Consider the following 576,716-nt stretch of genomic DNA (forward strand, 5'->3'; position numbering starts at 1 on the left):
GTTCCTGGGTTTATCAGGGTGATACCCTTACTCCCTGGGTATATCAGTGTGATACCCTCACTCCCTGGGTTTATCAGGGTGATACCCTCACTCCCTGGGTTTATCAGGGTGATACCCTCACTCCCTGGGTTTATCAGGGTGATACCCTCACTCCCTGGGTTTATCAGGGTGATACCCTCAGTTCCTGGGTTTATCAGGGTGATACCCTCACTCCCTGGGTTTATCAGGGTGATACCCTCACTCCCTGGGTTTATCAGGGTGATACCCTCAGTCCCTGGGTATATCAGTGTGATACCCTCACTCCCTGGGTTTATCAGGGTTATACCCTCACTTCCTGGGTTTATCAGGGTGATACCCTCACTCCCTGGGATTATCAGGGTGCTAACCTCACTCCCTGGGTTTATCAGGGTGATACCCCCACTCCCTGGGTTTATCAGGGGGATACCCTCACTCCCTGGGTTTATCAGGATGATACCCTCACTCCCTGGGTTTATCAAGGTTAAACCCTCTCTCCCTGGGTTTATCAGGGTTATACCCTCACTCCCTGGGTTTATCAGGGTGATACCCTCACTCCCTGGGTTTATCAGGGTGATACCCCACTCCCTGGGTTTATCAGGGTGATACCCCCACTCCCTGGGTTTATCAGGGTGATACCCCCACTTCCTGGGTTTATCAGGGTGATACCCTCACTCCCTAGGTTTATCAAGGTTAAACCCTCTCTCCCTGGGTTTATCAGGGTGACACCCCCACACCCTGGGTTTATCAGGGTGATACCCTCACTCCCTGGGTTTATTAGGGTTATACCCTGACTCCCTGGGTTTATCAGGGTGATACCCTCACTCACTGGGTTTATCAGGGTTAAACCCTCACTCCCTGGGTTTATCAGGGTGATACCCTCACTCACTGGGTTTATCAGGGTGAAACCCCCACTTCCTGGGTTTATCAGGGTTAAACCCTCTCTCCCTGTGTTTATCAGGGTTATACCCTCACTCCCTGGGTTTATCAGTGTGATACCCTCACTCACTGGGTTTATCAGAGTTAAACCCTCACTCCCTGGGTTTATCAGGGTGATACCCTCACTCCCTGGGTATATCAGGGTGATACCCTCACTCACTGGGTTTATCAGGGTGATACCCCCACTTCCTGGGTTTATCAGGGTTAAACCCTCTCTCCCTGGGTTTATCAGGGTGATACCCTCACTCCCTGGGTATATCAGGGTGATACCCTCACTCCCTGGGTTTATCAGGGTGATACCCTCACTCCCTGGGTTTATCAGGGTGATATCCTCACTCCCTGGGTATATCAGGGTGATACCCTCACTCACTGGGTTTATCAGGGGGATACCCCCACTTCCTGGGTTTATCAGGGTTAAACCCTCTCTCCCTGGGTTTATCAGGGTGATACCCTCACTCCCTGGGTTTATCAGGGTGATACCCTCACTCACTGGGTTTATCAGGGTTAAACCCACTCTCCCTGGGTTTATCAGGGTGATACCCTCACTCACTGGGTTTATCAGGGTTAAACCCTCACTCACTGGGTTTATCAGGGTGATACCCTCACTCACTGGGTTTATCAGGGGGATACCCCCACTTCCTGGGTTTATCAGGGTTAAAGCCTCTCTCCCTGGGTTTATCAGGGTGATACCCTCACTCCCTGAGTATATCAGTGTGATACCCTCACTCCCTGGGTTTATCAGGGTGATACCCTCACTCCCTGGGTTTATCAGGGTGATACCCTCACTCACTGGGTTTATCAGGGTGATACCCTCACTCACTGGGTTTATCAGGGTGATGTCCTCACTCCCTGGGTTTATCAGGGTGATACCCTCACTCCCTGGGTTTATCACGGTGATACCCTCACTCCCTCGGTTTATCAGGGTGATACCCTCACTCCCTGGGTTTATCAGAGTGATACCCTCACTCCCTGGGTTTATCAGGGTGATACCCTCACTCACTGGGTTTATCAGGGTGATACCCTCACTCACTGGGTTTATCAGGGTGATACCCTCACTCCCTGGGTATATCAGGATGATACCCTCACTCCCTGGGTTTATCAGGGTGATACCCTCACTCCCTGGGTTTATCAGGGTGATACCCTCACTCCCTGGGTATATCAGGGTGATACCCTCACTCACTGGGTTTATCAGGGGGATACCCCCACTTCCTGGGTTTATCAGGGTTAAACCCTCTCTCCCTGGGTTTATCAGGGTGATACCCTCACTCCCTGGGTTTATCAGGGTGATACCCTCACTCACTGGGTTTATCAGGGTTAAACCCTCTCTCCCTGGGTTTATCAGGGTGATACCCTCACTCACTGGGTTTATCAGAGTTAAACCCTCACTCCCTGGGTTTATCAGGGTGATACCCTCACTCACTGGGTTTATCAGGGTGATACCCCCACTTCCTGGGTTTATCAGGGTTAAACCCTCTCTCCCTGGGTTTATCAGGGTGATACCCTCACTCACTGGGTTTATCAGGGTGATACCCTCTCTCCCTGGGTTTATCAGGGTTAACCCCTCTCTCCCTGGGTTTAGCAGGGTGATACCCTCACTCCCTGGGTTTATCAGGGTGATACCCTCACTCACTGGGTTTATCAGGGTGATACCCTCACTCCCTGGGTTTATCAGGGTGATACCCTCACTCACCGGGTTTATCAGGGTTAAACCCTCTCTCCCTGGGTTTATCAGGGTGATACTCTCACTCCCTGGGTTTATCAGGGTGATACCCTCCCTCCCTGGGTTTATCAGGGTGATACCCTCACTCACTGGATTTATCAGGGTGATACCCCCACTTCCTGGGTTTATCAGGGTTAAACCCTCTCTCCCTGTGTTTATCAGGGTTATACCCTCACTCCCTGGGTTTATCAGGGTGATACCCTCACTCACTGGGTTTATCAGGGTTAAACCCTCACTCCCTGGGTTTATCAGGGTGATACCCTCACTCCCTGGGTATATCAGGGTGATACCCTCACTCACTGGGTTTATCAGGGTGATACCCCCACTTCCTGGGTTTATCAGGGTTAAACCCTCTCTCCCTGGGTTTATCAGGGTGATACCCTCACTCCCTGGGTATATCAGGGTGATACCCTCACTCCCTGGGTTTATCAGGGTGATACCCTCACTCCCTGGGTTTATCAGGGTGATACCCTCACTCCCTGGGTATATCAGGGTGATACCCTCACTCACTGGGTTTATCAGGGGGATACCCCCACTTCCTGGGTTTATCAGGGTTAAACCCTCTCTCCCTGGGTTTATCAGGGTGATACCCTCACTCCCTGGGTTTATCAGGGTGATACCCTCACTCACTGGGTTTATCAGGGTTAAACCCTCTCTCCCTGGGTTTATCAGGGTGATACCCTCACTCACTGGGTTTATCAGGGTTAAACCCTCACTCCCTGGGTTTATCAGTGTGATACCCTCACTCACTGGGTTTATCAGGTTGATACCCCCACTTCCTGGGTTTATCAGGGTTAAACCCTCTCTCCCTGGGTTTATCAGGGTGATACCCTCACTCCCTGGGTATATCAGGGTGATACCCTCACTCCCTGGGTTTATCAGGGTGATACCCTCACTCTCTGGGTTTATCAGGGTGATACCCTCACTCACTGGGTTTATCAGGGTGATACCCTCACTCACTGGGTTTATCAGGGTGATATCCTCACTCCCTGGGTTTATCAGGGTGATACCCTCACTCCCTGGGTTTATCACGGTGATACCCTCACTCCCTGGGTTTATCAGGGTGATACCCTCACTCCCTGGGTTTATCAGGGTGATACCCTCACTCACTGGGTTTATCAGGGTGATACCCTCACTCACTGGGTTTATCAGGGTGATACCCTCACTCCCTGGGTATATCAGGATGATACCCTCACTCCCTGGGTTTATCAGGGTGATACCCTCACTCCCTGGGTTTATCAGGGTGATACCCTCACTCCCTGGGTATATCAGGGTGATACCCTCACTCACTGGGTTTATCAGGGGGATACCCCCACTTCCTGGGTTTATCAGGGTTAAACCCTCTCTCCCTGGGTTTATCAGGGTGATACCCTCAGTCCCTGGGTTTATCAGGGTGATACCCTCACTCACTGGGTTTATCAGGGTTAAACCCTCTCTCCCTGGGCTTATCAGGGTGATACCCTCACTCACTGGGTTTATCAGGGTTAAACCCTCACTCCCTGGGTTTATCAGGGTGATACCCTCACTCACTGGGTTTATCAGGGTGATACCCCCACTTCCTGGGTTTATCAGGGTTAAACCCTCTCTCCCTGGGTTTATCAGGGTGATACCCTCACTCACTGGGTTTATCAGGGTGATACCCTCTCTCCCTGGGTTTATCAGGGTTAAACCCTCTCTCCCTGGGTTTAGCAGGGTGATACCCTCACTCACTGGGTTTATCAGGGTGATACCCCCACTTCCTGGGTTTATCAGGGTTAAACCCTCTCTCCCTGGGTTTATCAGGGTGATACCCTCACTCACTGGGTTTATCAGGGTGATACCCTCTCTCCCTGGGTTTATCAGGGTTAAACCCTCTCTCCCTGGGTTTAGCAGGGTGATACCCTCACTCCCTGGGTTTATCAGGGTGATACCCTCACTCACTGGGTTTATCAGGGTGATACCCTCACTCCCTGGGTTTATCAGGGTGATACCCTCACTCACTGGGTTTATCAGGGTTAAACCCTCTCTCCCTGGGTTTATCAGGGTGATACTCTCACTCCCTGGGTTTATCAGGGTGATACCCTCCCTCCCTGGGTTTATCAGGGTGAGACCCTCACTCACTGGGTTTATCAGGGTGATACCCTCACTCCCTGGGTTTATCAGGGTGATTCCCTCACTCCCTGGGTTTATCAGAATGGTACCCTCACTCCCTGGGTTTATTAGGGCAATGCATTGCTTTATTTTGACCTTCTGGAAAACCATGTCCGAGGCTGCTGCACCTAATTATATTCTAGCAGAGGTCTGTGCCTTTTACAGAAAACACAACTAGCTTTAGTTGGTTAGAAAGAAAAGTTTCCAAGTTCTTGTGCGTGCAATGATTTATAGTTTTAAAAGCTTCCGCCCTGACATCTCAATGGGAAAGATTAGTTCTGTGAGAATGTGCTCCCAGGAAACAGCTGCTTCCTGTTCTGCCTCGCGCTCTTCTTGACACTGGGAGATGGTTGAAGTACACAATTTTCACAGAGGGGTAACAAGGCAGATGTTAAACTCTGTCCACTGCAAACACTGTCTTCGGGAGCCACACGCGAGGCACATTTTGTTGCAGTGTGACTGGGAGCGGGCGCTTTGTTGCTCATCCTTTATTAATGGCTGCAGTTAAGGACCACAAGTTGACCTGGTGGAACTGTTTATGAGGAGGGTCAAATGGAAGCCCATGATCGCGGGCAAATAGCCGTGGGCAAGGGAGACCACGATGGCAAGGCTTGTGGCAACCACGCCAGCCTGGTAATACTAAACAACTAACCAAATGAAGAAGGTTTTTGTGAGGCTGGCAGTATAAGTGAGGCATTGGCTTTTTCACCTTGAGGGCCTGGGTTGAAATCTGGGCCAGACTGACGGTTTCATCTGATGGGACTGATGGGATGAATGTTCTTGGCTGTCGGTGTCCAAGCTGAAGGGAGTATGGTGTGTCTGTCAGTTAGATTCTGAGTCTGCGTGGGCCCACGGCACATATCTGCCCTGAATTAATATTAAATTGGCCACCTCACTCAGAGAGTCTGTGGGCATAGCTGGAAAATATAAAAATGCCACACTGGTGCAGTCGGGGGTTACCCTTCGCCGGCACGTTGTTGGGACAGAGTAGAGAGGGATCTGCTCTGCATCGAACCGTGAGCAGCTGGATATTCTTGCTGGTGCCTGAAAAGGAAAGTGTCCCATTCCCGTCCACTCGCATTCCTCACCCCAATGAATAGAAAAATCCAGAAAAAAAGGGGGCAAACTGCCAACAACGCGTTTAATGTTCTCCTTCTGCATTGTAAGATTTGCAAAATTTCTACATATCCCCAAAGGTTATTATTAATAAAAGGGACCCTGCGTGGACATTTTAAATCAAAAAGGGTACCCAAGATGGCATCCGCGCCTCGTGGCAGAAAGCCTGTGAGATTTTAAAAACTTGGACTCTGCGGCACAAGCAGCTCGTGGAGAAATCAAAACCAAAGCTACAGTTTCTGTGAAGAGAGACTTTGCATTTTGAAAACCAGACAGGACTTTGAATTATGTATTAGATCAAATTGGAGACAAATCAAAACCCAGTTAGGCCTATAGTTAAGGCCATCAAGCAGTTTGCATAAATAATCGGGAACAGATTAAGGAAGCCATCAAGGCTGGACAGGCCCATCAAGGTGTAATCATAACAAAACAAGTCAATTATCGGGCCGGTAGATGCGATTACCGGCCATCTAAAAACAGTTAGTATAGATTGCTACCATTATTTAAAATAGCCCACCAAGATTAAGACAAAGAACTAACCTGATTTAGCGCGCAGATAAGGGCCACCCATAGTAGTATAATTGAAGGCCCCGGGTAGCAATCTCTCTCTTCTCTTTGGCCTCTGCCTGTGCCTTTCCCCACTCCATCTGGAAGCGCCCAGGCACTGCATCGGGTGGACACGGATAATCCAGGCCAGGCGAGGTGGGACGCGATGAGGCAAGACGAATTGAGGCAGGACGAATTGAGGAGACGAATTGAGGAGACGAACTGAGAAGACGATTGAAGACAAGCTTTGAATGATCGGGCCTTCAGTCTCAGCTAACCTGTGACTATCTTCATGCAAACTTCAACTGCCGACCGAGGAAGAGGAACCATCGTCCCTGCAAGGCAAAGTACCCAAGCAGAGACTTTAACTTTGGGGTACTGATACCTGGACAACGCCCTTGCAGCACCCAGAGACCACGTGATGACGGCAGGCTCCAGAGAGCACAAAGAGCGAACCCCGAACCCCACCGCTGTTTTGAGTTCAGCAGATCTTTGATTGGTGAGCATAAATTCTGGCCCCTCATAGCTTAATCTAGTTAGGTATAGGGGTGGGATAAGGATAAGGGGATTGTTAAGATAGTTGTTTTCCCTCGATGTGCCGTGTGTTCCCCATTCCCTGTATAAGTATATAGTTATTTGTATTTGCCTGTAATTTTACACTAGTAACTTCTCATAAGGTTGTGTTATTTTTCTGTTTAATAAAATCTTGAGTTTGTTTACATCCAAACCACTTGTCTACTCGAGTCTTTTCTGTATCGCCGCCTGTACCTAAGTCCGGTGTCTAGAACCCAGGGGCGTGGGAGCGATTCGAACTGCTCATAAACAGTCAGGGGCATAATTGACTGGGCGTACGCGCCAAACACCACCACACGCCACCCCCTACAGCATGTAGGCCTATGCACAAACTAAAAGCCCTTCTTCTCACATCACAGCCGGGCCATAAACAGTGTATTGCTGATATTGGCCTGCTTTATCGCTGGACTTGTTGCACAGTGCCATGGTATGATGGAGTCGGCCATTCAACAAGATGGTGCTTTCTCTGTCTGGGCAATCTGGACAAGTTTGAAGTGGAGACGGGATGAAGAGAGACAGGTCCCCATCAGTCCCACCCCTCCTGTCAGAGAGAGAGGAAGAGGCTGATTCACCCTGAGATGCTCCAGAGTATATCTCTTTACTGTAACAAGGCTTTGCAAGCATTCACTGTACATATTCCAAGTCTATGTGTGCAACTTTGCCCTCAATCAGATGAAGTCATGAGAATCAAACACTCGATGTACTTTGCAAGCATATCATTCTGAGCACGACACACATTCATGCCAGCACTCTGTCATGAGCAAGAACTTGGGAAGAGTGACGCAGTAGGAAGAGATAAGGCTTGTGGGGGAGGAATCAGGCCGGGCACCATAAATCCAAAAAAGGAACATGATTGAGATCTCACTGCACAAAATTACCAGAGCAGATTCCCCCAGAATATTCCACAGTGGGCTAAAGTGGCCTGCTGAAGTTCATTCTATTTTATACTGAGCACCCGGACAGCTGTTGATTCCAATATAGACCAGCAATGGAACGTCCCATCACTGCCAATATAGACCAGCAATGGAACGTCCCATCACTGCCAATATAGACCAGCAATGCAACATCCTATCACTGCCAATATAGACCAGCAATGGAACGTCCCATCACTGCCAATATAGACCAGCAATGGAACGTCCCACCACTGCCAATATAGACCAGCCATGCAACAGCCTATCACTGCCAATATAGGCCAGCAATGGAACGTCCCATCACTGCCAATATAGACCAGCAACGGGACGTCCCATCACTGCCAATATAGACCAGCAATGGAACGTCCCATCACTGCCAATATAGACCAGCAATGGAACGTCTCATCACTGCCAGTGTAGACCAGCAATGGAACGTCCCATCACTGCGAATATAGACCAGCAATGGAACGTCCCATCACTGCCAATATAAACCAGTAATGGAACGTCCCATCACTGCCAATATAGACCAGCAATGGAACGTCCCATTACTGCCAATATAGACCAGTAATGGAATGTCCCATCACTGCCAATATAGACCAGCAATGGAACATCCCATCACTGCCAATATAGACCAGCAATGGAACATCCCATCACTGCCAATATAGACCAGCAATGGAACACCCCATCACTGCCAAGATAGACCAGCAATGGAACATCCCATCACTGCCAGTATAGGCCAGCAATGGAACATCCCATCACTGCCAATATAGACCAGTAATGAAACGTCCCATCACTGCCAATATAGACCAGTAATGGAACGTCCCATCACTGCCAATATAGACCAGTAATGGAATGTCCCATCACTGCCAATATAGACCAGCAATGGAACATCCCATCACTGCCAATATAGACCAGTAATGGAACGTCCCATCACTGCCAATATAGACCAGCAATGGAACATCCCATCACTGCCAATATAGACCAGCAATGGAACATCCTCTCACTGCCAATATAGACCAGTAATGGAACGTCCCATCACTGCCAATATAGACCAGCAATGGAATGTCCCATCACTGCCAATAGAGACCAGCAATGGAACGTCCCATCACTGCCAATATAGACCAGTAATGGAACGTCCCATCACTGCCAATATAGACCAGTAATGGAATGTCCCATCACTGACAATATAGACCAGTAATGGAACGTCCCATCACTGCCAATATAAACCAGTAATGGAACATCCCATCACTGCCAATATAGACCAGCAATGGAATGTCCCATCACTGCCAGTATAGACCAGTAATGGAACGTCCCATCACTGCCAATATAAACCAGTAATGGAACGTCCCATCACTGCCAATATAGACCAGCAATGGAACATCCAATCACTGCCAATATAGACCAGTAATGGAACGTCCCATCACTGCCAACATAGACCAGTAATGGAACATCCCATCACTGCCAATATAGACCAGCAACGGAACATCCCAACACTGCCAATATAGACCAGCAATGGAACATTCCATCACTGCCAATATAGACCAGTAATGGAATGTCCCATCACTGCCAATATAGACCAGCCATGCAACATCCTATCACTGCCAATATAGACCAGCAATGGAACGTCCCATCACTGCCAATATAGACCAGTAATGGAACGTCCCATCACTGCCAATATAGACCAGTAATGGAACGTCCCACCACTGCCAATATGGACTAGTAATGGAACATCCCATCACTGCCAATATAGTCCAGCAATGGAACATCCCATCACTGCCAATATAGACCAGCAATGCAACATCCCATCAACGCCAATATAGACCAGTAATGGAACACCCCATCATGGCCAATATGGACCAGTAATGGCACTGTTATTTCCATCATTAACACAAATACAGTTACAGGAGGTGACAGAGGACCTGCCTGCTAGGGATGCCAGCTCATATTGGAGGCATTCCTCGAGGTTTGATCACGTGATGTTCTGACAACATGACTTCTGACATCCCATCACTGCCAATAGAGACCAGTAATGGAACATCCCATCACTGCCAATATAGACCAGCAATGGAACGTCCCATCACTGCCAATATAGACCAGCAATGGAACATCCCATCACTGCCAATATGGACCAGTAATGGAACATCCCATCACTGGCAACATAGACCAGCAATGGAACATCCCATCACTGCCAATATAGACCATAATGGAACGTCCCATCACTGCCAATATAGACCAGTAATGGAACATCCCACCACTGCCAACATAGACCAGCAATGGAACATCCCATCACTGCCAATATAGACCAGTAATGGAACGCCCATCACTGCCAATATAGACCAGCAATGGAACGTCCCATCACTGCCAATATAGACCAGTAATGGAACGTCCCATCACTGCCAATATAGACCAGTAATGGAACATCACATCACTGCCAATATAGACCAGTAATGGAACGTCCCATCACTGCCAATATAGACCAGTAATGGAACATCCCATCACTGCCAATATAGACCAGCAATGGAACATCCCACCACTGCCAATATAGACCAGCAATGGAATGTCCCATCACTGCCAATATAGACCAGCCAATATAGACCAGCAATGGAACATCCCATCACTGCCAATATAGACCAGCAATGGAACGTCCCATCACTGCCAATACAGACAAGCAATGCAACATCCTATCACTGCCAATGTAGACCAGCAATGGAACTTCCCATCACTGCCAATATAGACCAGCAATGGAACGTCCCATCACTGCCAATATAGACCAGCAATGGAACGTCCCGTCACTGCCAGTATAGACCGGCGATGCAACATCCTATCACTGCCAATACAGACCGGCAATGGATCGTCCCAACACTGCCAATATAGACCAGCAATGGAACATCCCATCACTGCCAATATAGACCAGCAATAGAACATCCTATCACTGCCAATATAGACCAGCAATGGAACGTCCCATCACTGCCAGTATAGACCGGCGATGCAACATCCTATCACTGCCAATACAGACCAGCAATGGAACGTCCCATCACTGCCAATATAGACCAGCAATGGAATGTACCATCACTGCCAATATAGACCAGAAATGGAATGTCGCATCACTGCCAGTATAGACCAGCAATGGAACATCCCATCACTGCCAATATGGACCAGTAATGGCACTGTTATTTTCATCATTAACACAAATACAGTTACAGGAGGTGACAGAGGAGCTGCCTGCTAGGGATGCCAGCTCATAATAGAGGCATTCCTCGAGGTTTGATCACGTGATGTTCTGACAACATGACTTCTGACATCCCATCACTGCCAATATAGAACTGTAATGGAACGTCCCATCACTGCCGATATAGACCAGCAATGGAACATCCCATCACTGCCAATATAGACCAGTAATGGAACATCCCATCGCTGCCAATATGGACCAGTAATGGAACATCCCATCACTGCCAATATAGACCAGTAATGGAACATCCCACCACTGCCAATATAGACCAGTAATGGAACGTCCCACCACTGCCAATGTAGACCAGCAATGCAACATCCTATCACTGCCAATATAGACCAGCAATGGAACTTCCCATCACTGCCAATATAGACCAGCAATGGAACATCCCATCACTGCCAATATTGACCAGCAATGAAATGTCCCATCACAGCCAGTATAGACCGGCGATGCAACATCCTATCACTGCCAATACAGACCAGCAACGGAACGTCCCATCACTGCCAATATAGACCAGCAATGGAACATCCCATCACTGCCAATATAGACCAGCAATGGAATATCCCATCACTGCCAGTATAGACCGGCGATGCAACATCCCATCACTGCCAATACAGACCAGCAATGGAATGTCCCATCACTGCCAATACAGACCAGCAATGGAACGTCCCATCACTGCCAATATAGACCAGCAATGGAACATCCCATCACTGCCAATATAGACCAGAAATGGAATGTCGCATCACTGCCAGTATAGACCAGCAATTGAACATCCCATCACTGCCAATATGGACCAGTAATGGAACGTCCCATCACTGCCAATATAGTCCAGCAATGGAACATCCCATCACTGCCAATATAGACCAGTAATGGAATGTCCCATCACTGCCAATATGGACCAGTAATGGAACGTCCCATCACTGCCAATATAGTCCAGTAATGGAACATCCCCTCACTGCCAGTATAGACCAGTAATGGAACATCCCATCACTGCCAATATGGACCAGTAATGGCACTGTTATTTTCATCATTAACACAAATACAGTTACAGGAGGTGACAGAGGAGCTGCCTGCTAGGGATGCCAGCTCATATAGGAGGCATTCCTCGAGGTTTGATCATGTGATGTTCTGACAACATGACTTCTGACATCCCATCACTGCCAATATAGACCAGTAATGGAACATCCCATCACTGCCAATATAGACCAGCAATGGAACGACCCATCACTGCCAATATAGACCGGTAATGGAATGTCCCATCACTGCCAATATAGACCAGTAATGGAACATCCCATCACTGCCAATATAGACCAGTAATGGAACGTCCCATCACTGCCAATATAGACCAGTAATGGAACGTCCCATCACTGCCAACATAGACCAGCAATGGAGCATCCCATTACTGCCAATATAGACCAGTAATGGAACATCCCATCACTGCCAATATAGACCAGCAATGGAACATCCCATCACTGCCAATATAGACCAGTAATGGAACATCCCATCACTGGCAATATAGACCAGCAATGTAACATCCCATCACTGCCAATATAGACCAGTAATGGAATGTCCCATCACTGCCAATATAGACCAGCTTTGGAACATCCCATCACTGCCAATATAGACCAGCAATGCAACATCCCATCACTGCCAATATAGACCAGTAATGGAACGTCCCATCACTGCCAATATAGACCAGTAATGGAACATCCCATCACTGCCAATATAGACCAGTAATGGAACGTCCCATCACTGCCAATATAGACCAGCAATGGAACGTCCCATTACTGCCAATATAGACCAGTAATGGAACGTCCCATCACTGCAATATAGACCAGTAATGGAACGGCCCATCACTGCCAATATAGACCAGTAATGGAACGTCCCATCACTGCCAATATAGACCAGCAATGGAACGTCCCGTCACTGCCAGTATAGACCGGCGATGCAACATCCTATCACTGCCAATACAGACCAGCAATGGATCGTCCCATCACTGCCAATATAGACCAGCAATGGAACATCCCATCACTGCCAATATAGACCAGCAATGGAACATCCTATCACTGCCAATATAGACCAGCAATGGAACGTCCCATCACTGCCAGTATAGACCGGCAATGCAACATCCTATCACTGCCAATACAGACCAGCAATGGAACGTCCCATCACTGCCAATATAGACCAGCAATGGAATGTACCATCACTGCCAATATAGACCAGAAATGGAATGTCGCATCACTGCCAGTATAGACCAGCAATGGAACATCCCATCACTGCCAATATGGACCAGTAATGGCACTGTTATTTTCATCATTAACACAAATACAGCTACAGGAGGTGACAGAGGAGCTGCCTGCTAGGGATGCCAGCTCATATTGGAGGCATTCCTCGAGGTTTGATCACGTGATGTTCTGACAACATGACTTCTGACATCCCATCACTGCCAATATAGAACTGTAATGGAACGTCCCATCACTGCCAATATAGACCAGCAATGGAACATCCCATCACTGCCAATATAGACCAGCAATGGAACATCCCTTCACTGCCAATATAGACCAGTAATGGAACATCCCATCGCTGCCAATATAGACCAGTAATGGAACATCCCATCACTGCCAATATAGACCAGTAATGGAACATCCCACCACTGCCAATATAGACCAGTAATGAAACGTCCCACCACTGCCAATGTAGACCAGCAATGCAACATCCTATCACTGCCAATATATAGACCAGCAATGGAACTTCCCATCACTGCCAATGTAGACCAGCAATGGAACATCCCATCACTGCCAATATTGACCAGCAATGAAATGTCCCATCACAGCCAGTATAGACCGGCGATGCAACATCCTATCACTGCCAATACAGACCAGCAATGGAACATCCCATCACTGCCAATATAGACCAGCAATGGAACATCCCATCACTGCCAATATAGACCAGCAATGGAATATCCCATCACTGCCAATACAGACCAGCAATGGAATGTCCCATCACTGCCAATACAGACCAGCAATGGAACGTCCCATCACTGCCAATATAGACCAGCAATGGAACATCCCATCACTGCCAATATAGTCCAGAAATGGAATGTCGCATCACTGCCAGTATAGACCAGCAATGGAACATCCCATCACTGCCAATATGGACCAGTAATGGAACGTCCCATCACTGCCAATATAGTCCAGCAATGGAACATCCCATCACTGCCAATATAGACCAGTAATGGAACGTCCCATCACTGCCAATATAGACCAGTAATGGAACATCCCCTCACTGCCAGTATAGACCAGTAATGGAACATCCCATCACTGCCAATATGGACCAGTAATGGCACTGTTATTTTCATCATTAACACAAATACAGTTACAGGAGGTGACAGAGGAGCTGCCTGCTAGGGATGCCAGCTCATATAGGAGGCATTCCTCGAGGTTTGAACATGTGATGTTCTGACAACATGACATCTGACATCCCATCACTGCCAATATAGAGCAGTAATGGAACATCCCATCACTGCCAATATAGACCAGCAATGGAACGTCCCAGCACTGCCAATATAGACCGGTAATGGAACGTCCCATCACTGCCAATATAGACCAGTAATGGAACATTCCATCACTGCCAATATAGACCAGTAATGGAACGTCCCATCACTGCCAATATAGACCAGCAATGGAACGTCCCATCACTGTCAACATAGACCAGCAATGGAGCGTCCCATCACTGCCAATATAGACCAGTAATGGAACATCCCATCACTGCCAATATAGACCAGCAATGGGACATCCCATCACTGCCAATATAGACCAGTAATGGAACATCCCATCACTGGCAGTATAGACCAGCAATGCAACATCCCATCACTGCCAATATAGACCAGTAATGGAACGTCCCATCACTGCCAATATAGACCAGCTTTGGAACATCCCATCACTGCCAATATAGACCAGCAATGCAACATCCCATCACTGCCAATATAGACCAGTAATGGAACGTCCCATCGCTGCCAATATAGACCAGTAATGGAACATCCCATCACTGCCAATATAGACCAGTAATGGAACGTCCCATCACTGCCAATATAGACCAGTAATGGAACGTCCCATTACTGCCAATATAGACCAGTAATGGAACGTCCCATCACTGCAATATAGACCAGTAATGGAACGGCCCATCACTGCCAATATAGACCAGTAATGGAACGTCCCATCACTGCCAATATAGACCAGTAATGGAACATCCCACCACTGCCAACATAGACCAGTAATGGAACATCCCATCACTGCCAATATAGACCAGTAATGGAACATCCCATCACTGCCAATATAGACCAGTAATGGAACATCCCATCAATGCGAATATAGACCAGCAATGGAACATCCCATCACTGCCAATATAGACCAGTAATGGAACGTCCCATCACTGTCAATATAGACCAGCAATGGAACTTCCCATCACTGCCAATATAGACCAGTAATGGAACATCCCATCACTGCCAATATAGACCAGTAATGGAACGTCCCATCACTGCCAATATAGACCAGCAATGGAACATCCCATCACTGCCAATATAGACCAGTAATGGAACATCCCATCACTGCCAATATAGACCAGCAATGGAACGTCCCATCACTGCCAATATAGACCAGCAATGGAACGTCCCATCACTGCCAATATAGACCAGCAATGGAACGTCCCATCACTGCCAATACAGACCAGTAATGGAACATCCCATCACTGCCAATATAGACCAGTAATGGAACATCCCATCACTGCCAATATAGACCAGTAATGGAACGTCCCATCACTGCCAATATAGACCAGCAATGGAACGTCCCATCACTGCCAATATAGACCAGTAATGGAACGTCCCATCACTGCCAATATAGACCAGCTTTGGAACTTCCCATCACTGCCAATATAGACCAGCAATGCAACATCCCATCACTGCCAATATAGACCAGTAATGTAACATCCCATCACTGCCAATATAGACCACAAATGGAACATCCCATCACAGCCAATATAGACCAGCAATGGAACATCCCATCACTGCCAATATAGACCAGTAATGGAACGTCCCATCACTGCCAATATAGACCAGTAATGGAACATCCCATCACTGCCAATATAGACCAGCTTTGGAACGTCCCATCACTGCCAATATAGACCAGTAATGATACGTCCCATCACTGCCAATATAGACCAGCAATGGACTGTCCCATCACTGCCAATATAGACCAGCAATGGAACGTCCCATCACTGCCAATATAGACCAGCAATGGAACGTCCCATCACTGCCAATATAGACCAGCAATGGAACGTCCCATCACTGCCAATACAGACCAGTAATGGACCGTCCCATCACTGCAAATATAGACCAGCAATGGAATGTCCCATCACTGCCAATATAGACCAGTAATGGAACATCCCATCACTGCCAATATAGACCAGCAATGGAACATCCCATCCCTGCCAATATAGACCAGTAATGGAATGTCCCATCACTGCCAATATAGACCAGTAATGGACTGTCCCATCACTGCCAATATAGACCAGCAATGGAATGTCCCATCACTGCCAATATAGACCAGTAATGGAACGTCCCATCACTGCCAATATAGACCAGCAATGGAACGTCGCATCACTGCCAATATAGACCAGTAATGGAATGTTCCGTCACTGCCAATATAGACCAGCAATGGAACGTCCCATCACTGCCAATATAGACCAGTAATGGAACATCCCATCACCGCCAGTAGAGACCTACACTGGGGAAAGCCCAACAGCCAAATTGAAAGTCACAAGCCAAAGCATTACTGTTTTCAATGCCTGTTCATTATTTTAACACCGACGTTAACTCACTTATTTTAAATGAATTCATGTCTCTGCCTTTAAATGAATATCATTCAGAGAAATGCCATTTGAGCACTTCAAACCTTCATCCACTGGTAGAGCCAACAGGGATTTTTCAGGCTACACTGACTGACTTTTAAACGTGTGCCCATATCCTGCCTTCTGTGTGTAGGCAGCAGTTTGTCTGTAAATGGAATTAATTCAACAGCACCAGCAGCCAAGACTATTAGAGAACCACTTCTAGCAGTTCTGTAATATCAATAAGATCTAAAGCCTGTCAGGCCATGTGTGCAGCATTTAAGTAGCAAACTACCAGTGGAATGCAATCTCTATCACATCACATGAAGTGGGAAATGGCAACAGAGAGCTGTGTGCTTGGCTATTCCACTGTCCTGAACTCAAGCTGAACTTGGAGGAGTGAAAAGGGTTACGCTGAGCACAAGACGTGGGATACTAGAGTACAGGCGGCTTAACTCATTTGCCTGAAACTCCTCTCTCTACTATTTTAGCCGAGGTGCTAACCCACTTTAAATAATTGAGCTGACGCCTTCAAAAAGAAAGAAAAAATAAAGCATGGCATTTATATAGCGCCTTTCACTATATACTTCATTGAAAATCTCAATCAAGTTAGTTAAACATTATTTGCCTTTAACAAATCCATGTTTGCTTTCCTTAATTAATCCATACTGGTTCAAGTGACTGTTAATTTTGTCCTGGATTATCGTTTCGAAAAGTTACCCCACTTTAACCCCGAGGTTAAACTGACTGGCCTGTAGTTACTGGGTTTATCCTTACACCCTTTTTTGAAAAAGGGTGTAACTTTTGCAATTCTCCAGTCCTCTGGAACCACCCCCATATCTAAGGAGGATTGGAAGATTATGGCCAGTATCTCCACAATTTCCACCTTTACTTCCCTCAGCATCCTAGGATGCATCCCATCTGGTCCTGGTGACTTATCTACTTTAAGTAGAGACAGCCTTTCTAGTAGCTCCTCTTTATCAATTTTTATCTCATCCAGTATCTCAACTACCTCCTCTTTCACTATGACTTTGGCGGCATCTTCTTCCTTAATATTGACAGATGCAATGTACTCATTTAGTACCTCAGCCATGCCCTCTGCCTCCATGCATAGATCTCCTTTTTGGTCCCTAATTGGCCCCACCCCTCCTCTTACTACCCATTTACTATTTATATGCCTTTAGAAGACTTTTGGATTCCCTTTTATGTTAGTTGCCAGTCTATTCTCATACTCTCACTTTGCCCCTCTTATTTCCTTTTTCACTCCCCCTCTGAACTTTCTATATTCAGCCTGATTCTCCCTTGTATTCGGAACCTGACATCTGTCCTACACCCCCTTTTGCTGCTTCATCTTACTCTCTATCTCTTTCATCATCCAGGGAGTTCTGACTTTAGTTGCCCTACCTTTCCCCCTCGTGGGAATGTATCTCGACTGTACCTGAACCACCTCCATTGTTCGATTACTGTTTTGTCTGCCAATCTTTGATTACCCATGCCAGATCCATTCTCAAGATGGGGGCTTGTCTATGATGCCCTCCACTGTTGGATAAGCCTACTGTCTAGACTCAGACATAAACAATGGCCATTTGGATGAGTGCACCCTGTACCCAGCACTCACACCTCAGCAAGACTGAATGCTTCTAGGGGACAAAGAGCAGAGAATGGGCTGTGGATGCTGAGTCATTGAGTATATTCAAGGCTGAGGTTGATAGATTTTTGGACTCTAGCGGAATCAAGGGATATGTGGATCTGGCGGGAAAGTGGAGTTGAGGACGAAAATCAGCCATGATCTTAATAAATGGCGGAGCAGGCTTGAGGGGCCGTATGGCCTACTCCTGATCCTAATCCCTATGTTCTTATGAGAGAAAACAGAAGAACATTGAGGAAATTAACTTCTCTTTTCTATAAACTCTATACTTGCCAAGGGGGTACAACACTGCACATCTGTCGATATCTGTGTTTTCTCAGCACTTTTCCTTGATCTCCATCTCTGTTGCAAGGAAATGTTATTTTATTACAAATTAGCCTCAGTCTGCAGAGGTCAGTGTTTGGTTCACTTGCATTTATGGTCATGAACCGAAGTTGACAAGCAGCTTGGTAGAAACAGCACAGTGATGCACAGTTCCTCATTGGCTATAAAGCACTTTGGGACCTCCTCAAGTCGTGACAGGCGCTATGGAACCAAGGCAGGTAAAAGGAGTTCACATGCAGATCAGCCATTATCTAATTGAATGGCGGAACATGCTCGAGGGGCTGAATGGCCTTCTCTGGTTTCTATGTTCCTATATTAAATCTCAACAAGCTATGCAATATTTTTGCCTCCAGCCAACGGAACAATATATTGCTTTTGTAAATTTGCTCTATTACAGCAAGTGACAAACTGCGGTCACATTTAGATTTCAGCAGGACCACGGTGAATATCAAAAAACAAACTTCAGGTCTTGGATTACTAGGAGATCTGCTAGTACGTTACAACTACCTATGCACCAAAAGAGTTGAAACAACCAAAAGAACTCAAAGAGGGACCATCCATCTTCGAGCTAAAATCAACGATGTGAAGACCAGATGCTGATGAAGCAACATAAAGATTATTGGTGTTGCAAAGAGCAAGAAAGGGATTAGTATGATTGACAATTCATTCTCAGTGAAAAGGACCTGACGTTCACACAGTTGTTCAAGTCTTTATGAGTTCGTTGCATTCTCTGTTGGTGAACACCAACAAGGGACAGCCCAAAAATAATTCCTGATGCTATTAATCAGAGGGCGAGAAAAATGAAATTATTCTAGTGGAAGAACAGCAGGAGATTTAGTCTTTTCTCATATGTTGACAGACCATAAAAAGAAGGGAACTTGATGGAGTCAAGTGCACCTTATGTGTAAAGGGATTTCCCTTTGGCCCCCTGCAACCTAGTTGTCTCCAGGTAGAATTTAAGAACGTAGACACATTTTCCTCACATCTGGGGAAGGAGAAAGATTTGTGGATGTGTTGCTGGGTCCCAAAGTCACTTTGCCCTTTGCCCTGCAAAGTCCATGTTCTGCCAAGTCTCTGATCTGCTGTGGAAGTATAATGGTCTTGTGGGATAGCTGTAGTGGAGTTCTGCACTGGAGCCTGACTGATTTATAGGTCTGGACTTTTTTTGCAGACAAAAGTGAAAGGGATAATACAGCGGTGATTTTTTTTGCATACAACTGATTGTATATCTTAATTAATTACCATCCATTTTTGCCCCACTAGTACTTTGATAGGATCTCAGTGGGTAAGAATAGCCTGTGGCCCTCTGTGTTTGCGTGAGATGATTAGTCCATGGTCACTATGGAGATAATAAACATTCACATACTCTCAATTAATTCAACAGATTATGACTTCCCTCTGTTTTCTTAATCACTGTGTTTTACACTTTAATAGATTCCATAATCTAAGGCTGATGGCATAACATCTCCTCCTCATAGACTTCAAGTTGTGTTGTGCCTTTGTTGTGGATTGTGGGCTGCCCTTGTTGGCAGCAATTGTGGTTACATTATTACATTCAAGGACTGAAGGTATGTAATACACTGGGGGGTAGGTTATGCGCTCAGATTAATGTAAAGGATTGTTTCCTGTGGTTTGTGGCTGATGTATATTTGTACTGCTGATAGCCTGCAACCCCCTTCTTCTTTTAAAGTTTTTTTTTAATCATTCTCTCTGGTTCCTCTTTTCTTTCATCGACGTGATCATCGACACCACTGCGTCAGCCAATGAGTTGGAGGCAGGGCAGGACTTACAGTAGAACTGACGGCAAACAGAGTCTATTTAAACAGCACACGACAGCAAACAGTCTATTTACTCAACAAAGAGAGTCTATTTAAAAAGAGTCCCTACGAACTACAGCAAACAGAACTCATGACATTATATGCAGCCTTCTCTCATTTCTCAGTTTTTGATGTCTTTCTGCTTCCAGTGAGAACACTGGCTGTTTCTTTTCATTGCAATAAGTATTGAGTGTTGACTATGGGGTTGGGAATAAATACTTTTGAGGTACAGCAGGTTTTTGTTATGAAGGGTTTGGCAATGCTTGCTGTTAAGAGGCAAGTCTTGTGTTACCCACAGATTGGTCTGATTGCTAACAGTGGTGAATGCGTTCTGAGAAACAGGGCATCTTGAACATGCTTCAGTTTAATTTTTCATTCAACAACAAGTAGACATTGGCCCGTATTTTCCGATGCCTACTGGCGTGTATGGGCTGTGTACACACCTGTAGGAATATCGGAAATAGAAACATAGAAGATAGGAGCAGGAGTAGGCCATTCGGCCCCTCGAGCCTGCTCCGCCATTCAATGAGATCATGGCTGATCATTCAAATTCAGTACCCTGTCCCTGCTTTCTCCCCATATTCCTTGATCCCTTTAGCCTTAAGAAATATATCCAACTCCTGTTTGAGTATATTTAATGAATTGGCCTCTACTGCCTTCTGTGGTAGAGAATTCCACAGGTTCACCACTCTCTGGGTGAAGAAATTCCTCCTCATCTCTGTCCTAAATGGCTTACCTCTTATCCTTAGACTGTGACCCCTGGTTCTGGACTCCCCGACCATCGGGAACATCCTTCCTGCATCTAGTCTGTCCAGTCCTGTCAGAATTATATAAGTTTCAATGAGATCCCCTCTCATTCTTCTAAACTCCAATGAGTATAAGCCCAATTGACCCAATCTCTCCTCATACGTCGTTCCTGCCATCCCAGGTATCAGCCTGGTGAATCTTCGCTGCACTCCTTCCATGGCAAGAACATCCTTCCTCAGATAAGGCAACCAAAACTGCACACCAAGGCCCTGTACAACTGCAGCAAGACATCCTTGTTCCTGTACTCAAAGCCTCTCGCTACGAAGACCAACATATTATTTGCCTTCTTAACTGCGTGCTGCACCTGCATGCTTACCTTCAGCGACTGGTGCACAAGGACACCCAGGTCTCGTTGCACTTCCCCTTCTCCCAATCTATTGCCATTCAGATAATAATCTGCCTTCTTGTTTTTGACACCAAAGTGGATAACCTCGCATTTATCCACATTATATTGCATCTGCCATGCTTCTGCCCAATCACCCAACCTGTCCAAATCATATTGGAGTTTCTCAGCATCCTCCTCACAGCACACATGCCCACCCAGTTTTGTGTCGTCTGCAAGCTTGGAGATATTACATCTAGTTCCCTTGTCTAGATCATTAATATATATTGTGAATAGCTGGGGTCCTAGGACCGATCCCTGCGGTACCCCACTAGTCATTGCCTGCCACTCGGAAAAAGACCCATTTATTCCAACTCTTTGCTTTCTGTCTGCCAACCAGTTCTCTATCCAAGTCAATACCTTGCCCCCAATCCCATGTGCCTTAACTTTACATGCTAATCTCTTATGCGGGACCTTATCAAAAGCCTTTTGAAAGTCCAAATACACCACATCCACTGGTTCTCCCTTATCTATTTTACCAGTTACATCCTCAAAAAATTCCAGTAGATTAGTCAAGCACGATTTACCTTTTGTAAATCCATGTTGACTTTGTCCGATCCTGTTACTGTTTTCCAAGTGCTCTGCTATTACATCTTTTATAATGGACTCTAGCATTTTCCCCACTACCGATGTCAGGCTTACCGGTCTGTAATCCCTGTTTTCTTTCGACCACCTTTTTTGAATAGTGGGATAACATTAGCTACCCTCCGATGCATGGGTACTGTTCCAGATTCTATCGAATGTTGGAAGATGATCAGCAATGCATCTACTATTTTTAGGGCCACTTCCTTAAGCACCCTAGGATGTAGATTATCAGGCCCTGGGGATTTATCGGCCTTCAATCCCGTCAATTTCCCTAACCCCATTTCCCTTTCATCAGCCCTTATGTTCCCTGACATCTCTGGGAGGTTATTTGTGTCCTCCTTTGTGAAGACAGAACCAAAATATGTATTTAATTGGTCTGCCATTTCTTTGTTCCCCATTATAAATTCCCCTGATTCTGACTGCAAGGGACCCACGCTTGACTTCACCATTCTTTTTCTCTTCACATATCTATAAAAGCTTTTACAGTCAGTTTTTATGTTCCCTGCCAGCTTACTCTCATACTCTATTTCCCCCTTCTTAATTAATCCCTTTGTCCTCCTTTGGTGAATCCTAAACTGCTCCCAATCCTCAGGTTTACTGCTTTTTCTGGCCAATTTATATGTCCTCTCCTTGGATCTTATGCTGTCCCTAATTTCCCTTGTTAGCCACGGTTGAGTCACCTTTTTTGTTTTATTTTTATGCCAATCTGGGATGAACAAATTCTGTAGTTCATCCATGCGGTCTTTGAATGTTTGCCACTGCCTATCCACCGTCAACCTTTGAGTGACATTCCCCAATCAATCCTACCCAACTCGCGACTATTTATTTAAATTCAGGACCCTAGTCTCTGAGTCAACTACTTCACTCTCCATTTTAATGAAGAATTCGATCATATTATGATCGCTCTGACCCAAGGGGCCTCGTACAACAAGATTGCTAATTAATCCATTCTCATTACCTAATACCCAATCTAAGATGGCCTGATCTCTAGTTGGTTCCTCGACATATTGGTCCAGGAAACCATCCCGTATACACTCCAGGAATTCCTCCTCCACAGTATTGTTACTAATTTGGTTAGCCCAATCTATCTGTAGATTAAAGTCACCCATGATAACTGCTGTGCCCTTATTGCACGCTTCTCTAATTTCCCTTTTAATGCCATCCCCAACCTCCGCTTTACTGTTTGGAAGTCTATATACCACTCCCACTAACGTTTTCTGCCCCTTGGTGTTTCTCAGTTCTACCCATACAGATTCCACAACATCAGAGCTAATATCCTTCCTTACAATTGTATTAATCCCCTCTTTAACCAGCAATTCTACCCCACCTCCTTTTCCTTTTCCTTTTTCCGAAGCGCATGCACTGAAAACTGGCAGTTCCGATCTGTCAAGAATCCTCTTGACAGGTTGGATGCCTACCCTGGAGAAGGGCCTCTGCTGGGGGAGAGTTCCGCTTTCTGCAGAACCACCGCCCGCAGAAAACCCTTAGAAATCTTATGCCTGGTAAAAGCATACGGCGTAAGGCCTGCTTTTAGCAGTATAAGGCCTAGAAATTCAGTTGGCTGCGCCAGGCGTTAGCGCCTTAGGAGGAGCAGATCTCGAGCGCTAGGCGCTTAGCGCCCAGGCGCTGCGCGATCTGCGCCTCGCCCCAACTTCAGTAGACATTTAGCGCCGGCGCAAAGTCTTTGCGCGCGCTCAGCTGCGCGTGCAGATCATGACGTCATTTCGTCGTGCAACGCCCTTTGTGCGCCCGGAACCGGAACTTCACTCGCGCCGCCCCATTGTGCGCCGGGCGGCCCTAACGACTGTGAAGTGGAACGGTACACAGCCGAGGCGGGCCACGGGGAGTGCAAATTAAAGGGCACTTACCCTGCACTATAAATGGCAGCCATTTTGCAGCATTCACTCTTGTGCAACGGATTTTTGGAGAGAGACCAAGGAAGAGAGCTTACTGCTTTGGCCCAACACTAGGACAGGTCTTTTTGGCTTCAGGCCAGAGCTGTGCAATTCTCTTTGCCTTCATTGAGATCTCAGTGTTTGCCAGCATATTATGGGGGCTGCATTGGGTGCCAACGCTGAGTTTCAGCCTTATGTCGGAAGGGCTTACAGACGCCGTGAGAGAGTGGTAGCCGTGGCTAGACGCAGAGGGGGCAACAGGCGTCGCCAAGTGAGGCCTTACCCACCCAGGGTATACCGTCAGCAGTTCTCCTATCTCAACATGTCTGCCGCGCAGTGTGTTAGGAGGCTGCGATTCAGAAGGGAGGTGGTCACAGACATCTGCCAGCTGCTTCACAGAGATCTGCGTCCACAGCTGATGCGCAGGACGTTTCTGTCGGTGGCAGTGAAGGTGACGGTGGCTCTCAACTTCTATGCCACCAGCTCCTTCCAATCCGCTACTGGGGACATCGCTAACATCTCCCAGTTCGCCGTGCATTGCTGCATCCGCCAGGTGACCAATGCCCTTTTCAGAAGGAGACGTCAATTCATCTCCTTCCTCATGACCCTGGACAAGCAGCAGCAGCGTGCAGTGGGATTTGCAAGAATAGCGGGCTTCCCCATGGTGCAGGGCGCCATTGACTGCACGCATGTAGCTTTGCGGGCACCTCTGGAGCATGCCGAGGATTACCGCAACCGGAAGGGCTACCATTCCCTCAACGTACAGCTGGTGTGTGACCACAGGCAGCGCATCCTAGCTGTCAATGCCCGCTTTTCAGGCAGCAGCCACGATGCCTTTATCCTGCGACAGACAACTGTGGCTGACATGTTCCAGGCACAGCCTCCCCCAAGAGGATGGCTTATCGGGGACAAAGGCTATCCTTTGTGTACCTGGCTCATGACCCCGCTCCGCGCGCCCACGACCCCTGCTGAAGAGGCATACAACGAGAGCCATCAAGCGACCAGGAACCTCATCGAACAAACAATCGGCGTCCTGAAGCAACGGTTCCGCTGTCTGGATCGCTCCGGGGGAGCCCTCCAGTATTCGCAGGAGCGAGTCTCCCAATTCGTCGTCGTTTGCTGCATGCTGCACAACCTGGCTATCCGCAGGACTCAGGCACTGCCACCTCACGTTGGACCACCACCTCAGGAGGAGGAGCAGGAGGAGCATGAGGACGAGGAGTACCAGCCCAGGAGGGAGGCAGAAGGTCCAAGGGCCGCCCGTCGGCGGCTTATTGAACATCACTTCTAGGCCCCCTGTCAGGGAATGGCTTGTGCCAATGAAAGAACATGATTGCAGCCGCTGCGCAAGCCCTCAGCCGGTTAAGGCAACAAACACTTCAAAGATCAAACATGGACAATGTGAATAAATAAAATGGTTTATTGTACAAACTCAGGGCCCTTCCCACATGAAAACCAAGAACACACGAAACCCCCAAAAAACACTCACACACATGAGTCACTCCCACAACCTGGGGAGGATTAACCAAAGATGTAAATAAAAATGGCCTCATCCTCGGCCTTCAAAAAACAACCATTCCACAAAACACAACATTTGGACACACCCTCTACTTTGTGTCCCGCGAGGGCGATGCCCTCTGCAAACTTTGCCGGCCCCTTGACGCCCTGCTGCTCCTCCTCAAAGTGAGGCCAGTGGCTGCTGCAAGGCTGGGGGAAGGCTCCTGAGGGGCACATGTCGTGACGGCAGATGCCCTTGGGGGTCGGCCTAGACGAGGTCTGGCCCTCGAGGGGCCGGCTGGTGAATGCTGCAGCTGTGGCTGGCCAGCATCAGTCGCTGCAGCAGCTCGTGGGAGCTCCACTGGGGGAGTGGCAGTGGCGGCTGGAGTAATGGGGGCAAGCTGGCGGATGGCAGGCGCTCGCTGGTCGCCTGAGACACTGGCACTCGGCCGGGCCAGCACTGCAGCACTGCCGGGCTGACACAGCGAGTGTGGCAGCAGTGAGTGCCCGTGTTGCCCTGTTCTGTGACCGCATCAGAGCAGCCAGTGACTGCACGGCACCACTGATCACCTGGCCAGTCGCTGCCACAGAGGCCCCGAATTCGGTGACACTCCGAGACAGGGACTGCATGGCCTCAGGCATCCGTCCCACTACCCCCATGAGCTCCGTGTGCCGGCGCTCCGAGTCCGCGGACATGTCCTCGAGGCGGCGCATCTCCTCGGCGTTGACCGTCCCCGGACTGGAGGCCGGACTCTCCCTCTGGGGAGAAGGCCGCCGAACTGACCGACCCTTCCTGCGTTGCTGGACGCCGCTGGGCCCAGCAATTGGACTCCCCTCCAACCCTTCCCCCACGCTCCCCTCCAGGGAAGACGTCTCCCCTACAGTGGCATGGCTTGCCGCGGCTGAGGGTTCCCCTGATGGGCTGCCTTCCTCTTGCTCCTCCTCCTCCTCCTCTTCTGAGGGGCTGTCACTGGCAACTTCAGGGACCTCCTCCTCACCATCTGAAAGCAGGAAGGCACAAGAGTAGCTTTAGAGTGAGGAGAGGGCGTCAGCGAGGGATGCATGAGTGGTGGCATTCAGCGCATTGGTCGGACAGTGGCAAAGGATGTAGATCTGATGCGCAAGTGGGACGAGAGAGGTCCAAAAAATGATGTCCTTACCATTGGTGCCCAGAACAGGGTCGGCATCTCCAGATGCAACGGGGCCAATCACCCGGGCACCCATGATGTGCTCCACGCGCTGTTGCAGCTCGGTGAGCAGCTGGATCTGGGGTCCGCCTCCCCCGGTCACAGTCCGGCTCCTCTTATTATTGGCCAGCTTGGCCTGCAAGAGAAAGGACGGCCTCTAAGTACAGTGTGTAGCCCTGATCTTGTGTGCACTGCCTCCCATGGTCGAATAGCCTGGCCAGTGTGTAGCCCTGATCTTGTGTGCACTGCCTCCCATGGTCGAATAGCCTGGCCAGTGTGTAGCCCTGATCTTGTGTGCACTGCCTCCCATGGTCGAATAGCCTGGCCAGTGTGTAGCCCTGATCTTGTGTGCACTGCCTCCCATGGTCGAATAGCCTGGCCAGTGTGTTAAGTGTACAATGTGCAATTGATGTTCATGACTGACCCATAGCTGCTGCATGAGGGCTGGCCATTAGGACTTTCAGGTCCCTTTGCCCATAATGTGAGGTGCACATGCAAGGATGAGGAGGACACTGGAAAGGGTACTCACCCTGACAATCCTGGCGAGGTCATTTAGTTTCTTGCGGCATTGTACCGCGCTCCTGGGGACCTCACTGTTCGATGTCACCCTGGTGGCGACATGCCTCCAGGCTCTCCGGTAGACGCGGGTCGGCGGCTTCCTCCCATTGTCTGGGAACAAAATATGGCGTCTCTTCTCCACAGCGCTAACCAGCGCCCTCAGATTAAGCTCTGAGAAGCGCTGCGCTCGTTCACGGGCCTTCTCCATACTTTGAGGCGCTATATGGGTCCAGCAGCAGTGTTCAGGCCTAGCTGGAGGGCTCCAGTGTGCAGGGCGTGGCAGCAGACCAAATCGACCCTTCCCCCTAAAGAGCTGGCCGACGCCAGGGTGTCTGCTGTCAATCAAGAAATGGCCGCACCTGTGCTGCGCCCGGCCTCGGCGGTATCGCTCAGCACCTCCGGCTTAGCGCCTAAAGAGAGCCGTGCATCGCCAGTTTTAGCGCTCGAGCAAACTCTTAAGGCGAAGCTAATGAATATCGGCGAAGTGGCCTCGAATTTGCGCCGGGCGCAAACTTTAGCGGCCGCCCGACTTTACCGCCCCAAAAGTGGCTATAATGAATTTCTAGGCCTAAGAGTTTGAAAAAGTAAAAAAAAAAGTTTTCACTCATTTAAAATTTAAAAATGCTTTGAAAAAAGGTAAGTTTATTTTTAGCCCTGTAAAAAAAGTAATTATTTTTTTCAAAAAATTAAATTTTTGTTTAAAATATTTAATTTAACGTAATTTTAACTCATTTTAAAAACATGATGGTTTTTAAAAAATGTATTTAATATTTTAGTGTGGCAGAACCACTGAATGACTCTGGCTAACTTTATATAATTCTCTTTAATGATTTTTTAACACCAGCCTAAACCTATAGCATTGTGTTAGGCATTACTGTGTTTTGTATATAGAGTTTGCATGCACGGGGCGTGGCCCCTTTAAGAGCGCGGGAAAACGCGATGACGTCACGTCGCAAACCCCGGGGCTGCCCAGGCAGTCCTCGTGGCATCTCCGTTGAGTAAAGACCTGTTTAATTGTTCTCTTGTGTTGATCTCCGTTATTCGTAGGAATTCGTTAATTCCTACATTGGTGACCCCATTTTTGTGAATGTTTTCACAAAAGAAGAGCACAGCATGGAAGCAAACGCCGTTTCGCTAAAGCTACCGCAGTTCTGGGAGCAGCAAGCGCCCTCGTGGTTTATTCAGGTCGAGGCCCAGTTCGCCCTGAGGAACATCGATGCGGATCAGACCAAGTATCTTTACGTGGTCTCTGCACTCGACAGCTCTACCGCCTCTCGGATCGTCAGCCTCCTCGAAAACCCCCCAACGGAGCGCAAGTATGAAACCCTCAAAGCGTGGTTACTGCAGGTTTTCGGGCTCACAAAATCGGAGCGCGCCTGTCGATTACTCGCTATGCCCGGGCTCGGGGACTCCAAGCCTTCAGAGTTGATGAGCCAAATGCTCACACTCCTGGGCTCAGAACGGGAATGTTTCCTATTCCGCGAGATTTTCCTCAGCCAACTGCCTGAACAGGTACAAGCTGCCCTGGTCAGATCTGAAACTGAAGACTGCGCAACACTCGCTGCGGAGGCTGACAAAATTTTTGCTGTAACTTGGCAGTACTGCGCCGCCACGAGGCACCCCTCCCCTGCAGACGCCGCCCCAGCTCGTCAGCCTGCTGGGCTGTGTTTCTACCATGCGTAGTTCGGCGTGAAGGCGAAGCGTTGCCGCCCTCCCTGCAGTTTTCCCCAACAAAACAAACAACAACTGACACTGCGACCACCGAGGAACAGGTCTAACGGGCACCCTGCGGCCGCGATGGCGATCGGCAATGCGGGAAAATTGCTGTTCATCACTGATACTCTCTCCGGTCATCATTTTCTGTGCGACACCGGAGCGCAGTGCAGCATTTTACCCGCGTCTGCCCTCGATGTGCAGACGGGGAATCATCGCCCCACCCTTGAAGCGGCCAATGGCGGAACAATTCGGACCTTCGGCAGACGGCGAGTGGAAGTGTGCCTCGGGGGGCAATGTTTTCACTGGGAGTTTGTTGCGGCCAAAGTTTCCCAGCCTCTCCTCGGTGCGGATTTCCTGTGCGCCAACAGCCTCCTGGTCGACGTTAGGAACCGACGGCTGTTCAACGCAGCAACTTTTAATTCTCTTCCGTGTTACCGCAATAACACTACGTCGCGCACCGTCTCCTGTACGTTCCCGACTCCTGATGAGTTCGCTCGCCTGCTCAGCGAATTCCCCGACCTGACAAGACCCACGTTCTCCTCCACAGCCATGAAACATGGTGTGGAACACCACATCACCACCAACGGTCCCCAGGTCTACGTGCGGCGCCTGGAACCTGGCAAGCTGGCGGTCACAAAGGTGGAGTTCGCAACCATGGAACGGTTAGGGATTATTCGCCAGTCAAATAGTCCCTGGTCTTCAACCCTCCATATCGTCCTGAAGCCTGGCGGCGGATGGCAGCCATGCGGCGACTATCGACGCCTAAACGACGCCACCACTCCTGATCGGTACCCGATCCCCCATATTCAGGATTTCTCTGCCCATTTGGCAGGGAACACCGTGTTCTCAAAAGTCGACCTCGTCCGGGGCTACCACCAGGTCCCAGTTCATCCACAAGACGTCCAGAAGACCGCAGTCATCACCACATTCGGCCTCTTCGAGTTTTTACGAATGCCGTTTGGGTTAAAGAACGCCGCCCAGGCTTTCCAACGCCTGATGGACTCCGTGCTGCGACACTTCAAGTTCCTCTTCGTCTACCTAGATGATATTCTAATTGCTAGTCCTACTAAGTGATGTGCCAAATAACGGCCTGAATCCATGAGGTTAAAGCTTAAAACTAAAGGCTTTTATTAAGTAAGAACATGGCATCAAGTTAACACAGGGCAACCATCATTCATCACCGACCCAGCCCTTATGAGTAAGACCCAGCTCTTATAAGTAAGACTCACACCAATCCGGAGGAGCCAGAGGGGCGGGGCTAGGGAGGAGCATTAGTGGTTACACCGGTAGAACATTCCAGACATTAACAAGTACAACAACAACAACAACAATACAAATGCCAGAACACAGAGTTATTTCATCACATTCACCCCCTGCTATAGATTCAGTCTGTCAGGAGGTCTGATAATCCTCTGGGAATGACGTAACTCTTGCTGAGGCTCCTCCCGGAGTACTAACTCCGGTTCATTCGAATTCCCAGAATCATCAGTATTTTCCACACTGAGGGTTTGCGTCTCTGAAGGCCCAATACCACGATTGAAAACTCTACTCTCAGAGTCGAACTCTTTTCGAACTCCAGCAGGTGCAAGATCTTTAATAGAGACCGTATCCTCTCGCCCATCCGGATATTGAATATACGCATACTGGGGATTAGCATGGAGTGGTTGTACTTCCTCCACCAGTGGATCAGTCTTGTGGCCTCTCACATGTCTGCGCAACAACACAGGGACCGTGGTCGTCAACCATGTGGGTAACAATACTCCATTAGTAGCTTTTCTTGGAAAACTAAACATCCTTTCATGAGGGGTGGCATTCGTCGCTGTACACAAAAGAGACCTTATGGAAAGCAGCACGTCTGGCAGGACATCCTGCCAGCGAGGCGTCGGCAGGCCTCGCGACTTCAGAGACAGTACGATAGCCTTCCACACTGTCGCATTTTCTTTCTCGACCTGCCCATTACCACGAGGGTTATAGCTGGTAGTTCTACTCATTGCAATCCCTTTCGATAGCAAAAACTGTCGCAATTCTTCGCTCATAAAGGAAGAACACCTATCACTATGTATATAGTTTGGCATGCCAAACAAGGAAAACAGTTGGCAGAGGCATTTAATTACAACAGCACTAGTCACATCCGGACAGGGGATAACAAAAGGGAACCGAGAGTACTCGTCTATAATATTAAGAAAATAGACATTACGGTCACTCGATGGAAGGGGACCTTTAAAATCGAGACTCAAACGCTCAAATGGTCGAGTTGCTTTAATAAGATGAGCTGGCTCGGATGGCTTATAGAAGCGAGGTTTGCATTCAGCACAAACACGACAGGTTCTGGTCATTGTCCGGACCTCCTCAATAGAGTAGGGTAGATTGTGGGACTTAATGAAGTGGTTCATTCTGGTAACCCCAGGGTGGCAGAGTGTGTTGTGGAGACTTTGAAGCTTATCTATACCTAGACTAGCACATACTCCTCATGACAAAGCATCCGATGGCTCATTAAATACTCCAGGCCTGTACTGAATATCATAGTCATATGTTGACAGTTCTATTCGCCATCTTAAAATCTTATCATTTTTGATCTTGCCTCTCTACTTAGTATTGAACATAAAGGCCACAGATCGCTGGTCAGTAATGAGCGTAAAACGTTGGCCAGCGAGATAATGTCTCCAATACCCGACTGCTTCGATAATCGCCTGTGCCTCCTTTTCCACTGAAGAATGTCGAACTTCTGGTCCTTGCAATGTACGAGAGAAGAAAGCTACTGGTCTACCAGCTTGGTTAAGAGTTGCTGCCAACGCAAAATCAGATGCATCACTTTCCACTTGAAAAGGGATCTTCTCATCCACGACACATACCACTGCCTTCTCAATGTCCCGTTTGATATTAAGGAAAGCCTCCTGAGCTTCCGCCGATAGCGGAAAAGACGTCGACTTAATAAGAGGTCGGACTTTATCTGAGTAGTTAGCCACCCACTGGGCATAGTACGAGAATAATCCCAGACACCTTCTTAAAGCTTTTACAGTGTGAGGTAAAGGTAATTCCTTAAGTGGGCATAATCTTTCAGGGTCTGGCCCGATTACCCCATTCTCCACAACGCAACCAAGAATACACAAACGTGTAGTATTGAAGGTACACTTGTTTTCGTTGTAGGTCAGGTTTAACCTCTTTGCAGTCTCTAGGAACTTCACGAGATTTTGATCATGCTCCCGTTGGTCGCGCCCACAGATAGTAACATTGTCCAGGTACGGGAATGTTGCTTCCAACGCGTATTCATCCACCATACGATCCATCTCCCGTTGGAAGACAGATACCCCATTCGTCACTCCAAAGGGCACCCTAAGGAATTGGTACAGGCGCCCATTAGCTTCGAAGGCCGTATAAGGTCGGTCTTCTATTTTAATGGGGAGTTGATGGTAGGCAGACTTTAAATCAATGGTGGAGAACACGCGGTATTGAGCTATCTGGTTCACCATCTCAGAAATACGAGGCAAAGGATAGGCGTCTAATTGAGTACACAAGTTTATAGTCTGGCTATAATCGACCACAAGTCTTTTCTTTTCATTAGTTTTAACCACCATCACCTGGGCACGCCACGGGCTATTACTGTGTTCGATGATTCCCTCCCATTGAAGCCTTTCCACTTCCTCTTTTATAAATTTTTTATCTTCTGAACTATACCGTCGACTCTTAGTCGCTATAGGTCTACAATTAGGAGCAAGGTTCACGAACAAAGAAGGCGGACTTATTTTTAAAGTAGAAGGGCCGCAGACTGTGAGCGGAGGCTGGGATCCACCATACTTAAGGGTGACGCTCTCATGCTGACACTGGAAGTCCAAGCCTAAAATTAAGTTCACACACAACTGAGGTAATATGAGGAGTTTAAAATCCTTATACTCCGTATCCTTAACGGTCAATGTGACTTTACAATATCCAGTTACCTCCGAAGTAAGGGATTTGGACGCCATCACGATTTCACTTCGAGTAGGCTACTCCTTCAATGAACAGGAGTTAACAAGGTTGGGGTGTATAAAACTTTCAGTACTGCCACAGTCTATCAAACACCCAGTAGGACGACCATTAATCTTGATGTCCAACGTAGATTTTGACAAGGAACACAGTATGGTCTGGTCAACCGTAATCGAGGCTAGAGTAAAATGATAGACGGCAGCAGAAAAAACATCGGGTACAGGATTACCCTTGCACACTTTACTAAAATGTCCCCGTTTCTTACATTTAAAACAGGTAGCCTCTCTGGTTGGGCATCATTGCCTGGGGTGTTTAGATTGGCCACAAAAATAACACTTAGACCCATGGGGTACAGCCGCAACAATAGGATTGAGTGGAGGCTCCATTGGTGTTATGGGTGCCTCCATACTCGGAACACATAAGGCTGAGAAAGACGCGTGGGCTGATGCATACACTTCTAAATTCTTCTGGGCTACATCTAACGATCGGGCAGTAGCGACGACCGTTTTTAAAACTAACGAGTCGTTCTCGAGAAGTCTCTGTCTAATATAATTAGATCGGAGGCCAGATATGAAAGAATCGCGGATGGCCTCTTCCTGATACAATATGGCAGAGACAGCCTTGTAGTTGCAATCCTTAGCCAAAGCCTTAAGGTCCTGCAGGAAATCGTCCAGGGATTCCTCAGGTAATTGCCTACGAGTAGACAAAAGATACCTGGCATATACTTCGTTAACCGACTTAAGGTACTGGGCCTTAAGGGCTGTGAGGGCCTCTTCATATGTAGTAATATCTTCAATTATCGAGTAAGTTTGATGACTTGCCAAGTTGGTTAGAAGACTCAACTTGTTAACCGTCGAATCGACCGATGCGATGAAGTGTTCAAAACATCGAAGCCAATGCGTAAATTTCTTCGACGCGTCTGCCGAATGGGGATCGATATCCAGACGCTCTGGTTTCAAAAATCGATCCATCTTCCAAAAGTTGCTACTTAATAAAATGGATGTGCCAAATAACGGCCTGAATCCGTGAGGTTAAAGCTTAAAACTAAAGGCTTTTATTAAGTAAGAACATGGCATCAAGTTAACACAGGGCAACCATCATTCATCACTGACCCAGCCCTTATGAGTAAGACCCAGCTCTTATAAGTAAGACTCACACGAATCCGGAGGAGCCAGAGGGGCGGGGCTAGGGAGGAGCATTAGTGGTTACACTGGTAGAACATTCCAGACATTAACAAGTACAACAACAACAACAACAATACAAATGCCAAAACACAGAGTTATTTCATCAAACTAAGGAAGAACATACCTGTCACCTACGCACCCTTTTGCGACGCCTCAGCCAACGCGGCCTGATTATCAACCCGGCCAAGTGTCAGTTTGGCCTGCACCAAATTGACTTCCTGGGGCATCGCATCACCTCAGAGGGAGCGGTTCCTTTGCCTTCGAAAGTAGAAGCAGTGACATCCTTTCCACGCCTGCAGAACGTAAAGGCCCTGCAGGAATTCCTAGGCATGGTAAACTTTTACCACCGTTTCGTGCCTGAGGCAGCACGACTCATGCAGCCCCTGTACGAGGCCCTCAAGGGCAAGACTGGCAAGAACCCGGTAGACTGGATGGATGACATGGCCCGAGCGTTCGCCGACACCAAAAGCGCCTTAGCCAACGCGACTATGCTGGCGCACCCGCTGCCAGGAGCCACCATCGCCCTCACCACCGACGCATCGGACTACGCAGTCGGTGCCATGCAACAGCAGTGGGTGAACGGGATGTGGCAGCCGTTGGCATTCTTCAGCCGTCAACTATGGCAGAATGAGTGAGCATACAGCACGTTCGACCTGGAGTTGCTCGCCCTTTTTCTGGCCATCCGCCATTTTCGGTTCCTACTAGAAGGACGTCCTTTCACTGCCTTTGTGGACCATAAGCCGCTAACCTTTGCAATGGCCAAGACCGCCGAGCCGTGGTCAGCCTGACAGCAGCGTCAACTGACCTACATATCCGAATTCACCACGGATTTACAGCACGTGGCCGGTAAGGACAACCTGGTGGCAGACTGCCTCTCCCGCGCGATCGTCAATACGGTTCATTTGGGCATCGACTACGCCCTCATGGCAGCGGACCAAGCCTCAGACCCGGAAGTCCAAGCTTACAGAACGGCCATCACTGGCCTCCAGTTGGCCGACATCAAGTTCCATTCGGCAGGTACCACGCTGTTGTGTGACGTCTCCGTACAGGATCCTCGCCCTGTCGTGCCGGTCGTCTGGCGCCGCAAAGTGTTCGACGCCATACATGGGTTGTCACACCCAGGAATGAAGGCCTCTCAGAAACTGATGTCAGCGAAATTTGTGTGGCATGGCATGCATAAAGATGTCCGCGACTGGACCAAAACCTGCGTGGTCTGCCAAAAGGCCAAGGTACAGCGCCACATCAAAGCTCCGTTGGCCACCTTCACAGTTCCGGAGCGACATTTTGACCATGTCAACGTGGGCCTGATAGGACCACTCCCACCCTCCCATGGTTTTTCACATAACCTGACCATGGTGGACCGCACGACCAGATGGCCGGAGGCGGTCCCCCGTCATCCACTACTTCGGCGGATGTGGCCAGGACGTTCATTTCCTCCTGGATTGCCCATTTCGGAGTGCCCGCAGATATTTCGTCAGACAGGGGACCGCAGTTTTCCTCCGAACTCTGGAATGCAGTGGCCCAAGGACACGGTGTCAAATTGCACCGCACCACGGCCTACCACCCACAGGCGAATGGCCTCTGCGAACGCTTCCACCGGTCAATGAAAGCCGCCCTGAGGGCCAGCCTCCAGGATGCTGGATGGGCAGCCAAGCTACCGTGGGTCCTGTTGAGCCTTCGCACGGCCCCCAAAGAAGACTTTCACTCTTCATCAGCGGAGCTTGTGTATGGTCAGCCGCTGCGCGTCCCGGGGGACTTCCTACCAACATCGACGGAGCCATGGTCCGCGTCTGCCCAGCTTGCTAGTCACCAAGAGGCGGCCAGATGTTTCGCACCGGTGCCCACTTTGCACCACGGGCTGCAGAGGTCACATGTTCCCACGGAGCTTCACAAGGCTGAATACGTTTTTATTTGCCATGACGCACATAGGGATCCGCTCAAGGCCCCATATACCGGTCCCTTCCGCGTGTTGGAAGCAGGGGACAAAACCTTCACGGTAGATGTCGGTGGTAAACTGGACCACATTTCGGTCGACCGCTTAAAGCCAGCACATTTAGACCTTGACCGCCCCATCGAGACAGCACAACCGCCGAGATGGGGTCGGCCACCCATCGTTGTTACAGTAGACCAAGTGCGACCGCCCGCCAGACCGCCAGCCGACCAGCAGCCTCCGCCTCGAGAGTACAGGAGTCGTTCTGACATGCTCGTCAGACCCCCTCACCGTTTGACTTTGTCCGTTAAAACAAATTCTGGGGGGGCGTATGTGGCAGAACCACTGAATGACTCTGGCTAGCTGTATATAATTCTCTTTAACGATGTTCTAACACCAGCCTAAACCTGTACTATTGTGTTAGGCATTACTGTGTTTTGTATATAGAGTTTGCATGTACGGGGCATGGCCCCTTTAAGAGCGCGGGAAAATGCGGGTAAACGCGATGACGTCACGTCGCAAACCACGGGGCTGCCCAGGCAGTCCTCGTGGCATCTCCGTTGAGTAAAGACCTGTTTAATTGTTCTCTTGTGTCGATCTCCGTTATTCGTAGGAATTCGTTAATTCCTACATTAGTGTCTTTTTTCAGTGATCCCCATTCAAATATTTGACAGATCTATCTGTCAAAAGTATGAAGAAAGATTCCCTTCTCCCATTGGCTGGCCTGGCCCACATGATCCCAGGGACGCTTGCGAACCGCCTGCGCCCCAGGATACGTCGGCCCTGCACATTTCGATTGTGGAGAGGCCCAGAATCGGAAGAGTCCGGACCTCGGGTGCCTTCAGGTAAGGGCTTAGATTTTTTCCCGATAGGAAGCATTCGCATGCAGTATGCCTCCTATTGGAAATTACGGGCCATTGTACATTAATGGTGGAATTCAAAAAAGACTTGCATTTATATAGAACCTTTCAGGACCTCAGGAAGTCCCAAAGTGTTTTACAGTCAGTGAAGTACTTTTGAAGCATTGTTGTAATGTCAGAAATGCAACAGCCAGTTGGCGCACAGCAAGTTTCCACAAACAGCAATGTGATAATGACCATAGAATCTGCTTTTGTGACACCACTAGCTTGATTGAGTTTTTGATGAGGTAACAGAGAGGGTTTATGAGGGCAATGCAGTTGATGTGGTGTACATGAACTTCCAAAAGGCGAATGATAAATTGCCACATAATAGACTCGCCAACAAAGTTGAAGCCCATGGAATAAAAGGGACAGTGGCAGCATGGATACGAAATTGGATAAGTGACAGGAAACAAAGTGTAGTGGTGAACGGTTGTTTTTTGGACTGGAGGAAGGTATACAGTGGTGTTCCCCAAGGGTCGGTACTAGAACCACTGCTTTTCTTGATATATATTAATGGCCCAGAACTTGGTGTCAGGGGCTTGCCGCGCGTGCAAGCCCCCGATGTGCACTTACCCGGTGCGCCGATATCTGAAACCTGGCCCGCAGTGGATTTCCTGTCAGTGGCCCGGTTCTGATGTCGGCGCGCTGTGCTAACCTGACCCAGCGGCGTAGTTAGTGCGATGTGCCGGCTGGGATCAGGTGAGCACTGTTCAGCCAATCAGGGGAGGGGAAACTTCATTCATAAGTTTGAGAGTAAGAACTGTCAAACTCATGAGAAGTACTACACCCCAAAACACTACTTAAACTTTAAATAAAATTTTAAAAAACATCCCAATCATTAAATTAAGTATAAATAAGTTTAAAAAAATAATTTAAACAATAATTTTTTTTTTTGAAAAAAATAAATTTTTAATAAAAAGGGTCTAAAACTAAACTTACCTTATTGTAGATTCTTTAAAATAATAAACCTGTGGAAAAAAAAATTCTAAATTGCACTAAAACACCACTTACCTGTAAAAATAAATACTTACGTGTGCTTTTTACAAGTGTAAATACCGGAGGCCTTTAGACATGCGCAAATCCCCCAAAACAGAGGAAATCCAAGACGCACGCGCTGCCCCCTACAACGCACGCGCTAGCCTCTTCACCTCTTGGGTTAGAGGAGAGGAAATGCCGGTTTTCAGCGCATGCGCTGTGCATGCTGAAAACCGGCATTTCCTCCGGCCAGACGTGTGAGTACCCCTTCCGTACTCACGCGTTTGGGGAGGAATTACTGCCCCAATGACTTAGACTTGGGTGTACAGGGCACAATTTCAAAATTTGCAGATGACACAAAACTTTGAAGTATAGTGAACAGCAAGGAGGTTAGTGATAGACTTCAAGAGGGCATTGGGGTAATTGGGGCGGCACGGTGGCATAGTGGTTAGCACTGTTGCCTCACAGCGCCAGGGACCCGGGTTCAAATCCGGCCTCGGGTGACTGTCTGTGTGGAGTTTGCACATTCTTCCTGTGTTTGTGTGGGTTTCCTCCGGGTGCTCCGGTTTCCTCCCACAGTCCAAAGATGTGCGGGTTAGGTTGATTGGCCATGATAAAAAATTGGCCCTTAGTGTTAGGGGGGATTAAATACGTGGGGTTACGGGGATAGGGCTTGGGTGGGATGGCTGTCAGTGTAGGGACCGGGTGCTAGGGTTTGGATGATCAGCCATGATCTCGTTGAATGGCGGAGCAGGCTCGAAGGGCCGAATGGCCTACTCCTGCTCCTACCTTCTATGTTTCTATAGACAGGCTGGTGGAATGGGCGGACACGCGGTAGATGAAATTTAACGCAGAAAAGTGCAAAGTGGTACATTTTGGTAGGAAGAGCGAGGAGCGGCAACATAAACTAACGGGTACAATTCTAAAGGGGATGCATGAACAGCGAGACCTGGGGGTATATGTGTACAAATCGTTGAAGGCGGCAGGGCAGGTTGAGAAAGCAGTTAAAAAAGCATTTGGGATCCTGGGCTTCATAAATAGAGGCAAAGAGTACAAAAGCAAGGAGGTTATGATGAAACTTTATAAAACACTGCTCCGACCTCAACTGGAGTATGTGTCCAATTCTGGGCATCACACTTTAGGAAGGATGTGAAGGCCTTCGAGAGCGTGCAGAAAAGATTTACAAGAATGGTTCCAGGGATGAGGGTCTTCAGTTACGTGGATAGACTGGAGAAGCTGGGGTTGTTTTCCTTAGAGCAGGAGGTTTGATAGAGGTGTTCAAAATCATGAGCGGTCTAGACAGAGTAGCGAGAGAGAAACTGTTCCCATTGGCGGAAGGGTTGAGAACCAGAGGTCACAGATTTAAGATGATTGGCAGAAGAACCAAAGGCGACATGAGGAAAAAAAAATTTACGCAGCGGGTGGTCAGGATCTGGAATGCACTGCCTGAGAGCTTTGATCTGATCCGTTGATTGAGGGATTGCTTAGCCCTGACTATAGCATGCTGCTTCCGCTTTTTAGCATGCATCTACTCCTGTTTTGCAGCTCCCCTAGGTTGGCACCTCATTTTTAGGTACGCCTGGTGCTGCTCCTGGCATGCTCTTCTACACTCCTTATTGAACCAGGGTTGGTCCCCTGGCTTGATGACAATGGTAGAGTGAGGGATATGCCAGGCCATGAGGTTACAGATTGTGGTGGAATACAATTCTGCTGCTGCTGATGGCCCACAGCACCTCATGGATGCCCAGTTTTGAGCTGCTAGATCAGTTCTGAATCTATCCCATTTAACACGGTGGTAGTGCCACACAACACGATGGAGGGTGTCCTCAGGGTGCACGGTAGCGTAGTCACACACCATCCTGACTTAGAAGTATATCGCCGATCCTTCATCGTCGCTGGGTCAAAATCCTGGAACTCCCTCCCTAACAGCACTGTGGGAGTACCATCACCACACGGACTGCAGCGGTTCAAGAAGGCGGCTCACCACCACCTTCTCAAGGGCATCTAGGGATGGGCAATAAATGCTGGCCTTGCCAGTGACGCCCACATCCCATAAAGGAATTTTTTTTTAATTGCATGATGACTAGTTTTGCTCCTAAGGTGGTCTTAGCTTTGTGGGTCTGTCATCAGCGGGGACCCATTAAAGACAGTTCTAACAGATGCAATGTTCTTGCAAAGCACTGAGTAATAATGCTTTTGACCAATTACTTTTTTTCCTGAGGAAAGCTATCCTCCTGCTAATAGGATCTACGCACAATTTTGGCATGGGTCAAAATGTTCTCCAAATCTATAACTGGGCAGCTAGTTCCTATTCTTTTGACAACCTTCTTTCTCAGCGTTCAAAGACCTTAGATTTGGGAGATGCAAAGTTCCTTTATTCTTCTGGGCACAGGAGGGAGGGTTTTTTGTATCGCATCTCATTAACATAGAATCATCGAAGAATACAGCACACAAGGAGGCCATTCGGCCCATTGTGCCTGTGCCGGTTCTTTGGTAGAGCTCTCCAATTAATTCCACTCCCCTGCCCTTTCCCCACAGCCCTGTACATTTTTTCCCTTCAAGTAGTTATCCAATATGTGTTAACTTTGAATATATTATATGAGTCCATATATAGCTTGGGGTGAGGAGATGGTACGCTCTAACTAAACGCATGAATTATAATGCGAAATTCCTCTGGTAGTTCTCTTCAGAAAGGAACCCATTATATTGCACCACGATAAATGGCAATTCTTTTAGAGAAAGGGCAGGGCAGGAGTGGGGTTGGGTGGGGAGTAGACTTTACCATATGGGCCTCAGCACAGACCAGCTTGATGACTTTGTTCTTGCCACTTTTTCCCATGAATTTCTCCCCACACACCGAAAGCATTGATTTATTGCTGGGATACTCGTTGCTCATTTTCTACCACATTTGGCGGCTTGTTGTGCATTCTTCCTCTTTCTTCAGTGTTGACATCAACACTCATTGCACTACTCTAACTCATTCTTTCCCAAGGTTTCAGAACTTGTGAAACTCCTCACCCCCCCAGTCTCTCCTTTCTATAGTCATCTCATTTGCCATAGATGGAGTACAGCGAATGTTCACAAGACTGATTCCTGGGATGGCAGGACTGTCGTATGAGGAGAGATTGGGTCGACTAGGCCTGTATTCACTAGAGTTTAGAAGAATGAGAGGGGATCTCATTGAAACATATAAAATTCTGACAGGGCTAGACAGACTTGATGCAGGGAGGATGTTTCCCCTGGCTGGTGGATCTAGAACGAGGGGTCACAGTCTCAGGATACGGTGTAGGACATTTAGGACTGAGATGAGGAGAAATTTCTTCACTCAGAGGGTGGTGAACCTCTGGAATTCTCTACCACAGAAGGCTGTGGAGGCCAAGTCACTGAATATATTTAAGAAGGAGATAGATAGATTTCTAGACACAAAAGGCATCAGGGGGTATGGGGAGAGAGTGGGAATATGGTATTGAGATACAGGATCAGCCATTGAATGGCGGAGCAGGCTCAAAGGGCCGAATGGCCTACTCTTGCTCCTATTTTTCTATGTTTCTATGTATCTTGAACTGGCATCACATAATTATTACTTATTGATTCACCAGGCGGGATTTTCATTGGGCCGTTGAGGTGGGATTGGAGGCGTGTGGGGGGGGGGTTAAAATCTCGAAATCGGGGGGCACGACCCCATCCTGCCCACAACCCACCTCCATGCCAGTTTCAAAGGAGGTGGATACCCGACCTGTGCTGGGAGCCGCCTCCCCGAGGCGGGAAGGGGATTAGTGCCAATTAACTGCCTGTTAACAGGTAGTTAACAGGCAGTTTTTAGCCTAATCCCTATTTTTATTCCTGAAGTGTGGGATTTCCGACGGCTCCAAACCACACCAAGTTAGTGAGGCGGACCGTCGGGCTAATGGGCTTGGAGGGTTCAAGATGTCCGGTGTTCAGGTGAGTGATGTGTGCATGAGTGCAGAGGTAAGTGTGTTTGGTGTGTGTAAAGTGTTTAAATAAGTTTTACTTAACTTTTCTAACCTTTACAGCCTTCCTTCCTTCAGGTCTCGGGAGTCCCTCATCTCACCGGCACAGAAAGTAGAATGGCCGCGAGCTGTCAAAAGTTGCAGCATTCTGCTTTCTGTTCTGGAGAGATCTCTAAATCAGCCTGAGAGGAAGGAATTAACTTGGAGTACAGATTGTCAGTGTTTGACAGTTTCAAAGAGCTGTGAAACGCTGATATTTCATCTGTCAAAAGGTCTTGACAGATGAAATGTCAATCTGTGACGTCACCTGTTGCCGGGTGGCCCTTAATTGGCCTGCTGAACCGCTGGGCGGGCTCAACAAGGTCAATCAAGTGAAAATCATGTGGGTTGGCCACAACTCAATGGAGGCGGGACTAGAACCCCAAAAGTTGTAGTCCCGCCTCCTACACACCTCCAGTATTAAAATCCAGCCCACCGTGTCTTCTCTTTTCGATCTAGGTGATACCCTGCACTATGGACTTTGGTCTCCAAATAAAAAAAGAAGTAATGAAGGGTCATAGTTAGATAAATAGTAATAGATTGATGAGACATTAAAGCAAGGCCCCATCTGCCCTCTAAAAGATCCCATGGCACTATTTCAAAGAAGAGCAGGGTACTTCTCCCTGGTGTCCTGGTCAATATTTATCCCGAAACGAACATCACTAAAAAAACAGATGATCTGGTCATTATCCCATTGCTGTTTGTGGGAGCTTGCTGTGCGCAAATTGGCAGCTGCGTTTCCCACATTACAACAGTGACTACACTTCAAAAGCACTTCATTGGCTGTAAAGCGCTTTGGGATGCTCCTGTATTTGTATAAAAAGGGCTATATAAATGCAAGATCTTTCTTTCACTGCTTGACAAGACGGTATCAAGAGGGACACATTGAAATTAATCACAAAAAGAATTAAAACAGCAGTTAGAAACTCTAATCTATTCTCTCCCAAGACCTCAAAACTGTAGAACTCCTCACCTCCCTTAATTAGAATTTGGAATTCTCTGCCACGAACTATTGTTGCAGTAAAGTCTGTAAATTCTTACAAAGGGGAATTGATTGCTTGAAGAAAAGAAATATTAAAGGGTTTGGGGAGTGAGCAGGAGAACAGGATTCGACTAGATGGCTCATGTGGAGAAAAACACTAACACAGGCCTAAGACTCCAAATGGTCTCTTTCTAGTTTGGAACATTCTTTAATTCCCCAATTCCTCCCTTAAATAAAAACATAAGAATGTTCCCACGATAGACCTTCGTGAATGTTGGCAGCACCATTACATTTACCCTTTGCTAATCCTATGACGACATGGCTGTGAGGGTGAAGAGATAAGCTTTGTGTGACATAACATAGAAACATAGAAACATTGAAGATAGGAGCAGGAGTAGGCCATTCGGCCCCTCGAGCCTGTTCCGCCATTTAATGAGATCATGGCTGATCATCCAAATTCAGTACCCTGCTTTCTCCCCATATCCCTTGATCCCTTTAGTCTTAAGAAATATATATAACTCCTTCTTGAATATATTTAACGAATTGGCCTCAACTGCCTTCTGTGGTAGAGAATTGCATAGGTTCACCACTCTCTGGGTGAAGAAATTCCTCCTCATCACAGTCCTAAATGGTTTACCCCTTATCCTTAGACTGTGATCCCTGGTTCTGGACGCCCCCGCCATCGGGAACATCCTTCCTGCATTTAGTCTGTCTAGTCCTGTTAGAATTTTATAAGTTTCAATGAGATCCCCTCTCATTTTTCTAAAGTCTAGCGAATATAAGCCTAATTGACTCAATCTCTCTTCATACGTCATTCCTGCCATCCCAGGTATCAGTCTGGTGAATCTTCACTGCACTCCCTCCATGGCAAGAACATCCTTCCTCAGATAAGGCAACCAAAACTGCACACAATACTCAAGGTGTGGTCTCACCAAGGTCCTGTACAACTTCAGCCAGACATCCTTGCTCCTGTACTTGAATCCTCTCGCTATGAAGGCCAACATACCATTTACCTTCTTAACCGCCTGCTGTACCTGCATGCTTACCTTCAGCGACTGGTGCACAAGGACACCCAGGTCTTGTTGCACTTCTCCTTTTCCCAATCTATTGCTGTTCAGATAATAATCTGACTTCCTGTTTTTGCCACCAAAGTGGATAACCTCGCAGTTATCCACATTATACTGCATCTGCCATGCATCTGCCCAATCACCCAACCTGTCCAAATCATGCTGGAGTTTCTCTGCACCCTCCTCACAGCACACACGCCCACCCAACTTTGTGTCATCTGCAAACTTGGAGATATTACATCTAGTTCCCTCATCTAGATCATTAATATATATTGTGAATAGCTGGGGTCCTAGCACCGATCCCTGCGGTACCCCACTAGTCACTCCCTGCCACTCGGAAAAAGACCCGTTTATTCCAAGTCTTTGCTTCCTGTCTGCCAACCAGTTCTCTATCCAAGTCAGTACCTTACCCCCAATCCCATGTGCCTTAATTTTACACGCCAATCTCTTATGCGGGACCTTATCGAAAGTCTTCTGAAAATCCAAATACACCACATCCACTGGTTCTCCCTTATCTATTCTACCAGTTACATCCTCAAAAAATTCTAGTAAATTAGTCAAGCATGATTTACGTTTTGTAAATCCATGTTGACTTTGTCCGATCCTGTCACTGTTTTCCAAGTGCTCTGCTATTACAGCTTTTGTAATGGATTCTAGCATTTTCCCCACTACTGATGTCAGGCTTACCGGTCCATAATTCCCTGTTTTCTCTCTACCACCTTTTTTAAATAGTGGGGTTATATTAGCTACCCTCCAATCCATGGGAACTATTCCAGAGTCTATAGAATTTTAGAAGATGACCAGCAATGCCTCTACTATTTCTAGGGCCACTTCCTTAAGTACCCTAGGATGTAGATTATCAGGCCCTGGGGATTTATCGGCCTTCAATCCCGTCAATTTCCCTAGCATCATTTCCCTACAAATACTGATTTCAGTCAATTCCTCCCTCTCATTAGACCCTATGTTCCCCAAAATCTCTGGAAGGTTATTTGTGTCCTCCTTTGTGAAGACAGAACAAAAGTATGTATTTAATTGGTCTGCCATTTCTTTGTTCCCCATTATAAATTCCCCTGGTTCTGACTGCAAGGGACCTACGCTTGACTTCACCAATCTTTTTCTCTTCACATATCTATAGAAGCTTTTACAGTCAGTTTTTATGTTCCCTGAAAGCTTACTCTCATATTCTATTTTCCCCCCTAAACTGCTCCCAATCCTCAGTTTTGCTGCTTTTTCTGGCCAATTTATATGTCCTCTCCTTGGATCTTATGCTATCCCTAATTTCCCTTGTTAGCCATGGTTGAGTCACCTTTTTTGTTTTATTGTTATGCCAAACAGGGATGAACAAATTCCGTAGTTCATCCATGCGATCTTTAAATGTTTGCCATTGCCTATCCACCATCAACCCTTTAAGTAACGTTCCCCGATCCACCCTAGCCAACTCGCACCTCATACCATCATAGTTTCCTTTATTTAAATTCAGGACCCTAGTCTCTGAGTCAACTACTTCACTCTCCAGCTTAATGAAGAATTCTTTCATATTATGATCGCTCCTCCCCAAGGGGCCTCGCACAACAACATTGCTAATGAATCCTTTCTCATTACAAGAGGGAGCGGGGAGACAGAATTAAGACGCAAATAAATTGAAACAAGATCCTAATCAATGTAACATTGTTCCTTCTTCTCCCTCCGAAATTATATTGGCGATAATACTGATTATGATACAACAACGCAAGTATTTCATCTACCATGAATAAAATATTTTCTACCTATGTTACTGTGTTGTGCATAAGGGATGCTGGTTGTGAGACGCTAACTGTTTTTTTAGGACGACATATCAAACATCCATCTGGTTGCCTTATGTAGGCCCACTTGAATCTAGGCCCTGTACACATTGAGGGTGAAGTGTCAAGTTCCTCCATAATTGACACCATGCGGAAGTTGATGCTGGCGCATGCACAATATCAAGTAGCGACCTTCCGTCGCTGTGTACTGTGCACAGGGACACAAGAAAGAAGCAAGGCCTTGCGTTAACCCACTTGCCAGTGTTTTCTTTTAACCGAGAAACAGAGGTGAAGTGACAAAGCTTGTAATGCGTGATATCAGCAGGGTTGAAAAGAGTAGGAGTGAAGGCACGGTAAATAAAGAGGTAATGGTTAGGTTAATGGCAATCTCAGCTTTAGTAGCCTTAAGGTTGAAGGACTGAGAAAGTATCTCTCGTGGGAGGACCGCGGGGTATTTTCTGGCTATGTGGAACTATTTCCCCACACAGGTTCAGAAATCACCAGAGTAGTAAATATGTACTGAAAGAGGATATCATGCGAAAGCTGACTGATTGATGACCAGGTCGACAGGATACTTGTATTTTCTTTCTGTAGGATGTGGTAAAAGTTGGCAGAGGGTACCATGGAATCACTCACATTGCATTCAGCAAATTGAGACGGCAACCTCCGTGGAGATAAAGGAAGAGAGTGTCACTGCATTGTGAAATTAGGTGCAGGGATTCCCGAGGGCAACATCTCCTCATGACAAGCAGCAGGCAAGTGCAACCAGGATGTTGGAGTACAGCAGTGAACATCCTGGATGTTGGAGTACAGCAGTGAACATCCTGGATGAAATAAGCTTTGATTTGTGGCTTTCAGGAAGTGTTAGGATTAAAGAAACTCACACGGTATTTATGTGGTTATTTAGTGGGGGCATCTGGAGCTGATCATGTTGCATTCATTTGATGACATCAAGAGCAGGGCTCCCCTTCCGTTAGCTTTTATGACACCATTTCCAAAACTATCTGGCATTTCCGACCGGCTTTTATTCATCATAATCTTTAAAAATGAATAAATCAGAAAACATTTTTTACTTTTAACTCTTTTACAGTCTCCCTTCTGATAGACCTGATTACCTGCTGTGTCAGCCGTGGCTTGGAGGGTAGCCCTCTTGTCTCTGAGCCATGATGGCTGCGGGTTCAAGCCCCATTCCAGTGAGTTGTGCACATAATCTAGGCAGATGCTCCTAGGGCTAGTATAGAGGGAGTGCTGCACTGTCAGAGGAGACATTAAACTGAGACCCCATATGCCCTCTCTGGTGGATGTAAAAGATCCCACGAGCAAGCACTATTTTGAAAAAGAGCAGGGGAGTTCTCCCTGGTGTCCTGGCCAATATTCATCCCTCAAACAACATCACCAAAAAAAATTATCTTGTCGTTATCAATTTGCTGCTTGCGGAACCTTGCTGTGTGCAAATTGGTTGCTGCGTTTCCTACAACAGTGACTCCACTTCAAAAGTCCTTAATTGTCTGTACAGCGCTCTGGGACATCCTCAGGTTGTGAAAGGCCCAACATTAATGCAAGTCTTGGTTTCTTTTCCTGATAGGCTATATTTCCACAAGTATCTCAAGCCTTCCAGCATCTTGCCCAAATACTGTTTGACATGAATCAGTCATTCATGAAAGAAAGACTTATGAAAAAATACTGAGCAGCCTGCGGGTGGCGCTGTCCAGGGAGAGTAAAATACTTGGGTATGGGCTCAGCTTGCGCAGGACATTCTTAACAGGAACTAGTGAAGGACACAACTAGACCTCCATGTTGTAAAACAGTTGATTAAAGCTTTGTTTAACGCTTAGACCAAGTGCCTAGTAGTTTTCTTACGTCACTGTTCTTCATGTATGAGTACCTGGATAGGGAATGTTGGCAATCTGTTTTGCCTGTGTAGGAGATCTTAGTCTAATCCTCCCCTCACTTGCCATCCAATACACACAGGTGCAATCCAGAAGCAGTCACTGGATAGCCATCAGGAGCTGGAACCCTGGATCCTTTTTTTGCTCTCTCTAGCTGTAGATAATTGTTTTCATCTCCACTGGCAGCCCATCTGAGTTCAGATAATGCAACACAAACTAGGGGTCAAACCTAATCATATTTGTCTTTTGTTTCCGGCTGCTATTAGCCATTTGTATCTAACAGACAGGCAATGCATCAAGTCTCAAGATATGGAAAGTGGTGAGTATAGACGATTAAGGAGTGATCTAATTGAGGTGTTTAGGATGATAAAGGATTTTATAGAGTAGATAGAGAGAAACTATTTCCTCTGGTGGGGGAGGCTTGGACAAGGGGGCATAACCAATTAGAGCTTGGCCGTTCTGAAGTGATGTCAGAAAGCACTTCACACAAAGGGTAGTGGAAATCTGGAATTGTGTACAACAAGAACCAACAAACAGCAATAAAGAAAAAAAAGACTTGCATTTATATAACGCCTTTCATGACCACTGGATGTCCCAAAGTGCTTTACAACCAATGAAGTACTTTTTGAAGTGTAAAGAGGAGATGGTTCAGGTACAGTCGAGGTACATTCCCACAAGGGGCAAAGGTAGGGCAACCAAAGCCAGAGCTCCTTGGATGGCAAAAGAACTAGAGAGTAAGATGAAGCAGAAAAAGGGGACATATGACAGATGTCAGGTTGAGAATACAAGTGAGAACCAGGCTGAATATAGAAAGTTCAGAGGGGAAGTGAAAAAGAAAATAAGAGGGGCAAAGAGAGAGTATGAGAATAGACTGGCAACTAACATAAAAGGGAATCCAAAAATCTTCTATAGGCATATAAATAGTAAACAGATAGTAAGAGGAGGGGTGGGGCCGATTAAGGACCAAAAAGGGGGCCTACGCATGGAGGCAGAGGGCATGACTGAGGTACTAAATTAGTACATTCCATTTGTCTTTACCAAGGAAGAAGATGCTTCTAAAGTTATAGTTATAGAGGAGGTAGTTGAGATACTGGATGGGCTAAAAATTGATAAAGAGGAGGTACTAGAAAGCTTGTCTGTATTTAAGTCGATAAGTCACCAGGCTGGATGGGATGCATCCTAGGATGCTGAGGGAAGTAAAGGTGGAAATTGCGGAGGTACTGGCCATAATCTTTCAATCCTCCTTAGATACAGGGGTGGTGCCAGAGGACTGGAGAATTACAAATATTACACCCCTTGTTCAAAAAAGGGTGTAAGGATAAACCCAGCAACTACAGGCCAGTCAGTTTAACCTCGGTAGTGGGGAGGTTTTTAGAAACGATAATCAGGAACAAAATATATAGTCACTTGGACAAGTGTGGATTAATTAAGGAAAGCCAGCACAGATTTGTTAAAGGCAAATCATGTTTAACTAACTTGATGGAGTTTTTTGATGAGGCAACAGAGAGGGCTGATGACGGCAATGTGGTTGACGTGGTGTACATGGATTTCCAAAAGTCATTTGATAAAGTGCCACATAATAGGCCTGCCAGCAAAGTTGAAGCCCATGGAATAAAAGGGACAGTGGCAGCATGGATACAGAATTGGCTAAGTGACAGGAAACAGAGAACAGTGCTGAACGGTTGTTTTTTGGACTGGAGGAAGGTATACAGTGGTGTTCCCCAGGGGTCGGTACTAGGACCACTGCTTTTCTTGATATATATTAATAACATGGACTTGGGTGTACAGGGCACAATTTCAAAATTTGCAGATGACACAAAACTTGGAAGTATAGTGAACAGTGAGGAGAATAGTGATAGACTTCAAGAGGGCATAGACAGGTTGGTGGAATGGGCGGACATGTGGTAGATGACATTAACGCAGAAAAGTGTGAAGTGATACATTCTGGTAGGAAGAATGAGGAGAGGCAATATAAACTAAAGGTTACAATTCTAAAGGGGGTGCATGAACCGAGAGACCTGGGGGTGTACGTGCACAAATCGTTCAAGGTGGCAGGGCAGGTTGAGAAAGTGTTTAAAAAGCATACGGGATCCTGGGCTTCATAAATAGAGGCATAGGGCTGGATTTTGATACTGGAGGCGTGTAGGAGGCGGGACTACAACTTTCGGGGTTGTAGTCCCGCCTCCATCAAGTTTTGGCCAACCCACGCGATTTTCACTTGATTGACCTGGTTGAGTCCGCCCAGTGGGCTCAGCAGGCCAATTAAGGGCAACCCGGCAACAGGTGACGTCACAGATTGACATTTCATCTGTCAAGAACTTTCGACAGATGAAATATCAGCGTTTCACAGCTCTTTGAAGCTGTCAAACACTGACGATCTGTACACTAAGTTAATTCCTTCCTCTCAGGCTGATTTAGAGATCTCTCCAGAACAGAAAGCTGAATGCTGCAATTTTTGACAGCTCGCGGCCATTCTGCTTTCTGTGCCGGTGAGATGAGGGACTCCCAAGACCTGAAGGAAGGAAGGCTGTGAAGGTAAGTAAAGGTAAGTAAAACTTATTTAAACACTTTACACACACCAAACACACTTACCTCTGCACTCATGCACACATCACTCACCTGAACACCGGACATCTCGAACCCTCCAAGCCCTTCAGCCCGACGGTCCGCCTCGCTAACTTGCCGTGGTTTGGAGCCATCGAGAATCCCACACTTCAGGGATAAAAATAGGGATTAGGCTAAAAACTGCCTGTTAACAACCTGTTAACAGGCAGTTAATTGGCACTAATCCCCTTCCTGCCTCAGGGAGGCGGCTCCCAGCATAGGTCAGGTATCCGCCTCCTTTGAAACTGGCATGGAGGCGGGTTTGTGCCCCCCGATTTCGCAATTTTAACCCCCCACACGCCTCCAATCCCGCCTCAACAGCCCAATGAAAATTGAGCCCATAGAGTACAAAAGCAAGGAAGTTATGATGAACCTTTTTAAAACATTGGTTCGGCCTCAACTAGAGTATTGAGTCCAATTCTGGGAACTGCACTTTAGGAAGGATGTGAAGGCCTTAGAGAGGGTGCAGAAAAGATTTACAAGAATGGTTTCAGGGATGAGGGACTTCAGTTCCGTGGATAGGCTGGAGAAGCTGGGGCTGTTCTCCTTAGAGCAGAGAAGGTTGAGAGGAGGTTTGATAGAGGTGTTGAAAATCATGAGGGGTCTAGACAGAGTAGATAGAGAGAAACTGTTCCCATTGGCGGAAGGGTCGAGAACCAGAGGGCACAGATTTAAGGTGATTGGCAAAAGAACCAAAGGTGACATGAGGACAAACATGAGGAGTGGTTATGATCTGGAATGCACTGCCTGAAAGGGTGGTGGAGGCAGATTCAATCGTGGCTTTCAAAAGGGAATTGGATAAGTACCTGAAGGAAAAAGATTTGCAGGGCTACAGGGAAAGGGCGGGGGAGTGGGACTAGCTGGAGTACTCTTGCAGAGAGCTGGCACAGGCTCCACGTGCTGAACGGTCTCCTTCTGTGCTGAAACCATTCTATGATTGTATGATTCTAGTCACTGTTGTAATGTTGGAAAAGCGGCAGCCAATTTGCGCACAGCAAGCTCCCACAAACAGCAATGTGATAATGACCAGATAATCTGTTTTAGTGACGTTGATTGAGGGATAAATATTGGCTGGGACACCGGGGAGAACTCCTCTGCTCTTCTTCGAAATAGTGCCATGGGATCTTTTACGTCCACCTGAGAGAGCAGACGGGATCTCGGTTTAACGTCTCATCCGAAAGTCGGCAGCTCCGACAATGCAGTAGTCCCCAATGAGATGAATGATTCGTTAATCAGTTTTAGTGGTGGTTGAGGGGGGTATGATGGCCAGGGCACTCCCTGCTCTCCAAACATGACATGTAATTTTTAACATCCACAGGAACTTCTGGAATAGGCAAATGGGGCCTTCCTGTAATGAATCGTCTGGGGATGGAAGCTTGCCATTTGAAATTATAATCTAACAGAAGAGGAGGCAGTGCTGCAAAGCACTTTTGCTTAGAATTTCTGAAATGTTTAAATCTCTTCATGGCCTTTCTCCTCCCAAACTCTGTAACCACCTCTAGCCTTACTGACCCCCCCAGAACTCTCCAGTCCTCCAACTCTGGCCTCTTGTGCATCCCCCCACTCCCTTCACCCCACCATTGTGGGCTGTGCCTTCATCTGTTAAGGCCTCACACTTTAGAGTTCCCTCCTCAAACCCTTCCACCTCTCAACTGCACTCTCCTCCTTTAAAAGGCCCTGCTTAAAACTCACCTCCTTAACCAAGTGATGTGCCTCAATGAATCTGAGACTCGACGTTAACGGAGCAAAGCAAGGCTTTTATTAACTCAGAAAGTAATACACATTGGAGAAGTGTCTCTCATCCAGAGATCTGCTGTACTGCTGTGAGACACGCTGGGGCTTGCTTAAGTAGGGGCCAGGTATGGGCGGAGCCCTACACACAATACAATACAGGTAAGGAAATGAAACTGAAACTAAACTAAACACAGGGAATACAGTGCCTGATGAATGGCATATTTCATCACACCAAGCTGTTGGTCACCACTCCTAACATGTCCTGAAGGGATTCTCCCGATCTCCTGATGTAACTTTGGCAGAGGATCAGCAGAAACCCCGGAGAAACGGTGCAATCGGCCATTTATGTCGATTCTTTGGCCTTTCCACCGGTCTTCTGCCAAAGCTACGATAGAAGAGTGAGAGAAGCCCATAGAAATTCCATGCCTCTGTGTTCATTGAGACAGCTGGGTGAAGAAGCCAATGAAGTCGCGATTAGCTGAGGTCAAACTTGGGGCTTAAAAGCTTGTAGATGAAAGCGGCAAACTCGGAGGGGTAAGGAGCTCTGTAGTTTAGAGATCCTGTGAAAGAATGAATCAAAGTAGGAGTTGTCCTTACGTCATGCACTTTCTGGAAGGGCCTGGCACATGTGTTCCTTTTTAAATCACTTGGTCCTTTTTTCTTCTTCATCTAGGCATTTAGATTCAGGCTTAACTTGTGCCATGCAACTCACTGAAATTATTGAATGGAGTGCAATTTTCATTTATGTATTATTTTCTACTGTCCCTTTAAGCCAGCTCCAAAATATAATGCTATCATTGTGGGTAGATTCTCAATATCATACATTGGATTTGAAAACTAAGATTCCTCTGTGATTGCACAAGGGTCTCCCTTAATGAATCCCTATAGTTCTACAAATCACAGCAACTTCATATTTGTATATGGCAGATTTATGATTATGTATTGGCCTAACAATGTCGAAGGCATTAAACCCTTGTTTCAACTGTGCCTTAAAGCACATGTTTAATATTCTCCCAGCACAAATAAAATGTGGAAATGGAAGCTTATTTTAAGCTAGGACTTAATTGTAGATTCAAGTTCCACTCTGGGACATGAGCATATCCCAGGCTGACACTCCAGTGAGATACTGAGGGAGTGCAGCATTGTTGGAGGTGCTAACCTGTGAATGAGTCTGCCTGTTCCATTGGCCGGTTAAACTTACCACTCTTCAGATAAGAGCAGGGAGTTCTCCTGGTCTCCTGGCCAACCTTCCAGTCTCAATCAACGCAACCAACAAAAACAGATTCACTGGTCACTCATTTCTTTGCTGTTGGATCTTACTGTGAACAAAATGGCTGCCACATTCGCCTATGTAATTCATTGCTTGTGAAGTACTGTAGAGATGTTGCTGGGAACATCATAAGACACGATATAGTGGGCAGGCCTAGTCGGGGCCTATGTGGACCTTCCTCCCCACAATACTGACGACATCTCTGACCCCACCCAAAATCAGTTAATTTAAATATTTGCACCCTTTCCAATGCAACCAGGGCACCCAACTAAGTGAGGGGGCAGGGGCGAGGTCAAGGCATTTCATGAAGTGTTGGCAGGCACACAGAGCTCTGGGAGGAAGGGGGAAAAATAATTATAAAGGCCCCCTCCTCCTTCTTCCATTGACTGCATAGCTGAAACTCGACTTTGAATTTTAGAAATGCCCCCCTCTCCCTAACCCCCTATGGCCCAATGTTGGATGCCATGGACTCACAATGTTCCTGCCATCCAGTATTGCGACGGGCGGAAATGAGGGAAATCCACTTGCTCATGTATTTCCCTCGTTTATGTCGCAGTATAATAGGCCTGCCCACTGGTAGACTGTCAAACTATGGGCTAGCCCTTGAGAATGGTAGGAATTCCAATGGGGCCAAAATAATTAGGGGCAGCACGCTGGGGAACAGACCCACCCATTCCGGTGGATCCGAATCAATTCTACCAAATTATCACTCGCTTGAAATGGGGCAAGGCAGCTGCCCTTATTAGTTATTGAAACTAATTTAAATGGCCACCATGATTGATTATTGTGTTATCAAATGATTATTTGAAATGCTCACATGGTTAGTTGGAGGCGCCTGTGTCTCTGATAGTAAATTCTGCAAATGAAGGCAAGTGGCATCCACTGTTCTTTAAACTTATACTAAAATAGAAGAGATTTTTCATTCTCTTAGTGGCTTATTGTGTAAATGCACCTCATGGGGTGGGATGAAGTCATATAGACCAGAATGGCCAGCCCACGGTCTGTGTTGAGTTGGCTGAGTTGGGTATTACAATTGGCCCACAAGTGCCACTTGGCAAGGGAGGTGAAAAGAAATTCATCCAGTGTTCCTGCTCTCGATTGCTATCAAATGACACCCTTCTGGAATGTGCATATGCGTGACGGTCAGGCGAGGACAGCCTCAGAGGCATTCCACAGTCAAATCAAAAGAAAGAACTTGCATTCATATAGCCCCTTTCATGACCTCAGGAAGTCCTGAAGGTCTTCACAGCCAATCATGTACTTTGAAGCTGTAGTCGCTCTTGTAAGGAAGGAAATGCAGCAGCCAATTTGCGCACAACAAGGTCCAACAAAGGGCAACGTGATAATGACCAGATAATCTGTTTTAGTGATGTTGGTTGTTAAGGACACCTGGTGGTTCTCCCCTGCTCTTCAAAATAGTGCCATGGGATCTTTTACATCCACCTGAGAGAGCAGACTTGGTTTAATATCTCATACGAAAGATGGCATCTCCGACAGTGCAGCACTCCCTCAATACTACACTGAAGTGTCAGCCTAGATTATCTGGTCAAGTTTCCTGAGTGGACCTTAAACCCACAAATATCTGACTCAGTGGTGAGAGGGCGACCACTGAGCCAAGGCTGACACCTTAATAGCTCGCCAATAACTGCTCACTATCCAAGTTCACTTAAACAAGATACTGGAAGGATTGCCAGTGCCTACAGAACTGTACCCAGCAAGAGTCAACACCTTTAGGAAATGAGGGGAGGATGGTAGAAAAGAATATGTTGGAAGCTTAAATAAGTGACCATCAGAACACAGGCTCACCTAAATCTTTCATTTTCTGTCGACAGTGAAACTAAACAGTCATTAAAAAAGGTTGTCTCTTCTAAGCAGCTGGATTTTACAACATAGTTTATAGTCCTTGTATAAATACACACAACCGTTAGCTGTGGCATAGGGAGTTTAGCCCTCTCATTAGCATGCCCCGATTTCAGATCTTTATTCACCATGGGTTTCTTCTATGTTACACCACAGAAAACTATCAGGCTAGAAATTTGGCTGCTTTGCGTCTCCTGTTAGCGCCTGCGGGGGGCAGTAACGGGGCGCTAAGGGGTTACCGACCGGGCGTGGTGAATTCAGCGACGCCGCAAACTTCCCTGGCGGTTTTGTGCTGGCGCTAACACTTACCGCCTTGGTCTCTAGCGCCCCGTAGATCATGACGTCATCAAGTGCGCAGCGCCTCGTTACTGCCCTGGATGTGAAATTCGCTCCCGCCCCCTGCTGTATCACCGGGCGGCTGGCCGCCTGGGGAACGATAATTAAAGGCAGCGGTGGTCAGGTAGGCCAAACTTTATTCTTCGCACCAGTCTGGTGCCTGCTGAAAGTTTTTGAAGCCTCATTGCTGCGCGATGCCTAATCCCTCCACTCTCGGAGAGTGATTGGGGCGGGAATGGAAGTCGTGCAGGTCCCCTGGCCCCACAGAACTTAGAAGAAGAATGTTGCAAACCATCATTGGCCCTTCCCTTTAAGCGAGGGAAGGAGCCTCTGATGCCGGCAGCACTGCACTGCACATTCTTCAGCGCTCTGTCACTGCCGCCCCTCTCACACACTTTAACACCTGAAGAGAAGTGTTTAGCGCTTGATTTAGCGCTCCACTTCCCTCTCGGAGCGCTAAAACTGAATTTCGTGTGAGGCGAGAATGATTAGCGCCTGGCGCTAATTTTTCAACTTTTGAAGTTTTAGCGCACCAAGCGGGGCTAGGCCGAATTTCTCCCCCTAATAATCTTGAATTTCATTTTTCTAATCATTATTGTAGCTTTTATGGTTTTTGAAAACCTCAAGCTGACCTGAGACTGTGTCTGATAGTCCCTCAAGGTCTATTTCAACATCTGTGATACCCATTCAGTTCACTGCACGGCCTCTGTAACATGAAACTGAAAAGGCAAATGAAAGCAAGGCACATTGGTGGCCAGAATCTGGTCCAGCACTTAAGTACATTTTGAAGCAGAAGAAGTTCAAAGCCTTTACCTTGGCAGTTTCTTTTCTTAAATAAAATGTTTTTTTTAGTGAATTTTTGGAAGATGAGGATGTCAGGCCGAGTAGTGGAACACTTGGCTACCTCAGGACTGGACTCAAACCTCGGTGTCAGAGATGAAAGGACCGTATTCTCTCCCACTCCATCCTGCAGCCACCTAAACCCTTCAGTTTCAATATCTGTGCCACACATTAGCCGATGTGCTGCACCCTCAAAGAAGCCTCATCAACATAGACATGCCGCCCGGCCTTCCGAGATAGCCACTGCTGCTACCGCCATAACCAGGGACCACCAGGAGAGCAGCAGCAGTAGACAGCAGCAGCAAGTCTCCCACTTCATTGGTTGGCCTGAGAGAGCCTAGTCGTGTCCCCTTCTCCCTACAAAATGACCCAGAAGAAATCTCACCCGTTGAAGGTCTTGGTCCAGTTTGAGACCCTAATGCAAAAACTTAACCCAATTTTAGCTCAGGGCGCAAATTGGGCATGGGGAGAGCAGGGTGGGCGGCAAACCCTCATGGTGTTTTTGGCATGAAGCCGGAGCCATTTTAACGCCTGGGCCTCATTTTAATACGATTGGTGGCTTGTCCTCCCTGTAGGGTTGACAACTCTGGTTGGGCGTATTCCAGGAGGTTTCCTTACTTGGCCTCCCTCCTCCAACTGCCCCGCCCCCAAGCTGCTGCCATTGGTTGCCCGACATGCCAATCCACATGGTATGCCATCGCCCCACACCAATTGGAAAGCCATTGGATGCCTGATAATTTGATTCTTGACTTAGTCAAACAGCCTTTTTACCCTTCCCCAATACTTTTATAACTAATGAATGAAAGTGTTCAAAGTAAGATGAAAAAACCCCCATTTTTTTCTTAATGCCCCTTTGATTTTTCTCCTGGGTTGCTCACACTGTCCTGGAGACTCTAGGACAACCCAACCTCCTTGTCACCTGCAGAATCCAGTGATGAAAAAAATTTAAGGGCTGTTGTGACTTTGAGAGCCATTGGAGAAGCATGCCCCACCCCACCGCCCCCCGCCCACCCTCTCCTTCACCAGCAGGTAGCAGGTCCCATTGCAGAAGGCTGCAGAGGTCTACGACAGCCTCCACTTGCATTGCTCCTCAGCTAGGCCCAAGAAGGTGACTCTTGGCCTGTACACCTTTTGTGCTGGTTACGGCCCTCTGAGCACGCTTCCCGCCTCCCCCCTCCCCACGCCTCCGCTGAGAGGTCTAGGTGCTGGTGGTTGCTGAGGCTGCTCCTCTCACCCCTCTTCCAATTGTCCCTTCATTAAGAATAAAGTAGAGCTAACTGCAACTATGACAAGGATGGAAAGCATACTGACGATGGTAAGACCGAAAAAATTGACAGAAGTTATCTGAAAGGTGTAGACTCTCCTGGAAAACCAGACAGCTCAAGCCTCTGGAGTGGGGTTTGAACCCACGTGCTACTAACTCGGAGACGAGAGCGCTACCACTGAGATGCGGCTGACATGGAGAAGAGGAAAGGAAAATAAACCCGTAGGCTCAACATGAACCCATCGTATGTGATGCTATGAGGACAAGCAGATGATAAAAGCAGTCTAGAAAAATAAGCTTTTTGTTTACGGAAAAGGGTTAAGTCAACATTATACCAGAATCACAGAAAGGTTACAGCACAGAAGGAGGCCATTCGGCCTGTCGAGCCCGTGCTGGCTCTCTGCAAGAGCACTTCAGCTAGTCCCACACCCCTGCCCTTTCCCCGTAGCCCTGCAAAAATTTTTCCTTCAGGTACTTATCCAATTCCCTTTTGAAAGCCGTGATTAAGTCTGCCTCCACCACCCTCTCAGGCAGTGAATTCCAGATCCTAACCACTCGCTGAGTGAAAACGTTTTTCCTCATGTCGCCTTTAGTTCTTCTGCCAATCACCATATATCTGTGTCCTCTGGTTTGGGACCCTTCCGCCAATGGGGACAGTTTCTCTCTGTCCACTCTGCCCAGACCCCTCATGATTTTGAACACCTTGATCAAATCCCGAAAGGTTACTTTAAGAGAGGAAAGCACTCCTTCGAAAAAATAAGATACAGAAGAAAACGACGGCTTTTTGCCAGTTAATTTCCTTTCTTCCGTCCCCAATGAGTTTTACAATTACTCTGACATTGCTCCTTCAATGCGGGGATGTTGTGGTCATTTTTATTAGCCGGATGATTTGTGGGGAACTGTGGAGGTGTAACACTGGAAGCTCTCAATGCTCTGGAGCCTGTGTTCAGGAAATCAGATTTACAGCACAAAGCGGCTGAGCTTCCCTTTTGAAATGTCAGCCTGCTGATGTGACAGATACCCAGAAACCCTTCAATGGATCCTACTGCTGTGTGTAAGTGCGTGTGTGTTCTGTTAAACACACTCCATGTCGAAATGCTGGGGAAGGAGAGATGCCACACTGCAAACAAAAGACACTTCGAATGGGTCCGAATGAAGGAAATCACAGGCGTATTAACCCCAGCACATGCTGCCCCATTCCCTTGCAGCTGGGTCAGAAGATCCAGAAATCCGATTGAGCAGCACCCGTTTTTCGGGTGAGAATTGGGCGCTGAAGGGTCCAATGTGGCGTGCGACTTGCACGTGCTCAATCTGCGTTGGAAGAGCACTGCTGCCGTATTGGTTGGTCGTCCAGTGCACCCGCCTGAAACAGACCCATTGTCTTGGCAAATCAGGCCCTACCGCCTGTTGCAGGTCCCTTTGTGTCCTTGGGTCGTGGCTGAGCTCAGCATGCCAAGCCAACGGCCCTTAAAGGGACCGCTGGAGGCTGCCGCCAAGAAAGGTAAGTAAAATATTTTATACTTACGTTGAAGGCGGAGCCAGGAGGAGCCGATTGCCTCAGACACCAACCCCCCTGGAGAGCTCCCAGATCTATCGGCCAGCACCTCACTTCCCCCAGCGACCGGCGAGCTACCTCTGGGGCCGCGACTGGTTCCCACAGCTTTCTGGGGATATACAAATGAGACCAGCGGACCAATTGCCTGTGGTCCTGCCGCCGGCCGGTTTAGGCGCGATCCGATTTCTAGGCCTGTTGGTTCAAGACCCACTCTAATTGGTAAGCACTTATAGGCTGACACGCCAGTGTAGCATGCAAGGGACTGTTGCCCTGTGGGTGGGTTGTTAAACCAAAGTCTACCAGTCAGCCTGATGTTAATGATCTCATGGTCTTATTGGAAGAAGGGCACAATACAGTCCAGGTTAACATTCTGCCCTTAACCAACTGCACCATAACTAAACTAACTGGCTAGTCAGCACACTGTGTGTCAGCTGTGGCTCAGTTGGTAGTCCCCTTGTCCTCCAAACCAGAAGGTTGGGGGTTCCCTGTACTCACTCCAGAGACTTGAGCACATAAATTGAGGCTGACACTCCAGTGCAGCCCTGAGGGAGTGCTGATTGTTGGAGATGCTGTCTTGCAGGTGAGATGTTAAATCAAGGCCCTGTTGCTCTCTCAGGTGGACGTGAGCTACAGGGGAGTCGAGGGTTATGGGGAGCGGGCAGGAAAGTGGTGTTGAGGCCAAGATCAGATCAGCCATGATCTCATTGAATGGCGGAGCAGGCTCAAGGGGCCGAATGGCCTACTCCTGCTCCTAATTCTTATATGTTCTTATGTAAAAGATCCGATGGCACTATTTTGAAGAAGAGCAGGGGGAGCTATCCGCTGTATACGGGCCAATATTTATCACTAAAACAAGATATCTGGTCGTGATCACATTTCTGTTTGTGGGAGATTGCTGAGTGTAAATTGGCTGCTGCATTTGCTACATTTACAACAGTGACTACACTTCAAAAAGGACTTCACTGTCCCAAAGCTGTAAAGCGCTTTGGGACGTCCGGTGGTCCTGAAAGGCTCTGTATAAATGCAAGTCTTTCTTTTACTTGGTGTATGGAAAAAAAAGGCTGCTATGTTTCTCTACGGTCGTGGGTCGCATAAGTCATAGGAACAGGAACAGGAGGAGGCCATTCAGCCCCTCGAGCCTGTTCTCCCATTCAATTAGATCATGGCTGATATGTATCTTAACTCCATCTACCCGCCTTGGTTCCGTAAGCCTCAGTACCCTGGCCTAACTTCAAAGCAATTTTTTGTATGCAAAGTGTCTTGAAATGTTTCAGAGAGGCTTGATAAGGCGTCATATAAATGCCAGTCTTGTTCTTTTAAATGTGGGCACCTCAGAAGTTTCATGCACATCAATAAAACTAAATTAAAGGACACGCGTTTGTATCATTGGAAAATGCTGAAAACTGCTTGTTTATCAGTGAAATACAGTGGCTGGCTCGGTAGTGTGTGTGTGTGTATGTGTGTGGGTGTGTGTGTGTGTGTGTGTGTGTGTGTGTGTGTGTGTGTGTGTGTGTGTATGTGTATGTGTGTGTGTGTGTGTGTGTGTGTGTGGGTGTCTATGGAGGGAGTGGGGGCTGAGGGGTGGGGAGGCCTCTTTTCTGTGCATCATCTGTCCTCACCCTGGAACAGTAGTCGGCTACACTGAGAAATACGAGGGAAGAAAAGTTGACTTTAAATCCAAAAGGAAATCCTGCCAGACTGTGGCCGATCTAATCCTAGAAGTAATGGTTAATACACGCTTCCTTCCTGCACAGTGGTGGGGGTATTTTCATAACTTTTCCTTAGTTCCATCAGTCATTTCCCCACAGCAGTGGGTGGATGGTTGCACAGCCATAACCTCACATCACAGATGGCCACTGTGTGCGAGTGGACGCTATGTGTTGGAGATGATCACAGCTCAAGGGATGGGATGCAGGAAGTTACAGCTGGGAGCTCAGAGAGGGTGGCAAGGTTGGCCTGGATTACTAATTGTAAGTGTCGAATATCTCATTGGGAATTCAGACTGGGCGTAGAATTTTTTTTTTTAAATTACAGGAAATCCTGAAGAATCAGATTTACAAGTTCCAATGAACTTCTTTTCCAGTTTGTGGCAATTTTTTTTCCAAATTGTGAAATTTGTTAATATTTTCCAGGCTATTCGTCCTGTATTGCTGACTGATTCACCGCTGCTAACGCCATCATCCACTCACGCAAATGCATTCTCAGTCTGGCTCCATTACTATCTTCACTTCCCAATTTTCCGCCTCCTCTTCTTAAAGCATTGACTCTTGGTTCCTTTTTATTCATCCTCAGGATTATGGTGTCGCTGGCAAGGCGGCATTTATTGCCCATCCCTAGTTGCCCTTGAGAAGGTGGTGGAGCACCTACTTCTTGAACCGCTGCAGTCCGTGTGGTGAAGGTACCCCCACAGTGCTGTTAGGTAGGGAGTTCCAGGATTTTGACATAGTGACGATGAAGGATGGATTTAGAGAGGGCTACGGTTCTTGGCTCAGTGGGTAGCACTCTCACTTCTGAGTCAAAGGGCATGGGTACAAGCCCCACTCAAGAGACTTGAGCACAACAATCTAGGCTGACACTCCAGTGCAGTACTGAGGGAGTGCTGCACTGTCGGAGGTGCCATCTTTCAGATGAGACATTAAACCGAGGCCTCAACTGCGCTCTCAGGTGGACGTATCCACAGCAATATTCAAAGAAGAGTAGGGGAATCCTCTCTGATGTGCTGGCCAATATTTATCCCTCAACCAACATTACTAAATCAGATTATCTGGTCGCTATCTCATTGTTGTTTGTGGGAGACCCTCCACGGTCTCTAAATTGTCTGACATCCAGATCTGGATGAGCAGAAATATTTTCCAATTAAATATTGGGAAGACCGAAGCCATTGTTTTCGGTCCCCACCACAAACTCCATTCCCTAACATCTGTCTCAGGTTGAACCACATTGTTTGCAACCTTGGCGTCATACTTGACCCTGAAATGAGCTTCTGACCACATATCTGCAGCATAACTAAAACCGCCTATTTCCACCTCCGTAACATCGCCCGTCTCCACCCTTGCTTCAGCTCATCCACTGCTGAAACCTTCATCCATGCCTTTGTTACCTCTAGACTTGACTATTCCAACGCACTCCTGGCTGGCCTCCCACATTCCACCCTACGTAAACTTGAGGTCATCCAAAACTTGACTGCCCGTGTCCTAACTTGCACCAAGTCCTGTTCACCCATCACCCCTGTGCTCGCTGACCTACATTGGCTCCTGGTTAATCAACGCCTCGATTTCAAAATTCTCAGCCTTGTTTTCAAATCTCTCCATGGCCTCGCCCCTCCCTATCTCTCTAATCTCCTTCAGCCCCACAACCCCCCGAGATATCTGCCCTCCTCTAATTCTGCCCTCTTGAGCATCTCTGATTATAATCGCTCCACCATTGGTGGCCGTGCCTTCTGTTGCCTGGGCCCTAAGCTCTGGAATTTCCTCCCTAAACCTCTCCACCTCGCTACCTCTCTTTCCTCCTTTAAGACGCTCCTTAAAACCTACCTCTTTGACCAAGCTTTTGGTCACCTGCCCTAATTTCTCCTTACGTGGCTCGGTGTCAAATTTTTTGTCTTATAATAGTCCTGTGAAGCGCCTTGGGATGTTTTACTACGTTAGAGGTGCTACATAAATACAGGTTGTTGTTGTGGGACCTGGCTGTGGGTATATTGGCCGCGTTTCCTATATTACAAGAGTGGCTACACCTCAAAACTACTTAATTGGCTGTAAATTGCTTTGGGACGCCCTGAGGTCGAGATAGGCGCTGTATAAATGCATGTTTTTACTTTTTTTCTTTCTCTCTGGTTCCTTTCCTTAAAGTAGCCACTCCACAATTGAGAGAGTAGACAGTGAGAAATGTACTGTTAGTAGTGCCTCAGGCTACTCCTCCCTAACCCACACGATCATTCTATCCTTGAGTGGTTGTAATAAAAGCAACTTTCACTCATACAAAACCAAAATGCTGAAAATCTGAAATAAAAACTTTCACTCATATCGTGCCTCTTGCAAAATGATGTATCCCAAAGAGCTTAATGAGAGGATTAGAGGACAATCAGCGGGAAGAGAGAGAGAGAAGTTAGGGAGACGACTGAAAGCATGGTCGACCAATTGGTCTTTAGGAAGCTTTTGGAAATAGGGAGAGAGGTAGCACAACCTTGAGGCAGATTGACAGGGACTTTACTTTACAGCTAACCATTCTATACCTGGCCTTGCATTCCAGTGGTCCATGCTGATACTGCAGTATATTTCCCTCAGTATACTAATTTTAGTGAAACATAGACATGAATATAGCCCTGTATGGCTGAAATGGAAAGTGCTCCACACCACAACACTGACATCTCCTGCTATAACGAGAGAGAAAATAAAAAAGTTCACACGATATATTTTCCAACCTGAAAAGGACATTTCCACCCTCAAAGGATTATACCGAAATCTTGTTAGGATCGTTCCTTCGGAGTGTTTTGTTTATAACAAGGTTCATTTTGACAGAATGTCTCAACTCTGTAGTTTCCCATTTGGATTTAATTCATATTTATAGTTTAAGGTGGTTTTAATTATGAGCGGCACATGGAGTATATTAGGAAAAGCCTGTGACTGCTCCTGAGTCCGGTTACATTTCATCAAACACAAGAAGAGGCAGCATTGCTTGCGTCTGTTTACTAGTTTCTTTCAGAGAGCCGATGACGTCCAATGTATAAATGGGAGCTTTTCCCACACTGGTTTGAATATTTTTTGATCTCTGCTATATATCAATGGCTGGGTGAAGGAAATAAAAAGCCCAACGAGTTTCAAATTGGTAGTCAAGAAAGAACCCCAGACTGCAGTCACAGACTGTGAGGTAACCACGAGGGTCACCAACCCAATAAACTGTAGGGTGCATTAAATATCTTCCTTTCCCTTTAAAATTAGTCTCATATTGAGTGGTATTTGTTGTGGTGCTGACCAGAACATGGCAGGTTCAACTCAGTGATTTGCACTGAGTCAGTTTTTAAAATTATTTTTATTTGTTTATGGGATGTGGGCGTCGCTGGCAAGGCCAGCATTTATTGCCCATCCCTAGTTGCCCTTGAGAAGCTGGTGGTGAGCCACCTTCTTGAACCACTGCAGTCCGTGTGGTGATGGTTCTCCCACAGCGCTGTTAGGTAGGGAGTTCCAGGATTTTGACCCAGCGATGATGAAGGATCAGCGATATACTTCTAAGTCAGGATGGTGTGTGACTTGGAGGGGAACTTGGAGGTGGTGGTGTTCCCATGCGCCTACTACCCATGTCCTTCTAGGTGGAAGAGGTCGCGGGTTTGGGGGGTGCTGCCGAAGAAGCCTTGGCGAGTTGCTGCAGTGCATCTTGTAGATGGTACACACTGCAGCCACGGTGCACCGGTGGTGGAGGGAGTGAATGTTTAAGGTGGTGGATGGGGTGCCAATCAAGCGGGCTGCTTTGTCCTGGATGGTGTCAAGCTTCTTGAGTGTTGTTGGAGCTGCACTCATCCAGGCAAGTGGAGAGTATTCCATCACACTCCTTACTTGTGCTGGGGTATTAGAATTGGCCTCAGGGCCTCTGTGCTTGGATGAAGAACCTCCTCCCCCCCAGTGCCACTGATGATTCTGTAAAGTCCGCATCTCAATAATACACGGACTTCGGGAGAACAGTTTAACAGGTACTTTACTGAACAGGAGGGCAACGTCAGACTGAAATACAGAAGCCTGCTAGGGCCTTTTATACAGGGGTGGTCACTGCCAGTACTGCAGTCTAAAACCAGTTATTCCCTTAAAGGTACATACACAACAATTCCTCCCCTTTTAGATAAACAGTACATAACATTCATTTAACAACTAAATAATAACTAATTACAATTACAATTTTCTCAGTACTATATACATCAACTGAAATAATCATTTATAAGTTCAGTCTTTGAGGAGGCTTCCTGATCCTGACTGGATAGCGCCTTTCTCGAGTATCCTGTTCTTGCGGTGGAGTCGATTCTGGCTCATTGTCATTGGTTTGTTCGTCAGCTTCCAATTGTATTTTTCGGATCCATTCACGTCCCAATAATGGTGGTCCTCCATCTCGTAGTATATACATATATAGTTTCTGCGTTTCCTTGCCGTTATATTTAACTGGCACCCTTATTTTTCCTCTGGGGTAAACCTTTTGCCCCGTGTATGTCTTCAATACAATGGACGTGTCCTTTAAGGGTATGTGTGAGAATAGCCGCTCATAGTCTCATCGATTCATGACAGGTAGGGCTGATCCTGTGTCCAATTCCAACTTTACTGGGGACCCTGCTATCGTGAGGGTGACCCAAATGGTTCAGTGATCCTCCTTTGCGATCACATTGTGTAACTTTAAACAACTTAGTCTCCTGCTCCCGGAGTCCTTATCACTCTCCTGATCTTCTGAACTACTGTCTGTCAGTTTCTTTACTTTCCTGTACTGTTCTTTAGTAGTTCTTGTCATGCTGGTTTTCTTTCCTGACCTGCAGACTCTTGCTATATGTCCCATTTTTCCGCATTGCCTGCATACTTTGTCCTTAAACCAGCAGTCCTTCTGCTCATGGGTTGTTCTGCCACAGCGATAGCACTTTTCTGCTCCATACGCCATTTCGTTAGCGCTGTATTCCTGTGGTTTCTGTTGTATTTCCGCAGCTCCCCGTGCTGCTGCTTCGTAGGATACTGCCACGCTGAAAACCTGTTCTAGCGTCAGGTCCTTTTTCGAAAGTAGTCGTTTCTGGGTTCCTTCACTCTGGAGCCCGCAGACAAACTTATCCCGTAAGGTGTCTGCCAGTCCTGCTCCGAACTGGCAGTGCTTCGATAACTTGCGTAGTTCCGTAAGATAGTCAGCATTGCTCTCATCTTTGTGCTGGTTTCTTTTATGGAACTTGAATCTTTCTGCTATCAGCAGTGGTGTAGGGCTTAGGTGTTCCTGTAAGATATGAACAATCTCCTCAAAACTTTTCTCCATTGGTTTAGCTAGGGTAATTTAGTTCCGCAATAGGCTGTACGTACTCGCACCCATCAGATTTAGTAATACCGACGCCCTCTTTCCATCGGCCACCTCATTTGCCTTGCAGTACACTTCAATTCTTTCCACATACGTGGTCCAGTCTTCTACCTCGTTGTCGAAAGCAGTGATACTGCCACTTTTCGGCATCTTGGGTGATTTAAAATGGCGCCTCCCGCGCTTTTGCTTCTTCCCCAATGGAATAAAATGGCGCCTCCCCTGGTTTTGCTTCTTCCCCTTGCTGCCACGCTGCTCCTAGCGTTCTACAGGGTAATGGCGGTGACCCGCAGCTTCGGCGCGTCTAGCTTTCTTTCCCCTCCGTTTATTTTCTCTCCGCTGCCCGGTTCTTGAGCACTGACCGCGCCCTGTGCGCTCCACCCTCTCTCTCGCTTGTTTTCTTTTCCCGGCGACGCTGCGCGGCCCGTTTTGTAGAGCCGCTCGATCGAGCTTGAGCCCGCCGCAGTCCGGAAGTGTCAGCGCACTACCTGCTACCAGCGCGATTTGCTGGATCACCTTAACTGGGGAGCCAAGCACAGCTCTCCACAGTCTCTCCCGCAATTCTCCGAACACCGATGAATTCTTTGGGCGGTTGCCCGTGGTCGACGCCTGTTGCTGAGACTACGACCTCCAAGAAACCTCCTCTCAGGGCGAGATCCCCGTGAGATGATGCCACACTGCAGGTGAGTTCGAACTTACTCGTTGCCACTGTAAAGTCCGCACCTCAATAATACACGGACTTCAGGAGAACAGTTTAACAGGTACTTTACTGAACAGGAGGGCAACCAGAAACGCTGTTTACGGAGGTCACGGTCCATCATCAAAGACCCTACCCACCCCAGCCACAGTCTGTTCACCCTCCTGCCATCTGTGAGGCACTACAGATGCATTCGCACCCCTATGACCAGATTTAGGAACAGCTTCTTTCCCAGGGCTGTCATCCTACTGAACTCCACAAATAAACTCTAAAGCCTGCACATCTGCCAATGCACTTTATTATGGTTATGTTTATGTTAATGTATTACAAGCCAAATGTATGTTGAATGTTTAAATGTCTTAATCTAAATGTACACTCTCGGGAGCCGCAAGCCTACATTTCGTTGTACTGCACTTGTGCACTAACAATGACAATAAAAGTTGATTTGATTTGATTTGATTTTGATTTGACTGAAATACAGAAGCCTGCTAGGGCCTTTTATACAGGGGTGGTCACTGCCGGTACTGCAGTCTAAAACCAGTTATTCCCTTAAAGGTACATACACAACAGATTCTCCATTCCCTTCCCCAAATTACCATCCTTCATGTGCGACCCTAGGCCATGAGTGTTGAAAAGCTATTTGACCACAGGCTGTGTTTCAGCTGAGGACAATTGAAATGCTTTGGGCTATACCTTTGTAGTTGCATTTTTATCCAGAAGATGGAGCTCGGTCTTGGAGTGCTTGTACACCTAGGACCAATGTACCCCTCAGGACATTGCTTTTCAGGGTTATCTGGAGCCGAGTGGGAAGAATACCAGCTCTGCTGACATGTCGACCCTCACGATTCCTTCAGTGAGCCGTGCTGGCTGGTCCTTCATGCACTGGAGTGTTGCAGACCTGACTGGCTGAGGTACTGAGTCTGCCACCTGAGTTGGTTTGTGGAGCAGTTTACCAATCTCTCAAGGAGAATAGTCACCAGATGATCATGAGATAAACTGGCAAGCATCGGTTTGAGCCCTTACTACAACAACAACAACTTGCAATTATATAGCGGCTTTAACGTAGCAAAATGCCCCAAGACACGCTGAGCCACAGAAGAAGATATAAGTACAGATGGAGCGTCATCAAGGAGGCGAGAGAGGTAGCGAGGCGGAGAGGTTTAGGGAGGGAATTCCAGAGCTGAGGGCCTCGGCATCTGAAGGCACGGCCGCCAATGGTGGAGCGATAAAAATTGGGGATGCTCAAGATGCCAGAATTGAAGGAGCGCAGAGACCTCGGAGGCTTGTGGGGCTGGAGGAGGTTACAGAGATAGGGAGGGGGTGAGGCCTTGGAGGGATTTGAAAACAAGGCTGAGAATTTTAAAATTGAGGCGTTACCAGACCGGTGGCCAGTGTAAATCAGAGAGCACAGGGGTGATGGGTAAACGAGATTTAGTACGAGTTAAGATATGGGCAACAGAGTTTTGAATGAGCACAATGTAGGGTACTGAACTCCCCTCCAAGCAGCACATGAGCAGCTCACTAAATAGAGTGTGCTTACGTGCCGGCATTGCCAGCATCCTCCTGGGTACAGGATAGACACACATCATGCCCCATTGAATGGCCTTCTTTGAGTTGGAGGTCTGGAGCTTCAATAGCATCTGCTTATTTTTTAACATTCACGGGATGTGGGTGTCGCTGGAAAGGCCAGCATTTATTGCCCATCCCTAATTGCCCTCAAGAAAGTGGTGTTGAGCCGCCTTCTTGAACCGCTGCAGTCCGTGTGGTGAAGGTACTCCCACAGTGCTGTTAGGGAGGCAGTTCCAGGATTTTGACCCAGCGACGACGAAGGAACGGCGATATATTTCCAAGTCAGGATGGTGTGTGACTTGGAGGGAAACTTGGAGGTGGTGGTGTTCCCATGCGCCTGCTGCCCTTGTCCTTCTAGGTGGAAGAGGTCGCGAGTTTGGGAGGTGCTGCTGAAGAATTCACTATGCATTCCTACACCCAGCCTCCAGGTAAGGCTTTCGAACAGCTGTCAAACAATTTAGTGATTTTGGGTGAGGGATTAAATATTGACTGGGAGTGAGTAAATCAGGAGTAGAGAACCCAGCTGGTTTTCCCCCTATTGTGGTGTCAGCTGTGGCTCAGTGGGTCACACTCTCGCCTTTAAGTCAGAATGTTGTGGGTTCAAGTCTAATTCCAGAGGTTTGGGTACATAATCTAGGCTGACACTCCAGTGCAGTGCTGAGGGAGTGCTGCACCGTCGGAGGTGCCATATTTCGGATGAGGTGTTAAACCGAGGCCCCGTCTGCTCTCAGGTGGACGTAAAAGATCCCATGGCACTATTTTGAAGAAGAACAGGGGAATTATCCCCGGTGTCCTGGCCAATATTTATCCCTCAATCAACATCACTAAAAATCAGATTATCTGGTCATTATCACACTGTTGTTTGTGGGAGCTTGTTGTGCGCAAATTGGCTGGCGTGTTTCTTGCATTACAGCAGTGACTACACTTCAGAAGCACTTCACTGACTGTAAAGTGCTTTGGGACAGCCTGAGGTTGTGAAAGGTGTTATATAAATGCAACTTCTTTCTTTCCTCTTTTCCCACCCAGGGACAGGTAGCCCAATTGTAGCATCTCAACTGAAGGTAAGTGGGGCATGTTCTTATGGGGAAAAGAATGAGGCAAAGAGTAATAATGCTCCTGGCATGGACTTCTCAGGAGCTGGTTTGAGGAGATGGGCTTTTGCATGTGGTAGACATTCGGCCCATTCTGAGAGGGCTCCTGAAGGAGTATTGTCAGCAGTGTGAGGCTCGAGTAGGGCTCCTGAAGGAGTATTGTCAGCAGTGTGATGCTCGAGTAGGGCTCCTGAAGGAGTATTGTCAGCAGTGTGAGGCTCGAGTAGGGCTCCTGAAGGAGTATTGTCAGCAGTGTGAGGCTCGAGTAGGGCTCCTGAAGGAGTATTGTCAGCAGTGTGATGCTCGAGTAGGGCTCCTGAAGGAGTATTGTCAGCAGTGTGAGACTCGAGTAGGGCTCCTGAAGGAGCATTGTCAGCAGTGTGAGGCTCGAGTAGGGCTCCTGAAGGAGTATTGTCAGCAGTGTGATGCTCGAGTAGGGCTCCTGAAGGAGTATTGTCAGCAGTGTGAGGATCGAGTAGGGCTCCTGAAGGAGTATTGTCAGCAGTGTGATGCTCAAGTAGGGCTCCTGAAGGAGTATTGTCAGCAGTATGAGGCTCGAGTAGGCCTGTGGTCTGATAGGAAGCCTCAGATTTGCTTCAAAGCCATTGACAGAGCAAAAGGAGAAGAAGATGTAAAGCAATAAAAGACAGTGGTGCTACCTTGATGTTCTGACAAGTTAATCGCCGACTGATGCATGACGGAAAAGCGGAATGTGCTTGTGTTACTGTAACTTGAGGCCTTCAGCATGTTCAGCCTGCTCGAATTTGCAAAATGTTCCCCGAGAGCTCGTAAATCCTGAGTTCCGCAGCTTCTGCAGGGTTAGTGAAAAGCAAAGATGCTGACGGCCACTACTGCAGCGAGTCATTTACTCCCCACCTCCCCACCCAGTAGGGGACTTGCACTGCATAGCAGGAGTACCACCGGGAGCCCGCCCTTGCCTACTTAACTGGCAGGGTCACGGCAGGGTTGAGGGTGGGGTGGCCAGAAGTCCAAGCTCTGCCCCTCGTCAGGGAGGAACCCAGGCCCGAATAGGGCACTTTTCAAACTTTCGGACCTGCCAAATGGATTGCGATAGTTCTTTCCAGTCCTGTGCAATCCTACACTCAACGAGAACTGATGGCTTCTGTTATTTCATGACGATTTGCTGGTACCGGTAATAGTATTGTTTTATAATGCATTCAGGTAGATATGCAAAAAAAATGAGCACGACAGTCAAAGCCTGAAGCAATAACAAATCATGGCTGTGTGGATTTGTCTCAATTACTAGGATGCTGATTGCTACTTGTTACTAACAGAGTGAGTCACTGTCGATGAAAGAATGTCCTGGCAAGTTACCATCTGAATGACGCAGGGCGGAAAAGCAATGTATTTTTTTACTGTAACTTGAGGCCTTTCACATGTTCAGCCTGCTCAAAGTTACAGAATGTACATAAGAGAAAATCCTCAGCCCATCAGCTTCTGACAGATTAGTGAGTACTGCCAGGATCAGTGACCCCCTAAGCGGCTACTGTATATTAGGCATAATGTTCTTTGCAAATAGTTTTCACCCTGTGAAATATTGTGATACTAGTATTTCTGCTAAAAGCCCAGGGCTTCTATGGCCTGTTTCCTGACATGTTCTTACATTTAAAGGGATGAGCCTGTGATTCCGGCATTGCTTGTGGCAGAAGACACTCGCAGAGAGCACCAGATCTCAGAGCGTCCCTTTAATTTTTGTGCTAAATTGCCTCCCCTTCACTCTCGCAGGGATACGGAGTCTGAGCCACATGTTTACTCTTCTTGCGTATGCATAGGCAAGCTATTTAACCTTGGATAGCATCGCTACAGTGCATGCTTGACACTCGTTGGTACCATTCTCGCCTCCGAATTCGAAGATTGTGGGTTCACGCCCCGCTCCAGCACTGAAGCACATAGGCTGATACAGCAGTGCAGTGCGGAGGGAGTGCAGCACCATCAGGGGTGCCGTCTTTCAGATGAGACGGTAAACCGAGGCCCCGTCTGCTTGTTCAGGTGGGTGTAAAAGATCCCATGGAAGAGATGGGGAGTTTCTCCTAATGGGGTGGGGCCAAGGGCAGGCATGGGAACTCCAACAATCAGAATCCACATCTCCAACAGGCCAAAGAGGAAACACCAAAGAAGGACTAGGATCAGACATAGCTGCGGATGGAATCTAAACCAGCGTAACCAGGTTCCGGCCTAGTCTCCAGCAGTTCCAGTAGACCACTGCTGAACTAATGGCGGGAGTACACCAGGACGGCCACTGATTTTCAGGACCACTGCTTTAGGGTGGGCTATCTGATGAGGCTACTCTCCATCATCTCTGTTCGGGCATGTCGCAAGCAATGTAAAGTTGCTGCACCACAATCAATCCAGTGCCAGGGACTCCAGCACTGAGACCAACCATATACACGTGGCAGTAGGTGCCACTCCGGATCAGCATAATAAAGCAAAATGGCGTCCAAGAATAGGTAGGAGCAACACTCCCCAGTTAATAGCCCTCGCCTTACAAAGTAAATTTGTATGAGATTGTATTCATTGGGCATGCCTGCTCATGCGAGTGCCTGTGTTGTTCATATGCTATCCAGAGTATTTGCAATATATATTGGCCCACACTCTAGAGTGGGTGGGCTTTTTATGGGTGAGATGGTCATTCAGATCTCCCTGTACATTAATGATATATTAGGATAGAAATTATGCTTAATGCAACTCCTTCCTCTCTCCACAGTTGTTACTGAGGTGCTTCAGGTTAGCACCCCCCTTACTTAGCAATAGGATGAATTTAGTACAAACATGTACAATGACATTGGCAACAGTAATTTCTACTTATTAGAGGTGAAAATGGCCTTGGACAGTGGCATAAAACATGGATGGCGAATCGGCAGCCATTTTACACACCGCCCGATTTGACTTAAATGGGAAAGACAATGGGGCGAGTTGCAGAATGGGCTGCTGATTCGTTATCTCCTGTGTTTTGCACTGCCGCTGAAGTCGAATTTCACCCCATTGGCTTTTGTGTCCAATCAATATGGCACCAGTGATTATAGTTGACAAGACTATTAGGCCTTGAGGTTAAAAGGCAACATCACTTCGTGAGATGAAGAATTCTCAGTGTAAAATACCGTCATGGATTGCAAAAGTAATAATTTAACATCTTCAGGTGCATAAACCTGCACAAACTACTCATAATGTTGTGTCACTGACAGCACTGGGATAGGCAGCTCGAAGGGTTAAATTTAGACCTTGCGAGGCCTGCTTATGGCAATATGTTGTTCTAAAGCAAACAAAAAACACCCCACATTTATTTGCTTTAAAAGTGAGTCAGCTGCAAGATTTTCTTATTGGTGACTGGGCAATGCAATGGGTTAGCACACTGACCTCTCAGCCGTGGGATCCGGGCATGGATCCAGTCTCGACTGATGAAAACATCTCCCCCTCGCTCATGGCTGTTTAAAGTCTTATGGGAAACAGATTTGGCCATCCTTAACCCAGTCCCTTGCGGTCACATGACATACGTACAAAGTGCCAATGGTGCCATGGACGTGGCACTACGTTGGCAGTGCCATTTAGGAGAGGTCATAAGGAAGGCTGCTGTGAACCAGGCAAAACTTCACACTGAAGCTGTAAAGGGAGGCTGGGTTTGGGACACTGTTCAGAAGAAGCTCTACTACTGACCAACGAGTGTTCCATTCTGGAGGACCCATGCACAAAAAAAAATTAATCGCAATCAAAACAAAAAATCTACAAAAGCTTGTTCAACATGAGCAGCTCCCCTGAAAGCTCAGTTGGTGAAAATGTTGAGATGTTGAGCCAAGCAGGTCAGGCAGGTGCCAGTTTTTATCTGTGCTGAGTTAGCCAATTTTAGCTGGGGCGGGGGAGGGAGGAGACCAGTAGGCACCTTGCAATTGGACTTAACGTCCTTGAATTCAGCAGGGAAAAATTAGCTGGGGGCCCCGCCTTTCAGCTCACTATCCAATCATGGAAAGGTGAGCGTTTAAATGGACTATGGGTGAAGACAGTATCAGGCTGGAGTATGATGTCTCTATGATGGAGTAAGTCTGCCGACACCCTGTCGAAGTTCACACATGGAGGATTGCTTCTCAAGTGAGGAGACAGATGGGACTGGTGCCGATGGAATTGTACCCTCAGCAAAGCATCAATAGGGCCAATTTTCTTCAATGTTGCGTGGGGAGCACTCAACTCCCAGGTGCTATGGAGTAGAATGCAAGATGGACACCCATTGTGCCAGGTTTCTTTCCTGCTAAGCTGCCCTGGGATTTTTGGGGACTTTTCCAAATGGGTGGTAGCTAGACTGTCCCTGCAAATGGTACAGGTCCAGTGTTGCTGGGCAAACGTGAGAGGGGGAATCACTTTCTGCTATGTACATCCATGGGGGGCCCAAATGTTTGATGGCAAGGCCTGCTCCAGGACCCTCCTCCTGCTGTAGAGTCTGAAGGGGGCCTCAAGAGTAACCCTAAGATGTCAACTGGCAGCAGGTAACTTTATCGTCTTCTGGCTGCTACTGGAAAGAAGGCCCGAAGGCCAGCAGTCAATAGTACATTGGCAGGCCTGAAAGGTCCTGTCGGGGGTGGGGGGTGGGGGAGAGGCTGGCCTGCCCCAGCAGGGAGGGGCAGCTAGGCCAAGCTAATATATACATAGATTCATATGCCGGAATTTTGCCGGTGCTCAGAGTGTGGGTTTGGAGGCGGGACCGCTGTCAAAATCGCAAAGATTGACAGCGGGTAGGAATCCCATTGTCAACCCGCCTCCAATCAATCTTCCCAAGTGTCGGGTCACGGATTTGCACATGGACCCGATACCTAGCGGTGGGAAGAGGATTAAAGCCACTTTCCTGCCTGTTAACAGGTATTTGGTAGTAGTTAACAGGCTCTTTTGTAATTTTGACACTTCTACTTCGGGCTTCCCAACGTCCGGACGCCACGCCAGGTAAGTGTGACGTGTTGTGAGTCTGCTGTAATGTTTCTGCATTGATGACAGCTGCAGAAGTGGTGTGAAGGATCCAATGGTGCACTGGTGAGTTTCAGAGGTAAGAAAATGTTGGGAAAATCATTTTTAATCCATTTACACTTTTCTGTAGGTAAGAAGTTTTGAATTGGATGTCCAGTCCCACCTCATTGGGGGAACCTCTCTCACCAGTGACAGATCGCTCTGTCACTTCACCTGCAGCTGTCATCTGTTCTAGTCTTTGGAGGGAGTCACTGGAGAGCCTGGGTGCAAGAGCTCACCTTTGTACAGTGATTGTCAGTGTTTGCAGCACCTCAATGCTGTCAAACACTGAGAAATGAGCTGTCAAAATAAAATTGTGCGTGGTCCCATCAAATGCCGTCATCTGACCGGCTGCCTCTTAATTGGCCGGCAAGTCCGCAGGGCGGGCTTAACAAGGTCAATCAAGGGAAAATCACGTCCATGGGCCGGATGCAGTTGGGGGTGGAACTGGAACCCGGAAACCACCTGATCCACTCCCACCCCGCATCCAATGACAAAATTGCGGCCATAGAATCTTACAGCACAGAAGAAGGCCATTCGGCCCATCGTGCCTGTAGCGGCTCTTTGAACGAGCTGTCCAATTAGCCCCACTCTGCCGTTCTTTCACCATATCCCTGCAAATTAAGTGACCGCCAGCAGGACGTTCGAGGCCCCCCCCATCCTGGCCTCTTGCCACACCTACACGTGGCAGGCGGAGAAATTTCTGGTGATTCTACCCCTTCAGAAACTCCAGCATACACTGCGCCTTTCTGGCACCCAGTGTGGGGGTGGGGAGAGGAGAGAAAAATTGTCCTTAAATGTGGCTTCAGAGTGGGAGTGGACAGGACCAAATTGGCATTAAAGGATTAAGAAAAAAAATGGCCGCATCTCCTGATGGCATCATTGTATTTTTCTTGCAAGATAACAAAATACATTTGGTTGAGGGATCGAAAATATTATGAAGAGGCTTTTTTTTTACAGCACTTGGTTTCATAATACGGGTTGTTTTGCAATTTAGTGGCTTTCTCATGGGAAATGCTTGGAAAGATATGTGTCTTGGGTCCACGGGAAGTGGTTTCCTCTGAGAACCAGGCGTACATGGTCACATGAAATGTGTTTCAGGTCTCACCTGCAGTCCTACGAACAATGACGTTGTCTTGGGGAAAGTCTTGGTCATTGTGGCAGTCACTCAGAGGAAATGATGAATGAATAGCGAGGACACGAAATGGTTAGACTGCTTTCTATTAGCGTCAGGCACTCTTTCACTGTCTGTGACCCCTGAGATTTAGGGAAAAAAAACATACGCACACATCCAATTACGGTATAATAATTGTTGCGACAATGAGAGCTTGGATTATTCAGCACTGCGCTGATCTGCTATTCATTTATAATTGCACAACTTTGTCGGTAACATAAACACAAGACTGAAATTCAACATGTTGCATTCCAGCACAAAGTGTGCCAAAATTTTGTCTGCATGTTTTAAATTATTTAACGGTTTTATTGGTTGTTATGTAGATATAAAAATCAAAAGCAAGCTACAAAGCACACTATTGCAACAGTGGAGGATGCAGTGATGTAGAATCATAGAATGGTTACAGCACAGAAGGAGGCCATTTGGCCCGTCGAGCCCGTGCCGGCTCTCTGCAAGAGCACTTCAGCTAGTCCCACTCCCCCGCCCTTTCTCCATAGCCCTACAAATGTTTATTCTTCAGGTACTTATCTAATTCCCTTTTGAAAGCCACAATTGAATCTGCCTCCACCACCCTTTCAGGCAGTGCATTCCAGATCATAACCACTCGCTGCGTAGAAAAAGTTTTTCCTCATGTCGCCGTTGGTTCTTCTGCCAATCACCTTAAATCTCTGTCCTCTGGTTCTCGATCCTTCTGCCAATGGGAACAGTTTCCCTCTATCCACTCTGCCCAGACTCCTCATGATATTAAACACCTCTATCAAATCTCCTCTCAATCTTCTCTGCTCTAAGGAGAACAACCCCAGCTTCTCCAGTCTATCCATGTCACAGAAGTCCCTCATCCCTGGAATCATTCCCGTAAATCTTTTCTGCATCCTCTGTAAGGCCTTCACATCCTTCCTAAAGTGCGGTGCCCAGAATTGGACACAATACTACAGTTGAGGTCGGACCAGTGTTTTATAAAGGTTCATCATAACTTCCTTGCTTTTGTACTCTGTGGGCTCGATTTTCCAAGCCCCAAGGAGGCGGGTTTGGAGGCAGGAGTGGTGGGAAAATTGCAGAATCGGGGGGCAGGAACCCAACCCGCCCCCGTGCCAATGTCCCAGGAGGCGGGTACCCGACTTGTGCTGGGAGCCGCCTCCCGAGGCGGGAAGGGGATTAGTGCCAATTAACTGCCTGTTAACACGTAGTTAACAGGCAGTTTTTTGCCTAATCCATATTTTTAGCCCTGAAGTGTGGGCTGTCCGACAGCTCCGAACCACGCCAAGTTAGTGAGGTGGACCGTCGGTCTGCAGGGGTTGGAGGGGTTGAGATGTCTGTTGTGCAGGTGAGTGATGGGTGCATGTGTGCAGAGGTAAGTGTGTAAGGTAAGTGTAAAGTGTTTTAATAAGTTTTACTTACCTTTACTTTCGCCTGCAGGCTTCCTTCCTTCAGTTCTCAGCAGTCCCTGAGCTCACCGGCACAGAAAGCAGAATGGCCGCTGAACTGTCAAAAGTTGCAACCTCTGCTTTCTGGTCTGGAGAGATCTCTAACTGAGTCTGAATAGAAGGACTCAAGTTAGAAGACAGATTGTCAGTGTTTGACAGCTTCACAGAGCTGTCAAACGCTGATTTTTCATCTGTCAAAAGCTCTTGACAGATGAAATGTCAATCGCTGATGTCACCAGTAACCAGGTGTCCCTTAATTGGCCTGCTGAGCCCGCTGGGCGGACTTAACAAGGTCAATCATGGGAAAATAGCATGGATTGGCCACAAGTTGATGGAGGCGGGACTACAATCCAAAAAGTGGGAGTCCCACCTCCAAAAGCTCCCCATTGACGAAATTGAGCCCATATGCCTCTATTTATGAAGCTCAGGATCGCATATACTTTTTTAACTGCTTTCTCAACCTGCCCTGCCACTTTCAACGAGTTATGCACATATACTCCCAGGTCTCTCTGTTCATGCACCCACTTTAGGATTATACCCTTTAGTTTATATTGCCTCTCCTCCTTTTTCCTACCAAAATGTATCATTTCGCACTTTTCTGCGGTAAATTTCATCTGCCACATGTCTGCCCATTCCACCAGCCTGTCTATGTCCTCTTGAAGTCATTCACAATCCTCCTCACTGTTCGCTAATTTCCAAGTTTTGTGTCATCTGCAAATTTTGAAATTGTGCACTGTACACCCAAGTCCAAGGCATTAATATATATCAAGAAAAGCAGTGGTCCAAGTACTGACCCCTGGGGAACACCAATGTACACCTTCCTCCAGTTCACCACTACTCTCTGTTTCCTGTCACCTAGCCAATTTTGTATCCATGCTGCCATTGTTCCTTTTATTTCATGGGCTTTAACTTTGCTGACATCAGTATTAGTAACATAGAAACATAGAAACATAGAAGATGGTCGGCCCCTCAAGCCTGCGCTGCCATTTAATGAAATCATGGCTGATCATCCAAATTCAGTACCCCGTCCCTGCCTTCTCCCCATATCCTTTGATCCCTTTAGCCTTAAGAAATATATCTAACTCCTTCTTGAATATATTTAATGAATTGGCCTCAACTGCCTTCTGTGGTAGAGAATTCCACAGGTTCACCACTCTCTGGGTGAAGAAATTCCTCTTCATCTCAGTCCTAAATGGCTTACCCCTTGTCCTTAGACTGTGACCCCTGGTTCTGGACTCCCCTGCCTTCGGGAACATCCTTCCTGCATCTAGTCTGTCTAGTCCTGTTAGAATTTTATAAGTTTCAATGAGATCCCCTCTCATTCTTCTAAACTCCAGCGAGTATAAGCCCAATTGACCCAATCTCTCCTCATACGTCATTCCTGCCATCCCAGGTATCAGTCTGGTGAATCTTCGCTGCACTCCCTCCATGGCAAGAACATCCTTCCTCAGATAAGGCGACCAAAACTGCACACAATACTCAAGGTATGGTCGCACCAAGGCCCTGTACAACTGCAGCAAGACATCCTTGCTCCTGTACTCGAATCCTCTTGCTACGAAGGCCAACATACCATTTGCCTTCTTAACCACCTGCTGCACCTGCATGCTTACCTTCAGCGACTGGTGCACAAGGACACCCAGGTCTCATTGCACTTCCCCTTCTCCCATTCTATTGCCATTCAGATAATAATCTGCCTTCCTGTTTTTGCCACCAAAGTGGATAACCTCACATTTATCCACATTATACTGCATCTGCCATGCATCTGCCCAATCACCCAACCTGTCCAAATCATACTGGAGTTTCTCTGCATCCTCCTCACAGCACACACGCCCACCCAGCTTTGTGTCATCTGCAAACTTGGAGATATTACATCTAGTTCCCTCGTATAGATCATTAATATATATTGTGAATAGCTGGGGTCCTAGCACCGATCCCTGCGGTACCCCATTAGTCACTGCCTGCCACTCGGAAAAAGACCCATTTATTCCAACTCTTTGCTTCCTGTCTGTCAACCAGTTCTCTATCCAAGTCGTACCTTACCCCCAATCCCATGTCCTTTAACTTTACATGCTAATCTCTTATGTGGGATCATATCAAAAGCCTTCTGAAAGTCCAAATACACCACATCCACTGGTTTTCCCTTATCTATTTTACGTTACATCCTCAAAAAATTCCAGTAGATTAGTGAAGCACGATTTACCTTTTGTAAATCCATGTTGACTTTGTCCGATCCTGTCACTGTTTTCCAAGTGCTCTGCTATTACATTTTTTATAATGGACTCTAGCATTTTCCCCACTACCGATGTCAGGCTTACCAGTCTATAATTCCCCGTTTTCTCTCTACCACCTTTTTTGAATAGTGGGGTTATATTAGCTACCCTCCAATCCATGGGAACTGTTCCAGAATCTATAGAATTTTGGAAGATGACCAGCAATGCACCTATTATTTCTAGGGCCACTTCCTTAAGTACCCTAGGATGTAGATTATCAGGCCCTGGGGATTTATCGGCCTTCAATCCCGTCAATTTCCCTAACACCATTTCCCTACAAATACTGATTTCATTCAGTTCCTCCCTCTCATTTGACCCTATGTTCCCCGACATCTCTGGGAGGTTATTTGTGTCCTCCTTTGTGAAGACAGAACCAAAGTATGTATTTAATTGGCCTGCCATTTCTTTGTTCCCCATTATAAATTCCCCTGATTCTGACTGCAAGGGACCTACGCTTGACTTCGCTAATCTTTTTCTCTTAACATATCTATAGAAGCTTTTACAGTCAGTTTTTATGTTCCCTGAAAGTTTACTCTCATACTCTATTTTCCCTTTCTCAATTAATTCCTTTGTCCTCCTTTGCTGAATCCTAAACTTCTCCCAATCCTCAGGTTTGCTGCTTTTTCTGGCCAATTTATATGTCCTCTCCTTGGATCTTATGCTATCCCTAATTTCCCTTGTTAGCTACGGTTGAGTCACCTTTTTTGTTTTATTTTTATGCCAAACAGGGATGAACAAATTCTGTAGTTCATCCATGCGATCTTTAAATGTTTGCCATTGCCTATCCACCATCAACCCTTTAAGTAACGTTCCCCAATCCATCCTACCCAGCTCGCGCCTCATTCTAGTTTCCTTTATGTAAATTCAGGACCCTAGTCTCTGAGTCAAATACTTCACTCTCCATCTTAATGAAGAATTCTATCATGTTATGATCGCTCCGCCCCAAGGGGCCTCGTACAACAAGATTGCTAATTAGTTCAATTAGTGTCAGCTTGTCTCAGTTGGTCACACACTTGCCTCAGATTCACAAGGTTGCATTTATATAGCGCCTTTCACAACCTCTGGGCATCCCAAAGCATTTCACAGCCAATGAAGTACTTTTGAAGTGTAGTCAATGTTGTAGGAAGCGCGGCAGCCAATTTGCACACAGCAAGCTCCCAGAAACAACAATGTGATAATGACCAGATATTCCATTTTAATGACGTTGATTGAGGGATAAATATTGGCCAGGCCACCGGGGAGAACTCCACTGCTCTTCTTCGAATAATGCCGTGGGATCATTTTGTCCACCTGTGAGGTGAGACGATGCCTCGGTTTAACATCTCATCCGAACGATAGCACCTCCGACAGTGCAGCGCTCACTCAGGACTGCATTGGAGTGCCTACCTAGATTTTGTGCTCAAGTCTTTTGGGTGGAACTTGAACCCACGACCTTTGAATTCAGAGGCGCGAGTGCTACCCACTGGGGCACAGCTGAAACTATATGCAGGATCAAGCCCAGTCCAGTTGAAACTAGGGGGTAGGTTTTGACTTTCAGATGGCTGACTGGAGGTGAAGATCCCACTGCGGTTTTGGAGCCCATTCGAATCCACCCTGCCAATCGCCAAATGAGTGGGCTCCAGTTTTGGGTGACAGGAATAGTTGGGACTCAAGCAGCAGCTGATGGGAACGGGAGGAGGAGGAGGCGAGGCTGATGGGAACGAGAGGAGGAGGAGGCGAGGCTGATGGGAACGAGAGGAGCAGGAGGTGAGGCTGATGGGAACAGGAGGAGGAGGAGGCGAGGCTGATGGGAACGGGAGGAGGAGGAGGCGAGGCTGATGGGAACGAGAGGAGGAGGAGGCGAGGCTGATGGGAATGGGAGGAGGAGGAGGCGAGGCTGATGGTAACAGGAGGAGGAGGCGAGGCTGATGGGAACGGGAGGAGGAGGAGACGAGGCTGATGGGAACGAGAGGAGCAGGAGGTGAGGCTGATGGGACCAGGAGGAGGAGGAGGCGAGGCTGATGGGAATGGGAGGAGGCGAGGCTGATGGGAACGAGAGGAGCAGGAGGTGAGGCTGATGGGAACGAGAGGAGCAGGAGGTGAGGCTGATGGGAACGAGAGGAGGAGGAGGCGAGGCTGATGGGAATGGGAGGAGGCGAGGCTGATGGGAACAGGAGGAGGCGAGGCTGATGGGAACGAGAGGAGGAGGAGGCGAGGCTGATGGGGAGGAGGAGGAGGAGGCGAGGCTGATGGGAACAGGAGGAGCAGGAGGCGAGGCTGATGGGAACAGGAGGAGGCGAGGCTGATGGGAATGAGAGGAGGAGGAGGCGAGGCTGATGGGAACGAGAGGAGGAGGAGGCGAGGCTGATGGGAACAAGAGGAGGAGGAGGCGAGGCTGATGGGAACGGGAGGAGGAGGAGGCGAGGCTGATGGGAATGAGAGGAGGAGGAGGCGAGGCTGATGGGAGCGGGAGGAGGAGGAGGCGAGGCTGATGGGAACGAGAGGAGGAGGAGACGAGGCTGATGGGAACGGGAGGAGGAGGAGGCGAGGCTGATGGGAACGAGAGGAGGAGGAGGCGGAGGCGAGGCTGATGGGAACGAGAGGAGGAGGAGGCGAGGCTGATGGGAATGAGAGGAGGAGGAGGCGAGGCTGATGGGAACGAGAGGAGGAGGAGGCGAGGCTGATGGGAACGGGAGGAGGAGGAGGCGAGGCTGATGGGAACGGGAGGAGGAGGAGGCGAGGCTGATGGGAACGAGAGGAGGAGGAGGCGAGGCTGATGGGAACGAGAGGAGCAGGAGGTGAGGCTGATGGGAATGGGAGGAGGAGGAGGCGAGGCTGATGGGAACGAGAGGAGGAGGAGGCGAGGCTGATGGGAATGGGAGGAGGCGAGGCTGATGGGAACAGGAGGAGGCAAGGCTGATGGGAACGAGAGGAGGAGGAGGCGAGGCTGATGGGGAGGAGGAGGAGGAGGCGAGGCTGATGGGAACAGGAGGAGCAGGAGGCGAGGCTGATGGGAATGGGAGGAGGCGAGGCTGATGGGAACGAGAGGAGCAGGAGGTGAGGCTGATGGGAACGAGAGGAGCAGGAGGTGAGGCTGATGGGAACGAGAGGAGGAGGAGGCGAGGCTGATGGGAATGGGAGGAGGCGAGGCTGATGGGAACAGGAGGAGGCGAGGCTGATGGGAATGAGAGGAGGAGGAGGCGAGGCTGATGGGGAGGAGGAGGAGGAGGCGAGGCTGATGGGAACAGGAGGAGCAGGAGGCGAGGCTGATGGGAACAGGAGGAGGCGAGGCTGATGGGAACGAGAGGAGCAGGAGGCGAGGCTGATGGGGAGGAGGAGGAGGCGAGGCTGATGGGAATGAGACCGGGCCCCCAATATTTTTGGGTGGTCCCATGAAAGTAAATATAGGCTTATCCGTGGGATCCTCTTCTTCCGCCCTAACTCAGGTGGAAGACCGGTGGAACCCCTAGGGAGACGGGATAAACGGCTGGAAATTACAGTTTACGCCCATTTCCCTTGGGGGTTACAGCGGAAGACCGGGAAAATGTGCTTCCCGGTGGAATTTCAGGACCATAACCTGGGCTGTCACTCTTACAACATTGAGGAAGTGCTGAATTGTCGGCGGAGCAGTCCTCGTTTTATTTGCTCTGTGGATCATTTGGGAAACTAAAGGTCACTGGCATCATTTCAAGAAGAGCAGAGTTCTCCTGGTGTCCTGATCAACAGCCCTGCCTTAACCGACACCAATCTCATTGCTGGGATCTTGCTGTTCGTCCACATTCATTGCACTTCAGAGTAATTCATCGTGTAAGATCACTTTGAGACGCAATGTAAAGTCCATTTTACTAAATAACAGCAAGTTTCTCAGTGACACTACCTCTTGTGGCTCAAATAAGAAAAAAAATAAAAGAAGTTGCATCTTTAAAAGGTGTCCTTCTCGTCCCCGGGACATTGCAAGGCACTTCACAACCAACTGCAAGTCCAGTCAGTGTTCATATGTAGAACAATTTGTGCACAGCAAGGCCCCACAAACAGAAAAAGAGTGAATCACCAGATAGTCTGTTTTTCATGATGTTGCTTGAGGCAGGGATGTTGAGACAGGAATAACGGCAACATGTTTAACAGATTGGCTTTGTAGGCTGCATAGTAAAGTAAATAACTCCAGGCAGTACGAGCTCTTCACAGTAAAACAAGATAAAACTCTCTTCTGCGTAGTAGCTCATACTTCAACCTGGCAAATGGAGCAAAAACAGAGAGAATGAAGTCATGTTGGGTATAGTAGCATACGAAAATATTTACTTTTATTTATTTTAATCAAACTTTGCTTCATTTAAGATACCAGTTCGAGGAATTTCATATCAAAGTACGCTACTGCACAGTATGATTTAATTGCATCGCACCACCACACCTACGCTGCGAATATGCAGTCTCCAGAGAATATAACTGTTACACCAGCAAAGACACGCCGATCCAGGTCGACTTGAACAACCTACCACCAACCCGTCTCAAATCTAGGAGGTCATTTTGGGCCGTTGCCAAAGCCCTTCAGCGATCTCCCCTCAGCCTTGATGACCGATGGCGAAATGCTTGGAAGAACTACGACATACGGAATGGATTCCTTATAGAGGACCCCACAGTACAAACTGAAGGATCAAACCTTCCTCGCAAACAGTGGACAACCATCAATCGCCTCAGAACTGGCCATGGTAGATGCTGCCACCTTCTCCATAGATGGAAGATTAAAGCATCCCCATCATGCGACTGTGGAGCTCCTGATCAGACCCTGGAGCACATCATTGAGCACTGCCCTCAGAGGAAATTCACAGGCAGCCTACAAGATATCATCTCATCTTCCGATTAGGCACTTTACAGCCTTCCGGACTCAATATCGAGTTCAACAATTTCAGATCTTAACCTCGGCCCCTATTATATTTTATATATTTTTTATCCACACTTTTGGTTTGTGCCTTTTCCTTTTTTCTCTCTCCCACATGGCAGCTGTCTCTCACTCTGCCAGCGCATTTCACACTTCATCTAGAGCCATTGTTTGTCTCTTTACCTGTCCTATTACCATCTCGTCTCGCCTTGAATATCTCTTAATGTCTCTTCACCTCTCAGACCTTCCCTTTTGTTCTTTCACCCCCTCCCCCATTTCCCAGCCCCCAAAATGGCCTTTTAATCTGTTTCATTTCCTGTTTTTTTCTCAGTTCTGAAGAAGGGTTTCGACCTGAAACGTTAACTCTGTTTCTCTCTCTACGGATGTTGCCTGACCTGCTGAGTTTTTCCAGCGTTTTCTGTTGTTATTTCGGATTTCCAGCATCCGCAGTATTTTGCTATCGTACAAGATATCCACGCTGTTACACCGGAAGCTTTGGCCTGGATATCTGACTTAGATATTGACATTTGATTTGCTTTGCTGCTACCATAGGAAAGAAAGAAAGATTGCATAAGTTCTGAAGTACAAAATGACTGAACTTACTTTTTTTCCTTAAGCAACGCTCCCTCTTCCCAGAAACAGCTTATAGATCTTATCGGCAGATATAAGCAGAACCATTGCACATTGTAATCATTTTTGATGGATGATCCTATTTGAAATGTTTACCTGTCTTTCTCTTCCATCAGATAATTACCAATAAGGAAGGCCATTTAGTCCATTTTAGTTCATCCATCCAGAAAAAACTTACATTCCCCAATCACAGCACCTGCTCATTTCTTAAATGTTTTCCAGGGTCTTTGCCTTCACTTCTATATCTGGAAGTCCATTCCACCATGTGTCGATCACTCATTGTGTGTGAAGACAAACTTCTTGATATTAGTCTTAAATGTACCTTTAGCTTATTTTAATCTACTTTCCCTGTTCTACTCGAATCATAGGGCTAAAAATTCGGGGGTTTGGGCCACCTGTTACCGCCAAGTTTGGGGGAAAAAATGGCAGCCGCCGCATTTCAGCCCATGCCGGCAGGTTCCACAGCGGTCGCTATTTTCGGGTGGCCAGCAGCGCTGCTAAAATTGTGTAGAGGATGGAGATCGTGACGCCAGTGAATGTGCAATGCTCACTTGATGCCCGATCTGCGAGTTTCAACTTCACCGCTCCACTTACCGGCATGCCTTAAGTGCGACCGGCTGAGCAAGCATTGACAAGCAGGAAGGAGGCTCGAGCAGCGTTATTTAAAGGGATCATCAGCAATCACTTGCACCTGACAGGTTTGTTCAGTTTGACTGGTTTTGTGCAACTTTCTGCAACTCCAGCAGCTTTATAAACGTCTTCCAAGGTTCTAAGGTAACAGCGAGTGTTGCTGCAAGTGGAGAACGCCTTCATTCTTATTTAAAGGCTCCTGCTCACAACACTTGCTCACAGTCATGGGGGCTCTACTGGCAGACCCCCTCGCTCTCGAGCATCTTAGGGAGAGGGAGCAGAGGCAGCGAAGAAGACAAGAAGATGTGCACAGAGGGAGGAGGAGGAGGGCCAGGAGGGCTCTCAGCAGAAGGCTTTTCCCAGCTAGGGTCTTCCAAGAGCACTTCTCTTATATCCACTTAAGCCAGGAGCAGTGTATTAGGAGGCTCTGCTTCACCAAGGAGGTGGGCGCAGGACTCTGCCACCTCCTGCAAACAGACCTCGAGCCTGACAGCAGGGCGACCACGGCTCTCCCAGTGGCAGTCAAGGTCACCGTGGTCCTCAATTTCTTCGCCAGCAGATCCTTCCAGACTATAGCAGGAGACATAGCTAACATCTCCCAGTTCATCATCCATCGCTGCATCGGGAGGTCACTGAGGCTCTCTAGGGATTACATTTTCTTCTCTCTGGGCAGAGAGAAGCAGAGGGAGCGCACATGTGGCTTTGCCAGGATAGCGGGCTTCCCCATGGTGCAGGTTTTTTTTAAAATTTGTTTATGTGATGTGGGCATCGCTGGCAACGCCAGCATTTATTGCCGATCCCTAATTGCCACTGACTGCACCCACGTGACTTTGCGGTGCTGCATAACATTCGTGAGATCTTCCGTAACCACAAAGGCTGTCACTAACTTAATGTGCAGTTGGTGTGCGACCACGCCCAGTGCTTCCTGATGGTCAATGCCCGCTATCCTGACAGCAGTCATGATGCCTTCATCCTGCGTCAGTCCGGTGTGCCAGCAATTTTCCAGGCACCACATGAAACTCAAGGGTGGCTGCTCGGACACAAGGGCTATCCGCTCTGCACTTGGCTGATGATGCCCCTCCGCAACTCCAACACTCGTGCCCAGCACTCATATAATGAGAGCCATGCTGCCACCAGGAACATCATCGAGCAGACCATCGGGCTACCGAAGCAATGGCTCTGCTGCCTTGACCACTCGGGAGGAACCCTCCAGTACTCGGCTGAGCGGGTGTCCCATTTCGTGGTGGTCTGTTGCATGCTTCACAACTTGGCCATCTTGAGGGCACAGACCTTGCTATTAGGGATTGCGGGACCACCTCAGGAGGATGACGAGGAAGATGAGCAAGAGGAAGAGGACAAGGAGGAAGGGAGCAGGCAGGCAGCCAATCCCCCTTGCAGACAGGCAGTAAGTGAAAGCCTCATCAGACTCCGATTCCAGTGAATGAAAGCCCAGATCCCCGTTGCTCACCACATCCCCATCACACCATCCCTCTGTCACGGAATATCACAGCGTCCTCCTGGGCACTCAACTGAAATAATAGCCACCACAAAAGATTCCCCCAAAAATTATTAAATTTATCAAAAATCAATTTACATATACAATATCAACGAATCACCCTTGTGCTGTTCCTTAATGCCCGTCATTTGGGTGCCCTTTCCTGATCCAGTGCTCCTACGAAGTGATCCCCCAGTGGCTGTAGCATGGCTGGTGTAAGGCTGCTGAGTTTCCATGGGGGAGACTTCAGATGGCCTTGCAGGATGACCTTGAGCAGCCCTGGCCCTAGAAAGCCCGGCTGTAGACTGCACCATCGCGGCATGGGCGGCAGCAGTCTGGGCTGGCTGGCTGACAGGCAGCGACAAGGGCAATGGCGGAGTGGCAGTGGTGGGAGCAGGAATGCTGTCATCCTGAGAGAGGACAGCAGGGTCCTGCTCCACTGACCCACTGCCACTCCCCCGGGGCAGTGCCTCAGCATTCCTAGCAATGTGTTGGAGCACAGATTGCTGGGCTGCTGCGACACCATGCAAGCTCCAGTCGACAGTGGTAAACCCAGCCACAATGGCAGCAGTCAAAGATTGGGTGGCAGCAAGCTGAGACTGCATGAGAGCGATCTGCGCTTCCATTGCAGCACTAAGACGTTGGGTTGCTTCGCCTGTGCTGCAATGGCAGCCGCGACATCACCCATCACACGCAGCATCATGGCTGGGTCCACAAGGCCTTTCCTGGAGTTGTCCATCATTTCCGGCCTGGAAATCGTGGGCTCCAAGGTCTGCCCAAAGCCCTGTGCGATGTTGGAGCCGGATTCCTCCATGCTCCTTATCATTGCCAAGAGGCTCTCTGGCAGGCTTGCCATTGCACCTATCACTCCGGTGTGCATGCCCATCACCCTGCTACTGAAGGCCGCCCCATCGAGGTCCTCATCTGAGTCCTGTGCAGCGAAACTGAAGCACGAACTCACCCTCCCAGGAGCTGGCCCCTGAGCTAGCCTTTCCCCCTGGCCTTGCTGCAGCCCACTCGTGCCCGGTGTCTCACCCTGTGCAGAACCTGCCTCTACACTAGCCTCTAAAGTACGCGCAGTGCCAGTTTCTGAGCTGGTGCCTGCGAGTGACAGATGCAGTGAGGCTGTGTCTTCTTCTTCTTCCCACCCCTCGCTCTCGCTCTCCTCCATCACCTGGGGGACAGGCTGGTCTGGTGCTTGTACTTGATTAGCTGAAAGCGGAGAGGCACAGAGTTGGGTTATGGTGAAGGGAGGCGGGGTGGGGTGGAAAGCAAGATATGCATGTATACAGCATCAGCAGCTTGAAGGTGAGAAGAGATTGTGGGATGAGGGGGAAGTGGGATGTGAGAAGAAGGGTTGGGAATGAGCATACCATTGTTGTCCCCAGAGGGCTTCAACCTCTCCAGTTGCCATGGCCCCCACGAACTGCTGCCCAATGATCTCCAGCACTCGCTCCTCCAGTTGGCTGAGGTCCTGGATGTCAGCTTGTCTGCCGCTGCTCCCTCCTGTTATGCGCAACCTTGGCCTGCAAGAGAAAGAGAAATGTGTGAGTGAGTGTGGTGCAAGGGCCGGAATTTTGTCCAGGTAGGCGGGTTGGGGGCGGGGGGTCTCCGAGGTGGTCGGGAGGCCAGATTTCCCACAGGCCCTGTTGACTTTAACGGCAGGGCTTGATTTTCATGTGAGGCCTCGGATTCCCGCCCGCAGCCTGCCAGATTGACAGGCAGGCTGGCTGCGGGCGGGTAGGCCGGCAGATGCAGTGAGGGAGCGAGGGTTCGGTCTGAGGGAGGGATCGTGGGTGGGTGGGTGGGGTCTGGGAACGGCTGGCTCGGAGATCGGCGGGGGTGGGATCGGGATCAGGGGGTCGCCCGGAGGGTCGAGGATCAGCGACGGGGGGGGCGGGGGTGGAGATTGGGGAACGGCTGGCTCGGGGATTGGTTGGGGGGGGTGTCGGTGATCGGCGGTGGGGGCGGGCGGGAGACGGCCGGGGATCGGCGGGTGAGCTCTGGAGGATTGGCGGGGACGGGTGATCAGTCGGGGATGGGGGTGTCGGAGATTGTCAGGAAGGAGGGAGGTTCGGGGCTGGCCATCGGAGGATTGTGGCTGGCCTCAGCATCATCGGTGTCGGGGGCGGGGGCGGGGAGGGGTGTGAGTGTTGGCCTCATGGTGGGGATCGGAGGCCTCATGAGGTGGGGGGGTCTCCAATCGTGGGGGGTGGGTTAGGTCGGGATGCTGGATCCAGGAGGTAGGTATAAAGCCACTTACCTCCTGGGTGCAGCAGTCCCCACCTTGGTTTAACTGCCGGGTTTCACGAACTGTGTGAAACCCGTACACAGGCAGTTAAATTCAAAATGGACGGGGAAAAAGAGGCTGCCAGCCTCATTACAATATTTAATTTGACGTACCAACCCTTGCGAGCGGGTTGGTCGCCCGCCCACCGTCCTGCCCCCGTTAAAACCGTAAGTGGGTGGGTTGGAGGCGGGACCAGGTCGGGAATCCCATTTTCAACAATTTAACTGCCCCATTGCTCCCAACCCACCTGTTTTTTTAGGGGAAAATTCTGGCCAATCTGTTTGGGTGGTGTGTCTGCCAAAGTTGAATAGTTGTCATTGTGCGCACGGTGTGAGATGTGGGTGTGAGTGTTGCAGCAGTGGTAAGGTTGTGAAAATGAAGCGAAGCTATGATTGTGAGGTGTAAGTGGTGATAGGTAGAGATTGTTGGTAGATTAGTGATGGGGGTGTGGTGCATTGAGCAGTGAGTGTGAAGCTTGTGGTGCACATGATGAGATATGGTATTTGCTGAAGGCTTCACTCAGCTTGACCACCCGTGTGAGGTCATTAAACTTCACTCAGCACTGGATCGCCGGCCTGGGGACCACAGTGTTGGCTGTCACAGAGCCGGCTATCTCCTGCCAGAGCCTTCTAGTCTGTGGGAAGAGGACAGCCCGCCTCCTCTCCACGGCCACCACCAGTGCCTCAAGAGCCGCTTCTGAGAATCAGTGGGCTCTCTCCATGTGCTGAGAATTTGTGGGCTCTCTCCCTGTGCTGAGAACCTGTGGGCTCTCTCCCTGTGCTGAGAATCTGTGGGCTCTCTCCCTGTGCTGAGAATCTGTGGGCTCTCTCCATGTGCTGAGAATTTGTGGGCTCTCCCTGTGCTGAGAATCTGTGGGCTCTCTCCCTGTGCTGAGAATCTGTGGGCTCTCTCCCTGTGCTGAGAATCTGTGGGCTCTCCCTGTGCTGAGAATCTGTCGGCTCTCTCCCTGCGCAGAGAATCTGTGGGCTCTCTCCCTGTGCTGAGAATCTGTGGGCTCTCTCCCTGTGCTGAGAACCTGAGGGCTCTCTCCCTGTGCTGAGAACCTGAGGGCTCTCTCTCTGTGCTGAGAATCTGTGGGCTCTCCCTGTCCGGAGAATCTGTGGGCTCTCCCTGTGCTGAGAATCTGAGGGCTCTCTCTCTGTGCTGAGAATCTGTGGGCTCTCCCTGTGCGGAGAATCTGTGGGCTCGCTCCCTGTGCTGAGAATCTGTGGGCTCTCTCCCTGTGCTGAGAATCTGTGGGCTCTCTCCCTGTGCTGAGAATCTGTGGGCTCTCTCCCTGTGCTGAGAATCTGTGGGCTCTCTCCCTGTGCTGAGAATCTGTGGGCTCGCTCCCTGTGCTGAGAATCTGTGGGCTGTCGCTGTGCTGAGAATCTGTGCGCTCTCTCCCTGTGCTGAGAATCTGCGGGCTCTCTCTCTGTGCTGAGAATCTGTGGGCTCTCTCCCTGTGCTGAGAATCTGTGGGCTCTCTCCCTGTGCTGAGAATCTGCGGGCTCGCTCCCTGTGCTGAGAATCTGTGGGCTCTCTCCCTGTGCTGAGAATCTGTGGGCTCTCCCTGTGCGGAGAATCTGTGGGCACGCTCCCTGTGCTGAGAATCTGTGGGCTCTCTCCCTGTGCTGAGAATCTGTGGGCTCGCTCCCTGTGCGGAGAATCTGTGGGCTTGCACCCTGTGCTGAGAATCTGTGGGCTCGCTCCCTGTGCTGAGAATCTGTGGGCTCTCTCCTTGTGCTGAGAATCTGTGGGCTCTCTCCCTGTGCAGAGAATCTGTGGGCCCGCTCCCTGTGCTGAGAATCAGTGGGCTCTCTCCCTGTGCTGAGAATCTGTGGGCTCTCTCCCTGTGCGGTGTATCTGTGGGCTCGCTCCCTGTGCTGAGAATCTGTCGGCTCTCTCCCTGCGCAGAGAATCTGTGGGCTCTCCCTGTGCGGAGAATCTGTGGGCTCTCTCCATCTGCGGAGAATCTGTGGGCTCGCTCCCTGTGCTGAGAATCTGTGGGCTCTCTCCCTGTGCGGAGAATCTGTGGGCTCTCTCCCTGCGCTGAGAATCTGTGGGCGCTCTCCCTGTGCTGAGAATCTGTGGGCTGTCTCCCTGCGCTGAGAATCTGTGGGCTCTCCATGTGCTGAATATCTGCGGGCTCTCTCTCTGTGCTGAGAATCTGTGGGCTCGCTCCCTGTGCTGAGAATCTGTGGGCACTCTCCCTGTGCTGAGAATCTGTGGGCTCTCCCAGCGCTGAGAATCTGGGGGCTCTCTCCCTGTGGTGAGAATCTGTGGGCTCTCTCCCTGTGCTGAGAATCTGTGGGCTCTCCCTGCGCTGAGAATCTGGGGACTCTCTCCCTGTGGTGAGAATCTGCGGGCTCTCTCTCTGTGCTGAGAATCTGTGGGCTCGCTCCCTGTGCTGAGAATCTGTGGGCTCTCCCTGTGCGGAGAATCTGTGGGCTCGCTCCCTGTGCTGAGAATCTGTGGGCTCTCTCCCTGTGCTGAGAATCTGTGGGCTCTCTCCCTGTGCTGAGAATCTACGGGCTCTCTACCTGTGCTGAGAATCTGTGGGCTCTCCCTGTGCTGAGAATCTGTGGGCTCTCTCCCTGTGCTGAGAATCTGTGGGCTTTCTCCCTGAGCTGAGAATCTGTGGGCTCTCTCTCTGTGCTGAGAATCTGTGGGCTCTCCCTGTGCTGAGAATCTGTGGGCTCTCCCTGTGCTGAGAATCTGTGGGCTCTCCCTGTGCTGAGAATCTGTGGGCTCTCCCTGTGCTGAGAACCTGTTGTCTCTCCATGTGCTGAGAATCTGTGGGCTCTCTCGCTGTGCTGAGAATCTGTGGGCTCTCTCCCTGTGCTGAGAATCTGTTGGTTCTCTCTCTGCTGAGAATCTGTGGGCTCTCTCCCTGTGCGGATAATCTGTGGGCTCTCTCCCTGTGCTGAGAATCTGTGGGCTCTCTCTTTGTGCTGAGAATCTGTGGGCTCTCTCCCTGTGCTGAGAATCTGAGGGCTCTCTCCCTGTGCTGAGAATCTGTGGGCTCTCTCCCTGTGCGGAAACTCTGCGGGCTTTCCCCCTGTGCTGAGGATCTGTGGGCTCGCTCCCTGTGCTGAGAATCTGTGGGCTCTCTCCCTGTGCTGAGAATCTGTGGGCTCTCTCCCTGTGCTGAGAATCTGAGGGCTCTCTCCCTGTGCTGAGAATCTGTGGGCTCTCTCTCTGTGCTGAGAATCTGTGGGCTCCCTCCCTGTGCTGAGAATCTGTGGGCTCGCTCCCTGTGCTGACAATCAGTGGGCGCTCTCCCTGTGCTGAGAATCTGTGGGCTCTCTCCGTGTGCTGAGAATCTGTGGGCTCTCTCCCTGCGCTGAGACTCTGTGGGCTCGCTCCCCGTGCTGAGAATCTGTGGGCTCTCTCCCTGTGCGGAGAATTTGTGGGCTCGCTCCCTGTGCTGAGAATCAGTCGGCTCTCTCCCTGCGCTGAGAATCTGTGGGCTCTCCCTGTGCGGAGAATCTGTGGGCTCTCTCCCTGTGCTGAGAATCTGTGGGCTCTCTCCCTGTGCTGAGAATCTGTGGGCTCTCTCCCTGCGCTGAGAATCTGTGGGCTCGCTCCCTGTGCTGAGATTCTGTGGCTCGCTCCCTGTGCTGAGAATCTGTGGGCTCTCTCCCTGTGTGGAGAATCTGTGGGCTCTCTCCCTGCGCTGAGAATCTGTGGGCTTTCTCCCTATGCTGAGAATCTATGGGCTCTCTCCCTGCGCTGAGAATCTGTGGGCGCTCTCCCTGTGCTGAGAATCTGTGGGCTGTCTCCCTGCGCTGAGAATCTGTGGGCTCTCCATGTGCTGAATATCTGCGGGCTCTCTCTCTGTGCTGAGAATCTGTGGGCTCGCTCCCTGTGCTGAGAATCTGTGGGCACTCTCCCTGTGCTGAGAATCTGTGGGCTCTCCCAGCGCTGAGAATCTGGGGGCTCTCTCCCTGTGGTGAGAATCTGTGGGCTCTCTCCCTGTGCTGAGAATCTGTGGGCTCTCCCTGCGCTGAGAATCTGGGGACTCTCTCCCTGTGGTGAGAATCTGCGGGCTCTCTCTCTGTGCTGAGAATCTGTGGGCTCGCTCCCTGTGCTGAGAATCTGTGGGCTCTCCCTGTGCGGAGAATCTGTGGGCTCGCTCCCTGTGCTGAGAATCTGTGGGCTCTCTCCCTGTGCTGAGAATCTGTGGGCTCTCTCCCTGTGCTGAGAATCTACGGGCTCTCTACCTGTGCTGAGAATCTGTGGGCTCTCCCTGTGCTGAGAATCTGTGGGCTCTCTCCCTGTGCTGAGAATCTGTGGGCTTTCTCCCTGAGCTGAGAATCTGTGGGCTCTCTCTCTGTGCTGAGAATCTGTGGGCTCTCCCTGTGCTGAGAATCTGTGGGCTCTCCCTGTGCTGAGAATCTGTGGGCTCTCCCTGTGCTGAGAATCTGTGGGCTCTCCCTGTGCTGAGAACCTGTTGTCTCTCCATGTGCTGAGAATCTGTGGGCTCTCTCGCTGTGCTGAGAATCTGTGGGCTCTCTCCCTGTGCTGAGAATCTGTTGGTTCTCTCTCTGCTGAGAATCTGTGGGCTCTCTCCCTGTGCGGATAATCTGTGGGCTCTCTCCCTGTGCTGAGAATCTGTGGGCTCTCTCTCTGTGCTGAGAATCTGTGGGCTCTCTCCCTGTGCTGAGAATCTGAGGGCTCTCTCCCTGTGCTGAGAATCTGTGGGCTCTCTCCCTGTGCGGAAAATCTGCGGGCTTTCCCCCTGTGCTGAGGATCTGTGGGCTCGCTCCCTGTGCTGAGAATCTGTGGGCTCTCTCCCTGTGCTGAGAATCTGTGGGCTCTCTCCCTGTGCTGAGAATCTGAGGGCTCTCTCCCTGTGCTGAGAATCTGTGGGCTCTCTCTCTGTGCTGAGAATCTGTGGGCTCCCTCCCTGTGCTGAGAATCTGTGGGCTCGCTCCCTGTGCTGACAATCAGTGGGCGCTCTCCCTGTGCTGAGAATCTGTGGGCTCTCTCCGTGTGCTGAGAATCTGTGGGCTCTCTCCCTGCGCTGAGACTCTGTGGGCTCGCTCCCCGTGCTGAGAATCTGTGGGCTCTCTCCCTGTGCGGAGAATTTGTGGGCTCGCTCCCTGTGCTGAGAATCAGTCGGCTCTCTCCCTGCGCTGAGAATCTGTGGGCTCTCCCTGTGCGGAGAATCTGTGGGCTCTCTCCCTGTGCTGAGAATCTGTGGGCTCTCTCCCTGTGCTGAGAATCTGTGGGCTCTCTCCCTGCGCTGAGAATCTGTGGGCTCGCTCCCTGTGCTGAGATTCTGTGGCTCGCTCCCTGTGCTGAGAATCTGTGGGCTCTCTCCCTGTGTGGAGAATCTGTGGGCTCTCTCCCTGCGCTGAGAATCTGTGGGCTTTCTCCCTATGCTGAGAATCTATGGGCTCTCTCCCTGCGCTGAGAATCTGTGGGCTCTCCCTGTGCTGAGAATCTGCGGGCTCTCTCTCTGTGCTGAGAATCTGCGGGCTCGCACCCAGTGCTGAGAATCTGTGGGCTCTCTCCCTGTGCTGAGAATCTGTGGGCTCTCCCTGCGCTGAGAATCTGGGGGCTCTCTCCCTATGGTGAGAATCTGTGGGCTCTCTCCCTGTGCTGAGAATCTGTGGGCTCTCCCTGCGCTGGGAATCTGTGGGCTCTCTCCCTGTGGTGAGTATCTGCGGGCTCTCTCTCTGTGCTGAGAATCTGTGGGCTCTCTCCCTGTACGGATAATCTGTGGGCTCTCTTCGTGTGCTGAGAATCTGTGGGCTCTCTCCCTGTGCTGAGACTCTGTGGGCTCGCTCCCTGTGCTGAGAATCTGTGGGCTCTCTCCCTGTGCGGAGAATCTGTGGGCTCGCTCCCTGTGCTGAGAATCTGTCGGCTCTCTCCCTGCGCTGAGAATCTGTGGGCTCTCCCTGTGCGGAGAATCTGTGGGCTCTTTCCCTGTGCTGAGAATCTGTGGGCTCTCTCCCTGTGCTGAGAATCTGTGGGCTCTCTCCCTGCGCTGAGAATCTGTGGGCTCGCTCCCTGTGCTGAGATTCTGTGGCTCGCTCCCTGTGCTGAGAATCTGTGGGCTCTCTCCCTGTGCGGAGAATCTGTGGGCTCTCTCCCTGCGCTGAGAATCTGTGGGCTCTCTCCCTATGCTGAGAATCTATGGGCTTTCTCCCTGCGCTGAGAATCTGTGGGCTCTCCCTGTGCTGAGAATCTGCGGGCTCTCTCTCTGTGCTGAGAATCTGCGGGCTCGCACCCTGTGGTGAGAATCTGTGGGCTCTCTCCCTGTGCTGAGAATCTGTGGGCTCTCCCTGCGCTGAGAATCTGTGGGCTCTCTCCCTGTGGTGAGAATCAGCGGGCTCTCTCTCTGTGCTGAGAATCTGTGGGCTCGCTCCCTGTGCTGAGAATCTGTGGGCTCTCCCTGTGCGGAGAATCTGTGGGCTCTCTCCCTGTGCGGATAATCTGTGGGCTCTCTCCCTGTGCTGAGAATCTTTGGGCTCTCTCCCTGTGCGGAGAATCTGTGGGGTCTCTCCCTGCACTGAGAATCTGTGGGCTCGCTCCCTGTGCTGAGAATCTGTGGGCTCTCTACCTGTGCTGAGAATCTGTGGGCTCTCCCTGTGCTGAGAATCTGTGGGCTCTCTCCCTGTGGTGAGAATCTGTGGGCTTTCTCCCTGTGCTGAGAATCTGTGGGCTCTCTCTCTGTGCTGAGAATCTGTGGGCTCTCCCCGTGCTGAGAATCTGCGGGCTCTCCCTGTGCTGAGAATCTGTGGGCTCTCCCTGTGCTGAGAATCTGTGGGCTCTCCCTGTGCTGAGAACCTGTGGTCTCTCCCTGTGCTGAGAATCTGCGGGCTCTCTCGGTGCTGAGAATCTGCAGGCTCTCTCTCTGTGCTGAGAATGTGTGGGCTCTCTCCCTGTGCTGAGAATCTGTGGGTTCTCTCTCTGTGCTGAGAATCTGTGGGCTCTCTCCCTGTGCAGATAATCTGTGGGCTCTCTCCCTTTGCTGAGAATCTGTGGGCTCTCTCTCTGTGCTGAGAATCTGTGGGCTCTCTCGCTGTGCTGAGAATCTGTGGGCTCTCTCCCTGTGCTGAGAATCTGTGGGTTCTCTCTCTGTGCTGAGCATCTGTGGGCTCTCTCCCTGTGCGGATAATCTGTGCGCTCTCTCCCTTTGCTGAGAATCTGTGGGCTCTCTCTCTGTGCGGAGAATCTGTGGGCTCTTTTCCTGTGCTGAGAATCTGAGGGCTCTCTCCCTGTGCTGAGAATCTGTGGGCTCTCCCTGTGCTGAGAATCTGTGGGCTCTCTCCCTGTGTTTAGAATCTGCGGTCTTTCTCCCTGTGCTGAGAATCTGTGGGCTCTCTCCCTGTGCTGAGAATCTGTGGGCTCTCTCCCTGTGCTGAGAATCTGTGGGCTCTCTCTCTGTGCTGAGAATCTGTGGGCTCTCCCTGTGCTGAGAATCTGTGGGCTCTCTCTCTGTGCTGAGAATCTGTGGGCTCTCTCCCTGTGCTGAGAATCTGTGGGCTCGCTCCCTGTGCTGAGAATCTGTGGGCTCTCCCTGTGGTGAGAATCTGTGGGCTCTCTCCCTGTGCTGAGAATCTGTGGGCTCTCTCTGTGCTGAGAATCTGCAGGCTCTCTCTCTGTGGTGAGAATCTGTGGGCTCTCCCTGCGCTGAGAATCTGTGGGCTCTCCCTGTGCTGAGAATCTGCGGGCTCTCTCTCTGTGCTGAGAATCTGCGGGCTCGCATCCAGTGCTGAGAATCTGTGGGCTCTCTCCCTGTGCTGAGAATCTGTGGGCTCTCCCTGCGCTGAGAATCTGGGGGCTCTCTCCCTGTGGTGAGAATCTGTGGGCTCTCTCCCTGTGCTGAGAATCTGTGGGCTCTCCCTGCGCTGAGAATCTGTGGGCTCTCTCCCTGTGGTGAGAATCTGCGGGCTCTCTCTCTGTGCTGAGAATCTGTGGGCTCGCTCCCTGTGCTGAGAATCTGTGGGCTCTCCCTGTGCGGAGAATCTGTGGGCTCTCTCCCTGTGCGGATAATCTGTGGGCTCTCTCCCTGTGCTGAGAATCTTTGGGCTCTCTCCCTGTGCGGAGAATCTGTGGGGTCTCTCCCTGTACTGAGAATCTGTGGGCTCGCTCCCTGTGCTGAGAATCTGTGGGCTCTCTACCTGTGCTGAGAATCTGTGGGCTCTCCCTGTGCTGAGAATCTGTGGGCTCTCTCCCTGTGGTGAGAATCTGTGGGCTTTCTCCCTGTGCTGAGAATCTGTGGGCTCTCTCTCTGTGCTGAGAATCTGTGGGCTCTCCCCGTGCTGAGAATCTGCGGGCTCTCCCTGTGCTGAGAATCTGTGGGCTCTCCCTGTGCTGAGAATCTGTGGGCTCTCCCTGTGCTGAGAACCTGTGGTCTCTCCCTGTGCTGAGAATCTGCGGGCTCTTTTCCTGTGCTGAGAATCTGAGGGCTCTCTCCCTGTGCTGAGAATCTGTGGGCTCTCCCTGTGCTGAGAATCTGTGGGCTCTCTCCCTGTGTTTAGAATCTGCGGGCTTTCTCCCTGTGCTGAGAATCTGTGGGCTCTCTCCCTGTGCTGAGAATCTGTGGGCTCTCTACCTGTGCTGAGTATCTGTGGGCTCTCTCTCTGTGCTGAGAATCTGTGGGCTCTCCCTGTGCTGAGAATCTGTGGGCTCTCTCTCTGTGCTGAGAATCTGTGGGCTCTCTCCCTGTGCTGAGAATCTGTGGGCTCGCTCCCTGTGCTGAGAATCTGTGGGCTCTCCCTGTGGTGAGAATCTGTGGGCTCTCTCCCTGTGCTGAGAATCTGTGGGCTCTCTCTGTGCTGAGAATCTGCAGGCTCTCTCTCTGTGGTGAGAATCTGTGGGCTCTCCCTGCGCTGAGAATCTTAGGGCTCTCTCCCTGTGCTGAGAATCTGTGGGCTCGCTCCCTGTGCTGAGAATCTGTGGGCTCTCCCTGTGCGGAGAATCTGTGGGCTCGCTCCCTGTTCTGAGAATCTGTGGGCTCTCTCTCTGTGCTGAGAATCTGTGGGCTCTCTCTCTGTGCTGAGAATCTGTGGGCTCTCTCCCTGTGCTGAGAATCTGCGGGCTCTCTCTCTGTGCTGAGAATCTGTGGGCTCGCTCCCTGTGCTGAGAATCTGTGGGCTCTCCCTGTGCGGAGAATCTGTGGGCTCGCTCCCTGTGCTGAGAATCTGTGGGCTCTCTCCCTGTGCTGAGAATCTGTGGGCTCTCCCTGTGGTGAGAATCTGTGGGCTCTCTCCCTGTGCTGAGAATCTGTGGGCTCTCTCTGTGCTGAGAATCTGCAGGCTCTCTCTCTGTGGTGAGAATCTGTGGGCTCTCCCTGCGCTGAGAATCTTAGGGCTCTCTCCCTGTGCTGAGAATCTGTGGGCTCGCTCCCTGTGCTGAGAATCTGTGGGCTCTCCCTGTGCGGAGAATCTGTGGGCTCGCTCCCTGTTCTGAGAATCTGTGGGCTCTCTCTCTGTGCTGAGAATCTGTGGGCTCTCTCTCTGTGCTGAGAATCTGTGGGCTCTCTCCCTTTGCTGAGAATCTGCGGGCTCTCTCTCTGTGCTGAGAATCTGTGGGCTCGCTCCCTGTGCTGAGAATCTGTGGGCTCTCCCTGTGCGGAGAATCTGTGGGCTCGCTCCCTGTGCTGAGAATCTGTGGGCTCTCTCCCTGTGCTGAGAATCTGTGGGTTCTCTCTCTGCTGAGAATCTGTGGGCTCTCTCCCTGTGCGGATAATCTGTGGGCTCTCTCCCTGTGCTGAGAATCTGTGGGCTCTCTCTCTGTGCTGAGAATCTGTGGCCTCTCTCCCTGTGCTGAGAATCTGAGGGCTCTCTCCCTGTGCTGAGAATATGTGGGCTCTCTCCCTGTGCCGAAAATCTGCGGTCCTTCCCCCTGTGCTGAGAATCTGTGGGATCGCTCCCTGTGCTGAGAATCTGTGGGCTCGCTCCCTGTGCTGAGAATCTGTGGGCTCTCTCCCTGCGCTGAGAATCTGTGAGCTCTCTCCCTGTGCTGAGAATCTGTGGGCTCTCTCTCTGTGCTGAGAATCTGTGAGCTCTCTCCCTGCGCTGAGAATCTGTGGGCTCGCTCCCTGTGCTGAGAATCTGTGGGTTCTCTCTCTGTGCTGAGAATCTGCAGGCTCTCTCTGTGCTGAGAATCTGCTGGCTCTCTCTCTGTGCTGAGAATCTGTGGGCTCTCTCCCTGTGCGGATAATCTGTGGGCTCTCTCCCTTTGCTGAGAATCTGTGGGCTCTCTCTCTGTGCTGACAATCTGTGGGCTCTCTCCCTGTGCTGAGAATCTGTGGGCTCGCTCCCTGTGCTGAGAATCTGTGGGCTCTCTCCCTGTGCTGAGAATCTGTGGGCTCTCTCTGTGCTGAGAATCTGCAGGCTCTCTCTCTGTGCTGAGAATCTGTGGGCTCTCTCCCTGTGCGGATAATCTGTGGGCTCTCTCCGTGTGCTGAGAATCTGCAGGCTCTCTCTCTGTGCTGAGAATCTGTGGGCTCTCTCCCTGTGCGGAGAATCTGTGGGCTCGCTCCCTGTGCTGAGAATCTGTCGGCTCTCTCCCTGCGTTGAGAATCTGTGGGCTCTCCCTGTGCGGAGAATCTGTGGGCTCGCTCCCTGTGCTGAGAATTTGTGGGCTCTCCCTGTGCTGAGAATCTGCGGGCTCTCTCTCTGTGCTGAGAATCTGCGGGCTCGCTCCCTGTGCTGAGAATCTGTGGGCTCTCTCCCTGTGCTGAGAATCTGTGGGCTCTCCCTGCGCTGAGAATCTGGGGGCTCTCTCCCTGTGGTGAGAATCTGTGGGCTCTCTCCCTGTGCTGAGTCTCTGTGGGTTCTCCCTGCGCTGAGAATCTGGGGGCTTTCTCCCTGTGGTGAGAATCTGCGGGCTCTCTCTCTGTGCTGAGAATCTGTGGGCTCGCTCCCTGTGCTGAGAATCTGTGGGCTCTCCCATTGCGGAAAATCTGTGGGCTCGCTCCCTGTGCTGAGAATCTGTGGGCTCTCTCCCTGTTCGGAGAATCTGTGGGCTCTCTCCCTGTGCAGAGAATCTGTGGTCTCGCTCCCTGTGCTGAGAATCTGTGGGCTCTCCCTGTGCGGAGAATCTGTGGGCTCGCTCCCTGTGCTGAGAATCTGTGGGCTCTCTCCCTGTGCTGAGAATCTGTGGGCTCTCTCCCTGTTCGGAGAATCTGTGGGCTCTCCCTGTGCTGAGAATCTGTGGGCTCTCTCCCTGTGCTGAGAATCTGTGGGCTCTCCCTGTGCGGAGAATCTGTGGGCTCGCTCCCTGTGCTGAGAATCTGTGGGCTCTCCCCCTGTGCTGAGAATCTGTGGGCTCTCTCCCTGTGCGGAGAATCTGTGGGCTCTCTCCCTGTGCGGAGAATCTGTGGGCTCGCTCCCTGTGCTGAGAATCTGTGGGCTCTCTCCCTGTGCTGAGAATCTGTGGGCTCTCTCCCTGTGCTGACAATCTGTGGGCTCTCTCCCTGTGATGAGAATCTGTAGGTTTGCTCTCTGTGCGGAGATTCTGTGGGCTCTCTCCCTGTGCGGAGAATCTGTGGGCTCTCTCTCTGTGCTGAGAATCTTTGGGCTCTCCCTGTGCTGAGAATCTGCGGCCTCTCTCCCTGTGCTGAGAATCTGTGGGCTCTCCCTGCGCTGAGAATCTTAGGGCTCTCTCCCTGTGCTGAGAATCTGTGGGCTCGCTCCCTGTGCTGAGAATCTGTGGGCTCTCCCTGTGCGGAGAATCTGTGGGCTCGCTCCCTGTTCTGAGAATCTGTGGGCTCTCTCTCTGTGCTGAGAATCTGTGGGCTCTCTCTCTGTGCTGAGAATCTGTGGGCTCTCTCCCTTTGCTGAGAATCTGCGGGCTCTCTCTCTGTGCTGAGAATCTGTGGGCTCGCTCCCTGTGCTGAGAATCTGTGGGCTCTCCCTGTGCGGAGAATCTGTGGGCTCGCTCCCTGTGCTGAGAATCTGTGGGCTCTCTCCCTGTGCTGAGAATCTGTGGGTTCTCTCTCTGCTGAGAATCTGTGGGCTCTCTCCCTGTGCGGATAATCTGTGGGCTCTCTCCCTGTGCTGAGAATCTGTGGGCTCTCTCTCTGTGCTGAGAATCTGTGGCCTCTCTCCCTGTGCTGAGAATCTGAGGGCTCTCTCCCTGTGCTGAGAATATGTGGGCTCTCTCCCTGTGCCGAAAATCTGCGGTCCTTCCCCCTGTGCTGAGAATCTGTGGGATCGCTCCCTGTGCTGAGAATCTGTGGGCTCGCTCCCTGTGCTGAGAATCTGTGGGCTCTCTCCCTGCGCTGAGAATCTGTGAGCTCTCTCCCTGTGCTGAGAATCTGTGGGCTCTCTCTCTGTGCTGAGAATCTGTGAGCTCTCTCCCTGCGCTGAGAATCTGTGGGCTCGCTCCCTGTGCTGAGAATCTGTGGGTTCTCTCTCTGTGCTGAGAATCTGTGGGCTCTCTCTGTGCTGAGAATCTGCAGGCTCTCTCTCTGTGCTGAGAATCTGTGGGCTCTCTCCCTGTGCGGATAATCTGTGGGCTCTCTCCGTGTGCTGAGAATCTGCAGGCTCTCTCTCTGTGCTGAGAATCTGTGGGCTCTCTCCCTGTGCGGAGAATCTGTGGGCTCGCTCCCTGTGCTGAGAATCTGTCGGCTCTCTCCCTGCGTTGAGAATCTGTGGGCTCTCCCTGTGCGGAGAATCTGTGGGCTCGCTCCCTGTGCTGAGAATTTGTGGGCTCTCCCTGTGCTGAGAATCTGCGGGCTCTCTCTCTGTGCTGAGAATCTGCGGGCTCGCTCCCTGTGCTGAGAATCTGTGGGCTCTCTCCCTGTGCTGAGAATCTGTGGGCTCTCCCTGCGCTGAGAATCTGGGGGCTCTCTCCCTGTGGTGAGAATCTGTGGGCTCTCTCCCTGTGCTGAGTCTCTGTGGGTTCTCCCTGCGCTGAGAATCTGGGGGCTTTCTCCCTGTGGTGAGAATCTGCGGGCTCTCTCTCTGTGCTGAGAATCTGTGGGCTCGCTCCCTGTGCTGAGAATCTGTGGGCTCTCCCATTGCGGAAAATCTGTGGGCTCGCTCCCTGTGCTGAGAATCTGTGGGCTCTCTCCCTGTTCGGAGAATCTGTGGGCTCTCTCCCTGTGCAGAGAATCTGTGGTCTCGCTCCCTGTGCTGAGAATCTGTGGGCTCTCCCTGTGCGGAGAATCTGTGGGCTCGCTCCCTGTGCTGAGAATCTGTGGGCTCTCTCCCTGTGCTGAGAATCTGTGGGCTCTCTCCCTGTTCGGAGAATCTGTGGGCTCTCCCTGTGCTGAGAATCTGTGGGCTCTCTCCCTGTGCTGAGAATCTGTGGGCTCTCCCTGTGCGGAGAATCTGTGGGCTCGCTCCCTGTGCTGAGAATCTGTGGGCTCTCCCCCTGTGCTGAGAATCTGTGGGCTCTCTCCCTGTGCGGAGAATCTGTGGGCTCTCTCCCTGTGCGGAGAATCTGTGGGCTCGCTCCCTGTGCTGAGAATCTGTGGGCTCTCTCCCTGTGCTGAGAATCTGTGGGCTCTCTCCCTGTGCTGACAATCTGTGGGCTCTCTCCCTGTGATGAGAATCTGTAGGTTTGCTCTCTGTGCGGAGATTCTGTGGGCTCTCTCCCTGTGCGGAGAATCTGTGGGCTCTCTCTCTGTGCTGAGAATCTTTGGGCTCTCCCTGTGCTGAGAATCTGCGGCCTCTCTCCCTGTGCTGAGAATCTGTGGGCTCTCCCTGCGCTGAGAATCTTAGGGCTCTCTCCCTGTGCTGAGAATCTGTGGGCTCGCTCCCTGTGCTGAGAATCTGTGGGCTCTCCCTGTGCGGAGAATCTGTGGGCTCGCTCCCTGTTCTGAGAATCTGTGGGCTCTCTCTCTGTGCTGAGAATCTGTGGGCTCTCTCTCTGTGCTGAGAATCTGTGGGCTCTCTCCCTTTGCTGAGAATCTGCGGGCTCTCTCTCTGTGCTGAGAATCTGTGGGCTCGCTCCCTGTGCTGAGAATCTGTGGGCTCTCCCTGTGCGGAGAATCTGTGGGCTCGCTCCCTGTGCTGAGAATCTGTGGGCTCTCTCCCTGTGCTGAGAATCTGTGGGTTCTCTCTCTGCTGAGAATCTGTGGGCTCTCTCCCTGTGCGGATAATCTGTGGGCTCTCTCCCTGTGCTGAGAATCTGTGGGCTCTCTCTCTGTGCTGAGAATCTGTGGCCTCTCTCCCTGTGCTGAGAATCTGAGGGCTCTCTCCCTGTGCTGAGAATATGTGGGCTCTCTCCCTGTGCCGAAAATCTGCGGTCCTTCCCCCTGTGCTGAGAATCTGTGGGATCGCTCCCTGTGCTGAGAATCTGTGGGCTCGCTCCCTGTGCTGAGAATCTGTGGGCTCTCTCCCTGCGCTGAGAATCTGTGAGCTCTCTCCCTGTGCTGAGAATCTGTGGGCTCTCTCTCTGTGCTGAGAATCTGTGAGCTCTCTCCCTGCGCTGAGAATCTGTGGGCTCGCTCCCTGTGCTGAGAATCTGTGGGTTCTCTCTCTGTGCTGAGAATCTGTGGGCTCTCTCTGTGCTGAGAATCTGCAGGCTCTCTCTCTGTGCTGAGAATCTGTGGGCTCTCTCCCTGTGCGGATAATCTGTGGGCTCTCTCCGTGTGCTGAGAATCTGCAGGCTCTCTCTCTGTGCTGAGAATCTGTGGGCTCTCTCCCTGTGCGGAGAATCTGTGGGCTCGCTCCCTGTGCTGAGAATCTGTCGGCTCTCTCCCTGCGTTGAGAATCTGTGGGCTCTCCCTGTGCGGAGAATCTGTGGGCTCGCTCCCTGTGCTGAGAATTTGTGGGCTCTCCCTGTGCTGAGAATCTGCGGGCTCTCTCTCTGTGCTGAGAATCTGCGGGCTCGCTCCCTGTGCTGAGAATCTGTGGGCTCTCTCCCTGTGCTGAGAATCTGTGGGCTCTCCCTGCGCTGAGAATCTGGGGGCTCTCTCCCTGTGGTGAGAATCTGTGGGCTCTCTCCCTGTGCTGAGTCTCTGTGGGTTCTCCCTGCGCTGAGAATCTGGGGGCTTTCTCCCTGTGGTGAGAATCTGCGGGCTCTCTCTCTGTGCTGAGAATCTGTGGGCTCGCTCCCTGTGCTGAGAATCTGTGGGCTCTCCCATTGCGGAAAATCTGTGGGCTCGCTCCCTGTGCTGAGAATCTGTGGGCTCTCTCCCTGTTCGGAGAATCTGTGGGCTCTCTCCCTGTGCAGAGAATCTGTGGTCTCGCTCCCTGTGCTGAGAATCTGTGGGCTCTCCCTGTGCGGAGAATCTGTGGGCTCGCTCCCTGTGCTGAGAATCTGTGGGCTCTCTCCCTGTGCTGAGAATCTGTGGGCTCTCTCCCTGTTCGGAGAATCTGTGGGCTCTCCCTGTGCTGAGAATCTGTGGGCTCTCTCCCTGTGCTGAGAATCTGTGGGCTCTCCCTGTGCGGAGAATCTGTGGGCTCGCTCCCTGTGCTGAGAATCTGTGGGCTCTCCCCCTGTGCTGAGAATCTGTGGGCTCTCTCCCTGTGCGGAGAATCTGTGGGCTCTCTCCCTGTGCGGAGAATCTGTGGGCTCGCTCCCTGTGCTGAGAATCTGTGGGCTCTCTCCCTGTGCTGAGAATCTGTGGGCTCTCTCCCTGTGCTGACAATCTGTGGGCTCTCTCCCTGTGATGAGAATCTGTAGGTTTGCTCTCTGTGCGGAGATTCTGTGGGCTCTCTCCCTGTGCGGAGAATCTGTGGGCTCTCTCTCTGTGCTGAGAATCTTTGGGCTCTCCCTGTGCTGAGAATCTGCGGCCTCTCTCCCTGTGCTGAGAATCTGTGGGCTCTCCCTGCGCTGAGAATCTTAGGGCTCTCTCCCTGTGCTGAGAATCTGTGGGCTCGCTCCCTGTGCTGAGAATCTGTGGGCTCTCCCTGTGCGGAGAATCTGTGGGCTCGCTCCCTGTTCTGAGAATCTGTGGGCTCTCTCTCTGTGCTGAGAATCTGTGGGCTCTCTCTCTGTGCTGAGAATCTGTGGGCTCTCTCCCTTTGCTGAGAATCTGCGGGCTCTCTCTCTGTGCTGAGAATCTGTGGGCTCGCTCCCTGTGCTGAGAATCTGTGGGCTCTCCCTGTGCGGAGAATCTGTGGGCTCGCTCCCTGTGCTGAGAATCTGTGGGCTCTCTCCCTGTGCTGAGAATCTGTGGGTTCTCTCTCTGCTGAGAATCTGTGGGCTCTCTCCCTGTGCGGATAATCTGTGGGCTCTCTCCCTGTGCTGAGAATCTGTGGGCTCTCTCTCTGTGCTGAGAATCTGTGGCCTCTCTCCCTGTGCTGAGAATCTGAGGGCTCTCTCCCTGTGCTGAGAATATGTGGGCTCTCTCCCTGTGCCGAAAATCTGCGGTCCTTCCCCCTGTGCTGAGAATCTGTGGGATCGCTCCCTGTGCTGAGAATCTGTGGGCTCGCTCCCTGTGCTGAGAATCTGTGGGCTCTCTCCCTGCGCTGAGAATCTGTGAGCTCTCTCCCTGTGCTGAGAATCTGTGGGCTCTCTCTCTGTGCTGAGAATCTGTGAGCTCTCTCCCTGCGCTGAGAATCTGTGGGCTCGCTCCCTGTGCTGAGAATCTGTGGGTTCTCTCTCTGTGCTGAGAATCTGCAGGCTCTCTCTGTGCTGAGAATCTGCTGGCTCTCTCTCTGTGCTGAGAATCTGTGGGCTCTCTCCCTGTGCGGATAATCTGTGGGCTCTCTCCCTTTGCTGAGAATCTGTGGGCTCTCTCTCTGTGCTGACAATCTGTGGGTTCTCTCCCTGTGCTGAGAATCTGTGGGCTCGCTCCCTGTGCTGAGAATCTGTGGGCTCTCTCCCTGTGCTGAGAATCTGTGGGCTCTCTCTGTGCTGAGAATCTGCAGGCTCTCTCTCTGTGCTGAGAATCTGTGGGCTCTCTCCCTGTGCGGATAATCTGTGGGCTCTCTCCGTGTGCTGAGAATCTGCAGGCTCTCTCTCTGTGCTGAGAATCTGTGGGCTCTCTCCCTGTGCGGAGAATCTGTGGGCTCGGTCCCTGTGCTGAGAATCTGTCGGCTCTCTCCCTGCGTTGAGAATCTGTGGGCTCTCCCTGTGCGGAGAATCTGTGGGCTCGCTCCCTGTGCTGAGAATTTGTGGGCTCTCCCTGTGCTGAGAATCTGCGGGCTCTCTCTCTGTGCTGAGAATCTGCGGGCTCGCTCCCTGTGCTGAGAATCTGTGGGCTCTCTCCCTGTGCTGAGAATCTGTGGGCTCTCCCTGCGCTGAGAATCTGGGGGCTCTCTCCCTGTGGTGAGAATCTGTGGGCTCTCTCCCTGTGCTGAGTCTCTGTGGGTTCTCCCTGCGCTGAGAATCTGGGGGCTTTCTCCCTGTGGTGAGAATCTGCGGGCTCTCTCTCTGTGCTGAGAATCTGTGGGCTCGCTCCCTGTGCTGAGAATCTGTGGGCTCTCCCATTGCGGAAAATCTGTGGGCTCGCTCCCTGTGCTGAGAATCTGTGGGCTCTCTCCCTGTTCGGAGAATCTGTGGGCTCTCTCCCTGTGCAGAGAATCTGTGGTCTCGCTCCCTGTGCTGAGAATCTGTGGGCTCTCCCTGTGCGGAGAATCTGTGGGCTCGCTCCCTGTGCTGAGAATCTGTGGGCTCTCTCCCTGTGCTGAGAATCTGTGGGCTCTCTCCCTGTTCGGAGAATCTGTGGGCTCTCCCTGTGCTGAGAATCTGTGGGCTCTCTCCCTGTGCTGAGAATCTGTGGGCTCTCCCTGTGCGGAGAATCTGTGGGCTCGCTCCCTGTGCTGAGAATCTGTGGGCTCTCCCCCTGTGCTGAGAATCTGTGGGCTCTCTCCCTGTGCGGAGAATCTGTGGGCTCTCTCCCTGTGCGGAGAATCTGTGGGCTCGCTCCCTGTGCTGAGAATCTGTGGGCTCTCTCCCTGTGCTGAGAATCTGTGGGCTCTCTCCCTGTGCTGACAATCTGTGGGCTCTCTCCCTGTGATGAGAATCTGTAGGTTTGCTCTCTGTGCGGAGATTCTGTGGGCTCTCTCCCTGTGCGGAGAATCTGTGGGCTCTCTCTCTGTGCTGAGAATCTTTGGGCTCTCCCTGTGCTGAGAATCTGCGGCCTCTCTCCCTGTGCTGAGAATCTGTGGGCTCTCCCTGTGCTGAGAATCTGTAGGCTCTCTCCGTGTGCTAAGGCTCAGTCATTTGCTTCCACTATCGTCTGCTGCCTGTTGGAGTTGGAACTGGATTGACAATGAGATGCTGTAGCATCAATGCACCTCCCCTTTAATAAAGTCTGTGCCACACATGACTGGGAATTAGACTGGACCCAATATTGGCCCACCTGGTGAGCAGTAAGTCAATGAGCAGCAGTGTTAGCACTGAGATCAAGGCCTAAAGATTTGGCTCAGACGGTGGTGCCAAACGGGCGGTATCGGCTCGGCCGCCCGTTATACCCAGCGCCTGATATTCAGTTCCAGTTGCAGTCAATGTATCTGAATATCAGGCACTGAGTATAACGGGCGGCCGATCCGATATCGCCCGTTCTGTGTCACCGCCCGAGACAAATTTCTCGCCCCAAGACTACAATCATGCTAATGAAGACAGCACGAATTTTGCGTGCTATCTAAGCCGTTTTGACCTTGCGCAGCCTAATATTATTGGGCCATGACACTGCCCATTTTGTGGCCATATCCAATTTTTAGCCCTAATAGAATCTTCCAGCACAGAAGGGGGCCTTTCGGCCTGTGCTGGCTCTTTGAAAGAGCCAATTAGTTCCACTCCTGTGCTCTTTCCTCATAGCCCTGCAATATTCTCCCCGTCAAGCACATATCCAATTACTTTTTTAAAGCTACTATTTAATCTGTTTCCACCACGCTTTCAGGCAGTGAATTCCAGATCATAATAACTCGCTACGTAAAAATATTTCTCCTCATTTCACCTCTGGCTCTTTTCCCATTACTCTCGCCATTTAATTTAAAGTACCTGTAATATACTGGATTTACTTTTTGCATACCCAATTAACTAATTTGTGTACATCTATAAGGCCCAACTCCTTTTCCAGAATGATTAACCCAAGTTTCTCAGTATTTTCTTATAATTCAGACCTTTGACACAAGGGATCAGCCTCGTGATTCTTTTCTGCACTGCATCCAGTGCTTGAATGTCTCCTGCAGGTTGACTAGAACCACTACCGAAGGTGTGGTCTGACCAGAGCACTCTACAGTTTGGTAATTACTCCCTCTGATGTCATAGAGTCATAACGGCACAGAAGGAGACCATTCGGCCCATCAAGTCCGTGCCGGCTCTCTGTAGAGCAATCCAGTCAGTCCCATTCCCCCGCTCTATCCCCATAGCCCTGCGAGTTTATTTCCCTCAAGTGCCTATCCAGTCTCCCCTTGAAAACACTGAGTGTGTCCACTTCCACCACTTCCATTGGCAGCGAGTGGTGAGGACCTGGAACTCGCTGCATAAAAAAGGTTTTTCTCACATCCTCCCTGTATCTCTTGCCCAAAACCTTAAATCTGTGTCCCCTAGTCCTTGTACCATCAACTAGCGGGAACAACCTTACCCCATCTAGCCTAACCAAACCCGTCATAATCTTGTACACCTCTATCAAATCACTCCTCAACCTCCTTTGCTCGAATGAAAACAAATCCAGCTTCTCCAACCTGTCCTTGTAGCTAAGATGCCCCATCCCCGGAACCATTCTGGTAAATATCCTCTGCACCCTCTCCAGGGCCTTCAAATCCTTCCTAAAGTGTGGTGACCAGAACTGGCCGCAATTGTTACGTCCGTGTATAATAAGACACAGACTGAGGAGAACGGTACAACAGGTGTTTACTCAACGTGGCTCACACTGCAACTGATCTGTGCAGATTACTACTCAGTGCTATATACAGGTGTGGTCACTGCCGGTACTGCAGTATACATGAGCTGTAAAAGATAGTTCCCCCCTTAAAGGTATATACATTACAATTCCTCCCCTTTTAGATTAACAGTACCATAACACTCATTTAACAATTAAATATCAAACTAATTACAATTAACACTTGTAACATGCAACATTAGCTGAAAATAGTCTATTTATATATTCAGTCTTTGGGGAGGCTTCCTGATCCTTTCTGGACAGCGCCTTTCCCAAGTGTCTTGCTCTTGGTGCGGAGGCGATTCTGGCTCCCTGTCGTCGGTTGGTTCATCAGCTTACGATGCTACTGTTTCTGGGGTAGATGCGACCTGTACGTTGGGTTCATCACCAGGTATGTATGGGCGAGGCATGGGGTTGACTTGTTCCTGTGACTAGGATCTGGTCAGCATGGCATCTCACGATGCTCTCCCCAACGTCCACTGTGTACATTAGTGGGCCCTGCCGTGTGCATATCGTTCCGGCTGCCATTTTTCTGTTCGGTAGTCGCGGGCCAAGACTGGTTGCCCGACATTGAAGCTCCTTGTTGGCTTCTCATGGATGTGCTGGAATTGCTTACTCTCAACATCTCTTCGTACGTTTGGTCTGAGCAAATCCAGGCGAGATCTTAACCTTCGGTTAAAGAACATCATGGCTGGGGCCTGGTTGGTGACTGCATGTGTCGCATTCCGGTAGGCGAACAGGAAATTGTCCACCTTGTGCTGCAGCGGAATGTTGTCATTGTACATAGCCTTTATTGCCTTCTTAAAGGTTTGTACGAACCTCTCAGCCAATCCATTTGTGGATGATACGGGGCGGATGTGTAATGCCTTACCCCATTCTTTTTCAAGAACCTCCGGAACTCTTCGGACACAAACTGTGGTCCGTTGTCGGAGCAAATCTGTTCTGGCAAGCCATTCCTGGCAAAAATGGTCCGTAGGACTGCAATAGTTTTCTCCGTGGTGGTGGAGGACATTTTGATGACCTCAGGCCATTTCGAGTGCGCATCCACGGCTATTAAAAACATTGAGTCCATGAATGGACCAGCAAAATCAATATGCACCCGTTGCCATGGAAATGAGGGCCACTCCCATGGGTGTAGAGGGGCCTGTGGTGGTGCATTTTGGACTTTCTGGCATCCTGAGCAGCTCTTGGTCAGGTCCTCGATTTGTTTATCGATTCCCGGCCACCACACATAAGCCCTGGCTAGGCTTTTCATTTTTACCACTCCCAGATGACCCTCATGAAGCTCATTGAGCACTCTATCCCTTAACCTGGGTGGAATTACCACTCGGGATCCACACATCAAGGTCCCCCGGCACACTGACAGCTGTTCTCTCCTTGTCGAGAATGCTGGCAACAGTGAGTCGCCATGTGCTGGCCATCCCTTCACCGTCAAATCATATACCCGAGACAGTGTCGGGTCATTTCGGGTTTCCTTTTCGATACAAGCGTTAGTTACCGGTAGGTATTCAACTATAGTCGAATGGAATATTTCGACAGGATCCACTGCTGGTGCTTCCTCCGCAGTAGGCAGTGGCAGGCGTGATAGCCCATCAGCATTTCCATGCTGTTTCGTGGCCTTATATTCAATCTCATAGTGGTGCGCCCCTAGAAAAAGTGACCATCTTTGTAGTCGTTGCGCAGTCATCACCGGAATGCCCTTCTTCGGATTAAAAATGGAGACAAGAGGCTGGTGATCAGTCAGCAAGGTGAATTTCTACCCGTGCAGATAGTGATTGAACTTTTTCACTCCCCAAACTAGGCTGAGGGCCTCCCTGTCAATCTGGGCGTAGTTGCGCTCGGCTGAGGTTAGTGATCGTGACGCAAAGGCTATTGGCCTCTCCGAGCCGTCTGAGAATTTGTGCGACAGCACCGCTCCAATGCCGTAGGGTGACGCATCACATGCCAACCGAATTGGTAATGCCGGGTTGTAATGGGCCAATACCTCTTTCGATGTGATTAGTGTTTTGCTCTTCTGGAAAGCTCGTCTACATTCGTCACTCCACTTCCATGGCACCCCAGTTTGCAGTAGGGTGTTCAGTGGGTGTAGTATTGTAGACAAATTTGGCAAGAACTTATGGTAGTAGTTTACCAGCCCGAGGAACGACCTCAGTTGTGACACATTTTCCGGTGCTGGAGCCTTGACTACTGCCTCAATCTTCTCTGGGGACTTATGTAACCCCTCTTTATCGATAACGTGGCCACAATACGAGATCTGTTTTCTAAAAAACTCGCATTTGGGGCGGTTAGCTCGGAGCCCATATTCCTGCAATCTAGTGAGCACCTGCTCCAGGTTGGCAAGGTGATCACTGTCATTTTCGCCCGTGACCAGGATGTCGTCCAAATAACACTGGGTCCCTGGGATCCCTTGCAAGACTTGTTCCAATGCCCTCTGCCAAATAGCCGGAGCTGATGCTACCCCGAATACCAGCCGGTTGTGTAAGGGGGGGCTTCTATTAACTGGTTTATGGTAATTCACCTGGCCAGCAGCCTTTTGCTGCTGCACTCTAAACCAATTTACAAACAGCTGTTTCGAATCGCTACCCCTCCTTCAGTTCTGAGTGGAGGAACTTATAATTAATGATATTAAAACGGACAAGTGGTTTGGATGAGAGAAAAATCAAGTTTTATTACCTAAACTATACCACACGAATACAGTAAATGCAATAAAAGTGCATAACAAGGGGGTACAGATGGCAAAAACGAGGGATAAAATGGCTCCAATGTTACTTAAACAATCTTAGCAATTACCCTCAAATCACCACCCCCTAACTCCTGCTAGGTTGCCTTGCCGAGGAGTCAGAACACCCTGCTCACCTGTGGTCCAGCGAAGTAAAGAGAGGGATAGCTTCTCAGCAGCTATCTTTTATACCTGGTGAGGTCCTGCCGTTCTGCCCTGCAAGGGCTGTGTGCAAAATTCCCCACCCAAAGGGTCCAATACACAAGAGAAAGCTGTGATTGGCTAACTCAAAGTGGTTGGACTAGGTTAGAGTCTGCACTGTGGGGCCGAAATGATCCCACCCACATCCGGAGTTCACCTGGGCTAAAACAAAAGAGAATGCAACAGCCCTATTGTCCAGTGCTGGGTGATTTAAAAACCCATTCAGTTCTTAAATGGTTCCCATTCAAGATACAAAAGTCTCTTCTGCAGTTTAGATGTATCCACTCAATATACAAACAAATGCTAATAGCATTCAATTGCTTTGTAAAAGCATTGTCCTTTGTCTTCGGCCATGTGGTGACAGCCATTTTTATCCCTGGAAATTTAAAAGCACAACGCCCAGGGATTCTTTAATCAAAAAAATTGATCTTCAGAACTGTAAATTATTGTGAATTCTTACAGTCCACCCTTGGATACTTCCAGCTTGCTTGTAGTATCCTCTTGAAGAAATGAGCAATAATTTCTGACCCCTCACAAACAAACATCCCCTGTATTTACCTAATAGCTATCTGCCACTGTTCCCTGTCCCGTCTATTCCCCTTAAATTCAAGAAAAAACCATGGTACGGTAGGCATCTTACAGATACTTCAGTTTTCAATAAGGGGTCTCATACCCCTACACGCTTGTAAAATTATACAGTGTAAACCAAATTTACAATCATTTTTTTACATCATAAGTTATTACAAAATGTTGCAATCTTAGTTACACAATGTAATCAAAATGATCCCAAGCACAGAGAGGGTCCTACGCCTCTGCTCAACTTGGAATTGTCACAAACTGGTCCCAAGCACGGAGAGGATCCTATGCCTCTGCTCAACTTGGGGCTGCAACACAAAATACAAAAAAATCATTAAACAACATGCTTAAATGAACCCCGATCATCACGTGCCGATGATGAGTCACAAAATTCGAGTGGGCATTGCTCCTCCCACTCGGGCAGTAAAAGTACCTTCCACCCCCCTTTGATCGTCTTAAACTTTAAAACAGGCAGAATGGATTTACAGACCAGTCTGCTCCGCCAGCCCCGAGCCATTCCCTTGTCCTTTTGTGGAGGCGGGGTACCCCTCCTGTTTAAAATTCCCTGGCACAGACTGAGACCGGGGAGCATGGGATCTCGACTCCTAGTCTTTCCCCATCCCGTCTACCCTCGACTGGCTGTAGAAAATGATGGGTGCCTGTGTGGCGGCTCTCCCGGGCCCCACACTGATCCGGCCACCCACTCATCCTTCCCAGCCACACTTACCCTCACTTTGCCCGTGGGCCCCCGGGTGAGTTCCTCCCTTCCCCGAATGCAGCCACGCGACTCTTGGGTCTCCCCCTCCTCTATACGATCTTTCCCGGGCCATCACCACCCACCCCCAAGGAACGCGTCCCTATCACAAGGCGCCCGCGCTTCCCCATCGTGACTCCTCAACAGCGAGGTCTACCGCAAGTGAACTTCGGTCAGGATAGTGCTGGGTTGGGGGCCATGCCCCACCCAGCTGGGGCCATCTCCTCCCCGTAGGAGGAGTAGGCAAATTCCTCCGGACGCTGTCCGGTTTTTCCCGAAGATCGCTCCGGGGTCTCCTGGATTCGTCCGGTGGCGAGGTGATCCCCAACATTCTGTCTCCATATCGATGCCCAGCTCGGGCTGGGCGAACATGGCTGCTTCATTTTCCAATCTCCTGTAAAAACTTAAAAGGACATGCAGCCAGGTCTCACGGACCTGCTGCCTTAGATGGAGACATGGTCGGGTCCCTTGACCTCAGACCAAAATACAAACATTCGGCACACATGTAAACTTAAACTCTTTAAACTTAAACTTAAAACTAGTTATATCAACAAAACTTAAAATACACCTTAAAGCAAGCTATATACACATAGCTATAATACAAATGCCGCCCGTCTGGACGGCCAGGCTAATCTCTGGCCCCGTCGCAGATTGCTGCTGGCTGCAGCGAAGCTGGACTGCCTCCTGTCTCTGGTCCCTCGCAGGTTATGGCTGTTGAGTGGGGGCCTCTGTTCTCTGGCTTCTCCCTGGCTCGGGAGACCGCCCTACTCCACTGTAAAGTGGGTGACCATGCTTTCTTAGGCTGGGGCACCCGCTGAGACCTTCTGAGGGGTGTCTCTATGGGGGAAACTTTGGCTGGTGGAACCTGAGCTTGGGTCACAGCCCCAGCTGGCTGGGAACCTTCTCCCCCATGTCCAAATAGCCCGCACTGTATAATGTACCTGGCAGCCTGCCGGTGCAAATCTCTCTCTGGGTTTGTCTGCTCGTCCCTGCCCACACCCGTTGCTGATGGCTGGAAATTTTCCTCCCCATGTTTAAAACCTGGTGTCAGCTCCCCCCCTATGTTTCCTGCAAGAGGGATCACTATCCCTGCCCCCCCAGGGTCCCACATCATGGGGGGACCACTCTAGAAGCTGGCTGAGAAGCTGGTCCCTTTAAACAGGCCACAGTGCCTGTCTTTACAGGCGGTGAACTTGAACTTGCATGGACAGCAAACTCATGTTCCCTCACCCAGGTGGCTTTAACTGGGGAATTTTAGACCTGCCTTTTTTCTGGGGCCAAAACTATCCCCTGTGTGCCTCCCTTGTCCCGGATTTCTGCTACTGGACCTGCTCTACAGGGGTCCCAGAACTCTCCTTCCCTGTTCTCTGGCATAAACAGCTTACTCTGAACATGAATGGCTCCTCCCCCCACACAAGCCACAGTGCTTGCCTGTGAACTCGAACTTGCTGTGGGCTGAGGATTCCTATTCTCAGGCTCACTCCTCACGGGCGGACCGTACCTCCGTTGTTGGAGGGGGTACACTGGTCCTGGTCCCCGCCTGCCTAGCGGGACCTGCTGGTGTTCTCCCACCACCCCATTGTTCACCCCTCCTCGCTGCCAGAGCTCCTCAAGACTCAGAGCTGTGGGCTGCGGTCTTGGGGTCTCTAATTCCCAATCCAGCACCGTTCTGGGTGCTGCCTGTGGGATGGTTCTACTTGGGCTGCCAGTAACGTCCAGCTGACCTGCCTTCGGGCTGATCAGACAAATCATCCCCTTTGATGCATTTAAAGCCATGTTAAGGCTTTCTATCTCTGCCCTACAGGGGCCATGATCTGCTTCCTCAAACCTTAGGGCACAGGCCAGCTTATAAGCTGCCTTTACTTCCCTAAAGTTCTCCTCCTGCTCTGTCTCTTCTGAGGTGAGGTGGCCATTCTCTTCCCGCAGTCTCATCTCGCTCCTCTTTGCTTCTATGATTTGATACCTTAGGAACTCTGTCTTGTTTCTCGCATGGCTCTCTCCCTCACTAGCTTCTTGGGTGAGGTGTGCATTCTCCTCTTGTAGCCTTATCTCACAGTCCCTTGCCTCTGCTACTTCCTGCACAAGGCGCTCTATAAATGCCTGGCATTTCGTGACCTCTAGTGTGAGGCGTGCATTCTCTTCCCGCACCCTCATACCACTAGCTCTGGCCTCATACACCTCTCTGAGGCGTTCTACCTCCGCCTGGCATTTTTCAAGCTGGGACTCCCGATTCTTGGCATCTTTAACCTCCTCCTGCACCCTCTTCTCACCCTTCCTAACCCAGCCACCTATACCATGATAGGTCAGCCTACACGCTGCTGCTAACATCCGCAGGGCTACCCACATACTGAACACAACGAGAGAAACAAGAGCTGATGCTTTCTCCAGATCCAGACCACTTATTAAATCAAAAACTGCCTCCACTCCTACCTGGCTTGCCATTTGTAAGGGGGGGCTTCTATTAACTGGTTTATGGTAATTCACCTGGCCAGCAGCCTTTTGCTGCTGCACTCTAAACCAATTTACAAACAGTGGTTTCGAATTGCTACCCCTCCTTCAGTTCTGAGTGGAGGAACTTATAATTAATGATATTAAAACGGACAAGTGGTTTGAATGAGAGAAAAATCAAGTTTTATTACCTAAACTATACCACACGAACACAGTAAATGCAGTAAAAGTGTATAACAAGGGGGTACAGATGGCAAAAACGAGGGATAAAATGGCTCCAATGTTACTTAAACAATCTTAGCAATTACCCTCAAATCACCACCCCCTAACTCCTGCTAGGTTGCCTTGCCGAGGAGTCAGAACACCCTGCTCACCTGTGGTCCAGCAAAGTAAAGAGAGTGATAGCTTCTCAGCAGCTAACTTTTATACCTGGTGAGGTCCTGCCGTTCTGCCCTGCAAGGGCTGTGTGCAAAATTCCCCGCCCAAAGGGTCCAATACACAAGAGAAAGCTGTGATTGGCTAACTCAAAGTGGTTGGACTGGGTTAGAGTCTGCACTGTGGGGCCAAAATGATCCCGCCCACATCCGGAGTTCACCTGGGCTAAAACAAAAGAGAATGCAACAGCCCTATTGTCCAGTGCTGGGTGATTTAAAAACCCATTCAGTTCTTAAACGGTTCCCATTCAAGATACAAAAGTCTCTTCTGCAGTTTAGATGTATCCACTCGATATACAAACAAATGCTAATAGCATTCAATTGCTTTGCAAACAAAGCATTATCCTTTGTCTTCGGCCATGTGGTGACAGCCATTTTTATCCCTGGAAATTTAAAAGCACAACGCCCAGGGATTCTTTAATCAAAAAAATTGATCTTCAGAACTGTAAATTATTGCGAATTCTTACAGTTGTATTGGTAGAGACCTTTATGGGTGTTGATTGTGAGGTATTTTTTTGATGCTTCTTCTACCTCCATTCGCAGATACGCCTGGGCCAGATCAATCTTAGTGAAGCGTTTCCCTCCAGATAGCGAGGCAAAAATATCTTCAATCCGCGGAAGTGGATATTGTACGGTGTGAAGGATCGGGTTCACTGTTACCTTAAAGTCCCCACAGATGCGAACCTCCCTTGGTTCCCCAGTCGTGCTGCTCAATGACTTTTTCATCACAGGGACGATGGGTGTAGCCCACTCGCTCCAGTCTATCTTGGACAGTACACCTGAACGTTCCAGACTCTCCAGCTCTGCTTCGACGGCTGGGCGGATCGCATAAGGTATCGGTCTGGCCTTAAAAAATTTTGGGCTTGCGTTTTCTTCAATTTTAATCGTCGCTGTCATGCCTTTTAGTGTTCCGAGTCCTTGCTGGAACACTTCTTTCGCGTTAGTTAGGATCTTTGACAGTCACCCAGGTGTGACGTCGTCATCCTTTTTGTCAGCCACAGTCAGTGCCTGTATGGAATGCCAATCCAGTTGTGTTTTCCGTATCCATTCACGTCCCAGTAATGGTGGTCCTCCATCTTGCAATACATACAGGTCTAGTTTTGGTGTTTCCTTACCGTTATATATAACGGTCACCCTTATTTTTCCTTTGGGGTAGACTTTTTGCCCCGTGTACGTCTTCAAAATAATTTTTGTGTCTCTCAAGGGTATGTGTGAGAATAGCTGCTCGTAGTCCCGTCGGTTTATGACTGTTAGGGCTGATCCTGTGTCCAATTCCATCTTTACCTGGACTACTGCTAACTTGAGAGTGACCCAAATGGTTCGGTGATCCTCTGTTGTGATCACATTATGTAGTTTCAGACAACTTGAAGTAATTATATCAATTTGCAAAAGTCAGTGTGGCCCGCTCCTTTAAAATTTGTAACATCAGTGTTTCAGTGAGCTGATGCACTGCATATTATTGAACTATAAAGACCAGCTAATGCCAAGGTTTGATCTCGGCCCAGTGCTGAGTGAGCCTATCTCAGAGCAAGGTGCTGTAAAATTGCCCAGAGTGTCCTCATCCTCGTGAAGGGTAAAAAAAAACACTCACCTGATCACAATCCCATAATTGCTACTGGGAGTGCAGCCATGAGTAGAAAGGCAAATGGTATGTTAGCCTTTATTGCGAGGGGGTTGGAGTATAAGAGTAAGGAAGTCTTACTACAATTGTACAGGGCTTTGGTGAGACCACACCTGGAGCACTGTGCACAGTTTTGGTCTCCTTACCTAAGGAAGGATATACTTGCCTTAGAGGCGGTGCAACGAAGGTTCACTTGATTGAGTCCTGAGATGAGAAGGCTGTCCTATGAGAAGAGATTGAGTAGAATGGGCCTATAATCTCTGGAGTTTAGAAGAATGAGAGGTGATCTCACAAGATTCTTATGAGATTCTGAGAGGGATTGACAGGGTAGATGCTGAGAGGTTGTTTCCCCTGGCTGGAGAGTCTAGAACTAGGGGGCATAGTCACAGGATCAGGGGTCGGCTATTTAGGACTGAGATGAGGAGACATTTCTTCACTCAGAGGGTTGTGAATCTTTGGAATTCTCTACCCAGAGGGCTGTGGATGCTTAGTCATTGACTATATTCAAGGCTGAGATAGATAGATTTTTGGACTCTAAGGGAATCAAGGGATATGGGGATCGGACAGGAAAGCGGATTTGAGGTCAACGATCAGCCATGATCTTATTGAATGGCAGAGCAGGCACGAAGGGCTGAATGGCCTACTCCTGCTCCTATTTCTTATGTTCTTATGTAACTCAGTTCCCTGCTTTCGGAGTCGTTATCACTCTTTTGTTCGTCTGAACTATTCTCCGTCATCTTATGTACCTTCTTGTACTTTCCTTTGGTAGGTTTCTTATTGCTGGTTTTCTTTCCCAACCTGCAGACTCGTGCTTTGTGTCCTACTTTTCCACACTGTCTGCACACTTTGTCTTTGAACCAGCAATCATTCTGGTCGTGTGTTGTTCTGCCGCAGCGATAGCACTTCTCTGTTCCATATTACATTTCGTTTGTGCCATATTCTTGCGGTCTCTGTTGTATCTCTGCAGCGCCCCGTGCTGCTGCTTCATATGATACCGCAATGCTGAAAGCCTTTTCCAGCGTAAGGTCCTTTTCAGATAAAAGCCGTTTCTGGGTTCCTTCACTTTGAAGCCCACACACAAACTTGTCCCTTAAGGTATCTGCCAGTCCCACTCCAAACTGGCAGTGTTTCGATAGTTTGCGCAGTTCTGTTAAATAATCAGCATTGCTTTCATCCTTATGCTGGTGCCTGTTGTGTATGTACCTTTAAGAGAAGAACTGATTCTATACTGCAGTACCGGCAGTGACCACCCCTGTATATAAAGCCATAGCAGGCTTCTGTTCTTCAGTCTGGAATTACTCTCTGTTCAGTAAATACCTGTTTTATTGTTCTCCTGCAGTCTGAGTATTATTGATCCTCGGACACTACACTGGCGACGGGCAGGTTTGAACTCACCTGCAGTAATGCATCACCTCACGGGGATCTTTTCCCTGAAGAGAAGCTTCTTGGAGGTCGAAGTAAGAACGGCGGGCGTCGACCGCGGGCAACCGCCCAGGGATCCATCGGAGAGTTGCAGGGGAGGCTGTGGAGAGCTGGGCCTGGCTCCCCAGTCGAGGTGTTCCAGCAAGTCGTGCTGGTAGCAGGTAGTGCGCTGACCCTTCCGGACTGCGGCGGGCTCGGGCTCGATCGAGCAGCTCTGCAAAGGGGCCGTGCAGCGTCGTCGGGAGGAAGAGAGAGAGAGAGGGTGGCGCGCATAGGGCGCGGTCGGTGCTCAAGTTCAGGGCAGCGTGGAGAGGATAGAATGCGGGGAAGGAAAAGTGAGACACGCCGAAGCCGCGGGTCGCCGCCATTACCCTGTAGAATGCTAGGAGCAGCGTGGCAGCAAGGGGAAGAAGGAAATGTAATGATATCAGCAAATAGAGATGGTATTTGCCTGTTCGATTATCAGGCCTTAATAGCATGTTTGCAGGTATTGATTGCTTGTGTCTGACCAGCAGAGGGCATGTGACCGAGAGAAGCAAGGCAGTTAGTTTTAGTTTTGGCTTCGTTCTAAATTTCCACACAGCATCGTGTCTCCTGTAAAAGCTGTATAAAAGAGTTGAACAGACTTTAGATTAAAACTCATTCTCTTTCATAAATGTCTCATCATTGAACCCACAAAGAAATCAATACATGGTGTCAGAAGTGATTGAAAGAGATGAAGAGAAAAAATCTGAAGTTAAATCAGCTCTCCACAAATTAGCAAGCCAAAAGAGAACATCGTTGCTTACCATTGGAGAATAGCTAACGAAGTGAAAAAATGGAAGGTTTACTCCCACCGGCGACGCTTCAGTTGACAGGTAATGTGGCTGAAAATTGGAGGAGATTCAAACAACATGTGGGGTTGTATTTAGCGGCAATCGGAGCTGATGAGAAAAGTAATAAAAAGAAATCGTCACTGTTCTTACATGTTGTGGGTGATGAAGCGCTGGAGGTGTATAATAACTTCACATTCGCTGCTAATGGAGACAAAATGAAGCTAGATAAAATAATGGAACAGTTTGAGGCCTACTGCATACCTAAATGTAACGTGACGTTTGAGAGGCACAGATTTTTCACATGTGTTCAGAAAACGGGTGAGACTATTGATCAGTATGTGACTGAACTGAGAGACAGAAGCAAATCATGTGAATTTGGGGGACTGACAGACTCGCTGATAAAAGACAGACTGGTGTGTGGTATTCCGGATAATGGTCTAAGGGAAAGACTGCTAAGAGAGCAAGATCTAGACCTGGGAAAAGCCATAGCACTGTGTAGGGCTACAGAGACTGTGAAGTTGCAGGCAAAGGAACTGTTCAGTGATAGTAGCTGCAACGTGGATGCAGTGAGTAAGAACGGACACAAACTGTTTAACAAAAAGAGCGCCAATGTGAAAAAAGAGGCGTGGCCAGCGAACAAAAATGAAAGGGACAATCGAAAGTCATGTAGTCGATGCGGTACACAACATACACCAAAAAAGTGTCCAGCATATGGTAAAACATGCAATAGTTGCAACAAAAACAACCATTATGCCCGTTGCTGCAAGAACCAAGTGCAACAAAGCAAGGTCCATGCAGAAGATGAAAGCGACATAGAGGAGTTCAATGTAGATGTTGTGTCTGAAAACAAAAAAGAAGAAAGAAACTGGATGTTGACACTAAAAGTGAATGACATACACATTCCATTTAAATTGGATACTGGAGCACAAGTTAATGTGATATCAGAGACTGATTTTAAGAAAATTAGACCCAGACCAAAGATACATGGAATCAAAGTGAAAGTGACAGGATACTCAGGTACTGATATACCAGTGAAAGGAAGATGCATTGTCAAAGTAACACACAAGGACAGAGAGCACACGCACATTAATCGTGGTGCCAAAGGATGTGCAAGCCAAACTAGGTTTAAAAGCCTGTGAGAGACTGAACCTGGTAAAGAGAGTCCTCGTTGTGGAAAGCGAAGGAGAGACAGTCTATGATGAACTGAATGTTGCGTACACACCGGGTAAGCTGATGTATACAGCAGACACGTTGTCCAGAGCTGTTGACCCAGGAGAGCCCGCAAACACAGTGAAAAGACTGAAGTACAAGGCAAAAGACGGTGGAACTGACTTCTACCAAAGCATGCTTGTATACCACACAACGCCGCTCGAGTGTGGTAAGTCACCAGCCCAACTCCTGATGGGACGTCGGCTAAGGTCAAACCTACCCATCCCGGAGAACCTCCTGAAAACAAAAGAGGGGTAGAAAGTGAGGAAGTTCAAAGAACAACAGAAAGAAAAGCAAAAGTACTACTATGACAGAGGAACACAAAACCTACCTGAACTCCACACTGGTGACCAAGTAAGGTTCAAAGACAAAACAAACACATGGACTCAGAAGGGAACTGTCCTGAGTGAAGTTCAACCAAGATCATACACCATTCAGACAGATGAGGGTGCTGTTCTGAGAAGAAATCGTCGAGATCTTCTCATGGGACCAGCCACAGCAGGTCAAGAGACTGATACTGTTGAACAACCTGATCACATAGCTGAGAACACATCATCTGAGGCAACAACTCAGATTCAAGGACAATCAATCAGAAAATCCTCAAGACACGTGAAGCCTCCTGAGAGACTCATTGAGCAAATTTAAGGACTATTGTTATAGAAGGAAGTAATGTTATCTTATTCTTTCTTCAAGTTCTAGTGTATTGACATATTTCATGTGAACACACAAAGCAAGGTTAAAAAACCTTGATCATGATAATGATAATGTAAGTTCATTAAGTGTTACTGTTAAAATGCAGATTAATACAAAGAAAACATGTTGTTAGTTAAAAGTAAAATACTTTTGTTTTAAGAAAAGGAGATGTAATGATATCAGCAAATAGAGATGGTACTTGCCTGTTCGATTATCAGGCCTTAATAGCATGTTTGCAGGTATTGATTGCTTGTGCCTGACCAGCAGAGGGCATGTGACCGAGAGAAGCAAGGCAGTTAGTTTTAGTTTCGGTTTCGTTCTAGATGCATTACAGCATCATGTCTCCTGTAAAAGCTGTATAAAAGAGTTGAGCAGACTTTAGATTAAAACTCATTCTCTTTCATAAATGTCTCATCATTGAACCCACAAAGAAATCAATACAGGAAAAGCGCGGGAGGCGCCATTTTATTCCATTGGGGAAGAAGGAAAAGCGCGGGAGGCGCCATTTTAAATCACCCAAAATGCCGAAGAGTGGCAGTATCACTGCTTTCGACAACGAGGTAGAAGACTGGACCACGTATGTGGAAAGAATTGAAGTGTACTGCAATGCCAATGAGGTGGCCAATGGAAAGAAGGCGTCGGTATTATTAAATTTGATGGGCGCGAGAACGTACGGCCTATTGCGGAATTTAATTACCCCAGCTAAACCAATGGAGAAAAGTTTTGAAGAGATTGTTAATATCTTACAGGAACACCTAAACCCTACACCGCTGCTGATAGCAGATTCAAGTTCCATAAAAGAAACCAGCACAAAGATGAGAACAATGCTGACTATCTTACAGAACTACGCAAGTTATCGAAGCACTGCCAGTTCGGAGCAGGACTGGCAGACACCTTACGGGATAAGTTTGTCTGTGGGTTCCAGAGTGAAGGAGCCCAGAAATGACTACTTTCGGAAAATGACCTGACGCTAGAACAGGCTTTCAGCGTGGCAGTATCCTACGAAGCAGCAGCACGGGGAGCTGCGGAAATACAACAGAAACCACAAGAATACAGCACTAATGAAATGGCGTATGGAGCAGAAAAGTGCTATCGCTGCGGCAGAACAACCCATGATCAGAAGGACTGCTGGTTTAAGGACAAAATATGCAGGCAATGCGGGAAAATGGGACACATAGCAAGAGTCTGCAGGTCGGGAAAGAAAACCAACACTACAAGAACTACTAAGGAAAAGTACAAGAAAGTAAAAAAAATGACAGACAGTAGTTCGGAAGATCAGGAGAGTGATAATGACTCCGGGAGCAGAAGACTAAGTTGTCTAAAGTTACACAACGTGATCGCAAAGGAGGATCACTGAACCATTTGGGTCACCCTCATGATAGCAGGGTCCCAAGTAAAGATGGAATTGGATACAGGATCAGCCCTAACTGTCATGAATCGATGAGACTATGAGCGGCTATTCTCACACATACCCTTGAAGGACACGTCCATTGTATTGAAGACATACACGGGGCAAAAATCTACCCCAGAGGAAAAATAAGGGTGCCAGTTGAATACAACGGCAAGGAAACACAGAAACTGTATCTATATATACTACCGGATGGAGGACCACCACTATTGGGACGTGAATGGATCCAAAAAATACAATTGGATTGGCATTCCATTCAGGCGCTAACTGTGACTGATAAAAAGGATGATGACGTCACACATGGACGACTGTCAAAAATTCTAACTGACGCGAAAGAGGTGTTCCAACAAGGACTTGGGACTCTAAAAGGAGTAACGGCAATGATAAAAATCGAAGATAACGCAAACCCAAAATGTTTTAAGGCCAGACCGGTACCTTACGCGATCTGCCCAGCTGTTGAAGCAGAGCTGGAGAGTCTGGAGCATTCGGGTGTGCTGTCCAAGGTGGACTGGAGCGAGTGGGCCACACCCATCATTCCTGTAATGAAGAAATCATTGAGCAGCACGCCTGGGGAACCGAAGAAGGTTCGCATCTGTGGGGACTTCAAGGTAACTGTGAACCCAGTCCTGCACACAGTACAATATCCACTTCCACGGATAGAAGATATTTTCGCCTCACTATCTGGAGGGAAACGCTTTACAAAGATTGATCTGGCCCAAGCGTATCTACAAATGGAGGTGGAAGAAGCGTCTAAGAAATACCCCACGATAAACACTCACAAAGGCCTTTACCAGTACAATAGACTGGTATTCGGGGTAGCATCAGCCCCGGCTATTTGGCAGAGGGCGATGGAACAAGTCCTGCAAGGGATCCCGGGGACCCAGTGTTATTTGGACGACATCCTGGTTACGGGCAAAAATGACAGCGAACACCTTGCCAACCTGGAGCAGGTGCTCACGAGATTGCAGGAATATGGGCTACGAGCCAACCGCCCCAAATGCGAGTTCTTCAGGAGACAAATCTCGTATTGTGGCCACATGATTGATGAGGAAGGGTTGCATAAGTCGCCAGACAATGTTGAGGCTGTAGTCAAGGCTCCAGCACCGGAAAATGTGTCGCAACTGAGGTCGTTCCTCGGGTTGGTGAACTACTACCATAAGTTCTTGCCGAATTTATCTACAATTCTGCACCCACTGAACGCCCTACTGCAAACTGGAGTAACATGGAAATGGAGTGATGAGTGTAAGCGTGCTTTTCAGAAATGTAAATGCCTAGTCACTTCAAAAGAAGTATTGGCCCACTACATTCCAACACTACCGATTCGGTTAGCATGTGATGCGTCTCCCTACGGCATCGGAGCGGTGCTGTCACACAAATTCCTTGACGGTTCAGAGAGGCCAATAGCCTTTGCGTCGCACTCGTTAACCTCAGCCGAGCGTAACTATGCCCAGATTGACAGGGAGGCCCTCAGCCTGGTGTGGGGGGTGAAGAAGTTCAATCACTATCTGCACGGGCAGAAATTCACCCTACTGACTGATCATCAGCCCCTGGTCTCCATTTTTAACCCAAAGAAGGGCGTTCCAGTGATGACGGCGCAATGGCTGCAAAGATGGTCACTTTTACTAGGGGCACATCAGTACATCATAGAGTACAAGGGTATGAAACAGCATGGAAACGCTGATGGGCTGTCGCGCCTACCGTTGCCTACAGTAGAGGAAGCACCTGCAGTGGACCCTGTTGAGATATTCCATGCGACCATAGTCGAATGTCTACCTGTTACCAACTCAATTATAGAGAAGGAAACCCGAAATGACCCAACACTCTCTCGGGTCTATGATTTGATGGTGAAGGGATGGCCAGCACATGGTGACTCACTGTTGCCAGCATTCTCGCCAAGGAGAGAACAGCTGTCAGTGTGCCGGGGGACCTTGATGTGTGGATCCTAAGTGGTAATTCCGCCCAAGTTGCGAGATAGAGTGCTCAATGAGCTTCATGAGGGTCATCTGGGAGGGGTAAAAATGAAGAGCCTAGCCAGGGCGATTGTGTGGTGGCCGGGAATCGATAAAGAAATCGAGGATATGACCAAGAGATGCATAGGATGCCAGAAGGTCCAAAACGCTCCACCACAGGCCCCGCTACATCCATGGGAGTGGCCCTCATCTCCATGGCAACGGGTACACATTGATTTTGCTGGTCCATTTATGGACTCAATGTTCCTAATCACTGTGGACGCCCATTCGAAATGGCCAGAGGTCATCAAAATGTCCTCCACCACCACGGAGAAAACTATTGCAGTCCTATGGACCATCTTCGTCAGGAATGGCTTGCCAGAACAGATTTGCTCCGACAATGGGCCACAGTTTGTGTCCGAGGATTTCTGGAGGTTTCTGAGGAATAATGGGGTGAAACATTACACATCTGCCCCATATCATCCAGCCACAAATGGATTGGCTGAGAGGTTTGTTCAGACCTTTAAAAAGGCAATAAAGGCAATGCATGATGACAACATACCACTACAACACAAGGTGGATAATTTCTTGTTTGCTTACCGGAATGCGACACATGCAGTCACCAACCAAACTCCAGCCATAATGTTCTTCAACCGAAGGCTAAGATGTCGCCTGGATTTGCTCAAACCAAACATAAGACGAGATGTTGAGGATAAGCAATTCCAGCACATAAATGAGAATCCAACCAGGAGCTTCAAGATAGGGCAACCAGTCTTGGCCCACGACTACCGAACAGAAAAATGGCAGCCAGGAACGATATGCACACAGCAGGGACCACTAATGTACACAGTGGACGTTGGAGCGAGCATCGTGAGACGCCATGCTGACCAGATTCTAGAGTCACAGGAACAAGCCAAACCCATACCACGAGCAGGTGCACCTGGTAATCAATCCGAAGTACAGATTGCGTCTACCTCAGAAGCAGTGGTATTGGAAGCTGACGAACCAACCAATGACAATGAGCCAGAATCAACTCCGCCGCAAGAACAGGATACTCGAGAAAGGCGCTATCCAGTCAGGATCAGGAAGCCTCCTCAAAGACAGAACTTATAATTGATTATTTCAGTTGATGTATATAGTATAGAGAAAATTGTAATTGTAATTAGTTATTATTTAGTTGTTAAATGAATGTTATGTACTGTTTATCTAAAAGGGGAGGAATTGCTGTGTATGTACCTTTAAGAGAAGAACTGATTCTATACTGCAGTACCGGCAGTGACCACCCCTGTATATAAAGCCATAGCAGGCTTCTGTACTTCAGTCTGGAATAACTCTCTGTTCAGTAAATACCTGTTTTATTGTTCTCCTGCAGTCTGAGTATTATTGATCCTCGGACACTACACTTCCGTTTGTGAAACTTGAATCTTTCTGGTATCAGCAGCGGTGTGGGGTTTAAATGTTCCTTTAGTATCATTACTATGTCTTCAAAACTCTTTTCCATTGGCTTCGTTGGGTTACTAGATTTCGTAATAAACCATACGTCTTTGCACCCATTAAATTTAACAATACCAACGCTTTCTTGTCATCTGACACCTCATTTTCCTTGCAGTACACCTCTATTCGTTCGACATATGTAGTCCAATCTTCGACTTCATTGTCAAATGCGGTGATACTGCCACTCTTCGGCATTTTGGGTGTGCTTTAAAATGGCATCTCCCAATGGCTTAAAATGGCATCTCCCGCGCTTTCCTTCCTCCCCCGCTGCTGCCAACGCCGCTCCCGGCGGTTCTCATGGCAATGGCGGCGCCCTATAGGTTTCGCGTGCTTCTCCTGCGCTGCTGCCAACGCCGCTCTCGGCGGTCCTCGTGGCAATGGCGGCGCCTCGCGGGTTTCTGCGCGTCTCTCTCTCCCTCTCTCCGACGCTGCTCGGCCCCTGAACACCGGCTGCGCCCTGTGCGCTCTGCCCTCTCTCTCTCTCCCCCGTCGACGCTGCTCGGCCCTTTGCTGTGCCACTCGGTCGGGCTCTAGCCCGCCGCTGTCCGGGAAGGGTCTGCGCACTACCTGTTGCCAGCCCGTTTCGCTGGACCACCTCGACTGGAAAGCCAAGCCTGGCTCTCGACAGCCTCCCCCGCAATTCTCGAGTCTCTGCTGGATGACTGGGTGGTTGCCCGTGGTCGACGCCCGAGTCTCTGGCCTTGACCTCCAATCCACTGATCTCCAGGAACGAATCCCCGGGAGGTGATGCAGAGTTGCAGGTAGGTTCGAACCTGCCTCGTCGCCAATGTTACGTCCGTGTATAATAAGACACAGACTGCGGAGAACGGTACAACGGGTGTTTACTCAACGTGGCTCACACTGCAACTGATCTGTACAGATTACTACTCAGTGCTATATACAGGTGTGGTCACTGCCGGTACTGCAGTATACATGAGCTGTAAAACATAGTTCCCCCCTTAAAGGTATATACATTACAGCAATACTCCAGTTGTGGCCTAACCAGTACTTTATAAAGGTTCAGCGTAACTTCTCTACTTTTGTACTCAATACCTCTATTTATGATGCCCAAGATCCCATATGCTTTGCTAACCACTCTCTCAATATGTCCTGCCACCTTCAGGGAACTAGGCTCATTAACTCCCAGGTCCCTCTGTCCCTGCACACTCTTTAAAACTGTACCATTCAGTGTATATTGCCCCTCCCTGTTCCTTCTGCCAAAATGCATCACCTCACACTTCTCTGTATTAAATTTATTATATTTGTATGTTTCCAATTGTGGAGGAGTCCAAAACTAGGGGCCATATATATAAGATAGTCACTAATAAATTTAATAAAGAATTCAGGAGAAACTTCTTTACACAGAGAGTGGTTAGAATGTGGAACTTGCTACTACACGGAGTATTTGAGGCGAATTGTTGGGTACGGTAGCATAGTGGTTATGTCACTGGACTAATTAATCCAGAGGCCTGGACTATTGATCACGGAGACATGAGTTCAAATCCCACCTCGGCAGCTGTGGAATTTAAATTCAGTCAATTAAATAAATCTGGAATAAAAAGCTAGTATCAGTAATGATGACAATGAAACTACCAGATTGTTGTAAAAACCCCATCTGGTTCATTAATGTCCTTTAGGGAAGGAAATCTGCTGTCCTTACCCAGTCTGGCCTACATGTGACTCCAGACACACAGCAATGTGGTTGACTCTTAACTAAAATGGCCTAGCTACAAAGAAGTATACTCACTTTACCTTTCCATGCAGTCCATGTACCTTTACCACATGGACTGCAGCGGTTCAAGAAGGCAGCTCACCACCACCTTCTCAAGGACAATTCAGGATGGGCAATAAATGCTTGTCAGCGATGCCCACATCCCATGAACGAATAACACAATAGCTTTAGATGACTTTATGGGAAAGCTAGATAAGTACATGAGGGGAGAAAGGAATAGGGTTAGATGAAGTAGGGTGGAAGAAGGCTCATGTGGAGCAGACCTGTTGGGCCGAATGGCCTATTTCTGTGCTGTAAATTCTATGTAATTGTTTTAGTTATCTAGTTCAACATTCTATAGGCTCTGCTGCTCTGAATCAGTTGGACAATGTTAAGTGTTGAGTCTACTAAGACTCCTAGGTCTCTTTCAGCCTCATCCTTAGCTTCAACAGGGAAGGGAGATGTAGCGAGGCAGAGGATTTAGGTTGGTTGAGGGATAAATAGGTTAGGATAAATTTAGGTTCGAGAGGTGTAAAGTTGGAACATTGATGAGTTATGTTGTACCTAAGGCAGTCATTGCACGTTAGAGTAATTAATTGGATACGAAATGCTTTATGCTTTTTCAACAAAACATGACGTCAATTTTAATAAATTTCTTTTTGAAAATAAATAGTAAATAAGTAAATAATTTTACACTGCGGTGACCAGCAAACTGATAAGAGCTCGTTGCTTTCAGTGGAGCGGGAGTGATGCTGGCAATAACACATTGAAATATTTCTTCCCCCTCCGCAAAAAAACAATTTGCAAACATTAATTTGATTTCAGGAACATCTGAGTTAATTCTGAGCTCAGTTAAATTTGCTGTAACTTAAACTGTAACTTGCAAGTCCCAATGCTCATGGTAAATTGCTGATCACAGATATTGAGACGTCAGTTGTGTGGCAATCAGCATATATATTACATTGATTGCAGTGATAAATATCTAGTGAGTTTGGACGCACTCGTGGCCCTCTGTAATGGAGTCCATCTGCTTAACGATGCTTCAGCACCAGCTGTCAGTACAGAAAAGCTGGCAACACTTAAACATGGAGCAATCAAGACTGTTCCAGAGTCGACGTGTGCATGCCTTCTCCATACATAAACAGGGCCAGAGCCTGGATACAGATACAGTCTCCTTCCAAAATGAAGTCCAAAGGGCTGAATTTACCGTAAAACAATTGGCACCGACTGATGATGCGATTGTTGCCTCTTTCTGTGCATCGTTTCCCTGGCTGACCGTGAACACGTACATCTATCGGTGAGTTCACCTCTCACAAGTAAAAACAGATGGTATGAGTGGCAGGACTTGAAAGAATTACATTCCATTGGCCACTTGATGACGTCTACACTTCCAGGGAGGTAATAGTGCAGACCATATATTAATGAAAGTGCACTTCCTTAACAAATTATTAAATACCTATCTAAATTCAAATGTCCATAACACACTGAAGGGAACAATGATTTTAATTAATGCTTTTATACTTAATCCAATCTAAATACACAAGAGTTCAGGCTGGGTATAAATTTGCACAATAGTTCTTTTTTGGAAGGAGGCAAATTTTTATGTGTTCGTCACTGTGAGGGACTTGTTGGGAAAGAAATAACTTTTCCACTTCCAGCTCCCTGTGTCAGCATCAAGTGCTTCCAGGTGAGGTACAGCATGGGTTAGATGTTGGGTGAAGCTGTCCCTGCTTTGTCCCGGATGAGTGCTCCACCGCATCTGTGCGGCATTTTCATTCTGCGCACTAAGATGCAAGAGCTGGTGTGTCAGCTGTGGCTCAGTTGGTAGTACTCTTTCTTGCCTCTGAGTCAGAAGCTGTGGATTCACGGCCCGAGTCCAGAGACTTGAGCATATCATCCAGGCTAACACTTCAGTGCAGTGCTGAGGGAGTACTGCACTGTCGGAGGTGCCGTCTTTCGGATGAGACATTAAACAACGGTCCCGTCTGCCCCTCTTAGGTGCAAGTAAAAGATCGCACGGCACAACCAACATCATTAAAAACAGATTCTCTGGTTATTATCACATTCCTGTTTGTGGGACCTTCCTATTCTTAAAATTGGCTACCACGTTTCCTGCATTACGCTTCAAAAGTACTTCATTGGTTGAGACATCCTGAGTTCGTGAAAGATGAGATATAAAATTCTCCTTCTTTCTTAACATTCATTGCGGCTACTCTGAGTGAGATTATCAAATCTGTGTCAAACGACGGCGAGCTCGGCTTGCAGGTCCACCTCCACCGGGAACTGCATTGGCACTGCCCAATCTCAATTCATGTTGGGTCCTTGCAGCCAGCAGGAGATGGAGGGGTTTCATCCCATCATATCTGGACTGGATTCGAACCCAGAGGTGGATGGACAGTAGGATAACCCACTGCACCATCCAATCCCCTAATTTGTGCAGGACTTGAGATTTTTAAGATGATGAAGGGTTTCAATGTTTAGAAGTAGAGATGTTTCCACATATGGGGGAGTCCAAAACTAGGGGCCATAAATATAAGATAGTCAGTAATAAATCCAATAAGGAACTCAGGAGGAACCTCTTTACCCAGAGAGTGGTGAGAATGTGGAACTTGCTAGCACAAGGAGTGGTTGAGGCGAATAGTATAGATGTGCTTAAGGGGAAGCTGGATAAACAATGAGGGAGAAAGGAGTAGAAGGTTATGCTGATAGGGTTAGATAAAGACGGGTGGGAGGAGGCTTGTTTGGAGCAGAAACACTGGCATGGACCAGCTGGGCCCAATGGTCTGTTTCTGTGCTGTCATTTCTATGTAATTCTATATGTAATATTTCAGTTGGATACATAAACACCGGCATAGGCCAGTTGGGCCTTAAATTCTATGTAATTCTATGTATACATTAACAAGGTTAGTGCCCCTACTACAGCAAAAGCAAAATACTGCGGATGCTGGAAATCTGAAATAAAAACAGCAAATGCTGTAAATACTCAGCAGGTCAGGCAGCATCTGTGGAGAGAGAAACAGAGTTAACGTTTCAGGTCGATGACCTTTCTGCACAGATGCTGCCTAACCTGCTGAGTATTTCCAGCATTTTCTGTTTATATTTTATATTGGTGCCTTTACTATTTGCTCCTGAGGACTTCAGTATTGGGAACTGCATTCTAAAACTGGAAAAAGAGAGATGCAATGCTGATAGGTCACTGTGAAACTGAAGAACACTAAACAAGACAGCAAGTAAGATTAGAAAACCGAAAGAAGAAATTTTTTTTAAAATTTAAAATTAAATAAGAAATGATGTGCAGCAACAAAAATGTACCCGGCCAATTACAACAGGGTCTGTATTTGTCTCGTTTCTGGTCATGCTAAGAGCAGTTGTTTCAGCCCATGTCCAATCAGTGGGACAGTTTTTTGACTTGTGTCCAACATCAGGTGATATGGAACGAGTACTGCCCTCAAATGTACCTGCAGTCCAAGGTGGGGATTGTCTACAGTGCTGTTGTCACGACCATTAGACAGTAGATCGGTGGCCAGCAGTGGTACATGAGAGCAAGGTGGTATCACCCAGATGATTCCAATTCAAAGAATGTTATTCATCATCCCTAGCTGGCAAAAGGCCTTCTTGGAGAGAAAAGGAAACAGGAGGTATAAAAGCTTTGTCAGTTATCTCTCTAGAAACCCTTACATCTCTGATAAGATGTTAGCCTTAGCTCAGTGGTAGCACTCTTGTCTCTGAATCAGTAGGCTCAAGCCCTACTCCCAAGACTTGAGCATATAAACTAGGTTGACATTTCAGTGCAGTATTGAGACAGTGCTTTAACATCTCGTGTGTGACGCCTGCAGTGATGGTGTTTGAAGTGTAATGTCTAAAGTGTGACGCCTGGAGTGATGATGTTTGGAGTGTGATAGATGTTCTTAAAGTTATGTATCAATTGATAGATGTTAAAAATCCAATAGTTTTAGTTGATGCTGCAGGCTTGCATAGAATCTGGGATGCAGCCAAATCATGGTTGTGTTTTGTTTTGTTTTGAGTGAGAATACTTTTCAATTTGATGGAAGTTTGGGATAAATATTGAGAAAAGAGAAGGTTATTGCTGCTGTCTGGAGTCTGCGGGATGTGTTTAATGTGATGACTGGTGTGACAGCCAGTACATTTCACTCCGAACATGCCTGACGCACGCTTCTCTTCAACATGACGCAAGAACGGCTTTGCATTCTGGAACTGGAGCCTGGGCTCTGAGTTCTGGCGCCCGGGAGATATTCACTCCCCCTCACCGCCTCTCCAGCGCCAGGGTTGGGGTTGGGGATGAGGGTGCGGAGAAGAGTGGTGGAGGTTGTGTGAAAGCTATTGGCAGCTGGGACTCCGGCCAAGAGACTTTTACATCTGTCCGACTGGACAGCATTTCAACTGATGCATTCCACCCTCAGCAACGCAGAGCGACGTGAACTTTGGAAACCAGCTGGGCTCTATCTACTCGAACAAAAACCATTGATACGGGCGATAGAAAAGTTCAGAAAGAATAGTAGCAAATTATTTTTTTTAAATGGTGCATCTGGCAGATGAATTATTGGCATGGGATCATAATGCAAAAAACATATTGTCCTAGATTCCCTCCCAAGTGCCTACTCAACCGAAAGTTGGCTGCTGCAGGTAGAACATCTACCTGACCTTCAGTCCGCTGACCCCGCCCCTATTTCCAGGATTGTGCCTCATTATATTAATGTGCATGAGGTTCTAGCTAATTAATTAATTTTGAAATGCAAGATCCCAGAAACAGCAAATAACCAGCGAACCTGGTTTTTTTGGGGGTGTGATTGAGAGACGAAAGTTGGCCAAGAGAGCTCCCGGCCCTTTTATGCAAATCGTGCCATGAGGTCTACCACATCAACCTGAACAGGCAAATGAGGCCTCGGTTTAAAGTCCCAACCAAAAGCCAACACCTCTGACAAAGTGTCAAAGTGACTGTAGGAGTGTGAAGAATCTTCTCAAAACTGGAAGAAGAACTGAGTATAGGTGCAGGGCCTTTATAGAAGGTGCAAATTACAATGAAGTCAGGACAACATACTTTACACTTTCCGGAGTTTAGAAGAATGAGAGGTGCTCTCATGATTCTGAGAGGGCTTGACAGGGTAGCTGGAGTCTAGAACTAGGGGCACAGTCTCAGGATAAGGGGTAGGCCATTTAGGACCAAGCTGAGGAGAAATTTCTTCATGCAGAGGATTGTGAATCTTTGGAATTCTCTGCCCCAGAGGGCTGTGGATCTCAGTCGTTGAGGATATTTCAAGCCTGAAAGCGATAGTTTTTTGGATTCTAAGGGAATCAAAGGATATGGGGATCGGGCAGAAAGCGGAGTTGAAGTCAAAGATCAACCATGATCTTATTGAATGGCGGAGCAGGCTCGAGGGACCATATGGCCTACTCCTGCTCCTATTTCTTATGACAATACATCCTTCCCTCAATGATGCGCTGGTGTATCAGCCTATATTCCCGGTGTGAGTCCTAGAGCGGGGGCTTGAACCCACAACTTTCAGATTTAATGCCACGAGAACTACCGACGGAGTCAAACTGTCACCAGAAAACAGCACGCAGCATGCTATGTGATGCCCACTGGTGAAAGGACATCCAGTGAGCTCATGGATACTATATCGTGTGCTCAAAGTTCAGCCGGGCGCAAACCAGAACCTCTGACCCTAGACGAGCAGTCGAGAAATAGGCTTCCCTCATACTCCCTTAGACTTTCTAAACTGTCCTTTTGCAGCCTTCTTTATAGTTGAGCTTTGCTTTGATTTTTATTATCTGTGCTAGAAATGCTAAATGCTTCTGTTTTTAGGTTTGTTTTAGATCTACTCTTCCTATTTATCAATACAATCACAGCCTCTGATGCACTTTTTTCCTGACAGGAAGGTGTTAGGTGAGCATCCTTTCCATCACTCGTTTAAATGTTTCCCTATTGCAATCTATCGCTGTTTTTGCTCAATTTTTCCTTTAATTTAATCTGGACAAGGTCCATTTAAAACTCACTATCATTACATCAGAATGGAGTGACTGCCGCTCCCAATGATTAATATGGGCAGGTCCTTTTCAAGTCTATTTTTATGTGGTGAGAGGGAACGTAAGAGTAACTCCACTGATCTCGTGCTCCCAGTGGGGTGCTGTGCTTAATGAGGACACAGGTCGGAGAACCAGAGCGCGAGAGTATTGCAACCCCATCTCTGACCTTTGAACTTGGCTCCCCAATGAGAAGCGTGGAATCGGTGAATTTACACAATAGAGTGTCTGTGAGAGATACTGGCCTAGAAATTCACTGGCCTTAGCGCCGCTTTTGAGACGCTAGAGGGCCTAGCGCCGAAGTTATGGCCAGTTTAGAAATTGACAGGGGCCCTAAATCGGCGTTAGGCCGGTAGCGCTGCGCCGGCACCGATGACGTCATCGGTGTGCGCAGCGTCCCGGTTGCCATGGTAACCCGCCCGAACTCGGAAATTGAGTTGCGGCCGCCTCGCCCGTGGCAGCCGCAAGCAACGTTCTGGCAGAGGTGCCTTACAGAACTTTGCGCCGGCGCATTAAAGGCCCCGCGGCGGCCGGCCGCTTTCCCGCCGGCCGCCTGGCCGCAGCTCCCTCCCCGGACTTCCCCCCCCACCCCCCCCGGAACAGAAGCAAGCCCGGCACTTGTCCGAGGTGCCGGGCTCATTTTAAAAAAGATTATTGCGGGCCGCGGCCGGGTTCAGGCAGCTCCTCCTTAACGGAAGGAGGAGGCCTGCACTTCCCGAGCCTGCCGCACCGCAGCGGGCGCCGCAGCGCCGGAATAGCGCCGCAATGCAGCGCGTGGCGCCAGTTTTGAGGCGCTGAGACCCCTCAGTAGCGCCAGCAGCCGTTTGGGTGCGGCGCTACTGAATTTTTGGCGCGCGCAGGGGGACTTAGCGCCGGCACTAACTTCCGGCGCTAAAGCCCTCGCTGCGCCAAAACCGAATTTCTAGGCCAGAGAGTGCACAGTTCCTGTGATACTCTGTGTAAGAGACAGTGCACATTAGAGTATGTGAGAGCTTAAAGGGGTCAATTTTAACACCCTGCTGGGCGGGAATGGTGCATGGGAGGGATTAAAGTTGAGTGCATGTGGCCTTGCCAGGCCGATGCCGCTCCGTCCCCACCCAGCGCCATCTTACCTTCACTGAATTTCCAGCAGACTGAGGCTCCCACTACAGGCAGGCGGGGACCTCATCAATATTTAAATGCCGGGGTCCGATGACATCAATGGTCTGCAGTGCTTTAAGAAATGTAATGGTGTCACCAGGTGTGCCGAGGTAAGACTCCCCTTCATATATCTCATTCTCTCTGCACAGTCCTTTCAGGACATAAGAACAGCAGTAGGCCATTTGGCCCTTTGAGCCTAATCCACCATTCAATAACATCATGACTGATCTTCTACCTTAACTCCACCATCCTGCCCTATCCCCATCACCCTTGATTCTCTTAGTATCCAAAAATCTATCGATCTCAGCCTTGAATATACTCAATGACTCAGCATCCACAGCCCTCTGGGGTAGAGAATTTCAGAGATTCACCACCATCTGAGTGAAGAAATTTCTCCTCATCTCAATCCTAAATGCCCTGTTGTGTATGTACCTTTAAGGGAATAACTGGTCTCAGACTGCAGTACCGGCAGTGACCACCCCTGTATAAAAGGCCCCAGCAGGCTTCTGTTGTTTCAGTTTCCAGGTTGTCTCCATTCAGTAAAGACTTGTTATAATCAACTCCTGCAGTCCGTGTCTCAATTATACACGGACATAATACTGGCGACGAGCAGATACGAACTTACCTACAATCTGCACCACCTCATGGGGATCCATCCCTGAAGCGAAGTTATCAGAGGTCGAGGCCAGAAGGAAGAAAGAAACAGTAGAAGCGGGCGTCGACCGTGGGCATCCGCCTCTGAGTCAGCGGAGTTGAAGATTTGCAGGAGAGGCTGTCGAGAGCGGGGCTTGGTCATCCTGTCGATGGTGCTTCAGCTAATCGGGCTGGTGGCAGGTAGTACACTGATCCTTCCTGGGCTGCGGCGGTCTAGAGTTTGAGCGGGTGGCTTGCAACGGGGCCGAGCAGCATTGTCGGGAAGAGGAGAGAGAGAGAGGGTGGAGCACACTGGGCGCGGCCGGTGCTACGAAGCCGGGCAGCGTACAGACCCGAGAAGAGGGAGGCAAGAGTCCCACAGGGTTGTTCCGACGACGGGGAAATTAAAAAAAAAAAATTAAATTAAACGCGGAGAAAGCCGCGAGGAGCTGCAGTGTGCCACGGAAACTGCGGAGAGCGGCGTTAGCAGCAGCGCAGGGGGAAGTGCACGAAGACCATAGGGCGTCGCCATCAAGGCATAAAACGCCAGCAACAGCGCTAGCAACAGCGGAGCAGACAAAAGCACGGGAGGCGCCATTTTGTTAAATCGGGGAAGAAGGCAAAGCGCGGGAGGCGCCATTTTAGATTTTCAAGATGCCAAAGACTGGCGATATCACTGCCTTCAATAATACAATAGAAGACTGGACCACGTATGTGGAAAGAGTCGAGGTATATTGCAAGGCAAACGAAATAGCCGATGAGAAAAAGGCATCGGTATTGCTAAATTTAATGGGCGCAAGAACGTACGGCCTATTGCGGGACCTGATTACTCCAGCCAAACCGAAGGCGAAGAGTTTTAATGAAATTGTTGCTATCCTACAGGAACACCTAAATCCTACACCACTGCTGATACCAGAAAGATTTAAATTCCACAGGAGAAATCAGCATAAAAATTAGAGCAATGCTGATTACCTTACGGAACTACGCAAGCTATCAAAGCACTGCCAGTTCGGAGCAGGACTGGCAGATACCTTACGGGACAAATTTGTCTGTGGACTCCTGAGTGAAGGAACGCAGAAGAGGTTACTCTCAGAGAAAGAGCTGACGCTAGATAAGGCTTTCAGCGTGGCAGTATCGTACGAAGCAGCAGCAAGGGGAGCTGCGGAAATACAACAAAAGCCACAGGAATACGGCACCCACGAAATGACACGGGGATTTGCAAAATGTTATCGCTGTGGCAGAACAAACCATGACCAGAAGGACTGCTGGTCCAAGGACAAAATATTCAGACAATGCGGAAAGATGGGACACATTGCACGAGGTTGCAGGTCTGGGACGAAGACCAACGACAACAAAAAGGCTACTAAGGAACCGCACAGGAAAGTACAAAAGATGACGGACAGTAGTTCCGAAGACCAGATGAGCGATAGTGAATCCGGGAACAAGAGACTAAGCTGTCTCAAACTTCACAACGTAATCGCAAAAGAGAATCACCGAACCATTTGGGTCACCCTCACGATAGCAGGGTCCCAAGTCAAAATGGAATTAGATACAGGATCAGCTCTAACCGTCATGAATCGATGAGACTACGAGCGGCTATTCTCACACATACCCTTGCGAGAGACATCCATTGTCTTGAGGACGTATACGGGGCAAAAAGTATACCCCAGAGGGAAAATGAGGGTGCCTGTCGAATACAAGGGCAAGAAAATACGGAAATTGTATCTCTACATTCTGCAAGATGGTGGACCACCGTTACTGGGATGTGAATGGATCAGAAAGATAAGTTTAGACTGGCACTCCATTCAGGCACTGATGGTGGCTGGTAAAAAGGATGACGACATCACTCCTGGACGATTGTCAACAATCTTAGCTGACGCCAAAGAGGTATTTCAACAAGAACTGGGCTCTCTTAAAGGTGTAACTGCCTCGATAAAAATAGAGGAGAATGCAATTCCCAAGTTTTTCAAAGCAAGACCGGTACCATCGAATCGAATCGAATCAACTTTTTTTCGCCCAGCCGTTGAGGCAGAGCTGGAGAATCTGGAGAATGCAGGCATGTTATCTAAGGTAGACTGGAGCGAGTGGGTGACACCCATCGTTCCTGTCATGAAGAAAACGTTAAAAAGTAAGTCTGAGGAGCCAAGGAAGGTTCGCATCTGTGGGGTATTCAAGGTGACGGTGAACCCAATCCTTCACACAGTACAATATCCTCTTCCAAGGATAGAAGATATCTTCGCCTCACTATCTGGAGGGAAGCGTTTTACAAAAATTGACCTAGCACAAGCATTTTTGCAGATGGAGGTTGAAGAATCCTCTAGGAAGTATCTCACGATAAACACTCACAAAGGTCTTTACCAGTATAATTGACTGGTATTCGGAGTAGCATCAGCTCCGGCGATATGGCAAAGAGCGATGGAACAAGTCCTGCAAGGGATTCCGAGGACTCAGTGTTACTTGGACGACATCCTAGTGACAGGTGAAGATGACAGTGAACACCTTGCCAACCTAGAGCAGGTGCTCACTAGACTACGTGAACATGGGCTGCAAGCCAATCGCCCCAAGTGCGAGTTTTTTAAGAAACAGATATCGTATTGTGGCCACGTGATTGATGAAGAGGGGTTGCATAAGTCCCCTGACAAAATTGATGCGGTAGTTAAGGCTCCAGCGCCTGAAAATGTGTCGCAACTGAGGTCATTCCTCGGATTGATGAATTACTACTGTTGTGTATGTAACCGTTTACCTTTAAGGGAACTATAGAATGTAACCGTTCGCCTTTAAGAGCACTACTTTAGGGTGGCACTATCTATTGGCTCATGTATACTGTAATACCGATAGTGACCACACCAGTATATAAGGGTTGTGATACGTTAACTAGGGCAGAATCGCCCGAGCCTCTGAATAGTAAAGACGTGTTTTATTTTGTTAACAGTGGAGTCTGTGATTATTTATAATACAACCCACAGACTTAACATTGGCGACGAGTCAGGATTCGAACCCTGCGGCAGTTGTTCCACGGCGGCTTCGTCCGAAGACAGGACGTTGAAGAGAGGTTTCAATCCTCACCAGTCTGGAACCGACAGGCTGGAAGCGACAGGCATTAGGACCCTGAAGCCTCCATAACCTCGTGGGTAAGCCGCAGCGTTGGCTGCAAAGACAGGGCGATCGCAATCCCTGATAAGAGCCGCGGTGAAACGCGCGAGCGGGTAAGCCAGAGCCCGGGAGGGAGCGAGCAAGAGCCGCGCGAGCGGGTGAGCCAGAGGCCGGGGGCCGCTTTCAAGTGCGAGGCGCAGCCGGGCCATCGATCGCATCCGCTGATAAGGGCCGCACTCGGGCTGAAAGTCAGCGTCGGGGAACGGGTGATAACCGCCATTGAAGTGGGCGGAGAGCGCCGAGAAGCGCGGGAAAACCGCCATCGAAGTGGGCGGGGAGAGCGAGAAGCGCGGGAAAGCTGCCATTTTTCGCGGGGAAACCGCTGAAGAAGAAGGAAGAAGCGGGAAACCGCCATCTTGGAAATTATTAAGAATTTCAGGAAAGTAATAAGATTTTTCAGAAAGGCTGGTGTGTTCTCAAGAAGAGAGGGAAAATAAGTATAAGTACAGCAATACTTGTGGTGTTCTCAAGAAGAGAGAAGAAAATTAATAATAAGTAAAGAAATACTTGTGCTGTTCTCGGAAAGAGAAGAAGATGCCTAAGCGAGGAAATATTAATGATTTTAATGCTGAAATAGAAGACAGGGCCACGTATGGGGAACGCATAGGAATATATTGCGTAGCCATATACGACAAGGCAATAACTTTGTTAAATTCGATGGGAGCAAAAACATACGGGCTCTTGAAACATCTAATAGCACCAGTTAAACCAGTGGACCAGACCTTCGAAGAGATCGTAGCAGTGCTGAAGGATCAAATTACTGCAAGCACTTCCAAATGCTACCGTTGTGGAAAGACAACGCACGACCAGAATCAGTGCTGGTTTAAGAATCAAGAGTGCAGGAAATGTGGCAAACTGGGTCACATCGCGAAGGTATGCAGGTCCAGAAAGAAGACCAACAAACAAAGGAAGCCACCACCACAAGAAAAGTACAACAAGGTGCATCAGGTGGCTGAAAAGAGTTCAGACGAACAAAATTCAGACTCAGACCCAAACAGCCAGGAGTTGGATAGTCTGAGAATCCACAATGTGGGTAAAGTAACTGATCTACAGACGATCTGGGTCACACTAAAAATAGCTGGAGTCCAAGTACGAATGGAGCTGGACACGGGATCAGCTGTATCAGTCATCAACCAAAAGGACTACCACCGACTATTCTCTCACATACCCTTAAGAAATACCAAGTTCGTATTACAGACATACACGGGGCATCGCGTATACCCCATGGGGAAAATAAGAGTCAAGGTGAGAGATAGGGGTAAAGTACACCCAAGAATGAATTTGTACGTACTACCTGAGGGAGGACCACCACTTCTAGGACGGGAGTGGATCAAGAAAATAGACATGGAATGGCACTACCGACAAGCAATGACGAGTGAGGACTCGGTGCAGACAAGCAGCTCAGACTCTGAGCCGGAAGACGATAAGTCCAGCTTATGTATGAAAAACAAGGTTAACATTAACTCACAGACTAAGGTTGGAAAATCGATGGCGTGCATAAAGACAGAGAATTCTGAGTCTGTTCAAGCTACAGACATATGCATTACGGAGGAACACCGGGCTCGAACTCAACGCTATTTCAAAGTACAACAACAATTAGAACAATTAAGTTACCGCCTCGTACAAGAGATGAAAACAATGAAAAAGTTCTATGACACCGAATGGGAGAGTCTGGAAAGACAACAGAACCTACTGGCTCAAGCAGAGAGCGACCATAGAGCCATCGTGACCAATTACCGATCACATCTCCCTGATGATGTTCAGGGGTTAGAATATTTGCATGATCTAGAGATACAGCAGAAGGGCAAATCACGCTGCACTGAGGATTTTGTTCTGCAATTAGAGACGGAGCTAGTGCAGGCAAAGTTAAGAGAAGTTGAATCACAGGGTGCTCTTAAGGAGATGCAGAAACAAATCTTGGACATGGAAAAGAGAAACGCTTCTTTACCTGATGAGAATAATGTGGCCATGTTGCAAGAGGAGCTTATAGGGGCGAAACTGAAAGAAGCTAAGCAAAGGATGTTGGAACTTGAAACGCAGAACCAAATCAGCGGTAATCAGCTATGTCAAGCAGAGAAGGAGTGCAAGGGTCTACATGAGAAGGTGCAATATCTCTCAGCCCAAAATAAGGGACTACTCACTCAGTTAAATGAAAGTAAACGGGAAATGGCTGAGATGGACTGCAAGAATAAAGAAGAGTTGATGGCAGTGAGACTTCGAGAGGCAGATAGCATAGCAGCCTTGGCTGAACTCCAACAGGAAATTGCGAAAGAAACAAATGAAGAGGAATCTTCAGGAAGCCAGGATTTTATTCCAGTTCTTCTCTACGACTCCTTACAAGCAGAGTGCGAGAAGTTGAAAAAACAGTATGAACAGGCCCAGACTACAATTCTGGAGGGGGTTAACTCAGCAACCTCCGAAAAGCTAGTTTCGTTGGAAGTATATGAGCAACTAAAGGTTGAACATGAGCAAGAAGTCCAAAGGCTGCAGGAAATTCTTGAGGAGCTCAGGGCCAAGACAGACTCATCGATAGAAGTTCCATACATAGATGAGGATGTAGAGGTGAAAGACATGGCAGAACTCATAAAAATATGGAAGGAAGCCCAAGACAAATATGAGGCGGCAATTACCGAGGTTGACCGACTTGAAGAACAGTTTCAACTGGGAATGGGCCCTGAACATGAGCTAGAGAGCATCGAGGCGCAACTTCTCCAAGCACTGGAAGCCAAAGTACAAGAGGAAGAGAAGATGAAAGCATTGGAGAAAATGATGGATGAAATGGAGGAGTACGCTGAATTACGTCCAGGGGAACAGGAGAATGGGGAAACAGCTACTTCAGTAGAAGGATTAAATAGCCTGATAACGAAATCCCTGAAGGAAGGGAAAGGATTGAACGCACAAATGAGGCCAGGAGGGAAGGAAGGGCAGACATCCGAGGAAGAGCAGGATGAATATGATTGCTTGAAGAAGGGTTTTGACCTGTTGAGTGACACCGAATGTTATGAGGATGTGGTCTGCCCAAATTGTGATGGGAACTTCCAAAGTGCTGAAATCCTGAGGAAGCACTTAAGGTCTAAGGAACATAGAGAGTTGGTGGCGCTACAGATGGCAGCTGGGAAAAGAGCTCGGAGAGTTTCAAAAAGGCAGAAAAGAAAAAGAAGAAGCAGAAAATAATAACTGTTTAAAATATTATTACTTCTACTACCTCAGTCCGAACACTACGAAAGGTGCTAAATTTGTAAAAAAAATCCAGGGACATTATCAAGACAGCCAGTGGGTTGTATAAGTCCGCACTGCTGGTTCAACAGGACGAAAGTACAAGCTGTTAAAAAAAAAAAAAAAAGGCTATGGAGGATGCTGTCTGGAACGAATTAATACCAGAGACTGAATTTATGAACTGTTCCCACAGAGACTGAACCTGTAAACTGATTCCACTGAGAGTATGTTTGTAAACTGTTATATGACGTTGACTCCATTGAGAGTATATCTGTAAATTGTTATATGACGTTGACTCCATCGAGAGTATATCTGCAAACTGTTTATATAAAGTTGAAGATTGTATGTTTAACGGGATTCTGTAAGTAATAAGCTAGGAAGGGAGGAGTGTTGTGTATGTAACCGTTTACCTTTAAGGGAACTATAGAATGTAACCGTTCGCCTTTAAGAGCACTACTTTAGGGTGGCACTATCTATTGGCTCATGTATACTGTAATACCGATAGTGACCACACCAGTATATAAGGGTTGTGATACGTTAACTAGGGCAGAATCGCCCGAGCCTCTGAATAGTAAAGACGTGTTTTATTTTGTTAACAGTGGAGTCTGTGATTATTTATAATACAACCCACAGACTTAACAACTACCATAAGTTTTGGCCGAATTTGTCCACAATTCTGCACCCACTGAACGCCCTACTACGAACAGGAGTAGCATGGAAATGGAGCGATGAATGTAAGCGGGCCTTTCAGAAGAGTAAGGATCTAATCACTTCAAGAGAAGTATTGGCTCACTGCAACCCATCACTACCGATAAGACTGGCGTGTGATGCGTCTCCCTACGGCACTGGGGCGGTACTGTCACATAAATTCCTTGATGGTTCAGAGAGGCCGATAGCTTTTGCGTCACGCTCGTTAACTTCAGCCGAGCGTAACTACGCCCAGATTGACAGAGAGGCCCTCAGCCTGGTGTGGGGGGTGAAGAAGTTCAATCACTACCTGCACGGTCAGAAATTTACTCTACTAACTGATCATCAACCTCTCGTCTCCATTTTCAACCCTCAGAAGGGCGTACCGATAATGACGGCACAACGGCTACAGAGGTGGTCTCTTTTCCTAGGGCACACCAATATGGCATCGAGTACAAAGGAACTAAACAACATGGGAATGCTGATGGATTGTCGCGCCTACCGTTGCCGACGGTGGAAGAAGAACTGGCAGTGGATCCAGTGGAGTTATTCCACTCGACTATAGTCGAATGTCTCCCTGTGACGAATGCAAACATAGAAAAGGAAACACGAAATGACCCGACACTCTCCTGGGTCTATGATTTAACGGTGAAGGGATGGCCAATACATGGCGAACCACTGCTGCCAGCATTCTCGCCAAGAAGAGAACAGCTGTCAGTGTGCAGAGGAACCTTGATGTGTGGATCCAGAGTAGTAATTCCACCCAAATTGAAGGATAGAGTGCTCAATGAGCTTCATGAGGGTCATCTGGGAGGGGTAAAAATGAAGAACTTAGCCAGAGCGTTTGTGTGGTGGCCGGGAATCGATAGAGAAATCGAAGAGATGACCAAGAGCTGTACAGGATGCCAGAAGGTCCAAAACGCCTCACCACAAGCCCCTCTACATCCATGGGAGTGGCCCTCATCTCCATGGCAAAGGGTGCACATTGATTTTGCTGGTCCCTTTATGGACTCGATGTTTTTAATTGCGGTGGATGCATATTCAAAGTGGCCAGAGGTAATAAAAATGTCCTCAACCACCACAGAAAAAACTATCACAGTCTTACGAACCATATTCACCAGGAATGGGCTGCCTGAACAGATTTGCTCTGACAATGGACCACAGTTTGTGTCTGAAGAGTTCCGGAGGTTCTTAAAGAACAATGGTGTTAAGCATTACACATCCGCCCCATATCATCCAGCCACTAATGGATTGGCCGAGAGGTTTGTTCAAACATTCAAGAAGGCTATCAAGGCAATGTGTAATGAAGATATACCCCTACAACACAAGGTGGATAACTTCTTGTTTGCCTACCGGAATGCGACACATGCGGTTACCAACCAAACTCCAGCCATGATGTTCTTCAATCGGAGACTATGATGCCGCTTGGATTTGGTTAAGCCAAACGTCAGAAGCGATGTGGTGAACAGGCAGTTTCAGAATATGAATGAAAGGCCGACCAGGAGTTTTAAGATAGGTCAACCAGTTTTGGCCCGGGACTACCACACAGAGAAATGGCAGCCAGGAACGATCTGTACACGGCAAGGACCTCTAATGTATACCGTGGATATTGGAGAGAGCATTGTAAGATGCCATGCTGACCAGATTCTAGAATCACTGGAAAACGTCAACTCCACACCATGATCTGATACACCTGACGATGAAACCGAAGTACCAATGGCATCTACCGCAGAATCGGTGATATTGGAAGCAGACGAACCAAACAATGACATTGATCCCGACTCAACCTTGCCAGAAGAACCTGATACCCCAAAGAGGCGTTATCCAGACAGAATCAGGAAGCCTCCTCAAAGACTGAACTTATAATTGCTTAACTTCAACCAATGTATCTAGCAACCGTAATTGTAATTGTAATTAGTTATTATTTAGTTGTTAAATGAATGTTATGTACTGTTTATCTAAAAGGGGAGGAATTGTTGTGTATGTACCTTTAAGGGAATAACTGGTCTCAGACTGCAGTACCGGCAGTGACCACCCCTGTATAAAAGGCCCTAGCAGGCTTACTGTAGTTTCAGTTTCCAGGTAGTTTCCAGGTTGTCTCCATTCAGTAAAGACTTGTTATAATCAACTCCTGCAGTCCGTGTCTCAATTATACACGGACATTGTATGCCCGACCCCTTATTCTTCTTTTTATTCATTCATTGGATGTGGGTGTCGCTGGCAAGGCCAGCATTTATTGCGCATCCCTAATTGCCCTTGAGAAGGTGGTGGTGAGCTGCCTTCTTGAACCACTGCAGTCTGTGTGGTGAAGGTACTCTCATATTCTTAGCATATATTCCTCTTTATAGTGGTTTAGTACAATTGAGTGGCTAGGCCATTTCAGAGGGCAGCTAAGAGTCAACCACATTGCTGTGGGTCTGGAGTCATATATAGGCCAGACCAGGTGAGGAGGGCAGATTTCCTTCTCTAAAGGGTTATGACAATCCAATAGTTTAGTCATGGTCACCAGTTTTATTTAATTAACTGAATTTAAATTCCACAGCTGCTGTGGTGGGATTTGAACTTATGTCACTAGACCATTAGTCCAGGCCTCCGGATTACTAGTCCAGCAACATAACCACTATGCTACCATATCCCCTGAGACTGTGACCCTTGGTTCTAGACCCTCCAGCCAGGGGAAACATCCTCTCTGCATCTACACTGTCAAGCCCCTTAAGAATTTTATGTTTCAAAGAGATCACCTCTCATTCTTCTAAACTCTAGGGAATAAAGGCCTAGTCTACACAATCTCTCCTCATAGGACAATCCTCTCATCAAAGGACCCTACCTTTGCCTGAGCGCAATCAACTCCTTTCCTTCCCCGCTTGCCACGGCTCTCCAGATATTAGCTGGGAAACTGCACCTGTCCTCACAACAACTTCTCCTTCTTAATGTCCCTTGTTGCTTCTTCCTGTCATCATGCACAGTATGGCAAGCTGCATCACACATGCCCCAGGCACGAATTCACCCACTTCCATCCTTGTTTATTTTATTGATAATATTTTGTATAATGAGCCGTGCCTCCCATATATAACAGCCCAGGAGAGTAGACATAAAGAGCAACAGCTCTCTGAGGGATTGGGTCAATCACAATAGAAGTCACATAAGAACATAACAACATGAGAATTAAGAGCAGGAGTAGGCCATACGGCCACTCGAGCCTGCTCCACCATTCAATAAGATCATGGCTGATCAGCGACCTCAACTCCACTTTCCCGCCCGATCTCCATGTCCCTTGATTCCCCTAGAGTCCAAAAATTGATCTATCTCAGCCTTGAATATAATCAAAGACTCAGCATTCACAGCCCTCTGGGGTAGAGAATTCCAAAGATTCACAATGCTCTGAGTGAAGAAATTCCTCCTCATTTCAGTCTTAAATGGCCGACCTCTTATCCTGAGACTATGCCCCCTAGTTCTAGACACTCCAGCCAGGGGAAACAACCTCTCAGCATCTACCCTGCCAATCCCCTTGAGAATGTTGACCTTGCAGAGGAAAGGTTGCTGATCAATGGGGTGAATTTTAACTTGCAGGAGCTCGTGGGTTTGGGAGCGGGTGGAGGGGGTTAAGAGCACGGAAATTGACAGCGCGTCGAGAAGCCGGCTCCTAGCCACTAACTTCTGCATTTAACTGCAGCGTGCGAGCAACCCCTTTCGGGAGAGGCGGGTTGTCAATTTCAATATGTTAATCGCTCATTAACAGCGATATTAACATGGCTTTTGGAATTAATCTGTGGGTGCATGGATTTCCCAGGCTTCCTGGAATTCATCAGTGAAAGCAAGGCGAGAGCACAGTGGCAATGTAGGGGGCTGAAGACATGACAGGGAAATATGCCAATAAGTGCTGAAACCTCACAGCTGCTTTCTTGCCTGATTGTGTGAAAGGCATGGGTCATAGTAGTGCTGCTGAGAGGTTACTTTCACTACTTTGGAGGTTTGTACATCTGATCTCCACTGTGGAGCTGTGATCTATCAGATCAGCATGGGTGCCGCTTATGCTGTGTTACTTTGGACCTCAGTTGAGGACCAAGATGACCATCAACAGCAGGAGCAGCAACAGCCTGCTCCTCACAGACCAACCGCTCCACAGGAGGGGGTGAGCAGAGAGAGGTGCAGACCACAGGAGGCTATACCCCCAACACAGGGTCTACAGGCAGAGAATAAGCTACCTCAACATGGCGGAACATCAGTGTCTCAGGTGGCTCAGGGTCTCGTGTCAGGTGGTGGCAGACATTTGCAGCCTGCTGGAACAAGACCTGCTGCCAAGTGGACCTGGTGGCCATGCCTTACCAGTGGCTGTCAAAGTCACCACCGCCCTCAACTTCTTGTCTCTGTCTCCTTCCAGGGCTCTGCCAGAGACATTTGCAGGATCTCAATCGGCAGCCCACAAATGCATTAGACAGGTGACTAATGGCTTGTTTGCCAGTAGAGACAATTATGTCAATGTTGGCACTGATTTTGCCAGTCAGAGTGAGCGGGTGCTCGGGTTTGCAGCTCTGGCTGGCTTCCCGCAGGTGCAGGATATCATTGACTGCACACATGTGGCAGTTAAGGCATCCCCAGATCGCCCAGGGGTATTCATCAACCGCAAGGGCTTCCACTCCATCATTGTGCAGCTGGTGTGCAACCGCAAAAAGATGTTTATGCAGGCGTGCGCAAGATTCCCGGGCAGCTGCCATGACACTTTCATCCTGCCTCCCTGATGTCTTCGCACCTCGAAGCAGACTTACCGGCTGGCTGCTTGGAAACAAGGGGTACCCACTTAAAACGTGGCTGATGACACTCATGAGGAACCCAACTAATGAGGCCCAGGAGCGATACAATGAAAGCTATATGAAAACCAGATGTGTCATTGAGCAAGCCATCGGCATGCTGAAGATGTGATTTAGGTGCTTGGACAGGTCTGGTGGCAGCCTTCAATACGCACTAGCTAGGGAGTCCAGAATGTTCATGGTGTGATGCGCTCTACACAACATTAAACAGCAGCGAGGTTTGGACCTGCAGGAGGAACAAGGCACAGAACCAGATGATTCTGAGGAGGAAACGGAACATGATGCAGCCTATACAATGCACTAGCAGCAGCGCTCATTGCTGCCCGGGATGCCCTCATTATTGCGATGGTCACTTAGGTTCCACCAGTCCATCCACCTGACAGCCACATGCAAAAGCCACTTCCCCCAACACAAAGCCATCCTGCAAACAACCAAGCATCCCTGTCACAGCCCCCCATTGCTCGGTGTCAATTCTCACCATTCATCACAAGTGAAAAGGCCACTTGCCAGGCAGCAACCACAAATAGGCAACATGGGAAAGTGGTGGAAACAAATAATATTTATGTGGCTCAAAAATAAAACAGAAACTTATCAACCTAACATTGTGTGACACACATCCATTTACATACACTTGTGCAACTACAAATCTTTAATCTTCCTCTTCCCAGTACTTCTACATGGTGCAACCCCTGTGGCTTCAGCAGAGGCAGAGGCAGGCTGTTCAGATCCTTGCTCTGATTGTTGCGATGGTCTTGGCCGACGTCCTCTGGATTTTGGAGCCCGTGAGGGCACCGCTAAAGACTGCTCCACCTGCACCTGTGCAGGGTCAGACTCAGCCATTGGGACACAAGGCAGCATGTGGGGTACTGACTGAGGAGAAGGCAAAAGGTGAGAAGTGGAAGTGCTTTGAGCTGAGTCCCCACTTCCATGTCTCCTTTTGCCATCATTCCTCTCATGGCCCAGCTGCACTTCCCTGCTATCAATGAGCTGGAGAGCACCTTGCTGCAGATCAGTGGGGCAATGAACGGCCAAGGCTAAGGTTTCATCAATCCTATTGAAGTTGGCATTCATAGTGGGCAAGCCATTGGTGAATGCCTGTATGCACTTGTGTGATTGCTGCGTTTGATTCTCCATGCAGGTGGTCAATCTTTCCATGGACGAAGACATCATCACAAAAGCCTGCGACATCATGCCACTCATGCTTGAGATGGCCTCCTTCAATCTCTCTGCAAGCGGCACAGTGCAGCTGGAAAGCACATTCTTTGCTGCTGCTCCAGAAGTATCTGCTTCGTCGACGGCCTCCGAGGTTCAGCGTCTGCATCCAGCTAAGCAGAACTTAGAGTCCTGTGGCCTCTAACGTGGATTCTCCACTGTTGTCCTGTCTCCACTATCTGCTCTTGCTCACATGTGATGCGTGAGTCACCAGGTGAAAACCCAACTATCTTCCTCACCGGTCCCACCCAAGTGTGAGTATCTGAGCTGGTGCATGGTCTGCATGAGTCCTGAGACGGTGCAACCTCAGAGTGAGTGACCTCCTCTGAGGAGCCGTCGTCCTCCTGCGCCACCTCCTGTGGGGTGCTTGAAGGCTTGAGATTAAAGACCTGAATTAGAACTGTCAAGATAAGAATGTTTTAAGTGATCATAATGCACATGATCATATTTCACTTGCTGCTGACAGCAAGTCAACATGAGTGAGTGTCTGGCATTTAATTCTGTCATCAGGTAGCTGGGAGGCCCCCATCTTCCCATCTCCGACGGCCAACTCCACTGATGTCCAACGCCTCCTCCTCTGCAGCGGTCAGTTGCGAGATGGCTGGAGGACCAGCTCCGGTTCTCTGCCTCGCCCTCATGTTCTCTTCTCCTGTAAGGAGGGAAGGAAGAGACTTATGAGTGAGAGTATTGGCATGTGTTGAATGGATGGATGGAGAGCATTTGTTGAAGGTGACCATGAGGGAGAGACATGACATTGCATAAAGAGGAGGTGGATGAACAGATGGGGATTGAGGAAGTACATAGATAAGAGAGGGATGGGTGCACTTGCAAGGTAAGTTGGTGTGAGGAGTGATGTGCTGGAGTAGGCTTGAGAAGGCAGAGTGAGGGAGTTGGCGCGATACACACATCAGGATGTAGTTGAATGTGCCACTGCGCTCACCTTTCCTGCCTTGCTTAGGTCATTAAATCGCTTTCGGCATTGAATCCAGGAGCGTGGCACCACACTGCTGCTGCTGCCTTCATGGGCAACCTCCAGCCACGCTGTCTTGGTTCCACTGGCAGGCTTCTTCCTCACGTTAGTAGGGAAGAATATCTCCCTGCGGGCCTTCACAGCCCCCAGCATCAGATCCAAGGAGGCGTCACTAAAGCGAGGCGCAGCGTTTGAACGTGGGGACTCCATTCTGTCAATTCATTGTGTTCTACTCCCAACTCCAGAATCCATCAAATGTCATGTTTGGAGTGTCCCTTTAAATATTGGCGGTGAAATCGACTCATGCAGGTCACCAGCGTGCCCGCTAATTGGTCAGGAAACCCAGAAATGATATAGTAATGCAGCAGCTGGTTAAAAAGCCACTGACAGACACACTGCACTTACTTCTTTCCCGCGCGCGATCTCCCCCCCACCCCCACGCTCTGCTCCCAGCACCGGCATCTATGGAAGAGGTCAGCACTGACATCGTTGGAAGAAACATAGCAGTCAGTCAACCCTTGTGAGGTTCTCATGCTTGACATTCACGCTTTGCAGCCAAGCATGGACCTCAATTGCCGCTGAAGGGGAAGTCCCCAACAGGAGTCTCTCAGGGATGCTTGCACTGGGGCCATGAAAGCACCGGGCTCAACCATCTCGTCCACCTTGGACAGGCTGGGATGACCAAATGGATCAGGGAATCAATTGGATGACGGGTCTCCTACAATCTGCTCCCCCGCAGAACAATAGATGCGCTGAGACTCAGCCCGGTAGCAGGCACAAGCCACTGAGGTTCTCAGTAAACAGCATTTGAGATGGTCACCATACGACTCACGTTCAGCATACGACTCACGGTCACCATATGACTCACGGTCACCATACGACTCAGGGCCACCATATGACTCATGGTCACCATACGACTCACAGGCACCATACGACTCAGGGCCACCATACGACTCACGGCCACCATACGACTCATGGTCAGCATATGACTCACGGTCACCATACGACTCAGGGCCACCATACGACTCACGGCCACCATACGACTCACGGCCACCATACGACTCACGGTCAGCATACAACTCACGGGCACCATACGACTCATGGCCACCATACGACTCACGGGCACCATACGACTCAGGGCCACCATACGACTCACGGGCACCATACGACTCACGGCCACCATACGACTCACGGTCAGCATACGACTCACGGGCACCATACGACTCATGGCCACCATACGACTCACAGCCACCATACGACTCATGGCCACCATACGACTCACGGCCACCATACGACTCATGGCCACCATATGACTCATGGCCACCATACGACTCATGGGCACCATACGACTCAGGGCCACCATACGACTCACGGGCACCATACGACTCATGGCCACCATATGACTCACGGTCACCATACGACTCACAGCCACCATACGAGTCATGGCCACCATACGACTCACGGCCACCATACGACTCACGGCCACCATACGACTCACGGTCAGCATATGACTCACGGGCACCATACGACTCATGGCCACCATATGACTCACGGGCACCATATGACTCAGGGCCACCATACGACTCATGGGCACCATACGACTCATGGCCACCATATGACTCACGGTCACCATACGACTCACAGCCACCATATGACTCATGGCCACCATACGACTCATGGTCACCATACGACTCATGGTCACCGTATGACTTACGGTCACCATACGACTCACAGCCACCATACGACTTACGGTCACCATACGACTCACGGTCACCATACGACTCATGGTCACCATACGACTCACGGTCACCATACGACTTACGGTCACCATACGACTCACGGTCACCATACGACTCATGACTTTGGTGAGCATTTCCTGGTCCTCTGGAATCCAACCTAGTTAGTGTAGTGGGATTGGGAGGGGTAAGGTATTTTGTCTATTGTCATTCTCCCTCGCACATTCCGAAGTGTTCCCCCTTTTAGAGTGATAAGATTATTGTGTTGTATATTTTCCTGTCTCAAATAAAATCCAAGTTTTATTTTGACCAACTCAGTTGTCTGTTGCAATTTCATTACAACCCCCAAATAAGTCCAATGTCTAGAACCAAGGGAGTGGGAGCAAAGCTGACCACACACCACCCCTTACACACCCAACTGAGATCGGCGTCTCAACCCCTGCACAGCCGCAGGAGCAGCAGACTGTTGACGAGCCCTCAAAGGCTCGCAACCACAGAGGACGCCCGCCAAAGGTGTCGAGGCAGGAGCAGCAACAAAGTGAGCAAGGGGCCTCCACATCTGCTGAAGCCACAGGGGAAGCACCACGTAGGAGCATGCGTAAAAGAAAGATAATGCACAAGTAGTTACAAGGGTAGTCACTTGGGTGTAATGTTGTGTTTATTTTTAACATGCCATCAGTTGCATATTGTCATAAAAAATACTGATGGGAAACTGTTGCAGTTGTGGCGTGTGTCATTTCGCAAATGGGACTTCCACATTGAGAGCTGAGGGTGACGTGCAATTGTCAGTATGGTGGTCAGAGTGGTAGGAATCCATAGGCTCTTGGCCATTGTCGATGGTCTGATAAGAAGCTGCGAGGCAAAAGTGTTTGATTGTGCAGGCTAAGCAAATCTGGCCAAGTGCGTCCCTTGCATCCCGGGCAGCAATGTGGTCATGCGCTGGCGCCTTCTGGCCTGTGCAGCTTCAGGTGGGTGAGCAGCAGCTTGGCGCTCCTGTTGATGCTGTTGGTGCTGCTGTTGTTCATGGCTCTGCTGCTGCCGTGGCTGGTCTTCGTCCGAATCTGATGTCCAGGAGGAAAGGAAATAAATGGTTCCCATTCTTCTGGTATATACCTCAGTTGAGGAAGCGCTCAGTCAAGGTGGGGAGAGGGGCTTCCCAGGAGGTCACACTGGAGATGGGTGTCAGGCTCCAAACTTCCACAACAATGAGTAGGCCTGTTTAATGTTCCCCCAGACCTGAGACAACAAAGTTCTGCCACCTGCAAATGATGATTGGTGAAAACTCCTTTTTAATGGTGGAGCTGCAGCTGTTAGTAAGTAATCCACTTGTGCTGCCGCCAGGTTTCACTAGCGTGTTTCAGAGGAGGCGTGCAGCACGTGTAGGATTCGCAAAATTGAACTTTATATTATAAAGGGTTGAATGGCAGAAGAGGCCATGATTTTAAAGACTGTTTTAAAAGAAGCCTAGGAAAAAGGGGCATTCAAAATGGCCACCAGACCCCGTGACCAACTTATTGGGACACTTTAAAATGGTTCCTGCAGTCCTCAGACAGCTTTGTGGATTCAACCCACAGTAAGTTCTGGAAGCCGTTTCTGAGAGAACGAAACCAGACACCCACATATACATATAGATTGGATGCAGATCCAGTCAAGATCGGCCTGTAGATAAAGGCCATCTAAATGTTTAACCAGACAAAAGGGGACAGTTTCATATTCATGAGAAGAGCATCAAGGACCCGTTAAGGACATCGCCAGAACATTAAAAACAATGAGGGTCATTCCAGACCAGAGATGGCCCGTTACCGGCCATCCAAGAACAGTTTAAAATATAATAACTACCCCGTTGTGCTCCCAGCCCGCCAAAATTAAAACAAAAGACTAACCTGATTTGGCGCGAGATAAGGGCTTCTGATAAGAAGTATATCTGGGAACCCAGGGGTAGGAAGAGGAGAAGCCATCGTGGTGCTACCATCGTATCAGTAGCATCATTGCTAGAAGAAGGAGAAGAAGACGGTTCGAGCTGGCGTCCCACCCCGGGGTAAAACATCGGGAGATCATCGACCAACCCCGGGCCGCTGATGAAACGAGAGGTCATCGACCCGCTCCGGCTCGGGAGAAGAGATAAGATAAAACTGCAGAAAAGATGATGGGGCCAGCCCAAGGCTCCTCTGACCGGGGTCGAGCAAACGATCCCTGACCCCGCCGACATCCAGACCAGCCGGTGTCCAGCCATCCCCGACCCCCACCTCAGGAGAGAGGTGTGGCGCAGGTCGCTGGGGCTCCAACAACCACGAGGAGACGGGACGCCTGAAAGGATCAAACGCAGACCTGTTTCAAAACCTTGCACTTCCTGGTTGGATTGGTGAGCATGTTTCTGGCCCTTCATAATCAGATCTAGATAGGTTTAAGGGGGTGGACATTTAAGGGTATAATTAACATGAGTTGTTGTCCCTCGATGTTCCGTGTGTTTCCCCATTTCATGATGATCTTTGTAGAGTATAAGATGCCTGTATTTGCCTTAGTTAGTACTGTGTCATTATGATTTGTTTGTGTTTTCCCTCCCATGTACCCTCTTATTTGCTTGCATCTTGAGTTGTTTTACATTATGCAATAAAATTTCATTTCGTTTCATCAAACTTGGTCTATAAGAGTTTTCTCTATATTGTAGTTCCTGCCCCCAAAGTCCAGAGTATAGAATCTAAGGGGCGAGTGGGTCGAACCACTCAAGGTTTTACTGTGCAAGAGACAGAGGCCTCTAGAGAGAGAAACCTCTGTGATCTAAAACCCCTTACAGATGTGGGAAAACTGTTAAAATCAAAAAGGCCTCTTAAAATAGGATTAAAGAGGCACTTAACTGGTTGTTAAGGGCCTTAAGGGCCTATCCTGCCTCTTGGAGGCGGGATGGAGATGGGGTCAGAAAACTCGCATGTGGGAAAATTGCTCGGAGGCGGGATGGAGGCGGGATCGGGCCCAGGCCCGCCCGCCAGTTTTTGCGATTTTAACACCTCACACGCCTCCAATCCTGCCTCCTCGGGCCTGGTAAAATCGAGCCCATAGAGTCCACAGTTCCTGTGATTAGAGAGGGTATGTGTGACAGATAGAGAGTGCACAGTGCCTGTAATTAGTGTGAGTGCATGTGACAGATAGAGAGTGCACAGTGCCTGTAATTAGTGTGAGTGTGAGTGACAGATAGAGAGTGCACAGTGCCTGTAATTAGTGTGAGTGTGTGTGACAGATAGAGAGTGCACAGTGCCTGTAATTAGTGTGAGCGTGTGTGACAGATAGAGAGTGCACAGTGCCTGTAATTAGTGTGAGTGCATGTGACAGATAGAGAGTGCACAGTGCCTGTAATTAGTGTGAGTGTGTGTGACAGATAGAGAGTGCACAGTGCCTGTAATTAGTGTGAGTGCATGTGACAGATAGAGAGTGCACAGTGCCTGTAATTAGTGTGAGTGTGAGTGACAGATAGAGAGTGCACAGTGCCTGTAATTAGTGTGAGTGCATGTTACAGATAGAGAGTGCACAGTGCCTGTAATTAGTGTGAGTGTGTGTGACAGATAGAGAGTGCACAGTGCCTGTAATTAGCGTGAGTGTGAGTGACAGATAGAGAGTGCACAGTGCCTGTAATTAGTGTGAGTGCATGTTACAGATAGAGAGTGCACAGTGCCTGTAATTAGTGTGAGTGTGAGTGACAGATAGAGAGTGCATAGTGCCTGTAATTAGTGTGAGTGTGTGTGATAGATAGAGAGTGCACAGTGCCTGTAATTAGTGTGAGTGTGAGTGACAGATAGAGAGTGCACAGTGCCTGTAATTAGTGTGAGTGTGAGTGACAGATAGAGAGTGCACAGTGCCTGTAATTAGTGTGAGTGTGTGTGACAGATAGAGAGTGCACAGTGCCTGTAATTAGTGTGAGTGTGAGTGACAGATAGAGAGTGCATAGTGCCTGTAATTAGTGTGAGTGTGTGTGATAGATAGAGAGTGCACAGTGCCTGTAATTAGTGTGAGTGTGAGTGACAGGTAGAGAGTGCACAGTGCCTGTAATTAGTGTGAGTGTGAGTGACAGATAGAGAGTGCACAGTGCCTGTAATTAGTGTGAGTGTGTGTGACAGATAGAGAGTGCACAGTGCCTGTAATTAGTGTGAGTGTGTGTGACAGATAGAGAGTGCACAGTGCCTGTAATTACTGTGACTGTGTGCGACAGATAGAGAGTGCACAGTGCCTGTAATTAGTGTGAGTGTGTGCGACAGATAGAGAGGGCACAGTGCCTGTAATTAGTGTGAGTGTGTGTGACAGATAGAGAGTGCATAGTGCTTATGAAATAATGGCTTTGTGTATGAAACAGTGCATGTGTGTAGATGTGAAAAAGAGAGAGATGAAGAACATATGGAAAGAGTAAGAGCAGGAGAGACTGTGGGGGAGTGAAGCCTGATGCCAGAAACTGAGATTGAGAAAGACTAATTGAGAGATCAGAAGGTGCCATTACAGAAACAGATGAGAATGTTCCTTTTGAAAATTGTTTTTACACATATATATGCATTTTAAAATTCAAAGTAGATCTTGTTGATGTTTCCTAAGGGTAGTTTGCCATATGTAGTGCAATGGCCTGTTTTGGTTACCTGTACTGCTCTTTGCCTCATCAAGGTCTTGCAGTTGTAGCTCGAGCCTTTGTTTATCTTGTGGAGAGGTCACAGAAGGACTCGGGGACAGGCTTTGGGCCTATGGGGCTGAGCTTGAAGTGGTTCCATTGTTGCTGTTTGTGGAGCGCAGTGTGTTATCTGGAAGGTGAGTTATTTCGAAGTTGGGGGAACATTTACCAACCCTGCAGCTCATTGTATCCAACCTGGAGAAGTCTGGTACGCAGGGCCGTGTCAAAAGAGTCAGGAATGGCTGAAAGAGACACAGGGCTGGAGTAAGAGAGAAACAAATAGAAAAGAGGAGACAGTAACGCAGACACAAGTGGGCACCGTGGGGCAGCTCTTCCATGGAATTCCTGACTCTTTTGACACGGCCCTGCGTACCAGACTTCTCCAGGTCACACACACTCACACTAATTACAGGCACTGTGCACTCTCTATCTGTCGCACACACTCACACTAATTACAGGCACTGTGCCCTCTCTATCTGTCGCACACACTCACACTAAACCCACAGGCAGCAAACTCAGCCCTCGACTTTGAACACTGGCTGAGCTGTTTCGAGTCCTACCTGGGAGAATCCGGCGTGCCTCAGAGATCCAAGCTAAGAGTTCTGACCGCCCAACTGAGCCCTAAAGTATTCGCACTCATCCGGGACCTTAAAACATACAAGGACGCCATCAACCAGCTGAAAAGACAATACCTGAGCCCGGTAAATTCCATGTATGCCAGACACCTCCTAAGATCCCGCCCGCAACAGCCAGGAGAGACCGTGGATGAATTTTTACGGGTGCTACAAGCACTCGGCAGAGACTGTAACTTTAAAGCGGTAACGGCGGCAGAAAATACTGAAGACAATGTCCGCGATGCCTTCGTGAAAGGCCTGCGGTCCGACTACTCACGGCAAAGACTACTGGAAGCAAAGGACCTTGACCTGGACAAAGCTGCAGCCCTCGCTCTCTCTCTAGAGGTGGCCCATCGGGACCTCGAGGCATACTCAAGGTACTGTAACCTGCGACCCTGGGACTCGGGACCGACCCCAATACCCCCCGCAGCACCCCCCCCGGGACCTACCTCAGTGTCGGCGTCCCGGACCCGATCAGGACCGCCACCCCCGGTACCGGCTGCGACCTCTGACCCCCGCGATCGGGCCGCCGGCTGCTTCTTCTGCGGCCAGGCGAAACACCCGAGGGCGCGCTGCCCAGCCAGGAACTCTACCTGCTCAAACTGCATGAAGAAAGGCCACTTTGCCAAGGCCTGCAGAGGTGGATCATCAGAGGCCAGCAGTGCCTCATGCGAGCTGTGGGGGCGGCCATCTTCCATCAAGGCCACAGAGGCCAGCATCCCCACACGTGAGTCATGGGGGCGGCCATCTTTGATCCAGGCAACCGACACCAGCAGTGCCTCATGTGAGTTATGGGGGCAGCCATCTTCTCCGCCATTTTGTCCAACCTCGTGGGAGACGCCATTTTACCCACCACGCCCGACCGCCACCGTGCCTCTAGACCCGACTACCGCCTCAACCGCAGACTACAACAACTCGCTCAGCTATACACTAGCCTCCGTCACACTGGACCAGGCCCGCCCGCATCACCTGTCCAAGTCGATGATGGACATCAAAGTAAACGGCCACGCCACGACCTGCCTGTTCGACAGCGGAAGCACGGAGAGCTTCATCCACCCAGACACGGTGAGCCACTACTCCCTCCCTGTCCTGCCAACGCGCAACCGGATCTCGATGGCATCGAGGTCACACGCCACAGACATCAGCGGCTACTGTGTTGTGACCCTGTCGGTTAAGGGTACGGAGTATAAAAATTTTAAACTCCTCGTCCTGCCCCAGCTATGCGCTGCCGTCCTACTAGGCCTAGACTTCCAATCCCACCTCCAAAGCGTCACGCTAGCATACGGCGGACCCCTCCCCCCACTCACAGTCGACAACCAGCAGACTTTAAACCGCCCACCGCGTAACACCTGCGGCCTATCCACCCTCAAGGTCCCGCCACCTTCCCTGTTCGCTAACCTCACCCCCAACTGCAAATCCGTCGCTACCAAGAGCAGGCGGTACAGCGCCGGGGACAGAGCTTTCATTAGCTCTGAGGTGCAGCGTCTCCTGAAGGAGGGCATCATCGAGGGGAGCACCAGCCCCTGGCGTGCCCAAATCGTGGTCGTTAAGACCGGCAATGAAAACCGCCTGGTCATCGACTACAGCCAGACCATAAACAGGTACACCCAGCTGGACGCATACCCCCTTCCCCGCATATCTGATATGGTCAATCAGATTGCGCAGTACCGGGTATTCTCCACCATCGACCTTAAGTCGGCCTATCACCAACTCCCTATCCGCCCTGAGGACCGCCAGTATACAGCCTTCGAGGCGAACGGCCGCCTCTACCACTTCCTTAGGGTTCCCTTCGGCGTCACCAACGGGGTTTCGGTCTTCCAAAGGGAGATGGACCGGATGGTTGACCAGAACGGGCTGCACGCCACGTTCCCCTATCTAGATAACGTCACCATCTGCGGCCGCGACCGGCAGGACCACGATGTTAATCTGGAGAGATTCCTCCGTACGGCCCAACGGCTGAACCTCACCTACAATAAGGATAAATGTGTGTTTAACACCTCGCGCCTTGCCATCCTCGGCTGTGTAGTAGAGAACGGAGTCATCGGCCCCGACCCCGAAAGAATGCGCCCCCTCATGGAGCTACCCCTCCCCCACTGTCCAAAGGCACTGAAGAGAACCCTGGGGCTCTTCGCCTACTATGCCCAATGGGTGCCCAATTATGCGGACAAAGCCAGACCCCTCATGATGTCCACATCCTTCCCCCTTACGGAGGAAGCGTGCGCAGCCTTCTCCCTCATTAAGGGAGACATTGCCAAGGCGACAATGCACGCAGTGGATGAGTCCATCCCCTTCCAAGTCGAGAGCGATGCATCCGACTTCGCCCTAGCCGCCACCCTTAACCAGGAGGGGAAACCGGTGGCCTTCTTCTCAAGGACCCTACAGGGCCCTGAGATCCGACACTCGTCGGTCGAGAAGGAGGCCCAGGCGATTGTGGAGGCGGTACGACGCTGGAGGCACTACCTGGCAGGCAAACGATTTACCCTCCTCACCGACCAACGTTCGGTCGCTTTTATGTTTAATAACAAGCTGAGGGGCAAAATCAAGAATGACAAGATCTTGAGGTGGAGAATCGAGCTCTCCACCTATGATTATGATATCTTGTACCGGCCAGGTAAGCTGAACGAACCCCCTGATGCTCTGTCACGAATTACATGCGCTAGCGTGCAAAGTGATAGACTTCAGACCCTCCACAACGACCTCTGCCACCCCGGGGTCACCAGACTTTACCACTTCATTAAGGCCCGCAACCTGCCCTACTCCATCGAGGAGGTCAGGACCATGACCAGGAACTGCCAGACCTGTGCCGAGTGCAAACCGCACTTCTTTAGGCCGGACAGAGCAAGCCTGATCAAGGCCACCCGCCCCTTCGAGCGCCTGAGCATCGACTTTAAGGGGCCCCTCCCGTCCTCTGACCGTAATGTGTACTTCCTCAACATTGTTGATGAGTACTCCCGTTTCCCCTTTGCCTTCCCCTGCCCAGACATGACCAGTACCACGGTCATTAAATGCCTGAACGACCTCTTCGCCTTGTTCGGGTTCCCAAACTGTATACATAGTGACCGGGGCTCCTCCTTCATGAGCGAGGAACTCCGTCAGTTCCTACTAGCGAGAGGTATTGCTGCAAGCAGGGCCACCAGCTACAACCCCCGAGGGAACGGCCAGGTGGAAAGAGAGAACGCGACGGTATGGAAGGCCGTCCTCTTAGCCTTAAAGTCTAAGGGCCTCCCAACCTCCCGCTGGCAGGAAGTCCTCCCGGCAGCGCTGCATTCCACCCGGTCACTACTTTGCACTGCCATCAACGCCACCCCCCATGAACGAATGTTTGTTTTCCCCAGGAAGTCGACTACGGGAACCACGCTACCAACCTGGCTGACCTCTCCGGGGCCCGTCTTGCTGCGAAAGCACGTGAGGGCCCATAAAACGGACCCCCTGGTCGAGAGGGTGGACCTCCTGCACGCCAACCCCCAGTACGCCTATGTGGCATACCCAGACGGGCGGGAGGACACAGTCTCCTTACGAGACCTCGCACCCTCGGGCACTCCGGAGACACCACCTTCACCCCCCCCACCACCCCCCCAATTCCAGCCAAGGTAGACGGCATGCCGGAACCCCACGAGCCTTCGCCGACCACGCAGACACCAGCATTAACACCGGATAATGCAACACCGCCGCTGCGACGATCAGAAAGGCTTACGAGGCCTCCGGACAGACTGACATACCAGAACTGGTAGTAAACTTCACCCCGCCGGACTCAAATCTAAACAAGGGGTGAATGTGGTAAACCACTTTTATCGTTCACTATCGTTACACTATAGTTATCACTGTTATATCGTTACTCTATGGTTATCACTGTTCACACTGTTGTATCACTATACGAGGTCGCCTCTTGTCACGCTGTTATACCTGGGCTGACCACTGCTGACTCCGCCCATGACTCCACCTACCTGCCCAGGTATAAAGGTAGTCGACTGGCTGGCATTCCTCCTTGTTGTATCCGATCACCCACGAGGGTGGGCTCTGTTATTTAGCCAATAAAAACCTATAGTTACTTTCTTAACTCGTCGCTTTTCATTGGATGAATTGATAGGTATATCAAGAATTCTACATTTTAATCATTCCCTCTGCCAAAAGAAATATTTCTAACTTCCCCTTTAATTCCTCTGGTGTTTACCTTAAATTTGTGCCCTCCAGTTACCCTCGCACTGACCAGTTGAAACAATCTGTCACTATTTATCTGATAACCCTTCATAAGTCTACTTAACTCTTTCACTTTTTTAGTGTCAATTGTGGCTCAGTGGGTAGCGCACTCGCCTTTGAGTCAAAAGGTTGTGGGTTCAACTCCCACTCCAGGAACTTTTGAGCATAAAAATCTAGGCAGACGCTCCAGTGCGGTGCTGAGGGAGTGCTGCACTGTCGGAGGTGCCATCTTTCGGATGTGACGTTAAACCGAGGCCCCTCTCAGGTGGACGTAAAAGATCCCATGGCACTATTTCGAAGAAGAGCAGGGGAGTTCTCCCAGTGTCCTGGCCAATATTTATCCCTCAACCAGCATCACTAAAACTGGCCATTATCACAGTGCTGTTTGTGGGAGCTTGCTGTGTGCAAATTGGCTGGCGTGTTTTCTACATTACAACAGTGACTACACTTCAGAAAGTACTTGATTGGCTGTAAAGCACTTTGGTACGTCCTGAGGTCATGAAAGGCACTATATAAATGTAAGTGTTCCTTTTTTTCTTTCTCTCTATTTTTCTTTCTCCATTTTATTTATCTTCTTTCTCTCTCTCTCATTCTTTTCTTTTGTTGGTCTGTTATATCTCTGTGTCTCCGTTATGCTCCCTCTTAAACTAACTTTCTTCCTGTGCCTCTGTTATTCTTCTTTACTGCGTTTATCTCTCTGTTCGTCTGTCACCATTAGCGTTCTTGTTCCGAATCACTAACCAGCGACCCCTAATGGACGTGTGCGTGTAGGTGCTGGAGTGAGGAATTGATCAGATTTGACTTACCAATAATTAAGTACCCTGCTGACTCTCACTGTCAGACTACACATGAATAATGGCTATGGACGGGGTACTGAAGGGTGCCCAACGCTCATGAAACTGATCCCAAGTAGGGAGTCTGTGGCTTCAGGAGAGGAGTGAATGGGGAGGACAATACGTATGTTGAAAGCAAGGAAAATATTGCCCAATACAAATGAAATATATAAATTCATTCAATCTATCATATTTTTGATGCTTAAATCTTGTAAGTTATTGTACAAATGTTTAATGTGCTCATATCAACTACCTCTCCCCACTATTTTAACAGACATTAATCTATTTAATATAGTGCAGAGAGGAAATTGATAGGAATGCATCAATCAGTTCATAATTGCATCCTGTGTTGTTTTGGAATTATATTTGTCATTGAATCAAAATCAAACCACTTCCTTTGCCAGTTCTGGTGAAATATTTGACTGGATGGCACCGTGGGGGTAACGTGTTGTCCTTTCCCTTAAGGTACCTACATTAAGAGTGATAAGATGAAAGTCTTCAATCTGTCAGCTGTAAGGGTCCTATCAAAATCCAGGTCCTAATGGGCGTGATGCCCACAGAACAAAATGACCACCAATGTAGCACTAATTTGGTAACCTCAATCAGAGACCATAAGGTTAGCTGGTGGACAGATTATAGGAATAGGAGGTGGAGATAGGGCACTTTACTGGGGCAGAGTAGGGGAGAACGTTGATCTGAATTTGGCTCACGTTATACCTGACATGGGGTACTTTGTAGCGAGACTGAAGACAAAAGCATTGGTGTACCTCACCTTGATAAGCACATAAAGATTCACGCCCAAAAAATATAACTTAAAAAAAACTGAATACTTCACTTTCACAAAAAACAGATAACTAAATCTGGTTAGTGAAAAGATTCATCACCTGCATGATTTAAAGCTGCAGATATTTCCAAAGCGGAAAAGAAGGACTGAAGATTGAACCTGTTGAGCTAACCCTTTGTGATTATGACATTGTTCCACACAATGGAACCTCCATCGCACGTCACAATGGAGGTGACACCACCCCCTCAATGGATAATGGAGTTTAGAAGGCACTGTAATCACAAGTTGCCAAATCTTGGTCTTACACTTATGGTATGGCAATACTTGAGGCATGGCATTGAAGACAGGTTCGATACAGATTACATAAATTGAATTTAATCTATGCCGTCAGATGGTAGCAGACTGGTGTTAGTGGGCTGTGAAACGAGTCATGATACCTCGCCCAAGGCTTTGCCCCAATAGGATTCTGTTGGAGACTGGGAATGTAGATTTTCTTTTGTTGAAAACATGCCTAATTTGGTGAAATTGCTCTGGTCAGCTGGAAGTTGACATGGAGAGTTAGCAATTGTACATTGTTATTTCACATGCTGTGTGACCGAGACTGACAGGACACAGCTGCACACCCATTGGGGGGAGTTAGAACCTAAAAAAGCAGGTGGGTTGGGGGCGTTGAAGAGCAGCAACAGCGGTGTCTGGGAGCAGATCGTCAACCAACACTGACAACTGGGGAATGGCTCACGGCCATAGGGAGATCTAAAGTGGAAGAGAATAATAAAATATGGGGACAGGAAAGTAGAACAGAGTTCAGAGAAGAATGAAAGAGATAGAACTTGCATTTATATAGGGGGATAAATTGAGTTGCGCCCCCTTTGGGGCGCTAACTTCGCTGGGGCGCTACTTTTAGCTCCCCGAAAAAATTAGCACCCCCGCGGCCGAAATTGAGTGGTAGCACCCCAAGAGGGAAGCGGGGCGATACTGGAAGCAGGCCTTCCTCCCCTTCTTAAAGGGGAGGGACCTTGTGCAGCGCAACCCGGGACCCAGCAGGGCCACTGGGGATCGGAGTGCTGGCAAAAGAGCCCGGCACTCAAGAGAAGTGCCAGGCTCAGGGAGCGTAGCCAGTACTCCGCAGTGGGGGGTGGGGGGGCGGGTCAGGAGGCTGGGAACGGCAAAGCGGGCAGGTGCTGGCAGGCGGCCAGCAACAAAAATGGCCGCCCGCCACCTCGCCTTGAATTAACGCTGCCCCGGCTGCAGGTAGGCCCCCCTGACCCCGTCGGACATAGCGTCCAGCAGTAAGTCAGGGGGCGCTACCGAAGATCGCAGCCGGGGCGCAAGCAGGGCGCTGCGCACAGTGATGTCGTCATCGCCCGCGGCGCAACGCCGTGGGGTGCTAACGCTTACCGCCGCCACTAACCTCCCGCTGAATTTCGCGGGAGGCGTCAGCGGCGGCGCGCCCAGGCACTAGTTGCTTTGCGACCCATTAGCACCCTCTTAAGGTGCTAACGGGAGGCGCAAAGCAACCAAATTTTTCCCCCGTAGTGCCTTTTATGACCTCAGGATGTCCCAAAACGATTCAAGGCCTACTTTTGTAGTCACTGTTGTAATGTAGGAAACGCGGCTGCCAATTTGCGCACAGCAAGCTCCCACAAACAGTAATGGGATAATGACCAGATAATCTGTTTTAATGATGGTTGAAGGATAAATATTGGTCAGGTCACATGGGATGTTAAACATCTGTGACTGTAGCGAGTACAAATGTACTCTGACAGAACCTTTTTCCGAAGTGCCGTTTCCTTAAAATGTTGTCTTTGTTTCCAGTTGGAACTAAGCTGTCTGAAGTTGGCAATTTAAGCTGAGATGCTGCATCTGGTGTCATGACAGGGATCAACAGGTCTCAGAAGGCTGCCCTTTCTCAAGACGGAGATTGTTTCACTGACTATTCTAAGTTTGTACATCAAGATTGCGATAGAATTGACAAAGTGGATCCAGCAAAACTGTTCCCTCTGGTTAATGGGCCTCCAGTCAAAATAAAAACATTTGTCAAGTTAACATACAGTAGCGCAGTTGAATTGTCAGATTACTATGAATGCAGGAAGTGCGAGTGAGGCAAAGGGAGCCATAGTGAATTTATTTGTTTAAAAAGCGAGGTGGTCATAATTGCGAAGGGAATTCCTACAGTTGATTCAAGCTAATTGTTCACTGTGGCAAAGGGCTCAAGTACTGGGGAATGCAAGTTAAAAATTAGGCAGTTAGGAGTAAGAAGATAAATTAGGCATTTTTCTTTTACCTACAGGGTAATAGGTTACCAGGGAATGCTAATGAAGTTGACAGCATAAATTAGTTGTCTTTCTAGAGAGAGAATTAGGAATATAATGAGAAGTTTGATAGGTAGCGTGGATCAAATAAAAAGAAATGGGCTTGTTGGTTTTAAAATTCCTACGCTGTTATGTAATTTGGAATTGTGTACAGCTGCCAATAATTGGAGCTATTGTTCATCCTACACAAGGCTGCTCAAGCTGCTGAGTTGGGCCAACATTGATTGCCTACAAAAGAAAGACTGAAGGAGGTGGAGAAGGCTGGCCACAATTGAAGGACTCCGTCAGTAAAGCCCTTTTGAAAGAAAGCCTGACTAACTAGCATTTATATAGTGCCTTTCACAACCTCAGGATGTCCCAAAGAGCTTTACAGCTAATTAAGTATTTTTTGAAGTGTAGTCACTGTTGTAATGTAGGAAACACGGCAGTCAATTTGCGCACAGCAAGCTCCCACAAACAGCGATGACATTATTGTGGTGTATGTAACCTGTTCCACCTTAAGAGAACTACCTTAAGAGATGTACTACTTTCTCTTGGCTGCTGTATACTGTAATACCGGTGGTGACCACACCGGTATATAAGTGTTGTGTAGGGATTTGCTGGGCAGTTCAGCCCTGACCTCCGAATAGTAAAGACCTGTTAAAGTTATTCTTGTGGTCTGTGTCCAGTGATTTATAATAAGCATAACTGGGACACACAGACTTAACAGTGGCGACGAGTCCGATCTTACCCTGCGGCAGTTTTATATCCAAGGCAGCTTCGTCCTCAGAACGGGCATCGAGAAGAGGCATCCGCCCTCATCATCCTGCTGAGCACCATCGCACGGGAGGCATCGAGAACCCGGGTTAAAAAGAAGAATTCTGACCATGAAGCCCTCCATCAGCAACAGGCAGTGATCATCCCTTCTACCACGGTGGTGGGTAAGCCGATCAGCGACATGAGCAGAAAGTCGGCCGCGTTGACTGTGGAGTGGGGGAGGGAAAACGGAGGAAAAAGGGCGGAGAACTCGACCACGGCCGGTGAAAAGGGCCGGGCTGCAATCGAGGCCGAGAGGCGCAGCGACTGGGGCAGCTTAAGGCATTGAGAACCGCTAGGGAGGCGAGAACGGCAGCAGCAAGGCAATCGCCATTGCAGCCAGCGGGGGAAGAAGGCAAACGCGGGAATCCGCCATTGTAGTCGGCGGGGGAAGAAGACGAGCGCGGGAAAGACCGCCAAGCACGGGAAGCCGCCATTTTAGTAGGCGGGGGAAGAAGACAAGCGCGGGAAGCCGCCATTTTGAGAAAAAGAAAAATTTTAAAACTTGCAAGGATGCCTAAACATGGGAACATTAATACCTTTGATAGCGATATCGAAGATTGGACCACGTATGTAGAACGCATGGAAGTTTATTGTAAAGCAAATAAGGTACCAGATGATGAGAAAGCACTAACCTTATTAAGCTCAATGGGTGCGAAGACATATAGGCTATTGAAGCACCTTCTGTCACCAGATAAACCGGCGGATCAGACTTTCGCGAATATTGTTACTGTCCTGAAAAATCATTTAAACCTCACGCCGCTGATGATAGCGGAACGATTTAAATTTTACAGAAGAACGCAGCTGAAAGACGAAAGCAACGCTGAATTTTTAATTGAACTGCGTAAGCTATCAAAGTACTGTCAGTTTGGAACAGGACTAGCAGATGCACTGAGAGATAAATTTGTGTGTGGATTGTTAAAAGAAGGAACACAAATGCGACTGCTTGAGGAGAATGATCTTACGCTTGATAAAGCTGTCACTATTGCAGCATCGCACGAAGCCGCAGCGAGAGGCACTGTGGAAATGCAGCTACGGTCACCGGAACTCAGCACCAATCAAATGGTCTTGGGTACAGTAAAATGTTATCGTTGTGGAAAGACAACGCATGATCAGAACCAGTGCTGGTTCAAAAATCAGGAATGCAGAAAATGTGGCAGGCTTGGTCACATAGCTAAAGTATGCCGGTCAGGAAAGAAGACCAGCAACAAAAAGTCACCGCAGGAAATGTACAGAAAGGTACACAAGGTGACAGAGAACAGTTCGAACGAACAGAAGTCAAATTCAGACTCCAGCAGTAATGAACTGGGTAGTCTAAGAGTACACAATGTTGGTAATGAATCAGACCTCCAAACAATCTGGGTCACACTTCAGATAGCAGGAGTACAAGTGAAGATGGAATTGGACACTGGATCGGCATTGACGGTCATGAATAAGCAAGATTACAAAAGGTTATTCCCACATATTCCCCTACGGGATACGGAGATTGTATTGAAAACATACACGGGGCAAAGAGTATACCCCATCGGGAAGATAGAGGTAAAGGTGGTCCACAAGGGCAAAGAAAGCCGAGGAATGGACTTATATGTGCTACCTGAGGGAGGTCCACCACTACTGGGACGGGAGTGGATTAGGAAAATAAATATGGACTGGCATTCCTTAAAAGCACTAACGGTAGATTCCGGTAAAAAAGATGTCAAACCTAAACGATTGTCCAGAATATTGGACGATGCTAAAGAGGTGTTCCAACAGGGACTGGGAACACTGAGAGGAATTACGGCAAACATCAAGGTTGAAGAACATGCAAACCCGAAATTTTTCAAAGCCAGACCGGTACCTTATGCGATACGACCTGCTGTGGAAGCTGAGCTGGAAGGGCTAGAACGTTCAGGAGTACTGTCTAAGGTAGACTGGAGTGAGTGGGCCACGCCCATTGTTCCTGTCATGAAGCGTTCATCGAGCAACAAGCCGGGGGAACCGGGGAAGGTTCGCATCTGTGGAGATTTCAAGATCACTGTTAATCCGGTGCTTCACACGGTGCAGTATCCGCTCCCGCGGATTGAGGATATCTTCGCTTCGTTGTCTGGCGGGAAACACTTCACCAAGATAGACCTGGCGCAGGCGTACTTACAGATGGAAGTTGAGGAAGAGTCACGCCAGTATCTCACGATCAACACGCATAGAGGCTTGTACCGGTATAATAGACTGGTTTTTGGAGTGGCATCGGCTCCAGCAATTTGGCAGAGGGCCATGGAGCAGGTATTACAGGGAATTCCAGGCACACAATGTTACCTGGACGATATTCTGATTACAGGAGATGATGACGAGGAACACCTTGCAAATTTGGAACTGGTGCTCACCAGATTGAAAGAATATGGACTTCGAGTTAATTGCCAGAAATGTGAGTTCTTTCAGAAGCGGATCTCGCACTGTGGTCATGTCATTGACCAGGAGGGGCTTCATAAGTCTCCTGACAAGATCGAAGCTGTTGTGAAGGCTCCCGCTCTGGATAATGTATCCCAGTTGAGGTCGTTCCTAGGGTTGATTAACTATTACCATAAGTTTCTGCCAAATTTATCCACGGTGCTGCACCCGCTGAACGCTCTTTTGCAGAAGGGAGTACCATGGAAGTGGAGCGAGGACTGTAAGAGGGCCTTTCGCAAAAGCAAGGCATTGATCACCTCAGAGGAAGTGTTGGCTCACTTCAACCCAACGCTGCCTATTCGTTTGGCTTGTGATGCTTCTCCATATGGTATTGGGGCAGTACTCTCACACAAGTTGCCAAATGGCCTGGAGAGGCCAGTTGCGTTCGCATCCAGATCATTGACCTCCGCTGAGCGCAACTATGCTCAGATAGATAGGGAGGCTCTCAGCCTTGTGTGGGGAGTAAAGAAGTTTAATCATTACCTGCAGGGCCAAAAGTTTACGCTTCTGACAGACCACCAGCCGTTGGTATCCATTTTTAACCCTAAGAAGGGTGTTTCGGTGATGACAGCACAGAGACTCCAGAGATGGTCCCTTTTCCTAGGGGCACATCAATATCAGATCGAATTCAAAGGTACAAAGCAGCATGGTAATGCTGATGGGCTGTCGCGCCTGCCACTACCTACAGAGGAGGAGGCACCGACGGTTGACCCTGTTGAGTTATTTCACTCGACCATCATCGAATGTTTACCAGTCACCAATGCAAGTATTGAAAGAGAAACCAGGAATAACCCGACACTGTCCCGGGTCTACGAAGTGACAGTGAAGGGATGGCCAGCACATGGTGATCCACTGTTACCGGCATTCTCAGCAAGACGAGAACAGCTGTCCGTCTGTCAAGGAACATTGATGTATGGAACAAGGGTGATTATTCCTCCTAAGTTAAGAGAGAGAGTTCTAAAGGAACTGCATGAAGGTCATCTGGGGGGAGTCAAGATGAAAAGCCTTGCTAGGGCTTATGTGTGGTGGCCGGGTATCGACCAACAGACAGAGGATCTGACGAAAAGCTGCTCAGGGTGCCAAAAAGTGCAAAATGCACTTCCGATTGCACCGCTGCATCCATGGGAATGGCCTTCAACCCCATGGCAACGTGTACATATTGACTTTGCTGGTCCATTCATGGACTCCATGTTTTTAATTGCGGTGGACGCACATTCTAAATGGCCAGAAGCGATTAAGATGACTACCACTACCTCGGAAAAGACGATCGCGGTGCTAAGAACGATATTTGCGAGAAATGGATTGCCAGAACAAATATGTTCAGACAACGGACCGCAGTTCGTGTCAGAAGAATTCCAGAAATTCATGAAGAAGAATGGGGTGAAACATTATACCTCTGCCCCATATCATCCGGCTGCAAACGGGTTGGCCGAGAGATTTGTACAAACGTTCAAAAAAGCAATAAAGGCCATGAGCGAAGATCAGATTCCACTACAACACAAGGTGGACAAATTCCTACTGGCATATCGAAACGCCACTCATGCAGTGACAAACCAAAGTCCTGCCGTGATGTTCTATAACAGGAGGTTGCGGTCCAGGTTGGACTTGTTAAAACCAAATGTGCGGAGGGAAGTTGAAAACAAACAGTTCCAGCATATAAATAACAAGACCACTCGGAGTTTCGAAATAGGACAACCAGTGTTAGCCCGGGACTATAAAAACGAGAAATGGCAATCTGGAACAATTTGGGCCAGACAAGGACCCCTGATGTACACGGTAGATATTGGTGAAAATGTAATACGGCGTCATGCTGACCAACTGGTAGAATCGAGAACAAGGGTCGAACCCATGGTTACGGCAGAGACAACCGTGGAAGAAGTTAGTGAACCTGAAGCATCTACCTCAGAAGTGAATGTACCTGATGATGATGTCCAATCCATAAGAGACCAACTAGATGAGTCACCCCAGCAACGAGAATCAGAGACCCCTGAAAGGCGTTATCCAACTTGAATCAGGAGGCCTCCTCAGAGACTGAATCTTTGAACTGTTTTGCATGAAGTTGTATGTTATTATGTTATGTTAAATGGGGATATAACTGTTAAGCTAAAAAGGGAGGATTGTGGTGTATGTAACCTGTTCCACCTTAAGAGAACTACCTTAAGAGATGTACTACTTTCTCTTGGCTGCTGTATACTGTAATACCGGTGGTGACAACACCGGTATATAAGTGTTGTGTAGGGATTTGCTGGGCAGTTCAGCCCTGACCTCCGAATAGTAAAGACCTGTTAAAGTTATTCTTGTGGTCTGTGTCCAGTGATTTATAATAAGCATAACTGGGACACACAGACTTAACAATTATGACCAGATAATTTGTTTTAGTGATGATGGTTGAGGGGATAAATATTGGCCAGGATCCCAGGAAAAACTCCCCTGTTTTTCTTCAAAGTAGTGCCATGGGATCTTTGACGTCCACTTGAGAGGACAGATGGGGCATTGGTTTAACATCTCACCCAAAGGATGGCACCTCTGACAGTGCTGCACTCCCTCAGTACTGCACTGCGAATGTTAGACTAGATTTTGTGCTCAAGTCTCCAAAGTGGGGCTCTTTTCTCCAGGAAAGGGAAGACTGAGGGGTGCCCTGATAGAGGTCTTTAACATTATGAAAGGGATGATAGGGTATGTATCCACTTGCTGGCGAGATCAGGACTAGGGACCATAAATATAAGATGGTCACTAATAAATCCAATAGGGAATTCAGAAGAAACTTCTTTACCCAGAGAGTGGTTAGAACTACCTTTGTGTAAAGAAGTTTCTCCTGAATTCCCTATTGGATTTATTAGTGACTACCTTATATTTATAACCCCTAGTTTTGGACTCCCCCACATATAAACATCTTCTTATGCTGGATTGATAGATTTTTGGACTCTAGGGGAATCAAGGAATATGGGGATATGGACGGGAAAGTAGAGTTGAAGTCGAAGATCAGCCTCGATCTTATTGAATGGCGGAGTAGGCTCGAGGGGGCGTATGGCCTACTCCTGCTCCTAATTCTTATGTTTTTATGTTCTCTATGTCTACCCTAACAAACCCTTCTATAAACTTAAAGACTTCTATCAGGTCACCTTCTCTTTTCTGGAGAAAAGAGCCCCAGCCAGTTCAGTCTTTCCTGATAGTTATAAATATGTTTTTTTTTCTATAAAACACAGGAATCTGTGCAGATATTCCCCAGTGCAGTCAAGTTACTGCACTGGGGAACCGAAATGGCAGAGCTAACGTAGTATTATAGGCCCTTTGATCACATATCCTATTCAAATAACTAAATTGGCAGCTGGCATTCAGGTTTTAACACGATTCGACTCCAACCCATCCAGTGTTGGGATTGGGTCAACCTTGTGCCCTTATGTTCAGCAATTAGGAAACAGGGACATTTTAATGTGGCTTTTAATTGGGTTCATCTTTAATGCTTGTTTCGCAAAAACAACATAAAAGAAAATATACACAAAGCTATGAGATAATTACAGCCTCTGTTCAAAGTAACCTTTAATGAGACTAACTGCAGAAACTCAGTGCTCAGCCCTGGGACCCCCCACTGTTTCCGCTCTACATCAACGACTTGGATTCAGAATCTCAATGCAAGCTTAATAAGGCTGATAGGAACATAGGAACAGGAGTAGGCCTTTCCGCCCCTCGAGCCTGTTCCGCCATTCATTTAGATCATGGCTGATCTGTACCTTAACTCTATCTACCTGCCTTGGTTCCATAGCCCTTAATGCCCTTGTCTAACAAAAATCCATCAATCTCAGTTTTGAAATTTCAATTGACCCTCAGGCTCAACAGCTTTTTGGGGGAGAGAGTTCCAGATTTCCACTACCCTTTGTGTGAAGAAGTGTTTCCTGACATCACCCCTGAACAGCCTGGCTCTAATTTTAAGGTTCTGCCCCCGTGTTCTGGACTCCCTACCAGATGAAAGTTTCTCTCCATCTACACTATCAAATACTTTCATCATCTTAAACACCTCGATCGGATCACCCCTTAATCTTCTATACATGAGGGAAAGCAAACTGTCCTCATAATTTAACCCTTTTAGCCCCGGTATCATTCTGCTGAATCTGCGCTGGACCCCCTCCAAGGTCAGTATATCCTTCCTGAGGTGTGGTGGCCAGAACTAAATTCATTTCTCCAGATGCGGTCTACCCAGAGCTTTAAACAACTGCAGCATAACTTCCACCCCTTTGTATTCCTACTGGAGGGGACTACTAGAGGGGACAGTCGAATAAGGAATCAACAAAGGGAATTAAAGTCATAAAGTGATACTGTATAGAAATTTAAATACAGAATGCACATTGGAAGGAAAAATTGGTGTCGCACATGCACGACGGATGGTGTAGGAACAGCTAAAGGTGAAATTGGAAGGGATCTGCACTTAAAACATCCAAACCTGCCTAATCATTGTGGAGTAGCAATAAAGAAAACAAAGACAATGCTGAACTATGTTGCTAAATCTGTGAAGTGTAAGGCGGAAAAAAGACTTGCATTTATATAGCGTCTTTCACGACCACCGGATGTCTCAAAGTGCTTTACAGCCAATGAAGTACTATTTGAGGTGGAGTTACTGTTGTAAGGTGGGAAACGTGGCAGCCAATTTGCGCACAGCAAGCTCCCACAAACAGCAATGTGATAATGACCAGATAATCTGTTTTTGTTATGTTGACTGAGGGATAAATATTTGCCAAGACACTGAGGAGAACTCCCCTACTCTTCTTCGAAATAGTGCCGTGGGATCTGAGCCACAGCTGACGCAGGATGACATACTAAAAGTGTACCGTGTTCTGGTGAGACGGCACCTTGAGCATGGTGTTCAGTTTTGGTCACAAGGACACGAGGAAGACATTCAATCCCTAGGGACTGTCCAGAGAAGAACCATGATAGCTGATCCCTAGCATTGAGTTCTGAAGAAGTTGTCATGGGTTACTACCATTAGGCAAGGGCAGATGGAGTTAATACAGACCAGCCATGATCTCATTGAATGGTGGAACAGGCTTGAGGGGCTGAATGGCCTACTCCTGTTCCTATGTCCTTAGCTTGAAGTAGTACTGACCATTTATCTTTCAACTTTTTTCTATACTGTTTATTCTCTTGTACATCTCTATATGTCCCCTTTGATTCACCTTCTTTCGAGACCAAAGAGCCTCAGTTTCATCAGCCTTTCCTTATAGGTACGAGAGGGCAATGTGCCTCTTAAATGTCCACGACACCATCTCACAAGGCGGATCTGCTCCTTGCCTCAGGAGGCAAAGCTCCGCTGGTGGCAAAAGTAACGATCCGTTGCCATCGTGTGCTTGGAGAGCCATCTTGTTTTGAGCTGAGTTCTTGGTGCTATAACACGGGCATCAATGTCTTTTTTACTTTGCTGTGCAATTTTTGAGCAAGAGTAAAAGGTAAAATGAAACAATAATTTGCATTTATATAGCAACTTTCATAACCTCAGGACATCCCAAAGTGCTTTACAGCCAATTAAGTTTTTTTTTGAAGTGTAGCCACTGTAGGAAATGCAGCGGATGAGTTGCGCACAGCAGGCTTCCATAAACAGCAATGAGATAAATGACCAGATAATCTGAGTGATGTTGGTTGAGGGATAAATATCGGTCAGAATGCCAGGGAGAATTTCCCTGCTCTTTTTCGAAATACTGCCATGGGAACTTTTATGTCCAACCTAAGAGGGCAGACGGGGCCTCGGTTTAATGTCTTATACGAAAGTCGGCACCTCCAACAGTGCAGCACTCCCTCAGTACGGCACTGGTGCGTCAGCCTAGATTTTGTGCTCACATGTCTGGAGTGGGACTGGAACCCACAACCTTCTGACTCAGAGACAAGAGCGCTAGCTGTTGAGCCACAGCTGTGATTGCGCAGTTATTCCAATGGTTCTGCTGGTGCAACAAATTTACCTTCTTTGCACCGCCCCCCAGTAGCTGGAGGTCTGGCATGGGCTGCTGAGCTGAGAAATGGCCAAGTCTGTTCTAGCTGTTGCCATTCCACAGGGCCTTGGATCTGCGTCCTCACTGAGCAGCAGGCTGACTGGTCCAACGGCAGCCATCAGATCTCAAAAGCCCTGAGGGACAGCGACTTGCATCGTGGCTGCTGTGGTCTGGATGCTGGCAAATCTCCCTCACTGTCGCCGCCAGAGTTGCACTCAGTGCTTCTGCAGAGGAACATAAGAACATAAGAAATAGGAGCAGGAGTCGGCCATACTGCCCCTTGAGCCTACTCCGTCATTCAATAAAATCATGGCTGATCATCGATCACAACTACACTTTCCCGCCTTATCTCCGTATCCCTTGATTCCCCTAGAATCCAAAAATCTATCTATCTCAGCCTTGAATATACTCAAAGACTCAGCATTCACAGCCCTCTGGGGCAGAGAATTCCAAAGATTCACAACCCTCTGAGTGAAGAAATTCCTCCTCATCGCAGTCTTAAATGGCCGACCCCTTATCCTGAGACTATGCCCCCTAGTTCTAGACACTCCAGCCAGGGGAAACAATCTCTCAGCATCTACCCTGTCAATCCCCTTCAGAATCTTGTATGTTTCAATGAGATCACCTCCTATTCTACACAATAGAAACATAGAAGATAGGAGCAGGAGTAGGCCATTCGGCCCTTCGAGCCTGCTCCGCCATTCAATGAGATCATGGCTGATCATCCAAATTCAGTACCCTGTCCCTGCCTTCTCCCCAAATCCCTTGATCCCTTTAGCCTTAAGAAATATATCCAACTCCGTCTTGAATATATTTAATGAACTGGCCTCCACCGCCCTCTGTGGCAGAGAATTCCACAGGGTCACCACTCTCTGGGTAAAGAAATTCCTCCTCATTTCAGTCCTAAATGGCTTACCCTTTATCCTTAGACTATGACCCCTGGTTCTGGACTCCCCGGCCATCAGAAACATCCTTCCTGCATCTAGTCTGTCCAGGCCTGACAGAATTTTATAGGTTTCGATGAGATCCCCTCTCAATCTTCTAAACTCCAGTGAGTATAAGTCCAAGCGACACAATCTCTCCTCATACGTTATTCCTGCCATCCCAGGTATCAGCCTGGTGAATCTTCGCTGCAATCCTTCCATGGCAAGAACGTCCTTCCTCAGGTAAGGCGACCAAAACTGCACACAATACTCAAGGTGTGGTCTCACCAAGGCCCTGTACAACTGTAGGAAGACATCCTTGTTCCTGTACTCGAACCCGCTTGCTACGAAGGCCAACATACCATTTGCCTTCTTAACCGCCTGCTGCACCTGCATGCTTACCTTTAGCGACTGGTGCACAAGAACACCCAGGTCTCTTTGCACTTCCCCTTCTCCCAATCTATTGCCATTCAAATAATAATCTGCCTTCCTGTTTTTGCCACCAAAGTGGATAACCTCACATTTATCCACATTATAGTGCATTTGCCATGTTTCTGCCCAATCACCCAACCTGTCCAAATCATACTGGAGTTTCACGACATCCTCCTCACAGCACACACGCCCACCCAGCTTTGTGTCGTCATCACAGGACAGCCCTCTCATCCCAGGAATCAATCTAGTGAACCTTCGGTGCACCGCCTCCAAGGCAAGTATATCCTTCCTTAGATAAGGAGACCAAGACTGTGCACACTACTCCAGGTGTGGTCTCACCAAGGCCCTGTACAATTGTAGGAGGAGGTAACAACTTCTCGCTGGCCGCCTCTTAGGTTGGAGTCGGCTGCAGATTCCTTTAAAGCCCAGTTGATGTCAACAACAAAGATCAAGCCTCCCCGATGTTGCCACAAATGAGTCTAGAATCATAGAATGGTATTGCACAGAAGGAGTCCATTCGGCCCATCGTGCCTGTGCCGGCTCTTTGAAAGTGCTCCCCAATTAGTCCCACTCCCCCGCTCTTTCCCCACAGCCCTGATTTTTCTTTCCTTTACAAGTATTTATCCAATTCCATTTTGAAAATTACTATTGAATCTGCTTCAACCACTCTCTCAGGCAGCGCATTGCAGATTGTAACAACTCACTGCGTAAAACAATTTCTCCTCATCTCCCCCTGGATTTATTTTGCCAATTATCTTAAATGTGTGTCCTCTGCAGTATATACCTGCGCACTGGTAAATCTCCCTTTTCTTTCCTGGTCCCCGCTTTGGGGTTGTCATTTTCCAGTGGATTGTATTACAAACACTAATGATTTTCTGGACTATCTACAGATGAGCCGTACCTTGAATTGGACACCACTCCCTGGGGTTTAAATTCAGTGAAATGTAACTGGGAGTAAGCACTGGAAGAAGAAGCGTGTAAAGTTTCACAGCAATCCACTGAAACGCTTGTGAGATTTACACTTCCCGTGAATGGGATGAACCTTGAAAGCCCCCATCCAGCACTGGCAAGGTGTTTGATGGATGATGTGCGTTACACACAATGAAGCGGCCCAGCCTTCAGTTAAGGCAGTACAATGCGCTGCTATGGGTAGAATGATAAAGGTTGGGAATCGTACAGGAAGGAATTGGAGCCACCAAACCCAACCCCCTCTCCCTTGCCCCAACAATGTAAAATCGCTTATTTAGACGCTACAGATAAGCAGTTTAGCAGTTCTCCTGCGGGGAGAAGAGGAAATGCTTTTTAGATTGGCTTCTGTGTAACTTCTAAAGCGAACATCTGAGATCACTATTTGCAGTATTTAAGATGCCAATAAAGCAGCCATATTTTCAGTGGCTGTTATTGATAGCCGTACCCTTAACTCTGCAAAACTCATTTATTCAGCTCAGGTTTCTAGGAATTCATTTTGTTATGACTTCCAATATATTAGGATATGTTTCTTTTTCTGTATACTGTATAGAATCATTAAATTATAGAATCCTACTGCACAGGAGGAGGCGATTCGGCCCATCGTTCTTTGAAAGAGCTGACCAATTAGTTCCACTCCCCCGCTCTTTCCACATGGCCCGGTAAATTTTTCTTTTTCAAGTATATATCCAATTTTTTTTTAAGTTAATACTGAATCTGCTTCCACCGCCCTTTCAGGCAGTGCATTCCATATCATAACAACTCGCTGCGTAAAAACAAATTCTCCTCATTCTTTAGCGAAGAACTCTTCTATATAAGTTAATACTTTAACCAAGGGTACAGGTGGTTAAGCAATTTGAAAGGCCATTCTGCCGAGAAGCAATCTCTCACATGCAGCTGAAAACTAATAAAGGACCTCAGCAATTAGAAACCCAGAACAAACCTTAGTCCTTTTTTTAAATGAGACTTGAGCACAAAATCTAGGCCGACGCTCCAGTGCAGGAGTGAGGAAGTGCTGCAGTGTCGGAGGCGCCGTCTTTCAGATGAGACGTTAAACTGTGGCCCTGTCTGCACTCTCAGGTGGACTTAAAAGTTCCTGTATCACTATTTCGAAGAAGAGGAGGGGATGGTGTCCTGGGCCAATATTCATCCCTCAGCCAACATCACTAAAGCAGATGATCGGGTCATTATCTCATTGCTGTTTGTGGGAGCTTGCTGTGTGCAAATGGGCTGCCACATTTCCTACGTTAGAATGGTGACTACATATAAAATAAAAGTACTTCATTGCTTGTAAAGCGCTTTGGGACGTCCTGAGGTCCTGAAAGGTGCTATATAAATGCAAGTCTTTCTTCCTTTAAGTTTACAATCTACGGAGGCCTCAGTTCTGTGGGAGGTTTGTTCAGTTGTTTAGTTTCTTGGCATTTTCTCCTTTGTTCATGTCCAGGTTCAGATATTCATGACCTGGAGCTGGAAGTGGAGCCAATTCAAAAATACCACAATTCAATGGGCTGCTTGTCTCTCTCTCTCTTTTCTGTGGCATTTTCTTCTCTTACCTCCTGCATGGTTCCATGGTCACTCCTCAGTGCCGTGCCCAAGTGGCTACTTCATGTGTGAGACTCGAGAGTGCGTGACAAGAGAGTCCTCAGTCATGGCAGGGGGGGGGGGGGGGGGCATCACAGACCAAATCCAATCCTACCCTCCCCTGACCTCCACATACACACACTTCCAGCATTGGTCTCTGGCCAACTTTCTTCTCCTTCACTCGAGGCCAATTATAGCATCTACTAACACCATCAACCAACTCAGCATCAAGTGGGATTAAACCTGGGACCTTCTTGGTATGTTTGACGCATCTACTAGATAAACTTGCTGAGACATCAGGGGAACTTGTGATAAAATCCTACCATTGCAGAAAATACAACAGCCACAGCAAGGTTTGAGTCCTTGGTGGTTGGAGGCTAGACGTTCAGTCTGTTATTGACTGAACACCTAAATCATACCGAAAGACAGGGATACTTTGTTTAAATGCGCAATAAAAGAGAAAGTGGAACTGGTATAAGTTTGAAATACTGCTGATGCCAGGGGTTTGTAGGTTTGGCAGTGAAACACTCACCCAACTTGGACCTTGGAACTGTTATCCTGGCAGTTCTACAACCTGAGAGGTTATATGAGCAAACTTATAAATAGTCTCTTTGCCTGCTATTCACTTAAGAGTTTTAAGAACCGAGTGTCCAATGGGCGATGCTCACATACAAACGTCTAATGCACTCATACTACATACCTGCGTCCGCTATTTTGACACAGGTGTTAACTCGATGTCGGCCCGATGTGAATGTCCCACTCCAGAGGACTGAGCACATAATCTAGGCTGATACTTCAGACCAGTACTGGAGAAGTACTGCACTGTAGGAGATGCTGGGGGAAAAATTCGGTTGGCTGCGCCACCCATTAGCGCCTAAAGAGGCCGGCAATTGGGGCGCTAACCAACTAGCGCCCGGGCGCAGCGATCCCTGCGCCTCTCCCCATATTGAGCGGACATTTAGCGCCGGCGTTAAACCGTAGCGCCCGCCCACCGGCGCACACAGATCACGACGTCATTTCAGTGTGTTCCGCCTGGCGCTAATAAGGACAGCTTACCTGAAACGTTTCCCAGTCGCTGTTGGGCTGGGGGGGCGTTCTTTAAAGGGGACTGGTGTGGAATAAAAGCGGCAGCCATTTTTGGACCACAACTTCTTAGAGAGATACAGAGAGTTGCTCAGCTGCACACAGAGAGCCCTTTCTACACTGAGCCAGCGCTGGCAGAAGAACTTCAGCCTTCTGACCATCACCTTGCTGTTGGTGAGCATCTCAAACGGCATAACTTTCTGTGCGCACTTAATATGGGGGCTGCATTGGATGGGAACATCCTGCTTCTGAATCATCTTGACAGGGCACAGAGATGCAGGGATAGAGGGGCAGGCATGGCCAGACGGAGGAGGGCCAGCAGACATCGCCACACGAGACCTTACGCTGCCAGGGTTTTCCGACAGCAATTTTCATATATGAACATGTCGGAGGAGCAGTGTTTCCGAAGGCTGCGCTTTAGTAAGGAGGTGGTGACTGAGCTGTGCCACCTGTGTCAGCCAGATCTGCAGCCTCAGCTAAGGTGCAGGACATCTCTGTCAGTGGCTTTGAAGATCACTGTTGTGCTTAACTTCTATGCAAGCAGCTCCTTTCAGGCCGCAACTGGGGACATAGCCAACATCTTGCAGTTCGCAATGCATTGCTGCATCCGTCAAGTGACTAATGCCCTCTTTAAAAGGAGGCGGCAGTACATCTCCTTCCCAATGACCCCGGACAAGCAGCGGGAGTGCACAGAGGGCTTCGCAAGAATAGCGGACTTCCCCATGGTGCAGGGCGCCATTGACTGCACGCATGTGGCTTTGCGGGCGCCTCTAGAGAATGCGGAGGAGTTCCGCAACTGCAAGGGGTTCCATTCCTTGAATGTACAGCTGGTCTGTGACCACCGACAGCTGATCCTCGCTGTGAATGCCCAGTTTCCAGGCAGCAGCCATGACGCCTTCATCCTGCGCCAGACTTCTGTGGCAGATCTTTTCGAGGCCCCGGCTCACCCAGGAGGCTGGTTTCTCGGGGACAAGGGCTATCCTCTGTGCCCGTGGCTGATGACCCCGCTCCGTTCGCCCAGCACCCCTGCTGAAGAATGCTACAATGAGAGCCATCAAGCGACCAGGAACATTATTGAGCACACAATCGGCGTGCTGAAGCAACGGTTCCGCTGTCTGGACCATTCCGGAGGAGCCCTTCAGTACTCACCTGAGCGAGTCTCCCACTTCGTGGTTGTGTGTTGCATGCTGCATAACCTGGCAATCCTCAGGACCCAGCCAATGCCACCAGACATTGAAGCACCAGCAGAGGAGGAAGAGGAGGAGGAGGAGGAGGAGAAGGAGAAGGAGGAGGAGGACCAAGACGGGAGGGAGGCACAAACTGGAAGGGCCGTCCATCAGAGGCTTATCACAAGTCGCTTCTAGGCCCCTCTCAGGGAATGCTTGCTGCCATTCCAAGAACAGGAATGGAACCGTTCTGATACCCCAAAGCCTGTGAAGGGCAAAATGTATGTAAAGAGCAGACATGGCCATTGTAAATAAAGAAAGTTGTTTATTTTACAAAATGTGCTTCCTTCCCGCATGACAAAGCAATGGCAACAAAAAGCAAAACAAACAGACTGCCACATAAGTGACTCGCACACCCGGGAGACTGTCCAAAACATAACTCACATTCAGACCAGCATCCTCGGCCTTGAATTCTACAAATAACAGGTATCCCCCACTATCAAGATCCTGGGGGTTACCATTGATCAGAAACTGAACTGGACCAGCCATATAAATACTGTGGCTACAAGAGCAGGCCAGAGGCTGGGAATTCTGCAGCGAGTGTCTCACCTCCTGACTCCCCAAAGCCTTTCCACCATCTACAAGGCACAAGTCAGGAGTGTGATGGAATACTCTCCACTTGCCTGGATGAGTGCAGCTCCAACAACACTCAAGAAGCTCGACACCATTCAGGATAAAGCAGCCCGCTTGATTGGCACTCCATCCACCACCTTCAACATTCACTCCCTCCACCACCGGCGCACTGTGGCTGCAGTGTGTACCATCTACAAGATGCACTGCAGCAACTCACCAAAGCTCCTTCAACAGCACCTTCCAAACCCACGACCTCTACCACTTAGAAGGACAAGGGCTGCAGACGCATGGGAACATCACCACCTACAAGTTCCCCTCCAAGCCACACACCATCCTGACTTGGACCTGTATCGCCGTTCCTTCACTGTCGCTGGGCCAAAATCCTGGAACTCCCTTCCTAACAGCATTGTGGGTGTACCTACACCATATGGACTGCAGCGGTTCAAGAAGGTGGCTCACCACCATCTTCTCAAGGGCAATTAGGGATGGGCACTAAATGCAGGCCTAGCCAGCGACGCCCACATCCCATCAATGAATAAAAAAAAAATCAGCAGCACCTTCTACTTTTTCCCCCTCGATGGTGATCTGCTTCGCTTGCGAGGTTGGCCCCTTCCCTCCATGCAGCTCCTCCGTAATGGGACCCCAGTGGCTGCAGCAAGGCTGGGGGAGGCCTGCTGACTGTGCGAAAGCGCAGATGCCCCTGAGGGACGGCCTGGACGAGCTCTGGGCCTGGAGGGCTCGGCTGCTGACTGCTCCAACTCTGCATGGGTGGAAGCAGTCTGTCCTACAGGTGGTGGCAGCTGCAGTGGAGACGTGCCAGTGGTGGCATCAGGAATTCTGTCATCCTGAGAGCGGACAGCAGCTCCCTGGTCGGCCGACACACTGGCACTCTGACGGGGCAGCACCGTAGCATGCGCAGCAATCGGCTGGTGCACAGATTGCTGGCCTGCTGTGGCACGGCGAGGGCCCCGGGTAATCCTGCCCAATCCAGCGAGGGTGGCAGCAGTCAGTGCTCGCGTTGCTTCAATTTGCGTCTGCATGAGACCAGCGACTGGCTGCGCGGCAGCACTCAGCACTTGCGTGGCAGGTGCCAGTGCTTCGGTGAAGCATTGGACAATCCTTGCCAGTACTGTCCCGAAGTCCTGCACACTCCTTGCCTGTGCTGCGCCAAAGTCCTGCACACTCCTTGCCTGTGCTGCGCCAAAGTCCTGGATGTGTCTCGATGGATTCAGGCATCCTTGCCACTGCAGCCATGAGCTCAGTGTGCCTCAGCCCAGCCTGGGCGCTGATTTCTGTGAGGGCACGCACCTCTTCTGCGTTCTGTGCAGCAGCACTCGTGGCCCGACTCGCCCTCTGGGGAGACGGCCCCCAAGCTTCCCTACCCCCCTCGCGTTGCTGCAGGCCACTGGGTCCAGGAGTTGCATCCTCCTCAGAGCATTCCCCCCCGCTCCCCTCCAGGGAAGTAGTCTCCCCAGCCTGCAGATGGGCTGGCTCGCCTGAGGGTGGTACGGATGGTCCGGCTTCCTCCTGCTCGTTGCCTCCCGAGTCAGTCGCAGTGGCAGTTTGAGGGCCCGGCTCCCGAGCTGGGGATGCAGCATCTGAAAGCAGGGAGGTTGAAGAGTGGCTTTAGCGAAAGGACAGGTTGACCAATCCTACGGGGGGAGCACGCTGCGTCACGGGGGGCCTTTCATGGCGTGTGTGGGCGGGGCCTAATCTTTCAAACTGCCGTTAATTTGGCCATCTTTACCTCAGCTTTTAGTTTTATTCACATTTTAACAGCTGCCACCTTCCTGTTCTATATGGCTTAATGCCAGATCATGTAGTGCAGTTGTCTTCTTAGCTATGGGGTGCTTAAAAACCTGAACTTTAATACAGGGAACTAAGGAAAAGAACAAATTAATTCCGTTTTAAATAGTATTTAGGAACAGTTAGAAATGAAGTGATCCATTTCAAGTATGAAGGAACTCAGTTGTCTTCCAGGGAAGGTCTCCCCACCTTGTGGAGCTGGAGGCCCCAGCCGGGGACTCGGGCTTTCCCCCCCTCGGCCCAGTCCTCAGCTCCGTTTGCGGCCGGGGACTCAGGCTTTCCCCCCCTCGGCCCGGTCCTCAGCTCCGTTTGCGGCCGGGGACTCAGGCTTTCCCCCTCTCGGCCCGGTCCTCGGCTCTGTTTGCGGCCGCGGGCCGGGGACTCGGGCTTTCGCCCCCTCGGCCCGGCCCCGGGTGATGTGCCTCAATAAATCCGAGACTCAATGTTAGCGGAACAAAACAAGGCTTTTATTAACTTAGAAGGTAACACACAGTGGAGAGGTGTCTTCCATCCAGAGGTCTGCAGTACTGGATGTGAGGCACGCTGAGCCTGCTTACATAGGGGCCAGGTATGGGCGGAGCCCTACACACAATACAATACAAGGTGAGGAAACGGAACTGAGGTAAGGCAAATGAAACTGAAACTAAACCACAGTCACAGGCACAATCACACAGAGAATACAGATGAGTGATGAATGGCATATTTCATCACACCGGGGCTCGGCTCCGTTTGCGGCCAGGGACTCGGGCTTTCCCCCCCTCAGCCCGGTCCCGGGGCTCGGCTCCATTTGCGGCCGTGGGCCAGGGACTCGGCCTTTCCCCCGCATGGCCCGGTCCCGGGGCTTGGCTCCGTTTGCGGCCGCGGGCCGGGGACTCGGCCTTTCCCCCCCTCGGCCCGGTCCCGGGGCTCGGCTCAGTGTCCCAGCACCGATAACCATGTGACACCCCCGCCCGGGTATCATCCTACTCGGTCCGCTCTCAGTGTCCCAGCACCGAGAACCACGTGACACCCACCCCCGCCCATGGGGTTCACCCTACTCGGTCCGCTCTCAGTGTCCCAGCCCAGGGAGGGAGGGAGGGAGCGGGCGGGCGAAAGTGATCACGTGCTTTCTCCAACAGTTTTGTTTGATTTCAAACTCTGGCGCGCTCCCTGTTTCTCGCTCCCTGTTTCTCACGCGCCGCCCACTCGCGCTCTTGCTTTTTCCCGCCTTCCCCGCCCCAATGGACGGCCGTTGGCAAACCGCCGCCACCTTTCCTGTGGCAGCTCATTGAAGCTCTTTCCGCTTTGCATTTTTATTTTTGGAATTAACTGTCACTTTTCTTCTCCAGCAATAATAATGCACTTTTTTATTAATGGCTTTCTCCTTCAAAAATCTGAAGTAGTGTCTGAAACAAGCCCAAGGTGTTTCTTCCCTCCCCTTTCATTTGAAGTTTCATCCACATTTGTTCAATTTCCAAATCTGGTAGCCTTTGACACAAACATTGGCATCTCAGATGACTGGTAAGAGTGGTAGGGTTTTTTTTGTTGTTGTTGAGAGAAACAGTGAAGTGAATTGCCAACCTCATTAGCAGTTGACCAATCAGGGGAGTGTCATAGGCGTATTACTTTTAAAAAACATTCAAAAAACGGACAAAATCCGCTCATTAGTGGTTGACCAATCAGGGGAGTGTCATAGGCGTATTTACTTTTTAAAAATGTTCAAAAAACGGACTAAATCCACTCATTAGCGGTTGCCCAATCCTACCGCTCATTAGCGTTGAATGACGTGATGGTTGACCAATCCTATGGGGGAAGCGCGGTGCGTCACGGGGGGCGTTTCATGGCATGTGTGGGCAGGGCCTGGGTTAGAGATAGAGTAAAGCTCCCTCTGCATTGCCACATCAAACACTCCCAGGGCAGCGACAGCACTGGTTAGATACCGAGTAAAGCTCCCTCTACTGTCCCATCAAACACCCGAGATCCCGGGGGAGAGGGGAGCGAGCAGCTGAGTGCAAGATAAACTGCCTACCCCTTCCCCGCGGTATCAACCGTGCGACCCGAGAGCCCGGGGGAGAGGGAAGCGAGCAGGCTCAGCTCCGTTTGCGGCCGTGGGCCGGGGACTCGGCCTTTCCACCCCCTCTCTCTCTCTCTCCTTCCCCCCTCTCTCTCTCTCTCTCCTTCCCCCCCTCTCTCTCTCTCTCCTTCCCTCTCTCTCTCTCTCCTTCCCTCTCTCTCTCTCTTCTGTCTCTCCTTCCCTCTCTCTCTCTCCCTCCCCTTCCCTCTCTCCTTCTCTCTCTCTCTCCCTCCTTCCCACTCTCTCTTTCTCCTTCCCACTCTCTCTCTCTCCTTCCCACTCTCTCTTTCTCCTTCCCTCTCTCTCTCTCTCTCCTTCCCCCTCTCTCTCTCCTTCCCCCTCTCTCTCTCTCCTTCCCCCCTCTCTCTCTCTCTCTTTTTTCTCTCTCTCTCTCTCTCTCTCTCCCTCCCCTTCCCTCTCTCCTTCTCTCTCTCTCCTTCCCACTCTCTCTTTCTCCTTCCCACTCTCTCTCTCTCCTTCCCACTCTCTCTTTCTCCTTCCCTCTCTCTCTCTCCTTCCCCCTCTCTCTCTCCTTCCCCCTCTCTCTCTCTCTCTCCTTCCCCCCTCTCTCTCTCTCTTTTTTCTCTCTCTCTCTCCTTCCCTCTCTCTCTCTCTCCTTCCCTCTCTCTCTCTCTCTCCTTCCTCCCCTCTCTCTCTCCTTCCCCTCTCTCTCTCTCCTTCCCCCTTCTCTCTCTCTTTTTTCTCTCTCTCTCTCCTTCCCTCTCTCTCTCTCTCCTTCCCTCTCTCTCTCTCTCTCTCCTTCCCTCTCTCTCTCTCTCTCCTTCCCTCTATCTCTCTCTCTCCTTCCCTCTCTCTCTCTCTCCTTCCCTCTCTCTCTCTCCTTCCCTCTCTCCCTCCCCTTCCCTCTCTCCTTCTCTCTCTCTCTCTCTCCTTCCCACTCTCTCTTTCTCCTTCCCATTCTCTCTCTCTCCTTCCCACTCTCTCTTTCTCCTTCCCTCTCTCTCTCTCTCCTTCCCCCTCTCTCTCTCCTTCCCCCTCTCTCTCTCTCCTTCCCCCTCTCTCTCTCTCTCTTTTTTCTCTCTCTCTCTCCCTCCCCTTCCCTCTCTCCTTCTCTCTCTCTCTCTCTCCTTCCCACTCTCTCTTTCTCCTTCCCACTCTCTCTCTCTCCTTCCCACTCTCTCTTTCTCCTTCCCTCTCTCTCTCTCCTTCCCCCTCTCTCTCTCCTTCCCCCTCTCTCTCTCTCTCTCTCCTTCCCCCCTCTCTCTCTCTCTTTTTTCTCTCTCTCTCTCCTTCCCTCTCTCTCTCTCTCCTTCCCTCTCTCTCTCTCTCTCTCCTTCCTCCCCTCTCTCTCTCCTTCCCCTCTCTCTCTCTCTCCTTCCCCCTTCTCTCTCTCTTTTTTCTCTCTCTCTCTCCTTCCCTCTCTCTCTCTCCTTCCCTCTCTCTCTCTCTCTCCTTCCCTCTCTCTCTCTCTCCTTCCCTCTCTCTCTCTCCTTCCCTCTCTCTCTCTCCTTCCCCCTCTCTCTTTCCCTCTCTCTCTCTCTTTTCTCTCTCTCTCTCTCCTTCCCCCTCTCTCTCCTTCCCTCTCTCTCTCCTTCCCACTCTCTCTCTCCTTCCCACTCTCCCTCTCTCCTTCCGCCCTCTCTCTCTCTCTCCTTTCCCCCTCTCTCTCTCTCCTTCCAGCCCCCCCTCTCTCTCTCTCTCTCCTTCCCCCTCTCTCTCTCTCCTTCCCACTCTCTCTCTCTCCTTCCCCCACACAGACAGACAGACAGACGGACAGACAGACAGACTCATTGATTATATATAGATAAAAATTATTTCTACTTTTTTCATAACAACATGCAATCAAAAAACCCTCGGCACCGCCGGGCACTCCAGCTAGTTTTATATATAACACACACACTAGAATTCAGGAGAAACTTCTTTACCCAGAGAGTGGTTAGAATGTGGAACTCGCTATCACAGGGAATGGTTGAGGCGAATAACAGGGATACATTTAAGGGGAAGCTAGGTAAGTACGAGGGAGAAAGGAATCGAAGGATATGCTGATAGGGGGAGATGAAGTAGGGTGGGAGGAGGTTCGCGTGGAGCATAAACACCGGCACAGACCAGTTGGGCCGAATGGCCTGTTTCTGTGCTGTAAATTTTATGTCATTCTATACTTGGGCTGTAATGACAACAAATATTGCAGTCTACAAAGAATACTGAAACACGTAAATCTGGAATGGTGTTAAAAATAATTGTGGAGCGGTATGCAGGAATGGTGAAAGTGCTCTCTCATTGGGAAATTAAGCAGTGTACATTCTGTACCTAGAGCTGAACAAATACCATTGAACCTCCATTAGCCATCCCAACCCTGCAGTGTAGAATGTCAAGAGTCTCCAAATTCATAAAAGTGTTATTAATACACGAAAGGGGCACAGGACTGAAGAAAAGCGCAACAAACATACCATAAACTGAATTAAAGCCCCCAATTTTAACTCAGAACCAGCGGTGAGCCTGGCCATTTTAACTCCCCGGGCCTCAGGCTCGACTCCCGTACGAACCTGGCGTCAACGAGCTCAGGCCAGCGGTCGGGCGGGCGGGTGTCGGGCAAGCGCGCCAGCAGGCCGCATCCCAGGCCCCGCGGGAACGGTCTCCCGTAGTAACGCTCCGCGGCAAGGTAAGTGAACAAGGATGGGGGTGGGGTGGTGCTGGGGGGAAGGTCCGATGCGATCACTGGAGTCCTGCGGTGATTGGGGGGGGGGGGTGGGGGGAAGGGGAGGCCCAAGGATTGCTTGTGGAGCCCGGTGGAGTAACTCCTGCACCTTCTGGCCGGCCCCCCACCCAAGGAAACCTCTAAAATATTTTTTTTAAATAACGAACCTTTTCGGCCCTCTCCAGGGCCTGCTGCTTTGCAGGGCCGGGTTTTCCCTGACGAGGCCGGGCACCAGGCGCCGACCCGGCTGCCGCTGGTTAAAATGGGATCAGGGTCTGGATGACATCATCAGACCCTGACTTTGGAATCCAAATGAGGCCCTTGGCCCAGACAGGCTGCCTGATACACGCCTGTTAAAATGGGATGCATTTGTGCAGCGTGGCTCCGGTCGATGTTTTAACACCCCCTCCCCTCCCCTCCCTCCACTCTCATCTGGCGTGGGGCAGGGTGGGGGGCGGGGAGAGAGTTTAAATTCAGGGCTTTAATTTGTTTTGGTTGCAAGGTTGACTTAATTTTCCGATTGCAAGGTTGATTTATGTCAGCTAGGAGGAGATTGGTGTTAACAGACCGTGCAAAGAGGTGACATCTCACACAAGGTTTTGTCTTGTGAAAATTCCAGTCGATAATCGGGGAGGCAAACGAGTGGAGTGCAGATAATAATCTGTACACGCATTGGATGATATTCAGCGTTATTATAGTTGCACCAATAGTGCCATTGACTCAATAAATATAAAAAGGATGTTAAATGAAGCTGTTATCTCCACGGGGGAGCATGACCTTGAGCTCCGATGGTTAATCACAGATACTACCTTTTCTGATTTCTGACTAGATGTCTTGAAAACGCATCAGTAAAGTTGAAAGCGCCTGTCTTCACAAAGTTTGCACTGACTGAGTGCCAACGCACACAGCAGCACATTCTCCCTGTTATTTAACATGTTCCCCAGACTGCTCCTTCAGGGCAGGAGACAGTGAGGATCTTTCAGCTGCAGCAACAGCTTGGCTTCCCTCGCCCCCACGTGCTGAGCCTGCGGCTCCTGAGACTGGGGATCTGTGTTTGCTGTATCGCAGGGACGACCTCAGAAGGATGGGAGAGAATAAATGTCCACTTTATCTGGTTTCATTCAAAGCTTGGTGTGTCACTTGACAATGGAGGTATTACTGAAGCTTTTAAATAAAATCTTATTTAGACTTATGACACCCCAGAATTTCTTTCCTCCTCACTGGCTCAAGCTAAGGGATGAGTGAAGACCATAGAATTTCACAGCACTGAAGGAAGCCATTCGGCCCATCGTGCCTGTGCCGGCTCTTTGAAAGAGCTCTCCAATTAGTCCTACTCCCCTGCTCTTTCCCCATAACCATGCAAGTTCTTCCTTTTCAAGCATATTTCCTTTCAGGCAGCGCATTCCAGATCACAACAACTCGTTGCATAAAAAAAAAATTCTCCTATTTTCCCTCTGGTTCTTTTGCCAATGATCTTAAATCTGTGTCCTCTGGTTACCGACCCTCATTGTCAATGGAAACAGTTTCTCTTTATTTACTCTTTGAAAACCCTTCATAATTTTGAACCTCTCTATGAAATCTCCCCTTAACCTTCTCTACTCTAAGGAGAACAATCCCAGCTTCTCCAGTCTCTCCACATAAGTGAAGTCCCTCATCCCTGATACCAATCTAGTAAATCCCCTCTGCACGCACTCCAAGGCCTTGACATCCTTCCTAAAGTGTGACGCCCAGAATTGGACACAATACTCCAGCTGGAGCCTAAGGTGATGGCTGCTCTCCAGTGCCTCAATCAAGAAACCAATTCTTCAAGATCAAGCCAGGACACTGAGTGCCGGTGGGCTGCTTGACTGTTAGGGGCATCACATCCAAAAAGCTTCATCCAAACATCCGCACAGTCCAAAATTGCTGGCTATAGTCAGAGGGCTGACAACCTTCCAGGATTGCCCTGGAGCCTCAAGGAATTGAAGGTTGATCTCCAGGGTGCTGCTGCAAGCAATCACGGAGAAAAATCATCGGGATATTAAAAGTTTTACGTGTTTTGCTTCATTTTCTTTGAACACTCTCATTTATTGACTGAAGTTGAGAATCATCCAATCGGATAGCGAAGAGTCTGTTCACTTCTCAATTGGTTTGGGCAGGCGATGGGGTTGGGGGTAATTAGGCCCAGAAATTTGGGTTGGAGGCTTCCCGCGGGTGCAAGCCTCTGACCTGCACTTACCTAGCGCACCGGCCGTTGTGCTGTGGGCCTGCGTGGGATTCCGATCCTGGGCCTGCTCCAGCTGCCGGAGCGCAGAGCTTGCGTATCCCGGGGGTGCAGTTAGATCGAAGCGTCCCCTGGGATCACGTGGGCTATGGAGAGCCAATCGTAGCAGGGACTCTCTTTTCATAGATACCTGTCAAACCTATGAATACAATTCAGCCCCAAAACATAACTAAAACTTCAAATAAATAAAAGAAAAATCACATTTTTAAAATAACTATAAATTACATAAAATAACTATTTTAAACAATAATTTAAATTTTTGAAAAAATTAATTACAGTTTCTAACGGGGCTAAAAATAAACTTACCCTTCTTTAAAGTATTTAAAAATAATAAACCTGTGGAAAAAATGTTTTAATTTTATTTAATTCACCACTTACCTTGTTAAAAGCAGGCCTTGTGACTGCTTTTTAAAAGCGTAGCTCCTGGAGACTTACCCTCCCGGAGAAACCTGAAAAAAACCGGAAGTTCCAGGCGTACGCGCTGCCTCTCCGGCGCATGCGTTCGACCTGTGAACCCCTTCCTTTAAGGGAACGGAAGTTCCGGTTTCCCGCGCATGCGCAGTGCATGCATGAAACCGGCACTTTCGTTGGGCCTACGTGTGAGTACCCAGCGCATACTCACCCGTGGGGACCTGAAGTTCTGGCCAATATTAGGCCAGAATTTTAATTTGGAGGCGGGTAGGGAGCGGGGTGGGTGCTACTGGAAAGCAGTTGGGAAATCTTTGCTTCCCCCCCTGCAGCCAGCCAGATGGAGAGGTCGGAAGGCCGGGGATCGTTGGTGAGGTCGGGAGCTGAATGGTTGGAGCGGAGTTCGGGGGCTGCAGATCGTTAGAGGAGTGGTTGGAGGGGATGCAGATTGTTGGTGAGGTCGGGGGCTGGAGGTTGGAGGGGGAGGGTCAGAAGCCAGGGCGGAGGGGTGGATCGGAGATCTTGACCTCGTGGGGGAGGGGGTTAGAGGCCTCGGGGGAGAGGTCGGGGGGGAGATCAGAAGGGTCGGGGTGGGTGTCGGATCATGGGGGGTTGGTGAGGCAGGAACGCTGGATCCAGCTGGTAAGTGGAAAGGCACTTACCTCCTGGATCCAGCAGTCCTCGTCTCCCTTTAGCTGGCGAGTTCCCTGGGGCCTGAGAAACCCGGCCAGCCAGAGTTAAATTGGGTCGTCCCCCAGCCCACCTCCGTAAAACAACAGAAGTGGGTGCGTTGGAGGTGGGTTTGGGTCAGGATTCAGATTTTTAACCTCCCACCCGACCCCAACCCTCCCGTTTTTTGGGATTAAAGTTTCCCCCAAAAATATGCAAAGGGATATAAACAGTTTAAGTGAGTGGGCAAGAAGTTGGCAGATGGAGTATAATGTGGGGAAATGTGAGGTTATTCACTTTGGTCGGAAGAATAAAAAACATAGGGGGAAAAATTCGTGTTCGCCAACAAAGTTAACGGCCGCTGGAAATGGCTGCAATGCTAACCGAGTGAAATTGGTCTGGGATGTATGGAGATAGGTGGTGCAGCTCTCACCTTCCATGCAACGCCGTCCTGGAAGCATTGCTGGAGGGATCCGGGACAAAGTTCCTGTTCAGGTACGGCGTTGCAGCTTCCCACAGCCAATGGGAGCGAAGCTGTGGAGCTCGCAGGGAATTGTGGGCAATGAAGAGGTCTGAGAATTAAAGGGGCCACGCACACTGAAGCAATACAAAATAAAATGCAGTGAATCAATACATTTTTCAGGCCTGTCTGCCTTTTAAGAAATATTCGATATTTAAAAGAAGTTCCAAATGTGAATATTCAGCTCTTAAAGCTGAATTACCTTCGTAACTTCAACAAATGGGAAAACTGCCTCAGCACTAACACAAATGGCTCAGCAAGCCAGGAAAGGAGCACCGAGGGTCTCACACACAGCACTCCAGCTTTGTGCAGGGGGTCAACACTGCAAGACAGGCCGTCTACCCACAGGGGCCAGGAGGCCCTCCAGAAAGAAGGATGTGGGACCACATCACTGAGGCCGTCACTACCAGCAGTGTTGCCCCCACCACCTGGCTCCAGTGCCCAAAGAAGCTTCATGACCTCAGACCACTGGTCAAGGTCAGTGAATGCATTTTCGAAAGCTGTCTCCTACTAACTGCACCACTAGCCTCACACGTTGCTCAATGCACAACCCCCAATCACTCACCTACCAACAATCTGCACCAATGACGAGGCACATCTCCCATTCCTAACCTCACCTCACCCCCTTGGAGGAAACGGTGCAGGCCATTCTTGTCAGGGGCATGGTTGAGCCCTTGGGCCAGTGGCGGTGCTGAAAGTATACAAGATGCTGGTGTCCTCATACGTTATCCTCCTTCTGGCATGCACCTCTTGCTTTCCCGCCCTCCCATCAGCCCAACTCCATCCTTGTGCCTTCCTCATTTCACACACCCAGGAAATGCCCAGCCAGTGGATGACCAAGAAGAGGCAGCTTGCCCAGCCAGTGGGATTGCAGGCAGATTCCATCCCAGATATCCCAGCTACAAAGGGGCTGTCTGGGATGCATCCTTCCGTCTGAGTCCTCCTCTTCGTCTTCCTCCTCTTTTGTGTCTTCCTCTTCCCTCTGCAAGTGGATGCTGTAAATGTGAAATGACAGCATAAAATCTTGGAAATACTCAGCTGGTCAGGCAGCATCTCGACCTGAGACGTGAATTCTGTTTTTCTCTCCACGGATGTTGCGTGACCTGCTGAGTATTTGCAGCATGTTCTGTTTTCTCAAAGGCCTTCATTTACCTTCCAAACCCTTGCAAGCATCCAGCAGCACTTCCTACACACTTAAAAAACTTTTCACATCTATTGCAGCAAGCCACCACTTCAATAAAATAAAAAAAACAGTCCAAACCCTTAAATTCAAACTTATCTGAATGATGTGTGTGTCCCTTTAAGAGTTGCAGACATCGCCACTGTCAGCCAGCTTGTATGCCGGGTTAACCTGGTGTACTTAGGACCCAGCGTTGGATTCAGCGCGAGGGTCAAAGTTCGCGTTAGTGACGTTATGTTGGCGTTGCACGCTGATTGGCATCACCACCCCACCATTTTAACGAAGAGTGCAGGAGAGCATGCTGGGAACAGCACCAGGCATACCGAAAAATGAGGTGTCAACCTGGTGAGGCTACAACACAGGACTACTTGCATGCCAAACAACGGAAGCAACATGCGATAGACAGAGCTAAGCGATGTCACAACCATCGGATCAAATCAAAGCTCTGCAGTCCTGCCACATCCAGTCGTGAGTGGTGGTGGACAATTAAACAATTAACAGGAGGAGGAGGCTCCAAAAATATCCCCATCCTCAATGATGGAGGAGCCCAGCACGTGAGTGCAAAAGACAAGGCTGAAGCATTTGCAACTATCTTCAGCCAGAAGTGCCGAGTGGATGATCCATCTCGGCCTCCTCCTGAGGTCCCCAGCATCACAGATGCCAGTCTTCAGCCCATTCAATTCACTCCACGTGATGTCAAGAAACGGCTGAAGACACTGGATACTGCAAAGGCTATGGGCCCTGACAACATTCCGGCAATAGTACTGAAGACATGTGCTCCAGAACTAGCTGCGCCCCTAGCCAAGCTGTTCCAGTACAGCTACAACACTGGCATCTACCCGGCAATGTGGAAAATTGCCCAAGTATGTCCTGTCTACAAAAAGCAGGACAAATCCGACCCGGCCAATTACCGTCCCATCAGTCTACTCTCAATCATCAGCAAAGTGATGGAAGGTGTCATCGACAGTGCTATCAAGCAGCACTTACTCAGCAATAACCTGCTAACTGACGCCCAGTTTGGGTTCCGTCAGGGCCACTCAGCTCCTGACCTCATTACAGCCTTGGTCCAAACATGGACAAAAGAGCTGAACTCAAGAGGTGAGGTGAGAGTGACTGCCCTTGACATCAAGGCAGCATTTGATCGAGTGTGGCATCAAGTAGCCCTAGCAAAACTGAAGTCAATGGGAATCAAGGGGAAAACTCTCCATTGGTTGGAATCATACCTAGCACAAAGGAAGTTGGCTGTGGTTGTTGGAGGTCATTCATCCCAATCACATGACATCTCTGCAGGAGTTCCTCAGGGCAGTGTCCTAGGCCCAACCATCTTCAGTTGTTTCATCAATGACCTTCCCTCCATCATAAGGTCAGAAGTGGGGATGTTCGCTGATGATTGCACATTGTTCAGCACCATTCGAGACTCGTCAGATACTGACGCAGTCCGTGTCCATATGCAGCAAGACCTGGACAACATTCAGACTTGGGCTGACAAGTGGCAAGTAACATTCGCACCACACAAGTGCCAGGCAATGACCATCTCCAACAAGTGAGACTCTAACCATCTCCCCTTGACATTCAATGGCATTACCATCGCTGAATCCCCCACTATCAACATCCTGGGGGTTACCATTGATCAGAAACTGAACTGGACCAGCCATATAAATACTGTGGCTACAAGAGCAGGCCAGAGGCTCGGAATTCTGCGGCGAGTGTCTCACCTCCTGACTCCCCAAAGCCTTTCCACCATCTACAAGGCACAAGTCAGGAGTGTGATGGAATACTCTCCACTTGCCTGGATGAGTGCAGCTCCAACAACACTCAAGAAGCTCGACACCATTCAGGATAAAGCAGCCCGCTTGATTGCCACTCCATCCACCTTCAACATTCACTCCCTCCACCACCGGCACACTGTGGCTGCAGTGTGTACCATCTACAAGATGCACTGCAGCAATTCGCCAAAGCTCCTTCAACAGCACCTTCCAAACCCGCGACCTCTACCACTTAGAAGGACAAGGGCAGCAGACGCATGGGAACATCACCACCTACAAGTTCCCCTCCAAGCCACACACCATCCTGACTTGGACCTGTATCGCCGTTCCTTCACTGTCGCTGGGCCAAAATCCTGGAACTCCCTTCCTAACAGCATTGTGGGTGTACCTACACCGTATGGACTGCAGCGGTTCAAGAAGGCGGCTCACCACCATCTTCTCAAGGGCAATTAGGGATGGGCACTAAATGCAGGCCTAGCCAGCCAGCGACGCCCACATCTCATCAATGAATTAAAAAAAAAAAAATCTTTTTGCAGGGCGCTGCCAGTTACCAGCAGCGCAAGGGGGAAGAGGAATATGGTGGCTGCCACGGGAACTGGCACCAGCTGGCAAAAGAACGTCAGCCACCATTTTATCGCCATTTCATGGCTCTACGGAGTGGCGGAAAGTACATGAATTTCTAGCCCAATATATTTAAATGGTGAGAAACTATTAAATGTTGGTGTTCAGAGAGATTTGGGTGTCCTTGTACATAAAACACAGAAAGTTAACAAGCAATTAGGAAGGCAAATTATATGTCGGCCTTTATGCAAGGGGGTTGGAGTATAAGAGTAAGGAAGTCTTGCTACAATTGTACAGGGCCTTGGTGAGACAACACCTGGAGTACTGGGCACAGTTCTGGTCTCCTTATCTAAGGAAGGATATACTTGCCTTAGTGGGGGTGCAATGAAGGTTCACTAGATTGATTCCTGGGATGAGAGGGTTGTCTTATGAGGAGAGATTGAGTAGAATGGGCCTGTACTCTCTGAGAAGAATGAGAGGTGATCTCATTCAAACATACAGCATTCTGAGAGGGCTTGACAGGGTAGATCCTGAGAGGTTGTTTCCCCTGGCTGGAGAGTCTCAGGATAAGAGGTCGGCCATTTAGGAATTGAGATGGGAAGGAATTTCTTCACTCAGAGGGTTGTGAATCTCTAACTCAAAGAGCTGTGGAAGCTGAGTCGTTGAGTATATTCAAGGCTGAGATCGATAGATTTTTGAACTCGAAGGGAATCAATGGATATGGGGATCAGACAGGAAAGTGGAGTTGAGGTGGATGATCAGCCATGATCTTATTGATGGCGGAGCAGGCTCAAGGGGTCGTATGGCGAACTCCTGCTCCTATTTCCTATGTTTTTATGCCGAGAGGATCGACGTGTTGGTCGACCAATGGTGAAGGCGGGGCAGTTGGAGATGGGAAGTCATGTGATGAAACCTCCAAGAATATGTCCGGCCAGAGTTGGGAACCCTAGCTAGCAGTCAGGAGCAAAACATATAACTCCAGCTGGAACAATAGCAAAATAGTGCGGATGCTGGAAATCCGAAATAACAACAGAAAATGCTGGAAAAACTCAGCAGGCCAGGCAACATCCGTGGAGAGAAATAAAGTCAACGTTTCGGGTCAAAACCCTTCATCAAGACTGAAAAAGCACAGGAAATGAAACAAATTAAAAGGCCAGTTTGGGGGTTGGGAAATGGGGATGAGAGAACAAAAGAGAAGTGAAGAGACATTAAGAGGTATTCAAAACCAGACGAGATGGTGGTAGGACTAGTGGAGACAAAAGACGGCTCTAGATTAGGTGTGAAATGCGCTGGCAGAATGAGAGACAGCTGCCATGTGGGAGAGAAAAAAAGGGGGGAAGGGCCAAAACAAAGGTGTGGATAAAAATATATGTAAAAATGTAATAGGGGCCGAGGTTATGATCTGAAATTGTTGAACTCTATGTTGAGTCCGGAAGGCTGTAAAGTGCCTAATCGGAAGATGAGGTGCTGTTCCTCGAGCTTACGCTGGGTTTCCGTGGAACAATGCAAGAGCCCGAGTATGGTGAGGTCTGAGTGGGAATGGGGCGGTGAATTAAAATGACAAGCGATCGGAAGCTCGGGGTCACCCTTACAGACTGAATGGAGATGTTCTGCAAAGTGGTCACCCAATCTGTGTTTGGTCTCCCCAATGTAGAGGAGACCACATCGTGAGCAGCGAATACAGTATACTAGATATAACTCCAGCTAATATTTTCCCCCATCCCCAACCCAGGAACGATGCGGGCAGCCTGGTGAATGCACCTGGGTAAGGCGGCAGGGGCAGGGATAGGACCTCAACACCTGCTGCTTCTTGACCCAAGGCCTGTACCAACTGAGCTCTGGGGATTGGGTGGCCAAGCTTGGGGTTAGATTTTGCGAGAAGGGAAAATCTCTGCTTACTCAGAAATCCGGGACATAAATTCCAAGCTGTATTCTGTGCTCCTTCGGAGAAATCTCCTGGCGACTGATTTTTTATTAACTGCGGTTTTTTTTTATATTGCATTTCCTCCTTGGAGAAAGTACTCCTTGTCCAGAGATTCAGACCCAGAAGAGCAATAACTTAGTACCAAGAATCTGTGTTTGTGCTTCTGCTCTCCCTTTCTCTTTTTTTAAAACATTTTCCTTTATCCCTCTTTCCCAGCCTCTGATGTGAAACACCGATGCAAGCCTGTTTGTGTTGAAGTGATTTAATGCAGAGACGCCTTCTCAGGTATTGGCCACAACTCCGACCAGAATTGCCGAGGATTCGTTGCCAAACCACCTCCATCGAGACAGGCTTAAATAGACGGCCTGACGCTGGACTGGTGCTGTGCCGTCTCCAGAACAACAGTCGGAGCAGGGACAACGCTGGAGAGGTCGGGGCTGACATTTATGCTCTGCTTGTCATGCAGGAGAATGTCCCTGAGCATTTTCCAACAGGGAGAGGTGATCGCTGCAATGGAAGGAAAGGTGTTCGGAGGGAGGGGGGTAGCGGTGGGGAGGGGGGAGCAATCGAAGGAACAGTCAAAGAAATAGGTTTTTAAGGAGGCTTTTGAACATAAGTAGGGAGTCACTTTGACTTTGGCCGATAGTGTAACGTGGATCATTTTAAATCAGCTGCATGTTATACGTTGAAGCCCAAATTCAAAGTTACCCTCAGGGACAGAGGTAGCGAGGTGAAGGGGTTTTGGAAGTGAGTTCCAGAGGACAGAAGGTTTGCTGGCTGAACGATCATTCTCTGATACTGGAGGGCCATAAGTGTGGAACACATCAGTAATCAGAGTAATACTCCATCCAGAATGCACTTGCTTCCTTTTCAGTGCCCTCCTCTCCCTGCTGTAAAATGCTCAACGTCATTCTCTTGAGAAACATTGCATAAATATCAGCTCAAGTTTCTCAATGGGCCGGAGCAGATTTCCTGACACGAGGACATGGAAGGGTTTGAAATTGAGAAAGAGGTTCTTGAGATTGATTCACTGGGGCTCTGTCGGCAGGAAGTTAAGGGGCAACGTCCCAGCTGTGTGCATTTGGCAGGGAGTCCCACCGGCTGACAGTATGGCCTGGAGTTTGCAGTAGTAATAACGGCGAGGCTCTAAGCGCTCGCCGATATTACTGGGTAAAACTGACAGCAACTTCTGGCGTCTGCACATGCGCAGTTAACCGCGGAAATCCGGAGGCTGCTGTCATAGATACCCTGCTCCTCCACAGGGGGAACTGTTGCAGTCTTCGCCAATGGAATCAACACAGAAATCACTGTTAAGGCGTGAACTTCATCTAATTACCCACTATTCTCGCTGCAAAGACCGATGAAAAGCTTAAGCCTTGTTCAATCAGAGGTAACTGAGTTTTTAATGGCGTACTACATCATCATTACTGCTGAACAACCTCTCTGGCCCTGAAAAATTAATTATACAAGTGTGGAGTCTCATTCCTTCAGAAGAAAATTTAAATGTTACAGATTTTTAAAAAAATAAAAAATTTTATTTAAAGTTTGTGTTTTGCTATTTAAGTTTCTCCCCTAAATCCCATTTGTATGTCCCAAATTTTTATTTTGCTTACTGTGCAAGGATTTAAATGTAATTCATATTCCCTGCTTTTTACTTCCTGCTTTGCCATATGTGAGAATTCTTCAATCTGATTGGCTGATCAGCCTGCCTGCTGCCTTCCCTATTCCTGAACACCACAGAACCCCTGAAGAAGGCGGTAAATTCAAACTGACATCGGAAAAGAGGAAGTCTGCACTCTAGAGCCCATTGAGATTTGTGGGCAGCTTTTTTCGAGGTCAGCGGTGAGCGCCGTTCCTTCACCACTGACCGCAAAATTTGGGCCTATGTATCAAAACTTGGAGCATGCACTTTGTGCAGTTGTCCAACCTTTTAAACAAATGGAAAATCATTCACAGATTGCACCAGAATTTCTGCCATGCAGGCTAGATTGCTCCGAGAAGCACAAAGTCAGAGAATTACCCTCTATGTGCCAACGATGGTTACTGCTTAATTTTAAAGCTGAGGGAGAATATTTTTTGCATACAGCAAGAAAAAAAATGTCAAATGTTATACGCCCCGCCCGGTATACTCCCCGCCCGTTATACTCCCCTCCCGTTATACTCCCCTCCCGTTATACTCACCTCCCGTTATACTCCCCGCCCATTATACTCCCCTCCCGTTATACTCCCCGTCCATTATACTCCCTGTCCGTTATATTCGCTGCCCATTATACTCCCCTCCAGTTAGACTCCCCTCCCGTAATACTCCCCTCCCGTTATACTCCCCTCCCGTTATACTCCCCTCCCGTTATACTCCCCTCCCGTTATACTCCCCTCCCGTTATACTCCCCACCCGTTATACTCCCCTCCCGTTATACTCCCCTCCCGTTATACTCCCCTCCCGTTATACTCCCCTCCCGTTATACTCCCCTCCCGTTATACTCCCCTCCCGTTATACTCCCCACCCGTTAGACTCCCCTCCCGTTATACTCCACTCCCGTTATACTCCCCACCCGTTATACTCCCCTCCCGTTATACTCCCCTCCCGTTATACTCCCCTCCCGTTATACTCCCCTCCCGTAATACTCCCCTCCCGTTATACTCCCCTCCCGTTATACTCCCCGCCCGTTATACTCCCCTCCTGTTATACTCCCCGCCCGTTATACTCCCCCCCGTTATACTCTCCGCCCGTTATACTCCCCTCCCTTTATACTCCCCTCCCGTTATACTCCCCTCCTGTTATACTCCCCTCCCGTTACATTCCCCTCCCTTTATACTCCCCTCCCGTTATACTCCCCTCCCTTTATACTCCCCTCCCGTTATACTCCCCTCCTGTTATACTCCCCTCCCGTTATACTCCCCTCCCTTTATACTCCCCTCCCGTTATACTCCCCTCCTGTTATACTCCCCTCCCGTTATACTCCCCTCCCGTTATACTCCCCGCCGGTTATACTCCCCTTCCATGATACTCCCCTCCCGTTATACTCCCCTCCCTTTATACTCCCCTCCCGTTATACTCACCTCCTGTTATACTCCCCTCCCGTTATACTCCCCTCCCGTTATACTCCCCTCCCGTTATACTCCCCTCCCGTTATACTCCCCTCCCGTTATACTCCCCACCCGTTATACTCCCCTCCCGTTATACTCCCCTCCCGTTATACTCTCCTCCCGTTATACTCCCCTCCCGTTATACTCCCCTCCCGTAATACTCCCCTCCCGTTATACTCCCCACCCGTTATATTCCCCACCCGTTATACTCTCCTCCCGTTATACTCCCCTCCCATTATACTCCCCTCCCGTTATACTCCCCACCCGTTAGACTCCCCTCCCGTTATACTCCCCACCCGTTAGACTCTCCTCCCGTTTTACTCCCCTCCCGTTATACTCCCCTCCCGTTATACTCTCCTCCCGTTATACTCCCCTCCCGTTATACTCCCCACCCCTTATACTCCCCTCCCGTTATACTCTCCTCCCGTTTTACTCCCCTCCCGTTAAACTCCCCTCCCGTTATACTCCCCTCCCGTTATACTCCCCTCTCGTTATACTCCCCTCCCGTTATACTCCCCTCCCGTTATACTCCACTCCCGTTATACTCCCCGCCCGTTATACTCCCCTCCCGTTATACTCCCCTCCCGTTATACTCCCCTCCCGTTATACTCCCCTCCCTTTATACTCCCCTCCCGTTATACTCCCCTCCTGTTATACTCCCCTCCCATTATACTCCCCTCCCGTTATACTCCCCGCCCGTTATACTCCCCTCCCGTTATACTCCCCTCCCGTTATACTCCCCTCCCGTTATACTCCCCTCCCTTTATACTCCCCTCCCGTTATACTCCCCTCCCGTTATACTCCCCTCCCGTTATACTCCCCTCCCGTTATACTCCCCTCCCGTTATACTCCCCGCCCCTTATACTCCCCGCCCGTTGTACTCCCCTCCCGTTATACTCCCCTCCCGTTATACTCCCCTCCCGTTATACTCCCCGCCCGTTATACTCACCGCCCGTTATACTCCCTTCCCTTTTTACTCCCCTCCCGTTATACTCCCCTCCCGTTATACTCCCCGCCCATTATACTCCCTTCCCGTTATACTCTCCTCCCGTTTTACTCCCCTCCCATTATACTCCCCTCCCGTTATACTCCCCACCCGTTATACTCCCCTCCCGTTATACTCCCCTCCCGTAATACTCCCCTCCCGTTATACTCCCCTCCCGTAATACTCCTCTCCCGTTATACTCCCCTCCCGTTATACTCCCCGCCCGTTATATTCTCCGCCCGTTGTACTCCCCTCCCGTTATACTCCCCTCCCGTTATACTCCCCTCCCGTTATACTCCCCTCCCGTTATACTCCCCGCCCATTATACTCCCCTCCCGTTATACTCCCCGTCCATTATACTCCCTGTCCGTTATATTCGCTGCCCATTATACTCCCCTCCCGTTAGACTCCCCTCCCGTAATACTCCCCTCCCGTTATACTCCCCTCCCGTTATACTCCCCTCCCGTTATACTCCCCTCCCGTTATACTCCCCTCCCGCTTTACTCCCCACCCGTTATACTCCCCTCCCGTTATACTCCCCTCCCGTTATACTCCCCTCCCGTTATACTCCCCTCCCGTTATACTCCCCTCCCGTTATACTCCCCTCCCGTAATACTCCCCTCCCGTTATACTCCCCACCCGTTAGACTCCCCTCCCGTTATACTCCACTCCCGTTATACTCCCCACCCGTTATACTCCCCTCCCGTTATACTCCCCTCCCGTTATACTCCCCTCCCGTTATACTCCCCTCCCGTTATACTCCCCTCCCGTAATACTCCCCTCCCGTTATACTCCCCTCCCGTTATACTCCCCGCCCGTTATACTCCCCTCCTGTTATACTCCCCGCCCGTTATACTCCCCACCCGTTATACTCTCCGCCCGTTATACTCCCCTCCCTTTATACTCCCCTCCCGTTATACTCCCCTCCTGTTATACTCCCCTCCCGTTATACTCCCCTCCCTTTATACTCCCCTCCCGTTATACTCCCCTCCCTTTATACTCCCCTCCCGTTATACTCCCCTCCTGTTATACTCCCCTCCCGTTATACTCCCCTCCCTTTATACTCCCCTCCCGTTATACTCCCCTCCTGTTATACTCCCCTCCCGTTATACTCCCCTCCCGTTATACTCCCCGCCCGTTATACTCCCCTCCCATTATACTCCCCTCCCGTTATACTCCCCTCCCTTTATACTCCCCTCCCGTTATACTCACCTCCTGTTATACTCCCCTCCCGTTATACTCCCCTCCCGTTATACTCCCCTCCCGTTATGCTCTCCTCCCGTTATACTCCCCTCCCGTTATACTCCCCACCCGTTATACTCCCCTCCCGTTATACTCCCCTCCCGTTATACTCTCCTCCCGTTATACTCCCCTCCCGTTATACTCCCCTCCCGTAATACTCCCCTCCCGTTATACTCCCCACCCGTTATATTCCCCACCCGTTATACTCTCCTCCCGTTATACTCCCCTCCCGTTATACTCCCCTCCCGTTATACTCCCCACCCGTTAGACTCCCCTCCCGTTATACTCCCCACCCGTTAGACTCTCCTCCCGTTTTACTCCCCTCCCGTTATACTCCCCTCCCGTTATACTCTCCTCCCGTTATACTCCCCTCCCGTTATACTCCCCACCCCTTATACTCCCCTCCCGTTATACTCTCCTCCCGTTTTACTCCCCTCCCGTTCAACTCCCCTCCCGTTATACTCCCCTCCCGTTATTCTCCCCTCTCGTTATACTCCCCTCCCGTTATACTCCCCTCCCGTTATACTCCCCTCCCGTTATACTCCCCTCCCGTTATACTCCCCGCCCGTTATACTCCCCTCCCGTTATACTCCCCTCCCGTTATACTCCCCTCCCGTTATACTCCCCTCCCTTTATACTCCCCTCCCGTTATACTCCCCTCCCGTTATACTCCCCTCCCGTTATACTCCCCTCCCGTTATACTCCCCGCCCGTTATACTCCCCTCCCGTTATACTCCCCTCCCGTTATACTCCCCTCCCGTTATACTCTCCTCCCTTTATACTCCCCTCCCGTTATACTCCCCTCCCGTTATACTCCCCTCCCGTTATACTCCCCTCCCGTTATACTCCCCTCCCGTTATACTCCCCGCCCCTTATACTCCCCGCCCGTTGTACTCCCCTCCCGTTATACTCCCCTCCCGTTATACGCCCCTCCCGTTATACTCCCCGCCCGTTATACTCCCCGCCCGTTATACTTCCTTCCCTTTTTACTCCCCTCCCGTTATACTCCCCTCCCGTTATACTCCCCTCCCGTTATACTCCCCGCCCGTTATACTCCCTTCCCGTTATACTCTCCTCCCGTTATACTCCCCTCCCGTTATACTCCCCTCCCGTTATACTCCCCTCCCGTTATACTCCCCTCCCATTATACTCCCCTCCCGTTATACTCCCCACCCGTTATACTCCCCTCCCGTTATACTCCCCTCCCGTAATATTCCCCTCCCGTTATACACCCCTCCCGTAATACTCCCCTCCCGTTATACTCCCCTCCCGTTATACTCCCCGCCCGTTATATTCTCCGCCCGTTGTACTCCCCTCCCGTTATACTCCCCTCCCGTTATACTCCCCTCCCGTTATACTTCCCTCCCGTTATACTCCCGCCCGTTATACTCCCCTCCCGTTATACTCCCCTCCCGTTATACTCCCCTCCCGCAATACTCCCCTCCCGTTATACTCCCCTCCCGTTATACTCCCCTCCCGTAATACTCCCCTCCCGTAATACTCCCCTCCCGTTATACTCCCCTCCCGTTATACTCCCCTCCCGTTATACTCCCTTCCCGTTATACTCCCCTCCCGTAATACTCCCCTCCCGTTATACTCCCCTCCCGTTATACTCCCCTCCCGTTATACTCCCCTCCCGTTATACTCCCCTCCCGTTATACTCCCTTCCCGTTATACTCCCCTCCCGTTATACTCCCCTCCCGTTATACTCCCCTCCCGTTATACTCCCCGCCCGTTATACTCCCCGCCCCTTATACTCCCCTCCCATTATAATCCCCTCCCGTTATACTCCCTTCCCGTTATACTCCCTTCCCGTTATACTCCCCTCCCGTTATACTCCCTTCCCGTTATACTCCCCTCCCGTTATACTCCCCTCCCGTTATACTCCCCTCCCGTTATACTCCCCTCCCGTTATACTCCCCGCCCCTTATACTCCCCGCCCGTTATACTCCCCTCCCGTTATACTCCCCTCCCGTTATACTCCCCCCATTATACTCCCCTCCCATTATACTCCCCGCCCGTTATACTCCCCTCCCGTTATACTCCAATCCCGTTATACTCCCTGCCCGTTATACTCCCCTCCCGTTATACTCCCCTCCCGTTATACTCCCCTCCCGTTATACTCCCCCCGTTATACTCCCCTCCCATTATACTCCCCGCCCGTTATACTCGCCTCCCGTTATACTCCTCTCCCGTTATACTCCCTGACCGTTATACTCCCTGCCCGTTATACTCCCCTCCCGTTATACTCCCCTCCCGTTATACTCCCCTCCCGTTATACTCCCTGCCCGTTATACTCCCCTCCCGTTATACTCCTCTCCCGTTATACTCCCCTCCCGTTATACTCCTCTCCCGTTATACTCCCCTCCCGTAATACTCCCCGCCCGTTATATTCTCCGCCCGTTATACTCCCCTCCCGTTATACTCCCCTCCCGTTATACTCCCCTCCCGTTATACTCCCTGCCCGTTATACGCCCCGCCCGTTATACTCCCCACCCGTTATACTTTCCTCCCGTTATACTCCCCGCCCGTTATACTCCCCTCCCGTTATACTCCCCTCCCGTTATACTCCCCTCCCGTTATACTCCCCTCCCGTTATACTCCCCTCCCGTTATACTCCCCTCCCGTTATACTCCCTGCCCGTTATACTCCCCTCCCATTATACTCCCCTCCTGTTATACTCCCCTCCCGTTATACTCCCTGCCCGTTATACTCCCCTCCCGTTATACTCCCCTCCCATTATACTCCCCTCCCGTTATATTCCCTGCCCGTTATACTCCCCTCCCGTTATACTCCCCGCCCCTTATACTCCCCGCCCCTTATACTCCCCGCCCGTTATACTCCACTCCCGTTATACTCCCCTCCCGTTATACTCCCCTCCCGTTATACTCCCCTCCCGTTATACTCCCCTCCCGTTATACTCCCCTCCCGTTATACTCCCCTCCCGTTATACTCCACTCCCGTTATACTCCCCTCCCGTTATACTCCCCTCCCGTTATACTCCCCTCCCGTTATACTCCCCTCCCGTTATACTCCCCTCCCGTTATACTCCCCGCCCTTTATACTCCCCTCCCGTTCTACTCCCCTCCCGTTATACTCCCCTCCCGTTATACTCCCCGCCCGTTATACTCCCCTCCCGTTATACTCCCCTCCCGTTATACTCCCCTCCCGTTATACTCTCCTCCCTTTATACTCCCCTCCCGTTATACTCCCCTCCCGTTATACTCCCCTCCCGTTATACTCCCCTCCCGTTATACTCCCCTCCCGTTATACTCCCCGCCCCTTATACTCCCCGCCCGTTGTACTCCCCTCCCGTTATACTCCCCTCCCGTTATACTCCCCTCCCGTTATACTCCCCGCCCGTTATACTCCCCGCCCGTTATACTTCCTTCCCTTTTTACTCCCCTCCCGTTATACTCCCCTCCCGTTATACTCCCCTCCCGTTATACTCCCCGCCCGTTATACTCCCTTCCCGTTATACTCTCCTCCCGTTATACTCCCCTCCCGTTATACTCCCCTCCCGTTATACTCCCCTCCCGTTATACTCCCCTCCCATTATACTCCCCTCCCGTTATACTCCCCACCCGTTATACTCCCCTCCCGTTATACTCCCCTCCCGTAATATTCCCCTCCCGTTATACTCCCCTCCCGTAATACTCCCCTCCCGTTATACTCCCCTCCCGTTATACTCCCCGCCCGTTATATTCTCCGCCCGTTGTACTCCCCTCCCGTTATACTCCCCTCCCGTTATACTCCCCTCCCGTTATACTTCCCTCCCGTTATACTCCCGCCCGTTATACTCCCCTCCCGTTATACTCCCCTCCCGTTATACTCCCCTCCCGCAATACTCCCCTCCCGTTATACTCCCCTCCCGTTATACTCCCCTCCCGTAATACTCCCCTCCCGTAATACTCCCCTCCCGTTATACTCCCCTCCCGTTATACTCCCCTCCCGTTATACTCCCCTCCCGTTATACTCCCCTCCCGTAATACTCCCCTCCCGTTATACTCCCCTCCCGTTATACTCCCCTCCCGTTATACTCCCCTCCCGTTATACTCCCCTCCCGTTATACTCCCTTCCCGTTATACTCCCCTCCCGTTATACTCCCCGCCCGTTATACTCCCCGCCCCTTATACTCCCCTCCCATTATAATCCCCTCCCGTTATACTCCCTTCCCGTTATACTCCCTTCCCGTTATACTCCCCTCCCGTTATACTCCCTTCCCGTTATACTCCCCTCCCGTTATACTCCCCTCCCGTTATACTCCCCTCCCGTTATACCCCCCTCCCGTTATACTCCCCGCCCCTTATACTCCCCGCCCGTTATACTCCCCTCCCGTTATACTCCCCTCCCGTTATACTCCCCCCATTATACTCCCCTCCCATTATACTCCCCGCCCGTTATACTCCCCTCCCGTTATACTCCAATCCCGTTATACTCCCTGCCCGTTATACTCCCCTCCCGTTATACTCCCCTCCCGTTATACTCCCCTCCCGTTATACTCCCCCCGTTATACTCCCCTCCCATTATACTCCCCGCCCGTTATACTCCCCTCCCGTTATACTCCCCTCCCGTTATACTCCCTGCCCGTTATACTCCCTGCCCGTTATACTCCCCTCCCGTTATACTCCCCTCCCGTTATACTCCCCTCCCGTTATACTCCCTGCCCGTTATACTCCCCTCCCGTTATACTCCTCTCCCGTTATACTCCCCTCCCGTTATACTCCTCTCCCGTTATACTCCCCTCCCGTAATACTACCCGCCCGTTATATTCTCCGCCCGTTATACTCCCCTCCCGTTATACTCCCCTCCCGTTATGCTCCCCTCCCGTTATACTCCCTGCCCGTTATACGCCCCGCCCGTTATACTCCCCACCCGTTATACTTTCCTCCCGTTATACTCCCCGCCCGTTATACTCCCCTCCCGTTATACTCCCCTCCCGTTATACTCCCCTCCCGTTATACTCCCCTCCCGTTATACTCCCCTCCCGTTATACTCCCCTCCCGTTATACTCCCTGCCCGTTATACTCCCCTCCCATTATACTCCCCTCCTGTTATACTCCCCTCCCGTTATACTCCCTGCCCGTTATACTCCCCTCCCGTTATACTCCCCTCCCATTATACTCCCCTCCCGTTATATTCCCTGCCCGTTATACTCCCCTCCCGTTATACTCCCCGCCCCTTATACTCCCCGCCCCTTATACTCCCCGCCCGTTATACTCCACTCCCGTTATAATCCCCTCCCGTTATACTCCCCTCCCGTTATACTCCCCTCCCGTTATACTCCCCTCCCGTTATACTCCCCTCCCGTTATACTCCCCTCCCGTTATACTCCACTCCCGTTATACTCCCCTCCCGTTATACTCCCCTCCCGTTATACTCCCCTCCCGTTATACTCCCCTCCCGTTATACTCCCCTCCCGTTATACTCCCCGCCCTTTATACTCCCCTCCCGTTCTACTCCCCTCCCGTTATACTCCCCTCCCGTTATACTCCCCTCCCGTTATACTCCCCGCCCGTTATACTCCCCTCCCGTTATACTCCCCTCCCGTTATACTCCCCTCCCGTTATACTCTCCTCCCTTTATACTCCCCTCCCGTTATACTCCCCTCCCGTTATACTCCCCTCCCGTTATACTCCCCGCCCCTTATACTCCCCGCCCGTTGTACTCCCCTCCCGTTATACTCCCCTCCCGTTATACTCCCCTCCCGTTATACTCCCCGCCCGTTATACTCCCCGCCCGTTATACTTCCTTCCCTTTTTACTCCCCTCCCGTTATACTCCCCTCCCGTTATACTCCCCTCCCGTTATACTCCCCGCCCGTTATACTCCCTTCCCGTTATACTCTCCTCCCGTTATACTCCCCTCCCGTTATACTCCCCTCCCGTTATACTCCCCTCCCGTTATACTCCCCTCCCGTTATACTCCCCTTCCGTTATACTCCCCACCCGTTATACTCCCCTCCCGTTATACTCCCCTCCCGTTATACTCCCCTCCCGTTATACTCCCCTCCCGTTATACTCCCGCCCGTTATACTCCCCTCCCGTTATACTCCCCTCCCGTTATACTCCCCTCCCGCAATACTCCCCTCCCGTTATACTCCCCTCCCGTTATACTCCCCTCCCGTAATACTCCCCTCCCGTAATACTCCCCTCCCGTTATACTCCCCTCCCGTTATACTCCCCTCCCGTTATACTCCCCTCCCGTTATACTCCCCTCCCGTAATACTCCCCTCCCGTTATACTCCCCTCCCGTTATACTCCCCTCCCGTTATACTCCCCTCCCGTTATACTCCCCTCCCGTTATACTCCCTTCCCGTTATACTCCCCTCCCGTTATACTCCCCTCCCGTTATACTCCCCTCCCGTTATACTCCCCGCCCGTTATACTCCCCGCCCCTTATACTCCCCTCCCATTATAATCCCCTCCCGTTATACTCCCTTCCCGTTATACTCCCTTCCCGTTATACTCCCCTCCCGTTATACTCCCTTCCCGTTATACTCCCCTCCCGTTATACTCCCCTCCCGTTATACTCCCCTCCCGTTATACTCCCCTCCCGTTATACTCCCCGCCCCTTATACTCCCCGCCCGTTATACTCCCCTCCCGTTATACTCCCCTCCCGTTATACTCCCCCCATTATACTCCCCTCCCATTATACTCCCCGCCCGTTATACTCCCCTCCCGTTATACTCCAATCCCGTTATACTCCCTGCCCGTTATACTCCCCTCCCGTTATACTCCCCTCCCGTTATACTCCCCTCCCGTTATACTCCCCCCGTTATACTCCCCTCCCATTATACTCCCCGCCCGTTATACTCCCCTCCCGTTATACTCCCCTCCCGTTATACTCCCTGCCCGTTATACTCCCTGCCCGTTATACTCCCCTCCCGTTATACTCCCCTCCCGTTATACTCCCCTCCCGTTATACTCCCTGCCCGTTATACTCCCCTCCCGTTATACTCCTCTCCCGTTATACTCCCCTCCCGTTATACTCCTCTCCCGTTATACTCCCCTCCCGTAATACTCCCCGCCCGTTATATTCTCCGCCCGTTATACTCCCCTCCCGTTATACTCCCCTCCCGTTATACTCCCCTCCCGTTATACTCCCTGCCCGTTATACGCCCCGCCCGTTATACTCCCCACCCGTTATACTTTCCTCCCGTTATACTCCCCGCCCGTTATACTCCCCTCCCGTTATACTCCCCTCCCGTTATACTCCCCTCCCGTTATACTCCCCTCCCGTTATACGCCCCTCCCGTTATACTCCCCTCCCGTTATACTCCCTGCCCGTTATACTCCCCTCCCATTATACTCCCCTCCTGTTATACTCCCCTCCCGTTATACTCCCTGCCCGTTATACTCCCCTCCCGTTATACTCCCCTCCCATTATACTCCCCTCCCGTTATATTCCCTGCCCGTTATACTCCCCTCCCGTTATACTCCCCGCCCCTTATACTCCCCGCCCCTTATACTCCCCGCCCGTTATACTCCACTCCCGTTATACTCCCCTCCCGTTATACTCCCCTCCCGTTATACTCCCCTCCCGTTATACTCCCCTCCCGTTATACTCCCCTCCCGTTATACTCCCCTCCCGTTATACTCCACTCCCGTTATACTCCCCTCCCGTTATACTCCCCTCCCGTTATACTCCCCTCCCGTTATACTCCCCTCCCGTTATACTCCCCTCCCGTTATACTCCCCGCCCTTTATACTCCCCTCCCGTTCTACTCCCCTCCCGTTATACTCCCCTCCCGTTATACACACTCCCGTTATACTCCCCTCCCGTTATACTCCACTCCCGTTATACTCCCCTCCCGTTATACTCCCCTCCCGTTATACTCCCCACCCGTTATACTCCCCTCCCGTTATACTCCCCTCCCGTTATACTCCCCTCCCGTTATACACACTCCCGTTATACTCCCCTCCCGTTATACTCCACTCCCGTTATACTCCCCACCCGTTATACTCCCCTCCCGTTATACTCCCCACCCGTTATACTCCCCTCCCGTTATACTCCCCTCCCGTTATACTCCCCTCCCGTTATACTCCCCTCCCGTTATACTCCCCACCCGTTATACTCCCCTCCCGTTATACTCCCCACCCGTTATACTCCCCTCCCGTTATACTCCCCTCCCGTTATACTCCCCTCCTGTTATACTCCCCTCCCGTTATACTCCCCTCCCGTTATACTCCCCGCCCGTTATACTCCCCTCCCGTTATACTCCCCTCCCGTTATACTCCCCTCCCGTTATACTCCCCTCCCGTTATACACACTCCCGTTATACTCCCCTCCCGTTATACTCCCCTCCCGTTATACTCCCCTCCCGTTATACTCCCCTCCCGTTATACTCCCCTCCCGTTATACTCCCCTCCCATTATACACACTCACGTTATACTCCCCTCCCGTTATACTCCCCGCCCGTTATACTCCCCTCCCGTTATACACACTCCCGTTATACTCCCCTCCCGTTATACTCCCCCCCCGTTATACTCCCCTCCCGTTATACACACTCCCGTCATACTCCCCTCCCGTTATACTCCCCTCCCGTTATACTCCCCTCCTGTTATACTCCCTTCCCATTATACTCCCCTCCCGTTATACACACTCCCGTCATACTCCCCTCCCGTTATACTCCCCACCCGTTATACTCCCCTCCCGTTATACTCCCCTCCCGTTATACTCCCCTCCCGTTATACTCCCCTCCCGTTATACTCCCCTCCCGTTATAATCCCCTCCCGTTATACTCCCCACCCGTTATACTCCCCTCCCGTTATCCTCCCCTCCCGTTATACTCCCCTCCCGTTATACACACTCCCGTTATACACACTCCCGTTATACTCCCCTCCCGTTATACTCCCCACCCGTTATACTCCCCTCCCGTTATACACACTCCCGTTATACACACTCCCGTTATACACACTCCCGTTATACACACTCCCGTTATACACACTCCCGTTATACTCCCCTCCCGTTATACTCCCCTCCCGTTATACACACTCCCGTTATACACACTCCCGTTATACTCCCCTCCCGTTATACTCCCCTCCCGTTATACACACTCCCGTTATACTCCCCACCCGTTATACTCCCCTCCCGTTATACTCCCCTCCCGTTATACTCCCCTCCCGTTATACTCCCCTCCCGTTATACTCCCCTCCCGTTATACTCCCCACCCGTTATACTCCCCTCCCGTTATACTCCCCTCCCGTTATACACACTCCCGTTATACACACTCCCGTTATACTCCCCACCCGTTATACTCCCCACCCGTTATACTCCCCTCCCGTTATACACACTCCCGTCATACTCCCCTCCCGTTATACTCCCCTCCCGTTATACTCCCCTCCCGTTATACACCCCACCCGTTATACTCCCCTCCCGTTATACACACTCCCGTCATACTCCCCTCCCGTTATACTCCCCTCCCGTTATACTCCCCTCCCGTTATACTCCCCTCCCGTTATACACACTCCCGTCATACTCCCCTCCCGTTATACTCCCCTCCTGTTATACTCCCTTCCCGTTATACTCCCCTCCCGTTATACACACTCCCGTCATACTCCCCTCCCGTCATACTCCCCTCCCGTTATACTCCCCTCCCGTTATACTCCCCTCCCGTTATACTCCCCTCCCGTTATACTCCCCACCCGTTATACTCCCCTCCCGTTATACTCCCCACCCGTTATACTCCCCTCCCGTTATACTCCCCTCCCGTTATACTCCCCTCCCGTTATACTCCCCTCCCGTTATACTCCCCTCCCGTTATACTCCCCTCCTGTTATACTCCCTTCCCGTTATACTTCCCTCCCGTTATACTCCCCTCCCGTTATACTCCCCACCCGTTATACTCCCCTCCTGTTATACTCCCCTCCTGTTATACTCCCCTCCCGTTATACTCCCCTCCCGTTATACTCCCCTCCCGTTATACTCCCCTCCCGTTATACTCCCCTCCCGTTATACTCCCCTCCCGTTATACTCCCCTCCTGTTATACTCCCCTCCCGTTATACTCCCCACCCGTTATACTCCCCTCCTGTTATACTCCCCTCCCGTTATACTCCCCGCCCGTTATACTCCCCTCCCGTTATACTCCCCGCCCGTTATACTCCCCTCCCGTTATACTCCCCTCCCGTTATACTCCCCTCCCGTTATACTCCCCTCCCGTTATATTCCCCGCCCGTTATACTCCCCTCCCGTTATACTCCCCGCCCGTTATACTCCCCTCCCGTTATACTCCCCTCCCGTTATACTCCCCACCCGTTATACTCCCCTCCCGATATACTCCCCTCCCGTTATACTCCCTGCCCGTTATACTCCACTCCCGTTATACTCCATGCCTGTTATACTCTCCTCCCGTTATACTCCCCTCCCGTTATACTCCCCTCCCGTTATACTCCCCGCCCGTTATACACCCCTCCCATTATACTCCCCGCCCGTTATACTCCCCTCCCGTTATACTCCCCTCCCGTTATACTCCCCTCCCGTTATACTCCCCTCCCGTTATACTCCCCACCCGTTATACTCCCCTCCCGATATACTCCCCTCCCGTTATACTCCCTGCCCGTTATACTCCACTCCCGTTATACTCCCTGCCCGTTATACTCCCCTCCCGTTATACTCCCTGCCCGTTATACTCCACTCCCGTTATACTCCCTGCCCGTTATACTCCCCTCCCGTTATACTCCCCTCCCGTTATACTCCCCTCCCGTTATACTCCCTGCCCGTTATACTCCCCTCCCGTTATACTCCCTGCCCGTTATACTCCCCTCCCGTTATACTCCCTGCCCGTTTACTCCCCTCCCGTTATACTCCCTGCCCGTTTACTCCCCTCCCGTTATACTCCCTGCCCGTTATACTCCCTGCCCGTTTACTCCCCTCCCGTTATATTCCCTGCCCGTTTACTCCCCTCCCGTTATACTCCCCTCCCGTTATACTCCCTGCCCGTTTACTCCCCTCCCGTTATACTCCCTGCCCGTTTACTCCCCTCCCGTTATACTCCCCTCCCGTTATACTCCCTGCCCGTTTACTCCCCTCCCGTTATACTCTCCGCCCGTTATACTCCCCTCCCGTTATACTCCCCGCCCGTTATACTCCCCTCCCGTTATACTCCCCTCCCGTTATACTCCTCTCCCGTTATACTCCCCACCCGTTATACTCGCCTCCCATTATACTCCCCTCCCGTTATACTCCCCTCCCGTTATATTCTCCGCCCGTTATACTCCCCTCCCGTTATACTCCCCTCCCGTTATACTCCCCTCCCGTTATACTCCCCTCCCGTTATACTCCCCTCCCGTTATACTCCCCTCCCGATATACTCCCCTCCCGTTATACTCCCTGCCCGTTATACTCCACTCCCGTTATACTCCCTGCCCGTTATACTCCCCTCCCGTTATACTCCCTGCCCGTTATACTCCACTCCCGTTATACTCCCTGCCCGTTATACTCCCCTCCCGTTATACTCTCCACCCGTTATACTCCCCTCCCGTTATACTCCCTGCCCGTTATACTCCCCTCCCGTTATACTCCCCTCCCGTTATACTCCCTGCCCGTTTACTCCCCTCCCGTTATACTCCCTGCCCGTTTAAACCCCTCCCGTTATACTCCCTGCCCGTTATACTCCCTGCCCGTTTACTCCCCTCCCGTTATACTCCCTGCCCGTTTACTCCCCTCCCGTTATACTCCCCTCCCGTTATACTCCCCACCCCTTATACTCCCCTCCCGTTATACTCCCCTCCCATTATACTCCCCTCCCGTTATACTCCCCTCCCGTTATACTCCCCGCCCGTTATACTCCCCTCCCGTTATACTCCCCTCCCGTTATACTCCCCTCCCGTTATACTCCCCTCCCGTTATACTCCCCTCCCGTTATACTCCCCTCCCGTTATACTCCCCTCCCGTTATACTCCCCTCCCGTTATACTCCCCTCTCGTTATACTCCCCGCCCGTTATACTCCCCTCCCGTTATACTCCACTCCCGTTATACTCCCCTCCCGTTATACTCCCCTCTCGTTATACTCCCCGCCCGTTATACTCCCCTCCCGTTATACTCCACTCCCGTTATACTCCCCTCCCGTTATACGCCCCGCCCATTATACTCCCCGCCCGTTATACTCCCCTCCCGTTATACTCCCCTCCCGTTATACTCCCCTCCCGTTATACTCCACTCCCGTTATACTCCGCTCCCGTTATACTCCCCTCCCGTTATACTCCCCTCCCGTTATACTCCCCTCCCGTTATACTCCCCACCCCTTATACTCCCCTCCCGTTATACTCCCCTCCCGTTATACTCCCCTCCCGTTATACTCCCCTCCCGTTATACTCCCTGCCCGTTATACTCCCCTCCCGTTATACTCCCCTCCCGTTATACTCCCCTCCCGTTATACTCCCCTCTCGTTATACTCCCCGCCCGTTATACTCCCCTCCCGTTATACTCCCCTCCCGTTATACGCCCCGCCCATTATACTCCCCGCCCGTTATACTCCCCTCCCGTTATACTCCCCTCCCATTATACTCCCCTCCCGTTATACTCCATGCCCGTTATACTCTCCTCCCGTTATACTCCCCTCACGTTATACTCCCCTCCCGTTATACTCCCCTCCCGTTATACTCCCCTCCCGTTATACTCCCCTCCCGTTATACTCCCCGCCCGTTATACACCCCTCCCATTATACTCCCCGCCCGTTATACTCCCCTCCCGTTATACTCCCCTCCCGTTATACTCCCCTCCCGTTATACTCCCCTCCCGTTATACTCCCCACCCGTTATACTCCCCTCCCGATATACTCCCCTCCCGTTATACTCCCTGCCCGTTATACTCCACTCCCGTTATACTCCCTGCCCGTTATACTCCCCTTCCATTATACGCCCCTCCCGTTATACTCCCCTCCCGTTATACTCCCCTCCCGTTATACTCCCCTCCCGTTATACTCCCTGCCCGTTATACTCCCCTCCCGTTATACTCCTCTCCCGTTATACTCCCCTCCCGTAATACTCCCCGCCCGTTATATTCTCCGCCCGTTATACTCCCCTCCCGTTATACTCCCCTCCCGTTATACTCCCCTCCCGTTATACTCCCTGCCCGTTATACTCCCCGCCCGTTATACTCCCCACCCGTTATACTCTCCTCCCGTTATACTCCCCTCCCGTTATACTCCCCTCCCGTTATACTCCCCTCCCGTTATACTCCCCTCCCGTTATACTCCCCTCCCGTTATACTCCCCTCCCGTTATACTCCCCTCCCGTTATACTCCCTGCCCGTTATACTCCCCTCCCGTTATACTCCCCACCCGTTATACTCCCCTCCCGTTATACTCCCCTCCGGTTATACTCCCCTCCCGTTATACTCCCCTCCAGTTATACTCCCCTCCCGTTATACTCCCCTCCCGTTATACTCCCCTCCCGTTATACTCCCCTCCCGTTATACTCCCCTCCTGTTATACTCCCTTCCCGTTATACTCCCCTCCCGTTATACTCCCCTCCCGTTATACTCCCCACCCGTTATACTCCCCTCCTGTTATACTCCCCTCCCGTTATACTCCCCTCCCGTTATACTCCCCACCCGTTATACTCCCCTCCTGTTATACTCCCCTCCCGTTATACTCCCCTCCCGTTATACTCCCCTCCCGTTATACTCCCCTCCCGTTATACTCCCCTCCCGTTATACTCCCTTCCCGTTATACTCCACTCCCGTTATACTCCCCACCCTTTATACTCCCCTCCTGTTATACTCCCCTCCTGTTATACTCCCCTCCCGTTATACTCCCCTCCCGTTATACTCTCCTCCCGTTATACTCCCCTCCCGTTATACTCCCCGCCCGTTATACTCCCCTCCCGTTATAATCCCCTCCCGTTATACTCCCCTCCCGTTATACTCCCCTCCCGTTATACTCCCCTCCCGTTATACTCCCCGCCCGTTATACTCCCCTCCCGTTATACTCCATGCCCGTTATACTCCCCTCCCATTATACTCCCCTCCCGTTATACTCCATGCCCGTTATACTCTCCTCCCGTTATACTCCCCTCCCGTTATACTCCCCTCCCGTTATACTCCCCGCCCGTTATACACCCCTCCCATTATATTCCCCGCCCGTTATACTCCCCTCCCGTTATACTCCCCTCCCGTTATACTCCCCTCCCGTTATACTCCCCACCCGTTATACTCCCCTCCCGATATACTCCCCTCCCGTTATACTCCCTGCCCGTTATACTCCACTCCCGTTATACTCCCTGCCCGTTATACTCCCCTCCCGTTATACTCCCTGCCCGTTATACTCCACTCCCGTTATACTCCCTGCCCGTTATACTCCCCTCCCGTTATACTCCCCTCCCGTTATACTCCCCTCCCGTTATACTCCCTGCCCGTTATACTCCCCTCCCGTTATACTCCCTGCCCGTTATACTCCCCTCCCGTTATACTCCCTGCCCGTTTACTCCCCTCCCGTTATACTCCCTGCCCGTTTACTCCCCTCCCGTTATACTCCCCTCCCGTTATACTCCCCACCCCTTATACTCCCCTCCCGTTATACTCCCCTCCCGTTATACTCCCCTCCCGTTATACTCCCCTCCCGTTATACTCCCCTCCCGTTATACTCCCCTCCTGTTATACTCCCTGCCCGTTATACACCCCTCCCGTTATACTCCCCTCCCGTTATACTCCCCTCCCGTTATACTCCCCTCCCGTTATACTCCCCTCCCGTTATACTCCCCTCCCGTTATACTCCCCTCTCGTTATACTCCCCGCCCGTTATACTCCCCTCCCATTATACTCCCCTCCCGTTATACGCCCCGCCCTTTATACTCCCCGCCCGTTATACTCCCCTCCCGTTATACTCCCCTCCCGTTATACTCCCCTCCCGTTATACTCCCCTCCCGTTATACTCCCCTCCCGTTATACTCCCCTCCCATTATACTCCCCTCCCGTTATACTCCCCTCCCGTTATACTCCCCTCTCGTTATACTCCCCGCCCGTTATACTCCCCTCCCGTTATACTCCCCTCCCGTTATACGCCCCGCCCATTATACTCCCCGCCCGTTATACTCCCCTCCCGTTATACTCCCCTCCCGTTATACTCCCCTCCCGTTATACTCCATGCCCGTTATACTCCCCTCCCATTATACTCCCCTCCCGTTATACTCCATGCCCGTTATACTCTCCTCCCGTTATACTCCCCTCCCGTTATACTCCCCTCCCGTTATACTCCCCTCCCGTTATACTCCCCTCCCGTTATACTCCCCGCCCGTTATACACCCCTCCCATTATACTCCCCGCCCGTTATACTCCCCTCCCGTTATACTCCCCTCCCGTTATACTCCCCTCCCGTTATACTCCCCTCCCGTTATACTCCCCACCCGTTATAATCCCCTCCCGATATACTCCCCTCCCGTTATACTCCCTGCCCGTTATACTCCACTCCCGTTATACTCCCTGCCCGTTATACTCCCCTCCCGTTATACTCCCTGCCCGTTATACTCCACTCCCGTTATACTCCCCTCCCGTTATACTCCCCTCCCGTTATACACACTCCCGTTATACTCCCCTCCCGTTATACTCCCCGCCCGTTATACACCCCTCCCATTATACTCCCCGCCCGTTATACTCCCCTCCCGTTATACTCCCCTCCCGTTATACTCCCCTCCCGTTATACTCCCCACCCGTTATACTCCCCTCCCGATATACTCCCCTCCCGTTATACTCCCTGCCCGTTATACTCCACTCCCGTTATACTCCCCTCCCGTTATACTCCCCTCCCGTTATACTCCCTGCCCGTTTACTCCCCTCCCGTTATACTCCCTGCCCGTTTACTCCCCTCCCGTTATACTCCCTGCCCGTTATACTCCCTGCCCGTTTACTCCCCTCCCGTTATACTCCCTGCCCGTTTACTCCCCTCCCGTTATACTCCCTGCCCGTTTACTCCCCTCCCGTTATACTCCCTGCCCGTTTACTCCCCTCCCGTTATACTCCCCTCCCGTTATACCCCCTGCCCGTTTACTCCCCTCCCGTTATACTCCCCTCCCGTTATACTCCCCGCCCGTTATACTCCCCTCCCGTTATACTCCCCTCCCGTTATACTCCCCTCCCGTTATACTCCCCTCCCGTTATACTCCCCTCCCGTTATACTCCCCTCCCGTTATACTCCCCTCCCGTTATACTCCCCTCCCGTTATACTCCCTGCCCGTTATACTCCCCTCCCATTATACTCCCTGCCCGTTATACACACTCCCGTTATACTCCCCGCCCCTTATACTCCCCGCCCCTTATACTCCCCGCCCGTTATACTCCACTCCCGTTATACTCCCCTCCCGTTATACTCCCCTCCCGTTATACTCCCCTCCCGTTATACTCCCCTCCCGTTATACTCCCCTCCCGTTATACTCCACTCCCGTTATACTCCCCTCCCGTTATACTCCCCTCCCGTTATACTCCCCTCCCGTTATACTCCCCTCCCGTTATACTCCCCGCCCTTTATACTCCCCTCCCGTTATACTCCCCTCCCGTTATACTCCCCTCCCGTTATACACACTCCCGTTATACTCCCCTCCCGTTATAATCCCCACCCGTTACACTCCCCTCCCGTTATACTCCCCACCCGTTATACTCCCCTCCCGTTATACTCCCCTCCCGTTATACTCCCCTCCCGTTTTACTCCCCTCCCGTTATACTCCCCACCCGTTATACTCCCCTCCCGTTATACTCCCCACCCGTTATACTCCCCTCCCGTTATACTCCACTCCCCTTATACTCCCCTCCCGTTATACTCCCCACCCGTTATACTCCCCTCCCGTTATACTCCCCACCCGTTATACTCCCCTCCCATTATACTCCCCTCCCGTTATACTCCCCTCCCGTTATACTCCCCTCCCGTTATACTCCCCACCCGTTATACTCCCCTCCCGTTATACTCCCCTCCCGTTATACTCCCCTCCCGTTATACTCCCCTCCTGTTATACTCCCCTCCCGTTATACTCCCCTCCCGTTATACTCCCCGCCCGTTATACTCCCCTCCCGTTATACTCCCCTCCCGTTATACTCCCCTCCCGTTATACTCCCCTCCCATTATACACACTCCCGTTATACTCCCCTCCCGTTATACTCCCCGCCCGTTATACTCCCCTCCCGTTATACACACTCCCGTCATACTCCCCTCCCGTTATACTCCCCCCCGTTATACTCCCCTCCTGTTATACACACTCCCGTCATACTCCCCTCCCGTTATACTCCCCTCCCGTTATACTCCCCTCCTGTTATACTCCCTTCCCGTTATACTCCCCTCCCGTTATACACACTCCCGTCATACTCCCCTCCCTTTATAGTCCCCACCCGTTATACTCCCCTCCCGTTATACTCCCCTCCCGTTATACTCCTCTCCCGTTATACTCTCCTCCCGTTATAGTCCCCACCCGTTATACTCCCCTCCCGTTATACTCCCCACCCGTTATACTCCCCTCCCGTTATACTCCCCTCCCGTTATACTCCCCTCCCGTTATACTCCCCTCCCGTTATACTCCCCTCCCGTTATACACACTCCCGTCATACTCCCCTCCCGTTCTACTCCCCTCCCGTTATACTCCCCTCCCGTTATACTCCCCACCCGTTATACTCCCCACCCGTTATACTCCCCTCCCGTTATACTCCCCTCCCGTTATACACACTCCCGTCATACTCCCCTCCCGTTATACTCCCCTCCTGTTATACTCCCTTCCCGTTATACTCCCCTCCCGTTATACACACTCCCGTCATACTCCCCTCCCGTTATACTCCCCTCCCGTTATACTCCCCTCCCGTTATACTCCCCTCCCGTTATACTCCCCACCCGTTATACTCCCCTCCCGTTATACTCCCCACCCGTTATACTCCCCTCCCGTTATACTCCCCTCCCGTTATACTCCCCTCCCGTTATACTCCCCTCCAGTTATACTCCCCTCCCGTTATACTCCCCTCCCGTTATACTCCCCTCCCGTTATACTCCCCTCCCGTTATACTCCCCTCCTGTTATACTCCCTTCCCGTTATACTCCCCTCCCGTTATACTCCCCTCCCGTTATACTCCCCACCCGTTATACTCCCCTCCTGTTATACTCCCCTCCCGTTATACTCCCCTCCCGTTATACTCCCCACCCGTTATACTCCCCTCCTGTTATACTCCCCTCCCGTTATACTCCCCTCCCGTTATACTCCCCTCCCGTTATACTCCCCTCCCGTTATACTCCCCTCCCGTTATACTCCCCTCCCGTTATACTCCACTCCCGTTATACTCCCCACCCTTTATACTCCCCTCCTGTTATACTCCCCTCCTGTTATACTCCCCTCCCGTTATACTCCCCTCCCGTTATACTCTCCTCCCGTTATACTCCCCTCCCGTTATACTCCCCGCCCGTTATACTCCCCTCCCGTTATACTCCCCTCCCGTTATACTCCCCTCCCGTTATACTCCCCTCCCGTTATACTCCCCTCCCGTTATACTCCCCTCCCGTTATACTCCCCTCCCGTTATACTCCCCTCCCGTTATACTCCCCGCCCGTTATACTCCCCTCCCGTTATACTCCATGCCCGTTATACTCCCCTCCCATTATACTCCCCTCCCGTTATACTCCATGCCCGTTATACTCTCCTCCCGTTATACACCCCTCCCGTTATACTCCCCTCCTGTTATACTCCCCGCCCGTTATACACCCCTCACATTATACTCCCCGCCCGTTATACTCCCCTCCCGTTATACTCCCCTCCCGTTATACTCCCCTCCCGTTATACTCCCCACCCGTTATACTCCCCTCCCGATATATTCCCCTCCCGTTATACTCCCTGCCCGTTATACTCCACTCCCGTTATACTCCCTGCCCGTTATACTCCCCTCCCGTTATACTCCCTGCCCGTTATACTCCACTCCCGTTATACTCCCTGCCCGTTATACTCCCCTCCCGTTATACTCCCCTCCCGTTATACTCCCTGCCCGTTATACTCCCCTCCCGTTATACTCCCTGCCCGTTATACTCCCCTCCCGTTATACTCCCTGCCCGTTTACTCCCCTCCCGTTATACTCCCTGCCTGTTTACTCCCCTCCCGTTATACTCCCCTCCCGTTATACTCCCCACCCCTTATACTCCCCTCCCGTTATACTCCCCTCCCGTTATACTCCCCTCCCGTTATACTCCCCTCCCATTATACTCCCCTCCCGTTATACTCCCCTCCCGTTATACTCCCTGCCTGTTATACTCCCCTCCCGTTATACTCCCCTCCCGTTATACTCCCCTCCCGTTATACTCCCCTCCCGTTATACTCCCCTCCCGTTATACTCCCCTCCCGTTATACTCCCCTCTCGTTATACTCCCCGCCCTTTATACTCCCCTCCCGTTATACTCCCCTCCCGTTATACGCCCCGCCCATTATACTCCCCGCCCGTTATACTCCCCTCCCGTTATACTCCCCTCCCGTTATACTCCCCTCCCGTTATACTCCCCTCCCGTTATACTCCCCTCCCGTTATACTCCCCTCCCGTTATACTCCCCTCCCATTATACTCCCCTCCCGTTATACTCCCCTCCCGTTATACTCCCCTCTCGTTATACTCCCCGCCCGTTATACTCCCCTCCCGTTATACTCCCCTCCCATTATACGCCCCGCCCATTATACTCCCCGCCCGTTATACTCCCCTCCCGTTATACTCCCCTCCCGTTATACTCCCCTCCCGTTATACTCCATGCCCGTTATACTCCCCTCCCATTATACTCCCCTCCCGTTATACTCCATGCCCGTTATACTCTCCTCCCGTTATACTCCCCTCCCGTTATACTCCCCTCCCGTTATACTCCCCTCCCGTTATACTCCCCTCCCGTTATACTCCCCGCACGTTATACACCCCTCCCATTATACTCCCCGCCCGTTATACTCCCCTCCCGTTATACTCCCCTCCCGTTATACTCCCCTCCCGTTATACTCCCCTCCCGATATACTCCCCTCCCGTTATTACTCCCCTCCCGTTATACACACTCCCGTCATACTCCCCTCCCGTTCTACTCCCCTCCCGTTATACTCCCCTCCCGTTATACTCCCCACCCGTTATACTCCCCACCCGTTATACTCCCCTCCCGTTATACTCCCCTCCCGTTATACACACTCCCGTCATACTCCCCTCCCGTTATACTCCCCTCCTGTTATACTCCCTTCCCGTTATACTCCCCTCCCGTTATACACACTCCCGTCATACTCCCCTCCCGTTATACTCCCCTCCCGTTATACTCCCCTCCCGTTATACTCCCCTCCCGTTATACTCCCCACCCGTTATACTCCCCTCCCGTTATACTCCCCACCCGTTATACTCCCCTCCCGTTATACTCCCCTCCCGTTATACTCCCCTCCCGTTATACTCCCCTCCAGTTATACTCCCCTCCCGTTATACTCCCCTCCCGTTATACTCCCCTCCCGTTATACTCCCCTCCCGTTATACTCCCCTCCTGTTATACTCCCTTCCCGTTATACTCCCCTCCCGTTATACTCCCCTCCCGTTATACTCCCCACCCGTTATACTCCCCTCCTGTTATACTCCCCTCCCGTTATACTCCCCTCCCGTTATACTCCCCACCCGTTATACTCCCCTCCTGTTATACTCCCCTCCCGTTATACTCCCCTCCCGTTATACTCCCCTCCCGTTATACTCCCCTCCCGTTATACTCCCCTCCCGTTATACTCCCCTCCCGTTATACTCCACTCCCGTTATACTCCCCACCCTTTATACTCCCCTCCTGTTATACTCCCCTCCTGTTATACTCCCCTCCCGTTATACTCCCCTCCCGTTATACTCTCCTCCCGTTATACTCCCCTCCCGTTATACTCCCCGCCCGTTATACTCCCCTCCCGTTATACTCCCCTCCCGTTATACTCCCCTCCCGTTATACTCCCCTCCCGTTATACTCCCCTCCCGTTATACTCCCCGCCCGTTATACTCCCCTCCCGTTATACTCCATGCCCGTTATACTCCCCTCCCATTATACTCCCCTCCCGTTATACTCCATGCCCGTTATACTCTCCTCCCGTTATACTCCCCTCCCGTTATACTCCCCTCCTGTTATACTCCCCGCCCGTTATACACCCCTCACATTATACTCCCCGCCCGTTATACTCCCCTCCCGTTATACTCCCCTCCCGTTATACTCCCCTCCCGTTATACTCCCCACCCGTTATACTCCCCTCCCGATATACTCCCCTCCCGTTATACTCCCTGCCCGTTATACTCCACTCCCGTTATACTCCCTGCCCGTTATACTCCCCTCCCGTTATACTCCCTGCCCGTTATACTCCACTCCCGTTATACTCCCTGCCCGTTATACTCCCCTCCCGTTATACTCCCCTCCCGTTATACTCCCTGCCCGTTATACTCCCCTCCCGTTATACTCCCTGCCCGTTATACTCCCCTCCCGTTATACTCCCTGCCCGTTTACTCCCCTCCCGTTATACTCCCTGCCTGTTTACTCCCCTCCCGTTATACTCCCCTCCCGTTATACTCCCCACCCCTTATACTCCCCTCCCGTTATACTCCCCTCCCGTTATACTCCCCTCCCGTTATACTCCCCTCCCATTATACTCCCCTCCCGTTATACTCCCCTCCCGTTATACTCCCTGCCTGTTATACTCCCCTCCCGTTATACTCCCCTCCCGTTATACTCCCCTCCCGTTATACTCCCCTCCCGTTATACTCCCCTCCCGTTATACTCCCCTCCCGTTATACTCCCCTCTCGTTATACTCCCCGCCCTTTATACTCCCCTCCCGTTATACTCCCCTCCCGTTATACGCCCCGCCCATTATACTCCCCGCCCGTTATACTCCCCTCCCGTTATACTCCCCTCCCGTTATACTCCCCTCCCGTTATACTCCCCTCCCGTTATACTCCCCTCCCGTTATACTCCCCTCCCGTTATACTCCCCTCCCATTATACTCCCCTCCCGTTATACTCCCCTCCCGTTATACTCCCCTCTCGTTATACTCCCCGCCCGTTATACTCCCCTCCCGTTATACTCCCCTCCCATTATACGCCCCGCCCATTATACTCCCCGCCCGTTATACTCCCCTCCCGTTATACTCCCCTCCCGTTATACTCCCCTCCCGTTATACTCCATGCCCGTTATACTCCCCTCCCATTATACTCCCCTCCCGTTATACTCCATGCCCGTTATACTCTCCTCCCGTTATACTCCCCTCCCGTTATACTCCCCTCCCGTTATACTCCCCTCCCGTTATACTCCCCTCCCGTTATACTCCCCGCACGTTATACACCCCTCCCATTATACTCCCCGCCCGTTATACTCCCCTCCCGTTATACTCCCCTCCCGTTATACTCCCCTCCCGTTATACTCCCCTCCCGATATACTCCCCTCCCGTTATACTCCCTGCCCGTTATACTCCACTCCCGTTATACTCCCTGCCCGTTATACTCCCCTCCCGTTATACTCCCTGCCCGTTATACTCCACTCCCGTTATACTCCCCTCCCGTTATACTCCCCTCCCGTTATACACACTCCCGTTATACTCCCCTCCCGTTATACTCCCCGCCCGTTATACACCCCACCCGTTATACTCCCCTCCCGTTATACTCCCTGCCCGTTATACTCCACTCCCGTTATACTCCCCTCCCGTTATACTCCCCTCCCGTTATACACACTCCCGTTATACTCCCCGCCCGTTATACTCCCCTCCCGTTATACTCCCCTCCCGTTATACTCCCCTCCCGTTATACTCCCCACCCGTTATACTCCCCTCCCGATATACTCCCCTCCCGTTATACTCCCTGCCCGTTATACTCCACTCCCGTTATACTCCCCTCCCGTTATACTCCCCTCCCGTTATACTCCCTGCCCGTTTACTCCCCTCCCGTTATACTCCCTGCCCGTTTACTCCCCTCCCGTTATACTCCCTGCCCGTTATACTCCCTGCCCGTTTACTCCCCTCCCGTTATACTCCCTGCCCGTTTACTCCCCTCCCGTTATACTCCCTGCCCGTTTACTCCCCTCCCGTTATACTCCCTGCCCGTTTACTCCCCTCCCGTTATACTCCCCTCCCGTTATACTCCCTGCCCGTTTACTCCCCTCCCGTTATACTCCCCTCCCGTTATACTCCCCGCCCGTTATACTCCCCTCCCGTTATACTCCCCTCCCGTTATACTCCCCTCCCGTTATACTCCCCGCCCGTTATACTCCCCTCCCGTTATACTCCCCTCCCGTTATACTCCCCGCCCGTTATACTCCCCTCCCGTTATACTCCCCTCCCGTTATACTCCCCTCCCGTTATACTCCCCACCCGTTATACTCGCCTCCCATTAAACTCCCCTCCCGTTATACTCCCCTCCCGTTATATTCTCCGCCCGTTATACTCCCCTCCCGTTATACTCCCCTCCCGTTATACTCCCCTCCCGTTATACTCCCCTCCCGTTATACTCCCCTCCCGTTATACTCCCCTCCCGATATACTCCCCTCCCGTTATACTCCCCTCCCGTTATACTCCCCTCCCGTTATACTCCCTGCCCGTTATACTCCCCTCCCGTTATACTCCCCGCCCGTTATACTCCCCTCCCGTTATACTCCCCTCCCGTTATACTCCCTGCCTGTTATACTCCCCTCCCGTTATACTCCCCGCCCGTTATACTCCCCTCCCGTTATACTCCCCTCCCGTTATACTCCCCTCCCGTTATACTCCCCTCCCGTTACACTCCCTGCCTGTTATACTCCCCTCCCGTTATATTCTCCGCCCTTTATACTCCCCTCCCGTTATACTCCCCTCCCGTTATACTCCCTGCCTGTTATACTCCCCTCCCGTTATACTCCCCTCCCGTTATACTCCCCACCCGTTATACTCCCCTCCTGTTATACTCCCCGCCCGTTATACTCCCTGCCTGTTATACTCCCCTCCCGTTATACTCCCCTCCCGTTAGACTCTCCTCCCGTTATACTCCCCTCCCATTATACTCCCATTAACTTTAATAGAACGGAATAGGAAACGGGGGTGTAACATGCAGCCGATGCAATAAAGCCCGTTTAGCCGTACTGTGCGAGGTGAATTTCTACCCCCGGTGTGCGGGACTGTACTGACAGCCCCAAGGGGCCAAGGTATTCATTCCCCTGTCAAGACTGTGTTGTAAAACTATAGAGTGACTACATAGTTGTTTGAATTAATAAATACCTGAGAAATGCAGAAGCACTGTTATATTGCTGCTTGTATTACAAAATGAAACAAGGATTTCTATCATCTCTTCCTATCTCCCATGTGAATCAAATAAATCCATTAATATTGCTATAACTCTTGGTCCCACTTATTGCCTTTTACACTCTGCACACTTTGGAAAATAATCTTCGAAATAGATATATAAACATCAAGATAAATGGCTTCTAAAATTATTTACTCCCTGCAAAATGGAGGCCGTGTTTCCCGTACAATAATATTTGGTCTCTCATAACAAGCAGGCCCCAAGCTTCTGACTAATAAACATCAGGGGAGAAATCCTGCAGTTTAATACAAACTCTTTTAGTTTATAACTTATGAAAACCAGAAGCCTTTCTTTTGTTGCAACAGTCACAATAATGTTGCCACACTCTACATAGAATCTACAGCACAGAAACAGGCCATTCGACCCAACAGGTCCATGCCGGTGTTTATTTATTTATTTTTTATTCATTTATGGGATGTGGGTGTCGCTGGCGAGGCCAGCATTTATTGCCCATCCCTAATTGCCCTTGAGAAGGTGGTGGTGAGCCGCCTTCTTGAACCGCTGCAGTCCGTGCGGTGAAGGTACTCCCACAGTTAGGGAGGGAGTTCCAGGATTTTGACCCAGTGACAATAAAGGATTGGCGATATACTTACTGGGCTGAGTGTGCCATTGCTGTGTCCGTACCGAGGTCAATGCCGGGTGGTCCCATTCTTGTGTAATACAGGAAACTCTTTGGTATCCAGCACCGACGGGACTGGCGTGTTGCCGGTTGATAAAAAATTCTGGATAACGGAGAGGGTTATCTACCGAGGCTATTTTTAACAAACAAAAATTAAAAAATCAAGAAATGTGCTGTATAATTGGGTACTCACCTACAGAATGTTGTGTTAAATGGATGGTGGAAGATGCTTGATTAAGTACAGTAATGCCAGTTGAGGGTAATCCATAACTCTTTAACTACTTAACAGTAAAACAAAACTTATAAACGACTGTATACTGTAGTTTTCGGAGTGAGAATTGTGCTGGTTATTAGAGAATTCCGGATATTTAGGTGCCAGTTAAACAAAAGTTTCCTGTAGTTTGTTATAATTGAGTGGCTTGCTGGGCCATTTCAGAGGGCAGTTAAGAGTCAACCACATTGCTGTGGGTCTGGAATCACATATAGACCAGCAGATTTCTCTTGTCCTTAACAAACATTAGTGAACCAGGTGGGTTTTTACAACATCCAGTAGTTTTCATGGTCACCATTACTGATCCTAGCTTTTTATTCCTGATTTATTTAATTAACTGAATTTAAATTCCCAGCTGTTGTGGTGGGATTTGAACTCACATCTATTGGATTATTAGTCCAGGCCTCTGGATTACTAGTCCAGTAACATTATCACTATACTACCGTCCCCCTAATGGCCCACATGAGCCTCCTCCTGCCCTACCTCATGTAACCCCATCAACGTAGCCTTCTATTCCTTCCTCATGCACCTCTCTAGATTCCCCTTAAGTGCATGTATGCTGTTTGTGTCAACTGATGGCTATCTTACTGGACTAATGATCCAGAGGCCTGGACTAATCATCCAGTCGAACTGTAAGTTCAAATCCCTACTGTGGCAGTTTGAGAATTTGAATTCAGTTCAAAAAGCCTGGTAAAAATCTGTAAAAGTGACCATGAAACTGTTGGATTGTTATAAAAAAAACCCCAACTGGTGCACTAATGTCCTTTAAGGAAGGAAACCTGCCCGTTATGTTTCTCCATAGACGAAATGACTAAAAACTAAATATTGTAAATTATAGTCGGTGTTTGCCAGTGAGCTACAGCTGTAATGCGATGTTAAGGCTTGTGACGGGAACTCAGCACCATTTGCTGCAAATTATAGCATTGTGACTGCTTTGGCTTCCCCTTAAAGGCATTGATGCTATTTGCCTCAACCACTCCCTGTGGTGGCGAATTCCACATTCTCACCGCACTTTGAGTAAAAGAAGTTTTTCCTGAATTCATTATTGGATTTATTAGTGACTATCTTATATTAAGGCCCTTGATTTTGGACTCCCCCACAAGTGGAAACATCTTCTCTACTTCTACCCTATCGAACCCCTTTCAGAATTTAAAAGACCTCTATCAAGTCACCTCTCAGTCTTCCCTTTTCTCGAAAAAAGAGTCCCAACCGGCTCAACCTTTCCCGATAGTTGTAAATAGTTCCTCTGGAGAAAGCAGCTGTGCCTGCACAGCCCAACGCAGTGACCCCGGCCCTTGGAAATGACCAGAGGGCAGATTTACCCAGAGCGCATCTATTAATTCCACATTGTTTCAAACTGAAAACTTCCATTTCTTCACTCTGTTTGAAGAAGCGTAACAAAGCCTTCTGTGATCGGTAGCCCTTTGGGGAATACTGTCTGAGGGATCCCCACACAGACGGAGGTAGGAGACCTTTGCTACTGAATAACGCGCTACTGTGCTGCATGAGAAAGAAAGGAAGACTTGCATTTATATAGCGACTTTCACAACCTTAGGTCATCCCAAAGCGCTTTACAGGCGATTAAGTACTTTTGAAGTGTAGTCACTGTTGCAATGTAGGAAACGTGGTAGCCAATATGTGCACAGCAAGCTCCCACAAACAGCAATGTGATAATGACCAGATAATCTGTTTTAGTGATGTTAGTTGAGGGATAAATATTAGCCAAAACACTGGGGAGAACTCCCCTGCTCTTCTTCGAAATGTTGCCATGGGATTTTTTATGTGCACCTGAGGGGGCAGACAGGACCTCGGTTTAATGTCTCATCTGAAAGACGGCACCTCTGACAGTGCAGCGCACCCTTAGTACTGCACTGGAGTGTCAGCCTGAATTTTCTGCTCAAGTCTCTGATGTGGAACTTGTACCCACAATCTTCTGGCTCAGAACACTGAGGATAATAAAGCCTTAATGAAAACGCAATGACATAATCCGTGGGTGAGGCTAGAGGAAGAATCTGTTCAAATTGCTCTCTATTTTATATGAAGACTAGGGGCTGGATTTTCATTCAGGTGCAGGATGGTGTTGTGTAATCCGCATTTCGTGTTATACACATGAATCTAAATGGATGTGGGAGATTGATGCAATTTTAACTTAATTGTCCAATTGATTTCCAACATGCGGGAACCCTTGGCAAATGAATTTCTCCTGACTGAAAGTTGCCTCCGATGACGTCATCATTGCTGCTGCATTTAAGGTCCACAGCAAGTGTTGCTTCTTCTGCAGACTGCCAAGCTTTTTGACTGTGGAGTGAGAGGGACCTGGAGGCACCATGAGCAGCGGGAGACCCAGATCAGCTCCTCGTTTTGATGAGGTGGCCCTGCAGGCATTAGTAGATGGGGCTACAGCCAACAGAGAGGTGCTCTTCCCTTCTACAGGGAGGAAGAGGTCCCCCAAGCAAACCACGGCAGTGTGGATGCAGGTGGCTGAGGAGGTCAACTCCTTTGGAGTCACCCGCAGATCTTGGATTCAGTGCCGCAAGAGATTTCATGACCTTCTCCGCACTGGAAAAGTGAGTATGATTTTCCCATCGCCCTCAATCTGATCTGTTTTGTATGTACCTTTAAGAGAATAACTGGTCTCAGACTGCAGTACCGGCAGTGACCACCCCTGTATAAAAGGCGCTAGTAAGCCTCTGTAGTTTCACTTTCCCAATTGACTCCTTTCAGTAAAGACTTGTTTTGTTCAACTCCTGCTGTCCGTGTCTCAATCATACACGGACATAATACTGGCGACGAGCAGATACGAACTTACCTACAGTCTGCACCACCTCCTGGGATCCATTCCTGAAGCGAAGTGAGCAGAGGTCGAGGCCAGAAGGAAGAAAGAAGCAGTAGAAACGGGCGTCGACCGTGGGCATCCACCCCTGTGTTAGCGGAGTTGAAGATTGCTGGAGAAGCTGTCGAAAGCGGGGCCTGGTTCCTGTCGATGGTGCTTCAGCTAATCGGGCTGGTGGCAGGTAGTACACTGATCCTTCCTGGGCTGCGGCAGTCGAGAACTCGAGCGGGTGGCTTGCAACGGGGCCGAGCAGCGTTGTCGGGAAGAGGAGAGAGAGAGGGTGGAGCACACAGGGCGCGGCCGGTGCTACGAAGCTGGGCTGCGTATAGACCCGAGAAGAGGGAGGCAAGAGTCCCACAGGGTTGTTCCACGACGGGAAAATAATAATAAAAAAAAAAGAAATATTAAACGCGAGGAGCTGCAGGTTACAACGGAAACCGCGGAAAGCAGCGCTAGCAACAGTGGGGAAGAAGGCAAAGCGCGGGAGGCGCCATTTTGTTAAATCGGGGGAAGAAGGCAAAGCGCGGGAGGCGCCATTTTAGATTTTCAAGATGCCGAAGACTGGCTGTATCACTGCCTTTGATAATACAATAGAGGACTGGACCACGTATGTGGAAAGAGTCGAGGTACATTGCGAGGCAAACGAAATAGCCGATGAGAAAAAGGCATCGGTATTGCTAAACTTAATGGGCGCTAGAACGTACGGCCTATTGCGGGACCTGATTACTCCAGCCAAACCGAAGGCGAAGAGTTTTAACGAAATTGTTGCTGTCCTACAGGAACACCTAAACCCTGCACCGCTGTTGATAGCAGAAAGATTTAAATTCCACAGGAGAATTCAGCATAAAGATGAGAGCAGTGCTGAGTACCTTACGGAACTACACAAGCTATCAAAGCACTGCCAGTTCGGAGCAGGACTGGCAGATACCCTACGGGACAAATTTGTCTGTGGACTTCTGAGTGAAGGAACACAGAAGAAGTTACTCTCAGAGAAAGAGCTGACGCTAGATAAGGCTTTCAGCGTGGCAGTATCGTACGAAGCAGCAGCCAGGGGAGCTGCAGAAATACAACAAAAGCCACAGGAATACGGCACCCACGAAATGACACGGGGATTTGCAAAATGTTATCGCTGCGGCAGAACTAACCATGACCAGAAGGACTGCTGGTCCAAGGACAAAATATGCAGGCAATGCGGAAAGATGGGACACATTGCACGAGTTTGCAGGTCTGGGAAGAAGACCAGTGACAACAAAAAGGCTACTAAGGAACCGTACAGGAAAGTACAAAAGATGACGGACGATAGTTCCGAAGACCAGATGAGCGATAGTGAATCCGGGAACAAGAGACTAAGCTGTCTCAAACTTCACAATGTAATCGCAAAAGAGGATCACCGAACCATTTGGGTCACCCTCATGATAGCAGGGTCCCAAGTTAAAATGGAATTGGATACAGGATCAGCGCTAACCGTCATGAATCGACGAGACTACGAGCGGCTATTCTCACACATACCCTTGAGAGAGACATCCATCGTCTTGACGACGTATACGGGGCAAAAAGTATACCCCAGAGGAAAAATAAGGGTGCCTGTCGAATACAAGGGCAAGAAAATACGGAAATTGTATCTCTACATACTGCCAAATGGTGGACCACCGTTATTGGGATGTGAATGAATCAGGAAGATAAGCTTAGATTGGCACTCCATTCATGCAATGACGGTGGATGGTAAAAAAGATGAAGACGTCACTCCTGGACGATTGTCAACAATCTTAGCTAACGCCAAAGAGGTATTTCAACAAGATCTGGGCACTCTTAAAGGCGTAACCGCCTCGATAAAAATAGAAGAGAATGCAATTCCCAAGTTTTTCAAAGCAAGACCGGTACCATATGCAATTCGCCCAGCCGTCGAGGCAGAGCTGGAGAATCTGGAGAAGGCAGGCGTGTTGTCTAAGGTCGACTGGAGCGAGTGGGCGACACCCATCGTTCCTGTCATGAAGAAAACGTTAAGCAATAAGTCTGAGGAGCCAAGGAAGGTTCGCATCTGTGGGGACTTCAAGGTGACGGTGAACCCAGTCCTTCATACAGTACAATATCCTCTTCCAAGGATAGAAGATATCTTCGCCTCACTATCTGGAGGGAAGCGTTTTACAAAAATTGACCTAGCACAAGCATATTTGCAGATGGAGGTTGAAGAATCCTCTAGGAAATATCTCATGATAAGCACTCACAAAGGTCTTTACCAGTATCATCGATTGGTATTCGGAGTAGCATCGGCTCCGGCGATATGGCAAAGAGCGATGGAACAAGTCCTGCAAGGAATTCCGGGGACTCAGTGTTACTTGGGCGACATCCTTGTGACAGGTGAAGATGACAGTGAACACCTTAACAATCTAGAACAGGTGCTCACTAGACTACGGGAACATGGGCTACGAGCCAACCGCCCCAAGTGCGAGTTTTTTAAGAAACAGATATCGTATTGTGGCCACGTGATTGATGAAGAAGGGTTACATAAGTCCCCTGACAAAATTGAAGCGGTTGTTAAGGCCCCAGCGCCTGAAAATGTGTCGCAACTGAGGTCATTCCTCGGATTGGTGAATTACTACCATAAGTTTTTGCCGAATTTGTTGACAATTCTGCACCAACTGAACGCCCTACTACGAACGGGAGTAGCATGGAAATGGAGCAATGACTGTAAGCGGGCCTTTCAGAAGAGTAAGGACTTAATCACTTCAAGAGAAGTATTGGCTCACTACAACCCAGCACTGCCGATCAGACTGACGTGTGATACGTCTCCCTATGGCATTGGGGCTGTACTGTCACATAAATTCCTTGATGGTTTAGAGAGGCCGATAGCTTTTGCGTCACGCTCGTTAACTTCTGCCGAGCGTAACTACGCCCAGATTGACAGAGAGGCCCTCAGCCTAGTGTGGGGGGTGAAGAAGTTCAATCACTACCTGCACGGTCAAAAATTTACTCTACTAACCAATCATCAACCTATTGTCTCCATTTTCAACCCTCAGAAGGGCGTACCGATAATGACAGTGCAACGGCTGCAGAGGTGGTTCCTTTTCCTAGGGGCACACCAATATGACATCGAGTACAAAGGAACTAAACAGCATGGGAATGCTGATGGATTGTTGTGCCTACCGTTGCCGATGGTGGAAGAAGACCTTGCAGGGGATCCAATGGAGATATTCCACTCGACCATAGTCGAATGTCTCCCTGCGATGAATGCAAACATAGAAAAGGAAACGTGAAATGACCCGACACTATCACGGGTCTATGATTTAATGGTGAAGGGCTGGCCAGCATATGGCGAACCATTGCTGCCAGCATTCTCGCCGAGAAGAGAACAGCTGTCAGTGTGCAGAGGAACCTTGATGTGTGGATCCAGAGTAGTAATTCCACCTAAGTTGACGGATAGAATGCTCAATGAGCTTCATGAGGGTCATCTGGGTGGGGTAAAAATGAAGAACTTAGCCAGACCGTTTGTGTGGTGGCCGGGAATCGATAGAGAAATCGAAGAGATGACCAAGAGCTGTGCAGGATGCCAGAAGGTCCAAAACGCCCCACCACAAGCTCCTCTACATCCATGGGAGTGGCCCTCATCTCCATGGCAAAGGGTGCACATTGATTTTGCTGGTCCCTTCATGGACTCGATGCTTTTAATTGCGGTGGATGCACATTCAAAGTGGCCAGAGGTAATAAAAATGTCCTCAACCACCACAGAAAAAACTATCACAGTTTTACGAACCATATTCGCCAGGAATGGGCTGCCTGAACAGATTTGCTCTGACAATGGACCACAGTTTGTGTCTGAAGAGTTCCGGAGGTTCTTAAAGAACAATGGTGTTAAGCATTACACATCTGCCCCATATCATCCAGCCACTAATGGATTGGCCGAGAGGTTTGTTCAAACATTCAAGAAGGCTATCAAGGCAATGTGTAATGAAGATATACCCCTACAACACAAGGTGGACAACTTCTTGTTTGCCTACCGGAATGCGACACATGCGGTTACCAACCAAACTCCAGCCATGATGTTCTTCAATCGAAGACTACGATGCCGCTTGGATTTGGTTAAGCCAAACGTCCGAAGAGATGTGGAGAACAGGTAGTTTCAGAATATGAATGAAAGACCGACCAGGAGTTTTAAGATAGGTCAACCAGTTTCGGCCCGGGACTACCGCACTGAGAAATGGCAGCCAGGAACGATTTGTACACGGCAAGGACCTCTCATGTGTACCGTGGACGTTGTAGAGAGCATTGTAAGACGCCATGCTGACCAGATTCTAGAGCCACTGGAAAACGTCAACTCCACACCACGATCTGATACACCTGGCAATGAAATCGACGTACCAATTGCAGCTACCGCAGAATCGGTGATATTGGAAGCAGATGAACCAAACAACGACATTGATCCCGACTCAACCTTGCCAGAAGAACCTGATACCCCAAAGAGGCGTTATCCAGACAGAATCAGGAAGCCTCCTCAAAGACTGAACTTATAATTGCTTAACCTCAACCAATGTATCTAGCAACCGTAATTGTGATTGTAATTAGTTATCATTTAGTTGTTAAATGAATGTTATGTACTGTTTATCTAAAAGGGGAGGAATTGTTGTGTATGTACCTTTAAGAGAATAACTGGTCTCAGACTGCAGTACCGGCAGTGACCACCCCTGTATAAAAGGCGCTAGTAAGCCTCTGTAGTTTCACTTTCCCGATTGACTCCTTTCAGTAAAGACTTGTTTTGTTCAACTCCTGCTGTCCGTGTCTCAATCATACATGGACATAATATGATCCCCATTGCCTTTCCTCACCAGCACTCAGCTTCAGCGATCTCTTCCTCCACATCCCACTTGACACTGACATCCATGCACCCTTACCCATTCCATTTCTCTCTATGCTCACATTCACCTAACTATTCGACCATGCAGCCCTCACACTCCCTATCACTCTGATGCTTTGCAAACAACTGATAACACACAGGGAGGGCCCTTGGTCTTGCCACCTCACTCCATCTTTGTCTCCTTCTAAGTATCGATGCTATGGAATCTCTACACTCACTCCTTCATTCTCACTTTGTTGCAGCATTGCACAGATGTCACTCACTACCTCTTGCGAAAGACGGAGCCGCCTTTGGCACTGCTGCTCAGACATGTTGAGGTAGCTGACCCTGTGTCTGTAGACCCTGTTTGGGGGGTATCTCCTGCGCCGACGGGCTTCCAAGTGCTGGCCCCTTCTGGCCTGTGCAGCTTCAGGTGGGTGAGCAGCAGCCTGGCACTCCTGTTGCTGCTGCTGCTGTTGGTGCTGCTGTTGTACCTGGTTCTGCTGGTGCCGCGGCTGGTGCTCGAGCTCATCTAATGCCCAGAAGGAAAGGAAATAAATGGCTCCCATGCTTCTGGTATATGCCTCAGTTGAGGAAGCGCTCAGTGAAGGTGGCGAGAGGGGTTTCCCAGGAGGTCACACTGGAGATGTGTGTGAGGCTCCAAACTTCCACAGCTATGGTTATGCCTTTTAAAAGTTCCCCCAGACCTGAGACAACAAAGTCCTGCCACCTGCAAATGATGGCTGATCAAATCTCCTCTTTAATGGTTGACCTGCAGCTGATAGTCAGCAAGCCAATTGTGCTCCCGCCAGGTTTCACAGTCGTGTTTCAGAACAGGCGTGTTTCACGTGGGAAAAGGGTTAAATTCGCAAGGGCCTTTCAAAATAGGATTATAGAGGCTATTCAGTGCTTGTTAAGGGCCTTAACGACCTATCCCGCCTCTTGGAGGTGGGACCATTAGACACGCCTGAGTTAAAGTTGCTCAGAGTCAGAAACCAGGCAGGGGGGGGTCCCAACCACCAGTTTTCGCAATTTTAACCCCCCACGTGCTTCCAATCACGCCTCCACAGCCCAATGAAAATCCTGGCCCAGCTATTCATTCACTGATCGCTGACCTACATTGGCTTCTGGTTAAGCAACGTCTCAATTTTAAAATTCTCATCCTTGTTTCAAATCCCTGTATGGACTCACCCCTCCCGATCTCTGTAAGCTCCTCCAGCTCTACAATTCCCAGAGATCTCTGCGCTCCGCCAATTCTGGCCTCTTGAGCATCCCCGATTATAATCACTCCACCCTCGGTGGCCGTGCCTTCAGCAGCCAAGGCCCTAAGCTCTGGAATTCCCTCCCTAAACCTCTCTGCCTCTCTACCTCTCTTTCCTCCTTCAAGACGCTCCTTAAAATCTACCTCTGCCCTAATATCTTCTTATGTGGCTCAGTGTCAAATTTTGTTTGATAACACTCCTGTGAAGCACTTTGGGAAGTTTTACTATGTTAAAGGCTGTAGGAACGTGGGTTCCTAACTAAAAGACTGAGTTCTACTCAGGCGATCGAACAAAATGAACTTTAATGAAACAAACAGGTTTTAACAAGAAACTGCAGGATAACATCGAATGTAGGTCTGCTCTCTCTGGAGGCTCCACGAGGACTGCCCCTGCAGTCCTGTGGCTGACGTCATGACGTCATTACGTTTTCCCGCCAGTGGGGGATCACGTGATGAACGGCGTGACGTAATCACGTTTTAACCGCGCTGTTAAAGCAACCACACTCTGTACAGTTAAACAGCATAAATAAAGGTACAGACTCAGACTGTAGCTAACATGTTGTTAAAGGAGTTGATGAACAAAATAAGAAGAAATGATCCAAAAAGCCATTGTCCCCATGAAGACCCCTCCTCTTCTGTTTTCCCCCTATAGACATCGACTCCTGCAGCAGCGCAGTGCATTAAGGAACAATAGCCCTCTACTACCTCCATCAAGGCGCTGTTCTTCATTTAGCAGGCTATTCTTCCATGAAAGCCATCTCCTCCAACTGGGCTCCATCCTCGCACAAAGTCCACACTTGTATCCTTTCCAGCAGGCGTATCACTAGATTATGATCTGGAGGGGAGACCCTGGCTAATGTTCCCCCTCCTGAGCTCAGGTACACTGAGGTAAATCTTAGCTCTTCAATCAGCTAACACAGCACAGACAGGGAATCGAATGTGGGACTTTCTGTTATGTATGGATTAATATTAGACCATTGCCTTGAACCAGCTGATCATGAGGAAAGACCGAGTCTGCTCCTTCTATCGGATATGTACAGTCTGCACCAGCAGGGACCGTGCCCAATTTATTCAAGCTCTTCAAAAAGGAGAAAACCTAAGACTTCCAAAGAGAGACTCCACAGTTTTTTTTATTTCCAAAAGCAAAAGCTTTGGAACATCGATCGAACACGTAGACGTAAGGGAGTGAGGAGAGCCACTGCCCTCACAGTGTTCAGTTTGGGGGCCCAACACATCCCCGAACTTCTGAAATGACCTTGGGGATTAGTCTTTGTTTCTGGTTGGCCGATGGTATCCCTGTGTTACTTGGTGGCACGCTCATGGACGAGGAGGGTGAGGGATTCCGGGGGAGCTCTGAGGGCACTGCTCATGTTCGAGGAGGGTGAGGGGTTCCGGGGGAGCTCGGCGGGCAAAGCTCATGGACGAGGAGGGTGAGGGGTTCCAAGGGAGCTCAGTGGGCACTGTTCATGGTCGAGGAGGGTGAGGGGTTCCAGGGGAGCTCGGCGGGCAAAGCTCATGGACGAGGAGGGTGAGGGGTTCCAAGGGAGCTCGGAGGCCAATGCTCATGGACGAGGAGGGTGAGGGGTTCTGAGGGAGGTGGCCGGGCAAAGCTCATGGACGAGGAGGGTGAGGGGTTCTTGGGGAGCTGGGTGGGCAATGCTCATGTTCGAGGAGGGTGAGGGCTTCCGGGGGAGCTCAGTGGGCACTGTTCATGGTCGAGGAGGGTGAGGGGTTCCAGGGGAGCTCGTGGGCACTGCTCATGGTCGAGGAGGGTGAGGGGTTCCAGGGGAGCTCGGCAGGCACTGCTCATGGACGAGGAGGGTGAGGGGTTCCAGGGGAGCTTGGTGGGCACTGCTCATGGACGAGGAGGGTGAGGGGTTCTTGGGGAGCTCGACGGGCACTGCTCATGGTCGAGGAGGGTGAGGGGTTCCGGGGGAGGTGGGTGGGCAATGCTCATGGACGAGGAGGGTGAGGGGTTCTTGGGGAGCTGGGTGGGCACTGCTGATGGTCGAGGAGCGTGAGGGGTTCCAGGGGAGCTCGGCGGGCACTGCTCATGGACGAGGAGGGTGAGGGGTTCCGGGGGAGATGGGCGGGCAATGCTCATGGTCGAGGAGGGTGAGGGGTTCTGGGGGAGCTCGGTGGGCACTGCTCATGGACGAGGAGGGTGAGGGGTTCTTGGGGAGCTGGGTGGGCACTGCTCATGGTCGAGGAGGGTGAGGGGTTCTGGGGGAGCTTGGTGGGCACTGCTCATGGACGAGGAGGGTGAGGGGTTCCGGGGGAGCTCGGTGGGCACTGCTCATGGTCGAGGAGGGTGAGGGGTTCCGGGGGGAGGTGGGTGGGCACTGCTCATGGTCGAGGAGGGTGAGGGGTTCCAGGGGAGCTTGGTGGGCACTGCTCATGGACGAGGAGGGTGAGGGGTTCCGGGGGTGGTGGGCGGGCAATGCTCATGGACGAGGAGGGTGAGGGGTTCTGGGGGAGCTGGGTGGGCACTGCTCATGGACGAGGAGGGTGAGGGTTTCCAGGGGAGCTTGGCGGGCACTGCTCATGGACGAGGAAGGTGAGGGATTCCAGGGGAGCTCGGCGGGCAATGCTCCGGGGTTTTCTGCGGACCTTCTGCCAGGTTATGGCGGTCAGTTGGGAGAAGCCCCACAGAAATTCAACCCCAAAAACTTTAAAGTAACTACAACAAAACTTGCATTTATATAGCGCCTACAACATAGTAAAACATCCCAAGGTGCTTCAAAGAAGCGTGATCAAACAAAACTTTAACCCAAGCCACATAAGCTGATATTAGGACGGGTGACAGAGTTAGGTTTTAAGGAATGTCTTAAAGGAGGAAAGAGAGGTAGCGAGGCGGAGAGGTTTAGGGAGGTAATTCCAGAGCTTAGGGCCCAGGCAACTGAAGGCGCGGCCACCAATGGTGGAGCGATTATAATCAGGGCTGCGCGAGGCCGGAAATGGAGCAGCGCAGATATCTTGGAAGGTTGTAAGATCTGGAGGAGGTTACAGAGGTAGGGAGGGGCGAGGCCATGGAGTGATTTGAAAACAAGGATGAAAATTTTTAAATCTAGGCGTTGCCGGACCAGGAGCTAATGTACTGAGCACAGGGGGTGGTGGGTGAACGGGACTTGGTGCGAGTTATGATGGAGTTTTGGATGTGCTCAAGTTTACTTCGGGTGTGAGGTGGGAGGTTGGCCAGTCAAGTCTAGAGCTAACAAAGGCATGGATGAGGGTTTCCGTAGTTGGTGAGCTGAGGCAGGGGCGGAGTTGGGCGATGACGGAGGTGGAAGTGGGCGGTCCATTGCTGTTTCTGGGACCTTGCTGTGAGCACATTGGTTGCTTGCATTTGGCTATGTAACAGCAATGACTGCATTTCAAAAAGTTATCCTTTAACTGGGAAGCACTTTCGGGCATCCTGAGGACTTGAAAGATGTTATACAAATACACATTTCTCCACGTTAGTACCTTCCTCTAAGCGGCTTTTCCGGTGAAAATTTTCCAGCCTAGGAGTGTAGGATGGGAATAATTTCTGATATACATCCCAGCGCTACCAGGCGGGTGTTTAACCTTGCGACGTGTTAGCACTGTCACGAGGTAAAGTTTAATTTCATGAAAGGTGCACGCCTGCCTGTGGCTGCTGCCTGTTGCAAGGAGACCAGTAAAGAGTGTTTGGAGAGGAGCCCGATATGTGTCAGGCCTGATATAATAAATGAAGCCTTCTCCATAATCCACCATGTCATTTTAATCACTCAGTGGAATTATTACTGCTGACCTCACTCCAATCTTCTTTGTGCAATACATGCAGGTCATGTGTCAGCTGTGGCTCAGTGGGTAGCACACTCACCGCTAGGTCAAAAGTGTTAAGTCTGCGCGTTGTTTAGTTAATTAACACACAGACTAATGAGTAACAACAAAACAGGTCTTTACTGGTTGGAGGTAGGGACTATACGTAGGTCTTTACTTCATGCCCACGAGGCGGGAACTGAGGGGAGATCAGTACCCACAGTACTATTTATACCCCTATGGCCAGGAGTGGTACTGCGTATCACTACGCCCTACAAGTAGTGCAGTCCTGTCCATAGGTTTAAAGTAGCACACATATTACATACACAACATTCCTCCCTTCTTAGCTTTACAGTCATCTCCCCATTTAACATAACGTAATAACATATATACATATATAACTTCAGGTTTACATAACAGAATAACATAGATACATAGATAACTTCATGTCAAAACAGATCACAGGTTCAGTCTCTGCGGAAAACAGTTCACAGATTCAATCTCTGCGGAAAATAGTTCACAGATTCAGTCTCTGTGGTGTAGTCGGTTCACGTTGCTGGAGTGACTCATTCAATAGTCCTTCCATGGATTTAACAGCTTGAACTTCCGAACTGATTTGGCTCCGTTCGGAGGGACCACGTGTGTGATCTGGTAGGGGTGATAATGGTTCAGATGGTTATCATCTTCTGCTTCGTCTTTTCCTTTTCTGCTTCTTAGAGACTCTCTGGGCTCCCCTGTCAGCTGCTAGCTGTAGCGCCACCATCTCCCTATGTTCCTTAGACTTTAAGTGATTCATCCTGATTTCTGCACTTTGGGAGTTTTCATCACAAGCTGGGCAGACCAGGTCACTATAATATTCAGTGTCACTCAATAGGTCATGGTAATATTCGGTGTCGTCCTGATCTAGGCCAGCAAGAGGGTCTTCTATTTCCTCCATACCCAGCTGGGCGTTAGCCAGCTTTTGTTCCAAGTCCAGACATCTTTCCTGAAGAGACTTCTTCATGCGTACCTCTTCATCCAGCTTTTTCTGGGCTTTCAGCAAGTCGTTTACTAATGACCTCATTTGAGATTTTACTACTTCAACTTCTTTTGGAGATTGATTGATCGGACTATTCAATCCCTCTACCGGAGCAGCTGTTTCAGCGGTCTGTTGTTCTACGTTGACGTGAGTCAGCGTACTTTTGGCATCCAAGGGCTGCTCTGTTGCAGTCATCTCAGTCTGTGTTGCCACCTCAGCTCTTCCAATAACCTTTGAGAGCTCCGAACCCCTTTCGTTTGAATATTGAAGTTCGTGTTCAAGTTTTTCCCATTTCAGAGTCCTGTCCTTCAGCATATGCAGGAGTTGGCTGACCGTTAACTCCTCTGACATCAGACGTTTTGTGTGCTCCTGCTCCATTTGCTCCAGCAGCTGCTTCTGTTGTCTTTCCAGATGTTCCCACTCTATATCAAAGAACTCTTTCGTCGCATTCATCTCTTGCTCAAAACGGCGAATCATTTGTTGTAATTGCTGTTGCAGTTTGAAATGGAGTTGAGTTCGAGCCCGGTGTCCCTCAGAAATGTGCATGTCAGTAGACTGGACAGACTCAGAATTCTCTATCTCAGTGGAATTCTGTGCTGAAACTTTGTCTTTTGCACACGGGTTGGTCTTACCATCATCAGTTCCAGAGTCTGGGTTGATTATGTTCACCGAGTTCTCACTCGTTATTGTTTGTAGGAAATGCCAGTCGATATTCATTTTCCTAATCCACTCCCGTCCTAGTAGTGGAGGACCTCCTTCAGATAGCACATATAAGTCCATTATTTGACTTTCTTCGCCCTTGTGGACCACTGTGACCTCAATTTTCCCGATGGGGTACACTCTTTGCCCCGTGTATGTTTTCAATATGAGCTCCGTATCCTGTAGGGGAATATGTTGGAATAACCTTCCATAATCTTTCTTATTTATGACCGTCAATGCCGATCCAGTGTCCAATTCCAGTTTTACTTGGACTCCTTCTATCTGAAGAGTGACCCAAATTGTCTGGAGGTCTGCACCCTTACCAACGTTGAGTACCCTTAAGCTAGCCAGTTCAATACTGCTTAAGCCAGCCAGTTCATTACTGCTAGCGTCTGAATCGGACTCCTGTTCGGCCACCTTGTGTACTTTTGCGTATTTTCCTTGCGGTGACTTCTTGTTGCTGGTCTTCTTCCCTGACCTGCATACTCTAGCTATGTGTCCAAGCCTACCACAAGTTCTACATTCTTGGTTTTTAAACCAACACTGGTTCTGATCATGCGTTGTCTTTCCACAACGATAACATTTGCCAGAACTCACACCCAATTTGTGTGCACTGAGCTCCGGTGACCGTAGCTGCATTACTGCCGTGCCTCTCGCTGCGGCTTCGTGTGCTGCTGCCATAGTGACCGCCTTCTCAAGCGTCAGCTCATTCTCCTCGAGCAGTCGCTTTTGTGTATCCTGTTTAAATAAACCACACACAAATTTGTCTCGTAGTGCATCTGTCAGTCCCGTTCCAAACTGGCAATATTTCGCTAATTTACGCAATTCCAGCAAATATTCAGCATTGCTTTCATGCTGTAGCTGCCTTCTGTCATAAAATTTAAATCGTTCCGCTAGCATCAGCGGCGTGGGGTTTAGATGATCTTTCAGGACAGTAACAATCTCATCGAACGTCTTATCCGCCGGTTCATCTGGTGATAACAGGTGTTTCAATTGCCCGTATGTCTTCGCACCCATTAAATTTAATAATGTTAGTGCTTTATCTGCTTCAGGAATTTTATTGGCCTTACAATAATTTTTAACTCGTTCAACATATATGGCCCAATCTTCGATGTCACTATCAAAGTTGCTAATATTCCCGTGTTTAGGCATTGTAGTACTTTATCAGATTTGCAATTTCTCAGATTTTTTTTTATTTTTTACTGCTATCCAAGATGGCGGCTTCCCGCTCTTGCCGTCGTCCTCCGCCCACAAAATGGCGGTTTTCCCACGCTTGGCGGTCTTCACCCGTCCCCTGACGCCGTCTCCCTTCAGCCCCGAGTGCGGCCCTTATCTCCGCCGCGATCGATGGCCCGCGCTTTTCACCGCGGCTCTCGCGCCTTCAATTTCTGCCGACGCTGCGCCTTGCAGTCCGAGTGCGGCCCTTATCTATGATTGCGATCGATGGCCCTTATCTCCCGATCGCGATCGCCCTTGTTCCTCCGACTTCCCCAGCCCTGTCTTTGCAGCCAACGCTGCCCGGCTTACCCCACCACCGAGGTTGAAAAGGAAACTGCAGGATGTCTTCTGTCCTCCAGTTCACAGTCGCTGGAAGCTGTCAGGATGTCTTCTGCACTCCAGTTCACAGTCGCTAATGGAGGCTTCAGGGTCCCGATGCCTGTCGCTTCCAGTGGGGTGGTGAGGGATGAAACCTCTCTTCGATGTCCTGTCTGTGGACGAAGCCGCCGTGGAATAACTGCCGCAGGGTAAGAATCTGACTCGTCGCCAGTGTTAAGTCTGCGCGTTGTTTAGTTAATTAACACACAGACTAATGAGTAACAACAAAACAGGTCTTTACTGGTTGGAGGTAGGGACTATACGTAGGTCTTTACTTCATGCCCACGAGGCGGGAACTGAGGGGAGATCAGTACCCACAGTACTATTTATACCCCTATGGCCAGGAGTGGTACTGCGTATCACTACACCCTACAAGTAGTGCAGTCCTGTCCATAGGTTTAAAGTAGCACACATATTACATACACAACAAAAAGGTTGTGGGACTTGAGTACATAAATCTAGGCTGACACTCCCAGTGCAGTGCTGAGGGAGTGCTGCACTGTCGATAGATGCCGTCTTTCGGCTGAGACGTTAAACTGAGGCCCTATCTGCTCTCTCAGGTGGACGTAAAAGATCCCATGGCACTATTTTCGAAGAAGAGTAGGGGAGTTAGTCCTGGTGTCCTGGCCAATATTTATCCCTCAATCAACATAACAAAAACAGATTATCTGATCGTTATCACATTGTTGTTCGTGGGAGCTTGCCGTGTGCAAATTGGCCGCCACGTTTCCCACATTACAACAGTGATACACTCCAAAAGTACTTAATTGGCTGTAAAGCGCTTTGAGATGTCCGGTGGTCGTGAAAGGCGCTACAGTAAATGCAAGTCTTTCTTCTATGTGATTTCATTTTAGTCAATTACTGAAGAACCTCCTTACCTGCCTATTCCTAGCGTGACCCAGTCTGATTGGCTTATTTGGGTTATCTAATCAAACTGCAGAATGCACAGCTAAAACCCACATTGAGTTTTCATTTTAGACATGAAATATAAGGGTTACTTCACTGATCCTGTGCTCCCAGGAAAGAGATGCATTGAGATGGAGCCCCGGTTAAAGATTGAGTTATGACACTGGACCTCTGATGCTCCGACCTGTGCTGTGTTCGAGTGCGGGGCAGCATCAGTGAATTGGCTCTTATGTACTTTTGCTTCTCCCGATCTCCTACCGAAACTTCGGCAGAAGATCAGCGGAGACCCACAGTGATACGGGACCTTGCTGTGAGCACATTGGTTGCTTACATTGCGTATGTAACAGCAATGACTGAGGCGGTGAAAAGAGCCATTTACACCGTCTCTCTCTAGGTTTACGCTGATCCTCATCCACGGAAAGATCAGAAGAACTCCGCGATGCAGCCTTGAAAAAGCGTTGTTCTTCTGACTGTTTTATAGAGCACATTGAAGAATATCTCAGTGTTGAGGTTGAGGAGGCTGCCGAACGGGAGGCATGAGGGGTCAAGGGTGGGTGAGTGGGCCAAAAGGTAAGGTTTTGAAGAGACCTTTGAAGGGAAGGAGAGAAAAGAGTGACTGGTAATGACCAGGGGAGTTCTCCCCGGTGTACTGGCCTATATTTATCTGGTCATTATCACATTGCTGTTTGTGGGAGCTTGCTATGCACAAATTGACTGCCGTGTTTCCTTACACTACAACAGTGAGCACACTTCAACTTCATTGGCTGTAAAGCACTTTGGGACATCCTGAGGTCATGAAAGGCGCTATATAAATGCAAGTTCTTTTTTTCTTTCGACCAACGGAACAGGGGAGAAACTCCACATCCTGCATGATTTGCTCCTCTTGGCAATAATTCCCTAATTTAAATATCGCCACATCTGTCCACAGGGTTTTCTTGGCCAACACTCGTCGTTGGGGTTTCTTGCACAAGTTATTTAATTTCCAGTTGAAGATCATCGACCTGAAACGTGAACTCTGTTTCTCTCTCACCACAGATGCTGCCTGACCTGCTGCGTGTTTACAGGGTTTTCTGTTTTTTTAAGTTCAGACTTCCAGCAGCCGCAGTATTTTTGCTTTTAATTAATTTATTACTTTGCTCTCCTGCGTGCTGGCCCTGTGCCATTTAACAGCTTCCAATCCAGGTGACTCACGTCAAAGAGTCAGGAAGTGAAAACGTTGGGAATCGTACCAGAAGCAACGGGATGGGAAGTGGATAGATTGGGATAGGGGAGGAACCACCGCGGATCATGGAATAGCCCAGGTGGTGGTCTTCCTTGGCCATCAGGGAAAGTAATCGTGAGGAAATCATTTCAACAGAGCTAGCAGAACAGACTAGGACTAGCTCCTGTGAGAATTGATCCGTGGGTTTCTGTGTGGGTCAAGTTCGACCTCCTGTCTCCGATATACTTCTGTTTTTACATTGAAAGTTGAGGACCATGTTCTGCTGTGCAATAAGTTTGTATGATTCCATCTCAGTGCCGTCTTGTGCTACCTAGCAACTACAACAGTTCAGAACTTCAGTTGCCTCAATATTCAACAACAGCAACTTGTTTTCATATAGCGCCTTTAAAGTAGTAAAATGTCCCAAGGCGCTTCACAGGAGCGTTATAAGACAACAAAATTGACACCGAGTCACGCAAGAAATTAGGGCAGATGACCAAAAAAGAGATTGGTTTTAAGGAGCGTCTTAAAGGAGGAAAGAGAGGTAGCGAGGCGGAGAGGTTTAGGCAGGGAATTCCAGAGCTTAGGGCCGAGGCAACGAAAGGTATGGCCACCAAAGGTTGAGCGATTATAATCAGGGATGCTCAAGAGGGCAGAATTAGAGGAGCACAGATATCTCGGGGGGTTGTGGGGCTGGAGGAGATTACAGAGATAGGGAGGGGCGAGGCCATGGAGGGATTTGAAAACAAGGATGAGAATTTTGAAATATTCAGCCCTAGAGGGTCCAGCCTGCCATGCTGTAGGCCGCTCGGGGATCTTGCATAATCTTCGAATAACAAGCACTCACCGAACTATCACTAGAGCTCTACTTACATAAAAATCAGTCCAAAAAATCGAGGCACAATTTAATATAAAAAATGCTTCTCGGTTGAAATCGCGTTGTTAGATATTCATAGCAGACCTGTTAACGTATTCGTATGACATTCCATGGCCCATTATTTCAACAAAGACAGGACCCTCCGATGTTAAATGGGTTATAACTTTGTTCAAATACAGCACAAAAGAACTTCATATAACAGGTTCGTATAGTAAAATCGCACAGCACAATTTCAAATCTATTAGTCTTTTCCTTGCTAGCTTTTTTCAGGAGTATTTGAATACTAGTGGGAACCTAATCATATTAGCAACTTGATGCTTTGAAGAGGAGCATGAATAAGTTTAAATGGGAAGCATTAGACTGGCACAGAATCAGATATGTTTTTTGGTTAAGTAGGTTTCTTAGTTGAGTCTAAATATTAATGGAACTGACCTTTGGAAGAAGCATAATTTTCTGTACAGTCACTTTGGCCAGTCAAATGTTTATAACACTTATACTAAAGTTCTCTGTGTGCTTTTTTTAAACACGTATTAACTTAATTATGTTAAACTTTCCCAGCAGAGGTTTCAAGCTAAGTCTAGAGCCTTGATTTGAACTGGGCGTGGGGTTTGGGGCGCGTTCAGGAGGCTGGAATGTGGTGTAGCAGTTGACGCAGACTTCATGGATTTTTGGATTTTTAACCCCTATTAAAAACTGGACAGGCTGTTTGGGGGGGGGTGTGCGGAGCAGTGTAAAACCCACTCAAGCTGGAGGTGACTCATTCGTATGGAAAGGAACAGTCCTGGAACAATGGCCCGAGAGGCCCACTCCCAAGTCTTGATTAACAAGGCTGACGACTCATTGTTCTGGTCAAGATGAACTTGTTAAGTTAGTCGGCAGGAAGATCGAAAAGAGATCAAAAACCATTTCAAACCATTCAACAGATCGAAAACCCATTCCCCCAGGCCATGTGTCCATTAAAACCACAGACAACGGTTTGTGTATTGGAGGGGTATAAAAACAGCAGTTTGGATAGCTCGCACTCTCTCTCTCCTGCCCTCCACACAATGTAACATCAAGAAGAGCTGAGCCTTGCTCTTCCAACCGAGACGAACCTCGACTAAGGCTGGGACTCGCATGCAGCAAGGCCGGTACGGAACCAGGTAGCCGAGACGTACGGGAGGAAGCTGCAAGCAAGATAAAAGGGGCAATCTAGGTGAGCATTGCCAAGCCTACACACCCATAAGATCAATTAGCTGTGTGAGGGGGTGCCTGTATGTTCCTACCAAACCAGAGGGGGTTTAGCGTTGGAAGGGTCCTGTGATAATTTAGTTCACGGGAGGGTGTTTTTTTGGCCGTGGTAAGTCAGCACGGCAGGGGCTTGTTGGACAAGTCAGGGTTGTGCTGTTTTAAACTGTACTGTTGTGTTCACACCGCTTGTACTGTATGCGAGTGGAGTGGTTTTTGTCAACCTTAATAAACACTTTACGGGTGAGCCCGAAAACACTGTCCGTGTTCAAATCTGCCCTCAGTAATCCCTATCATCCAGAACTTGTAGTAAGGGGGTTTGCGTGCTCGCTACGGGCGGGGCGAAACCACCTACAATAATTGACGATTGCGGCTGGGGCCATAGGAAATTGGCCACCGCAAAAACCGGTTAAAGTGGGGCCTGGTGCTGAGCGTTGGACTTGGGCGTCATTTGCATTTCTCTGGACCGAAGCCGACGGAGAATGACATAAGAGTCGGCTGGCGGGAGCGGGAAAGGAACGACAATGTATGTCCAAGTCAGAATGGTGTGTGACCTGGAGGGGAATCGGGAGCTGATGGTGTTCCCATGACATTGTTCATCTTGGTGGAGGTCACTGGGGAATGAGATGCTGTCAAAGTAACCTTGGTGAGTTGCTGCAGTGCATCCTGTAGATTGTACACACAACAGCCACAGTGCGCAGGTGGTGGAGGCGGCAGATATGGAGTCCAGTGGCAGGGACACCATTCAAGTAAACTGCTCTGACATGGATGGCATTGAGCTTCTTGGGTGTTGTTGCAGTTGCACCCATCCAGGAGAGGGGTGAGTGTTCCATTGCACACGTTGCGTTTCAAAATGCCAGCAATTGAATAGATATAGCAGAAATCAGGTGGGGGAGGGGGAGGGGGGTTCTGTCAGTTCAGTCTAAGGATTATTATCTTATATATCCTCTTAAAATATTGTTTGAATGGCTGTTGATCCAATGTAGTTATTAGAGCTACAATTTGTTAATGCCTTTTGTTCTGGCAGCTTCGTTGAATCTTGGAAAGGTTGTTCAAATCATCTAGTACAGACCAATGCGTCAAGCAACACTTCTCGATTGGCAGCTGTGTCTCCGGAGACGACATAGGAGGTTGGTTTTAATTCTACTCGTCCGGTGGAATCCGGGCGGCTGGGCAGCTAAGAATGAGCAGGTTCCTTAACCGCTTGAAGCAGTTGATCAAACTTGGGCATGAGCGAGTTGGGAGTCAATGCCAGTGCCAGCTCCTTATAGGCAGCACGCCTGATATTGGGATCGAGCTTGGTGAAAGAGAGACCCAGGAGTGTGAGGCTGGAGCAGGACTTGGGGGGTCTTCATCTAAGAAGCTAGTTGTGCTTCTTTTGCTTGGCGCCATGGCATGGCACCCAGTCAGTGACGTAATAAAGACTCACTACGCACTTGGTTGTACATAAAGCAAGGCTTTAATCGACTTGTAACAAAACATGGAGGTCTAGTTAGTAGTCACTAGCTTCCTGTTTCCAGAGTGTCTCTGCCCAAGGTGGGCCCACGCCCGAGTATTTATACTCCTCAGATGGCGCCCTCAGCTGGCCGTTCAGTAGTACTTCCTGAGTTACTTCTTGTAGAAGTTGCGATTTATGACAGTCAGTACAGCTGGCACCTAATCTGGACTGATGCTGTGGGTGAGAGATGCCATTAAGTGATTTGGTGGAAATTGCCAGCCAAATCACTTGTTGCCTGCTCACCGTGCCGTTCTGCTGTTACCGAGCGTCTGGGCAATGCTTTTAAAGAGTTAAGCCATTGTTGCACGAAGATTTCCTGGGGGTTTCAGCAACTTACACAGTTTCTACACGCAAGTTACACCAGAGCTGCACCGAAAGTATTTCGAGTCATAGAGTCATAATGGCACAGAAGGAGGCCATTCGGCCCATCAATTCCGTGCCGGCTCTCTGTACAGCAATCCAGTCAGTCCCATTCCCCCGCTCTATCCCCGTAGCCCTGCAAGTTTATTTCCTTCAAGTGCCTATCCAGTCTCCCCTTGAAAACATTGAGTGTCTCCACTTCCACCACTTCCGTCGGCAGCGAGTTCCAGGTCATCACCACTCGCTGCGTAAAAAAGTTTTTCCTCACATCCCCACTGTATCTCTTGCCCAAAACCTTAAATCTGTATCCCCTAGTCCTTGTACCATCAACTAGTGGGAACAGCCTTTCCCCGTCTAGCCTATCCAAACCCATCATAATCTTGTACACCTCTATCAAATTACCCCTCAACCTCCTTTGCGCTAATGAAAACAAATCCAGCTTCTCCAACCTGTCCTTATAGCTAAGATCCCCCATCCCCGGAACCATTCTGGTAAATCTCCTCTGCACCCTCTCAAGGGCCTTCACATCCTTCCTAAAGTGTGGTGACTTATCCCAGGAAAGTTGCGTGTGGCTCCCCCTGCTGGTAAATGGCATAACTTTCTGGCTCAACTGTGGTGTAACAATGGTGCAAATGACATCAAGGAAATTCAGCGGCAATGACGCCTTAGAAATAAATAATACGGGCCTTTTTAGCTCAGTAGAGATTTGCTTCACTGCAGTGACGTGAAGCTAAATGGTCCTAAAGTGAATCAAAGAAGTAGCAAGAGGGGCAGGCTGCTGGGTACAGACCAGTCAATCAAGCCAAGTTCAAGAAAACAATACATCAAGCCACTTGATGAGCAAATATCTTGCCTATCTTCTAGGCTTCACATACCCAATGAATACTTGGTTGAAGCATAATCAGATCAGTCCTGGCAACAGCTGACTGATTCATAGATAAAAACAGCTGCCCCCCGACCTCCCACCACCCCACCCCACCCCCATAGCTCTGGAAAAACCCTGCAGTAACCACTAGGGTGAGACAGCTACCATCTTACCATTAGCTGAAAATCATTTTCATTTTCTTATATTAAAGACATTGAAGAAAAACACGTGTCACAATGAGTTGCCTTCCCATCACAGTCCCTAATGTTGCATTACAACTGTAGCTCACTGGCCAACATCTATTATTATTTACAATATTTACTGGTTAGACATTTAGACCACAACATCACATAAAGGCTAGACTGGGTAACAACGGCAGGCTGCCTTCCCTTAAGGACATTACAACAACAACAATAACTTGCATTTATATAGTGCCTTTGATGCAGCAAAACGTCCCAAGGCGCTTCACAGGAGCGTTATCAAAAAAAAATTGACACCGAGCCACATAAAGAGATATTAGATAAAAATGGAACCAGGAGAGGGCAGTCCCACCCAGCTGAACGATGGAAGATAGGCGTTGGAGGAGGATGGTGTGGTCAACCGTGTCAAAGGCTGCAGACAGGTCGAGACGGTCACAGTCACATAGGATGTCATTTATGACTTTGATTAGGGCCACTTCAGTGCTGTGGCAAGGGAGGAAACCTGATTGGAGGGATTCAAACATGGAGTTACAGAAAAGATGGGCACGGATTTGGGAGGCAACACGTTCAAGGACTTTGAAGAGGAAAGGGAGATTGGAGATGGGGCAGTAGTCTGCAAGGACAGAGGGGTCAAGGGTGGGTTTTTTGAGGAGAGGGATGATGATGGCAGATTTGAAGGGGAGGGGGACAATCCCTGAGGAGAGAGAACCATTAACAGCATCAATTAACATGTGGGCCAGGAAGGGAAATTGGGTGATCAGCAGTTTGGTGGGAATAGGGCCGAGGCAGAAGGAGGCGCGTCTCATGGACAAGATGAGCTTGGAGAGGGCATGAGGGGAGATAGGAGAGAAACTAGAGAAAGATGCGAGTTCAGGGCTAGAGCGAGGGAACCTTAGGGGTTATTTGGCTTGGTGGGCTAGGGGAAGGGAGGGAAGCAGCAGAGGTAGCTGAATGGATGGTCTCAATCTCTAAGACAAAGAAGTCCATGAGCTCCTCACACTTGTTAGAGGTGAGGGTGAAGGAGGCAGTTGGGGTTTTATGATAATCCAACAATTTCGTGGTCACTTACAGCTTTTTACCAGATTTGTTGAACTGAATTAAAATTGTTAAACTGTGATGGTAGAATTTGAACTCACATTCTCCAGGATATTACTCGAGGAACATAATCAATAGTTGAGGCAAATAGCATAGATGTATTTAAGGGGAAGCTAGATAAGTACACGAGGGAGGAAGGAATAGAAGAATATGTTGATAGGGTGAGATGAAGTAATATGGGAGGAGGCTCTGTGGAGCATAAATACCGGCACAGACCAGTTGGGCCGAATGGCTTGTTTCTGTTCTGTAAATTCCTATAATGATAGAGGTGGAGCCTGGGAACGACTAAGGGAAATGTTGGATGAAGTTCCTGTCATTATTTACATGTGGAAGGGCACAGCAGTGATGGGCACAGCTCCACACACCCCGTCAACAGGGGTGGCATTAGGACCTGTGCGAATCCAAAGAACACCTTACGATAGTAATGGCTGGTCCCTGATCATTTTGTCAAGTATCTTTATCTCACCTATTGCCAACCTGCCTTCTCTCCATCGTGTATTGGTGGATTTGACACCGCATTGAGAAGATAGCATTTAGCAACATTGTCCAGTAAAATGTAGGGGCCCCAAACCAAACCTTTGCATGGGGCCCCCGCAAGACCAATGCTGGGGAGGCGGGGGGGTGGGGGGGTGGTGCAAAGAAACATTTATGCGACTATTTATAGAGGCAGTGATTTAGCCTGAAGCCTCTAAGTCCCCACCACATTTCTTTCATTTTCTGCTCCAGCACAGCCTGAAAACGGGCAGCATTCCGGAGGAAAATACAGGCCTCCCATTAAGAACACACCACAGCCTTGCTCATCTTTCTTGCCTCCATGGTGTCCAGATAATTCAAGAGAATTACTGCCTGCTACTTGACGGGTTTGCTTTATTTTGACTAGGGGGCCTCAAAGCCTGCGTAAAAGACTTGGCAAAATATCCTGAAAATGCATCGAACACATGGTCCCATCAATCACCGCTTTGTAACACTAAAACTTTTACTACCTTGCGACAGTACATTCCATGATGGGGGTTGGCGGGGGGGGGGGCGGGCGGGGGGAGGGGGGAGAGTTCTGCTGCAGGAACTGTTTCTGTTTTCATGAAATTCGATAAAAACTCTGCAAAGCACAGACCAGAAAAAACACACAGATCGAACACTCTAGGAGATTCCTAAGCAGATGGGAATTTAACAAAAACAATTTTCACCGAAAACAATTGTAATGGGATTTGTCTTGATATGGTATCTACTAGGGATTGCTACCGCCCCTGCAACGTCATCTGCAAGGCTCCGACGATTGGGCAGGGGGTAGTTTACTCATGGAGGGAACGTTCTTAAAGTTGGGGTGGATAAGCATTAAAATATTGCTTGAAGAAATCTATTTCATGGGAACATAGGAACAGGAGTAGGCCATTCAGCAACTCGAGCCTGTTCCACCATTCAATGAGATCATGGCTGATCTGCATCTCAACTCCATTTACCTGCCTTGGTTCCTTTGATACTATTACCTAACTCCTTGTTTTGGAATCCCCACCAGAGGAAATAGTTTCTCTGTATCTATCCTATCAAATCCCTTAATTCTTATAAATACCTCGATTAGATCGCCCCTCAACCTTCTAAACTCAAGGGAGCATAAGCCAAGTTTATGCAACCTGCCCTCATAATATAACCCTTGAAATCATCCAGATACCTGAACTGAGAAGGTTATACCTATCAGGAAAGATTGAACAGGCTGGGGCTCTTTTCTCTAGAAAAGAGAAGGCTGAGGGGTGACCTGATAGAGGTCTGCAAGATTATGAAAGGGTTTGATAGGGTAGACGTAGAGAATGGGCCAGAACTTCGGGTCCCATGGGTGAGTACGCGTTGGGTACTCACGCGTAGGCCCAATGAAAGTGCCGGTTTTGTGCATGCACTGCGCATGCGCGGGAAACCGGAACTTCCATTCCCTTAAAGAAAGGGGTTCACAGGTCGAACGCGTGTGCCGGAGAGGCAGCGTGTACGCCTGGAACTTCCGTTTTTTTTGCAGGCTTCTCCAGGAGGGTAAGTCTCCAGCAGCTATGCTTTTAAAAAGCAGGCGCAAGGCCTGCTTTTAACAAGGTAAGTGGTGAATTAAGTAAAATTAAAACATTTTTCCCACAGGTTTATTATTTTTAAATACTTTAAAGAAAGGTAAGTTTATTTTTAGCCCCGTTAGAAACTGTAATTAATTTTTTCAAAAATTTAAATTATTGTTTAAAATAGTTATTTTATGTAATTTATAGTTATTTTAAAAATGTGATTTAAAAAAAAAATGTATTTGAAGTTTTAGTTTTGGGGCTGAATTGGCCCCAAAACTCCCTGCTACCATTGGCTCTCCATGGCCCACGTGATCCCAGGGGATGCTTCGAACTAACTGCGCCCCTGGGATACACAAACACTGCGCGCTGGCAGTTGGAGCAGGCCCAGGATCGGAATCCCACGCGGGCCCACAGCACAACGGCCGGCGCGCTAGGTAAGTGCAGGTCAGGGGCTTGCACCCACAGGAAGCCTCCTACCTGAATTTTGGACCATTATTTTTCTACTTGCGGGCAAGACCAGAACTAAGGGCCATAAATATAAGATAGTCATTAATAAATCCAATAGAAAATTCAGGAGAAACATCTTTACCCAGAGAGTGGTTTAGAAAGTGGAACTTGCTACCACAGGGAGCAGTTGAGCTGAATAGAATAGCTGCATTTAAGGGGAGGCTAGATAAGCACATGAGGGAGAAAGGAATCGAAGGATATATTGATGGGGTGAGATGAAGAGGAGTGGGAGGAGGCTCGTGTGGAGCATGGACATGTTGGGCCAAATGATCTGTTTCTGTTCTGTAAATACTTTTAAATCCCTGGTGTTATTCTGGTCAATGTGCACTGCACCCCTTCCAAGACCAATATATTCCTTTATTAGCCGAGCCATAGAACACAAGAGCAGGGAGGGTATGCTTGAACTGTATAAAACACTAGTTAGGCCACAGCTAGAATACTGCGTGCAGTTCTGGTCACCACATTACAGGAAAGATGTGATTGCACTAGAGAGGGTATAAAGGAGATTTACAAGGATGTTGCCAGGACTGGGGAATTTTAGCTATGAGGAAAGATTGGATAGGCTAGGGTTGTTTTCTTTGGAACAGAGGGGAGACTTAATTGAGGTGTATAAAATTATGAGGGGCCTAGATAGAATGGATAGGAAGGACCTATTTCCCTTATCAGAGGGGTCAATAACCAGGGAGCATAGACTTAAATAATTGGTAGAAGGATTAGAGGGGAGTTATGGAGAACTTTTTTAACTCAGAGGGTGGTGGGGGTCTGGAACTCACTGCCTGAAACGGTGGTGGAGGCAGAAACCCTCATCGCATTAAAAAAGTACTTGGATATGCACTTGAAGTGCTGTAATCTACAGGGCTACGGACTGAGAGCTGGAAAGTGGGATTAGGCTGGAGAGCTCTTTTTCAACCAATGCAGACATGATGGGCTGAATGGCCTCCCTCTGTGCCGTAAACTTCTATGATTCTATGATATCTTTCCTGAAGTTTAGTATCCAAAACTGAATTCAGGAAGAGAAGCTATTGCTGTGGATGATTTGGCTAGGATCGGATAGTTAAGGTGAAACCAAGGGAAGGCAGTCCCACCAACGTAGGAGAGGGACTGGAGGAGGATGGTGTGGTCGACCATGCAGAGAAGTTGAGGAGGATGAAAGGATCATGTACCAGGGTCACAGTTACAAAAAGTGTTGTTTGTGACTTTGGTTAGGGCCATTTCTGTGTTTTGTCAGAGTCTGAAACTTGATTAGAGAGATTCAGATTGTGACACACTGCACACACTAGTATAATGTAACACACTCACAGAGCAATGCACTAGTATAACTATGCACTCTAACATAGTTAGACACTAGTACACCAGTATAATTACACGCCCTCACATATTTATACACTAGCATAATTACATACTCTAATACTCTAACATAGTTAGACACTAGTATAACTACACACACTCATAGTTATACATCAGTATAATTATACATAGAAACATAGATATAGAAGGTAGGAGCAGGAGTAGGCCATTCGGCCCCTCGAGCCTGTTCTGCCATTTAATGAGTTCATGGCTGATCATCCAAATTCAGTACCCTGTCCCTGCTTTCTCCCCATATCCCTTGATCCCTTTAGCCTTAAGAAATATATCTAACTCCTTCTTGAATATATTTAATAAGTTGGCCTCAACTGCCTTCTGTGGTAGAGAATTCCACAGGTTCACCACTCTCTGGGTGAAGAAATTCCTCCTCATCTCAGTCCTAAATGGCTTACTCCTTATCCTTAGACTGTGACCCCTGGTTCTGGACTCCCCCGCCATCGGGAACATCCTTCCTGCATCTAGTCTGTCTAGTCCTGTTAGAATTTTATAAGTTTCAATGAGATCCCCTCTCATTCTTCTAAACTCTAGCGAAATACATGCTGATAAAGCTCTTTGCTATACTGCAATTCTTGTGAATCCCATAAGATGGAGAAGGGGTTAACTGAAAGAAAAACAGTAGAATTCCCAATGTATGAGGTACACGGACTTCATGTGTGATTCTGACACGAGGTGGCGGTATTGCTCCATCACAGATCTCTATAAGCAGCACACTGCCACAGTATTAGCTGAGAGTGGAATGAGCGCAGTGAATGAAGTAGGTTGCAAGCTAGCTTAAAGTGAAAGGGAGCCTCAGAAAACCCATTAGAAGGGAGCCGGTTGACACAATGGGCAGAGTTTCAGAGCACCAAGTCAAGGAGTGCTGTTCAAACCCGCTATTCCCTTTGTAGGGACTTCCTCCAATTTAAGGCACAAGTTTGTAGGAAAGGAGCAAGTGAAGGTCAGACACTTCTAGAAAAGATGAATGTGAGGAGAAATTGGAAGGAGTGTAACCTCAGGTACCCACCTGTCTTATCGACCATGGACGTACTTGGTGCAGAAAGGGGAGTGGCATGAAAGTTGTATACACATGTGAATCAGGCTTAGGACAAGCATTTCCAAAGGCTCAATGGATGGTCAGATTGAATGATGTGTTGCTGAGCTATGCAGACCAGGAAGATCTTGAGTTCAATCTTTAACCTGTGCTGAGTTAGCTGATAAGGTAAAGGGCAGGACTGGGAGTGCTACAGTTGGCCTCAACGTTCCCAGATTAAGATGGGGAAAAGAAAGAACCAGCATTTATATAGCACCTATCACGACCTCAGGTCATCCCAAAGTACTTTACAGCCAATGAAGTACTTCTAAAGTACAGTCCTGTTGTAATGTAGGAAACGCAGCAGCCAATCTGCACATGGCAAGGTCCCACAAACAGAAATGTGATAATGACCAGATAATCTATATAGTGATGTTGGTTGAGGGATAAATATTGGCCAGGACTCCCCTGCTCTTCTTCAAAATAGTGCCATGGGATCTTTTCCGGCAGACAGGGCCTCGGTTTAATGTCCCATCCAAAGAACGGCATCATCCAACAGTACAGTACTCCCTGGGTACTGGCACCAGGAATGTCAGAGTAGATTTTGTGCTCAAGTCGCTAGAGTGGAACTTAAGCCCACAACATTCTGACTCAGAGGTGAGAGGCTACCAACTGAGCCACAGCTGACACTGTGCAAGGTTCTCATTCTTCATCGCTGTAGCGTGAGTCCCTGCTGGACGTTCATAGAATCATGGAATGGTTACAGCACAGAAGGAGGCCATTCGGCCCGTCGAGCCCACTTTAGCTAGTCCCACTCCACCACCATTTCCCCGTAGCTGTGCAATTTTTTATCCTTCAGGTACTTATCCAATTCCCTTTTGAAAGCCACGATTGAATCTGCCTCCACCACCCTTTCAGGCAGTGCATTCCAGATCATAACCACTCACTGCATAAAAAAGTTTTTCCTCATGTCGCCTTTGGTTCTTCTGCCAATCACCTTAAATCTGTGTCCTCTGGTTCTCGACCCTTCTGCCAATGGAAACAGTTTCCCTCTATCCACTCTGTCCAGACCCCTCATGATTTTGAACACCTCTATCAAATCTCCTCTCAACCTTCTCTGCTCTAAGGAGAACAAACCCAGCTTCTCCAGTCGATCCACGCAACTGAAATCCCTCATCCCTGTAACCATTCTTGTAAATCTTTTCTGCACACTCTCTAAAGCTTTCACATCCTTCCTAAAGTGCGGTGCCCAGAATTGGACACACTACTCCAGTTGAGGCTGAACCAGTGTTTTACACAGTTTCATCATAACTTCCTTGCTTTTGTACTCTATGAACCTGTAACAAGCTGGTGCTTCGACCACCTAGCAGTAGCCCCCTTTGAAAGTGTCAGTGGGCCATTCGTCGGGGGGTGGGAGGGGAGGAGGTGGGTGGTTTGGGGAGAGAGGAGGGAGGGGGGAAGTAGAGGGGAGAAGGAAGAAGGGAGGAGGTGACAAAGTACAGCAGGTCAGGGAGGTAAAATAGAGGAGGTAGAGAGGGCGAGGTACAGGATGAAAGGGGTGAAGTAGAGGGGAGAAGGGGAGGAGGAAGAGGGGAGGAGAAAAATGTTGGACAGGAATCTCTCCTCATCTTCATATAGTGTCCTGGGATCTGTAATATCCAGCTGAGCTGCCAGAACAGGCCTCAGTTTAATGCCTCATTCGAAGGGCAACACTCACTATTCCCTGCCGAAATTGCTGCTAACACGCATAATATTTTGCGTGAAGTATCATTGGGTTCCAGTTACCTGCGGAACTGCTGCATGAGTTACTGAGCAGGAGAGAAAACTGGTAGCAAAAGAGCTGTCGACACAGGAGGATGTCGGGAGAAGATTGGGCTGAGCTGTAACCAAAACAGAAAATGCTGGGAACACTCAGCAGTTAGTCAGCACCTTAGCTCTTAGCCCCTTATTTTAGCTGATTAGATAGAGAGCCAACATGGACTTGTAAAGGTTAAAATGTTATCAGGGCTCCAAGGGTCAGATTATCAGGAGAGATCACATAAACTGGGCTTGTATTCCCTGGAATATAAATGGTTGAGGGGTGATTTGATTGAGGTTTTAAGGATTTTGAAAGGAATCGATAGGTTAGAGAGAGAGAAACTTTTTCTGCTGGTGGGGGAGTCTAGGATAAGGTGACATAACCTTAGAATCAGAGCAGGGCCACTCAGGAGTGAAGTTAGGAAACACTTCTTCACACAAAGGGTGGTAGAAGTGTGGAACTCACGTCCACAAAAAGCAATAGATACTGGCTCAATTAATCATTTTAAATCTGAGATCGATAGATTTTTGCTAGACAAGGGTATAAAAGGATATGGAGCCAAGGCAGATGGATGCAGTTAAGATACAGATCAGCCATGATGTCACTGAATGGCAGAAACCCCCAGCCTCTGATCTCCCCCGCGCCCCCCGACCCGAGGCCGATCTCTGACCCCCATCTGGCCTTCCAACACCACTCCCCTCCAAGGATCCTGGCCCCGACCCCCTCTGACGATACTGGTCCCGACCCCCTCTGATGATCCGTTAAATTCAGCAGGCTCAAAGTCAGCGGGACCTGAGGGAAACCTGTTCTTCCGAGTTTCCCGTCCACATTCCAGCAGCCCCCTACCTGCTCCCTACCCGCGTCCAAGTAAAAATTCCAGCCTCGGTGTTTTGGCTCACAGATGAAGATTGACTATCTGGGCGAGGTACTGAAGGGTGACTGGTGCCCTGCAGTGCGCACTGATAGCAGCACATGCGTTACATGTTTAACACCGCGCTGCAACTCTGTGTCATTCATCCTGGAGACACAAGGGCCCTCAAAATCAATGGCCGTTCTACCGTCCTCCAGCCGAAGTGACAGTGGTGTGCCAGAACGGCCTGAAACTTGGCTGGGACCCAGCGTATCTGTGTCCTGGCCTTACATCTATGTAATGCCTGCTGTCCCACCCATTCCAAACATGGCCTTCGTCGTAAGGTGTGCGCGGAGCTGGGAGATGGGGAGGGGAATCCACTAAGTTGGAAGGCCTCACAGACAACTCATTAAAGAGTGGAAGTTGGGGGGGGGTTCATGTTCTTTCTGACATAGCCCCTCAACACCCCCCTCCCACCACCCCCCCCGCCATCGCGGGAGCACCTCTGACTTGTCAGCCATGTTGCTATGGCGCCACCTCGTTAGCACCCCCAGTGGCTCGGATAGACAAATGAAGGGTTTACATCCCAATGTAGTGTGCTTTGGCCGGGTCAATGACAGAGGTCAAGGGCTGTATGGATCTTAGCGCTTCCACCAGACCTGCTAATCCTCCCCGCACCCCTCCCACCACACCCCCCACAACATCCCACAGATTTCAGGGCCACATTATACAAATGGACACTTCATACAGCGCTTTTTATAGCCTGAGGCGTTAAACGATGAAAAGCACTTCCTCGATTGCCAACACAGCTCGTCTGCTCCAATAACAGCTCTGCGAACGTGAGCGCACAGCTGCAGAGTTTACAGTGTCTGCGTGCAGGAACTGGGACTGAGACATGCAAAGGCCTTACGGAACCAGGCTGTAAATTGTCAGATTTATTGGGCACTCACTGAAGTTCAAAGTAGGACTGTTACAAACCACATGGACGTCACTTGTCAGCTTCTATTCAGCTTGTATGGTACATGACATCATCAATATCATATATTTGGGGTCTGGCAGCATAATGGTTATGTGACTGGACTAGTTAATCCAGAGGTCTGGACTAATGACCCAATAAGATCTGAGTTCAAATCCCACCACAGCAGCTGGGGAATTTAAATTCAATTAAAAATAAATCTGGAATATAAAGCTAGTATCAGTAACGGTGACCTTGTAACTATCGGGTTGTCGTAAAAACCCATCTGGTTCACTAATGTCCTTTAGGGAAGGAAAACTACCGTCCTTACCTGGTCTGGCCTATACGTGACTCCAGACCCACAGCAGTGTGGTTGACCCTTAATTACCCTCTGAAATGGCCTAGCAAGACACTCAGTTGTATTCAAGAAGGTAGCGCACCACCACCTTCTCGAGGGCAATTAAGGATGGGCAATAAATGCTGGCCATGCCAGTGACGCCCACATCCCATGAACAAATAAAAAAAAATGTTAACTTCAGTGGCACAGATCATAACTGGAGTCGACCTTTTGTCAAACGCATACTCCTCACACACCCAAACTCCTCACACACTGAAACTCTTCATAAACTCCTCACACACCCAAACTCCTCACACACTGAAACTCTTCATAAACTCCTCACTCACTGAAACTCTTCATAAACTCCTCACTCACTGAAACTCTTCATAAACTCCTCACACACCCAAACTCCTCACACACTGAAACTCTTCATAAACTCCTCACACACCCAAACTCCTCACACACTGAAACTCTTCATAAACTCCTCACTCACTGAAACTCTTCATAAACTCCTCACTCACTGAAACTCTTCATAAACTCCTCACACACCCAAACTCCTCACACACTGAAACTCTTCATAAACTCCTCACACACCCAAACTCCTCACACACTGAAACTCTTCATAAACTCCTCACACACCCAAACTCCTCACACACTGAAACTCTTCATAAACTCCTCACTCACTGAAACTCTTCATAAACTCCTCACTCACTGAAACTCTTCATAAACTCCTCACACACCCAAACTCCTCACACACTGAAACTCTTCATAAACTCCTCACACACCCAAACTCCTCACACACTGAAACTCTTCATAAACTCCTCACACACCCAAACTCCTCACACACTGAAACTCTTCATAAACTCCTCACTCACTGAACCTCTTCATAAACTCCTCACACACCCAAACTCATCACACACTGAAACTCTTCATAAACTCCTCACACACCCAAACTCCTCACACACTGAAACTTCATAAACTCCTCACCCACTGAAACTCTTCATGAACTCCTCACACATCGAAACTCTGCATACACTGGAACACCTCACACAGTGAATCTACTTTCTTATTGAAGTTCCTCACATATTGAAACTCATCCCTCATTGACGTGCATGCACTAATTATGCTCTAGCTCCGAACTGAAGTTCTATGAGTGGGATCTCCAAATTGAAGGAGTTCCTGCTTCTGGCCTTACCTCTGGCCCTTCTATCAATGGCCTTGCAAGGGTAGGCGGACACTCTGCCCCTCCAAGGCCACCAGAATCATCAGTGGAGGCCTGGTCAAGGCCAAGTTTGCGGCTATGGTGGGAGTCTGTCGGAACATCTGTGGATCCTTTGGGGCCAGTGTTACTGATTAGCTCAAATGAGATGCAAAAATAGTATTTACACACAGTCATATAAATATCAATGGCAATACATAATCACACTCACTGTACAGATTAGAAACAGAAGACAAAGGGTAAAAAATCTTCTGCAGATACTGAGACATTACAAAGGTAGCATAAGGTGGGCGAATGGTCTCAATTTAACTCCATTGGCACTCGCCCCTAGACTTACTGGAAGTCCTACAGTTTATTGGCTGCCACTGCATTAATAACACATGAACTATTGAGTGGAGCTGGATATTGAAGCCAAATATCTGTACCACTGCCAATAAGTCTAGGTACTGGAACAAATGGCATCAGGACAGACAAAGTATCCTCACCTACATGATTTCCATGTCTGTACATTGTCTTATCCTTTGGTGGCCATTTCTTCCCCCTGGCAATGGCAGCCTTTTCTTTTAGCGGGCACCCCTCTTGTCACTTTAAGTCAACAGTCTGACGTGTACATTAAACTGTGGGATACTACAATACCAATCTGAATAAACAGGTTGTGCCACCATCAAAATAGCAAAGCAATTTCAAACCAACTTTATAAAGCCCTGATGTTAACCCTGTCTCGTGCCCCCCCCCCCCCACCAGGTGGGAACAGTGCGAGCGGGGAGTTAAAATGGCGGCTGGGCACTACCTGCTGTGTTGCTGATGCAATCGCGGCCGCATCCATTTTAATTTACGGGTCAAGGCTGCCCATTGCAGGCAGGGCGGGGGCCTGGTTAATATTGAAATGTCAGGTTTAGATGACATCATTCGAACCCTGACGCGATTTTAACCCGGGGTCATAGTTTTCATTTTTTTATTCATTGATCGGACGTGGGCGTCGCTGGCTAGGCCTGCATTTAGTGCCCATCCCTAATAAGAACATAAGAACATAAGAAATAGGAGCAGGAGTAGGCCAATCGGCCCCTCGAGCCTGCTCCGCCATTTAATAAGATCATGGCTGATCTGATCCTAACCGCCAATCTACTATCACAGAACCATCTCCTGAATCTAACAGAATTAGACACACGAAATAGGAGCAGGATCAGGCTACACGGCCCCTGGGCCCGCTCCGCTACCCACAGGGCAATGTCCGATCTGAACCTAGACTCATGTCCAAATTCCTGCCCGCTCCCTGTAACCCTTAATTCCCTTTACTTCTAGGAAACTGTCTATTTCTGTTTTAAATTTATGTAATGATGTAGCTTCTACAGCTTTTTGGGGCAGCATATTCCATGGACCTACCACCCTCTGAGTGAAGTAGTTCCTGCTCATCTCAGTTTTGAAAGAGCAGCCCCTTATTCTAAGACTATGCCCCCTAGTTCTAGTTTCACCCATCATCGGGAACATCCTCCCCGCATCCACCCAATCCAACCCCTTCACAATCTTATATGTTTCAATAAGATCGCCTCTCATTCTTCTGAACTCCAATGAGTAGAGTCCCAATCTACTCAACCTCTCCTCATATGTCCATCCCCTCATCCCTGGGATTAACCGAGTGAACCTTCTTTGTACTGACTCGAGAGCAAGTATGACTTTTCTTAAGTATGGACACCAAAACTGTATGCAGTATTCCAGGTGCGGTCTCACCAATACCTTGTACAACTGAAGCAATACCTCCCTATTTTTATATTCTATCCCCCTAGCAATGAAAGCCAACATTCCATTGGCCTTCTTAATCACTTGCTGCACCTGCATACTAACCTTTTGAGTTTCGTGCACCAGGACCCCCAGATCCCTTTGTACTTCAGTACTTTCCAGTTTCTTGCCATTAAGATAATAACTTGCTCTACGATTTTTCCTGCCAAAGTGCATAACCTCACACTTTCCAGTATTGTATTCCATCTGCCAAATCTCTGCCCACTTACTTAGCCTGTCGATGTCCCCTTGCAACTTTGTAATGTCCTCCTCACTCACTAATTTCCCTCCCATCTTAGTATCATCTGCAAACTTTGATATGTTACACTCGGTCCCCTCCTCCAAATCGTTAATATAGATTGTAAAGAGTTGGGGACCCAGCACTGACCCCTGCGGAACACCACTAGTTACTGATTGCCAGTCTGAGAATGAACCATTTATCCCAACTCTCTGCCTTCTGTTAGATAGCCAATCCTCTATCCATGCCAGAATATTACCCCCAATCCCGTGATTTTTTATCTTTAGCAATAATCTTTTGTGTGGCACCTTGTCAAATGCCTTTTGGAAGTCTAAATACACTACGTCCACTGGTTCCCCTTTATCCACCCTATATGTTACTTCCTCAAAGAACTCCAGCAAATTTGTCAAACATGACTTCCCCTTCATAAAACCATGCTGACTTTGTCCTATTAAATTACGATTATCCAAATGTCCTGTTACTGTCTCCTTAATAATGGACTCCAAAATTTTACCTACCACAGATGTTAGGCTAACCGATCTATAGTTTCCAGCCTTCTGTCTACTGCCCTTTTTAAATAAGGGTGTTACATTAGCAGTTTTCCAGTCTGCCGGGACCTTTGCTGAGTCCAGGGAGTTTTGGAAAATTATTACCAATGCATCCACAATCCCTACCGCCACTTCCCTCAAGACCCTAGGATGTAAACCGTCAGGTCCAGGTGATTTATCCGCCTTGAGTCCCATTATTTTACCGAGTACCACTTCCTTAGTGATTTTGATCGTGTTTAGCTCCTCCCCCCCTATAGCCCCCTGTTTGTCCAGTGTTGGGATATTCTTAGTGTCCTCTACTGTAAAGACTGATACAAAATATTCATTCAGTGTTTTTGCCATCTCCATATTTCCCACCATTAATTTCCCGGTCTCATCCTCTAAGGGACCAACATTTACTTTAGCCACCCTTTTTCTTTTTATATAACTATAAAAACTCTTACTATCTGTTTTTATATTTTTTGCTAATTTACTTTCATAATCTATCTTCCCTTTCTTAATCAATCTTTTTGTTATTTTTTGCTGTCTTTTAAAGTTTTCCCAATCCTCTATCCTCCCACTAGATTTGGCTACCTTATATGCCCTTGTTTTAGTCGAACACTATCCTTAATTTCTTTACTTAGCCACGGGTGGCTGTCTTTTCTTTTACACCCTTTTCTTCTCAGTGGAATATATATTTTTTGGAAGTTGTAAAATAACTCCTTAAATGTACACCACTGATCATGTATCGTCTTACCCTTTAATCTATTTTCCCAATCCACTCTACTCAATTCCACTCTCATACCTTCATAGTCTCCTTTATTCAAGCTTAGCACGCTTGTTTGAGATCCAACCTTCTCACCCTCTAATTGAATATGGAATTCAACCTTGTTATGGTCACTCATTCCAAGGGGATCCTTTACTAGGACATTTTTAATTAATCCTGTCTCGTTACACAGGACCAGATCTAAGGTTGCTTGCCCCCTGGTCGGTTCAGTTACATACTGCTCAAGAAACCCATCCCTAATACACTCAATGAACTCATCCTCAAGGCAGCCCTGCCCAATTTGATTTGTCCAATTAATATGATAGTTAAAATCCCCCATAATTATAGATGTTCCCTTATTACAAGCCTCAACTATTTCCTGATTGATACTCCGTCCAACAGATTTGCAACTGTTCAGAGGCCTATAGGCTACGCCCACTAGTGTTTTTTCCCCTTATTATTCCTTACCTCCACCCAAACTGTTTCATTATCCTGATCTTTTGCCCTTGAGAAGATGGTGGTGAGCCGCCTTCTTGAACCGCTGTAGTCCATATGGTGTAGGTACACCCACAATGCTGCTAGGAAGGGAGTTCCAGGATTTTGGCCCAGCGACAATGAAGGAACGGCGATACAGGTCCAAGTCAGGATGGTGTGTGGCTTGGAGGGGAACTTGTAGGTGGTGATGTTCCCATGCGTCTGCTGCCCTTGTCCTTCTAAGTGGTAGAGGTCGCGGGTTTGGAAGGTGCTGTTGAAGGAGCTTTGGCGAGTTGCTGCAGTGCATCTTGTAGATGGTACACACTGCAGCCACAGTGCGCCGGTGGTGGAGGGAGTGAACGTTGAAGGTGGTGGATGGAGTGCCAATCAAGCGGGCTGCTTTATCCTGAATGGTATCGAGCTTCTTGAGTGTTGTTGGAGCTGCACTCATCCAGGCAAGTGGAGAGTATTCCATCACACTCCTGACTTGTGCCTTGTAGATGGTGGAAAGGCTTTGGGGAGTCAGGAGGTGAGACACTCACCGCAGAATTCCCAGCCTCTGGCCTGCTCTTGTAGCCACAGTATTTATATGGCTGGTCCAGTTCAGTTTCTGATCAATGGTAACCCCCAGGATGTTGATAGTGGGGGATTCAGCGATGGTAATGCCATTGAATGTCAAGGGGAAATGGTTAGAGTCTCGCTTGTTGGAGATGGTCATTGCCTGGCACTTGTGTGGTGCGAATGTTACTTGCCACTTCTCAGCCCAAGTCTGAATGTTGTCCAGGCCTTGCTGCATATGGACACGGACTGCGTCAGTATCTGACGAGTCTCGAATGGTGCTGAGCAGTGTGCAATCATCAGCGAACATCCCCACTTCTGACCTTATGATGGAGGGAAGGTCATTGATGAAACAGCTGAAGATGGTTGGGCCTAGGACACTGCCCTGAGGAACTCCTGCAGTAATGTCATGTGATTGAGATGAATGACCTCCAACAACCACAGCCAACTTCCTTTGTGCTAGGTATGATTCCAACCAATGGAGAGTTTTCCCCTTGATTCCCATTGACTTCAGTTTTGCTAGGGCTCCTTGATGCCACACTCGATCAAATGCTGCCTTGATGTCAAGGGCAGTCACTCTCACCTCACCTCTTGAGTTCAGCTCTTTTATCCATGTTTGGACCAAGGCTGTAATGAGGTCAGGAGCTGAGTGGCCCTGGCGGAACCCAAACTGGGCGTCAGTTAGCAGGTTATTGCTGAGTAAGTGCCGCTTGATAGCACTGTCGATGACACCTTCCATCACTTTGCTGATGATTGAGAGTAGACTGATGGGACTGTAATTGGCCAGGTCGGATTTGTCCTGCTTTTTGTAGACAGGACATACTTGGGCAATTTTTCCACATTGCCGAGTAGATGCCAGTGTTGTAACTGTACTGGAACAGCTTGGCTAGGGGCGCAGCTAGTTCTGGAGCACAAGTCTTCAGTACTATTGCCGGAATGTTGTCAGGGCCCACAGCCTTTGCAGTATCCAGTGTCCTCAGCCGTTTCTTGACATCACGTGGAGTGAATTGAATGGGCTGAAGACTGGCATCTGTGATGCTGGGGACCTCAGGAGGAGGCCGAGATGGATCATCCACTCGGCACTTCTGGCTGAAGATAGTTGCAAATGCTTCAGCCTTGTCTTTTGCACTCACGTGCTGGGCTCCACCATCATTGAGGATGGGGATATTTTTGGAGCCTCCTCCTCCTGTTAACTGTTTAATTGTCCACCACCACTCACGACTGGATGTGGCAGGACTGCAGAGCTTTGATTTGATCCGATGGTTGTGAGATCGCTTAGCTCTGTCTATCGCATGTCGCTTCCATTGTTTGGCATGCAAGTAGTCCTGTGCTGTAGCCTCACCAGGTTGACACCTCATTTTTCGGTATGCCTGGTGCTGTTCCCGGCATGCTCTCCTGCACTCTTCGTTGAGCCAGGGCTGATCTCCCGGCTTGATGGTAATGGTAGAGTGAGGGATATGCCGGGCCATGAGTGTACAGATTGTGTTTGAATACAGTTCTGCTGCTGCTGATGGCCCACAGTGCCTCATGGATGCCCAGTTTTGAGTTGCCAGATCTGTTCGAAATCTGTCCCATTTAGCACAGTGGTAGTGCCACACAACACGGTGGAGGGTATCCTCAACATGAAGACGGGACTTCGTCTCCACAAGGACTGTGCAGTGGTCACTTCCACCAATGCTGTCATGGACAGATGCATCTGCAACAGGTAGATTGGTGAGGATGAGATCAAGTAGGTTTTTCCCTCTTGTTGGTTCCCTCACCACCTGTCGCAGACCCAGTCTGGCAGCTATGTCCTTTAGGACTCGGCCAGTTGTGGTGCTACCGGGCCACTCTTGGTGATGGACATTGAAGTCCCCCACCCAGAGGACATTTTGTGCCCTTGCTACTCTCAGTGCTTCCTCCAATTGGTGTTCAACATGAAGGAGTACTGATAGGTGGTAATTAGCAGGAGGTTTCCTTGCCCATGTTTGACTTGATGCCATGAGACCTCATGGGGTCCTGAGTCAATGTTCAGGACTCCCAGGGCTACTCCCTCCCGACTGTATACCACGGTGCCACCACCTCTGGTGGGTCTGTCCTGCCGGTGGGGCAGGACATACCCAGGGATGGTGATGGTGGTGTCTGGGACATTGGTTGGTTATAAGGTATGATTTGGTAATTATGACTATGTCAGGCTGTTGCTTGACTAGTCTGTGGGACAGGTCTCCCAATTTTGGCACAAGCCCCCAGATGTTGGGAAGGAGGACTTTGCAGGGTCGACAGGGCTAGGTTTGCCGTTATCGTTTCCGGTGCCCAGTCTGGTTTTATTCTTATTCATAGCGGTTGTTTACAACTGAGTGGCTTGCTAGGCCATTTCAGAGGGCATTAAGAGTCAACCATATTGCTGTGGGTCTGGAGTCACATGTAGGCCAGACCAGGCAAGGACTGCAGATTTCCTTCCCTAAAGGACATTAGTGAACCAGATGGGTTTTTGCAACAATCGGCAATGGTATCATGGTCGCCATTACCAAGACTAACATTTAATTCCAGAATTAAATTGAATTGAATTTAAATTCCACCAGCTGCCGTGGTGGGATTTGAACCCATATTCTCAGAGCATTTGACTGAGTCTCTGGCTTACTAGTCTAGTGATATAAGCACTACGCCACCGCCTCCCGAGTTGTGGGACTCAGTGAATGATCATGGCCAGAAGAGGCCCAGGTAAGTTTAATTGTTTTACTTTTTTTTAAAGGTTTCCTTGTGGTCCTGGAGAGGCAGGGATTGCGATACCCTCTCCAATGGTCAGATAATGGCTTAACCTTGTTGGCCGAATGGCCTATTTATGTGCTGTAACATTCCATGGGGGTAATCCTGACTTTGGGCGATAGTGTAATAGGGGCGATTTCGGAGCATTGGACTTCAATGGAAATGAAAATGGGGAGAGATATCTTAAGGGCGGCTGATCCGATATCGCCCGTTTTACACCATCGCCCAAAGGCAAAATTACCCCCTATGATTCTATAACAAATGCAATTCAAAAAAGGATTACGGTAAACTTCTATTGCACAATCATATTGTTGCAGGAATGAACAGAAAGGCTGAGAACATTCACTTGCTACAGTACTTTGAAGCAATTGTGACCCTGTCTCAGGGTTGGTCATTAACATTGAGGGCGGGTAACCACACAACAAGCGGCACAACAGAGGGACCCACCCAGCAGAGTAAGTGGAATGATAGAGCAGCATCCTACTACTCATAGGCCTGGTTGACCAAAGATTTGGACTTCTGCTCACAGGATAGTAGGCCCCCAGAAATAAAGGAAAATCAATCCCACGTTTGAATTTGTCATTATTCTTTCACCTCTGGGGCCCCTGATATTAGTCTCCAAACAAAGGTTTGGCTTTGACGGTTCCAAGTGGAATAAGTTCGGTATTCTCAGCCCAGCCCCGAGTGGGCTCCTCGAAGTAGGACCAACCCCAAATAGTGGTGGAAGTGGAAAAGGTTCCCTATGTTGGGATTAAAGTCTGTTGTCACATTGGCAGATAATAATGCACATGTAGCTCATTGGGTAAGTATATCACTTAGTATGCAACTAGACCATATAGACCAGGAATGTCATGTGTTTGATCCCTAGTCTGTGCTTATTTAGCTGATCTTAGTCAAGAGGGTGGTAGAGGTAGGACAATTAGCCTCAAAATCCTACTTATGAAATCAAGATTTAATAGAGGTGTTCAAAATCATGAAGGGTTTTGCTAGAGTAAATAAGGAGAAACTGTTCCCATTGGCAGAGGGGTCGGTAACCAGAGGACACAGGTTTAAGGTGACTGGCAAAAGAACCAAAGGCAACATGAGTTGTTATGATCTGGCGCGCACTGCCTGGAATGGTGGTGGCAACAGATTCAATAGTAATCTTCAAAAGGGAATTGATTAAATACTTGAAGGGCAAATATTTGTAGGGCTGTGGGGAAAGAGCAGTGGAGTGGGACTAATTGGATAGCTCAAATTGGATTAGATAACTTGGGCAGTCAGCTGTGGCTCAGTGGGTCGCACACTTCGCCTCTGATCACAGCATAGTTGTGGGTTCAAATCCCACGCCAGGGACTTGAGCACAAAAATCTAGACTGACGCTCCAGTGGAGTGCTGCACTGTCGGAGGTGCCGTCTTTCAGATGAGACATTAAACCGAGGCCCCATCTGCTCTCTCAAGTGGGCATAAAAGATGCTATGGCACTATTTTGAAGAAGAGCAGGGGAGTTATCCCTGGTGTCCTGGCCAATATTTATCCCTCACTCAACATCACAAAAACAGATTATCTGGTCATTATCACGTTGCTGTTTGTGGGACCTTGGCTGCCAAGTTTCCCACATTACAACAGTGACTACACTTCAAAGAAAAAAGTACCTCATTGGCTGAAAAGCGCTTTGAGATGTCCGGTGGTCGTGAAAGGTGCTAAATAAAGGCAAGTCCTTCTTCTCTACCAAAGAGCCGGCACAGGCATGGTGGGCTGAATGGCCTCCTTCTGTGCTGTATGATTCAGGGTTCCAGTTCATGCTCACTATCAAGTGAACTCCTGCTTGTGTGTAAACATTGTCCAATGGCGGGATTTGCATTGGTTTTGATGCCCTCCACACTGGAAAAGCATATCAATACTCACTGTTGTAGGCTCATACATGAACATACAGTGACCAGTTCAGATGGGCAACTGTACTGTCTCAATGAGGGAAGATACGTTTGAGGTAGGGCTTGTGTCCCTATGGCTTGGGAGGCCAGTGCCTTGATGCTCACTGGGCTGGGAGAGGGATTCCATTATCCTACTGCTGGAACTTGGGCTGCTGAGTAGATGGGAGCCCAATATCTTATTCCTTAAAACTGGGCTCTCTGTTGCGTTGGAAATCCAATATCCTGTTCCCAGATGTTGGGCTGGGAAGCAATGTTCTCGTTAAGTTGTGCAGCCGCGCAGCGTTCTGGAGATCCTGCGCAGGCCGGTCACCAGCTTTCGAATGGAAAAACCGCTCAAGCATGGAAATTTGAATGGCTCGTTAAAGGGGCCGCACCCAAAAAAAAATGAAAGGGAATATTGGTTGGGGGTACACGATATTATTGCTGAATGTTGGGTTGCTTATTGGGTTTCCAATCCAAAACTCTATTCCGAAAGTCTGAATTTCCAGTTAGGTTAGGGTTTTCAACCCAGGAATTAAAGATTCATCTCCAGGACGCTGCTGTGAGCAACACTCGGGAGAAAAGTCATATGGGGAATTAAAAAAAACAATTAGATGTTTTCATTTTCTTTGAACACTTTCCTTTATTAGTTGTAAAAATATTGGAGATGGGGAAAATTGGCTGTTTGACCTACATAGAAACATAGAAGATAGGAACAGGAGTAGGCCATTCGGCCCTTCGAGCCTGCGCTGCCATTCAATGAGATCATGGCTGATCATCCAAACCCGAGTACCCGGTCCCTACACCGACAGCCATCCCACCCAAGCCCCATCCCCGTAACCCCACGTATTTAGTCCCCCCTAACACTAAGGGCCAATTTTTATCATGGCCAATCAACCTAACCCGCACATCTTTGGACTGTGGGAGGAAACCAGAGCACCCGGAGAAAACCCACGCAAACACGGGGAGAATGTGCAAACTCCACACAGACAGTCACCCGAGGCTGGATTTGAACCCGGGTCCCTGGCGCTGTGAGGCAACAGTGCTAACCACTATGCCACCGTGCTGCCCGTACAGTCAAGATTCATCCAATCGAGAAACAAAGAGTCTGTTCACTTTACACTTGGAACGATTGCTCCTGGGCCTGGCCAAAAAACCATCAACTGGTCCAGGCAGCGGGCGGTCGAGGGGGTCGTTCGGCCCGACTGCCTGCCTCTCTTCCGTGGCCATGTTTGCGCCCGGGTGGCCCTGGAGATGGAGCACGTGGTGTCCGCCGGCATGCTTGAGGCCTTCCACGACCGGTAGGCGCCACGGGGACTGGAGTACATCATCACCCTGGCCAACCAAATTTTAATTAAATTTGTTAAGGTTTATTTAAAGTTTTATTAATTTACAGTCATTGGCCTAGAAATTCAGTTGCTTGCGCCAGCCAGTAGCGCCTTAGGAGGAGGAGATGTTGGGCGCTAGGTGGCTAGCGGCCGGGCGCAGCGCGATCTGTGCCTCTCCCCAACTTCACTAGAGATTTGGTGTCAGCGCAAAGTCTTTGCGCGCGCTCAGCTGCGCGCGCAGATCCTGACGTCATTTCATCGTGCAACGCCCTTTGTGCGCCCCAAACCGGAACTTCAGTGGCGCCGCCCTTCTTTGCGCCTGGCGCCCCCAGCGACTGGTAGAGGGGAACGGTTCCCAGTCGCTGCGGGGTGCAGGGGGCGCTATTTAAAGGGGACTCCTCCTGCATTATAAGTGACAGCCATTTTGTGCCAATCCTTCTGTGTGAGAGACAAAGGCAGAGAGCTTTCTGCTTTGACTCAGCGCTTGCACAGGTACTTCTGGCTTCAGGCCAGAGCTTTGCACTTGGATTTCACTTTCAGTGCCATAGCCTTGAGTCGCCACATATACTGTAATGGGGGCTACAATGGGTGGAAACGTTGGCTTTCTGCATTGCATTCAAAGGGATCAGAGACGCCGTGAGAGAGTGCCAGTCATGGCCAGATGGAGAAGGGCCAACAGGTGTCGGCACAGGAGGCCTTACCCACCCAGGGTATACCGCCAGCAGTTCTCATATCTGAACATGTCTGAGGAGCAGTGTGTTCGGAGGCTGCGATTCAGAAGGGAGGTGGTCACTGAGATCTGCCACCTGCTTCGCAGAGATCTGCAGCCACAGCTGAGGGGCAGGACGTCTCTGTCGGTGGCAGTGAAGGTGACGGTGGCTCTCAACTTCTATGCCACCGGCTCCTTCCAATCCGCTACTGGGGACATTGCCAACATCTCCCAGTTCGCGGTACATTGCTGCATCCGACAGGTGAACAATGCCCTTTTCAGAAGGAGACGTCAGTACATCTCCTTCCCCATGACCCTGGACAAGCAGCAAGAGCGTACAATGGGATTTGGAAGAATAGTGGGCTTCCCCATGGTCCAGGGCGTAGAACTGATGAACCAGCATTGGTCAGGCCTTGCTTCAGGGCTGCAGTGCGCAGGGCATGGCAGCCAGACAAGTCCACCCTCCCCCATTAAGAGCTGACCGGCGCCAGAGTGTCTGCCGTCAATCAGCAACTCGCCGCACCTGCGCTGCGCCCGCCCTCGGGGGTATCGCCCCGGACCGCCGGCTTAGCGCCTAATGATAGTCGTGCATCGCCTGTTTTAGCGCAGCAGCAACCTCTTGGGGCGATGCGACTGAATATCGGCGAAGGTGGCGCGAACTTGCGCCGGGCGCAAACTTTAGCGGCCGCCCGACTGTAGCACCCCGAATGTGGCTATACTGAATTTCTAGGCCATTTTGTTTAATCACCTACCCAAAAGAGTACCCTAGGAACGGAGGGCGGTGCGACACAAGGATGGAAGTGTTGGGCGAGGGCTGTTGTGTGGTGTATGTGCCTTTAAAAGCAATTGTGGTGTATGTGCCTTTAAGAGCCCCAGGTGTGCGTAATGCCGGTAATTGCCACTTGGGCTATATAAGCCTGTGTATTGTGTATATCCTTTAGAACCCCCCCCAGACTTGCTTAGTAAATACCTATGAACCAACTCCTGTCTTCAGTGTCTTTATCTACACACGGACACTACAGTGGCGACGAAGTGGAAACGGACTTACCTGCAATTCGGCAGCACCTCAAGGACATCGATTCCTCCAGCGTCCAGAAGACTCAAGGAAGTAAGAGAAACTGTGGTTTCACCAGCTGGCCAAGCTGGTGGCAGGTACTGCGCTAATCCTTCCTGGGCGTCAGGCTGGGGCTCCAGCGGCGGGCTCTACAGCTGAGACAGGCAGCGAAATCGGAGGCAAGCAATAACGGACTGGGAGGGTGCACTCGGGAGACGGCCGGCGCGGCAAGCAGGTCAGCGTTTAGGCCTCCGTCGGGAACGAGTCTCCAACAGTGAATAAACGGAAACCACAGTAAAACAGCGTTGTTATCGGTAGCAGCGGCGGGAAAGTGCAGGAAGCGCCATATTGTTGCTACAGAGAGAAAAAAAAAGCGCGGGAAGCACCATATCTTTTTTTTTGAAATGCCTAAGTCTGGCAATATTGATGCTTTTGATAACGAAACAGAACCTAACTTTGGCAATATTGATGTTTTTGATAACAAGATAGAGGATTGGACCACATATGTAGAAAGAGTGGAGGTGTTTTGCACCGCAAATGGAATAGAAGATGAAAAAAAAGCTTCAGTGCTTCTGGATCTAATGGGCGCAGAAACATACAAGCTGTTACGCAACTTAATCACTCCAGCCGAACCGATAGACAAGAATTTTGAGGAGATTGTTGATACCCTACACTGCCAGTTCGAGGCAGGACTGGCAGATTCTCTGCAAGACAAATTCATCTGCGATCCCCTAAGTGTAGAAACACAAAAAAAGGTATCTTCTGGAAAAGATTTAACACTGGACAAGGCTTTCAGTGCAATAGGAGCGGCAAAGATACAGCAAAGGCCACAGGACTTCGGCACCCATGAAATGACACGGGGTTTCGAGAAATGTTATCGCTGCGGCAGATCCAACCATGACCAGAGGGATTGCTGGTTCAAAGAAAAAGCATGCAGGCGATGCGGAAAGATGGGACACATTCCACGTGTATGCCGATTTAAAAATAAAAAATCCACTAACGGGAAAAGAATCAATAAGGAAAAGCACAGAAAGGTACAAATGATGACGGACAGTAGCTCCAAAGACCAGAAGAGCGATAGCGACTCCGGGAACAAGAGACTAAGCTCTCTCAAATTACATAATGTAATTGCCAATGAAGATTACCAGACCATTTGGGTTACCCTCATAATAGCAGGGTCCCCAGTTAAAATGGAGCTAGATACAGGATCAGCTCTAACCGTAATAAATCGACGAGATTCCGAGAGGCTATTTTCGCATATACCTCTAAAAGACACATCCATTATCTTAAAAACATATACGGGGCAGAAAGTATACCCCAAAGGAAAAATAAAGGTGCCTGTGGTATACAACGGCAAAGAAATACAAAAGTTGTATTTATACATTCTACAAGATGGTGGTCCACCGTTGTTGGGACGTGAATGGATAAGGAAGATACGTTTAGACTGGCACTCCATTCAGGCACTGACGGTGACCAGTAAGGAAAAAAACAATGATGACATCATACCTGAACGATTAAAAGACATCTTGGCCAACGCCAAAGAAGTATTTCAAGAGAAACTAGGAACCTTGAAAGGCATCACCGCCTCAATAAAAGTGGAAGATGCAGCAATTCCAAAATTTTTTAAGGCAAGACCGGTGCCATACGCAATACGTCCGGCAGTCGAGGCAGAGCTGGAGAATTTGGAAAAGGCAGGCGTATTATCCAAAATAGATTGGAGCGAATGGGCAACACCTATCGTTCCAGTCATGAAAAAAGCATTGAAAAATAACTCTGAGGAACAGAGAAAAATTCGCATCTGTGGGGACTTTAAGGTGACTGTAAACCCGGTCCTTCACACGGTACAGTATCCTCTTCCGAGGATAGAAGATATATTCGCCTCACTATCCGGAGGAAAACGTTTCACAAAAATTGACTTGGCACAGGCATATCTACAGATGGAGGTTGAGGAGACCTCTAAAAAGTATCTCACAATAAACACACACAAAGGCCTGTACCAGTACAATCGACTGGTTTTTGGAGTAGCATCAGCTCCAGCTATCTGGCAAAGAGCTATGGAGCAAGTCCTGCAAGGGATTCCGGGGACTCAGTGTTACCTAGACGACATCCTTATAACAGGAGAAAACGACAACGAGCGCCTTGCCAATTTGGAGCAGGTGCTCACTAGGCTGAAAGAACGGGGCCTACGAGCAAATCGCCCCAAGTGCGAATTTTTCCAAAATCAGATATCATATTGTGGCCACATAATTAATAAGGAAGGGTTGCATAAGTCACCTGAAAAAATTGAAGCAGTTATAAAAGCCCCAGCACCTGAAAATGTTTCACAATTGAGGTCATTCCTGGGATTAATAAATTACTATCATAAATTTTTACCGAACTTATCAACTATTCTACACCCTCTTAATGATCTTCTACACACAGGAGTGATTTGGAAATGGAACGAAGACTGTAAACGTGCCTTCCATAAATGTAAAGACTTAATCACATCCGAGAAAGTTTTGGCTCATTACAACCCATCACTACCAATCAGACTGGCGTGCGATGCATCCCCTTACGGCATAGGAGTGGTATTGTCCCATAGATTCCCTGATGGCTCGGAACGGCCGATAGCTTTTGTGTCACGCTCATTGAACTCAGCTGAGCGTAACTATTCCCAGATAGACAGGGAAGCACTCAGCCTGGTATGGGGAGTGAAGAAATTCAACCATTACCTACACGGACAAAAATTTACCTTGCTGACTGACCATCAACCCCTCATCTCCATATTCAACCCTAAGAAAGGTGTCCCCGTTATGACGGCACAAAGACTACAGAGGTGGTCCCTTTTTCTAGGGGCACACCAATACAACATTGAATACAAAGGGTCAAAACAGCATGGGAATGCTGACGGTTTATCGCGCCTGCCGTTGCCAACGATAGAAGAGGCACCTACAGTAGACCCAGTAGAGATATTCCACTCTACCATAGTGGAACGTCTACCGGTGACAAATTCTGCCATTGAAAGGGAGACCAGAAATGACCCTACTCTCTCACGGGTCTACGATTTAACAATGAAGGGATGGCCAGCACATGGCGAACCACTGTTGCCAGCATTCTCGCAAAGAAGAGAACAGCTGTCAGTGTGCCGAGGAACCTTGATGTGTGGATCCAGAGTGGTGATTCCACCCAAACTCCAGGATAAAGTGCTAAAGGAGCTTCACGAGGGGCATCTGGGTGGAGTGAAAATGAAGAACCTAGCTAGGGCGTTTGTGTGGTGGCCAGGTATCGATGGAGATATCGAAGACATGACCAAGAGCTGCCTAGGATGCCAGAAGGTCCAAAATGCTCCGCCACAGGCCCCTCTACATCCATGGGAGTGGCCCTCATCTCCCTGACAAAGGGTGCACATCGACTTTGCTGGTCCATTTATGGACTCAATGTTCTTAATCGCAGTTGATGCACACTCCAAGTGGCCGGAGGTAATAAAGATGTCCTCCACCACCACGGAAAAAACCATCACAGTATTAAGGACCATATTTGCCAGGAATGGGCTGCCAGAACAGATATGTTCTGATAATGGACCGCAATTTGTGTCCGAAGAATTCAGAAAGTTCTTAAAGAACAATGGGGTAAAGCACTACACGTCCGCCCCATACCATCCCGCCACCAATGGATTGGCTGAAAGATTTGTCCAGACCTTTAAGAAGGCCATAAAGGCCATGGGTAATGAAAACATAAAACTTCAGCACAAGGTGGATAACTTCTTATTTGCATATAGGAATGCAACACATATGGTTACAAACCAAACTCCCGCCATGATGTTCTACAATAGAAACCTAAGATGCCGGCTGGACTTGGTCAAGCCCAACATCCGAAGGGACGTGGAGAACCGGCAGTTTCAGGGCATGAATGAAAGGCCAACTAGGGCCTTCCAGATAGGCCAACCGGTTTTGGCCCGGGACTACCGTACCGAGAAATGGCAGCCTGGAACTATCTGCACACGACTAGGACCACTGATGTATACCGTGGACATCGGAGAAAGCATAATAAGGCGCCATGCTGACCAAATCATCAAGTCATCCGAAAAGGGACAACCTACACCACCACGCTATACATCTAACGATGAAGTAGAGATACCCATATCTACCTCCGATCCGGTGATACTGGAACCCGATGAACCCGACACTGGCCTTCAAGCCGAATCAGCCTTACCAGAAGAACCTACTACACCACCAGAAACTACTACACCCCCGAGGCGTTATCCAGACCGAGTCAGGAAGCCTCCTGAGAGACTAACTTATAATTAATTAATACAGCAATGTATATTATTTTGCATATAACATGTAATTAATAATTACTTAAAATATGATGTACTAGTTAGCTAGAAGGGGAGGAATTGTGGTGTATGTGCCTTTAAAAGCAATTGTGGTGTATGTGCCTTTAAGAGCCCCAGGTGTGCGTAATGCCGGTAATTGCCACTTGGGCTATATAAGCCTGTGTATTGTGTATATCCTTTAGAACCCCCCCCAGACTTGCTTAGTAAATACCTATGAACCAACTCCTGTCTTCAGTGTCTTTATCTACACACGGACACTACATGTTGGAGACGGGAGATCAGGGGATGAAACCTCCAGCAATATGTCCAACCAGATTTGGCAACCCTAAGTTAGGTTGGGAGCCCACAATGCTAAAGAGTGATCTGCTGCTCTTAAAGGTTGGGTAGGTTATAACATTTAAAAAGTACACCTATGCAGTTTGTGTTGAAAACACTGGCATTTATAGGGCCTTATCATGTTGAAGCCGCTCAAAGCTTATTCACGCAATTAATTGCGTTTGAAGTGCAGTGACTTGTTATGTAGGTCGCTGATTTGTGAAAGCAGATTTATTGCAAGATTTAATCCAAAATTTCAGCCCATATCAATTAGCTAATCACTTCTAGTGATATAATCAAAATCTCATTTACCTTTACAGCCGGATGCGTTTTCTCTTGAAGTCCCGCTCAAGTAAAGCTAACTGTAAGTGAGATCAGGCCAGATAAAGTGATAATACTGTCTCAGAACTTTTTAATCGAGGCCTTTTATCCTTTAACTGGTTGGGCCGCTGTTGGCTGGGTTGGTGCCAATCTTTTGTGCCCTGGCATCACATCTGTTTGCTGTTTATCTTTGAGATAATGAAGAGCTACATTGTTTTGGAGGCCTGAAGGCACACAGGCTGCTTTGGGAACTAAGACTATGTGAAGAGCTTTTCGTGGATTTACCAAACTCTAAATGCAAGGAAGACCTTAGCGGTAAAAAGAACAATATGCGAGCAATGGGCATCTGAAATAAAATTGCTGAGTGCCAACATCTCCACACAGGAAAGTCAGCTTAGCGTTTCAGGTGAAAGCCTTTAGTCAGAATCAAATAGTGAAGAACCCGCTACCTAAAAACTTAACCTGGGTGTAAAAGACTTTGAAATTACACAATGTAAATATTAAGCCTATGAAACACTTAACGTGTGTATGAAATTCCTTTGTTAACTACTTTAATGAAGATGATAACCTATTTATTTTAAGTGGCTTATAATAGCGGAAAAACAAATCTGCTACAAACCTGTTAATCACTCGCACATTGAGGCTTGAGTATTGCAATATCTGCTGACTAGGGACATTGAGAGCTATAAAGATATTAAGATAGAGTCCATGATACAGACATTGTAGTGAGAAGCCATGCTCGACAATTGTAGTGTCGTAGCCCTATTTTCCTACATTACAACAGTGACTGCACGTCAAAAGTACTTCATTGGCTGTAAAGTGCTTTGGGACGTCCTGAGGTTGTGAAAGGCGCTATATAAATGCAAGTTCGTTCTTTTTTTCTTGATTGGGCCTATACTCTCTGGAGTTTAGAAAAATGAGAGGTGATCTCATTGAAACATATAAGATTCTGAGGGGGATTGACAGGGTAGATGCTGAGAGGTTGTTTCCCCTGGCTGGAGTGTCTAGAACTAGGGGGCATAGTCTCAGGATAAGGGGTCGGCCATTTAAGACAGAGATGAGGAGGAATATTTTCACTCAGAAGGTTGTGAATCTTAGGAATTCTCTGCCCCAGAGGGCTGTGGATGCTCAGTCGTTGAGTATATTCAGGACAGAGATCGATAGATTGTTGGGCACTAAGGGAATCAAGGGATATGGGGATAGGGCGGGAAAGTGGAGTTGAGGTTGAAGATCAGCCATGATCTTATTGAATGGCAGAGCAGGCTCAAAGGGCCCTAGGGCCTACTCCTGCTCCTAATTCTTATGTCCTTCCTTCCTTCCTTCCTTCCTTCCTTCCTCCCTCCCTCCTCGACTCCCCACTGGGAGGTTGGGACCAGGCAATCATCCCTATTAATAACACTGCTTGTTTTCTAGTCCTGCAGGGGAGGTAGGAGAAGGATCTTAAAGGGCATTTCCCACCTGTGATTTCCTGATCATTCATGTTAATGCATGCACTGGGAGCACTCAAGCATGAAATCTCCCCTTTTGTGTACCTGAAAGGGGGTTAACAGAAGGTGGTTGGAAAGAGGGTGGGAGAGCCCATCAAAGAATGATCATGTATGCAGTTTGGATGAAGTGGGCTCGATTGGGCAGACTGCCTTTCCTCACTCAGTATTTTCTTATGTTCTTATCTATTGGATAACCAATGGAAAGAGTTGCAAGGTGGTTTAGGGCATTAGGGTTACTCGCACAATAGCATGCTTCTAACAGTGAAGAAGGCAATGTGAGTCATAATTAGGACTGCAATATTGTAGGGCCAATTCTCCAACTGTAATCTCTGTGTGGACTGAAACCTGTTTAGGAATGTGGGGGTGCGGAATTCGCCCTATTTAAATAAAGGTCAGACAGGGCTCTGGCATCTTCTGGTACACACCGTACTGCCTGAACTGACATCTTGTGAAGTATTGTATCCATACTGCAGTACCTGCTCTCATTTACCGTGTGCCAGCTGTGGCTCAGTTGGTAGCACTCTTGCCGTCTGAGTCAGACGGTTGTGGATTCAAATCCCACTCCATGAGACTTGAGCACTGACATCTAGGCTGAGGCTGCAGTGGAGTGCTGCACTGTCGGAGGTGCCATCTTTCAGATGAGATGTTAAAACCAAGGCCCCGCCTGCTCTCTGAGGTGGATGTAAAAGATTCCATGGCACTATTTTGAAGAAAGAGCAAGGGAGTTATCTATAGTGTCCTGGGCCAATATTTATCCCTCAATCAACATAACAAAAAAAGATTATCTGGTCATTATCACAATGCTATTTGTGGGAGCTTGATGTGCATTACATTACAACAGTGGCTGTAAAGTGCTTTGGGACATCCTGAGGTCGTGAAAGACGCTGTAGAAATGCAATTATTTCTTTCTTACCTAGGCTGTAGCACTTTGCTGTCCATATAGAACTATTTAAATGCTGATGCCTGACACATTTACGTGTTCAGATAACTGACAGACTCTCCAGTATTTCTTTCACTGCTTTCAACTTTTCTTTCCCTTCCACTCCTCCTCTCCTGATGCAGTTCCACAGGCCATAGCTGCTCTCTGGTACCTTGCCCAAAGTGTCTAATCTCACCTATCCGCTCAGACAGTGAGAGAAACTACAGTGAGAGTTGGCAGGCTATCTAACCACAGAGGACATCACATCTGAGCCTGGTCATGTTCTCACCCAACATCCACACACATATTAACGTAAGTGGAAATCAATCCGGAGCTGACCGGAGAGCAGCACTAAGTGTTTTGAATAATACTACTTTATACAGAATATTCTGCACGGACTCTGCAGTATTTGGAGTCTAGACACCACTGTGCACAATGTTAGATGCTACACTGTGAACATGGGAAGATACTCCATGCGAATAGCCAGTTGAGGGAGGTACCAGAGGGTATCTATGTCCATGAAACTGGACCACAGCATGTCAATGCTTTCAGGAGGACCTACTTAGAGAATGAGCTACACTGACATTATGTAGCATATCATCCACAATGTAGTCCATCAGGGTGCTTGTGCAGAGTATATTACGTTTGTATCCCCATCTTCATTCACATTGAGCATGAACGCAAGAAAGAAGCAACTTCAATCAAAAAGTGCCAAGTGGACAATCCTACGGAGCCTCCTCCTGAGAGCTCCACCATCATATGTGCCTCATGTGTCATTAATAATTGGCTGAAAGCACTGGACACAGTGAAAGCTATGAGCCCTGGCCAAGCTGTTCTGATGCAACTATGACACTGGAATCTACCTGACATTGTGAAAAATTGTCCAGGAATGCCCCGTCCACCAAAATGTAGGACAAAGCTGACCCAACCATTTACCACCCTATCAACCTCCTCCCAATCATCAGAAAAGTGATGGAAGCAGACATCACCAGTTCCATCGGTGGCACTTACTAACTAATAGCCTGTTCGGCGATAGTTAGGTTGGGTTAGGCCAGAATAACTCAGCTACAGACCTCGTCGTACCCTTGATCCAGACAAGGACACAAGAGATAAATGTCAGAGGAGAAATGAGAGCAACTGCCCTCAACATCAAGGCAGCGGTCAACACAAAGAAGCCGTAAGAAAACTGAGATCAATGAGGGGGTCAAGGAGAAAGCTCTCCAGTGGCTGGAGCCGTACTTGACAAACAGGAAGATAGTTGTGGTCGATGGAAGCCAATCACTGCAGCCCCTGCACTTCACTTCAGGAGCTCATCTTACGTGTATTTGGGGTAGACCGTACACTCTTGATGTTGATAGCGCTGCTAATGTCAGATGTTTAGAACATTGCAGTCACAGAGCAGGTCCAAGTACTGCAAGGGTTACTGGGATAACTGAAGGCAGGCGATGACCCCGCCCCCCATGGACTTATCTCATCAAGTGGAAACCCATCGGCAATTACTGAGAGTGTAAATGTATTTCTTAAAAATTGCAAGGCTGCTCTCCAGTCACGATTTAAAGGCTTTGGGGAAAAATTCAGTATCGCCCCGTTTGGGGCGCCATTATCGGCTGTGCGCAAAGTTTAGCGCCTGGTGCTAATTATCGCCTCCGACAGCAAACTTGGCTTTTATCGCCCCTGGAGGTGATTGGAGCGCTAAATCAGGCGCTTCACACCTGTCAAAGGCGCAAAGGCCGAGGAGCGAGGCGCTACCTCAAAGCGCTGGTGAAGCAAGGAAGGGCAAATCAAAATAAACCTGCAAAGTGCTGCTCAGTACTCAAAACTCCTTCACACAGCGTTGAATCTCTCCAGAAGTCTCTCTCTCTCTCAGAATGTGTGGTGCAAAAATGTCACCAACAAAAAAAGGCAGGAAGCGGTCACCTTTAAATAGCGCTCCCCCAGTCCCTTTCTTACAGCATAACGCTCCCCTCAACCTGTCATTGCTAGCGGCAGGCGGTAAGGCAGGGGGCGTCACTCAATATCCGGTCCGGGGCGCTACTGGGGCGTTGCGCACTCGACTGACGTCACAATCTGCCGGCGTAGGTGACCGTGGCGGTAGTGTTTAGCGCCGCCGCAAAATGTCCAGTTAATTTCGTGATTGGCGCAAACATCGCCGCGCCCGGGCGCTAGTTGCTTTGCACCCCATTAGCGCCCTCTTAAGGCGCTAACGGGAGGCACAAACAACGGAATTTTTCCCCCTTTGTGAGCACCCCTAGCCTTTTACATGGTACGAGGACGGTTCCAGTACACTTTCAGGGCAGATGGTTCTTTGTTTTTCATGGCTTTCCTTCAGCTGTGTTCGCTCTCTTGATTGTGCTTTACTGGACGAGGAGCTTGACAGTTTGGATAACCTCGGGACCCATTGGCGGTGGCCTGAGGAATTCGGAGAGAAACTCCACACAACTCTTCATCTGCTTTTCCATAAACACAGCTTTATCTCATCTGTGCTGCGAGCCTGATGTCTCTCTCTTTTTTCTTTCACCAGAAAATTGAGGTCTTCTGGGGCCTGATTATCTCAGTCTTATAAAAAGGAAGAAGTGATCTTAAATGAAGCTTTTCCTGTAAGTGCTGAAGCAGCAGCATGGACATGGAGACCTGCATTTCAATTAGGTGTTTTTAAAAAAATTGTTGTTAAAAAGGTTTTCTTCTACAAAAGAAAATGCTGTTTTTTGATGGTTTTTCACAAGTGTCTGTCTTAGAATTAGGAGAGCCACATTTTGTTTTTTGAAGAAGAGAAGAATCTTTCCATTTTCTCCCCCCAGTCTCTCGCCCTCCATTCCTGAAGACACCGACTCTACTCTTGACAGGCGGCCCCTCCAGTACCTCGTCCAGGTTGCCACATCCTTCAGGTGTGGCCGAACCCAGGCAGTGAGTATTGGCAAGCTGTTCGACTGCTGCAACCGGGCGTTCACGGGTGCACTTTGCAGTCGTCACTGGGTAGCAAATCAGAACCAGGAACAGCCCACTAACCCAATGGCACTGAGGCTAATTAGGAGGCCCTCCGCCTCCTAAACTCGCACAGCTGAGATCAGTTAGCTCGGCACAGACCAGAGACTGGACGTGGGATCTTCTTTGCCTTTGTACCGCTCAGCACATGTACCCATCATCTATTTATTTTTGATACTTAAATCTGTGGAAGATGTTTTATTCCACAATTACGATTACAGGTCTGAACTTTTCCAAGCCGACCCATTGCAGAGTGCTGAGTTTTTTTCGGCAGCCAGATGTTTAACACATCTGGAGCATGTTGATAATTAGTATTTTCGACCGGATTAAAATGATTTGAGTCCTGGCTGTTGGACGTACATGATCAGCTGAGCTTGGACTAAAGCTTTCCCACAAACACAGACAAACAAGCAAAGTCAGACTGGTTATGCAATATTCAATGCAAAGGTCATTCTCCATGTGTTGCAGTGAAGATGGGTTGATTTCCGCCCCACCCCCAAGCTAAGATATAAGCAGCCAGACCTTTCTTAGGGCCTTGGTCAGTAACCGTCCTCCCTATTCATGATGCACGATCCCAATCAGTGACCACAAAGGTTGATGTGACAGGCTCCTCCTGGATGGTAACTGCCACTCCTTCTCCTAATGGAGTAATCAGGGGTTCCTTGTGGTTATGACCAATGATTCTCATTCCAGACAGGGGAAGAAGATTCCCAAGACCCTGGTCAGTGGCAGCGACTGAACGAACGTCAGCAAAGTTTTTGCAACTGTAAGAAGTCACACAACACCAGGTTATAGTCCAACAGTTTTATTTGAAATCACAAGCTTTCGGAGCGCTGCTCCTTCGTCAGGTGAAGTGGAGAGATGCATAAAGACACAGCTTATATAGTCAGAGAATAATGCCAGTTGATTACAGGTAATCTTTCTAACTGCCATTTATCACACCTTGGCAGAGAGATAATCACAGCAATCAAAGGTGTGAATGGTGTCCAAACAGGAAAGTCAGGAAAACATTACATCAAAGAACAATGAGGTGGGGTCACAAGGGGTCAAATGTTGCAGATGCTGGGGTCTGTATGAAAAACAAAAAACAGACAAAAAAACATTTTTTTTGCTGGAAATCACAGCAGGTCTGGCCACATCTGTGTAGAGAGAACAAGCCAACAACGACTCAAGTCTGGATGACCCTACGTCAGGTGGGGTTACATGTAGCGTGACATGAACCCAAGATCCCAGTTGAGGCCGTCCTCATGAGTGCGGAACTTGGCTATCAGTTTCTGCTCTACGATTTTGCGTTGTCGTGTGTCTCGAAGGCCGCCTTGGAGAATGCTTACCCGAAGATCGGAGGCTGAATGTCCTTGACTGCTGAAGTGTTCCCTGACTGGGAGGGAACACTCCTGCCTGGCAATTGTTGCGCGGTGTCCGTTCATCCGCTGTCGCAGTGTCTGCATGGTCTCGCCAATGTACCATGCTCCGGGGCATCCTTTCCTGCAACGTATGAGGTAGACAATGTTGGCCGAGTCACATGAGTATGTACCATGTACCTGGTGGGTGGTGTCCTCACGTGTGATGATGGTATCTGTGTTGATGATCTGGCATGTCTTGCAGAGGTTGCCGTGGCAGGGTTGTGTGGTGTCGTGGTCGCTGTTCTCCTGAAAGCTGGGTAATTTGCTGTGAACGATGGTCCATTGTCGCAGTGTCTGCATGGTCTTGCCGATGTACCATGCTCCGGGGCATCCTTTCCTGCAACGTATGAGGTAGACAACGTTGGCCGAGTCACATGAGTGTGTACCATGGCCTAGAAATTCAGTTGGGCGCGCCAGCCGTTAGCGCCTTAGGGGGAGTAGATCTCGAGCACTAGGCGCTTATCACCCGGGCGCAGCGCGATCTGCGCCTCTCCCCAACTTCAGGACACATTTAGCGCCGGCGCAAAGTCTTAGCGCGCGCCCTGCTGCGCGCGCAGATCATGACATCATTTAATAGTGCAACGCCCTTTGTGCGCCCCAAACCGGAACTTCACTCGTGCCGGCCCATTGTGCGCCGGGCGTCCCGTGCGACTGTGAAGTGGAACGGTACACAGGCCAGCCGGGCCGGGGCGAGCGCTAATTAAAGGGCACTTACCCAGCAGTATAAAGGCCAGCCATTTTGCAGCATTCACTCTTGTGCAACGGTTTTTTGGACAGAGACCAAGGAGGAGAGTTTACTGGTTTGGACCAACACTTGGACAGGTATTTTTGGCTCAGGCCAGAGCTTACCAATTATCTTAGCCTTCATTCAGAGCTCAGTGTTTGCCAGCATATAATGGGGGCTGCATTGGGTGGCAACGCTGAATTTCAGCCTTATGCCAGAAGGGCTTACAGACGCCGTGAGAGAGTGGCAGCCCTGGCTAGATGCAGAGGGGGCAACAGGCGTCGCCAACTGAGGCCTTACCCAAGCAGGGTATACCGCCAGCAGACCTCCTATCTGACCATGTCTGCCGCGATGTGTGTTAGGAGGCTGCGATTCCGAAGGGAGGTGGTTACAGGCATCTGCCGGCTGCTTCAGAGAGATCTGCAGCCACAGCTGATGCGCAGGACGTCTCTGTCGGTGGCAGTGAAGGTGACGGTGGCTCTCAACTTCTATGCCTCCGGCTCCTTCCAATCCGCTACTGGGGACATCGCTAACATCTCCCAGTTCGCCGTGCATTGCTGCATCCGCCAGGTGACCGAAGCCCTTTTCAGAAGGAGACATCAATTCATCTCCTTCCCCATAACCCTGGACAAGCAGCAGCAGCGTGCAGTGGGGTTTGCAAGAATAGCGGGCTTCCCCATGGTGCAGGGCGCCATTGACTGCACGCATGTGGCTTTGCGGGCACCTCTTGAGCATGCCGAGGATTACCGCAACTGGAAGGGCTACCATTCCCTCAATGTACAGCTGGTGTGTGACCACAGGCAGCGCATCCTAGCTGTCAATGCCCGCTTTCCAGGCAGCAGCCACGATGCCTTTATCCTGCGACAGACAACTGTGGCTGACATGTTCCAGGCACAGCCTCCCCCAAGAGGATGGCTTATCGGGGACAAAGGCCATCCTTTGTGTACCTGGCTCATGACCCCGCTCCGCGCGCCCACGACCCCTGCTGAAGAGGCATACAACGAGAGCCATCAAGCGATGAGGAGCCTCATAGAACAAACAATCGGCGTGCTCAAGCAACGGTTCCGCTGTCTCGACCGCTCCGGGGGAGCCCTCCAGTATTCGCAGGATCGAGTCTCCCAATTCGTCGTCGTTTGCTGCATGCTGCACAACCTGGCTATCCGCAGGACTCAGGCACTGCCACCTCACGTTGGACCACCACCTCAGGAGGAGGAGCAGGAGGAGCATGAGGACGACGAGGACGAGGAGTACCAGCCCAGGAGGGACGCACAAGGTCCAAGGGCCGCCCGTCGTCGGCTTATTGAATGTCACTTCTAGGCCCCCTGTCAGGGAATGGCTTGTGCCAATGATAGAACATGATTGCAGCCGCTCCGCAAGCCCTCAGCCGGTTAAGGCAACAAACACTTCAAAGATCAAACATGGACAATGTGAATAAATAAAATGCTTTATTGTACAAACTCTGGGCCCTTCCCACATGAAAACCAAAAACAGAGGAAACCCCCAAAAAACACTCAAACACATTACTCGCTCCCACAACCTGGGGAGGATTAACAAAATAGGGCAACTAAAATGGCCGTCATTCTCGGCCTTCGTCCAAAACAAACATCACATCATCGGCCTTCAAAAAACAAACATCCAATTCTCGGCCTCAAGAAACAAACACAAATGGCCACACATTCGACTATTTGGCCCGCTAGGGCGATGCCTTGGCCATCTTTGCGTGGCCCCTGCCCGCCCTGCTGCTCCGCCTCAAAGTAAGGCCATTGGCTGCTGCAAGGCTGGGGGCAGGCTCCTGAGGGGCACATGTCGTGACGGCAGATGCCCTTGGGGGTCGGCCTTGTCGAGGTCTGGGCGTCGAGCGGCCGGCTGTTGATTGCTGCAGCTGTGGCTGGCCAGCATCAGTCGCTGCAGCAGCTCCTGGCAGCTCCACTGGGGGAGTGGCAGTGGCGGCTGGAGGAATGGCGGCAAGCTGGCGGATGGCAGGCACTCGCTGGTCGCCTGAGACACTGGCACTCGCCCGGGCCAGCACTGCAGCATGCGCACCAATCTGCCGAGGGACAGACCGATGTGCTGCTGCAGCGCGCTGGTTGCCCTGGCGATGCCTGGCTGACACAGCGAGTGTGGCAGCAGTGAGTGCCCGTGTTGACCTGTTCACTGACCGCAGCAGAGCAGCCAGTGACTGGACGGCACCACTAATCACCTGGCCAGTCGCTGAAAGATCTGCCCAGTATTCCGCCCGACTGGTGGCCTCTAAGGGCCCGAACTCGGCCACACTCCGAGAGAGGGAATCGATGGACTCAGGCAACCGTGCCACTGCCGCCATGAGCTCCGTGTGCCGGCGATCCGAGTCCGCGGGCAAGTCTTCGAGGCGTTCCATCTCCTCGGCGAAGAGCATCTCCTGACTGGAGGCCGGACTCTCCCTCTGGGGAGAAGGCCGCCGAGCTGGCCGACCCTTCCTGCGTTGCTGGAGGCCGCTGGGCCCAGCAATTGGACTCCCCTCTGACGCATCCCCCCTCTGGGGAGAAGGCCGCCGAGCTTCCACCCCCCTCCCGCCTTTCTGCAGCATGCAGGTCCCAGGAGCTCCCCTCCCCTTCGACACTTCCGCCACGTTGCCCTCCAGGGAAGACGTGTCCCCTACATTGGCCTGGGTGGCCACGGCTGAGGGTTCCCCTGATGGGCCGCCTTCCTCTTGCTCCTCCTCCTGCTCCTCCTCGGAGGGTCTGTCACTGGCAAGTTGAGGGACCTCCTCTTGACCATCTGAAAGCAGGAAGGCACAAGAGTAGCTTTAGAGTGAGGAGAGGGCATCAGTGCGGGATGCATGAGTGGTGGCATTCAGCGCATTGGTTGGACAGTGGCAAAGGATGTAGATCTGATGCGCAAGTGGGACGAGAGAGGTGCAAAAGGTGATATCCTTACCATTGCTTCCCAGAACAGGGTCGGCATCTCCACATGCAACGGGCCCAATCACCCGGCCACCCATGAGGCGCTCCACGCGATGTTGCAGGTCGGTGAGTGGCTGGATATGGGGTCGTCCTCCCCCGGTCGCAGTCCGGCTCTTGCGATTATTCGCCAGCTTGGCCTGCAAGAGAAAGGACGGCCTCTAAGTACAGTGTGTCGCCGTGATCTTGTGTGCACTGCCTCCCATGGTGGAATAGCCTGGCCAGTGTGTCGCCGTGATCTTGTGTGCACTGCCTCCCATGGTGGAATAGCCTGGCCAGTGTGTCGCCGTGATCTGGTGTGCACTGCCTCCCATGGTGGAATAGCCTGGCCAGTGTGTCGCCATGATCTGGTGTGCACTGCCTCCCATGGTGGAATAGCCTGGCCAGTGTGTCGCCATGATCTGCTGTGCACTGCCTCCCATGGTGGAATAGCCTGGCCAGTGTGTCGCCATGATCTGCTGTGCACTGCCTCCCATGGTGGAATAGCCTGGCCAGTGTGTCGCCATGATCTGGTGTGCACTGCCTCCCATGGTGGAATAGCTTAGCCAGTGTGTTCAGTGCAGAATGTGCAATTGATGCTCATGCCTGTGCCATAGCTGCTGGATGAAGGCTGGCCATTAGAGCTTTCAGGTCCCTTTGCCCATAATGTGAGGTGCACATGCAAGGATGAGGACGTCATTGGAAAGGGTACTCACCCTGACAATGCGTGTGAGGTCATTTAACATTTTGCGGCATTGGGCACCGGTCCTGGGGACGTCGCTGTTGGCTGACAGCTTGCTGGCGACATGCCTCCAGGCTCTCCTGTAGACGCGGACCATCGCCTTCTTGCCATTGTCTGGGTACAAAACATGGCGCCTCTTCTCCACAGCAGCAAGCAGCACACTCAGATCACGCTCTGAGAAGCGCTGCGCACATACACGGGCCTTCTCCATGTCTTCAGGCGCTATTTGGGTCCAGCAGCAGTGTTCAGGCCTAGCTGGAGGGCTCCACTATCCAGGGCGTGGCAGCAGACACAGTCGACCCTTCCCCCTTAAGAGCTGGCCGGCGCCAGGGTGTCTGCTGTCAGTCACGAGATGGCCGCACCTGCGCTGTGCCCGGCCTCGGCGCTATCGATCACCACCTCCGGCTTAGCGCCCAAAGAGGCGTCCAACAGTAGTTTTAGCGCTCGCCCGAACGAGTAGGGCGAAGCTAATGAATATCGGAGAAGTAGCCTAGATTTGGCGGCGGCCGCAAACTTTAGTGGACGCCCCACTTTAGCGCCCCAAAAGTGGCGTCAATGAATTTCTAGACCCATGTACCTGGTGGGTGGTGTCCTCAGGTGTGATGATGGTATCTGTGTTGATGATCTGGCATGTCTTGCAGAGGTTGCCGTGGCAGGGTTGTGTGGTGTCGTGGTCGCTCTTCTCCTGAAAGCTGGGTAATTTGCTGCGAACGATGGTAGAGCAGAAATCGTAGAGCAGAAACTGATAGCCAAGTTCCGCACTCATGAGGACGGCCTCAACCGGGATCTTGGGTTCATGTCACGCTACATGTAACCCCACCTGATGTAGGGTGATCCAGACTCGAGTCGTCGTTGGCTTATTTTCTCTACACAGATGCGGCCAGACCTGCTGTGATTTCCAGCAAAAAAAATGTTTTTTTGTCTGTTTTTTGTTTTTCATACAGGCCCCAGCATCTGCAACATTTGACCCCTTGTGACCCCACCTCATTGTTCTTTGATGTAATGTTTTCCTGACTAACCTGTTTGGACACCATTCACACCTTTGATTGCTGTGATTATCTCTCTGCCGAGGTGTGATAAATGGCAGTTAGAAAGATTACCTGCAATCATCTGGCATTATTCTCTGACTATATAAGCTGTGTCTTTATGCATCTCTCCACTTCACCTGACGAAGGAGCAGCGCTCCGAAAGCTTGTGATTTCAAATAAAACTGTTGGATTATAACCTGGTGTTGTGTGACTTCTTACATTTGTCCACCCCAGTCCAACACCAGCCTCTCCACACCAAAACTTTTGCAGCGCAGTTAGAGACCATTTACTCCCGATACAGGCAAAGAATGACATTCTACACCACTGGTCAGTGATTCTCACTCCTGATACAGGCAAAGAATGGCATCCTACACCCCTGGTCAGTGATTCTCACTGCTGGTGCACTCAGAGAGGAAGATTTCCCAGACCCCTGGTCAGTGATTCTCACTCCTGACACTCTCAGAGAGGAAGGTTTCCCAGACCCCTGGTCAGTGATTCTCACTCCTGACGCTTTCAGAGAGGAAGATTTCCCCGACCCCTGGTCAGTGATTCTCACTCCTGACACTCTCAGAGAGGAAGATTTCCCAGACCCCTGGTCAGTGATTCTCACTCCTGACGCTCTCAGAGAGGAAGATTTCCCCGACCCCTGGTTAGTGATTCTCACTCCTGACGCTCTCAGAGAGGAAGATTTCCCAGACCCCTGGTCAGTGATTCTCACTCCTGATGCTCTCAGAGAGGAAGATTTCCCAGACCCCTGGTCAGTGATTCTCACTCCTGACGCTCTCAGAGAGGAAGATTTCCCTGACCCCTGGTCAGTGATTCTCACTCCTGACGCTCTCAGAGAGGAAGGTTTCCCAGACCCCTGGTCAGTGATTCTCACTCCTGACGCTCTCAGAGAGGAAGATTTCCCAGACCCCTGGTCAGTGATTCTCACTCCTGATGCTCTCAGAGAGGAAGATTTCCCAGACCCCTGGTCAGTGATTCTCACTCCTGACGCTCTCAGAGAGTGTAGGATTCGCAAAATTGAACTTTATATTATAAAGGGACGAATGGCAGAAGAGGCCATGATTTTAAAGACTGTTTAAAAAGAAACCGAGGAAAAAGGGGCATTCAAAATGGCTGCCAGACCCCGTGACCAACTTATTGGGACACTTTAAAATGGTTCCTGCAGTCCTCAGACAGCTTTGTGGATTCAGCCCACAGTAAGTTCTGGAAGCTGTTTCTGAGAGAACGAAACCAGACACCCACATCTATATATATAAAGCGGCTCTTCTGTCTGTCCCGATGTCTGTCTGTCTGTCCGCCTGGTCTCTATACGTTTGGAAGTTACAGAGCGTACCGACGCGCGCGTCGCCTCAAAAGAAAGCTTGCGATTCCGGACCGGTCATAGGCATATTTACGTTTCGGCCGGACAAAAATCCCGCCCGCGGTATCCCAAAAACGTTCAGCGTTCCGCTCATTAGCATCTCATTAGCGACCGTGTGACGTCGAGGTCTTCCTACAGTTGAGTGTCGAGTGACTCGACAATTGACCAATCCTACGCTTCGGTGACCTGACCGGTCGACCAATCGGTGCGTGTGTGGGCGGGCCTTATCCTTCTGAACCGAGGTGAGTGGCCGCCATCTTGATTTTCCACGATTTTTTCCCCCACACTTTCTGTGTGTTAGGGAACTAAGGTAAATATTTCAATTATGTGTTAGGCAATTAATTAACAATTTATTTGAGTTTTATATTGTGTTTAGCAACCCCCCCCCTCCTCCTCACCCTCGCGCAGGGGGGACTCGGGGCCTGAAGCTGAAAAAATTTCTCTCTCTCTCTCTCTCTTTTTCTTCCCTCTCTCTCTCTCCTTCTCCTCTTCCCTCTCTCTCCTTCTCCTCTTCCCTCTCTCCTCTTCCCTCTCTCTCCTTCGCCTCTTCCCTCTCTGTCTCTCTCTACTTCCCCCTCTCAGGTGTCGCGGACGGAGCGCGGGCGCGCCGCCCGAAGTTTCCCGCTCGCTAACGGCCTTGCCGGCTCCCGCGGGCCGCTCGCACTGACCCCGCATGCGCCGCCCGCACTCACCGCGCATGCGCTGCCCGCCCGCCCGCAGCGGCCGTCCATCAGCCGTGCGATACGCGGGGTACCTCAGCAACGGCACCGGACCTCAGGCGCTAGGCAGGGGGAGGGGCCGGAGAGAGGGACAGAGGGGAGTGGGGGAGGGGTGGGGGGGAGAGGGAGACAGGGAGGGGAGGGAGGGGAGGGAGACGGGGAGGGGAGGGGAGGGAGAGAGGGGAGAGAGGGGAGGGAGAGAGGGGAGGGGAGGGAGGGAGAGAGGGGAGGGGAGGGAGGGAGAGAGGGGAGCGGAGGGAGGGAGAGAGGGGAGGGGAGGGAGGGGGGAGGGAGGGAGAGAGGGGAGGGGAGGGAGGGAGAGAGGGGAGGGGAGGGAGGGAGAGAGGGGAGGGGAGGGAGAGAGGGGAGAGAGGGGAGGGGAGGGAGGGAGAGAGGGGAGGGGAGGGAGGGAGAGAGGGGAGGGGAGGGAGGGAGAGAGGGGAGGGGAGGGAGAGAGGGGAGGGAGGGATAGGACAGGGAGAGGACATGACAGGGAGAGGGGGACACACAGGGGCAGGGAGACCAAACGCTCCAAAATTGCCATCGCGCCCCAAAATTGCCCTCGCAACGCGGGGCTCCCCAGCTAGTCCATATATATAAAGCGGCTCTTCTGTCTGTCTGTCTGTCTGTCCGCCTGGTCTCTATACGTTTAGAAGTTACAGAGCGTACCGACGCGCGCGTTGCCTCAAAAGAAAGCTTGCGATTCCGGACCGGTCATAGGCGTATTTACGTTTCGGCCGGACAAAAATCCCGCCCGCGGTATCCCAAAAACGTTCAGCGTTCCGCTCATTAGCATCTCATTAGCGACCGTGTGACGTCGAGGTCTTCCTACAGTTGAGTGTCGAGTGACTCGACGATTGACCAATCCTACGCTTCGGTGACCTGACCGGTCGACCAATCGGTGCATGTGTGGGCGGGCCTTATCCTTCTGAACCGAGGTGAGTGGCCGCCATCTTGATTTTCCACAATTTTTTCCCCCACACTTTCTGTGTGTTAGGGAACTAAGGTAAATATTTCAATTATGTGTTAGGCAATTAATTAACAATTTATTTGAGTTTTATATTGTGTTTAGCAACACCCCCCCCCCCTCCTCCTCACCCTCGCGCAGGGGGGACTCGGGGCCTGAAGCTGAAAAATTTCTCTCTCTCTCTCTCTTTCTTCCCTCTCTCTCTCTCCTTCTCCTCTTCCCTCTCTCTCCCTCTCCTCTTCCCTCTCTCTCCTTCTCCTCTTCCCTCTCTGTCTCTCTCTACTTCCCCCTCTCAGGTGTCGCGGACGGAGCGCGGGCGCGCCGCCCGAAGTTTCCCGCTCGCTAACGGCCTTGCCGGCTCCCGCGGGCCGCTCGCACTGACCGCGCATGCGCCGCCCGCACTCACCGCGCATGCGCCGCCCGCACTCACCGCGCATGCGCCGCCCACACTCACCGCGCATGCGCTGCCCGCCCGCCCGCAGCGGCCGTTCATCAGCCGCGCGATACGCGGGGGACCTCAGCAACAGCACCGGACCTCAGGCGCTAGGCAGGGGGAGGGGCCGGAGAGAGGGACAGAGGGGAGCGGGGGAGTGGGGGAGGGGAGGGGTGGGGGGGGAGAGAGGGGAGGGGAGGGAGAGAGGAGAGGGGAGGGAGGGAGAGAGGGGAGGGGAGGGAGGGAGAGAGGGGAGGGGAGGGAGGGAGAGAGGGGAGGGGAGGGAGGGAGAGAGGGGAGGGGAGGGAGAGAGGGGAGGGAGGGATAGGACAGGGAGAGGACATGACAGGGAGAGGGGGACACACAGGGGCAGGGAGACCAAACGCCCCAAAATTGTCCTCGCGCCCCAAAATTGCCCTCGCAACACGGGGCTCCCCAGCTAGTATACATATAGACTGGATGCAGATCCAGTCAAGATCGGCCTGTAGATAAAGGCCATTTAAATGTTTACACAGACAAAAGGGAACAGTTTCATATTCATGAGAAGAGCATCAAGGACCCGTTAAGGACATCACCAGGACATTAAAAACAATGAAGGTCATTCCAGACCAGAGATGGCCCGTTACCGGCCATCCAAGAACAGTTTAAAATATAATAACTACCCTGTTGTGCTCCCAGCCTGCCAAAATTAAAACAAAAGACTAACCTGATCTGGCGCGAGATAAGGGCTTCTGATGAGAAGTACATCTGGGAACCCAGGGGTAGAAAGAAAAGCGGTCATCGTGGTGCTACCATCGTATCGGTGGCGTCATCGCTAGAAGCAGGAGAAGAAGATGGTTCGAGCCGGCGTCCCACCCCGGGGTAAAACATCGGGAGATCATCGACCAACCCCGGGCCGTTGACGAAACGGGAGGCCATCGACCCACTCCGGCTCAGGAGAAGAGACAATGAAAAACTACAGAAGAAACGATGGGGGCCAGCCCAAGGCTCCTCTGACCGGGGTCGAGCAGATGATCCCCGACCCCGCCGACATCCAGACCAACCGGTGTCCAGCCATCCCTGACCCCCACCTCAGGAGAGAGGTGTGGCGCAGGTCGCTGGGGCTCCACCAATCACGTGGAGACGGGACGCCTGAAAGGATCAAACGCAGACCTGTTTCAAAACCTTACACTTCCTAGTTGGATTGGTGAGCATGTTTCTGGCCCTTCATAATCAGATCTAGATAGGTTTAAGGGGGTGGACATTTAAGGGTATAATTAACATGAGTTGTTGTCCCTCGATGTTCTGTGTGTTTCCCCATTTCATGATGATCTTTGTAGAGTATAATATGCCTGTACTTGCCTTAGTTAGTATTGTGTCATTATGATTCGTTTGTGTTTTCCCCTCCCACGTACCCTCTTATTTGCTTGCATTTGATTTGTTTTACATTATGCAATAAAATTCCATTTCGTTTCATCAAACTTGGTCTATAAGAGTTTTCTCTACGTTGTAGTTCCTGCCCCAAAGTCCAGAGTACAGAATCTAAGGGGCGAGTGGGTCAAACCACTCACGGTTTTACTGTGCAAGAGAGAGAGGCCTCTAGAGAGAGAAATCTCTGCGGTCTAAAACCCCTTACAAGAGGAAGATTTCCCAGACCCCTGGTCAGTGATTCTCACTCCTGATGCTCTCAGAGAGGAAGATTTCCCAGACCCCTGGTCAGTGATTCTCACTCCTGACGCTCTCAGAGAGAAAGATTTCCCAGACCCCTGGTCAGTGATTCTCACACCTGACGCTCTCGGAGAGAAAGATTTCCCAGACCCCTGGTCAGTGATTCTCACCCCTGACGCTCTCAGAGAGAAAGATTTCCCAGACCCCTGGTCAGTGATTCTCACTCCCGATGTAAATAGGACAAGGTTTTGCAGTCCTGTGATCAGTGGAACTCACTCAGACAGGAAGAGGTTTGCCAGACCCCTGGTCAGCGGTTCTCATGCCTGACATAGGCTTGCGAAGATTTCTCAGGATCCTGGTCAGTGACTCGCACTCCTAACGGAGGTAGGCTGGAGGCTTCTCAGGACTTTGATTAATGAATCAGATCAGTGAAATACAAATCAGAAATTTCGCAAATGCTGAATCCTTTCATGAGATTCAATTCTAAATCGCTCAAAATACTTTGAAGTCATTGGGACGGAATTTGCGATGGGTAATAACAGCGAACGAACAGCATTTTCTGTTATCACCCCTTTGAAACTGACTGCGACTTCAGGATGTAGCGCATTCGCATCCTAACGCGGAAATCCTGAAGTTGCGGTCAGTCATTCACTGCTCCGACACTGGCTGCGATGTGGACCCCCCCCCCCAATAGCCGGCAATCAGTGTAATCAGTGAAATCAGGGAAACTGACAAAAACTTGGGCTTTTCCGCAGTAATAACGCTGTTAAATATCCCATAAAATGTTAGACCTTGTTGGATTCGGTGTAACTGGGGTTTTAACAGCGCATTGACTGCCAAAAAAACATTATGGCCCTGAAAAGTCATTTCAGTTTTGTGGAGTGTCAAATTTCTTCATTATGAAAAAAATTACAAATTAAAAAATGCATTTTAAAATATTTTTTTAAATGTTTGTTCATATTTATTTTAGATTCTATCTTATCCCCATGTGAGAGCCTCAATCTTTGTTTCGCTCTCTGTAACATTTTTTAAAAGTCGGGTCAAAAGCAGCTTCTCTTTTCCTGCTTCCCTGTCTGTGAGAATTCGGCAACATGATTGGCTGCTTTAGACAGCTTGTTGATGTCACAGCAGCTCGCGGTAGGGATTCCCCATGATTATTGCACTGAAATCACTTGCGCGTCGAGAAAGGCAAACTTCTCACCACGGAGATGGCGAGATTTCTTTGGGCAGCTTTCTTCGGGGTGGGGCAGTGGCAAATGCCTTCGCTTCACCGCTGACCGCACATTCCAGGCCAGTCTTTCAAGGAGTGGAGATGATAAAGTTGAGCAAGTAATTCCATATTTTACTGAGTGTTAATTATAAATCTAATATTATTAGAAGTTAATTGGTTAAAGAAAAAGGTTCTAAGACAAATACAAGAAAGTAACTGGGAACTAGAAAGAATATTTGGTCTTTAATGCAGAGTCCGATTGAGGGTTACAGGATGACTTGATGGATACATCTCCGTTCATAAATATCTCACCTGTTGATCCATGTCCTTACTTTCAAATCTCTCTGTGACCTCCCTTCCTCACTCATTGGGCACAATCTTGCCAGCCCTGGGGAGGCGGGTATGGAGGCGGGACTGCCGGGAAAATGGCAGAATCTGGGGCGGGTGCACATCCCGCCCACAAACTGCCTCCCTGCCATCTTCCCAGGAGGCGGGTAGCCGTCCCGCGCTGGGTCCCGTCTCCTGGAGGCGGGAAGGGGATTACAGCCACTTAACTGCCTGTTAACAGGTAGTTAACAGGCAGTTAAGAGGATTGATTATCCCCATTTTTTGAACAGAGTTGCGGGCTTCCGCCAGGATCAGCGAGGCGAGCAGTGGGTCTGCGGGGGTCGGAGGGGTGCAAAAGTGCACTGTGAAGGTAAGTGATGGGTGCAAGTGTGGAGCAGTAAGTGTGTGAGGTGAGTGAAAAGTGATAGAAAATGTTTACTTACCTTTGTTTCTTCCTGCAGGCTTCAACAGTTGGGGATGCGGAGACTCTCGCATCTCACCGGCAGAGATGACAGATGGCTGCTGCATTCTTCGATGCAACAACCATCTAATTTCTGCTCACAAAAGAGGTTGGATGAGTCTTGAATACAAGGGGCTGGATTTTCATTGAGGAGTCGGGTAGGAGGCGGGACTACAACTGTCCCGCCTCCATCGAGTTCTAGCCAACCCACGTGATTTAGACTTGATTGATTTGTTGAGCCCGCCCAGCAGGCTCAGCAGGCCAATTAAGGGCCACCCGGCAACATGTGACGTCACAGATTGAAATTTCATCTGTCAAGACCTTTTGACAGATGAAATATCAATGTTTCAAACACTGACAATCTGTACTCCAGGTTAATTCCTTCCTCTCAGGATGATTTAGAGATCTCCCCGGAACAGAAAGCAGAGGCTGCAGATTTTGACAGCTGGCGGCCATTCTGCTTTCTGTGCCGGTGAGATGAGGAACTCCCGAGACCTGAAGGAAGGAAGGCTGTAAAGGTAAGTAAAGGTTAGTAGAACTTCTTTAAACACTTTACACAGACCAAATACACTTGCCTCTGCACTCATGCACCCATCACTCACCTGAACACCGGACATCTCGACCCCTCCAAGCCCTTCATCCCAACAGCCTGCCTCGCTAACTTGGCGTGGTTTGGAGCCGTCGGGAATCCCATATTTCAACAATGAAAATAGGGATTAGGCTAAAAACTGCCTGTTAACTACCTGTTAACAGGCAGCTAATTGGCACAAATCCCCTTCCCATCTCGGGGAGGCGGGTCCCAGTGCGGGGCGGGTACCCGCCTCCTTTGAGACTGGCATGGAGGCGGGTTGGGGGCGGGATGGGGTCGGGACCCCCGATTTCGGGATTTTAAACCCCCACACGCCTCCAATCCCGACTCCACGGCCCAGTGAAAATCCAGCCCCTAAGGACTCATCAAACAACATAGAATGTCAGTGTTTGACAGCTTCACAGAGTAGTCAAACGATGACAATTTGATGAAACATCATACGCTGACGTTCTCTGTAACCGGCTTCCCCTTAATTGGTCTGCTAACCCCGCTGGGCGGGCTTAACAAGGTCAATCAAGGGAAAATAGCGTGGGTTGGCCACAAGTCGAGGGAGACGGGACTACAACCCGACAAGCAGCAGTCCCGCCTCCAACGTGCCCCCATTGACAAAGTCGCCCCCATTGTTACTCTTTCTCTGCTTCCTCCACTCCACCATCAGCCATTATTCCCCCTCCCTTTGGAACTCATCAAAGGTCAACATCTATTAGAAATGTCTTACTAATGGCCAAAGGAATCCTTATTTCATCAGTGAGGCCCATGCTTGTTTATTGCCCGGCAGACCAACACTTACAGCGTGACCTTTATTGTTCATCGTGCGAGTCAACTTGCACATTGCAAGCTGGGGCCAAGGCATAAAGAGTTGGATCATACTAATGTTAACAGTGAATAGTGAATATTCCACAGGCTCAGGGGAGCTCTCATCGAAGCTCTAGCCTGTCCTCACTTGAAACCCACTCAAACACGCTTTCTACATCAAAACAGAGGCTACATTTCAAAAAGTACTTTCTTGGCTTTAAAGAGCTTTGGGACGTCCTGAGGTCGTGAAAGGTGCTATATCAATGCAAGTCCTTTCTTTCTTTATCCGGGGCCACTGGAGAGCAATGTCTGGTTCACTAAAACATCCCTAGCCAAAGTACTGTAAGGCCAATTGCAGCATAGACAGGAGATCAAATTTGGCATCTTCTGGTGTGTACGGTTCAGTGCCACACTGGCCGATGAATTTTCCCACTGGTCTACTAAGAAAACTACAATCATTGGATTTCTATATAAATTCTTAAATGCTTCTCGCAGAAAGGCTGCTATTGAAAGGAGGAGGTCAAACTGATCTCCCTATGATGATTGGTTTAGTTGTCAATTGGCGGGCAGTTTGTGTTGTGATAACACTTGACCTTTTGCATGTACCAAGGAAGAGATTAACTCAGATAAACTCTGCTGCTCTCCAGAAACTATTTTAAGCACAACACTTATAATATTACTTGCAACAGGGCATGCAGCTCCACCTCTATTGCATACGGTGTGAGTCAACTTGCACATTGCAAGCTGGAGCCTAGAGATAAAGAGTTAGATCTTACTAACGTTAATACTGCCAATAAATTGAATACTGAACTTGAAATCAAGCTGAGATATCCCCACTGAGGTTAACCCAACGGCAGGACATGAGCATGCAACCCTGTAACCCAAATATGAGTCCCCAATTTCAGGCAAAAACTTGGGAGAGGAATGAGGCCATAGAGCAGAAACATTTTCTTCTCCCATTCCACCTCCATGGAATATGGATATGTAGGTTCCACTAGGTTGTCATAGGGTTGCCACCATCTGGGTTTGGGCTAGACCGTTGGCATTTGAGTGTGTTGCGATCAAATTTCTAAAATGTCAAAACACAATTTTAACTTTTAAAACAGAAGCTTATTTTTTCCACATTTGTGTCTTACAATCTGAGATTATTAGTTATTGAACTGTTTACAAGGAATAATCTTCAGGAGCAATGCTAACCTTCTCACCCCTATCATGCTCCCTATTCACTCTCAGACTTGACAAAAAGTGCCAACTCTAGGCCCCCGGAGACTGTATGCAGACTCACCCAGTCCGGTCAAGATCACCCGACAGGACAAGCTCAAAACTATAGCCATAGTAGGGCACCAGACCAGCATAACACAGTCAGAAAGCAGACCTGACTGTTGCGCTCAGACCTTTATATTTTTTGGATCGCCCCCTTGGCTGAACAGCTTCGACACGTAGACCTGGAAAGTCCCAAATTTGGTCCTCAGTCTGTGCTGAGTTAACTCATTTCATCCGGTGGATTTGATGCAATGGATCCCAGTGCCTCTGGGTTAGAGAATGGGATATCGTCTGGGGTTGCCACTGGTGATTGAAATCCAGTGATCCCACCCACTCCGGGAGATGAGTGTGCTTGAGGACATTGATAAGGACATAAGTGGCTGTGATGATTTCCGCCCCGCCCCCACCCCCACACTGCAGTTCACTAGTGATTATCCCACAGGCTCAGGGGAGAAGACATCAAGCTCTCTCCTATCCTCACTTGAAATCCACTCAGGTGGGGAGTTGTGCTCGACAGTTGTTGTGTTGTAGTCCTACTTTGCTATATTACAAAAGTGACTACACTTCAAAAAGTACTGTATTGGCTTTAAAGAGCTTTGGGACGTCCCGAGGTCGTGTAAGGCCCCATATCAATGCATATCTTTCTTTCTTTATCCGGGGCCACTGGAGAGCAATCTCTGGCTAATTAAAATGTCCCTAGCCAAAGTACTGTAAGGCCAACTGAAGCATGGATAGGAGAGTGAATCTGGCATCTTCTGGCGTGTATGGCTCAATATGACAGGGGCCGATGATTTTTTTCCCACTGGTCTATTGCGAAAACTACAATCATTTGACTTCTGTATAAGTTCTTAAATGCTCCTCACAGGAAGGCTGTGATTGAAAGGAGGAGGTCAAGCTGACCTTCGTAAGATGATCTTTAATTGTCAATTGGCGGGCGATCTGCAGTTTGTGTTGTAATAACACTTGACCTTTTGCATGTACCAAGGAAGAGATTGGCCTCAGATAAACTCTGCTGCTCTCCATACACTATTGAAGCACAACATTTATAATATCGCTATCAACGCGTTGGCCATGCTCCAAGAGTAACAAATGCCTTCCCGGCATCCTTTGCTGTAATCTCAGTTGCTTCCCTCAGACGTCACCCGTCAAGTTGTTTTGGTTTGAGATCGTCAGATAAGGTTGAAGCTGTTGAGGAGCCTGCCAGCGTACTTACTACAGAAATCTAATTTACCCTCGCTCCCTGACGCAGTTTGTGATCTAGCTCTTGCGACCGTGAGCGTTCCCTCAGCCTGCCGTTCGCAGTATTCCCCACCCCCTGAACGCTGAACGACTGATCACACTTCTCCGAATGGACCACCCACACCAGGTCCTCAAATACTGCCCCTCAATCCTCGTCCTCTTACCACGGCCTTCTTAAACGTTTGTTGCTGTGCCTTTTGTTGGTAGTTCAGCCCATTTTGCAAACTGTCATTTCTTTTCGTTCCCTTTCCGTCCAGCCTTTGAAATTTTTTTTGTGCTGGTTCTGCTGCCGGATGCCAGCTCTGGCTCCACAGGGGCATGACAGCAATATGAATAAACGGGCCCACTTTCTTCCAGATACAGCTAGGGTTGCCAAAACAATGAGGGAACCAAATGTAATATTTCCAAGTTTGCTGATGACACGAAACTAGGTGGGATTGTGAGTTGTGAGGAGGATGCAAAGAGGCTTCAAGGCGATTTAGACAAGTTGAGTGAGTGGGCAAATACATGGCAGATGCAGTATAACATGGATAAATGTGAAGTTATCCACTTCGGTAGGAAAAACAGAAAGGCAGAGTATTATTTAAATGGTGATAGATTGGGAAATGTTGATGTACAAAGGGACCTGGGTGTCCTTGTACACCAGTCACTGAAAGCAAACATGCAGGTGCAGCAAGCAGTTAGGAAGGTAAATAGTATGTTGGTCTTCATTGCAAGAGGATTTGAATACAGGAGCAAGGATGTCTTATTACAGTTGTACAGGGCCTTGGTGAGACCACACCTGGAGTACTGTGTGCAGTTTTGGTCTCCTTACCTAAGAAAGGATATACTTGCCATAGAGGGAGTGCAGCGAAGGTTCACCAGACTGATTCCTGGGATGGCAGCTCTGTCGTATGAGGAGAGATTGGGTCAACTAGGCCTGTATTCACTAGAGTTTAGAAGAATGAGAGGGGTTCTCATTGAAACGTATAAAATTCTGACAGGGCTAGACAGACTGGATGCAGAGAGGATGTTTCCCCTGGCTGGGCAGGGGGGGGGGTCTAGAACGAGGGGTCACAGTCTCAGGATACGGGGTAGGACATTTAGGACTGAGATGAGGAGAAATTTCTTCACTCAGAGGGTGGTGAACCTGTGGAATTCTCTACCACAGAAGGCTGTGGAAGCCAAGTCACTGAATATATTTAAGAAGGAGAGAGATAGATTTCTAGACACAAAAGGCATCAAGGGGTATGGGGATAGAGCGGGAATATGGTATTGAGGTGGAGGATCAGCCATGATCATATTGAATGGCGGACCAGGCTCGAAGGGCCGAATGGCCTACTCCTGCTCCTATTTCTATGTTTCTATGTTCTAACACTGGTTGGACGTATTCCTAGAAGTTTCGTCATGTTCCCCCACTCTCTGGCCATTGGTCGCCCAACACGTCCATCCTCACAGCGCACCGCCTTCCCACGGCCAATTGCAAAGCAAAAAGCCTCTTCATCACCCGATTGGACAAATCTTGACTGTCAGTCAAACGGCTTTTGTTTCCCCATCTCCAATATTTTTATACCTAATAAACAAAAGTGTTCAAACAAAATAGCACCTATTTTTTTTTAATGCCCCTATAATTTTTCTCCCTGGTCGCTCGCTGCAGTGTCCTGGAGATTAATCGTTCATTCCTGGAGACTTCAGGACAACCTTGGAGGTTTGGCCACCCCTCGATACCGCAAACATTACCCAGTGATGCTGCTTCGTTTCCCCGTGCCCTTGGCATAGTGCCAGTGGCAAAGGGAAGTAGCCACCACCGGAGCTGCTGGCCACCAAGGGTTCTCTTGACATTGGCAGCCCGCACAATTCTTCCTCCAACATCAGGGGAGGGTCACGGTCACGAATGACCAACTGGCAAATGACACCTTGTGTCGGCTGTGCGTGCACGAGATTGCAAATCAGGCACAGTCGTTCTGGTGCTGTTGTCGGTCCTTTGAATCTGCCCAGCAGCATAAACAGGACAATGGGAGCAATAAAGAAATAAAAGACTTGCATTTATATGATATCTTTCACGACCTCAGGATGTCCCAGAGCGCTTTACAGCCAATGAAGTACTTTCGAAGCCTAGTCAATACTGTAATGAAGGAAATGCCGCAGCCAAATTGCATGCAGCAAGCTCCCACAAACAGCAATGAGTTAATGACCAGATAATCTGTTTTATTTATGTTGTTTGAGGCATACATGTTGGCCCGGACACCTAAACACCCAGTTCATCTTCAAAAGAGTGTTATGCAATCTTTTACATCCGCCTGAGAGGGCAGACAGGGCTTCGGTTTAACATCTCATCTGAAAGACGACATCTCCGTCAGTACTGCACTGTGCTCAAGTCTCTGGAGTGGGGTTTGAACCCACAACCTTCTGACACAGAGGCGAGAGTGCTGCTAACTGAGCAACGGCTGAATTACGCCATTGAACGTCTTCGACTGAATAGGAAACAACGGAGGGACAAAACTGCGGCTGGGTTGCTTCAACTGGATTCGATAATAATAACAAGAAAACCTGCTCACTGCCAGAAAACATAGCAACAGGATGTTGGCCCTTCCCGTCTGCTTCTGTCAGAGTTCAAGTGTGTTATTTCACTGCACCGTCAGGGGTGGCAATGTTAATGCCTTGGCTTATAGAAGCGTCTGTGTCATCTTAGTTATACCATAGAGCGGGGGAATGGGACTGACTGGACTGGAGAGCCAGCACGGACTCGAGGGGCCGAATGGCCTCCTTCTGTGCCGTTATGACACTATGACTATGACCATCTCAATTGATTCGACTATGAGTCTGAATATAAACGTGTATTGCCCGATATTAACGTGTTTACAGTGATGATGGATTTCAAAGGGGCGGAAGTAATGCCTCAGTTGAACAGAGCTTTGGTCAGTCACCATCTGGAGTACCGCATTCAGTTTTGGGCACCACACCTCAATAAGGATATATTGGCCTTGGAGGAGGTGCAGTGCAAATTCACTAGAATGATATCGGGGGCCTAGCGGGTTAAATTATGAGGACAGGTTGTATAAACCTGACTTGTATTCCGTTGAGTATAGAGGATTGAAGGGTGATCTGATCGAGGTGTTTAAAATGTTAAAAGGATTCAATAGGGTAGACACAGAGGCCGCGATTTTGCCAGCACTCAGAGGGCGGGTTTGGAGGCGGGTCAGAGGTTAAAGCCATTTTGATTGACGGCAGGTTCCGAACCCACCGTCAACCCGCCTCCACGCAACTTTGCAAAGTGTCGGGTCTGGGAGTCCCGATCAGACCTGATACCAAACAGCGGGAGAGGCACTTAAGGCAGGTAACAGCTTGTTAACTGCCTATATAATCCCGTTTTACCAAGCTCTTCCCATTTTACAACATTTTCAGCGTGGTCCACGCCGTTTGCAAAACACGCCAGTTGCTTGTGCCAGGTTCAGCAACTATGCAAATTCTTGACAGCTGCACCTGCAGCCTAAAAGTGAACCAAGCACAACAGCAGCAGCAACAGCAGGAGCGCCAACCTGCTCCTCAGCCACCTGATGCTGCACAGGGCAAAGGGCTTCAGCGCAGCGCTGCACCTCGCCACAGGGGATACCCCCAACACAGGGTTTACAGGCTGAGGATGAGCTTCCTCAACATGACTGAGCAGCAGTGCCAAAGGAGGCTGAGACTTTCGCGAGAGGTAGTTGCTGACATCTGCACAATGCTGCACCAACACCTGGAGCCCAGAGGAGCGGGTGGACACCCTTACCAGTGGCTGTCAAAGTCACCACCGCCCTCAATTTTTTTGCTTCAGGGTCCTACCAGGGATCATCAGCTGACATCAGTGGCATCTCCCAGTCGGCCGCACACACATGCATCACGCAGGTTACCGATGCCCTCTTTGCAAAGGCGCATAATTACATCCACTTCTCCACGGATGAAGCAAGTGTAACCGCGCATGCGGTTGGCTTTGCAATTATGGCAGGCTTGCCAAGGATGCAGGACGTCCTAGACTGTACATATGTGGCCATTGGGGCACCCCATCACAACCCAGCTGTTTTTATCAACCGCAAGGGCTTCCACTCCCTCAATGTGCAGCTGGTGTGTAACCACAGGAAGGACATTATGCATGTTTGCGCCAAATTCCCTGGCAGTTGCCATGACTCGTTTATCCTGCGGCAGTTTACTGTGCCTCAGCTCTTATATCCGCCAACCAGACTTTCCGGATAGCTACTTGGAGACAAGGGCTATCCCCTGAAGACGTGGCTAATGACGCCGTTGAAGAGGCCATCAAACGAAGTTGAGGAGTGCTACAATGCCAGCCACATTTCCACCAGAGCCATCATTGAGCAAACCATCGGCTTGCTCAAAATGCAATTCAAATGCCTCGACAGATCAGGTGGAACCCTACAGTACTCACCAGCCAGGGTCACCAGAATCATCGTGGTCTGCTGTGTACTGCACAACATCGCACAGCAACATGGCTTACTGCTGCCTGAGGAACAAATGGCTCAGCGCACAGCCTCCTCCTCCTCTGAGGAGGAAGACATTGCGGAGGCGGATGTGCCAGCTCCACCAGCACGCGAGCACATTGCTGCCCGTGATGCAAGGGATGCACTAATCCATGCAAGATTCGCTTAAGTTTACGAAGCAAACACATGTGGCTGCCACCTTCTTAACACACCTTACACCATCTGTACAATAAACTGTGGATTCCTATCATTCTCACGACCATCATTACAGATGAAAGGCGCCCTGACACCTCACTGTGACACTTCCATTTCTGGTCACACATAGGCCAACTCTTTGAATGTTTGCCATTTCATTTCTTTATTACAATTGAAATGACAATGATAATCTTCAATTTGTATTACATCAAAACACCCAAGTGACAACCCTTGTGACTATTTGTGCGTTAACTTTCTCTACATGGTGCTTCCCCTGTGGCTTCAGCAGATGTTCAGGTACCTTGCTCACTTACATGCTGCTCCTGATTCGACACCTTTGGCGGGCGTCCTCTGGGTTTGGGAGCCTGGGAGGGCTTGGCAACAGTCTGCTCTTCCTGCGGCTGTGCAGGGGCTGAGATGGCCATCTCAGTTGGGTGAGGAATCTGGGGCTCTGACTGAGGGCTCCAGAGTGGCATGGGAGTGTGAGCGCTTGGAGAGGAGCCCACACTTCCTTGTTGTCGACCACCAACATCCCTCTCATGGGTCGCCCGCACTTCAGTGTTAGCAAGTAGCTGGAGAGCACCTTGCTGCACATCAGTGGGGCCATGAGGACCCGTCACTGTACCGACAGTCTTCATAATGGGGACGTCCATGTACCTCTGGTGTCTCTCCTCAATTGCTGCCCATCTAACCTCCATAGCAGACCATCTATTTAGAAGAGTCACCATGCTCTGTTGAGTCTGGCGACTTATGTCCTCCAAGAAGGTTGCCACCCTCTCCATGGTGGCACGTTCTGTAAAGGTAATACCCATATTCCAAGGGATGCACCATCCTATGAATGGATTTTTGACTTTATTAAAACATGAAAACTGGGTTTAAAAATCTAAAAGCCTCAACGACACAGGCTGCAAACAGAACACAGGCTTTTGAGATAAGATCAGTTGTTAACACAAGCTGTAAACACCATACAAGCTTTTGAAATGGGAATGGGTTATTGACAATAAAACAATGGCCCTATTGAAGCAAACCATTGGAGTTTCCAGAAAGTCTGCAGTTTGGGAGAAACACAATAGCAATGCCCAAGTAAAGTGTTAAAAACTGACACTTCGAACAAAAACACAGAATATTAAAAACCACGTGCCTTTGATAAAAGTAACATCAAATGAAAAACAGGAAACACGATTATATACACAACCAATTGAAGTAGCTAAGAAATGCATGTAACACCCTGGTTGAAGTGGTTTTGATTTACATATTGTAAAAAGTACCTACAGAAGACTTTGAAAATATGACTTCAATAGATGACACCAAGCAATCATATTGTGTTTGTGTTGAAATTGGAACACATAGGAGTCACGATGTCTGCTTCCAAACAGCTAGGTGATTTTAGAATTGAATGGAAGACCTTTGATAAAAATAGATACATAAGTAATAACTATTTTATGATAAGTTGAACACCTACATAACAGACAGGATCCTGAGAGTTGGCAGCTGAATTGACAATAAGAGTAGAAAAAATTCAATAGAGAATGACTAGAGATAATTAGCTTACATCAGCAGAAAACTTCAAAGAATAAACCACTAAAAAAAGGTATAAAAATAGAGCTTTTCAGATGGAAAGTCAGAAGTCGCTGGAAAGGGCAAGCGATTCTCAACTTCAGAGGTAGGCTCTGTAAGTTTTTAATTCTTTGAGTCTTGGGGATCAAAAGGTACTCTTATTTGATTTTGGTGGATATTCTGGATTAGAAATAATAAGAAATATAAAAATGTACAAAGTTAAGATTTGAGAATAAGGATCTCTGAGAATAAGAAATGTAAGCTATTTGTATTTTGAACTGTTAAAGTCGCGTTTGACTCATCAGCTGTTAACTGTATGTTGGCTCTTAAATAATTCTATATATTTTTAGAATTGTCTCAAATAGTATTTCTGTATCAAACTCGCCAACTCAATTTCTGTGCACTCTTGTGAGGAGTTGCAGAATTCTGGGTGGGGGGGGTGTTTCCGGACTCTCATAATATCCGGAAGGTTACAGTCTAGTTAAACTTATTAAAAGTGCTATCTGGAAGACGGTAACATCTTCAAGTCGTTCCTTTCCTTTAGAGAGAGATAGTCTGAACCTTTAGACCCAATTAAGCATCTTATAGAATTTGGCTATCTCTAACTTTAGTTGAAGGTGAACGTCTGGGGAATACGCCTGATCTGGGGTAGCCTGAAAAGGGCTAGGACTAGTAATTATCCCTTCAGTTCATTCGCCATTGCGTGCACCACAGCATTGCTCATGGCATTCCTCCATTCTCTGCACACTCGCAGCTACCGTGGATGCAAAACCTGTCAGAGACTGCACTTGTTGTTAGAGTTCCAGCATCGCTCTCTTTCTGGATGGCTCCAGAGGCACAGGGTCCACGTGCAGCTGAGCAGAGCTAGGAACATCCTACGGCCTCTGACGAGGACTCGCCACTGCTGTCCCTGTCTCCCATCTGCTGATGCTCACTTCTGAGCTGTGATACACCAGGTGTCAACACTAATCTATCTCGCGAATGACCCACCGAGGTGTGCGTCTCTGCGCTGGTGCTGGGTGCGTTCATTTCTGCTGACACTGTGCCCTCAGAGGTTGCAGGTTCCTCTGAGGAGTCTTCCGGCTCTTCCTCCTGGACATTGGGGAGGGGGGCTCTCGATGGTCCTTTGGGGGAGTAAAGGCATGAGTTAGACATGTGATATTAACGTAGCAGACACATCGAATTGTGCAAATGATCAGAACTCAATCTGTATGAACATCAGATGCCATATCAGTCACTCATGCAATCTAAATGAAAGGGTTGCAAATCTATTCTGTCACCAGCTTGCTCTACTGCGCCCATCTGACCGTCCCCCACTTCCAGATCCTCAACACCTCCGATGATGTCAAGAGCAGTCTCCTCAGCGGTGGTCAAGTTGGCAAAGGAAAGTGGCCCTCCTCCTGTCCTGCCCCTCTCCCTCTTATTGTGAGCTCTCTTTTCCTGCAATGAGGAACACAAGTGGAGTTTGAGTGAGAATGTTGGAGTGAGTGTAGAGAATCCATAAAATAGATGCTTAGAGGGAGACACAGATGGAATGAGGTGCCAAAACTAAGGGCCCTCCCTGTGCCTTGTTAGTTGTTGTCATTGCATAACAGTGATAGTGAGTGAGAGGGGTGCATAGTAGAATGGTGAAGTGATTCTGTACATAGAGAGAGAGGGATGGTTAAGGGTGCAAGGGATGTGCAGGAGTAGGTTGACTATGCAGAGTGCTGGTGATGAGAGGAGATGGGGCGCAGATTGAAGGTAAGTGTGATGTTTTACTCACTTTTGCTGTGCGTAGCAGGTCATTGAACCTTTTCCTGCACTGAACCCAGGTGCGAGCACACAAAGACCTGGTGCTCACCTCCTCAGCAATTTGCAGCCAAGCTGCCTTGGTTTGCTAAGGAGTCTTCCTCCGCCCATTTGAGGGGAACAGTACCTCTTGGTGCCCTCTCACTCCCTCCACAAGAGCATGGAGGGAGCCATCATCGAATCTTGGAGATGCCTTTGGTCTTGAAGCAGTCATTTTGAGATGTGCCACACCGAGAAGCAGCAGAATAGGAATAATCAACAACAAGGCTGCATGGGCCCCTTAAATGCAGCTGGATGAAAGACATTAGCAGAGGGGAGCAGCAGACCCGAACCCACTGATTGGGCCAGGTACGCGCACGACGGGCTTAATCAGCCCACTTGAGGCTAAATCATTATTTCAGAGCAGATTAAACGGGCAACGGGACCGAAACCAGCAGCGGGACCGGAACTGGCCGAATATCGAAGCCATCTCCAACCCACCTCCACTCGGAAATTCGCGGCCAGAGAAACTGTCTCCTCTGGTGCAGGAATCAGGAAAGAGGGGGCATAATCTTAAAATTAGAGCGAAGCTAAGAGGGAGATCAGGAAGCACTTTTTCACACAAAGGATAGTAGAAATCTGGAATTATCTCCCTGAAAAGGCGAAGTATCTTCTGGCAGCAGGTGTATATTTTATATTTGATCTCAGGGTGTGGGAGACACTAGCAGGGTCACAAGTTACTCAATGGGCCTGAGTTTGCGATCATCAAATTTTCTATGCATTTACCTGGTGGTCTGGGAGATACGAAGGCTTGCAATCCTGCATCTCTCCTGGTAGAAATGCGAAGAGGCCCACGTATCCCAGTGGCGCATGCAGTTCGCATGCGCCCCTGGGATCACGTAGGCCAGCCCAACCAATTAATTTTTTGATGAAGTAACAGGGAGGATTGATGAAGGGAATGCAATGGATGTTGTCTACATGGATTTTCGGAAGGCGTTTGACAAAGTACCACATAGAAGGCTGGTTAACAAAATTGAGGCTCATGGAATAGGTGGGTCAGTGGCAGCTTGGCTAAGGAATTGGCTTAAGGACAGAAAACAACGAGTTGTGGTAAATGGCTGTTTTTCAGACTGGAGGATGGTATACAGTGGTGTTCCCCAAGGGTCAGTGCTGGGGCCACTGCTTTTTTGGATATATATAAATGACCTGGATATTGGAATACAGAGTAGAATTTCTAAATTTGCTGATGACACCAAACTTGGGGATGTGGCAAACAGTGATGATGATAGAATCGACTGCAACAGGGCATAGAAAGGCTGGCAGAATGGGCAGACAAGTGGCAGATGGAATTTAATACAGAGAGGTGTGAGGTGATGCATTTTGGCAGAAGGAGCAGGGAGAGGCAATATACACTTAATGGCACAGTTTTAAAGAGTGTGCAGGGACTGAGGGACCTGGGAGTTAATTTGCATAGGTCCCTGAAGGTGGCAGGACATATTGAGAGAGTGGTTAGCAAAGCATATGGGATCTTGGGCTTCATAAATAGAGGTATTGAGTACAAAAGTAGAGAAGTTATGCTGAACTTTTATAAAGCGATGGTTAGGCCACAACTGGAATATTGCGTCCAGTTCTGGTCACCACACTTTAGGAAGGATGTGAAGGCCCTTGAGAGGGTGCAGAGGAGATTTATCAGAATGGCTCCGGGGATGGGGGATCTTAGCTACAAGGAAAGGTTGGAGAAGCTGGATTTGTTTTCATTGGAGCATAGGAGGTTGCGGGATGATTTGATAGAGGTGTACAAGATTATGATGGGTTTAGATAGGCTAGATGGGGAAAGGCTGTTCCCAGTAGTTGTTGGTACAAGGACTAGGGGATACAGATTTAAGGTTTTGGGCAAGAGATACAGGGGAGACGTGAGGAAAACTTTTTTACGCAGCGAGTGGTGAGGACCTGGAACTCGCTGCCGACGGAAGTGGTGGAAGCGGAGACACTCAATGTTTTCAAGGGGAGACTGGATAGGCACTTGAGGCAAATAAACTTGCAGGGCTACGGGGATAGAGCGGGGGAATGGGACTGACTGGATTGCTCTTAAGAGAGCCGGCATGGACTCGATGGGCCTCGTACGCACCCGAACCGGTCGCAAAATATGGCCCATAGTGTTTGGTACACCACTCCAGAGGGACATTAGGATTCACCACAATGGTGTGCAGTAGGTTCACATGTTGGAGCGGAGGCTAGACCGGCTATGGCTCCCAGGTTCCCTTTCCTGAAGGACATTAATTTGGTTTTCTTAACAATAATCCAGCAGTTTTCAGTCATCGTTATGGCACTGACCCACAAATGAGCAGATTTATTAAATTTATAACATTTGGGAATCTTCCAGAACCTGCCATTTTGGCATTTTACCGCACAACCTCTGCGACCCTAACCCAGTACCATAACCGGTTCACTACAGAACCATCCCAGGGCATTGTTCTGGGTTTACTTTCTCTTCCAATTAAGTATCTTCTATCTGACAAATTTTTGGAAGGTTGAAGAAACTTGGAATTGTAGTAAACAGTGAGGAAGGTAGTAGTAGACTTCAAGGTGACAGAGACTGGTGGAGTGGGCGCACACATGGTAGATGAAATTCAACGTGGATGGAGTAGAGAAGCTGTGGAGCAGAGAAGGCTAGGAGGAGATTTGATAGAGGTGTTTAAAATCATGAAGGGTTTGGATAGAGTAAATAAAGAGAAGCTGTTTCCAATGGCTGAAGAGTCGATAATCAGAGGGCACAGATTTAAGGTGATTGACAAAAGAACCAGAGGCGACATGAGGAAAAACTTTTTTACGCAAAGAGTGGTTAGGACTTGGAATGCGCTGCCTGATAGGGTGGTGGATACAGATTCAATAGTAGCCTTCAAAAGGAAATTGGATCAATACTTGAAGGTGAAAAAATTGCAGGGTTATGGGGAACGAGCAGGTCTGGTGGTGGGGTGTTCAAAATCTCACCAGAAGCAGGTGGGATGATCTGATGTGACCATTGTAGGGGGTGGTGTGGGGTGGCGCGTGCGCCCAGTCAGTTATGCCTCTGACTGTTTATGAGCGGTTCGAATCGTTCCCACACCTCTGGGTTCTAGACACCGGACTTAGGTACAAGGCGGCGACACTGAAAAGACTCGAGTAGACAGGTGTTTGGATGTAAGCAAAACCAAGATTTTTATTGAAGAAGAAATTAACACAATCTTATGAAAAGTTACCAGTATACACTTTTACAGGCAAAATACGAAATAACTATACTTATACAGGGAATGGGGAACACACGGCACATCAAGGGAAAACGACTATCTTAACAATCCCCTTATCCTTATCCCACCCCCTATACCTAACTAAGTTAAGCTATGAGGGGCCAGAATTCATGCTCACCAATCCAAAAAAAGATCTGCTGAATTCAAAACAGTGGTGGGGTTTGGGGTTCGCTCTTTGTGCTCTCTGGAGCCTGCCGTCATCACGTGGTCTCGGGGTGCTGCAAGGGTGTTGTCCAGGTACAAGTACCCCAAAGTTAAAGTCTCTGCTTGGGTACTTTACCTCGCAGGGATGATGGTTCCTTTTCCTCGGCCGGCAGTTGGAGTTTGCATGAAGATAGTCGCAGGTCAGCTGGACTGAAGGCCCGATTATTCGAAGCTTTTCTTCAATCGTCTTTCCATTCGTCTTCTTCACCACCTCGCCTCGTTGCATCCCGTCTCGCCTGGCCTGGTTTGTCCGTGTCTGCTTGGCGCAATGCCGAGCATCCCTGATGGAAGGGGGAAGGCATGGGCAGTGGCCGGGCGGTAAGCGCGGGATGGGGGAAGAGCAGTAGCCACAAGGGCGAGGGGCCGGAGCCGGAGCAAAGGCTGAGAGCAGAGCGAGAAGGTTGCCGGTGGGCCTACGATTATACTCCTTCGGATGGCCCTTATCTGCGCGCCAAATCAGGTTAGTTCTTTGTCCCAATCTTGGCGGGCTATTTTAAATAACGGTAGCAATCTACTCTAACTGTTTTCAGATGGCCGGTAATCGCATCTACTGGCCTGATAACTGACTTGTTTTGTTATTAATACATCTTAATGGGCCTATCCAGGCTCGGTGGCTTCCTTAAGCTGTTCCCAATTATTTATGCAAACTGCTTGATGGCCTTAACTATAGGCCTAACTGGGTTTTGATCTATCTCCGATTTTGTCTAATACATAATTCAAAGTCCTGTCTGGTTTTCAAAATGCAAAGTCTCTCCTCACAGAAACTGCAGCTTTGGTTTTGATTTCTCCACGAGCTGCCTGTGCCGCAGAGTCCAAGTTTTAAAAATCTCACAGGCTTTCTGCCACGAGGCGCGGACGCCATCTTGGGTACCCTTTTTCATTAAAATGTCCATGCAGGGTCCCTTTTCTTATTAATAACCTTTGGGGAAATGTAGAAATTTTGCGAATCTTACGCCATGCAGGTTGCATGAGTGCAGCGAGCATGTTGATTGGCTGCTGACGATTCAATATGGTGCAAATAGTGATAGTTTCTGCCCCAATAATGTCACACCATGTGAAGAATGAGTATTTCTGCCCAATAACCTTGTGTAAAATAAATAAGGGCACACTGGATGAGTTGGAAGTCAATCGACAGGAAACGGATAAACAGAAACCAGAACAAAAACCAGAAAGTATGCCAAGGCCTTGGAGAGTGTGCAGAGAAGATTTACTAGAATGGTACCAGTGACGAGAGACTTCAGTTATGTGGAGAGGCTGGAGAAGCTGGGGTTGTTCTCTTTAGAGCAGAGATGGTTAAGGGGAGATTTAATAGAGGTGCTCAAAACCAGGGGTTTTGACAGAGTAAGTAAGGAGAAACTGGCAGGTGGGTCAGTAACCAGAGGACACAGATTTAAGATAATTGCCAAAAGAATCAGAAGGGAGATGAGGAGAATTTTTTTACACAGCATGTTGTTATAATCTAGAATGGTCTGCCTGAAAGTGTGGAGGAAGAAGATTCAAAGTAACTTTCAAAGGGAATTGGACAAACACTAGATAAAGAAAATATTGCAGGGCTGTGGGGAAAGAGCAGGGGGAGTGGGACTAATTGGAGAGCTCTTTCAAAGAGCTGGCACAGGCATGATGGGCCGAATGGCCTCCTTCTGTGCTGTAAGATTCTATGATTCTATAAAAATGCCAGAAACACGCAGCAGGTTAAGTTAGAATCTAGGTTACATCTGTGATGGGGGATTCTTGGCTGCCGCAACTTCGGCGGAAGATTTGTGGAAACAGCATTTATACATTTATCTTGTGTTTCTGCCGATATTCCACTGAAGTTATGGCAGTCAATCGGGAAAACCCCTGAGGAAATTCCCGCCGATATAATTTTAGGCTTTAGCTGGTGTTTAATGTGAAGTGAAGTGGACTTGACTCGATTCCATTACTGATTCAATTAGGAGCTGAGTGTATCTTCTCTATTAGATACACATCGTAACCTGCGAATTATCCGACAATATTATCCTACAAGTACCTAAGGGGTTCATTTCAAATAATTTTGTCTGCTTTTTTAACCAGGGGAAAATGGGTTAAGGGTTAATATGATAATATCAAACAGCATACTTTCCAGGATAGGATTGAGTTGTAGTGGAGATAATTGTCACTTCTTAGAATCATAGAATCATAGAATGGTTACAGCATAGAAGGAGGCCATTTGACCCGTCGAGCCCATCCCAGCTCGCTGCAAGAGTATTTCAGCTAGTCCCACTCCCCCGCCCTTTCCCTGTAGCCCTGCATTTGTTTTCCCTTCAGGTACTTACCCAATTCCCTTTTGAAAGCCACAATTGAGTCTGCCTCCACCACCCTTTCAGGCAGTGCATTCCCGATCCTAACCACTCGCTGCGTAAAAATGTTTTTCCTCATGTCGCCTTTGGTTCTTCTGCCAATCACCTTAAATCTGTGTCCTCTGGTTCTCGACCCTTCTGCCAATGGGAACAGTTTCTCTCTATCTACTCTGTCTAAACCCCCATTCAAAATGAGGATTATATACCATCGGTTACAGAATTATTTGAGAAGGGAGATTAAAAGATAAAAAGCAAAACTCAATGGGGGAAAAATTCATGTGGTTTGCGCCATACGTTAGCACCAGGAGATGATGCTGAAATGCCGTTGTCAGCTGTGATGACAGCTGATGCAGTTTCCAGTGCCACACGTCATATTGGTGGTGCAGGTAGCGCTGCTGGTAACCTCGATCGCCAGAGAGCTCACCATGATGGAGATCATGACGTCAGTGATTGTGCAACGCTCACTGGACAACCGATCACCAACATTGGATTTAGCCACTTACCTTAACAGCAGCGCAGAACAAAGACAGGGAGAGCTGGCATCTACCAACAGAAAGCAGGCTGCAGCAGCGATATTTAAAGGCACCATCCCCAATCAGCTGGACCTGTAGCTTCAGTGCCTGTTTGCTACTTCCTGCAACTGAAACAGCTCTCTAGTTATTTCAATTTTTTTTGGTGACAGGGAGGGTTCATTCAAGTGCAGAAGTCATTCATTATTTGTTGGAGGCTTCTGCTCACAACACTTCCTCACAATTATGGGGGCTGCAGGATTGCGGGATTACCATCAGGAGGATGACAAGGTAGTGGAGGACAAGGAGGAAGAGGACAAGGCAGAGGAGGATGAGGAGGAAGAGGAAAAGGCAGAGGAGGATGAGGAGGAAGAGGACAAGGCAGAGGAGGATGAGGAGGAAGAGGAAAAGGCAGAGGAGGATGAGGAGGAAGAGGAAAAGGCAGAGGAGGATGAGGAGGAAGAGGACAAGGCAGAGGAGGATGAGGAGGAAGAGGAAAAGGCAGAGGAGGATGAGGAGGAAGAGGACAAGGCAGAGAAGGACAAGGTGGAAGAGGAGAAGGACAAGGTGGAAGAGGACAAGGGCAAAGAGGACAAGGAGGAAGAGGACAAGGCAGAGGAGGATGAGGACGATAAGGAGGAGGAGGATGAGGAGGAAGAGGACAAGGCAGAGGAGGACAAGGAGGAGGAGGACGAGTAGGAGGAGGAGGCGGAGGAGGAGGATGAGGAGGAAGAGAACGAGGAGGAGGAGGAACAGGAGGGAGGGCGGAGGCAGCGAGAAAATCGGCCTTCTGGACGGTCTGTCCGTGACCGGCTCATCAGTCTGCAATTCACATGAATGAAACCACAGATCCCCGTAGCTCACCACATGGCCATCATACAATCCCTGCCTCATGGCGTATCACAGCATCCTGGGCGAAAAGGTGAAATGAGGGAGACCACAAAATATTCCAAACACCATTAATAAATGTATCTATAAACGTATCACACATATGACATGAATTCTAATATCTAATGACCCTTGTGCCTGCCATAGTTGAAGAGCTGTCAATGTGTGCAAGGTGTGAGATGTGGGTGTGAGTGTTGCTAGGTAGAGATTGTTGTTGGGTGAATGCTGGGGGTATTGTACATTGAGCAGTGTGTGAAGACTGTGGTACAGATGATGATATGTAACATTTGTTGAAGCCTTCACTCACCCTGACCACCCGTGCGAGGTTGTTAAACTTCCTCCTGCACTGGGTGTGGGACCTAGGGACCACTGTGCCCGTGACGTGGTGTGTCATCTCCCTCCACATAGTCCGGCAGACTTGTGGCAAGGGCCTCGTGCCATTTGGTACAGGACCTCCCGCCTTCTCTCCACCGCTAAAACCAATGCCTCTTGGGCTAGAAATTCGTTATAGCCACGGAATGGGCAGTGTTTAGACTAAAAATAGTTAAGTAGCGCCAGGTGAAAATCATCTAGACTGCACGCAAAATCCATCCTCACTCCGCATTAAAATGATTGCAGCCATGAATCTAGTCTAAAAACCCAAGTTCATTGGCATTGCACCGAAAAGATGGACCAATATCGGGCGTAGTCTAAAATCAAGTAATGATTGCCACAGACTTTATTCACTGCTTAAAGGGGAGGCCCTTTGATGCTGCAGCACCTCATTCTCAGCATTGTTGGATGTGCAGCTGCCTCAACAACCATAAGAAGAAGTACAAAGAGACGGAGCACTTACTTACAAATGCTGATGGCAGATCGCTACTCCAGGGAGAGAGCCCGTGGGTTCTCCGAGGAAGCTTTGAATGATTCACAGATCTTGAAGATGTAACAAAAGCTATTGAGTTAAACTGTTAACTTGCAGCAATTGCAAAGTTCCTAAACTAGCAACGGTGTAATGGTATGCCAATTAGTACAACCCCTAAGGTGTTGCCTCCGTAATTCCAATTCCAATTCCAATCAACCAAGAATTGCTAAATATATAAATAAGATTTAGAAGGTGTTCATGACAGGACCAAGCATATAGAATAGATTAGTCTATAAGATGAAGTGGCACATAGGAACAAGAGTGGGCCATTCAGCCCCTCAAGCCTGTTCCTCCATTCAATTAGATCATGACTGATCCGTACCTCGACTCTGTTTATGTTAAATTGGTGGGAGAGGGCCGCATGTATTCTGTTCTCAGTCATCTGACCCTCCCTAGTGACACAGATTGCACACCTTCTGTGAATTTCTTTGTGCTACAGTGAAAGATCTTGTTTGCTCTCAGTTCAGTCTTAATGCCTTTGTGGGTTGGCAGAAACCAATGCGACGAATGCCATATTTTATAAGCCTGATGCATTTCAATTTTTCTTGCAGTGATTTCATTTTTCAGCCAAGTAGTACGGGCAGCTTTAACATCTGTACAAAGAAGACCATCTGCTCTCCACAAGTGTCTGCTTGTCTGTGAATAATGTTCCATCTGTGTATAATCTGACACCACAGCCCTCGGTCTCCAAAGGTTCACTGAGCATCATTTCTGCCTCGCTCACTTTGGTAACGTAAATCCTTCTTTCACCACATCAGAGAAAGGACGGAGCCAGAGTTTCAAAACCTTTAAGAAGAAGCGTTTGACTGTTTTAGAGATTGGCAGAATTATTTTCGGCAATTATTTACGGAGGGCAAGGAACTTGAAAGGAAGCGACTGAGATGGACCTCATAAAGGTTCATAAGAAAGTAAATAGTATAAAAAGGTAAACGAGGATCAGTTCTTCAAATGAAACCATAACGGTAGGACAAAGGGTCACGTAGTCAATCCAGTGAAAGGCAAGTTTAGGACTGATGTTAGGAAGTTCTTCATACAAAGGATGGTCAACACATGGAAAGGACTCCTGGGTAGAGTATTGGAGACAAAAACCCTGCGATGATTTAAAGTAGAGTTAGGTGGAGGCAAAAATACTGGAACCTTTTAACAGTTGGATGTTGTGATGGGGGGGATTGTAGGTTCACCCACCTCTTTGGCCAAGCTTTTAGTCAACCCTTCCCCAATATCTCCTTCTTTAGTTCAGCATCCATTATTACCTGATTATGCTTCTGTGAAATGCTCTGAACATTTTTCTATGGAAAAAGCGCAGTATAAAGGCATGTTGTTGTTGTTATTGTTCTTTCCTCTTCTAGACGGGTGAGGTTGAATGGCCTTCCTCATCAACATCTATCTAATGTGCTCTTGTGAGCAGTCAAATTATAAAGGCAAATATTGCTGGCTCTGGACCTGGGCATGCTGGACCACCTGGGCAGGACCAACATCAAAAACGTGGCCAGGTTGAACCTCACGCCTGTGAAGAACCCCACCTGATATTTCTTGTATATGCACATTGCTGTGTGATTTCTTATAGAGAATGGCATTGATTTGTCCCTCATGATATTCCCAGGGACAGTTGGAAGAGGCCAGGAAGTGATTTGTTGGATCCATCGGCTCAGCAGCGATCTAATTACCACAAACTCCGTTCCCTACCCACTGACTCCATCCCTCTCCCTAACATCTGTCTGAGGCTGAACCACACTGTTCGCAACCTTGGTGTCATATTTGACCCTGAAATGAGCTTCTGACCACATATCCACTGCACAACTAAGACCACCTATTTCCATCTCCGTAACATCGCCTGTCTCTGCCCTTGCCTCAGCTCATCCGCTGCTGAAACCCTCATCCATGCCTTTGTTACCTCTAGACTTGACTATTCCAACGCACTCCTGGCTGGCCTCCCACATTCTACCCTACGTAAACTTGAGGTCATCCAAAACGTGTCCTAACTCGCTCCAAGTTCTGTTCACCCATCACCCCTGTGCTCGCTGACCTACATTGGCTCCCGGTTAAGCAGCGCCTCGATTTCAAAATTCTCATCCTTGTTTTTAAATCCCTCCATGTCCTCATCCCTCCCTATCTCTGGAATCTCCTTCAGCCCCACAACCCCCCGCTGAGATATCTGCGCTCCTCTAATTCTGCCCTCTTGAGCATCCCTGATTATAATCGCTCCACCATTGGTGGTCGTGCCTTCTGTTGCCTAGGCCCTAAGCTCTGGAATTCCCTGCCTAAACCCCTCTGCCTCTCTTTCCTCCTTTAAGACGCTCCTTAAAACCTACCTCTTTGACCAAACTTTTGGTCACTTGCCCTAATATCTCCTTATGTGGCTCGGTGTCAAATTTTGTTTGATAACGCTCCTGTGAAGCGCCTTGGGACCTTTTACTATGTTAGCGGCGCTATATAAATACAAGTTGTTGTTGTTGTTGTCCTTCACAAACGTGGTAGGAGCTGTGGTTGTATTGGACACCCTTTACCTCCAAGAGGTGAGTCAGTGCCTTCCCCTTGATTCTCAAAAGTGCCCCTGAGTGCAGAGGTACTAGACTGGCAACGGTTGAATAAATCTTGGCACCTCCCTACATACTGAAAACGCAGAAACCTGTGCCTCTACTCACACACAATTGGACATTAAGGGAGTAAAATCCCTTTTGGTTTACATGATGGTGAGGGTCAACAGTAGGGGCTCATAAAGTCAGGTGAGTGCAACCTATAGCTCCAAACACTCGTGGAAATCCTGAGATCTGATAAAAATGAATGGCCTGCTCACCCACTGATCTTGCTCTTGCATCAAATGTAATGAACTGGCCTGTCTTGGCCAACAGGGCATTAATGACTTGCTTTATGCAAGAATGGACAGCAAATCAACTGAGCTGCTCCTTGAACTGATCCAGTGGCCAGGAAATGAAGTGCTGTAGTGACGTTCTGAACCGCACTAAGCATGGGCCTGCTTCTTGATGAAGTTTGCAGATCTCCCTGTAGGACTGGGAAAATCTCTTCCAGGGCCTCCGAACTGCAGCAACCTTCAGCATAACTCTAGGGACGTATTCAACTGAGATCTTCTGGTGGCTGGGCATCTGCAGGATGGTCCGGATCTGCTGCTGTGCCCCAGTATAAGCTTGGCCTCCCGGCTTCTCTGTTGTTCCCCATCTTCCTCCAAAATCTTTATCATAAAGAGGGGAAGCCCCATTGGAAAACCCATATTGTAGCTTTACAATTATTAGAAGAACATTTTCCAACCAGAAAATAGTCTCAAGGAAGACTTCCAAATAAAGCTCAGACTGTTGAAAATAAAGAGCAAAAAATAAATAGACAAAAGAGGAATCCAAAGTAATTATTAACCTCTGTCTAACAGCGCAATGGAGTACAACAATTCACGATTAAGATTCCAGCATCAGTCTTCCTCAGCTGCTGTTCTAAGGTACCCCTGTTTTACAGTGGAATAAACTAGATAGACTCCTCGGGGCAGAAATTATGGAGTTTAGGACAGATGATGTCACCCTGATCTAAACCCATTATTTGTGTGGCTGCCTCTTAGCTCGGGTGAGTGCATCTTACACCCTTACTTACTTCCGGTAGAACTTAGGGCAGTGCTTGAAGGGGACTCAAAACCGATGGTTCTCTTTCTTCCCAAATTCCATGCCCTAAGAGATCTCCTGGGTTTATGTCCTGCCAGACCATTGGAATGTCAGGACTTATATTTCATAAATATTCCATAAAAATATCAAAGTGGGGAAATAAGAAAGTCCCTTCAGGATATGGCACAGGTTTATTAACTGACCCATGTGTGAAGTCCGTACAACCTCTTAGTGAAAAGCGTTATGTTTTGTAAACCTCAGACGCGATTTTAACCTTACCTGCCTGGCAAGTACGGAGCGAGTACGGGGCGAGTACGGGTCGGACGATCACATTGCTCCTCGCACGATTGAAGTGTAAAATCAGGCGGGGTGTAAATCGGGTGTGCGACCTGAACCTGCCCTGCTTTTGCCGGGCAGTCTAGATTAACATCTGGGTTGCTGTGTTAGCGTTTCAACTGATCCAGAATCAAGAATCAGCTTTGACTTTTTAAGAGCTGCAATTTGCTTGAAATTCTGCAGCTTATTTTTCCATAAGGGACTCGAAGCACTTTGCTTGGCACTTGCATGAACGCAGAATTGGAAGGTTTGGCAGAAGTATACAGTTTTAGAGAGATTATGGGCAGAAGAATGGCAATCTGTTGAAACAATTTTCATTTACTGGCAGGAAAGGAAAGGTCACGTTGGATGATAGTAATGTTATCCTTAGAAAATCCTATTGAAAAACAAAGTTACTAATAATGAGTTACCAGGGACTCATCTATTGCTGAACTCCAGCAGGTAATTAGGATGAGGAGCTTTTGAACTGATACCGCAACAATACAGACTTACACAGCACCTTAAACATAGCAAGACATCCTAAGGTCCTCCACAGGAAGAGGGGGATTTCAGATGTCGAGCAGGAATTGGGAGAAGGGTTAGATAACTAAAAGCATGGTTTGTGTGGTGGGATTTGACAAGGCCTTTGAAGGTAGCTGGAGATGCAGCAAGACAGAGGGGGTTTAGCAAGTGCATTCCAAAAGGCAGGGGCATGATGACTGAAGGTCCAACCACTGATGGTGGAGTATCTTCTTCTTCTTCTTCTTCTTCTTCTTAGGCAGTCCCTCGGAGCCGAGGATGACTTGCTTCCACACTAAAAATGAGTTCTCAGGTGACTGATGAGTCCAATGCGGGACCTACAGTCTCTGTCACAGGTGGGGCAGACGGTGGTTGAAGGGGCGGGCGGGTGGGGTGCTTGGGTTGACGTGCGCTCCTTGCGCTGCTTGCGCTTGGCTTCCGCTTGCTCCCGGCGAAGAGACTCGAGGGGCTGGATTTTGATACTCGAGGCGTGTAGGAGGTGGGACTACAACTTTTGGGGTTGTAGTCCAGTCCCCATCGAGATGTGGCCGACCCACGCGATTTTCACTTGATTGACCTTGTTGAGTCCGCCCAGCGGGCTCAGCAGGCCAATTAAGGGCCACCCGGCAACAGGTGATGTCACAGATTGACATTTCATCTGTCAAGAGCTTTTGACAGATGAAATATCAGCGTTTGACAGCTCTTTGAAGCTGTCAAACACTGACAATCTGTACTCTAAGTTAATTCCTTCCTCTCAGGCTGATTTAGAGATATCTCCAGAACAGAAAGCTGAATGCTGCAACTTTTGACAGCTCGCGGCCATTCTGCTTTCTGTGCCGGTGAGATGAGGGACTCCCGAGACCTGAAGGAAGGAAGGCTGTAAAGGTAAGTAAAACTTATTTAAACACTTTACACACACCAAACACACTTACTTCTGCACTCATGCACCCATCACTCACCTGAACACCGGACATCTCGAACCCTCCAAGCCCTTCATCCCAACGGCCCGCCTTGCTAGCTTGGCGTGGTTTGGAGCCGTCGGGAATCCCACACTTCAGGGATAAAAATTGGGGTTAGGCTAAAAACTGCCTGTTAACTACCTGTTAACAGGCAGTTAATTGGCACTAATCCCCTTCCCACCTCGGGGAGGCGGGTCCCTGCACAGGTCGGGTATCCGCCTCTTTTGAAACTGGCATGGAGGCGGGTTGGGGCAGGATGGGTTCGTACCCCTGATTTCACGATTTTAACCCCCCACACGCCTCCAATCCTGCCTCAACGGCCCAATGAAAATCGAGCCCGAGGTGTTTGGCGCCTTCCCTGATGTTTCTCCTCCACTTTGTGTGGTCTTGGGCCAGGGATTCCCAGGTGTCGGTGGGGATGTTGCACTTTTTGGAGTATAGAGCGAAGGACAAGGGCAGAATCAGAAGTGCAGAGGGCCCAAACAGGAGCATGGGGCTGGAGTGCTTTGTAGAGATAGGGGCCTAGAAATTCAGTTGGCTGCGCCAGGCGTTAGCGCCTTAGGAGGAGCAGATCTCGAGCGCTAGGCGCTTAGCGCCCGGGCGCTGCGCGATCTGCGCCTCGCCCCAACTTCAGTAGACATTTAGCACCGGCGCAAAGTCTTTGCGCGCGCTCAGCTGCGCGCGCAGATCATGACATCATTTCGTCGTGCAACGCCCTTTGTGCGCCCGGAACCGGAACTTCACTCGCGCCGCCCCATTGTGCGCCGGGCGGCCCTAACGACTGTGAAGCGGAACGGTACACAGCCGAGGCGGGCCGCGGGGAGCGCAAATTAAAGGGCACTTACCCTGCACTATAAATGGCAGCCATTTTGCAGCATTCACTCTTGTGCAACGGATTTTTGGAGAGAGACCAAGGAAGAGAGCTTACTGCTTTGGCCCAACACTAGGACAGGTCTTTTTGGCTTCAGGCCAGAGCTGTGCAATTCTCTTTGCCTTCATTGAGATCTCAGTGTTTGCCAGCATATTATGGGGGCTGCATTGGGTGCCAACGCTGAGTTTCAGCCTTATGTCGGAAGGGCTTTCAGACGCCGTGAGAGAGTGGCAGCCCTGGCTAGACGCAGAGGGGTCAACAGGCGTCGCCAAGTGAGGCCTTACCCACCCAGGGTATACCGCCAGCAGTTCTCCTATCTCAACATGTCTGCCGCGCAGTGTGTTAGGAGGCTGCGATTCAGAAGGGAGGTGGTCACAGACATCTGCCAGCTGCTTCACAGAGATCTGCGTCCACAGCTGATGCGCAGGACGTCTCTGTCGGTGGCAGTGAAGGTGACGGTGGCTCTCAACTTCTATGCCACCGGCTCCTTCCAATGCAGTACTGGGGACATCGCTAACATCTCCCAGTTCGCCGTGCATTGCTGCATCCGCCAGGTGACCAATGCCCTTTTCAGAAGGAGACGTCAATTCATCTCCTTCCCCATGACCCTGGACAAGCAGCAGCAGCGTGCAGTGAGATTTGCAAGAATAGCGGGCATCCCCATGGTGCAGGGCGCCATTGACTGCACGCATGTGGCTTTGCGGGCACCTCTGGAGCATGTCGAGGATTACCGCAACCGGAAGGGCTACCATTCCCTCAACGTACAGCTGGTGTGTGACCACAGGCAGCGCATCCTAGCTGTCAATGCCCGCTTTCCAGGCAGCAGCCACGATGCCTTTATCCTGCGACAGACAACTGTGGCTGACATGTTCCAGGCACAGCCTCACCCAAGAGGATGGCTTATCGGGGACAAAGGCTATCCTTTGTGTACCTGGCTCATGACCCCGCTCCGCGCGCCCACGACCCCTGCTGAAGAGGCATACAACGAGAGCCATCAAGCGACCAGGAACCCCATCGAACAAACAATCGGCGTCCTGAAGCAATGGTTCCGCTGTCTGGATCGCTCCGGGGGAGCCCTCCAGTATTCGCAGGAGCGAGTCTCCCAATTCGTCATCGTTTGCTGCATGCTGCACAACCTAGCTATCCGCAGGACTCAGGCACTGCCACCTCACGTTGGACCACCACCTCAGGAGGAGGAGCAGGAGGAGCATGAGGAGGAGGAGGACGAGGAGTACCAGCACAGGAGGGAGGCAGAAGGTCCAAGGGCCGCCCGTCGGCGGCTTATTGAACGTCACTTCTAGGCCTCCTGTCAGGGAATGGCTTGTGCCAATGAAAGAACATGATTGCAGCCGCTGCGCAAGCCCTCAGCCGGTTAAGGCAACAAACACTTCAAAGATCAAACATGGACAATGTGAATAAATAAAATGGTTTATTGTACAAACTCAGGGCCCTTCCCACATGAAAACGAAGAACACACGAAACCCCCAAAAAACACTCACACACATGAGTCACTCCCACAACCTGGGGAGGATTAACCAAAGATGTAAATAAAAATGACCTCATCCTTGGCCTTCAAAAAACAACCATTCCACAAAACACAACATTTGGACACACCCTCTACTTTGTGTCTCGCGAGGGCGATGCCCTCTGCAAACTTTGCCGGCCCCTGGACGCCCTGCTGCTCCTCCTCAAAGTGAGGCCAGTGGCTGCTGCAAGGCTGGAGGATGGCTCCTAAGGGGCACATGTCGTGACGGCAGATGCCCTTGGGGGTCGGCCTAGACGAGGTCTGGCCCTCGAGGGGCCGGCTGGTGAATGCTGCAGCTGTGGCTGGCCAGCATCAGTCGTTACAGCAGCTCGTGGCAGCTCCACTGGGGGAGTGGCAGTGGCGGCTGGAGCAATGGGGGCAAGCTGGCGGATGGCAGGCGCTCACTGGTCGCCTGAGACACTGGCACTCGGCCGGGCCAGCACTGCAGCATGCACAGCAATCTGCCGAGGGACAGACCGCTGTGCTGCTGCAGCGCGCCGGGTGCCCTGGCGATGCCTGGCTGACACAGCGAGTGTGGCAGCAGTGAGTGCCCGTGTTGCCCTGTTCTGTGACCGCATCAGAGCAGCCAGTGACTGCACGGCACCACTGATCACCTGGCCAGTCGCTGCCTGACCTGCCCCGAATTCCGCCAAACTGGTGGCCTGTGAGGCCCCAAATTCGGTCACACTCCGAGACAAGGACTCGATGGCCTCAGGCATCCGTGCCACTACCCCCATGAGCTCCGTGTGCCGGCGCTCCGAGTCCGCGGACATGTCCTCGAGGCGGCGCATCTCCTCGGCGTTGACCGTCTCCGGACTGGAGGCCGGACTCTCCCTCTGGGGAGAAGGCCGCCGAGCTGGCCGACCCTTCCTGCGTTGCTGGACGCCGCTGGGCCCAGCAATTGGACTCCCCTCTGACCCTTCCCCCCTCTGGGGAGAAGGCCGCTGAGCTTCCACCCCCTCCCGCGTTTCTGCAGGCCGCTGGTCCCAGGAGCTACACTCCCCTCCAACCCTTCCCCCACGCTCCCCTCCAGGGAAGACGTCTCCCCTGCAGTGGCATGGCTTGCCGCGGCTGAGGGTTCCCCTGATGGGCCGCCTTCCTCTTGCTCCTCCTCCTCCTCCTCTTCTGAGGGGCTGTCACTGGCAACTTCAGGGACCTCCTCCTCACCATCTGAAAGCAGGAAGGCACAAGAGTAGCTTTAGAGTGAGGAGAGGGCATCAGCGAGGGATGCATGAGTGGCGGCATTCAGCGCATTGGTCGGACAGTGGCAAAGGATGTAGATCTGATGCGCAAGTGGGATGAGAGAGGTCCAAAAAATGATGTCCTTACCATTGGTGCCCAGAACAGGGTCGGCATCTCCAGATGCAACGGGGCCAATCACCCGGGCACCCATGATGCGCTCCACGCGCTGTTGCAGCTCGGTGAGCGGCTGGATCTGGGGTCCGCCTCCCCCGGTCACAGTCCGGCTCCTCTTATTATTGGCCAGCTTGGCCTGCAAGAGAAAGGACGGCCTCTAAGTACAGTGTGTAGCCCTGATCTTGTGTGCACTGCCTCCCATGGTCGAATAGCCTGGCCAGTGTGTAGCCCTGATCTTGTGTGCACTGCCTCCCATGGTCGAATAGCCTGGCCAGTGTGTAGCCCTGATCTTGTGTGCACTGCCTCCCATGGTCGAATAGCCTGGCCAGTGTGTTAAGTGTACAATGTGCAATTGATGTTCATGACTGACCCATAGCTGCTGCATGAGGGCTGGCCATTAGGGCTTTCAGGTTCCTTTGCCCATAATGTGAGGTGCACATGCAAGGATGAGGAGGACACTGGAAAGGGTACTCACCCTGACAATCCTGGTGAGGTCATTTAGTTTCTTGCGGCATTGTACCGCGCTCCTGGGGACCTCACTTTTCGATGTCACCCTGGTGGCGACATGCCTCCAGGCTCTCCGGTAGACGCGGGTCGGCGGCTTCCTCCCATTGTCTGGGAACAAAATATGGCGTCTCTTCTCCACAGCGCTAACCAGCACCCTCAGATCAAGCTCTGAGAAGCGCTGCGCTCGTTCACGGGCCTTCTCCATACTTTGAGGCGCTATATGGGTCCAGCAGCAGTGTTCAGGCCTAGCAGGAGGGCTCCAGTGTGCAGGGCGTGGCAGCAGACCAAGTCGACCCTTCCCCCTTAAGAGCTGGCCGGCGCCAGGGTGTCTGCTGCCAATCAAGAAATGGCCACACCTGCGCTGCGCCCAGCCTTGGCGGTATCGCTCAGCCCCTCCGGCTTAGCGCCTAAAGAGAGCCGTGCATTGCCAGTTTTAGCGCTCGAGCAAACTCTTAAGGCGAAGCTAATGAATATCGGCGAAGTGGCCTCGAATTTGCGCCGGGCGCAAACTTTAGCGGCCGCCCGACTTTACCGCCCCAAAAGTGGCTATAATGAATTTCTAGGCCAGGGTGCGGCGATGCCAGGTATGGATCTGTACACGAGGAGGAGGATTTTAAAAAGGATGTGCGATGGGATGGGGAGACAGTGAACATCAGTGAGAACAGTAATGATAGATTGTCAGGACTTAGTAGAGGATATGGCAGAGTTTTGGATGAGCGTGTGTAAGGTGAAACTTAAGAGACCAGTGTGGTGTATGTTCGAAGGTAGCATGAGGTACATGCTCATAAGGAAATAAAAGAAATTGCATTTATATAGCACCTTTCATGACCTCAGGACGTCCCAAAGTGCTTTATAGCCAATTAAGTACTTATGAAGTGTTGTCACTGTTGTAATGTAGGAAACGTGGCAACCAATTTGTGCACAGCAATATCCCACAAACAGCCATGTGACAATGACCAGATTATCTGTTTGTTAGTGATGTTGGTTGAGGGGCAAATATTGGCCAGGACTCCAGGGAGAACCCCCCCTGCTCTTCTTCAAAAAAGTGCCGTGGAATCTTTTACATCACCTGAACGGGCAAACATGGCCATCATCTCATCCAACAGTACAGCACTCCCTCAGTACTGTACTGGAGTAGCAGCCTAGATTTTGTGCTCAAGTCTCTGGAGTAGGGCTATGAACCCATGACCTTCTGACTCAGAGGCGAGAGTGCTACCACTGAGCAACAGCTGACACCTACCAACTGGCTGACGGCTGAATTACGCCTCAGAACTCCTTCACCTCCTTCACAGTGCGGCATTCCCTCAGTATTGCAGGGAGTGTCAGCCTAGATTTTGCCCTCAAAACTCTTGAACCCAGAACCATACAATTATCTATGTACATATGCTGAGATACAACTTTTATTTGGGGGTATGTTACTAGCTGGGAGGCCGAAATGCCTGGAGCATCATTCCATTCCAGGAAAGGTGGTGGGGTGGAGCTTTGGGCAACCATGCTGCCTTGGAGCTTACCCTACCCTAAATCGTGAGGAAGCGGTCATTTTCATAAAGGGGGCGGCTGACTGCACTATTTGTGGCTTGCTATACTTTGTAGCTGCTTTCCTAGCAGAAACTAGCATTAGAGCCCCACTTCCACCTTTGGAGAGTCACACCCTCTATCACTGGCTCATCGTGGCTGCAGTGTGTACCATCTACAGGAAGCACTGCAGCAGCTCTCCAAGGCTTCTTCGACAGCACCTCCAAAACCGCAAAGTCCACCACCTAGAAGGACAAGGGCAGCAGGTGCATGGGAGCACCACCACCTCCAATTTCCCCTCCAAGTCATACACCATCATGACTTTTACATATAACGGCCATTCCTTCATCAGCGTGGGTCAAAATCCTAGAACTCCCTACCTAGAAGCACTGTGGGAGTACCTACACCACACGGACTGCAGCGGTTCTAGAAGAAGGCTCACCACCACCTTCTAGATGATGGAGTCCGTGGGTTTGGGAGGCGCTGTCGGAGAAGCCATGGCCATAATATTATAATGAGCAGGCTGGTGGCTCACTGGACAGGTCGCTGGAAGGGTCAAATTGTGTTTGGAAACACGGTGGTTGGGGTGGGGGGTGGGTTGAAGCAACTTATGCCCCATTTTGGCACCCAAGAACATAGATGGCCCAAATGTACACTGAACAGCACTGGAAATGGCGTCAAATTTTGGGGTCCATGTTTACAATCTGGCTGGGAAGGCCAAACAGAGGACACATTCAAGAGGTTGTTACACACAGTGACTGCTGGGATTCGTACCCTCGCGTTGGTTATAAACAGGATTGGTGATGCTTCATCCATCTTCTTGACATATTGCCCAGTGTTTATTACCCTGGAGCAGCAACAACAACCCCAGTTCGTGCGACACAGGCATATTTTCGGCATGTGTCGTTGTCGATGACCTTTTAAAAGTGACTCTAATTGTTCCTGCTGAAAACCAGTCTTTCTGTTTTGATAAATGTTAAAACAAATGCGTGAGCCAAACCTTGTGTTATGGATGTACGAAGACACAACATGAATTTGGCGTACAATGGGTAAAGGCTCACATCGGAGGGGGGTGCGGGTGGCAATCACCCAATGCCGCATTATGTATGTTTTTCTAGGGTCGCAAATGGGTGGGGGTGGTGGGTGGGGGGTGGGAGGTGAGGGGGAAGGAATCCAGTTCCTCCGCTCCTTGTGGCTCTTATGCCATCTTGTAAAGTTAACGGCAGCTTAGAAACTGCTAGAATTCTTGGCCACAGAGGTAGATTTTTGCTTTTACCACATGGGCGGGCAGCATCGAAGGTGGCCAACAGAGCCCGCCTGATTGAAATGAATGGAAGGACAGGTAGGCGTGCAATGGCCCCCTTTCTGCGCTCTGCCCAGGCTATGCTCAGTGCCCAGGTGGTGAAGATGAAGATCTACCGCCATAATGCTTACAAACTCTGACCTTCATCAGAAGATGGCACTGGCGCCACTTAGAATTTGCTGCGGAACACTGTCGCTGTGCACAACAGAACAGAACGGGCTGTGTGAGCGACCGCCCAGAAATACCCCAGTCTGAATAAACATCGTAACATTAGCGCATCAACTGCATTCGCCAGTCAGCCGGCATAGTTCATTTGCAGCAATTGCTTGAGCCAAAAGCATGTTTTCCAGACCCAGCGAGGGAGAAATTGCGATATGTTTCCCGAATCCAGGGGTGTGCACGGCGCCATATTTACCCTGGCGCTCGATGGGCGTCCATAGCGTCCGCCTGCAACAAACGCAGGCCTCATTTAAATATGATGGCAAGGGTCCTGCGCCTGAATCAGGCCCTTCTGTTTAATCGGTGCCCGTGTGAGCCTGGAACGCCACTTCCTGGAACGTCACGTCATGGCAGGAACAATCGGCAAGCAGCTTTTGCAAGTGACATTTAAAGGGATCCTCACCTTCATTCAGGTGAAGATTGGTCGTTTTAAGCTTCGAGCGTGCTTTGGGGCCACGTTTCCAGCTGTTTTGGCAAGTGTTGGTCTGTGAGATACTTTCGCAGAGTGAGTTTGTGGAGGCAAGGAACTGCTTCACAGAATGTGATTGTTTGGAATCACTGAACATGGGAATGCTGCTGGACTGACCAGTGAGGCTCTCAAATCAGGAAGAGGAGCAGCAGCATCAAGGAAGGCAGCAAAGACATCAAGTCCAGGCTGCAAGAAGAGGGTGCAGGAGGCATTACAGTATGTGGGTCTTCAGGAACCGACCATCATACCTGGACCTCACGGAGGAGCAGTGTGTGAGGTGGCTGCGTTTCAGCAGGAAGACAGTGTTGTAACTGTGCCACCTGTCGCAGTGAGAATTGGAGCCCAACACCCGGGCATACAATGTGGCACTGAAGGTCACTGTGGCTCTAAACTTTTATGCCTCCAGCCCCTTCCAAACTTCCTCTGGGGACATCAGCAGCATCAGTCAGTTGCCTGTGCACGCGGCCATCCGGCAGCTCACTGAGGCACTGAGGTGTCAACAGTTCATCACCTTTCCTGAGGAAACTGACAAGTTGCAAGAAAGAGCACTGGGATTTGCCCACATTGCTCGATTCCATAGGCTTCACATCATAGGCTGCACACACGTAGCCCTGCGTGCTTGCTGCAATTGCTATCGTAATATGTTTCATTGAAACTATTTCTTATAATTGGACTGTTGCTATCCAATCTCTCTCCCGACACTTAACTTGTGGTCACAGCAAAAAGGTAGCTTCCATCAGCAGACGCGCCCTCCTTTGAACTGGAACTTACGCCATTATGTGTGTTGTGCATAGGCTGCCATGCCACACCACTGCTAGTTAATTATCTTTTTTATCACAGGATTATTCACCAGGGCAGATGAAATGCGACAAGGGCACACTAAAGGCCTCCTTAAAAACTTCCAATTTTAACCCCAACCCCTGGGAAGACACAGCCACTGACAGACCAAGGTGGCTTCATGTCTGCCAGGCCAGTTTGAGGCTGTAATGTTGTGAGATCTGGCTGGCAAAGCACCTGACACTCAAGGCAACTCATCTATCCGGCTCGTCTGGCTTCCGATGTGTTATGTGCGGCCAGAGTTGGGCTTTTCTCCCATCAGCCCGCCCACAACAACTGAGACTCATCCATCAACTTAACAGGAGGCTCCATTATTGGTCACGAGAGACCATGTGGCTGCCCACTGCAACCTCCCGCCCATTCCGAAAGGAACATGGGACGCAAGACGTATCTGGGCCCTGTCCTATTCCCAAGCTCTTCCACTGCAACTCCCGCTCGAGTGTATCAGAATGCCCGAGAAATCTCAGCCACTGGATATAGAACGAGTCAATTCACATACATGCCATCATAAAAATAGGCGTTAAAAGTACAGCATGTTGTTGCACGCACACAGTCAACATGTTGATAGGATATTACTGTGTTTGCATTTTAATAGCGGCATCAACACATTGATTTTAAAAGGGTTGATGCATCTATTATCTGAAAAAGGAATTTCATATGAAGTTAGTAAGTGTTTGTACACTAACAACCCCTTATTTCACTCCCGAGCTCCGAGGTTAGGGTCCCACAGTGCAGTACTGAGGGAGTGCTGCACTGTCGGAGATGCCGTCTTTTGGATGAGATGTTAAACCGAGGCCCTGTCTGCCCTCACAGGTGTACGTAAAAGATCCCAAGACACTATTTCCAAAAAGAGGAGAGGAATTTCCCCCGGTTGGCTGCTGTGTTTCCTACATTACAACAGTGACTACACTTCAAAATTACTTCATTGGTTGTGAAGTGCTTTGGAACGTCCTGAGGTCGTGAAAGGCTCTATATAAATGCAAGTATTTCTTATTTTATGTAACCATTGGTAGATGGTGGGCGCACTGCCTGAGTTCTTCTGCCCATTGATTTTGCTAAATTTTATTTTAAAATATCTTCCATTTTACGCAGTTGTTGGATTTCAGTAATGACTTTGCTTTATTTACTTGTACTTATAATCGATCTTCAGCGACTTCTAGCCCTGTAAATAAAGCACCAGCGTTAAGTGTTCTTAGTCATTGTAATAAATTCTCTTCCACCATGTATTAACACCTAGTTGTGTCGTACGTAACAGCGTTCAGATAGCGGCTAACAGTGGTACGCTGGATGTGTAGCTGGTTGCAGTCATGTCCAGTGATCAGTGAAGGTGGTGGGACGCTGCATGGGGTGGGTCCAAGAGTAGGAACATCAACACTCCCTCACCTGTTCAAACTCAAAATATTTTGTTGCTGCAATGCCTGCAGGAAGATTTGCAACACGGCATGGCAACGGTTAACAATACAAGGCACACAAAATAGGGCTCGTCAGACAGACTGAGGCATTTGGCAGGAGCCACTGATCTGAAAAACATAAACCATGGAATGAGAAAAGAGCCATTTGTTTCATTTTACACACACAACAATGTCATTAATCTTACGGGAAGTGTTTTGGGAAATTTCTGATAGACAAGATTGGGCATTATAAAAATGAAAGTCCTATCTTTTGATTAGCTTCCTTGCAGACCATCTGCAACCTGCTCTATCATGCACTCTACCCCATCCATCTATTCTTCTAAGGATAGATTCCTCAACTACAGTCCCTCCTTTGATAGGCAAATTAAGTAAAGCTGTCGAATGCCTAACGCTGCATCCTAAATGATAAATCCTTGACTAGTTGTAGGGATGGTATCTGTCTTATGTTTTTGGTTTATGCAATCCATTTTTTGAACAGCTTGTTCAGTATTTTTCAACAGGTTTACAGAGGATTTATTTTTCATTCACTGCCGTGTTTACAGTGAATTAAACAGTTCAAATGGCTGCAAATCCACCAGGCCCTTGACATGATGATCAGCGTCGCCAGCAAGGAGAGAGGCAGCCAGCTCCCTGGAGTTTTATAGAATCATAGAAATTTACCGCACAGAAGGAGGCCATTCCACTCATTATGTTTGTGCCGGCTGAAAAAAAGAAATCCAGCCTAATCCCACTTTCCCGCTCCTGGTCTGAAACCCTGCAGGTTACGGCACTTCAAGTGTATATTCAAGTACTTTTTAAATGTGATGAGGGTTTCTGCCTCTACCACCCTTTCAGGCAGTGAGTTCCAGACCCCACCACCCTCTGGGTGAAATTTTTTTTCCACAACTCCCCTCTAAACCTCCGACCTATTATTTTAAATCTATGCCCCCTGGTTATTGACCTCTCTGCTAAGGGAAATTGGTCCTTTATCTAGGACCCTCATAATTTAAAACATCTGAATTAAGTCTCCCTCAGCCTCCTCTGTTCCAAAGAAAACAACCCCAGCCTATCCAATCTTTCCTCATAGCTAAAGTTCTCCAGCCCTGGCAACAACCTCGTAAATCTCCTCTGTACCCTCTCGAGCGCATCTTTCCTGTAAAGTGGTGACCAGAACTGTTTGCAGTACTCCAGCTGTAGCATATCTAGCATTTTATACAGTTTAAGCATAACCTCCCTGCTCTTATACTCTATGCCTCAGCTAATAAAGGAAAGTATTCCGTCTGCCTTCTTGACCACCTTATCTACCTGTCCTGCTGCCTTCAGGGATCTGTGGACATGCACTCCAAGGTCCCTCTGTTCCTCTACACTACTCAGTCTCCTACCATTTAATGTGTATTCCCTTGCCTTGTTAGCCCTCCCCAAATGCATTACCTCTCACTTCTCTGGATTGAATTCCATTTGCCACTTTTCTGTCCACCTGACCAGTCCATTGATATCTTCCTACAGACGACAGCTTTCTTCCTCACTATCAACCACACGGCTAATTTTTGTATCACCCGCAAACTTCTTAATCATGCCCCCTACATTTGAAGTCTAAATCATTTATATCTCCTACAAAAAGCAAGGGACCTAGTACTGAGCCCTGTGGAACCCCACTGGAAACAGCCTTCCATTCACAAAAGCACCCGTCGACCATTACCCTTTGCTTCCTGCCACTATTTTTTATGGGTCTGGGAGCTGCTGGAGTGGGAGGCATGGGAGGAGCTCGAGCAGCTATCGAGCTGCCTCAGGGAGAAACATGACAGTTTGTGGAGGTAAAAGCAACAACTGGGGGCAGTTCCACTGGCGCAAGACACACAACATGCAGCTGGTGTGGCCCAGTTCCCAGTCCAAAACCAGGATCCGCTCTGCCAGACGGAGGGAAATTCATCCAACTCACCATCAGAGCCATGGCAGGCTGTGAAATAGAGACACAATGTCGAAATAAATCTAAAACATAACAGACACTATAAATCCAACAATCAGGAGCAAAACTGACCAAGAATAGAAAATGTAACACAGTCCAAATACTCCAGCAAAATGAGTGTAAATGTAGAAAGAAAAAGATTCCAAATACACACCTGACATCATAACTGGGTTCAAGGGAATGGCTTCAAATCTATAAACAGAAAAAATCAGTTAATAGAGAATATAATACAAATACTGAACAATAAGAAGAAGCCAGAGACTATCGGCTGAAAATTCAGTAGCCTTAGCGCCTCGTTTGAGGCGCTAGAGGGCCTTGCGCCGGAGTTATGGCCAGTAGTGAAATTCCCTGGGGCCCTAAATCGGCGTTGCTCCGGTAGCGCTGCGCCGGCACCGATGATGTCATCGGTGTGCGCAGCGTCCCGGTTGCCATGGTAACCCGCCCGAACTCCGAAATTGAGTTGCGGCCGCCTCGCCCGTGGCAGCCGCAACCAGCGTTTTGTCAGAGGTGCCTTACTGCAGTTAGCGCCGGCACATTAAAGGCCCCACGGCGGCCGGCCGCTTTCCCGCCGGCCGCCTGCCCGCAGCTCCCTCCCCGGACTTCTCTCCCCCCGCCCCCGGAACAGATGCAAGCCCGGCACTTGTCCGAGGTGCCGGGCTCATTTTTAAGCAGATTTGCGCGGGCCACGGCCGGGTGCAGGCAGCTCCTCCTTAACGGAAGGAGGAGGCCTGCACTTCCCCAGCCTGCTGCACCGCATCGGGTGCCGCAGCACCGGAATTGTGGCGCGAAACGGCAGTTAGCGCCCTTTTCCAGGCGCTAAGACCCTTCAGTAGCGCCGGCAGCCGTTTGGGCGCGGCGCCACTGAATTTTTGGCGCGTGCAGGGGACTTAGCGCCGGCACTAATTTCCGGCGCTAAAGCCCTGGCTAAGCCAAAACCCAATTTCTAGGCCTATATCTGAATCTGGAGCATCTAATCAAATAAACTGGCAAACCAGCAGAGATGGGAAAACCTTTCAACAGAGAGAGCAGCGGGAGCAGAGGAGGAGCAGCCGGGTATAAAAACCCACGACCAGCGAGGCCTGAGAGCACTCGGAGCAGCGGGAGCAGAGGCGGAGCAGCCGGGTATAAAAACCCACGACCAGCGAGGCCCGAGAGCACTCGGAGCAGCGGGAGCAGAGGAGGAGCAGCCGGGTATAAAAACCCACGACCAGCGAGGCCCGAGAGCAGCGGGAGCAGAGGAGGAGCAGCCGGGTATAAAAACCCACAACCAGCGAGGCCCGAGAGCACTCGGAGCAGCGGGAGCAGAGGAGGAGCAGCCGGGTATAAAAACCCACGACCAGCGAGGCCCGAGAGCACTCGGAGCAGCGGGAGCAGAGGAGGAGCAGCCGGGTATAAAAACCCACGACCAGCGAGGCCCGAGAGCACTCGGAGCAGCCGGGTATAAAAACCCACGACCAGCGAGGCCCGAGAGCACTCGGAGCAGCGGGAGCAGAGGAGGAGCAGCCGGGTATAAAAACCCACGACCAGCGAGGCCCGAGAGCACTTGGAGCAGCGGGAGCAGAGGAGGAGCAGCCGGGTATAAAAACCCACGACCAGCGAGGCCCGAGAGCACTCGGAGCAGCGGGAGCAGAGGAGGAGCAGCCGGGTATAAAAACCCATGACCAGCGAGGCCCGAGAGCACTCGGAGCAGCGGGAGCAGAGGAGGAGCAGCCGGGTATAAAAACCCATGACCAGCGAGGCCCGAGAGCACTCGGAGCAGCGGGAGCAGAGGAGGAGCAACCGGGTATAAAAACCCACGACCAGCGAGGCTTACCAACTCCGCAGCGGGGAGAGAGGTAAAAAATAGTCAGTGTGTGACGTCACCAGGGAGCAGGTAAGTGATTGGTTGGTGAGTATTTCTCTTTTTTAAACTTTAACTCTGTAGTTTATCGTTACTAGGGTCTTTTCTGGTGTAGCAGGTACTGTTGGTAGACTATACAAGAGCCTTAGAGATATCTTTAATTGGTGATAGTAAATTAATTTAAATTAATTAAGGGGAAAGTCATGCCAGGAGAGCCCAGCCCCGTGATGTGCTCCTCCTGCTCCATGTGGGAATTCAGGGACACTGCCCCTGGTGACTACGTGTGCAGGAAATGCATCCATCTGCAGCTATTAGCAGACCGCATTGAGGTGCTGGAGCTGCAGGTGGATGGGTTGTGGAGCATTCACGAGGCTGAGAAGTTCGTGGATAGCACGTTTAGTGAGTTGGTCACACCGCAGGGAAGGGCTGCACAGGAAGAAAGGAAATGGGTGACCACCAGGCGGAGCAATAGAAGTAGGCAGGTAGTGCAGAAAACCCCTGTGACCATTCCCCTCTCAAACAAGTATACCGTTTTGGATACTGTTGGGGGGAATGACTCACCAGGGGAAGGCAGCAGCAGCCAGCTTCCTGGCACGGGGGGCGCTCCTGCTGCCCAGGAGGGGAGGAAAAAGAGTGGGAGAGCAATAGTCGTAGGGGATTCTATAGTAAGGGGAACAGATAGGCGTTTCTGTGGCCGTAGACGTGAATCCAGAATGGTTTGTTGCCTCCCTGGTGCCAGGGTCAAGGATGTCACTGAGCGGCTGCAGGGCATTCTGGAGGGGGAGGGTGAACAGCCAGAGGTCGTGGTCCACATTGGTACCAACGACATAGGTAAAAAGAGGGATGAGGTCCTGCAGCAAGAATTTAGGGAGCTAGGGGCAAGATTAAGGAGCAGGACCTCAAAGGTTGTAATCTCTGGATTACTCCCGGTGCCACGTGCTGGTGAGTATAGGAATAGGAGGATAGAACAGATGAATGCGTGGCTAAAGGGATGGTGCAGGAGGGAGGGCTTTAGTTTCCTGGATCACTGGGTCTGCTTCTGGGACAGGTGGGACTTGTACAAGTCGGACGGTTTACACCTGAACCAGAGGGGAACCAATATCCTTGCGGGGAGGTTTGCTAGCACTGCTGGGGGGGGTTTAAACTAATTCGGCAGGGGGATGGGATACAGAGTGGAGCTATAGTAGGGGGTGAAGAATACCCTCAGTCAACTAGTCCTGGGACTCAGTGAAGTAACTACTAACAATACTAACAATAACCAGCACCAGGACAGTGACAGGGTAACACAAAGAATTCGACCCAACACAATCGTCGCTAAGCAAAAGGAAAAATATCTGACATATTGGGCAGAAACAACAAAAACCCAAAGCAAACTCAATTGCTACTTGGCCCTAAACAGACAATACAACATAGCTGATTACCTGACCATGGTAAAGGATAACAAACTGAGAAGAACCTTGACAAGGTACAGACTTAGCGAACATAGCCTAGCGATCGAAAAAGGCAGACACAGGCAGACCAGGCTACCAAGAGAAGACAGGATATGCTCTCACTGCAGTCAGGGAGTAGTGGAGACAGAGATGCACTTCCTCACAGCCTGCGGAAAATATCAGGGCATCAGGGAGAATTTCTACCAAAAATTCTCACAAATATGCCCTGATTTCAGAAATCTGAATGACAACCAAAAACTCCCATACCTACTGGGAGAGGAGAGAAGCTGTATAACACTGGCGGCACACTATGTTACAGCTTGCCATGAACAGAGGGACAACCAGTAAACTAAGAAAAGAATATATATAAACAATGCGAATGTATATTTATACACTCAGGGATATACCTGTTTATACACTGTATGAATAGAACTGCGTTTATGTGCTAAACCATAAATGTATTTTGATGCTTTGGCAACATAAGATGTAACTTATCATGCCAATAAAGCGATTTGAATTGTGAATTGTGAATTGTGATGTACAGCCAAATAAGGAGGAAAAAACAAGTCAGCAGGGAAGGCAGAGCAAAGATGTGAAGGCAAAAGGGAATATGGCAGGGCTGGAAGGCATTTATTTTAATGCAAGGAGTCTTGCAAATAAGGTGGATGAACTGAAGTTGTTGTTGAACACATGGGAGTACGATATTGTTGCTATCACGGAGACATGGTTGAGGGAGGGTCAGGACTGGCAGCTAAATATTCCGGGGTATAGAATCTTCAGGCGAGACAGAGGGGGGTGTAAAAGGGGAGGGGGTGTTGCAATATTAATTAAGGAGTCTATTACTGCTGTAAGGAGGGATGATATATTAGCGGGTTCCTCTAATGAGGCCATATGGGTAGAACTTAAAAACAAAAAGGGGTCAAGCACCTTGCTGGGAGTGTACTATAGGCCCCCAAACAGTCAGGGGGAGATAGAGGAACAGATATGCAGGCAGATATCAGAAAAGTGTGAAAATAATAGGGCAGTAATAGTGGGGGATTTCAACTTCCCCAATATAAATTGGGATAGTCAGAGTGTGAAAGGCTTGGAGGGAGCAGAATTCTTAAAGTGCATCCAGGAAAGCTTTTTGAGCCAACATGTAGAAAGTCCTACAAGAGAGGGGGCGGTACTGGACCTAATTCTAGGGAATGTAGCCGGGCAGGTGGTGGAAGTGTCTGTAGGAGAGCATTTTGGCGATAGTGACCACAATTCGGTGAGATTTAAGGTGGTCATGGAAAAAGACAAAGACGGCCCGGAAATCAGGGTTCTAAATTGGGGGAAGGCCGATTTTAATAAGATAAGACAAGATCTGGCAAAAGTGGACTGGGAGCAGCTACTTATAGGAAAATCCACATCAAAACAGTGGGAGGCTTTCAGAAGGGAAATAGAGAGAGTACAACACCAACATGTTCCTGTAAAGGTCAAGGGTGGGACCAACAAGCAAAGGGAACCTTGGATGACAAAGGATATACAAAAATGCATTAGGAAAAAAAGGGGGGCTTTTGGCAGTTACAAAAGACAAAAGACGGTGGAAGCCCTAGAGGAGTATAAGAGGTGCAGGGGCATACTTAAAAAGGAAATTAGGAGGGCAAGGAGGGGCCATGAAATAACACTGGCGAGCAAAATAAAGGAAAATCCTAAGATGTTTTATAAGTATATTAAGGGCAAGAGGATAACCAGGGAAAGGGTAGGGCCCATTAGGGACCAAAGTGGCAAGCTGTGTGTAGAGCCAGATGAAGTAGGTGGGGTTTTAAATGAATTTTTTGCCTCAGTGTTCACTATGGAGAAAGACGATGTAGACATAGAAGTCGGGCAAGGGGACTGTGACATACTTGAACATATTAGCATCGAGAGGGAGGAGGTACTAGCGGTTTTAGCAGGCCAAAAAGTGGATAAATCCCCAGGCCCGGACGAGATGTATCCCAGGCTGTTGTGTGAGGCAAAGGAGGAGATTGCAGGGGCTCTGACACAAATTTTCAGAACCTCTCTGGCCACAGGGGATGTACCAGAGGACTGGAGAACAGCTAATGTAGTACCATTATTCAAGAAGGGTAGCAGGGATAAACCAGGGAATTACAGGCCAGTGAGCCTAACATCTGTGGTAGGGAAATTATTGGAAAAAATTCTGAGGGACAAAATTAGTCTCCACTTGGAGAGGCAAGGATTAATTGGGGATAGTCAGCATGGCTTTGTCAAGGGTAAATCATGTCTGACCAATCTGATTGAATTTTTCGAGGGGGTGACTAGGTGTGTGGATGAGGGAAATGCTGTGGATGTGGTTTACATGGACTTCAGTAAAGCTTTTGACAAGGTCCCGCATAGGAGACTGGTCAAGAAGGTAAGAGCCCATGGGATCCAGGGGGCCTTGGCGCGTTGGATCCTAAACTGGCTGAGTGGCAGGAGGCAGAGGGTGATGGTCGAAGGTTGCTTTTGTGACTGGAAGCCTGTGTCCAGTGGGGTACCTCAGGGATCGGTGCTGGGTCCCTTGCTGTTTGTGATCTACATTAATGATTTGGATGAGAATGTAAAGGGTATGATCAGTAAGTTCGCGGATGACACGAAAATTGGTGGGGTGGTAAATTGCGAGGAGGAAAGCCTCAGGCTACAGGACAATATTAACGGGTTGGTCAGATGGGCGGAAAAGTGGCAAATGGAATTTAACCCGGAAAAGTGCGAGGTGATGCATTTTGGACGGACAAATAAGGCAAGGGAATACACAATGAGTGGTAGGACCCTAGGAAGTACAGAGGGTCAGAGGGACCTTGGTGTACATGTACATAGATCCCTGAAGGCAGCGGAACAGGTAGATAAGGTGGTTAAAAAGGCTTATGGGATACTTGCCTTCATTAGCAGAGGCATAGAATATAAGAGCAGGGAGGTTATGATGGAGCTGTACAAAACGCTGGTGAGGCCACAGCTGGAGTACTGTGTGCAGTTCTGGTCGCCTCACTATAGGAAGGATGTGATTGCTTTGGAGAGGGTGCAGAGAAGATTCACCAGGATGTTACCTGGGATGGAGCGCCTCAGCTATGAAGAGAGACTGGATAGGCTGGGGTTGTTTTCCTTGGAGCAAAGAAGGCTGAGGGGGAACCTGATTGAGGTGTACAAAATGATGAGGGGCATAGATAGGGTAGATAAAGAGGAACTTTTCCCCTTAGTAGGGGGGTCAATAACAAGGGGGCACAGATTCAGGGTAAGGGGCAGGAGATTTAGGGGGGATTTGAGGAGGAACTTTTTCACCCAGAGGGTGGTTGGAAGCTGGAACTCACTGCCTGAAAGGGTGGTAGAGGCAGGAACCCTCACAACATTCAAGAAGCATTTGGATGAGCACTTGAAATGCCATTGCATACAAGGCTATGGACCAAATGCTGGAAAATGGGATTAGACTGGACAGGGAGGGATGGGCGGCGCAGACACGATGGGCCGAAGGGCCTCTTTCTGTGCTGTAAAACTCTATGACTCTATGACTCTATGACTGTTAGAGAGTAGGCAGAGAAAGAAAGAGTAATTTTCAGCATACCTTTAAGGAAAATCGGGCGGTTTCTATAAGTGGTGCGTGTCCGACTCCCAACACCGGGTTTATATCCAGCTGTAAATTGAAAAATCCCTCCAGAGAGGGAGAGTGAGAGAGAAACAGAGAAAGAGACAGAGACAGACAGACAGATCGAGATGGACAAAGACAGAAAAAGAGACGCTATGTTGGGTGCAACCAGTGTGCCTTGCTAGCTGATGATATCTTTCTCATGCAGTACTATGACGTACTGTGATGGGTGCATTTAAAAACCAACCATCTAGCACAATGGTTAGTCAGATACTTACATTTAGTGTGGCCTCCCTTGGGACTAGTAGCCTGCAGGGCAAGGGATTATCTGCCAATGTGAGGTATGTACACTTCTGTCTACAGATGCAGTTACCAGTCATTGGGCACAGGACAGCCTGGCCTGTCTTGTCCTATCCTTCTTCCTCCAACAGGCTGATACGGGGGAATTCCCATTGGGAATCTGATGCCACTAATGGAGAACGAAGAAAGAAAAAGGGCAATTGTCACAAAGGTTCATGGAAGTCTAAGTGACAGAAAAAATGGTGGAGAAATGGCCTCAAAACCGCTGAATGAATCTTTTTTTGGGACCTTTAAATTTACTTCCACTTACAGTTCAACACCTCGCATCCCTGAATGACCATTTATGGTTGACATGACAACCTTGTGCTTTTCTGGCATAAGGGCCGAGAATGGTGCCGGGGGCATTATGACATCACTCCTGCCTCATTTAAGTATGATTACCAAGCTCCTGCTTATTTCAGGCCGGAGTTCCCACAAGGCTCCCAGGGCCCCAACAGAAACCCGAGCAGCAGGCAAATCAGCGGGCCGGATCTCCATCCATGATTATGATCCATTAAGCCCCATCTGCATCTGTCTCTGATGCCTGGCAGGATACTTCAATCAGCCCTTAGGAGTTGACCTTGACTTTGTGCGATAGTGTAGAACGGGTGATAACAAGCCGGCAGCCCGTTTTACATCTCTCCGGGTTTTTATTTCCATTGAAGTCAATCAGGAGAGAGGTAAAGCAGGCTGCCGAATCACTTATCACCCGTTTAAACCATCTACCCGCTTAGTGTCCACTAGGTGTTGGATTAACAGCAGAAAATGCTGGAAACACTCAGCAGGTCTGGCAGCATCCATGGAGAGAGAAACAGAGTTAACATTTCGGGTCGATGACCCTTCATCAGGTATTGGTTTAAGGTAGCTACTGCATAGAATTATCAGGAAACTGTAGGGGGTTTCTCTTGCTCGTTCTGGTCTCCTACCAGGCTTCGTGCAATAATTACCCTTGAGTGGTTCGACCCACTCTTCCCTACGGTTCTAGACCTTGGACTTAGGTGCAGGGAACTGTAGTGCAGAGAAAGACTCAATAGACCAGGTTGAATAGCACGAAATGGATGCTTTTATTATTAAACAGTTTGCAGCATTACAAAATACACATCATAAGCACAAATCAAAGCGACTACAAGCATGCACATATCTATAAACTTGATTCCATGGAAATGGGAAACACACGGCACATCGAAAAAGGGGGAACACATTACGATTACCCTTACCCTCTCCCTCCCCTTATACCTAAACTAAGTTTCGACTTGAGGAACTCGGGATCATGCTCACCACTTTCAAACTCGCGAAAAGGAGGGGTTCGCAGCCTTTCTGGCACAGCTTTCCGTCGTCACGTGGATTTGGAAACTTCTGGCGCAGCTTGTTTTTCTCTCTCTCTCAGGCGATGAGGCAGTGGACACAGCCTCGGTGAGCGCTCGTCATGGCTGAAATCCACTAAGTCTGTTGTGGATTTTGGTTCATGGAACAGAACAACACCTCGATGGGATGTTGAGGCACGGAAGTGCTAGGCCCGGAATGTCCTTTCCCTCCGGCCTGGATCGTCGGTTTTCCCGAGGGTGTCTTCTTCTTCGGCCTGGGTCATCGATGATCTCCCGACAACGGTACCCGGGCCACCCTCGTCGTCTTCTCGTCGTGGCCGAGCCTTGTCTGGCTGAACACCGACCACGTTGTCCTTTCCGAAAATGTCCGTCCGAAACGTCCTGCTCGAATTCCGAAGCTACCGAGGTAGAAGAGGCGTTGATGGACTTTTCAAAATCCATAGTTATACCCTTTTGGGCCAGCCTTATCTCCCGCCAGATCATAGTCCAGTCTTTGTAATATTTTGGCAGGCAGAAATCTCTGCAGGGGCGCTTTGTCTTGTAACGGGAGCCGGTGATAACTTAACTGGCCTTCCTGGCCGATAATGTCTTTTAATGTCTTTTACTTTGTCACCGTAACTCGGTTCGCATATTGATCGGTCTGGAGATTTCCCTTGATGGCTGTTAAACGGTTTCTCCTTTGTACATTAAATGGGTTTAAGTGTTCATTCATTGTCCGCCCATATCTTGATGGGCCCCATCCTGTTTGCCTGAAACTGTCTTGTACTTAGAATCCATTGAATATGTATACTGTTTCCCTGAGTTTCGGTTTCCCGATACTGGCTTTCGCGGGCTTACTGCTCTCAATCCACAAGCCTGTCTGGCTTGCAGTAACAGAAATCAAATGGCCCAAGAAACTGATCACGAGGTCCGGTGGTCTTTTATCAAAGGTTTTTAACTGTACAAGCTTCTTCTGGTCTATAAAGCTGTATTATTAATCCTGTTGTCTTGTGTGAATTTATAATGAAAATTTTCGAATCTTACAGTCCCCCCTGTGATACTGATAGCTTGCTTACAGTATCAATAATCCTTGGTGAGCAAATTTTCCCGATTCCCCACGTCCAAACATTCCCGGTAATTAACTATCTATGACCCCCATGACGCATGCAGTTCCCATTTCAGAGAATTACCCTGTGTACAATTGGACAATCATAGGCAGTATTACCTTAAACTATAACACATTAATCTTTCAGATGTGAAGGGCCCAATGCTCCTTGCACCACCTGCATACACCTTTTATTAATCAAAAAAAACTTCACCAAACGGCTATAACATTACAACATACACACACTTAAAACCCTGCAGTAACTGAAAATCTAAAAATGGAGGGACGCCTTGTAACCTTTTAATGCTAGCTGTTTACACTGGGGTGTCCTCCTCCCCCACTCGGACATAGCGTTCTCTCCATTCTCCTGTGTTCTCGTGCCTCTGGAGGCGTTTGCCTCTCTTGCAATGCACGAACAGTAAAAACATTACAATTAAAACCTGACACACTACTAGGATGTGGGATGCTATTCCAATCCAGGCCGGGATTTCTATATTGGTGAACAGGTCCCACCATGGTGGGGTGACTATATCCAATATGTCTTTCCCTATCTCTATTGTCTTCTGCTCCAGTGTGTAGAAATGTTTCTGTGAAACTATAACGGCTTTTAAAATCTTGGTGAGGTGTTCGGGGAGAGGGGGAATGACATAACCAAAGTGCACGACGAATCGCTACAAGTCTGTGAAATTCTCTTTTACAGTGAGGTGAACGGTGGAGGGTGCAGGAATGGGGACAATCCGTTGTTGTGCCACTTGAACTTCAGCCCTGGGTTTGAAACAGAAACTGCTGTCACTGACCGGACACCCCTCGTGCTGCCCATAGCGGTAGTGAGGTGCTGCAGTGGTGACACAGTATGTCCCACCTCCGATATATGCCACCTGCGGGGGCACATGGTCCTTTACCATTGCCTCCATGGTGCAATTTATCGGCTTCACGCTAGCGGCTCTGAACCCGCACTGTGGTTTCAAAAAGTCATTCAAATGCTGGGGGCACAGGATGATGTGTGCTCCCCGGCTACGACACCCCGAGAGGTCGGTGCCTGTCATCGTACGCTCCCATCTGATGACATAAGGCGGGACCACTGCGTAACGAATGTGCGCACCCCCCTGAATGACTCCAATGTTCTCCACCCTGTATACCGGGGCGGGCCTTGCTGCGGGACCCAACACCGGCATCCTTATTACGATTCCCATGATAGTGTGATTCGAGCGTCCGCAGTCCACTGGGACTGGGTACGCCTCTGCGGCTAGTCTGAGCTGGCATGGACTTAATGCATTCTCAAAAGGGTGGAGCGCTTGCAAGTGCTTGTTGCTGATCCAGGACGGGACCAAACCTTGTTTTAAATCCTCCAGATTACTGAGGCCCTCGCCCAGTAACCACGCCCCGTATAGCACACAAGCCTCGTTCTGCGCAGCCTGTTCGGACGCATTCCGATCCTCCTTAATGAGCGCATTTACTGTCCTAGCATGCTTCTCCAGCTCAGCAATTATTTCCTTTAAGTGTAGTGTCATGGCTTGGTCTTCATGCAGCTCAGAACCCACTACCTTATTTTCGCTTGTCAGTATGTTCCTCAACTGGGTTTTTAAACCATTGATCTGTGTCTGCAGCTCCACGTTGTCTAGAGCGTTGACAACAGATGTTCCGGTGTTAAAAGCAGTGAAAATGTCATTTACAGTACCCCTTCTTTGCCTCCCTACCCGATCCAAAACTTCCTGTGGTGTGGTGTATAATTTGGCCTTGTCGATGTCGGCAAAGTCAAATTCGTAAAATTGTCTGAACATTCGGGTTAACAGTACCTGGTACAACTGTTCCGTTTCCCTGGGGCACCACTCCGGCAATCGTACCTCAGTGAGGTTTAAAATCACTGAGGCCACCGCGTAGTGTACCCCTTGGTACAGCACCTGACCGGTGGGTACCAATACTAAACTGTTCCCGGGTCCCTTTGTGGTGGTGGGACACCCTTCCTTCTGGGCTAGTGCTACCGGGATCGTGGGCAGGGGCCTGCGTGGGCGGGTGATGAGTTCAGTGGCGTTTACCGGAATCGGGGAGTATGGGGCTCCGCACGCCCGAGTGCTGACATCCCATCTCATCCCTTTTCCTTCGTCCTGCCACTGCCACTGGAAAAAGATGGATACGCCCTTGGGGCAGACGCGTTTCGAACCCCACATACAGACATATATTCCTTCATCTGGTTCCCACCATTTGTCCCAACACACACATAATTGTCCGTGAGTCCCCGTAATTGTCCGATGGGTATTGTTGCCCAGTCGCTCCCACTCGATAGTAGAGTTTTTCATGTCCTTTCCCAGCTTTCGTAGCCACCACCATCGACTTAGTGGTACGTTCCCATTACACACCAAACAGATCTTCTTTCCCACGGTAACGCTGACTCTGGGTGCAAGGATCCTCACCCGAGGGCACATTAATGAAGTCTCTTGGTAGGCGAAACCGAAATTGCTGGAGTATTCCGTAGAATTAGTCCCCAGCCATCCTGGCCATCTCCCTTGGTGGAAGTAGGTGGCGGTTTCCTCAATCTCTCGCTTCCCCGTCCCATCCATCGCGATGGGGGCTGTGTCCCCGGAACACCCGAACACGATGACGTCCTTGGTGCGGCCCCGGTAGGCCAGCCCGCACCCGATCACCGCGATCCCTACGAGAATCCTCTCCATTCTATCCCTGGTTCCTGTAATCGACAAGATGATGTAGCCAGGCTCCCAACAGGTGCTGGCTTAATTAAACGGACGCGCGGGTCCCTTGACCCCGCTTCCAAACAACCACACATACTGGGCAGACTTTGAAAACTATCCTTTAAACATTCCGTCATCTCAAACTTTACCCATCTTAAACTAACATTAAAATTACTTATACTTAACATCATCAGAGGCCCGACCAGTTCGGGGGAGGAGCAGCAGCGGAGGAGGTGAGGAGCCCGGTTTAAAAACCGGCGCCAAAGGCAGAGGCCCGACCAGTTCGGGGGAGGAGCAGCAGCGGAGGAGGTGAGGAGCCCGGTTTAAAAACCGGCGCCAAAGGCAGAGGCCCGACCAGTTCGGGGGAGGAGCAGCAGCGGAGGAGGTGAGGAGCCCGGTTTAAAAACCGGCGCCAAAGGCAGAGGCCCGACCAGTTCGGGGGAGGAGCAGCAGCGGAGGAGGTGAGGAGCCCGGTTTAAAAACCGGCGCCAAAGGCAGAGGCCCGACCAGTTCGGGGGAGGAGCAGCAGCGGAGGAGGTGAGGAGCCCGGTTTAAAAACCGGCGCCAAAGGCAGAGGCCCGACCAGTTCGGGGGAGGAGCAGCAGCGGAGGAGGTGAGGAGCCCGGTTTAAAAACCGGCGCCAAAGGCAGAGGCCCGACCAGTTCGGGGGAGGAGCAGCAGCCCAGGAGCGGAGCGGAGCGGAGCGGAGAGGCAGCAGTCGGCGAGACTCGGGGCCATTTAAAAAACAGCTGAGGCGGAAGTCCAGCTCTTGAGCTTTTTTTCAGAAGCGGACCTGGTGGGAAGCACCCAGGTGAAAGGTATTTAAGGAGGGTGGTGGCTTAAACCCGAGTTCCTACAGAGTAGGAACCCCCACCGCCCCCCTCCTCTAACCTAGTAGTCTTTTAGCAGCTGTCTAAAAACAGAGGTCACAAATTTTTTGGTCTCAGTTTCTTTTCAGCAGGGCAGGAACCGGGAGGAGCGGGAAGTCGGCGTAGGACCAAGGGGACAAGACCGGGAAGTCAGTGAAAGACCAGGGAGGTAAGACTAACTGGTAAGTACTTTCCTCAAACCTTCCTAGAAAGTAAAACCAAAACTAGTGGGATTTGGTTAGTTTAAAAAGGAATAAGAGGAGTACAGTATACATTGGTCTAAGTAAGCTTCGGGAAAACAAAAGTCGATAAATAAACTAAAACTAGAAAATTAAAAAGTAATATAAGGGTTAAGTCATGGCAGTAGAGCTCGGACCTGTGTCATGCTCCTCCTGTAACATGTGGGAAATCAGGGACGCTTCCTGTGTCCCTGACGACTATGTGTGCGGGAAGTGTGTCCAGCTGCAGCTCATGTGGGACCGCATGACGGCCCTTGAGCTGCAGATGGACTCACTTTGGAGCATCCACGATTCTGAGAGGGGTGTGGATAGCACATTTAGTGAGTTGGTCACACCGCAGGTTAAGGCCAGCGTAGACAGTACATGGGTGACCAAAAGGCAGAGCAAGGGCAGGAAGGTAGTGCAGAAATCCCCTGGGGTTGTCTCCCTTAGCAACAGGTTCACCGTCTTAGGTACTGTTGTCGGGGGGGGTGACGCATCGGGGGAAGGCACCAGCAGCCAGGCTCATGGCACCATGACTGGCTCTGTTGCAAAGAAGGGAGGGAAAAAGAGTGGCAGGGCTATAGTAATAGGGGATTCGATTGTAAGGGGAATAGATAGGGGTTTCTGTGGTCGCGACCGAGACTCCAGGATGGTATGTTGCCTCCCTGGTGCAAGGGTCAAGGATGTCTCGGCGCGGGTGCAGAACATTCTGGAGGGGGAGGGGGAACAGCCAGTTGTCGTGATACATGTTGGTACCAACGACGTAGCTAAAAAAAGGGAAGAGGTCCTACAAGTAGAATTTAGGGAGTTAGGAGCCAAGCTAAAAAGTAGGACCTCGAAGGTAGTAATCTCTGGATTACTACCAGTGCCACGTGCTAGTAAGAGTACAGAGAACAGGATAGTTAGGCTAAATACGTGGCTTGAGCAGTGGTGTAAGAGGGAGGGTTTTAAATTTTTGAGGCATTGGAACCAGTTTTGTGGTAGGTGTGACCTATACAAAAGGGACGGTCTACACCTGTGCAGAGATGGAACTGATGTTCTCGGGGTAATTTTTGATAAAGCAGTTCGGGAGCATTTAAACTAGTATGGCAGGGGGCTAGAAACCTATGTAGTGAAATAGAGGAAAGTGAAAGGCAGACAGAAATAAATGGTAAAAGGGTGAGGAACAAAAAACAAAGGGCCAAACTAATTCATAAAAAATGTGAGCATAAAAAAAGCCTGAGGGTTTTATACCTTAATGCGAGAAGCATCAGGAACAAGGTAGATGAATTAGCTGTGGAAATAGAGGTTAATAATTATGATCTAATTGGGATTACGGAAACATGGTTGCAGGGTGAGCAGGGCTGGGAGCTTAACATACAGGGGTATTCAGTATTTAGGAAGGATCGACAAAAAAGAAAGGGAGGAGGGGTAGCATTGCTAGTAAAAGAGGGGATAAATGCAATTGAAAAGAAGGATATTAACTCAGTTAATACAGAATCTATATGGGTGGAGCTAAGAAATAGCGAGGGGCGAAAAACATTAATAGGAGTGGTATATAGGCCTCCAAATAGTAAAATAGAGGTTAGGGAGGGCATCACGAGGGAAATTAGAGAAGCGTGCAATAAGAGCACAGCTGTCATCATAGGTGACTTTAACTTACATATAGATTGGACTAGCCTAATCAGTAAAAATAATGAGGAGGAGGAATTCCTTGAGTGTTTAAGGGATGGTTATCTGGATCAATATGTCGAGGAACCAACTCGGGAACAGGCTATATTGGACTGGGTACTGTGCAATGAGAAGGGACTAATCAGTAATCTTGTTGTACGGGGACCCTTGGGTCAGAGCGATCATAACATGATCGATTTCTCACTCGAAATGGAGAGCGAAGAAATTGACTCAGAGACTAAGGTCCTGAATTTAAACAAGGGGAATTATGATGCCATGAGACGGGAACTGAGTAGGTCTGATTGGACAACGTTCCTGGGAGGACTGGAGGTAGATAAACAATGGCAAACATTTAAAGATAGAATGACAAAATTGCAAAAATTGTTTATACCAATCTGGCATAAAAGGAAATCTAAAAAGGTGACTCAACCGTGGATAACAGGGGAAATTAGAGACAGCATAAAATCCAAAGATAGGGCGTATAAAATAGCCAAAAAAAGCGCCAGAGCGGAAGATTGGGAACAGTTTAAGATAGAGCAAAGGAGGGCAAAGGGCATGATCAAGAGGGGCAAAATAGCTTACGAAAACAAGCTGGCGGAAAATATAAAAACTAACTCCAAAAGCTTTTATAAATATATCAAAAGGAAAAGACTGGTGAAAACCAAAGTTGGTCCATTGCAGTCAGATACGGGGGAATATATAATGGGAAATAAGGAAATGGCAGATCAACTAAATGCATACTTTGGGTCAGTCTTTACGAAGGAAGACACAAAAAACCTCCCTGGGATATCGGGAAAAATAGGGACATTGGCAAAGGAGGAACTGACGCAAATCAATATCTCTAAGGATATGGTGTTAAGGAAGCTAAAGGGATTGAAGGTGGACAAATCCCCAGGGCCTGATAACATGCATCCTAGGGTACTGAAGGAGGTGGCCCTAGAGATAGCGGATGCACTAAGGATGATTTTTCAGAATTCATTAGACTCGGGAACAGTGCCGATGGATTGGAGGGTAGCTAACGTTACCCCACTATTCAAAAAGGGGGGTAGGGAAAAAGCAGGTAATTACAGACCTGTAAGCCTTACATCAGTTGTGGGCAAAATGCTGGAGTCCATCATTAAGGATGAAATAGCGGAGCACTTAGCAAATGGGGACAGGATAGGACAGAGTCAACATGGATTTACAAAGGGTAAATCGTGCTTGACTAATCTATTGGAATTTTTTGAGGGAGTAACTGGTAGAATAGATGGGGGAGAGCCAGTAGATGTGGTGTACCTGGACTTCCAAAAGGCCTTCGATAAGGTCCCACATAAAAGATTAGCATGGAAAATTGAGGCTCATGGGATAAAGGGGAAAGTTTTGGCGTGGATAGGGAACTGGCTGTCAGATAGAAAACAGAGAGTTGGAATAAACGGCTCATTTTCTGAATGGCAGGCAGTAACAAGTGGGGTACCACAGGGATCTGTCCTGGGCCCCCAGCTGTTCACAATTTACATTAATGACCTGGATCAGGGAGTCGGATGCAGCATTTCCAAATTTGCAGACGACACTAAACTAGGAGGGGGGGTGGGCTCAGAGGAAGAGACCAGGAAGCTCCAGAGCGATTTGGACAGACTGGGCGATTGGGCGGATAAATGGCAGATGCACTATAATGTGGACAAGTGCGAAGTTATCCACCTTGGGTGCAGGAACGGGAGGGCAAATTATTATTTAAATGGCAATAGATTGGGAGAGGGGGAAGTACAGAGAGACCTGGGTGTTCTTGTACACCAGTCGCTGAAGGCGAGCATGCAGGTGCAACAGGCGGTCAAGAAGGCAAACGGTATGCTGGCCTTCATAGCAAAAGGGTTAGAATACAGGAACAGGGATACCTTGCTGCAGCTGTACAGGGCACTGGTGAGACCACACCTCGAGTACTGTGTACAGTTTTGGTCGCCTCATCTGAGGAAGGATGTTCTTGCCATGGAGGGGGTGCAGCGGCGATTCACCAGGCTGATACCAGGAATGGCGGGAATGACCTATGAGGAGAGACTATGTAGTTTAGGGATGTACACACTGGAGTTTAGAAGATTGAGAGGGGACCTCATAGAAGTGTATAAAATTCTGACAGGTCTAGACAGACTGGATGCAGAAGGAATGTTTCCCTTGGCGGGTGAGAACAGAACTAGAGGACATAATTTAAGGATAAGGGCTAAACCATTTAGGACAGAGATGAGGGGGAATTTCTTCACTCAGAGAGTGGTGAACCTGTGGAACTCATTGCCACAGAGGGCAGTGTACGCCAGCTCATTAAATATATTTAAGAGGGAATTAGATATATTTCTACGGGCAAAAGGGGTTAAGGGTTACGGAGAGAAGGCGGGGACGGGATACTGAATTAAAGGATCAGCCATGATCTCATCGAATGGCGGAGCAGGCACGAAGGGCCGAATGGCCTACTCCTGCTCCTATCTTCTATGTATCTATGTATCTATGTATCACCTAAACCTATATACAGCGCCGCCCTCCTTCGGGCGGCCTACCTAATTCCTGTGAGGGCTGCAGCGCGCCGCTTCCTGTGGCGGGGCTGCACTGACCTCTTGCTTTGATCCCCCGCAGCTGAATGGGAATCGTGCCTTTCTCGGGCTGCTCTGTATCGAGGTTGGGGAAGATAGGGAGAGTTGGACCATTGCTTTTTGGGCTGTGGCTTTCGAGTCGACCTACGAGGGGCTGCCTTGGGTGAGGCTCCCAGGGCCGACGGGCCGGGGGTTGGGACTTTCACCATCACAGCCTGTGGTCCCACCACAGCTGCCGGCTCCGGCTCCCTTCCCTCTGGCTCCGCCCCCCCGGGGCCGGGATTTGTGGTATCCGACTCCACCTCACCTGTCCCTACAGGTAGTGAGTCTCCTCCCGCAATCCCTACCTCCCCTGAGCTTGAGTCGAGGGCGGAATCTTTATCCTCTGACTCATCCTCCTCCGTGATCTGGTCAAGGGCGGGGTCGAGCTGTTCGGGCTCTTCCTCGTCCGATTCCCAAATTAGAGGGGAGACCTCCTCCTCCTCTATTAGGATGACCCCTTCTTTCACACAGGCTACAGTTCCAGCCTGTGTGGTCTGTGACTCAGTCGCAGGCTGAGGAATTTTGTCCTCAGACCTGGCCACTGTTGTTGGCCCTTGTGCACCCGCCTTAAACAGTTTGCACTGGTTAATGTGAAACCATTTTGTACGTCGGGGCACCTTCACTGCATAAACCATGGGGCTGGCCTTGTCTACAATGCTGTAGGGCCCCATGTACAGTGGTTCAAAACTCCCCACCCGGGCATAGTTCCTAACCATGACCTGGTCTCCGACTTCCCACTCTTGTTGCTTACGAGGTTCCAGCAACAGTCGGTTGCTCTGATGCTGTTTCCCCATGTTCCCAGCCGCCTGCCCATAAATCTGTTTCAGGTGCTCCAAAAGGGTCTGAACGAACTTGTCTCGTTTCACCTCTTGGAGTTGGCCCTCAGTGAGCACCGGGGCTAGTACATGGGTGGGTGTTCACATGATCCTCCCAGTCATTAATTCGTGCGGGGAGTACCCTGTACTTTTGGACTGGTTGGCTCGGATCCCCATGAGGACTAAAGGCAGGACCTCCGCCCATTTCTGGGGCGAGCCCATTGTCTCTTTCCTCAGCTGTTCCTTGAGGGTCCGGTTCATGCGCTCAACAATCCCGGATGACTGGGGATTGTACGCTACGTGCCACTTCCCTTCAATGCCCAAGAGCATGAGGGTGTTCTGCATCACTTGACCAGTGAACTGACTCCCTTGATCGGACTCAACAAAACGGGGGAGTACCCATCGTGAGAACACTTCCCGGATCAAGATCTTGGCAGTACCCAGTGCCGTAGCTGTTCTGCACGGGAAAGCTTCTACCCATTTAGTGAACACATCCACTAGAACAAGACAATACTTATACCCGCCCTGTGGCGGGCAGGGGCCCTATGTAGTCGAACTGAATCGACTGCCACGGTCCCTCTACCCTCCTGATGTGTCCCACGGGCACCTTCCTTTTCTGGGGGTCTGGGTTGTTTGCAGCGCACACAAGACAGCTCGCACAGAACTCGCGGCCATCGTCCCTAAGTCCCGGCCACCATCCCGCCTGCTCTACCCGTTGCCAGGTAACCTCAGGCCCGGGGTGTCCTGCCCCTGGACCCTCATGGGCCAGTTGAAGGAATTCGCTCCGGTGCTGCTGCGGCACAACCCACTGCTCCTCTCGGAACAACATGCCTTCCTTGACTGAGAGGGCTGCCGTACTGTACGGACCCTCTACCTGCTTGCCCTCGACAATGGCTTTTAGGACCGTTTTGAGGGCGGGATCCAGGGTTTGGACGGTTTTTAGGTCATGGGGCGGTGTCACCCCTGTGTTCCCTGGAGTCCCCTCCCCGCCTTTGATCGCCGCCACGGGTCCGGGTCCATAGGGGTCCCAGAGAATGCCGTTGCGGGCACCCTCCCTGGCTAGCGCATCCGCCTGCTGGTTGCCCTGACTGCGGGGTTCTGTGGTGGAATGAGCCTTCACCTTATGGATGAACACTTCCCCTTCCTCCCCCACGGCTGCCAGGATCTTTTCCAGCAAGGGCTTAACTGTTAAAGGCCGTCCGTCCGCGGAGGTATATCCGCGGCGGGACCAGATGGCGAGGTATTCCGTACACGAATTGCACGTGAACATACTGTCCGAGCAAATAGTGTACGGGGTCGGGAAGATTTCGGGGTGGGTGACCACGTACGCCACCGCGGACAGTTCAGCTTGCTGTGCGCTCATAGTGCTGGGGAGCTTAATTGCCAAGGCAATGTTTGCCGCAGGGTCATAAACTCCACACCCTGTGAGTCGTTCGCCAGCAGATACCGTGCTGGAACCGTCTACATAGATCTCGCGGCCTGTGGGGTGAATCCCGGCCCGTAAACCTATGCTAACCTCCCATACCCCTTCGACGGAACACCGATGAGCTGTTCCGGGATATACCATGTTGGCTGCGAGCTTCGGCTCGCAGAGGCCTTTAACTTTGAGATCCATCTGGGAAAGGAGGAGGGTCCAGCGCGCAATCCGGGCGCTGCTTACAGTCCCATCCTTAATCCTTCCATCCAGAAGCATCTTTGTGGGGGTGTGATGGGTGAGGAGAGTGATGGGAGAGGTTCCTGTGAAGATCACTGATCTGTTCACAGCCCAATGCGTGGCCAGGAGATGTCGTTCGCAATTGGAAAAACTCCTCTTCACATCTGTGAGTACCCTGGAGGAATAGACCACTGGTCTTAGCTTGCCGTGTTGCTCCTGGAGCAGCACGGCGCTCAGGCTGTCCCCACTAGCGGCTACTTCCAGGAAGAACTCCTCTCCCCCATCTATGGCCCCTAAGGCTGGCGCGGTCTGCAGATCCCTTTTCAACTTCTCGAATGCTGCCTGACACCCCTCATCCCAAGACCACTCGACTCCCTTGTGTAAGAGTCGGAGTAGCGGGGCTGCTGTGGCTGCATAGTCCTCGATGAAATCCCTGCAGTACCCGGTCAACCCCAAAAAGGACCTTATACCCGTTACTGTGTTAGGGATCGGTAGATCTTGCACCGATTCCCGTCTAGCCTTATCTATGGCCCTTTCTCCAGCGCGGATGGCCAGACCCAGGAATTTCACCTCTTGCTGGCCGATCTGTGCTTTCTTTGGGTTTACTTTGAAACCCTTCCTTTCTAGCAGTTCCAATAATTCGGCTAATAGTAGGCCGTGCTCCTCCCTTGAGTCCGTGAACAGGAGTAAGTCGTCCACATACTGCACTATCTGATTGGGCTGGCTAAATTCTTTTAAACTTCCCGCCATGCATTGATGGAAAATGCTGAGGCTGTTGTGAAAACACTGCGGCAAGCAGTTCCAAGTGTACTGTTGCCCTTTAAAAGTAAAGGCAAACTTGTACTGATCCTCCCGCCGCAACGGAATGGACCAAAAACCGTTCGAGATATCCAACACTGTGAACGTGGTCGCGGAGGCTGGAATACTCCCTATTAGGTCGGCAACTGCTGCTACCGTGGGCGCGCAGGCTGGGATGTTGCTGTTGAGGACTCTATAGTCCACCGTGGCCCTCCATGAATTGTCCGGCTTCTTTACCGGCCATAATGGGGAGTTCACGTGAGTGACTATTTGTCTCAATACGTCCTGCTGCACCAAGGAAGATATTGCTGTCTCCATGTCGGGTTCCGCCTCCTTGGGGAAGTTATACTGCTTTTGGGGCCGGATCATGGGGTCCCCGTCTACACTGACCTCAAACCCGTTGACCCTCCCACAGTCGTGCTTGTGGGTGGCAAACGCGGTCAGATTGTCCGACACAAACGCTTGCAAGTCCGTTGGGACGTCCGCGACCAGAAGCTCGAGGTCGTAACCCCCTGACGGCTTCATGGTGCACAGGGTCCCTTTTTCTCCCTTCCCTGGGATCACAACTACCTTACCTAATCCATTCTCGGCTCCCCAGAGACAGTGATTTCTAAGGTCCACGAGGATCCCGTGTTCCACCAAGAAATCAGCCTCGAGGATGCCTTTCCCACCCCCCTCATTCCACTTCAATAGGATGCACGTCCATGTGGTGTGGAGTGCTCCCAAATGAATGGAGAGCGGGATGGAGTACGCGCCAGCCTGTTCTCTGCCTGTGAAACCCGCTACTGAGAATGGAGCCTGGGTAGATAGAGGTGAGGCAAAAGGCTTAGCTGTGTGGATCACGGTGCATGATGCTCCCGTATCCAACAGGTAACTACCCTTTTCCTTCTCCACCTCCATCTCCACAACGGGTCTTCTCCACGCGTCATAACGGAGCGGACACAGGTAGACGGGCTGCGCGGGCTTCAGTCATTGGGGCGCTGCGGTTGGGGCTGGGGGAGCAACAGGGTTGTTGACAACTGCCACCTTCCCCTGCGAGGTCATTAGAGACCGCATTGTCTGTAAAATCGACTCAATCGCGGTGGGATCCACAACTGCACCAGCTCCTGGTGCTGGGGCAGGGGCTACGGTTTGGTTTTGGGCTGGTGCTGGGGGAGGAGCTACGGTTTGGTTTTGGGCTGGTGCTGGGGCGGGAGCTACGGTTTGGTTTTGGGCTGGTGCTGGGGCAGCGGTCTGGGCTTGGGCTTGGACTGCGGGAAATTTCCCTCTATTATCCTTCCACGGATTTCTACAGTCCCGGCGCCAATGACCCTCCTTTCCACACCTGTAACAACTGCTCTTGGCTTGGGGAGGGCAATTCCCCTCCTGATTCCATTCCTTTTTAGCAGGAGCTGCAGGCCTCGCCTCATGCACCTTTCCCTTTGAGGAAGGCACACTCCTACTCTTGTTGTTCCTGTAACCTATCGTGAGCTGATCAAGTACTACTTCCTCCGTGGAGCGGGGGTTAGTGGGGTCAAACCATGCCTTGGCCTGCTCCCTCACCGACGGCAAGCAATTGGCAACCAGACACCGGAGCCAATGAGCCCTTTGGTCATCATTTAGCGCGTCCCGGTCCGGTCCTCCCGGGCAGCTGCGCCGGTACACTGGCCACAACCTTCCGGTGAAAACCCGTGGGGGTTCTCCCGCTAGCTGTATCGTCCTTTCCAATCGGAGGAACGGACTTCCATCACCCTCCCCTATAATCTCCAGGATCTCATTCCGTATCTCCTCGTACGTTTTTCGCCCTCTCTTGCTCTCATCAGGGAGACATTGGAGGAGTGAGCTGTCCAGGGAGAACAGCAGCATTTTGTACATTTCGGCCCCGTCGCAGTCATTAACTGCTGCAGTTTGCTCCACGTCCCGAAAATGCACTGACTCGGAGAGTTTTGGGATGTCACTGATCATTTCCCTTAGCTGTCGTGTGCTATGGGGCATTATGATCTGATTCACAAGGGGTCCATCCGTGCCATCATCTTCGTTTGGACCGAGCCTCTGGTGTCGCGTGGGACACATCGGCGCCGGTCCTGACCCTACTACCTGGTGTTGCTCTACCTCAAGAACCCCTGTGTCTGACTTCTCCGTTTCCTCCCCTGGAGTCCAAGGCTCATCATAGGCAGGAGGTGCTGAGGGCTCGGGAGTTGGTACCCTAACTGTCTCTGGTGGAATCGGTCTTTTGGATTCCTTGGCTAACAGTAGCTGGCTCGCTGGCGGGTTTATGAGACACACCAATCCGTTTGCCTTGGCTAGGGCCGTTCTCAGAGCCCCTAGCTCCCGGTGGCAAGTGCTATGGTCGGTGTTCTCAGACCTATCCTGCATGGCCATCTTATAGGCTGCCCTAGCCCCCAAGATACTTTCCTCCTGTGTCGCTACCTGCTTGGCTAGGCGGAAACATCTCTCTCTCATTCTACCTTCACTGGCCTTGGCCTCAATGACCTGACATTCCAAATACTCTATCCGGGTCTCATGGTGGTGGGTTACGGATTGGCGTTCCTGATTCAGCGCGTTGAGTGATTGAATCAGTTTCTGACCTCCCGCAACCTTTTCCTCTACTTCTGTAAGTAGCCCTTTGATCTGGGCTGTCTGTGCTACAACGACCTGGTCCAAAAGCTGGACTTGCTTCTTGTAACACATCAGCCAGACCGCTTTTTCTACAGATCTTTTGTGCTCTTTGCTTTCTGTCCACTTGATGGCTGCGTCTAGCGGGCGCCTATCCCTTAATAGGTCAGATATCCATTGTTTTGTAAGGTTTACCTTCCCAAAAACATAATCCGCTATCCTCTCATCCATCACATTTCGTTTATTTAAACCTTGATCTAACACGCTACATTCCTGCTGCCAAGGTCCTGCCGCGGTCGCCATTTCCGTAGGGGGTTTCTCTTGCTCGTTCTGGTCTCCTACCAGGCTTCGTGCAATAATTACCCTTGAGTGGTTCGACCCACTCTTCCCTACGGTTCTAGACCTTGGACTTAGGTGCAGGGAACTGTAGTGCAGAGAAAAACTCAATAGACCAGGTTGAATAGCACGAAATGGATGCTTTTATTATTAAACAGTTTGCAGCATTACAAAATACATATCATAAGCACAAATCAAAGCGACTACAAGCATGCACATATCTATAAACTTGATTCCATGGAAATGGGAAACACACGGCACATCAAAAAAGGGGGAACACATTACGATTACCCTTACCCTCTCCCTCCCCTTATACCTAAACTAAGTTTCGACTTGAGGAACTCGGGATCATGCTCACCACTTTCAAACTCGCGAAAAGGAGGGGTTCGCAGCCTTTCTGGCACAGCTTTCCGTCGTCACGTGGATTTGGAAACTTCTGGCGCAGCTTGTTTTTCTCTCTCTCTCAGGCGATGAGGCAGTGGACACAGCCTCGGTGAGCGCTCGTCATGGCTGAAATCCACTAAGTCTGTTGTGGATTTTGGTTCATGGAACAGGAAAACACCTCGAGAATGGGATGTTGAGGCACGGAAGTGCTAGGCCCGGAATGTCCTTTCCCTCCGGCCTGGATCGTCGGTTTTCCCGAGGGTGCCTTCTTCTTCGGCCTGGGTCGTCGATGATCTCCCGACAACGGTACCCGGGCCACCCTCGTCGTCTTCTCGTCGTGGCCGAGCCTTGTCTGGCTGAACACCGACCACGTTGTCCTTTCCGAAAATGTCCGTCCGAAACGTCCTGCTCGAATTCCAAAGCTACCGAGGTAGAAGAGGCGTTGATGGACTTTTCAAAATCCATAGTTATACCCTTTTGGGCCAGCCTTATCTCCCGCCAGATCATAGTCCAGTCTTTGTAATATTTTGGCGGGCAGAAATCTCTGCAGGGGCGCTTTGTCTTGTAACGGGAGCCGGTGATAACTTAACTGGCCTTCCTGGCCGATAATGTCTTTTAATGTCTTTTACTTTGTCACCGTAACTCGGTTCGCATATTGATCGGTCTGGAGATTTCCCTTGATGGCTGTTAAACGGTTTCTCCTTTGTACATTAAATGGGTTTAAGTGTTCATTCATTGTCCGCCCATATCTTGATGGGCCCCATCCTGTTTGCCTGAAACTGTCTTGTACTTAGAATCCATTGAATATGTATACTGTTTCCCTGAGTTTCGGTTTCCCGATACTGGCTTTAGCGGGCTTACTGCTCTCAATCCACAAGCCTGTCTGGCTTGCAGTAACAGAAATCAAATGGCCCAAGAAACTGATCACGAGGTCCGGCGGCCATTTTGTATGCCCTTTTATCAAAGGTTTTTAACTGTACAAGCTTCTTCTGGTCAATAAAGCTGTATTATTAATCCTGTTGTCTTGTGTGAATTTATAATGAAAATTTTCGAATCTTACAAAACAGAGTGATCTCCTGGACTAGTTTTGATTGCCTAGACATGGGGGAGAAATTTCCCAGGTTTTCTTCCCCAAATTGGCCTGGGATTTTATCTGGTTTTTCACCTCTCACATGGTTTTGGGTGGGGTGTAGAGTGTACATATCGCGATGCACAAGGTATCACAAATGGGTGGGACAGGCTGAATGGAGTAGAGGGGTCTTTTCCTGTTCATATGTTCATATGACACAGCCTGAACCCATTTCACATCGGATCTTTCCAACTAACCCAGAGAAGAGATTCTTAACCGTGGGAGCAGAGGTGGAGCTCACTGCAGTGCCTAATCCTCGGCTGCCGTTCATTACTTTTTACGTTGAAACCTAATTACCGGTGTCGGAAGGCAAACAATTCCGATAAAACCTGTAAACATTAAACAGGTCCCTAAAGACAGTTACCACATTCTCCCATTACCAGAACAGCCTCCAGCATTGCCAAGAAACAGGTAGTAACCTGACAGAGATTTCTCAACTTCTATAAATGTTTTCCTAAAACTTGTCATTGCTACTGTGCACCACCCACAGTTAAATATCGATTAAGATTTTGTTTTTTAAAAGAGGTCGGTCAGAGCGTTAAGATTAAGAAATATTTCCTGGCTGGAGCGTTGTATTTACAGCACTGAGTCAGATTGAACAGAAGGGCACTGTGGAAACCACCCAACATTAGACTGGGAGAAACGACAAGGTGGTATCATGAAGTACAGCTCATTCAGTTAATGAGGCGTGCAAAGTTTGTTTTTCAGATTAGAGCTTGTGCTTCAGGCCTTCTGGTTAATGCTTCACTACAGGATATTTTGCTAAGGTGTTCACTTAAGCATTACACATCTCGCTGTTGTAACACACAGGGACGTTTGGCACACCTACTGAGGACTTTTGGGTTGTACTGGTAATCAGGTGATCACATCCACCTTAACAGTCAGCCTGATATCATTTGTGATGCGACACACATATCCACCTTACATTGGGATTTAATGACGACCGCTGGTTGGGGATTCTAGGGCTAGGGGGCATAGTCTAAAAATTAGAGCCAGACCTTTCAGGAGTGAAATTAGGAAACACTTCTACACACAAAGGGTGGTAGAAGTTTGGAACTCTTTTCTGCAAATGGCAATTGATGCTAGATCAATTGTTAATTTTAAATCAGAGATTGATAGCTTTTTGTTAACCAAAGGTATTAAGGGATATGGGCCAAAGGCGGGTATATGGAATTAGTTCACAGATCAGCCATGATCTCATTGAATGATGGAACAGACTCGAGGGGCTGAATGGCCTACTCCTGTTCCTATGTTCCTATGTCCAATGTATAAGTAATATTTCGAAGGCGTACATGACAGGACCAAGCATAGCAAATAGATTGTACTATAAGATGAAGTGACACATATGCTGCAGTAACTCTAATTACAATCAGCCAAGAATTGCTGAATATAAGTATGCAATACAGGAAACTTCGCGATATCCGGCACCGACGGGACCGAGCTGCTGCCGATCTATCAAAACTTCCAGACAGACCAGCGCTAATGTTGAAGGATACGGAGGTTTTCATCTCCGTATCTGACAACAAACACTGTTGCTTAGCAACAGCTTGTAAACAGTCGGCCCGTACCTTGGAAGCGTCTCTGTAGCTTAGCAACAGCTTCAGAGAGGCTTTCCAGAGACTGACTGTTTAAAGAAATGCTAGGAGAAGAAAAAAAAAGAAAAAAAACCTAACAAAACGGCTGCTGATTTCTGCCGTTAGATCGAGGTTTCCGGACATACAACCTCCGGATAAACCAAAGTTTCCTGTATATAAGTAGAATTTAGATGGTGCACATAACAGGGCTAAACATATAGAATAGATTGTATTATAAGATGAACATAGGAAGACGGGTAGGTCATTCAGCCACTTAAGCTTGCTCCACCATTCAATTAGATTATGGATGATCTGTATCTCAACTCCATTTACCCATCTTTATCCATATCCCATGATACCCTTACCCAATAAAGATCTGTCAATGTCAGTCTTGCAATTTTCAATTAACCCCCACCAGTGGAAACAGTTTCTCTACATCGGTTCTATTGGATTTTAAACACCTCAATTAGTTCACCCCTCAACCTTCTGTGTGGCGAAGGTACTCCCACTGTACTGTTGGGTAGGGACTTCCAGGATTTTGACCCACCAACGATGAAGGAACGGCGATGTATTTCCAAGTCAGGATGGTGTGTGACTTGGTGGGGAACTTGGAGGTGGTGGTGTTCCCATGCGCCTGCTGCCCTTGTCCTTCTAGGTGGTAGAGGTTGTGTGTTTGAGAGGCACTTTCAAAGAAGGCGAGTTGCTGCAGTGCCTCTTGGAGACTCGGAGACGAGAGTGCTATTACTGTGCCACAAGTGACACAAGAGCCACAAAACCCCAGAAAAATGGCACAAACACTGTTTACGCTGCTTCTCCAGTGGGAATGGAAGAGTAAAGGAGAAAGAGGTGGGGCAATTAGATAGGATAGCTATAGATACGGAAGTAACAAAGAAAAAATGCTGGCACTCAAAGTGGAAAAAGCACTGGACCTTAAAGGCATGATAAATTAAGGCATGTTGTAGCAAAGGGAGACAGGGAACAGAGAGCAGTGGTTAATGTTTTGCAGACTGGAAATATATAAACAGGGTATTAAACTGGGGTATATGCCAGGAATTTCCTTTGGGGTTCTTCCACCCTTACAATGTAGTTTTGGAGTAAGGTTCATAGAAAGCCTTGAGAACTGATGGAAACCCCATTGATGACAATGGAAAGTAAAAAGAATGGTCAATCTGATTGTACTAGCTTCTACCTGGGAGAGTTAGGTTAAAATTACCCCCTTCATCTTAAAATGCTGGAAATACACAGCAGGCAGGTCCATCAGCCTTTATCCCTCTGCATAGGTTCTCACTGATAGTAGGTGAAAGGAAAATGATTCATTACAAACAGGGTCTCCCCCTTCTCTGCTGAATCTGCATATTGAAGTGTCGTTCGTTGGACATCAAAAATGCTCCGGTACTTTGCTCAATGTGTGAACTTAGTGAATTATAGCATGCTATTTGATTATCACAGCTACATCTGACCCTGATCTCCCCAGAGATCCACAAATTCACATTTTCCAGGAGGAATCACTGAACAATGGTTAGGAGCAGGAACCACGACTGATCTTTCACTCCCCTAGCCCAAGGTGGTGTAGCCAATTTGCAGCAGCTTTATCACTGCCCCAGTGAGGTCGGGTAACTCAACACGGGCTGTTCATCGAATATGGGATCTTTCTGTTCCATGTGGCTCAGTCCCACATCAGGCAGATCACTTAACCAAATTAGCCATTGGGGAGCTGTGTGAAAAAGAGAAAATGCTGGAAATACACAGCACATTTTGCACATCTGAGAGAGAAAGATCACTTGATGGTTCAGTGCAGCCTTGCAGCAGAACTGGGGGCTTATGTTGCTTTTCATTGAATCTTGGCTACAGTGCGGCAAATGAGGATGCACTCAAAGAATTTCAGTCCGAGTTAGTTCTTACTTTGAGGAAACTCACTCCTGTCAAGTTCATGCTCCAAAGTATATCTTATTTGGTCCCTCTCATAAAATGTAGGGTTATCCTGGTGGTTTAGTGAGTTTATCTGGTTAGCAACTGAGTCATATAGGGCAGAAGAGTCCCAGTTTCAATCCCTGATTTGTGCTGTTAACAGTATTCTCAGCTAGGATGGTGGTAGGGGCACGATAATTGGCCTCGGCGCCCCTGAATCAGGGAGGGCTAAAATCACCCAGGGTCAATGCCCTTAATTGCTCATTAGTAACCTGCACTGGAAGTGCAGATGTGTGGACTTCAGATGAAGACAGGCTTGGGCTCAGTTGTCATTTCCACAAGTGGCCGAATAGCTCACAGATGAGTAATGGTAATGTAGCCAAGGTACTGGAGGGTGCTTGATGAGCACAGAACCTCACCCCAGCAATGCCATCAGAACAGGAGGAAGGGAAAAGAGACAACTATTTTAAAAAAAAGGTTCTTTTTCCCCTCGTCATTTTATTCCCAAAATAAGAGTCTGACAATGTAAACTTCCAATCATTTATTACCTGACCTACAAGGGTCACCAGGGTCAACACCTGCCACTTTCCTTCCTCGCTCTGCTGAAGCATCTTCACCATAGCCCATCCAAGTTTGACAACTCACTATGTGATGAGACGTGAGTGAGAACCCATCCAATTCAATGAGGCAAAACAGTGAAACAGAAATCTGCTTCCTCTTTCTATGTCCCTGATTTAATTTATGAGGGATTAATACTTGTTTCAGTTGAATTCAGCTGCACTCTGTTGCCATCCTAGTTTATATTAAAAACAAACCGCTATGGTAGTATCGTAACCACACACTCCTTCACCTACTCAAGTAGTTACAACTAAATCTCTGTCAGGATCTGACAAGAAACCAGGTTTCAATCATTCTTGCTCAATTTAAAATTCCGCTGTTATTGCCAACTGCTGGAATGAACATAACTGGACTTGACATGGATATTAAGTTGGTTGTGATTTACAGTAAGGGGATTAGTATATATTAATGTGCAGTAATTTGGTGCATTAGTATTAAGGGACCATGGGCTAGATTTTCAGTTGCTTGCGCCAGCAGTTAGCGCCTTAAGAGAAGTGATTTTCGGGCGCTATTCGTGTAGCGCCCGGGCGCAGCGCAGTTTGCGCCCCGCCCCAAATTAAGTTGCCCGTTAGCGCCGGCGCAAAGTTTAGCGGCCGCCCGGATGCGCGCGCAGAAAATGACGTCACATCCTCGTGCAACGCCCTTTGGCCGCCCCGAATCCAAACTTCAGTCGGACCGCCCCATTGTGCGGCTGGCGTCCAGAGCGTTTGTAAAATGGAACGCAACACACCCTGGGGAGCGCAAATTAAAGGGCACCCCTCCTGCACTATAACAGGCAGTCTGCATGTGTTGTGTGGAAGGATCCAGTGTGTTGTTGTGAACGGTGCATTTATGTTTCCGGCCACCACCACCACCACCACCACCACCACCACCACCACCTCCTCCTCCTCCTCCTCCTCCTCCTCCTCATCATCATCATCATCATCATCATCATCATCATCCTAAAAAAACACATGCAGCCTTCCCCTTTAAGAGCTCACTGGCACCAGAGTGTCTGCCGTGCGCTGCGCCCGAGATCGGGCGTTGCGCTCTGCACCGCCGGCTTAGCGCCTAAAGATAGTAGTGGAACGCCTCTTTTAGCGCTCCACCAACCTCTTAGGGCGAAGCCACTGAATTTCTGGCAACGGGGCGCTACTTTGGGGCGGGCGCTAACTTCGGGCGGGCGCTAAGGTTAGCGCCCCAAAACTGTCTATACTGAAAATCTAGCCCCATGATTTTGACCATGCTTCTCAAATTCCTCTTGGTACGTACATGCTGAGTGATTTGGTTTTTTGGCTTGTAAAGGACCTACTAAGCACCAATTAACAGCCAGCGTTCAAACTTACTCTTGCTTGCCTGCTGGCCCACATTGCATTAATGAAGCTCACTATAAAGTTAGTATTAAGGTAATGGGGTAATTGGTAGATGTCCAGGAGGGAGCCAGTGCAGGAAATGCTACAGGAGTTGAAAGTTTTAGCCCGACAATGACATCAGTAGGTCTTCATTTGAGGAGGAGGAGGACAACAGAAGGGCGATGGAAGTCCAAGACCATTGTTGATGGACGGTCTGGATCTATTCCTATCCCAGCACCATGTCTACTGCCAGTAACAAAACTACTTCAACATTCCATGGAACAACATGTGGCTCATCAAAAAAAGCCACAAGTTAATTGTGCCGTTTCTTAGAACCAGATTTTCAGTCAAAGGAGCTTTGCGCTGCCAGTACGAGTAAAAGTAACATCACTCAAATTTCCACATTCCCACTGGCACTTTCCAGGCAATGGCGGAAGACTTGGTAAAGATCAACTGTACACTGCGCCACTCTCCAGGTTATAGATGCCTTATTTCAAAATGTTGGTGAATGTACTGACATCAGTACCAGAACACAGCAGCAGCAGCAAGAGAGGCTAACAGGTTTTTTCAAAAGATACATCATTGCTCAGGCACCGGGAGCCATTGACTGCATCTTTGTAGCTATTTAAACAGTTGTGCAATATTCCATGGGGTTCGTCAACAGGAAAGGATACCACGCAGTGACCTGTGACCCTTGCCAGAATCATTATGTTTACTCATGAGCCCCAATTTCAACCGAATCCATCCAATGCAGCATTAAATCAGGTGGGGTGCAAAACAAGGATCAGACCCGAACTCGCCCCTTCCGGCCGGGAGGGTTAGATTAAAATTGGGCCTCAAGTGCTTTGAAGCCATTATTATATCATAGAGATGCTGCAACTGTGCTTGCTGCCTATGTGCTTGGGGTCTCCACTGCTGTTCAATGGCAGTTGCATATCAGTCAACTTTTACTTCACAATAGCGCACAACTGATTAGTAAAATCAACAAACGTAGAAAACCAAGTTCTCAGCATGTTATGCAAGTGACTGGCGCACTTCTTTTGTGCTCATGAAGGGCTCACTGTCTCATAGCTAGCCCATGAGGTGAGAATCACAAAGCAACTGTACAGTGACATGAATCTTGTCATTCATGTGGAAATCACATGAAATAATACTGGGCAGCCTGCTGGTGGTGCTGTCCAGGGAGAGTATAAATACTCGGGCATGGGCCCAGCTTGCTCAGAACATTCTTTTACAGGAACTAGTGAAGGACACAACTAGACCTCCATGTTGTAAAACAGTTGATCAAAGCTTTGTTTAATACTCAGACCAAGTGCCTAGTAGTTTTCTTACGTCATACAGGGTGCATGCATATTATGTTTCTCAACACAGCCGGCCATCCTTCAAGCACCATATCAGCCCCTTCCACATCCATGAGCAGGGACTCACCTTGCGCTTCCTCTACCGAATTATTGAATGTGTTGCTGACAGCAAAATGTGCCTCTGGGTTTAGCGTGTGTATCAGGTATTGACAATACTAAGTGCTACAGTGAGGCTTATTACTGGCAACATCTGAAAAGCTGCTCCTGAGGTTGTGTATATTTGCAATAAGAAATAAAAGCTGCATGATATGTCATCCTGCACAGTTGGCATTGTTCCCTCCCAGACAGTACAAGGCATATTTAATAAAGTAACACAGTCACCGCCTTACACCCACTGAAGGAAATTTGTAAAGAGAAGATATGCAATTATAGAAAGAAAGACTTGCATTTATGTAGCGCCTTTCATGACGTCCCAAAGTGCTTTACAGCCAATTAAGTACTTTTTGAAGTGTAGTTACTGTTGTAATGTAGGAAACACAGCTGCCAATTTGTGCACAGCGAGATCCCACAAAGAACAATGGGATAAAGACCAGATAATCTGTTTTAGTGACGTTGGTTAGGGATAAATATTAGCCAGGACACCTCCCCTGCCTTTCTTTGAAACAGTGCCATGGGAGTTTTTTCATCCACCTGAGAGCAGATATTTAAAGACTAATCTGATTGATGGCACTCTCAGCACCGCACTGGAGTGTCAGCCTAGATTTTGTGCCCAAGTCCCTGGAGTGGGATTTGAACCCACAACCTTCTGACGCAGGGGCGAAGGTGCTACCCACTGAGCCACAGCTGATGCTGTGCAATTGGTGACATTACTCTGAGTGCACAGGTGCTCATTAAATGTAAGTTAAAATATTTGCCCTTTCCGTCACGGACTTGTAGGAATGCACATTTCGTGCCCTTTCTGGAAGATCAGGTGCGTTAGGAGGCACGAAATAGCAACTAGACGGCCAATTGGGAAGCCCCTGTAAGTTTGCTACTGAAACTACAAAGCAGTGATTGCACTGGCACAAAGATTTCTCAATGAGACTATTCTGCTGTGGAGCGCAACTTTCTGTGAGAAATGTTGGAAAAGTGCAAATGATGCAAAATGAGATCAATGCGTGAAGATTTGACAATGATAGTAAACAAAATTGGCCTCTCTGGAGCAGAGATTACACAAAGTAGGCTTGTATTCCCTAGAATATAGAAGGTTAAGGGGTGATCTGATCAAAGTTTATAGATATTAAGGGGAGCAGATAGGGTAGATAGAGAGAAACTATTTCTGCTGGTTCGGGATTCTAGGACTAGGGGGCATAGTCTAAACATTAGAGCCAGATCTTTCAGGAGTGAAATTAGAAAACACTTCTACACACAAAGGGTGGTAGAAGTTTGGAACTCTCTTCCACAAATGGCAATTGATGCTAGATCAATTGTTAATTTTAAATCTGAGATTGATAGCTTTTTGTTAACCAAAGGTATTAAAGGATATGGGCCAAAGGCAGGTATATGGAGCTAGATCGCAGATCAGCCATGATCTCATTAAATGGCGGAACAGGCTCGAGGGGCTGAATGGCCTCCTCCTGTTCCTCTGTTCTATGTTCCCATAGAGGTACAAACCACCAATAAGTAGAGGTGAAGTAAGCTTCAGTGATAGGGGAGGGGTGTGGGGGAAAAGGGGGGAAGGGGGCATCACATAGGGGGTCAACACATAATTAATGTTTCAAGCGTGTGAAAGGGCACAGACGAAAGGATTGACAGAAAATGCTCTGATTGGATCTAGTCCATCTCGTCTCTAAGCAAGGCAGACTGAAGACAAGTATCTTTGCCCCTGGCAGCGTTGAAGTGACTGTGAGAAAATGCAGTGTACAAACCCTTTGCTACGTGACCTGTCACTCGTAGCAAGCAGCGGCAATGGGAAATGACAGACAGGTTCATCCAAACACTCCTCAAGTAAGGGTGCAGAGAACAGTCCAATCGTACGGCACAGGACATTTGGAGAAGAACAGGCTGCAGTTAAGTGTAAAGGCCTCTTTAGAAGAGCAATATCCCCAGTAACAATCCCCATGTTTGTTCAACATCAATCTCTGGTCCTGCAGAATACAATTGCAAAGGTCACATGTTTCATGGGACAAAGGGCTAAAGCTTAATGGATGTATCTACTGTGAAAGGTCAATGCCTGAAGCACTGCAATTAGTAAACTTGGAGACTATTTGCTATTAGCTGAGAGCAGTGTTTGCCCCATTAATTCAGAGCAGCAAGGTACCATATTCACTGGAATATAAACTCCAAGGCGAAAGCACTGCACAAATGCAGCTTGTTTCCATCATTGCTATCTGGACGTGTATTATTCCTTAGGCCACATTGATGATGTAACCCCAACTACAATTATCCCCTCCTCTTCTCAAGGCGCTGGTCTTTGCTGGGGTACAGTTCCATGGTGACCCAAGTGGCAGGAAGCCTGTACAGTGGTGATTTGCATGAACCATGGGAAATCTGTGCAAGCTTGAGAAACCTCCCAGGGTTTTACATAAGAACATAAGACGTAGGAGCAGGAGTCGGTCATTTGGCCCCTTGAGCCTGCTCCGCCATTCAATAAGATCATGGCTGATCTGATCTTGGCCTCAACTCCACTTCCCTGCCCACTCCCCATAACCCTTGACTCCCCTATAGCTCAAAAATCTGTCTATCTCCGCCTTAAATATATTCAATGACCCAGCCGCCACAGCTCTCTGGGGAAGAGAATGCCACAGATTCACGACCCTCTGAGAGAAGAAGTTCCTCCTCATTTCCGATTTAAAAGGGTGCCCCCTTATTCTGAAATTATGCCCCCTAGTTCTAGATTCCCCCACGAGGGGAAACACCCTCTCTGCATCTACCCTGTCAAGCCCCTTTCAATAAGATCCCCTCTCATTCTTCTAAATTCCAATGGGTACAGGCCCAACCTGCTCAACCTTTCTTCATAAGACAACCCCTTCATCTCCGGAATCAACCTCGTGAACCTTCTCTGAACTGCCTCCAATGCATTTTGAAGAAATGAAGTATGAATCTAACTCCTGAACCAAATAAAAGTAAACCAATTTACACTTTTGGATTTAGATCCGTCAATCATTTCAGATACCATCGCTTCACCTTCTTCATCTCGGTTCATATTTGGAAATACCAGAGCTACATGCTGGGATCAGCGTGCAGACTTTAAGCTGGGCTCCCTGTCTAAGATGGAACATTTCACCTGGCTGGGGTTTTTGGTTGTTTGTTCCATTTTTTTCCCTTTCAACTTCATCGATGATGAGCACCACTTCAGTGTCTGAAATGGCCACTGTTGGGTAATATTTAGGATGGGGATCTGTTCAGTTATTCTGCCAAGACAGATGCCAGAACTCCCCACAAAACAGTGTCAGCCCTGCCCCAGTGGGCAGAGGCTGAGTTGTAAATAGCCTGTAGTTATGTTCAAGTTACAGGTGGGTGTCAAGGAAGAGAATTGCAACTGGTCTCATGCAATGCAATGAGAAAGGATCACTGAGTTCACGAGAAGAAATGCAGAAACACACGGCAGTTTGATGTTAAACAGAACACCAGCTGTTATGCCTGATAAAAAGAATTTGGGGTATTTTTTTTAAAAGAGAAATTTTTATTAAACAATCTGGAATGCACTGAAAGGGTGGTGGAAGTAGATTCAACTTTCAAAAGGGAATTAGATAAATACTTGAAGGGGACTAATTTCAGGGCTAAGGGGAAAGAGCAGGTGAGTGGGACTAATTCAATAGCTTTATCAAAGAGCCGGCACAGACAGAATGGGCCGAACGGCCTCCTTCTGTGCTGTATGATTCTATGATACAAAAACCTATTTTCCCCAGAATGTGACTGAATATTAGTGCTATTTTAGGAGGCTAACCCAGAATCTGACACTCCCTTTTGAAGAGTCGGTGTTTTTGCTCTTTTGTAATGCTGTATGCATTCAGCCTTATGTTATTTTTGGGGTGTCACGTTAAGGGGTAGTACCTCTGACTGGGGGCATGCCGCAGCCCTCAGATGGCCCCCCCAATCTTTGCTCATCTCTGCTCACACAACTCTCACCTAGGGCTCCAATAGTCGCTTGTGCCCGGCGGTGGCCACGCCCCGAGGAACTGTGTCGATTCGTTGGCTAAACTAGGTGAGGGAAACCAGCGGGTGATAGAGCGACACCCATTTCCTCAGTGCACAAGGACTGCTGTGACCAATCAGTCAGACTGGGAAGATAGGCTCACTTCTCTTGCTAAGAAGGCATGGTAGCAAGGAAAGCTCAGCTCTTCTGTATGGGTGCAATAGATATTGCAGGCCACCCACTGCAGCCCTCCCCATCACGAGACATCTCAACCTCGTCTTGCCACTGGATCCAGATGTGAGGGGCAGCGAGATTGAGGCAGATTCTACGTAAATTTCCCTCACTTAAATCAACCTCATGCGCAAGTGGCATTCATCTCATAATTCTGTTTAAGATCTTTCAATGGCGTATTGATAACCAGGAAGCAATTTCACGGTGATCAGCAAAAGAAATATAAAGACTGCTTAAAAGCGACTCTGAAACTGTGCAAAATGGACGTCCATAAGTGAGAGCAACTTGCTCGGGAGAAGAAGGCGTGGCGGCAAACCATCCGCGAAGCACTTCCTACGAGGAGGCCCGTCGCATCGCTGATGCTGAATGTAATCACAAGCTGAGGAAGTCTCACTTGAAAAATCATGATTCCCCCCTAACCTGGTGGATCCGGGATCCACTGTTCAATCTGGGTCGCTCAGTCTGAGCGAAAATGAACTCACTGCAGAAAAATGAGATGATATTCTGGCTGTCTTCTTCGATGTCAAAGGCCGAACGATGACGACAATTTTTGATGCATTCATTGTTCAATAAATGGAAATTTGATAACATTTGCGGCGCGTGGCACAGAGGTTATATCAAATTGGCAGCTGGATGTTATTGCAACAACTCCAGGTGTGCCTTGTCTTTGGAGCTCGTTCCTGTATTCTAATATTGTAAGTTTTGTTTTTGATGTTTTTCCCCCATCCTTCTGACACTGCTGATTCAAGCCGAGGTTTGTTTCACTGGCATCAGCTACTCTTTGGTCCTTTCCACACCCCCCAGGGGGGCCTAGACAGTGAGTTACTCAACGGCAGCCCAAACTTCTCCTCACCCAATGTCCGCACTTCTCAACAGGGATTGTGCTGAGTGCCCTTCAAGATTCCCCAAAGTGCTTCACAGCCAATGGATGACATTCGAGCTGTAGACAAAAGCAACAGCCAGTTTTCACACAGCATAGTCCCCCAAACAGCAATTGAAATAAATGACTAGATCCCCTGTTTTTGTTGGTGTTGACTGAGGATGAATGTTGGCAAGGACATTGCATGCAGAGAATCTTTTGCATTCACCTGAACAGGCAAATAGGACCTCAGTTTAACGTCTCATCCAAAAGACGGCACCTCCTACAGTGCAGGGCTCCCTCAGTGCTGCACTGGAGTATCAGCCTAGATTAATTGCTCAAATCCTAGACTGGAGCTTGACTGGCCTTTCACACCATGTTTTACCTCCTACATTTAAGCTGTAACTCCTTGCCTACATAAAAACAATATTTCATTGTGTGAAGTTCTGTGGTGCATTTTGATGACACGATAAAGGAACTGCATTGAAAAAATGCATGCAGGTAAGTGAATCTTCAGCTTACTGGAAAATGACTAACAAGACTCTGTCATTTGGGACCATTTTCTCAGCAGTACAGTATAATTAGCCTCCAGCTATACTGTAGGAGTCATTTCTGGTAATAAAATATTTCCCGTCTTAAAGTCAAATTTCACAAGTTGTTTCTGTCAACTAAGTTGGATCTGAAAGCAGCAGACCTTAACATTATTAGGAGAAAATGTCTCGACAAAAGAATTTACTTCATTTGAGCGGTGGGGGTGGGTGGGGTGCTGTGTGATTAAGGGCAAAAACATGGTAACCCCCCCATGCACAGATATAGTAGGAAATATGAATTGTTAGCCGTGGCTCAGTGGGTAGCACTCTCGCCATTGAGTCTGTAGGGGTTCGCAAAATCCCCTCAGCCCCCGAAGATCAGGAAATATTAATCCACATCGTGGACGAAGACTTTGTGTGATTTTAAATTGTCTCTGGGTTGGACAATGTTTTAAAACATACCCAGAACCGCAAAAAGGCTGCATTAAAAAGCTTGTAAGCTAGGCGGCACTTGGACACTGGAATCAAAGAACTTTGTGAAAATCGCACACTTTAAGATTGTACATTTTATTAAAAGATGTACTCTTGAGTTTTGGACTGTTAAAAATGGCTGCAGGTCGCAACGGGAACCGTGGAGAACAGCGTTGGCAGCAGCGGCAGCGGCGGGAAAGCGCGGGAGGTGCCATCTTGACTCGGCGGGGAAGAAGGAAAAGCGCGGGAAGCGCCATTTTTGATTTTCAGGATGCTGAAGACTAGCAATATTACTGCTTTCGATAGTGATATAGAGGATTGGACCACATATGTGGAAAGAGTGGAGGTATATTGCAAGGCGAATGAAGTAGCGGATGATAAAAAGGCATCGGTACTTCTAAATCTGATGGGCGCAAGGACATACGGGCTGTTACGAAACTTGATCACTCCAGCCAAACCAATGGACAAGAATTTTAAGGAGATTGTTGATACCCCACAGGAGCACTTAAACCCAACACCGCTGCTGATAGCGGAACGATTCAAATTCTTCAGGAGGAATCAGCACAAGAATGAAAGTAACGCTGATTACCTCACCGAATTATGAAAGCTGTCAAAGCACTGCCAATTCGGGGCAGGACTGGCAGATTCTCTACGAGACAAATTCGTCTGCGGTCTCCTAAGCGAAGGAACACAGAAAAGACTACTTTCTGAGAAAGATTTGACACTGGACAAGGCTTTCAGTGTGGCTGTATCATACGAAGCAGCAGCAAGAGGAGCTGCAGGGATACAGCAAAAGCCACAGGACTTCGGCACCCATGAAATGACACGGGGTTTCGAGAGATGTTATTGCTGCGGCAGATCCACCCATGACCAGAAGGACTGCTGGTTCAAGGACAAAGCATGCAGGCAATGCGGAAAGATGGGACATATTGCACGTGTATACAGATCTGGAAAAAAATCCGCTGACAGTAAAAAGGTCAATAAGGAAAAGTACAGAAAGGTACAAATGATGACGGACAGTAGCTCCGAAGACCAGAAGAGCGATAGTGACTCCGGAAACAAGAGACTAAGCTGTCTCAAATTACATAATGTAATTGCCAAAGAAGATTACCAGACCATTTGGGTTACCCTCACGATAGTGGGGTCCCCAGTCAAAATGGAGCTAGATACAGGATCAGCTCTGACCGTCATAAGCCGACGGGATTACGAGCGGCTATTTCCGCATATGCCTTTGAAAGACACATCCATTATCTTGAAGACATATATGGGGCAGAAAGTATACCCCAGAGGGAAAATAAGGGTGCCTGTTGTATACAACGGCAAGGAAATACAGAAGTTGTATTTATACGTTCTGCAAGATGCTGGTCCACCGTTGTTGGGACGTGAATGGATCAGAAAGATACGTTTAGACTGGCACTCCATTCAGGCACTGACGGTGACCAGTAAGAAAAAAAATGATGATGACGTCATACCTGGACGATTAAAAGAAATCTTGGCTAACGCCAAAGAAGTGTTTCAACAGGAACTAGGAACCCTGAAAGGCGCCACCGCCTCAATAAAAGTGGAAGATGCAGCAATTCCCAAGTTTTTTAAGGCAAGGCCGGTGCCATATGCAATTCGTCCAGCCGTCGAGGCAGAGCTGGAGAATTTGGAAAAAGCAGGCGTATTATCCAAGGTAGATTGGAGCGAGTGGGCAACACCCAACGTTCCGGTCATGAAGAAAACGTACATGGAAAAGTACAGAAAGGTAAATCTGAAGAACAGAGAAAAATTCGCATCTGTGGGGACTTCAAGGTGACTGTAAACCCGGTTCTTCACACGGTACAGTATCCTCTTCCGAGGATAGAAGATATTTTCGCCTCACTATCCGGAGGGAAACGTTTCACCAAAATTGACTTAGCACAGGCATATCTACAGATGTAGGTTGAGGAGGCCTCTAAAAAGTACCAGTACAATCGACTGGTTTTCGGAGTGGCATCAGCTCCGGCTATCTGGCAAAGAGCTATGGAGCAAGTCCTGCAAGGGATTCCAGGGACTCAATGCTACCTAGACGACATCCTTGTAACAGGAGAAAATGACAACGAGCACCTTGCCAACTTGGAGCAGGTACTCATGAGGCTGAGAGAACGGGGCCTACGAGCAAATCACCCCAAGTGCGAATTTTTCCAGAAACAAATATCATATTGTGGCCATGTCATTAACGAAGAAGGGTTGCATAAGTCACCTGAAAAAATTGAAGTGGTCGTAAAAGCCCTCGCGCCAGAAAATGTCTCACAATTAAGGTCATTCCTGGGATTAATAAATTACTGTCATAAATTTTTACCGAACTTGTCAACGGTTCTGCACCCTCTTAACGCACTGCTACAAACGGGAGTAATTTGGAAATGGAGCGAAGGCTGTAAACGTGCCTTCCATAAATGCAAAGGCTTGATCACGTCCAGGGAAGTGTTGGCTCATTACAACCCATCACTGCCAATCAGACTGGCGTGCGATGCATCCCCTTACGGCGTGGGAGCGGTATTATCGCATAGATTCCCTGATGGCTTGGAGCGGCCGATAGCTTTTGCATCACGCTCATTGAACTCAGCTGAGCGTAACTATGCCCAGATCGACAGGGAGGCACTCAGCCTGGTGTGGGGGGTGAAGAAATTCAACCATTACCTACACGGACAAAAATTTACCTTGTTGACTGACCATCAACCCCTCGTCTCCATATTCAACCCTAAAAAGGGCGTTCCCATTTTGACAGCGCAAAGGCTACAGAGGTGGTCCCTTTTCCTAGGGGCACACCAATATGACATAGAATACAAAGGAACAAAACAGCATGGGAATGCTGACGGGTTATCGCGCCTACCGTTGCCAACGGTAGAAGAGGCGCCTACAGTGGACCCAATGGAGATGTTCCACTCGACCATAGTGGAATGTCTACCGGTGACAAATTCTACCATTGAAAAGGAAACGAGAAATGACCCAACTCTCTCATGAGTCTACGATTTAACGGTGAAGGGATGGCCAGCACATGGCGAACCACTGTTGCCAGCATTCTCGCAAAGAAGAGAACAGCTGTCAGTGTGCCGAGGAACCTTGATGTGTGGATCCAGAGTGGTGATTCCACCCAAACTCCAGGATAAAGTGCTAAAGGAGCTTCACGAGGGGCATCTGGGTGGAGTGAAAATGAAGAACTTAGCCAGAGCGTTTGTGTGGTGGCCAGGTATCGATGGAGACATCGAAGAAATGACCAAGAGCTGTCTAGGATGCCAGAAGGTCCAAAACGCCCCACCACAAGCCCTTCTACATCCATGGGAGTGGCCCTCATCTCCATGGCAAAGGGTACATATCGACTTTGCTGGTCCATTTATGGACTCAATGTTCTTAATCGCGGTTGATGCACACTCCAAGTGGCCGGAGGTAATAAAGATGTCTTCCACCACCACGGAAAAAACCATCACAGTATTAAGGACCATATTCACCAGGAATGGGCTGCCTGAACAGATCTGCTCTGATAATGGACCGCAATTTGTATCCGAAGAATTCAGGAAGTTCTTAAAAAACAATGGGGTTAAGCAGTACACGTCCGCCCCATACCATCCCGCCACCAATGGATTAGCTGAATGGTTTGTCCAGACCTTCAAGAAGGCCATAAAGGCCATGGGTAATGAAAACATAAACCTACAACATAAGATAGATAACTTCTTGTTTGCGTACAGGAATGCAACACATGTGGTTACAAACCAAAACCCCGCCATGATGTTTTTCAATAGAAGACTAAGATGCCGGCTGGATTTGGTCAAGCCAAACGTCAGAAGGGACGTAGAGAACCGGCAATTTCAAAGCATGAATGAAAGGCCAACTAGAACCTTCCAGATAGGTCAACCAGTTTTGGCCCGGGACTACCGTATCGAGAAATGGCAGCCTGGAACTATTTGCACACGACTAGGACCGCTGATGTATACCGTGGACATGGGAGAAAGCATAATAAGGCGCCATGCTGACCAGATCATAGAGTCATCCGAAAAAGGACAACCTGCACCACAACTCTGTACGCCTAGTGATGAAGCAGAGATACCCATAGTATCTACCGCCGATCCGGTGATACTGGAACCAGATGAACCCGACACTGGCATTGAAGCCGAATCGACCTTGCCAAAAGAACCTACTACACCACCGAAACCTACTACACCACCGAGGCGTTATCCGGACCGAGTCAGGAAGCCTCCAGAGAGACTGAATTTGTAATTGATTAACTTCAGCAAATGTGTAGATTATTGTTCTTGTAAAAATGTTATGTACTATTTATCTAAAAGGGGAGGAATTGTAGTGTATGTACCTTTAAGAGGAACTATGTTTTTGAAGCCCCTGTGTACTGTAGTACCGGTAGTGACCACTCGGGTATATAAGCCTGTATTGCATCTTGTGTAGTTAGTTCACCTCCAGACTTTGTTCAATAAACACTTGGTAAATCAACTCCTGCATTCTGTGTCTCCATTAACACACGGATCTAACAAATGGAGCCCGAGCTGTCAGTCACCCTGTGGTATTGGGCGGGTCCGGTAACCTACTAGCTGCTTGTTTGCACTGGGGAGTATCCCGTTTGAATCTGCCAATCAAAGGCAGTTCAGGAAGTTAGATAATCGATTTGTTGACAGAAACTGCTACTTTGTGTACACAAGGAAGTAACCACTTGAGACTGCAGTCTCAGTTGACCACAGAACAATGACTTTCTGTTTACAATACCTTCAAGGCTATTTACTCAAGCAATCAAGGAAATAGCTTTATTCGATGGCCCATCACAGACAATCAAGAACACATTCAAACCACTGCAGCTTTATTCGCAAGCCCTCACAGACAATGGACACATTTAAACTGCAACTTTATCCAAACCCGTCCCAGACAAGTGGACAGTTTGGATCTCTTTTGTTTTAGCCCAGAAACATCAGATCTGGGCGGGCCCCCAAAAAAAGGGGTATGAAAGATAGCTTCCCAGAAGCATCTCTCTCTTCTCTTTTACTCTTTGGACTGCAGGTGAGCAAGGCTTCTGACCCACTAGCAAGACAATCTAGTGAGAAGTAAAGGAGTGGTAATTTAAGGGAAATGTTGCTAAGATTGTAAGATTAACACTGTAGCCATTTATCCCTCATTTTTGCCGTCTGCCTTCCCCTGTTAAGCAATTTTACCGTGATTACTTTGATCGTGTGGCGTAGTTTCTTTAGTTTTAATAAAATTTGACTTTCTTGCATCCAGACTATTTGTCCGTTTTTAATATATCATTAATTATAAGTTCCTCCAGTCAGAACTGGAAGGAGGGTTTAGCGATTCGAAACCGCTGATTGGAATTGGTCACAGTGCAGTGGCAAAAGGCTGCCTGACCAGGTAAATTACCGTAAACCAGGTAAAGGATGCCCCCCTACAAGTCAGAAGGTTGTGGATTTACGTCCCACTCCAAAGACTTGAGTACATAAATCTAGGCTGACATTCTAGTGCAGTGCTGAGGGAGCACTGCACTGTCGGAGGAGCTGTCTTTCAGATGAGATGTTAAACCAAGGCCCCGTCTACCCTCTTTTAAGCCCAGGTGGACGTAAAAGATCCCATGGCACTATTTTAAAGAAGAGCAGGGGAGTTATCCCCGGTGTCCTGGCCAATATTTTTCCCTGAATCAACATAACAAAAACGGATTATCTGGTTTTTGTCACATTGTTGTTTGTGGGAGCTTGCTGTGCGCAAATTGGCTGCTGCGTTTTCCACATTTCAACAGTGACTACACTCCAAAAGTACTTCATTGGCTGTAAAGCGCTTTGGGACGTCCTGAGGTCATGAAAGGTGCTATAGAAATGCAAGTCTTTCTTTTATATTGGCCTGTATTTTCCGATGCCTGCGGGTGCGTACGAGCTGTGTACACACCTGTAGGGACATCGGAAATGCCGGTTTCAGGCATGCAAAGCGTATGCTCTGAAAACCGGTATTTCCGATCTATCAAGATTGCTGCCCTGGAGAAGGGCCTCTGTGGGGGCAGAGTTCTGCTTTCTGCACAACCTCCGCCCGCTGAAAACACTTAAAAATCTTATGCCTGGTAAAAGCAGGTGTAAGGCCTGTCTTTACCAGCATAAGAGTTTAAAAAAAGTTTTAAAAATAATTTTTTTTCACTCATTTATAATTTAAAAATACTTTAAAAAAAGATAAGTTTATTTTTAGCCCTGTAAAAAACTAATTATTTTTTCAAACTCACTTTAAAAATATGATTTAAAAAAAAATTATTTAATGTTTTAGTGTCTTTTTTCAGTGATCCCCATTCATGTAGTTGACAGGTCTACCTGCCAAAAGTATGAAGGGAGATTCCCTTCTCCCATTGGCTCGCCTGGCCCACGTGATCCCAGGGACACTTGCGAACCGCATGCGCCCTTGGGATACGCGGGCACTGTGCATTTCGACTGTGGAGAGGCCCAGGATCGGAAGTGTCTGGACCTCGGGAGCCCTCAGGTCAGGGCGTAGATTTTTTTCTGATAGGAGACATCCGCACGCAGGAAGCCTCCTGTCGGAAATTATGGGCCATTGTGAGTGATTCATCAGACAAAAGCTACTTAAACTGGAGCAGCTAATCTTTTATCTTGATACATGGCTTTTATAGTCATCTCACAAAACAAGGCCCCTGCTTTCAGGAAGGAGAATACTGTGCATTGAGCCTCGTGCAATTAGGCAGAATGGTTTCAAACAATTGGTCGCAATAAATGTTCTCTGCTCTGCTGCAGTAACCAGCAGGACAGTGTCCCCTGTTAACTCACCCACATGTACCTGTTTTGAATGACATTGCAAATTGCCAGGCATTTACTCCTGCCAAGGGCCTGTGTCTTAGCCCGGAGGACATCAAGCTCTATTTTCAAGTAAATTCCAGTGTCGGGAATAAAATATTATTACTTGGTCAGATTTCCCATCCATCAAACTAGATACAACTGCTGTCTGTGAACAGAGACATCAGGAAATCTGCCTCTTCTTGTGGGTTGAAATGTGCTGCTAGTAACAAACATCTCAGCGTGTTCAAAGAATAATCAGGGGTGCAGTAATTTCAGCTAAGGCATCAACCCATGGGTTAGCAACTTTTTTAAGCTAGCAGAGAAAGGGATTTCATACAAGAATGCCAATGTTAATATCGCACAATGCAATCGAGGTCTCCGCTCTCTACTTCTCTCTCTCTTCCCCCCTAGCTGTAAACGTCTGAAGTGAAATGGGTTTGGGACAGTTCCACTTCCTTGTGAGCTGCAACGTAAAACTGAAAAAAAATTCAGTACTAATTGCCATTGTATTCTAGCGTCCCTATGTTTACGCTACTTAAATCCCGGGATTGTTAACTGGCAGTTTGACAGCATGGTTTCACTCAAGCCTCTGTGCACCAGCCACGTGGGAATGAACACAATGATGTAAAACAGGTTAAGCTGCATGTACTTATCAGAGACTGTTCTTCAGTGGCGTTCGGAGATATTTAAACCGCGTCACAGCTTCAAGATTTAGCGCAACGCACACTATCCTACATGGGTCGGAGGAGGTCTGAGCAAGGGTAGGGCAGCAAACCCAGTCGGCAGCAAACAATCTGATGTCAATGCAGCGTGCTAAAGCTTCCTAGGAACAGTAACTTGAAAAAGGTCATCAAGTCAGATATTCTGTGAAGTGCATAGTTGTGAGTGATTAAGCATTCCAGATCGTTTTTTCAGTGGCTGTCAGATTGTCCAGAGCTCCAATACGAGCCATCATTTCATATTTGAGTTGGCATCTGGTTTTGACAGAAGGTGAGAGGTCACAATCCTTTCTTCATCTTACGATGGTCATTGATAAATAATTCTAGGAACGCTTTGTCTTGCGGGCTTAGACGTACAGGCGGCTGTTGCATGAACATACTTGAAATTACTTTGTGGGACGCTGGGGAGACTCAAACTATGAAGATGGACAGCAAAGTCCCGTGGGGTAATTTTAACCGAACTCACCGGGTGAGAAACCTGCGGGATCGGTGGATTGCCAGTTCTACACCTCGTCTGATATTACTCTCCCTTGACTTCAATGGAGAGTAAAATCGGGCTGTGTGAACAAGAAAGAAAGAAAGACTTTCATGACCTCAGGAAGTCCCAAAGCGCTTTACAACCAATGAAGTACTTTTTAAATGTAGTCGCTGTTGTAATGTAGGAAACACGGAGGACAATTTGCACACAGCAAGCTCCCAGAATCAGCAATGAGATAAATGGCCAGATAATCTGTTTTTTAGTAATGTTGATTGAGGGGTAACTATTGGTCATGACACTGGGGAGAACTCCCCTGCTCTTCTTTGAAATAGTGCCGTGGAATCTTTTACATCCACCTGAGAGAGCAGAATGAACCTCGGTTTTAACATCTCATCCAAAAGACGGCACCTCCGACAGTGCAGCACTGCCTCAGTCATGGCACTGGAGTGAGTGTCAGTCTGGATTTTGTTCTGAAGTCTGCCCATCAGGGTCCTACGCTGGTGATAGGATCCTGCTTGCATTTTTCAGGTACAAACGGGTGGGAATCACCTCCCGCCCTCCCACAGGCTCGATCTGCCGGCCGTCTTAGTGTGGGAGGGGGTTGATGTCCTGCCCTCTCCACATGAGATGAGCAGCAGGGAAGTCACCCACAGATCACCACCAGCCGGTCAAAACAGGCCCGTACTGAAAGTGGTTCAGTGACAACCAATGATGTGTGCCTACTCGCCAGTGGCTTGCGATGTGTTACAGACCTTCTGTAGCGAGCTAGATTGGATCTACGCGAGGCCATCATGACGGGCTTTTGTTTCTAGAGGCCATCATGATGGTTGCAAGTTCATTCGCACTTCAAATTATTTCATGCTTTGCTTCAGCTCGCTTCTGCCAAAATCCACAAGCAAAGGAGATGTAACATCAGGACTAGCTTGTCCAGCACATCTAATCCATCAATGTCACTCCCCCTGACAGGCAGTGCTGAACGGCAGAGGCGATCCCACACCAGTTGGATGCTGCTTTGTTGTTTTCAAACACTGGGGACCCTCGGAACAAAAAAAAGAAGACTGCAAGCCTTCTGTGAGCAAACACATCCAGCTGAAAACCAGCAATGAATTACTCGCAGCCTCCTGGCACCCACGTTCTCAATGGAGCAGAAATGATTTGTGTTAATTCAGCTCCACATCAACATAAATCACGGTGCAAGCGTTTCAGACTGGGTTTCTGGAACAGCCCAGCGTGCTGCTGAATCTTGCGGAACCTCTTCCTGTTTTGTTCTTCTGTTATAGCTGTGATGTGATTCTTGTATCACTGCTGGCTCTCACTTGCCTTTCAGTAAAGTACCACGCAGAAAATGAGAAATTGTCATGCAGTCACACTGTGGGTGTCATTAAAGAGAGAAAGAACTTACATTTCTATAGTGCCTTTCACAACCTCAGGACATCCCAAAGTGCTTTACAGCCAATGAAGTACTTTTGAAGTGTAGTCACTGTTGTAATGTAGGAAACGCAGCAGCCAATTTCCACAGAGCAAGCTCCCACAAACAACATAGAGTCACAGGGGGGAAAATTGAGTTGCGCCCCCTTTGGGGCGCTAACTTCGCCCGGGGTGCTCCCCGAAAAAATTAGCACCCCCACAGCCGAAATTGAATGGTAGTGCCCCAAGAGGGAAGCAGGTCGCTACTGGAAGCGCCCTGCCTACTTCTTGGGGCGCTGGGAGGGAATATCGCGGCACTACGTGCCGCGGTGCTGCAGGCCTTCCTCCCCTTCTTAAAGCGGAGGGGCCAGGCGCAGCGCATCCTGGCGCCCAGCTGGGCCCCTGGGGATCGGAGTGCCGGCAAGAGAGCCCGGCACTCAAGAAAAGTGCCGGGCTCATGGAGCGCAGCCGGCACTCCGCAGGGGGCTTCTCAGAAGGCCGGGGAGGGCAACGGGGGTAGGTGCTGGCAGGCGGCCAGCAACAAAAATTGTCGCTCGGCACCTCGCCTTTAATTAGCACTGCCCCAGCCACAGGTAGGCCCCCCTGACTCCATCGGACAGGGGGCGCTACCGAAGATTGTGGCTGGGGTGCGAGTGGAGCGTTGTGCATGGCGATGACGTCATTGCCGACAGCACAGAGCTAACGGTTACCGCTGCCGCTAACCTCCTGGTGAATTTCCCGGAGGCATTGGCGGCGCCGCACCCAGGTGCTAGTTGCTTTGCGCCCTGTCAGCACTCTCTTAGGGCATTAATGGGAGGCGCAAAGCAACCAAATTTTTCCACCATAGAGTCATAACAGCACAGAAGGAAGCCATTTGGCCCGTGCCAGCTCTCTGTAGAGCAATCGAGTCAGTCCCATTCCCCCGCTCTATCCCCATAGCCCTGCAGGTTTATTTCCCTCAGGTGCCTGTCCAGTCTCCCCTTGAAAACATTGAGTGTCTCTGCTTCCACCACTTCCGTCGGCAGCGAGTTCCAGGTCCTCACCACTCGCTGCGTAAAAAAGGTTTTCCTCACATCCCCCCTGTATCTCTTGTCCAAAACCTTAAATCTGTGTCCCCTAGTTCTTGTACCATCAACTAGTGGGAACAGCCTTTCCCCATCTAGCCTATCCAAACCCGTCATAATCTTGTACACCTCTATCAAATCACCCCTCAACCTCCTTTGCTCTAATGAAAACAAATCCAGCTTCTCCAACCTGTCCTTGTAGTTAAGATCCCCCATCCCCGGAACCATTCTGGTAAATCTCCTCTGCACCCACTCAAGGGCTTTCACATCCATCCTAAGGTGTGGTGACCAGAACTGGACGCAATACTCTAGTTGTGGCCTAATCATCGCTATATAAAGGCTCAGCATAACTTCTCTACTTTTGTACTCAATACCTCTATTTATGAAGCCCAAGATCCCATATGCTTTGCTAACCACTCTCTCAATATGTCCCGCCATCTTCAGGGACCTCTGCACATGAACTCCCAGTGAGAGAGGAACGTCCACCTGAGAGGGCAGAATGAACCTCGGTTTTAACGTCTCATCCGAAAGACAGCACCTCCGTCAATGCCGCACTCCCTCAGTACAGGCACTGGAGTGAGTGTCCAGCATGAAACGCGCTCCCTGTTGGCAGCTCATGATTTGGAGGCGGGATATCGGGCAGTGCAGCTGCTTCTCCAGTGCCTGCAACAGCAGCTTAATGGGGAGGAGCATTGTTTTTTGCGTTGAGCAGTTCATTTCAATTCAGAATGCTCTCATCTCTTATGGGGGAAAAATTCGGTATCGCCCATTTTGGGGCGCTAATATCGGCCGGGCGCGAAGTTTAGCGCCCGGTGCTAATTATCGCCTCCGACTGCAAAATTTGCCTCTATCGCCCCTGGAGGTGATTTGACGCTAAATCAGGCGCTACACACCTCTCTTAAGGCACAAACATCAGGGAGCGAGGCGCTACCTCAGAACGCTACCGAAGCTCAGGCAAGGTCAGTTACCATGGAAACCAGACAGAATGGCACCATCCAGTTCTTAAAGGGGAGGGGCCATCTTGCTGGCCAGCCATCCCTACTCATTGCAGCCTTGAATCTCGGCCTGGAGAGACCTCAAAAACAATTGTGTTGGAAGCACTAATGGATAGGCCCAGGGAAAGAGCTCGGCGCTTAGGAACCTCAAAAGTGGCCCTGAGGGCCAAAACTCCTTAGGACAGCGTTAAAACCAAAAACTTTGCTGAAAAGAAAAGGCAGGAAGCGCCCGCCTTTAAATAGCGCTCCCCCAGCCCCTTCCCGACTTGAAAACGTTCCCCTCTACCTGTCGTTCCTAGCAGCAGGCGCTAAGGCAGGGGGCGTGACTCAATATCCAGTCTGGGGCGCTACCGAGGCGTTGCACGATCTGCAGGCGCAGGAGATCGTGGCGGTAGTGTTTCGCACCGCCGCAAAAACGACTGGTCAATTTCACAAGCGGCGCTAATATTGCCGCGCCCAGGCGCTAGCTGCTTTGTGCAAAGCAACCGAATTTTTCCCCCATAGAATCATCAAATCGTACAGCACAGAAGGAGGCCATTCGCCCTACCGTGCCTGTGCCGGCTCTTTGAAAGAGCTATTGAATTAATTCCATTCCCCTGCTCTTTCCCCACAGCCCTGCGAATATTTTCTTATTAAGTGTAGTATCCAATTCCCTTTTGAAAGTTACTGTTGAATCTGCTTCCAGTGCATTCTAGATCATAACAACTCGCTGCAGAAAATAATATCTCCTCATCTCCCCACAGCTTTTTTTTGCCAATTATCTTAAATCTTCAAAGAGCCCACTCACTGCTTCTTAATTTATCGAACTGAGGCTTAATAATAGAAATAAAGGAACAATATGAAGAAACTTTGAGAAGGATTCCATCAAGAGATTATGGTTTTGATAGCACCGGAAGTGATCCATCAGTTGATGGCACTATATTGGCTTGCATCCTGCATTCTTCTCCCTTTAATTGCTTTCCACAACTGGGCAACACAATTTTCCTACATTCAGCAAACTACGTTCAGAATAACCCCTTTATCAGTTTCCACAGTGGTTCAATAAGGTTTATCCAATTAATAGCTCAGCCATACAGGATTGGAAGGCTCCAGGTTCAAAAGCTCTTCTGTGCTGTTAGTCGAGCTCACTCGGTCGGTTGACTCGCAAAGAGGCTCTAAAATTGGCCTCAGCACCTTTGGATGAGGGAAGGGGAAAGCTGGCCAAGGTTCCGGCTCCTGACTGTTGTCCAGCAATTCCTTAAATCATCTGCGTGAGCACAATCTTTCATTACTGCATCAATACAGAAGGTCAAGAGAGACCATGTGGTGAACTGTTTTAAGATGCTCCTTAGTAACTGATTTGAATGCATGAATATAGTAAAGGCGCAATGAGGACTGAAAATTTAGAGAAGACTAAATGGGGGGACCCCTAATTTTCTCTCCATTGAGGTCAATCAGCGAAACGTCCTAGGCAGTGCTCCCGCAACCTTCCAGTATCTACTGCCCAGTAGATGAGATTCTCCACTGCCAGGGCTCATTAAGAAAATTACCCTCAATGTGTACGTACAACACCTGGAGCAGAGAAATGAAATCTCACCGGGAGCACAGTGTAGTTTCAGATCTTGACCAGGCTTAAGAACATAAGAAGTAGGAGCAGGAATAGGCCATTTGGTCCTTTGAGCCTGCTCCGCCATTCAATAAGATCATGGCTGATCTTCTACAACATCTCCATTTTCCTGCCCTATCCCCATATCCCTTGATTCCCTTAATATTCAAAAATCTGTGAAATAAGTGAGGAAACACTTTACAATCAAAAGATTGACCTGAGGGCATTATACACCTTGACCATTTTCCACCGGCACGTTCCCTAATGAGGGAAAATGTCTATGCGTACAACTTGAGTGACTTACGAAGCTTTTCAAATTAACAGCATCGAATTGTAAACTTGGTAGTGGGATGGGAGAACAAACAAGTCTGTACCACTTAATTTCCAGTGCTTTGAACCACATAATGCACCAAAGACACCTTCTGGTTCCTTCTGAGCAGAGCGGTCCACAGTACTGGAGGATATCGTCTGCCTTTACTGCATTCAAGGTTTGGGCACACCTATCTTTTTTTGGATGATAATATTCTTCCTATGATATTCCACTTCCATCGACCTCTCCTTTTGAGGGTGATCTGAGCTGGTTGTTATATATAATTTTTTGACATCAAAAGCATATAATTCGAAGCATCTTTATTTCCCTAGAAATAAAAACAGAAATGCTGGAAGTACAGCAGGTCAGTCCCAGCACTGACATTCTGGATGTGTAGCTCAAACTTCATAGTTTCGGGGAAGAGTTACATACACAAAATGCCAATAACCTGTCTCTTCTCTGTACAGGTATTGACTGACCGGCTGTGTATTGCCAATATTTTCAGATTTTTTTTTTAATTTGCAGTTTTCCCTTGATGTTTTACTGCTTATATCCCTAGAACTCATTGGCTTTCCCAGGTTTCTTCTCCCTGACTTGCAGTGATCATTGCAGCAAGTTACATAGAATTGCAGCTAAATAGGCCATTCAGCCCAACTGGCCCATGCCGGTGTTTATGCTCCGCACGAGCCTCCTCCCACCCCTCTTCACTTAACCCTATCAGCATATCCTTCTACTCCTTTCTCCCTCATGTATTTATCTAGCTTCCCCTTAAATGCATCTATGCCGTTTGCTAGTTTTGATCTTCCCCACAAGTGGAAACATTGGCCCAGAAATTCGGGTTGGGGGCTTCCCGCGGTGCAAGCCCCCGACCTGCACTTACCTTGCGCGCCGGCCGTTAAGCTGTGGGCCCGCGTGGAATTCCGATCCTGGGCTTGCTCCAGCTGCCGGCACGCAGTGCTTGCGTATCCCAGGGGCGCAGTTAGTTCGATGCGTCCCCTGGGATCACGTGGGCCATGGGGAGCCAATCGGAGCAGGGAATGCTCCATTCATAAGCTTGACATGAAGTGCTGTCAAAACTTAGAAATACTACGGCCCCAAAACATCACTACATCTTCAAATAATTTTTTTTTTAAATCACATTTTTTAAATAAACTATAAATTACATGAAATAACTATTTTAAACAATAATTTAAATTTTTGAAAAGAATAATTTTATTTTCTAACGGGGCTAAAAATAAATTTACCTTTCTTTAAAGTATTTAAAAATAATAAACCTGTGGAAAAAATGTTTTAATTTTAATTAATTCACCACTTACCTTGTAAAAAGCAGGCCTTATGACTGCTTTTTAAATGTGTAACTTCTGCAGACTTACCCTCCCGGGAAAACCTGTAAAAAAAAACGCAAGTTCGATGCGCACGCGCAGCCTCTCCCGTGCACGCGTTCGACCTCTGAACCCCTGCTTTCAGGGGAACAGAAGTGCCGATTTCCCGCGCATGCGCAGTGCATGCAGGAAACCGGCACTTCAATTGGGCTTACGGGTGAGTACCCCGTGCGTACTCACCCGGGGAGAGCCGAATTTCTGCCCCATTGTCTACCCTATCAAACACTTTCATAATCTTAAAGATCTCTATGTCACCCCCTCACATTCTTCTCTTTTCTAGAGAAAAGAGCCCCAGTCTGCTCAATCTTTCCTGATAGGTATGACCTCTCAGATATGGGATCATCCTTGTAAATCTTTTCTGCGCCTTATCTAGTGCCTCTGTATCCTTTTTATAATATGGAGACCAGAACTGTGCCCAGTACCTCAAGTGTGGTCTAACCAAGGTTCTATGCAAGTTTACTTTAACTTCTCTGCTTTTCAATTCTATCCCTGTAGAAATAAAGCCCAATGCTTTTTTTATGGCCTAATAGTTGTTAGGCCCTCAGTCATACAGTCACTAAATGGCCTCTGCACAGTTTTAAGTCTTTTTGATTCATATTCAAATGTAGTGGCCCATGAACTCTATCTTCATATAGAAAATCATAAATCCTTGCTAATACTTAGAATGAGCCTTCATTGCTTCAGCCCAAATGAAGTCTTTATTCCTTCAATTGCCTTTAATCCAAAACAATTTCAGTAACGTTAAATCCTAACTTTCAAATTATACTATGCCTTTTAAGAAAATGTCCACAAATTATACAAAAAACTGCAAGAATGGTCCTGGCGTGAGTCTATTCAGGAACGTGAGGTAGCAATAATCTAGCCTAGCATCCTTTAACATATTTGTTGGTGATCTTATCAAAACATTACTTCACCAGTAGTATACCCAGCCTGAAATTTGCTCCAATAACCCTTCTTGACACAGAAGCACATATTTCAGTTTTTTTGATTAAGTATCCATTCAGCACCACAGGAAGAGTACAACTAACCGTTTATTAATCTCCACTGAATGCCGACCTCCTGAAGCAGAGCCAACTGAACGTTCCTTTTCATCATGACTAATAGGTAATTCTAGTTCTTGCTGACCTGTAGCTCCACGGGAACTTTTCACCCCGTCTCTTGGCTGAAATCTGTTCCTCTCAATGGGGTGTGGAATGGGCTTCAGTCCAAGTGAGTAACAAAACATCTTTCTCTACCGTAAGATATCACTGCCCATGGGGTGCGTTAGGAAGCATCGCAAGTTTGTCAACAGCCACTCATTCAATTGAACTTAGCCTTTCTGCTTGCCATGGGTGCTCCTGAAGTCTTGGCTTGAAATTTCCTGCTTTGGGTTCTGCTAGCTGCTGGCGTCAGATATGATGTTGTATGCCAACCTAATCAGAAATATCAGTCATGCCTTACTTGGACCAGATGTCCACAAGGAAATTTAGGTTAATCCTTCACTAATTAATTCAATACCATTTAACTCCAAGTGGGGCTTCTCTTAAAGACCGTTTGCTTTCAGTTGGCAATGGCTTGATTTTGCCTTGTTGAGCAGCTTTTTCACTTCGTCCAACCTAGTTGTTCTTAGTTGCAAATATACCCTTCAGTAGAGCCTTGAGGCGTCAGCAGATGATAACTCCTCCTCTAGGTGTCTGAGGAGCAAGGCTATTGGTGAATAACCAGCAATCAACGAATAGAAAAGAATAAACTTTCAACATTCATAATTGCTGGATTTATGAACTTCTGGCAATCAGACTGGTGTCACTATAAGGTTAAGGCAGTACTAAACAGTCATAAAGTTTACTCAAAGGCCAGTGTACGTCGATTAACTTCTATCAGCTTCCTTCGTAATGATATTATTGCTGGCTTTTTTGTTGTTGTTGCTTTCCTTTTGATTTGGGGAACTCGGGTGTTTAAGATTAGTACAGGGACATCTCTTTAATCACTTTGGGGGCTGCATTTTCTGATTGAGCCTCCAGTCAGGCAGGCATCGAGCATTAGCCACCTGCCCACCGGTTACTCTGCTAACCCCACCGTATTTTGCAGGTTAGATGAGTGCATGGCCCAGACTGGGCTTGGTATTTGGAGCCCACCAGAGTGGCACAGGAAATGAATAAGAACATAAGAAATAAGAGCTGGAGTCAGCCATTCGGCCTCTCGAGCCTGCTCCGCCATTCAATGAGATCATGGCTGATCTTCTGCCTCAACTCCATTCACCGGCCCTATCGCCATATCCCTCGATGCCCTTACTAGTCAGAAATCTATCGACTTCTGTTTTGAATATACCCAATGACTGAGCCTCCACAGCCCTCTGGGGTAGAGAATTCCAAAGATTCGCCACCCTCTGTGTGAAGAAATTTCGGCCTAGAAATTCAGTTAAGGCCCGCCAGCAGGCTAACGCCCAAAAGTTAGCGCTGCGCACGGAGCCACTTGCGCCCACCGGAAATTCAGTTTCAGCGCCCCAACTCGAAGGCGGCCGCTATTCAAGGGTTTCGGCGCCCCTGCTTGGGGCGCTGAAACTGAATATCGGCACGCTAGGTGCCGCAGCGCCACCCGCTGCGGAGCGGCAGGCTGCGGTACTGCAGGCCTCCTCCTTCTCTTAAGGGGGAGGTGCCTGCAACAGCGAGATCGCCGCTGGATTGTGCCGGCAAATGAGCCCGGCACCACGGAGAAGTGCCGGGCTCGCGGAAAGCAGCCAGCAATGCCGCGGGGGGGGGGGGGGGTGAAGGAGGCCGGGGAAGGAGGTGCGGGCAGGCGGCCGCCGAAAAAGCGGCCAGCCGCACCTCCACCTTAAAGCGCCCCAGTAGCGCAGCAGTACGGCCCCGTTTTTCCAGCGCTGTTTGCGGCCGCTGCAGAAGAGGCGGCCGCAACTAAATATGGGGTTTGGGCCGGAAGCGGGGCGGAACCGGGGCACTGCGCACACCGATGACGTCATCGGTGTCGGCGCAGCGCTACCGGCTACCGCCGCCATTACCGCAGCGCTGAATATCAGCGCACCCTCTTACACTGGCGCAGAAACCCTATTTGGGCGGTAACTGGGCGCAAAGCCCACTGAATTTCTAGGCCTTCTTCTAATCTCAGTCTTGAATGGCCTACCCTTTATCTTGGTTCTAGACTCCCCAGCCAAGGGAAACATTCTCCCAGCATCCACCCTATCAAGCCCTGTAATAATTTTCTATGCTTCAATGAGATCCCCTCTCATTCTTCTGAATTCAAGAGAATACAGGCCTAGTTTACTCAATCTCTTCTCATACGACAGTCCCGCCATCCCAGGAATCAATCTCGTGAACCTTTGTTGCACTCCCTCTATGGTAAGTATATCCTTCCTCAGGTAAGGAGACCAAAATTGTACACAGTACTCCAGGTGTGGTCTCACCAAGGCCCAATATAATTGGAGTAAGACTTCTTTACTCCTGTACTCAAATCCTCTTGTAATGAAGGCCAGCATACCATTTTCCTTCCTCATGGCTTGCTGCACCTGCACATTCACTTTCAGTGACTCATGTACAAGGACACCCCAATCTTTCACCATTTAGGAAATACTCTGCCTTTCTGTTTTTTCTACCAAAGTGGATAACTTCACATTTATCCACATTATATTCCATCTGCCATGTTCTCGCCCACTCACTGAGCCTGTCGAGACCCCCCTTGAAGCCTCTTCACATCCTCTTCACAACTGCCACCTAGCTTTGTATCATCAGCAAATAAGAACATAAGAATTAGGAGCAGGAGTAGGCCATTTGGCCCCTGAAACCTTCTCTGCCATTCAATAAGATCATGACTGATCTTCTACCTCAACTCCACCTTCCCGCTCTAACCAATATCTCTTAATTCCCTTAGTTCCCAAAAATTTATCGACCTCTGTCTTGAATATTCTCAACAATTGAGCATCCACAGCTCTCTGGGATAGAGAATCCCAAAGATTCACAACCCTTTGAGTGAAGAAATTTCTCCTCATCTCAGTCCTAAATGGCCGACCCCTTATTCTGTGACTGTGACCTCTGGTTCTAGACTCCCTAGCCAGGGGAAACATTTTCTCAGCATTAACCCTGTCAAGCCCCTTAAGAATATTATATGTTTCAATTAGATCACCTCCCATTCTTCTAAACTCTAGGGAATACAGGCCTAGTCTACTCCATCTCTCCTCATAGGGCAATCCCCTCATCCCAGGAACCAGTCTAGTGAACCTTCGCTGCACTCCCTCTAAGGCAAGTATGTCTTTCCTTAGGTAAGGAGACCAGAACTGTACACAATACTCCAGGTGTGACCTCACCAATGCCCTGTATAATTGTAGTAAGACTTCTTTACTCTTATACTCTAATCCCTTTGTAACAAAAGCTAACATGCCATTTATTTTCCTAATTGCTTGCTGTACCTGCATGTTAACTTTCTGTGATTCATGTACAAGGGTACCCAGGTCCCTCTGAGTGCAAACATTTCCCAGTCCCTCACCATTCAAAAAATATTCAGTTTTTTTGTTTTTCCTACCAAAGTGGATAACTTCACACTTCCCCACATTATATTCCATTGGCCATGTTCTTGCCCACTCAGTCAACCGGTCTAAATCTCTCTGAAAGGGCTGCTCACAAGGGATGAAGGGTAAATTTAAAGGGCTGCAGTAAGGGGATAAAAATGTCAGTAGCTTTTACAAAGGCGGTTAATATTTTTAATGTTTGCAAAGGTTTTTTGGGTAACAAAAATGTCTGGCAAAACCTAATGAATATGGAGGCAGGAAAATAAGTCTGTAACCAGTGGCACAGCACTCTGATCCCCTGCTTGATGGCTGGTGCAGTGGAGGTGGTGCAGAAAGAGATGGTAGCAAGGAGGGTGGTCCTGTTTGCTACTCCAGAGCCACCCTCCCCCATACAACAGCATTGCAGCATGTCTGGAAGGAGGAATAGAGGACTTAAGAGTGGACCTGACCAGTACTGCCACTGGCAATGCCAGACTTAAGCTGGCCATTACTGCCACTGGCAATGCCAGACTTAAGCTGGACATTAATGCCACTGGAAATGCCAGACTTAAGCTGGCCATTAATGCCACTGGAAACGCCAGACTTAAGCTGGCCATTAATGCCACTGGCAATGCCAGACCTCTGATCATGGTAGCTGCAAGCTTCCTTGCAACAGATGGCACAGGTCTGCTGCTGGCTCTCTGCAGCCAGTTCCACCTGGTCATTGGCCCTCCATTCCTAAATGTAAGTGGGAGAGGGTAAGCAGGTAGGCACAGCTTGCCTCTGGGGCAGTCTGACTTGCCTGGCATCCCTCCGTTGCTTCTTTTTTTCCCCACCAAAAAAAACGTAAGTAAGAGGGAATTCCCATTGGGAAACCCATTGTCCCAATATTGTGGGCATAGTAAAAATGGCAGCAACAGGTCTCATGGCACAAAGCCCGCTGATCAACCAAACTGAAATAAGAAAGAAACGTGGTTAGGAAATAACTTCGAAATACTGTTACAGATCTTACTATAGAGCTTTTTATTTCCACTTCTGTACGCCGCACAGTCTCTAATAGCACTAGTCACCCATTTTATGCACTGGTGGGGGGACAACTGAATGTTATATTGGTATAACTGCTGGAAAATTACGTGGGCACCCAAATTACATTATCCAGGCTTAATTTTCATAAGATCAATTGGAAGCTGGCAGGTGCCTGTAGCTAACCTGAGCGGCAAAGTGGGCATCTGGTGCAGCAGATCTCTGCCCATTTTTCCAGTTGGTTATGTCCACTTTATGCCCACTTTATGGCCATTAGTCGGGTGTGACTAATGGGGAAAAGCTATCACTTTTCCGCACAGGCTGTTGCAAATTTAAAAAAAAACGAAGCTGGAGAAAATATCTTGACAAAATGTTAAAGGTGGTGGCGGGGAGGGGGCTCGGGTGGGGAGGGTTGGTTTTGGCTGCAACTTGGTTCTAGCAGACTTTCCATGGAGCTACAGGAGCAGGTTTGATTGCCCAAGCTGAGTGGTACGTCTATGGGAGGCACTGAGCAGAGACCCTGTACTTCTCCACAGACAGAGGCAGAATCCAAAGGAATGTCCTACCCCGTGCTGCCATTCTGAAAAATAAGATTTCATTTCATTATATAGGGGTCTATTGTGCGATCCCACACAAATGTTCACAACCTCAGGACTTCCCAAACCGCTTCACAGCCAATGAAGTACTTTTGAAGTGTAGTCACTGTTGTAATGTAGGAAACGCGGCAGCCAAGTTGTGCACAGCAAGCTCCCACAAACAGCAATGTGATAATGACCAGATAATCTGTTTTTTAGTGATGTTGGTTGAGGGATAAATATTGGCCTGGACACCATGGAGAACCTCCCCTGCTCTTTTCCAAAATAATGCCATGGGATCTTTTACATTCACTTGAGATGGTAGACAGGTTCACGGTTTAACATCTCATCTGAAAGACGACACCCCTGACAGTGTAGCACTCCCTCAGTAGTGCACTGGAGCGTCAACCTAGATTTTGTGCTTAGGCGCCCAGAGGGCGGTGTGAACCCACAACCAATCCAAAGGTGGGAGTGCTGCCAACTGAGCGATGGCTGACACTTCAAAGTTTAATGCGCTAGTACAAAATCCCTCTGCGATTTTTCAATACGGTCGTTAATCTGTTTTGCAAAGAGGAGCTGCCACAGGAGCGCAAGTCCCGGAAAATAATGAGGTTGCTGGAATGGTCGGAAAATCGTAGGCTCAAATTTCCGATGTGCTAGGGCTCCACACTTAGAGCGCAAAGTCAGAAAAGTTCACTCCCAGGCCAGACTCAGACTATGTCACTTGTGAGTTATCGGATTGGCCTCATCAAGGAGATTCAGTCGCAGTTTTCAAGCCGGAAGCTGATAACTATTACAGTGCAATGTTTTCAAAATTGAGAAACCTGGGTGATGGGACAAAGGGTGCCTCCGGGGGGCGATAACAGGGTGGTAATCACTTACTGCCTGGGCACCGCGAGAAGATCGACTCCCGCGATATTCGGCGGGAGGTTTGCGACAGCGGTATGGCCTGGTGACGGGCGAAAACACTGGCAGCTGCAAGAGGCATTCATCGGGAGGCCGGGCGCTTCACCACCTTAAACAGTCACTCCCTCCACCACCGGCGCACCGTGGCTGCAGTGTGTACCATCTACAAGATGCGCTGCAGCAACTCGCCAAGGCTTCTTCGGCAGCACCTCCCAAACCCGCGACCTCTTCCACCTAGAAGGACAAGGGCAGCAGGCGCATGGGAACACCATCACCTCCAAGTTCCCCTCCACGTCACACACCATACATCATCCTGACTTATGTAGGGGGTGGTGTGTGTGGACAGCTTTGCCTCTGACTCGTGAACGGTTCGACTCGCTCCCACTCCCTTGGTTCTAGACCTTGGACTTATTTGGGGGTTGTAATGAAACTGAGTTGGTGAATGAACTTGGATTTTATTTGAGACAAGAAAATATACACAACACAACAATCTTATCACTCTAAAAGGGGGGAACACTTCGGAATATACAAGGGAGAATAACAATAAACAGAATACTTCACCCCTCCCAATCCCACTACACTAACTAAGTTGGACTCCAGAGGACCAGGGATAATGCTCACCAAATGACTTCTTTTGACAGTTGTAGAGGTTCGTGATTTCGGGGTTCTCTAGATGTGGTGCTTGGGGCCTGCCGTATCCACGGATGCGGTAGAAGACTTCACCTGCGTTGCTGTTTCAGTCTCCACGAGTCCGCTGATGCGGTCGGGTGCATATTGGATCTATCAGGTAAGCACCCAGGCCTAGAAATTCATTGACGCCACTTTTGGGGCGCTAAAGTGGGGCGTCCGCTAAAGTTTGCGGCCGCCGCCAAATCTAGGTCACTTCTCCGATATTCATTAGCTTCGCCCTACTAGTTCGGGCGAGCGCTAAAACTGCTGCTGGACGCCTCTCTTTGGGCGCTAAGCCGGAGGTGGTGATCGATAGCGCCGAGGCCGGGCGCAGCGCAGGTGCGGCCATCTCGTGATTGACAGCAGACACCCTGGCGCCGGCCAGCTCTTAAGGGGGAAGGGTCGACTGTGTCTGCTGCCACGCCCTGGATAGTGGAGCCCTCCAGCTAGGCCTGAACACTGCTGCTGGACCCAAATAGCGCCTGAAGACATGGAGAAGGCCCGTGAACGTGCGCAGCGCTTCTCAGAGCGTGATCTGAGTGTGCTGCTTGCTGCTGTGGAGAAGAGGCGCCATGTTTTGTACCCGGACAATGGCAAGAAGGCAACGGTCCGCGTCTACAGGACAGCCTGGAGGCATGTCGCCAGCAAGCTGTCAGCCAACAGCGACGTCCCCAGGACCGGTGCCCAATGCCGCAAAAAGTTAAATGACCTCACACGCATTGTCAGGGTGAGTACCCTTTCCAATGACCTCCTCATCCTTGCATGTGCACCTCACATTATGGGCAAAGGGACCTGAAAGCTCTAATGGCCAGCCTTCATCCAGCAGCTATGGCACAGGCATGAGCATCAATTGCACATTCTGCACTGAACACACTGGCCAAGCTATTCCACCATGGAAGGCATTGCACACCAGATCATGGCGACACACTGGCCAGGCTATTCCACCATGGGAGGCAGTGCACACAAGATCACGGCGACACACTGTACTTAGAGGCCGTCCTTTCTCTTGCAGGCCAAGCTGGCGAATAATCGCAAGAGCCGGACTGCGGCCGGGGGAGGACGACCCCATATCCAGCCACTCACCGACCTGCAACATCGCGTGGAGCGCCTCATGGGTGGCCGGGTGATTGGGCCCGTTGCATGTGGAGATGCCGACCCTGCTCTGGGCAGCAATGGTAAGGACATCAACTTTTGCACCTCTCTCGTCCCACTTGCGCATCAGATCTACATCCTTTGCCACTGCCCGACCAATGCGCTGAATGCCACCACTCATGCATCCCACACTGATGCCCTCTCCTCACTCTAAAGCTACTCTTGTGCCTTCCTGCTCTCAGATGGCCAAGAGGAGGTCCCTCAACTTGCCAGTGACAGACCCTCCGAGGAGGAGCAGGAGGAGGAGCAAGAGGAAGGCGGCCCATCAGGGGAACCCTCAGCCACGGCCACCCAGGCCAATGTAGGGGACACGTCTTCCCTGGAGGGCAGCGTGGCGGAAGTGTTGAAGGGGAGGGGAGCTCCTGGGACCTGCGTGCTGCAGAAAGGCGGGAGGGGGGTGGAAGCTCGGCGGCCTTCTCCCCAGAGGGGGGATGCGTCAGAGGGGAGTCCAATTGCTGGGCCCAGCGGCCTCCAGCAATGCAGGAAGGGTCGGCCAGCTCGGCGGCCTTCTCCCCAGAGGGAGAGTCCGGCCTCCAGTCAGGAGATGCTCTTCGCCGAGGAGATGGAACGCCTCGAAGACTTGTCCGCGGACTCGGAGCGCCGGCACACAGAGCTCATGGCGGCAGTGGCACGGTTGCCTGAGTCCATCGATTCCCTCTCTCGGAGTGTGGCCGAGTTCGGGCCGTTAGAGGCCACCAGTCGGGCGGAATACCAGGCAGATCTGTCAGCGACTGGCCAGGTGATTAGTGGTGCCGTCCAGTCACTGGCTGCTCTGCTGCGGTCAGTGAACAGGTCAACACGGGCACTCACTGCTGCCACACTCGCGGTGTCAGCCAGGCATCGCCAGGGCACCCGGCGCGCTGCAGCAGCACATCGGTCTGTCCCTCGGCAGATTGGTGCGCATGCTGCAGTGCTGGCCCGGGCGAGTGCCAGTGTCTCAGGCGACCAGCGAGCGCCTGCCATCCGCCAGCTTGCCGCCATTCCTCCAGCCGCCACTGCCACTCCCCCAGTGAAGCTGCCAGGAGCTGCTGCAGCGACTGACGCTGGCCAGCCACAGCTGCAGCAATCAACAGCCGGCCGCTCGACGGCCAGACCTCGACTAGGCCGACCCCCAAGGGCATCTGCCGTCATGACATGTGCCCCTCAGGAGCCTGCCCCCAGCCTTGCAGCAGCCAATGGCCTTACTTTGAGGCGGAGCAGCAGGGTGGGCAGGGGCCACCCAAAGATGGCCAAGGCATCGCCCTAGCGGGCCAAATAGTCGAATGTGTGGCCATTTGTGTTTGTTTCTTGAGGCCGAGAATTGGATGTTTGTTTTTTGAAGGCTGATGATGTGATGTTTGTTTTGGACGAAGGCCGAGAATGACGGCCATTTTAGTTGCCCTATTTTGTTAATCCTCCCCAGGTTGTGGGAGCGAGTAATGTGTTTGAGTGTTTTTTGGGGGTTTCATCTGTTTTTGGTTTTCATGTGGGAAGGGCCCAGAGTTTGTACAATAAAGCATTTTATTTATTCACATTGTCCATGTTTGATCTTTGAAGTGTTTGTTGCCTTAACCGGCTGAGGGCTTGCGGAGCGGCTGCAATCATGTCCTATCATTGGCACAAGCCATTCCCTGACAGGGGGCCTAGAAGTGACGTTCAATAAGCCGACGACGGGCAGCCCTTGGACCTTGTGCGTCCCTCCTGGGCTGGTACTCCTCGTCCTCATCGTCCTCATGCTCCTCCTGCTCCTCCTCCTGAGGTGGTGGTCCAACGTGAGGTGGCAGTGCCTGAGTCCTGCAGATAGCCAGGTTGTGCAGCATGCAGCAAACGACGACGAATTGGGAGACTCGATCCTGCGAATACTGGAGGGCTCCCCCGGAGCGGTCGAGACAGCAGAACCGTTGCTTGAGCACGCCGATTGTTTATTCTATGTGGTTCCTCGTCGCTTGATGGCTCTCGTTGTATGCCTCTTCAGCAGGGGTCGTGGGCGCGCGGAGTGGGGTCATGAGCCAGGTACACAAAGGATAGCCTTTGTCCCCGATAAGCCATCCTCTTGGGGGAGGCTGTGCCTGGAACATGTCAGCCACAGTTGTCTGTCGCAGGATAAAGGCATCGTGGCTGCTGCCTGGAAAGCGGGCATTGACAGCTAGGATGCGCTGCCTGTGGTCACACACCAGCTGTACATTGAGGGAATGGTAGCCCTTCCGGTTGCGGTACTCCTCGGCATGCTCAAGAGGTGCCCGCAAAGCCACATGCGTGCAGTCAATGGCGCCCTGCACCATGGGGAAGCCCGCTATTCTTGCAAACCCCACTGCACGCTGCTGCTGCTTGTCCAGGGTCATGGGGAAGGAGATGAATTGATGTCTCCTTCTGAAAAGGGCTTCGGTCACCTGGCGGATGCAGCAATGCACGGTGAACTGGGAGATGTTAGCGATGTCCCCAGTAGCAGATTGGAAGAAGCCGGAGGCATAGAAGTTGAGAGCCACCGTCACCTTCACTGCCACCGACAGAGACGTCCTGCGCATCAGCTGTGGCTGCAGATCTCTCTGAAGCAGCCGGCAGATGTCTGCAACCACCTCCCTTCGGAATCGCAGCCTCCTAACACACATCGCGGCAGACATGGTCAGATAGGAGGTCTGCTGGCGGTATACCCTGCGTGGGTAAGGCCTCAGTTGGCGACGCCTGTTGCCCCCTCTGCGTCTAGCCAGGGCTGCCACTCTCTCACGGCGTCTGTAAGCCCTTCTGGCATAAGGCTGAAATTCAGCGTTGCCACCCAATGCAGCCCCCATTATATGCTGGCAAACACTGAGCTCTGAATGAAGGCAAAGATAATTGGTAAGCTCTGGCCTGAGCGAAAAATACCTGTCCAAGTGTTGGTCCAAACCAGTAAACTCTCCTCCTTGGTCTCTGTCCAAAAAACCGTTGCACAAGAGTGAATGCTGCAAAATGGCTGGCCTTTATACTGCTGGGTAAGTGCCCTTTAGTTAGCGCTCCCCCCAGCCCGGCTGGCCTGTGTACCGTTCCACTTCACAGTCGCTCGGGACGCCCGGCGCACAATGGGCTGGCGCGAGTGAAGTTCCGGTTTGGGGCGCACAAAGGGCGTTGCACTATTAAATGACGTCATGATCTGCGTGCGCAGCAGGGCGCGCGCTAAGACTTTGCGCCGGCGCTAAATGTGTCCTGAAGTTGGGGAGAGGCGCAGATCGCGCTGCGCCCGGGCGATAAGCGCCTAGCGCTCGAGATCTACTCCCCCTAAGGCGCTAACGGCTGGCGCGCCCAACTGAATTTCTAGGCCCCAATTTCTTTTGGTCAGAAATAGGGTTTAGAGTCTTTACATCAAATCTTACTCAAGGGTAAGTCAGAATAGTTTGTAGAGTGGAAACAAACTTGCGAATCTTTGGTTTCTTCCAGGTTGGTTTCTTGTCAGTCGCAGTGGCCCAATATTACCCAGTTGCTGGTAATATTTTCGGTTGTTTGTTTTTTGGGGCCTTTGGTTGCCGCGAGGCATTCGATGATGTCTTCTCCTGGCTCGGACCCCTGATACTTTTGTGACTTGACGTGGCTTTTGAAGTCTTCTTCTTCTCTTCTACACGAGCTGTGCTGTATTGAACGGAGCGAAACCGAACTGCTCTCTTCTTCCAGAATGTACTGAACCGAACTCCTTGACCGAACGAACCGACTCACTAACCAACTGAAAAAGCAGGCCCCAATTATACCATTTGAGGCCTCGCTTACCTGCCCACCAAATCTTCTCTGGCCCATTGTCATTTTTGGCAGGCTCGTTAACATTAATAGCTTTTGAATTCTTTAACGGGTTTCGAGCTGGTCCCATCTATCTTAATTGGCTTAAGTTGGTGTGAATTAGTTTCGGGATGGCCCATCGAAACCTAAATTGGCTTTAAATGACTGTTTAATCTCTGGTTTGATTAGTAAGATTTGTCTTTTCCTGCTGGGGTCAGGGTCCCTTTTGTTGGTTGGTGCCATGTTCTGCATTATGTATACTTTGGATGGTTCTGTAATTTTGGGCGGGAACTGCTCTTCCGTTGGTCTATTGTCATTAAGTAAAATGACTGAGACAGTCCAGGTCGTCCCCAGACAGCTTGGCTATTGCCAATACTCAAAACGTGTCCATTTACAGAGGCCAATCTCAATTCCTTTTGTTGCAACCCCCATTTTCTTCCACAGACTCGAACATGTTTTTAAAATAAAAACCAAAATCCTGGGGTCCTTGATTTTTTTAATCTCCCCTTTAGGCCCAATATTCTTATACCATTCTGACATGGTTTATTAACAGTCCAAAAACCCCTTCCTTAGGGTAATCTTCTTGGTTTTGGGGAATCTGTTGAATTTTGTGAATCTTACACTTAGAAGTATATCGCCAATCCTCCATCGTCGTTGGGTCAAAATCCTGGAACTCCCTCCCTAACAGCACTGTGGGAGTACCTTCACCACACGGACTGCAGCGGTTCAAGAAGGCGGCTCACCACCACCTTCTCAAGGGCAACTAGGGATGGGCAATAAATGCTGGCCTTACCGGCGACGCCCACATCCCATAAACGCATAAAAAATGTGCATAATGTGTGGGCGGGTGTATAACGGGTGCGCTGTATAACGGGCGGGTGTATAATGGGCAGGTGTATAATGGGCGGGTGTATGACGGGCGGGTGTATAACGGGCAGGTGTATAATGGGCGGGTGTATAATGGGCGGGTGTATGACGGGCGGGTGTATAATGGGCGGGTGTATAATGGGTGGGTGTATAATGGGCGGGGTGTATGACGGGCGGGTGTATGACGGGTGGGTGTATAACGGGCAGGTGTATAATGGGCGGGGTGTATAATGGGCGGGTGTATAATGAGCGGGTGTATAACAGGCGGGTGTATAATGGGCGGGTGTATAATGGGCGGGTGTATAATGAGCGGGTGTATAACAGGCGGGTGTATAACGCGTAGGTGTATAATGGGCGGGTGTATAACGGGCGGGTGTATAATGGGCGGGTGTATAACGGGCGGGTGTATAACGGGCGGGTGTATAATGGGCGGGTGTATAATGGGCGGGTGTATAACGGGCGGGTGTATAACGGGGGGTGCAAATAGGGCGGGTGTATAATGGGCGGGTAGATAATGGGCAGGTGTGTATAACGGGTGGGTGTATAATGGATGGAATGTATAACGGGCGGGGTGTATAACGGGTGGGCGTATAACGGGCGGGTGGATAACGGGCGGGTGGATAACGGGCGGGTATATAACAGGCGTGTGTATAATGGGTGAGGTGTGTAACAGACGGGTGTATAATGGGACGGGTGTATAACAGGGGGTGTATAATGTGTGAGAGTGTATAATGGGCGGGTGTATAACGGGTGGGGTGTATAACGGGCGGGTGTATAATGAGTGGGTTTATAACGGGCGGGTGTATAACGCGTAGGCGTATAATGGGCGGGTGTATAACGGGCGGGTGTATAACGGGCGGGGTGTATAATGGGCGGGTGTATAACGGGCGGGGTGCATATAGGGCGGGTGTATAATGGGTGGGTAGATAATGGGCAGGTGTGTATAACGGGTGGGTGTATAACGGATGGAATGTATAATGGGCGGGTGTATAATGGGCGGGTGTATAACGGGTGGGATGTATAATGGTCGGGGTGTATAATGGGTGGGTGCATAACGGGCGGGGTGTATAACAGGCAGGTGTATAATGGCCAGGGTGTATAACGGGCGGGTGTATAACGGGCGGGTGTATAACAGGCGGGTGCATAACGGGCGGGTGTAAAACAGGCATGGTGTATAACAGCGGGTGTATAACAGGCAGGGTGTATAACAGGTGGGGTGTATAATGGGCTGCTGTATAACAGGCGGGTGTATAACGGGCGGGTGTATAACGGGCTGGTGTATAACGGGCGTGTGTATAACGTGCGGGTGTGTAACGGGTGGGTGTAAAACAGGCGGGGTGTATAACGGGAGGGTGTATAACAGGCGGGTGTATAGTGCACAGGGTGTATAACGGGCGGGGTGTATAACAGGCGGGTGTATAACGGGTGGGGTGTATAACGGGGGGTGCATATAGGGCGGGTGTATAATGGGCGGGTAGATAACGGGCAGGTGTGTACAACGGGTGGGTGAATAACGGGTGGGTATATAACAGGCGTGTGTATAATGGGTGAGGTGTGTAACAGACGGGTGTATAATGGGACGGGTGTATAACAGGGTGTGTATAATGTGTGAGAGTGTATAACGGGCGGGGTGTATAATGGGTGCAGTGTATAAAGGGCGGGTGTATAACGGGCGGGTGTATAACGCGTAGGTGTATAATGGGCGGGTGTATAACGGGCGGGTGTATAACGGGCGGGTGTATAACGGGCGGGTGTATAACGGGCAGGTGTATAATGGCCAGGGTGTATAACGGGCAGGTGTATAACGGGCGGGTGTAAAACAGGCAGGGTGTATAACAGCGGGTGTATAACAGGCAGGGTGTATAACAGGTGGGGTGTATAATGGGCTGGTGTATAACAGGCGGGGTGTATAACGGGCGGGTATATAACGGGCGGGTGTATAACGGGCGGGTGTATAACGGGCTGGTGTATAACGGGCGTGTGTATAACGGGCTGGTGTATAACGGGCGGGTGTATAACGGGCGGGTGTATAACGGGCTGGTGTATAACGGGCGTGTGTATAACATGCGGGTGTGTAACGGGCGGGTGTAAAACAGGCGGGGTGAATAACGGGAGGGTGTATAACAGGCGGGGTGTATAACGGGCGGGTGTATAACGGGCGGGTGTATAACGGGCGGGTGTATAACGGGCGGGGTGTATAACGGGCGGGGTGTATAACAGGCGGGGTGTATAACGGGCGGGTGTATAACGGGCGGGTGTATAACGGGCGGGGTGTATAACGGGCGGGTGTATAACGGGCGGGGTGTATAACGGGCGGGTGTATAACGGGCGGGTGTATAACGGGCGGGGTGTATAACGGGCGGGGTGTATAACGGGCGGGTGTATAACGGGCGGGTGTATAACGGGCGGGGTGTATAACGGGCGGGGTGTATAACGGGCGGGTGTATAACGGGCGGGTGTATAACGGGCGGGTGTATAACGGGCGGGGTGTGTAACGGGCGTGGTGTATAACAGGCGGGTGTATAACGGGCAGGTGTATAATGGGCGGGTGTATAATGGGGGGTGCATATAGGGCGGGTGTATAACGGGCGGTTGTATAACGGGCAGGGTGGATAACGGGTGGGCTGTATAACGGGCGGGTGTATAACGGGCGGGAATATAACAGGCGTGTGTATAATGGGTGAGGTGTGTAACAAACGGGTGTATAATGGGACGGGTGTATAACGGGCGGGTGTATAACGGGCAGGTGTATAACGGGCGGGTGTATAACGGGCGGGTGTATAACGGGCGGGTGTATAACGGGCGGGTGTATAACGGGCGGGGTGTATAATGGGCGGGTGTATAACGGGCGGGTGTATAACGGGCGGGTGTATAACGGGCGGGTGTATAACGGACAGGTGTGTAACGGGCAGGTGTATAATGGGCGGGTGTATAATGGGGGGTGCATATAGGGCGGGTGTATAACGGGCGGTTGTATAATGGGCAGGGTGGATAACGGGTGGGCTGTATAACGGGCGGGTGTATAACGGGCGGGTATATAACAGGCGTGTGTATAATGGGTGAGGTGTGTAACAAATGGGTGTATAATGGGACGGGTGTATAACGGGCGGGTGTATAACGGCGGGTGTATAATGGGCGGGTGTATAACGGGCGGGTGTATAACGGGCGGGTGTATAACGGGGGGTGCATATAGGGCGGGTGTATAATGGGCGGGTAGATAATAGGCAGGTGTGTATAACGGGTGGGTGTATAACGGATGGAATGTATAATGGACAGGGTGTATAATGGGCGGGTGTATAACGGGTGAGTGTATAACGGGCGGGTGTATAACGGGCGGGTGTAAAACAGGCAGGGTGTATAACAGTGGGTGTATAACAGGCAGGGTGTATATCGGGCGAGTGTATAACGGGCTGGTGTATAACGGGCGGGGTGTATATCGGGCGAGTGTATAATGGGCGGGGTATCACAGGCGGTTGTATAACGGGCGTGTGTATAACGGGCGGATGTGTAACGGGCGGGTGTGTAACGGGCGGGGTGTATAACGGGCGGGTGTATAACGGGCGGGGTGTATAACGGGCGGGGTGTATAACGGGCGGGTGTATATCGGGCGGGGTGTATAACGGGCGGGGTGTATAACGGGCGGGTGTATAACGGGCAGGGTGTATAACGGGCGGTGTGTATAACGGGCAGGGTGTATAACGGGCGGGTGTATAACGGGCGGGGTGTATAACGGGCTGGGTGTATAATGGGCGGGTGTATAATGGGCGGGGTGTATAACGGGCGGGGTGTATAACGGGCGGGTGTATAATGGGCGGGGTGTATAATGGGCGGGGTGTATAACGGGCAGGGTGTATAACGGGCGGGTGTATAACGGGCGGGTGTATAATGGGCGGGGTGTATAACGGGCGGGGTGTATAACGGGCTGGTGTATAATGGGCGGGGTGTATAATGGGCTGGTGTATAACGGGCAGGGTGTATAACGGGCAGGGTGTATAACGGGCGGGGTGTATAATGGGCGAGTGTATAATGGGCGGGTGTATAACGGGCAGAGTGTATAATGGGCGGGTGTATAATGGGCGGGTGTATAACGGGCGTGTTTATAACGGCAGGGTGTATAACGGGCAGGTTATCTAATGGGCGGGGTGTATAACGGGCGGGGTGTATAATGGGCTGGTGTATAACGGGCAGGGTGTATAACAGGCGGGTGTATGACGGACGGGGTGTATAACGGGCGGGTGTATAACAGGCGGGTGTATAACAGGCGGGTGCATAACGGGCAGGGTTTATAATGGGCGCGTGTATAACGGGCGGGTGTATAACAGGCGGGTGTATAACGGGCGGGTGTATAACGGGCAGGGTGTATAACCGGTGGGTCTATAATGGGCGGGGTGTATAATGGGCAGATGTATAACGGGCAGGGTGTATAACGGGCGGGTGTATAACGGGCAGGGTGTATAACGGGCGGGTGTATAATGGGCGGGTTTATAATGGGCGGGGTGTATAATGGGCAGATGTATAACGGGCAGGGTGTATAACAGGCGGGTGTATAACGGGCGGGTTTATAATGGGCGGAAGTATAACGGGCAGGGTGTATAACAGGCGGATGTATAATGTGCGGGTGTATAACGGGCGTGTGTATAATGGGCGGGTGTATGACGGGCGGGTGTATAATGGGCGGGTGTATAATGGGTGGGTGTATAATGGGCAGGATGTATAATGGGCGGATGTAGAACGAGCAGGATGTATTACGGGCAGGGTATATAACGGGCGGGTGTTTAACGGGCGGGTGTTTAACGGGCGGGTGTATAACGGGCAGGGTGTATAATGGGCGAGTGTATAACTGGCAGGGTGTATAACGGGCTGGTGTATAACAGGCGTGTGATAACGGGCAGGGGTATAACAGGAGGGTGTATAATGGGCTGGTGTATAACGGGCAGGGTGTATAATGGGCGCGGTGTATAATGGGCGGGGTGTATAACGGGCAGATGTATAATGGGCGGGTGTATAACGGGCAGGGTGTATAACGGGCGCGGTGTATAATGGGCGGGGTGTATAACGGGCGGGTGTATAATGGGCGGGTTTATAACGGGCAGGGTGTATAACAGGCAGGGTGTATAACGGGCAGGTTGCATTACGGGCGGTGTGTATAACGGGCGGGTTGTGTAATGGGCAGGTGTATAACAGGAGGGTGTATAATGGGCTGGTGTATAACGGGCGGATGTATAACGGGCGGGTGTATAACGGCAGGGTGTATAGCGGGCAGGTTGTATAACGGGCGGGTGTACAACGGGCGGGTGTATAACGGGCGGGTGTATAACGGGCGGGTGTATAACGGGCAGGTGTATAACGGGCGTGTTTATAATGGCAGGGTGTATAACGGGTGGATGTATAACGGGCGTGTTTATAATGGCAGGGTGTATAACGGGCGGGTGTACAACGGGCGGGTGGATAACGGGCGGGTATATAACGGGCTGGTGTATAATGGGCAGGTGTTAACGGGTGTGTGTATAATGGGCGGGTGCATAACGGGCGGGTGTATAACGGGTGGATGTATAACGGGCGTGTTTATAATGGGCGGGTGTATAACGGGCAGGTTGTATAACGGGCGGGTGTACAACGGGCTGGTGTATAACGGGCGGTTGTATAACGGGCGGGTGTATAACGGGCAGGTGTATAACGGGCGTGTTTATAATGGCAGGGTGTATAACGGCAGGGTGTATAACAGGCTGATGTATAACGGGCGTGTTTATAATGGCAGGGTGTATAACGGGCAGGGTGTATAACGGGCGGGGTGTATAACAGGCGGGTGCATAACGGGCGGGTGTATAACGGGCAGGTGTATAACGGGCGTGTTTATAATGGCAGGGTGTATAACGGGTGGATGTATAACGGGCGTGTTTATAATGGCAGGGTGTATAACGGGCAGGTTGTATAACGGGCGGGTGTACAACGGGCTGGTGTATAACGGGCGGGTGTATAACGGGCAGGGTGTATAACGGGCTGGTGTGTAACGGGCAGGTGTTAACGGGTGTGTGTATAACGGGCGGGTGCATAATGGGCGGGTGTATAACGGGCGGAGTGTATAACGGGCGGAGTGTATAACGGGCGGGGTGTATAACAGGCGTGGTGTATAACGGGCATGGTGTATAGCGGGTGAGGTGTATACCGGGCGGGTGTTTAACGGTCGGGTGTATAACGGGCATGTCTATAACGGGCAGGGTGTATAACGGGTGGGTGTTTAACAGTCGGGTGTATAACGGGCGGGTCTATAACGGGCGAGTGTATAACGGGCGGGTGTATAATGGGCAGGGTGTATAATGGGCATGGTGTATTACGGGCAAGATGTATAACGGGCAGGTGTATAGGGGGCAGGTGTATAACGGGCATGGTGTATAACGGACGGGGTGTATAATGGGCGGGTGTATAACGGGTGGGTGTATAACAGACATGGTGTATAACGGGCGGGTGTATAACGGGCAGGTGTATTACGGGCGGGTGTATAGCGGGCATGGTGTATAACGGGTGGCTGTATAACGGGCATGGTGTATAACGGGCAGGGTGTATAACGGGTGGCTGTATAACGGGCATGGTGTATAACGGGCAGGGTGTATAACGGGCGAGTGTATAATGGGTGGGTGTATAACGGGCGGGTGTATAACGGGCATGGTGTATAACGGGCGGGTGTATAACGGGCGGGTGTATAACGGGCAGGGTGTATAACGGGCGGGTGTATAACGGGCAGGGTGTATAACGGGCAGGGTGTATAACGGGCGGGTGGATAACTGTCATGGTGTATAACGGGCGGGTGTATAACGGGCGGGTGTATAACGGGCATGGTGTATAACGGGCGGGTGTATAACGGGCATGGTGTATAACGGGTCGGTGTATAACAGGTGGATGTATAATGGGCGGGTGTATAACGGGCATGGTGTATAACGGGCGGGTGTATAACGGGCATGGTGTATAGCGGGCATGGTGTATAACGGGCGGGTATATAACGGGTCGGTGTATAACGGGCGGGTGTATAACGGGCAGGTGTATAACGGGCAGGTGTATTACGGGCGGGTGTATAGCGGGCATGGTGTATAACGGGCATGGTGTATAATGGGCGGGTGTATAACGGGCATGGTGCATAACGGGCGGGTGTATAACGGGCAGGTGTATTACGGGCGGGTGTATAACGGGCATGGTGTATAACGGGCGGGTGTATAACGGGCAGGTGTATTATGGGCGGGTGTATAGCGGGCATGGTGTATAACGGGCGGGTATATAACGGGCAGGTGTATAATGGGCGGGTGTATAGCGGGCATGGTGTATAACGGGCGGGTGTATAACGGGCAGGTGTATTATGGGCGGGCTGTATAACTGGAGAAACTTTTCCCACTGGTAGGGGAGACCAGAGCAAGGGGTTAGAGCTTGGCTTTTCAGGGGTGATGTCAGGAAGCAGTTCTTCACACAAAGGGTAGTGGCAAACTGGAACTCTCTCCCCCAAAAAGCTAGTTGCGGTTGAGGGTCAATTGAAAATATCAAAAATGAGTTTGACAGAATTTTGTTAGGCAAGGGTATTAAAGGTTACAGAACCGAGGCGGGTAGATGGAGTTAAAATACAGATGAGCCATGATCTAATTGAACGGCGGGACAGGCTCGAGGGGCTGAATGATGCACTCCTGTTCCTATGATACAAAATTCCAGATAACCAGGTGGAAAAGGGCAGATTGTGTAGTTGGTGGGGGGGTGGGGGGAGCGGTGGTGGTGTGGATCCCCCCAGAATCATAGAGAACTAAACCACAGACGGAGACCATTCAGCCCATTGGGCCTGTGCTGATGGTTGCACTCCAGCTGGAACTCTCTTCTTAGGCAATGGGTTAAAACTAAGGCAGGGACGAGGGGCTCGGTTGGCCTAAGGAGGCGGGCAGTTGCTTTGTGTAAAAGTTTTTTTTTTGATGATTCAGCCCCAAGAGGCTTCAAAGTGCAAACAGTATTGGGTGAAGGGGTGGCTGCCAGTTTGCGAATTTTCCATCTCTGTCTGGGTAGAAAGAAGCAGTCATAAAGTTTGCCTTGGCAGAGCTGAATGTAGGTCACATTCTGCATAGCTGGCCTTGTGCAGGGCTGTACACTCACTGCTATCTCAATCAACTGTCCTGGACACACAGATACTTCATATTCATGAGACTAATTTCAGATTTATTAATGGCATTTTATTAGAATATTATTAAGCAAGGATTTCATAAATTGAATAAACATTTCTGTACAGCTTTTCCATTCATGAACTGTATTTGTACATTGGGCTGCTTTGAGTCTCCTTTTCTGCTCAAGAATATTGGCAATGAGTGACGGAAACTCAAATGGCCCTGAATTTCCACAGGGCTCTCCCGATCTCCTGCTGCAAATTCGGCAGAAGATTGGCGGAAATACCTGGAGAAGTGGCATCAGTGGCCATTGTTAACTGTTGGTTGATGGTTAACTAACGGCCAAGACACCAAGGAGAACTCCCCCACTCTTTTCTGAAACAGTGCCATGGGATCTTTCACGTCCACATGAGAGGTCAGGCAGGGGCCTCGGTTTAACATCTCATGCGAAGGACGTCACTTCCCACGGTTTAATAATCTGTTTTAGTGCTGTTGGCTGAGGGATAAATATTGGCCAGGACACCGGGGAAGAACTACCCTACACTTCTTTGAAATCTTATCACATCCTCAGAACATCCCAACGTACTTTACAACCAATAATTCACTTTTGAAGTATTGTTATGTCGGAAAACAAAGCAGACAATGTGCTCACAAGATGAATGACAGCTAATTAATTTGTGTTTCGTTAAGGTAAGAATGTTGGCCCGGGCACTGGCCTGCTCCTCTTCAAATTGTGTTTTGGGATCTTTTATCCACTTGAATACCTTATTTAGAACCTCATCCAAAAATGGCAGCACTTCTGACAATGCAACACTCCCTCAGTACTGCATTGAACATCATGAAGTGTAGTAGGAATGGCCAGAGTGCACACGCGAGTAATGATCAGTAGGGTGAAGTACGGCATTTGTGGAACCATATCCCAGCAGTAGTCAATGACCTCACGAGAACAAAGGAGAAAGCAGAAAGAGCATTGAAAATAGACACCATGGGCTAGATTTTCAGTTGCTTGCGCCAGCAGTTAGCGCCTTAAGAGAAGTGATTTCCGGGCGCTATGCGTGTAGCGCCCGGGCGCAGCGCAGTTTGCGCCCCGCCCCAAATTAAGTTGCCCGTTAGCGCCGGCGCAAAGTTTAGCGCCCGCCCGGATGCGCGCGCAGAAAATGACGTCACATCCTCGTGCAACGCCCTTTGGCCGCCCCGATTGCAAACTTCAGTCGGACCGCCCCATTGTGCGGCGGGCGGCCGGAGCGTTTGGAAAAAGGAACGCAACACAACCAGCGCGGGCCCCGGGGGGCGCTAATTAAAGGGAACGTCCTCTCCAGTATAAAGGCCATCCATTATTTCAGAAAACAGTCTTGTGCAACGCATTTCTGGAGACACAACAAGGAGGATAGCTAACTGGTTTCAAGCAGCAAGAGCCAGGTATTTTTGGACTCAGGCAACAGCGCTGCAAGTGGCCATTTGGAAATTAGAGTGTTTGCCAGGATTTGATGGGGGTTGCATGGGGTGCCAACGCGGAGCTGCAGCTCCATGTCCGTAGGGCTCGCAGACGTATTGTGAGAGGGGCAGCCCTGGCTAGAGGCAGAGGGGGCTACAGGCGTCGGCCACGTAGGCCTTACCCAGTCAGGCTATACCGCCAGCAGCGCTCCTACCTAAACATGAGTGCCGCGCGATGTGTTAAAAGGCTCCGATTCCGGAAGGGGGTGATTGCAGAGATCTGCCACCTGCTTCGCCGAGATCTGCGGCCAAAGCTCAGGTGCAGGACGTCTCTGTCGGTGGAAGTGAAGGTGACAGTGGCATTGAACTTCTATGCCACCGGCTCCTTCCAATACGCTGCTGGGGACATAGCAAACATCTCCCAGTACGGCGCGCATCGCTGCATCCGCCAGGTGACCGAAGCACTGTTCAGAAGGAGAAACCAATTCATCTCCTTCCCCATGGCCCTGGAGAGCCAGCATCAGCGCGCATTGGGATTTTCCAGACTCGGGGAATTCCCCTTGGTGCAGGGCGCCATTGACTGTACGCATGTGGCTTTGCGGGCCCCTCTGGAGCATGGCGAGCAGTATCGCAACAGGAAGGGCTACCATTCTCTGAATGTGCAGCTGGTCTGTGACCACAAGCAGCGCATCATGGCAGTCAATGCCAGCTTCCCAGGCAGCAGCCACGATGCCTTTATCCTGCGGCAGAGTACTGTGCATGACATGTTCCAGGCACAGCCTCCCCCAAGAGGATGGCTACTCGGGGACAAAGGCTATCCTTTGTGCACCTGGCTCATGACCCCGCTCCGCGCGCCCAGGACCGCTGCTGAAGAGGCCTACAACGAGAGCCATCAAACCACCCGCAACATCATCGAGCTAACTATTGGGGTCCTCAAGCAGCGGTTCCGCTGCCTTGATCGCTCCGGAGGAGCTCTCCAGTATTCGCCGGACCGGGTCTCCCAATTTGTGGTGGTTTGCTGCATGCTACACAACCTGGCTATCCGCAGGACTCAGGCACTGCCACCTGACGTTGGACCAGCACCTCAGGAGGAGGAGCAGGAGGAGCATGAGGAGGAGGAGGAGGAGGAGGAGGAGGAGCAGGAGTACATTCCCAGGAGGGAGCGACCAGGGCCAAGGGCCGCACGACGCCACCTTATTACACGGTACTTCTAAGCCCCCTGTCAGGGAATGGCCAGGGGCCATGAGGGAAGATGAATGCAGCCGCTCCGCAAGCCCTCAGCCGGCGAAGCCAACAAACACTAAGAAGAACAACCATGGAGACTGCATGAATAAAGATAATTTTTTATTAAACAAAAATGAAAAGCCCTTCCCACATGAATCCCCAAAAACAATAAACGGGCCCCACAAAAAGCCCAACAAACGACTCACTCCCACAAACTGGGGAGGAGCCACTCCACCTTTATTGAAACCGGGCCTCAACGTCGGCCTAACGCAAAAAAAAAGCCCTCCAAAAGCACAACCATGGGCAAAATAAAGATGGCCACCGCCATATTAAAGGAAAGCTGGCCACACCCTCTACTGAGTGGCCCGCGAGGGCGAGACCTTGGCCAGCATTTTGCCTCCCCTGCCCTGCCTGCTGCTCCTTCGCAAGCTCTGCCCAGTGGCTGCTGCGAGGCTGGGGGAAGGCGCCTGAGGCTCAGATGCCCTTCCGCCAGATGCCGCTGGGGGGCGGCCTACACGGCGTTTGGGCCTCGAGGGGCCGTCTCCTGAGTGGCGCGCCTGAGCCTGGCCACCATCAGCTGCAGCCGCTTGCCCTTGACGCCCCAGAGGGGGAATGGCGGCGACGGATGGTGCAATGTGGGCCAGCTGGCGTCTGGGATGCGCTGGCTGGTGCTGTGGCGCGGTGGCACTCGGCCGGGCCCGCACTGCAGGATCCGCAGCAATCAGCCGACGGCCGGCTTGCTGGGATGGTCCAGCGCGGCGCCTGCCCTGGCGATGCCTGCCTGAGACAGCGCGTGTGGCAGCAGTGAGTGGCCCTGTGGTCCTGGTGTGCGCGCGCATCACATCCGCCAGGGTCTTGACGGCATCAGTTAGCATGCGGCCAGTCGCGGCAGTTGCTGCCCCGAACTCGCGCACACTGGTCGCCAGCGACTCGATGGCCTCAGGCATGCGCCCCACCACGCTCATGAGCTCCGTGTGGCGCCGGTCCGAGTCGTCGGCCATCTGATCGAGCTTCCGCACCTCCTCCGAAGTGAAGGTGTCCGGACTGGAGTCGCGACTCTCCCGCTGGGGAGGAGGGGGCCGAACTAGGGGACCCTTGCCGCGTTGGTGACGGCGAGTGTGCCGAGCAGCAGCACTCCCCTCTGATCCTTCCCCCCTTTGGGGGGAAGGCCGCGGGCCACGCGCACGGCTGCTGGGTGGCTGGACGCCACTGGTCCCAGAAGCTGCATTGCCCTGCGACAGTTCCTCCAGGCACTCGTCCAGTGAGGAGGTGTCGAGCATTTCCTCCTCTCCTGCGGGACGTGACTGTTCCCCCGAAGGTCCGGCTTGCTCCTCCTCCTCCTCCTGGTTGGAGGTGCTGTCACTGGCAGCCTCAGGGTCCTGGTCGTCACCAGCTGAAAGCAGGAATGCACAAGAGTAGCTTCAGAGTGAGGAGACGGCGTCAGCGAGGGAGTTAGGACTGGTGGGATTCAGCGCATTGGTGGGACAGTGGCAAAGGAGGTAGCTCGGATGGGCCAGTGCGACGCGAGAGGGCCAAAAGGCGAGGTCCTTACCATTGCCGGGCAGTGGAGGGTCGGATACACCGCACGCTGTGGGGACAATCACACGTGCTCCCATGAGCACACACACGCGCTCCTCCAGCCGAGTGAGCTTCTGCAGCTTGGCGCGGCCACCCCTGGCACGGGCCTGGCGATTAAATGCTACTTTAGCCTGCAAGAGAAAGGACGGGCTGTAAGTGCGCAGTGAAGCCCTGATGTAGTGTGCACTGCCTCCCATGGTGGAATAGCTTGGACAGAGTGAAGCCCTGATGTAGTGTGCACTGCCTCCCATGGTGGAATAGCTTGGACAGAGTGAAGCCCTGATGTAGTGTGCACTGCCTCCCATGGTGGAATAGCTTGGCCAAAGTGTAGAGTGCCGAATGGCCATTTGATGCTCATGACTGTCCCAATGCTGCTGGCTGAGGGCTGGCCAAAAGGACTTTCAGGTCCCTTTGCCCATCATGTCAGGTGTACATGCAAGAATGAGGAGGAGACTGGAAAGGCTACTCACCCTCACAATCCTGGTCAGATCGTTGTACTTCTTACGGCATTGTGTGTGGGTCCTGGGGGCCTCGCCGGTGAACGTCACCCTCTGGGCGATCTGCTTCCAGGCTTTGGTGTAGTCGTGGTGGGTTGGATTCCTCCCACTGTCTGGAAACAAGATCTTGCGCCTCACCTCCAGAGCTGTGAGCATGATGTCCAGATCACCCTCTGAGAAGCGCAGGGCACGCTGACGGGCCTTCTCTGGCGTTGCCATGACTCCCTGGGGCTGAGCAGTAGTGTTGAGGCCTCTTTGCAAGGCTGCAGTGTGCAGGGCGTGGCAGCAGACCAATTCGTCCCTTCCCCCTTTAAGAGCTGGTCGGCACCACGGGGTCTGCTGTCAGTGCAAAAATGACCGCACCCGTGCTGCGCCCCGCCTGGGCGCTATCCCTCTGGACCGCCGGCTTAGCGCCTAAAGAGAGTAGTGGAACGCCTCTTTTAGCGCTCCACCAACCTCTTAGGGCGAAGCCACTGAATTCCCGGCAACGGGGCGCTACTTTGGGGCGGGCGCTAACTTCGGGCGGGCGCTAAAGCTAGCGCCCCAAAACTGCCTAAACTGAAAATCTAGCCCCATATTTTCAGTGTTTGTGCTTTAGAAGACAGTTATTTTTTTTGGCCGTGTCTTATTTTGAACATGATTTAGGGATCTTTGTAATCCAATATTTTTTTTAAATCAGTTTATGGGATGTGGGTGTCGCTGGCAAGGCCAGCATTTATTGCCCATCCCTAATTGCCCTTGAGAAGGTGGTGGTGAGCCCTCTTGAACCGCTGCAGTCCGTGTGGTGAAGGTACTCCCACAGTGCTGTTAGGTGGGGAGTTCCAGGATTTTGACCCAGCGGCGATGAAGGATCGGCGATATACTTCTAAGTCAGGATGGTGTGTGACTTGGAGGGGAACTTGGAGATGGTGGTGTTCCCATGCGCCTGCTGCCCTTGTCCTTCTAGGTGGAAGAGGGCGCGGGTTTGGGAGGTGCTGCCGAAGATGCCTTGGCGATTTGCTGCAGTGCATCTTTGTAGATGATACACACTGCAGCCAAAAAGGAATTGACTTTTATTAAGATTCAAAGCATAATGTACAGCAGCATTCAGTTAATAACTCCATCTTCAGGCTACCAGATTTAAAAGTCTGTCTCAAGCTGGTTTCTTAATTGATACGTTATCAGATACTGATTGTGAATGGAGCCTCTTAATTACCAACTCAAACTGGCATGAAGCACTGACATGAGTGAAGTAAAGCATCGGCCTGGAATTTGCAGTCAGCGGTGAAGTGAAAGTGTTCGCCACTGGCCCTGAAGACAGCTGCCATAGAGCTCTCACCATCTCTGTGGTGAGAAGTTTGCCCTTCTTTGATGCGTAAATAATTTCAGCGCAGCATAGTGGGGATTCCCGACTGTGATCTGCTGTGACGTCAACAAGCTGTCTAAGCAGCCAATCACATTGCAGAATTCTCACGGGCAGGGAACCAGGAAAAGAGAACCTGCCTTTATCCTGACTTTTAAAAAATGTTACAGAGAGCGAAACAAAGATTGGGACTCTCACATGGGGAAAATGTAGAACCTGAAATGTCATGAACAAACCTTAAAAAATATATAGATTTTTAAAAGTTTCTTAAAAATTGTAATTTTTATCATAATGGAGAAATTTGACACTCCACAACGTTAAAATGAGTTTTTCAGGGCCATAATGTTTGTTTAGCAGTCAATACACTGTTAAAACACCAGTTAACATAATCCAACAAGGCCTAACATTTAATGGGGTATTTAACAGCGATATTACTGCAGAAAAGCCCAAGTTTTTGTCAGTTTCACTGATTTTGCAGCTTATACTGATTGCCGGCTATGGGGGGGGGAGGGCCAAATTACAGCCAGTGTCGGAGCAGTGAATGACTGACCGCTACTTCAGGATTTCCGCGTTAGGATGCGCCTGCGCTACATCCTGAAGTTGCGGTCAGTTTCAAAGGGGTAATAACAGTGAACGCTGTTCTTTCTCCGTTATTACCCACCGCAAATTCCGGCCCAACATCTATAAATCACAGTGGTGGGCACACCATATTTTCAGTAGAATTTTTGAAATCGGCTGATCCTGATAATTCAGAATTTTAAGGGGTTGAATTCCCTGGGGTTTCTCCCTCTCTCCAGTTCACGCTGTCAATCTTCATCACCCTTTCTCCAACCCGCTCCTCACCACCTGTACCAGCTCCTGCCCGGTGCTGCACCTGCTTTGCTCTGGAGATTGAACTCTGCCACAGACTGTGAGCAGGACTTTCTCATTCACACCATTGCACAATCCAAAATTCAAGGCGACAGAGTTCAATCCCTGGATTGAAGCCATGGCAGCATTGGGTAGAATCTGGGACTGACAGTCTTTGGTCGTGATCATAACGGGACATGGAGGGAAGGGGAGTTGCACTGATCAATCACCGAGATATAATTCTGTATGCAAATTATTATTTTGTTTAGTGGGACTCACAGCTCCAAACTCGAATTGTTCGATTATGGTATTTTTACACATTCAACTTAAGGCATCCAAGTTTAGAACAACAACAACAACTTGTATTTATATAGCACCTTTAACGTAGTAAAACGTCCTAAGGCACTTCACAGGAGTGTTATAAGACAAAAAATTGACACGGAGCCACATAAGAAATTAGGGTAGATGACCAAAAGCTTGGTCAAAGAGGTAGGTTTTAAGGGACACCTTAAAGGAGGAGAGCGAGGTAGAGAGGCGGAGAGGTTAAGGGAGGGAACCCAGAGCTTAGGGCCTAGGCAGCTGAAGGCACAGCCACCAATGGTTGAAAGATTTATAATCAGGGATGCTCAAGAGGGCAGAATTTGAGGAGCACTGATATCTCGGGGGGTTGTGGGGCTGAAGGAGACCACAGAGATAGGGAGGGGCGAGGCCATGGAGGGATTTGAAAACAAGGATGAAAATTTTGAAATCAAGGCGCTGCTTAACCGGGAGCCAATGTAGGTCAGCGAGCACAGGGGTGATGGGTGGATTGGACTTGGTGCGAGTTAGGACATGGGCAGCCGAGTTTTGGATGACCTCAAGTTTACGTAGGGTGGAATGTTGGAGGCCAGCCACCAGTGCGTTGGAATAGTCAAGTCTAGAGGTAACAAAGGCATGGATGAGGGTTTCAGCAGCAGATGAGCTGAGGCAAGGACGGAGACAGGCGGTGTTACGGAGGTGGAAATAGGCGGTCTTAGTTATGCCATGGATATGTGGTTGGAAGCTCATTTCAGGGTCAAATATGACACCAAGGTTTCGAACAGTCTGGTTCAGCCTCAGACAGATGTTAGAGAAAGGGATGGAGTCGGTGGCTAGGGAACGGAGTTTGTGGCGGGGACCGAAGACAATGGTTTCGGTCTTTCCAATATTAAATTGGAGAAAATTTCTGCTCATCCAGTACTGTATGTCGGACAAGCGGTCTGAGAATTTAGAGAATGTGGAGGGGTCGAGAGAAGTGGTGGTAGAACTGACGTAGAGCTGGGTGTCATCAGCATACATTTGGAAACTGACGCCGTATTTTAGGATGATGTCGCCAAAGGGCAACATGTAGATGAGAAATAGGAGGGGGCCAAGGATAGATCCTTGGGGGACACCGGAGGTAACGATGCGGGAGCGGGAAGAGAGTCATTGTAGGTGATTCTCTGGCTTCGATTAAATAGATAAGAATGGAACCAGGCGAGTAGAGTCCCACCCAGCTGGACGATGGTGGCGAGGCGCTGGAGGAGAATGGAGTGGTCAACCATATCAAAGGCTGCAGACAAATGTGATGTTTTAAAAAAATGTATTTGAAGGTTTAGTGCTATTTTGGGGCCATAGCATTTATAAGTCTTGACAGCACTTCCTGTCAGACTTATGAATGGAGCATTCCGTGCTCCGATTGGCTCTCCATGGACCACGTGATCCCAGGGGACGCATCGAACTAACTGCGCCCCTGGGATACGCAAGCACTGTGCGCCGGCAGCTGGAGCAGGCCCAGGATCGGAATACCACGGGGGCCCACAGCTCAACGGCCGGCACGCAAGGTAAGTGCAGGTCGGGGGCTTGCACCCGCGGGAAGCCCCCGACCCGAATTTCTGGGCCCATGTCTCTACCTTTAGGTGTTTCAAAGACTATCATAAAAACAATATGAAAGCAATGGTTTCTGTTTGATGCCATTCTTATCGAAGATTTTCCATTCAATTCTTAATATTGGCTTTACTGGTTTTTAGCAGTCATTGGCCCCGATTTTCGGCTTGTGTGGGAAATAGTCGGGTTTCCCCGAATGTGGGGTTTCTGACACACATAAAAAAGTGTCAGCCAGCTCCACGCAATTTTCCCTCAAGTGGCCAATTAATTCCCAGCATGTGGGAAGACTTGCTAATTGTCCAATTCGAGTCAGAAATCCCCACAGTATGATATCATCATTCGTGGTGCTTTCAAGGTCCATAGCAAGCATTGCATCATCTGAAGGCTTCCAAATGAACCATACAGGATGGCAGAGGAGCTTGCAGCAGCTGTGGCCAGTGCCAGACCCCGAGCTGCCTTCAAATTCGACGAGGTTTCACTGCAGGCATTATTGGATGGGGTTAGGGCCCACAGGGAGGTGCTCTTTCATAGGTCAGGCAGGAAGAGGCCTCCCACTGAGACCAATGCTGCATGGATGCAGGTGTCAGCAGATGCCAACTCACTGGGAGTCACCAGAAGAACCTTGGCATTACATCTCTAACTCCTTCCTTTACTCCCCCACAGTACCATCCAGAGCCCCCATCCTCACTGTGGAGGAGGAAGAGGCTGTGCAGCCAGACTCCTCAGAGGAAGCTCCAGCCTCTGAGGGCACAGCGTCAGCAGAAGTAAGCGCACCCAGCACCAGCGCAGTCACTCACACCTTAGGCACAGCTGTGGAAGGTTGGAGCCTCACACATGTGTCCGTTCTATTTCCCGCACTTCTGCTCTCACCCCTGCCCCTCCCTCCCAGAACCACGATAGGGTTCCCATTGTCCTCACCTTTCACCCCACCAGCTTTCACATTCAACGGCTCGTCCTCCGCCATTTCCGCCACCTCCAACGTGATCCCACCACCAAACAGATCTTCCCCTCACCTCCCCTTTCAGCATTCCGAAGGGGCCGCTCCCTCCGCGACACCCTGGTCCACTCCTCAATCACCCCCAACAGCCCTTCTCCTTCACCTGGCACCTTCCCGTGCAAGCGCACGAAATGCAACACATGCCCTTTTACCTCCTCCCTTCCCACTGTCCAGGGCCCCTGTAGTAACCTGGGAGGTTATGAGTAACCTGATCCACCAGGTGGTGCTGTGGCAATTGGTCTCCTGAGTTAAGTCTGGTCTGTACTGGTTGTACTCTTTGTTTTTGCTGCCTCATGGCAGAAGCTTTTATGTGCAAGTGTTGATTAAACCATGTTACGGAGTTAACCTGTGTCCGTCTCCATCTATGGCCACCTCAAGATACCACATATGGCGACGAGAATAAAGGACGGAAAAGTTTTGGTGGATCAGTCATAGTTATGAAGTATTCGGAAGAGGTGCTCAGGTTGGTTAGCAAGCTAGTCGGAAAAGCACGAGGCTAGGCCGCGGGAGTCGAAACGGAGTTTGATTTTTTGGCTGAAGTGACCGGACTCCAAGGATGGCAGGAACGGTAGGCTCCGTGGCACCTTTTGACAGCAAGTCGCAGTCTTGGGAGGAGTATTGTGAAATACTGAGCCATTTCTTTATGGCAAACAAGGTGGACAGTGCTGAAAAGAAAAGGTCCATTTTACTGAGTTGTGTGGGAGCGCAAACCTATACACGGATGAGGAATCTGCTGAGCCCGGAGCGGCCAGGAGAAAAATCTTTTGACGAGTTGGTGAGTCTACTAAAGAATCATTTCAATCCGAAACCTAGTGAAATAGTACAGAGATGGAAATTCAATTCGAAGATTAGGAGGCCGGAAGAAAGCGTTACTGGGTATGTGGAGGAACTTCGGAAGCTCGCACAGGACTGTAATTTTGGAAATACGCTCATAGTCATGTTAAGGGACAGACTAGTATGCGGAGTTAACGACGACAGTATACAGCAAAGGTTGCTGTCAGAAGAAGGATTAACGTTTGAGACGGCACTTAAAAAAGCACAAGCCATGGAGACGGCTAACAAGGACATTAAGGACTTATGGTGTGGAGATGCCGGAGTTGGACTGGGGTGGACAAATGTAAGAAGTCACACAACACCAGGTTATAGTCCAACAGCTTTATTTGAAATCACAAGCTTTCGGAGCGCTGCTCCTTCTTCAAATAAAGCTGTTGGACTATAACCTGGTGTTGTGTGACTTCTTACATTAAGGACTTAAACAGTATGAGCAAGGAGAAATGGAGTAAACCAGTGGGAGGAGCTGTTTTCAAGATGGAAGCTGGCGCGAAAAGTCCACCAGTCGGGGTTGGGGATTGCTACCGATGTGGCGGGATGAGCCATTATGCAAAGGACTGCAGGTTTGCAAAGGCAAAGTGCCACAATTGTGGAAAAATAGGGCACTTAAAGAAAGTCTGTAAAAGGGCAGTGAGTGAGAGAAGCAGTGCAAAAGGGGCAAAGCATGCTAAAGGGGGGAGGGAGAAGTACACAAAGCGGGCAAATTACATACAAGAGGAGGAAGAGTCTAGTGAGTCTAGTGAGGAGGTTTTCACTATATACAGTATCGACACTTCACGGCCCAACGTACCCCCTCTCACTCAGTATTTGATAGTGAACGGAGGTCAAGTAAAGTTTGAGATTGACACCGGATGTAGTGTAACCATAATGTCGCAGACTGAGTACGCCAAGCTATGGGGGGAAGCAAAAGTACCAGAGCTAGGTACATGCCCCATTAGTCTCAAAACCTACACAGGACAGAAGGTGGACATTTTGGGGGCGGCCGAAGTACAAGTGGAACACAAAGGAGTCACCAAAGAGCTTACGGTGGTAGTGGTAGCAGGGTCAGGGCCAAACCTGTTAGGGCGAGGGTGGATCAGTGAGTTGAGTGTGGACTGGCAGGCAGTGAATAAAATGGAGGACAGTACAGAGGCACTGCAAGAAGTGCTGATGAAGCATGAGTTAGTGTTCAAGGATGAACTGGGCACCTTAAGGGGAGCCACAGCCAAGATTCATGTAGCCAGTGATGCCACGCCTCGTTTCTTTAAACCAAGGTCGGTACCGTTTGCAATGAAAACCAAGGTTGAGGCGGAACTAGATCGCCTGCTAAAGGACAAAGTAATAGAACCAGTGAAATTTTCAGACTGGGCGGCACCAATAGTCCCGGTATTGAAGCCCGTCGGTAACGTAAGGGTGTGTGGTGACTATAAGTTAACAGTGAACAGAGTATCATCACTGGAACAGTACCCCATTCCGAGAATGGAGGACATGTTAACATCGCTCGCTGGGGGAGAAAGATTCAGCAAACTGGACATGAGTCATGCGTATCAGCAGATATTGCTAGATGAAGAATCAAAAAAGTTGGTCACGGTGAACACGCACAAGGGGCTGTTCACGAATGCCAGGTTACCATTTGGTGTCAGTTCTAGCCCAGCAATATTCCAACGGACTATGGAGGGCATTCTGCAGGGCATTCCAAAGGTGGCCGTGTACTTAGATGATATTCTGCTAACAGGAAGTGATGATCAGGATCACGTAAAAACACTGGACAAAGTGCTACAGCGGCTGGAAGAGGCGGGGCTACGCCTGAAATGAAGTAAGTGTAGTTTCATGGAGAAGGAAGTTACATTCCTGGGACATCGGGTGGATGCCACAGGCCTCCATCCATTACCAGGGAAAGTGCGGGCAGTGCAGGATGCACCTGCACCCACCTCAGTGACTGAACTGAAAGCCTATCTAGGGCTCCTGAATTATTATAACCGGTTTCTTCCAAACTTATCAATGCTGCTGGCACCCCTGCACAAACTGCTGAGAAAGGAGGAGCCATGGCATTGGGGGCCAGAGCAAGCAAAAGCGTTTCAGCAGTCAAAGGAGCTACTTCAGTCCAGCAGGGTGTTAGTGCATTACGATGAGAAGAAGGAGCTGATAATGTCCTGCGATGCATCACCCTATGGAGTGGGGGCAGTGTTGGCCCGCCGCATGCCAGATGGAGCGGAAAGGCCCATCGGGTTTGTTTCACGCACGCTCACAGCTGCGGAAAAGAACTATTCACAGCTTGATAAAGAGGGGTTAGCCATTATATTTGGAGTAAAGAAATTCCATAAGTACATATATGGGAGGAAGTTTGTAATCAGTACTGACCACAAGCCTCTTATTAGCTTACTGAATGAGATGAAAGCGGTGCCTCAAATGGCATCACAGAGAATAATGAGATGGGCAGTAATACTAAGAGCCTATGAATATGTGATCACGTACAGAGCCGGCAAGGAAAACGGGAACGCTGATGCTCTCAGCCGCCTGCCCCTCTCAAAATCTCCTCGCAGTACTTCCCCTGAGGAGCACGTCCTGATGCTGGATCAGGAGATCAGTCCCCTGATGACTTCAGCGCAAATCCAGGGCTGGACGGCCAAGGACCCCGTTCTGGCAAGGGTCCGTGAGTATGTGTTGAAAGGCTGGCCAGATCACCGTGAGGGACCGGAGTTCGCGCCGTACAGACAGAGACAGCACGAGCTCAGTGTCCAAGATGGATGTGTGCTATAGGGAGCACGCATCATAGTCCCAGAGCAGGGACGCTCTACTTTGATGGAACAGTTGCACCAATCGCACCCAGGAATGACTAGAATGAAAGGACTGGCTAGGAGCTACCTGTGGTGGCCTAACTTGGATGCTGAAATCGAGTCAAAGTCATGCACTATATGTCAGGAACAGAGGAAAGCACCTGCCAGGGCATCACTCCATTCCTGGGAGTGGCCCAGCAAACCCTGGAGGAGAATTCACATAGACTATGTGGGACCTTTTATGGGCAAAATGTTTTTGGTGCTGGTAGACGCTCACTCAAAGTGGATCGACGTTTATCCAGTGAGCTCTGCAATGACTGATGCCACACTGGATTGTCTCAGGAACAGCTTCAGCACGCATGGTATTCCAGAAATGATTGTATCCGACAATGCACAGTGTTTTGTTAGTGAAGGGAGCAAAGAATTCATGGTAAGGAATGGAATCACACATGTCACCTCGGCTCCATATCACCCAGCCTCAAATGGGTTAGCCGAGCGAGCCGTGCAGACTTTTAAGGAGCTCATGAGGAAGAGCTCAGGTGACACCCTGGAGACCAAGCTCAATAGAGCCTTGTTTAGTTATCGTATAACACCCCAAGCTACCACGGGGCTTTCTCCGGCTGAGTTGATGGTGGGGAGAAAGTTGCGGTGCACGTTAGACCTGATACACCCAGATCTCAAAAGCAAGGTTGAGACAAAACAAACAAACCAAAAAGCGTACCATGACAAACATACTAAAGCTCGCCATTTCGCCATAGGGGACTCTGTGTACACCCGGAACTTCGGCTATGGACCTAAATGGATACCAGGACTAATCCAGGACATTACAGGACCTGTGTCGTACTCCGTGTTACTAGGGGATGGTCGAGGGGTTTGTCGGCATGTGGATCAGCTTTTCAGCCGGCAGCAGGGGGAACTGCCTCAGATGGAACAAAGGGCAGTAGAGGAGGCTGTTCCAGGACCCAGCACGGCTTATAAGGTGCCAGTGGACACTGGTACTGCCAGGCCACAGTGGGACAGAGTAAAACCAACATCAGAGACTACTCCAATCTCAAGTGCGAGTGAATCTGAGAATCCACCACAAGTGGAATTAAGACGTTCACAAAGGATTCGCAAGCAACCAGAAAGACTGATACAAACCTGTTAAATTAGTCAGGGGTTAACCATGGTTAGAGCATACTGGTTAATTAAAACGTAGTACCTAGTAAGGGTTATTGTTTAAGAATTGCATACGGCAATCTTAAGGGGGGAGGAGTGTAGTAACCTGGGAGGTTATGAGTAACCTGATCCACCAGGTGGTGCTGTGGCAATTGGTCTCCTGAGTTAAGTCTGGTCTGTACTGGCTGTACTCTTTGTTTTTGCTGCCTCATGGCAGAAGCTTTTATGTGCAAGTGTTGATTAAACCATGTTACGGAGTTAACCTGTGTCCATCTCCATCTATGGCCACCTCAAGATACCACAGCCCCAAACACCCCTTCCAGGTGAAACAGCAATTTACTTGTACTTCTTGCAATTTAGTATACTGTATTCGCTGCTCACGATGTGGTCTCCTCTACATTGGGGAGACCAAACGCAGATTGGGCGACCGCTTTGCGGAACACCTCCATTCAGTCCGTAAGGGTGACCCTGAGCTTCCGGTCGCCTGCCACTTTAATTCACCGCTTCACATCCACTCTAATCTCTCTGTCCTCGGGCTATTGCATTGTTCCAATGAAGCTCAACGTAAGCTCGAGGAACAGCACCTCATCTTTCGATTGGGCACTTTGCAGTCTGCCGGACTCAACATTGAGTTCAACAATTTCAGATAATTATCCCTGCCCCCATTTTTCATGCAGTATGATTTTTGCAATTCCCATTTGCAACATTTTATCTTTCCTGCCTCTTACAAAAGTACAGGATGTTCTTTCTATTTCTTCCTCTCCTCCTAACCCCCGCCCCCCCCTGTCTCTGCACCTGCTTAATATCTGTTACATCTCCAGCTTTTTCCAGTTCTGATGAAGTGTCCCAGACCTGAAACGTTAACTCTGTTTCTCTCTCCACGGATGCTGCCTGGCCTGCTGAGTATTTCCAGCATTTTCTGTTGTTATTTCAGATTTCCAGCATCCGCAGTATTTTGCTATTATATTAATGTTTGGTTCACTGCCACCTCTCTTCTAGGAATGCCTACCTTGAAGAAGTTCTGCTCTTCTCTCCGACGGGAGTTCCGTTTATCTATTCAACCTTGTTCATCTTCATTGCTTTCAGTTTCCCTTCTCGTTTTTGATCAGGTAGCTGCCAAGACTCGGTTTCACAGCCACATCTCTTTCCTCAGTAACTGTCTCCGGTTCAGAGTTATTCCACGTGGATTCCAACTAAACTTCCACCCTTCATGTTTCGGATCCACCCAGGATTAGAAATATCTCCTCGATATTCATCGTTCTTCGAACTACTGCTCTCGCCGCATCTTGAGATCCACGCTCAACGCCATGCGCCGCCACATGAACAACCTCGACCTCTCTCTTCAGCAGCACCGACGCACTCTATTTCAATGCTGTCCGGGTCCACAGTTCCATTTCATCCTTCGACTCATCTGATGCTTCAACAAAAAACTTTTTTTCTTCCTTTCTGATGTCAAGGATCGCGAGCTTCATCAACTCGTGGACACCAACGCCCCCCCAGAACCTTCTTCCCCGTTACTTTCCTCTGATCCGATCCCTTCTTCCAGTCTCACCCCCTGCCGTGTTTTCACTATCCCCTCTGACCTTCCCCTCTCTGACCCCAAACGATCAGTCCTCAGCAAAGGCCTGAGCTTCATCCCCTTACGCCCCCATCTGAATGAATTTCGAGCTCGGCACGATGCTGAGCTCTTCTTCCGTCGCCTTCATCTCCGTGCCCACTTCTCTGGCCAGGAGTCTTCCCCCCGCACGGCTGATCCTTTCTCCCGCTTTCTAAATTCTCGTTCTACTTGGACCCCTCCCTCTGGCCTCTTACCCTCTCTAGATCTTTTCATTGCTAACTGCCGACGTGACATCGGCCGCCTCCATTTCTCTGCTCCCCTCACTCACTCCAACTTACCTCCCTCTGAACTTGCAGCACTCCATTCTCTCCGATCCAACCCTAACATTATCGTTAAACCTGCTGATAAGGGTGGTGCTGTTGTTGTTTGGCGAACTGACCTCTACCGTGCGGAAGCTGAACGCCAACTCTCCAACACCTCCTCCTACCTCCGCCTGGACCATGACCCCACTAGCAAACATCAAGCCATTGTTTCCAAGTGTGTCACTGACCTCATCTCCTCTGGAGATCTTCCCTCCATGGCCGCCAACCTCATAGTCCCCCAACCCCGCACAGCCCGCTTCTACCTCCTTCCCAAGATCCACAAACAGGACTGCCCTGGTAGACCCATTGTTTCAGCCTGTTCTTGCCCCACGGAACTTATCTCTTCCTATCTCGACTCTATTTTTTCTCCCCTTGTCCAGTCTCTTCCTACCTACATTCGCGACTCTTCCGACGCCCTCCGTCACTTTAACAGTTTCCAGTTTCCTGGCACCAACCGTCTCCTTTTCACTATGGACGTCCAATCCCTCTACACCTCCATCCCCCACCAGGACGGCCTTCGGGCGCTCCGTTTCTTCCTTGAACAGAGGTCCAACCAGTCCCCATCCACCACCACCCTCCTCCGCCTGTCTGAACTTGTTCTCACTTTGAACAACTTCTCCTTTGACTCCACTCACTTCCTCCAAATTAAAGGTGTTGCTATGGGAACCCGCATGGGCCCTAGCTATGCCTGCCTGTTCATGGGATATGTGGAACATTCTTTGTTCCAGTCCTACTCAGGTCCCCTCCCTCACCTCTTTTTCCAATACATCGATGACTGTATTGGTGCTGTTTCCTGCTCTCGCCCTGAACTAGATAAGTTCATTCACTTTACTTCCAATTTCCACCCTTCCCTCACCTTCACATGGTCCATCTCCGACTCTTCCCTTCCCTTCCTTGACTTCTCCGTCTCCATTTCTGGCGATCGTCTTTCAACAAACATCAACTACAAACCCACCGACTCCCACAGCTATCTGGAATACACTTCCTCCCACCCCGCTTCCTGTAAGGACTCTATTCCATTCACCCAGTTTCTCCGTCTCTGCCGCGTCTGTTCTGACGATGCCACCTTCCATACTAGTGCTTCCGACATGTCTTCCTTTTTCCTCAACCGAGGATTCCCCTCTACCATGGTTGACACGGCCCTTGACCGTGTCCGTTTTATTTCCCGCACTTCTGCTCTCACCCCTGCCCCTCCCTCCCAGAACCACGATAGGGTTCCCCTTGTCCTCACCTTTCACCCCACCAGCCTCCACATTCAACGGATCATCCTCCGCCATTTCCGCCACCTCCAACGTCATCCCACCACCAAACACATCTTCCCCTCGCCTCCCCTTTCAGCATTCCGAAGGGACCGCTCCCTCCACGACACCCTGGTCCACTCCTCAATCACCCCCAACAGCCCTTCTCCGTCACCTGGCACCTTCCCGTGCAAGCGCAGGAGATGCAACACATGCCCTTTTACCTCCTCCCTTCCCACTGTCCAGGGTCCCAAACACCCCTTCCAGGTGAAACAGCGATTTACTTGTACTTCTTGCAATTTAATATACTGTATTCACTGCTCACGATGCGGTCTCCTCTACATTGGGGAGACCAAACGCAGATTGGGCGACCACTTTGCGGAACACCTCCGTTCAGTCCGTAAGGGTGACCCTGAGCTTCCGGTCGCCTGTCACTTTAATTCACCGCTTCACTCCCACTCTGATCTCTCTGTCCTCGGGCTATTGCATTGTTCCAATGAAGCTCAACGTAAGCTCGAGGAACAGCACCTCATCTTTCGATTGGGCACTTTACAGCCTGACGGACTCAACATTGAGTTGAACAATTTCAGATAATTATCCCTGCCCCCATTTTTCATGCAGTATGATTTTTGCCATTCCCATTTGCAACATTTTATCTTTCCTGTCTCTTACAAAAGTACAGGATGTTCTTTCTATTCCTTCCTCCCCTCCTAACCGCCGCCCCCTGTCTCTGCACCTGCTTAATATCTGTTACATCTCCAGCTTTTTCCAGTTCTGATGAAGTGTCCCAGACCTGAAACGTTAACTCTGTTTCTCTCTCCACGGATGTTGCCTGGCCTGCTGAGTATTTCCAGCATTTTCTGTTGTTATTTCAGATTTCCAGCATCCGCAGTATTTTGCTATTATATGTATTTAATTGGTCTGCCATTTCTTTGATCCCCATTATAAATTCCCCTGATTCTGACTACAAGCGACCTATGCTTGACTTTACCAATCTTTTTCTCTTCATATATCTATAGAAGCTTTTACAGTCAGTTTTTATGTTCCCTGCAAGCTTACTCTTGTACTCTATTTTCCCCTTTCTTAATTAATCCCTTTGTCCTCCTTTGCTGAATCCTAAACTGCTCCCAATCCTCAGGTTTACTGCTTTTTCTGGCCAATTTATATGTCCTCTCCTTGGATTTTATGCTATCCCTAATTTCCCTTGTTAGCCACAGTTGAGTCACCTTTTTTGTTTTATTTTTATGCCAAACAGGGATGAACAAATTCTGTAGTTCATCCATGTGATCTTTAAATGTTTGCCGTTGCCTATCCACCGACAACCCTTTAAGTAACATTCCCCAACCCATCCTACCCAACTCGCACCTCATACCATCGTAGTTTCCTTTATTTAAATTCAGGACCCTAGTCCCTGAGTCAAATACTTCACTCTCCATCTTAATGAAGAATTCTATCATATTATGATCGCTCCGCCCCAAGGGGCCTCGCACAACAAGATTGCTAATTAATCCTTTCTCATTACATAATACCCAGTCTAAGATGGCCTGATCTCTAGTTGGTTCCTCGACATATTGGTCCAGGAAACCATCCCGTATACACTCCAGGAATTCCTCCTCCACAGTATTGTTACTAATTTGCTTAGCCCAATCTATATGTAGATTAAAGTCACCCATGATAACTGCTGTGCCCTTATTTCAAGTCTGCATCCCTTGGTTTGAGGGAGCGAAGATGTGGACCATACCAGGGGGAACAGCCGGGATGAGAGAGGAATTGTTTTAGTAGGGACTAGGGCATCAAAGGTGGCGGTGAGGGTATGGTTTAGCAGATCGGTAGCTGCAGAAATGTCATAGTTAAAGGCTGGACAGTTGGGATTTCGTAAGTGCAGTTGTAAGGGAGTTGGGAGAGAATTTTTTCCAGGGCGGACACAGAAGGAAGTAGGGTTGGGTGGGGGAAGGGGTTGTGGGTGGAAAGTGATACAAGGAAGTCATCAGAGATGGCCTTATCTGCGATTGACATGATGGGAGTAGCGAGGCTACGAGAGATGGCAAGAATATTGGTTGGGGAGTTCACATGGAGGGAAAGATTAAGGATAGGAGCGTGGTGAACTCAGAGGAGAGAGAGCATGATGAATTGAGGTGGAGGTTGAAATCACCGAGGATGAAAAGTCACTCGGTGCAAAGGCTGAGGGAGGAAAGCAGTGAGATATCTCGGTGATAACATTTTTATGGTGCTTGGGTGGGTGGTAGAGAAAGAGAATTTTAAATGAGAGGTGAGAGATGTGGAACAAGGTGAGATGCTCAAAGGAGGAAAAAGTGCCAGAAGAGTAGGGAGACAGACCAAGGTGTGACTTGGTGATGAGAGCCACACCACCACCACAGCGGTCTGAGCGGGTCAAGTGCTGGAAGGTATAGCCAGGTTGGGAGGCTTCATTTAAGAGTAAGGTGTTGTCACCACTCTGCCAAGTTTCTGTCAGCCATGATGTTGATGCAGTCGTCCACAATAATCTCATGGATGGCATGATCTTGAGAACAATGTGAATTCCAGGCTAATTTCTCAGGAGATCCATCACACAGAGTTGACACAATAGTTCAACATTTTGTTGCCGTGTGTGTGTGTGTCGCATTGCACAATGTTCTCATAGCTCTCCAAAGTATATTACAATATTAAGAATGAGTAATGCAGAGAGGGTGGTGATGGTGTTTATGCTATAAATCAAGACATAAGTCAACATTCTATCCTATTATATTATCGTACACATTCCAGGGTTATGAAGTGGTGGGGTGTATGGCCAGAGTTTGTGATTGAAGCAGAGACCATGGCCAACATTTAAGAATAGGTTAGATAGATGGTTGAAGGAAAGGGGAATAAAGGGATATAGGAACAGAGCAGGCACTTGAGATTAGGAGCACTGCTCATGTGGAGGTTAAGAACTGGTTGGGTCAAGTGACCTGTTTCCATGTTGTAATTTCATTGTATTTTACTGTGTTCTTTCCCAAGTCATTTGTAGATTATCATTCAATGATCTTATAGTTTAGGCAGCCTCAAGTGAGGGGGAGACCGCAAGGATAAACTAGATAGAAAGAAAGACTTGCATTTCTATAGTGCCTTTCACAACCTCAGGACATCCCAAAGCGCTTAACAGCCAATCAGTACTTTTAAAGTGTAGTCACTGTTATAATGTAGGAAACGCAGTAGCCAATTTACACACAGCAAGGTCCCACAAACAGAAATGTGATAATGACCAGATAATCTGTCTTTTGTTATGCTGGTTGAGGGATAAATATTGGGCAGGACACCGGGGATAACTCCCCTGCTCTTCTTCAAAATAGTGCCATGGGATCTTTTATGTCCACCTGAGAGGGCAGACAGGGCCTCAGTTTAACATCTTATCTGAAAGGACAGCGCAGCACATGCTCAGTGTCAAGCCTAAATTTTGTGCTTAAGTCCCTGGAGTGGGAGCTGAGCCCACAACATTCTGACTCAGAGGCAAGAGTGCTACTAACTGAGCCACAGGTGACACAGCATTGTAAATAGGGGCAGTTTATCCGCCCTCCTAATATCTTCGGGCTACTACATTAAATATTGTCCAGAGCACCGGGGAAATCTCCCCTGCTCCTCTTCAAAATAGTGCCGTGGGTGGGAGGGTGGGGGGGGCGGGGGAGGTAGGGAGGGCAGGGGAAGGTAGGGAGGGGGGAGACCGAGTGACAATGAAGGAATGGCGAGATGTCTCCAAGTCAGGATGGCATGCTACTTGAAGGGAATTTGGTGGTGGTGGTGGTGTTCCCATGCACCTACTGCCCTAGTCCTTCTAGGTGGTGGAGGGCGCTTGTTTGGGAAATTCATTTCCCATCACTGACATCCCTCATACAAAATAGTAAATGCTGGAACTACACATGTAAAGAGAACCAAATAGGTTAACGGTTTGGGTGGAGGTCCTTTGTTGGAACTACATAGCAAATGCACACAAACCCTGGCTGATTAAAACAAAATGCTGATGAAAGAACAGCGGGGAAAGATTGTTGGTTAAATATGCTTAATAGCAACACCTATTGGCTTTTTTCCACAGAGGAGGTAAAGGAAGAAATTTGTGGCCCTTATAGAAGGGGGTTGAAAGGTGTTTGACACCCTATTTTTGTTAGGTAAGGATATCAAGGGATACGAAGCTAAGGTGGGTAAATGGTTGAGGGAAGATCAGCCATGAACTAACTGAATTGCAGGCTCGAGAGGCTGAATGACTTTCTCCTGTTCCTATGTTCCTTAAGTGAATGCATCAGCTTTGAAATGTAAGAGAGCAAAGTGGAATACGGATGAGAGAAGCTAGCAGGATATCAATGGGAGATAGCTATGGCCTTTAGTCAGTGTTCAGGCCAAATCACCTTGAGCTGCACAAAATCCACAACAGAATAGCTTTAAAAATTTGAAACCATGGCGATTACCGCACAATCATTAATTTTAGAGTGGGAATATTGTCCAGACAAACAGTGTGGGCCTTCCCCACACTCATTGCCAGCAAAAGGAAGGACTGAAAATGGAAAAGATCTGTCTCTGGCACTTCTACATATTCCTGCTATAATCCTCAGGACCTTAAAACCCAACATTAGCGTCATCCAGATTTATCTCGTCCTCTCGAAAGGAGTGAGCATTGTAGCCCTAAATTTCTCTGACCAATCCTCCTTCAGAGCACAGCTCCTTGCTCAGAACAAGGCGATTAGTGAATTTACCCTTTACTCCATTCGACCTTTGGCAGTGCCCTGCACTGTAGGTCATGGCCTTTCACCCTACATAGAAATAAAACATAAAAAACTACAGACAGTGTTCTCAATTTGCCGTTCAAGTCGCCACCGTGAACTGTGAGACCAACATAATCTCAATCCTTTGCTGTCTCCCAGCAAGCTATTATTCTCAATATTTAATACACATGTCCTTGAAACAAATGAATAATGAAATGTACTTCTTGTCACCGCAGTGCAGACAGTTCCGACCAAAAATTGACTTTTTTTTACTATCCTCTGACGATGTCATGGCATGCGCCTGGCACTTAGGATGGTGACAAAATGTTCTTTCAGTCTCCCAAATCCCAAACACGCCTCTTCCTCAAACCGCAGATAGCACACAGAGGCCAAGACTGAGCCATTGCAGTAAAAGCGCCACTCATCTCTTTTCTTTTGCTGATGTTAAGCAGCGTCTGTTGGAGTGAGACACGCGGCAGAATTGGCTCAAGTTCACACACACGAACATATATATATATACACACACACATATATACAGTACATGAATCAACCTTTGAAACTGGTGCTTACATGCACATGTAAGTACTCATTAGCATGTTTGATTTTTCTTTCATTTGGTTTCCAGCGAAGATTTATTTTTCTAGATACTTGTTGACGATCACGCGAGCACATCTTGACAGCTTTGACAAATTGAGCTTCACGTGCGCAGGCTTGTTGACGTCACCCAGTGCCGTTCTTCATCCTCAGGCTGACGAAGAGTTCGCGGTGCTGAGTGGAAACAGCTGCTGCTCGGCCGATAAAGATCAGCCTCTCCAGTCCAAATCAGCCTCAGATGTGAGAGTTTTTGGTGGTGTTTTTTTTTCCGCCACAGTCTTTGCATCAGCCTCTCGCCCAGAGAGATATTCCTCTGCAGTACAAAAAGGCATCGCAGAAGACGTCTATCCAGTTCCAGGCGGCCATTCTCTGAGCAGGCGCTGATCGGTCTCGCCCGTCGCCATATGAGCACGTATCGGAAAATCGTGAGTGGGGCCCTCTCGCAAAATGACCCAACTGCATACAGAATGAATCATCCCATCATCCCCGCCAATCTTAAGCCACAGTACATACTCACACATATGAAAGATGACATGTTAATATACTAGCCGTGGCTCAGAATTTAAGTTCAGTTAATTAAATAAATCTGGAATAAAAAGCTAGTATCAGTAATGGTGACCATAAAACTTTCGGATTGTCGTAAAAACCCATCTGGTTCAGTAATGCCCTTTAGGGAAGGAAATCTGCTGTCCTTATCTGGTCTGACCTTTATATGTGACTCCAGACCCACAGCAATGTAGTTGACTCTTAACTGCCCTCTGAAATGGCCCAACAAGTCACTCAGTTGTAAAAAACAGCTATGAAACCGGACGGACCACCCGGCACGACCTCAGCACCGGCTACGGACAAGGCAATGGCACACCCAGCCCAGTCGACACTGCAGAGTCCTCCTCAACAACATCTCGGGACTTGTGCCAAAATTGGGAGAGCTGTCCCACAGACTAGTCAAGCAACAGCCTGATATAGTCATACTCACAGAATCATACCTTTCAGTCAATGTCCCAAACTCCTCCATCACCATCCCTGGGTATGTCCTGTCCCACCAGGTGGCACAGTGGTATACAGTCAGGCAGGAGTGGCCCTGGGAGTCCTCAACATTGAGTCCGGACCCCATGAAGTCTCATGGCTTCAGGTCAAGCATGGGCAAGGAAACCTCCTGCTGATTAGTACCTACCGCCCTCCCTCAGCTGATGAATCAGTACTCCTTCATGTTGAACACCACTTGGAAGAAGCACTGAGAGTAGCAAGGGCACAGAATGTACTCTGGGTGGGGGACTTCAATGTCCATCGCAAAGAGTGGCTTGGTAGCACCACTACTGACTGAGCTGGCCGAGTCCTGAAGGACATAGCTGCCAGTCTGGGCCTGTAACAGGTGGTGAGAGAACCAACACGAAGGAAAAACCTACTTGACCTCGTCCTCACCAATCTAGCTGTCACAGGTGCATCTGTCCATGACAGTATTGGTAGCAGTGACCACCACAAAGTCATTGTGGAGACAAAGTCCCATCTTCACACTGAGGACACCCTCCATCGTGTTATGTGGCACAACCACTGTGCTAAATGGGATTGATTCAGAACAGATCTAGCAGCTCAAAACTGGGGATCCATGAGGTGCTGTGGGTCATCAGCAGCAGCAGAATTGTATTCCACCACAATCTGTAACATCATGGCCCGGCATATCCCTCACTCTACCATTACCATTCAAGCCAGGGGACAAACCCTGGTTCAATAAGGAGTGTAGAAGAGCCTGCCAGGAGCAGCACCAGGCGTACCTAAAAATGAGGTGCCAACCTGGGGAAGCTGCAACACAGGGCTACATGCATCGCTAAAAAGCGGAAGCAGCATGCTATAGACAGGACTAAGCGATCCCACAATCAATGGATCAGATCAAAGCTCTGCAGTCCTGCCATATCCAGTTGTGAATGGTGGTGGACCATTAAACAACTACCGGGAGGAGGAGGCTCCATGAATATCCCCATCCTCAATGATGGTGGAGCCCAGCATGTGAGTGCAAAAGACAAGGCTGAAGTGTTTGCAACCATCTTCAGCCAGGATTGCCGAGTGGATGATCCATAGGTCTACTCTACTCCTGAGGTCCCCACCATCATAGAAGCCAGTCTTCAGCCAACTTGATTCACTCCATGTGACAAGAAATGGCTGAACGTACTGGATACAGCAAAGGCTAAGGGCCCCGACAACATCCCGGCTATCTTGCTGAAGACTTGTGCTCCAGAACTAGCCACAACTCTAGCCAAGCTGTTCCAGTACAGCTACAACACTGGCATCTATCCGACAATGTGGAAAATTACCCAGGTATGTCCTGTCCACAAAAAGCAGGACAAATCCAATCCAGCCAATTACCGCCCCATCAGTCTACTCTCAATCATCAGCAAAATGATGGAAAGTGTCATCAACAGTGCTATCAAGCGGCACTTACTCACCAATAACCTGCTCACTGATGCCCAGTTTGGGTTCTGCCAGGACCACTCGGCTTCCGACCTCATTAGAGCCTTGGTCCAAACATGGACAAAGGAGCTGAATTCCAGAGGTGAGGTGAGAGTGACTGCCCTTGACATCAAGGCAGCATTTGACCGAGTGTGGCATCAAGGAGCCCTAGTAAAACTGAAGTCAATGGGACTCGGGGGAAAACTCTCCAGTGGCTGGAGTCATACCTAGCACAAAGGAAGATGGTTGTGGTGTTTGAAGGTCAATCATCACAGCCCCAGGACATTGCTGCAGGAGTTCCTCAGGGCAGTGTCCTAGGCCCAACCATCTTCAGGTGCTTCATCAATGATCTTCCCTCCAACATAAGGTCAGAAATGGGGATGTTCACTGATGACTGCACAGTGTTCAGTGCCATTCACAACTCCTCAGATAACGACGCAGTCCATGCCCGCATGCAACAAGACCTTTACAACGTTCAGGCTTGGGCTGATAAATGGCAGGTAACATTCGCGCCACAGAAGTGCCAGGCAATGACTATCTCCAGCAAGTCAGATTCTAACCACCACCCCTTGACATTCAACGGCATTACCCTCGCCGAATCCCCCACCATCAATATCCTGGGAGTCACCATTGACCAGAACTTAACTGGACCAGCCACATAAATACTGTGGCAACAAGAGCAGGTCAGAGGCTGGGTATTCTGCGGCAAATGGCTCACCTCCTGACTCCCCAAAGCAGTTCCACCATCTACAAGACACAAGTAAGGAGTGTGATGGAATACTCTCCACTTACCCAGATGAGTGCACTTAAGAAGCTCGACAGCTTCCAGGACAAAGCAGCCCGCTTGATTGGCACCACATTCACCACCTTAAACATTCACTCCCTCCACCACCGGCGTACCGTGGCTGCAGTGTGTACCATCTACAAGATGCACTGCAGCAACTCGCCAAGGCTTCTTCGGCAGCACCTCCTAAACCCGCGACCTCTTCCACCTAGAAGGACAAGGGTAGCAGGCGCATGGGACCACCACCACCTCCAAGTTCCCCTCCAAGTCACACACCATCCTGACTTAGAAGTATATCGCCGTTCCTTCATCGTTGCTGGGTCAAAATCCTGGAACTCCCTCCCTAACAGCACTGTGGGAGTACCTTCACCACACGGACTGCAGCGGTTCAAGAAGGTGGCTCACCACCACCTTCTCAAGGGCAATTAGGGATGGGCAATAAATGCTGGCCTTGCCAGTGACGCCCACATCCCATAAACGAAAAAAAAGTTGGTAGCATTCTCGCCTCTGAGTAAGAAGGTCATGGGTTCACACCCCACTCCGAAGACTTCAGCACAAAATCTAGACTGACACTCCAATGCAGTATTGAGGGAGTGCTGCACTGTTGGAGGTGCCGTCTTTCTGAAGAAGTGTTAAACTGAGGCCCCATTTACCCTCTCAGGTGGATGTAAAAGATCCCATGGCATTATTTTCCAAGAGGAGCAGGGGAATGTTCGTGGCTGACCTCCCACATTCTACCCTATGTAAACTTGAGGTCATCCAAAACTTGGCTGCCCATGTCCTAACTCGCACCAAGTCCCATTCACCCATCTCCCCTGTGCTCGCTGACCTCCATTGGCTCCCGGTTAAGCAGCGCCTCGATTTCAAAATTCTTATCCTTGTTTTCAAATCCCTCCATGGCCTCGCCCCTCCCTATCTCTGTAATCTCCTTCAGCCCCACAACCCCCCCAAGATATCTGCGCTCCTCTAATTCTGCCCTCTTGAGCATCCCTGATTATAATCACTCCACCATTGGTGGCCGTGCCTTCTGTTGCCTAGGCCCTAAGCTCTGGAATTCCCTGCCTAAACCTTACCGCCTCGCTACTTCTCTTTCCTCTTTTAAGACGCTCCTTAAAACATACCTCTTTGACCAAGCTTTTGGTCACCTGCCCTAATTTATCCTTATGTGGATCGGTGTCAATTTTTTGTCTTATAATAGTCCTGTGCAGCCCTTGGGACGTTTTACTATGTTAAAGGCGCTATGTAAATACAAGTTGTTGTTATTCGTCAACAAACATCACTAAAGCAGATTATCTGGTCATTATCACGTTGCTGTTTCTGGGAGCTTGCTGTGCGCAAATTGGCTGCTACGTTTCCTACATTACAACAGTGACTACACTTCAAAAGTACTTAATTAGCACTTTGGGGTGCCTATAGGTCATGAATAGTGCTATTTAAGTGCAAATCTTTCTTTTTTTGTGACATAGTACATATGTCATCCTTGGCTCAGTGGTAGCACTCTGACTGTTGGGTCAGAAAGATGTGGGGTGAAGCCCCACTTCAGAGGCTTGCGTTTATAGTCTAGACTGACACTTGAGTGCTGCACTGTCAGTGTTGCTGTTTGTCTGTTAAGGGATTAAACCGGGATTGCGGCTATCATCTTGGGTGGATATAAAAGGTCCTGTGGCATTACTTGAAGAAGAACAGGGGTGGTGTCCCAGCCAATATACCATCTCTGGTCAATTATCTTATTGCCGTTTTAGGTCCTCGCTCTAATGTTTACCTACATTATATCCATTTCAAAAATGTATTAGTTGTGAAGCACTTTGGCTGGTGAGCGTTATATAAATGAAAGTTCTTTCTTTTCACGTATCACCCTCAGGTATGGCATCAGGGGGAGTCCAGAACAATGGGGCATAATCTTAAAATTAGAACCAGGCCGTTCAGTGTTGATGTCAGGAAACATTTCTTCACACAAAGGGTAGTGGAAATCTGGAACTTTCTGGCTCAATAACTGTTGAAGCTGGGGTTCAGTTGAAAATTTCAAACCAGAGATTGATAGATTTTTGTTAGGTAAGGGTATTAAGGGTTACAGAAACAAGGTGGATAATAGAGTTAATTTACAGATCACCCATGATCTAACTGAATGGCGATACAGGCACGACTCCTGTATGGCCTATTCCTCTTCCTATGTTCCTATCAAGTGTACAGCTTTCATGCATATCACCTGTGTCATTTACACACTGCACATGCTTTATATGCATAATCATATGCGCATTATATGTGCTTGGCATGCACATGTCACATGCCTGTCAAATAACTACAGAAAATGGTGGAGATACACAGCAGATTTGTCAGCATTGGGAAAAGAAATCAAACAGATTAACATTTTGGGTCGCTACAGATGCTGTTGTTGTTTGTTACACTTTACATGACTCATGTGCTTCGACGTCAGGCAAAAGAAGACACCTCCTTGCCCGCCAGAGGAGGGCCAAAGGACCCAGAACTGAAGTTGACGTCGCAGGAGAAGAGGAAAATCAGCCAGGCTTTCTGCTCCTGACTTCTATCTGGTGACCCGTCCCCACCCAGTGGGAAAATATTCACACATAGATGTCGGGTGAGGTCATGAACCTCTCTCCAAGGTCAGATCAGCTGCCAACAGTCTAGGGCCACGGATAAGTCATGGCCATAGAGAGAATTACTAGGCCGGCACTTAGTAGAAAAGAAAACTACATGGGGGAGGGTGGGTGAAGAATGAATGTGAATGTGAAAGTCGCTATATAAATGCAATTTCTTTCTTTTTTAGTATCTAATCCTCTCCGCCTCTCTAGCGCTCCCTTCTCATTTAAGACGCTGCTTAACGTCGACCTCTCTGGCCAAGCTTTTGGTCACCTGTCCTAATGTCTCCTTCTTAGGCTCAGTGTCAGTTTTTTGTCCGATCACGCTCCTGTGAAGTGCCCTGGGGACGTTGTACTATGTTCGAGGCAAGTTGTTGTTGGTGGTGGTATTCTAGCAGAGATGTTACTGCATTTAAGATAAGCAGGTTGGCACGTGTGTTAAAATAGCAGACAGAGGAACATTAAAGTTGCTTTATTCCCTATTTTAATGGTGGTGTTAAAACTCACTGGGTTAGCATCTCTATTAAAATAGCAGGTAACTTAAGTTCACCCAAACGTGTTTAGGGTCTGTCTGATAATATGGCCAACAATAATCCCTAGGCTCTAATCCATTTACTTGTCTCTACATAGATTAGTTCCATAACATCTAGGATTACTTTTTCCAGCATGTATTTATTCCAATTCCAAATTCATGTTATTAAAAATGTAAACAGTTACAGATGTTCTTAATGTGTGCAGCAATTTCCAGCTCACATCCTCCCGCAGTTCACTGAATGGCCAGAAGTGTCACTACTGAGCACAATGAGGTAGGAAACTGAGGCCCTTGAAATTGAGCTTTTAGAAACATAGGCCGAGAAATTGAGTGGGCTTAGCGCCCATTTTGCGGCGCTAGAGGGCATTGCGCTGGACTTACAGCCGGTTTTGAAATTGACTAGGGCCCAACATCGGCGTTACACCGGTAGCGCTGCGCCGGCACCGATGACGTCATCGGTGTGCGCAGCGTCCCGGTTGCCGTGGTGACGGGCCCCAGCGCCGAAATTCAGTTGCGGCCGCCTCGCCCGTGGCAGCCGCAACTAAGACTCTGGCAACAGAGTCTTACACGACTTTGCGCCGGCGCATAAAGGTGGAGCGGCGGCCGGCCGCTTTCCCGCCGGCCGCCTGCCCGCACCTCCCTCCCCGGACTCCCCCACCACCCCCCCCGCGGAACAGATGCTTCTCGGCTGCGAGCCCGGCACTTCCCCGAGGTGCCGGGCTCATTTTTGTGGTGATTTAACCGGCCAGCGGGCGGGTGCAGGCAGCTCCTCCTTAACTGAAGGAGGAGGCCTGCACTTCCCGAGCCTGCCGCACCGCATCGGGCGCCGCAGCGCCGGAATAGCGCCGTAGTGCGGCGCGTAGCGCCAGTTTTCAGGCGCAAACAGCCTTCAGTAGCGCCGGCAGCCGTTTGGGCGCGGCGCTACTGAATTTTTGGCGTGCACAGCGCGACTTAGCACCGGCGCTAAATTTCCGGCGTTAAGCCCCGGCGCAGCGCAAACTCAATTTCTAAGCCAAAGAAACATAGAAAAATAGGAGCAGGAGTCGGCCATTCGGCCCTTCGAGCCTGCTCCGCCATCCAATATGATCATGGCTGATCCTCTATCTCAATACCATATTCCTGCTCTCTCCCCATACCCCTTGATGCCTTTTGTATCTAGAAATCTATTTATCTCCTTCTTAAATGTATTCAGTGACTTGGCCTCCACAGCCTTCTGTGGTAGAGAATTCCACAGGTTCACCACCCTCTGAGTGAAGAAATTTCTCCTCATCTCAGTCCAAAATGTCCTACCCCGTATCCTGAGACTGTGACCCCTGGTTCTAGACCCCCCAGCCAGGGGAAACATCCTCCCTGCATCCAGTCTGTCTAGCCCTGTCAGAATTTTATATGTTTCAATGAGATCCCCTCTCATTCTTCTAAACTCTAGTGAATACAGGCCTAGTCGACCCAATCTCTCCTCATACGACAGTCCTGCCATCCCAGGAATCAGTCTGGTGAACCTTCGCTGCACTCCCTCTATGGCAAGTACTGTATATCCTTTCTTAGGTAAGGAGACCAAAACTGCACACAGTACTCCAGGTGTGGTCTCACCAAGGCCCTGTATAACTGTAGTAAGACATCTTTGCTCCTGTACTCAAATCCTCTTGCAATGAAGGCCAACATACCATCTGCCTTCCTAACTACTTGCTGCACCTGCATGTTTGCTTTCAGTGACTGGTGTACAAGGACCCAGGTCCCTCTGTACATCAACATTTCCCAATCTATCACCATTTAAATAATACTCTGCCTTTCTGTTTTTCCTACCAAAGTGGATAACTTCACATTTATCCACGTTATACTGCATCTGCCATGTATTTGCCCACTCACTCAACTTGTCTAAATCGCCTTGAAGCCTCTTTGCATCCTCCTCACAACTCACAATCCCAACTAGTTTCGTGTCATCAGCAAACTTGGAAAAATTACATTTGGTTCCCTCATCCAAATCATTGATATATATTGTGAATAGCTGGGGCCCAAGCACTGATCCCTGCGGTCCCCATTAGTCACTGCCTGCCACCCCGAAAAAGACCCATTTATTCCTACTCTCTGTTTCCTGTCTGTTAACCAATTTTCAATCCATGCCAGTATATTACCCCCAATCCCATGTGCTTTAATTTTGCACACTAACCTCTTATGTGGGACTTTATCAAAGGCCTTCTGAAAATCCAAATACACCACATCCACTGGTTCTCCCTTATCTATTCTACCAGTTACATCCTCAAATAACTCCAGTAGGTTTGTCAAACACGATTTCCCTTTCATAAATCCATGTTGACTTTGTCCAGTCCCGTTGATATTTTCTAAGTGTCTTGTCACATCCTTTATAATAGACTCTAACATTTTCCCTACTACTGATGTTAGGCTAACCGGTCTGTAGTTCCTGGTTTTCTCTCCCCCTCCTTTTTTAAATAGCGGGGTTATATTTGCCACCCTCCAATCTCTCCAATCTGCCGGAACTGTTCCATAATCTATAGAATTTTGGAAGATGACAACCAATGCATCCACTATTTCCATGGCTACCTCTTCTAGTACTCTGGGATGCAGATTATCAGGCCCTGGGGATTTATCGGCTTTCAGTCCCATTAATTTCTCCAGCACTATTTTTTACCAATACTAATTTCCTTTAATTCCTCCTTCTCACTAGACCCTTGGTTCCCTAACATTTTTGGGAAGTTATTTCTGTCCTCTTCCATGAAGACAGAACCAAAGGGCTCGAATTTCCAAGCCCCATGGAGGCGGGTTTGGAGGCGGGAGTGGTGGGAAAATTGCAAAATCGGGGGGCAGGAACCCATCCCGCCCCTAACCCGCCTCCGTGCCAATGTCCCAGGAGGCGGGTATCCGACCTGCGCTGGGAGCCACCTCCCTGAGGCGTGAAGGGGATTAGTGGCAATTAACTGCCTGTTAACAGGTAGTCAACAGGCAGTTTTTTGCCTAATCCCTATTTTTAGCCTTTAAGTGTGGGCTTCCCGACGGCTCCGAACCACGCCAAGTTAGCGAGGCGGACCATCAGTCTGAAGGGGTTGGAGGGGTCGAGACGTCCGTTGTGCAGGTGAGTGATGGGTGCATGTGTGCAGAGGTAAGTGTGTGAGGTAAGTGTAAAGTGTTTTAATAAGTTTCACTTACCTTTACTTTCTCCTGCAGGCTTCCTCCCTTCAGTTCTCGGAAGTCCCTCAGTTCACCGGCACAGAAAGCAGAATGGCCGCTGAAATGTCAAAATCTGCAGCCTTCTGCTTTCTGGTCTGGAGAGATCTCTAACTGAGTCTGAGTAGAAGGACTCAAGTCAGAAGACAGATTGTCAGTGTTTGACAGCTTCACACAGCTGTCAAACGCTGATTTTTCATCTGGCAAAAGCTCTTGTCAGATGAAATGTCAATCACTGACATCACCAGTAACCAGGCATCCCTTAATTGGCCTGCTGAGCCCGCTGGGCAGGCTTAACAAGGTCAATCAAGGGAAAATCGCGTGGGTTGGCCACAAGTCGATGGAGGTGGGACTACAACCCAAAAAGTGGGAGTCCCGCCTCCATCACATCCCCATTGACAAAATCCAGCCCAAAGTATTTGTTTAATTGCTCAGCCATTTCCTTGATCCCCATTATAAATTCTCTCATTTCTGACTGTAAGGGACCTACATTTGTCTTCACTAATTTCTTTCTTTTTACATACTTGTAGAAGATTTTACAGTCCACTTTTATCTTCCTTGCAAGTTTACTCTCATATTCTATTTTTCCCCTCTTGATCAATCTCTTGGTCCTTTTTTGCTGAACTCTAAACTGCTCCCAATCCTCAGGCTTGCTACTTTTTCTGGCAACTTTATATGACTCCTCTTTGGATCTAATACTATCCTTAATTTATTTTGTTAGCCATGGTTGGGCTGCTTTTCCTTTTGTGTTTTTGCGCCAGAAAGGAATGTATAACTGCTGCAATTCATGCATTCGTTCCTTAAATGTTAGCCATTGTTTATCCACCGTCATGCCTTTTAATGAAGCTCCCCAATCTATCATAGCCAACTCACTCCTCACACCATCATAGTTTCCTTTGTTTAGATTTAGGACCCTAGTTTCAGATTGGACTTCTTCACTTTCCATCTTAATGAAGAATTCTATCATGTTATGGTCACTCTTCCCTAAAGGACCCTGTACAACAAGATTATTAATTAACCCCTTCTCATTGCACAATACCCAATCTAGAATCGCCTGTTCCCTAGTTGGCTCCTCAACGTACTGGTCTAAAAAAACATCTCGTACACACTCCAGGAATTCATCCTCCACAGTATTTTTGCTAATTTGGTTTGGCCAGTCTATATGTAGATTAAAGTCTCCCATGATTACTGTAGTACCCTTGTTACATGTATTTCTAATTTCCTGTTTGATGCCACCCCCTACATTACCACTACTATTTGGAGGCCTATAGACAAATCCCACCAATGTTTTCTGCCCCTTGGTGCTTCTTAGCTCCACCCAGACTGATTCTACATCTTGATTTTCTGAGCCAATATCCTTTCTCACTATTGCTCTGATTTCAACTTTTACTAACAACGCCACCCCACCTCCTTTTCCTTTTTGCCTGTCCTTCCTAAATATCGAATATCCTTGGATATTCAGCTCCCAGCCTTGGTCACCCTGCAGCCATGTCTCCGTAATTGCAATTATATCGTATCCGTTTACATCTATTTGCGCTGTTAATTCGTCAACTTTACTACGAATGCTTCATGAATTCAGATATCGTGCCTTTAGATTTGTCTTTTTAACATTTTTAGACATCTTAACATTTTTTTGTACTATGGCTCCATTTGTCTTATTACCATTTTTTCTTACCCGGATCCTATTGGTTAGTGCACTCCTTTGTTTGTACGCTCTGTCCCTTCCTGACACAATCTGGTTATCCTTACCCCAATCACTTTCCTGCATTACTTCCTTGTCTTTTCTCTTTAGCATTCTAAATTTCTCTCCACCGGTACCCTCCCCCCACCTTATTTAGTTTAAAGCCCTATCTACCTCCCTAGTTATTCAATTCGCTAGAACTCTGGTCCCAGCGTCGTTCAGGTGTAGTCCATCCCAATGTAACAGGTCTCTCTTTCCCCAGTACTTGTGCCAGTGCCCCACGAACCAAAACCCACTTCTCCCACAACAATCTTTGAGCCACGCATTCATCTCCCTGATCCTGTTGACCCTATGCCAATTTGCTCGTGGCTCAGGAAATAATCCAGAGATTATTTCCTTTGTGGTTCTGCTTTCTAATTTAGTTCCTAGCTGCTAAAACTCTCTCAGCAGAACCACTTTCTTTGTCCCACCTATGTCTTTGGTACCTACGTGGACCACGACAACTGGAACCTCTCTCTCCCACTCCAAGTTCTAATCCAGCCCGGAGGAGATGTCCTTTACCCTGACACTGGGTAGGCAACACAGCCTTTTGGGACTCATGCTCTTGGCCGCAGAGAACAGTGTCTATCCCCTTAACTATGCCGTCCCCTACCACTACCACATTTCTTTTTGCTCCCCACTCTTAAATGGCTCCCTGTACCACGGTGCTGTGGTCAGTTTGCTCATCCTCCCTGCAGTCCCTGCTCTCGTCCACACAGAGAGTAAGAACCTCGTACCTATTGGACAAGAGCAAAGGCTGAGGCTCCTCCACCACTACCCCCTGGTTCCCCATATCTGCCTCGCTTGTAGTCATACCCACCTGTCCCTGACCACGGACCAAATTTGAATGAATTAATCTAAGGGGTGTGACTGCCTCCTGGAACACAGCGTCCAGGTAACTCTCCCCCTCCCTGATGTGTCTCGGTGTTTGAAGCTCGGACTCCAGCTCATCAACACGGAGCCGAAGTTCCTCGAGCAGCCAACACTTACTGCAAATGTTGTTGCCTTGGACCTCAATGGTGTCCACCAGCTCCCACATGTTACAGCAGTAACACATCGCCTGCCCTGCCATCTCTAATGTATTTAATTAATTAAGTATTTATGTTTTGAACGTTTAGTTTGTAATCCCAGCTCTTAATTTAAACCAATGCCCCAAGAAAACAGAAAAATACTGACCAACCAATCACTTCCTTGCTTTCTTGTGACGTCACTCCTTGTTTTTTTGTTCTTTAAATCGCCGGTTCCCTCACAGGTCGGTCCGCTCCCTCTCCTGCTCCCTCACAGGTCGGTCCGCTCCCGCTCCCGCTCCCTCACAGGTCGGTCCGCTCCCACTGCTGCTCCCTCACAGGTCGGTCCGCTCTCGCTCCTCCTCCCAGGTCGGTCCGCTCCCGCTCCTGCTCCCTCACAGGTCGGTCCGCTCTCGCTCCTGCTCCCTCACAGGTCGGTCCCCTCCCGCTCCTGCTCCCTCACAGGTCGGTCCGCTCCTGCTCCTGCTCCCTCACAGGTCGGTCCCCTCCCGCTCCTGCTCCCTCACAGGACGGTCCGCTCCCGCTCCTGCTCCCTCACAGGTCGGTCCGCTCTCGCTCCTGCTCCCTCACAGGTCGGTCCGCTCTCGCTCCTGCTCCCTCACAGGTCGGTCCGCTCTCGCTCCTGCTCCCTCACAGGTCGGTCCGCTCTCGCTCCTGCTCCCTCACAGGTCGGTCCGCTCCCGCTCCTGCTCCCTCACAGGTCGGTCCGCTCTCACTCCTGCTCCCTCACAGGTCGGTCCGCTCCCGCTCCTGCTCCCTCACAGGTCGGTCCGCTCTCGCTCCTGCTCCCCCACAGGTCGGTCCGCTCCCGCTCCTGCTCCCTCACAGGTCGGTCCGCTCCCGCTCCCTCACAGGTCGGTCCGCTCTCGCTCCTGCTCCCTCACAGGTCGGTCCGCTCCCGCTCCTGCTCCCTCACAGGTCGGTCCGCTCCTGCTCCCTCACAGGTCGGTCCGCTCCCACTCCCTCACAGGTCGGTCCGCTCCTGCTCCTGCTCCCTCACAGGTCGGTCCGCTCTCGCTCCTGCTCCCTCACGGGTCGGTCCGCTCTTGCTCCTGCTCCCTCACAGGTCGGTCCGCTCCCGCTCCCTCACAGGTCGGTCCGCTCCCGCTCCCTCACAGGTCGGTCCGCTCCTGCTCCCTCACAGGTCGGTCCGCTCCTGCTCCCTCACAGGTCGGTCTGCTCCTGCTCCCTCACAGGTCGGTCCGCTCTCGCTCCTGCTCCCTCACAGGTCGGTCCGTTCTCGCTCCTGCTCCCTCACAGGTCGGTCCGCTCCCGCTCCTGCTCCCTCACAGGTCGGTCCGCTCCTGCTCCCTCACAGGTCGGTCCGCTCCCGCTCCTGCTCCCTCACAGGTCGGTCCGCTCCCGCTCCTGCTCCCTCACAGGTCGGTCCGCTCCCGCTCCTGCTCCCTCACAGGTCGGTCTGCTCCCGCTCCCTCACAGGTCGGTCCGCTCTCGCTCCTGCTCCCTCACAGGTCGGTCCGCTCCCGCTCCTGCTCCCTCACAGGTCGGTCCGCTCTCGCTCCTGCTCCCTCACAGGTCGGTCCGCTCCCGCTCCTGCTCCCTCACAGGTCGGTCCGCTCCCGCTCCTGCTCCCTCACAGGTCGGTCCGCTCCCGCTCCCTCACAGGTCGGTCCGCTCTCACTCCTGCTCCCTCACAGGTCGGTCCGCTCCCGCTCCTGCTCCCTCACAGGTCGGTCCGCTCCTGCTCCCTCACAGGTCGGTCCGCTCCTGCTCCCTCACAGGTCGGTCTGCTCCCGCTCCCTCACAGGTCGGTCCGCTCCTGCTCCCTCACAGGTCGGTCCGCTCCCGCTCCTGCTCCCTCACAGGTCGGTCCGCTCCCGCTCCCGCTCCCTCACAGGTCGGTCCGCTCTCGCTCCTGCTCCCTCACAGGTCGGTCCGCTCCCGCTCCTGCTCCCTCACAGGTCCGTCCGCTCCCGCTCCAGCTCCCAATAGCTCGGTCTGGGCCTCGAGCCTTGGGCTTTATTTCCTCACTCCTCCTTCGCCTGCTCCCTCCTGCTGCTGCTCCCAATAGCCATATTGGAGTATTGGTGAATATTGTTTGTATCAAGTTGTTTAGCTGCTATGTTAATGGGGTTGCTCGCTTCACATGTGTTAACACCTTTACTAAAGTAAGGAACAAAGGAACCTCAAATGCTGTACAGAAGTATTTGCGGAGCCCAATTTCAAGAAATAAGTGTTTTACTTTTCTCCGGTGGTGTACTGGTTAACAGGTTTATACAAAGTTCTTTAGTGTATTATTTTAACACACATGTTAACCCCTTTAAAATTTAAATGAAGGGTGTGAATGGGACCTCCCTATCTCCAAAGAACCCTCTGCATTTTTGGAAGAAGTTTAATGACCTCACTAGGTCAGCAAAGAGTATTTTTGGATGAATAATAGGGAAAATGATTGAGAAGTGGATGGGTATTCCCTAGAACAATAGTCAAGCATTGCCCGTTGGGGTATCACATGCCACTTTGCCACTTGTCCCAAAAGCAAAGTCACTTGACAGCATGCATGTTAAGTGTCACACATCCTGTCATGCATGCTGACATTTAATAGCACGTGAAGAGGAAGCAATATCTATAATTGGCTTCAGGCCTGGCCTGGAAAATGGGGGATGGAGATGTGGGCATCTCTGTGCCTTCCATGGGTTTGTGAGAATGTATACCTTTTCTTACTTATAGCTTCTGTGCATTCTTCAATCTCTTTGCCCGTTATCACTTTCCTCATAAGAGGACAATGAGGGACAATGTAGCTGATGAAGAGAGAAAGCTGCTCAAGGAGACCAACGTTAACTACAGTTTTGTTTCCTCCATAGGCTGCAAGTCAGGAGACGGGAGGAGATTGCTGAAGAGTAAGTCCCCTCTACCGCTGGCAATAGTGACGGCCACTCAGCCAGCCCATCATTCACCCACCCCATCATTCACCCACCACTTACACTCACCCACCCCATCACTCACCCACCCCATCATTCACCCACCCCATCACTCACCCACCCCATCACTCACCCACCCCATCACTCACCCACCCCATCATTCACCCACCCCATCATTCACCCACCCCATCACTCACCCACCCCTTTCACTCACCCACCCCATCATTCACCCACCCCATCACTCACCCACCCCATCATTCACCCACCCCATCACTCACCCACCCCTTACACTCACCCACCCCATCACTCACCCACCCCATCATTCACCCACCCCATCATTCACCCACCCCATCACTCACCCACCCCATCACTCACCCACCCCATCATTGACCCACCCCATCACTCACCCACCCCATCACTCACCCACCCCATCACTCACCCACCCCATCAATCACCCACCCCATCATTCACCCTCCACATCACTCACCCACCCCATCATTCACCCACCACATCATTGACCCACCCCATCATTCACCCACCCCATCATTCACCCACCCCATCATTGACCCACCCCATCATTCACCCTCCACATCACTCACCCACCCCATCATTCACCCACCCCATCATTCACCCACCCCATCATTCACCCACCCCATCACTCACCCACCCCATCATTCACCCACCCCATCACTCACCCACCCCATCACTCACCCACCCCATCATTCACCCACCCCATCATTCACCCACCCCATCACTCACCCTCCACATCATTCACCCACCCCATCATCCACCCACCCCTTTCACTCACCCACCCCATCATTCACCCTCCACATCACTCACCCGCCCCATCACTCACCCACCCCATCATTCACCCACCCCATCACTCACCCTCCACATCACTCACCCACCCCATCATCCACCCACCCCTTTCACTCACCCACCCCATCATTCACCCTCCACATCACTCACCCGCCCCATCACTCACCCACCCCATCATTCACCCACCCCATCACTCACCCTCCACATCACTCACCCACCCCATCATTCACCCACCCCTTACACTCACCCACCCCATCATTCACCCACCCCATCATTCACCCACCCCATCACTCACCCTCCACATCACTCACCCACCCCATCATTCACCCACCCCTTACACTCACCCACCCCATCATTCACCCACCCCATCATCCACCCACCCCTTTCACTCACCCACCCCATCATTCACCCACCCCATCATTCACCCACCCCATCATTCACCCACCCCTTACACTCACCCACCCCATCATTCACCCACCCCATCACTCACCCACCCCTTACACTCACCCACCCCATCATTCACCCACCCCATCACTCACCCACCCCTTACACTCACCCACCCCATCACTCACCCACCCCTTACACTCACCCACCCCATCACTCACCCACCCCATCATTGACCCACCCCATCATTCACCCACCCCATCATTCACCCACCCCATCATTCACCCACCCCACCATTCACCCACCCCATCACTCACCCACCCCTTACACTCACCCACCCCATCATTCACCCACCCCATCACTCACCCACCCCTTACACTCACCCACCCCATCATTCACCCACCCCATCACTCACCCACCCCATCACTCACCCACCCCATCATTCACCCACCCCATCACTCACCCACCCCTTACACTCACCCACCCCTTACACTCACCCACCCCATCATTCACCCACCCCTTACACTCAGCCACCCAAAAGACACCCACTCAAGAGAACAAAAAAAGAAATTGTATTTCTATAGCGCCTTTCACGACATCTGGAAGCCCCAAAGCTCTTTACAGCCAATGAAGTACTTTTGAAGTGTAGTCACTGTTGTAATGTAGGAAACGCAGCAGCCAATTTTCACACAGTGCGATCCCACAAGCAGCAATGAGATAATGACCAGATAATCTGTTATGGTGATATTGGTTGCGGGATAAATATTGGCCAGGACACCAGAGGGGGGATCTCCCCCTACTCTTCTTCAAAATAGCGCCAGGGGATCTTTTACATCCACCCAAGAGGGCAGACGGGGCCTTAGTTTAACATCTCAACTGATAAACGGCACCTCCGACAGTGCAGCACTCCCTCAGTACTGCACAGGGAGTGTCAGCCTGGATTATGGGCTTAAGTCTCTGGAGTGGGACATGCAATGACAACCTTCTGACCCAGAGCTGAGAGTGCTGCCACTGAGCCATGGCTGACGCAGCAAGGGGGTCCAAAGATTGTAGATGAAGAATTGGCACATGGTGAGTCACAAGCACAAGGAAGCTAGAGAGTGCAATGTCGAAGTGGGGCCTGATGTATTTGTGTGGAGGTGTAGGGTATGTCAGGCCCTGGCTGTAGAGCAAATGGATCATCACCTTGGGGGTGCTGCCATGAAGAGAAGGTGTTGGCAGAGCATCAGACATATATGGAGGTTCTGTGTGGCCTCTCCTAAGATGTGTGGCAAATGGCTAGGATAGTAGTGGAGTCGTGTTATGTGCCAACATCCGAATAGCAATCAACTCATTGCAGAGCAAGTGAGTCCAGAGACAGTGACAACTGCAGGAGCATCTGAAAACCTTCATGAGAGATCCAGACAAGTCAGGTAGCTCAATGTGAAGACACTGAATGAAGGAGTGCAGATCCTAAGGATCCTACTTAAGAGGTCAATGCCAGCTGGATTGCAAAGTACACAGGGCAGCATCTCGGAGGGACTATAGGATATCCGGTTGACTCTCTCGGGGATTTAAGGATCTCTCTGATTCTGTGAGGTCCGTTCTCACAGTGATCACTGGTAACCAGGCTCCTGTTTCCAGCACCAGTGGAAAAGCTGGTGTTCATGCCTCGGAGGTTGCTTCCTCTCATGGCAGCAGGACAGAGGAGGACTCCATCAGTTCCCCGCAGAAGCCTTCATCTTTGCAGGACCAAGCTCCCAGGGAGCCGATGAAAGAGTCAGCCCATCCCCTGCCCATCCCTGAGGGAGGCACTGGAGAAGGTGCAAAAAAGATTTACAAGGATGACACCAGAACTGAGAGGTTATACCCATCAGGAAAGACTGAACAGGCTGGGGCTCTTTTCTCTAGAAAAGAGAAGGCTGAGAGGTGGCCTTCTGAACTCTTTAAAGTTATGGGCCCAGAAATTCGGGTCGGAGGCTTCCTGTGGTGTATGTAACCTGTTCCACCTTAAGAGAACTTAAGCCTATTCCACCTTAAGAGATGTACTACTTTCTCTGGCTGCTGTATACGTAATACCGGTGGTGACCACCGGTATATAAGTACTGTGTAGTGATATTGTATTTAGTATAGTCCTGACCTCCAACTAGTAAAGACCTGTTGAACTTTATTCTTGTAGTCTGTGTCAGTAATTAATCTGAATACAACTGGAACACACAGACTTAACAGTGGCGACGAGTCCGATTCTTACCCTGTGGCAGTTTATATCCACAGCGGCTTCGTCCACAGAACGGGCGTCGAAGAGAGGCATCCACCCTCATCACCCTGCTGGAAGACACGTCGCGCGGCAGGCATCGAGAACCCGGAGTGCAGAAGACATCCTGAACTTGAAGCCTCCATCAGCGGCAGTCAGCTATCTTCTTTCTACCTCGGTAGTGGGTAAGCCGGTCAGCGACGCGAGCAGAAAGTCGGCCGCGTTGGCTGTACAGACGGGAGGAGGAAGACGGAGGAATAAGGGCGGTGAGATCGATCGCGACCGGAGATAAGGGCTGGGCCGCATTCGGGCCGAAAGGCGCAGCGCGGGGACATCGATCGCGGCTGGTGATAAGGGCCGGGCCGCTTTCAGGCCAAAAAGGCGCAGCGTCTGGGGCGACTGAAGGCGCGAGAGCCGCGGTGAAGGCGAACGCAGCAGGTGCTAATAACCGGGCTGCAAGAAGGGCTGTGAGGCGCGACATCGGGGAAGCGCGAATGCCCGAGGGAGCCGCGGTGAAGCGGAGACAGCGTCGGGGGAGTTACTAACCGCTGGGAAAGGGGAGCAGCAGCGGCACGCCAAACGCCATTGCAGCCAGTGGGTGAAGACCGCCAAGCGCGGGAAAACCGCCATTTTGTAGGCAGAGGACAAAGACAAGAGCGGGAAGCCGCCATCTTGGGATAAAATAAATTGCAACAATGCCTAAACATGGGAACATTAATACCTTTGACAGCGACATCGAAGATTGGGCCATGTATGTAGAACGCATACAAAATTATTGTAAAGCAAATAAAATCCCAGATGCAGAGAAAGCACTAACTTTATTAAACTTAATGGGGGCAAAAAAATACGGGCAATTGAAACACCTTTTATCACCAGATGAACCGGCGGATAAGACGTTCGAGGAGATTGTTACTGTCCTGAAAAATCATCTAAACCCCACGCCGCTGATGCTGGCGGAACGATGTAAATTTTACAGCAGAAGGCAGCTGAAGGATGAAAGCAATGCTGAATATTTAATGGAATTGCGTAAGCTGGCAAGGTACTGTCAGTTTGGAACTGGACTGACAGAAGTGCTAAGAGATAAATTTGTGTGTGGATTATTAAAAGAAGATACACAAAAGCGCCTGCTCGAGGAGAATGAGCTGACGCTTGAGAAAGCGGTCACTATGGCAGCAGCACACGAAGCCGCAGCGAGAGGCACGGCAGTAATGCAGCTACGGTCACTGGAACTCAGTACAAATAAATTGGGTTTGAGTACTGTAAAATGTTATCGTTGTGGAAAGACAACACACGATCAGAACCAGTGTTGGTTTAAAAACCAAGAATGCAGAACGTGTGGCAGGCTTGGCCACATAGCTAAAGTATGCCAGTCAGGAAAGAAGACCAGCAACAAAAAGTCACCGCAAGGAAAATACATAAAGGTGCACAAGGTGACAAAGACCAGTTCGAACGAACAGAAGTCAGATTCAGACGCTAGCCGTAATGAACTGGGTAGCTTAAGAGTACACAACGTTGGTAAGGATGCAGATCTCCAGACAATTTGGGTCACTCTTCAGATAGCAGGAGTCCAAGTAAAGATGGAATTGGACACTGGATCGGCATTGACGGTCATGAATAAGAAAGATTACAAAAGGTTATTCCAACATATTCCCCTACGGGATACGGAGATTATATTGAAAACATACACGGGGCAAAGAGTGTACCCCATCGGAAAGATAGAGGTAAATGTGGTCCACAAGGGCGAAGAAAGCCAAGTAATGGACTTATATGTGCTACCTGAAGGAGGTCCACCACTACTGGGACGGGAGTGGATTAGGAAAATGAATATGGACTGGCACTCCTTAAAAGCACTAACGGTAGATTCCGGGGAAACTGATGTCAAACCTAAACGATTGTCCAAAATATTGGATGATGCTAAAGAGGTGTTCCAGCAAGGACTGGCAACACTGAAAGGAATTACGGCAAACATCAAGATTGATGAACATGCACAACCAAAATTTTTCAAAGCCAGACCGGTACCCTATGCAATACGACCTACTGTAGAAGCGGAACTGGAAGCGCTAGATCGTTCAGGTGTACTGTCTAAGGTAGATTGGAGTGAGTGGGCTACGCCCATTGTTCCCGTTATGAAACGTCCTTCGAGCAACAAGCCAGGAGAACCAGGGAAGGTTCGCATCTGTGGAGACTTCAAGATCACTGTTAATCCGGTGCTTCACACGGTGCAGTATCCGCTTCCGCAGATTGAGGATATTTTTGCTTCGTTGTCTGGCGGGAAACACTTCACCAAGATAGACCTGGCGCAGGCGTACTTGCAGATGGAGGTTGAAGAAGAGTCACGCCAGTACCTCACGATCAACACGCATAGAGGTTTGTACCGGTATAATAGGCTGGTTTTTGGAGTGGCATTGGCTCCGGCAATTTGGCAGAGGGCCATGGAGCAGGTATTACAGGGAATTCCAGGCACACAATGTTACCTGGACGATATTCTGATTACAGGTGATGGTGATGAATAACACCTCGCAAACTTGGAACTGGTGCTCAACAGACTGAAAGAGTATGGACTTAGAGTTAATCGGCAGAAATGTGAGTTCTTTCAGAAGCGGATCTCGTACTGTGGTCATGTCATTGACCGGGAGGGGCTTCATAAGTCTCCTGACAAGATAGAGGCAGTTGTAAAGGCTCCCGCTCCGGATAATGTCTCTCAGTTGAGGTCGTTTCTGGGATTGATTAACTATTACTATAAGTTTCTACCGAATCTATCCACGGTACTGCACCCGCTGAACGCTCTTTTACAGAAGGGGGTACCATGGGAATGGAGCGAAAACTGTAAGAAGGCATTTCGCAAAAGCAAAGAATTGATCACCTCAGAGGAAGTGTTGGCTCACTTCAACCCGACACTGCCTATTCGGTTGGCTTGTGATGCTTCTCCATATGGTATTGGGGCAGTACTCTCACACAAGTTGCCAAATGGCACGGAAAGGCCAGTCGCGTTTGCATCCAGATCATTGACCTCCGCTGAGCGCAACTATGCGCAGATCGATAGGGAGGCTCTCAGCCTTGTATGGGGAGTGAAGAAGTTTAATCATTACCTGCAGGGCCAAAAATTCACACTTCTGACAGACCATCAGCCGTTGGTATCCATTTTTAACCCTAAGAAGTGTGTTTCGGTGATGACAGCACAGCGGCTCCAGAGATGGTCCCTTTGCCTAGGGGCACATCAATATCAAATAGAATTCAAAGGTACAAGGCAGCATGGCAATGCTGATGGGCTGTCGTGCCTGCCACTACCTGAAGCAGAAGAGACGACGAAAGTTGACCCTGTTGAGTTATTTCATTTGACCATCATCGAGTGTTTACCAGTCACCAATGCAAGTATTGAAAGAGAAACCAGGAACGACCCGACACTGTCCCGAGTTTACGAGGTGACAGTGAAGGGATGGCCAACACATGGTGATCCTCTGTTACTGGCATTCTCGGCAAGGCGAGACCAGCTGTCCGTCTGCCATGGTACTTTGATGTACGGGACAAGAGTGATTATTCCTCCCAAGTTACGGGAAAGAGTTCTAAAGGAACTGCATGAAGGTCATCTGGGGGGAGTTAAGATGAAAAGTCTTGCTAGGGCTTATGTATGGTGGCCAGGCATTGACCAACAGATAGAGGAGTTGACAAAAAGCTGTGCTGGGTGCCAAAAAGTGCAAAATGCACCTCCGATCGCACCGCTGCACCCATGGGAATGGCCTTCAGCCCCATGGCAACGCGTACATATTGACTTTGCTGGTCCATTCATGGACTCCATGTTCCTAATTGCGGTGGACGCACATTCCAAATGGCCAGAAGTGATCAAGATGAATACCACTACTTCAGAAAAGACAATTGCGGTGTTAAGAACAATATTCGCAAGGAACGGATTGCCAGAACAGATATGTTCGGACAACGGACCACAGTTCGTGTCGGAAGAATTCCAAAAATTCTTAAAGAAGAATGGGGTGAAACATTATACCTCTGCCCCATATCATCCGGTGACAAACGGGTTGGCCGAAAGATTTGTCCAAACATTCAAAAAGGCAATAAAGGCCATGAACGATGATCAGATTCCGTTACAACACAAGGTGGACAATTTCCTAATGGCATATCGAAACGCCGCTCATGCAGTGACTAACCAAAGTCCTGCCATGATGTTTTATAACAGGAGGTTGCGGTCCAGGTTGGACTTGTTAAAACCAAATGTGCGGAGGGAAGTGGAAAACAAACAGTTCCGGCATATTAATAACAAGTCCACTCGAAGTTTCGACGTAGGACAACCAGTGTTGGCAAGGGGCTATGGAAACGAAAAATGGCAGTCCGGAACAATTCGGGCCAGACAAGGACCTCTGATGTACACAGTAGATATTGGTAACAATGTGATAAGGCGTCATGCGGATCAACTGGTAGAATCAAGAGCAAGGGTCGAACCCATGGTTGCGACAGAGACAACTGTGGAAGACGTTAATGAACCTGAAGCATCTACCTCGGCAGGGAAGGTACCTGATGATGACGTCCAATACATAGGAAACCAACAAGAAGAGTCACCTCAGCAACAAGAATCAGAGACCACTGAAAGGTGTTATCCAAACCGAATCAGAAGGCCTCCTGAGAGACTGAACCTTTGAACTGTTTATACCTGAAGTTATATATGTATATATGTTATTATGTTATGTTAAATGGGGATATGACTGTTAAGCTAAAAAGGGAGGATTGTGGTGTATGTAACCTGTTCCACCTTAAGAGAACTTAAGCCTGTTCCACCTTAAGAGATGTACTACTTTCTCTGGCTGCTGTATACGTAATACCGGTGGTGACCACCGGTATATAAGTACTGTGTAGTGATATTGTATTTAGTATAGTCCTGACCTCCAACTAGTAAAGACCTGTTGAACTTTATTCTTGTAGTCTGTGTCAGTAATTAATCTTAATACAACTGGAACACACAGACTTAACACTTCCCGCGGGTGCAAGCCCCCGACCTGCACGTACCTACCGCGCCGGCCGTTGAGCTGTGGGCTCCCGTGGGATTCCGATCCTGGGCCTGCTCCAACTGCCGGCGCGCAGTGCTTGCGTATCCCAGGGGCGCAGTTAGTTCGATGCATCCCCTGGGATCACGTGGGCCATGGGCAGCCAATGGTAGCAGGGAATGCTTCATTCATAAATTTGGCAGGAAGAGCTGTCAAACCTATAAATACTATAAGACCCAAAACATCACTAAAACTTCAAATAATTTTTTTTTTTTAAATCACAATTTTAAAATAACTATAAATTACATGAAATAACTATTTTAAGCAATCATTTACATTTTTGAAAAAATTAATTACGTTTTCTAACGGGGCTAAAAATAAACTTACCTTTCTTTAAAGTATTTAAAAATAATAAACCTGTGGAAAAAATGTTTTAATTTTAAATAATTCACCACTTACCTTGTTAAAAGCAGGCCTTGCGCCTGCTTTTTAAAAGTGTAACTGCTGGAGACTTACCCTCCCGGAGAACCCTGCAAAAAAAATGGAAGTTCCAGGCGTACGCGCTGCCTCTCCGGTGCACACATTCAACCTCTGAACCCCTTCCTTTAAGGGAACGGAAGTTCCGGTTTCCCGAGCATGCGCAGTGCATGCACGAAACCGGCACTTCCATTGGGCCTACGGGTGAGTACCCCGTGCGTACTCACCCGTGGAGACCCGAATTTCTGGGCCATGAAGTATATGACAGGGTAAGCGTAGAGAAGGTGTTTCCAAGTGGGGTAGTCCAAAACTAGGGGCCATAAATATAAGATAGTCACTAATAAATCCAATAAGGAATTCAGGAGAAACTTCTTTACTCAGGTTAAACAATGTGGAAATTGCTGCCAGGTGGAGTAGTTGAGACGAATAACATAGATGCATTTAAGGGGAAGCTAAAGGGTACATGAGGGAGAACAGGACAGAAGGATAGGTTGATGGAATTAGATGAAGTAAGGTGGGAGGAGGCTCGTGTGGAGCATAAACACCGGCATAGACCTGTTGGGCTGAATGGCCTGTTTCTGTACTACAAATACAATGGGGGAAAAATTCAGTTGGTTAGCGCCTCCTGTTAGCGCCTCCGGGGGGCGCTAACGGGGCGCTAGGAATTTAGCGCCCGTGCACGGTGATTTTAGCGCCGCTCACGAAATTGACCATTTTGCAGCGGCGCTAAACACTACCGCCACGATCTCCTGCACCCGCAGATCGTGACGTCAGTCAAGCGTGCAAGGCCCCGGTAGCACCCCAGACCAGATATAGAGTCGCACCCCCTGCCTTAGCGTCTGCCGCTAGGAACGACAGGTAGAGGGGAACATTTTCAAGTCAGGAAGGGGCTGGGGAAGCGCTATTTAATGGGGGCGCTTCCTGCCTTTTCTTGTCAGCAAAATTTTTGGTTTTGATGCTGTCCTAAGGTGTTTTGACACTCAGCACCACTTTTGAGGTTCCAAAGCGCCGAGCTCTTTCCCTGGGCCTATCCATTAGTGCCTCCAACACAATTGCTTTAGAGGTCTCTCCAGGCCGAGATTCAAGGCTGCAATGAGCAGGGTGTGGCTGGCCAGCAAGATGGCCCCTCCCCTTTAAGAACTGGACGGCGCCAGTCTGTCTGGCTTCCACGGTAACTGACCTTGCCTGAGCTTCGGTAGCGTTCTGAGGTAGCGCCTCGCTCCCTGACGTTTGCACCTTAAGAGAGGTGTGTAGTGTCTGATTTAACACTCAATCACCTCCAGGGGCGATAGATGCGAATTTTGCAGGCGGAGGCGATAATTAGCGCCGGGCGCTAAACTTTGTGCCCGACCCATATTAACACCCCAAAATGGGCGATACCCAATTGTTCCCCCTCTGTAATTCTATGTAGAAGGGCCTACTCCATCCCAAGAGGTTCATATTGTGAAGCAGCCATCTACATCTCAGACCCCAGGCCCTCATATGGCGCGTAGAAGAAGTGTCAGAAAGAGCAGAGGAAACAAGAGGTGCGCACTGTAGGGGTTGTTGGTTGGGTGGTCGGTTTGGCCCGGGCCTGACCCAGTGGACGTTTTCGAGGCGTCCCCACACTCCCACTTAGTTCTGACACTGGGATCCTACCAGGCAGCTGTTGCGCAGAATAACAAGCTTGAGACAGACAAGCAGGTGAAAGGTTAAAATAATAACGGTTTTATTGAGAGAAAAATAAAACAAAACAAGCAGCAGAGAAATTAATTGGTTCAACGATACTAAACCAAGGCTACAGCTCTATACACTTTAAAAAGAGAAAAAAAAAGGAATACTATATATTCAAAACAGAGGGCACGCGAGTGCGGGAAGGAGTACGACACATCGAGGGGTATCACACATTAACACTCCCCTTAGCCTTATCCCCACCTCCTACACTATCTCTAACCTAGGTCGAACTAAAGGGGGGTCAGACTCTCATGCTCACCCAACGCATTGGAACAAAGGCCTTTAGGTTGTCCTGGGACTGCAGCTTTAGTTGGTCTGGCCTGGTAAAGTTCAGTGTGCACTGGCCACACACTCTCCCGTCAGCCAGGTAGTGGATCTTCCTCCTTGGCTGGGCGAAAAGGCTGCCCTCCTGGGTCGGGCTGCGCCGTTTAGCGAGGCCCGCTCTTGGCTCCGGTCCGTACCGGGATGGTGCACTCCGTCCCGTGTCTTCCTGGTTCCACTCTGAATCCCTGCCTGAGGTGGTGGGCACGGAGGGGGGGGAACAGTCAGGTTTAAATCGGGAGGCAGTACGGACCGGGAGCTTCGCCTGCTTACCAAAGCATGGGCCTGCTGCGCATAGCCTTCCCCGTCTTGGAGACTGCTTCTCCCAGTAGAGTCCTCGAAGTTTCCCTTTTGCAGCGAAGTCCCAGGATGAAATCGAAGTGAAGTGTAGAAGCTGTCTCTCCCGAAGTGTGTTCCAAGTCGAAGTGTCTCGAACTGCTCTTTCTGTCTGCTTACTAAAAACAGTTATACTCTCTCGATCTGCCTTGCCTCCCCCAGATCGAGAGGTGTCCCAGGTTACTTCGTTAACTGTAAATGGCTGCAAAACGGCCGATTTCCCACTAACGGCCTTATCACCGGCCCTCATTGTTTTTGGTTTCAGTCACACAATGGTGTCTCTGGTGCCTAGTCCTCTAAAACGGTTTCTGATATGATTGGATCTGTTAGGATGGGCCCGATGATGGTTTTAACTAGCTTAGCCCTGATTGCATTGCAACCAGGTTCATTGTGCTTACCGGCCTACTGGCGACTTGCTATTACATATTCAATTCCATGTCTAGCCTGGAATCCACATAGGGACTGTAGAATTCCAGGCCCTGTCTTCAGTCTTGTTGTGGGGGAGAAAAATGACTCACTTCCAGCAGCTTTCTGGTCACGTGTCCCAGAACTCCATTTTGTACGTTTAAAAAGTGGCCAACTTTGTTTGATTCGGAAAGCAGGCGAGGTGGGGGAATTTTGCAAACTCCCTACACCCCCCTGTGATACATAATAATTTTTCTTGAAAATTCCATTACGTATCATAATTCTGGCCCTCCTTAGTCGACCTTCCCCTTAGATTAATCTCTCCCCTCTACAGATACCCGCGATACATCGCACTTCCCATAACGCGAGACCGTGGTGTACACAAGCAGCTAGAAAAGGAAAAATCAACCAAGTACATTACATTACTTACATCCAAACATGGAGGGGCTCCGACATCCCTGCTCAGTTCGGTACATTCATCATTCACAATCTTTATTAACGACCGCGCCGCAAGAATTCTCATAGTACGGAGAGTCCCTTGGGAGGGTTTACGCAGACGAATCCCCGTTGATTCCCACGTAGTGTTCCTGCCAAGTTCTTTGGTTGCGGAACTGTGTCAACCGACCCCTCCCTCTACACTGCACGCAGACTAGGTACAGTACGATCCCTATCTGACACACCACCAGGATGTGGGAGGCCAGATGGATCCATGAGGGGACCTCTATACTCTCAAAAATGTCCCACCACGGTGGAACCACTATATCCAAAATCTTGGACCCTATATCTATCGTCTTTTGCTCTAGGGCGTAAAAGTGTTTTGGGGAAACCACTACGGCCTTCAGTAGCTTTGCGAGGTGTTCAGGGAGAGGGGGAATCTCGTAGTCGAAGTGTGCTACATACTGTAACAAGTTGGTTACATTCTCTTTAACAGTGAGGTGAACGATGGAGGGCTCCGGGATGGGGACAATTAGTTCCTGGGCCACTTGAACATCTGCCTCGGGTTTGAAACAGAAACTGCTATCACTCACCGCACACCAGCTGTGCTGTCCGTGCCGGTAGTGGGACGCGCCGATGGTGACACAGTAGGTCCCACCTCCTATATATGCCACCTGGGGGGGAACGTGGCCTTGTGCCATCGCCTCCATGGTGCAATTTATAGGCTTCGCGCCAGCAGCTCTGAACCCACACTGCGGTCTTAAAAAGGCATTCAAGTGCTGGGGACACAGGATTATGTGTGCTCCCCGGCTCCGGCACCCTGAAAGGTCCGTGCCTGTCATTTCGTGCTCCCACTTGATGACGTAAGGCAGGACCGCGGCAAAACGAATGTGCGCACCCCCTTGGATCACTCCAATATTCTCCACCCTGTACACCGGTGCGGGTCGGGCTGTCCTACCCATGACTGGCATCCTAACAACCACCCCCATGACTGTGTGGTTAGACCGACCACAGTCCACGGGAACTGGATAAGCCTCGGAGGCTAGCCGGAGTTGGCACGGGCTCAATGCGTTCTCATACGGGTGGAGGGCGGCGAGGTGTTTGTTACTGATCCAGGAGGGGACCAAACCCTGTTTCAGGTCCTCCAGATTACTGCGGCCCTCGCCCAGAAACCATGCCCCATACAGTACGCACACCGCACTCTGCGCTGCTTGGTCAGACGCATTCCTGTCCTCCCGTATGAGAGCATTTACCGTTTTCGCATGCTTCTCCAACTCTGCTATGATTTCCTTCAAATGGACCGTCATAGCCTGGTCCTCATGCAACTCCGAGCTCACTACTTTGTTCTCATCCATGAGAATCCCCTTTAGCTGTGTTTTCAGCTCATTTATCTGGGTCTGTAACTCAATGTCATCTAAAGAGTTGATGACAGAAGTCCCAGTATTAAACGCGGTGAAAGTATCACCCAAAATACCCCTTCTCTGTCTCCCTGTGTCACCCAAAAACTCGCGTGGTGTAGTGTAGAGTTCAGTCCTATCCCCACTAGAAAAATCAAATTCGTAAAACCTCCCGAACATGTCCTTTAAGAGGGCCTGGTATAACTGTTCTGTTTCCTTGGGGCACCACTCGGGTAGACGTACCTCGGTGAGATTTAAGATCACCGAGGCCACCGCGTAGTGTACCCCCTGGTACAGCACCTGATCGGTAGGCACTAGTACCAGTCCATTCCCAGGTCCCTTAGTGGTGGTAGGGCACCCTTCCCGGGGTGTCCTATTAGGTGGATTAGTGGGTAACGGCTTGCGGGTGCGCGCCACCAGTTCCGTGGCTTTAACTGGGGCTGCCCCTTGAAAAACCACGCATGAACGTATGTGAGAGCCCCACCTTATCCCCTTCCCCTGGTCCTGCCAGGTGGCAGAGAAGACAACTGAGATTCCTGCGGGGCAGGCCTCCTTCGATCCCCACATACACACATAAATTCCTTGCTCGGATTCCCACCATTTGTCCCAACAGACACTTGTCCTTTCTGCCGTAGCAGTGACAGTTCGGTGGGTGTCATTGTCCATTCGCACCCATGTGGATGAAGCGTCTTTTAAGTCATTCTTTAACTTGCGGATCCACCACCATCGCGCGGCCGGGATCCTTCCGGTGCAGGTCAGGCAGACCTTCTTGCCAACGATGACTCCCACACGCGCAGTCACTATTTCCACCGTGGGACACACTAGGGATGCCTCGCCGTAGGTGAAATCGGGCTGGTCAGAATACCGGGTGGAATTGGACCCGACCCATCCGGGCCAGCGCCCCTGGTGGGTGTAGGTGGCGGGTCCCTTGGAGCCTCTCTCACAGCTCCCTGCAGTGACTACCAGAGCTCTCGGTCCGGAGCACCCAAAAACGTGGGAGTCTTCTACGTCTCCCCGGAGTCCTCTGCTCCCCTCGATTAGGGCGAGCAGGATGGCCAGCTGCCATGCGCGAACGCCTCTCTGTAAAACAAAAAGGAACATGCAGCCAGGTCTCTCCAGAGATGCTCTGGCCTGGGTTAAGCGGTGGTTGGGTCCCTCGACCTCGAACCCAAACACATACACTGTGAGCAACAAGACTTACTTAACCACTAAACTTGTAAACCTAACTTAACTTACAATATACTATATACATCCGCCGCCCGTCTCCGGACGGCTAAGTCAGTCCCTGGTAGGGCCCCGGCTTGCCATTGCTTCCGGCGGGCCCGCGGTGTCCCTACCTATGGCCCCTTCACGGTCTGTGGCCGGCCGCTGGGGACCCCTGTCCTCAGCTTTCCTAATCCTCGGGACGGCTCTGGGCAAATGGAAGATGGGTGACCACGTCTTCTTGGGCTGGGGTGTGTGGGAAGACCTCCTGAGGGCGGGTGGAGCTTTCCTGGCCGGTGGTCCCCTGACTCGGGCCGCCGCTCCCTTGCATCCATCCCCCCCTCCTACCGTTGGGACAAACGTCCCGCTGCAGCCTACTGCTGCGACCCGCAGGTCTCCGCCCCCCGTTCCCACGACGGGGTCCGGGGCGGGGTTCCTGACCTCAGGTCCCTCCTTCCCTACACCTGAGCTAGGGGCGGGGCTACTCTCCTCGGTCTCCCCCCCTCCTCATCTGAACTGAGAGCGGAGGCGCTGCCCTCGGGCTCCTCCCCCTCTATACCCGAGCTGAGGCTGGAGACGCCGCTCTCGGGTTCCTCCCCCTCAGCCACATCCCACAGAAGTGGAGGAACGCCCCACTCGCCGGTGGCTCCTCCCTTCAGACACATCACCAGACCTGCTGCGGTCTGTGACCTGGTTCCCATATCGGGCTGGGGATTTCTATTCCCCAACCCCTGACCAGCCAGCTGTCCAGCCCTGCTTGGCTTAAACAGCTTGCACTGGTTGATATGAAACCACTTTGTACGCCGGGGCATTTTCACAGCGTACACCATGGGGCTGGCTTTGTCTACCACACTAAAGGGCCCCATGTACAAAGGCTCCAAACTTCCTACTCTGGCATAATTCCTGACCATGACCCGATCTCCCACTTCCCATTCTTGGTGCCCTTTCGGTTCCAGCAGCAATCGGTTACTCTGGTGCTGCCTCCCCATGTTCCCCGCTGCCTGCCCATGGACCTGCTTCAGGTGCTCATAGAGGGTTTGGGCGAACTTGTCCCGATTCACCTCCCGGAGTTGCCCCACCGTAAGCAGCGGCGCTAACACATGGGTGGGGGTCTGCATGACCCTGCCTGTCATCAGCTCGTACCGGGAGTACCCCGTGCTTTTTGACTGGCTGGCCCGGATCCCCATCAACACTAACGGCAGGATCTCGGCCCATTTGCGGGGCGAGTCCACCATCTCCTTTCTCAACCGTTCCTTGAGGGTCCGGTTCATGCGCTCCACAATCCCGGATGACTGTGGATTGTGAGCTACATGCCACTTTCCCTCAATGCCCAACAGCATAAGGGCCGTCTGCATCACCTGTCCGGTGAAGTGACTCCCCTGGTCGGACTCCACATACTGTGGTAGCCCCCACCGCGAGAACACCTCTCGGACTAGGATCCTTGCAGTTCCCAGAGCCGTGGCATTTCTACAGGGGAAGGCCTCCACCCACTTGGTGAACACATCCACCAGGACTAGGCAGTACTTAAAGCCTCCCTGGGCGGTGGGCAGGGGCCCGATGTAGTCGACCTGGATCAACTGCCATGGTCCCTCTACCCGCCTGATGTGTCCGATGGGCACCTTCCTTTTCCGGGGGTCAGGGTTGTTTGCAGCGCACACGAGACAGTCTGCACAGAACTCGCGGACGTCCTCCCTGAGTCCCAGCCACCATCCCGTCTGTTCCACCCGCTGCCAGGTGGCCCCGGGCCCGGGGTGTCCCGCTCCCGGTCCCTTATGGGCCAGTTGCAGGAACTCCCTCCGGTGCTGTTGCGGCACAATCCACTGCTCCCCGCTGAACAGCATGCCCTCTTTAACGGAGAGGGTCGCTGTCCCAATACGGTCCCTCTACCCTCCTGCCCTCAATGACTGCGCTGAGGACAGCCTTCAGGGCCGGGTCCTGAGCCTGGACGGACTTAAGGTCCGGGGCTAATGCTACCCCTACCCTCCTTTGTGTCCCGTCCCTACCTCTGACCGCTGCCACAGGTCCGGACCCGAATGGATCCCAGAAAGTGCCGGTGCGGGCACCCTCCTTGGTAAGCAGGTCAGCCTGCTGGTTACCCTGACCACGGGGTTCTGTGGAGGAATGAGCTTTCACCTTATGGATGAACACGTCCCCTTCCTCCCCCACGGCTGCCAGAATCTTTTCCAGCAAGGGCTTCACTGTGAGGGGTCTCCCGTCAGCGGAGGTGTATCCGCGGTGGGACCAGATGGCCAAATATTCTGTACACGAGTTGCACGTGAACATGCTGTCCGAGCAAATCATGTAGAGGGTAGGGAAGATTTCGGGGTGTGTAACGACATACACCACCACGGACAGTTCAGCCTGCTGGGCACTCATGGTGCTGGGGAGTTTAATTGCCAGGGCAATGCTTGCCGTAGGGTCATAAATCCCACATCCCGTGAGACGCTTGCCAGCGGACACCGTGCTGGAACCATCAACATAGATTTCGCGGCCTGTGGGATGTATCCCGGCCCGTAAACCTATGTTCACCTCCCAAACCCCTTCTATGGAACACCGATGGGCTGTTCCCGGGTAGACCAAACTGGCCGCTGTTAAATCTGTGAGTTGTTCAAGTAATTAATACTCAGACTTAATCAGTAACAATAAAACAGGTCTTTACTGGTTGGAGGTAGGGACTATATGTAGGTCTTTACTTCATGCCCACAGGCGGGAACTGAGGGGAGATCAGTACCCACAGTACTATTTATACCCCTATGGCCAGGAGTGGTACTGCGTATCACTACGCCCAACAAGTAGTGCAGTCCTGTCCATAGGTTCAAAGTAGCACACATATTACATACACAACATTCCTCCCTTCCTAGCTTTACAGTCATCTCCCCATTTAACATAACGTAATAACATATATACATATATAACTTCAGGTTTACATAACAGAATAACATAGATAACTTCATGTCAAAACAGATCACAGATTCAGTCTCTGCGGAAAACAGTTCACAGATTCAATCTCTGTGGTGGAGTCGGTTCACGTTGCTGGAGTGACTCATTCAATAGTCCTTCCATGGATTTAACAGTTTGAACTTCCGAACTGAATTGGCTCCGTTCGGAGGGACCACGTGTGTGATCTGGTAGAGGTGATAATGGTTCAGATGGGTCATCTTCTGTTTTTACTTTTCCTTTTCTGCTTCTTGGAGACTCTCTGGGCTCCATTGTCAGCTGCCACAGCTGCCAGCTGCATGCGCAGTTCCTCCTTCTCTTCCTCCTGTTTCCGTCGTAGAGCCAGCTTCTCCCGATGTTCCGTAGACTTTTGGTGCTCCTCCATGATTTCTGCACTTTGGGAGTCGAAGTTACAAGCTGGGCAGGACAGGACATCGTAATATTCGGTGTCGTCCACCAGGTCATAGTAATATTCGGTGTCGTCCTGAGCTAGACCAGTGAGAGGGTCGTCTATTTCCTCCATACCCAGCTGGACGTTAGCCAGCTCTTGTTCCAAATCCAGACATCTTTCCTGAAGAGACTTCTTCATGTGTACCTCTGCATCCAGCTTTTTCTGGGCTTTCAGCAAGTCGTTTACTAGTGACCTCATTTGTGATTTTACTACTTCAACTTCTTTTGGAGATTGATTGATCGGACTATTCAATCCCTCTACCGGAGCAGCTGTTTCAGCGGTCTGTTGTTCTACGTTGACGTGAGTCAGCGTACTTTTGGCATCCAAGGGCTGCTCTGTTGCAGTCATCTCAGTCTGTGTTGCCACCTCAGCTCTTCCAATAACCTTTGAGAGCTCCGAACCCCTTTCGTTTGAATATTGAAGTTCGTGTTCAAGTTTTTCCCATTTCAGAGTCCTGTCCTTCAGCATATGCAGGAGTTGGCTGACCGTTAACTCCTCTGACATCAGACGTTTTGTGTGCTCCTGCTCCATTTTCTCCATCAGCTGCTTCTGTTGTCTTTCCAGATTCTCCAACTCTATATCAAAGAACTCTTTCGTTGCATTCAACTCTTGCTCACAACGGCGAAGCATTTGTTCTAATTGCTGTTGTAGTTTGAAATGGAGTTGAGTTCGAGCCCGGTGTCCCTCAGAAATGGGCACATCAGTAGACTTGCCAGACTCAGAATCCACAGTTAAACTATGTTGTTGTTGCTCAGTGGAATTCTGTGCTGAAACTTTGTCTTTTGCACCTGAGTTGGGCTTACCATCATCCGTTCCAGAGTCTGGGCCGACTATCTTCACCGAGTTCTCACTCATTATTGTTTGTAGGAAATGCCAGTCCATATTCATTTTCCTAATCCACTCCCGTCCTAGTAGTGGAGGACCTCCTTCAGATATCACATATAAGTCCATTATTTGACTGTCTTCGCCCTTGTGGACCACTGCAACCTCTATTTTCCCGATGGGGTACACTCTTTGCCCCGTGTATGTTTCCAATATAATCCCCGTATCCTGTAGGGGAATATGTTGGAATAACTTTCCGTAATCTTTCTTATTTATGACCGTCAATGCCGATCCAGTGTCCAATTCCAGTTTTACTTGGACTCCTTCTATCTGAAGAGTGACCCAAATTGTCTGGAGGTCTGCACCCTTACCAGCGTTGAGTACTCTTAAGCTAGCCAGTTCATTACTGCTAGCGTCTGAATCGGACTCCTGTTCGGTCACCTTGTGTACCTTTGCGTATTTTCCTTGCGGTGACTTCTTGTTGCTGGTCTTCTTCGCTGACCTGCATACTCTAGCTATATGTCCAAGCCTACCACAAGTTCTACATTCTTGGTTTTTAAACCAACACTGGTTCTGATCATGCGTTGTCTTTCCACAACGATAACATTTGCCAGAACTCACACCCAATTTGTGTGCACTGAGCTCCGGTGACCGTAGCTGCATTACTGCCGTGCCTCTCGCTGCGGCTTCGTGTGCTGCTGCCATAGTGACCGCCTTCTCAAGCGTCAGCTCATTCTCCTCGAGCAGTCGCTTTTGTGTATCCTGTTTAAATAAACCACACACAAATTTGTCTCGAAGTGCCTCTGTCAGTCCCGTTCCAAACTGGCAATATTTCGCTAATTTACGCAATTCCAGCAAATAATCAGCATTGCTTTCATGCTGTAGCTGCCTTCTGTCATAAAATTTAAATCGTTCCGCTAGCATCAGCGGCGTGGGGTTTAGATGATCTTTCAGGACAGTAACAATCTCATCGAACGTCTTATCCGCCGGTTCATCTGGTGATAACAGGTGTTTCAATTGCCCGTATGTCTTCGCACCCATTAAATTTAATAATGTTAGAGCTTTATCTTGGTCACGAATGTTATTGGCCTTACAATAATTTTTTACTCTTTCAACATATATGGCCCAATCTTCGAGGTCACTATCAAAGGTGCTAATATTCCCGTGTTTAGGCATTGTAGATTTGCAATTTCTCAGATTTTTTTTTTTTTTTACTGCTATCCAAGATGGCGGCTTCCCGCTCTTGCCGTCGTCCTCCGCCCACAAAATGGCGGTTTTCCCGCGCTTGGCGGTCTTCACCCGTCCCCCAACGCCGTCTCCCTTCAGCCCCCGAGTGCGGCCCTTATCTTCGCCGCGATCGCCCGAGTGCGGCCCTTATCAGCGGATGCGATCGCTGGATCGCGAAGCGGCTCTCGGCTCTTATCAGGAGATGCGATCGCTCCGTTGAAACGCCTCCCGCTCGAAGCGGCTCTCGCGCCCTATTCCTCCAGCTCCCCCAGCCCCGTTCGTGCGGCCAACGCGGTCGACTGCCTGTCGCGTCGCTGCCCGGCTCAGACAACGGCTTACCCACCACCAAGCTGGAGAAGAAGCTGACGGTCGCCGATGGAGGCTCCGAGGTCAGGATGTCTTCCAGTGGGGTGGAGAGGGTGGAAACCTCTCTGCAACGTCCTGGCTGTGGACGAAGCTGCCGTGGAGTGACTGCCGCAGGGTCCGAATCAGACTCGTCGCCAGTGTTAAATCTGTGAGTTGTTCAAGTAATTAATACTCAGACTTAATCAGTAACAATAAAACAGGTCTTTACTGGTTGGAGGTAGGGACTATACGTAGGTCTTTACTTCATGCCCACAGGCGGGAACTGAGGGGAGATCAGTACCCACAGTACTATTTATACCCCTATGGCCAGGAGTGGTACTGCGTATCACTACGCCCAACAAGTAGTGCAGTCCTGTCCATAGGTTCAAAGTAGCACACATATTACATACACAACAGCCGCGAGCTTTGGCTCGCAGAGACCCTTCACCCTCAGATCCATCTTGGAGAGGAGCAAGGTCCAGCGAGCAATGCGGGCACTGCTCACTGTCCCATCCTTAATTCTCCCATCCAGTAGCATCTGAGTCGGCGTGTGATGTGTGAGGAGGGTGATGGGAGAGGTGCCTGTGAAGATTAGGGACCTCTTCACAGCCCAATGCGTGGCTAACAGATGCCTCTCACAATTGGAGTAGCTCCTCTCAACATCAGTGAGCACCCTGGAGGAGAATACCACGGGCCGCAGCCGGACGTGCCGCTCTTGAAGCAGCACTGAGCTCAGGCTGTCCCCGCTGGCTGCCACCTCCAGAAAAAACTCCTTTCCCTCATCTATGGCTCCCAGGGCTGGTGCGGTCTGCAGATTCTCTTTGAGCCCGACAAACGCTGCCTGGCACTCCTCATCCCAACGCCACTCCACTCCCTTGTGCAGGAGTCAGAGCAGAGGAGCTACCGAGGCTGCATAGTCCTCAATAAAATCTCGACAGTAACCGGTCAGTCCTAGAAACGACCTCACACCCGATACTGTTTTTGGGATCGGTAGCTCTTGCACCGCCTCCCTCCTGGCCTTATCTATGGCCCTTTCTCCAGCGCGCACGGTCAGGCCCAGGAATTTTACCTCCTGCCGGCCGATCTGCGCTTTCTTGGGGTTAACTTTAAACCCCTTCTGCCCTAACAGCTCCAGCAACTCGGCCAATAGTGGGCCATGCTCCTCCTTTGAATCGGTGAAGAGGAGTAAGTTCTCCACATATTGGACTAGTTGTCTGGGCTGGCTAAACTCCTTGATGCTACCTGCCATGCACTGATGGAAGATGCTGGGGGTGTTGTGAAAGCCCTGTGGCAAGCAGTTCCAAGTGTACTGTTGCCCCCTAAACGTAAAGGCAAACTTGTACTGGTCCTCCCTCCATACAGGGATGGACCAAAACCCGTTTGAAATACCCAGTACCGTGAACATGGTCGCGGATGCTGGGATACTCCCAATTAGGTCAGCGACTGCTGCCACGGTGGGGGCGCAGGCAGGAATGTTACTATTGAGGACCCGATAGTCCACTGTGGCTCTCCAGGCACCATCCGGTTTCCTCACCGGCCACAATGGAGAGTTCACGTGGGTTGCTATAGGTCTCAGAACTCCCTGCTGCACTAGGGAGGACATGGCTGCTTCCATGTCTGGCTCAGCTTCCCTGGGGAAATTATACTGTTTCTGTGGTCTGGCCATGGGATCCCCGTCTACCGTGACCTCAAACCCCGTGACCCTACTGCAGTCGTGCTGGTGAGTGGCAAACGTGGCCAGGTGCGCCTTCACGAATGCCCGAAACTCCTCGGGGGCACCACTGACCATAAGCCCGAGGTCGTAGCCTCCCTTTGGCTTCATGGTGCAGAGAGCCCCCTTCCCTTCCTTTCCCGGGATCACTACTACCTCACCATCCTTTATTCCACCTGCTCCCCACAAGCAGTGGTTCCTTAGATCCACCAGAATCCCGTGACCTACAATGAAGTCGGCCCCCAGGACTCCCCTTCCACCCTCCTCCTCCCACCTCATCAGGATGCACTTCCATGTGGTGTGGAGTGGTCCCAACTTGATGGAAAGCAGGATGGACACCGACCCAGCCTGTTCCTTCCCTGTAAATCTCGATAGACTGTAGGGGACCCCGTTGGAGAGGGGCGAGGCGGCGGGGTTATCTGCATAGATTACGGTGCTTGATGCTCCCGTATCCAGCAGATAGGTCCCCTTCAGCCTCTCCACCTCCATCTCCACGAGGGGTCTCCCCCACTCGTCATAGCGGACAGAGCACAGGTGGACCGGTTGCGTTCTTGCAAGTCAGGGTTGGGAATTGGCTGGGGCTGCCGGAGTAAGAGCGCCGGTGGCCATTGCTACCTTCCCCTGGCCAGACAATACGGACCATATGGCGTCCAGTATTATCTCGACCTGGCTGGGTCCTGCCCCCGCCGGTTGGGCTGGGGCAGTGGGCACCTTCCCCCTGGTCTCTTTCCAAGGGTTTCTACACTCCTTCCGCCAGTGGCCATCTTTACCACACCCGTAGCAATTAAGTTTGGGGTGTGTTGGGGTAGTCCCTTCCTGGCGCCACTCCTTCCTACCCGGCCCGGGTTTTGCCTCATGCAGCTTCCCTTTCGCTGGGAGCGCTTCGGCTGCCCGACCGTTCTTGTAGGCTATGGTGAGCTGCCGGAACACCCCGGCTTCTGTGGCCCCAGGGTCCTTGGGGTCGAACCAAACTTCCGCTTTTGCTCTACCTTGCGGCAGGCTGTTCGCCACCAAGCAACGGAGCCAATGGGTCAGGAGATCTCCGTTCAGGAACGCCCAGTTGGGTGTCCCTGGGCAAGCTCTCCGGTACACCGGCCACAGCCGGTCCGCGAAAGCTTGCGGAGTCTCTTCCACCAATTGGACCGTTTTCTCCACACGGGAGAACGGACTACCCTCATCCATGCCCAATGCCTCTAAGACTGCGTCCTTGAGCTCCTCGTACCCACTCTGACCTCTTTTATCCCCGTCAGAGAGGGACTGGAGGAGGCTGCTTTCTGGGGAAAATAGCAGCATTTTGGCCTGCTCAGCGTCATCACAGTCGTTGACGCTGGCTGCCTGCTCTACCTCCCTAAAATGAACCGCGGGATCTCCCTTCAGGGAGAGCTTTGGAATATGGCTCACCATACTCCTAAGCTGTTGGATATTAAAAGGGACCACAAACTGGTTCTGGAGAAGCCCTTCCCTTTCCCCTTCGGCGGGCGGACCTAACCTCAGCTGCCGGGCCGGGCACATGGGCCCCGCTCCCGTCCTAGCCGGGGCTTGGACCACCTCCGCCTTCACCTCCCCTTGGAGCCACACTTCCCCGAAACTCGGAGTAGTGGGTGGTGGACGCGCGGTTTCCTCTCTTTCCTCTATTGCTTCCCTAGGTACCACTTGGGATGGTAAAATGGTCCTACCCTCGTTCCCCAGAAAATCCGCCTGACCCACCTTCGGATTCATCAGGCATACCATGCCCTTTGCCTTCCGGAGGGCTCGGCTAAGACTCTCTATCTTCTCCTGACAGGGGCTGTGGTCAGCTTCCCCGGACCCCTGTTCACTGGCCAGCTTATAGGCTACCTTCACTTCCCTGACTTTCTCCTCCTGTTCTTTTACTTCCTTTACCAAGCGGGCACTTTTGTCCTGCAGCCTAAACTCATTCCCCTTGGCCTCGGTGACTTGACACCGCAGGTATTCCAACTGGGAATTATAATCCCCTAAGAGCTGCACCCTCTCCTGTGCGAAAGCCTGCAGCGCCACAACTAACTTCTCTCCTGCCTGAGCCTTCTCCTGGACTTCCAGTTCCAGCTCCTTTAACCTGGCTGCCTGGGTTGCGACGAGCCCATCCAGGAGCTGTACCTGCTTTTTGTAGCAGCACAGCCACACAGCCTTTTCAAGAGATCTCTTGTGTTCCCTCCTCTGCGTCCACTGAGCTGCGGCGTCCACCGGACGGCCAGCCTTCAGCAGAGCGGTGATCCACTTCTTAGTGAGATTCACCTTCCTGAACACATAGTCCGAGATTCTCTCGTTCATCAAGCTTGTCTCATTCGACTCGCCATCTACAACACCAGATGCCTGCGCCCAGTGTCCTGCTGTGGTCGCCATTTTGTAGGGGTTGTTGGTTGGGTGGTCGGTTTGGCCCGGGCCTGACCCAGTGGACGTTTTCGAGGCGTCCCCACACTCCCACTTAGTTCTGACACTGGGATCCTACCAGGCAGCTGTTGCGCAGAATAACAAGCTTGAGACAGACAAGCAGGTGAAAGGTTAAAATAATAACGGTTTTATTGAGAGAAAAATAAAACAAAATGAGCAAGCAGAGAAATTAATTGGTTCAACGATACTAAACCAAGGCTACAGCTCTATACACTTTAAAAAGAGAAAAAAAAAGGAATACTATATATTCAAAACAGAGGGCACGCGAGTGCGGGAAGGAGTACGACACATCGAGGGGTATCACACATTAACACTCCCCTTAGCCTTATCCCCACCTCCTACACTATCCCTAACCTAGGTCGAACTAAAGGAGGGTCAGACTCTCATGCTCACCCAACGCATTGGAACAAAGGCCTTTAGGTTGTCCTGGGACTGCAGCTTTAGTTGGTCTGGCCTGGTAAAGTTCAGTGTGCACTGGCCACACACTCTCCCGTCAGTCAGGTAGTGGATCTTCCTCCTTGGCTGGGCGAAAAGGCTTCCCTCCTGGGTCGGGCTGCGCCGTTTAGCGAGGCCCGCTCTGGGCTCCGGTCCGCACCGGGATGGTGCACTCCGTCCCGTGTCTTCCTGGTTCCACTCTGAATCCCTGCCTGAGGTGGTGGGCACGGTGGGGGGGAACAGGCAGGTTTAAATCAGGAGGCAGTACGGACCGGGAGCTTCGCCTGCTTACCAAAGCATGGGCCTGCTGCGCATAGCCTTCCCCGTCTTGGAGACTGCTTCTCCCAGTAGAGTCCTCGAAGTTTCCCTTTTGCAGCGAAGTCCCAGGATGAAATCGAAGTGAAGTGTAGAAGCTGTCTCTCCCGAAGTGTGTTCCAAGTCGAAGTGTCTCGAACTGCTCTTTCTGTCTGCTTACTAAAAACAGTTATACTCTCTTGATCTGCCTTGCCTCCCCCAGATCGAGAGGTGTCCCAGGTTACTTCATTAACTGTAAATGGCTGCAAAACGGCCGATTTCCCACTAACGGCCTTATCACCGGCCCTCATTGTTTTTGGTTTCAGTCACACAATGGTGTCTCTGGTGCCTAGTCCTCTAAAACGGTTTCTGATATGATTGGATCTGTTAGGATGGGCCCGATGATGGTTTTAACTAGCTTAACCCTGATTGCAGTGCAACCAGGTTCATTGTTCTTACCGGCCTACTGGCAACTTGCTATTACATATTCAATTCCATGTCTGGCCTGGAATCCACATAGGGACTGTAGAATTCCAGGCCCTGTCTTCAGTTTTGTTGCTGGGGAGAAAAATGACTCACTTCCAGCAGCTTTCTGGTCACGTGTCCCAGAACTCCATTTTGTACGTTTAAAAAGTGGCCAACTTTGTTTGATTCGGAAAGCAGGCGAGGTGGGGGAATTTTGCAAACTCCCTACAGCACAGAGACAAAAAATAATATTTTTGAATAAGTTGTAATAAATCACTGGAATATTTAATGTGTTTGGTTCTCCTGTATGCCCATTAAAAACAGCTAATGTGCTGATGTTGAGGCTCAGGATTAGGGTGTGATGACTGGTTGTGAGAAGCCAGGGTTTTACTGAGAGAGGCAGGTGAAGGGAGGCAAATCGTTGATGGGCTGCGACTTTGAAACAATAATGCTCCATTTATCTGTGAAGGTGTGCTAAATAAGTCTGTCCCTCGGATGTCTGTCAGTTGCTGCCACTGCACCCGCTTCCTGATCTTCATGAGCCAGATCTTCAGCTGTGTCATCATCAGGCTCTCTGGCAACAGCCGGGACATCCACCATCCATCCTTTCCTGATTGCAAAGTTGGGAAGCCCATAATATCCTACTGTGATTCCTGCGACAATGCAGGGGGCCTACTGCAAGGCACCATTGCAAAAGATCTGGACATTTAGGGGTTGAAAGCTCTTGGTTGGGAAGTCGGCAAGTGACTGAGGCTCGGCCAGCCGCCTGAAATGACAAACCAACAACTAGCCTGTAAGTCCTGCGTGATCCCTTTAAATAGCACTGGTGAGGGCTCCTCCCTGGGTAAGTTCAGCATGTGTCGTGCCAGCTGCTGGGTTATACCAAAATCATCAGAGGGTCCTGCAAGAAGCTCAGGGGCCTAATTTAAATAACATATTCACTCTTAGATTCTTCTGGCGTGCGCCCTTGACGCCACCAGACAAGCCCGAGCCAATATGGCGGGCGGCGCACTTCGGGCTGGAAATGCGCACGCGCTTCCTGCTCGCCATATTGGATGCTTAGGAGGGCCATTTAGCGCCATAAAAACAGGCGCTACATCATCAAATTTCTAGATATGTGCCTTTGAAACGGCGGCACACATTCTCAAAGGCAGTTTCACAGAATTTGGGACGGTTGACATCATCCTATCCTAACTCCGTCATTTGCATGCAGGCCGCCACTGATAGCGCACCCTGACACTCAAACGGAATTGATGGCGGACGATTTTCCAGCGGAACCCCAGCGTACCTTGGCTCCATCGCTAAAACCTTTGGCCGCGCAGCGACAGAATTGCTGTCTTACATCCTTCCCCCAATCCAAGCATTTCAGGGCCAGCAGTGGCGGAAGGGATTCAGCTGACTAAGTTTATCTGTATCAGTTTCCCACTTCTCGCCTCCCTCTCTTGCCAGATGGACCAACTGGCCTCTGCAACGTACATTTCCATTGAGTGGCCTGGTCACGAGTTGATGGAACTCAACCAAGTGAGTGAAGCAAGTCGGATGAGACGCTCAATGTTCCCTGTTTCTCCCAGAATCAAATTGTTACCTGGATTCCTCACGTTAATCAAATAAAGCGAGTCAACCATTTAAACACAAAGGCTTCATTTACCGAAACAGATGTCTGGATTTCTCTTTTCATGTTACATTTTCTGGACAGCGCCCCTGTTTCTGACAGCTTTCAGAAGGGATTCTTTTCAGAAGGAATTGTTTGTAATGGCTGAACATGTGCTCCATTTACTGCAAAAGGAATGTTTGTCTTAGGGTTATTGTAAATGTACGCTGTCGTCATTTGAGACCATGTATCTTGCCGCCTGCCATTTTGATGTTTCACTTGAAGCTTAGGAAAGCAGCTTCTGTCTTGGCTGCATCCTCATTTCAACTTAATGAAAGAAAGGCCCACGTTTGCACAGTGCCTTATCATGCCTCTCAAAAAAATGTCTCAAACTGTTTCACATGCAATGAAAGGACAATGGCTGTTGCCATGTAGGCAGACGTGGCAATCGTTTTCACACAGCAAGACACATAAACAGCAGAGATGAACAATCAGTTGATGTATTTTTGATGGCATTAACTGAGGAAGGAATGTTGTCCAGGAAACCGGGAGAACATCCTACTCTTCTTCACATAGTGCCATGAGATCTTTAATATCCATCTGTCCAGGCAGACAAGACCTTGGTTCAACATCTCACCAGCTGGATGGTAGCTGTGGCAATGCAGCGCTCCCGTTAGCCTAGATTATATGCTCAATCCTGGAGCCTACAAGTTTCTGAACCAAAGGCAAGAGTGTTGTCAGCTGATCTGAATGGACACTTCAGTCCAATGAAATGATAAATTGGGTGATGGACAAATGAATGCTAACATTTTCAGTCTATTGCCCTTATTTGAAAGAGTCTTTCATGTACTTAAAACCGAACTGAGCAGATTACAGAAAAATAACAAATAATATCGAGGCAAAAATAATCAGGTAGGAGAATTAGAGATATATTCATCGAGGTAATGGGGATAGTTTTCAGTAATAGTCCTTTCCCTTACCACTCCAATTTTTTCCTCTCCTCAAGTGTCTATGAGTTAATTTGGACTCTGGGTGATAGTGTATATTGGGCAACATTGGATCAGCCATCCGTTATACATCTCTCTCGATTTTAATTTCTACTGATTTCAACTGAAACCGGGAGAGAGTTATAATGGGCGCCTGATCTGATATTTCCCGTTTTACACTGTTGCCCAAAGTCAAAATTATCCCCTACTTCTGCTGGAGTATGTTTCTACCTCGGGTTCCAACTTCACTCCAAGTGGCCATTTAAAAAAAAAAAGACTTGCATTTCTATAGCGCCTTTCACGACTACCGGATGTCCCAAAGCGCTTTACAGCCAATGAAGTACTTTTTGAAGTGTAATCACTGTTGTAATGTAGGAATGTGTGATCTTTGATATTGGGGAGCATCGAAGACAAGCCCATTCCTGCCCACATCCAATGTCACAATGTACATGGCCTTCCAGCAGGAGTCACTTGGATAGCAATCAAGAGCATGAAACCTGACCCTTTTATCCCCACATCCCAAGCTCATGGACATTGCCTACTTTAAGGCTAACAAGGCAAGGGAATACGCAATAAATGGTAGGATGCTGAGAAATGTAGAGGAACAGAAGGGCCTTGGAGTGCATGTCCCTGAAGGTAGCAGGACAGGTAGATAAGATGGTTAAGAAGGCATACGGGATAATTTCCTTTATTAGCCGAGACATAGAACATAAGAGCAGGGAGGTTATGCTTGAACTGTATAAAACACTAGTTAGGCCACAGCTAGAATACTGTGTACAGTTCTGGTCACCACATTACAGGAAGGATGTGATTGCACTAGAGAGGGTACAGAGGAGATTTACGAGGATGTTGCCTGGGCTGGGGAATTTTAGCATGAGGAAAGATTGGATAGGCTGGAGTTGTTTTCTTTGGAACAGAGGAGGCTGAGAGGAGATTTAATTGAGGTGTAGAAAATTATGAGGGGCCTAGATAGAGTGGATAGGAAGGACCTATTTCCCTTAGCAGAGGGGTCAATAACCAGGGGGCATAGATTTAAATTAATTGGTAGAAGGATTAGAGGGGAGTTGAGGAGAAATGTTTTCACCCAGAGGGTGGTGGGGTCTGGAACTCACTGCCTGAAAGAGTGGTAGAGGCAGAAACCCTCATCACATTTAAAAAATACTTGGATCTGCTCTTGAAGTGCCTTAACCTGCAAGCCTACGGACCAAGAGCTGGAAAGTGGGATTAGGCTGGTTAGCTGTTTTTCGACCGGTGTAGACATGATGGGCCAAATGGCCTCCATCTTTGCCATAAATTTCTATGATTCTATGATTGATACAAAATGAAGGCCTCCAACTAAGTCTAGACAGAGATAAAAAGAAAAGAAAGACTTGCATTTCTATAGCGCCTTACACGACCACCGGACGTCCCAAAGTGCTGTACAGCCAATGAAGTGCTTTTTGAAGTCTAGTCACTTCATTGCAATGCAGGAAATGCAGCAGCCAATTTGTGCACAGCACGCTCCCACATACAGCAATATGATAAATGACCAGATAATCTGTTTTAGTGATGTTGATTGAGGGATAAATATTGGCTAGGACACCGGGGAGAACTCCCCTGCTCCTCTTCGAATAGTGCCAAAGGAGCTTTTATGTCTACCTCAGAGGGCAGACGGGGCCTTGGTTTAACGTCTCATCCGAAAGACAGCAGCTCTGACAGTGCAGCACTCCCTCAGCACTGCACTGGGAGTGTCAGCTTGGATTTTTGTGCTCAAGTCCCTGGAGTGGGAAAATGAACTCACAATCTTCTGACTCAGATCAATGCTCCCTGGAACATGGTAGATTTGATGCAGCTCGGACCAAGGAAATGTCCCCTCTGGATAGCAACTGGCTCAGTCTCAATAAGCGTTTATATGGGTAACAGCAACAACAACAATTTGCTTTTATGTCCCAAGACGTTTCAGAGGAGCGGAATCAGATAAAAATCGACACCGAGCCAAAGAAGGAGACGTTATGATAGGTGGCCAGAAGCTTGATCGAAGAAGTAGGTTTTAAGGAGCGTCTTTAAAGAGTAGAGAGAGGTAACGAGGTGGAGAGGTTTAGGGATGGAATTCCAGAGCTTAGGCTTAGACAGCTGAAGGCACGGCCGCCAATGGTGGGGTGAAGGAAGTGGAGGATGCGCAAGAGGCCAGAAGTGGAGGAACGTAGAGTCCTCAGAGGATTATAGGGTTGTAGCAGGTTACAAAGATAGGGCGGGGTGAGGCCATGGAGGGATTCGAGCACAAGGATGAGGCGTTGGTGGACCGCGAGCAAATGTCGGTCAGTAAGCACAGGGGTGATGGGTTGAACGGGACTTAGTGCGAGTTAGGATATAAGCTGCAGAGTTTGGGATGAGCTCAAGTTTATGGAGATAGACGTCGTGAAATTTTGCCTAAATATCTTTTGGGGTGAGGGAAAAATTTTGCAGGAACTTCCTTTAGCAGATTAAAGAAGTCCATAATAGGGCAGATTATACATGGACTATGCAAGGAGTGGGATTGAGGAGTCAAAGAGCATCATCACATTCCATTCTTCCTTAATATCTTTGCATGGACGATAACTTATTATCCCAATTCGTTTTTAACATTATCTCATATAACTGAAATAGAGCACATTACTAAGGAGCATTAAATATGTTGTTCTTCCTCCATATCCTCTGCATTTTGGGATCGATTTGTATACCATTGCATAAGGCTTCATTCAGCCTAACTTCAAACGATAACATGTGAGGTGAGTCTGGGTGCACGAACTGACTGGGCTTATGTAGTGAATCAGTGCATAGATGTCGATGGCGCATGTAACTATTTAGTAAAGTTTAGGCACAGGGCAGGAGGTGCTATTATTAGCTCAGGTCTTCAGCTTCATAAGAAAGGGATGTCCTTTTGTGTCACACCTTTCACATTAAGTATACAATTTAGAGTCTATTTACTCTGCCACTACCTGCTTGAGACTGGTAGCCGTACTTTGGATTTTAGCCAGGCAATACGCTATGGACAATATCCAGGAGACAGTTCTTTGTACATGTGTTTCCCTTACAGTAATTAAATTAAAATATACACGTATATTTATACACATTGTAAAAACCCATCTGTTTCATTAATGTCCTTTAGGGAAGGAAATCTGCTGCCCTTATGTGGTCTGGCCTATATGTGGCTCCAGACCCACAGCAATGTGGTTGGCTCTTAACTGCCCTCAGAAATTGCCCAGCAAGTCACTCAGTTGTAACAAACCGCTACGAAAAACAATAATAAGAATAAAACCGGACCACCCGGCACCGACCTAGGCATCGGCTTTTGACACAACAATGGCCCAGTCGACCCTCCTCATTAACATCTGGGGACTTGTGCCAAAATTGGGAGAGCTGTCCCACAGACTAGTCAAGCAACAGCCTGACATAGTCATACTCACAGAATCATACCGTTCAGCCAATGCCCCAAACTCTTCCATCACCATCCCTGAGTATGTCTGTCCCACCGGCAGGACAGACCTACCAGGGGTGGCGGCACAGTAGTATACAGTCAGGAGGGAGTGGCCCTGGGAGTCCTCAACATTGACTCCGGACCCCATGAAGTCTCATGGCATCAGGGCAAACATGGGCAAGGAAACCTCCTGCTGATTACCACCTACCACCCTCCCTCAGCTCTCCTCCATGTTGAACATAGTGAGAGAACCAACACGAAGGCAAAACCTACTTGACCTCGTCCTCACCAATCTACCTGTTGCAGATGCATCTGTCCATGACAGCATTGGTAGCAGTGACCACCGAACAGTCCTTGTGGAGGCAAAGTCCCGTCTTCACACTGAGGACACCCTCCATCATGTTGTGTGGCGCTACCACCGTGCTAAATGGAATAGATTCAGAACAGGTCTAGCAGCTGAAAACTGGGCATCCATGAGGTGCTGTGGATCATCAGCAGCAACAGAATTGTATTCCACCACAATCTGTAACCTCAAGGCCCAGCATATCCCTCACTCTACCATTACCATCAAGCCAGGGGACTAACCCTGATTCAATAAGGAGTGTAGAAGAGCATGCCAGGAGCAGCACCAAGCATTACCTAAAAATGCACAGGACTACATGCATGATAAACAGCTGTAACAACATGCTATAGACAGAGCTAAGTGATCCCTCAATCAATGGATCAGTTCAAAGCTCTGCAGTCCTGCCACATCCAGTTGTGACTGCTGGTGGACCATTAAACAACTAACTGGAGGAGGAGGCTCCATGAATAGCCCCATTCTCAATGATGGTGGAGCCCGGCACATGAGTGCAAAAGACAAGGCTGAAGCGTTTGCAACCATCTTCAGCCCGAAGTGCCGAGTGGATGATCCATATCGGCCTCCTCCTGAGGTCCCCACCATCACAGAAGCCAGTCTTCAGCCAATTCGATTCACTCCACGTGATATTAAGAAACGGCTGAGCGCACTGAATACAGCAAAGGCTATGGGCCCCGACAACATCCCGGTTGTCATGCTGAAGACTCGTGCTCCAGGACTAGCCGCGCCTCTAGCCAAGATGTTCCAGTACAGCTACAACACTGGCATCTACCCGACAATGTGGAAAACTGCCCAGGTATGTCCTGTCCACAAAAAACAGGACAAATCCAATCCAGGCAATTACCGCCCCATCAGTCTACTCTCAATCATCAGCAAAGTGATGGAAGGTATTGTCGACAGTGCTATCAAGCAGTACTTACTCATCAATAACCTGCTCACCGATGCTCAGTTTGGGTTCCGCCAGGACCACTCGGCTCCAGACTTCATTACAGCCTTGGTCCAAACATGGACAAAAGAGCTGAATTCCAGAGGTGAGGTGAGAGTGACTGCCCTTGACATCAAGGCAGCATTTGACCGAGTGTGGCTTCAAGGAGCCCTAGTGAAATTGAAGTCAATGGGAACCACGGGGAAAGCTCTCCACTGGCTGGAGTCATACCTAGCACAAAGGAAGATGGTTGTGGTTGTTGGAGGTCAATCATCTCGGTGCCAGGACATCGTTGCAGGAGTTCCTCAGGGCAGTGTCCTAGGTCCAACCATCTTCAGCTGCTTCATCAATGACTTTCCCTCCATCCTAAGTGGGGATAATTTCACAGTGTTCAGTTCCATTTGCAACTCCCCAGATAATGAAGCAGTCCATGCCCACATGCAGCAAGACCTGGACAACATTCAAGCTTGGGCTGATAAGTGGCAAGTAACATTCCTGCCACACAAGTGGCAGGCAATGACCATCTCCAACAAGCGAGATTGTAACCACCTCCCCTTGACATTCAATGGCATTACCATCGCCGAATCCCCCACCATCAACATCCTGGGGGTCACCATTGACCAGAAACCTAACTGGACCAGCCACAACAAGAGCAGGTCAGAGGCTGGGTATTCTGCGTGTCTCACCTCCTGACTCCCCAAAGCCTTTCCACCATCTACAAGGCAAAAGTCAGGAGTGTGATGGAATACTCTCCACTTGCCTGGATGAGTGCAGCTCCAACAACACTCAAGAGGCTCGACACCATCCAGGACAAAGCAGCCCACTTGATTGGCACCCCATCCACCGCCTTAAACATTCACTCCCTCCACCACTGGCGCACCGTGGCTGCAGTGTGTACCATCTACAAGATGCACTACAGCAACTCACCAAGGCTTCTTCGGCAGCACCTCCCAAACCCGTGACCTCTTCCACCTAGAATGACAAGGGCAGCAGATGCATGGGAATACCATCACCTGCAAGTTCCCCTCCCAGTTACACACCATCCTGACTTAGAAGTATATCGTCGATCCTTCATCGTCGCTGGGTCAAAATCCTGGAACTCCCTACCTAACAGCACTGTGGGAGTACCTTCACCACACGGACTGCAGCGGTTCGAGAAGGGGGCTCACCACCACCCTCTCAAGGGCAATTCGGGATGGGCAATAAATGCTGGCATTGCCAGTGATGCCCACATCCCATGAACAAATGGAAAAACACATAGATATACACAAATATATACATTCACACATTAGCATGAACACTGACTAAACATTTAACTGAATTATAAGTCCAAGGTCTCTTTTTACATCCAGTTTGACAGCAGTGAATTTATACTCAATGCCATGTCCAACCGGCCCTCCCACCCACAGGAAGCCTCACTCTATCTCACTTGGGAATGAGCCCTACCTCTGGATTTACACCACAACCCTACAAAACAGTGACTGCTTCACAGCATGTCTAATGTCATAGTGCAAATCCCTCGATCCGATATCTATTGCTACACTCAATAGATATGTTATAAGTCCTTCTCTATAATGATCAACACACCTTTCCAATGGTTCAGTGAGTAAAGACTTCAGCACATAGGCTGACACTCCTGTGCAGTGCTGAGGGAGCGCAGCACAGTCGGAGGTGCCGTCTTTCGGATGAGATGTTGAACCGAGGTCCTGTCTGCCCTCTCGGGTGGACGTAAAAGATCCCACTTCACTCTTATAAAGAAGAACAGGGGAGTTCTCCTAGTGTCCTGGCCAACATGTATCCCTCAACCAGCACCTAAAACAGATGATCTAGCCATTTATTTCACTGTTTGTGGGACATTGCTGAGCACAAATTGGCTGCCGCATCTTCTACATTACAACTGTGACCACTTCAAAAGTGCTTCATTGGCTGTAAAGCATTCTGAGGCCATGAAAGATGCTATTTCAATGCAAGTTCTTTATTTCTTTTAAAGCCACTTGCTATTAAATACGAAGCCCGGTAAGCAAAGTCCCAGACTTGATCCTTGGTCTGCACTGAGTTAACGGATGCTTCAGTATCCCTGATCTAGAGAAGGGGGGAAAATTGGCAAGAATTCCTGCTCTTGATAGCTATTCAGTGTCCCTCACTGGAAGTGTTTGTATTTGGACATTTGGTTTGTCTATGATGCCCCCACCCATTGTGAAAAAAAACCAACACTTATTGCCTGGGCTCACACATGAAGGTTAATCACTTAGGCCATGTCCTGCAGGAATGATAGCCCTTGAGAGTCCTACCTCAGCAGGAGTCACCTTTGTTTTTTATTCGTTCCTTGGATGTGGGCGTCGCTGGCAAGGCCGGCATTTATTGCCCATCCCTAATTGCCCTTGAGAAGGTGGTGGTGAGCCGCCTTCTTGAACTGCTGCAGTCCATGTGGTGAAGGTACTCCCACAGTGCTGTTAGGGAGGGAGTTCCAGGATTGTGACTCAGCGACGATGAAGGATCGGCGATATATTTCTAAGTCAGGATGGTGTCTGACTTCGAGGTGTACTTAGAGGTGATGGTGTTCCCATCCGCCTGCTGCCCTTATCTTTCTAGGTGGTAGAGGTTGTGGGTTTGGGACCTGCAGGACTTTAAGAGCAAACAGAGAGGAAATGAAGAAACAATTCTTAATATGAAGAGATAAGTCAGGCTTGAGTCAACTACAAGTGGAACATTTCTAGGCCTCAGTTACCTCGGTTCCATCATTGGAAGAGAATAGTATAATTTTCTTTCTTGGTTATACGCCTCAATTATGCATAATTTAATTAATAGTTTTACAATTTGTTCACTTTCCTTACAATTGCCTACACACAGATTGATGTCACTTATTAAGGAAGCTGGGGCACTAATTCACTTGGCACATTTTGTCTCTATGCAGTTGAGATATTATTTTTGTAAAGGGACATACGCATATATGTCCTTCATCTCCATATTAAGACAGGGTGATATTTGTGAATGAATGTACCAACATGCTCTTTAGGCCCAGGATAAGCTTGTGGGCTGCTTGCACCTCACTCATAAAGGTGCACTGCATTTTTCTAAAATGAGTTTCAATCAAAATTCCCATGTCCCTGTCAGCATAAGGTGCTGTCCTAATCTTTGTTGTGCCATCTGTGCACTCCACACTTGACGAGCAAAGCACTAGTCGTTTATAACTGCTAAGTGGTAACTTAGCCGCTTGAAGAGGGAGCTAACATTCATTCTTCCCTTCTATGTGATGCTGCCTACCATAATTAATAGATATGGGGGGAAAAATTCAGTTGTTTGCGGCTCCCATTAGCGCCTTAAGAGGGTGCCAAGTGGGGCGCAAAGCAACTAGCGCCCGGGCGCAGCGATGTTTGCGCCACTCACGAAATTAACTAGACATTTTGCGGTGGCGCTAAACACTACCACCACGATCTCCTGTGCCGGCAGATCGTGACGTCAGTCGAGTGCGCAACGCCCCATAGCGCCCCGGACCGGATATTGAGTGGCGCCCCCTGCCTTACCGCCTGCCGCTAGCAACGACAGGTTGAGGGGAGCGTTATGCTGTCAGGAAGGGACTGGGGAAGCCCTATTTAAAGGCGACCACTTCCTGCCTTTTTTTGTCGGTGACATTTTTGCACCACGCATTCTGAGAGAGAGAGAGAGAGACTTCTGGAGAGATTCAACGCTGTGTGAAGGAGTTTTGGGTACTGAGCAGCACTTTGCAGGTTGGTTTTGATTTGCCCTTCCTTGTATCGATTTAGAAGAGACTGTGGGGTCTGCACTCTGAGCTCTTCCCCTGGTTCCCTCCGTTGCTCTTTCCAGCAGATTTGATGTACAGGTCTCTCCAGGCTGAGATTCAGTCCGAGATTCAAGGCTGCAATGAGCAGGATGTGGATGGAGAGCAAGATCAACCCTCCCCTTTAAGATAAAAACAGAAAATGCAGGAGAAACTCAGCAGGTCAAGCAGCATCTGTGAAGAGAGGAACAGATTTAACGTTTCAGGTCGATGACCATTCGTCAGAACTCCCCTTTAAGAACTGGACGGTGCCAGTGTGTCTGTGTTCCATTGCTGACTGAAATCACGTGAGCTTCGCCAGCACTGTGAGGTAGCACCTTGCTCCTCGGCCTTAGCACCTTAAAAGAGGTGTGTAGCACCTGATTTAGCGCTCCAATCACCCCCAGGGTCGATAAAAGCCAAGTTTGCTGTCGGAGGCGATAATTAGCGCCAGATGCTAAACTTTGCGATCCGCCAATAATAGCGCCCCAAACGGGGCGATACCGAATTTTTCCCCCATAATGGTTAACATGTATTCGATGGAGTAATGTACTTGCTAAATTTGACCGCTAGATGGCATGTACTTTGGTCTGGTCTGGTCAAGTTCCCTCATTTCTTGCCCACATAAAGAGGAGTTGTAGAGGCAATTTTCCACTATGCAAGATGCAGCTTAAGCAATCCCAGGTAAAGGTGATCTAGGCCGGGAAGATTTCTCAGAGAATGTCTAATCTTATTTTCCTTATTATATTAAACACCATTCACAATGCATTGAGCTACAGTGAAGAGAAAATAGAGACTTTCATATGTGAAACTGTGGCTGGAGTTTTTACTTCTGAGTCGGTCGATGCGAGCGGGCTGCGTGGCAGGTCGGGAACGCGATGCCTTGATCAGCACACTCTTCAGAGTGACTTTAGCGTAATGGCCCCAATTAAACCAGCCATGCGCGTTTCCCAGCCCTATTAAAGGGTGAGGGTCTGATGACGTCATCGATGACTCATTTCCAGTGCCCATATTTAAAGCAGCTTTGCACACAACTCATGTGAAGGTTGGTGAAGGAGTGTGGAAGGAGCATTGGAAAGGGTGGAGTTATTGTGCAGAGTGAAAAATATGAATACCCAAAGGCAGAGGGCTGCACCCCAGTTTACAGATGCCCCGCTGCATATTCTGGTCGAGGCAGTAAGAGCACGCAGGGAGGTCCTCTTCCCAGCAGATGGACGCAAGAGACCTCCCCAAGGGACCAAAAGGAACTGGCTGGAAATAGCAGAGGAGGTCAGCAGCAGGGGAGTCATGAGGAGGACCTGGATCCAGTGCAGGAAGAGGTTCAATGATCTGATGAGATCAGGAAAGGTGAGTGCAAAGTCACACTCACCTTCATCCTGATGTGCCTGTCACCACATCACTCAGCCTTCCCAAGCCTACTCCTGCACATCATTCCTCACACCAACATACCTTGCAGGTCCACCCATCCCTCTCTCTCTACGTACGTACTCACATCCCCATCTGACTAACCTCCCCTGACACTCTTCCTCATCCTAATGCAATCATACCAAGTAAAAAGAAAGAAAGACTTGCATTTATATAGCACCTTTCATGACCACCGGACGTCCCAAAGCATTTTACAGCCAATGAAGTACTTTTTGAAGCTTCGTCACTATTGTAATGTAGGAAACGCAGCAGCCAATTCGCACACAGCAAACTCCCACAAACAGCAATGTGATAATGACCAGATACAGGAAACTTTTTTTTATGCGGCACCGACGGGACCGACGTGGTGCCGGTTCATCAAAAATTCCGGATAATCGAGAGCTATAGTAAAAGATACGGAGAGCTGAGAGCTCCGTATAAAGCAACAAACCCTGTTGCTTAGCAACAGGTTCAGAACAATGGCCACAGGTTCCAAGCGTCTCTGTAGCTTAGCAACAGCTGCAGTCATACCCTTGCACAGCAACAGATAGAGGAAGGCAAGTAATAAAATTTACCTGAACCTACTCCTGAATTTTGCCGGTTAACCGAGATTTCCGGTTATTTAGGTGCCGGTAAATCGCAAGTTTCCTGTAATTTGATGTTGATTAAGGGATAAATATTGGCCAGGACACTGGGAATAACTCCCCTGCTCTTCTTCAAAATAGTGCCATGGGATCTTTTACATCCACCTGAGAGCAGATGGGGCCTCAGTTTAACATAACACTGCAGCACTCCCTCAGTGTTTCACTAAAGCGTCAGCCTAGATTTTTGTGCTCAAGTCTCTGGAGTGGGACTTGAACCCACAACCTTCTGACTCAGAGGCAAGTGTGCTACCCACTGGGTCACTGGCTGACATCATAGAAGGAGGCCATTTGGCATTGGCACCCCACTCCCTCATAGTCACCCTCGACAGATGTAACCCATCCATTCCTTACACTCATTCCATCACTCTCACTCAAACTTCTCTTACTTCCCTCCTTGCAGGAGGGATCAGAGAGAGGGAGAGAAATGGAGGTGGCCCTCCATTCTTTGCACACCTAACAGCAGCAGAGGAGGGAGCTCTGGAGATCTCAGGAGCTTGAAAGATGCTGACAGTGGGAGACGGAGAGAGGGGGACATCCCAGCAATCTGGTGACAGAATCACATCTCATACAGCCGCATGTTATTATACAGCAGTCACTCATATGATGACTGATGTCAGCAGCCAGTGAAATATCATCATGTACATAATGGCAATATTACCCATTGTTAATTTAACACTTCTAATTCATCTCTTTACTCTCCCACAGGTCCATCAACCGTGCCCCCCCACCCCCCTCCACTGTCCAGCTGGAGGAAAAAGACGACTCCTCCGAGGAACCTCCAGCCTCTGAGGGTCCACCATCAGCAGACCCAAGCGCAGCCAGCACCGGAGCAGATACGCACACCTCGGTGGGTCCTGTGCACCATAGAGGAGAGTTGTCACCTGGTGTCTCACAATTCACAAGTAAGCAAGAGCAGGTGGTGTTGACAGGGACAGCAGGGATGCTCCATGCTGTGCTGAGCTGCATGCAGACGCTGAGCCTCGGGGGGCCATCGAGAAAGGGTGTGATCTTGGAGGGGCAGCAACTATTGCATGAAGCTCTGGCGATGTCTGCAAATGTGCAGAGAATGGAGGAGTCCATCTCCAACATGAGCACCACCATGTCGCAGGCGATGGCGATGATGTGTCCTTCCATGGAAAGGATGGCCACCTGCATGGAGCAGCAAATGCGCCAGATTAGATTTAGTAATGAGTAATGAGCCAGATTTAGTTAACAGCCTAACTGTGCGTGAACATTTATCCAATAGCGATCATAACATGATCAAGTTCAATGTAGCATTTGAAAGGAAGACATGCAAAACAGCTATTAAGATTTTAGATTTGGGTAAGGCTGACTTCAACGGGATGAAACAGAGACTGTCAACTGGGCAAATCTGTTAATGGGTAAAATGACAGAAGATCAGTGGGAGATGTTTAAAAAATAATTTCATGCGATAGAGAACCAGTTTATACCCCTGAGGGGCAAGAGCCCTATTTGCCAATAAAACCAGCCATGGACGACTGAAGAGGTAAGGGACAGCATAAAACTAAAGGAAAGGGCATACAAAAATACAAATAATAGCACAGATCCTGGTGAATGGGAAAGATACAAAGAACAGCAAAGGGTCACAAAACAGACAGTAAGAGTTACAAAAAGGGAGTATGAAAAGAAACTTGCAAGGGATATCAAAATCAACACAAAGAATTTTTATAGTTACATTTGGAAAAAGAGGATAGTCAGGAGCAATGTTGGCCCCTTAAAGTGGTGATATTGTCAATGATAATAAGGAAATGGCGGACATGTTGAATAATTACATTGCCTCAGTATTTACAGTAGAAGAGGATAGCATGTTGGAAATCCCAAAGAAACTAATACTGAATCAGGGACAGGGACTCAAAAAAATTAACGTAAGTAAATTAACAGTAATGAAGAAAATAATGGCACTAAAGAGTGACAAATCCCCAGAATCAGATGGTTTCCCTCCCAGGGTTCTAAAGGAAGTAGGTGAGCACATTGCAGATGGCCTAACTATAATCTTCCAAACTTCTCAGATTCAGGAACCGTCCCTTTAGATTGGAAAATTGCGCCACATATCACTCCACTTTTTAAGAATGGCGAGAGAGGGAAACCAGGGAATTATAGACCAGTTAGCCTAACATCTGTTGTCGGGTAATTGCTAGAGTCTATAATTAAGGATAGGGTGACTGAACACCTCGAAAATTTTCAGTTGATCAGAGCGAGCCAGAATGGATTTGTGAAAGGTAGGTCATGCCTGACAAACCTGAATTTTTTGAAAAGGTGACTAAAATAGTGGGCAGTGGAATGTCTATGGATGTTATTTATATGGACTTCCAGAAGGCATTTGATAAAGTCCCACATAAGAAACTGTTAACTGAGGTAGAAGCCCACGGAATTGAGGACAAATTATTGACCTGGTTAGGAAATTGGCTGAGCGGCAGGAGACAGGCAGTAGGGATAATGGGTAGGTACTCAAATTGTCAGGATGCGACTAGTGGTGTCCCGCAGGGATCTGTGTTGAGGCCTCAACTATTCACAGTATTTATTAATGACTTAGATGATGGCATAGAAAGTCATATATCCAAATTTGCCGATAACACAAAGATAGGCGGCATTGTAGGCAGTGTAGATAAAAGCATAAAATTACAAAGGGATATTGATAGATTAAGTGACTGGGCAAAACTGTGGCAAATGGATTTCAATGTAAGCAATTGTGAGGTCATCCACTTTGGACCTAAAAGGATAGAACAGGTTACTTTCTAAATGGTGAAAAGCTAAAAACAGTGGATGTCCAAAGAGACTTGGGGGTCCAGGTACATCGATCATTAAAATGTCATGAACGGGTACAGAAAATAATCAAAAAGGCTAATGGGATGCTGGCCTTTATATCTAGAGGACTAGAATACAAGGGGATAGAAGTTATGCTGCAGCTGTACAAAACCCTGGTTAGACCACACCTGGAGCACTGTGAGCAGTTCTGGGCACCACACCTTAGGAAGGATATATTGGCCTTGGAGGGAGTGCAGCGTAGGTTTACCAGAATGATACCCGGACTTCAAGGGTTAAGTTACGAGAAGAGATTACACAAATTAGGTTTGTATTCCCTAGAATTTAGAAGGTTAAGGGGTGATCTGATCAAAGTTTTCAGGATATTAAGGGGAACAGATAGAGTAGATAGAGAGAAACTATTTCCGCTGGTTGGGGACTCTAGGACTCGGGGGCATAGCCTGAAAATTAGAGCCAGACCTTTCAGGAGTGAAATTAGGAAACACTTCTACACACAAAGGGTGGTAGAAGTTTGGAACTCTCTTCTGCAAACGGCAATTGATGCTAGATCAATTGTTAATTTTAAATCGGAGATCAAAGATATTAAGGGTTATAAGCCAAAGGCGGGTATATGGAGTGAGATCACAGATCAGCCATTATCTCATTGAATGGTGGAACAGGCTCGAGGGGCTGAGTGGCCGACTCCTGCTTCTATGTACCTATGCTAGCAGGGAAGTGCAGGTGGCCCATGAGAGGGATGATGGTGAGAGGGAACGTGGAAGTGGGGGCTCTTCTCAAAGTGCTCCCACTTCTTCCTCATTGCCTCCCCCTCAGTCAGATGCTTCCTCGGATCCTGATGGCCGAGTCTGCCCCTGCACAGTCGCAGGATGAGCAGACTTTGGCGGCGCTCTCACAGGCTCCAATACTAAGAGGAAGCCGCTCTCACCACTTTGCTATTCACTATCACAGAGGACGTCCGCCAAAAGTGTCTGACGAATATCAGCAGGGAACTGAGCAGCTTACAACTACCTCTGCTGAAGCCACAGGGGTTGCACCTCGTAGGGAGCAGGTCTTGTTCCTCTGGGGAGCAGGTCTTGTTCCAGCAAGCTACAAATGTTTGTGATGATCTGGCACGATAGCCTGCTGCTGAGTCCTGTCCAGGAAGCTCACCCTCTGCCTGTATACCCTGTGTTGGGGGTATCGCCTCCAGCGTGGTGCAGCCCTTTGGTGTCCCCCTCTCTCCTGTGGAGCATCAGGTTGTTGAGGAGAAGGTTGCTGTTGTGGTTGCTGCTGCTGCTGATGTGCCTGATGTTGTTGGTGGTGGGGCTCATCTTGGTCCGATTCGGAGGACCAAGATGAGACAGTATAAGCGGCACCCATGCTGCTGTCGTAGATGACAGGTAAAGTGGAGATCAGAGGGTCAATCACTCAAGCTGTGATAGTGAGTAGCAATGTGGTGAGAGTGACCTGCAAACTGCTGACACCCAAATCTGTGTACAAAATGGAGTGAACAAGAGCCTTTCCATGAGGTGTAATGCTCAAATTTTTATGGGCTTTTCCCAGCTGTCAATGTATGAACTCGCTAATGGCCATTGAGCTTCTGCCTCCCCTTCACAGGCCAGGTACCCAACCTCCGTGAATCCCGTGCTCCTGCAGTAAAACTCAAAAAGTTGGCGTTAAAATCACTCTTAAGGGTCTCTCAATGAAAAGTTAATGATTTGAATGAGGTCGTTTGCCTCTGTCGATCGGGTCCGTGTCGCGCCTTCAAAGCCGCCCGAGTTAAATGGACAAGGGGCGGGATGACGGTGGGTTCCGGATGCGCTCGCTATTTCCAGGATTTTAACTGATACCCCGCCCCCAAATTCTGGCCTTTGTTATGGAGCAAGCAAACTATTCTGTTTGATGTTTGAGTTTTTAATGGTCAGCAACATATCCTAAAAGTGTGAGCTGTCAGATGGCCATAGTGAAACCTTAGCCAATGATGCTTTTTGTACGAGCTGCCATTGTCCCCTCCTCAATATTCCTATTTTGATTTCTACTGTTATTAAAGCATTATATTTTAATTCTAAATACCTGTGTGAAATCTTATTTTGTAACAGCTAGTACAGAGTGTAAAGTCTGTGGGTTGTGCAGTTAATAAATACACAGACTTCAGAAGTAACAAACAAACAGGTCTTTACTATTCGAAGGTCCGGGCGAATCTGCCCCAGCAATCCTGCTACAACACTTATATACTGGTGTGGTCACTATCGGTATTACAGTATACAGAAGCCAAACAAATAGTGCCACACCTAAAGTAGTTCCCTTAAAGGTGAACGGTTACATTCAATAGTTCCCTTAAAGATAGACGGGTACATACACTACACAGAGGGCCGCAAACATTTGGAAAACATGAAATTAGCTGCAACTGCCTGTGACAGGCACAAGTTTGATACCAACAATGAACAAGACATGGGCTGCAATTTTACTAACCTCGCCGGGTCCGTAGTGGGCGATGTCGGTGGCAGGTCGTGACCCCACTGTTGTCTCCATCCCAGCCTCTTAAATGAATTTACCTTGACTGAGCTTGTTAAGCCCGCCCAGCGCGTTTCCCGGACCAATTAGAGGAAGCAGGTCTGGTGATGTCATTTGATGATGCGTCATCAGCCAATTTCCTTAAAGGGACCATGTCCAACTTTATTTTGACATTTGTGCTGTCAGTGTTGTACAGCACTGAGGTGCTGCAAACACTGACAATCACTGCACAGAGGTGTAGGGCTGCACTCAGGCTCGCCCATGACTCCCTCCATATGCTTATGGAGGGAGTCACAACACACAGGGAGGTCCTCTTCCCTTCCAATGGGCAGAAGAGACCTCCCCAAGAGACCAACACAGCCTGGTTGCACATTGCAGAAGAGGGAACAAGCAGGGATGTGGTCAGGAGGACCTGGGTGCAGTGCCGCAAACGTTTCAATGGTCTCAGTAGATCACAAAACGTTAGTACAAAGCCACAGTCAACCTCATCCTGCTGTGCCTCACATCACCTCCCCGTCACTCTGCCTTCCCTACCCTACTCCTGCAAATCCTTACCCACACCAACTTACCTTGCACCTCCACCCACCCCTCTCTATTTACATTATCACATCTCTATCACACTCACCTCACCCTAGTGCAATCATACCAACTAACAACACACAAGGGTAAGCACTTGTATGTTTTATCCAATGTCCATGTAAAGTTTCTGTTAATGTGGTGTCAAACATTGAAACCTTTATTTTCAACACTTTGCGTTCTTGGACAGATTTGTGTGCACCTTTGGAAGTGGTTTGGTGAGTTGCAGTGAATGGTGAGACATAATGGTAACCCCCGCAATGGTCATGAGTGTGAAATGAATGGCTTGGACATTGTAGGGATGCTTTATGGTGTTGGTGTGGGTTGGTGCCAACCTGGCGCATCATGTGGCAACCAGGGTATACAGCATCAAGTGAAGTAAATCTGGCCATGGTGAGGCCATCCCTGGCATCCTGGGCAGCAATGTGGTTGGGTGCTGATGCCCTGTGTGCTGTGCAGTGTCAGTGGTTTGCGGAGAAGGTTGGTGTTGTTGTTGGTGCTGCTGGTGTGCCTAGTGCTGCTGGTGTTGGGGCTGATCGTGGTGGGATTCTGAGGACCAAGGTGAGAGAGTATAAAGGGCATCCATGCTGATGGAATAGAAGGCAAGTGAAGCAGAGATGACAGAAGCGATCTGTCAATGGGGAGAGAGGTAATGAGGTCAGATTGGATGAAGACTTGTGTAAAGACTTGCAGCATGGTGGCTCTGTTGTGGAAATGCAGTGAGGAAGAGCTTGTGGCTGAAGGAAGATATCTTTGTAAGGTGGGAGCTTTTACTTTACATCTGAAGTTGCCAACTCATCAGCTGATTCAATGGCCACTGAACTCCCGCCTCAGCTTGACAGACGTGATCCCCGAGCAGCGAGGACCCTATGGGCGAGCACCTAAAATCAAAAGGCGAGTTCAAATGTGTTCTTAATAATCTCTAAACAAGGTCATAATTACCTGAATTGGGTCCCTCCCTGTTGCGTGTCGGGTCTGCTTAGCGCTGACAGACCCGACATTGGGGAAAGACGTGTGGTGGTGGGTTCACAGCGGGGTCCCAGCCCGCTGGGGAATAAAACCACCTTCCCACCCGACCTGCCACTGATCACACCCGCTGACCCTCCGGAAAATCCAGCCCAAAGAAGTAGAAAACCTTCTACTTAACTCCTAATCTCCATTTTCTCTCTGCTGTAGAACCTGGATTGTCCAGAACATACAGCATGACTGTACCGCATCAGGGTCCATAAACACATTCACCATAACCAGCAGAAATAGAGAGCCAACCTCACCTCCCGAAGTAACTGAGTGACTAGCAACCATTAAGCAGAGAGATACAAATCCTAGGCCAATGAGAGAGAAGAGGCATCTGAAAAATATATTTGTTGTTGATGAAATAAAAGGGAGGAGAGCGGATAAGAAACCTCTCTTGATGCAGAAATTATATGTTGTAATTGGAAAATATTCATGCACTTTCAGTCGCTGGAACAACAATCTTAGAGGCAGTGCAACGAAGGTTCACTAGATTGATTCCTAGGATGAGAGGGCTGTCCTATGATGAGAGATTGTGTAGATTAGGCCTATACTATCTGGAGTTTAGAAGAATGAGAGGTGATCTCATTGAAACATACAAGATTCTGAGGGGGATTGACAGGGTAGAAGCTGAGAGCTGGTTGGAGAGTCTCGAACTAGGGGACATTTGGTTGGATTTGTCAATGGGGGTGCGTTGGGGGTGGGACTGCTGGTTTTCAGGTTTCAGTCCCGCTCCCAATGACGTCTGACCAACCCACGCTATTTTCACTTGATTGACCTTGTTAAGCCTGCCCTGCGAGCTTAGCCAGCCAATTAAGGGAAAGCCGGTGACAGAGGATGTCAGTATATGACGTTTCATCTGTCGAAAACCTTTGAGAAGCTGTCAAACACTGACAATTTCTGTTCTAAGGTGAGCCCTTGCACTGAAGGCTCACCAAAACCTCTCTCCTCAGCAGAAAGCAGATGGCTGCTACATCTGAGAAAGCAGCAGCCATTCTGTCATCTCTGCCATTGATATGAGGCACCTCTGGATCCCCAAGGGTTAAAGCCTGCAGGAAGAGGCAAAGGTAAGTAAACTTTTTCTAACACTTTACACTCACCTCGCAGACATACCTCTCCACACTTGCACCCATCACTCACCTCCACAGCGGACCTTTCGATCCCTCTCACCCCTGTAGACCCATTGCTTGCCTTGCTGACCCTGGCGAGGTTCGCAGCCATCGGGAAGCCCACACTTGCAGGGGTAAAATGGGGATAAGCCTCAAAACTCCCTGTTAACTATCTGTTAACAGACAGTTAATTGGCTCTAATCCCCTTCCCACCTCGAGGAGACGGGTCCCTGCACGAGTCGGGGACCTGCCTCTCGCTAGATGGCACGGAGGCAGGTTGGGAGCGGGGTCTGTACCCGCTCCCAGTTTCTGCCATTTTCCCGGCTGTCCCGCCTCCATATCCGCCTCCCCAAGGCTGGGAAAATTTCCCCCACAGTCACAGGATAAGGGGTCGGCCATTTAAGACTGAGATGAGGAGAAATTTCTTCACTCAGAGGGTTGTGAATCTTTGGAATCCTCTACCCCAGAGCGCTGTGAATGCTCAGTCATTGAGTATATTCAAGACTGAGATCGATAGATTTTTGGACTCTAGGGGAATCGAGGGATAGGGCAGGAAAGTGGAGTTGAGGTCGAAGATCAGCTAGGATCTAATTGAATGGGAGAGCAGGCTTGAGGGGCCTACTCCGGTTCCTAGTGCTTATGTCCTTATGAACACACATGGAAACAATAGCAGGCAAACACACTTTTTTAACAGCGAAAATACAGCACGCATCAAGATCATGGGCAGATTAATTTGAAGAGAAGAATGTTTCAGACGCCTCTTTAGTCCAGCTGCATTGTACAGTTTTTGCTTCACCGGAATTTGTAGAAAAAAAGAATGTTTGCTTCATTACAGCATGTTCTTGTTAAGTGGCTGCTGTGTTGTATTAAGCCGAGGATGTCATTTTGATGGATGTTTTTCTTCCTCTCGGTTTTCCCCGTTACCTCCTGCTGCACATGGTTCCTTCACATGCGAAGTACCTGCTGGGCATTTTCATATTGAACATCAGCATTTGATAAAGATTATAGAGGAGAGCGCTCCTGCGGTTAGTGGCATTAATCCCAAGAGCTAAAGTTCAACACCATTCAGTCATTATTATCTAATATCGAGCACACTGTGATACTGGACTGGCTGTAACATTTCTTGATCGCACGGTCATGTTACATAATTAATTAATCATAAGCGAGCTGTGTTTATTCATTGCAGTATTTACTGAACGGGTTGTCATTCTTTTTTTTTGTTTCACTTGTTATTTACACGTTTAATCTTAAAACTGTTTGGTGAAGCAGTGAAATTCTAAAAGGAAAGTAATAACCCTATGGGAAAACACGTGGAGAAGCGACCAAGCGAAGGCTTTAGGCTGCTATGTGTGCTAGGACATGCGCACACTCTAACCTTCATCCACAGACACCACACAAGCAGCAAACCAGTATTTATCCCTATTGGTCTCACCTGCTGCTCAGGCTCGCACGCCAAAGGTTCCAGGGATTTTATGCATCAGGCTGAGTCCTTTGCCTCGTTGAGGTAGATTCAGGGTTATCTCCCCAAGCCTTGCTCTTTTAAATGCCTGGATGAGCTACATCAAACTTGGCTTGATCCATCTCTCTGAAAAAGAAAGACTTGAAATGAAGAACTTGAAATGATGACAAAGGCCCTCATTGGATGCAAGTTCTGAGGGAGTGCTACCTTATTGGAGATGCTGCCTTTCCTTAAATCAAGGCTCCGTCTCCGTCTCCCTATTCGGATGAATGTAAAAATTCCACCGCACTTTTTAGAATAACAGCAGGGAGGCCTTTGTCATCATCAAGACATCCCTAAAATGCTTCACAGCCAATGAATTACTTTCGAAGTGTGGTCACTCTTGTCTTGCAGGCAAACACTGCAGCTGATTTGCAGATATCAAGGTGCCACAGATAGCTGTGAAATAAATCTCGGGTTAACAATGTGTTTTGCTGGTTGTTGGTTCAGGGTTGGCCTGGAGTCTCCAGGGAATTAAAGATTCATCTCCAGGGCCACTGCTGCCATCAAAAGGGGCAACAATGAAATTGTGCTTTTTAAATTTTCTTTGAGCACTTTTGTTTACCAGTTATAAAAATATTGGACATGGAAAAAAGACTGTTTGACTGACAGTCAAGAATCATCCAATCGAATAATCAAGAGTCTGTTTGCTTTCCAATTGGCGTGGGAAGACGGTGCACCATGAGTATACATGTGTTGGGTGACCAATGGGACAGCTGAAGGCAGAAGGTCATATAATGACACCTCCAGGATTATATCCAACTAGAGTTGGAAACCCTAGTGCTGTTATTCTAAAAAGTGCTGTGGAATTTTTACATCCTTCTGAATAGGGAGATGGAGCCTTGATTTAAGGAAAGACAGCATCTCCAATAAGGTAGCACTCCCTCAGTATGGTACCGAAATGAAAGCCTAGATTGAGCTGCACTCATCCAGGCAAGTGGCGAGTATTCCATCACACTCCTGACTTGTGCCTTGTAGGTGGTGGAAAGGCTTTGGGCAGTCAGGAGGTGAGACACTCACCACACAATACCCAGCCTCTGACCTGCTCTTGTTGCCATAGTACTTACGTGGCTGGTCCAGTTAAGTTTCTGGTCAATGGTAACCCCCAGGATGTTGATGGTGGGGGATTCGGTGATGGTAATGCTGTTGAATGTCAAGGGGAGGTGGTTAGACTCTCACTTGTTGGAGGTGGTCATTGCCTGGCACTTCTGTGGCACAAATGTTACCTGCCACTCATCAGCCCAAGCCTGAATGTCGCCGAGGTCTTGCTGCATGCGGGCATGGACTGCTTCATTTTCTGAGGAGTTGCGAATTTCCTCAGAGGTTTCCCAATCGGCTGCTGTAACTTCAGTGGAATATCGGTGGAAGCCCACTTACGCCGTGTATTCAGCATTTCCGTCGACCTTCTGCTAAAGTTACGGCGGTCGATCAGAAGAACACCCGAGGAAATTCCCAACGACTAACATTTACCATTTTCCCCAAATTATTTCTGCCTGTAAAATGGCAGGGGGTTGGAAACCTGAGCAGGGGGACAGAGGAAAGGGAAATGAGGATAAAAGCAAAAGATAGGAAGGAGAAAAACAAAAGTGGCAGTCAGAGAAATCAATGGTTTAAATCAAACATGGCCACAGTAAATAATAATTCTAATAGGTCTAAGAGCGTTAAAAAAACAGGCCTGAAGGCTTTTTCTCTTAATGCGAGGAGCACTCGTAATAAGGTGGATGAATTAGCTGCGCAAATAGAGGTAAACGAATATGATTTGATTGGGATTACGGAAACATGGCTCCAGGGTGGCAAAGGCTGGGAACTCAACATCCAGGGGTATTCAATATTCAGGAAAGATAGGCAAAAAGGAAAGGGAGGTGGGGTAGCATTACTGGTTAAAGAAGGGATTAACATAATTGTAAGGAAGGATATTACCTCTGATGATGTGGAATCTGTATGGGTAGAACTGAGAAATACCAAGGGGCAGAAAACGTTAGTGGGAGTGGTATATAGACCTCCAAACAGTAATGCGGAGGTTGGGGATGGCATTAAAAGGGAAATTAGAGAAGCGTGCAATAAGAGCACAGCAGTTATCATGGGTGACTTTAATCTGCATATAGATTGGGCTAACCAAATTAGTAACAATACTGTGGAGGAGGAATTCCTGGAGTGTTTACGGGATGGTTTCCTGGACCAATATGTCGAGGAACCACAGAATCACAGAATCACACAAAAACCCCACAGTGCAGATAGAGGCCATTTCGGCCCATCGAGCCTGCACCGACACATATCCCACCCGATCCCCGTAACCCCTACACCAACACATATCCCACCCGATCCCCGTAACCCCACGTATTTAATCCCCCTAACACTAAGGGTCAATTTATCATAGCCAATCAACCTAACCCGCACATCTTTGGACTGTGGGAGGAAACCGGAGCACCCGGAGGAAACCCACGCAAACACGGGGAGAATGTGCAAACTCCACACAGACAGTCACCCGAGGCCGGATTCGAACCCAGGTCCCTGGCGCTGTGAGGCAACAGTGCTAACCACTATGCCACCGGGCAAGAAACCAGAGATCAGGCCATCTTAGACTGGGTATTATGTAATGAGAAAGGATTAATTAGCAATCTTGTTGTACGAGACCCCTTGGGTCGGAGCGATCATAATATGATAGAATTCTTCATTAAGATGGAGAATGAAGTAGTTGACTCAGAGACTAGGGTCCTGAATTTAAATAAAGGAATCTATGATGGTCTGAGGCGCGAATTAGGTAGGATTGATTGGGGAATGTCACTCAAAGGGTTAACGGTGGATAGGCAATGGCAAACATTCAAAGACCGCATGGATGAACTGCAGAATTTGTTCATCCCAGTTTGGCATAAAAATAAAACAAAAAAGGTGACTCAACCGTGGCTAACAAGGGAAATTAGGGATAGCATAAGATCCAAGGAGAGGACATATAAATTGGCCAGAAAAAGCAGTAATCCAGAGGATTGGGAACAGTTAAGGATTCAACAAAGGAGGACAAAGGGATTAATTAAGAAAGGGAAAATAGAATATGAGAGTAAGCTTTCAGGGAACATAAAAACTGACTGTAAAAGCTTTTATAGATATGTGAAGAGAAAAAGATTGGTGAAGTCAAGCGTAGGTCCCTTGCAGTCAGAATCAGGGGAATTTATAATGGGGAACAAAGAAATGGCACACCAATTAAATACATATTTTGGTTCTGTCTTCACAAAGGAGGACACAAATAACCTCCCAGAAATGTCGGGGAACATAGGATCTGATGAAAGGGAGGAACTGAATGAAATCAGTATTTGTAGGGAAATGGTGTTAGGGAAATTGATGGGATTGAAGGCCGATAAATCTCCAGGGCCTGATAATCTACATCCTAGGGTACTTAAGAAAGTGGCCCTAGAAATAGTAGATGCATTGCTGATCATCTTCCAACATTCGATGGAATCTGGAACAGTACCCATGGATTGGAGGGTAGCTAATGTTACCCCACTATTCAAAAAAGGTGGTAGAGAGAAAACGGGGAATTACAGACCGGTAAGCCTGACATCGGTAGTGGGGAAAATGCTAGAGTCTATTATAAAAGATGTAATAGCAGAGCACTTGGAAAACAGTGACAGGATCGGACAAAGTCAACATGGATTTACAAAAGGTAAATCGTGCTTGACTAATCTACTGGAATTTTTTGAGGATGTAACGAGTAAAATAGATAGGGAGAACCAGTGGATGTGGTGTATTTGAACTTTCAGAAGGCTTTCGACAATGTCCCACATAAGAGATTAGCGTGTAAAGTTAAGGCACATGGGATTGGGGGCCAGGTATTGACTTGGATAGAGAACTGGTTGGCAGATAGAAAGCAAAGAGTTGGAATAAACGGGTCTTTTTCCGAGTGGCAAGCAGTGACTAGTGGGGTACCGCAGGGATCGGTCCTTGGACCCCAGCTGCTCACAATATATATTAATGATCTAGACAAGGGAACTAGATGTAATATCTCCAAATTTGCAGATGACACAAAGCTGGGTGGACGTGTGTGCTGTGAGAAGGATGCCAAGAAACTACAGGATGATTTGGACAGGTTGGGCGATTGGGCAGAAGCATGGCAGATGCAATATAACGTGGATAAATGTGAGGTTATCCACTTTGGTGTCAAAAACAGGAAGGCAGATTATTATCTGAATGGCAATAGATTGGGAAAAGGGGAAGTGCAACGAGACCTGGGTGTCCTTGTGCACCAGTTGCTGAAGGTAAGCATGCAGGTGCAGCAGGCGGTTAAGAAGGCAAATGGTATATTGGCCTTCATAGTGAGAGGGTTTGAGTACAGGAACAAGGATGTCTTGCTGCAGTTGTACAGGGCCTTGGTGAGACCACATCTTGAGTATTGTGTGCAGTTTTGGTCGCCTTATCTGAGGAAGGATATTCTTGCCATGGAAGGAGTTCAGCGAAGATTCACCAGACTGATACCTGGGGTGGCAGGAATGATGTATGAGGAGAGATTGGATCGATTGGGCTTGTACTCGCTGGAGTTTAGAAGAATGAGAGGGGATCTCATTGAAACTTATAACATTCTGGCAGGACTGGACAGACTAGATGCCGGGAGGATGTTCCCGATGGTCGGGGAATCCAGAACCAGGGTTCACAGTCTAAGGATAAGGGGTAGGCCTTTTAGGACAGAAATGAGGAGGAATTTCTTCACCCAGAGAGTGGTGAACCTGTGGATTTCTCTACCACAGAAGGCAGTTGAGGCCAATTCATTAAATATATTCAAGAAGGAGTTGGATATATTTCTTAAGGCTAAAGGGATCAAGGGGTATGGGGAGAAAGCAGGTACCGGGTACTGAACTTGGATAATCAGCCATGATCGCATTGAATGGCGGAGCAGGCTCGGGGGGCCGAATGGCCTACTCCTGCTCCTATCTTCTATGTTTCTATGTAAACATGTCTAGCACAAGAAGCCAGATTCAACTTGGGGTTTTTATTTGCTGGTGTTGTTCAAAAGCAATTAGTCGGAACAGTTCAAATTTACTCAGCATTTCCTTCCTACCCATATTGTATTAATGTTGCACAGTTGAACACAAAACCAAAACTGTACCTGCCAAAATAACTGCAGTATTTCTATATAATTTAAAGGGCATACAGAGATCTCGGAAACAGGATCCAGGGCAGTTAAGATTGCTTTGCTCCAGTAGAAATAGTCATGTAATTTTAAGAGTTTCTCAAATATTCCAGCAGGACCAACTTGGTTGCAGAAACTCCTTCACGATGACAGGTCTCTCACTATATCAAGACCCTCCTTTTTACACCCGAATTTCCTCTGACTCCTTTATTGTATGTTTTACGCAGTGAATTTAAGAGATTACAGATTGATACATAATTGGCAATGATGTTGGATGATTGGCTAAATCCTAATCCACCAATGAGGCAACGTCCTAGACTTTTTAAATTCAGTAGGGGAGAATTTCCTTGCTGTTTTCAGCACATTAGCGGGGTATAAATGATGTTCGAAATTTTTGTTCGTGAGAAAATTCAGGTGGAAGTCGCTTCTGCCGCTTGCATGACCTTTAGTTCACTGCTGCCAAGCTTTCCGGCCCCTTTTTTTGAGGCTTCCCGTGACCCGCCACAGGCTACGCTTGCAGTTGTCGAAGGGACAGGCACTGGTGTCGCAAGTTTCCTGGGTTTGCACTGCCTGCTGGACTCTGGCTAACTACAGGTGGTGATTTTTCTCATGGCTTCCCTCGCTCCACCGCCATAACTTCGGCCGGCACCCCGCTTTAGCGCGTAAAGAGGTTTCCGCCAAACTTCTGCCGAAGAACAGAGCGGGGAAGCTCCTGAGGTAATTCCCAGCATTAGCTGGGATTGATGAGGCACAGCAGCTGCCAGGGTCACCTGATCAAGCTGGAACCGAGGAGTTTGTGAGCGTGAAGAGTCCGGAAACTTAATTCAGTGACTTCTGCAGCTTGGAAAAACTTTTGGAACCTATTTGGTTTTTGTTCACATTTTGCTCTATAAAGACCTGTGCTTGCTTCTGACTGCATTTCACAAGGTCAATCCACCAGAAGATTTTCAGACTCCTCCCCACCTGGAGTCAAACCATTTCAGGAGCAGGTACAGCTTTTCCTTTGCGTATACCACCCTATGTCACTATCATGGAGTAGGAGGAGAAATAGCACATGATAAAGCCCAAGTTCAAGGAAGCTACAGCCCATCAGGGTTATTACCCCCCCCCCCCCGAAAGAATATACAGGCGGCACAGGCCTTAACAGTATTTCTCTGCGGAGCTCTGCATGAGCATGGCAGCCATCACTTGCCACTCGTGTGCGGTGAATTACCCAGTGCCACATCCTCGCTACCACTATCTAACTGACCCGGTGGAAGTCTCTGAGCTGGCGCCTGGGAGAGAGGAAGCAAATGCTGTAGGTGGTGAGTTGGAGGTGGTTGGGGCAGAGGAAGACGGCAGAATGAAGCAGCTGCAATTGGTGGGTGGCCTGCTCTTCATCCTCATCTTCCTCATCATCATCGCTGTATGCAGCGAACGAGAATAACCTCCACAGGTCTTCTTCCTCTTCCTCCTCCTCCTCCTCCTTCGCCTCATCATCCTCCTCCTCCTCCTCTACCTCCTGTTGCTGTAGTGAATCTGTTGGAGAGGAGGGTAGAGTAAGTGCCCACGAGCTGCGTGGCCTTGTCCTCAAAGGGCGCGAGGGGTGTAAGGTTGGGGGTGCCCCCTTCGGTGGCCTGTCTTGGTGGGCATTGTGCATCAATTTGTCCTGCAAGAACAAAGAGTGTCTGGGGGTAAGGCTGTCAGTTTGAAGCTATGAGGGAGATGAAGAAAAGAATGGGTGGACTTTAAGGGTATTAAATAGAGGAAGATGTTTTAGGATAGTGCATGTGAGTCCCATTATCACCCCCTTTTGCCTTGCGCCATCGTCCCTTTTCTTATTTAATCACTCTTGCCCTCCACCCTTCCCTTCCACCAGCAGCATCCCCCTCCACCTCCCCCCTGCCGTCCCCATTTTCCTTAGCTCTGCACTGTTTACAAACTGTTAATCAGTTCTGACGAAGAGTCATCAACCTGAAACATTAAGGGCTGGATTTTGCCGGCCCTGGGGAGGCGAGTTTGGAGGCGGGACTGTCGGGAAAATGGCAGAATTTGGGGGCGGGTGCCCAACCTGCCCCAACCCACCTCCATGCCATCTTGCCAGGAGGCGGGTAGCCGGCCCGGGCCGGGTCCCGCCTCCTCGAGGCGGAAAGCGGATTAATGCCAATTAACTGCCTGTTAACAGGTATTTAACATGCAGTTTTTTGGCTAATCCCTATTTTGAGCCCTGAAGTGTGGGCTTCCCGACGGCTCCGAACATCGCCAGGGTCAGCGAGGCGGGCCGTCGGTCTGCGGGGGTCGGAGGGGCCGAGATGTCCGGTGTGTAGGTCAGTAATGGGTGCATGTGTGCAGAGGTAAGTGTGTGAGGTGTGTGTAAAGTGTTTTAATAAGTTTTACTTACCTTTACTTCTTCCTGCAGACTTCCTCCCTTCAGGTCTCTGGAGCCCCTCAGCTCACCGGCACAGAAAGCAGAATGGCCGCTGAACTGTCAAAAACTGCAGCCTTCTGCTGTCTGGTCAGGAAGGCTTTCTAATTGAGTCTTGAGTAAAGTCACAACTTAGAAGACAGATTGTCAGTGTTTGACAGATGAAACGGCACTCACTGACGTCACCTGTAACTGGCTTTCCCTTAAGTGGCCTGCTAAACCCGCTGGGCAGGCTTAACAAGGTCAATCAAGGGAAAATAGCGTGGGTTGGCCACAAGTCGACGGAGGCGGGACTAAAACCCAACAAGTGGGAATCCCGCCTCCAAAAGCTCCAATTGACAAAATCCAGCCCTAAGTGTAGTGTATGTGCCTTTAAGTCAGAACTACTTTTACAGCTCCTGTATACTGTAGTACCGGCAGTGACCACACCGGTATATAAGCTTTGCGCATGCCTCTGTACCCCCAGTCTAGAGATTACCCTCCTCCAGTAAAGACCTGTTATTTGTTAATGTACAGCATCCGTGTGATTATTTAATAATAGCGTATCCACTGAACCACAGATCCAACAGTGGCGACGAGTGTCGATTCGAATCTACCTGCAACAGAAAAAAATAGTCGAGGCCAGGAACATGGGCGTCGACCACGAGCAACCGCCCAGCAGTCAGGCAGAGATCCAACATCGCAGGGGAGGCTGTGGAGAGCCGGGCTTGGTTCCCCAGCCACAACGAGCAGTAAGAGACCGACGACAGGTCCAGCGCAGATCCTTCCCGAGCAGCGGCGGCTGGAGCCGACCGACGGCGGAGAGAGAGCCGAGCAGCGTCGACGGGGTAAGACAGAGGGTGAAGAGTGCAGGGCGCAGCCGGGGGTTGAACACCGTCGAGGAAAATAAAACAAACCGGAGAGAGAGAGGGTAAGAAACAGCCGGGTTCTAGACTGAGCGGCATCAAAAAATATCAAAAGAAGAACGCGCAGAGCACAGCCAGTGCTCACGGGCTGAACAGTGTCCGCGGGGCGAAGAAAGGGGAGGCGCCATTGAGCCACGGAGAAGTAGGAAGAGCGCGGGAGACGCCATTTTTAGAAGCCGCAGTGGAGAAGAAGGGCGAGCGCAGGAAGGAAGGAAAGCGCGGGAGACGCCATTTTGTGCCAGCGGAGAAGAAGGGGAAGCACGGGAGGCGCCATTGGTGATAGTTAACGCACACCCAAGGATGCCGAAGAGTGGCAGTATCTCTACATTCGACAATGAAGTCGAAGATTGGGCGACATATGTGGAACGTATTGAGGTGTACTGCAGGGCGAATGAAGTGTCAGATGCTAATAAAGCACTGGTTCTGTTAAATTCCATGGGTGCAAAAACTTGTGGGTTACTGCGAAATCTAATAACCCCAGAGAAGCCGGTAAACAAGAATTTTGAAAGCATAGTAGAAATCCTACAGGACCACTTAAACCCCACACCACTGCTGATAGCAGAACGATTTAAGTTCCATAAAAGGAACCAACACAAAGACGAAAACAATGCTGAGTACCTAACGGAACTGCGCAAGCTATCGAAACACTGCCAGTTTGGAGCGGGACTAGCAGACACGTTATGGGACAAGTTTGTGTGTGGGCTACAAAGTGAAGGAACCCAGAAATGGCTTCTATCAGAAAAGGACCTTACGCTGGACAAAGCTTTCAGTATGGCAGTATCACACGAAGCAGCCGCAAGGGGCGCTGCAGAGATACAACGGAGACCGCAAGAATATGGCACCAATGAAATGTCCTATGGAACAGGGAAGTGCTATCGCTGCGGCGGAACAACACATGACCAGAAAGATTGTTGGTTCAAGGACCAAGTGTGCAGACAGTGTGGGAAAGCAGGACACATAGCAAGAGTCTGCAGGTCTGGGAAGAAAACCAACAGTAAGAAATCTCCACAGGAGAAGTACAAAAAGTTACACCAGGTGATGGACAGTGGTTCAGACAAATAGAAAAGTGACACAGACTCCGGAAGCAAGGAGCTGGGTTGTCTGAAACTACATAAAGTAACCGAAATGGAGGATCACCAGACTATCTGGGTTACACTCAAGATAGACGGAGTCCAAGTGGAAATGGAATTGGACACAGGGTCAGCTCTAACAGTCATAAATCAAAGAGACTACAAGCGGCTATTTTCACACATACCCTTGAAAGCTACAGAGATTGTCTTGAAGACGTATACGGGGCAAAAAGTCAACCCCAAAGGAAAAATAAGGGTGAAAGTGACATATAAAGGCCAGGAAATACCTAAAATGGATATATATGTATTGCCAAATGGAGGACCACCACTGCTAGGACGTGAGTGGATCCGGAAGATACAATTAGATTGGCATTCCATACAGGCACTGAAGGTTGAGGCCAAAAAGGATAACGACGTCACACCTGGACGACTGTCAAAAATGCTAACTAACGCAAAAGAAGTGCTCCAGGAGGGACTAGGAACACTAAAAGGAATAACAGCAATGATTAAAATAGAGGAAAATGCAAGCCCAAAGTTTCTGAAGGCCAGACCAGTGCCTTATGCGATCAGACCAGCTGTTGAAGCAGAGCTGGAAGGGTTGGAACATTCAGGAGTACTGTCCAAAGTGGACTGGAGCGAGTGGGCGACACCCATCGTTCCTGTAATGAAGAGGTCGTTGAGTAATACGCCTGGGGAACCAAAGAAGATCCGCATCTGTGGGGATTTTAAGGTGACAGTGAACCCAGTCCTTCACACGGTGCAATATCCGCTTCCACGAATTGAGGATATTTTCACCTCGCTATCTAGAGGTAAACGCTTCACCAAAATTGATCTAGCCCAGGCGTACTTGCAAATGGAGGTAGAAGAAGCTTCGAAAGAATACCTTACGATCAACACTCATAAAGGTCTCTATCAATACAACCGGCTGGTGTTTGGAGTAGCCTCGGCTCTGGCTATCTGGCAGAGGGCGATGGATCAGGTCCTGCAAGGGATTCCAGGGACCCAGTGTTATTTGGACGACATCTTGGTCACGGGCGAAAATGATGGTGATCACCTCGCCAACTTGGAGAAGGTGCTCACCAGATTAAAGGAGTATGGGCTATGAGCTAATCGCCACAACTGCGAGTTGTTCCAGAAACAGATCTCGTATTGTGGCCACGTCATCAATGAAGAGGGGTTACATAAGTCCCCTGACAAGATTGAGGCAGTAGTCAAGGCTCCAGCACCGGAAAATGTGTCACAACTGAGGTCGTTCCTCGGGCTGGTAAACTACTACCACAAGTTCTTACCAAATTTGTCTACGGTATTACACCCGCTGAACACTCTACTGCAAACAGGGGTATCATGGAAGTGGGATGACGAACGTAGACGAGTTTTCCAGAAGTGTAAAGAATTGATCACATCAAAAGAGGTGTTGGCCCATTTCAACCCAGCACTACCAATTCGTTTGGCATGTGATGCATCACCCTACGGTATAGAAACATAGAAACATAGAGATAGGAACAGGAGTAGGCCATTCGGCCCTTCGAGCCTGCTCCGCCATTCAATGAGATCATGGCTGATCTTCGTCTGAGATCTTAGCTGATCTTACCAGTTCAGTACCCCGTCCCCGCCTTTTCTCCGTAACCCTTAATCCCCTTAGCCTTCAGAAATATATCCAATTCTCTCTTGAAAATATTTATTGAATTAGCCTTCACAGCCCTCTGTGGCAGGGAATTCCACAGGCTCACCACTCTTTGAGTGAAGAAATTCTTCCTCATCTCTGTTTTAAATGATTTGCCCGCTATTTTTAGACTGTGGCCCCTGGTTCTGTGCTCCCCTGCCATTGGAAACATTCTCTCTGAATTCAGCCTGTCCAGGCCTGCCATAATTTTATATGTTTCGATGAGATCCCCTCTCAATCTTCTAAACTCCAGTGAGTACAAGCCCAAACTATTCAATCTCTCCTCGTAGGTCATTCCCGCCATTCCAGGTATCAGCCTGGTGAATCGCCGCTGCACTCTTTCCATGGCAAGAACATCCTTCCGCAGATGGGGCGACCAAAACTGTACACAATACTCCAGATGCGGTCTCACCAGCACCTTGTACAGCTGTAGTATTGGAGCGGTGCAGTCGCACAAATTCCCAGACGGGTTGGAGAGGCCAGTAGCCTTTGTATCTCGGTCACTAACCTCAGCCGAGCGCAACTACGCCCAGATTGACAGGGAGGCCCTCAGCCTAGTATGGGGAGTAAAAAAATTCAACCACTATCTGCATGAGCAGAAGTTCACCTTGCTGACTGACCACCAACCACTTGTCTCCATCTTTAATTCTAAGAAGGGCGTTCCAGTGATGACTGCACAGCGGTTACAAAGATGGTCCCTGTTTCTAGGGGCGAATCAATATGAAATAGAATATAAAGGCACGAAACAGCATGGGAACGCTGATGGGCTATCGCGCCTGCCACTGCCTACTGTGGAGGAAGCACCAGCAGTGGACCCTATCGAGGTATTTTATTCATCAATAATTGAACGATTGCCAGTAACAAACGCGGATATAGAGAAGGAGACCCGCAATGATCCGACGCTGTCACGGGTATATGAATTGACGGTGAGGGGATGGCCAACACATGGCGACTCACTGTTGCCAGCATTCTCATCCAGAAGAGAACAGCTGTCAGTATGCCAGGGGACAGTGATGTGTGGATCCAGAGTGGTGATTCCACCAAAGTTAAGGGAGAGAGTGCTAAATGAGCTACATGAAGGTCATCTGGGGGGAGTGAAAATGAAAAGCCTTGCTAGGGCTTATGTGTGGTGGCCGGGAATCGATCAACAAATCGAAGACCTAACTAAGAGCTGCTTAGGATGCCAGAAGGTTCAAAATGCACCACCACATGCCCCTCTACACCCATGGGAGTGGCCCTCCTCTCCATGGCAACGGGTGCATATTGATTTTGCTGGTCCCTTTATGGACTCAATGTACTTAATAGCAGTGGATGCTCATTCAAAGTGGCCTGAGGTGATAAAAATGTCTTCAACCACTACCGAGAAAACGATTGCAGTCCTACGGACCATATTTGCCAGAAACGGTTTGCCAGAGCAGATTTGCTCTGATAATGGACCACAGTTTGTGTCCGATGAGTTCCAAAAATTCATGAAAAGGAATGGGGTAAGGCATTACACATCCGCCCCGTATCATCCAGCCACAAATGGATTGGCTGAGATGTTCGTACAAACCTTTAAGAAGGCGATAAAGGCCATGTGCGACGATGAAATTCCATTACAGCATAAGATGGACAATTTCTTATTAGCCTACCGAAACGCGACACATGCAGTTACCAACCAGACCCCGGCCATGATGTTCTTTAACCGAAGGTTGAGATCTCGTCTGGATTTGCTCAGACCAAATGTGCGAAGAAATGTTGAGGACAAACAATTCCAGCACATCAATGAGAAGCCGACAAGGAGCTTCAATGTAGGGCAACCAGTCTTGGCCCGTGACTATCGAACAGAGAAGTGGCAACCCGGAATGATATGTACAAGGCAGGGCCCATTAATGTACACAGTGGATGTCGGGGAGAACACTGTGAGACGCCACGTCGATCAGATCTTAGCGTCACAGGAACGCGTCAACCCCATGTCTCGAGTACCTGGGGATGAACCGGACATACAGATAGCATTTACTTCAGACCCAGTAGCAGTGGAACTCGATGAACTATCTGATGAAAAGGGGTCAGAATCGCCTCTGCACCAAGAACAAGAACCTTTGGAAAGGCGCTATCCCGAAAGGGTCAGGAAGCCGCCTCAAAGACTGAATCTATAAATGGACTTTTGTTGTTTAATGTACATGTTGAAATGTTAATTGTTATTTGAATATTAGGGGTATTACTAATCTAAAAGGGGAGGAATTGTAGTGTATGTGCCTTTAAGTCAGAACTACTTTTACAGCTCCTGTATACTGTAGTACTGGCAGTGACCACACCGGTATATAAGCTTTGCGCATGCCTCTCTACCCCAGTCTAGAGATTACCCTCCTCCAGTAAAGACCTGTTATTTGTTAATGTACAGCATCCGTGTGATTATTTAATAATAGCATATCCACTGAACCACGGATCCAACACTAAGTGTTTCTCTCTCCACAGATGCCGCCTAACCTGCTGAGCATTTTCCAGTATTTTCAGCTGTACGGTGGTTGTCGAGCCGAAGGATGTGCTGGACTGCCCTGAGCTGAGAGTTGGACAGACTCCACCGTGAGAGTGGGAGCATGAATTGGGCCGCACTGCACAATAATGGTAACATCAGCAACTGTAGACAGAATGCTGTCGCTTTTTGCAAAACATGAAGATTAAAAAAAAACGCTAGGCAGACGGCTATGCTTGAAGACAAAGCCAGCTCAATTATTGATGGATTTCTATGACGTTGTGGTGTATTTCTTTTTGTTGTATGGGAAGGTGGGTTAAGAGGTCATGAATGACATAATGTACACTATCTGAGAGTAGAACTGGAAGAAGACATTTTGTCAGAGTGTTGGTGCTTATCCTGGACAGGATGTTCAGTACGATTATCACTTAGAGCATTCGGAATACATTGATTTCCTTCTGCTTTAATATCAAATGCTGTTAATATTGAAGAGCCATCTCAGCAAGAGAGCTATTAAGGTGATAGCCATCCTTGGTGATGATGATACTGAGCATCTGGATAATCCAGTAAATTGAGGACACAACAACAGTTTAAGAGCTTAAGAAAGTCTGGAGCAAGGGCGGTCATTTGACCAATCAAGCCTGCCCCATCCAAAGTCCGTATATGATTGTTCCGTCATAGACCCATCACCTATTGATCCCCTATTTTAAGGCACAATAAAGAGCTGATTTTATGATCGGGTCTTCCTAGTGTGGAAAACATGAGCCTGTGATTCCTTGCCCTACACCCTCCGGCACCCCTCTTCCAGAAGGGAGCGCCTAAGCATGGAAGTTAATGTTCCTTCCCCTACCCTGCCCTAAAAAAAGTCAAGCATGGTTAGTAATATCTCTTTGATCCTCTTTGAACCAGCTCCCTTTTAAAGAGTCTTCTCTTTAAGTCAGTTCCACATATCCACTATCCTATTGGAGAAATACAATTTTAGTCCATCATGCTGAAGACTTGTGCTCCAGAACTAGCCAGGCCTCTAGTCAAACTGTTCCAGTACAGCCACAACACTGGCATCCATCCGACAATGTGGAAAACTGCCCAGGTATATCCTATCCACAAAAAGCAGAACAAATCCAACCTGGCCAATTACCGCCCCATCAGTCTACTCTCAATCATCAGCAAAGTGATGGAAGGATTTGAGTACAGGAGTAAAGAAGTCTTACTCCAATTATATGGGCTTTGGTGAGACCACACCTGGAGCACTGTGTACAATTTTGGTCTCCTTACCTAAGGAAGGATATACTTGCTATAGAGGGATTGCAACGAAGGTTCACAAGATTGATTCCTGGGATGGCGGGACTGTCGTATGAGAAGAGATTGAGTAAACTAGGCCTGTATTCTCGTGAATTCAGAAGAATGAGAGGGGATCTCATTGAAGCATACAAAATTATTATAGTGTTGGAGTCGACAGAAATCAACAGGCTGAGACTTTTCTTTAAGCAAAAACAAAACGTGTCTTACTTTAATCAATCTCCACGAGGTGTGAAGGCTCAGCCCCATGCAGGGGCTATGATGTCATCACGCAACCGACGTCATGACGTCATCACGTTCCCGACGCTCTTAAAGGGACCCTGCACCAATAACCCAACCCAGCATGTACATATCACAACATTGCTATACAAAGTGAATTGTGTTTAGGTACATATAACAGCATTGGCTATACATTGTGTTATTGTCCCTATGTGGTCTCTGCCACATATGTCCCCTCAGAATTCACTAGTACTGGCAATGTCAGTCATTGGGGGGGCCAGATCACACTGTTGGAACAGCTCCTCAATTCCGGGGTGGGGACCGGGGGGTTCATCGGAGGGACCTCTGGAGCTCGGTGGTGGATTGAGGGTGTGGAAACCGGAGGTCAGCCCCGTCTCGGGGGCTGTGCCAACTCAACGGGTCGGTCCAGATCCAGGTGGGCCAGCTTGAGACGGTCCACGGAAATGCAGTCCGGCTTACCGCCGACATCCACGATGAAGGTCTTGTCCCCGGTTTCCAGGACGCAGAATGGTCCATCGTAGGGTGGCTGAAGAGGTCCCCGGTGGGCGTCGTGGTGGACGAAAACGTACTCCGCCGCACGAAGGTCGAGCGGAACGCGGGACTGCAGGAGGCCGTGCTGCGACGTGGGCACCGGAGCGAAAACCTTGGTGTTGTCCAGAAGGTTGGACCGCTGACGGGCTGCGGACCAAGGTTCCGTTGCGTTGGGGACGAAATCCCCCGGAACCCGCAGCGGCTGTCCATAGATGAGCTCGGCGGACGAGGATTGGAGGTCCTCCTTGGGAGCGGTCCTGAGTCCCAGCAAGACCCACGGGAGTCTGTCGATCCAGCCGTCATCCCGGGGGCTGGCCTGGAGCGCGGCCTTCATGGAGCGATGAAACCATTCGCACAGTCCGTTAGCCTGAGGGTGGTAAGCTGTGGTGTGGTGGAGTCTCAACCCGAGGCCTCGGGCGACAGCGTTCCAGAGCTCTGACGTGAACTGGGGCCCCCAGTCGGAGGAAATGTCAGATGGGGCGCCGAACCGGGCGACCCAAGTGCTGATGAACGCCCGAGCCACAATGGCGGCCGTCGTTGAAGACAGCGGGACGGCTTTCAGCCATCGGGTGGTTCTGTCGACCATTGTGAGGAGGTGGGTGAACCCGCGGGAGGGCGGTAGGGGCCCCACCAGGTCCACGTTATCATGGTCGAACCGCCTCTCGGGCACCGTGAAAGGCGTCAACGGGGCCTTAGTATGGCGATGTACTTTCGAGCGTTGGCATACCACGCAGGTGCTGGCCCAGTCGCGAACATCTTTCCTGAGCCCGTGCCAGACGAACTTGGCCGCCACCAGCTTCTGTGACGGCTTCCTGCCCGGGTGGGACAGATTATGGATGGCGTCGAATACTTGCCGTCTCCACCCTTCGGGCACGACGGGACGTGGCTGCCCAACAGAAACGTCGCACAGGAGTGTGGTGCCGGCAGCGTCGAACGCGACGTCTGCTAGTTGAAGGCCCGTGACCGCCGTCCTGTAGGCCTGGACGTCCGGGTCGGAGGCCTGGTCGGCCGCCATGCTGGTGTAGTCGATGCCGAGGTGCACGGTGCTGGCGACGGCTCGGGAGAGACAGTCGGCGACGGGGTTGTCTTTCCCAGCCACATGCTGGATGTCCGTTGTAAACTCCGAGATGAAGGCCAACTGGCGTTGCTGACGGGCCGACCACGGCTCAGAGGCTTTGGCCATGGCGAAGGTCAATGGCTTGTGGTCCACGAACGCCATGAATGGGCGGGCCTCCAGCAGGAAACGGAAGTGTCGGATGGCGAGGTAGAGGCCGAGAAGCTCGCGATCAAAGGTACTGTACTTCCGCTCGTTGGGGCGGAGCTGCCGGCTGAAGAAGGCGAGTGGCTGCCAGGCGCCGTTGACCCACTGTTTATGGACGGCGCCGACCGCATAGTCCGAGGCGTCGGTGGTGAGAGCGATCGACGCATTGGACAACGGATGCACCAGCATGGTCGCGTTAGCCAGGTCCCTTTTCGTGTCCGTGAAAGAATTGGCCATCTCATCAGACCAGTTGACGGCGAGTTTGTCGGGCTTGCCTTTGAGTGCCTCGTAAAGGGGCCGCACAAGCTGGGCTGCTCGGGGGACGAAACGATGGTAAAAGTTCACCATGCCCAAAAACTCCTGCAGGGCCTTAACGGTGAGGGGTCACGGGAAGTCCATCACGGCTTCCACTTTCGATGGGAGTGGCACCGCCCCGTCCTTCGTGATGCGGTGCCCGAGAAAGTCGATTGAGGACAGCCCGAACTGGCACTTGGCCGGGTTGACGATTAGGCCATGTTGGCTGAGTCGTTTGAAAAGAGTCCAGAGGTGGGACACATGTTCCGTCCTGGAGGCGCTGGCGATGAGGATGTCGTCCAGGTATACGAACAGGAACGTCAGGTCCCGTAACACGGTGTCCATAAGGCGTTGAAAAGCCTGTGCGGCATTTTTGAGGCCGAATGGCATGCGGAGAAATTCGAATAGCCCGAACGGGGTGATCTCCGCGGTTTTCGGGACGTCCTGCGGCCGGACGGGGACCTGGTGATAACCCCGGACAAGGTCCACTTTCGAGAGTACCACTTTCCCGGCCAGGCGGGCGGAAAAGTCCTGGATGTGTGGAATCGGATAGCGGTCGGGGGTCGTTGCGTTGTTGAGGCGCCGGTAGTCTCCGCACGGGCACCACCCGCTGCCTGGTTTCGGGGCGATGTGGAGGGGCGAAGCCCATGGACTGTTCGACCGGCGGATGATGCCGAGGCGCTCCATGCTGTCGAACTCGGCTTTAGCAATGGCGAGCTTCCCCGGGTCGAGGCGCTGAGCGCGGGCGTAGACGGGCGGACCGGTAGTCGAAATGTGATGTTCTACCCCGTGTTTGGTGGCGGCAGACGAGAACGTGGGTTTCGTAAGGTCCGGGAACTGGGCGAGGAGGCGGGAAAACTCATCGGAGGCCGAGAGTGCACTGGACAACTGCGTCGTAATGGACCCGCTGAGGGAACATGGGAGCGAGCTGAAGGTTTCCGCATTGATGAGACGTCGGTTCTTGACGTCCACCAAAAGGCCATTGGCGCAGAGGAAGTCAGCGCCGAGAAAGGGTGTGGACATTTTTGCTGTGACAAAGTCCCAGGTGAACCGTTGCCCGCCAAAACAAAGCGCCGCGTTCCGTTTCCCAAAGGTGCGGATGGAACTGCCGTTGGTGGCTTCGAGGACGGGGCCGTGGTTCCCCCCTTGAATGTCTATGGTTGACGTGGGAAAACTGCACGGGGGCCGGCACTTCCTGGCTTTGGGGCCAAACTGCGCATGGTAGAAGCAGAGGCTTGAGGGTTGCCACTGTTGGGCTGTATCAGAGGGGGCAGGGCTCCGTGTGGCCGCGCAGTACTGTTGCCCGGCGGAGAAAAATTTGTCGGTCTCCTTGGCCAGGTCGCGGAAATCGGTAGTGGAAGAGGTGGCTAAAGCCGACCATACCTGACCTGGCAGCTATTGAAGGAGCAGTTCCTTGAAGAGGAAGCACGGTGTGTGTGTGCCCAGGAGGGCCAGCATGTGGTCCATCAGCTCCGAGGGCTTGGAGTCGCCCAGCCCGGGTAGAGAGAGAAGCCGGCGTGCGCGTTTGGCTTCGGTGAGTCTGAAAGTTCATAAGAGGTGCGCCTTCAGCGTACCGTATTTGTTGAGCTCCGGGGGGTTTTCGAGCAGGTTCATGACTCTGGCCGCGGTGGAGCTGCCGAGAGCAGAGACGACGTAGTAGTACCTCGTGTTGTCCGCGGTGATGTCCCGGATCGCAAATTGAGCCTCGGCCTGGGCGAACCAAGCGGCAGCCTGTTGTTCCCAAAACTCAGGTAATTTGATGGAAACGGCATTCGTCGCCATTTCAGATGAGGTCTTTGGAATCGTCCAAAAGAGCAGCGGGGTCACTAATGTTGGATTCGACAGAAATCAACAGGCTGAGACTTTTCTTTAAGCAAAAACAAAACGTGTCTTACTTTAATCAATCTCCACGAGGTCTGAAGGCTCAGCCCCGTGCAGGGGCTATGATGTCATCACGCAACCAACGTCATGATGTCATCACGTTCCCGATGCTCTTAAAGGGACCCTGCACCAATAACCCAACCCAGTATGTACATATCACAACATTGCTATACAAAGTGAATTGTGTTTAGGTACATATAACAGCATTGGCTATACATTGTGTTATTGTCCCTATGTGGTCTCCGCCACAATAGGGCTTGATAGGATGGATGCTGGGAGAATGTTTCCCTTGGCTGGGGAGCCTAGAACCAGGGGCCATAGCCTCAAGATAAAGGTTATGCCATTGAGGACTGGGATGAGAAGAAATTTCTTCCCACAGATATTGGTGAATTCTCTACCCCAGAGGGCTGTGGAGGCTCAGTCATTGGGTACATTCAAAACAGAAGTCAATAGATTTCTGACTAGTAAGGGCATCAAGGGATATGGCAATGGTGCCGGTGAATGGAATTGAGGCAGAAGATCAGCCATGGTCTCATTGAATGGCGGAGCAGGCTCGAAGGGCTGAATCGCCTACTCCTGCTCCAATTTCTTATGTTCTTATCAACAGTGCTATCAAGCGGCACTTACTCACCAATAACCTGCTCACTGATGCCCAGTTTGGGTTCTGCCAAGACCACTCGGCTCCTGACCTCATTGCAGCCTTGGTCCAAACATGGATAAAGGAGCTGAATTCCAGAGGTGAGGTGAGAGTGACTACCCTTGACATCAAGGCAGCATTTGACCGAGTGTGGCATCAAGGAGCCCTACTAAAACTGAAGTCAATGGGAATCAGGGGAAAAGCTCTCCACTGGCTGGAGTCATACTTAGCACAAAGGAAGATGGTTGTGGTGGGTGGAGGTCAATCATCACAGCCCTAGGACATCGCTGCAGGAGTTCCTCAGGGCAGTGTCCTAGGCCCAACCATTTTCAGCTGCTTCATCAATGACCTTCCCTCCAACATAAGGTCAGAAATGGGGATGTTCACTGATGACTTCCATTCGCAACTTCTCAGATAATGAAGTAGTCCATGCCTGCATGCAGCAAGACCTGGACAACATTCAGGCTTGGGCTGAAACGTAACATGTAACATTCGCGCCACACAAGTGCCAGGCAATGACCATCTCCAACAAGAGAGAGTTTAACCACCACCGCTTGACATTCAATGGCATTACCATCGCCGAATCCCCCACCATCAATATCCTGGGGGGTCACCATTGACCAGAATCTTAATTGGACCAGCCACATAAATAATGTGGCTACAAGAGCAGGTCAGAGGCTGGGAATTCTGTGGCAAGTGACTCATCTCCTGACTCCCCAAAGCCTTGCCACCATCTACAAGACACAAGTAAGGAGTGTGATGGAATACTCTCCACTTGCCTGGATGAGTGCAGTTCCAACCACACTCAAGAATCTTGAAACCATCCAGGACAAAGCAGCCCGCTTGATTGGCACCCCATCCACCACCTTAAACATTCATTCCCTCCACCACCGGTGTACCATGGCTGCAGTGTGTACCATCTACAAGATGCATTGCAGCAACTCGCCAAGGCTTCTTTGGCAGCACCTCCCAAACCCGCGACCTCTTCCACCTAGAAGGACAAGGGCAGCAGGCGCATGGGAACACCACCACCTCCAAGTCACACACCATCCTGACTTGGAAATATATCGCCGTTCTTTCATCGTTGCTGGGTCAAAATCCTGGAACTCCCTCCCTAACAGTGCTGTGGGAGTACCTTCACCACACGGACTGCAGCAGTTCAAGAATGCAATTAGGGATGGGCAATAAATGCTGGCATTGCCAGCGATGCCCACAACCCACGAACGAATAAAAAAAAACTTGATGAGTAAATTTTCAAAATGAGTGTCGCCAGTGCGGAGCCTCACTCTCCAGGGGCCTTTATTGGGGGAGCACACCTCTGATTTCCAAAAAGGCACAGCTGGCAGATCAGGCTCTACATTAGGATCATACATTTTAACATTTACCTTTCATTATTTTAAAAATCTGTAGGTAACATTTATATATCTCCTCTCACACAAAAGGTATGGGTCCAAGTACTTTCATTGGCGAAGAGGAGGAAGCCAGGCAGGAGATAGGAAAGATTTAGTGGGTTGATGGGGGCCAAGTGTGTGGCCAAAGAGATATGTTTTTAGGAGGTGTTTGAAGAAGGAGAGAGAGAGAGACAGTGAGGCAAAGTGGTTTTGGGAACGAGAGCAGGTGTGTATTGGTTGAAAGTTCGGCTTCTGATGGTAGAGCAGAGAGTGTGAACAATGAACGGTAATCCAGAATCAAAGGGGCAGAATCTATTGTTGGAGGAAATCACCCAGCTAGGTATAGCGGGAACTGCGGTGGGAAAATTGAGGGGAGGAATTGTTTCCAAAAACAAGCAGTACAACTTAAGGGGGTTAACATTGCTGTGTGCTCTATTTATACAAGTGGCAGACATTGTGAGATTTCACTGCATTGCTAGACATGAGAGCAAGTCCAAGATAGCACTGATAACATTGTAGCTCCAATTCTGTGTGCCCCCACAGACACATCTAGCAGAGCAATCTCGCAACTTCTGGCTTATCATGCTTGAGTTGAAATATTTTTTATCTATCAGATTTGAAGTATTAGCAATTCCCAAGCATGTGTCACGTGTAGGGTTCATTCTAATGGATGCTTGTTGCAGACTGAACCTGATGGTAAACTCTCTCGGTGTCCCACTCGATCCTGAGCTGAGCTTCAAACCCAATATCCAGTCCATCACTAAGACTGCCTACTTCCACCTCTGAAATACTTCCAGTCACCATCCCTAACGCACCACCATAGCCCTTGAATTCCTTGTCCATGGCTTTGTCACCCTCAAGATCGACTTCTGAGTCAAGAAGGTCATGGGTTTCAAGCAACACTTCACATCATGAGCATATAACCTCGCTTACACTTCAGTACAGTGCTGCGAGAGCGCTGCATTGTCAGAGGTGCTGTCCTTTGGGTGAGATGTTAAACTGAGGTCCCGTCTGCTCTGTCAGGTGCATATAAAAGATCCCACGGCACTATTTCAAAGAAGAGCAGGAGAGTTCTCCCCGGTGTCCATGCCAATATTTATCTCTCAAACAACATCACTACAACAGTTTATTTGGTTATTCATCTCACTGCTATTTGTGGGATCCTGCTGTGCACAAATTGACTGCCGTGTTTATCTACATTATAACAGTGACTACACTTCAAAAAGTCCCAAAACAAGTGCTCTACTCGGAGCTCCGACATGGCAAGAGAGCCCCAGGTGGGTAGAGGAAACGCTTCAAAGACACCCTCAAAGCTTCCTGAAAAAGTGCAACATCCCCACTGACACCTGGGAATCCCTGGCCCAAGACCACACAAAGTGGAGGAGAAGCATCCAGGAAGGCGCCGAACACCTCGAGTCTCTTTGTCGGGAGCAAGCGGAAGCCAAGCGCAAGGAGCGCACGTCAACCCAAGAAACCCACCCACCCGCCCCTTCAACCACCGTCTGCCCCACCTGTGACAGAGACTGTAGGTCCCACATTGGACTCATCAGTCACCTGAGAACTCATTTTTAATGTGGAAGCAAGTCATCCTCGGTTCCTAGGGACTGCCTAAGAAGAAGGAAGATTGGCTGTGAAGTGCTTTGGGACACCCTGAGGTCATGAAAGGCTCTAATTAAATGTGAATTGTTCCTTTAAATACTACAATGGACTCCCTCCATGTGCTATTTCAACTAAATGTTGTTAACCAATTTATTTTAATGAGGGTGGGTCGGGGAATTATGGTACAAAGGAAAATACCCTTTCATTATACGACCACAGTAAAAAAATAACTTCAAACCACTCTACAATATAGTGTGATCAACCTGAATGTGTGATCGTCCTGAAATGTGTGATCGAATGGTTGCGAAATCAATAGGCTAGAGTGATCAATTGGCTATTATAATCGAGAAGGCTGCTCACCACCACTACCTTCTTAATAAATGCTGGTGTTGCCAGCGACGTCCACGTCCCATGAGTGAATAAAAAACTGCTGAGGAGATGGAATGGATGGTGTCACTAATGATCTGATGCATTGGCATGATCAACTCGTCTAACCAATTGCTTTTTGAGATCAATTGGATATTGTGATCAATGGGCCGGTGTGATCAATTGGTTAGTATAATCAATCACTCATTCATAGAATCACAGAATGTTACAGCATAGAAGGAAAGCATTCAGCTCATCGTGCCTGTGCTAACTCTTTGAAAGAGCTATCCAATTGGTCCTACTACCCTGCTCGTCCCCATTGCCCTGCAAATTTTACTTTTCCAAGTATCTATCCAATTCCTTTTTGCAAGATACTATTGAATCTGCATCTCCTACCCTTCCAAACAGTGCATTCCAGATCATAACAGAAAAAAATTCTCCTCATCTCCCCCTTTGATTCTTTTTCCAAATATCTTAAATCTGTGTCCTCTGGTTATCAACCCTTTTGGAGGTGGAAACAGTTTTTTCTTATTTACTCTATCAAAACCCTTCATAATTTTGAACACCTCTATGAAATCTCTCCGTAACCTTCTCTGCCCTAAGGAGAACAGTCCCAGCTTCTCCAGCCTCTCCACATAACTGAAGTCCCTCATCCCTGCTACCATTCTAGTAAATCGCCTCTGCAGCCTCTCCGAGGCCTTAACATCCTTCATATAGTGCCAAGAATTGGACTCAGTACGCCAGCTGAGGCCTAACCAGTGATTTATAAAGGTTAAGCTTAACTTCCTTGTTGTATTGTAGTCGATTCAACAAGGTAATTAATCGGAGAGCAGAATTCGTTGGGTTGGTTGAACATTTAGTCAAAAAGGAGCAAGGCAGCTTCTGCACCACTCTGCAACTTTAGCCTGTTGGCTTTGGACAAGTTCCCCATCCCTCAGACGGACGATTCCAGCTGAGCTGCCAGTGCCAGTCATGAATGACTTATGATCCACCTCAGCAGTGGAAACATAAATGAAACATAAATCAAGTTGCATAGACCTCCGTGAAGGGGCCTTTATAACACTTGCGTTACTTGCTTCATATTATTTTAAGGTAGCCCTGGCACACAGCCGCCCAGCAATTAAGCTTTTCTCCTGCACCAGATAAGAGCTAAAGTTACCTAACGTTGAGAAATTGTGTCCCTGGGCCCATTTTAAGGTAAGGCTATTTTTAACCTATTTTTTTCGCAGCCTATCAGAAGGTGGCATGAAGAAAAGGCCATTTAGCAAATGCAGCTGCGCTCATTATCCAGGTACCATCCCTGGTCTTGCTTAGCTCATTTCCATCTGCCTCCCGTTTTGGCACTGGGCCTAAGTCATCCTAAATCGCATTGAATCTGCCCACTTATTTCCCTCAATGCTTCGACTGTGTCTCGAATTCACTGTGCTAGGTGGCAGTGCATTCCATAAATTAACAGCTCCAAGTACCAAGTAATTGGTGCTTAAACTGCATTAGAGCACAGTTTACTCTTGTGTCTCATCTCACTTACTGGCCTGTTTTTAACTCCTCGGGTTGACTCTAATCTGCAACCTTACTTGATATGGCAGTCACCTTGACCAGAAACCTCAGTTTAAAAAAAAAAGAAAGACTTGCAATTAAATAGTGCCTTTCACAACCACCAAAGTGCTTTACAGTCAATGAATTACTTTTTGAAGTGTAGTCTCTGTTAAAATGTAGGATACATGGCAGCCAATTTGCGCACAGCAAGTTCCCACAAACAGCAATGTGATGATGACCAGAGAATATGTTTTAGTGATGTTGATTGAGGAATAAATATTGGCCCAGGACACCGGGGAGAACTCCCCTGCTCTTCTTTGAAATAGTGCCACGGGATCTTGTACATCCACCTGAGACAGCAGACGGGGCCTCGGTTTAGCATTTCTCGGTCAGGGGATGATATGGACATTTCAAATCAAATCAAATCAAATCAGCTTTTAATGTCATTGTTAGTGCACAAGTGCAGTACAACGAAATGTAGGCTTGCGGCTCCCGAGAGTGTACATTTAGATTAAGGGATATCACAGCTTTATGGAGTCTGAGGCCAGGGAAATAGGGAGTAAATTGTGTGCTGTTGTTACCTCATCGCAAACTCACAAGTCCTGGCCTGAAGCAAATCCAAATGCTCCATCTCCCATCAAAAATTGGCGCCTCAGCTTTGGCTCGCTTGGTACCACTCTCACCTGTGAGCCAGAAGGTTGTGAGTTCAAGTCCCGCACCAAAGACTCAAGGGCCCGATTTTCCCGATCGTGCGGGAAATTTTCGGGTTCCCCGAATTTCGGGTTCTGACCCGAAAAAAAATGGGTCAGCCAGCTGCACGCAATTTTCCCTCAAGTGGCCAATTAAGTTCCAACATGTGGGCAGCCTTGCTAATTGTCCATTTCCAGTCAGAAAGCCCCACAGTATGATGTCATCATTCGTGGTGCTTTTAAAGTGTCCAGCAAGCTTCTCAACCTCTGCAGGCTTCTCAACCAGTCTTGCAGAATGGCAGAGGAGCCTGCACCAGCTGCTGCCAGCGGCAGAGGCCGAGTTGCCGCCAAATTCGACGAGACGTCACTCCAGACATTGGTGGATGGGGTAAGGGCCCACAGGGAGGTCCTCTACCCTCGCTCAGGGAGGAAGAGGCCTCCCAAAGAGACCAGGGCTGCCTGGATGGAGGTGGCTGCAGAGGTCTACTCTCTGGGAGTCACCCGTCGGACCTGGATGCAGTGCAGGAAGCACTTCCATGACCTTCACCGCACAGGGAAAGTAAGTACGAAGTTTACATCACCCTCAACCTGATCCCCATTGCCTTTCCCCAACAGCACTCAGCTTCAGCAATCTCTTCCTCCACATCCCACTTCACAGTCACATCTATGCACCCTTACCCATTCCCTCTCTCTCTATGCTCACATTCACATAACTATTCCACCATGCAGCCCTCACACTGCCTCTCACTCTGATGCTTGGAACACACTGACAACACATAGGGAGGGCCCTTGGTCTTGCAGCCTCACAACATCTTTGTCTCCTTCTAAGTATCTATGCTATGCAATCTCTACACTCACTCCTGCACTCTCACTCAAACTCCACTTGTCTCCCTCATTGCAGGAAAAGAGAGCCCACAATAGACGAGAGTGTGCGAGGACTGGAGGAGGACCACCCTCAGTCGCCCATCTGAGCCCCTGGGAGGAAGCAGCGATCGAGATTGCTGGGGCTGACGTGCCTGTGGATGCTGGGGCAGGAGAGACAGGAGCAAGCCCGCAAGCTGGTGACAGAATAGATCCCCATCTCTTTCATTGACATAGCATGAGTTGCTGATATGATTCTGAAGCCACATCATTTGGACTTCTGAGCATCTGCCAAATGCAATGTGCAAGTCGCCTTGCCATCACATCTCTAACTCTTTCCTTTACTCCCCCACAGGACCATCCGGAGCCCCCGTCGCCACTGCCGAGGAGGAAGAGGCTTTGCAGCCAGACTCCTCAGAGGAAGCTCCAGCCTCTGAGGGCGCAGCGTCAGCAGAAGTAAGCGCACCCAGCACCAGCGCAGACACTCACACCTCGGTGGGACCTTCGGGACATAGAGTAGTGTTGTCGCCTGGTGTATCACAGCTCACAAGTGAGCATCAGCAGAGTGTGGAGACAGGGACAGCAGTGGAGAGTCCTCGTCAGAGGGTGCATGCCTCTGCCAGCTCAGCTCAGCTGCATGTCGACCCTATGCCTCTGGGTCCATCTGCAGGAGAGGAGGTGATGGATCTCCATGCACAGATGCAGGAGTCTCTGACAGGTTTTGTCTCCAGGGTCGCTGCGAGTGTGGAGCGAATGGAGGAGTCCATGGCGAGCATGAGCAGAGCCTTATTGGAGTCATTGGCGCATGAAAGCATCACCACGGAAAGGTTGGCAACCTCCATGGTAAGGCTGGTTACTGCCGAGGAGAGGAGGGCTGCAGCCGAGGAGAGGAGGGCTGCAGCCGAGGAGAGGAGGGCTGCAGCTGAGGAGAGGAGGGCCGTGGCCGAGGAGAGGAGGGCCGTGGCCGAGGAGAGGAGGGCTGCAGCCGAGGAGAGGAGGGCTGTGGCCATGGAGGAGCTTAGTCACCAGGGTATCAAAAACATGGTGAGTGCTCTGAATGGAATGGCATCTCTTGAGGAGCGATGGGCATCTATTGATCACCAAAACCAGACCTTCATGGAAGTCCCTCTGAGCAGGACTTCCAGTGCTGAGACGGGTCCCCATGGCCCCCCTGATGTGCAGCAAGGTGCTCTCCAGCCACTTGCAGGCGCTGAGGGGGAGCTGACCCATGAGAGGGAGGTTGTTGTCACACCTCAAGAAAGTGGGGGCTCCTCTCCACGCGCTCACACTTCCATGCCACTTCAGAGCCCTCGGTCAGAACCCCACCGGAGTCCACACCCCAGTGAGATAGGAGTCTCAAGCCCTGCACAGCCGCAGGAGCAGCAGACTGCTGGCGAGCCCTCACAGGCTCACCACCCCAGAGGACGCCTGCCAAAGGTGTCGAGACAGGCACAGCAGGAAAGTGAGCAAGGGGCCTTCACATCTGCTGAAGCCACAGGGGTACCACTATGTAGGAGCACGCGTAAGAGAAAAATAAAACACCACTAATCACAAGGGTAGTCACTGGGGTGAAAAGTCTTGTAAATAGTTTTAATGCCATCAATTTCCTGTACATTAAAAATCTGGTGGCAACTGCTGCAGTTATGGCATCTGTCATTTGGCGAATGGAGATATCACATAGAGGCCTTAGGATAACTGGCAGATGTCAGCAAGCTGGTCAAATAGGTAGGAATGTGCAGGCATGGGCCACTGTCCATGGTCATTTAAGAAGCAGTGAGGCTGCAGTATTTGATGTACCAGGCTACGCAAATCTGCCCAGGATGAGTGCGTTCCTTGCATTCCGCCCAGCAATGTTCTCGCGCACTGATGCCGCTGGTTGGCGGGCCTCTGCAGGATGCTCGTTTCCGTCCTCCTCCTCCTCCTCCTCCTCCTCCTCCTCAGCATCATCCTCATCCGAGGCGGCTCTGTGAGGAGCCTCTTGGTCCTGCGGAATCGGCAAGCCACGACGCTGTGCCATGTTGTGAAGCACACAGCATACCGCTACGATTTTGGAGACCCCGGCTGATGAGTACTGTAGGGCTCTACCTGATCTATCAAGGCATCTGAAGCGCATCTTCAGCAAACCGATGGTTTGCTCGATAATGCATCTGGTGGTAATGTGGCTGGAGTTGTAGCGCTCCTCAGCTTCGCTGGCTGGTCTCCTCAAATGCATCATTAGCCAGGAGCGCAGGGGATATCCCTTGTCTCCAAGTAGCCATCCTTGAAGTTCGTTTGGCGGACTGAATAGCGGAGGCACAGTAGACTGGCGCAGTATGAAGGAGTCATGGCAGCTGCCAGGGTACTTGGCACAAACATGCAAAATCACCTTCTTTTGGTCACACACCAGCTGAACGTTAAGGGAGTGGAAGCCCTTGCGGTTGACAAAAACTCCTGGATTGCGGTGGGGTGCCCTGAGGACCACATGTGTGCAGTCAATGACGCCCTGCACCCTTGGAAAGTCTGCCAGCTGGGCTAATCCAAGCGCTCGCGCCCTCACACTTGCGCGATCCCCGGTGAAATGGATGTGATTGTGCGCGAGGGCAAAGAGGGCATCGGTGACCTGTTTGATGCAAGTGTGTGCGGCCGCCTGGGAGATGCCGCTGATGTCTGCTGCTGATCCCTGGAATGAGCCTGAGGCATAAAAGTAGAGTGCGGTGGTGACTTTGATGGCCACTGGTAAGTAGTGTGGACCTGGTGCTCTGGGCTCCAGGTCTTGCTGCAGCATTGCGCAGATGTCAGTCACAACCTCTCGCGAAAGTCGGAGCCGCCTCTGGCACTGCTGCTCAGTCATGTTGAGGTAGCTGACCCTGTGTCTGTAGACCCTGTTTGGGGGGTATCTCCTGCGCCAATGGCCTTCCATGCGCTGGCCCCTTCTGGCCTGTGCTGCCTCAGGTGGCTGAGCTGCAGCCTGCCACTTCTGCTGGTGCTGCTGTTGTTGCTGGTGATGCTGTTGCTGGAGTTGCTCCAGCCTCCTCTGCTGTTGGAGATCCTCTAATGCCAGGAAGGGAAGGAACAAAAGGCCTCCCATGCTTCTGGCAGATGCCTCCGTTGAGGAGGCGCTGAGTTAGGGCGGTGAGAGGGGCTTCCCAGGAACTCACACTGGAGAAGTGTGTGAGGCTCCAACCTTCCACAGCTGTGCCTAAGCCTTCAACAAGTTGCCCCAAGCCTTCAGCAACAAGGTCCTGCAGCCTGCAAATGCTGTCTGATTAAATCTCTTCAGTCCTGATTGATCTGCAGCTGAAAGCATGCAAGCCAACTTTGTTCACACCAGGTTTCATCAGCGGTGTTCCCACCAGGCGTGTTTTACATGGGGAAAGGCTGAAAATTGCAAGGGACCCTGAAAATAGGATTAAACATGCCAATAATTGATCATTAGGCTCCCGCCGACCATTCCCGTCTGCTGCGGGCGGGACTGATTCGGGTCGCGCTGAAACACGGGGGCGAAAGTCGGGCGGGCGGGGGGTCGCGACCCCCTATTTCTGCGATTTTTCAGCCCCCGCCCGCCTGAAAACCCGCCCGACGGCTGGGGGAAAATCGGGGCCTTGGAGTGCGTAAATCATAGAAGTTACTCCATAAAGTTTAAATCTAAAGCAAAATACTGCGCATGCTGGAAATATAAACAGAGAATGCTGTAAACACTCAACAGGTCAGGCAGCATCTGCGGAGAGAGAGACACAGTTAGCGTTTCAGGTCGATGACTGTGCGTCAGAACTGATGAAAGCTCATTGACCTGAAACGTTCTGTTCCTCGCTCCACAGAGGTTGCCTGAGCTGTTGAGTGTTTTCTGCATTTTCTAAGTTTAAATCAATGGAGGGAATTGTAACCCTCCCATGACGGGAGGGTGGGCGAAGGGGGGTGGTGTTTAGATCGGTTAAAATGTGAAACCCGACCCCAATCCATCGCGAACACGCCTCTTTTACAGTTTAACCCGCTCCAGAGAGGCAGGTCGGTGATTATGTAAGAATTCGCAATAATCTACAGTTCTGAAGATTCATTTTTTTGATTAAAGGATCCCTGAGCGATGTGCTTTTAACTTTCCAGGGATAAAATGGCTGTCACCACATGGCTGAAGACAAGGACAATGCTTTGTTTCCAAAGCAACTGAATGCTATTAGCATTTGTTTAGATACACCTGAAACTGCAGAAGAGACGTTTGCACCTTGAATGGGAAGCGTTAACTTTAAATGGGTTTCCAATCACCCAGTACTGGACTATAGAGCAGATGTATCTCCCTTTTGTTTCAGCACAGGGAGCTCTGAAAATCACATTCACTCAATCTAACCACTTTGAGTTAGCCTATCACAGGGGAATTTTGCACACAGCCTGCAAGGCAGGACGGGAGGGGCTCACCAGATATATAAAGATAGATGCTGAAGCCAGCTCTTTCTCTTGACTCTGGGCTCTTGGCTCTTGACTTCCTGGGACAATAAGGTGAGCTCTCTCTCTCTCTCTCTCTCTCTCTTCGCTGGACCATGTGAGCAGAGATTTTCTGACTCTCAACAAGGCAACTTAGCAGGAGTTAAGGGGGGATGGTGATTTAAGGGAATTGCTAAGATTGTTTAAATACATTGTAGCCATTGCACCCCTCGTTTTTGCCGTGTGTACCCCCTTGATATATAGTTTTACGATTTTACTGTGTTCGTGTGGGATAGTTTGATATTGTGATTGTAGTTTCTTTTAGTTAATAAAGATTGATATTTTTCTCTCATCCAAACCACGTGTTCCGTTTTAATATCATTAATTATAAGTTCCTCCACTCAGAACTAAAGGAGGGGTAGTGATTCGAAACCACTGTTTTAAAATTGGTTTAGAGTGCAGCAGCAAAAAGACTGCTGGCCAGGTAGATTACCTTAAACCAGTTAAAAGAAACCCCCGAAATCCTTACAATGGCGAGCCAGCCAGGAGTGGAGGCAGTTTTGATATGATAAGTGGTCTGGATCTAGAGAAAGCATCAGTTATTGTCTTTCTTGCTTTCAGTCTGTGGGTAGCCCTGCGGAAGGTAGTGGCAGTGTGTAAGCCGACCTATCGGGGTATAGGTGGCTGGGCTAGGAAGGGTGAGATGGGAGAGCAGGAGGAGTTTAAAGAGGCCAAGAATCGGGAGTCCCAGCTTGGAAAATGCCAGGCGGAGGTAGAACGCCTCAGAGGTGTATGAGGCCAGAGCTAGTGGTATGAGGGTGCGGGAAGAGAATGCACGCCTCACACTAGAGGTCACGAAATGCCAGGCATTTATAGAGCGCCTTGTGCAGGAAGTCACAGAGGCGAGGGACAGTGAGATGAGACTGCGGGAAGAGAATGCCAGGTTTGGTGAAACAGATCATGGCCCCTGTAGGGCAGAGATAGAAAGCCTTAACATGGCTTTAAATGCAGCAAGGGGAATGATTTGCGTGATCAGCCCAAAGGCAGGTCAGCTGGATTTTACTGGCAGCCCAAATCAAACCGCCCCAGAGGCAACACCCAGGGAAAGGCTGGCTAGGGAATTAGGGATCCGAAGACAGCAGCCCACAGCTCCGGGTTTTGGGGAGCTCGGGCAGCAAGGAGGGGTGGTAGAACACCAGCAGGTCCGGCTAGGCAGGCGGGGACCAGGACCAGTGTACCCCCTCAGACAACGGAGGTACGGTCAGCCCGTGAATGATAACCCAGGGGCTGTTCAGAATACCTTTCTCATACCTTATGATACCCCACAGCTCAGAGGCATGGTGAACCATATTCCCATGCTCTCTGGAAAGGGAGACCCCTCAATGCACTTCCAACAAGTAGACCAGGCAGCCGGTGTTAACGGCTGTGATGATGCAGAGAAAGCCAGAATGTTGCTTTTCTCTGAGGATAGCAGGCTCTATCAGACCCTTTCCAATGATGCCAAGAGAGGGCAGAAGGGTTCTGAGAACATGAAGGAGGAAATACTGGAAGCCATGGGTGCGAACGACAGCAATCCGTTTGATCGCATAGGTAAAACGAAGCAGCAGGAAGGGGAGACCCCACAGGCATTTGCAGACAGGCTGTGGCCAGTCTACAACCGTGCCTGTGCAGGGGGGCAAGATAGGGCACAGCTGAACCAGCAGCAGCGGACCCAATGGCTTCGTTGCCTGGTGTACAATTGCCTGCCCCAGATAAGATCAAAGGCCGATGCTTGGTTTGACCCCCGAGACCCCCTAGCAACCGAAGCGACTGTAATCCGGCAGCTTACGGTAGCATTTAGGAATGGGAGGAATAGGGAGAGCCCCCAGCAAAAGGGTAAAGTCCACAAGGTTAAACCTGGGGCTCCGCATAAGAAAGAGTGGCACCAGGAGGGGAACAGTCCCTCCCAGGCTAGGTTAAATTGTTATGGGTGTGGGAAAGACAGTCACTGGAGAAAAGACTGTAAGAATCTCTGGAAGGATAGCAAGAGAAAAAATCCCACAGCCCCAGTCCAGAGGGTAGAGACAGGAATTTCCCCCGCCTCAGTTGAGCCGCTACTGGAAGCAATGCGGTCTCTCCTGACCAACCAGGGAAAGGTAGCAGCCATCAGTGGTGCTGCCGCCCCCTCGCCCACCTCTGCCTCCCCACTATGGCTAGAGCCCGTGCAGCCTGTCCGTCTGTGTAATCTCCAGTATGATGAATGGAAGAGACCGCTTGTACAGATGGAGGTAGAGGAGGTTACAGGGATTTATCTATTGGATACGGGGGCATCATGCACCGTGATCCATACGGATAATCCCACCACCTCACCTCTGTCTAACGGGGTTCCATACATACTATCGGGATTCACTGGTCAGGAGCAGGCGGGAGTATACTCCAAGCCACTCTCAATCCGCCTGGGAATGATCCGGACCGAATGGACGTGTATCCTGGCAAGGTGGGAGGCGGAGGGAGGAAAGGGGATCCTAGGAGCCGACTTCCTGGTGGGCCACGGGATCCTCGTGGATCTCCGCAATCATTGCCTGTGGGGAGCCAATACGGGTGGAGAGGGAGGTGTAGTAATCATTCCCCGCAAGGAAGGGAAGGGGACCCTGTGTACTGTGAAGCCTAAAGAAGGTTACAACCTCGAGCTCATGGTCGAGGGTGTCCCGGGGGAACTCCAGACAGTTGTGCAGGCTAATCTAGCTGCATTTGCCACGCACAAACACGACTGTGGGAGGGTCACAGGGTTTGAGGTTAGAGTGGATGGGGACCCCATGGCCCGGCCCCAAAAGCAGTACAATTTCCCCAAGGAGGCAGAACCCGACATGGAGGCAGCCATGGCCTCTTTGGTGCAGCAGGGAGTGTTGAGGCCCATAGCCACCCATGTTAACTCTCCGCTTTGGCCGGTCAGGAAACCGGACAATACGTGGAGAGCCACGGTGGACTATCGGGTGCTTAACAGCAATATCCCAGCCTGTGCGCCCACGGTGGCAGCAGTTGCCGACCTGATAGGGAGTATTCCAGCATCCGCTACCATTTTCACGGTGCTGGATATTTCTAACGGGTTTTGGTCCATCCCTTTAAGGAGGGATGATCAATACAAGTTTGCTTTTACCTTTAAGGGGCAACAGTACACGTGGAACTGCTTGCCACAAGGTTTTCATAACAGCCCCAGCATCTTCCACCAGTGTATGGCAGATAGTTTAAAGGATTTCAGCCAGCCCGCACAGTTGGTTCAATACGTGGATGACCTGCTCCTGTTCACTGATTCAGGAGAGGAGCACGGTCCACTATTAGCCGAACTGCTGGAGCTGCTCAGGAAAAGGGGTTTCAAGGTAAACCCAAAGAAAGCGCAGATCGGCCAGCAGGAGGTCAAATTCCTGGGTCTGACCATCCGTGCTGGAGAAAGGGCCATAGATAAAGCAAGGAGGGAAGCGGTCCAGGAGTTACCGATTCCCAATTCAGTAAGAGGGGTGAGGTCGTTCCTGGGATTGACAGGGTACTGCAGGGATTTTATAGAGGACTATGCAGCCACAGCGGCCCCTCTGCTCCATCTCCTACACAAGGGGGTGGAGTGGTCCTGGGATGAGGGATGCCATGCGGCATTTGTTAAGTTAAAAGGAGACTTGCAGACCGCACCAGCCCTAGGAGCAATAGATGGGAAAAGGGAGTTCTTCTTGGAGGTAGCGGCCAGCGGGGATAGTCTGAGTGCTGTGCTGCTCCAAGAGTGGCACGGCAAGCTGAGGCCCGTGGTCTACTGCTCCAGAGTCCTCACAGATGTGGAGAGGAGCTACTCCAACTGTGAACGGCACCTTTTGGCCACACATTGGGCTGTGAAAAGATCTTTGGTTTTCACAGGCACCTCTCCCATCACCCTCCTCACACACCACACACCCACCCAGATGCTTCTGGATGGGAGGATTAAAGATGGGACAGTGAGCAGTGCCCGCATTGCCCGCTGGACCCTCCTCCTCTCGCAGATGGATCTGAGGGTAAGGGGCCTTTGCGAGCCAAAGCTCGCGGCCAAAATGGTATATCCTGGAACAGCCCATCGGTGTTCCATAGAAGGGGTATGGGAGGTGGATATAGGTTTACGGGCCGGGATACACCCCACAGGCCGTGAGATCTATGTAGATGGTTCCAGCATGGTATCCACTGGAGTACGACTCACGGGTTGCGGGATTTTTGACCCAACGGCAGACGTTGCCTTGGCAATCAGGCTTCCTAACACCATGAGTGCCCAGCAGGCTGAACTGTCCGCGGTGATGTACGTGGTCACACACTCCGACATCTTCCCTACCCCATATACGATTTGCTCTGACAGTATGTTCACTTGCAACTCGTGTACGGAGTACCTGGCCATCTGGTCCCGTCGTGGGTATACCTCCGCCGACGGGAAGCCCTTGACAGTAAAGCCCCTACTGGAGAAAATCCTGGCAGCTGTGGGGGAGGAAGGTGCTGTTTTCATCCATAAGGTGAAGGCCCATTCCTCCACAGAGCCCCGCAGCCAGGGTAACCAGCAAGCCGACATGCTGGCCAAGGAGGGCGCACACGCCGGCACTTTCTGGGACCCGTATGAGTCTGGGCCCGTGGCGGCAGTCAGAGGTAGGGATGGGGCCCAAGGGAGCTTAGGGGTAGTGTTAGCCCCAGATCTCAAGACGGTCCAAGCCCAGGACCCAGTCCTGAAGGTTGTCATGAGTGCAGTAATGGAGGGCAGGAAGTTAGAAGGCCCTTACGGCGCAGCCACCCTCTCCATAAGGGAAGGCATGCTGTTCAGGGGGGAACAGTGGGTAGTACCCCAGCAGCACCGGAGGGAGTTCCTTCAGCTGGCCCATGAGGGGCCGGGAGCGGGACACCCCGGGCCGGAGACCACCTGGCAACGGGTGGAACAGGCGGGATGGTGGCCAGAACTCCGGGATGATGTCCGCGAGTTCTGTGCTAGCTGTCTTGTGTGTGCAGCAAATAATCCCGATCCCCACAAAAGGAAGGTGCCCATGGGACACATTAGGAGGGTCGAGGGACCATGGCAGTCGATCCAGATCGACTATATAGGGCCCTTGCCCACCACCCAGGGAGGCTGTAAGTACTGCCTCGTCCTGGTGGATGTGTTTTCCAAGTGGGTGGAAGCCTTCCCCTGCAGGACGGCCACAGCAATGGGGACTGCAAAGATCTTGGCGAAGGAGGTGTTCTCGCGGTGGGGATTGCCCCAGTTCGTGGAGTCTGACCGGGGAGGCCATTTTACTGGCCAAGTCATGCAGAACACCCTCAGGCTGCTTGGTATTCAAGGGAAGTGGCACGTCGCCTACAACCCACGGTCTTCAGGGATTGTGGAGCGTATGAACCGTACTCTTAAAGAAAGATTGAGGAAAGAGGTCGTGGGGTCGCCCCAAAAATGGGCAGAGACCCTACCTCTGATCCTCATGGGGATCCGGGCCAGTCAGTCCAAAAGTACAGGGCATTCACCACATGAGCTCATGACCGGCAGAGTTATGAGGACCCCCACTCATGTCCTCGCCCCAGTTCTCACCGAAGGACAACTGCAGGAAATAAACCGGGATAAATTTGCCCGAAACCTCCTAGAACACCTCAAACGGATTTATGGGCAGGCAGCAGACAGCATGGGGAAGCAGCATCGGAATAACCGGCTGCTGCTCGAGCCTAGCAAGAGCCACCAGTGGGAGATAGGAGACCTAGTGATGGTAAGAAACTATGCCCGGGTGGGAAGTTTAGAGCCACTCTACATGGGACCCTATAGTATAGTGGATAGGGCCAGCCCCATGGTCTATGCTGTAAAACTACCCCGGTGCACAAAGTGGTTCCACGTCAACCAATGCAAATTGTACAAGGCAAGTTCAAGTTCACCACTTGTAAAGACAGGCACTGTGGCCTGTTTAAAGGGGCCAGCTTCCCAGCCCGCTTCTAGAGTGGTCCCCCCCATGATGTGGGACCCTGCGGGGGCAGGGATAGCAATCCCCCTTGCAGGAGACATAGGGAGGGAGCTGACACCAGGTTTTAAACATGGGGAGGAAAATTTCCAGCCACCAGCAGCGGGTGGTGAGAGTATACCTGCCCCCAGCACAGGTGTGGGCAGGAAAGAGCAGACAAACCCAGAGAGAGATTTGCACCGGCAGGCTGCCAGGTACATTATACAGTGCGGGCTATTTGGACATGGGGGAGAAGGTTCACAGCCAGCTGGGGCTGTGACCCAAGCCCAGGGTCCGCCAGCCAAAAAGTTTCCCCCGTAGAGACACCCCTCAGAAGGTCTCAGCGGGTGCCCCAGCCTAAGAAAGCATGGTCACCCACTTTACAGTGGAGTAGGGCGGACTCCCGAGCCGGGGAGAAGCCAGAGAACAGAGGCCCCCACTCAACAGCCATAAGCTGCGAGGGACCAGAGACAGGAGGCAGTCCAGCTTCGCTGCAGCCAGCAGGAATCTGTGCCAGTGCCAGAGATTAGACTGGTCGTCCGGAGACGGGCGGCATTTGTATAATAGCTATGTGTGTGTATATAGCTTGCTTTAAGGTGTATTTTAAGTTTTGTTGATTTAACTAGTTCATTAAGGAAGTTTAAACAAAGAGTTTAAGTTCACATGTGTGCCAAATGTTTGTATTTTGGTCCGAGGTCGAGGGACCCGACCATGTCTCCACCTAAGGCAGCAGGTCAGTGAGGCCTGGCTGCATGTCCCTTTTAAGTTTCGCAGGAGATGGGAAAATGAAGCAGCCATGTTCGCCCAGCCCGAGCTGGACATCGAATGAAGATACGGAATGTTGGGGATCACCTCGCCACTGGACGAATCCAGGAGAACCCGCAGCGATCTTCGGGAAAAACCAGACAGAGTCCGGAGGAACTTGCCTACTCCTCCTACGGGGAGGAGATGGGCCCCAGCTGAGTGGGGCATGGCCCCCAACCCAGCACTATCCTGACTGAAGTTCACGTGCGGGAGACCTCGCTGTCGAGGAGTCACGATGGGGAAGCGCGGGCGCCTTGTGATAGGGACGCGTTCCCCGGGGGGTGGGTGGTGATGGCCCGGGAATGATTGCATAGAGGAGGGGGAGACCCAAGAGTCGCGTGGGTGCGGTCGGGGGAGGGAGGAACCCACCCGGGGGCCCACGGGCAAAGAAGATAAGTTGTGGCTGGGAAGGATGAGTGGGTGGCCGGATCGGTGTGGGGCCAGGGAGTGCCGCCACACAGGCACCCATCATTTTCTGCAGCCAGTCGAGGGAAGACGGGAGGGGGAGGGACTGGGAGTCATGAGATCCCATACTCCCCGGTCTCGGTCTGTGGAAGGTAATTTTAAACGTGAGGGGTACCCCGCCTCCACAAAAGGACAAGGGAACGGCTCGGGGCTCTCGGAGCAGGCTGGTCGCTAAATCCATTCTGCCTGTTTTAAAGTTTAAGCTGATCATAGAGGGGTGGAAGGTACTTTTACTGCCCGAGTGGGAGGAACAATACCCACTCGAATTTCGTGACCCATCATCGGCACGTGATGATCGGGGTTCATTTAAGCATGTTGTTTAATGATTTTTTTTGTATTTTGTGTTGCAGCCCCAAGTTGAGCAGAGGCGTGAGGTCCTCTCCGTGCTTGGGACCAGTTTGTGACAACTCCAAGTTGAGCAGAGGCGTAGGACCCTCTCCGTGCTTGCGATAATTTTTGAGTACATTGTGTAATTAAAATTGCAACATTTTGTAATAACTTATGATGTAAAAAAAAAAGATTGTAAATTTGGTTTACACTGTATAATTTTACAAGCGTGTAGGGGTATGAGACCCCTTAGTGAAAACTGAAGTATCTGTAAGATGCCTACCGTACCATGGTTTTTTTCTTGAATTTAAGGGGAATAGACGGGACGGGGATCAGTGGCAGAAAGCTATTAGGTAAATACAGGGGATGGTTGTTTGTGGGGGGTCAGAAATCATTGCTCATTTCTTCAAGAGGATACTACAAGCAAGCTGGAAGTATCCAAGGGCGGACTGTAAGAAATCGCAATAATCTACAGTTCTGAAGATTCATTTTTTTGATTAAAGGATCCCTGAGCGATGTGCTTTTAACTTTCCAGGGATAAAATGGCTGTCACCACATGGCTGAAGACAAGGACAATGCTTTGTTTCCAAAGCAACTGAATGCTATTAGCATTTGTTTAGATACACCTGAAACTGCAGAAGAGACGTTTGCACCTTGAATGGGAAGCGTTAACTTTAAATGGGTTTCCAATCACCCAGTACTGGACTATAGAGCAGATGTAGCTCCCTTTTGTTTCAGCACAGGGAGCTCTGAAAATCACATTCACTCAATCTAACCACTTTGAGTTAGCCTATCACGGGGGAATTTTGCACACAGCCTGCAAGGCAGGACGGGAGGGGCTCACCAGGTATATAAAGATAGATGCTGAAGCCAGCTCTTTCTCTTGACTCTGGGCTCTTGGCTCTTGACTTCCTGGGACGATAAGGTGAGCTCTCTCTCTCTCTCTCTCTCTCTCTCTCTCTCTTCGCTGGACCATGTGAGCAGAGATTTTCTGACTCTCAACAAGGCAACTTAGCAGGAGTTAAGGGGGGGATGGTGATTTAAGGGAATTGCTAAGATTGTTTAAATACATTGTAGCCATTGCACCCCTCGTTTTTGCCGTGTGTACCCCCTTGATATATAGTTTTACAATTTTACTGTGTTCGTGTGGGATAGTTTGATATTGTGATTGTAGTTTCTTTTAGTTAATAAAGATTGATATTTTTCTCTCATCCAAACCACGTGTTCCGTTTTAATATCATTAATTATAAGTTCCTCCACTCAGAACTAAAGGAGGGGTAGTGATTCGAAACCACTGTTTTAAAATTGGTTTAGAGTGCAGCAGCAAAAAGACTGCTGGCCAGGTAGATTACCTTAAACCAGTTAAAAGAAACCCCCGAAATCCTTACAATTATTATATTTAAATGAGACTCCGTTCCTCAGTATTTTGGGACCCATTTAAATTTAACGGCTGCGGGCCGGGTTTCCAGGGAGCTGAAGGGAGGCGGGAAGATCCAGCCGGTACGTGCAATTCCAACCCTGCTTGTGGGCCAGGAGGAGCGGGATTGCTTCCTCCCCGAGCCCCTCAAGCAAACCTGCCGTGATCTCTCCCTCCCGCGATAAGCCGATTCCTCCCCACAATCTTCAGACCCCCCTCGTGATAAGCTGATTACTCCCCGCGATCTTCAGACCCCCCTCGCGATAAGCTGATTCCTCCCCGCGATCTTCAGACGCCCTTCTTGATAAGCCGATTCCTCCCCACAATCTTCAGACCCCCCTTGTGATAAGCCGATTCCTCCCCACGATCTTCAGACCCCCCTCGCGATAAGCCGATTCCTCCCCACGATCTTCAGACCCCCCTCGCGATAAGCCGATTCCTCCCCGCGATCTTCAGACCCCCCTCGTGATAAGCTGATTCCTCCCCGCGATCTTCAGACCACCCTCGTGATAAGCCGATTCCTCCCCACGATCTTCAGACCCCCCTCGCGATAAGCCGATTCCTCCCCGCGATCTTCAGACCCCCCTCGCGTTAAGCCGATTCCTCCCCGCGATCTTCAGACCCCCCTCGTGATAAGCTGATTCCTCCCCACGATCTTCAGACGCCCCTCGTGATAAGCTGATTCCTCCCCACGATCTTCAGATCCCCCCTCGCGATAAGCCGACCTCCCTATGATTGGCGAAGCCCCCCACACGGCCTTCACACTCGCCTCTGCGACCTCTCCACCCAGCGATTTCTCTCCCCCCCGAGATCCCCCCTTGTTCTCTGCCCCCCCACACAATCTTTCTCTCCCCACGAACAGCCAATCTCCCCGTGATCTTCAGACCCCTCCTCACAATCGGCCAATCTCCCCGTGATCTTCAGACCACTCCTCACGATCGGCCAATCTCCCCGTGATCTTCAGACCACTCCTCACAATCGGCCAATCTCCCCGTGATCTTCAGACCCCTCCTCACGATCGGCCAATCTCCCCGTGATCTTCAGACCCCTCCTCACGATCGGCCAATCTCCCCGTGATCTTCAGACCCCTCCTCACGATCGGCCAATCTCCCCGTGATCTTCAGACCCCTCCTCACAATCGGCCAATCTCTCCGTGATCTTCAGACCCCTCCTCACAATCGGCCAATCTCCCCGTGATCTTCAGACCCCTCCTCACAATCGGCCAATCTCTCCGTGATCTTCAGACCACTCCTCACGATCGGCCAATCTCCCCGTGATCTTCAGACCCCTCCTCACGATCGGCCAATCTCTCCGTGATCTTCAGACCCCTCCTCACAATCGGCCAATCTCCCCGTGATCTTCAGACCACTCCTCACGATCGGCCAATCTCCCCATGATCTTCAGACCCCTCCTCACAATCGGCCAATCTCTCCGTGATCTTCAGACCCCTCCTCACGATCGGCCAATCTCCCCGTGATCTTCAGACCCCTCCTCACAATCGGCCAATCTCCCCGTGATCTTCAGACCCCTCCTCACAATCGGCCAATCTCCCCGTGATCTTCAGACCACTCCTCACAATCGGCCAATCTCCCCGTGATCTCCAGACCCCTCCTCACAATCAGCCGACCCCCACGTGATCTTTAGACCAATAATTCCCCTAAGGTGTGCGGCCACGCGGCCACACATCAATCGCGAGGTCCCTTGCAGGCCGCTCACCAGCTACTGCTGCTGGAAGAGATACCATGCAACAAATTTAAAGGGCCCGCGCAGGATAGAAAAATTATAGGGAACATCGCTTCAGACCTCCCTCCGCGACCTGTCCCCCTGCGATCTCCCCCCGGCTCGCGATCTCTGCCCTCCCCAAGATCTCTCCCTCCCCGCGATCGGCCAAACTCCCCCACAGGCTTCAAACCTCCCTCCGCGGTCTCTCCCCCTGCGATCTCCCCCCGGCTCGCGATCTCTGCCCTCCCCAAGATCTCTCCCTCCCCGCGATCGGCCAAACTCCCCCACAGGCTTCAGAACCCGCTCCACGATCTCTTCCCCAGTGATCTCTCCACCCCCCCACCCCGCTGCGATCTCCCCCCGCCACTTCACGATCTCCACCACCCCATGATCTTTCTCTACCCACGATTGGCCAACCTCCCCGCGATCTCAACCTCCCCGAGCTCGGCCAATCCCCCACATGATCTTCGGACCCACCTCCGCGACCTCTCCCCCGCGATCTCCCCCCTGATCATGATCTCTGCTCCCCACCCCGACACCCACGATCTCTCTCTCTCGCCCCATGATCAACAGAACCTCCTGCCCCACAATCTTCAGACCCCCTCCGCGATCTCCGTCTCCCACCCTCCCATCTCGTTGGTGCTCTGCCAGCCACACCAACCACCCCCCCTCCCCACCACCCCCCCACCGCCCCCATGACCTGGAATCTTCTCCAATTGCTGAGGACTGTCCCCTGCTCAGTCCCCACCTCCCTTTCAATATCGGGGCTAAAGGTTTCACTAATTTGTATAAATCTCACATTTATGATGCTATGAGATCTGGGTGTTCTCTCGTCCACTAATGAGGCAACACCACTAAAAACGGCTCTTTCTATAATTTCAGGCCTGAGGAATTCAAACAGAACAAGCCAAAGAATGAGAAATGTAAGCACAAATAGCACCTGGGCCCGTGGGCCTCATGTGGACCACAACTTGTCATATAGCATTATCCTAGGAATCAAAATCAAAATGGATGTATTCCGACATACTGTGGCAGTTACAATATAACCATACTATCAGAGTCTGATTAAATATCACACTCATTTTTCTCTTTGTGCTGCCTAATTTTCAGACGGACCTTCCACAGTGCCATTGCGTGTTTTAATTTTAGCAGCAGTATGTGGTCCTTTAGTTTTGCCGTATTAACTGCCATTTGCCAATCATTCATTCACCCTCTTGCTAAGCCCTGAGAAACTCTGAGCTATATCTCCAGAACACTGTGCTTTCCCAGATTAAGATGGGTTAAATGCACTTGGACCACTGACCTCTGTTCTACGCCCCTTGGTTCCTACCAATTGTAGAGACAGAACTCAGGGGGAAATGAGTGGAGGACACTTGTCTGAGCGTCTTGATACTAATATGCATTTCTCTGACTAAAACACTTAGAGCAGAAATTGTGAGCATTGGGCACAGAATCCGATCCATGTTGACATTTAGCGAGGAGGATCATAACTTTCTGCCCTTATGTGGCATCGGTGACAAAATATATTTAAAAGTAGGTCCCTTTAGCTCTGAATTGAGCTGCTCAGGCTTAAGTTTATGATAACTGGACAGCCCAGTGCTGAGGATGGTCAAGACGCCATGAGCTATGGCGCATGGAGTTGGGCTTTACTCCTGCGGTACCACACACAATGCTTTCCTAATCCCAACCCGGGGATGCCACTGAATAGTGGATGCCTCGATCCTAACTTGCACCAAGTCCCATTCAACAATCACCCCTGTGCTCGCTGACCTACGCTGGCTCCCGGTCCGACAACGCCTCAATTTTAAAATTCTCATCCCTCCATGGCCTCGCCCCTCCCTAGCTCTGTAACCTCCTCCAGCCCCACAACCCCCTGAGAACTATACACTCCTCCAATTCTGGTCTTTTGCGCATCCCCGATTTTCATCGCTTCACGACGGCCATGCCTTCAGCTGCCTAGACCCTAAGCTCCCTAAACCTCTCTACCTCCCTCTCTTTCTTTAAGACGCTCCTTAAAACCTACCTCTTTGACCAAGCTTTTGGCCACCTGTCCTAATATCTCCTTATGTGGCTCAGTGTCAAATTTTGTCTGATAATCGCTCCTGTGAAGCGCCTTCGGATGCTTTAGTACGTTAAAGGCGCAATATAAATGCAAGTTATTGTTGTTGATAGAAATTGTTGGGGAAATGAAGATCTGTGTTCTTATAACCCCACTGTTGTGAGAGGGACAGATTGCCTGGATGTCCTCTCAGTCAGGGAACACGGCATTGCAGCGGGAAACCATGGATGGTCAGAGAAGGCATTCAGGCTAAAAACAGAAACTAATAAAATAGAGTATTAAAAGGACAAGGTCAACCGCGGGGCTTAAGAAGTGTAAAGCCAGGAAATGGGGAGTAAACAGTGTGCTGATGTCCTTGTTCCGTGGCAAGTTTCAGGACTGTGGGAAGATGACAGTTTTTTCCAGTCTGAACCCACGCACGTCTTCAATGTTGACGCAGGTGCTCGCAGTTAAGACAAGATGGTGACTGCATTAACCAAGTTGGAGATCCTAGTACATGGTCCATGATTCGCAATTTACTGCAGTTCCTGACACATCCAAAACCGTATCCCTCAGATCTACTTCTTCCTTTTCCCTCTTTAATGGGTACATTGATGGCATCAGTTTCAGCTTCGATTCTGCCCTTTTTATCTTCAGCCATCTTTCGTGTCACTTCTTTCGGAACCTTCTTCCCAATTTCCCTTTTACACACTCTATTCCAATCTGCAATCCAAGTGCGTTGCATGTGTTTAGTCGCATGTGATGTCCCTGCTGCTATTTGCCTTAACTCCTTTAAATCACCTGACTTTGATGTCGTATGTGCAAAATCATCGCTCCCTCATTTTACTAAATTAATGATGCTGTCTTTAACACTTGGCTAATCTTGACAACAATGGGGCTTTTCAACTTTTTAATCAAGTAAAATGAAATCTATCAACACTAATTTGCCAACTGCTGAAATCACCAACCCTTGTCAAACAAAATTTGACACCGAGCCACATAAAGAGATATTAGGACAGGTGATCAAAATCACTGATCACCATCAGCAATGGATCAACCTTTACTGCTCAGACCAGCACTAAATGCCCTGATCTTTGCTAACCTGACTATCCTGCTATCCTCAATCAGTCCACCCTTTCCTCTGATTGTCATGGTAATGCACCTCCAAATCAAACTCCAACGCTGTTTTCTCACTTATTTCCAGGCTCTTTTAACCATTGCCTCATATCTGCTTTGGCAAAAAACCCTTCAACAAGTCACATCATGTAATCATGTCCTATTTTGTTTGGCATTGTAGGGGCAATTTTATGAGTCCGAGAAGCCTTGACTCATGGTAGCGAGTATCATAAATTTGGATGCACGCTGCTGATGATTTTCTGACCATTACGTCAGATGATCTGACCTCTCTCTGGACTCCAGTATAATTTCTGGTCTTGCTTGAATTGCTGCCTTCATCCTGAAGATGTGTGTCTGAGCTCACGCCTATCCCATACTAGCTCCTCAGTTTCTCTTATTCTCTTTCACCTTTCCTTCTCCTGGGCAATTTGCTTGCGGTTACTCAATCCCAAAGCAAGTTGTTCCCTCTTACCCTATTAGTCTCTTAAGCTAGTTTTGATTGTCTAAGGAGGTAGGAGAGGAATTTTCCAGATTCCTTTCCCCTAATTGGCCTGGGTTTTTGTCTGGTTTTCCGCCTCGCCCAGGAGATTACATGGCTTCCGGGTGAGCTGGGGAGTATATGTTTTGCGATGCACAAGACATCACAATTGTGTGGATGGATCAGTAGGTCTTTTCCTGTCTGTCATTTATCGTATGTTCATATTTCCTTACATTGATGCTTTACCAAGTTGTGAGAGATATTGTTGGCAGGGAATTCCAGAGCTTAGGAACCCTCTCTTGCCTAAACCTCTCTGCCTCTCTACCTCACTTTCCTCCTTTAAGATGCTCCTTAAAACCTACCTCTTAGATCAAGCTTTTGGTCACATTTTTTGTCTTATAACACTCCTGTGAAGCACCTTGGGACGTTTTACTATGTTAACGGCGCTACAGAAATACAGATTGTTGTTAAGATCATCAGCTCTATCTGACCTAATTTACAATCAGCCGTATGTTTTCTTTTAGGATAGCCATTCCACTGGTGATCTAAGCACCTCTGGAACTCTGCTCTCAACCACTTTGGTGAATCATCTGCCATCACTTTGGACATCTCCAAATCCAAAACTAGTTGCCATTTTGTATGTGGCTTCCCAGCAAAGCTATATTCATGGCTATCTAGTATTTGTTCAAATTTCTCGAGGCTTCAATATCTCCTTTGACATCTATTAGAGGTCCTGGTGATTCCTTAACCAAGGGTCTTGCCAATCTGTGCCTAAGTTCTCTTTGTTTCGATACCTTCCCCTACAGGGAGACAACATGAGTTACATATCAGGCAAGCTGAGATTCTACTGAAGGTGAATTTCTCAGTTGTTTGTGTTGGAGATTCTCAAGCATGGCGATTGGTTTTTGCATGTGTCACATGCCCAGCTGACCTCCCTCATTAGCTCTTTGTCTTGCTTTAAAAAATATAGTCATTTGAGAGGCAGGATAAATGGCTCATTGTGTGATATTTGCATAATCGGTGTTTAAATTTAAGGGCCGTATTATAGACTGTCTACAGTGACACCTCTGGTAACTCCCAATTGTTTTCAACCCATGACTGACAAGAAAAAGAAAGACTTCCATTATAGCATCTTTCACTACCACAGGAAGACCCAAAGCACGTTATAAGAACATAAGAACATAAGAATTAAGAGCAGGAGTCGGCCATTCGGCCCCTCGAGCCTGTTCCGACATTCAATAAGATCATGGCTGATCATCGACCTCAACTCCACTTTCCCGCCCGATCTCCATATCCCTTGATTCCCCTAGAGTCCAAAAATCTATCTATCCCAGCCTTGAAGCTGATGAAGCAATTTTTGAAGTGTAGTCACTGTTGTGATGTAGGAAACGTGGCAGCCTATTCAAGCACAGCAAGCTCCCACAAACAGCAATGTGATAATGGCCAGATAATCTTTTTTCGTGGTGTCAGTTGAGGGATCAGCATCGGCCAGAACTCCCCTGCGCTTCTTCGAAATAGCTCCCTCAAGCTCCGGCATTCAATAAGAGTGACATGAATCTTGTCATTCATGTGGAAATGACTTATGAAATAAGAAGAACATAAGAACATAAGAAATAGGAGCAGGAGTAGGCCAATCGGCCCCTCAAGCCTGCTCCACCATTCAATAAGATCATGGCTGATCTGATCCTAACCTCAAATCTACTTCCGCTCTCCATCCCACCCAAACCCATGTGATCTCCCGGGAGAGGCGAAAAACCAGATAAAAAACCCAATGGCCAATTTGGGAGAAAAAATCTGGGAAATTCCTCTCTGACCCATCTAGGCGATCAAAACTCTTCCAGGAGATCACTCTGTCCCTATATTTTCTACAGTATTTAACTTCTGTGAAGGCGATCTCCACCCCAGCCAGGAACAGGAATAAAACCATCTCCTGAAATCTAACACAGAATTAGAACACAAGAAGTAGGAGCAGAACCAGGCTACACGGCCCCTGGGCCCGCTCCACTACCCACAGGGCCACGACTATTCCGAACCTAGACTCATGTCCAATTTCCTGCCTGCTCCCTGTAACCCTTAATTCCCTTTACTTCAAGGAAACTATCTATTTCTGTTTTAAATTTATTTAATGATGTAGCTTCCACAGCTTTCTGGGGCAGCAAATTCCACAAACCTACCACCCTCTGAGTGAAGAAGTTTCTCCTCATCTCAGTTTTGAAAGAGCAGCCCCTTATTCTAAGATTATGCCCCCTAGTTCTAGTTTCACCCATCATTGGGAACATCCTCACCGCATCCACCCGATCAAGCCCCTTCACAATCTTATATGTTTCAATAAGATCGCCTCTCATTCTTCTGAACTCCAATGAGTAGAGTCCCAATCTACTCAACCTCTCCTCATATGACCACCCCCTCATCCCCGGGATTAACCGAGTGAACCTTCTTTGTACTGACTCGAGAGCAAGTATGTCTTTTCTTAAGTATGGACACCAAAACTGTATGCAGTATTCCAGGTGCTGTCTCACCAATACCTTGTATAACTGCAGCAATACCTCCCTGTTTTTATATTCTATCCCCCTAGCAATAAAAGCCAACATTCCATTGGCCTTCTTGATCACTTGCTGCACCTGCATAATAATTTTTTGAGTTTCGTGCACCAGGACCCACAGGTCCCTTTGTACTTCAGTACTTTCCAGTTTCTTGCCATTAAGATAATAACTTGTTCTATGATTTTTCCTGCCAAAGTGCATAACCTCACACTTTCCAGTATTGTATTCCATCTGCCAAATCTCTGCCCACTTACTTAGCCTATCTATGTCACTTTGTAGGTTTTTTATGTCCTCCTCACTCACTACTTTCCCTCCCATCTTTGTATTATCTGCAAACTTTGATATGTTACATTCGGTCCCCTCCTCCAAATCGTTAATATAGATTGTAAAGAGTTGGGGACCCAGCACTGACCCCTGCGGAACACCACTAGTTACTGATTGCCAGTCTGAGAATGAACCATTTATCCCAACTCTCTGCTTTCTGTTAGAGAGCCAATCCTCCACCCACGCCAGAATATTACCCCCAATCCCGTGATTTTTTATCTTGAGCAATAATCTTTTGTGTGGCACCTTGTCAAATGCCTTTTGGAAGTCTAAATACACTACGTCCACTGGTTCCCCTTTATCCACCCTGTATGTTACTTCCTCAAAGAACTCAAGCAAATTTGTCAAACATGACTTTCCCTTCATGAAACCATGCTGAGTTTGTCCTATTAAATTATGCTTATCCAAATGTCCCGTTACTGTCTCCTTAATAATGGACTCTAACATTTTACCAACCACAGATGTTAGGCTAACAGGTCTATAGTTTCCAGCCTTCTGCCTACTACCCTTTTTAAATAAGGGTGTTACATTAGCAGTTTTCCAATCTGCCGGGACCTTTGCTGAGTACAGGGAGTTTTGGAAAATTATTACCAATAATATTGGGCGGCCTTCTGGTGGCGCTGTCCAGGGAGAGTATAAATACTCGGGCATGGGCCCAGCTTGCCCAGGACATTCTTTTACAGGAACTAGTGAAGGACACAACTAGATCTCCATGTTGTAAAACAATTGATTAAAGCTTTGTTTAATGCTTAGACCAAGTGCCTAGTAGTTTTATTACATCAAAGATCATGGCTGATCTTCCACCTCATCACTTGCCTGCCCTATCCCCATATTCCTTGATTCAATTAGTGTCCAAAAATCTATTGATCTCGGTCTTGAATATACTCAACGACTGAGCATCCACAGCCCCCTGGTAGAGAATTCCAAAGATTCACAACCCTCTGAGTGAATAAATTTCTCCTCATCTCAGTCCTAAGTGGACAACCTCTTATCCTGAGACTGTGACCCCCGAGTTCTAGACTCTCCAGCCAGGGGAAACAACCACTCAGCATCTACTCTGTCAATCCCTCTAAGAATTTTATATGTTTCAATGAGATCACCTCTCATTCTTCTAAACTCCATAGAATAGGGCCCATTCTACTCAATCTCTCCTCATAGGACAGCCCTCTCATCCCTGGAATTAATCTAGTGAACCTTCGTTGCAACCACTCAAAGGCAAGTATATCCTTCTTTAGGTAAGGAGACCAAAACTGTACAAAGTACTCCAGGTGTGGCCTCACCAAAGCCCTATATGATTGCAGTAAGTCTTCCTTACTCTTACATTATCTTACTCTTAAATGGCAACCTCAACTTTCCCCTTTTCAGATGCTGACTGACCAGCTGCATAGTTCCAGCAATTTCTGCTTATACGCTCAAGCACGAGACTGCAAAATTTAAAGTAAAACTTCGAATATGTTTAATAGTTAGAGCAGTGGACATAAAGTAGAAGATGAAAGGGAGGTGTAAATGCGCTCATACAGAAGCCAAGCATCAACCTAGGTCACGTCAGGCTTGTACCATATAAAATCCTGATTTGTTAACATTACGTTTTCAGAAAGTTTTAGTTTTGGATTGAGCTAAAAGCGCCAAACCCATTCTCAGCTGCACGGTTGTGATTGGGCGCTAAGTAAGCTAGGTACAAAGAAAAAGGCAACGATTGGTTAACCCAAAAACTCAGATGACCTCATTGATCCCAGTTGACGAAAGACCAGCTCCAGCCAGGGCCCAGTAAACCCTTCCGCCAAAACGCTGTCACATTTGATAGCTCACACTGCTACGAACTTGGCTAAGGTGCACCTATGGCAGCTCAAAAGCTGAACCCAACGCAACTTTCTTTCTTCTGCTCCAGCCAGAAAATGTCAAATTGTTGCCAACTTGCTTGCTTGCGAGCTCCCCTCCCCCTTCAACTCGCTTCAGCTTTTTGTTTTCAGAGGCCCCTACGTTTCTTGGAACTGCCACAATGGGCTGAGCATCTGGAAGGGTTTCTGTGTGTTTAGCTGCAGGCTGATCTGTTCCGGGCCTATTTTGCGCAGCCTCGGCCATCTGTTTCTGTTAAGTTTAAGTCCACGCCGGGTTAACGCTTGAACTTAAATATAATCTGGCTTTTGCTAGAGGTGCAAGGCTCAACGTTATACTGAAAGCAAATAGCGCCGAGTTCGTTAAAAAGTCAAGGATTTGGCTTTTTCGCAATGTTACCACTTGCAGGTCAAAGTAACACAGAAGCATTCTGAGCCCGAAAGCTTGCTGAAGGGTAGAATTATTAAGATATTGAACTGCAAAATTAACAACCAATTTCACTGCGGCCTTCTTGCCTCAGCGATTCCCAAAGGATTATTCCCTTATTACGTCTGTTTTCATGTTTGACAGGAAGAGGCGCTTTACTGCTGTTACTCAGGATGAGGCGACACCTGTTTTCACATCCTGTTTGGTTCTTGCTCTTCCCATTTTTTTTTTCAGTTTACCACAGGCTTGTCCTGTCTTCTGTCCCCCTCTTTATCTCCCTCCAAGTGCTGGGCTCCCTCAAGCCTCATTAAGCACCGAAAGACTCTCAGAACATCTGCAAACAGATTGTCCGGTACATTACGCCAAAGAATAGAATGTTACAAAGGACAAGGAGGCAAGTCTTACACATTTTGAAAACCCTCAGCAACCATGGAATGACTTCTTAAAACAAAAGCACAATTTTCACAGAAGGAGGCCACTCGGCCCATCGTGCCTGTGAAAGATCTATCAAATTAGTCGCACTCCCCCTGCTCTTTCCCCATAGCACTGCAAATCTTTGCTTTTCACTTAAATATCCAATTCCCTTTTGAAAGTTACTGTTGAATCTGTTTCCATCACCCTTTCAGGCAGCGCATTCCAGATTACAACAGCTCGTTGCGGGAGACAATTTCCCCTCCGGTGCTTTTGCTAAATTTTTGTTATATTTTAAATTTTGGCATTTAGCAATAACACTTGGGGGTAGAGTTTTTGTACCGTCCTGTGGTTTTAGGACAACAGCAGAACACGACAGCGCACACGTCCAGAAAATACCCAACAGATCCATCAGCGTCCGAAACGAATAAAAATAAATTAATATTTTGGGAAGCCGCCCTTCATAAGAACTGGAAAAGAAAGGGAGGAGCGCTATAAAGGGAGCCTCTCCTTGTCCCATCTCCAGGTCTTCACTCAAAGCATTACCCGTGTCTCCTTTTCAGGCCTGCTGTGTATTTCCAGCGCATTCAGATTTTATTTCAGATTTACGGGATTTGTCTGCACAATATGTGCTGCCTTTAAAACTGTAACTCACTACTGCTGTCTCATGCACGTGGAATGCAATTTTTATTCCATCTGCATCAGCATGTAGGGTGAGGCCAAAGGCACGGTTGAAAGAAAAGAAAGAAAGAACTTGCATTTACTACAGCGCCTTTCACAACCTCAGGACGTCCCAAAGCGCTTTCCAGCCAATGAAGTACTTTTGAAGTGGAGTCATTGTTGTGATGTAAGGAAATGCGACGGCCAATTTGCACACAACAAGATCCCACAAACAGCAATGTGTGATAATGACCAGGCAATACATTTTAGTGATGTTGGCTGAGGGAGAAATATCAGCCAGGACACCGGGGAGAACTCCCCCCTGCTCTTCTTCGAAATAGTGCCATGAGATCTTTTACGTCCACCTGAGAGAGCAGACGGGGCCTCGGTTTAATGTCTCATCTGAAAGACGGAATCTCCGACAGTGTAGCGCTCCCTCGGCACCGCACTGGAGTGTCGGCCTAGATTATGTGATTAAGCCTCTGGAGTGGGACTTGAACCCACAACCTAGTGATTGAGAAGTGAGATTGTAACCCACTGAGTTATGGCGGCCATTGTTGAAGAGATTATGGGCGCGATCTTGCCAGCCCTGGGGAGGTGGGTATGGAGGCGGGACTGCCGGGAAAGTGGCAGAATTTGGGGGCGGGTGCCCAACCTGCCCCCAACCTGCCTCCGTGCCATCGTCCCAGGAGGCGGGTACCCGACCCGCAGTGGGTCCTGTCTCCTTGGAGGTGTGAAGGGGATTACAGCCACTCAACTGCCTGTTAACAGGTAGTTAACAGGCAGATAAGAGGATTATCCCCATTTCACCCACACAAGTGCAGGCTTCCCGAAGGCTGTGAACCCCGCCAGGATCACCGAGGCGAGTAGTGGGTCTGCAGGGGTCGGAGGGGTGCAAAAGTGCGCTGTGAAGGTAAGTGATGGGTGCAAGTGTGGAGAGGTGAGTAAGTGAGGTAAGTGGAAAGTAGAAAAAGTTTACTTACCTTTGTTTCTTCCTGCAGGCTTCAGTCGGTGGGTATGCGGAGAATCTCGCACCTCCGCGGCAGAGATGACAGATGGCCATTGCATTCTCCAATGCAAAAACCATCTAATTTCTGTGAAAGAAAGAGGTTTGATGAGGTCTTGAATTCAAGAACTCATCAAACTACAGAGAATGTCAGTGTTTGACAGCTTCACAGAGCTGTCAAACGATGACAATTCATCTGTCAAAATTTTTTGACAAATGAAACGTCATACATTGACGTTCTCTGTAACTGGCTTTCCCTTAATTGGCCTGCTAAGCCCATTGGGCGGGGTGGGCTTAACAAGGTCAATCAAGGAAAAATAGCGTGGGTTGGCCACAAATCGATGGAGGCGGGACATCGACCCGACAAGCAGCAGTCCTGCCTCCAACACGCCCCCATTAACAAAATCAGCCCCTATGTTTTCAGGAGGCTTTTGAAAGCAAAGAACGAGATAGGTAGGCAAGTAGTTTCAACAGTTCCAGAGGGTACGGGCATAGCGATTGAAAGATTGACCTCCAATAGTAGAAGATAGAGGAATGGAGGGTGTAAGGTGCAATGTTTTACTGGAAAAGATCACACAAGGGTGGAGTGAAGCCTTAGAGGGTTTTTAAAATGTATATAAAGATCAAAGGCCTAGAAATTCAATGATAGGGTGTCCATTTTAGCAAGCCCATTTTAAATAGCACATGTGAACATAAGAACATAAGAAATAGGAGCAGGAGTAGGCCATTTGGCCCCTCGTGTGGTGATGTCTCTCTGCAAAGCTCAACTGCCAGTGATGCAAGGCCAGGGTGCAATAGGAAGCAGATGGGTCGCCATGTTTACAAATATCAGATTTTTAGCGACAACCCACGTGTGGTTGGGTTAAGCACAGAAACACAATGTGTGCACCAAAATTCTTGTCTGAAGTGTATGATCAGGTAATTGTTATGTTCATTAATAACTAGTCGTTTTCATTATGAACAGCTAGCCTGAGCTAGTCACTTTATTCATGCCATGTGGACTTGTACAGCATCCATCTTGGCTACTGCCTTGTGGGTAGCCTAGTGCATCGTGGGTAGCCCACTCTTATATATACAGCAACATACAGCTCCACCTAGTGTACCATTCTAGAATGACATGTTACTGATCATTACAGTAATGGAAGGCAACTTCCAAAGCAGAGCAGTCCATCATTGAACCAAAAACAGCTACGTCAGCTTCAATAAGCGGCGTGTCTTTTGGGTAAGTTTGCACCCCCAGGTGAGATGCTTATGTAGGGGGTGGTGTGGGGTGGCGCGTACGCCCAGTCAGTTATGCCCCTGACTGTTTATGAACGGTTCGAATCGCTCCCTGGGTTCTAGACACCGGACTTAGGTACAGGCGGCGATACAGAAAAGACTCGAGTAGACAGGTGGTTTGGATGTGAGAAAACCAAGATTTTATTGAAATAGAAATTAACAATCTTATGAAAAGTTAGCAGTATAAAATTACAGGCAAATACAAAATAACTATATACTTATACAGGGAATGGGGAACACATGGCACATCGAGGGAAACAACTATCTTAACAATCCCCTTATCCTTATCCCACCCCCTATACCTAACTAGATTGAGCTATGAGGGGCCAGAATTCATGCTCACCAATCACAGATCTGCTGAATTCAAACAGCGGTGGGGCTTGGGGTTCGCTCCTTGTGCTCTCTGGAGCCTGCCGTCATCACGTGGTCTCGGGGTGCTGCAAGGGCGTCGTCCAGGTACAAGTACCCCAAAGTTAAAGTCTCTGCTTGGGTAATTTACCTCGCAGGGATGATGGTTCCTCTTCCTCGGCCGGCAGTTGGAGTTTGCATGAAGATAGTCACAGGTCAGCTGGATTGAAGGCCCGATTATTTGAAGCTTTTCTTCAATCGTCTTCCCATTCATCTCGCCTCCTCGCCTCGTTGCGTCCTGCCTCGCCTGGCCTGGTTTGTCCGTGTCCGCCTGGTGCAATGCCGGGCGTTCCTGATGGGATGGGAAAGGCACGGGCAGTGGCCGGGCAGTAAGCGCGGGACGGGGGAAGAGCAGCAGCCATGAGGGCGAGGGGCCGGAGCAGGAGCCAAGAGCAAGGGCAGCAGAGAGAGAGTCGGTTGCCAGTGGGCCTACAATTATACTTCTTCGGATGGCCCTTATCTGCACGCCAAATCAGGTTAGTTCATTGTCCCAACCTTGGCAGGCTAGTTTAAATAATTGCAGCAATCTAAACTAACTGTTTTTAGATGGCCGGTGATCGCATCTACTGGCCTGATTCCTGAGTTGCTTTTGTTATTAATACATCTTAATCGGCCTGTCCAGCTGCGATGGCTTCCCTAAGCTGTTTCTGATTATTTATGCAAACAACTTGATGACCTTATGTATAGGCCTCACTGGTTTTTGATCTGTCTCCGATTTGACTTAATGCATAATTCAAAGTCCTGTCTGCTTTCAAAATACAAAAGTCTCTCTTCACAGAAACTGCAGCTTGGGTTTCGATTTCCCAAAAGCTGCTTGTGCCACAGAGTCCAAGTTTTTTAAATCTTGCAGGCTTTTGGCCACGAGGTGTGGACGCCATCTTTGGGTACCCTTTTCATTAAAATGTCCATGCAGGGTCTCTTTTATTACTAATAACCTTTGGGGAAATGTAGAAATGTTGCGAATCTTACACTTATCAGGAAGATTGGAATGAGTTGATCTTCTGTAGCAGCCTTGGTAATCTGATAAATCAGCTAAGCGAGTTTTCAATACCCCAGAAGACTGCTGATGATTGAGTCATTGATGGGACCTGGAAGGGCAAGCCTAACACAGGAGACTGGGATGCTTCCCACTTGGTTCCAGATAACCTTACAAGCCAATGCCCTAACAGCTAGGATTGTCCTAACTGGACAAGGCGCAGGAATCTTACCGATGATCTGTGTTGGTAAGTTATGCAGTCTTAACCAGTTAAATTCCAGCAATACCCTTACACACACTTTGTGAATCCATAAACCATGCCATTTGCCAACCTACACCTAGGGGCTCAGGTAGTTCGGTGCATCCCTTCAGGGAGCAGGTGTACACTTCCTATCAGGCACACAGTAATTCTACTGATGTAGATTTATGAATAGCTTAGTGTGTCCAATCTTCATTGCAACATGCTTTAGATTGTAACATATGCATTGCTTGTCCTATCATCCTAAATTTCCCCAAGCACATTTTGCATGTGTGTTTTTTTTGTGTGCAATTCAGTGATATAATAGCATTGCCACAGTTCCTGCTCTACAATAACAGCACCAAACAATACATACCAGTTATTAGCCAGCAAGCTTTGCTGTGCAATAACATTGTCTACTTCAGCCTCCATAACCATCATCTCATTAAAAACTCTACTGCCCGTGTCCTACACCTAGCTAAGTCCCGCTTGTCCATCATCTTGTCCTCACTGACCTACATTGGCTCCTGATCGCCCATCACCTCAAATTTAAAATTCTCATCCATGTCATTTTTTTGTCTTAAAATACTCCTGTGCAGCACCTTGGGATGTTTTACTGCGTTAAAGTTGCTAGATAAATACAAGTTGTTGTTGTTGTGTTTACTAAATCCATTCATGGCCACAGCCCTTCCTATCTCTGTATCCTCCTCTAGCCCTACAACCTCCTGAACTCTCCATTCCTCTGACTCAGGTCACTTGTGCATCCCTCCTTCCTTTGGGCCACCTTTGGTGGTCATGCTTTCAACTGACTGCAGCCCCAAACTCTGAAATACCTGCTGCCTCTCCAACTCCCTCTCCTCCTTCAAGACCCTCTTTATAATCCACCTCTTTGACCCAGCTTTTCTCCACCATTCCTAATCTCTCTTTCTTTGGCTCAGCATCCGGACCTTTTAGAAACGCCTTGGGACATTCTCGTGCCTGAGAGGCAAGTTGTTGTTGTTAATCGCTCCACCATTGGCGGCCGTGCTCTCAGCTGCCTGGGCCCTAAGTTCTGGCACTCCCTCCCTAAACCTCTCTCCCTCTCCACCTCTCTTTCCTCCTTTAAGACTCTCCTTAAAACCTACCTCTTTGACCAAGTCTGTCCTAATACCTTCTTAAGTGGCTCGGAGTCAGATCTTGTCTGATTACGCTCCTGTGAGGCACCTTGGGTTCTTTTACGACGTTAAAGGTGTTGTATAAATACAAGTTGTTGTTGGTGTTGTAATAATTGCTATACATTCATATCAAATACCTCGGCTTACGATTTTGACGGAGGCTGTTAACCCTTTAGGAACAGGGGAATGTAATATGAGTGCTCGGACCATTCGAATGAAAATGTAGCACAGCTTAATTTCCAGGCGATTGTCTTACTATTTGCATTAGACTAAAAGAACATTGCATTGTGGATGTAACATGAGGAGACTTCTTTCTCCTTTTTTCCTTGCGGGAGTTGTGTTGTTTCATTTGGTCTAAAGTCTGTGTGTGGGGGAATGTAGCAACAGCCGGATGATTAGGTTGCGTCTAAAGTAAACAGGATCTGCCACCCCTTCTTCTCACATAACTGTCCAAATGGACAGGTTTTTTGATTGCTCGGCGTGTGGTGAGCAATTGAGATTACCAGAAATTCAGCCAAAGCCCCAGATTTTTGGCCAAAACAAACTGATGCTTGGCAGAGATCATACGGAGAGTTTACTGGCACATTTGATGGTGCCCATTCTCCGGTGTTGACATAAGGACTCATTGAACATTGCTGGAGTGCTGGCATAAACTCGCAGCATCTGTGGTATAGTTGGCCCTCTAAAGGGACACTATCAACTTGGTCAAATAACTTACAAAGTAAAGTGCCTGGTGATACAGAAGGTGATGGATAATATAGGAGCATAAGTTCAGTCCAGAAGAAGATCGCTCGGCCGTCGTGATAGTTTACTCAAATCCCATTTCCTTCCACTTTCCCATACCCTTTAATATTTTTCTTCTTCAAATATTTATTTCATTGTTGTGATCGACTCGGCTGCCATAGTCACTTGTGGTAATGCATTCCATATCCTAATAAGCCTTTACATGAAAATGTACTTCCTATCTCTCCCTTTATATTCCTAGTGCTAATCCTGTCCTGGCCTGGAGTTGGTTCCGTGTTTGCACCCAGAGACACGCATAATCTGGGCGCAAACCAATTACGGGGCAAGGAAGATCGTGGAATGTTGGGCGTAAGTGAGTTACGTGCTAAGCTACAATACGCCCAAGGATCCTCGATTTTTTTTACAGCCGTCCATCAATCCCTCCGTCCGAACAAATCTCTGCCCACAAACTAGCCACCCCCCCCCAACTTTCACAGGTGAGGACCCTCAAATGGCGCTTGATTGGAGGCTCTCTTCACATTGCAGCCAGGCGCAGCGAGAAAGGAAGTCATTCATCTGGTGTTCTTATATATAACTAGAAAGTTGTTATTGTCGTTGTTTAATTGCAATCTTTTGAGCATTTAAAAAAAAGGTTATCCTCACTGAGACCTGCTCTGTATTTTCTGTTTCTTTGAACTCACTTTTATGGCTTAAGTATAATTCACATTAAAAATGAAGAAGCTTCCTCGATTGCTGGTTCTGTTGTGTCTGATGGGCATGAATGATGGTTTAAATGAATGAAACTTACATTTTAAGACTCAAAGAAGAAATATACTGGTGTGGGTGGGGCGTTTCCTTGAGCCCTGGTTTGTTTAGGCTGATTTACACCAATTTTGGCCCGGATTTTCCGATCGGAGCCTTCCTGCGTGCGGATGCCTCCAATCTGGAAAAATCTATGCACTTACCTGCTGGCTCCGTAGGTCCCGACACTTCCACTCCTGGGCCTCTCCTGGTCCGTGCGCGCAGTGGCCCAGGTATCCCAGGGGAGCAGGCAGTTCTCAAGCGTCCTGGGATCACGTGGGCCATGGGGAACCAATGGAAGATCGGAGTCCCCCTTCACACTTTTGCCAGGTCTCTCAGCTTAAACCCGTCAAAAGTATGAATGGGGATCACATTTAGAAACAGTTAAACTACATTTTTTTTAAAAATCGCTTATTTAAAATTAGTTAAAATTACATTAAATTAAATATTTTAAACAAAAATTACATTTTTTGAAAAAAAATAATTGAAGTTTTTTACGGGGCTAAAATAAACTTATCTTTTTTTAAAAGTGTTTTTAAATTATGAATGAATGAAAAAAATTATTTAAATTTTTTTTTAAACTCTTATGCTGGTAAAAGCAGGCCTTATGCCTACTTTTACCAGGCATAAGATTTTTAAGTGATTTCAGCGGGCGGAGGTTGTGCAGAAAGCGGAACTCTCCACCCGCAGATGCCCTTCTCCAGGGCAGGCGGAGGATCTGTCAGGAGCATTCTTGACAGATCGGAAATGTCAATTATCAGCGCATGCCTGAAACCAGCACTTGTGAGACCCCTATGGCTGCGTACACTTTAAGTTTGGGCGTATTACATAAGAACATAAGAAATAGGAGCAGGAGTAGGCCAATCGGCCCCTCGAGCCTGCTCCGCCATTCAATAAGGTCATGGCTGATCTGATCCTAACCTCAAATCTACTTCCACTCTCCATCCCACCCGAACCCATGTGATCTCCCAGGAGAGGCGAAAAACCAGATAAAAAAACCCAATAGCCAATTTGGGAGAAAAAATCTGGGAAATTCCTCTCCGACCCATCTAGGCGATCGAAACTCGTCCAGGAGATCACTCTGTCCCTGTATTTCCTGCAGTACTTACCTTCTGTAAAAGGTGATCTCCACCTCAGCCAGGAACAGGCCCAATTTACTCTTGAAGGACTCCTAGCTGGCAGCCTGTTCCTGAGGTCTCCACTAATCCCTGTGAATAGAACCATCTCCTGAAATCTAACACAGAATTAGAACACAAGAAGTAGGAGCAGGACCAGGCTACACTGCCCCTGGGCCCGCTCCGCCACCCACAGGGCCATGACCGATCCGAACCTAGATTCATGTCCAATTTCCTGCCCGCTCCCCGTAACCCCTAATTCCCTTTACTTCTAGGAAACTGTCTATTTCTGTTTTAAATTTATTTAATGATGTAGCTTCCACAGCTTTCTGGGGCAGCAAATTCCACAGGCCTACTACCCTCTGAGTGAAGAAGTTTCTCCTCATCTCAGTTTTGAAAGAGCAGCCCCTTATTCTAAGGTTATGCCCCCTAGTTCTAGTTTCACCCATCATTGGGAACATCCTCACCGCATCCACCCGATCAAGCCCCTTTACAATCTTATATGTTTCAATAAGATCGCCTCTCATTCTTCTGAACTCCAATGAGTAGAGTCCCAATCTACTCAACCTCTCCTCATATGTCCACCCCCTCATCCTCGGGATTAACCGAGTGAACCTTCTTTGTACTGCCTCGAGAGCAAGTATGTCTTTTCTTAAGTATGGACACCAAAACTGTATGCAGTATTCCAGGTGCGGTCTCACCAATATCTTGTATAACTGCAGCAATACCTCCTTGTTTTTATATTCTATCCCCCTAGCAATAAAAGCCAACATTCCATTGGCCTTCTTGATCACCTGCTGCACCTGCATACTAACTTTTTGAGTTTCGTGCACCAGGACCCCCAGATCCCTTTGTTCTGCAGTACTTTCCAGTTTCTTGCCATTAAGATAATAACTTGCTCGATGATTTTTCCTGCCAAAGTGCATAACCTCACACTTTCCAGTATTGTATTCCATCTGCCAAATCTCTGCCCACTTACTTAGCCTGTCTATGTCCCTTTGCAGGTTTTTTATGTCCTCCTCACTCACTACTTTCCCTCCCATCTTAGTATCATCTGCAAACTTTGATATGTTACACTCGGTCCCCTCCTCCAAATCATTAATATAGATTGTAAAGAGTTGGGGACCCAGCACTGACCCCTGCGGAACACCACTAGTTACTGATTGCCAGTCTGAGAATGAACCATTTATCCCAACTCTCTGCTTTCTGTTAGATAACCAATCCTCCACCCATGCCAGAATATTACCCCCAATCCCGTGATTTTTTATCTTGAGCAATAATCTTTTGTGTGGCACCTTGTCAAATGCCTTTTGGAAGTCTAAATACACTACGTCCACTGGTTCCCCTTTATCCACCCTGTATGTTACGTCCTCAAAGAACTCAAGCAAATTTGTCAAACATGACTTCCCCTTCATAAAACCATGCTGAGTTTGTCCTATTAAATTATGTTTATCCAAATGTCCCGTTACTGTCTCCTTAATAATGGACTCCAAAATTTTACCAACCACAGACGTTAGGCTAACTGGTCTATAGTTTCCAGTCTTCTGCCTACTACCCTTTCTAAATAAGGGTGTTACATTAGCAGTTTTCCAATCTGCCGGGACCTTTGCTGAGTCCAGGGAGTTTTGGAAAATTATTACCAATGCATCCACAATCCCTACCGCCACTTCGCTCAAGACCCTAGGATGTAAGTCATCAGGTCCAGGGGATTTATCCGCCTTGAGTCCCATTATTTTACCGAGTACCAGTTCCTTAGTGATTTTAATCGTATTTAGCTCCTCCCCACCTAGAGCCCCCTGTTTGTCCAGTGTGGGGATATTCTTAATGTCCTCTACCGTATTCTAAATGAGATTGTGAATATAGTTGGGCACAACTTGACATGGGCAAAATCTCCGTGACATTGAGCGCATTTTAGGGCACCTCTGACAGTGCGGCGCTCCTTCAATACCGCACTGGAGTGTCAGCCTAGAAGTTGTGCTCAAGAGTCTGGAGTGGGCCTGTGAACTCATGACCTTCTGACTCGGGCGAGAGAGTGCTACCCACTGAGCCACGGCTGACATCGGAAAGCAATACGGGAAGCTTGGCTCCTGGCACCCTGCGCAGATATTTTGGAGTGGCACCGAACGTGGAGGTGCAGCTGCAGCAGGTTTTTTTATTCAGGACCTGACTTACGCACACAGGTCTGGCTTGAGCACGAACAGCTCCTCTGGTGCTGCGCCAGCCCAGCCTGGATCCTCTGGCACCAGAGAGAAGGGCCTCTGGTGTGGATTAAGCCACCTTCAGCGATTCTACAGGCACTAAATTCATTCAAAGAACATGAGACAGCTTTAATCCTGCAGGCTATCAAAAAGGCCTCCAGTATTCAATCACTTGTCGACTCCTCAACAAACCTGTCAGTATCAGATACATTGGCCCGGATTTTCCAATCAGAGGCTTCCAGTGTGTGGATGCCTCCAATCTGGAAAAAATTTACATTCTTACCTGTTGGCTTCGTAGGTCCCGACTCTTCCGCTCCTGGGCCTCTCCTGGTCCGCGCGCAGTGGCCCAGGTATCCCAGGGGCGCAGGCGGTTCGCAAACGTCTCTGGGATCACGTGGGCCATGGGGAACCAATGGAAGATCGGAATCCCCCTTCACACTTTTGACAGGCCTCTCAGATTAGACCCATCAAAAGTATGAATGGGGATCACTCAAAAAACACACTGAAACATTAAGTACATTTTTTTTAAATCACATATTTAAAATTAGTTAAAATTACATTAAATTAAATATTTTAAACAAAAATTTAATGTTTTGAAAAAAATAATTAAAGTTTTTTACAGGGCTAAAAATAAACTTACCTTTTTAAAAAGTATTTTAAAATTGTAAATGAGTGAATTTTTTTTTTATTTTTTTACTTTTTTAAACTCAGGCCTTTTACCAGGAGTAAGATTTTTAAAGGTTTTCAGCAGGCGGAGGTTGTGCAGAAAGCGGAACTCTCCACCCGTAGAGGCCCTTCTCCCGGGCAGGCGGAGGATCGGTCAAGAGGATTCTTGACAGATCGGAAGTGCCAGTTTTCAGCGCATACGCTTCGCATACCTGAAACCGGCACTTGCGAGGCCCCTATGGGTGTGTACACAGCTCGTACACACCCATAAGGGTCGGAAAATACAGGCCATTGTTATATAAATCACAGGTGGACTGGGACCCTAGTCAAGCAACAGCCTGACATAGTCATATTCACAGAATCATACCTTTCAGCCAATGTCCCAAAGTCCACCACCACCATCCCTGGGTATGTGCTGTCCCACCGGCACAGTGGTATACAGTCGGGAAGGAGTGGCCCTGGGAGTCCTCAACATTGACTCCGAACCCCATGAAGTCTCATGGCTTCAGGTCAAGCATGGGCAAGGAAACCTCCTGCTGATTACCACCTACCGCCCTCCCTCAGCTGATGAATCAGTACTCCTCCATGTTGAACACCACTTGGAAGAAGCACTGAGAGTAGCAAGAGCACAGAATGTACTCTGGGTGGGGGACTTAAATGTCCATCACCAAGGGTGGCTCGGTAGCGCCACTACTGACTGAGCTGGCCGAGTCCTGATGGACATAACTGCCAGTCTGGGCCTGCGACAGGTGGTGAGTGAACCAACAAGAGGGAAAACCTACTTGACCTCGTCCTCACCAATCTACATGTCGCAGATGCATCGGTCCATGAAAGCATTGGCAGCAGTGACCACCGCACAGTCATTGTGGAGACAAAGTCCCGTCTTCACACTGAGAACACCCTCCATCGTGTTGTGTGGCACTATCACCGTGCTAAACGGGATAGATTCAGAACAGATCTAGCAGCTTAAAACTGAACATCCATGAGGCGCTGTGGGCCATCCGCAGCAGGATTGTATTGCACCAAAATCTGTAACCTCTTGGCGCGGCATATCCCTCACTCTACCATTACCACCAAGCCAGGGGACCAAACCTGGTTCAATAAGGAGTGTAGAAGAGCATGCCAGGAGCAGCACCAGGCGTACCTAAAAGTGAGGTGCCAACCTGGGGAAGCTGCAACACATGCATGCTAAAAAGCGGAAGCAGCATGCCATAGACAGGGCTAAGCAATCCCATAATCAATGGATCAGATTAAAGCTCTGCAGTCCTGCCACACCCAGTCGTGAATGGTGGTGGATCATGAAACAACTAATGGGAGCAGGAGGCTCCAAGAATATCCCCATCCTCAAAGATGGTGGAGCCCAGCATGTGAGTGCAAAAGACAAGGCTAAAGCGTTTGAAAACAACTTCAGCCAGAAGTACCGAGTGGATGATCCATATCGGCCTACTCCCGAGGTCCCCACCATCACAAAAGCCATTCTTCAGCCAATTCGATTCACTCCATGTGATATCAAGAAATGGCTGAACGCACTGGATACAGCTAAGGCTGTGGGCCCTGACAACATACTGGCTGTCGTGCTGAAGACTTGTGCTCCAGAACTAGCCGCGCCTCTAGCCAAGCTGTTCCAGTACAGCTACAACACTGGCATCTATCCGACAATGTGGAAAACTGCCCAGGTATGTCCTGTCAGCAAAAAGCAGGACAAATCCAACCCAGCCAATTACCACACCATCAGTCTACTCTCAATCATCAGCAAAGTGATGGAAGGTGTCATCGACAGTGCTATCAAGCGACACTTACTCACCAATAACCTGCTCACTGATGCCCAGTTTGGCCACTTGGCTCCCGACCTCATTACAGCCTTGGTCCAACCATGGACAAAAGAGCTGAATTCCAGAGGTGAGGTGAGAGTGACTGCCCTTGACATCAAGGGCAGCATTTGACCGAGTGTGGCATCAAGGAGCCCTAGTAAAACTGAAGTCAATGGGAATCAGGGGAAAACGCTCCACTGGCTGGAGTCATACCTAACACAAAGGAAGATGGTTGTGGTGGTTGAAGGTCAATCATCACAGCCCCAGGACATCGCTGCAGGAGTTCCTCAGGGCAGTGTCCTAGGCCCAACCATCTTCAGCTGCTTCCTCAATGACCTTCCCTCCAACATAAGGTGAGAAATGGGGATGTTCGCTGATGACTGCACAGTGTTCAGTGCCAGTCACAACTTCTCAGATAACGAAGCAGTCCATGCCTGCATGCAACAAGACCTGTATGACGTTCAGGCTTGGGCTGATAAATGGCAGGTAACATTCGCACCACAGAAGTGCCAGGCAATGACTATCTCCAACAAGCGAGAGTCTAACCACCTCCCCTTGACATTCAACGGCATTATCATCGCCGAATCCCCCACCATCAACATCCTGGGGGTCACCATTAACCAGAAACTTAACTGGACCAGCCACATAAATACTGTGGCAACAAGAGCAGGTCAGAGGCTGGGTATTCTGTGGCGAGTGTCTCACCTCCTGACTCCCCAAAGCCTTTCCATCATCTACAAGGCATAAGTAAGGAGTGTGATGGAATACTCTCCACTTGCCTGGATGAGTGCAGCTCCAACAACACTCAAGGAGCTCAACCATCCAGGACAAAGCAGCCCACTTGATTGGCACCCCATCCACCACCTTAAACATTCACTCCCTCCACCACCGGCCTACCGTGGCTGCAGTGTGTAGCATCTACAAGATGCACTGCAGCAACTCGCCAAGGCTTCTTCAGCAGTACCTCCCAAACCCACAACCTCTTCCACCTAAAAGGACAAGGGCAGCAGGTGCATGGGAACACCACCACCTCCAAGTTCCCCTCCAACTCACACACCATCCTGACTTAAAAGTATATCGCCGATCTTTCATCGTCGCTGGGTCAAAATCCTGGAACTCCCTACCAAACAGCATTGTGGGAGTACCTTCACCACATGGAAGGCAGCTCACCACCACCTTCTCAAGGGCAACTAGGGATGGGCAATAAATGCTGGCATTGCCAGCGACGCTCTGATCCCATAAACAAATTTTTAAAAAAAATTAAACTCCTCTACGATTACTGTCATGGCGCCAACACTATGCTTAACAATGTTCTCGGATTTATCCCATGTCATTGCCTATTCTTCTACGAGAAGCCCCAAGGGGAGCAGTCCTGTCCCACGGGATTGCAATGACCATCTCAGCACTTTGCATCACCCACTTCACTTGAAGCAGACAGCAGTACAGTTCCAGACATGTACCGGCCAGACGGGAGGTACCAATCACTCGTTTCATTGCGCAAGGTGATGCAAACTGGCCGGGGTACATTCCGCTGGTAACATCGGGGAAATCTCAGTTACCTAGGTGGCAACAGAGTTGGAGCAACTCGCAGCAAAGGCAGGTTTTGAAATACCTGGAAATGCAGACAGGACAGCCATATCAGGGAGGGATTCAGACACCTCACAGCATCAACCTCGCAACGGTTCCAACTCATGGCGATCTGTTGGTTGCTATGAGGATGACTCCTCTGTCCGTGGAATGGAAGCAGAATCACAGGAACAGGCAGGCGTCTCTCAAGTGGCTGCCAATCCCTTGCCAACTTCTGCCTCTGTGTAAGTGACAGGAAAAGCCCCCCAAAGCATGGAAGACCCCTTCAGTCAGAATAGGACAGAGCTATTCATGCACACGGTCAAAAATGCCTGTCTGCAAATGTAGAAATGGGAGGCCATTGGAGTCACAAGGAAGCTCACAGGAGAACGATTAGGATCTCTCGACACCTTCCCTCCCAAAAGGGCATGACAGCATGGAAAAGAACAATGAAGACTTGTTTTCATCGCACAAAGGGACAGCACAGTGTTAATGATATTACACACATGTAGTATATTAATAAAAACAAATACTCAACACAAAAATGATTGCTTTCTTACTTTTTCATTTCAAACTCCAAGAAAATTTGTCTTGTATATAGCAATGCAAAAATCAAAATACTGTGCAAAGAAAATGTAGAACAGCTGGTAAACTTTAGCTACAACCTAGAGTTGAACTATCTGCCTTAATGGAAGGGCCCAAGCCCCTGCAGAAGTCAAAAATTGGTATATAATCAAGTTGCAGTTCAATGCCAATGAAAGTCTCAATCTGCAAAGATGCCGCACAGCCAGACCTGATGCGCGTCCTTGAGCTGACCCAAGTAATTCTGTGCAGCATGTTATGTACTGGGTGGATTTTGTGTGGCCCAAGAAACCCAATTTGATCTGGCACACACAGGTTTCATTCAAGTAAACTTAACATCTGAACCAAAGTTGCAGCCCAACAGTTCAATGATGTAACCCAGCCAGAAAATATTAGGAGAGCGGATAAACTGCCCCTATTTACAATGCTCTGTATCCTGTGACTCAACTGGTAGCACTCTTGCCTCTGAGTCAAAAGGTTCTGTGTTCAGGTCCTACTCCAGGGACTTGAGCACAAAAATCTAGGCTGACTCTCCAGTGCAGTGCTGAGGGAGTGCTGCACTGTCAGAGGTGCTGTCTTTCAGGTGGATGTAAAAGATCCCATGGCACTATTTTGAATAAGAGCAGGGGAGTTATCCCTGGTGTCCAGGCCAATATTTATCCTTCAACCAACATCACTAAAACAGATTATCTGGTCATTGTGGGAGCTTGCTGTGCGCAAATTGTCTGCTTTGTTTCCTAACATTACAACAGTGACTGCACTTCAAAAGTACTTCTTTGGCTGTGAAGCGCTATGGGACGTCCTGAGGTCATGAAAGGCGCTGTATAAATGCAAGTCTTTCTTTCTATTCTGTAGTTAGCTTGGTTTGGATAGTAGACTCAGTTCTCAGTCAGAGGTTGTGGGTTGAAGTCCCATAGGACAACGTAAAGCCCATTTTGCCCAACAAGTCCATCCCATTTTGATACATCAACCCTGTCAGATTATAACCACTCCAGCTCATGTTATTAATGAATAGCTCCGAGAGTCTAGTTGCAGCAACTTCAACACTTATTGAGAGATACAAGATTTAGCTTCTCCCTTGTCTTATATAAGAACACAAGGACATAAGAATTAGGAGCAGGAGTTGGCCATTTGGCCCTTTGGGCCTGCTCGGCCATTCAATAAGACCATGGCTGATCTTCTACCTCATCTCCACTTTCCCGTCCTATCCCCATATCCCTTGATTCTCTTAATAATCAAAAATCTATCGATCTCTATCTTGAATATACTACTATACTGCTATATCAATATATCAATCATAGAATCATAGAACGATACAGCACGGAAGGAGTCCATTCAGCCCATCTTGCCTGTGCCGGCTCTTTGGCAGTGCCAAATAATCCCTCTCTCCTGCTCTTTCCCCATAACCTTGTCATTTTTTCCCTTCAAGTGTTTATCCAATTCTTATTTCAAAAAATGTTTCCTCATGTCGCCTGTTTGCCAATCACCTTAAATCTGTGTCCTCTGGCTACCAACCCTTCTGCCACTGGAATCATAGTAAACATGCAAGGTCCTGTATTGATTTCTTTGTGGGTTCAATGACGAGACATTTATGAAAGAGAATGTCTTTTAATCTAAAGCTTGTTCAACTCTTTTAACAGCATTTACAGGAGACATCATGCTAGTGATGCATCTAGAATGAAACTGAAACTAAACTGCCCTGCCTTGCTTGTCTTGGTCACATGCCCTCTGCTGGTCAGGCACAAGCAATCAATACATACAAACATGCTGTTAAGGCATCATAATCGAACAGGCAAATACCATCTCTATTTGCTGATATCATTACATCTCCTTTTCTTAAAACAAAAGTATTTTACTTTTAACTAACAACATGTTTTCTTTGTATTAATCTGCATTTTAACTGTAACACTTAATGAACTTACATTATCATTATCATGATCAAGGTTTTTTAACCTTGCTTTGTGTGTTCACATGAAATATGTCAATACACTAGAACTTGAAGAAAGAATAAGATAACATCACTTCCTTCTATAACAATAGTCCTTAAATTTGCTCAGTGAGTCTCTCAGGAGGCTTCACGTGGCTTGAGGATTTTCTGATTGATTGTCCTAGAATCTGAGTTGTTGCCTCAGATGATTGGTTCTCAGCTGTGTGATCAGGTTGTTCAACAGTATCAGTCTCTTGACCTGCTGTGGCTGGTCCCAAGAGAAGATCTCGATGGTTTCTTCTCAGAACAGCACCCTCATCTGTCTGAATGGTGTATGATCTTGGTTGAACTTCACTCAGGACAGTTCCCTTCTGAGTCCATATGTTTGTTTTGTTTTTGAACCTTACTTGGTCACCAGTGTGGAGTTCAGGTAGGTTTTGTGTTCCTCTGTCATAGTAGTACTTTTGCTTTTCTTTCTGTTGTTCTTTGAACTTCCTCACTTTCTCCCCCTCTTTTGTTTTCAGGAGGTTCTCCGGGATGGGTAGGTTTGACCTTAGCCGACGTCCCATCAGGAGTTGGGCTGGTGACTTACCACACTCGAGCGGCGTTGTGCGGTATACAAGCATGCTTTGGTAGAAGTCAGTTCCACTGTCTTTTGCCTCGTACATCTGTCTTTTCACTGTGTTTGCGGGCTCTCCTGGGTCAACAGCTCTGGACAACGTGTCTGCTGTATACATCAGCTTACCCGGTGTGTACGCAACATTCAGTTCATCATAGACTGTCTCTCCTTCGCTTTCCACAACGAGGACTCTCTTTACCAAGTTCAGTCTCTCACAGGCTTTTAAACCTAGTATGGCTTGCACATCCTTTGGCACCACGATTAATGCTAGCGTGTGCTCTCTGTCCTTGTGTGTTACTTTGACAATGCATCTTCCTTTCACTGGTATATCAGTACCTGAGTATCCTGTCACTTTCACTTTGATTCCATGTATCTTTGGTCTGGGTCTAATTTTCTTAAAATCAGTCTCTGATATCACATTAACTTGTGCTCCAGTATCCAATTTAAATGGAATGCGTATGTCATTCACTTTTAGTGTCAACATCCAGTCTCTTTCTTCTTTTTTGTTTTCAGACACAACATCTACATAGAACTCCTCTATGTCGCTTTCATCTACTGCATGGACCTTGCTTTGTTGCACTTGGTTCCTGCAGCAACGGGCATAATGGTTGTTTTTGTTGCAACAATTGCATGTTTTACCATATGCTGGACACTTTCTTGGTGGATGCTGTGTACCGCATCGACTACATGTCTTTCGATTGTTCCTTTCATTTTCGTTCGCTGGCCACGCCTCTTTTTTCACATTGGCGCTCGTTTTGTTAAACGGTTTGTATCCGTTCTTTCTCACTGCATCCACGTTGCAGCTATTGTCACTGAACAGCTCCTTTGCCTGCGACTTCACAGTCTCTGTAGCCCTACACAGTGCTATGGCTTTTCCCAGGTCTAGATCTTGCTCTCTTAGCAGTCTTTCCCTTAGACCATTATCTGGAATACCACACATCAGTCTGTCTTTTATCAGCGAGTCTGTCAGTCCCCCAAATTCACACGATTTGGTTCTGTTTCTCAGTTCAGTCACATACTGATCAATAGTCTCACCCGTTTTCTGTACACATGTGAAAAATCTGTGCCTCTCAAACATCACGTTACGTTTAGGTATGCAGTAGGCCTCAAACTGTTCCATTATTTTATCTAGCTTCATTTTGTCTCCATCAGCAGCGAATGTGAAGTTATTATACACCTCCAGCGCTTCATCACCCACGACATGTAAGAACAGTGACGATTTCTTTTTATTACTTTTCTCATCAGCTCCGATTGCCGCTAAATACAACCCCACACGCTGTTTGAATCTCCTCCAATTTTCAGCCACATTACCTGTCAACTGAAGCGTCGCCGGTGGGAGTAAACCTTCCATTTTTCACTTCGTTAGCTATTCTCTAATGGTAAGTAACGATGTTCTCTTTTGGCTTGCTAATCTGTGGAGAGCTGATTTAACTTCAGATTTTTTCTCTTCATCTCTTTCAGACACTTCTGACACCATGTATTGATTTCTTTGTGGGTTCAATGACGAGACATTTATGAAAGAGAATGTCTTTTAATCTAAAGTTTGTTCAACTCTTTTAACAGCATTTACAGGAGACATCATGCTAGTGACGCATCTAGAACGAAACTGAAACTAAACTGCCCTGCCTTGCTTGTCTCGGTCACATGCCCTCTGCTGGTCAGGCACAAGCAATCAATACATACAAACATGCTGTTAAGGCATCATAATCGAACAGGCAAATACCATCTCTATTTGCTGATATCATTACAGGTCCGCGTGTCCACAGTAACTTGCATCAGGTCAGCTTGCTGTAAGGAGCCTTGGATGCCTTGAGGTTGATATCTAATGTCCTAAATCCAAGCTGCACCTACCAGGCCACTAGAGTACACCAATCCTTAGACTCCTCCCCAGCACACCTACTTCTATCATATGATATAGCCACAGCAGCCTCTGCTATACTCTTTGTTTGCAAGATGGAAAAACTTTTTTACCCAGAGGGTGGTTGAAATCTGGAACTCACTGCCTGAAAGTGTGGTAGAGGCAGGAACCCTCACAACATTCAAGAAGCATTTAGATGAGCACTTGAAATGCCATAGCATACAAGGCTTCGGACCAAGTGCTGGAAAATGGGATTAGAATAGACAGGGCTTGATGGCTGGCACGGACACGATATGACTCTATGGTAGAGACTGCTATTGTCCTGCCGGTTCTGTAGTTCAGACAATGGGTCACATCTCTTATCTCTTCAAGGTTTCTCTGTTCAGCACTTTTGCCGTTATACTTCTGTAACCATGGTAACTTTGCTTAACTAACTTAAATATTTACATTCCTAAAGTCTTGTGGCGCAATTCTCATCTAAGGGTCAAGTGTCTACAGGAATCCAGTTAATTCCGACACTAGCTGCCTTACCTTGCTCAGGCTGCTTATTCTTTAGATGTTTTAGCCACATGCTGTGCCCTCTATACTAGTCAACCCATGCTGCTTTCTGCTCGTGTCAAGTTATCCTGACTTAAGTCATTTTTCTGCTATTATGCCAAAAACCTAAAAACCCCACCTTTTCTGCCTTCTCGCTGGAGAAACACACCTAATGATAGTTTGAACCCACTTTATACCATTCTCTTCAGTCACTTTAGTTGTTCCATTGCCCTATTATCCTTTGGGTGAAGAGCAGCTTCCTCATTTGCTGAAGGGTCATCGACCTGAAATGTTGGGCTGGATTTTCATTACGCTATCGGGAAGGAGGCGGGACTACAACTTTCGGGTTTTAGTCCCGCCTCCATCGACGTCCGGCCAATCAACACGATTTTCCCTTGATTGACCTTGTTGAGCCCGCCCAGCTGGCTCAGCAGGCCAATTAAGGGCCACCCGGCAACAGGTGACGTCACAGACTGAAATTTCATCTGTCAAGAGTTTTTGACAGCTGAAATATCAGTGTTTCACAGCTGTTTGAAGCTGTCAAACACTGACAGTCTGACTTCTAACATGAGTCCTTCTACGCAGACTCAGTTAGAACTCTCACCAGCACTCAAAGCTGAAGGCTGTCACTTTTGACAGATTGCAGCCATTCAGCTTTCAGTTCCGGCTGAATGATGGATTCCCGAAGCCTACAGGAAGAAAGGCTGTAAAGGTAAGTACAGGTAAGTAAAAGTTCTTTACACACTTTAGACACACCAAACACACTTACCTTTGCACTCATGCACCCATCACTCACCTGAACACCGACATCACGACCCCTCCAAGTCCTTCAACCCGACGGCCCGCCTGCTCTAACCTGGCGTGGATTGGAGCCGTCAGGAATCCCACACGACACCCCTCCAAATAGGGATTAGGCTAAAAACTGCCTGTTAACTACCTGCTAACAGGCAGTTAATTGGCACTAATCCCTTCCCGCCTCAGGCCGGCGGGTCCCAGTGTGGGGCGGGTACCCGCCTCCCTTGAAACTTACGTGGAGGCGGGTTTTGGGCGGGATGGTGTCGGGACCCCCGAATTCGGGATTTTTGCCCCCCGCACGCCTGAAAGCCCGCCTCACGGCACACCGAAAATCTGGCCCGTTGACTCTGTCTCTCTCTCTCTCCACAGATGCTGCCTGACCTGCTGGAGTGTTGCCCGCATTTTCTGTTTTTATTTCAGCTTCCTCATTTCCCTTCTTCCCAAATTTAACTTGGGGCCCCCAATACTGTGATCAATTTTTATCAGTAACCTTCTTTGAGTATTATTCTACCTGACCAATGGGGGCAGCTTGCAGTATGTTCGAGTGAACCCCTTGCCCTGTGGAATGTATAAAGAAATGAATATCCAACCTTTGCATGTGTTATTATCAGGACCAAGTATTATGAAGAGATTTTGAACAAGATATAAATCTATTAAATGCGATATTTCAGGGTTATTGTTTGCCCACAAAGGACATTGAAGACTGAAACCCAGAGCAGATGGTTTCCACTCCAGAAAAGCTTTGCCAACTAACAGTAAAGTTTTTCTGATTCATTTCGGTGCTGTGGTATGACACAGCTGGAGAACATGCTGCAGATGTTTACATCTGCACCCAATGCCAAGAGTGAGAATGTTTGATTTGTTGCATGTTTTGCAGACAAAAAAAACCATTCAATTAAAGTGTAATCTTATAATCAACCCAGCGCTAGTTGTGTATGTAAAATAAAAAAAGACCCAGGGCCATCAAGCTGACTAAATCTTATCAGTAAGTAACTCATCATTCCCATCCACTGGCCAGGTTTGTCTCTTATCTGCATGCAGGCAGCTGGTTGTCTTTAGGCTTTCGGATGGGGAGTCAGCTTCTTTGCAGTTATAGATCCAGTTCAATAGATTTATCTTGGGACTTTGCAGAACATAAAACAGAAAGAAAGAAGGAAAGAAGGAAAGGAAGAAAGACAGAATGCATTTGTTTATCCTTAGGGTATCCCAAAGTGCTTCACAGTCAATTTTGAAGTGCAGTCACTGTTGTTATGTGAGCAAACACAGCAGCCAATTCGCACACAGCAAGCTCCCACAAACAGTAAATGCGATGGGTCAACATTTAACCTGTTTGACTTTTTGTGATATTGGTTGAGGGAGGAAAATGGCCAGGACTCTTGAAGAACTCTCTGTGCTTCTTTGGTTCATCTTAATTCATCATTCAGAAAGATCCTAAAGTCGCCAATTCAGCAGCCAATTGTTTCTCAAAAGGTTTTTTCCTCCACTGCTCTGTATCTATTCCATGGGTGGATCACTCCTTGTGTGAAGAGGAATTTCCTGACATCAGTCCTTTTATTGGCTTGAGCCTGTTTTAATCTCACAATTGAATTTAAAGCAATATTCCTCACTTACTTTCTCCATTCTCTTAACCACCGTAAAATCACCTTGCAAACGTCTCCTTTCAATGCTGAAAAGCCCTTTCGTCTTTCCTCATAACTGAAACCCTTGACACGAGGAGCAGCCTTTAGGTTCTTCTCTGCACTGCCTCCAGTGCTGGAATGTATCACTTGTGCCGTGGCGAGCGGAACGGGACGCAGTATTCACCGAGAAGTCTGACCAGAGACAGTTTTGCTCATGACTTCCTCTGACCTGTATTCTGCCATTTGTTCAGTGTGGAGTCTTAGCTGATCTCAGTTAAGGCTGCAGTTGGGATGCAACCATTTACCTCAATGCCCCTGGGTCAGAGAATCATCGGCACCGTTCAGTGAGCTTTACTGATACAACAACAACAACAACATTGTGTATTTATCTAGTGCCTTTAACGTAGTAAAACATCCCAAGGCACTTCACAGGAACATTAAAAAACAAAATTTGACGCCGAACGCATAAGAGATATTAGGGCAGGTGACCAAAAGCTTGGTTAAAGAGGTAGGTTTTAAAGAGCGTCTTAAAGGGAGGTATGAGAGGTAGTGAGCTGGACAGTTTTAGGGAGGGAATTCCAGAGTTTAGGACCTTGGCAACTGAATGGTTAAGCGATTCTACTCAGGGATGCTCAAGATGGCAGAATTCGAGGAGCGCAGATATCTCGGGGGGGTTGTGAGGCTGGAGGAGGTTACAGAGATAGGGAGGGGCGGGGCCATGGGGGGGATTTGAAACAAGGATGAGAATTTTAAAATCGAAGCGTTGCTTAACCGGGAATGTAGGTCAGTGAGCACAGGTGTGATAGGTGAACGGGACTTGGTTCGAGTTAGGACACGGGCAGCAGAGTTTTGGATGACCTCAAGTTTACGGAGGGTAGAACATAGGAGGCTGGCCAGGAGTGCATTGGAATAGTCAAGTCTAGAGGTAACAAAGGCATGGATAAGGGTTTCAACAGCTGATGAGCTGAGGCAGGGGCAGAGTCGGGCAATGTTCCGGAGGTGGAAACAGGCGGTCTTAGTGATGGCGCGGATATGTGGTCGGAAGCTCATCTCGGGGTCAAATATGAGACCAAGGTTGCGAACAGTCTGGTTCAGCCTCAGTCAGTTGCCAGGAAGAGGGATGGAGATGGTGGGTAGGGAACGGAGTTTGTGGTGGGGACCGAAGACAATGACTTCTGGCTTCCCAATATTTAGTTGGAGGAAATTTCTTTTAATCAAGTATTGGATGTCGGATAAGCAGTCTGGCAATTTAGAGACAGTGGAGGGGTTGAGAGAGGTGGTAGTGAGGTAGAGCTGGGTGTCGTCAGCGAACGTGTGGAAACTGACGTGGTGTTTTCAGATGATGTCGCCGAGGGGCAGCATGTAGATGAGAAATAGGAGGGGGCCAAGGATAGATCCTTGGGGGAGACCAGAGGTAACAGTGCGGGAGCGGGGAGAGAAACCATGGAGTTCCAGGGAAGTTGGGCACGGATTTGCGAGGCGAAAACACATTCAAGGACTTCGAAAACACGTTCAAAGACTTCGAAAACATGTCCAAGGAGAAAAGGGAGGTTGGAGAAGGGATGATAGTTTGCAAGGCCGGAGGGGGTCAAGGTTTTTTTTTTGAGGAGAGGGGTGATGACGGCAGATTTGAAGGAGTACCTGAGGACAGAGAATCTTTAACAATATCAGCTAACATGAGAGCCAAGAAGTTTATTGGGAATAGGGTCGAGGGAGCAGGAAATGGGTCTCACGGACAAGATGAGCTCGGAGAGGGCATGAGGGGAGATCGGAAAGAAACTAGAGAAAGATGCGAGTTCAGGGCGAGGGCAGGGGGGAACCTTAGAGGAAGTTTGGCCCGGTGGGCTAGGGGAAGGAAGGGAAGTGGCAGAGGCAGCTGATGGTATGTATAGTTCTGATCTTTCTGTTCAGTAGTTCTTCAAATAATTCTGAAAACGAGTGATCAAATTTCAAAAGAATTACAGAGGAATGCTCCCTCCTGTATCGTGAGCATGGGAATGCTAGGCTTGATTCGCCCTGATGTTGCCAATTGCCTCCCCTTTCTCCTAACTTTTGCATACGGTGGATTGATGTTTCCTCAGGGAAAAGGTCAGGAAAATCAGCCAAATTATATGTTCACACTAGAAGTATTATTAGGCTTGGTATCAATAGATAATATAGTTGAAAAATCGCACGACCTAATGGAAAGGTACAATGTAAGGAAGGTGCTGTGTATCCAATCCCTGTGGATCTGCTGGTTGGATGACAGGTCATCCATTCAGAGGTTTTATAATCACTCTTGTCAGGCCTGAAGCTTTTTGACATCGTTGGGTAGATTTTCTCATTGAGCGGAATTTTGGTGGCAGCCACCAGACTGGTAAATGTTATAAAATATACTTTACTGAACGTGGAGTAGGGAGGATCAGGAATGCTCCACCTAGCTCCTCTATAGACCCGAAGACAAATGCCAGCTCCTGTCTGGACCCCTCCCGATTACACACTCCCTTCTCGCTCAATGACTGATCCTCACTTCTCCCTCTCCCAATCAATCCCCCCTCCCTCTATTGTTTGCTGCTCTATTCCCTCCCCCCATAAATGCTGCCCCCTCCCTCTCCCGATCACTGTCCCTCCCTCTCCCGATCACTGCCCCTCCCCCTCCCGATCACTGCCCCTCCCCCCGATCACTGCCCCTCCCCCTCCCGATCACTGCCCCCTCCCCCTCCCGATCACTGCCCCTCCCTCTCCTGATCACTGCCCCTCCCTCTCCCGATCACTGCCCCTCCCCCCCGATCACTGCCCCTCCCCCTCCCGATCACTGCCCCCTCCCCCTCCCTCTCCCGATCACTGCCCCTCCCTCTCCCGATCACTGCCCCTCCCCCCCGATCACTGCCCCTCCCCCTCCCGATCACTGCCCCCTCCCCCTCCCTCTCCCAATCACTGCCCCTCCCTCTCCCGATCACTGCCCCTCCCTCTCCCGATCACTGCCCCTCCCTCTCCCGATCACTGCCCCTCCCTCTCCCGATCACTGCCCCTCCCCCCGATCACTGCCCCTCCCCCTCCCGATCACTGCCCCCTCCCCCTCCCGATCACTGCCCCTCCCCCTCCCGATCACTGCCCCTCCCCCTCCCGATCACTACCCCTCCCCCTCCTGATCACTGCCCCCCTCCCCCTCCCAATCACTGCCCCTCCCTCTCCCGATCACCACCCCTCCCCCTCCCTCTCCCGATTACTGCCCCTCCCTCTCCTGATCACTACCCCTCCCCCTCCCGATCACTGCCCCTCCCTCTCCCGATCACCGCCCCTCCCCCTCCCCCTCCCGATCACTGCCCCTCCCTCTCCCGATCACCGCCCCTCCCCCTCCCTCTCCCGATTACTGCCCCTCCCTCTCCCGATCACTACCCCTCCCCCTCCCAATCACTGCCCCTCCCTCTCCCGATCACCGCCGCTCCCCCTCCCTCTCCCGATAAATGCCCCTCCCCCTCCTGATCACTGCCCCTCCCCCTCCTGATCACTGCCCCTCCTTCTCCCGATCACTGCCCCTCCCTCTCCCGATCACTGCCCACCCCGATCACTGCCCCTCCCTCTCCCAATCACTGCCCCTCCCTCTCCCGATCACTGCCCCTCCCTCTCCCGATCACTGCCCACCCCGATCACTGCCCCTCCCTCTCCCGATCACTGCCCCTCCCTCTCCCGATCACTGCCCCTCCCTCTCCCGATCACTGCCCCTCCCTCTCCCGATCACTGCCCCTCCCCCTCCCGATCACTGCCCCTCCCTCTCCCGATCACTGCCCCTCCCTCTCCCAATCACTGCCCCTCCCTCTCCCGATCACTGCCCCTCCCTCTCCCAATCACTGCCCCCTCCCTCTCCCGATCTCTGCTGCCCCTGTCCCAGGACACTGCTGGCAATGCAGCGGCACAAAATTGAAATCCTCTTCAGCAGAAGAGAACCTTCGGGCTCAGAGGTGAGTGTGCTACAACAGATCCAGGGCTGTCACGCCAGTCCTACTGGGCTAATTGCAGCCTCTACGATGGAGAAATTCGGTATTGACCCATCTGGGACGCTAATTTTAGAAATCGTGAAAAATTAGCGCCAGGTGCTAATGAGTCTGAGGTTTCCCTAAATTGGCTCTTTGTGCTTCTGGAAAGAGCTGGAGCGCTAAATCAAGGGCTAATGACCTGAGCAGGGCGCTACAGGGGCACTACCAGCAGAGCAATAATGAATTTCAGGTGCTTTGCAATCGGGAATGATCCTTCACACGGGCCCCTTCCAGCTCTTAAAGGGGAGGTTGCATCATTGTGCAGGTCCTCATTATCAGCATTGCTGGCTGTGAAGGTGACCTACAACCAATTCAATCGTCTGATCGATTCCCGGACGAGCATTAGAGACATTGGTCACGGGAGTGGAGCGAAGGAGGGCAATGCTGTTCCTGGACACTGGAAGGAGGCCATCGCCCCAGGTCTTCAGGGTAATGTGGAGGGAAGTGGCCCAGGAGGTCTCGGCCAGTAGTGTGGTCATACACAGCCTGACACAGTGCCGGAAGAAATTCAACGACCTCACTCGGGTGGTCAAGTTGAGTACATGCTTCAACAGTTCCTACATACCAGCATCTGAACCTCAGTCTGTGCACACTGCACAAACCACCACACCGCCACCACTCACCCACCAAGCATCTGCACCAACTCAAACTCACATCCACATCTCACGCCTTGCCTACAATCACAGCTATTCAACTACAACAGGCACATCTCCCAAGCACATAGCTGGCCTCTGACTCACACACATTTGTTTCTCTTGCAGGCCAAGATGGCCCACAATAGGAGGGAGCAGCAGAGAACAGACGGGGGTGATGCGCAGCTCCAGCAGCTCTCAGACCTGGAGGAGTGAGTGCTGCGACTCATTGGGCAGCAGGTGGTGGGCGGCGCGGCCATCGGCAGCATCGACCCCGTTGGGGACAACAATGGTGTGTTCATCCCCTCTCCGTCTCTCATCTCACTTCCCCCTCACACCACAAGCCTTTCCCACTTTCCAGCTCCTGATACTGTCTGCATTCCTTGCTCCCTTTCTGCCCCACTTCCCTCACCTTAACACGAGTCTTGTGCTTTTATGCTTTCAGAGAATCAGCAACCAGGTGACCAGCCTGTCCCTGAGCCCCGCACTGAGAGTGAGGAAGAAGAGGAGGAGCAAAGCACTGCGTCACTGCATCTCTCACCCACAGGCACCAGCTCAGATACTGGCACTACGCGACCTTTAGAGGCAAGTTTAGTAGCGGGGCCTGCACAGGGTGAGGCACTGGGGATGAGCGGGCTGCAGCATGGCCATGGGGAAAGGGTAGCTCGGGAGTCTGCTCGCCAGAGGGCGAGTTCGCGCGCGAGTTCTGCTGCACAGGACTCAGATGAGGACCTCAATGGGGAGGCGTTTAGAAGAAGGGTGATGGGCATGCACACTGAGATGATAGGTGCAATGGCAAGAGTGCCCGGGAGCCTGTCGGCAATGGTAAGGAGTGTGGAGGAGTCCACTTCCAACATTGCACAGAGCTCTGTGCACACCATGGAGCCCATCATTTCCACTCTGCAGAGGATAGTGGACTCCCAGAGAGACCGTGCAGATCCAGACCTCATGACGCGTGTCATGGGTGATCTGGCAGCTTCCATTACAGCACAGGCGGAAGCGATGCAATGTCTTAGTGCTGTAATGCAGACAGTGGTTGGCGGCATCGAGTCTCAGACTGCTCTCATGCAGTCTTAGCTTGATGCCACGCAAGCTCTGACTGCTGCCATCATGGCTGGGTTTACCACCGTCGACCGGGGCTTTCACGGTGTCACAGCAGGCCAGCAATCTGTGCTCCAGCAGGTTGGTAGGGATGCTGAGGTGCTGCCCCGGGGCAGTGTCAGTAGGTCAGTGGAACAGGAACCTGCTGTCCTCTCTCAGGATGACAGCATTCCTGATCCCACCACTGCCACTCCGGGCATTGCAATTGTCGCTGCCTGTCATCCAGCCAGCCCAGACTGCCGCCGCCCATCCTGAGCTGGCACAGTGTACAGCCAGGCCTTCCAGGCCCAGAGCTGGTTGAGGGTGCCCTGCAAGGCCATCTGTAGTCTCTGGCACCGACACTCAGCAGCCTTCCTCCAGCCCTGCTGCAGCCACTGGGGACAGACTACATAGGAGCAGTAGATTAGGGAAAGGCACTGTAAAGAGGGGAAGTAAGGGTTTGCACAAGGGTGATTAGTTAATATTGTTGCTGTACATATGTGGTTGCTGAATGTGGATACATTTATTATTGGAGTGTTACAGATTTGGGGTTTTGTCTCATTTCAGCTTTGGTGTGTGGTATGTGTTACGTCCGTGAATAATTGAGACACGGACAGCAGGAGTGAACAAAATAAGTCTTTACTGGTGGAAGTCAATAGTGAAACTAAAAACACAGAGGCTCACTAGCGCCTTTTA

General features: G+C 49.2%; 1 long non-coding RNA gene across 1 annotated transcript; it reads right to left on the reverse strand.

Annotated features, from left to right (window-relative positions):
• Positions 1-333,929: 333,929 nt before the first annotated feature.
• Positions 333,930-343,684, reverse strand: LOC147107868 (uncharacterized). Its single transcript, XR_015080931.1, has 4 exons — positions 343,655-343,684; positions 343,323-343,513; positions 336,349-336,386; positions 333,930-334,357 (listed from the first exon to the last, which is right to left on the reverse strand). It is a non-coding gene; the product is annotated as an uncharacterized LOC147107868 (long non-coding RNA).
• Positions 343,685-576,716: the final 233,032 nt, after the last annotated feature.

The sequence above is a fragment of the Somniosus microcephalus genome, chromosome 14 (assembly GCF_052327205.1).
Source record: "Somniosus microcephalus isolate GS21.2 chromosome 14, FLI_Smic_1.0, whole genome shotgun sequence".
NCBI classification, from domain to species: Eukaryota; Metazoa; Chordata; class Chondrichthyes; order Squaliformes; family Somniosidae; genus Somniosus; species Somniosus microcephalus.